Source organism: Bombus affinis, chromosome 6 (assembly GCF_024516045.1).
Source record: "Bombus affinis isolate iyBomAffi1 chromosome 6, iyBomAffi1.2, whole genome shotgun sequence".
Taxonomy (NCBI): Eukaryota; Metazoa; Arthropoda; class Insecta; order Hymenoptera; family Apidae; genus Bombus; species Bombus affinis.
The window spans coordinates 13,689,396-14,266,111 of NC_066349.1; the positions used below are offsets into that span (position 1 = coordinate 13,689,396).

General features: G+C 35.6%; 19 protein-coding genes and 3 long non-coding RNA genes across 57 annotated transcripts in view; 10 read left to right on the forward strand and 12 right to left on the reverse strand.

Moving 5' to 3' along the window:
• The first annotated feature begins 7,148 nt into the window (after positions 1 to 7,148).
• LOC126917452 (collagen alpha-1(XVIII) chain) lies at positions 7,149 to 350,330 on the forward strand. 7 transcript variants are annotated; one of them, XM_050724316.1, is made up of 25 exons: positions 7,149 to 7,397; positions 7,477 to 8,244; positions 29,175 to 29,245; positions 87,135 to 87,400; positions 88,230 to 88,505; positions 283,956 to 284,027; positions 317,838 to 317,924; positions 325,864 to 325,945; positions 326,448 to 326,542; positions 329,479 to 329,631; positions 329,925 to 330,122; positions 339,992 to 340,021; positions 340,804 to 341,173; positions 341,456 to 341,847; positions 342,966 to 342,977; positions 343,285 to 343,389; positions 345,097 to 345,352; positions 345,703 to 345,831; positions 345,977 to 346,071; positions 346,171 to 346,263; positions 346,541 to 346,663; positions 346,765 to 346,779; positions 347,669 to 347,863; positions 347,984 to 348,099; positions 348,515 to 350,330. In XM_050724316.1, the coding sequence occupies exons 2-25, from the start codon at positions 8,234 to 8,236 to the stop codon at positions 348,807 to 348,809; spliced, it is 3,537 nt and encodes a 1,178-aa protein (XP_050580273.1). In that variant the 5' UTR covers positions 7,149 to 7,397; positions 7,477 to 8,233; the 3' UTR covers positions 348,810 to 350,330. The 7 variants fall into 7 exon arrangements, with proteins under 7 accessions (XP_050580273.1, XP_050580275.1, XP_050580276.1 ...); XM_050724320.1 differs by having other exon boundaries at positions 7,150 to 7,397; positions 345,757 to 345,831; XM_050724318.1 differs by lacking the exon at positions 346,765 to 346,779.
• Positions 350,331 to 350,760: 430 nt separating this feature from the next.
• Positions 350,761 to 353,836, reverse strand: LOC126917458 (THO complex subunit 1). Of its 4 annotated transcripts, XM_050724342.1 has the most exons (9): positions 353,487 to 353,832; positions 352,719 to 353,411; positions 352,395 to 352,642; positions 352,219 to 352,245; positions 351,848 to 352,147; positions 351,619 to 351,768; positions 351,393 to 351,540; positions 351,061 to 351,297; positions 350,761 to 350,987 (listed from the first exon to the last, which is right to left on the reverse strand). In XM_050724342.1, exons 1-9 carry the CDS (start codon positions 353,520 to 353,522, stop codon positions 350,832 to 350,834), a joined length of 1,995 nt encoding a protein of 664 aa, XP_050580299.1. In that variant the 5' UTR covers positions 353,523 to 353,832; the 3' UTR covers positions 350,761 to 350,831. The 4 variants fall into 4 exon arrangements, with proteins under 4 accessions (XP_050580299.1, XP_050580300.1, XP_050580302.1 ...); XM_050724343.1 differs by lacking the exon at positions 352,219 to 352,245 and having other exon boundaries at positions 351,061 to 351,294; positions 353,487 to 353,833; XM_050724345.1 differs by lacking the exon at positions 350,761 to 350,987 and having other exon boundaries at positions 351,227 to 351,320; positions 353,487 to 353,836.
• Positions 353,837 to 355,000: 1,164 nt separating this feature from the next.
• On the reverse strand, positions 355,001 to 363,786 carry LOC126917455 (E3 ubiquitin-protein ligase SMURF2). 5 transcript variants are annotated; one of them, XR_007710959.1, is made up of 13 exons: positions 363,592 to 363,786; positions 362,575 to 362,613; positions 362,395 to 362,503; positions 362,191 to 362,324; positions 361,731 to 361,995; positions 361,197 to 361,660; positions 360,873 to 361,122; positions 360,627 to 360,793; positions 359,995 to 360,185; positions 359,524 to 359,921; positions 358,994 to 359,454; positions 358,279 to 358,910; positions 355,001 to 358,210 (listed from the first exon to the last, which is right to left on the reverse strand). XR_007710959.1 is itself a non-coding variant. In XM_050724330.1 (13 exons), exons 1-12 carry the CDS (start codon positions 363,644 to 363,646, stop codon positions 358,723 to 358,725), a joined length of 2,721 nt encoding a protein of 906 aa, XP_050580287.1. In that variant the 5' UTR covers positions 363,647 to 363,786; the 3' UTR covers positions 355,001 to 358,640; positions 358,720 to 358,722. The 5 variants fall into 5 exon arrangements, 4 of the variants coding, with proteins under 4 accessions (XP_050580287.1, XP_050580286.1, XP_050580288.1 ...); XM_050724330.1 differs by having other exon boundaries at positions 355,001 to 358,640; positions 358,720 to 358,910; XM_050724329.1 differs by having other exon boundaries at positions 355,001 to 358,643; positions 358,720 to 358,910.
• Positions 363,787 to 365,233: 1,447 nt separating this feature from the next.
• Positions 365,234 to 372,505, reverse strand: LOC126917475 (uncharacterized). The gene is made up of 4 exons (XM_050724385.1): positions 372,339 to 372,505; positions 369,091 to 369,142; positions 366,590 to 366,748; positions 365,234 to 365,694 (listed from the first exon to the last, which is right to left on the reverse strand). The coding sequence occupies exons 2-4, from the start codon at positions 369,130 to 369,132 to the stop codon at positions 365,506 to 365,508; spliced, it is 390 nt and encodes a 129-aa protein (XP_050580342.1). The 5' UTR covers positions 369,133 to 369,142; positions 372,339 to 372,505; the 3' UTR covers positions 365,234 to 365,505.
• A 48,754-nt stretch (positions 372,506 to 421,259) lies between these two features.
• On the reverse strand, positions 421,260 to 423,140 carry LOC126917478 (uncharacterized). The gene is made up of 3 exons (XR_007710971.1): positions 422,732 to 423,140; positions 422,328 to 422,579; positions 421,260 to 421,768 (listed from the first exon to the last, which is right to left on the reverse strand). It is a non-coding gene; the product is annotated as an uncharacterized LOC126917478 (long non-coding RNA).
• Positions 423,141 to 450,575: 27,435 nt separating this feature from the next.
• On the reverse strand, positions 450,576 to 457,145 carry LOC126917471 (rRNA methyltransferase 2, mitochondrial). 2 transcript variants are annotated; one of them, XM_050724378.1, is made up of 2 exons: positions 456,486 to 457,145; positions 450,576 to 450,784 (listed from the first exon to the last, which is right to left on the reverse strand). In XM_050724378.1, exons 1-2 carry the CDS (start codon positions 456,925 to 456,927, stop codon positions 450,591 to 450,593), a joined length of 636 nt encoding a protein of 211 aa, XP_050580335.1. In that variant the 5' UTR covers positions 456,928 to 457,145; the 3' UTR covers positions 450,576 to 450,590. The 2 variants fall into 2 exon arrangements, with proteins under 2 accessions (XP_050580335.1, XP_050580334.1); XM_050724377.1 differs by lacking the exon at positions 450,576 to 450,784 and having other exon boundaries at positions 455,820 to 457,145.
• A 40-nt stretch (positions 457,146 to 457,185) lies between these two features.
• On the forward strand, positions 457,186 to 462,929 carry LOC126917467 (WD repeat domain phosphoinositide-interacting protein 3). 5 transcript variants are annotated; one of them, XR_007710966.1, is made up of 8 exons: positions 457,186 to 457,393; positions 458,097 to 458,270; positions 458,351 to 458,608; positions 458,683 to 458,884; positions 458,963 to 459,186; positions 459,276 to 459,400; positions 459,480 to 459,520; positions 462,591 to 462,929. XR_007710966.1 is itself a non-coding variant. In XM_050724366.1 (8 exons), the coding sequence occupies exons 2-7, from the start codon at positions 458,098 to 458,100 to the stop codon at positions 459,380 to 459,382; spliced, it is 900 nt and encodes a 299-aa protein (XP_050580323.1). In that variant the 5' UTR covers positions 457,244 to 457,393; position 458,097; the 3' UTR covers positions 459,383 to 459,400; positions 459,480 to 459,963. The 5 variants fall into 5 exon arrangements, 4 of the variants coding, with proteins under 4 accessions (XP_050580320.1, XP_050580323.1, XP_050580321.1 ...); XM_050724366.1 differs by lacking the exon at positions 462,591 to 462,929 and having other exon boundaries at positions 457,244 to 457,393; positions 458,097 to 458,111; positions 458,176 to 458,270; positions 459,480 to 459,963; XM_050724365.1 differs by lacking the exons at positions 457,186 to 457,393; positions 462,591 to 462,929 and adding an exon at positions 458,026 to 458,042 and having other exon boundaries at positions 458,097 to 458,111; positions 458,176 to 458,270; positions 459,480 to 459,963.
• On the reverse strand, positions 460,317 to 462,674 carry LOC126917474 (uncharacterized). 4 transcript variants are annotated; one of them, XR_007710967.1, is made up of 6 exons: positions 462,552 to 462,674; positions 462,277 to 462,451; positions 462,065 to 462,150; positions 461,861 to 461,996; positions 461,060 to 461,332; positions 460,317 to 460,996 (listed from the first exon to the last, which is right to left on the reverse strand). XR_007710967.1 is itself a non-coding variant. In XM_050724383.1 (5 exons), exons 1-5 carry the CDS (start codon positions 462,630 to 462,632, stop codon positions 461,142 to 461,144), a joined length of 669 nt encoding a protein of 222 aa, XP_050580340.1. In that variant the 5' UTR covers positions 462,633 to 462,674; the 3' UTR covers positions 460,317 to 461,141. The 4 variants fall into 4 exon arrangements, 2 of the variants coding, with proteins under 2 accessions (XP_050580340.1, XP_050580341.1); XR_007710968.1 differs by lacking the exon at positions 460,317 to 460,996 and adding an exon at positions 461,529 to 461,696 and having other exon boundaries at positions 461,127 to 461,332; XM_050724383.1 differs by having other exon boundaries at positions 460,317 to 461,332.
• Positions 462,930 to 463,653: 724 nt separating the features above from the next.
• LOC126917472 (UPF0193 protein EVG1-like) lies at positions 463,654 to 466,165 on the forward strand. The gene is made up of 6 exons (XM_050724380.1): positions 463,654 to 463,891; positions 464,599 to 464,707; positions 464,986 to 465,119; positions 465,181 to 465,277; positions 465,458 to 465,601; positions 465,668 to 466,165. Exons 2-6 carry the CDS (start codon positions 464,611 to 464,613, stop codon positions 465,886 to 465,888), a joined length of 693 nt encoding a protein of 230 aa, XP_050580337.1. The 5' UTR covers positions 463,654 to 463,891; positions 464,599 to 464,610; the 3' UTR covers positions 465,889 to 466,165.
• Positions 466,166 to 466,477: 312 nt separating this feature from the next.
• LOC126917461 (sorting nexin-8-like) lies at positions 466,478 to 484,554 on the forward strand. Of its 3 annotated transcripts, XM_050724351.1 has the most exons (9): positions 466,478 to 466,738; positions 467,362 to 467,489; positions 480,086 to 480,218; positions 481,337 to 481,530; positions 481,798 to 481,915; positions 482,088 to 482,547; positions 482,705 to 482,921; positions 483,436 to 483,624; positions 483,874 to 484,554. In XM_050724351.1, the coding sequence occupies exons 1-9, from the start codon at positions 466,714 to 466,716 to the stop codon at positions 483,958 to 483,960; spliced, it is 1,551 nt and encodes a 516-aa protein (XP_050580308.1). In that variant the 5' UTR covers positions 466,478 to 466,713; the 3' UTR covers positions 483,961 to 484,554. The 3 variants fall into 3 exon arrangements, with proteins under 3 accessions (XP_050580308.1, XP_050580307.1, XP_050580309.1); XM_050724350.1 differs by lacking the exon at positions 466,478 to 466,738 and having other exon boundaries at positions 467,320 to 467,489; XM_050724352.1 differs by lacking the exons at positions 466,478 to 466,738; positions 467,362 to 467,489 and adding an exon at positions 472,682 to 472,720.
• LOC126917479 (uncharacterized) lies at positions 466,665 to 469,475 on the reverse strand. Its single transcript, XR_007710972.1, has 2 exons — positions 469,257 to 469,475; positions 466,665 to 467,551 (listed from the first exon to the last, which is right to left on the reverse strand). It is a non-coding gene; the product is annotated as an uncharacterized LOC126917479 (long non-coding RNA).
• A 109-nt stretch (positions 484,555 to 484,663) lies between the features above and the next one.
• Positions 484,664 to 486,707, reverse strand: LOC126917470 (U6 snRNA phosphodiesterase 1). Of its 2 annotated transcripts, none has more exons than XM_050724376.1 (4): positions 486,559 to 486,707; positions 485,495 to 485,637; positions 485,086 to 485,423; positions 484,664 to 484,937 (listed from the first exon to the last, which is right to left on the reverse strand). In XM_050724376.1, the coding sequence occupies exons 1-4, from the start codon at positions 486,570 to 486,572 to the stop codon at positions 484,749 to 484,751; spliced, it is 684 nt and encodes a 227-aa protein (XP_050580333.1). In that variant the 5' UTR covers positions 486,573 to 486,707; the 3' UTR covers positions 484,664 to 484,748. The 2 variants fall into 2 exon arrangements, with proteins under 2 accessions (XP_050580333.1, XP_050580332.1); XM_050724375.1 differs by lacking the exon at positions 486,559 to 486,707 and adding an exon at positions 485,965 to 486,332.
• LOC126917473 (zinc finger CCHC-type and RNA-binding motif-containing protein 1-like) lies at positions 486,469 to 489,396 on the reverse strand. Of its 2 annotated transcripts, none has more exons than XM_050724382.1 (5): positions 489,259 to 489,396; positions 487,662 to 487,826; positions 487,214 to 487,325; positions 486,833 to 487,141; positions 486,469 to 486,767 (listed from the first exon to the last, which is right to left on the reverse strand). In XM_050724382.1, the coding sequence occupies exons 2-5, from the start codon at positions 487,772 to 487,774 to the stop codon at positions 486,630 to 486,632; spliced, it is 672 nt and encodes a 223-aa protein (XP_050580339.1). In that variant the 5' UTR covers positions 487,775 to 487,826; positions 489,259 to 489,396; the 3' UTR covers positions 486,469 to 486,629. The 2 variants fall into 2 exon arrangements, with proteins under 2 accessions (XP_050580339.1, XP_050580338.1); XM_050724381.1 differs by lacking the exon at positions 489,259 to 489,396 and adding an exon at positions 488,189 to 488,348.
• LOC126917459 (D-glucuronyl C5-epimerase B) lies at positions 488,680 to 492,247 on the reverse strand. The gene is made up of 8 exons (XM_050724346.1): positions 492,110 to 492,247; positions 491,581 to 491,796; positions 491,396 to 491,490; positions 491,147 to 491,294; positions 490,882 to 491,010; positions 490,102 to 490,815; positions 489,844 to 490,031; positions 488,680 to 489,767 (listed from the first exon to the last, which is right to left on the reverse strand). The coding sequence occupies exons 4-8, from the start codon at positions 491,285 to 491,287 to the stop codon at positions 489,236 to 489,238; spliced, it is 1,704 nt and encodes a 567-aa protein (XP_050580303.1). The 5' UTR covers positions 491,288 to 491,294; positions 491,396 to 491,490; positions 491,581 to 491,796; positions 492,110 to 492,247; the 3' UTR covers positions 488,680 to 489,235.
• Positions 492,248 to 492,294: 47 nt separating this feature from the next.
• On the forward strand, positions 492,295 to 497,211 carry LOC126917456 (centrosome-associated zinc finger protein CP190). Of its 5 annotated transcripts, XM_050724335.1 has the most exons (8): positions 492,327 to 492,434; positions 492,554 to 492,743; positions 492,831 to 492,942; positions 493,185 to 493,249; positions 493,528 to 493,699; positions 493,821 to 493,960; positions 494,036 to 494,296; positions 494,420 to 497,211. In XM_050724335.1, exons 5-8 carry the CDS (start codon positions 493,535 to 493,537, stop codon positions 496,416 to 496,418), a joined length of 2,565 nt encoding a protein of 854 aa, XP_050580292.1. In that variant the 5' UTR covers positions 492,327 to 492,434; positions 492,554 to 492,743; positions 492,831 to 492,942; positions 493,185 to 493,249; positions 493,528 to 493,534; the 3' UTR covers positions 496,419 to 497,211. The 5 variants fall into 5 exon arrangements, with proteins under 5 accessions (XP_050580290.1, XP_050580292.1, XP_050580289.1 ...); XM_050724332.1 differs by lacking the exon at positions 492,327 to 492,434 and having other exon boundaries at positions 492,443 to 492,743; XM_050724334.1 differs by lacking the exon at positions 492,327 to 492,434 and having other exon boundaries at positions 492,443 to 492,743; positions 492,831 to 492,917.
• Positions 497,212 to 501,076: 3,865 nt separating this feature from the next.
• Positions 501,077 to 509,311, forward strand: LOC126917484 (PAS domain-containing protein cky-1). Of its 2 annotated transcripts, none has more exons than XM_050724390.1 (9): positions 501,077 to 501,242; positions 501,775 to 501,956; positions 505,798 to 505,859; positions 505,951 to 506,040; positions 506,241 to 506,417; positions 506,643 to 506,827; positions 506,927 to 507,033; positions 507,223 to 507,376; positions 507,628 to 509,311. In XM_050724390.1, the coding sequence occupies exons 1-9, from the start codon at positions 501,232 to 501,234 to the stop codon at positions 508,544 to 508,546; spliced, it is 1,887 nt and encodes a 628-aa protein (XP_050580347.1). In that variant the 5' UTR covers positions 501,077 to 501,231; the 3' UTR covers positions 508,547 to 509,311. The 2 variants fall into 2 exon arrangements, with proteins under 2 accessions (XP_050580347.1, XP_050580348.1); XM_050724391.1 differs by having other exon boundaries at positions 501,082 to 501,242; positions 501,780 to 501,956.
• An 889-nt stretch (positions 509,312 to 510,200) lies between these two features.
• On the forward strand, positions 510,201 to 520,327 carry LOC126917483 (mediator of RNA polymerase II transcription subunit 1). 3 transcript variants are annotated; one of them, XM_050724389.1, is made up of 9 exons: positions 510,201 to 510,448; positions 510,772 to 510,917; positions 510,988 to 511,121; positions 511,203 to 511,341; positions 511,433 to 511,652; positions 511,733 to 511,958; positions 512,037 to 512,268; positions 512,342 to 516,535; positions 516,695 to 520,327. In XM_050724389.1, the coding sequence occupies exons 1-9, from the start codon at positions 510,418 to 510,420 to the stop codon at positions 516,743 to 516,745; spliced, it is 5,373 nt and encodes a 1,790-aa protein (XP_050580346.1). In that variant the 5' UTR covers positions 510,201 to 510,417; the 3' UTR covers positions 516,746 to 520,327. The 3 variants fall into 3 exon arrangements, with proteins under 3 accessions (XP_050580346.1, XP_050580344.1, XP_050580345.1); XM_050724387.1 differs by having other exon boundaries at positions 512,342 to 520,327; XM_050724388.1 differs by having other exon boundaries at positions 510,261 to 510,275; positions 512,342 to 520,327.
• Positions 520,328 to 521,496: 1,169 nt separating this feature from the next.
• LOC126917486 (sterol O-acyltransferase 1) lies at positions 521,497 to 528,657 on the reverse strand. The gene is made up of 9 exons (XM_050724392.1): positions 527,782 to 528,657; positions 527,511 to 527,584; positions 526,871 to 526,998; positions 525,615 to 525,785; positions 524,953 to 525,101; positions 524,736 to 524,875; positions 524,275 to 524,438; positions 523,363 to 523,636; positions 521,497 to 522,964 (listed from the first exon to the last, which is right to left on the reverse strand). Exons 1-9 carry the CDS (start codon positions 527,852 to 527,854, stop codon positions 522,545 to 522,547), a joined length of 1,593 nt encoding a protein of 530 aa, XP_050580349.1. The 5' UTR covers positions 527,855 to 528,657; the 3' UTR covers positions 521,497 to 522,544.
• On the forward strand, positions 522,962 to 524,367 carry LOC126917487 (uncharacterized). Its single transcript, XR_007710976.1, has 2 exons — positions 522,962 to 523,174; positions 523,303 to 524,367. It is a non-coding gene; the product is annotated as an uncharacterized LOC126917487 (long non-coding RNA).
• A 4,738-nt stretch (positions 528,658 to 533,395) lies between the features above and the next one.
• Positions 533,396 to 567,527, forward strand: LOC126917034 (chitin synthase chs-2). 4 transcript variants are annotated; one of them, XM_050723403.1, is made up of 21 exons: positions 533,410 to 534,108; positions 546,883 to 546,996; positions 547,453 to 547,697; positions 550,017 to 550,310; positions 550,737 to 550,946; positions 551,265 to 551,609; positions 552,103 to 552,494; positions 554,011 to 554,278; positions 554,372 to 554,634; positions 555,097 to 555,307; positions 555,388 to 555,635; positions 555,792 to 555,984; positions 556,149 to 556,303; positions 557,699 to 558,004; positions 558,985 to 559,232; positions 559,802 to 560,114; positions 560,946 to 561,122; positions 564,960 to 565,127; positions 565,425 to 565,653; positions 566,199 to 566,559; positions 566,634 to 567,527. In XM_050723403.1, exons 2-20 carry the CDS (start codon positions 546,884 to 546,886, stop codon positions 566,516 to 566,518), a joined length of 4,698 nt encoding a protein of 1,565 aa, XP_050579360.1. In that variant the 5' UTR covers positions 533,410 to 534,108; position 546,883; the 3' UTR covers positions 566,519 to 566,559; positions 566,634 to 567,527. The 4 variants fall into 4 exon arrangements, with proteins under 4 accessions (XP_050579359.1, XP_050579361.1, XP_050579358.1 ...); XM_050723402.1 differs by lacking the exons at positions 557,699 to 558,004; positions 560,946 to 561,122 and adding exons at positions 556,815 to 557,120; positions 561,734 to 561,910 and having other exon boundaries at positions 533,396 to 534,108; positions 566,199 to 567,527; XM_050723404.1 differs by lacking the exon at positions 560,946 to 561,122 and adding an exon at positions 561,734 to 561,910 and having other exon boundaries at positions 533,397 to 534,108; positions 566,199 to 567,527.
• A 104-nt stretch (positions 567,528 to 567,631) lies between these two features.
• LOC126917094 (uncharacterized) lies at positions 567,632 to 569,569 on the reverse strand. Its single transcript, XM_050723559.1, has 4 exons — positions 569,374 to 569,569; positions 569,089 to 569,300; positions 568,727 to 568,830; positions 567,632 to 568,618 (listed from the first exon to the last, which is right to left on the reverse strand). Exons 1-4 carry the CDS (start codon positions 569,567 to 569,569, stop codon positions 568,438 to 568,440), a joined length of 693 nt encoding a protein of 230 aa, XP_050579516.1. The 3' UTR covers positions 567,632 to 568,437.
• A 608-nt stretch (positions 569,570 to 570,177) lies between these two features.
• LOC126917503 (mucin-2-like) overlaps positions 570,178 to 576,716 on the forward strand; it is an 11,857-nt gene continuing 5,318 nt past the window's right edge. The window contains exons 1-2 of the mRNA XM_050724409.1: positions 570,178 to 570,297; positions 570,507 to 576,716. The exon at positions 570,507 to 576,716 is cut by the window's right edge and continues 5,154 nt beyond it. Coding sequence (XP_050580366.1) covers positions 570,178 to 570,297; positions 570,507 to 576,716 — 6,330 coding nt within the window. The remainder of the gene's footprint in view (positions 570,298 to 570,506) is intronic.

Here is a 576,716-nt window from a genome sequence, read left to right on the forward strand (position 1 = left end):
TTTCATATTGCGCGATTAAATCCTTAAAACCACCAGCATCCACGTGAAAATAGGCAAAGACAAAAGAGTGGAGTGGAAAATCGTGACTCGATTCGCGAATAATTCTGCTCGTGCGCGAGACGTTTAACAACGGAAGTATGTATACTCGGTCGTAAAACTGGTTTTGAACAGGCTCGATTAACTAGCTAGACGGTGATTTACGTCGGTTCATTTGGCTATCTAGCTGGACTGAAAGACAAGCGAAAAGAGGAGAAGGACGATGCACGAGGTATTTTCTAACCGAGCTCCACCAGATATCGGACGGCGATTCAAACGGCAACCTTGAACAGCCGTCGGATATGGAAATACATCGGCGAATGCCGTAATCGTGACATGCATATTCGTGTCGATACTTGTCTTTGAAGTATCGAGTCCACTTCGAGCAACTCGTTTATACGGAGCAACGGATATCGCGGTTCAACGATACGAGCAACGAACGAGGAATATGGAATTTTATCTGTGATCGAAATGCACGTTGTTAGTCTAATTAGAAAACCTCTTAATTCCGAACCTTTGTACGTTACGAGGAATGCAAGCAATTTCTTTTCTCTGCGTAAAAATACGTTTCTTTTTAATTCCGCATAAAGATTTCTAATCGAAATAGAATGGAACCTTTTACGATGCAAAATTTATACAAAATGCGGTAAGAATAATTACGTAATTAAAATGTCTTATCAAACGTTTTTTCATCTTTCAAGATAATTAAAGTATTTATCGTCTCGCCCGTTTTTATTCACTTTTCAGTAAAGTTATATTATATTATATTATACGGTCTGTTATAAAACGACCAAATATTATATATCTTAAATGAAATAAAGAAATATAAAAATTGCACGAAGAAAATGGTAAAACTCAAGTTTTCTTCTCTTTGAGAATCACCGATAGAACATTTTAACTAAGAATGGCAGAGTAGCAGGGAACAAATTTTCATACAGTTTTACGTTCATCTTCGAACTCGCTTCAGTTTTCGAATTTCTCTAATGTAAATTGTCAAAAGTCAAAGTTGCGCGTGTTCGTTCGTAATCGAACTCGTCGAGCGTTACGGTGATTCGTTTCAGTCGAAGCAACGTACACAAGCGTGCATCAGGCAGAATTGTTAATTAACGCGTGTCAAGTTAGGCACGGACAACGCGTCGGCTGCTTTCTACCCGGTTACCTCGTTTTTCCTCATTTGCCAGTAATTTGTTAAGTACGATGGACGCCTGTGTCGTTCGAGAGAAAACGGGAATGGGACGTTAATGCGAGAATCGCGGCAATTCGCGTTCGTTCCTATAATGGGCCGTTTATTCCACTCGTTTAACTTCCTTGACGCTCGATCTGCGCTTAACACGGCGTAAATTTTTAGCGGTGTCGACGTTGAATCCTGATTCATGTTCGGTCGAAAAGGTAGTCATTCGCTCCCGCCAGAATATTAATTCGTCGTTTCTGTTCCTACTTATGTCGCAACATTCCACTGTTCGAAATTTCCTGGCATATCGCACTTGTATTCGCAATCGGATGGACGATGTTTGAATAAAAGATAGAATTTAGTTTAATGGACTTTCCTTACAGCGATCGCGTATGACATTTTTATCGGTTAAAAGATAATTTATCACAAGCTATGTACAGACACTGTGGATCAAAATAAAGCGTTTCATCTTTCAAGGGTCAATATTTATTGAATATTTCTTTTGATATACGAAGTTCTAGTATTTATATTTGCCATCTTGCACGAGATAATCGAGTCTCGTTATTGGCAAGGAAAAGTTTCGAAACACGTAACGTCAAAATATGCCTTGTTTGTCGAGAATCTTCGTCTTTACACTTACGTTATTTACCATTTCTAGCGCGCGTAATAACACGTTCGTTAGAAAATGTCAATAAACCATCGTTGGAACACGATCGTGATTTTCTGTATGTAAATATCGAAATACACGCTCCTTGTTAGGAATTTTCATTTTCGACGCTTCGATCATTTACTATTTCAATTTCTCCATTTACGTCAACTCTCGCGAATCATCCTCGCGAACCTATCAACGCGAACAAACGAGAATTTCCGTCGTATAAAATCACGTGTCGCTGCATAAATTATACATCGTCGAATCGACGAAACCTTGAACGGCGATAAAACGGTCCCCGATGGATCTATAAAGCGACGCGTCAAAAGGTTTTAAACGGGCAACGGGTTAGAGGTGTTGCGAGCGACGTGTAATTAGATGTTGCCGCGTTTCCCGGCCACCCCAGATCGGCCTCTGTTCTGATACGTTCATTATGACCTTCGATCGCGACACGAGAAAACAATAAACCCCGTCCCGGTCATAACTGCATCACCGCGTCTATAATGTTCGATTATTCAGTCGGCTCACCGTTCCAGGCGCGTTATTAATAAACCTTGTGATGGTGTTGCGTGCGATCGATTGTTGGTAGGCAGACATCGTTTGCCCACCGATAAAGAATTCCAGTCAGCCGCGGTGCGAAAGCGAATCGAAACCGATGATATTGTTTATTAGCCCGTGCACGGTTTTCTGGTGAATTGATTAATCATAGGGACGGGCTGACTTTTTTCTCTTTTTTGCCTCAGCTTGTTCTTGTATTAATTTCGCGCGCAATTCGCGTGTTCGCGATATACGATTGTATTTCGCAAGCAGCATTTAGTCACTAATAATGACGGTTGATCGTCAAAGTCGCGAGTTACAAATAGACTGCGGATTTTTATGCATTTAAACGAAACATTCAAAGTGTTAGCACGTGATGTTGTAATATTTTCAGCGAGTGAAAGAATCACCTATGTAGATTTCATTTTTCAAATTACATTTATAAAAATGTGAATTGGCATAAATATCCGCGGTCCAGTCTTAAATTTCTACAATTTTATAATTTCTCGTCGAATAGGAGAATTAGGGTTCTCTTGCACGATGAAATTCGTGTTACAAAAATTCCACGTGTCACGAGTCACGAGCTATTAAGATTATTTAGTGTAAGATTGTAGAATTGTAAAAGGGAAGTTTATCTTGTCATTGCTATTAAATAAAACAAATAAAACAAATAGAAATTATATTTTGACAATACCATAAAGAAGAAAAATATACAAATCGTTGATTCGTATTCCGTAGTAAAAAATAAATTTGAGAAAATTCTAAATTGGTAAGGAAATGATCGTTACGCGAAATAAATTTTCATTGTTGTTCACGGCGATTTCTTTATCTGAAAATACCGGACTGCAATAAAGACTTATTGTTTGCGAATAGACATCGTCTACCGTAGGATTTTTACGAAGTTTTCACGGAACTGGATTGACACTGTCGTTCATCTAAATAAAGAAACAAAGGTTTTTCATCAAGTGTGATTGTCCCGTTGATACAATCGTTCAGCGATAAAAGATTTTAATCACGACTGACGGTTTAGCTGGTGCCGAATCAATCGTAAAACGTGTCTTCTATTTCATTTCGATGAATTCGTATTACGTTTCGTACGAATAATAGTCTTTAGTCGTCGCAAATTATTCTTCTTATTTCGTTTTATAGACATAGAAGAATGAATACGAATCGGTAATGCAAATAAAATAAATTACTCGTTACAACTCACTTTGATCGTTTCATTAATTTTCTACATCTGCTATTCATAAATAGAATATAAACAATTTCAATTTTAATTTAGACACTCGTGGAAAAATTTAAGTTTCTTCAATTCGTATTTCTGTATTTCTATTTCTTCGTATTAATGTTTACTCGGTCATTCGGTTGGAATGGACTGATTTCTGTGTTTTCAATTCAAATGATTCGCGTGATTGATTCAACGAATGGAAAATTTCTATAACACATATGTCTATCAATTCCGATAATTAAATTCATTGCTATATAAATGATATTTAATACTAAAGAGCTCTTGACTAAAACTTTTAAACTGCATTAATTGCATCGTTTCCAACCCGAACACATTTTCAGACGAAAGAGGATAGGTTTATGAAAAGAAATTAAAATTATTCGTGTTTTTGATTGCCTTTAATACGAATATAACAATGTAGAAACATTTTGAGAAAATAAATTATCCTGTGAAAAATTTTGATAATTTGCGTGACAAGTTGGGTCATTCTCTTCGGTTAAAAGACGAATATCATCGCCGTGTCGATTCTGCATTCCTGTCAACCGTTGAAAGTCATAATTCTCACTCACAATACTTTGTGACCTATATGCGCTTCTCGAAATCTCGACAGCGGTAAACAATAAATAACACGGTAAAAAATGTGAGTTGCGTTCTGCATATATGAAACTGCTTTCTCGGTAGATTTGAAGATGTCAAATTTGACGTGTACCGAAAGAATTATTCAAGACTTTTTCTTAACTTCGGTTCTTTCTTGTTTAATAGCGACATACTTAAATCAACAATTTTGAAAATTTTCTAAAAGGAACGCTGTTCAAATTCTATTATTTCGTTATAAGTCTCGTTTAATCGTTCCACGGTTTTTAGCCGCTGTTTAATCGAATCACGTTTGATTCTTTTTTTAATTTTTAAAAATGGCTATCCTTTAAAGAAGATCGAACTCTATCTTCATATTGTTTTTAATCTATGTGCTTCTGTTGCTATTTCTCTGAAAAGATTGCTGATTTTATACAGAATATACTATCTTCATTACCCAGTCTCTTTTTTGTCTATTAACTTGAATCGAATAAATCAATTTTCCACAAGAGTAGAAAATTTATTGAAAGATCGTCGACATAATTTGGTTAAAAAATCCCTTAACGATATTTCAAAGAATATTCCGGTCCAAGCGAAGTCATTATTTGTTAAAAACCTGTTACAATTCTTCCAGAAACTGACGCGAAGTCTATCCATAATCTCTGACGTTTATGGCAACATATTTAAAAATAATTACAAGGATGGAGCAGCTGTCGATCGCCATGTTACATCAACAACGTTTACACAGGAAGGAATCATCGTGAGTCACGCTAATATAACTCGATCACTGAGGTTTATCTTTCGGCTACAAGAATGAATGGTCTTGTGGACGTAAAGGCAGAAGATCAAGTTGGGAGGGCGAATGATGAACTCCCGTTATAGAATTCCGATTACAGTAGCGTTAGCAGCACGATCGCCGGAGGAGAAGAGACTTGTTTCTCTATCGACTCGAGTACGTCACGTCCGTTTTTAGACGTCTGTTTCTTCTTTTCAGATTATTCAACGAACGACCAATTTTTCAATGTAGCGATAATTCATATCGCGTTTTCATTAATATTTAGTAAATCGTTATCGTGTATTAAAACATTGAAGTTGAATAGAAAGCTTGATTCATCAATGAATCCAAATATAGTTTTTATGGTAATTGACTCGTCACGATAGTCGTTTTTATTTTATTCGCAAAACATTGTATAGGGAAAGTGTTTGAATACATTTGTTCCTTTGATGGGCAAACATTTTTCATATATCGATAAAAAGTTGCTTTTATAAAATATTTAAATATTATTTAAATATTAATATTATTATTAAATAAAATAAATTGTAATCGATAATTTTAATAATTGTATGTGTATATATATTTATTATTATTATCATTAATTAACTGATCTTCTTGAATTCTATTTTGTTACTAATTTGGTAAAAAAAATACGTTTATTGTTTCGTTGTGTAATAATTTTTAAAGTACAGTGTTGCTTAATATCGAAAAGGTTAAGATTTTCGTAGTGTAGAATTGTATTAGAATAATTAATATTAAGGCACTTCTAAGTATATTACGGTGTTATCGATGCGTAAAAATGTAGAACAATGTTCTCTCAATTGTCAGCTTCTGTGAATTGTAATCACTGGCTTCTACTCTGACACATGTCAGACAGATCGTACTCACATGCGAGGCAAAGTGATTGAAGTGGCGCAAAGAGCAGGCCAATGTTATTTATACGGCGCCAATGATTTTATTGTTATGATTCGATTACGGCTCTTACATGGAAACAACATAGAAATTAGTTTGTTATCGCTTGTTTTCCTTCCTTTGATTGTTTTGTCTATACTGACCCACGTCTGCACTTTGTACCATTACGAATACGCTTTTTCGTCTTAATTCAATAATTTAAACGTTTAAATTAAGAAATAACGTATTTTAATTTTTCAAAAAAATGCGATTGAAGTGAAGTGAAGAAATTGAAAAAATATAAAAGAAAAGAGGATAGGATAAAATATTTTTTAACATATCTACTGTATTGTATATGGCTTCTTTCTTATTTCATTTTTACTCTTAAGTCTTTTGAGTCGCTGTGGGTGTCACATCTTCTCTTTAATATCCCTATTTTGTTACGAATCAGATGACTCAACTGTTATTAATGCACGCGTTACGATTGTCAGAGCTATTGTACTTAATTCGGTATAAGATGCTCGTACATGTATTATGGATCATTAAGTGCCGCTGATACATATTCAATGCCATTACTCTAATGAGAAACACTTTTGTCCTTCAATTTTGCGCAGCTAGAGAAATCGTTCTTTTTTACTTTTTTAAGCGAAAGGAATATTTGTATTGTATATCTGTTTCATAAATATATGTACTAATCTTCGTCAAATATCTCAAGTAGTACAATCAATTATCTTATGAAAACTGCATTATTTATGAGATTTATATAACAAACTTTTTACCGCTATAGGATTTATAAGACTTACAAGATTTGCTAATAATATCAATCCGATTATGCAAACAATTTCCATAACAATTCAATTAGGAAAAAAATTCTGACCGAGACATTCCAGACGATAATAAACCTAATTTACCGAAACTCGTTACAATAAAAATTATCATCAACCTGGGTATCACATTAATTCTCCTTATAATTAACATACACAGTTCCCATGCGAAACTCACGAAACGAGTATACATACACACAAACGCTAGGACCCAGCATCGATACCATCGATTCGCTATCGCTCTGAAACCTCCGGATTCCTTGCAGGTCCCCGGTAGCCGGGAAAACCGGTGGAGCAGAAACACGAAGAGGAAAGGAGACGAGAGAAACGATCAGAGAAAAAAAGAAGAAAAAAAGGAGAAAAAGGAGGAAGCATGAAAATGTCTGGTGCAATTTCGTCGCGGTGGCGGGTTCACTAAAACGGATTTAGCCGGCGGCCGCAAGATGGCGACGCATTGCCCGGCGCCGGGCGTCGTGCCGGTGGCAGTCGCAAGGACGACGCCGTCGCCGCCACGTGGGGAGCGAATTTGAATCAGCCGCCACCGGTTGGTAGCTTCGTCGTCGACTTAAAGCCACGCAGAACAGCGTGGAGCTCGCTGGGCCTCTTGGAACCGTGACCCATACACCTTGACGACCGATCGTCGTTTCAACCCCCATCGCACGACCATCGAGTTCTCTCTTCTCAACATTTGATTCGCGAACCAAGAAAGAAGGGTTAGTAGGTTTAAATTAACTATGACGAAGAATTGTTGCACTTAAGGCTAAAGCTATTATTGGTGATCTGTTGAGACAGGAGCGGAAACAGTTGGAAAAAGAGGAGCGAGAGTGTGTATGTAGCAATAGGAGAGGCAGAGAGAGCAGAAGAGAGACTAGATCAGCGTGACGACGTCTAGTACGACGTTGTGCCGGCAGCCGCGGAGTAGGAGGAGGTTAGGAGGGAGAAAAATCGAGAAGGAAGCGGCAAGTGTCACGAAGGGACTGTTGTCAGTGAGTGGTGGACCGTGGAGTCGATTGGGCTGTCAGCGGTTGCGACATAGCGAGTGGTAGAACACGATTGGTACCTACGAGGATCTTGTTCTTACAGATTGTTAGTGAAAGCGAGGAAAATCGTTCGATACGACAGCGTGCGGTAACTATAGTGATCAGAGGGAGATCCTTGGTGCCGATCCGACCCGGAAGTACGTTGACCTTGCTCTTCGGCCCGACCTTGGAAATTGGCGCCACCGTCGGTCCCTTACAGTTGCTGCTATCGAGCTGAAATCGAGTGTACTCCGACCGCGTTACATTGAACTTCAACTTCTGCTTTCTTCGATCGAACGATTTGATTGGTACTAGAGAGAGAGAGAGAGAGAGCGAGAGAGAGAGAGAGAGAGAGAGAAAGTTTAGACGATTCAGTGTCGCGGAGTGAACTTTTAAGAGTGGTAGCAGAGTCACCTTCAAGCGGTCGGAAGTTTAGCGGGTGAAATAGAAGACGGACAGAAACGGTTTCGGGGGAGAGATTCATCAAGGGCAAGATTAACCACCTGTCAAGTCAGATGGAATGACTCAACATGCGGCCTAGGTGAGTGTTTACGTGTTATTAGCAGATTGCGGATGTTCATCTAAATTTGTCCTTTTATAGTTTAGTGAAATCTAAATAGGGATTTGCTGTAATGGTGAGTTGATATAATTTTTGATATTTTGTATATTTTTGGATAGTATGTGCATTCTATATATTCTGCACAATTAATTCTTTCATAAATCCATAAACATCCGCGATCTATTTATTGCTCTATAAATATAATTAATTAATGTAGTTTAACACAATAGAGCATGTTCTGTATTCTTATTTTTTTCAATTTTGAGGGAATGTTGCTAAACACATCACAGACAATTTAAAAGGATTTACAAGGATTTATAGACTTGCAATTCTGCCTTCTGGAAATCTTCACATTTGCTCACAGTAAATAAATAGAAAATAAAAATAAGCAGGAAATAAGAAATAAATAGGTATAAAAAATAAATAGGAAATACGATTCCATTCTAAAGATATGATCATTGTAACGAATCAAAGAGACGGATTAGGGGTTTGAACGAGAACGAACGAGCCACAGGTAGGATTTGCTAGAAAGAAGGATAGGAATGCCACTTGGCTGATTTCGCGGTTTCTCACTTCCACAAGTTTTCAACCCTCGTAAACGCGAGGACGCTTGTCGTCGCAGAGTGGTTTCTGCCTGTACAGTCGTTACAACTCGAGAAACCGTGAACGTAGGGTAGTTTCCCGTGGTGCAGTCGTAACAACCGAAGGAATCATGGGACGTGGAACACGATGGTAACGAGGTCTTGGCCGGTGATAAATCGACAGTCGTTCGTTCGTTGGAAAATCGGGTTCACAGACGTAATTCGGCCTTTATTTACGCGCCGCCATGAATGGAACGAAGGAAAGGCTTTCTTCGTTCTGGTCGTTGACCTCGAAATCGCTTTACGTTCTACCGGTTGTGTTTGCTCTTGCTGTCGCGTGTCATTGATTGCGTTGTCGCTTCGTAATTCTCGAGTCGTGTCGTCTTGCGGATGTTTGGAACACTGTACGCTCGAAACTATTCTTTTACTCGTTTTTGCTCGATGAACGGGAGTTGATCGATGTTTATGTGACTGGATTCACGTGTACGCGGCTGTTACCGCTGTACAATTTATAATTCCTACGAGCGTTCGCGTTTAAATTGTGAGAAGGCAGAGTAAGGTTGTTTCGAGTACGGTTTGGAGGAATAAATTAATATCGTGGTGATCGATAAGTCAAGAAAATTGAGAAATACGTTTACGATTAAGAATTTGGTTGAATGTTGGTAGAATTTTAAGTAATATTTGCATCGAGGTATAATTAAGGTACGCGAGTAATATTTATATAAATAGCATGATAAATATTCATTGTACTATAAATAAGCAAATTTAAAACATCGTGAATTTTTCTCTCTAACTAGTAATATGAAAATGATATGTTCATGGCACATTGAAATTTTATTCATAACGAAATCTAAATATTTAAATAACAAATTTGAAGATCCAATAATAATGATTCCGCTCTTCGTCTCTCGATTAATAATTAAAATACGTATTTAAAATGTTTAGATGTCGGATTTAGTTTTATGTGAATTTGATCTTCTGCAGGAAAGCTAACACGTATTTCATTTCCTTCGTTTGAATTCACGAACGTATTACAAGTATAGAAATGAAGAAATATTCTTCTATTTTTCTTTTGTCGACTATGCCAGGTATTACATATTCAGTCGCACTTCTGGATAACCGGATCTGCTTCTGGAACACCCATTCTTCGTCTAAAATCTCTATACGTTCACGTATCGTCCCAACGGAAATTCAGTCGTCTATAATAATCGGGCTGGTACGTTTCCAGGAACGAGCCAGTCTCGATCCCATCAAGTACCTGCGCTTTGCGTTTCCTTAAGTCCTTTATATTCATTTAACAGTCATTTAAGCGCAGTCACACGCGAGTGCGCGATTTGTAAAAGAGGAAAGATATTTCCTTAAAGAACCATTAAATTTTCCACGCGTCTATTTTATTATATTTGAAGTAAAATTGGAAAAGAAACATTTGGTTTCCATTTTACGTTTCTTTTCGATAATTTCTTAGCCATGCATCTCGTATATATAATTTTAATTTATTTATAGGTATTCGTAAATATTATGAAATTAATAAAAGAAAGAACTGTTATCACAATGCCATAAGGATCGATTTACAAAATATTTGCATTAAGTAGCGATGCATATCTTCTTTAATATCTAGACACAGAAATCAAAGTTTATTCATATGTATTTCCATATATGAATATTGAATTCGATTGATTTCTCCTATTCGGAATATTTTCACCAGGGAAGATTGCCGTAGGAAAGTTATTCTGCGAAATGGTATGAAGAGAATAATTAATCATATAACGTGTATGAATAATTTATAGTATCATAATTTATTTAGAAGTTGAGCCTTAATCCGATAGGTTTCTGTGAATGGATCAATGGATAAAATAAAAGTGAATCAAAGGCGCATTTTTATTCTGAGACCATGATATTTGTGTACTCCATTCGTGACATTTATTTAGTATTCTTCGTCTTCTTAAAAGAGATCTCTTATTAATAGGAACGTGAAAAAATAGTATTTAGTAGTGTTCGATGCATTATTTATTCGTATCGGTTTAAATCTGGCTGACCTCGTTGTAAAATATATCACGTAGAAGATATAGATTACGATAAAAGTTCATCGAAATGTTGCATTATTCCAGCAATTGTTCAGTAGTGTAGTATGAATTCTTTGAATTATCTCAGTCACATTTTGAAACTATGTACTTTATCGCAGGCTATAGTATAACATGATATGATAAGCAGTTTGTACTCGGTGTTGTACAGTTTTATAAAAGACGCTTCGTAAAATATATTCAAAGATACTATGAGTAGGTGGTTGTAATTTTTGCGAACAATTAGTATATTTACAGAAATTGAAATCATTTTGTAACGTAGTAGGTAATTTCAATGCTTCGAACATGACAAAATATATGCAGAGATACAATGATATATAAAATCTCGAAAGCAAGATATATTTCACAACATCCAGAAAATACGAGATGTTTTCATCGAAGAATCGAGGAAATACGAATTTCTTAATGTAATCTTTTCAAGTAGAATACTGTTGACGATTTATCGCTGGTATCCTCGTCGTTGCTACAAAATTGATCACTGAATTATAAGGAAGGGAACTCATACTGACTCATACAACTTCTCTTAAATGGGCTTACACAAACCTTCACTCTACGAACTTTCTCATTAAACATTTCAAATGGAAGAGAACACGATCGATGTATCGAAGCCTGCCGAATTCTCTACTCAGACACTACGAAGAACACGATCATGCATCAGGAATCGTACGAGCGGTTGGATTTGCATTATGCGGTGTCACGAGCATATCGCGATGCGTTCACGCGTATATCTTGCCAACAAAAAGTATTATAAAGAGAGAGAGAGAGAGAAAGAAAAGAAGGAGGTGCAATAAACGAAAAATAACGCGTCAAGCCTTGGTTCGTAGGTGCATTACGCGATACGGTATTAATCCCGCTGGCCGAAGAGGGTCGAGGTGGCATTCGCACTTGCCGTGTTTTTCGGTTCGACGACATAACTCACTGTCGTTGCTCTTTTTGGAATTCTCTCTCTGGCCACCCTACTAGCGCATCGAATGCAAACGAGAAAGAGAGGCAGAAGGAAGAGACAGAAGAATAGAAGGTGAAACAGAGGCAAGTGGGAAAAGTGAGATGGAAAAAGGGTGAATATAACGAAGAGAGAGATGAAATTGCGAGGGGATGAGAGAGGGGTGAAACACACGTGGCACGTGATGGCCGCGTGTTAATCCACGCGGAGTGTATTTACGAGTGCGTTCGCATTCGGCGCACGTGTGCCGCGGCAGCTTTAACTGGGAGCTCGTAAGCGCGACGCGGACTACCGTGTTGCGCGTTGTTCTACATCCAGTCGTAGATAAAATCTACGAACGTGTCGCGACCACTGTTCTTTCTTGCGCGCCAGCAAATGGCTGATTCATTTTCAGCCCCCGCGGAGGATTCCTCTCTCGTCGTGAATTCGTAGGATCGTTCCCATCGTTTGTCCCGGACCCGGTGCGCTCTCGCTTTCCCAGAATAGAAACGACTATTTTTTAATGCTTTTTTTGCGCGCAGATTATCGCGAATTTGTGTTCCAATTGTAAAGGATCAGCTACAGGATCGCGATTGTAACGATCCTTGTTGGAAGGAATTTAGGGGAGAGTTTAAGGGTAGCATTTTAAACTTTTATCTTTTTCCTATAAATTTCTGAATATTTTTCATTTCGCGTTTGCAGGTTAGACTCTTCTAAGGCACAGTAATTTTGGGATAATTCTTTTCCTACGTTTTTAATATCTTTCTTGCCATCAAATGAAAATACGAATTTGACGCGTGGAGGAGTTTGAGAAACTTTGACAGTTTCGTTTAAACATACTCAATATCGTGTATTATTCGTTACTAACAATTTTATGAATTTATCATTACCGAACATTGAATACTTTTGTCCGAGAGGAGACATATCTTCTGTCATAATCAATCACGATGACGAAATATAATACTTGGTTTTGATTTATCGGTAACAAGTTCGTATACACGTACCAACGATCATATTTGATTTCCTGCTATGCTAAATTTATTCAGCTTATTTTCTTCTTCTGAAAGCAAGTCATTATCCCAGTTCTTAATACGTATCAATAAAATTATCACATAACTTCGATCTAATTTGCCAAAGAACCACTTCATTGGATATTTCAATTCCTTGCACGAAAGATCGAATGATACAGGGGAAAAGTCAGAGTTGTTAAGTTAGTCATTGGAAAGGCGAATTCGAAAAAGCGTTCGTTTCCCTCGTATTCGCGGCAGCAATTACAGTTCGAAAGAACGGTTCTGTCGGTGTAATTCACTGTAAAATTGATAAAGAGAACGGCGTATTCGCGCTGCTGCTGGCAAAGGTTTCTGAAAGGGAAAGAATAATTTATTTCCATACGACGAGTCGCGAGGAACTTTTGTAGCGTTTTCTCGAGCGAAAACTATTCGAAAGTTCAGCCGGTGTCGTCTGCTCCCATAATGTACCGGCCAAGGTTTCTAGAAAATTGAAAATACCGACTTATTCATGGCTCTGTCTATTTTGCGCAACGGGTTAAGGGCGGAGAGAGTTTTGAAAACGATTCGGTGAACGTTACCATTCCCGATACACGCGCGCCTCTGCATATCGAATATTAAATTCGAAAATGAAAACAGACAAATTCTGGATTCATCGAGATCCGCCGATGGATGGGCTAATATTAGATGTAGCGGGTAAACGCGATAATGGCTTTGTTCGTCAGTTAACGCTATTCCAAACAGTCACGTGTGTTGAGCCCTAGAATGATGTTCCACCTTAACTGTTCTGATTTTTACGTAACTTTATTCACGGTGCGTTTAAATTTTTGATCTCTCCGCCTGTACGCGAAATCTTACCTGGGAGATTCACAAAGTGAAACATAAATCCTTGCGATTGTTGAACTCAAATGATTAATATCCTTTAACAGTATACAGTCGGTAACATTTAGCAATATATAGCGCAATAACTAAGCTGTCGATTGATATCTCGTTTGCTGAAAAAGAGCAATTCGTTATAACGTAAATGGAGATTTAAACAAATCATCGAATTCAATAATTGAGATAATACGAACGTTTCTCTGACTAACTGTATGTTTTCAAGCAAACTACTATATCATTAGGCAAATTACATTCATCTATACTGAAATCTATCATCAAGAAGAAACTCGCCGTGAAATTCTATGTTACAACAATCGACCGTTCTATTCTAATCTTTGATCGAATAGCATCCACCTCGTATTTTCACAATAACTCGTTAACATGAAAGATACACTGCAGCACTCAGCATGCAATTAAACGCACCCTGACGCAACTGAAATTGCAACACGCAGAAATATCATCGAGCCTGTCCGCTTCTGTTAGAGAAAACGTTCGATCGTCGTATTCAAACTTACCATTCGCTCTTTACCTCGTCGTTGGTCGTTTCACGACCATCGCGTATTTCAAACGTTCGTTCATTCTCGCTGGAAGATTGCGCGGCGAAATCCTTTCCTCGTCCGCGAACGTTCGTTTGTTCGATTCGATTCGCGTGAAGAGGAGAGGGAATTACTCGTAACGCGTTTCACTGGCGGGAAGAAGAACGAAAGGGCGGCGAATAAACGTCAGATTCAGAAACGGCGAATAAATGTGACGCGGAGGTGGGACACGAACGAGCAAGGACGTCTCCTTCGCTTTGACAAACGAAATTTCAACGCGAGCGCAGACCCGTTAGTAGAATTTTACGATTGGATTCGGAAGAATTTCATGAATAATGAATGCTACGGGCGTGCGGGCGTGGCGACTATGAATGAAATTAATGGAGGAATTAAAGAAAGTGAATGCATAATAGGCGGATAGAACTTGGATCGAAAAATTCGTAAGACGCGATGACGGATTGGTTATTTGAAAGTTTGGGACATTAATTGCTGACTTAAACGTTTGACAATGTACCATCGTGAATCATACGTAACACAATTATTAATATTTATCGTTTATGGAAAGTTAGATATATGTATTTTTTGTATCTGATACGAGAAATACAAAATTCTTAAAAATTAACTGTATTCTAAATTCTTCGTTATTGTGTTATATTTTCAAAGAGTTGACCTGCTAATCAAGTCGTTCCGTAATTAGAGACTTCTATGATAGGATATATGAGACGTTCATAAGATATATCGAGCAATTCCATACATTGAAAAGTGTTAAAACGTTTTTTAAAATCTATTTTAGAATTTATTAGTATTTATGTCATCTTCTTGCGATGAACTATGGAAGTAAATCATTTGTTTCTTGAGAATCGAAAAGCGACCGTATACTTACGCAATGAAATTAGGAAATTGATAAAACCTGGAATTGATCAGTTCGGCATTAATACACATTGTACATTACTTAGTATTTCTCGATATTGTTTTGTAATTCGTCGTTGAATGCTTAGAAACTATTCGGATAGAAATTACTCGGTTTAATTAGTCGTGTGTAAGAACACAATTTTTCTTCACGAGGCTAATTGATCGCCGAGGAAGTTGAGACTACAGCAAAAATACGCGATTGTTCGTGCTTGTATTAAGTAATTTCTTGAGTTTCGCTGGAGGAAATATAAGTTGACACTGGCGCTGTAAATTGTGGAAAATAGACGGGCGTGTATATCTGCGTTCCGCGTTGAATTGCCTTTTTCTAGCGTCCAATCGCTTCCATGCCACTCTAACAACATTTTTCTCGCGAATACATTTCGAAGGCGTACGAAAGTTAACTCTCCAATTTACGGCCTTTCAGGGGATAGCTGGAAATAGTGCAGATTTTAACCGCGGCTCCAAATGAGTCGGATTTATCACAGACGACGTGTAATCCTTATTCGTGATACGCTTCCTGTTCTCGATGAATTTCTAATGATTCAATGTTACTTTAAAAGCTAATGGTTAAAAAGCAATCGTAAAGTAATTGCTATTGATTTATGGAGAAATTATTCAAATGAGATAGTGTAATATAATGTAGGTAAGTAATATATGTTAAAAATTGTCTTTTTTCGTAGGTACATTTATTTTCCACGACATATTTACGTTTAGTTTATAAATGTATGCTGTGTTCTTTGATGTTAGTTTATTGTCTTTTATCTTTGCCAATCGATAATATTGAATATCGTTAATGTTTCATATTTGGAAATGTAGAAACTTTACAATTACATATATTTTTAGCTTGGAAAAGATTACACGCGTTATTTAATCATTAAATGGTTGTTCTCTAATTTCTAAAATCTACAATTTTGTTTTTTCTCTTTACGAAGTCTTTATATCTACGCGATCAATTAAGGAGGATAGACGCCGCTTTTCCAATATTCATCGGTAGGACGCACTTTCAGATCTGCCTACGCGAATTTCCAATTACTCTGCCCTGCAAATTCCTCAGTCTTCATGTTAAAATTGAACCTATCTGGCATCCTCCTGTCGAAATTAAAACTTTTATTCCAATTAAATTCCGGACATTACCCTTTTACCTTAGATATCGAATTAGATTAAAATGAATCACTGATTTATTAATATTCTATTATAATGTCAACGTATATTTGTATATTATTAAGATAGTAAATTATCCAAAAAATGGAGTAATAAGAAACACAGTAAAAATATTTGTAAAATTTCTTCTGAACGTTATCGGGAAATTAATTTTATTTTCATCGATATATTTAATATCTAATTATACTAAATTACGTTCAAGCCGTAATGCTTAGGTAATTGAATCAAACAAGAGCTTATGCTAACGTATTAAAGGAAAGTTTGAACCGACGTACTGATGAAACCTAATCTATGGGATTTTCAATAATCAAAGATAGAAATAGCTTCAGAATTAAACCCATAATTTTACTATCATTTAGGAAAATGTTGTGTTGTTCGATTATGTTCCAATGAAGACAATCATTTACGTATGATTTTGATTCAAACAACAGTATGAATTAATTTCTAAATTATTGAATATAACGATTAAATAAATACTAATAAGAAAAAATAAAATAAAATAAATTATTTATATGTTTAGAAAGCAACCTATTTCAACTCATCGTACGAATTCAATGACTTTCCCTTTTGTTTCTTTTATTTATCATATTTTCTTCGTTGCGAAGCATATCGTGATAATACCATACATAATTCCACGTTATAGTTTCAATTTCACCAGAGGTTCAAGGTACCAGGAAGTTAAAGGTGTGCTAGATCTCATGTTTAGAAGTTTTACTGCCATATAAAAGGAGAATTCAGTGTCCACAAATATGGTGCACGAAAGTTTTAACCTAGTTTCTAGTGGACAACTTTCTGTCAAGAATACTATCTTCATCGTTTCATATTTATGATCCACCATTTAATGGCTATAAGTTTTTCGTCATTTCCTTCGACGCTATAAATTTAGTCGGTTACTCTGATCATCATCTTTTTTACACTTTTATCGTATTTCATTCCTAAAAAAAGAATCGGCGACTAACATAATTAAGACAAAAATATATTAATAATAGTAACCGAAATTCTTGATAAACAGTATTCTAATATATTTATGATACTACTTTTAATTCTTCGATTCTGTCATTACTTTTTTGTGAACATCTACTTCGAAGTGTATAAATACGTATAATCAATCATCTTTCCATTTACTACTTTTTAATAAGTTTCAAGAATAAAACAAAATATCCCCTTTTTCATCCAACCAGAATAATCGTGCCTTTCCTAAAATTGAATCGCGATCGTCGTTAATCCATCGATAGGTGCGATTTTATCCTATCTTATAAATCTCAATGATACAAACGAACAAAATAAAAGTAACTCTTAGTTGTCCGCTCGGAGAAACGTGCAACTGCCTCGCATGCCATGATAAATTAAGTTCAAAGCATGCAATCGTGGAATACGATGTAGTTCGCGTCGCAATAATGCACAAGCATGCCGGTGTGGCCACAAATGAAACTGCTAACGCGGCATTTATTTCGAATTGTACGGGCGAGGTGAACCGGTGATTAACATCAAGTTTCTTTTTATCTCATGGAATTGCCATCTGTTTTACCATGCAGTAAACATTTTTCGTATCGAAGGATATTAATTTATTAAGAACAAAAGTCGCGTTGAATTTTGTTTAGATTGCATGTATCAACGTTTTTATATTTCGTAAATAAATATTCTCGCAATTTTTATCACGGCATTCCGCATGGTGTTCCTCTGGTGGGTAAAACGATAATGCATTGTAACGGCTCAATTAATATGGAATTTAATTAAAACTCCGTTAAAATGGAAATGACTGTGAGAAGGAACGGCTGTTTCGTTTAATATGTAATATTAGTTGTGGCGTTGAACAAATAGAAATGCTTTCTCCGGTATGCCATCTTTAATTTAATGAATATAGTCATGAGTATCAATCTAATAGTAAATACAAAGAAAAATATACTTTTATAAATCAATGTGTCTGCTCTTATTAATTGGAAATGCAATAATTTTAGTGAGTCTCATCTTGAGATCTTTGTGTAGTTTATTATACTATATCTACTTTGTAGTTTATATACATATAAACTATACCTACTTTTCTCTATAGTTTATCGATATTTTATTAAATTTAAGTGACAACTAATATATTTTTAGATCGTTCATTTCCACATAGAAAAATCTTCTTCTAGTTGATTTCATGGATCTCGTAAAATTTTAAAGTGGTTAAAGAAAGTAATTACCATGAGATTCAAGTACTTTGGCATATTAGGATTTTCCTTCCATTTTCTTGTTACCTTGCTGAGTTCCATTTTCTTTTATAGCATTATAATAAGACTGTATACCCATCTAATAAGAAAATATCGTTTCACGACATTCTAGTTACAGTTCAGCCAGTGTTACAGCAACTTCTGGTCTTTAAGTAGATATTTCATATTGTCATACATCTTTTATTACATTGATACAACGATTAAAAAATATATTAAGTTGAATTTATTCATCGATTTCTAGAGATAGATTCAGCTTACTGAAAAAGACAAACATCAAAGGAATATGTATCCGGAAAGTAATAAAGAAGTCGATTGCAGTAAGAAGTTACTGGTATCTTGGGCAATTTGCATTATTTGTTAAAATGAGACAGTAGAAGCCGTAAGACACGAATATAAATTGCATTCTTGCTACGCATAGTCATAAAATGATACGATTCTTGAAACTTTACGAGTTGAATTTATTTCGTCTTCGGTAGTGGACACTCTTGCTTGCTTAAAAATTACAAAATAATACTTCTCTGTTTTTATATAAAAAGTATAGAACCTGCTTCTGAGCTGTAACTGATATAATAATATTAGGACACGGATTTTACGAAGTGTAATAAATTAAAGCAATCGAATCTAATGGTATGGTTTAGTTTTTGCTGTTTCTTGAAAATCTTTACGAATATCTAGGTTACTTAAAATGAGAAACAGATATAATAAAATAAGGAAATTTCACATAAAGAAAAAATTTTAATTTTGTCTTTACATTTTGTCTTCATTAAGTTTGTGGATAAATCGTACGCAAAGATAAAGTTCTTTTTATACAAATAAATATGAACAATGTAAGAGAATCAAATATAGAAGGATTCTTTAAAAATTCAGATTAAAAATTCTCCAATTAAATATGAACTACCTTTACTTTCCTATTGATGTAAAGGACTTGATGTAAAGCAAAGGGCTTAACGAAGAACCATGTGAAATGAAACTTTCATTTTACTAAAATTTCACGTTCGGTGTGTAATTTTCATTCAAGGAATGTGAATGAATAATTTTATATCAAATGCTTCTGCAGTAATTACGCGAGAACTATTCCAATTCAAAAACTATTTCACCCCTTAAACGTTCTACCAATTCTATAAAAAAGATCTTTCGATATTTATAAAACCCTCCCAAAACTCATTTTAGTTAAAACTAAAAAAGAAAGACAGAGAGAGAGAGAGAGAGAGAGAGAGAGAGAGAGAGAGAAAATAGATGTCTTTGTGTTCACGAAAATAATAATTACACTAAAAATAGAATCCAAGCGGAAAAATGTTCCATCCGCAAAATATTACGAGTATTGTACTTTGAATATTTTACATATTTTTATATACATATATGCATTCTATGCATATTTGGATCTTTAAATTTCTCACAAGTGCATCCGCAGTCTGATGATATACCTTGATGTCTATTTTTCTATTTGTTCATCCCATTCTTCCAAAAAACAAGAAAAGGGACTGCCATTGCGTAATTCCTCGTAAATCCTGAATGGCATTTCCCAAGTGTGCACCGTGGCTAATCTTAGGATGTAATACTGGCGTAACCGGGCAGGTTGTCTGACACGGTCCGATCTAAAGAAAGAAAAACGAGATGAAAATTCTCGGGCGGAATAGTTGGCAGTTTTCCCTTGAACGTTGTAGGACGTTGTCGTTTGGGGTTTCAAGCCGGAGCAACAAGCTCCGATCGATGAACTCTGTCGATGTTCCTTTTCCTTTTTATGTGTGAATTACACCATGTGCTCCTGGACAGGGTTAATGAGTGGAGATGCATGAAAAGACACGCGCGTGTAAACCAACGGCGATTAAAAGCGTCTGTGTCGCGTGTCTCGCGAAGACTTATACTGAAATGTTCAGCCCACGTTTAAATGCCGAGTTATTTTAATCTTTGTTTCGTGTGGACTTAACAACTTAATAGAACGGAGATAATTTACCGAAGAATCGAACCTTTTGTAACATCGTGCAAAGAGGAAAATACCAGGAGATATACGAAAATATTCGGATATCTATTTACCTTCAAAGAAATGGGGTTTAATTATAACATTAGAGATGAAAGATTCTACAACGAAGTATAAAATAGTATAAAATACTAGCATAAAACACGATAAAATGGATTTTTAAGAAACGCTTGGATAATCTATGTATGTGTGAAAATGACAGCGAGGAGATAGTTGGCACAGTTGAAAAATTAATCGATTCCGTTAAACGATGCAATGCGGTAGAAGTATTTTTACGTTTTATGCATCGGGTTTCTTTGCTTATAAAAACATAACGTGTTCTCTATGGAATCTTGTATAAACGCTTATCACTGACTGAAAGCTAGTTTAGGAAAGTTACTTTAACAAGTTAAATAGATGATAGTTGCGCTATTTGAATTGAGCAACTTAACGTTGTCAGCTGAAGTTTGACCAGGTATGCATATTTCCTATCAGTCATGGAAGATTAAGTTACCGTAAGTTACTGCACGTCTTGCTATAATTGCATTCTCTATACCATGGAACTTCCAACAGATTTATTTTGAAAGAAATTAGCTAAAGGCTCTATCTCTAGCTAAAGCTACATCTCTTTTATATATTCTGTTATATATTACCATTTCCTTGAAACATTAAAAATTTTGTGCTTTAAAGATAAGATTGTCAAAGTGTAGAAGACACATTAAGTATTCCTTTTAAAATTTAACATCGATATAGAAGAAACTTTGTATCCGTTTTTCCAATATATTTATGCAAAACTTAATGAAAAATTTAATTATACATCGAAGTTTTGAGAACAAGAATTGAAAAACACCTCTTATGTTGGAGATTATGAATAATCTCTTCTCCGTATTATTTTTTAAAAATATAGTATTTATATTATTCTTCATCATAAGTACAATATTTTCTATATCACCTTCTATAAGTAAATTAACTGCAGCACGTATTTTGTTTATCGTATACCTATGTATTATTATTATAAAATACATAAAGAACTCCTGTTCACCTATTGTCTACAATTTCCTCCTTTAATTTCGATATAATTCTCTTTCGAATAAAATCATAGATGACTCGCACAATTTCACCTAACAGCTATATACACAAAATTTGGAACAGACCTACAAAATCGAGTTGCACAACCATTTGTAATTACTCCTCATCAAACTATCCTTTCCTAAGCTCAGTCCCCTTTGTTCGTAATAGCTTTGGAATTAAACAGACATAAAGCGTTTTGTCCGTAGCATAAAGCTATTGCGCACGAAGTGAAGAGGGCTGAGATTTTAAGTCAAATAAATTCCCGTTTATTTAGCGACTATAAACGGCGCATCGCATATTCCTTTTGAAGCATTATCGCGATGTATTTTCGCCTAACGCGATTTTATGATTTATATCGCGTTAGTCGACACGGTTGAACGTTCTTTACGAGCGGATCTGCACGTTGCTCATCGCTTCGTTCGTTCGTCAATACGGACACGAACCATTTCTGTCGTGAATCTTTACGAGCGACGTTCAGGCAAGCGTCAGGATCATCTTGACCGCGTATCGCCAGAGGCACGTGGTCCTAAACGTCGGTTTATAGATAGCGACGTGCCAGAGATGGCTTAAGGGACTGGAGGACGTTGTTCAGCCACGACCATGGTTGAATTATCGCCTCTTACGAGACCGAGATTAAAGTTCCGCTTCCTAACGCTGAATTCAACGAAATTGCGATTTTCCTTTGTCCACGTAATGCTTTGAACACATTTCGTTTTATGTTAAATTTTTAGGGTTTGGCCGGCAACAGGGTCTTAATGAGAATTTTTAAGGCTCGATTAAAGTTTGAGATTGAATTAGACCCTTTAGGTTTTGCTCAGGAATTGCGATTGAATGAGAATTATTACATTTTGGTCGAGATTAAATATCGACTGAGAAGTTTTAGATTGCGAGTAACGATTGGATAGGAAAGACGTAGTTTTGTTGCTATAGCTCCTTGGATAGAGGTTGGTTTTTATCGTAATCGAAAGTAAAATATAATTTCTGTGTGATAACGAGCTTAAGTTCCTGTATTAATACAGAAAAACACAAACATTCATTTTTATACAAAAGTTTCATGTCACGGGCAAAATGTCTTTTAAGTAAAATATTACGTGAATGTGTCTTTTGTGTTTCCCACTTGCGTCTATGTTTTTCTTGCATTTTACAATCAAAATAGAAAATATTGTAATTTTCATTTTTACTAACTCTCAGTTCGAATCTGTAGCTGTCAGTTTTGTAGATGATTCGCAATTCAAATGGGGAATCGTAGTTTCGTGAAGCGCCGAATGGTTTTATCGGACACCTGCAGCTCTGTCGACTCTAATTATAATAAATTCGTTCTGTATAGACAGTTGATCTATCCGATAGTAATATCATCACCATAAAGCAGCGTTATCGGTTTGTTGACTCTATAACGTCGGTATTGCTTGTACGATATTACAGCGGTAGACAGGTTGTAGGTACATCGATTACATTTCTATGTACTACATGAAGTGGAAGATTAAGTCGTAAGAATGCAATAAAAGGGAAGAGACAAGATACTGCTAATAATTTTGAATTTATGAGCTATAAGCTATTCAATTTTGTTGCTTCGTCTCTTTGATAGATTAAAAGGTATCTTGTGAGAGTTATTCTTCCTAAATTTTCCACCTTCGTATTTACATTGTAATAATAATCTAAATTTTCGTAGTCCTCCACTCTTATTCAAAGAAATACTTGTTTACTATAAATATTTTTTGAAACTTTATGACATTGTAAAATCTAGATGGAGGAAGAAATGGCGACAAGAATATTATTAAACAAATACTTGGAATTCTATTTTACAACCACACTGTTAAAAAACAGATTTCGATAAATTGAGTGAGAAAAAATTGCAAATGAAATCGTACGTTAACACATTAAATTCTCTTCTTAATCTAACTATTACAAAGTGAAAAAAAATCAATTTCACAATCTCTGTAGTATACATACATCCAAGAAGCTCTTCTTTTGTCGCCTTACTACTTCATATGTTTCTCACGCATGTGTCAAACATTCCAGGAAGGCTCGTAAACATATCGAAAGTCTGCGCGAATTCTTGGACCGTGTTGGAAGCCAAAAATAAAAATGTTTTCATTAAGTGTACAAATCTCTTCTTCGGTTTCCCTTTGCCACTATAACCACGAGAGATTTGTGATCTTACTTTCGGTTTTCGGGACAGGAATAAATTAACTTCTTTATTTTTCGCCATTCGTCATCTAGTCATGGCTCCTCGAGATTCGCCGGACCATGTGTCATCGATCGCAAAAGCTCGATGAAATACAAACCAGCATCGTTCCCTTCCGCGTACGCGCAATGATATACGACGCTGTTAATTAAAGCGTCGAGGGAAATTCGACGGAGTACAAGGCGAAGTTAATGGGGAGAACGTCGAAAAAAATATACGAGCATTCTGTAGATAGCACAGTATCTCTAGAGTGTTATGATTCGGATAAATTTTCGCGGTATTACTTTATAATGACTATGCGAGAAGATGCGTTGGATTTCTTCTCTCAAGGGTGCTTGATTTCTTGCTTTACATAGGTGATAAGAAATAAGATAAGATTGTTCTTATCAATGGAAGGTCGTGTTAGACATTGCAATAGCTCACGAAAGTATTCGAATACTTACAAAAGCTTTCTATGAATATATTATTTGTATTGTACGAATCGTCTTGAGAAATTTTATTGGCACTACGATGACGATTGTTAATGATATTGGTAATTGTTACAACAAAATTGCAGATGTATATGTATTTAATGCTGGTACATATACATTTCGCAGAAATTACTAATTTGCGAAGAATATTACTTTTAAATTTCAAAAAATAAAAAGAGTCGTATAGAGAGGTATCAAAAATTTGATCTTAACCTGTTAAAGATATTAAAGTATTTATAATAGCGCGATAAAGAAGACCTCGAGAGAAGGCAGTAATTAACCGCATAATTTCCTGAAACATCTGAATGAGAGCCAAACGACGTTTCCTTCCTGTGAGATCAGATTGTAAATGTGAAATTGGTTATCCGGCGTTGTCACTCCAAAGAATGGAAGGTACGGATCCTTTGTTTGCCGAAGTTTCCCCAGAATTTTGTCGGCTCTTCAACCGTCTCTGGTGCATCGGTTCATTAACGAGCACCACTTGGGCGTCGTCGTTGTCGTCGACGACGTCGCCACTCGAGTTCCACGCTTAATTATTCCACCCGCTACACGTGTCTCTGGATCTCATTGAGGCTTTCCCCGTTCTTTTAATTCCGCTTTATATCGTTCCTTGGGCCACTAGGTTAATGGAGTGTCGTCATTCCTCGACATTACAGCGAACGATGGTAGCGTCCATATTTTCATTTCTAGATGTTAACCTCGCCCCCGCGAGACAGCTTTACCGCCTCGCGACCAAATTGAGAAATTTAAATCGCTTCATGGAATTTTTGCAATCTTTCTGCTAACATTCTGCGAGATGTTGAGTAATTGCTTGATTTAATATGTTCGTGAAATTGCTATTAAATGAGTGTTTCTTTAGGGTGATTCAAAGATAATTGAATTGTCTACTATTTTTGTAATCCTTTGTTGGATCAAATATGTTTAATTAGACGGTGGATACTACTGCGATGGGGAAAATGATAATTATATTTTTTTTCAATGCATTAATTAAAGGCAAAATGTGTCGTTCATTTATTTTCAAGTGTTATTTATTACGATTTTAAAAAGACCGCCAAAGGACATCAAATTGAAATAAGAGTTGAGTAATAAAATACGGACTGGACATTTTTCCTTGCAGAAGTTACGCAGACATATACTTACATATTTCTGCTTTGTGATTTCGTTATTTCTTATTCGTTATTACAAATTACAACTGTTATCGTTGCGGCATTTTTCCTTTTCTCTCTTTATGGTGCGTTTCCGTTGGATTGAGATTTATTTGCCTTTTCCCTAAGAAATTTCTTGCTTGATGATGTCATCCGTTTAAAAAGACGAATCTCTCAAAGTAGCCGGCCTGTTATGATAAAAATAAAGGTGAAGATCTTAATCGACGACAACTAACTATCTTTTAATACGGATAATTTATGAGCTTTTAAAGATAAAAATTCTTCATCTCTCTCTAACTGGTTTCATTAATTTTCTTCTTTTATCTTAATTACGAGTTTTATGTTGCATCATCAGCGACAAAATTGTCTTGATTTCTTTTTATTGCTATAATAAACAACTTTGAGTCACCGTTCATTATTCCATTATTTGAATAATATTGTTCATTAAATCGAAATTAAATATTTCTTTGTTAATTATATCGGGACGTAAATTATGATTTAATGAAAATTGAATTTTCTTCATCTTGTTGTATCGTCTGCTTCAATACATTATAGTCATTTTGAAGAAGAAATGTTGTTTTTTCATTTATTCTTTCACTTTGTACACGCAAAACAAGACATTTTTTCCACTTATCGAGCAAGTCACATTTATCGTTAATCACATATATGTTTACAAAATATCATATATGCAGTTCTGCCAATGAAATCTCGATTTGTACGGTCAATATAAAGTAAATGTTGGATATAAAAAGCTCATTCTTTCATTCGTGTTCAATATGCCTTTAACAGAGTAGGTACTGTGGATCGAATGGCAACGTTACGAGTCATACATTCTATTATACGTTGAATAAATTTTATTATACGAATAAGTACAGTGAGGAACGAGCGACTTTCCTTATTCGTTCAAATTTTTCATACAGATTTTAGAAGTACGAAATATCTTATTAATTCGACATAAAAGTATATTTCTTAGAGATCTCTCTATGTTAGTTATCATTTTTAGATTACTCTATTGCGTTATTAAATTGGAATGTTACTTTTTTCTGCCTTGAAGTGTGTAACTGTTTTCCCTTATCCTTCGCGAAGAATTTGCTCGATGTTAGCAATATTCTTTTTTCATTTTCATTCCACCCATTGCGAATGGCCATTGCGTGAATTTAAAAGAGCTATCCCATTATCCTATTAAAGCGTATGCATGTGCATTTCAGTAAATGTTCCGAAACACATTTTCTGCATCGTTTAGGAAGAAAAGAAAAAATATCTGAGACAACTGTTGAAGCATAATATAATTTTCAATATTGAAAACAATTTTCCATAGACTCATGTTAAAAACTTAACATTCTTATTTCTTTTAATTATTTCTGTAAGATATTCATATTTGATATTGTATTTTATCCGAATTCTATTTTAAAGCTATAACAACGGAGTGCAAGAACTTTGAATATTTTATATTTTTCATTATTCCTCGTCGACCGTTTAAATGTCGTCATAAACCAATGAGTTTGATAACTTACTTAAGCTTTTTCAAATTCGTTTATCTCAATCGAATTCCGTTATAGCATCAAAGTGCAACGACCTTGACAAACGGAAATCGAAATCCGCGGGCACGGCCGTATACGTGGGACGGTTGCAAGCGTTACGCAAGGCTATAGTTCTCGATCGTGATTCATGATCGACGGTTGCTGCCAAACGCCCGCAATCGCCTTTCGCCGCCTGATGCAAATACGTGTCCACACTCTTGCAACGAATTCCTCGTGTTACACTAACCTCGACACGTGAGAAATCGTCTGTAGGTTGACGCGCATACAGTCGTACCTACAGTGGCATACATAGACGTCGCGTCATTCGATGTTACGATCGTTTTATCCGCCACTTTTATGTATTTCTATGGATATGCGTAGATTTTTCTGCTGACAAGAAAAATCTCTTCGCTTGCTCGTACCATAAAAGAGTTCGTAATAAATTTTAACGTCCATTTGGTTTAGGAAATGATTGCTGGGGGATTTGCTAAAAAAAGAGTTATACATTCCATGGAGAGCTTAGATTCGTACTAAATTTATTACAATATAAAATAGAACAATAGTTAGATTTTAATAACAAGTAATTAATGATAAAAAATTTCAATATTTTCATTTCTCGAGTCAGTCATTATTAAACCTAAGTTTTTAAGCAGTTTCGTGTCCTTCATCTTTGATTTTGTTCCACTTTTGCTAGTCTTTTATCTGTGGAATCTTCTACCTCGAAAGATGCTGATTTTTCGATCTAAGCTTCGGAGACCTTTTTCATACCCTTTGAGACTTTGCTTTCTTATCTCTGAGATTTTCTTCTCTTTTGGCATCGAAAATTTGGAACTACATTTTGTAAATTGTTGTTACGTTATTTAGTTTAACACGATTGTTATTATCTTTGTCCCGTTTTATCTCACAGTTATACCTTTTATATTTCCACGTGTCAGTAAAATATTGCCACGCCCTTAACGCTGTTGTAACATACGTAGTAAGAAAGAACAACCCTCGTGTACACAATTTTAACGCAACACTTATTTATCTTAAAAGAGCCGTCAAGATATGTAGAACATTTCATAAAAGGTGGATTTCCTTTTTACAAGGGGTACTTACGCTGAATAAGTTCGTTGTATACAGTAGCCATTTTCACGGAGCAGATTTTCAACACCTTTTGAAGACTTGCTTTTTCCGTAAGAGATCGCATTAACGAAACACGTTTCAGCGAACCCAATTTTCCGGCGTCAGTATCATCCGCCCCCGCTTTCAGTCTCAAGAGACGGACTTTATTGTTTTACTCTGGAACAACGCTAACGTTTCGAATCGTTTTTGCGCTAATCTCCCGCCTTTCTTTCCCGAGATCGCGTATCTCTTCCTATGCAATCGTTACAGCCCCCATTTAGCCCCGTTTTAATCGCTATCGTTTCGGTTTTTCATTTCACGATATCTCTGCATCTGTTTTTATCCGTGCATTTAGCTCTATGTGGGCAATTGTTGTATCTAAATACAGCAAAACCGAGTAATGATCGATACTCGGAATATTGAAATGATACGAAGAGTATCGTAACAGGACTGTCAAGAAATTTTTCGCGTATCTAGAAATGGTATTTCAGGGGAAAAGGGAATTTTGTGTTTGCCATTTTTTAAAGATAGTATAGATATAGAGTAGCTTAGGAATAAAGTAATATATTATTCTTATGTCAAAGAGAGTTATGTATACGTAGAACGTAGAAGAACTTTAACAAGAAAGAGTAGTTGAAAAGAATTATTAGGAAAGTTGGATCTTTTTAGTTATTTTGTGTTTCTGTATCGAAAGAAAGTATAACTTTATTTCATCTAATCTTAGTAAATGTCGTGCATATTAATTTAACTTTCTCTGTAAGTAGATGGAATTGGTCAAGTTGCTATCAGTATTCCTTCGTTAACATCTTCGTCTTTAATTTTAATTGTAATCAGAAGAGTTTAAAACGGACTTCGCATTAGTTACTTTTCAGCCTAGAAAACAATTAGATTTACTTATTTTTCATTTATCTGTATTGTTCTTACAGCTCCCAGATAAATATCACTGGAATTTTATTTTATCCTGGAATAAACATTACTGCGTTATACAATAATTATCCAGCATACAGTAACATTATAACATTCATTATAACATTCGTATAATTTAAGAAAGAAGAGCATAAACATATAAATCGGAAGAAAATTTGTTTATCACACTATATCGATATCGATTACATTTTTAATTAATCATTTCAAATACGAAATAAAGTAACATCGAAACATTTAATTTCAGATTGCAGTGGTTGATATTCGTCCTGTTCTGTGTGACGCGCGTCAACGCGGACTTTTTCAACGAGAAAAAAGGTAAGTGTCAGTTCATTCAACGATAATGGGCCGACTCGGGGGTTGGTGATTCAGAGATTCGAGGACCATTTGTCCCTCTCTGCCCTTCCAGACGTCGTCTACTATGACGATCCGTGGTACAAAATTCTCAGGAGGGCTCTTCACTCGTCGAGGACTTCTCAAGAATATTCAGCGGGTTTTTTACCAATCTTTCTCGCGAACTTCCAACGTTATTCGTTTTACGTGAGCAATGCTTCGTCACAAAGCTATTCGCGAACCGTCCGCAACAAGCTAAACGAAATTTCGTCGGTTTCTCTTTCAATCGCTTTACATTTTTCAGTAAGTCACTTTTCGTCTGTGTTGTTTTAATATTCATATCCTTTTCTTTTTTACTGCAGTAGCTTCTTGTTTTTATCGATTGATAATACCTATTAGGAAATTATATTCATTAGGAATTGTTAGCGATTGCAACTTTAATTTTAAGATCAAGCTGTTTCTTGAAATAAATATTTAAGGGTCAGTTAATACAAATATAGAGAAGTAAGAGGAATTTTAATGGAAAGGACAAAGTTAAAAAGGATTGTTCTATCAACTTGAAGTAGTTTGTTTTATTTACACTGTATTTCATGTTGATACCAAAACTTTTTCAAATGTATGTAAAGTATAAACAGTTTGTTTGTCGTACTGATAGCTCTTTTGAATTCAGTTATAGCTCGAATTTCTTCCGTCGAATGTGGAAAGTGCAGTGATTCTTTCCGAACCCGCGGACTTCTTTCTTACTTAAGTGAGGTCGGTCACTCGTAAAAACGAATCGTCCAGCCATTCTCAATGGACCATCTCGTTGAAGTTGATGTAACATGAAGTTAGGATCTTTATTTTTGGATTCTTAAGTTACCCTTATATTGCAAAAGTAACAACGACAAATTCGATTATTTCAAATTATCTGTTTAAGACGATAATAACAAAATAATATTCTTTTATCCTATATTATACATGAATTTTCTTTAAATAATTCTCACTTTTTAACGTTGCAGTATAATGTGAATTAAGAACAATTTGCAATAGCAATTCTATTAAGGGAAAGTATGATAAATACAGGATTGTAACAATTTTATGGTGTTGTAAATTTTCACGAAACTATTTCATATTTCCGAGCAATTTTCCATTTTTCATGAAGTGAGGTAAAATATTAGCAGTAATGCGAAGCAAGTTTCGAAGAAGAATGGAGATTCCCGAAGAAGGATTTAATAAAAATCTTGCTTGAATCGTGATTACAAAGTCCTAATATCTTGAAATGGTTTTATGATCATCAGCATATCTTTATTTCCTCCTTTAAGAATTTCATAACCCGAAGAGTCGCGTCTCAGATTCAGCAGATATTTCATTCCGGCAAATCGTTTTTATACAGACCTTCATTTCGTTTCCGGCATTCCATATTATTCTGATCAGTCGTTATAAAATCGAGGAATCACAGTTGAATCGTTAAGAAATAATTTATCGATTCTTTCATTTTTCGTATACTGTCACTGTATCGACGAATGTATTAAAAACGAAACAAATATTCCTTTCTTCAAGATATTGAAGGGAGTTTGTAAAAAAGGACGTATTACGGTGATGTTTCCACTTAAATCGATATCATTCCATGTTTTAGATATCTTTTTACTAAAAGTGAAAATATCGGATTATTATACGAGTATTTCTTCAACAATAAATAAATAAATAAAAAAATATATAGTATAATATATATGTATATATATATATATATATATATATATATATATGAACTTTCAGTAGATTTTTAAGAAGTTTTTTAAATAATTAAAGAAACCTACATGTTATATTAACGTTTGAGGAAATATTCTGAAAATAGTTTATGGTTGAAATACCGTATTTTTTCTTAACCAAAATAAATTTAGTTTTTTAACTTATCGTTAACATTTATTAAATTTCCAAGTAGCTAATTATAAAATTTGAATACGTAACACGTTATCTGTAACAAGAAAACGATCGAAATGCTCAAAATCATTTCAACGATAATTTAAGATTATGAACGATTCGCATTCATACTTTAATTTCCCAAGCGATTTTGCGGCGATGCATAGACACAATTCTAAGGATCTGTCTCGAAGACAATCCGAAGTCGATAATCCACGAACGCAAGAAGCATCGCGTTATCCGGAAGCTCGAAAGACTCAGCCGCTCGGTGAGTTTCCGGTTCTCTTATCAGGGGCGGATGCAAAGAGGCTAGGTCGGCTGTGTCGGTGGTGTTATAGTATAGGAGAGCGGGGTGAAAAGGGACGAATAGCTCCCGCAGGATGCGAGATAACTCTCATCCCCATAGCCTCATTTGTATCCGCCTCTCTTCTTCCACCTTCCATGGTGAACGGTTACTTTTTGCATCACTGCCTCGTCAATATTTAACGACGCGTCATTGGTCAGACCCAATTGCCATTTAATTTCATTTTCCTTCCCTACTGTTTTAAAACGATAATTGAGAATATTTAATTATAACGACTAATTTTTTACAATTATTGTGGAACTTCTGATAAAATTTAGGGATTTAATAAAGAAATATAGACTTAATTGAAAATATCATAAATTACAGTAATAGAATAGAAATACTATTGTTAGAATGAATGATATTAATTTATCTTTTAAGCTAAATTGAAACGTAAGGGATAATAGCAAAAGATTACGCCAATTAAATTGAAAAATTCTTTTTTTTAATGACAGTACTGATATTTTAAAATATTGATCAACGTAAATGTATATATTCTTTTATAATAAAAGATAGTTTCACTAATACTACATAATAGGATCGTGAATAATTCCTTTTTCTTTTTTTTTCTTTTAGGGAGAATACAGATAATTGTTTAGTTTTTATTTTTAATACATTTATTCGATAAGCTGGAAACTAATTCCACGTGCAATTGCATTGGTCGTCGTAACGAAAAGAAAGAAACGATCCGAGAATTCATTGTGGTTCATTCATCTTTCCATGAAATTGTTCTTGCAACAAGATAATGAATATACTTGGATGCGTTTCAGGAACCGTGCAAATAGAAATTTACTGCTATTGGTTTAATTATCTTTCCAGCGTACATTTCAGCGAAACAGTAGAATATGGACACGAAATAGATAAATTACTAGAGGAGCATCGTCCACGTTGATTTATCGCTGTGAGAGTTTGACCGATTGAAATTAAATTCAATGGCAATTCTACATCCTCAAAGATAGTCAATATTCCTTCTGATGATAGACTGCCAGTTAAACTAAAGGTAATCGTTAAAAATATTTATTCTATCCATTACGTCTAATCTTTTCTAAGAATGAAATAAAATACATATATGTTACTTTATTTGGCGCAATTGTACGTAATATCTTTTCTTACAAATATTTAAATTGTAAATTTTACCGAATTGTTACCGAAAAATGTTGTGAAATTTAGTGACACGGTAGTAAAAAAGTATGAGACATGGTTCTCCGTTGTCTGGCAGACGAAGCGTTCAAAACTGTTTTATTGTCGGTCTGTTTACCTTAGGAAACAGCGAGGAGAATTGCTTCCTGAGAATGTCGCGAATAAGGAACTGAAATATTACAAATTTGCATCGAAAATGTTTTAGTTTACACGACCAGCTCGACAGTTGTTCCGATCGTAAAGAAAATCCTTACTTCTTCTTCGCCGGCACGCTCTCCACAGTACATTTTCGATTCGATTCTTCGATTACATTTTCATACTCAAGGGAAATAATGCATTAAAAAGACAATGATGCCTCCAAGTATAAATATCTTTTAATCGAAAAGAATATATCTGCCATTTCATTAAATTATTAAACTGGTCTCGGATATAAAACATTCTTTTTGCCGCAAGATTTGATAATGACGAATATCGTTCATAAATATCTCGTTTCAGTCGTATTGTTAAAAAAGTAGAGGTAATAATATTTATTAGTATTTTTGAGATGAATAAACTATATGTATATTCAGGCTCAGTCTCGATATTACGAAATGTTTATAATTCCCTTCGGAAATAACGTGTAAATTTGTTATATTATTTATCTTTTCATAGAAGAATTTCCGAATATTATAAATTATTAGGATATCAAATTCATGGAAGTGTAATCACATAAGAGTAATGATGAGCTTAAGAATTTCATCTTACATCGCTATACTTTTATCAAAAAAGTTATCTGAACTCTAGAATTCCTCAATTAAAAAGTTTTCAAATTTGTAAAACAGAACTTAGATATTCAACAGGCAAATAGGGGAAAAATATCGAGCTGAACATTATGGGGAATAGTGGAACACGCCAGATGCCGTAGCGGTTACGATTGATAGCGTAATTCTTTAGAAATAAATGAGACGTCGCGGTCGGCTGGATTAAAATTTATGAGCAGAAGCAGGGTCAGTTAAAAATCGGAGACGAACTAACAGTGACAGTTTCTTTCTAGCGATGAGGGGAGATTATGCAGGAATGCGCTAAAATAATGTTCTTACAACTAATATTTTTTCCAGTTATGCTCATAGAAGGTTACATTTAACGAATCTTCTGATAATATTCGTTTGACGATATAATCAATATGCACATTAAGACCACACGCAGTGACTACATTTAACATTATTATCTTTTATTATGAAATATTGTAGATCCACGTTCAGTAACGTCTCACGCACATTAATATCCGAAAGTGCTTTCCGAACCAAATTCCTCTGGAAAATTGCATCACTATAAATATCCATTACCCCACGTTACTTTGAGCGACCACTGAAGCATCTTTTTAAAAGCTGTCCCACAACTTACGAAAGTTTATTCGGCGCGACTTTTTCAGGTCAGCTATCCTTCGCGTTGAGTAATACTTAATCTCGTAGCACGTTATTTCCGGATTCACGACAGATGATGAATCTACTTTAACAAATAAGAACGTTTCGAGGTTCACGTTACACGATCACTTTGGTATTTTCGTATCTGTCACTGAAAAGCAGAGCGTTCATTAATTTGAAGCTTGTTCGCTAAGAAATTTTACCGAGCGAAACGCGAAATAAAAGGGATCGGCTGGAACAAAAAGGAAGAGGTTGCGCAAAGGATTGGCCCGATGAAACGATTTACGACACGATGTGCCTCGAATTTCGTTGTTTTTTCTTTGGTGTGTGCCGGATGTGGGCGTCGATCGAATCTCGCATACTTCGTAATCGCAATGAGGTCCAATAATTCGGCATGACTCATCGATCAGTCACGGCTTAAGCTGAATTTACATGCGGCGTGTGTCGACTAATCGATTCCACTCGTGGATTCCTGTTGCATTTTAATGGCCGTGAGAGCGGTGACATACTAAGAATTTCGTGTCGAATTGACCTGCTTTTTGTTGGATAATCGATTCCCGGAAATTGGAAATGTAAGTGTGATTGTTTCCACCGACTTTTCGGGTCGATCGGATAGGTAGGTTTGAGTGGATGATTTATAAAAATTGATGTTTTTTGACAAACATGTTTTGACGTAGTTTTTAGAAGCGAACATTCCAGAGTATCGGAAGTGTCATGATGATTCTTTTCTGACAAAAATTATTATGGTCAGATAAATGAAATATGTTGATGTTAATGGAAATCGTGTCTTCCTTTAGATTAAATAAATTAGTTTTTAATATTTTAGTGCCAAAGTCGAATACGAATGTAAATAAATATATAAATATAAAATATTTCTTGGCACTTCGCTTCGCAGTTCAATTAAATTATTCAGGAAGTTTGGACAACAGATTTGTATTGAAAAATGAGTGTGTTTTAATAAAGTTGAACAGAATTTATATTTTATATTCAACGAAAATGATTGACTTACAATGTTTGTATGGAAGGTCTATTGCTAATTGTAACTCTCAGTTTATTGTTCAGATTGTAAGCATGACTTCATATTTGGGCGTGATTCTAAAGTAACTGGAACAACTCGGACGATCTCTGTCATCCCCTGATAGAATTATTTTTACGATTCTGAATCATGATGACGAAGCATGTGTGTCTCATCCGTAAGACATAGTCATGGCATAAATACTTCAATCAAGGTAAATGCAATTCGTCACTGGGGAGAATAAAATGGAATTATGACAACTTCTTTCCAGTTACGATTACCATATCCATTTGTTACTTGTAATAGCTTATATCTGAAGTGTAAAAGTACATTGACAGCAGAATGGATAAATTAATCTAGATGACTCCATCATTATGAGTACAAGGACGATATGTATATAGATACAACTCCGTTCAAAATTAAATATCAAATGAAATATTATATTTAATATTCTGAACAGCAACTTACAGAATTTGCTAATCGTAAGACATAATCAATAACCCGATTAATTCTGTTTTATAGAATCACTTGAATAATTTTATATCGGCTTATTTTATTAAGTACAGTTTACATTTCTAACGACATACTATTATCGCAATAATATCTGATCAATATACAAAGATAAAAATTATACAAATTATAAAAACCGCGTGTAAGTATGAAAATACTTTTTCCTATCGAATATAACCTACTTTATCATTTACAAGGAAATAAAAATTCTCGTGGAATTATTCAAAATATTTCGACCACGAAAACTCGAAAAAGCAAGACAAATGCAAAATTTGAGGAAGAAAAAGAATATGTCAAAAAATGACAACGGCTAATCTATCATAAATAGTCAGCAAGTGATAGAAGCTGTGTGAAATATCATAGTTTGTTCGCAAGATAGCCTCGGGGATATGAATCGGGGAGCAGCAGACTGATAAACCGCAGGATTATACACATGTTAGAGACAAGGGGGTTGATGTTGTACGTGGAACAAGTAGGCGATATATTACAAGCTGGGTTAACCATACGTAGTGAAAGTTGCGGGGATTGTCGGGAAGAGGAGAAAGGGTGAGAACAAGCTTCCAGACATTTTATACTTTCCCGGCACGTTCCGTGCCCAATATATCTCGCCTCGGTCACAGACATGTCTGTAACACGTTTCGGTAATCATTTTCTATGATTTCTCTGCATATAATTTCCTTCTGTTTCTAATATTCTCCTTTATATTTTGTACTATAAGGTTTTTAGAGATATGGTTGTTCTACAATAACAGAGAATTTGCTAAATCATAATTACTTGATGATAAATTTATTCCTATCTCCTAATTATATTATTTTTTTAGAAACTTTTACATTTTCTATGAGATACAGAGATTTTCTTGAGCGTGTATAAATTATGAGATAGTTTACATTTTTTAGACATCGTAATCCATTAATAATTTCTAAAATATATCCTCGTGTAATTTTTACAATATTCGTAATTTTGTAAGAAAAGTTATTTTTGATTATTCTGAGTTTTTTTTAAATTAAGAAGTTGATGGGACTTTTTATTCAAATTTAAATACACCGCTGAATCAAAGAACTAGTCAAGCGTTTAAACGATTTTACATAATTTTTCACGTTCTTTTCTTATCTGTGAAAAAAATAAATCAATTATCCTACGCAACAATATATTCTTATAGAAATTTTAGCAGATAGAATAATGATCAACTAAAAAGTTAATTTTTGTAACTGATCGCGAGTAATATTAATTTGTGAACATAATTATTCCTTTGCTGCTTCACTTTGAAGATATACGCATATGTATATGTATACGCCAATCGTATCAGAACCAGTTCGAAAATGTCAATCAATTAGCGCGCAGCAACCACTATAACAAGTTGGACAGATAGTAATTACACTGTGTAACACCTTAATGTAATTAACTCTGCCCAATTGCATATCTTCTATGCTAGTCAGACAAGATTAATCTGTCATATGACATGCAGATTATTACAATCTATGCAACAGATGCGCTCCGAGTAAATTTCGTGCGATGATAAGAATATCATTGATTTCGTTAATCTGATGTCCTGGAAATGTAGGCATTTTAAGGAGTTCGAATTAGGCTAGAAACAGACTGAAATAAATAATAGGAAAATACAGCATAACGAAAGTATCTTTAGATGATAATGAAAATTAAACATTACCAGGTAAAAATTCAAGAGCGATAATTTTCTAATCACATTATATATATTGTTTTTTTACGAACAGTGATCTCCTCAATTTCAGATAAATTCCAATATGAATAAAATCATAGAGAACAGGTACAGGTCAAAGGACGAAACAAATCTGTATTCAGATTCCATTTCTTTAGTTTTGTCCATAAAGATACAAATTTTCATAAATATCTGCTGTTTAATAATCGAGTTCTATTCGATCGTATTTTTATGAACCTCGGTTCAAGGGATTCCATCGCTGGAAATAAGAAAAAATAGCGTGGAAAGGGATGATTGTCGGGAGAAAAGCGATTTCGTTTTTAGGTGAGCGTGCTCGTAAAACAGTCGTGGATACTCGCGATATTTCTTGCACAAAATGAAACATACACACACACACACGTAAATATATATCGTTCGTTCTTTTTTCTCCTATCATTTTCTTCACGCGTATATCCATTTCCTGGCCCGTTTTGTCGTTGCCACAACCATTTTCGTCGATGTCCGTCAATCGAGCACGGACCAACCGTTATTTTCCCTCGCAAGTTCTTCTTTTCTACCGTTTCAAGAATTTTCGTGGCCATTTCTCGTTTTATTTGGCATTTAAAAGTTTGTGGTCGGCGAAAACAGCTTGATAAAAGTACGTGATACAGGGGCGTTGGTTTGTCCAAGACAATTCAGCTTCGTGTTTGTTTTTTGTTTATACGAAGTTCTTTAAGAAAGAAATCGAAGGATTTATTATAATTTATTTTAAAAAGATGGATTTGTAATAAATTTTTTATAGATAAATTTCCAGCCTTTAATTGCTACCGTTGATTAAACAAATCCCGATAAAATTTATATTTTACAAGCAATTTTACAAGAAAAATTTTACAAAATAAAAAGTAAGGAATTTGAAAGGATACATTAATTTTATAGTAAGATTAGTTAAACGTTTTTGTTACTTTCCTTCTTCAATAAATTAAATTAATTGATTTTCAATAAAATACCAACTGGAGCATCTCTACAACTTGATTTATTCGTAGTTGTATTGTATTAGTTATTTGAGCACGGTCTGTGGTGTTTCGGGATCCACCCAACTAAGTTCTCCACATGTCCCCCAAAATCATTGTTGCTCATTCCGCTGGTACGCACTAAGGCATTAGAGTACTAATGTACTAGTGCCGAAAACAGTGGCCCACATGCACTAGAATTAGAGTACTAGAACTTTTGTACGCGAGTAAAACATAGATGATGCATGTGTCGTTGAACCCGCTAAGTAGTCGCTAGTTACTTCACAGTCGAGCGACCGCAAATAAAGAATAGAACAAACAAACTAATTGGAAATTTCACAGAGCATAATTTAATATTTTAAATTTAGGATTTAAAAAGTACCGGGCGTGAAAATAGCCATGTAAATGTATCCCTCGTATAAAATGTGCTTTAATCTTCGTTATTATTCGCATTTAAGTAATATCACACGAACCCCTGTGGCCACATATATTCGCCTTGGCTTCTCGCGAGGAAAAATTAATAAATAGTGGAATTTCAGCCGGTGAAATCGGATTAAGGCTCGAGAACGAAAATTCGACCAAGTCGTGTGAAAGTAACAAAGCAGAAAAGCGATATTAAGAAGAGAGAGAAGTGTGCGAAACAGGGGAAAGCAACTTTATGCTTGAGCTTCGGCATTTAAAAGCATTCCGCGTTGAAAAGCTGCCGCCTGAGCTAACTTTATGGGAGTTTCTTGCGTGCCATGAACAGAGAAAAAGAGTCGCATTATAGGAGATCGGTAAGAGAGAATGGAAATTGGAAAATCATAGATTCAGGTGGACGTTGCACGGTTGCTGTTATTATTCTTAATTTGAAACGTTATTCGACTGATGATAACATATTTTTTATATTTATTTTATATGTTATATATAATATATTTATATATTTTTATTATTATTTATATATTATATATAATATATATCTATATATTTCATATATATGGCAAAGGTGGAAGGAAGTCAAGGGGAAAAGTGAGGGTGAAGAGAATGACAAAACCGTCTGTTCGAAATTAATTATCTTTATTAAAAATAAATTATAATGAATGAATGATAATAATTTAACGATAAGTAATAATTAGAAAAAATTAACGATGATAAATTATAATACCAATGAAATCATAACAGTGGGCATTAATTAAATTTTTATTAATTTTGTACATTCGATAAAAAACTTAATTTCTGAGCAGATATTAGATTTAGATAGTATGTATGTAATTATAACTGTGATATAAGTTTCCTTTATATCCATCCGCACTTCCAGTTGGGTAAATTGATGTTACTGAAATGTGCAATTTAATACATTTGTGTGTATGTTACAACTATAAGTGAACATGAAGTCTGAAAGCATAACGTATATACTTGTTGTGTGCAATCATAACATTCCAAGTTTCTGTGTACCTATTTTATTCTGATGTAAGCTTCAATTCAAGTTTATGTTTGATAATGTGTTTCGTATAAAGTGCGGTATATACATATGTATAAAAGGCTAATAAAAGGACAGATTCGCATAATGAAGTCCCTTAACTAAAAATCAAAACCCATTTCCTACTAATCCTTATTAGTTTATCAATACAATTAATTTCATTTTATGGACAATATAGATTTATCTATGTATAATATTTGTCTTAACAGTTCATCGGAGTGTCTACTTAAAATAATAAATGTAAAAGATTTAACGAATAACCTAATCACATGACGCATTGAAAACTATAATTACTTAGCAAACTAATTCAACTCACTGTCTTCTCCAAACTCCAATGTTTAATTCAGTTCAAAAACAAACTTCCCAAACTCACTATCAACGATTCAACGTAACACTCAGTCGACAAAGAAGCAGTTAATCTTTCAGAATCCCACTCTTTTCTTCAATATGACGAGCAGCATGCGTCATAAATCGTATATCACATATATTATGCGTCCCTCAGCCTCGTATCCCCTAAACGCATAATATCACGACATGGAGTGATCATAAAAGCTCTTTGAGCTGCCGAATGCGTGAAATGAGCGACGAAAGGCGCGTAGCTGTGGAATAAGTCGACTTTATTAGAATTTGTCGGCACACCCGGAAGTAACGGATGCGGATGAGAAGAAGCGAACAAATGGGGAAGGCGGAAATTCGCGAAGGCTGGGACGAGAGGAGAGCTTTCTCTCACCTGCGGAACGGAAGTGGCGAGTGGCTGGTAACGAATGGTCGTTACTCTCATGCCGGAACAAAAGCCTCGTAAACAAAACACTGCCGCCGGTCCACTACATGCTTCGTGGCTGCACCTTTGCTAGTTCCACGCGTCTCCTCTACACTTTCGCCCTTCCCTCGCCCTCGTGCTCCACATTCGAAACCACCGACGCTCTTCGTTCGATCAACGTACACTGGGTTTCACGAACTCCGAATGTTTTACGTTACAGACAATTTCGTGGTTTCATCTTTTGAGGCGCCTTCTTCGAAGCGGGATTTGGATAATGGTAATTTTTGGAGGGTTCCTTTTTATTCGGAGGATTTTGTAGTTACACTGTTGACTTTTAAGTTTTCTTTTTCAAGCTGTTGCATTTCTGTATTACACGTATAGAGAACTTAAATAACGAGGATTATACGCTGAACAATTTAGCCCTGTAATTGTAGCTAGTAGTACGAGCTCGCTCGTCTTTAGTCAAGGAATTAGAGTGTCGTGGAAACTATTAGGATAATTCTTGCAGAGGCTGTACGCGCGTTTCTCACGAGATTTGTCGGAGAATCGAGGATGCAGTGTCGATGTTTTTACGTGGGAGTACACGTACTCTGCATCAGGTGTCCCGGAAAACACGGCATTTGCATGCCTGACCTTCTTCTCGCCTCGCCGGATCCTTTTCTACCTTTCTTTTTCACCTTTCATCTGCTTCTTTCTCTTCTCAACATTCCATCCTTCATTCTCTGTGTAGTCCTTCTTAATTTTGTACACCTTGCTTCGTTCCGTCACGTAATTACAATTAACCTAATGAACAATCCGTTAAACGCATTTTATGCTTTCTAAAAAAAAGTGCTATTTTGTTGGTGTAAGGTATTTTATTGATCAAATAACAAAATAAATAAGATAAAATATATACCGTTTTATTTGTACAAAATACTGAAGTATGCAGCATGAAAAAGTAAAGACGAATGAAAGATAAAATAGTTGAAAGCAAAGATATTAAAGATACAGGTTGCTCGAGTGAAATTGATAATTTATTTTTAACCGTGACAGTGGTGGATTTAGTAGGCCGCTTACTTTTTGAGGATCGCTTTAAGAACTTTTGTTTCCATTGAAACTCGATATATTTAGATTTCGTCAAGTGTGAGGCACCGTGCAAGTCGTATGCAATCGTAACTTTGGAATGCAGGCCACAAGTGAAACCATAAACTCGCATCTTTATTGCTTGTATTTCTTGTTCTGTCATGTAAAAGAAACGAAGCTGATACCATCGTTATTTATTAATTTTCGTTGAAATCAAAGGTAGGCCCGTAGCTTTGATACGTTCTTCCCTTCGTTCGTCCATTTCATCCTTTTTTCCATCTGTTCGATTTTGTTCTCAAAATCAAACGAAACTGGTTCGTTTATTTTAATGTCGCACAGTTCTACTCAGAAGAGCGATATGAATTTATCAAACACGTTCCCGCAATAAAAATGTAGTTTAGTCTAATCTTATTTTACTGGTTTAGTTTTGTTTCGAACGTACGTGTTGTTGGATAAAGCAAACATTCAGAGTTAAACTATAACTAATTTAGATAACGATACAAATCTTCTTTTAGTATTTTTTTTTATTTATTATACGATATATTTTATTCTTTTAATATTTTTTCCCCTTTAAATGTACATCATTTCTCATTACAGATGCACGATCAGTATTCATATCAAAATTCATATCGATATGAGCAACTATATGAAAAGCTTGTATCGTAGAGTATCGTAGAGTTCCATTTATTTTACAAAACGTAAATTCGAAAATGTTTTTTCCATCGCCGTAGAAATACACCTTTATCCTCCGATTCATTTTAGTAATTGCTTATATTTGCGGTGAAATACCTTTTAAGCTTTCCACGCCTCCCACGGGACAAACTTTGAACCCTCGTTCCCAGCGATATTATTGATGCAAATTGTTGTCAGCCAGCAGAGACGATACAAAGGAACGTCTCGAATCACGCCTAGTATTTCTTTCTGGATTTATTGTTTGCAAAGGAACTCTCCACAATGTTATTTATTCATGTAGATACTTTACGCAACCTCTTCTGATTCTTGTGAAATTCTTTTTTCCATTTTTATGCTTCATGTTGATTATTCCATAACTTTTTTTATTGTTCTCTGTAACTAGAAGTAGAGAAACATGTGAATTTCTTTATTGTATATTAAGGTGCCGTAGTTAGAGAAAATGTAATTTTTCGGATTTGCACGCAATACGTTCTTTTTTATTTAAATACTGATTAATTCACAATGGTTCTTTGGATTTAGCGAGTTGAAAATAATACCGATTTAAGTCTGAGATTATAAAACCTTTCACGATCCGAGTAATTCGATTATTTTTACGGGGATTGCTACGTAGTCATTACTTTTAATTCGAATTTCCGGTGTATAATTTTATCTTCCGCCTGGATAACTTCGCACTTTTTCATTTCAGTGCTCATAAAGGATTCAGGGAATTACTTTTAATTGAAATGATTTATTACCAGTAAATCTAAAGCTTAAAAATTGTTTACTAATAATACCGCAATTTATTAAATACATTTATCGAAGATTAAGTTTCATACACTACAACTCTTTATCTGAAATAAATAAATTAAAAATAGGTAAGAAACGAAAGTTCATCTTTAAACTTAGTCCGAATTAATCGACTTACTCAAATATCTATAATACTACTAAATAATTACTATTAAAAACGATATAAAATGTAATATACCTAAACCTAATTATTCAATATCAAAATCTCATAATAAATACAACAGTGTGCAAGTACTTTTTCACGTATAGTATAAGTCGTGTGAATGTACCTTAAGGAAAGTATGTGTTTAAAGAGAAAACTGTGTGTTATAGGTGAAAGGTGATGTTTTAACCATAACTAAGAACAAGTAGATAAAACAAACAACGAGTTATCTATATATTTAGGAATTCGTTTTAAAAGATACGAGAAAATGAGAAGCATGAAAAATCCCATAGAATAACAAAGGAAATGGATTTCTTTACGCCATCGTTGACATTGTTTGAGTAAGGTCAAACGTCGATTGTCTACTCCCTACTTCGACTTTTAACAAGGTGGACGCATGTTATACGATTATTGGAGGGCACGCGTTGCCCTATAGGGTCCAGAAACCGAACACGTGTGGTCCGTTCACGGGGCAGACAACCGTGGAAGGGACGAGTTTCGAGAAGTTCATTTTGCTTGAAATGTATCTGCTTGGTCAGCACCATAAACCTGATCCGCAGCTTATCTGGAGCCTCTAGGGTGGCCACCTGTCCGCTTTTATTCGACGTTCGTTTCATTGGTCGGACCACAGATGTCGAGATGGACACTTCTTTCCGCGGAATGTCTCCACATTTTGATCGGAACATAACGATGATCGACAACCGTCTTGGAGAAATCGATGGGTATCTACGGTGTAAAGCAAATTTTCTTCTCCAACAATTTTTTTTATCTTCCAACTTCCATTTTTACGAGATAAATATGTACCTTTATCGTGGGAAATTTTACGTATGCGTATTTAAACCGATCGAACGCAAGTTTATCGACATATTGATTGTTCTAAAACGTCGCGATGCAAGCATTATTAATAGTGGAATTTGACATGAAAATGTTAATATTGATATGAATTAATGTATAGCTAGATCGAAATTAATTACAAGGTTAATAAACTTTAAATCTACCTTTATATTCACGATGCGTAAAATATGTCGTACGAAATATTTCGTAAATATTTATAGAAATTGTTGGAGATAAATAACGTATCAATTTCTTACTCCCTATATTAATAGATAATAAATTTCACTTACCCTTTACATCGGCTCGTGGAATTTGAAAGGAGCAAGTACGAAATTAACATTTAGTTACAAACTTTATAGCGCGTAGAATTACAGGATGCAATTTACTTAATTTCAGAAGAAATATTCAACAGGGAAGACTACTTTAAGACTATGAAATTAGATACCATAATTTATTATCAATTTCATTAATGTTTTATTTAGTAACGTTGCGTGGAATAGTTATTTATTATTTTTCGCTGCACCATCCAAGGCAGCTTTCGTTCTTTCCACTCTATTTTAGCTGTTGCATATTGCACGCTTGTCGTTCCTATCTCAAAAATATGTAAACGTCTTTCTTCGCTCGTGATGAACATTTCTCCAATCTTTTGTTTCTTGTTGGCTGCCACAGAAACAGGTTTCTCGAACGCGAATCGAGGAATACAGGTAAAGAGCGTGAAAAGGGGAACGACGAAAAAGGAAAACGTTTCAATCAAACGAAATTATATGTTGAATAGACGTTCTGTAAACGTTATTACTTTCGAGTTCGATAATGAATTACAACATTTTTAATTTTCGCACAAATCTGTAACAATTTCATCGCTGTCGTTTATTTTATTTTTTACCAATTTCAAGTTTTTATACAAGAAAATAGCTTTAGTGAAAATTTGCATTGGACAAACCTATGGTTTTATTTTATTATAATAACTGATTTAAGATTCGTACGACAAATTCATTTATAATTTTAGTGAATTATTTTATTTGAAATAATACTTTTTTTTTTTAGATGAAAAGCACAGCTAATTTTCTTAAAGTTTGTTAGATATTTGAGTGGATTTTCACTTAGCTCGCCACGACGGAAACATAGAGATAAACGAGGAACGCGACAACATTCCTTTTGATTACTTCTTATTTGTCTCCAGAGTCGTAAAGAGTTGTCTTCATTATGAGAGACCTTATATACCTATCTTGTACCGTGTCACATATATTTTCGGATAAAGTTTGGAAACGTGTTTGCAACATTTTCTCCTCATCAATAAAGATATATTTACATATAAGCCATGATGAAATGTTTGCTTTTTTATTGAAAAAATTCCATTATAATAGATCCTTATTACGAACAAGGAATACGGAATTACGAAACGATATTTGATTCCCTTGTTAGGAGTACGTGTTGATGTGTTTTGCAAAATATGTTCAAGCAATTAATAGTTATATTCCTGAATTTATTCAGTCATTCAATTTTAGACATTTCTTGTTTGCGTTGAATTATGTAATTCATCTATTGGTACTCTCTATGGATATACAGGTTTACTCATAACGTGAGAATATAATTTCATACCCGAAATTCCATTAAAACAGTAAGAAAATAGTAGCTACAAGCATTGTGGATTCTATCATTGTAAATTCTAATATTTTCTATGTTAATAAATATTTTAATGATTTTATTAAAATATTGAGTCGAGTTCATTTACTCGATGGAAATGCCCGAATAAACTTAATTATTTGAATCAAAATTGAAGAAACTTATACGAGATTTAAAATATATGATATGAATTTCCTTTTTACTCTTAATCGTCAGATTACTACTGTGAATATATACATTTTAGGAGCACATTTTATGAAATACACTGTATACTTTCTCTTACAAATGTGGTTGCGCAGTACCATGTGTACTCTTGGGAGGAAAAGTACCTGTCCAATTTTCGTCTGTGTTGCTAAAACAGTCTTGATGGTTCTTTCCTCTACTATTCTGCTTATTCCATTAGTCGTGTCCCCTAAGGAAGCAAAGCCAATGTTCTGTTTGAGTTTTCGCTTCTCTTCATCTTCCTACATCCTCGCTTTTCTTATCTTACGTGTACGTTTTACTTTGCCTATACTTGAGCTACTTCCTATATGAGAATGCTTCAATGATAGTTCCCTTATAAATGTTTCCTGTTTAATTAGCTCGTGTGTCGAGATTATACAATTTTTTAATATTTATACATCTATAAATGTAAGGTTTAAATACTCTATAGAAAATAAGGAATAATAATGAACAAATTATTATTTAAATATTTTCTCTTAAAGTTAGACATTTAGATTATTGCCGTCAAATTATTGTAAGCGTGATTTCTTGCAAATGATATCAATGTTATTTCGTTATAAATCCTCGACATATTTTAAAGATTACAGATGGAAAGATTACAATGATACAAAATCGAGAAATATTTCTCAAAATTTATTATTACAAATACGGGAAAGCAAAGCATAAACCATCGTATTTCTCGAATAAAGGAAAATGCAATTTACTGGATAATTAAAAAGGATGCCACGTCTTAATCGAAAGATATTGTTTTGTCTTCATTTCTACAATATACAACGATTGTTAATAAAATTAACAGGAAAAACTAAAATTAATTTTATTATCAACCGATACCGTAATATTAGCATACAAAACTTTACATACATACAAACCGAAAAACTCGGAGAAGACACTGTACGAATCATGATGAAAGGGTTGCGAAAGGAAAACGCTGGTTCTATGGCGAAGGTGCACAAGCACTATAGCGCGATTCCCAAAGCAAATAGGCACCATCCCGCTGGTCGTGGAGGCAGACACTACATCCAAAGTGATCTTCGTCTTCCGAGGATAGAAGAGCAGGATGTTTGCTTGGCTAGCAGCACGAAAAGTGGATTTCCTGAGGCTTCCTTGCCGGAAAAACGGTTTCACCGCTTCAACCTGTTCCCGATTTCGATTCTTACAGACGAACGAATATATTCTATAAATGTATCGGAGACGGTTGTTTGTTTTTAGAACAGGGATTTCATTCGCTTTAGGAACGTTTTCGAACCACCTTATCGTCTTCTATTTCGGGAAACGTCTCCCTTGGGCAAGTCGATGGGGAAATGTTAAAAATGGATGTAGATAAATATCTCTGATCGTAAGATTTCTAGGATGATAGAGCGTTGAGATATAAAATTGTTCCTTTGTTATTTTGTGCCTGATCATTGGCTACCTGCTTGCTTGTACACAATAGCAAATAAGAAATATTGATTTCGTATTTCTATCAATGTTCTCGAACTTGTTACTCGAAGCCAGTCCTACTAAATTGGATAAGTTAGTGCGTTAAAGGTTTCAATTCTTTGAAACGATAGTTTAATCACTCTAGGAAAGAATGACTAGTTTTAAGAAGAACTTAAAGTAGGATACAAAGTTCAGATGATTTAAGTACAAATCATTTGTTATCTCAAACACGAGCAAAAAATCTTTCGAACAAACATGTAACAATCTTTTTGTCATGTAACATGTAACATATAACATGTAACAATCTAACAATCTTTACAAGCGATCATTTTCAAATTTCACGTTCTAATCGTCGTTTTTTGATAACTTATAGTCTAATATTCACTCTGATATAATATCAAATGGAAAGTAAGACGTTTCACAGAGGTAAAGGTAATCCTTTAAAGTTCTTAAAATTACAGAAATAGCTTTGAAAAATTCCAATATTTACAACCACCACCATCAGCTACTGATCCGTCTATCAGCTAATCTATCAGATAGTCAGCTATTGATTCACAAATTAGATTTATACGTCACGCATATTTAATAATCTCTCGCAAATTCTTCAACTCTGTTTCGTTTGTACACGAATGCAATTGCTTGTACACGAAGAGATAATCTTTCACGCAACATCCCATTTTTGTTTATCTACGCGTCATCCATTTCTCTGGAGCTCTATCAAGTTGATCGTTCGATCAACTCTAGCGCGCTCTGTTATCCGCGTTTCGCTCCCGCTCTCGCTTTTTGCCCATCATCTTTCCAATTTCTGCTGCTGCTTCGTGTTCTTCTTGCTCTTACCTTTTCTTTTGGTTTCAAGTTTCGAGGAGCCATCTACCCTTTGAGATTTAACGGCGGATTTTCCAGCCGGGCCGCGCAATAACGCTTCGTTGTATGCTGATCACAACACAGGCGGAAGGATACTTGCGTTGCACAGATGTACCTTGTCTGCTTTGACGGTGGAGTTTTAGGTGTTAAGGGGATCTTCCTTCGTGCTTTGATACCGTTGGTTTAAAAGGGATAACGTGACACTCAAAACGTGTCCGTTTCTCACTTCTCCATTCGTGTGAATACGCTCAGCTGGTCGTTAATTTTGAGCATCGGTGGTCGTACATTTTCTCCGAATTAAACGATTTGTAATGGTCGAACGAGAGGAAATTAGTGTTAACTTTATTGGATGTCTGAGTAGCTATATAATTAGTTTACAGTTTGATAGACATCTCACAATGAGTATTATATTTTATTTTCACGCAAAATATCAAAATTTAATGGAATTATGCCCAAAGAGATTGGATTTTTATATTTGAATCGTGCTCCTTTTAAATTCTAAATGGTCGGAGAAAGTTACGATTTCTAATTTCGATTTAGCATATTTCTTTTCGCTTCTATTGTAAATTGATTAACCCTATTCAAAAAATTCCCAAAAGATATTCTTTGCTTTTCGGTATCTACAGGATCATCATGACCTTCTCATTTTCACCCTCTTATCCATCAACGTTATATCATTCTCCTTGTAAAATGTTGAAGGAGAATTCCGGCATGTTAAAGCCAGGCTTTTCCTCTGAAAATACCTCTTGTTGGTACCAAGGCGTTTCCCCCCTCCGCTGTACGAATTACGTTCTTCCACGGTGTTCTCTTTTTGCAAATGTATTCCATCGTCGTTCTCTTTCCTTTTTGCATTTCGCCGACAGCTTCCTTCTGCTTGGCTTCCGGCAACTACTTATCCTCCGGGACTTTATGTCACAGTTGCACCTGCACGATGTAATATTGTCCCGCGTGCGCATACTCACCCTCGTAAATGCGAATACTCGCGATCCTAACGTCGTATATTAGAACATTCCGCGTTGATACTTACGCGAGTATATTGGGGATAAACGTGGGAAAGAAAGGTGAAATACGAAACGATAGTCCGCTTGTCTGCAATAAAAAGGGTAATCGTTTGATCGAAATCCTATACGCGCAGTCAAATGGAATCGAGCACGATGGAAACGCGAGTTAATGTCGAATGAAGGCGAAATATAATTTCGTACGAAGAGCTGAGGGATATTAGATATGGAAATATGTAAAATACGTTATAACGATCAGGAAAATGTTTATGAAATACTACTATCTTGAAGATTTATCATATATTTATATGTGCAATTTATTAAATTGATAATCTTTATTCCCCTGGATTTATCAAAAGGATTCGGAACTTTAATTTTTAATGTAGGTTTTGTTCGAAGGTGTTTTTCATATCGAGTTCGTTTATCAGTGTATCTTCTTCTTACAAAATTCAAACAACGAAATTAATTTTTCATTTAATACAATATGTCTATTCGGAATTATAGAATTGTAAAATGACCCACTGTCGCTTTACCGATATTATAACAAAGTAAATTATCGTACAAGAGAGCCCAGATGTGAAAATCTCACAAATTAAATCGACCTATTCTCCTGATCAGGTTACAGTACACGTCCTTTAATTTGATATAATCTCATAAAGCGATAATTAGTTAAAATACAAGAGCGAAAATCTTTCAAACCTACCTAATCTTACCACCGAGATACAATGCATACTAATTAAGGCAATATCTACTACTTTAGTATTCTAATATTCCTAGAGAAATAACATTACCTCTATCACATAGCGCGTTCAACGCTCCCAACGACAGCGACCAAAATTAACTCGCGCATTTCTAGAATCTCTACGACACAGGGGATTTACGGTTGCGCGATGAAACTCCACAAATTCCCCACGCAGCCGCCAGTTTGCGAATTAGTACGCTCTCCCTAAATATCGCTTCCCGTGAACTAATTAAGTAATTGCAGGGTGGCATCGTTCCGAAATGGGATCGTCGCCACATCCTCGAAATCGACTATCGTTTTTTGATTTTGATAAATTCGCCAGATTCCAACGAACCATATATTTCATAATGGGCATTAGATTCTCGATTTTTAAATCTTTGAAAATTCGAAATTACTCAACACTGAGGAGATTCAAATCATTTCGAACATAAATGCGAAACATAGAATTCTTGAAGATCTTGCTCAAGAGGATATTTGTGGAAATTCATATTTTTATGAATATAATTTGAAAGACGGAACTTAGGTAGAAAATTGTTTTATGTACCAAATATTGTACAAAATATTATATGTTGTGTATTCTGTGTATTTTTGCATCTTCAAGTCTCCCATAAATACATAATACTCCGCAGTTCAGTAATCATATTTCTATCTCAGTAAAAGGGATCATAGATATTACCGAAAGCACTTGTATATTTTTCAGTAATTACAAAAACAAATACTTTCGCGAACCACAACATAAATTCGAAGAGACTCGAACTGTTTTAGATCCCATTCATCAGAACCATGAAAATATTTTATTTCTCCTGTCCGTTGGAGAAATTCGTTGATCGTTATCGCGACATGGATTAACCGTGAAGAGTGTACCTCGCGTGCTTGCCCTGGCTAATTTTCTGGCTGGTCCATGGAACCAATTAAAACGATTTTCCGGGTTGCTATGCCGCGGGGACAATGAGCGTTACCTTGTGGTCGTTTCCGGCCAAGCAATTTCCCGCGTGTCTGAGAAGAGAATTCAGCTGACACAATATGCAGCCGTTTGGAGGCTGGCCAAATGAAACCGAAAAATTACGAGCCGGACAAAAGCTGTGCTTTATATACGTGTCGCGATAGGGAAAACGTGTTGCACGCGACACCTTTGATTCAATGTTCGACATGCTTGCGCAACGTGTAAAAATGTTTCATCCCATCCTCTCGTTTTTTATTTCGAGAAATGTAGGAAGTAATTCAGTTTTTGACGATGAAGATAAAAGGTAATCTAGTTTACCAGTTTTGAGGGATGCAAAATTATTTGAGAAATAGAGGTTCTTTATGGTTACGTGTGTTCATTCGTTTCGTTATTTCTTTCTTTAATTCGGCAGGATGGAATTTAAAGTTTGGGTAGAGGGAAATATTTTAAGAATAGAATAGAATAATTTAAGGAAGAAGAAATTAATAATAAGAAAATAATTTAATAATAAAAGTAGGGTATTCCTTAAGAAATATTTTCCAATGATAACTTAATTACAAGTAATATAATAGCGATATGACAGTAATATAACAGTAATGTAATTATCATTTAGAATTGATATATGAAACTGTTATAAAATTTTATTTTACTATACGATCATCCTATTGCGAGTTTTATACCTAATAGTTTAAAACGATGCTTCTCTCCGTGCATTTTCTTCTTTTCGAATGTTCTAAATACGATTCGTTTTTCGCTTATGTATTTCCATTCGAATCCTTTTCCCATTGCGACAAGTCTTTTCTCGCCTAACATTACACGAGTTTTTCCTTTTTCAGTGCTATAAGAACAGGAGTAACGTATAATTTGTGCCGTTCCGAATCGAAGCGTCTAAAGGACTAGAATCGAATTCCGAATCCGAGGTTTTACCCCAGAAACGAGAGATGGTGCAAAGGATAACTATGAATTCGTGAAATTAAAATGGGCGACGATTTTTCCGAATAGTGCTCTTGATGGGAACGCGTAGTGTATAAGCCTTTGGGAGGTAATAAAATCAATTTCTGTAGAATCAGAGGGAACAGAAGATGCGCGACTTCGTTAAAATTGCGATATAGGTGGCCTGATTTTAGGCTGAATGACAGGACCACCGATTTCTTCGGGATCGCTGAATAAGTAGGCCACCTCGAATCTCTCTCCGTTTTAAATTGAATGGGTATCCTGTATTTACGTGATTTGGCTCTTGTTGTGAACTGACGACATAACGGGTAGTTGAAATGGGACCTTATTCTTCTTTTTGTTCTGACTCTATGAAATCAAATGACTAATTTTGAATAGCATTGCATTTGTTCTTTTTTTTCTTCAATAGTGCTTTAATTTGGAAATGTTTTATTACAATTTTATTTCTTTAAATTAAAGCTGAAATGGAGTTTTTATCTTCTCTCTGATGTGTCTTGATGTATTGAGATTTATCTACTTTTGCAAAAAGATTTTTAAAGATTCTGTAAATGCATAAACGTAGAATCTATTCATCATTATTCCCAATCAGAATCCCGGAAACAATCATCCTTCACAACAAGCAAATTTTTTTATCTTCTCTAACCGTTTGCATTCCTCAAGTAACATTAAAACGAGGTGATTGTTCGAAAGCACGATCGATGGGAAACGATCGATTATTCGAGTTCAAAACGGACCACAGGAAGCGAACGGCCGTTTATCGGGTCACATTTGTCAAGCCTGGCTCTGCTGAACGACGAAGAATGGGAAGAAGGAAAAAATAGAGGGAAGGGAACACAGAGGGTAGTAGTAACGCTCTTCGACTCCCGGGGAAGATAATCGAGAAGTTTGAATGCGATTTTACCCGTGGTTACAGCCCGTTTGAGAATATTCGTGAGATATTACGAGCTCGTTCCTTCTTCACCTTCCTTTTCTCGCGCTCTCCGCTTCCATCTTTTTCCAAGACCTTCCGTTGAGATTTTTACCGCTAGGAGGTTGGAGTTTTTATATGAATGTCTTATGTGGACGACGTTCGAGAATGATATGTAGGATGCAACGCTCGAATGGAATTTTTTATCTAGTATCACGGAGATTTCTTGGTTGGTATTAACTTTAACCTGTGGATTCCGAGTCTTTCTGAGTTCAGTGGTAGCATAAATTCAAGATCGAATGAATTTTGCGTTGAAAAATATTTGATGTGAAAGTTGCTTCGATGTTATTAAGATAGAATATTTTTTATATGTATACTAATATGTAGGATACAAGAATTTTTATATACTATATTTTTTACACGGTATATTATTTTGAAAAATAATAATAACAACAAGGAAACAGAGAAGCATATAAAGCGGGATTTGCAATATGTAACCGATGAATTAAGAAGATAGACACAGGAAGCGAGATGGAAGAATGGCTGGCATGCAGATTAGAAGTGGGGAACTGAGACGCGTCCAAGGGATTTTTGAAGCTCTTTTCTAGATACAGAAGGCCTCACCGGAGACGACAGCGCATCCTCGGTAATATTTAATCATAGAACTTGCCTTCGTATCCAACATCCTACCGCGTATCCTGTAGGTATATACCTACTATGTAAATATACCAGTTGACCCTTTCCACGTCCAGCTTTCGTTTCCGTAGCCATCTAGTACCGTTACACAGTTTTCCCCGCGGCATCTACTTTTCCTACAACTTTTAGCGGGTTCGTTTATCATTCGCCGCACAGCCGGTTACACACAAAGTGAATTTCTTTAATGCACGAAGAAGGAAAAGTTGAAATATGTACTTTAGACAGTGTACGGATTCTTGATTTGAAAAACTGCGAGAAATTTTTGATGCAAAGCTTACGTGCATTCTAAATCTCAGTTGATACTTCCTCTTACCGTCGTTTCCTTAAGCTGATTTAAAAAAAAAACAATATTTTATTAATTCGACATATGATCGCATTGTTTAAAACGATATTTTTTGCCACTCCGTCACTTTTATTATTATTCACAACTTTTATAAGAAAAGAAAACAGCGAAAGTTAAATGAAAACTTTTGTAACACTTATCTGAATCTCTTTTAATACGAGGAATTTTAATGTATTGCCAAAGGTAAACGGCGAAGTTTTCTTTCCTAGGGAGAAAATTTTTATTAGGACAACGATGTTCGGTCGGGAACTTTCTGTTGGAAAATTATTCTCCCGTAGATAAAACTGATTTTGCTCGCAAAATCATGTCGGAAAGTCAAAGGACAGTCTTGCAAGAACCACCGTAGTTGGGATCGCGATAAGGGAAAGTTATCGAACTTCTTGGAATTATGATAGAGATCGCATCCTTAATGGGAATATTAACCTTCCAACTTCAATATCGTTCCAGTAATTAATTACAACTGATTTTTCCTTTGAACTAACAGTTGTTACACTGAAGATCGTCGCTGTGAATTATCGTCCCTTACTATATTCGACAGGCTAAAGCAGAAACAAGCAAAACTTATAAAACAGTGCAAGTTGAAAGCGTGAATACTAAAATATTTCATTTAGAAGATTACGCTTAAGATAGTTACAAGGAAAAAGTTTGACGTACATTTAAAATCTATTAATTGTTGAGTAAGCGAAGTAAATATTTCTAAGAAATTTTGCTACCAGAAGAAATTTTTCGCGATAAACTTATGATATTAATGATTCCTAACATCTAAAAGGTTAATGTGTATTTATAATTCAAGATTAAGAAAGATATTTCATTTGCAACCAAAGTAATACAACTGATAACGTGTACAATTAAAGTCATTCGGTTCCTCATATTAATTGAAAGCAGTGTTATTATATTTATAGTTATGCAAATCAAGCTGAAGATAATTCTCACTTCTCGAAACTTCTGTACGATATGGTTCATAGAGAGATCTACATATTCCACGGTTTATTACAATACCCTTGTATAAATTCAAAATACAGTAGATCTGTAGCGAAAGATAATTCGAAACTTTGTATTAAATTCGTTTAATAAAGCCACGAAACAAGAATGGGGAAACAAAGCGATTATATCAGCCGTAACCTCTGTGAAAAGCATTCTATGCCAGACTGTACGACTTTGTGCTTCTCCACTAACCAGCCGATCTTCCCTTTTTAACGCGGCTGACCCATACACGTCGTTTCCACTGTCTGTCCATTATCTCTGATTCTACCGCGTCTGATTATTCGCATCTTCTCTACTGTGTTCTATTCGACGTGACCAGGACGGTCTGTTTTTAAACTCGAAAGGACACCGTATTCATTATTTCTATACTGTTCATCTTCATTAACGTAGTCGCTTCGCACATCGAATATGCTTTCCATATGTTTTATGTAACATATTTCGAACATTTTATTTTAGTTGTTTACCTTTTGTTAAATGTCATATTAAAAAAAACTCTGAATATTGAGAATATTCTGTTCAACTCAAATATTCTGTTACTGTTATTAAGTGAGGTAAAAATTTCAAATTTTTCTAGATTTATTAATTGACAAACGAGCCCTTTAAATAAGTCAAATGTCAAAGATCTGGTTTAACATCTTCGATTAATTTTTCCTTCATTTTCAAACGTAAAATAAGCAAGATTGGTAGCACCGTGAGACAAGAGATTCCTCAATTCTTCGTCTCTTTGCACTGTCGTCGCGATTCTCGATCAACTCGCGAGCACCATCGAAAGTTCGAAAATGAATTCAACGTTCGGCTTCGGCCGTGTACACAGAGTTGAAATGGAAAACGGCTCGAGTCGGTCGTATGAAAAGCGGCTCGAAATTAACGGGATTCGACTTCTCTTAGGAAGCAATAATGCCCGAATTCTCGGTGGGATGATAATCGCGCGAACGCAACGACCGAGAGAACTTCTTAATAAAGGAGACAGAAGGAATAATCGAGCCACTCATCTCGCGTTTAGATCGTAGATATCGTGACCGGTCGCGCTTTTGAATAATTTAAAACTCATCCCACAGGATATATACTGGGAATTTCGAGACGTTTCAAGACAGAATCCGAACGATTTCAAGCTACGATTGGCTCCTCGAGTTTAAATAGCGTTTGTTGGCTTCGTGATTCTGCTATATCGCTTTCGATCGTTGGTAGTGATTTCATACTTCATCGTTTTCGTTTTTCAGGCAGAATCGACAAAATTATTTCTCGCTGTCGGTTGTAAAGAACTAAAAGTTTGTAATTTTAGCACAGAACGTATTGTTTCAAAAAGCGTTAGTATCATACGTAACCAGTTCATACGGTTATATATTGATATCTACCTCTATCAATATAAAACAGGATTCACAAATGAAAATATGACACGTAATTTTTAAGATACATTTTAATAACGCTGAAATTGTTCAAAATGCTGCACATGGTGCCGCATGTACAACTGTGCTCTCTGAATTAAATAATCGTGCACATTGTGGAACAGATTGCTAATATTAAAGTCTTGGCTTTTAAATTATGAAAGTAAATGCGGATATACTAACAATCATTTAATTAACAATTTTTTTGAAACTTTCATACAATTTACAAATTCGTATCGACATTCTACATGTGACAAATTCATAGCCATCAAATATTAAAGTTCTATGAAAAATAGAACGTAGTCTAATACCTTTAACCAGTGCGATACCTATCCACATGAGATTCATCGGTCATTTGCATAATACATTTAGTCAGATCCACTCACCATAAATTCTTCTTTTCTAATCTAATGTCTTACAATCTAAGCTCTCGGCTCAATCGCCTCGTATAAAAATTCATATCGAACGACTTCATAAGAGGCTGTTAAAAAATGACCATTTTGGAACCTGCTTACGAACGAAAAATCCTTGCTGGGCGTTTAACAGCATCTCTCAAGGAACAAAAAACGTTATTAGTATTTATACTGACTCATCTATGAAATAATTATTTAGAAATTCTGCTGGTAAATCCATTGAAGTTTGGAATAGAGCAAATCCGAAGTATCACGAAATCGTTATTGACTGTTGCTCTGAGGTAGCAACAATCTGGTGATACTGTAGATTTGCTCGATTTTGAATTTTGAGTGATTTACCAGCAGAATTTCTGAAGAATTATTTTGTCCATCTAAATAAATAATTATTCTGTCACTGGATCAGAAATTCAAGAAAATGAAGATCAGGTGTAAAAGTAAGGCGTATGGGTACGTTTGATGGTGGCTATTTTTTCATCTTTGGAAGCATTTTTTTTCCAAAACTGACCATTTGTTAATATTCTTATCTGCATCTGAAGCTCTCTATCTTTGAAACCAAAAAGATATCAATTGGAATTTCCAAGTTTTTTCAAAACGCGTAGTTTTCCGCGCGACAGTGTCTCTAGATTGAAATAACAAAAGATATTGGTTGATATTTTTCCACGGTACAGTGGACATGGGAGGCACGCGACGCGTCTCCCTAGTCCACGGGGCTTCCAGTTTAATTTTCTTTCCTCCGATACGCAAATATCCCTCGGGGCGATCGTTTCCCCTTTTCAAGCGTCGCGATGGGAAGCGTCCTCGAGTCACGTCGTGGATAGAAGCCCGATGACCTGGTGGCGACGTGGCTCGTTCCTCGATTTTCCCTGGGACCAGCGATTTTTCCACGCGCCCACCGATTTCCACACCGACAAAGGAATCGGGAAACAGACGAGCCGGTTTAGTATTCCAGGAACACGTGGGCTGGCTGCTACGGCACAGATTTCCAGGACCTTCGATGCTCCTGGGAGAATATTCAATTGTACAAGATTCCTTTTCCGCGGCGAATCAATTTGTTCCTCTATTTTACAAATTTCGTCGTAAATTCCCACAGCGACGACTGTGTACCGTTGTAAAAACATATGCTGCATCCGATATTTCCGGATGGAAATCGTAATACCATGGAACGACGACTCGAACACTTGTTCGCGATTCTGGTATTCGTGTCATATACTTTGTGTAATATGCCCAAGATATACAGGCTTACAAAAGTACTTGTACAGTTGTAGATGCCATTTATATGCAGAGGCCATAGTTTAATCCTGATTTTACTTTAGTTGAATATCTTACATCGATAAAATTCTTTTATGATTATATATGGAAGAGCACACTTCACCAATTTTAATGATTTTTAATATATTTTATTAAGTACAATATTTTGAATCATCTCATTTATACATATAACTATCGATCAATTTTAAGTTCAGTTTTAATGAAAATTCAAAGGACGAAAATTTATAAAACGAAATTAATTGATCAGTGGAATTACCCCAACCATACCCTCCTACCATTTTGACGTTGAAAATATTTCGCTTGAAATGAAAAATTGCGATATATGCTAGGGCAAACAGGAGAGATGCGTTCGTCTCGGTGAATTTATGCTTTCGCGACGTCGAAAAATTTTTTCTCTATTCGTTGTGGCGGCAGGCGACGAAATGAGATCCCACGATTCTTGTTATCGCTCTCCCATTCGTCATCCCTTTATTTTTCCACGACCAAGCATCCTTCGAGACTCTGAACATCAAAATGGCGAAGCCACGAAACCGCGTCTCGTCCCCTTAATGATCACGGAAAACCGTAACATTCTTACAGTGTCGTAACATTGAATTTTCACGGTACGTTAAGTTCTGCTAAGTTATCGCCAGTATAACCAGTGCGATACAAGTACAATTCTGAAGAACGAAAACAGTTAATTCGATAGCTTTTTTAAATTCCTGTGACTTTCCAGAATTTGAACAACTTTTTGTAAAATATATGGATAGGTAGATAAAATTATCTTTTTTCCACCCTATATCCTTACATTAGATAAGAGATTATATGCCTCAGTCGATAATTCTAGTACGTAATAACGCAACTGCATTCAAATCAAATTGAAAAAAATCAGATTTAAATTGAAAATCATTCTTCGTCATTTTCTTTCCCTGTCGCGCATTAACGATTTCTACGTAACGTGTTCATTTATATGTCACTATCCTCGATTCTATCGTTATATCCCCAATTCTATCGCACCACCGGTTATACTTGCGCTTTATTCTCTTATTTCGTTTTAAAATCCACTGTAACGGGTCCGTAAAATGTTCAAATCGACGTCGTTTCGCGAAACTCGATCGGACCGGGAACGTTGAGAGAAAATGCGGCCCGTTTTTCGAGGATACGCAGCTGTAGCTATTTAATGGCGCGTTTTGTAGAGCCACAGGCTGGGATATAATGGAATGCTGTAAGCGTACTTAGAAAACTGAGCGGTATTATTCCGTGCGCGAAGGCTTTTCCGCCCGTTTCCTCAGCTCGATTCCGCTTTGCCACGGTCATTCGTACCTCCCTTCTCTTTTCGTGAATTCTCTCTCTTTTCCTATCCCTCTGTCTAAGCTACGTTCATATTTACACAAACGTTATCTCCCGACAGCTCCCGTTGGATCGTAAGAAAAACACAACCCTCGAAATTACACGCACTCGTGCGAACCGACACTCGGATCGTCCCTGCGGGAGCATTGATAACACCATGAAAATTTGCTCTTCTCCCCCGTTATATTACGCCAGCGGCAGAAAGTACACCGCGAGAAAAACTAAATTCTACGTTGACAGGGTTTCAATGACGCGTGTTAGACTTTGTTGTTAGATTATATTTATGATACGACCGAGACGTTTTACGTTCGGATATTCCTTTAAATTAATGAGAATATCTGTAATATGCAGGAATAATGGGCGATCGTAACTCCTTAACTTATGATTTCCGTTCGAGAATTTTGGGCCGAAAACGTAAACAAGCTCGCGCAGCCTTCGAGCCATTCGCACGACTTGTGTAATATTTACGTTTGGTCCGACATCTACTACGGGCTATACACGTAATATTTACGTTTGGCCCGATCATCGTACTACGGGCTATGCCCGTAGTTGTTGGTTAAGGGAGTAACAACACGCGTTTTTATAATTTAGGTAACGAGAGTTTGGATCTATCCTGTGATATTGTTTGTCTTGTGTTTTCATGGACGGATGAACGACGATATAGGGTTGCTTAATTGTTTTATTTGGGTGTTTTATTTGGTTAGGAGTGCGAGATGATGTTTGGGATAGGGGTGGTGTAGTTTTGACGAGGATTTGATGGGTTTCATTTGGCAGTTGGTAGATATCTTGATGCAATTCGGACATGATTGATGTGAATGTTTGGTTTGCAAGACACGACACTGAAACGGCTCATTTCATAAATTAAATTTGTGGAATAGAACATTTTCTCTTGGTGACTGTATTAAATTACTTCTTCCAAGCATCGTTTATGTGCTTTTCATTTTAAATTCATTTAAAAGCAAAGCAAAAACAATCATGTAATGAAAGTTGGGTAGAAGTATACTCAATAAGAAATTAAATGCAAGAGATTTTATTATTTCTTTTCACCATTTTTATTTCAAAAGATTGTGGAAGGCTATTGTAAAGACTGTAAAGACTGTATTAATCTTTTCTTAAACTACGCAAACGACAAAACTGTATTTCTGACGTTTCTGCGTTCATTTTATTTGTACGATACCTAATACCTAGTATTTCCACGATTTTAGTATAATTTCGTTTCACGGTTAACAGAGAGTAATGCACAGAGTCGTTACGTCAAACGAACTATATGTTATTAACAGTTAGACCGATCTATTTTTCTATTAGTTTACATTCGAGTAATTAATGTTCTAATAATATCGGGATTAGCAAATCGCATCGACGATTATGTTATTAACTGGAGCGATAATTAACGGCTGAGGTTCAATACTGTGACGGATCTTGTTATACGTCAATAATTACTCTCCTTTGTTGTAACTAGACTTAATAGATACATGCATCAATCTATCATACTGTCAAACACAACGCGTCCTTCATAAACTACAAGATAATCGAGAAAGTTTCATTTCGATAATATTGGAAATAACAAGGCGATTAGTTAAGTAATTTACCTCATGCACGTCTATTGATCTTCATTAACTCTCTATCGAAAATTTTGTTTCAGAAAATAAGTTGAAGGTGATGAATTATAATATATCTATGAAAAATGATAATATCGCGTAGATTAACAAAATCAACGTTTAAGTAATTTTCTTACACATTTTCATCGAATTCAATAATTGATACACTTTTCATGAAATATTCTTCCCACTCAATGATTAATTAATCGTATCGTACAATAATTTCCCAGTGTTTCAACCGCAATAATCATAGTAAATAAGTCAATGTCGAAGTGAATGTTATAGAATGATTCTACTCGATTTTTATAAAATTTTCTTCTCTCATTAAACGTTTAATTAATCGTATTATACAATACTTCTCTTACATTTCAACTTTCTTCTTTCGAGGTAAAAACTTATGACTGAAAAGTTTAACGCGAATTAACGTTGCTGGTCGAACAGAGTGGAAGTATATGCTGGAAACGCTGGAAACGCTGAAAACGCTGAAAACGCTGGAAACGGTTCCGCGCGCGCAGTCGAACGCTCGCTCCCTTTCGCTTTTATCGCACGATTCTGCAACACATAAACTGCACGCGGCGTTGTCTTCTTTTCCGTTTGCCGCTTGCTACACCGCTGTCTGGAATTTAATTGGTGGATGCACGTCGCCACGCGGACGCAGGCTGCTAGAAAACCAGGCTGAATTTTCGTCCGCGCTCCACTTCTAAATTTACGAGATTATTCGAGCGCGATGCTCGAATTCGTCGCTCCTCTGCATCGCCGTAGAAATCGTTCTTTCGACAGACATTGTTCATTTCGACGAACATTGCTTCTGTATTTCTTCGTTCCTATTTATTTTCCGTTTGGATATGGATATGGAATGGAGTTGAGGTGATTCAACTTTGCTTCAAGTTGTTTTAACGTAACGTTTTATTTGCGATTTCTTTTCAGTCAATTTGCATTACTGAATGCTGCCTTTTGTCTTAATAACGTTATTAAGCTAATTAGCTAATTTAATATTGAAATACCATTATTAAATTAACTGATTTATTCCTAGCAATTAAAATTCACATAACGAAGAGAATCTCCATCATTCGAATATTTCATATATCGCTTATAATTTCTTAACGAAGTATACGCATACCTGTATTTGCAGTGGATGACGACACGATCTTGAGATAATCAAATAAACGGGATACTCTTAACATGGTTTCATTTCAATGACGTCTCATTATTTATCCAAGTTTAATACTCGAAAACCTCCTACACTGTAAGATGAGACTTCTCGAATAATTTTGTTACTTAGTCAAGATTAGCGGTCTAATTTTCAATTAAAAGAAAAACAGCAGAATTCCATAACAAAGTATCCTAAATACTAATAAGGTATTTTCCTTATAATATTATAATAACACCTTTTAAATTTTCTCTGCAAACGTTGAATAATTCGGACAAGTGATTTTATCGCCAATTAAAGAAAAAAAGCTATAAGCATTTATTTAATATATTTTATCAACAATAACTTATCTTTACAAACATTGGACAATTGAAAACAAACAGAGATTAGGAAAAGAAAAGTCAATAAAAAATATCTTGTATCAGTATCCAGTGAGATATTGATCATGTGGACCCTGGATTACCAACCCCTGGTCCTCCTTTTACACAGAATTATTCACGAGCGACCGAACCATTTAATAAACTCATGGAAGAGCACGAAATAGCAATCACAGGCCTGACGTGTCGCACGTGTGCCGTACATCGTGTTGCGGTGGCTGAAACAGCCAGAGAGCAACAGCGAAACGCAGGCAGAAAACAAGCAAGGGTTGTCACAGGGAATCAAATTATAAAAGGGTTGCTTCTTTCCGCGCCCCTTTCTATTTCGAGCTTTTTCCAGCTTTTTCGAGTCAATTTTGCCTGTCACCTATCGTTTCGCACATTACCATAAAGTTTCCCATTTGTCTTATCGTTTCAGCAACCTATTCTCAGATACTATTTATTCATTTATATTCTTTTCCTTGAATTTATCGCAATAATTTATTTCTTTATTTTTGATTGTTCATCCTCGTACGCTTTTTCTTCATACTTTATTCAATTGTTTGGTTATAATTTGGTGGCGTTTTATTTACTTTCCCTTACCTTTTAGCTTTTCCTATATTAATCCTTCTGAAACATTTACCTGCATATGTAGTATATGTCACATATATGTAACTCTTCTTATGTAAAGTATATTTTTATTCAGATGAAATTTTGATATCGTATGGAATTTTGATTATAAGTAGAAAAAAAGGGCAATGAATATGTATAAACAGAAATGAATAAGGAATAGCAAGGAGGAGGATCAAAGGATGTAAATACAGTGTTTGAAACCTGAAATTAAACATCGGCCAAAAGAATGGTACACATATGCATGCATACATATACGAAGTTCTACTATGGTATAGGTACTTTTCAAACTAAAATTCCATTTTTTTTTTTTTATGCTTTCAGTAGCTACAGTACTCTACTTTCAGTCAGTTACTCTTTTATAAAAGTTCCATTTTATTGTTTACATTGTTTTTATTTTTTCTCTTTATATTTGTTTAATCTTCGTCCAATGAATTCTAAGCTCGTTTCTTGTTCTGATTTTCAAGAGTATCTCTCACAATTCGCCTTCTCTCGGCTGGCACCCTTTCCTTTTCTCTGATGCGGCCCTTTCTAAGCGAGTCGCGTCACTTCAATCCCCTCGTTTCGTGCTCGAATGAAATATTTAATAAACTCGTTACGGGAGTCTCGACGACCGTGAGCTCACAGCCACGGCAACATAATAAATCGTCGACGAATGTTCCCAGTGGCTAGTACCCGGCTTTTTAACGCTGTCCAGATTTAGCTACTTTACATCGTCCAATTCTCTTGGCACGCTGGTGAAATTTTCTCACGTACTATCACCTGTGCTTTTCCTATCGCGTCCGCTTGTGTCCTGGTTCCTGGACTTTTACAGTTAATTTTACTGCTGGTAGAAGTTAAATTATATTTTCGTCGTCATTCATTTTGTTCCTTCAATAGTGGCTTATGCAAAACGAAGGATAGATCATTGTGATTCGTCGATGAATATTTGTTTAACGAAGTTAGATTTGGGTATGTAGGTATCTGTTCTACTTATGTTCTACTTATGTAAAGTGAATTTTTCAATATTCGACGTTGTACTGTTGTTACCTGAGTTATACTAATTCTATATATTATGAAATTTTATTGTTACATTTATATAATAATCTTTATGTATTAATGCAGAGATATAATGAATATAAGTAGTACAGTAAATGCTAATATAGTAATCTAATATTATATTAATATTTACGTAATTAATAACAATAATTCTATTTTGATTACGTAAAATCCTCGGCGTCGACAATTTAGTACATTCAAAGTATAAAGTTCTTATTCATATAGGTTAATATACATAGATAATTTTAGAATTTGGATATCGATATTTCTAAACTTTAGCATGAAGTAATAATAATTTATTATACGGTAAGTAATAAATAATTTTTAAGTGACAAATAATTTTTTTAAATATTCGTAAATTCTTACATCTGAAATATTTTTTTTTTCTATCTCGATTAAACTTCAAATTCGATGATATCATGTAATCGTCGCATGTATTGAAATAACTTGAATTGTGGACATTTATTGAAAACAATATAGCGAGGAACATGGTTAATTCATCCAATCGAGACGAAATCACTGTTGAAAATCGTGGCTGGAAATCGCGTGAACACGAATTCGATGGGTCCAATATTATACGTGTATTTATTGTTTCTGTAACGGTAGATATCGGCAATATTGAGTTTAATCAGGATTACCGAGTAAAGTGCAGTTTGATTAAAGTCAGAATTACCATGTTGCTGAAAATTTATCGGCGTTATTACCTTATAACGGTGTAGAGGACTTTGCGCCATTTCTATTGCATTGCACACTGCGTATAGTAGAAATCCAATTATTCGAATACCGTGTCGTATGAACACCTGTTAACTGAATTTCGGCATTGCTAAATGCTAGTTGGAAATTGATCGATTATTGACTAATTCTATTATTATGTTTCTTCCGTGTCGTGCGTGTAATACTTGAAATTTTATTATAAATGTACATTTTGTTGAAAAGGACGAGTACTACATAGAATGTCTTACATTTGAAGAGATATTGGAAATATTCTGAAAACAAAAATCCGAACAACTTTGAATATTACAATCCTTCGCCAATTTTTAATAAAACAAACTTAACAAATTTTATTTCGATCTGCGAAATTTTAAGTTTGATTTTAGTTTAGAAAGTTTGACGTATTCGATTAATATACCTTTATTCAGATTACAGTATAGATTTTATTTCTTCTATGTAAATTTAATGCAATTTTTATAAATTATGATTTCTTTAAGTACAATTGCGCTATATTCTCTGACTATTTTTACATAATATCATTTGATAAAAAGGTAAAAACCTCTTTTTAATAGAAACGTTTCTTTAGAAAATCGAATGTATATCAATGATTTGTTGGTGGTTTTACCAAGAGATCTTTCGGGTCGCATTTATTAGAAAATTGTGAAATGTAACGTGTCGATATTCAATGGCCGATGTGGGTGCATAATAGTCTTCCACTGAGCGGTTGCCTGAAACTCAGAAGCAGTTAAATCCAATTCCGATATTGGATGGCGTCCGACGATCGGTGGTTTGTAAATTATGCGAAGCTCGCACAGGAAATACGATTTGCCGAACCATATGACGGTTTCGATCTCGATGAATGAAGGTAAAACTATTTTAATCTCCACCAACTTTCTGACGGACCACTGGATGGTCTTTCGTCTACTGGAACTGTAGGATTCTAGCTCAGTTTATTGGTCGAAAGAAACGAAACTTGCGTTTTCTCATTTTCAATACATCTAAATATTGTTACTTAATTTAATCTTTCTTTATTTGTTTACGATCTTCGTTTCGTCTTCTTATATATATATGTAAGTATGTTTCTTGTATATATCGTTATTGAATCATTTTCATATAATAACAAAATGGTGGAGAAAATTCCTATCACAGCGTTGTTTATTTATTTGAAAATACTTTTCCCTTTATTCGATCCAGCTTGACACGTCTCAAAAGGGTCAAATTAAAATTCTTCCGACACGCAACAGAGAGGAAGGAGGATCATTTTTACGGATCTGTGAATCCTTTGGTGTCGCTCCCTCCGTTCTCGGTTAATATTTGGCATCGAGGAGTCGGCATTGTTGCGACCCCTCGAAGAAGACGTAATCCTTCAAACCCTTTCTCGACTATCGTCGAATAGAATTCTCGTCACTTCGGTTTCCATTGCAGGATGGTCGTTACACCGAATTCTCATATCTCCTTCGTCACGAACCATCCTGTTCGTGATACAAAATTAAATACACGACGAAGAAGGAATTGGAGGACTTGAAGTGTTTTTACTCGTGAAAATATTTTCCGTTCTATATATATTTCCAAATACTCGTCCAAAGAATTTTATGACAAAATTTGTGTTATCCACTCGTCTCTGTATTGCTATGTCTCACACTGTTTAATTTCACATTAAACTATTATAAATTAATCAACATGCCACGATATTCATAAACTTGTAAAATATACCATTTATTCCAATATATGCCTAAAATTTTACAAATTTGGCAAAAGTGATGACCTACAGTCAAGAGTCATTCACAAAATGTGTAGTACGTACAAGTAACTTCAACTTTAAATACAAAATGCAAAAGAAAGGATTGTCAAATTTTAAACAAAATACCACTCAGTAGATAGAGCGAAATGTGCTCTTTAAAACGCACTCTGTCTCATGTCGATACGATAATTCGTTCCCGAGATATCATTGAAAGGATACGCAATTGAAACACAGGGTACGGATATTGAATGACAGCTAAAATTGTAGGAAATGCCGTGACCTACAATTTTTTCTAGGAAAATACGCACGTCGCGAATAATAGTAATAGTAAAAAACAAAAGACTATGACGCAGCGTTCGTTGCTGACCACTACACGCGTGTCTATCGTGGGGCAGGTCAGTGTAACGGCACGAGTGAGAGATCCTCTTCCTAGAGAGAGAAAGTCGTAGCGAAATGTTGAAAATTACGTTTTACTTCAAACAACATTATCTTCGGAACGAAAAATCGAGTCGATATGAGACAAAAATATTTTAAAGAAGATGATTTACTCATTGTCATGGTATAAATTATAATTTGATTACAAAGCAATTGCATCGCTTCTTCATAAATTTAAAAGGTTTCGATTGTGTCTAAAACTATGATCTTTTTTATTTTAATTTATTTTAATTCATGGTTAATATTAATAATTGCTATTTTATAAATATTTATATAGTATATGTAGATGTTGTCTTGAGATAGTGTCGCGTTAGATTATTTAAGTAGGCAAATGATTTTCCTTAGAATTATTTCATTCTTATATTTTATCTTTGTTTCAACCAAAGTTTGTCCAAGACTATCATCATTGCTAGATTGTGAATTAAAAACATTGCATCTCCAAATTTTCCATAATTCTTCCCATAATTCTCCCTCAAAAATCCTTAGTATAATCATTATTATTTGTTAGAATCGATATCATTGAATACAAGAAAACACGGTTGAGTTTATATAAAAGAGAAATCAAACTTTTAGAAATTTAATAAAATAGAGAAATATGCCGTGTGATATTTTTGGCCCCTGATGAAATTAGAATCTAGCAACACTAGAATGCAAGTTTCAACATTGTAGAGCATGAAAGTTCGTGCATGTGCAAGAAAATTTTAATAAATTTTTATTCGCATGATACATTCGAAGTTAATAAACTGAAAATATCATTTGTTCAAATTTTAATACTATATTTATGAAACAACAATATGAATATCAATGTTTTACATGAGGTTAAAATATGAATCTTGATGATGTGCATGATCAAAGTGATATTACAATAATTTAATAATGGCATACTGATTATGGTAATGCACTACATTACGTTAATCGCACGTTCGAATGATAATTCAATTAATTTGATATTACATTTGTTAATATGGAAGTCGTTGTGTTTAAAATAAAAAATATTTATCAATTTCGTAAGTAATATATTATTCGAGATTTAAATAATCGTTTAACATAACAAGACTGCGGATTCTTATACATTTATGCGAAATTTCAACATGCAAAAATGCGCAGAATACATGTAATATATAAAACACCCACGTAATACACTAAAATATCTAAAATATATATAAAACATCTAAAGTTAAATACTCGTCATAAGCGTTTCCTTATTTCCTTAATTACGTCCATAAAAATATAAATTTGCATAAAATTTTACAGTCTAAACACCAATCTTTTTTGTCTAAATTACAAATTTCTAAAATTCAATATTATTCTAACTTTCGCGCTATTCAATTCGCTTTAAATTTCAAATGCTGAACTCCACTGTCGTAAAGTATCGACAACGAAAATTTTTCACGTGTCGCTACATACATCTTTATTATACTAAGAGGCGAGGAGCAACGACGCTCCTGTCTGTCGATAATTCGAAGACGTTGAACGTCGAAAGACAAGAAGATAAAAATTATTTAAGAAAAGTGGGGTGACATTTTCGAAAAATTCTGAGCTCGAGTGACAGGATCATTTTGCCATATTACATTGGCGAAAACTCGAACAGGAAGCACAATAAGGGGAGGGTAAAGAGCGGGATAGAAGTCGACGACATCGACTCGGTGTTAAGCCTTTGAAATTACACGGAGAAGTTAGAGCAAGGCTGTACTATGTTCTCCATTACCTTCCTATTTCCTCACCTCTTACTAACTCGACTAAAGTTTCACAAATTACTTCGTATCACCTCACACTGACCTGACCTGTTCGTCGCAGTTTAGCCGGAGTAATTATCGAGTCCTGTGACAGGAGTTTAAGTATCTATTCCAATGGATTTACTTATTCGATAACAAGCGTATTCTCTTCTATGCGCGGCGTCAAATTATTTTCTAACAATGCACGTAGGAAATCTTCGCGCTTAATTAATTCTACATGAAAATTTCTTTCCTGCATTTTCATACTCGATCACCTCTGTAAAGCGACAGTGCAATAAAAAGCTATTGATATCGCTTCGATATTTAGCATACCGATCTAAGCCTTTAATCGATGTCATTACCTAATTTGATAACCATCTGTAAGTTCTATTTAAGTTCATTTAATGAGAAACTTAATTTCAAGAGTAATAATTTCACTTCTAATCATTGAAAATTGAAATTCTACAAAAAGACAGACGAAAGACTGTGATATTTGTCATCTAATTCGTAGCATGAAGCTTCTAATCTTTTTTTCGCGAATAACAATTATGATCCCGAAAGTTCGAAATTTTATGAAAAAGTCGAGAGACAAATATTTTTTGATACTATGACTTTTATGTTCGCCATGTACATTTTCGATACCCTTTGAAACGTAAAGTAAATGCGAAACGAAGAAGAAGAAGGTAAAAAGACGGAAGAAAAGAAATGATCACGATGGCGTACGTTTTCTCGGGAGAGATGCTCGAGAATGACGAGTCTGAAATATGAGGGCACCCCGGATGTCTCGAGGCTGCCCTGCAAGACAATACGAGGAGTACACGTCGAGACTACCACTCAGACTTGCCTGCAGGCAACCTGTAATAAACAATATGACTCTTACCTGCACCTTTTGTATGCCACTCGGTACTTCCTGTCCTAGAGGGCCGAGGGTTCATCCAGGATGCCCTACGGCACTGCCCTGGCACGCACACTGCAAACACAGTCCGACAGGAATTTAATTCTACAGAACGGTCATCCTGTTCTTTTGCATGAATTAAGAATCGGTTCTGTTTGATCAGAGTTTTGCTTCAGTTAGACTCGACACGATTCGAGAGAGTTTTCTTTTCTCTCATATACGAGTGGAACTTTGTTTAATTCATGTTAACGCTTAAATGGTCGTGTGCCTCGAAAGTCACGTCTTTGTTGGGAGATTTCAAGGGGCCATGTCTCTGAAACTCAGTCTCGCGATTCGAGTTGCCCTCGACATTTTCTATTAACTGGTTTGTAAGGCCTATTTGCAGGTTGTTAATGTGACAGTTTATGAATTATGTATATGTCTTTATGCTGTAATATCTAACGTAATAATGAACGTAGTAATGATAATGAAGTATCGTCAAGTAATATTTACAATAATATTTATAAATTAAATAATACTTGTAACACAGGCTCGTACCGCTTTGAGGATACTATTAATAATGTTGTACATTAATAGCGTTTGCAGACAAGTAAAGTCACACTATAAAGCTAAATACAGCATTGTGTACTTTTGATTTTCTTATGAAAGCTTTTACGCGTTCATAAAATATTATGGACAAACAAGCTTCACGAAAGATGTTAATTAACGAGGACTCTGTTTTCTCTTTCCTCCTCTCACAGGGTGAGATGGCAAGCGTTACCTAATAGGCTTGTAGCTAATTTTCTCGTTGTTTTCAAACGCTGAAGGAATACACGTTTTACTTATCCGTAAACGTTGATACATTAATGAACGAGCTGTTAATCGATTCAAACGATATCTTAAAATGGTATTTGTATAAGTTTTTGGACCTAATTAAAGTTTCCTCTTATCGCAATATTTCTACTCTTTGGAAAATAAATAAATAACTTTTCTCATGCGTATACATAATGTATTACCATGTAAATCGGAAAGACAATGTCTTAAGCGACGCATGATCTATGTTTCATAATTTAAAGAATTTAATTTCACGTGGAAACGAGAAAAATGTTTGTACGATTTATTAATTTCCTTTTCGTGACTGGAACATGAAAATAGAGCTGCATTGCTTGCTCGTTAATTTGAATTTTTCTTGCCAAGTTTTATCTTGATATAAAATTATGAACTTGCTAGTTTATTTAATTTCCCAAAGTGAACCATAACTTGAAAATTTATCACTTCTTTTACCGAATTAACGCAACCGTCCACGAGAATCTGCGTACACCAAGTCACCAAATAATTGCGTTAAACTAACTTCAGACAGCTCTTGGTGCACTCAAGTCGATTAGCCTCGCAAACAAAGAAAACGAGTACTGACCACACCTTGTCACTTGCTATTTTATAAAAACCAAAATATAAAAAAGAGGGATAAAGCGTTCCTTAACAAGTTTTGAAAATTCACTGTCATCTATAATTATCTCGTATAAATTACTCGTGATTTTTTCATTCATGAAACACTCTTTTTTTATTAGAACTCAATTTGATAAACATTCAACCTTGCCATGAGTTAAACAAGTATGGAATCAGAAAAGCGAAAGCTAAATAAGGATATCTGCTATTATTAAATAAATGTAAATGGTATAAGAGATATTTTACCTTTAATCTGTATATTTCTACGCATTTAAATTTTCCATAAATGCATTTAGCCATTAGCTGGGAAAAGAAGTTAACAACTAACATTAACTGTTTCATTTTGCAATTTATTCGTAGTCTGGTAAGTCGTGCTAAAAGAATTCTTTTCTGTTTAATAACGCTGCTTTTCTGAGTATTTCTGCAGCCACATTTTTGTCCTGGATTTATATAATTTATTATTATTAAATTCTTATAATCATTCTCTATTAATCTTCCAAATGCAACAATTTTCACATAATAGTGACTTAAGAAAGTTGTTAATAAAACGCGAGAATTCGAGCGGCGTAATCGGGGTTGCAGCTGGAAATTACTGTGATTTCGTTTTCTCGCAAAAAGTTTGCAGTTCTCGGGACAGACAGTTCACATTAGATGTTCTTTCCTTAAATCAAGATTGTCGGTGAAGGAAAAAGACTGGGAGGAATTTTCTGGTTTCACAGTTTCGCCCGGATGAGCAAGGCGAACACTCCTTATAATTTTCAACAATTCCAACAGAATTGTCCGAACACGCCGTGGTTTCCAAGTGTTTGCTTCTTGCTTCAAAATACTCGCTCCCGGTGGAGGGTAAATTAGGAGAGCGGAGTTGAATCCAATTAACGCCCTTCATGCACTCGCACCCTTACCGCTTCTTATGTACCTCTTAAGTGCTTCATTTTCCTTAACGACGACGAATCATTGCCATCAACATCACAAAGAACCAAAGTGTTTCACGTTCCATACATATGCATTGATTATTTTATTCTATTTTATTTTTTGAGAAAGGAGGTAGTTGTCCTAGTTTTAATTTATTGTCTTTGTATATTTTGGGTCAGGTATCGTTATTACCATTTCCATTTTCAATTACACGGTATTTTTATATTTTGGAAGAATTTGAATATATCGTATAGTGCTACAATATGTGGATTGTTTCGGCGAGATAATTTAAAAGTTACTTTTATAAAAGTTTATTCTTTTTTTTTGGGATACATATGCAAGAGTCGAATATTTCTCGTTTATCTCTTGAAAGTGTCATAGAGACGAGTATTTAAAAAAGAAAGAATCGAAGTACTTAACTTTTATGTTTCATACTTGCACGTTGATATACAATATAATTTTTTTCAATTCCACGAAATTGCATTTTTCTGTCGAAAAACGTTGTATGACATTTTCTGCATGAAGGTATGTGAAAGTTAATACTACTAGTTGAATAGACTTCAATGGTTCTGTTAAAAGTTTGAAGGAATGTCGTGAGACTGTGTCCATCACAAAAATGTTTTGAATTTTATTCACAAAATTGCGTGAAGGTAATGAAGAAGCATAAAACAAAATTCCAATGCCAAAATTTGTTTAATCTCCGCGGCTCGACTTTTCATCTCGTTCATGAAGTGACCTTCCAGAAAGCATTTCAACAATGCGCAACATATGGCACGCGATACGTTCATATTCCATCGGAGTAAATAATGTTTCGAAACGAAAAATATACGAGGGATATCTCACCTTTGACTCGTTGGGGTATCTTTCTTTTCGCTCCTCTTCCTTTCCTTCTGTTCTTCCCTCTACCTCAGAGAACTTGTATGCTCTCTCGTTCCTTTGAGAACGGTTGATTTACGAGGGAGCTTGGAGATGAGCCAGACTGTCATATTTGGTTTGCTTCTGAAACGTATTGCAGCACGAATGGTAGGGAGGAGGCATAACCGAGATAACGTTTCTCGAGGGTGTAACAAATTTTCAGACGATACGAGATGTATTCATTCGAATCGCGAGGACGACGGATTTTATGGGCCGATGAAAGTCTGCCAATCTTCCTCTTCCTTTCGCGTTTGTATAAGTTATTCCATGTTCCAGCTTTAGCTATGATTTCTACTAATTTCTATGTGGCTTTTCTTTGATAGTTGCTATGGATTATTTAAAGACATTTCTATTTAATTGAAGAATACGTATCGGTTTCTTAACTACCAATTCGGTGTTCTAACGGATTGAACCAAATTGTTACAGAATGTTAGAAAATTTAGAAGATAAACTACATTTGGAATTATCAATTCCATTCTTCTTTATTGAATTATTGTGAAATAAAAATTCATTATATCGTCCTAATAAATCTGTTGGTTCGTTTGAAGTTAACCGTGTCTTTCAAACGTTGACAAAGTTTCTTAGATTCAAGAAATATTTAGAAGAATGCTGGTATGCATAATTTCTTCTTGCAACTTCATGCTAATATATTTCTTAAAGGATTTAAGGTTTTCTTCTTTGTTGACGCGGCAGCGAAATTAGGATTTCAAAATTCAAAGAACGTAGCGAAATTAATTTCCTTCTAAAGTTTCTAAAAATTCAGGAATATTCTAGTCCTATCGTATTTTTTTTAAATTCCAAAAATAAAAATCTGAGCGACGGAATAGAGCATCGAAGAGACGGACAAACGTCAGTGAAACAATAAACGATTCGTTTCGTGTCCACGACAGTTTCTCGATTGTATTCAGGTTGAAACGACGCGTAGGACGAATAAGAACCGAACAATCGTTTCAAACGCGATAACGTAATCTCACCGCGAATTTTCTTCGATTTCGAGCAATTTCGAGGAACGAAAAACGTGATAAGTCATTTTGACGAAAGTTAAACAATGGAAAGTTAAGAATGGAAAGGCGTAGAGGACAAAGAGGAGGAAGAGCAGCGACCGGAGGATCGAACAGAGAAGAAACTGTCCTCTCGTTTCAAGTTTTCTGATTAAATCAGTTCTTTGGTTTCTAAGTTGGAGGGCGAACGAGGGGCAAGGAAAGAAAGGGATGGAATCAACTACGTTTTCTTCTCGTTTAGACCCGGAATCGGGCCATCGGAAGCACCAGGTGGGAAAAAGAGCTCGGAAAGAGGAAACTGTGACTCTTTTACGCTCGCTAACTGTCCTCACTCCGATGATCAAGGAGAAATTCCACTTAACGTTCCAGGAAAGTTCTTCAATTTTTGCGGATACTTTTATTGAAAGGTTGGCCGGAAAATTGGTATGTCAAATTAATGGTACTTGATAGGGTTAACAAGTGATGAAATAAAAATTAGTAAACGAAGCGTAGAATAATTAAAATGAACTGTAGAGTTATTAAAATTAGTGGGTCTTTCTTATAAGTAAAATATTTGTATAGATTAGTGTAACTATGAAAATTAAAAAGGTATAATGTATTCGGCAGACATGTCGCAAAATGTAAATACGTACTTTGAGTTTTTCGCAAAGAAATAGTTTGCGTGGATATAGTTTCTGTTGTTTCTTAAATAAAGCAGGATAAGATACTATTTGCTTCAATCCTCTGCAAGTAGTTTTACCCTACGATATCTTGTACTTAAAGAGGAGAAGAAACCACTTCTATTCTCACTTAATTGCTATAGTTGAGAAATGATCAACGTTACACGATAAATACCATTTCACTCATACATAGAATTTGAATTTCTAGAAACTACAAACTGCGAATTCAATTTTCAGTTTCATCCAGCCCATTAATCTTATTACTTAATCGAAGCTCGATCAGAAATCCATCATAGTTTCAAGTCGAGTAATTTTTGCCACGTCCATAAAAGAAATGCCTTTTTCACAAAATTGAAAATTAATCAGGATTTGATTAATGAATTATATCAACGCTCGATGACGTTTTTCTTTTATCGTGGTTTCCCCTAGTCTTTCGATAGTCCCTGAGAACCCGATTCGTGGCTTGGAGATCTCCTCTTGTCACGAACACCATTCTTTCCTCTAGAACCATTTATCATCGCTCACCAGCCAAAGACGGCCTGTATCGCTCGTTGTCGAAGCCGACCTTGAACAATGGCTGAACATCTCACGGCAAATAATTGCGAGAATCTGTCGATCCCTTTCATATAACGTTTTGCCACGCTCTATTTAATCAGCTTTCCGAAATTTTTTCTTTCACTTCGACGATACCTAATGTCAAAGAACAATTTTTTATTGGCAATTAAATTCGATTCGTTGTAAGGAATATCGCTGATGAAGCAAGCATAGAGGTCACCCTCATGATGAATGATCAAGAAATAAAATAATTAAGAGTGGAATAATTATTGTTTAGAGATTATAAATATTGTGAGTTAAAGTGTGACAGGATGTTTACAGGAGAGAAATGTTATTAGGCTTTTATATTTCTTTAGTTATTTTGACACCTCCGTTAATAATCTTCATGTATTAAATAGACATCTGTGTGATTTAAAGCAGTCGAAGTATGATACGATATACGTAACATTTTTCCACATTTTTTCGGCGTATGATTCATGAGCAGCTGCTTTCCGTAGATGGACCCGATATATCGTGACAATGCACACACATCAGAAAACAAATATTTATGACAGATATTGATGCAGGACAACTGACAGGGTAAAAATGCAACGAGGGAATGTCATGGATGAAACAGTGTAATCCTTATGAAATATGAAATCATTTTACTTAAAATGCCAACATTACGGGAAAAATGTGCAGTGCTGTTTTAAAAACGTGAAATTTTTTACTCTAAATGAATCTATTACGCAAAATGTGACATTGCAACTGCGAACGAATTTGAAAAATTTGTCTCTAAATTAGTAAAATGAAAATCTCCAGTTTATTACGGAGGTAAAGTTGAATTTGTTACTTTTAATTTAAAGAAATGATTTCTAACTTATGATAATTTCTTCTAATAATAATTGATAAAAAAGAAAAAAAAATGCGTGTGGAAAAGAGAAAAGTCAATGATGAAGTGTTTATAAGATATTGTTATCTTTCAATACAAATATGGTAGATAAAGTATTAATAATCCTGACCTATTTCGAACATAATTTCAAAATACACATCCACTCCTGATGCATTACGTGAGGAGAATATTGAAAAATGCATTTCCAAGAAAAGCGATGATTTAAAGGGCGCAATAAATTCTCCTTCGAAGCCGATTTTCCTGGAGCTCTGATTGCGTTTTTAGTATCCCAAAACGATTGCCAGTCCATTGTTTTTATTTCTGCGATATATTTTCAGGGAATATCTCGAAATTCTAGGCAAGACACGTTACAAAAATAAGTTCTACAAATTTAGCTCCGAGCACGTTCCATCTTTTTTTCTGTATTCTCTTTGTGTTTAATAGTTTGGTCTATTTCACATAAACTCGTGCAATACGATACATTTAAAAATATTACTGTACTGTCGCAAAGCCTCCGTAAAAATACAATTTATTTTACAATAGATTTAAAACTGTAAATTACGCATTACACTGCCACACCTACATCATGTTTTTCTTAACTTATTTTATTTGAAAATTAATATAAATTAATATTCAAAACTTGATGCGAAGATGCACATAGGACTGATACGAATAGATGCAAAATATTTATTGCAGAGATACATTTCGCGTAAGCTTACAAAATTATCTAGACGGTCAATTGTTCATTATATTAATAAGCTCACGTAGTTGATGAGACAAATCACGAAAAGTTTTGTATAATAGGTACAATATACTCTTAAAAATCGTCTATGATAAGCGATCGCTGCCGATTGCTATTGGATTTGCACAAACATCTCCATTCCTTTCTAATTAAGTTAGTAAGGATGGCCCAGCATTGCGGACTGCAATTTCGCTTCCCAATTTACTTGAACCATTAACTTGGTCCGCTGTCGCCGATGTTCGTTGTGAAACAAAGCGCTTTGTAGAATCCGCCGTAAGCCCGCATGAGCTTTGATTTCAGGGCGCGTTAAATCGCCGCTGACTCGCCAATTAACGCGGGCTCATCGTTTCGCGCAGCCTTGGCGAACAATTAGCCTAACTTGCTCGACAAATAAAACTTGTTCGACGTCTGGATGCGCTGGTTTCCACAAGACAGACAGAGAGCAAGAGAGTTGCTGGGTCGTTTCCTTCGATTTGTCTTGTCGCTATCGCGCGTTGCAAAGCGACGAAAGTTCATCGAGTTGCGGGTAAACAACTTTATTTTAATTTTAATCTAGTTAATTGAATTTCGTCTTTATATGGGACAAATTCATACAATAAATGCTTGATACTGTTCGAATATTACAATTCAAAATTATTAAAATTTCCTCATTTGGTTTCAAATAGGACGAGAAAAATTGTGGAAAGAGAGTTTTCTGAGTTGCCTCTACGAGGAAGCTTTCTTCGAGTTCTTCAGGGTTATAAAGTAAAAAATGACAAAAATTACACTTAATCTTGTTTAGGCATTTTTCCTGCTGATAAATTTGAATAACAAAATAATATATCATTATGTTCTGTAAGATAGTATTCTACTTTTTAATGTTTTTTTTAAATACTTCAGACAAATTGTATGTAAATATTCCCAGGATATACTCAAATCTTCGCTACAAATATTTTTTTCTCATTCCACTCGCAATATTTGGAACATAATGACCCGTTACAAAACAGTCTTATCAAATTTCCTTCCCCATAATATTGCTGATGAGAATTCGGAAAAGCGAAATGCCCCACGATTCAACTTCCGAGGAAGGCGAATGAGGATCATCAGTCATTCGTATTACCTTGCCTCGGAAATCCATTTCGTAACTTTTCTTTGTCTATTCGGAATGCTCTTGTCTTCCCTCTTTTATTTCTACAAATCAGTTGGAGATCGGAAACCGCTGAACCATAAAGAATGTTTGATTGATCGCAAGTTGTTAACAAGAATGCAACGGAAAAATAAGAGAGAACTCGGTAAGCAAAGAAGAAAATTAGAGTTTTAAATGAAATTTAGCGTGTATTTGACTATTTGGTTAAAAAATCATTTTTCCAATATACGTTTGAACGTTCCAAAATTTTACACAAAGTTCCATGTAAATTAAGTAAATTTATAAACAACGTAATTTTTTTTCTTTCAAACGATTGATCACACTTTTTAATTTAATTTAAATTTTAATTTAAAAAGTTTGTTCAAACAGTTGAATGAAACAAGAAAATAGTCTAATGAAATGTTGATTTAGAATTATGTGTTAGAGAGTAAAGTAGGCAGTGACTGTAACGAGTCAGTCAACTGGTCGTTGATCAGACTGGCGCCATCTAACGGGGAAAGGTCGAACCACGACAGTTTGTAAAAAAAGATGTCGAATAAAAGCGCGCGCGTTATTTTCAAGCGAAATTTCAAGGAAAAATAAAGGAATTTTCAACAGAATTTCGGCAGATCAAAGCATTCTACGATCTCGACTCATCGAAGTTTCGCGTCACTTTAACAGTAAGTAGTTCTCTAACGAATTTATCCGATAAACCTACAATTTAATTTCATAGTTGTTTCTTGCATGCTTGTCAAGACTGTGTCGCACTCTGTTCAAGCATCACTGCGTAATTTCTTTATTTTCTTAATTTTGAAAGAGATAAACGTGAAACAGAAGTGGAAAATCGTTCTAAATGGTAATTTCGTTACCAGTTTAGTAGGTTAATGTTCTTATGGCATTTCTTCTTAGAATGTGCTTTCATTAGCTTTTTTATTATTGAGGTTAGTTATTCTTATAATTTTTAGTTTAATTATACGGAGAGAAATTAAATTGTTGTAGCTATAGAGTTCGCTTTTACTTGAAACGTTTTAAATTTCCCAAGTAGTGTAAAACTTTTCTTCATAATATAATACACAATCAGCGAGTAAGTAATGTAGAAGTTTGATATATGTATATACACACATATATATATGCAGTACATTTATTGTTTCATGGAACAGAATTATCAGGTTATCTATTAAATTATTTTTAGAAAATATAAATTACTTAACTTATTTAAGATTTCTTTGCTTTAAGTAACATTTTTCTCAGTTAGTTTTTGAAGTATTTGTTTTAGTATTTCTTCAATTGTCGTTTTAATAAATCTTTCCATTTGTATAATATTGTCATGAGCAAAATGTGACATTTCCTCAAAGTTTATAAAATTCCCGCTATCCATATGTCACATGTACAAATAAATGTATCATTATCCAGTAAGTATTAAAAAAAAAAAAAAAATATTCAAAAAACTCTTTTAGGAAACAATGTTTACATAAAATTACTGGTAACAAATTTCAGCACCTTATGGAGGATTAAAATGCACATGTAACACTTATTCGACAATGGCTGGTTTTATCGCGATTTCATGAGCGGAATACAAGCGGTTCTTCGCTCGTTAGTCGACGTGTTAACACGATGAAACAGAACGCATGTAAAGCCGCAGCTAAATGAGTAACAAGAAGTTTACCTCGTAATTATCGAATGCTAGGGACATTCTGAAACACACGTTGTCCCGAGGTCTGAGTAAAAACGTGACGATACACGTGTTGCCACGTCTGTTGCACCGATCCTCTCGGAAATGAGTGCAAAACCAAAAAGATGAACAGAGTCGCATATGTTGGCGACGCTTTTTATCGGTGAAAATAATTAACTGTACCGTTCCTTGTTGAGTTAATAGAACACCAAGTTGCAACGGTCTGGCGTGGGAATATATCAGGATCTTAATGGAAAATGTTTTTCCTTCGATCAAAGTGTTCATAGCAAAATTTAAGAAAAATTAAGAAAATATCTATATATATAATTATATTATATTATATATAATATATAAATATATTAATTAAATTTGTTTCTTTAAATGTATTTTTAAAAATTATCAGATAATTTCATTATTTCCTTTTCTGAAAATATTTTCATCATATATAGTTATAAAAGTTCCTTGAAATCCTTACAGGATATTTTTTTTCAATTTTTCACTATTAAACTCTTGAGGAGTATTGGCACATAAATATATTTAGCATTTAGTCTTTGTTAGTTCACATGTAACTCCGGAAGACATAATAGTATAAATGTATAGACTATTCTATATTTAATGCTCTAACTAAATGTATAGATTATTTTAATCTTACGTGTTCTAATTCATAAAAATGGCTAATAATTATTAGGAACTATAACTAAGTATTGAAAACAACGAAAGACATATTTCTATTACGTATTAACGGATATCTTGAAACTTGTAGTTCGAAGTATACAGCCTCGGTTCGCAGGTTTCACTAGCCATATTTTCAGTCACGTATAGCGCTTACGTTAACCAGAAGTATCCACAGCGAATTGGTTGAAACTGCTCGCAAAGATGTTCGGATACTTTTACGTATGTTGAAAGCATCGACGATAGGATTTCTAAATTTTCTACAGCTCGAGGAATCTTACGGTTATCTGGTAGCGCATGTTAAAAGTGGGAACAGAAGATCGATATTTTATTGCATTTCTACACGATGTGATAGCTTTTCCGATAGGAGAACCTGATATCCTTTTTCAAAGATAATTGCAAAATTTCTCGGGTATCATTTATGGAACGTAGTTCCTCTGTTTCTTTTATCCTTGTTGCTGATGTTTGATTTTATGTCACACTTTCGATTCCGGTCTTACCGTTGCTCGTTCGATAAAATTTTATCTACTTTTTCTGTTTTCTCCTCTTTTTTATGATTTACTATGTAACTCGTTTTGCGCAGAAATTGTCCTTTCAATTGACGTGATGCGTTTATCAGATCGATAATACTTCACAGCGCAATATTTGTGTGCGCATTAAAAAATTGCAAGCCAGCGCTTGACGTTCGACGGCAGGCTTGAATTTTTTACCTTTCCCTGTTTTTGTTTTTTCGCCTCGGTTATAAACTTTTACGACTTTCATATTTGGATACTACACACGCGGTACATTTTTCGTTATATTTGGAACGTAATATTTTTTTGTTTTTTTTTGGAAGATTATTTCTGTGGGATTTTGTTACCGGTTTTAACTTGATCATATTTTATACTGAAGTATTTAATTACTGCGTATACTACTTGACATTAGCCAAGCTTGTGTTTCATAAGTATAGGCAAAAATAGAAATAATACATCTTTCTAGAAATATTTATACTTAGGGCTATCATTGGCTTCAAAGCGTACGTGGCAGAATTTACTCTCTTTATGAATAATTCGTCAACTAATTCATACAGAAGTTTTGTGTATTTTTCACAAAGGCTTTGCACATATTCTAAAAACAAAGGAACGGAAAACTTGCTAATTTGGCTGCCTTTACGGCGCACGACTCTGAATAAAAATTCTGCTTTCCAGAATATGAACAGCTATATCCGGTGGTTTAATGAACCCATTGTTTCCATGTAACATTCACCAGAGCCCCAAAATCACCCTTCACATAAACGCATCAAAATATTATCTCACGATATTTAATATCTAACAACGTCCTAACAAAATTTTATTTCAACATTATTATTATCTTCCGGCTTATAATTAATTCTCATAATATCGCATTCAATATGATGATATTCAAACACGCGAGAGACACCTCTTTAAAAACAATCCAGTCTTTCCTATTTACCAGTTGGTCGAATGTAAATTTGCAAAACCGTGCGAAGGGTGAGATCGCGTTAAAACCGGATGCTCCATTTATCTTCATTAGCCGCGAAGCACGGTTTAGGATCAATCGGTGATTTCGTATGCATTGTTCCCCGACTATCGATTCGTATTGGCAGTTTGCTCACGGGAGAAATTGATCGTTCGGACGCGAATTCCTCTCGCGAATCATCCGTGTCAATCCATTGGGGCGCGCGCGTGAACGCGTCGAACTCGACCCCGATCATCTCCATGGAATTGGCCGGCAGTTTTTAATCGAACGTAGCACGAGTAGAGAACGAAAATGACGATGGAAACTATGTGAATCTATAGCCGCGAAAGTGGAGGTAAACGTTTGCCTTGGGTTCTAACCGAAGTGGCCGTTTCACTTCTCTGTCGATCGCTGGTGCAGCAAGAATCGAATTAAAACGGGCGTGAAACGGATACGTAAGAAGACGCTTGTAGAAGATCGGTCCTCGTGAAAATTCCGAAGTGGCCTCGACTTTCCTCGAGGAAACTTGGTCCCGCGAGAGGGCAAGCTTTGAGAACTTCTCGCGACAGGATAACGCTGAACTTTCGGTCCATCTCGAGATCGCCTTATCTGACACTGATCGTTATTGTATTACACCGTCTTCCTTCTTTTTTTCCCCCTCTATTCCTTGTTTTATTAGTTGGGAACTCTTGTCTAGGGAAGTTGTTGGTAGTTTTCTTTTGGCGTTTTTTGTGCTTCGTGTTTTAGGAGATCGTGAGAGCTTACCGTAAGTCCTTTAATGAATTAAAAGGTGTAATGGCGAGAGGAGGTTAGTGAAAATTTCTTGTACAAGATACGTTAATTATCTAAGTGTTTAGCGTATGTGTTTAGTTTAAATAATAATGTTTAGCGCAACAGATTTGTTTAAGTAGGTTCAAGTGCAATAATTTACTTGGGCAATGATTCTTCTTGTCAATGTTGGAATTGTGGAAATAAAATAGCGTTAGCTTGTGAATCAAATTAACGTGATCTACGTTAATTTCACTCGTTGTAATCTTCGAACTTTTAAAAAATTTTAAAACAAACTTTATTTTTATGGTTCCATAAAATTTCGAAGTAGCTTGCGATATTATTATTATCCACTGTTACAACTTTGGTAATTGCTATGGCTTTACGATTTTACAGTTTCTCACATTTCCATCAAATCGCACAGTGTCAGGCTATTTTGTTTATCTTCCTTTATTAAGGAAAATTTCACTATAAAAGAACTTTTTAAACCAGAAGTTTATAATTTTATTTCCTACTTTTCCTTATATACTAAAACTTGTAAATATCGTAATTCAATTAAAAATATACATTATCTTTTTAACATACACAATTTCTAATCTGAGATTCACAATTTTTGTTATTCCTCTCGGAACTCTATTTGAAGGAACATTCTATATGTTCAGCCAGCATCATCTACTCTTGATTTCGCATTTATGAAAGTATAAAGACCGAAAGACAGTTCAATTTGCTGATCGTAACAAACGAATTTCTTCGTAACAGTCGATGGAATTCGCTTCGCGGATTCCTATAAATACAGAAGAGGTTTTCGATGAATTCACGGTTGTATCGTCTCGCGAGAGAGATCTTAAGCGAAAGATTGGTTTTGAGCGAAATATCCTTCTCTTTTACTCGAATAGGAACAATGACGTTTTTCATACATTCCTGCCGCCTTACGTAATTCTTTCATAAAATGTATTTTCGAGGTGCCTTTTGACAGTTTGATGGAATCACATCAATCGAGTTATTTACTCGCGTGTGAGCTGTATCTGGAATCTTATTTCATTTCATTTTTCACGATGAAAACAGTTTCCATGTTTCATTCTCAACTTTATAGTTGGTCCTACTTTTATGTCATATGATAGACATTGATTTAGTATTTTTCTACGATGTTAGCTTTTATAGAAGGTACAATATAAAAGTTGTTTAACTTGTCAGGTCGTATCGTTATTAGTTACAGAATTTTAAGAATAAGAATTTTTACGCGTAATTAAGAGTTACAGCATAAGAAAATTATAATTGGAGAATTGTTACTTTTGTAGTCTTCGTTCTTGCCATTACATTAAGTTGATTGCAATCTTCATTAAACGAGGAAATACTTCTTGCTTTACATTCTCTCGGCACCGCCCCGACAATGTTCTTATACGTATCTATTATACCGCTTAGTTTCTGCAGATGATGCAAGAGGAAAATTTCGTATGAAAACAGATCATGACAAAATTGCACAAAAATCAAATTATTTTGCTCGTCGTACAAATTTAATATGAAATCACGTCGTAAAATATTTCTTTGTTACATGTACTTTTTATTCTCACAGAAATAATTATTCATGGAGTATCTTGAAGTAAAGAGACTCCTTAGTCTGTAAGATTCTTACAAGATTATCATTTAAAAATAACAGTACAGTGTGTTTTATTAATCCATACGAGCTTGTGTTAAATATTTTATCACGCGATTGATATCGTTAATTCTCTCGCGACGTGTATTTTGTTGTAATTTCTGCGCAAAACGTAGTTGCGTATTAGGAGAATATACGCGTTTGGAAGGTTTCCACCGACCATGTCTTATGCGTTCGTTGAAGTCTCCATAGACGTATATTCTGTGATCGAATCCGTCAAGCATTGAAATCTTCGCCCTCGAACTTCCTCGAATCTTGCAACGTGTTCCTATCGGCGGGAAAGCTTTAAGAAAGCAGAATCGAACATTTAGAATTCGAAGTATTGTACAGCTCGCTGCCTCTCAATAGCTTCTAGACTTCCTGTTTAGGCAAGATAAAGCGAAAGATCCATCGGAAAACACATCTAAAGATTGCTCCGCTTGTATCAGGCTAACAGACCAGCGTAGAAATAGCTGGCAAGAAATTGAACATTTTCATACGATATTGTGTTACGAGATTTGTTCTAGGACTGTCTTGGAATATTTTTGAGAGGAATTTTGTTAAAAAATGGAAAATGTACTACAGCTATTTATTGACTAATTCTTTGATGATATGTAATTTAAAATAATCGTGAAATATAGCTATACTTATTTAGCGTAAAATACAATAGCAGGTATATAAATATATATCTACATCTACATTAAACGTATAATGTTTAAAAAGGTTCACGTATGGGAAGAAAAGTCGTGTTAGTTTTCCAAGCGGAACAATGCTAGGCATACAATTTTTAATGCGATTTACGGACTTATATTTCGGTAATAAATATCGATTATCGAAGTAAGCTTTCAGCTGCGGTAACCGCAGTATATCGAGTCTGGCGAATCTATATGACGCATGGCGCGCGAAATGGGGTTGTAATGTATTAAAAAAGTATGATCATAATCACTTGGAAATCTAGTTTAAAGCGTATAAAACCAATATAATATGAATTTAGCCAATATCATTCATATGCATAATTTTATTGAGTTTGGAAAGCATAGATATGTGTAATACCATTTGAATTTAGTATAAAACCATTTGAATTCGGAAGTTACATTTATACATTAAAACTTGTTCGTGTAACGTAGTAATTTAAATATTACCATAAATTCTGTGTAATCTAATTTATCGATTTCTGCTTCTCGTGAATTCTTGATAACATTAAAAATATTCCCCTCTTTTTATTTTGTTTGAAGATCGACTCATCTTTTATTTAATGTTCAGCAAAATTTTCAGTTTTATTTTCGGTTTTATTTTTCAAGTCGATACTAGTTTCATTGAAATTGTATTGTTAACGATAGTATCGACTAGCCAATTCTAGAAATAGGAATGGATTATCAGCGAAAACTACGAACGGTTGAAACAACTGCCCCGTTAAACTGTAAAACAAATTGTTCGTAAAATTTGTACATTTAGTTATTTCTAGAATTGATTGGTTAAAACTATTATTGACGGATTTCACATTTTTACCATTACCTATCAATGCAAAGAATACTTATCAAGTAAATTAAAATTATATCCATGTAAAGGAATTACGATATTCATAACAAATACCCTCAAGGGCTTTTTTACCTTTCTCGTTCTTCCACGGATCGAAGAACTTCACAACCAATTCCAGTTTCAAAAAAGGTAACTCGCTGCCGCGAACTTTAACTACGTCTGGAGACCTGTCCAATTTAAACTGCTTAATAATTCCAATCAGTTCGACCAAACAAGATGTTCAAGGGCGTTAACCTTTCAGGACTTTCTCGTAGCCCGAATCGTATCCGCCTGGTGGCTTTATCAAGATTTCGTTCACTAATCCCGTGAAGGCGGCTGCCCCAAGTCTCCACGCACCGAATTAATTAAAGTTCTCTCGCTTCGAGTTTGAACTACTTTTCGTCGATTCGCATTTTTCGCCCCCTCTGCCGCCACTCGCCTCGTTTTCAACAGCATGTCGTTAATTAACTATAGTCTCGTAGGGAATCGAGCAGTTCGCGTAACAGTCGCATTTAAATAATATCCGCGGTTCACCGTGATATTACAAGAACCCGATATGTTGTTCGAATTGCGTTTAAACAATTTGCATGAAACGAGAAGTGCAAATTAGACGCCTGCTATATAATACCGGGGATGCATTATAACAACGCCGGTCAAGTATTTCCCTGTGTAAATAACAATCCCTCTGGATTATCATTTAATCTCGAGGCGGGAAATTCGGATATTTTTTCGACGTAGGAATGTTGAATGGATTTTCGTTTATTTTCCCTGTTATTCGTCGAAAATAGAGCTCGTGAATTTTGCCAGAGTTCTGGGGCTTTATTGGAAGCATCGAGGGATTCGAAAGGAATTTGCAGTGAAATTTTGATCACTGAAAGGATCAACGTAATGAAATTATGTAAAAATTCCAATTTTCGCGATAATTACACTTCGTTTCTGTCGATTTTCGCACCAGAAATCGCATGAATCGTTAAAGTTTTTATTTCAGTGATTGTATATTTATACCACGGTAGTACCTATCATTATCTCATGTTTGATATTTTCTTTTTTTTTTTTATCGAGAATTCTTCGATGTTAGTTGATCGCTGATGTTTAAAAAAGTAGCGAAAATCGTAAAATTGCTACAATGATACAATGGATTGTGAATTATTCTTAAAAAAGTTCCGAGGAAAGGATTTCTAATTATGTTTGAGATCCTCGTCGTTCTTTTTCCCCCTTCTCAAGTACTTGTCCACTTTCATGATGTTGATCTAAAATCGTCTTAACGGGAGGAGTTTTATACACTTTGAAGCTCCAAGTCCTGAATCTTTTGCTCTCTTTTACTTAAGGGAGTTTGCAATTTTGTGGAACAGGTTGGCAAATAGAAATAAGGGGAAACGAGATGCGCAGGTACGCTTGTATGAGAGTTAGCTTATTTGCCTCCGACTTGGATTAAATAAAAATGAAAGAACCGTAGAGTCCTTGATCGATCAACCTGTGTTAGTCATATATCTGGTTCTATTCTCGCATTTTTTTACGCTATAGATGGTATACGTATTAATAATCACAATTCCTGAATAATTCTATTTGTTACTCTTTAATATGACTTTTAATATTAACGGGACTTGTAATATTAAATTCAAGTCCGGATTTTATGTAATAAATGTTCATCAGATATTAGCTAGCAGATAGAGGCTTATAAATTATTGAAAATCAATTTATTTATTTTAAAGGATGTAATATAACTTTGCGTTTTTAGTTCGATATGTATGGAATCTAAATGTTTACGTCTCATTGGGATTAAAATTTCTCTTTGCGGCCACGAAATATTATATACAATTTTTGTCAAAGAGTTGTAATCCATATTTTCTAAAGAAGAAAGCCTTCTAACTGTTTTTCTTCATACCCTTTTGTTTCAGAGCTGGAATATGATTTACTTCAAGCTTCCGTGGCATTAACAGACGACAATAATTTGTACATCGACGATGGTCTCGACGGATTTCCAAGTTTTGGCTTCCGACCTGGCTCCGAAGTTAAACAGCCGTATCGATTATATTTGCCGGAAAAATTGCCAGCAGAGTTCACTTTGGTGGCAACTTTTAAGCCGACGTCATTTAGAACCAGTTATCTCTTCGCCGTTCTAAATCCCTTCGAAACTGTTGTGCAATTAGGCATCCGGATATCCGTAAGTACATCAATTTACACATACAAGGGATACGTAAGGGATCTGTAGGGAACAATAGAAATATAGTATCGAAGCTAAAAGTGCGACTTCATTCTATTTTATTAAACGTTGTACATTATCTTCTATTCTTACGATACAACCAACATAAAATGTTTTTGTAATCAAATAATACACAAGTATTTCTATTTTAAATTCAGAAATATTTCCATTTTTAATTTTTCTATTTTAGTTAAAAATGTTAATGAACGATCACACTGTCGTATCCTCGTTACTTTAACAAAACTTAAAAGATTTCTGATAAGACAGGGTTCGCAGTCTCACTCGTCTGCTTTCATCGCATTACGTTTCATAAAACTGTGAAATGAAACACAAACGATTCGGGTCTGAATATGAAAGCAATCGGAAAATAGGCAAAAATTTCCAAGTACAATCGGTCGATTTAGAAGGAACCGGCTGCGGTGGCGCGATAGACTTTTAAGTCGACGCTCCTTGTCGGTGTATGGAGGGCATTTCCTCATGTTTCCCAATATCTTTGAGGCCGTTGTTGTAGCTTGCCGGGTCTTCAAGTTTCTTTGAGATCTTTCACGTTTCCTGCGGCACCGTTTCCACGGGTAATACCGCTTCTACGTGTTCCGCAGCGAAAGCAGCTCTCCGTTGCTTTCGACGTTTCGAAAGAGAGTACGATTCCCATGAGAATCGATAGCGACGGATTGAGACCGCGCGAAAACGCTTCGACTTTCGAATCTCTTGGCATTTTCTCCCGATTCAAACCGATCTAAAGAAAATTCTACTATTTTTAAAATTAAATATAAAATTCTCTCTGTTATAGGATGGTCCAGGAACAAACCAGAATGTCTCACTGGTCTACACCAATTCTGATTTGCATTCGCATTCGGAAGAGGTGGCGAAATTCACGGTGCCGAAGTTGACAAAGAAATGGTCGAAGATCGTAATCAGAGTATCGACAACTGATGTCACCTTATATCTAAACTGTCACGAAATGGCCAAGCAACGAGTAACGAGGATTCCTCTGGAGTTGATGTTCGACACAGCCAGCACGTTGTACATCGCTCAAGCTGGGCCTCATATTCAAGAAAAATACGATGTAAGTACATAAAGGATTTTATCATCTAGTATTACTGTTGAAATTGATGTAGTCATTGGAACGGCGCTGAACTAGGTTGGATCTGTTTTGATTTTCGATAACGAAACTGTAATTTCTGGTCAGTGGTTTATGACCGAATCGAGTAAATTGGGCCGGAATCGATTAAACCGACTATAAATTTTACTTTCCTAGAAACTAAACAAGTCGAGATTCATTGTGATATCTATTGTAAAAAAGTGGCATATGTTATTAACAACCTACATAACGATATTCAAAAATAACAATTTCAAATTCAAAATATCATACGATATTTTTAGGAAATTTTCAATTGTAAATTAATCTGTGATATCTTGATTCAGAGACGTTAACTTTAAAACACAAATTTCATAAATATAAGCGTGTCGATTATTTTTATTTATTTATCGTTATGCACGAGCAATCTTCTTAAAATTGAAACGTTACGAACGAGAAAACAGATTCAACTTTGCTTTTTCAACTATCCTGCGTATCACATCTCACTACGAAATAGTTCGTTTGAGAGGTATTTCCTGAAAATAGCAACTTTATTAAAGGAAACGAGTTCAAAGAAGCATGTAGCTTCCCCTTTTAGTTTGTGAAAAGACGAAAATGATCGGTTGAAGCGTTCAGAGCCGTTCCGTTCTTAAGTAAGTATTAAAACTTGTCTCTCGGGTCTCGTCGAGTCAAACAGACTTGCCAACGATTACGGATTAACCTCGAAACGCAATGGTCACAGAACCGTGAGTAGAAATATATCTCTCGACATATAGTTATGTACATAGTTACGATCATATTTAGGAATAAAAATTTAATATCAAGTTAGTCGAACAAAAAGTTCGACGAAGTAGAAAAAGGGAAACAATCTTATTGAAATAATGTCGTGTCGTGGAAAAGAAAAAGGCTTAGGGAAAGGTGGAAATTGGAAAACGCAGTATCGAAATCCTGTATACTATCTCTTTAAAGGATTCGCCACAGTCGTTATTTTTTCAAAGAGCTTTCATGGTATATTAGAATTGACTTGGTTCTTTAAACTGCTTAACTAAAGGTACTTTCCGTAAAACTCTTTGAAAATTATAGAACGTTGCAAAATCTTTCCGCAAGCTTTTCGAAATTCAACGGATTGTACTATTCCTGATAATCGTAGAATAAATTATAATGACACGACTCGATTAAATGTTAAGTACGTGGAATAATCACTATAGTTACTCTGACAAAATTTCACGCAATAGAAGTATTCAGCGATTATCGCCACGAACAATAACTTAAGCACATTTATTGCAATTTCGCTTGGCAATCGGATATAGTTATTTGTAATTTTAAGACCGTACCGTTCGGTACATCGATTTTCTGGTTGCCATTTCAAGTCGTCGCTTAACGATAATTAGCTTCCATACCGATGCACTCCGATTTTCCGTATGCCGTGTACGCGCCCCATAACGATAGCGTGCAGAGACAATGATTTACTTTGGTTCTTTGTTAATTAGCCACTGACGATAATTGTTGCAATCTGGCGCGTTGCAACATTTCGTTATAATTATATAGCAACGCACTACCCGGCGAAGGGAAATTATACCGTTACGATTAATACGCTCCGATTTATCGGCAAAATTACTACCGTTCATTTTTCTACTTTTGATCATTTTTCTTTTTATTTTTTAAATTTCAATTCTGCTCAATATGAAATATTATACCGACGGTGTTTCTCTCGTGTTAACTCATTTTTATCGACATTTCTAGTATCTTTGCATAATTTTTATTTCGAAGAGATTCGAGTGGAAATATACGACGGAACAAATGTATGTATATATATGTAATTCATATTAGTAATACATTAATAAACTTGTATAAATATTCGCAAATAGCTCCTATCATTTTTAAGTGCATACATATATAGAATCATACGTTGTTTCATACTTAAGGTTGAAATTGCCAAATGAAAGGATACCTTTTAATGTAGTAATTTATGAATTTGTATAAAATGTGAAACAGAATGCATTAGATTAAATTTCAGAAAAGATTTCAAAGAACACCGATCATAATTCTAAAATACGGACGCATCGTATTGATTTTTTATTTATAGAAATTTTTTCTCATTGTCTTTCTGTATTGGCGATTTAGCTTTGATCCAGGTTTCGTCAATTATGAAGCATTCTGTATGTAGAACGGTCGAGTATCAACCAAAAGCGATTAATCTACGGTATTCTCATTGCGAGAATAAAAATACCCTGGACATTTCACCGCGAAGTATGATGAAAATACCATTAGCTGGCTATAAAAATTATTACGGTGGTAAAGGGAGAAAAAATACGGCGTATAAAGTGAAATAATGAGATGGGAAAAGAATAATGCGAAACAAAAGCGAGATCACCGGTGAATATTCCAAAATATCGTTAATAACGATATTCTCGTATCAGATAAATATTTCTCACGATTTGCTCGCAATTATCGTTGTGCTCTCCTGTTGTCAACAGTATTTCGGCATTAATCTGGACAAAGTGAACAAAAGGAATTATCGACCTTTGTGAAATCTGTTTGTTATATCGTTTTTAATCCTGTTTTCGACGAGTAGATATTAATGAAATAAATATAATTGTAATAAATAATAAATAGTAAATAAATAGAAGTAACGTAGGTATCGTAATAAGAAAATTGAAATCTAGTGAATTAACTATGGTATATTTCAAATAGAGATTACTTGCTTTGTTTAGAATTTGTTTTTAGACGTGAGACTTCACTAATTAGACCTATAACATTTCTATTGTTGCGATGCTGTCAATTTTACACAATGCGTAAAGCAAACAGCTGTCTAGCAAGATATTTTCGAAGCTAGAAGCAATGGTTTTTGTTGAAAATGTATTACACATACGAGAATCGTTCAGAAAGTAATATCCGTTTTGAAATAACAACGATACAAATGCATCTTGAAAAGTTTTCTTTATTGGTAATTTTAGTATATATACTAAGTTATTCTTCAATACAACCACTAGCCCTGTTTGAACACTTATCGTAACGTTATACGAACTTTTTGTACGTTTCCGTCATATGCTTCCGCCGTCAATTCACATAACCATCGTCTTACTCAATTCTTTAAATCATCGTTTCTTGTGAAGTATTATCGACTGAAAAGCTCTTTAAACTTTTGCAAAAAAAACGCAATGAATATCATTTGCAATGAAATCGCAGACACGTCCTTGAGCCCCTCTGTAATGAGAGACGGGCAGCCTGAATGCTTACGATCACGTACAGCTTCTTTGTTCTTATTGAATCCCGCACCCACAGTCTTACTAATAATTCATCCCTAACCCTATTACCGTTAACTGTTGTAAATCGGTGGTGAATTTCTTTTGGAAGAATTTTTACAGACAATATTTGAAATATTTAAACACAAAGTCTTGCATAACTTACGTCAATACACGAATAAAGCTAGATGATCTTTTCGTAAGTACATTTTATCGTTTTATATGGCTTCTGTACGGATAGTACTTTCTGAACGATCCACGTAGATCAGCAATAGCTCAGATTGAATTAGTGTAATCGAATACATTTTGATTAAGTTTAGTCGGTTGATGAAATAAAATATTTCAGTCACTTCTAAAGTGGTCGATAAAATATTAAAGGTTATTTGATTATCCAAGCGAAGGAATGAACACTTTATATATTTTATGTTTTTACATATTTTACTATGTTTCAAAATATGGTATTGATCAAACACTCAAATTTAGCCATATTCAATGAATAGTTCACGATACTATGACGATTCGTAATATTGAAAATTAACTGTAATTACAATTTCATCCGAAAAATTATGAAATTATTATAGAACGTTGTCGTTTCTAGATAAACATCTAAGCCTCGAATAAGATTAATGGTAGGATGATATGTACTTGACCAATAAAAATCGTTATCGAGTTTCGTGTTTGGAGAAACATTGCGCGTACGAGACACCGTTAAAATCGTCATTAAATATCTAAATGAAATCGGAATGGACGCGAGCTGAGGTTTGTCGTGCGACGATAAATAAATAAAACTGTCGGGGGAATCGGGTCAACGCGACAGCTAAACTGGAAGAATAGTAATTGCTATCGAACGAATATTAACGCGATCTGCTTGCCTGGTCTTTTACGTTTTTTTTAACGCGCCGTGCCTCTACATTCCATGCTTTTTCGAACTGCTTTTTAATCACTGCCAACATTACGAAGACGTAGGTGTAATTTTGATTCTATTTATAAAGCGTCGGATATAAACAAATTTGTTTTACTTTTAAAGTAAATTATAGGTGATTAAGCTACTGTTTAGACGGACGAATATTATGTTTCAAATAACTGGCTTGTTTATTAGTTCAAGTTTATTGAAAATTTCATGCTACAGATTCTTGAAGATATTAAAAATTTCATAATATAACGTATTGCTGTTTTTTCGCAGCCGTATAAATTGCTTTCAAAAAAAAAAAAAATTATGGAAAAATAGTCAGAGATAAGCTAGGTTCAAAACAATTTTATGATATGAATTTATGAAATCCCAGCAAGCTTTAAATGTAGCATATTCTTCGCTTATTTTCTATCTAAAATACATACATATTTATACATATTATGTACATATACATATATACATATTATTATAATCTTAATAACGGGTCAGATTTATGATTTAATGATTTTGCCGATAAACGAAATGAAAATTTGTTTTCACGTTGGCTCCACTTGTTTCAATTAACAAGAGATAAAATCAGTCTTGTTGATTAGTAAATACCAATAAAACTAATAAAAGACAGAATTATTTGTTTTATCGATATTTGATCAGTTAAAAAGGACCTCTCGTTATTTGCAGGTACATGTTCTAGCAATCGAAATGTTATTTCGCATCGTCGATCATACACCCGTTTCAAATATTGAAAAACGTCGAATCGAAATTAATTTTGAATCGTCGAATGTTTCTATTTTGCGAGCACGCAGCTTGCGTGAATAGTCTTTATTCAGAAAAAAAAAAAAAAATACGAAGACACTCGTTTGGACCGATTAAATCGGCTATTTAATTCAATAGCTGTGGTTTATGCGGAATCCTGACGTGCCTGAGTTAGACAGAATTTGACTGACAATTTATTTTCCAAGCCGCTGATTCCGCATTGTTTCAAAGGGTGAGAACAGAAAATGGGAATTCCACTTCATAGAAAGCCGAACAGCGTTTCCGAGCAATCGGGAATATCTTTTATTAATGGAATTATATCGTTCAATTGGAGGAAATTGGAGTTTGAGGACATTTCATAATCTTCGGTGTGACCGATTAAATTTTTACTTTCGTATTTTCTTCTTCTGTTGATCGGAGTCATTTAAGCTCGTTCGTGGCAAAGAGTTACATGACGTTACACGTAGAAGTTTACATTGCATTATATGTATATGATCACTGCTGAAAGTAATTTATCTAATATCAGTTTTGACATAAAAAGTAAGATATTGAATCGAGAAGCAACAACTTTTTTAAAGTACACGCGCTAGTTTCGAGTACATTAAATACGTCATATCAAAATTTTTCGTTTTCATAGAATAGACAAAAGCACCAAAAGATTAATTACTCTTTAGAGATTTATACAATAATTCTATATCTCATAAAGTTTCTATTTCATTGTCGGAAACCCATCGAGAATACAATAATTCGCGTTAATGGCACTTTAGTCTCGCATGTACGTATAATAACTCACAGAATAAATTACAAAAATTGGGACACCTGTAAAAATCTTTTATGAATATATTATTCGCGTTATATGAATTATTTTGAAATTTCCTTGCCATTGTAAAGGGAATCGACTGTCGTGATTATATTGGTCAATAGGTCTATAGGCATATTTATCGAAAAGCAATCGTTTTTCCCAAGAAGCTATTTCCATAGAAAACCACATGCACGTACACCTACGTCTCATCGAATGATTCCATTCGTTGGATGGCGTGGTTCCTGAGGGACGTTCTTATCGAGTGTTCACTGCTATTTCCATCCGACAGTCCCCTTTCACCATGCTTCCTATACCTGGCCTTCTCATATTCTTTTAAAATAACTATACCTGAAGAAGTTTTCTTTTTCTGAATTCCTTCTTCATTCTGCCTCTACCGTGAGGTATCGTATTGTATTCTTTTTCACGTTTCGTCCGCTCGAAGCTAATCCCTCGCAAATTGCCTGGATGCTTCACAAGGCGGCACTTCCAAAAGCAGATATCTATCATCGATGTGAGAATATCGAAAATTTATGAGGGAAACTCGGTTATTAGTTGATAAAATGTTTATACAAGGTTCGGTGGATTTATCCAGACGAATTTAATAGATCGAGACGAAGGGTGGAAAATGCTGTTAAATTGCTCGGCTTTCTCTGTGTCTCAGGGCAAAGACTTCGACGAGCCAGGGTAAATCTATGCTTTCGACATTAGAATTTCATAAACTCTGGTTCGATTATGAATTGACTGGGAATTATTTATAGTACAGAATTCGCTCGCAGCAGTTTCCAACCACGCTTTCGCAATTTGTTTGCCGAAATAAATGATCGAACTAGGTTCGGAGTTCGGTAGCTTGACTTAAGTCAGTCCCATGAAATGTTTTCCTTTAACGTTTAATGAAATCTCCGTCCAAGTGAATATTACGACGAAGATTGATAAAGATATCGGGATCCCCCGAATTCCCGAAAATCTCCACATTAATATGAATTCAGTTTACGAAAAAATATATTTCGGTTAATTACGGTAATATTTACGATACAAACGAGTATGATGTGAGATTTATTATTTCCACAATTTATCACAAAACAACGAGAAAAGTAGTCGTTGCTGACAAACGAATACGACAAAAGCAATTAGTTTCTATTCTTATTTGTATGATATTTCGAAGATATACATTCTCAGTCAAAAATCTTGGTACATGGTTTGTTTCTGATAAAGCGTCAGTACTGGTGTACCAACGTAGATTATCAGTGTAAAATCGTATGCACTCTATAGTATATACATTAGCACAATGTACCCCTAGAAACTTTCTTTGTCGTATACAGTATCGATTTGAATGATATTCCTTCGTATCTTTCAACGACTACTCTACGAACGAAATACTCTAAAAACCGCAAAAACTTTCAGTATGACCTGATATTTCGTTCGAAGGCAGTCGACAGATCACAAATGTGCTAAGAAACTGTTTAAAAAGAACAGAATGTCTATTTATAGTCTGTTCGGTAAAGCTGTAATTTTTCAACTTTGCAACGATAAAGAAAGACGATGCTCTGTCGTGTGACAGAAGCGGGGCATTCGTCGAATCTCTCGATTTTCGATAGGAATATACATAATCCTTTCTTCAGACACACGATATACGTTATCGAATAACGCATGTCGGGATACAAGAACGGTGTGGGACGATTTAAAAATCGAACGCGGAAAGTTCGACGCAACAAAAGAAGGTGAATCGAGGTGGAAGATCTGACCCGTGAACAATTCGTCGTTTATCTACGTGTGTCGTCGAGCTGTGCTCGTTCTCTCGCCTTTCTGTCTCGCGCGATTACTTTTCTTCCGAAGTAATACCTCTTGAATTCTTTTATATTTTTCTATCTTCTTTCTCTTCTCGTTGTCTCAAACGGAAGAAGTTTGCCGGAGCCAGTATGAATTCATCGGAATGACTCGACTACGAATCGGATGCAGCTGGCTTGTTTTAACTCGATCAATCAAAGCCAAGCGAACTATTCGGTTCGGAGACTACTTTAAAGCTCTTCAACGCTTCTAGTTTCGGGGATGTAGTAAGGAGAAGACGAGGAGAATGATCCGCATGGAATTAACGAAGTTTCAACAATATCGCAAATATAATCTGAAAATATAAATTGTAAGTATATACAAATAAGTATATGGTATAGATAAGGTTATACACATAAATTGTAAATGTACAAAAATTTTGATATAAAATACTAACAATTGTAGAACTTTATTGGAAGATCGAGGACAGGTTTTGCATTTTCTGAAAGCTATTTATCGACAAAGTTAATATTCGCGTCGAAAATTGCAAGTTTCTCGAAGGGAAATGGACTTATCTTGAATCTTTTCAAGAAAGAAGTGACCTCATAACTTTGCCAGAGAGTTTACAATAAATTACCTAGAATAATTACACTTTGTTGCTTTCATCTGGAAAAAATCTTTTCCAAACCTTCCGAAACTCCTTAAACAATATTTTTGTTTTGCGTCCCAATTTCGAGTCACGTAGTTCTTTGAGGTCAAAGCAACCTACGATCAATTAATGTACCGTTTGATCGAATCGTTCTGCCAGAAAATTAAATTTGCTTTCAGCGTGTGTAGCGCCATTCCAATATCATGCCGCTTATTTTTTGACCTAAAAATACAAGAAACAGTGTTCCAAGGGTTTGTTAACTGTTCATACATCTCCAACCTAGAAACCTCGTAAACGTATTATACCTATCGTTCCTATTTTCCTTTTTCCAGAATTCGATCGATCTCCAGTACTCTTCGCTTTTGCTTCAGTTTGAATGCCAGTTTCTTCCTTTCTATTTGTATGTTCTCAAAAGAGGAGTGTAGCGTTTTGCTTTTCAAGAAGTTAGGTATGTTTCACGTCTTCGCATACATATTCCTAATTCTGCAGTGGCGTTCTGCGGCTTCACCGCACGCTTTAATCATTCCGAGATGCATTTTGTTTAAACTCACTCAAATTTGGGGAAGAGGATAAAGTGAGAATAAATAGGTAATTTTCTTAAAAGGCACATATATATGTATAGTTTCATTTTGGGTCTCAGTATCGACAGAAGAAATATGATAATGCAGAATTACAATTTTACGATAATATCTATATAGTATAATATAGTATAATATTTATAAAAAGATATTGGAAAATTCCATTCGTTTTACGCATCGAATGAACTTTATTACGAACTAGGAAAGTATTATTCTTTGATGATACTTAGTTACATACTCGCATTATGAAGCACTAACAAGTTCTACGGAATTTTCGACGTCCCAGCAACTTCTATCGTGGGAAAAGGTATCGAAATTAGAAATCTCTCAAAGTTGCTAAATAATTCAACAAAATTAGATTAGGATCAGGATTTCTTTTAGTTCGAAGCTTTCTATTCGACGTATTAAATAAACTTTCAATTATAAAACTATCCAGGTTATTTTCAAGACCGTTAAATGTGTATATGCATGTAAAACGCTTTATAGAATCCCGTGTTATATTTGGACAGCGACTTGCAGGATCAAGCTTCCGGAAAAATCAGCGAGCGTAAAGAAGAGACCGCGGACGCATCGCGTGTAATTATTTCGCGGCGAAAGCTGCAACGGTCTTTAATTTACGATCGAATCTACATAAAAGGGCCGTAAGTTACGTAAGAACGTGGCGGGTACACCGCTTTTGCTCGCATTTTACATCGGTGCGGTTACGTTTACAGCGGCATTATAATACCTTCGTGTAAGTTTCATCGTGTTTCAAAGATAATGTAGCATTCAGCCTTTCCGGACCCGTACGATCTAATCCGTATTTTGCATTACTTATTAATGCCACTCTTTTAAGCGGTAAATGTAAAATAACTCATAGCCCGATACTTCGCGAGGTATTACGTCGTTGTTTCGGATGCACGCGTAAATAACTATCTGGCGAACTGCATATTGTATTGCCATATTTTTCTTAAATTATCCCTGAATCTACATCATTGTTCATGAAAAAATTAATCCCTGTTACATTGCGTTTGACTTTCAGTTGATATTATTCGGTCGTGGATAATCTACGTATAAAAATCAAAATCAAGCGATTCAATTTCGACTGATCTACATACATTTTCGTTCTATTTCAGAATATATATGACAGTAATAATGATAAAAAAGAAAATTATTGTTCTGACCTTTATCTGTAATTTTATCGAAAGTATTTTACTAAAAATAAGTGTTCGTATATTTTTTAGTAATATACATATGGATATCGAGCTTGGAATGAATATTAGATGAACGTCATTTTATAAAATCGATAGGTTACTTCTGGTTTGAAATGATTTATAAGGGATTGATTAAATTAAACTAATAATGTAGAGATTCCAAAGTTTCAACAGCTTTAGATATGGAAAAACAGATATTAAAAAATGGTATTTATTTACCAGTGAATATTTAAAGCTTTAGATATTCGTTGTTACGTTGCATTGAAAAAGGTTTATGATTTTAGTTTAACGATAAAATGCAGGTTTGAGATATTAACTCTGCAAAATATTAATATGAATTGTTACAATCCAGTAAATATCGTTTAACGATTTCCGTTTTTAATTGAAATATAAAAATTTACTACGCTGTTACATTTTCAGCCCTTATTTACTTTGAAACAATTTTCATCGATTTTTGTTATTCGGCTCTCTGAAAAGTTATAGATTTTTATTTGAAAAGGTGGACATGTAACGGACGATGGACGTGGTCATGGAAAAAGTTTGTAAGAAATTAATTGCATAGTATTAAAATGGTGTTGCCGCTAGTAAATGTGTCAGCATGAATTATTCAGGGGCCACTAATTGCAAAAAAATGTGGTGCCGCGCAATTTGCAGTTCTCCATCAATGAAAGCAGTAACATTGTTCCGTAAAATGTGCAGTTACAAAAACGAAGTTAATTTTCTATGGTACAAGAGCACGATATAGACGTTAAATTGTATACTTTCGACCAAAAACTTTACTTTATTCACATTGAAATGATACTCGATTAAATAGTAAAAGCGTGTTATTCCTTCTTCGGAAATGATTTAATTGCATGACAAAACACAATTTTGATTATCATATATGAATTGTTAATGAAATTGTTTTCACGTTTCGTGTCGTCTACGCGTTCAGGTAAAACATTAATTTATTTAACTAATTAAGTGGAAACATATCGATTACGTCGATGATATGTATTTATATCAAAAAAGGAAGAAATACGAGTAAGTATACGACCTATGCTGAAACTTTCTATTTTCGTTTTCTCATTTCCCTGATGTCAGTCTAATACCTAAAGTTCAGAATCAGCTAGACGATCTTCGTGGCGAATCTTTGGCGAAAAAATCTCGAGCTTCCTTGGAAGGACTCGCGCGTAAGGATAGCCAGGCTTGGTTCGCGGCCACGAAGGTGTATCTGTATTATTCTTTAGGATCGTAAGGATATATAACCACGAAGAAGGGAATGAACAACGGGATGGGGGAGTATAACGAGGACGGAGTGGATGCGCATGGTGTGGCGGAGCATAAGCCAGAATGTGAAATGCGCCATCAGCATCAGGGAGGACGTACGGCGGGATAAAAGCGTAAACCGACGACTACTTTCACGTCTTTCTCCCTTTTTCCTTAAGAAGAGGCACGCGATACTCGAAGCAACGGTGTTCTTTCGCAAGGAAACCAAAAACGAGCTTCTTCTATGCGAAATTAACGGGGTCAGAGACGCCCTTTGTTCCGCCCCATATTCTTGGACCTTCTCTTTCATCGTTTCTTTGCGCCTGTGTTGGTAAGGATTTCCTCCCAAAAATCTCCTAGTATCCTTTGCTTTCGCGATATTCTGCTTTTTTTCCTGCGTCATCTGCTGATCCAGTTGGATGGCTCGTGAAAATCACGAAGATTATTCGCGTAGGGAAATGGAATAAGTACGCCGTGCAAAATTTCGAAAATTTAACGTAATAAAGGTGTATATGAACGGTTTGATTTCAGTAATTTAGAAGGGAGTTTCTGTTTTATATGGTCATTTTTCTACAATTCCTTATCTTAATTAATTGTTCATTGTACCAACTATTGTGACAGGTTATTAGCAACGCATTGTTATCAATTGAAATTATAGGTAACTCGAGTAGTTTTCAGATTTTACAAGAGAAGATTTAATTTGACAGAAGTGGAACGTTTCCTGCTGTATGAATAAGAACTTATATCATAAATATAGAATATATTTTGACGTATTAAAATATTACAAATAGCGTATGCCGATCATTCACTTGGATGAAATCGATCGTGAATGGTAAAGAGATTGATTAATTCTAGATATTAGCATGTTACGTTCTTAGCCTACGAGCATTATGGTTTCTTTCTTTCTCTGAATTGTTCTCCGTATCTGCGTTTCTTTAATGAGCGTCGTTACAACCGTGGAACAGGCGTCGGGACGTAGAGATTGCTTCGTTATATGAAATTAGCCATTTAGAGGCAGCCTTTCCCGCCCGGGTACATGCCTTCTTCATCGTTCCATAGCCAGCAGAACGAATTTCTTTTTATTACCCGTAGTGAGAAAAGAAAGAATTCACGTGCATATAAAGTCTTTTCATTCATAGCGCTAATTATCAAAATTCACTATTCGATTTTGTACAATGTTATAATCGAAACGTCTAAAAATGAAAGCATTTCGCTATAATCAAACAGATTATGAATTTTATATATTCAGATTATAAATTTTACTTCTATAAATCAATGATCCAAATTCGTTTCTAAACACAGTTAATCCGTTAAAAACTAACATTCTAGTAATTACTAATAAATTATCCAGAAAATGTTATTAATAGTCTCAGAAAAATAAAACGATAATACAATACCAATGTTGCGAACATAAAACCACAGAAGTAATGACAATCGTTTCGTGAAAATTTTGGAAATCTAATGGAAGTATCCAATATAACGAATCGATATAATTGCTTTCGATTCCCTTTGTCGATTAGAAGCTCAAGCGATATTCGCGTTTAGTAGCGTTCGCTTCTGTAATGAGAGTCATTACGAGGAAGATGGGCGCGACCTGTCGTCGAGGCTGATTACTCAATTAAAATTAATCATTTAAACGCGCGTCGTCTTTTTCATACACGTCGCATTACCTTTTAATCGCCTACTTTTTGATATCGTTTTGGGATGTTCCGTAGCCGTCAGACATTTCGCGAAATAAATTTAGCCGGACGTAATTGTTTCGCACTCGACGCGCGCGGTTTGAAAATGTGCTGCAAGCAACATTTTAATTCGTTTCTGTTGTATCGGCTGGAAAGCGTTTCGCGATTTCGGGTTAAAACGCCGTTTGTTAGTAGTCCGCGTCGAATGAGATCGGCGATGAATTAAATGCTGATGGCGTCGACTTTTATAATCATTATTTTCATTCGCGTTAATTGCGCTTTCGCGTATGAGCACGCGTTTCTTGCGCATTAATATGCGGCACAGAACGTGCCACACTCGCTAATTTATTGGTTTATTGTAGTACAGTTTTCATGGGGCATTTTAAGGGAAAAATTGGAAAGTGAAAACCTAATCGAAGATAGGATAATTATTTTTATTGCGAAGGATTTTGATATATTTGTGAAAAAGTGAATCTAATGAAGGGTAGCCTGAAAATTTAATTAAATGGAATTTTAACCGAGGACGTAATATCGGAAGAAAATTAATATCGGAAAAATAGATTCGATTGGTTATAATTGTCCATTGTGGTAAAGAAAATCGGTTGACAGTTATGCACTTTCGTGACATTTATATGACATAGGCTTATAGTTTTATATGTAGAGAATCGAAAAAGACGGCAGAACGGCAGTATTCTTTCATCGTGATATTGTCTGAGTGCCAAAATTATAGATTATTACCATAATTAATTAGAAATATCTAAAAGGATCAAATATACGTATAACCGTTTCTCGCAAAGCATGCGAAATAACGAACCGACAAACTCAAACAATAGGAATATCAACTTAAATCGAATTGCACGACAGTCGGATAGAAAGCAAGTGTTTCGCTTCGACGTGATCGCCACGCTTCCGTTGCAAATCGAGACGAGCTTGGTCTCGAAACATCCAATCAAAATCAAGGTGGAACGCGCCATGAAGTTCGAGGAATCTCAAAGCAGAGAAAGAGAACGAACACAAGAGAGATAGAGAGAGAAAATCCAGTGATTTCCAAGAGCTACGTTATCCTTATGTCGGCGTATCGGAATACGGCCCTGGTACATCGGTGTCTAGGCGTGGAGATTACTCTGCTGCATGAAATTAGCCGTTTAGGAGTAACTTCGTTCCACCCCTCGTGGAAACTTGCCTGCAGACGGAAATACCGACGCTGCACGACGCTTCCTAGAAATGATCATTGTAATTTTCCCTCCCTTCTGAAAGCGCTGTTCGCCTTCCTTTTCTCTCGTCGTCGAATTCCTGTTTATCTTTTTTCCCCCTTTGTAAGCTTACCCTCGACCACTTCTCTGTTCGTTCGTGCCGAACACTTGCTAACGTTTTACCTTGTCGTTTTTGATACCTTAACACGCATGGATTTCCACCTTTTGTTAAGATTCTCTTTTTCTGCATTATTTCTTGCTTTTTTCCTTCTATTTTAAATCTACTACGTTATTAAATAAGTTAATATTTATCAAATTTATCTTTAACCTAGTATAGTATAAAGTTGTTTAGATTCGGATACATATCTAGTTTTGGATATAGATGGGTCCATTAATTAATATTAATACACAAATGACAGTACCGACTATCATATGAAATATGTATGTTATTCAGACGATGTATGACACGCATCAGAAATAGATATTTTATACAATTCCCACCTCGGTAAATCAATTTCGAACAAACAATCCAGCTTTCTAGATCGTGGAGCTAAATTAATTCAAATTTGGATGCGCTATGCAAATCATTTGTGTATTAAACACAGAAAATCTAATACTGCTTGAAACGTGTCATGCCATGTGAAATCCACCAACGACCAAAAATCATGAAATCATTTAACTGTCAACTGGTTTAACATTTGTCCTAATAAATATTCGCTGGCCCGAACTTGCTATTTCACGAATGTTCTATCCTCGATTATAATACTCCTTCCTCTAACAAAAATTTCTTTCTTTATTTGCCGAATAAATTTAAAATATTGTTCACGAAACAGAGAACCTACCTGAAACTACCTATTTTCATTAATAAAAAGGCTGCGAATCAATTCAATCAAAGAAATAAAATCTACACAAAGATTTGTTTCACCCCCTAAATATCGCGGTGATTTCTATATATTTTATATTTTCTGCGTCTTTAAAATCCCCATAAAAAGGTAGATATCCAGTGTTTTTTAATTACTAGCCTTTGATTTCTCAAAACCTAAATTAACTATCCTAAAGAGGGAATTTGGCTCTTGTTTCCCTGGTATTTACCAAGTTAACTGGACCAAGAAGAGAGAAAGGAAAATGGTGGTTTGGCGGAGGATGAAACGCGAGATCGTCAAATTTACGTTCCTCTATTTTCCTATTCGACAGACTCATTTAAATATTAATACAGGCAAATTATTTTTTGTTGTACCATAACCCCCACTGCCTTATTCTTTCTGTCTGTTCCCTTTATATTTCTTCCCTTAGTTCAATTATTTTGTTGTACGTTCCCCTTTTTCTCTTTTTTGCGCGTCACCTAGTTTTCTTAACTTCAATTTCAGCTTAATTTCAACGTGCCCTATATTTTTGAAACTCTATTATCGCCGTATCTCTGTTACCAGCGATTTTTCTATTTCGTTTTCTTTTAGTTTTCAATTTGATCTGCCGTCACGGTTTTTGTATTTTATTACGTTATTTTTTTCGTTTATCTTCATCCTGCGTTCCTATTCTTTACGATCGTCCATTTTTCTAACAATTTCCCCTATTTCTCTCTGTGTTTGCCGTGCTTATTTGGTTTTAATATATTGTGGTCGATACTATTCTACCATATTTCTTCGGTTCGTGCTGTATATCATATTCGTAGTCTTGTGTTTTCTCTTTTGCTTCTCCTATTTGCTTTGTTTCCTCTATTTTTCTATACTTTCTCGCTATCTCTTTTAATTCTCGCTTCTGTCTTTTGATGCTTTATATTTTAATTCCACGCCATTCTCTATGTAAAGATCGCAGATATTTGTAATTATTTATTTCTTGTATTTTCTCATTTTACTTAAAGAATAACTTTTAATGCGTCCATATGTAAAGGGAATTTTATTCCTGACTCAGGATTTTATATACGTTGACTCACAGAGATATTTGCTCATTCATCAAACAGATATTATTTCAACATATAACAAAATACAAATATTTTATTTGAAAACAACAAATGTTTGTTATTATACATCCATTATTATCGTAAAGAAAAATAGCTTTTCTCTTACAAATCGTATCTTGGAGTAAAGGGATGAAATTGGACAGACGAATCTAACGAAGTTTCGTTCGTATACTTACTTAAAAGATACCTATCGTAATATTTTATCGATTATTTTTATTTATCTCTTTTATTTTTTATCGATTAATTTTGATTTTTTATTTTCAATTCATCAATCAACGAATATCATGATAAATATTAAAGCGTCCAATACCGTCAAAAGACCTAAACACCACACGCCCAATTTAATCTTCGAGAATTTTCAAAGCGTTGCCCGAAACTTGCAGTACGTGCAATTAAATTTCACTTACGAACGGTATTATCGTCATGGAAACACATCATTCCAGTCTACTTCATTAGTACTCGACTTCATCCATCACCGCTCATTAGTTTTCATAGCGGATAACTTTCTGTCACTGGTTTTCATCGTTTTTCTTGGAAATTTCCTAGTTCCGGTCATTACGTAACCGACGCATTGCGCTTCGGCTGATTTTTACCGCAATCGATACCCCCGTAACCGCCAGACACTTAATTAAGTCCCTCAAAGGATGCTCGCTCCGTCGTAGAAATAAAATAAATTCGCGACTTCGCTCTCTGTATTTCGATTCGATTTCGACCATCCTGTTCTCCATCGTTTCGTCGGCCAATCTCGAGCAAAAGCGACGACGGTCGTCGCGTTGTTCTGTCGGGCGAGCAGTAAATTGATTATCGATTCCGAATAAATTCCGTCAGCCTCGGGTCGTTCCTCGATCACGCCGCGTCCTCTTAGCTGAATCGTCGCAACGCGATGCCTCTCGAGGACCCTTCCTGCACTTCCACCGGAAACACCGCTCTTTTCTCTTTATTTAAAGACTCGAGACGGGATTACGTGACGACCGGGTGGGTCGAGTGCACTCGATTAGAACGCGTTACTCGGTCGAGCAATTATTCCGAACGGTCATGCTGCTTGCACCAACTAGATATAGATATATAGTTCGTTCTCTCGGTTTAAGTTAATTCCTCATTTAGATATTTTAAACAAGGATTGTTGTTTACTTGAATGCTGATTTCAACGATGTAAAACGCGATTCTGGTGTCTGCTGGTTTGAAATTGTTTCACCAGGATTTTTGTATAAATGTTTCAGTAACAAGGTTTACATAAAAGATCAACTCGGTTGGTTTGCTGGTTGGTTGGTGGCAATGGTTTCCTTTCGTTCGAGAGTTTAATGTGAAAAGCCGATTAGACGAAACTGACTAGTATTACAAAGCTGATGGATCGACAATTAATTTTCATATATTAAGACTTTTAAAAAAACAAACGAAGAATAAGGTATAAAAGGTCTAATGAATAATTTGAGGCAATTTTTATTATTTTCAGATGCAATTTAAGTTCTTGCTGTACGTTCACTCTGTACGCCTTGGATTTAAGTCAACGCGTATCTATCTATAGCTTCCTAAATTGCAAAACTTTACTTCGCGAACTTTACAGGAAATAACTTTTATAAGGATTTATGTAAAGTTTTGTAATATACAAACATGATATAGAATAAAAATTATAGAATATAGAGAGATATGGATCTGAAAAGAGTATTTTAAAGATTTGCCTATTTGAGATAGAAATACATATTCACGAAATTATCCAATTCTTACAATAATAATTATGTTTTTAACTATACGTAACGTGATCTACGTTTCTTTACTGCATTTATCTCGCGTCTTAAAATCATTAGTAGCAACGATACGCTTGATGCGCCATTCGACGAAATCGTGACGGGTGAGGATTTTAATTAAAGTAGGCTAAATCTAAGATCCAACGGGCTGTGAAACAATTAAAGTTGCTCACAGAAGTAAAGGGAAAAAAGGAAGAACCGGTACCCGGGTTGAAACTGGCGGGAGGCGATCCCGTTCGATGAGTACGAGGAGCTCAAAGATAAATTTCATCGGCCGCGCTGACATTTGAGTTTCGAGCACCACCGTAAACAGAAAACTTTTCTCTCTCCGGTTCGGAAGAACGAAAGTTCCTGGAAAATCTTGGGGGGACGTGGTAAACCGGAAACGATGCGAAAGTAATTAGCTGGGTATTTACGAATTTAACACCATGCTCTTCGTTCCGTGGAGAAACGAAGAAGAATCGAACGAAAGAGCAAGACGAAGAGAAAAAAGAAGTCGTAAGACGTCTCCTTTTTACGTTCCGCGGCTGCTATTGTGCTGCAACTTGAACAGTTAATTAAAGAAACGAAAATAAAAGGAAATATTTCGATTAAATGATCAGTCGGAACCCCTTCCAACTCTGTTCGTTCGTACCGATTCTGTCTAGTCTGGAACATTTTAAAGTGACTATTAGAATTTTCGGACTATTTGTGATATACCGCTTCGTACGAATGTAAAGAAAGAGATACTTAGGATAAATTATTTCTTATAAAATCGATCGATATTCTCGCACAATACTTGGAAAAGGGTTGAACGTGGAATTTACAAATTTTGTTATTTTCGTAAAGATTCGACGAACTATCGTGCACAGAATTGGAATTTAATAACGCGGGTAAAATTTGTCGATCAATTGTTTGATAAACTTTTATCAAATCCTGTTTCGTATTGTAAAACGCTGAAATTTCATTTCGATTAGCTTTGTAGCCACAATTTGTTTTCGATATTTGTTAAAGAATTTATCAAATCTTGTTACAATTGATAAAAATTGTTTTTACACACTGGCACTCTTTTCGTTTAAGGCGAAACACAGACGAATTAAAATTGAAAAATACCAAGCAAACGCAATAATCCTAATGCTATAGCGTGTTGCGGGGATACATCGTGATTGCGTGCAAGCGTGGTAGACGGTGTTCCACATCGATCAATTTTCATTTTCGTTATTTCGTTTCATTAATCTGCGTTAGTGACCAACATTTTGTCATCGGTTTCTCTTTCACTGCTGTCGGGATAGGCGAGTGATCAAAGTGGCAAAAGTAACACAGGAAACAGGACAATCCTGCGCCAACATCAATTATAAATTTGTTTATACGGTTAAATAGATCTTCGGATAATAAGTTTACAGTAATTCTATTGCAATTCACAGATTTATGAACCATCGAGCTTCGAACAGAACTGGTAACTTTATTTTATGGGAACTAACAATTTTTTCACTTACGATATATCGTTTGTTTTATTTTTTTGTGAAAATATCCATCTCTTAGCAATCTATAGTTTTACATTTCGTTTTTCTGTCTGTATTATTCATTTTTATTTTTTTAATAAAGTTGTTTAATTGTTATTAATTAAACTCGCAACATTCAATAAATTCTGATCTACGTTCCTATTTTCTTTTTTTTTTTTTATTACAAAAGTGTTTACAGCGGAGGTTCGTTTAAAACGTTCAAGGATGACATTCATTAGAGAAAATTATTTTTAAATTCGAATTCTGAAACTCTAGCAGGTACGTGATGACAGAAACAATTGTCTCTCCAAGCAATCATCGTCATTCTACTAGTTTACCAACGTGTTGAATTCTACGTCGGAATTTCAATTAACAAGGTTAATCGAAATAGAAACGGGTCACTTGAACCTAAAATTCACTAAATAATTGAAATTTCCAAGGTAAACGCGGTTCATGGCATCTTCATCAAAGTAAAACCCTCGTACACTATTGCCAAACATTCCCTTTGAAGAAACATTACATAAACGATTATGTAACGTTCTCTGCGAATAATCTGTTTGCTTGTGGATTAACTGAATAAATTCATCTGATAAATATATATGACAAAAATAAAGTTTATAGAAAATAATGACAAATGCTTATCTAAATTTTTCTTGATTATTAATGCGTTAATTATCAATTGCATGAAATATGACAGCACCATTTGATAATTGCATATACATATAATTTATACACGAGATAGCACAAAATATTCAAACGAAATTCATTTTCGTTCCCGTCATCCTGAAATTTTATTGAAATTCAGAAATTCAGGAATTAATTAATTTGCTAAAAGTGTGTACAAGACGAGGACCAATCAAGATACCACTGATTGATACTGATTATCGAAATCGTGTATACATATAGTACGTCATCTCATCAGTGTTGTTAATTGGTGGATTGATAATTCCTTGACATTTCGATATACTATTACTGTTTCGATATAATCAACGTGATTATCCTATATTTGATGTTTGGTCAGTAGATGTAATTTACGCGTCGATATTTGATCAGTGTCATTTATTCTAATTCCGTTTTTCGGGTTTAAATGACATTAACGTTTATCATTAAAACATCGTTTCATCGTTGATTGCATGTAGATTAAAACGCTGATAAATTTCATCATCTGAAACACCACTTCTTTGTTGCAGTCGATTAATCCTTCCAAAGAATTAAGCCTTAACAGATGTTAAGAGCGTATACACATAATGCATCGAACAAAATCGTAGATAAAAAATCTGGATGTATCTAAAGCAGAAAACATACTTTATCTATTTTACGTTACATTTATACATTACATAAATTACACCACTAGAAGATCAAAGTAACGGCTACTTGAATTATTTCTTTCAAATGAAAAATATATTTTCGTACATACTTGTTCTTCAGGTTTCAGAAAAAAAAGATAAAAATAAAAAGAAATACCTGAAATTGTGAAATTTCGAATGATTCCAACTTCCTAAACGAAATTCTACTGTCGGAAAAGTTAATAGTTAATTGATGTTTTGTACGATATTAAAAAATAGCAGAAAATGAACTTATAATAACAACACCAGTAAATCACATCCGTAGGAAACGTCAGAGTATGCATCAGTCGCGGGGTTAAACGTATTCATTTATTCTATCTATAAACGGAACAATCGACATCTCGCTACTTAACATCCAACTAATTTTCTGTCGTATTCCAATCGTACGATCAATTCTGTTTGAAACAAAATCGACAGAACTCCCCCGAGCACATACATGGAATTTAACACACATACAGTATTCGAAACTTGAACGTCATAAGACACAACCTTTCCAGCTTGTTCCTGTGGTAGTTGATATGCACAGCAAATGTTTATATTTAACGATAGTCGGAGCAGATGTGGGAGCATCGATCTCTGGCCGCGTTTGTCGTTGCGTATTCGCAAGCAATCAAGCTAGTCTGTCGAAAATGCAAACCGACGGCCGTAGGAATTCGCGTTCCGCCACGTAGATTGGCCGCGTCCGCAATCGACGACTGATTAAAATGCGATCGACGCGGCTCTCGATTAGCATAAACAAATCCTTCCTCTCTCTCTCTCTCTCTTTTCTCCACCTCATTTCTTTCTTTTTCTTTCTTTTATTCTTTTTTCGTAACTTCGTCCGTCGTTGTTCTTTTTTTTTTTTGTGTTTCGCCTGTTTTCATCGCGACGCCATTTGCACGTCCGCCATTCGACGCGGTGTAATTGACGGTCGCGTATTTGCCGCGGGAAAACAACCGGCGACAATTAGCTAGCTGATGAAATTAATTTATTAAAGCGACCGTACACTCGCGTCACCCTCGCCATGATTTATCGCAACGTTTATAGAGGATAACGCGAAAGAAGCATTACCTTTTCGTTTTGTCGCTATTTTTTTCTTTTTACATTATACATGCGATGTATACGTAAAAGTTTCCTGCGACAAATGTTGAAATACTTTCGTGAACCACTGTATGTCTATTTTGTTCCACTCCCATAAATTAGTCAGTCCTTAAATAGTATCGTTAGCCTATAGATGACTATAATAAGCTATGTTAGATTACTGAAATGTAAAATATTTCATTCATATTTTGTATTGTACGTTCTTCATGATAGAGATTAGTAATAAAATCAAATTTAATTAAATATCCAAAATTAAATAATCTAACCCTAAATTATTATGCTTTCTAATGGTTCAATGATAGATAGTAGTTAAGAGCGATAAAACTTCTTGTATTACACACCGTGCCATGTACTGTTTTATTTCCACTTCTCGTTGTCTTTTTGTTATTATGGTTTGCTCAATTCGTTATTTTACTTCTTCCCCTAGCTTTGTCTGTCTGTATCTTCCTTTTTAGTTGCGTTTGGCTACGTCGTTTTGCAGTATCAATTTTGTCAAACCGCTGGGGGCGATTGAATCGAGAGCGACGTCCGTCGCGTTTCATCGCGAGTGATTCGATTAACGAGCCGCGAAGAATCGTCCATTTTCCGCACAGTTCTTGCATCGTAGAAAAGTGAGCTTCTGACGAAAAGTCACGCTGAAGTATGGGCTCGATGAGGCCATGATTGGAAAAAGTTAACGAGGTTTGTTCCTTTGAGAGGCTAATTCTTGGTTCCCGAAGTAAATTGTAATTGTTAAAGCTTCAAAATTATAGTGTACGTGGAACTTTCTTTGTGCATTCAGCAATGATAAATTATGAATTGTTAATTATAATTATATTATTTGATCTACTTCGTAATCACAATTTATCCAGATATGTTACAATTTTTTCTAATGATTTTTCAATAAATCTGTCGGTAGTTTCTCTATTTAGAATCTAAATTTAATGATTTCTGTATCGTCGTTAGAGATATATCTGGTTTGCAAAAATGAAATAAACAATCGACGGTTTCCTCCCAGATAAACGATAAACATACCTGAATTAAAAAAGTACCGTAACAATTGATATATAAGAAATTAATACAAATATTTGTCTGCTTCAGGCACAAAAGAAACTTTTATCCAGCAATATCGAAGTACAAAACTACGATTAGTATTATCAGACAATCGTAAGATTACATAGTCTAGTATCCGGAAATTATTGTTTCATTGACCATACCGAATCACATACTTTCTACTTACCAATGATTCTCTCCGACAATCTTGTCTTCTTTTAACTCGATTTTCTATTTCGCAAGCAAGTCAGCTTCCGCTAACAAGTTACACGGTATCCGGTCGTGGTTTATTGGACAATAAATGTTTGGACACATAAATGAAATGCGATGGCGCGACGCGGCAAGTTATTAAGGAAACGTGCGGTTGGTAGCGCACAAAAGCGGCTTTATTTCGCTTTTCGGAGTGACGTTCTACATTCAGCACAATATCTACTATATAAATACATACTTTTCAACATGTCATTAGGATTTAGTAGAAACGTTTCTTTTTTTACATTTTCATCTTGTTTGATTTCTCTGGAGACCATTAGGATCGTAACCTCTTACGTTTCGCTTTGATCTGATGTAATACGATTTCATTAACCTACTTTTTATAAATGTTCTTCCCGATGAAATACGTAAGAATTATTTATACATTTTTCTTTAAATATTTAATTTCTTTTAGTTTACATTTTTTATTTATTATCACACATCAGGGATATAAAATCGTTATACGCAGAAAATACTTTGATCGAAGCATATGAAAATCCATTTGAATCTCCAAAAATAAACCTCCGTAAATCCATAAGATTTCTATGGAAAATTACGAATTACCCATTTTGACTACTATAGAAATTCTGATATATTTCTCGAAATATTCTTTCGGATGATACACTGGAATAAGTAGAATCATAGAATACCTTAAGTCGAATATATTTATCAATTTTTACAATCAAACATAAGATACTACTGGTGGCTTGGAATATTGCGTTTGCAAGATTTAAGTCGTAGGTTAACAAGAGAATTTGTACACTGCTGCGGTGTAAGCGTATGGGTACACACACTTACCTACGTTTCTTACAACTAGCAATCTAGCGAGCAAAATAACGTTGCAAAATAACTGGTCACCTTTCATACACCGTATACTGGTCGTACATGCGCTGCAGTATAGAATTTCCAAGAAGTAGCGGCAACGATTCGTGTGTCTGCTCGGGGTTAAACTCGTGGAGTTTGCGACTTCGGGTCGGTGAAACGGATTTTTCACGTTTCGAGTGAACCACGGGGTTAAAAGGTTTAGGATGGAAAAATGTACAGCGGACAGTATCGTTATATTAAGGCGAAAATTGATTTAAAGGCTTAAGGATGAAATTAATACTTTTCAGTTTTATATCTTTCAGTTCAATCTATCGATAATTTATATCGTAGATTTTAAAAATACAAAAAACAGTTAAATATAGAAATGACGAAATAAACATAACGCAAGCTTTGTGCGCGTTCGCTCAGAATATTTATGTTAAATTTTGATGTTATTGGTATATGTTAAACAAAGTATTCGTGAAAATCAGAATGAGCAAGAATTCCAAAACAATATAAATTGGCAAATATAATCTACAAGAGGTTGATTCAACCAACATTTAGCGAGCTTAACATTGAAATTTTTTAATTGTACGATAATAATTCAGAAATATGTTTCAATTAGAATGATTTTCCATTTCAACGAGATTTACTATTCTAAAACACTAGAAATACGAGAAAAAGTCGTCGTCGAAAGAGATGATAACTGATTTCCGATTTTGATGTTATGCACTGATAGTACACGCTGTTATGGAACGATATGACTGGAAATAAAAGGCACTAAAAGGCGGAAAAACAGGGGAAAACAGCGGGATCGATGTAAACGGTGACGTTGTTGTCGACTTTCACGCAAGAGCGGCGATGCCTGTAAATAAAAAACCGCGTGTTTCAGTGGTTCGAATTGATTGTCGTTTTGACATTCGCATCGGGGTACGAGCGTTTGGTGAAACTTGTTTGTCAATTCGACATCAGGCTGGTAAAAATTGCTACGCGTGCATTACTAAAACAAGAATTGCCTTGTTGAAAAAAGCTATGCCTCTAGTATTTTCGTTGGAAGTTTTTGCTGCGAGATAGAAGGATCATGTAACTATACTTACTGGTTCTCGATCGTTCTTGTAATATGAAAATTAAATATCAATAACGCGATACTTTCTTAATCGATGATAGAAGAATAATTCGTTTTGCATAATTTTTAAATTGAATAATAATCCAGAAATCAAGGAATAGCTACTAATTTTCAAAACCTTAGTGATATTTCAATTTTGTGCCATCGTTAAAACATCAAAGCAGCATAGTGTATCTTGAAACTTCTTGATATTCATTTCTTGAAATTAACTTCGACAAGTTCCGAGCGAAATAATGTGCGCTCCACTCCTAAAGCTTTCAAAGCTGCAAGATGCACGAAAGCGTGTTGCTAATCTTCCAAGATAGCGTTTCTGAATTCGAAATTGTTAACCAGCCGAAGAATATGAATCGTTTAATGAAGATCCTTTTAAGTAGAATGTAAGCGTAAGTTGACTGTAAAACGAAGATTGGAAAGAAACACGAGGGAAAACATTAAAATTTGGCGCCGAATCTTCTTGATTGCTACGTAATATTCGTTAATTATGTAAGTACATACTCAAATGTTAAGCAGTCATACTCATAAGTCGATAGCATCTTTCGTCCTCGTTTTCTTCTAATTCTCAAAGAACTGTGTTCATCGATTCGATTCTCCTGACGTTTCGAAAGTTCCCCTTTGCTATCTCGAGTTTGCAACGAAAGCAAAATTTTCTCTTTTATTTTTCGTTTCCGTTTTTCCAGTTTGATCAAGCGAATTTTCAGAGGAACGATCGATCTTCAAAGTTAACTTACTACATTCGCTATTGGATAACAAGTTGAGATTTGGTTCGGTTTGAACGTTTGAACTGTGCAGAAAGTTCAACCAATGATTGGTAACGTTCTATGGAACAATCGGGAGAATTAAATTTTTATGGTTCAATTCGGAAACGTGGCGTGGTCGTTGATCGCAGAGAAATGTCGAGTGATATAATTGGTTACATGATGAATACAACTGAGTTCACATTTAGTGCACGCTGAAAATAGGCATCGACATAGGATGTGGCGGATATCGGTGTTAAATGTAAAAATATGACATGCTATTATCAAAGCAATGACACATTTCCTTTTTAGCAAAATGTGCATTTCGAGATACTCTTAAAAACATTTAGTTCAATATTTTTATTAAAGATATGAAATTTTAATGGACAGAACATACTTATATTGCACAATACTTATTTATCAGAATATTAATTATTAAAAAAAAAAAAATTTCCGAAAGATATCGATACTTGATATTATCTAAGCTACAATAGTTAATTTATAGATACAATAATTAGAGCAGTGAGATATAATACTCTGATGCGGACACTCGTAAATATTGTTTGAAAATGCATGATGACGATAAAACATTGCGTAAGAATTATAAATGATATTCAAAGTAATAATGGCAGGTTCCTCTGGGATTTACGAGTAATAACAGACTCGTATAACTTTAATAAGGAAATGTAGTTTTACATCTTGCGAGATGAAAATTTAAGCTGTTAAAATAATTCCACGGTCCCAAGATATATGAAATTCGTTATCTATAAATTTTTGCCAGAAGTGCTGAGCTATCGTTCGAAAAAGCTCAGTTATATAGCAACTTCACACATTATTAGAATAATTCCGCGAACAGAAGTGGTACGATATGTACAATGTATTCATAGTACCGTGAAAATTAAAAAAATGTCATGGTTACATTCACAAGTTATCATTATCGTTATCTACCATCGCCTGGAAATATTTCGCACGTGAAGCTTCCTTTTGGAATTGAAATATTAATTAAAATTCATATACTAAAATTATGTGTCAGAAATTGTTTTAATAATTCTTTTATTTTAGTTATCACTTCGTATTGCAGAAATATCGTTTGTAAAATGCTGATGAATAATATATAATAGTATTATATTTATATTTATATTACACATACATTAGTAGTATCTACAGCGTTCTATGTGAATTTAGTATAATAAATTCATACGAGAATATGGAAATACGAATCGGAATTGAATAGTTAATAATGTTATATAATATTACAGTGCCAATAACAATATATGTTTGAAATTTGTCAATCTCTTAAAAATTCGTATTCGAAAATTATGAATAATATATTAATATAGAAATAGATATTATATTTTATTTCAATGAAAGATTAATGTTATTATTTATCAGTTTATTTGCATATCTGATTATTGATTATTTAAATTTACTTTACTTCACTGGCGCGATAATCGACCTAACGAGAATAGTCGTGACAATATACATATTTTACGAAGATACCATGACTAAAAAGTGAAAACAAAATGACATGTGATATATGATAAATGGTGATTGGCAGAGAAATTCGCGTTGTAATAAATTTATACCTGAATTCCACTGAAATAAAATTTCTCGCGTTTTCTTTACAGCTACTCCTACGTTAACGCAACGAGATGCACTATTTTGTTATTTCAGAAATATCAATACCAATCGTGGAATATCCATTGAACAGAATCAAACGAACTTTAACAATAAAAAGCAGCTACATAAAAATTTAAAAAAATGTTAGAAGTAAAAAAAGAACTATTATATGGTAACTTAATATCATCTAAATAGATAGGGCCAAACAATTACTTAATTAACCCTATGCATCTCGCCGTTGCACCATAATTCCCTCGGAACGAATCGTGGTAATTCTTATCTCTAAATACCTTTTCCCCTCGGCCCCCTTGCCCGAATGTTTCTTCGCCGAGGGGAGAAATATATATCCTGGCCGTTCTTAGCGGATTCTCCACTCAATTCCAATAAATATACATGCATACACACGTATAGCAGGGCCACACGTATACAAACGTGGCAATGCCGTGGCTGCCAGTAGCAAATAAATAGCCGATATAGCGGTATAGGGGCAGCTGGCGGGGGTGGGACATTACGGGCGTCCTTTCATTGAGGGGGCGCGTGAACACCGGGGTCGACGAGATTTAGAGAGGTTTAATTTTCCAAAAAGCTGGATTTGCGGGCAAAGCGACGTTCGTGTCGTCGATTTATCGCCAGGGACGCAGTCGTGGAAAAATTCCGAGGGACCGATAAACGCGTTCGCTTCGTTCCTCTATTTCTTTTATCCCGATCGGCCATTTTCTTACGAATTTTCCGCGCTCTTGGTTAAGGCAGGGAAGAAAAAAAAAAGAAGAAAAAGAAGAAAAGAAATGATAGAACAGAATCGAACGTTGATTCAAGAGTTAAACTTCAAGGCTATCTTCCTTCCTTCCTTCCTTCCGTCCTGGATGTCTAATTTACATTCGGAGAAAAGTTTTTCGTTGTACCTGTGGGTAGTTTGATGAAATAGTCGATGGTCCTTTTTAATCAGGCTGGTTGTTGAAAGTTACGCTCGAAAAGGGGACAGTTAGACAGAGTTCGAGTTGTAATGTCGCGGTATGTTGAGTACGTTCCACGTTGGGTGATATTAGTTTTAAATGTAGTTGGGTATTTAATTAGGAACTTAGTTTCTATACTAATAAGAAGGTCAGCGTATTTGATATTCTAGTTGTCGTACGTAACGACCACTTTACGTTCCCGTGCTACGGTTGTAGTAACTTTGTATTTGGAACTTTTTGCTTGAGTTATGGCGTGTACGAAGTGACCTGTTAAAAAATTTCTTGTGTATATTCTACTTAGCTTTTAACAAGGACTGTTCATCTATCACGTACACGATATTGAAAATGAAATTTAATATCTACGATTAAATTGTGTCAATAAAGCGTTTATCGAATCCAATTTATTCGGGTTAATTTCATCGTCGCTAAGAAATGGAATTTTCTGATTGTACATTTAATTATTATTGGTATTTAGTATTGAATTAACAACTTCCAATATCGTTCAATTATCTAGCATCAAATCATCGTCTAGTTATCCGCTGATTATCTAGCTTATGATCATTACCAGTTACATAATCGTATCGCTTTGCCAATCTGCTCGTTAGTAACGACATTTCGCTGTTTCCTTTACTTTGTCCCTCAGACGCATCAGTCTGTTTCCATTAATCTGTGAATAATCCAAATTTACCTTCGCGTATAATATCGAAACTAAAGTAAAGTAGCACGTCGAAGAAAAATGTTATTTAATATCAATGTTACCTTGAACGTCGCATGGTGTCTCTGTTCAACGATGCAATTTTAACACGCGAGCAAGATCAAAGGGGTGAATTAAAAGCGTAGAAGAAAGGTCATTTATCGTGGCACCACCGGCATTATCCGCGTCGAGACTCACAGTAATCGGGAAACGAAACTTAGAGTAAGGGTATCGACGGGGCGGAAGAGCCAGTTGCGAACGGAATTAACCGGTAAGATAAACTTCCGGCCCGTAAATTTTCGTGGCGATGTTGCCGATCGAATTAGAAAGCCGTCTTGGGCGTTTCTACAGCCCAGGCTTGTCCCTTCCGAAACAGTGAACAAAACGCCTATTAAACTTCAGTCGTGTCGTGCCAAATAAATCCACGAGTAGTAGTTTATTACTACGTTGTATCTTTGTTCGAAGGAAAAAAGCACGCGGGATTATGGTTGCATAATGAACGGCTATCTCTCCTTCCGCTTATCGGTGTTCAAGCGTCGACTTTAGTACCCTTCTTTTCTGTATCGTCAAATACTTCGATTACGATGTTTAAAAACATTTTCGGTGAATTTACTAGGACGTTTGGGAAGTTTGTAGTTTTGTTTTTAATTTTGTTTCATGTTGTCTTATGATAATATTTTAATATACTTTTTTCTTAACGATGATTTCCACGATTCTCGATTCTTTATATGCGTATTTCAATCAATCGTATCCATTTTACTAAACGAGAAAGATTTATGATGTTTTAAGAATTAAAACGAGAAATTGTACATACTGTACATACAATATAATAGTCTCGTTGCAGTCTTGTTTAAATTCGAGATATTTTAATGTTAGGAGAATATAATTGGGCTAGCAATGACAAAAAATACGGAACGACATTTATGTATTAATATATTGTTATATTATTAATTATATTATATTAATTCGTATATTTTCTTCTACATTTCGTGAGATTGGAAGATGAACTTTGATTAAACAACAAAACACTATGCAGATTTTTCAAAACTTTTTAATTAGGGACCGATGGTTAATTTCGACGAAAGATTATATTCTCTCTACGCTATTTTAAGAAATTTTCTCTCTTTGGTGTTATGGCTTTGTGTAACATTGTGTTTTTTCTTATCCAGGGGAGAATATCACTTTTTCTTATGGAAATTTTCCATGAAAATATTTCCCCCTTCTTTTTGTTTGGCCTGGGGAAAAAAGTCTTTTCGAGCGGCTTCTTTGTTTTATCAAAAAATGTTCTATTCCTTTCAGGGGCAATTTTCTATAGAAAACTGTATACTTACTCTGTTTTTCTCCCCCTTTCCGCGCTCGTCCGTTTATTTATACGAAGTCATGGCGCGTGAAAAATATCGTCCCTTTGGTACATCTCTCAACTGCAACTCCCCAGCTGTGCCGACCTCACAAAGTACGTTAAACGTGTTTAGAACTCGATTAATAATGTCCACTTAAGGTTAAAAAATTCATACGAATGACGCGCTATAAATAGTGTCATTAAATTCGTAAAACTGTTGCGCATAACGTGGAATCTAAAAAGTTGCTAATTTGAAACTACTTATTCCACAAATTTGAAGTAGAGAAGTGTTTAACTTATTAAATACTGTATACTATACTGCGCTTCGTGTGTTTTATATATTTCTGCATATTATGTGCAATTTTGCATCATTAAATTCCACATAGTCGTAGAAAAGTCACGCGTATCAAAATCCTGCAAAGAACGATTAACATAAGATCAGCATGGATAATCTCCAATTCATCCGATCATAATTACCGCTCTAAGAACCAGAATTTTCCCTATTTCCCCGTTTCCATCCGGAGAGATGCGTTTCTGGTACGCGTGCGACCAGAAGGGCAAAAGTCACTGCGATAAGGGCTCGTCATGGAAAGAGATAAACACGAAACAGAAATAGAGGGAAACGGGGATAAAGCAGAGAAGGGGGATATCTGGAAAATTGGACCTGGCTTTACGAAAGAGGGGAAAGAAGAGAGAGAAAGAGAGAGAGAGAAAGGAGACGCGAACAGTGGAGGGTAAGGACGATTTCAGGGCGAATTGAAGTCACCCTTATCTGATCTGGACGCTTGTATAAATCCACGCAATCAAAAGATGACCATCTAAACAGTCTAGATACCGCGAGAAGGCGTGCAGAATGACGGAGAAACTATTGGCTGAATCCGTTTACCCACCGACACAGTTCCTTGAATTAATCTGGAACATTTTATTCGAAGCCTTTCGTCCTTGAAAAAATATTACAGCTTTGTAGATGCTTCGTAGATTATAGAGATCTCCTCGATAATTAAGGATGGATTCGGTTTAAATACGTTTGGGTTTACGAGTGGAAATTGTCATTTCTACATTTACAGTGACTCGTGAAAGTATTTGAACGCTTAGCGTAAAGAACGTTTATGTTTGCGTTGTACATGTCGTATAAAATATTTTGCAATTCCGTTGGTATCGAGATACGACTATTTCATAAAAGGTTTCTACAGATGTTCGAATATTTTCACGAGCAACTGTATATCGACTTTGTGGAGATTAGGAGTTGTACGAGTTTGGTACTGGTGCTAGAGTTTAGAATTTGTACAATTTAGGGTTGCGAAGTTTGAGGTTATGAAGTGGAGATTCAGGAATATTCAAAGTTCGCGCAATGGAAAGAGAATATTCCTTGTTGTCTTGCCAGCTATTGTCTTTTACCTATAGTTAGACAATAAATTAATTTTCAAAATCTATCAAGCCTAATAAGGTTGGAATATGATACATTTCAATGGAATTTTAGTTCGATGGAGCAAATTTGTGGAAATTGTTTTTACTCCATAAGTAAATAATTTAATCTATACACATTGCAAACGAAGGAAACCTGGAAAAATGTATGAGTTGCTTTCATTAGTAAAGAGCATATCACGTCATTCTACATAAATTGGTCGAAGGTTCAAATTTTAGCAAAGCACGGGATTAGCATTTTGAAGCACCTTACACGTGTAAGACGAGTCGATTAAACCCTAGAGTCTCAAGAAATACCTTGAATTATATATGTGATTACGATGGTATTAAATAATAAAATTCGAACTATATCTTGCCGAAGCCCATCGTTCCATTTACACTGTAACGATTTGTCAGTTTTATTCCACGAATTATTCCATTTCTAACACATTCTCGTAGCATATCACAGGAACATCAAAAAACATAAATATCCACTCATAATCGTGTATCTAATTTCAGTATTATTTTTCATAAAATAGTGGTCAACGTTTATTATTATAGAATATGAAACTTCGTCTATGAAAGAGAAACTAGTTACGAAACTAGCAATGCTTCTAACAGTTGAATAAATTCTCGAAACTTTGACTTACATGACTATAATTTTGAATTCGCCAATTGTCTAAAACCATCCCAAACTTGTGCATAAATCGTTATCAGCGACGAGAACGTACGAAACTCAACATAAACATCGATAGAAACTGCCAGAAAGAGACGTTCGGTCATCCTGGATCATTGTTCCGGATCATCCTGGTTCTATTAATTAGTCCGTGTAACGAACACAAAATAATTATCGCCGCATCGAAGGCGGAATCCTATTGTCCTCCTCGCGAATCGGTCGAGAACAGGCGTGAATACTAATTAACCGACTGCAAATTATTTTCATCCACATATAGGGCTTCGATATTTGTGAATCGAACATTCATTAGTGGCTGCTAGCTAATTAGACGCGACCGCTACGTGGTCGGTGACTTATATCGGTACGTTTGTTATCATCGCGTGTAACGGGCATCTGCTATAGCTGTTTTTCCTGGGTTGTTGGTTTGAAATTTCGCTGGTTACGTCGAAGGAAACGCCGAGCAAAAATAACGTATCATGCGCACGCGTGACAGCACGGTTTGTGGCCTGTCATCGTTTATTCGTTCACGAGCGAGTTGCAGTTGAAATTCGCAGGGAAAATCCGGTTCGATGCGGCAGCCTGCCATCGGGACGAGTTTCGGTCCGTTTTATCGGACCTTTGCAGGACGTTGCGGCGCCGGTGTAAAGTCATAAAGCCAACAGACACGGTCGTTTACTGTTTCGATGGTACTCGCTCGTTTGCAGCTCTTTCGCTATAGGGACGAGTTTATTAAATTTCTTTTTCACTCGCATCCGTGTTCGGTAGATTTTAGATCTGAGAAAATATTATAAATTGGGTTAATCTCGCTGATTAATATATCCGCTGTAAATTTAGTTACGCTATCGATAGAAAGTTTGAAAAGGAAATGATATTTAAAATCAAGCCAAGCATCTTTGGAGTTAAATCGTGACAAATGGTAATTTACGATTAACAAATCGAATAATGGCAAGCTAATACACAAGTAATAGAGACGACAAAAATAAAAGGGTATTATAAAAGTGCTTTTAAACTTTTTCTCGATAGTGTGGCTTTGTTACTTTATAACGTATTATGTTTATAGGCTATTAGAAGAATTTCGAAAATTTGAAGTTGACATCATCTTTCTCTTACTTTGGATAGTAAAATTGTTATTCTTTCTAAGACTTTAATAGAAAAATTGTTACACTTTTGAGGAGAAAGAGCGCGGGATTAAGGAAACTTTTACCATAGACCAGGATTTAGTCTTGTAGTCTTCGAGAGTTTATGCATCTAGCCAGTTTCCTTAATAAAACTCGTCTTCGAGTCCACGGTTCTAAAGTAAGCGTTCTTCTTGCACAGAACATTATTATCCCCTCCACCTCGTGGAAGTTTCATATTTTTAACGAACTCTTATATCAGAGTTCAACCCCTGTGACGTGTAATCAGTAATCACTTACGTTATTATAACTTCGCCACCTTTCTCATTTCTTAGTATAGTTTGACTTATTACGTGAATCTTAAACCTAAAGAAATTTAATCTCCACATTAAATTATTTTTTACTTAAATTTATTATATTCAATATGATCAGAATGTCCTTTTTTACTTTTTATGTACCGAGTATACGTGTAATGCAAGCTCGAATAATTTCAACTACCAGTAAAATTTTTACAATTTCACGATGAGTAACATATTCTTTTTTTCTTTTGCAATAAGTATTTTTTTCGTGGCTTTTTGTGTTGTTACAGAAGTTTCGTCGGAGATATCGGTTCGTTGTTTGCAAACAAATGACTTATGCAAAGATTAATCTACGTTCCATAGACAACAATGGCAATTTGCATTATACTTCTGTCTCGTTTGATTGATATTGACGGTACAATTTTGACTGAAAGTAGCAAACGAAGAAAAAATTGGCGAGTTTGCCCTTAATTTTCGTGAAATGTCCAAGTCAGGAACGAGCTACGCGTAAAGTGGGAATGAAATGAAGAAAAAGGAGGATTAAAGAATTGTAAAATTGTATCCTTTGTGTTCATGATCAACAGTTTTAAACGCGATTCGTTTGTGCACATGTAAGACATTGTCTCGACGATGTAAAGAAATTTCGGTATTTTAAGATGAATAATTTTTGTAATTAGGCCATGTCAAGCAACGTTCGAAAAGAACACAGAAAGACACGGTCCTATTGTATTACATCTGGCGTGAAACGAATTTCCTAGCTTTCTGTGAAAATTGTTTCTCCTGGAGAAAAACCTTGAAAGTCTTTTACCGCATCGCATAATGGTATTAAAACGAGTATTTGAAAAACTTGCAAACCTGGCGTTTCATAAATTGTTTTGCTTTCATGACGGTGTTTCTGCATTTTAAATTGTAATTTTTTATTTTATACAAAACGTAGGTTGCGCAAGTAGATACAAATTGGAAAGATGAAACGTACTGTCTTAAAATTAATCGTTTCATCTTATTGTTAGAGCGTGAAAATTGTATATACTGTGAAAAAGGAATGAGTGTTTGTTTAATAATAGATCAATATCATATCTATTAATAATCATATCTAGTAATATCGGTAATTTCCAAAATACGACTTTAATACTGGAATAATCACTTCTATTACAAAAGATTATTATAGTGCCATGATTATGATCAGCTTCTTACTTGATACACCAAACGAGCCATAGATTTGACAAAATAATAAACATGTAACTGTACATCATCGAAAAATTAATTGGGTAAATTTTATATGTGTTTATTATTATTATTGTGTGTTTATACGTATTAATATAAAAGTTTCACGATAATTAATACTCGAGGTAGAATTTCAGATATATTAAACAGCCTGAGAGGATTTCTTGCGTCTCTCGGAGTACGACCCTCCACAAAACCACCCTAACCGTTAAAGTTTATTATTCTGTCAACAAATACACTTAACGAAATAATACGAAGTGAATCCGCAAATCAGAAAATTCATCAAACTCCTCAACAAGCCCCACACATCCGCAAACAACATATCCATAAATCGCATTAAAATCCAACTTCGTTCGTTCTCGAATTGCCTAATCCACGCGAAGCGCCACTAATTTCTCTCGCTGTGTACAACGCGACACAGCAAACTAGTAAGAACAAAAGAAGGTCCTTATCGGAGGTCTTTCTGGTCAAATAATAGTTCGAGACACTGCTGTCTTGTATCGGTACAAATAATCACCTAATGGAGTCGCTAATTGGACGGGCAAAGACGCGGTAGTTTCTCGAGTGCATGCACGAATATCGGGGATACCTCGACAAAGCTCTCCGTCCTTTTCTTCCTCTCGTCTTTCTGTTCCTTTCTCACCCCCGTGCTCGAGTATATTACACCAGCCGGGAACAGAGGGAGCTTTGTGCGCCGAAGCTTCGCAGGGTGGCTTTATCGTATTTTATCCGGCAAAGCGACACAATTTGAAGTCTTCCGCGCTTCGCGGAATCGCAATCTCCGTCTTTCATCTCCGCGGCGACACGGGACACAGGCTGTGTCCGTGGAAATCGGTGTCAACGCGAAACTGCTTGGTTCCCGGCAATTCGTTGGCAATCAAAAACTGGTTGTTTTTGTTGTCGTTATCCGCATGGACAGGCCGGCGAATGAAATTCACGGGAATCGAATCGCGTCGTTCGTTCGCTTCGTCGATGCGTCAAGTTTTAAAGCGACCATTTTGTTTCACCCATTACGGAGGCTCGTAGCGTTTCGATTGTATCTGCGATCGATTCACGGACGGTTCGGGAATTTCGAATGGAACCGAAGTGGAAACGATCGAGAGACGTTTTTTTGGGATGGTGAAGAGGGAAGGATTGATGGGTGTTTGAGTTTGCGGTCGTGAGATCTCGGAGATGCCGGGATATTCTTGCATTCACGTGGAAAGGTGGAATGTTGGCTTAGAGATAAATGGTTTATTGGTATTTATATGTTTGGATATATCTGCATTGGATCGTTGGTTTCGCATTGTCACTTCTTTAAACAATTGTGAAAAGTGACTTGAGAGATATTTAATGGGTATCTCTAGTTACTTAATAAAATTAATGCGTTAATCCATTACGCTAATTATTAGTAATATATGAGAATTAATTTCATTATTAAAAGCTTTTTAGTATTGTATCGTTAAATTTTGTTAAAGCTTCGATCGATGATTTTTTAGCCTTTCTGCTTTAATTACACGACAGAGAATACATTGAAAAGTAATGATTGCAGTGAATTTTTAGTATTCAGTCATTGTTTGGCAATCGACGCTAGAGTAGTCTCTTTGTTCATACGTGAATGTATTATTTGAATGTTTTACACACTTTATTCGCGGTAAACAATTTATGCCAATTGAACAAATAACTTTACAGTGATTACTTTGATTTAATTACTTTGATTTTCTCGATTGACTTTTACTAAAAGTAAATTAAATAAAATTTCAAACGTTTGCGTTTCAACTCTTCGATATTCGTTGATAATTCGATATTTTAAAAGCTGCTGTTTTTAGCGATCGATATTATATCGTTTCACTCGTAAAGGCTATAGAGAAAAAAATTTCAACGCGATATGATCGGATGCTCATATCGAAAACATCATAGTCATTTACCAAAGATTGATATAAATTCAGTAAGTGTATACTTCACAGCTTCTTTTATACCTTTGCCCTGTGATATTCAAGCTTCTATTCTTCTTGATGCTATTTTGACCTGAACTTGCATTGTCTACTTTTGACGTTGGTATCTCGTGTTATACTTGAGTAAACACAAACCAGTGTTGTTGCGACGATTTTTCAATCCTCGACCGATCAATAAACCTTCAAAATGTCGCGAAAGCTGCACGAAAAGAATTGGCGAAGAATTTATAACATACGAGATGAATCGCAATTTCTAACGCTATAAATAATATACAACTAATGAAAAGGGTAGCATTTATTTACATTAACATAACATTTATTTAATTATCTACATAATATTTGTTTTCTGCAGTTTATTACTTTGGCGATATTTGACTTCAAATATTTATTCTTACTAAGTCCCATTGCAAATATTTGATATTTTCTTTTTCTGGCTACAATGTATACACAATATTTGCTCACATTTTTCTATGCTAAATTCGAAATGAAAGTTTAAGATATCAAAGCTTGAATTATTCGGGTAACCATAGCTTATCTCATACAATCAAAGTTAAAGTAGTAAATTCAACTTTTTAAAAATATACCATAGTGACATACCACCGTGTATACAAATCCTGTGGTAACAGTGTCTATTTAGTCTTGCACAGATGGTCATTTCTGTTGTCGGACGCATTGGAATGCAGCCAATATATTCACGAAAACCTCATGCTCAGGAGGAGTAGCAAGAATGTGCTTTCCCTGACTGTGTGTACGGTCAATGAAATTTTGTGGGGATGAAAAATAAATGGGAGTTTCGCATCTGGATCCGAGGTCTGACACTTCGAAAACGAATGAAATATGAAAGGGTCGTTGGCGAGTGGCGTTCAAAAGCAACAGGAGTCTCGTTTCTCGGTCCTGCACCGGGATGGCTTTATCGTCGGATGCGACATACCTTGGCTGCTTCCGTGATTTTCCATCTTCGTTGCGACGTGGCTCGGAACACAACGAAATTCTTCCAATACGCTCGGTGATTAATCACGCGCTTGAATCAAATATCGTCGAATTTTTTTGCACAGAATGTTCTATTTTTATTTTTCATTTACAATAGGTTCTATTACAACATGTTCAGATTCTATGAAAACAGAAAAAAGTTTCAATTTTTTAGTCATGTAGCATCATTAAGAGCTAATTTAAAGATTCTATAAGATTAAGGATAGAACCGAATCATTTTATCTAAATAATTCAACGATATCCTTCCATTGACAAGATTATTAAAATCCTTTTTATGTTTGTATGATTATGTATAAATTATACATGAATCTACCTAGATTTAGGTACGTTAGTTTCCAATGATTTTATTAGTGGAAGAACATTAAGCGTCGTTGAATTATTTTGATAAAATGCCTCGGTTCTATTCCCGATTCTGCAGAATGTCTAAATTAATTTTTAATGACGCTATATGATTCTAAAATTGAAATTTTCGTGAGTTTCTACATTTCATAATATTTCATAACATACATAATTCTAAACATACGTACAAAGGATTAGTATAATTCCATAGAGGATGACAAAATAGAAATGATTTTCGTAGAAAGTTAACAATTTCAAGCAACTACGTGAGTAGTTGTTTCTTTGTAGCGTGCGCACAATAATCTGAGAAAACGACTACTTACTCCGCAGAAATCCTGTACTTTGTCCGCATGTTCCTCTCTCTCTCTCTCTCTCTCTCTCTCTCTCTCTCTCTCTCTCTCTCTCTCTAATTCTATTATGATTGTATTATAAATCTATTTTATCGTTTTTATACGTTTTTAAAGTGAGAACAGATTTTTATAGGGAAAGGGAAAATAGGATAACAAACAATGCGATGAACCTTCTTGAACAATGAAACGGCTCTTCAACGTCAAGGAAACATCGTAATAAAAATAAAATTAATATCCCTGGTGCGCGAACCACGGGATAGAAACACATCGAAACGCTTCGGTTGGCGTCCTGTAACCATTATGAAATTTTAATATTCCCGTGGTTTCAAAGAAATTCCAGCCCGAAGACCGAGAGGTACCTATCGTTTATCATGTTCCCGTATCTTCTTGTCTTACTTTTTGCACGCTTCTCTGCCGAGACTTATCAAAGTTCCGTCGAATGTCGAACAGAGCCCACAGGCCAATAGTTTCGCCGCGAAACGATAGAAAGCCAGATATATAAACAGATAGATGGCAGAATAAAAGAAGACAGACAATAGAGATAAGGAATTCTTGTGGAGGATCCTCTCACGGAAGGTTACTCTCAATATCAGCAGGAAAAGGTATTATCCCTTCGGGTTTACTTGTGACCTCGACTCTTTGGCTAACTTGCAACCACGTGCTGAGAGGAATTGGACAAAAGACAAAGTATCTTGTCGGGTTTGCTTAGATTGAATTATCGAGCAACCGGTTGTGATTGCTGTACGCTCATAAATTTCCTTTACATTTCATTTTCCCAGCGTTGCATGCTGGTTTGTTGGTAGAGGGATTAATAAAGGAAAGAGGTAGCCAGGAAAATATCGAGAAACCCAGAGAGAAAGCTTAACGAGTAGATTAATTGAAAAGTTGCGCTCCTTTTATAACGATAGATTTGGTGTATGCAAAAAGATGCACGTGTCTGTTGACTGTTTATGTTTTCGAGTTCGGTGTGCAATTTATTTTAAAATACGGGACACGGATTATAATTAATAATGTTTTCTAATTTCAATCTATCCTGTACTTTCGTTGTCACGTATGATTTAACAATATCAATTAAAGATTAATGTCTCCTAATGAACCTCAAATCGATGCTAATATTCAATCTAATAATATTGCTATTTAATTTGAGACAACATCTGTATTTAATCTGAGTTGAGATTTGTTCTGCATAGATGTATGCATAGACAAGTGATTTTTAATTTTTTGAAGTAGGAAGAATGTTGTAATCAAATTAGAGATAAATATTCCTTCTATATAAACAAGAAAAAATATTTTAAAATTTTTGTACGTCTAGCTGACGCCTGCATAGTCAATGTATTCAAATAAGAGAAAGAAAGGTAGAAAATAGAACGTGGAGGTAAAATCCACCGGATATTTAAAAATATAAAATCCTGAAATATTTGAAATCCTATAAGTATTACAATATTTCAGAGAAGCAGACGTACGCGTAAGCGCATCATTGAACACGAATAAATTGTGCTTTGGATATTAAAATATATTGTACGTTGGATATTAAGCATGTTGCATTTTTTAAATATTTGCTATGTGAATCACTCGGAAAGATGTATCTCGTGTATTTGGTCGTTTATTAAGGAAATAGTGGATTTAGTAATATTTCAAAATCGATTCTAGATATAAATTTTACATATATGGATTCGAAAGTAAGTTAAATTTAAAAGTTTTCGTTTTCGTACAAGTATAAAATTCTTTCTATCACCTTCTAAGCAAAAAATTCAAAAGCTAATTAGCTATTTAATTTATACGAACTCATTTGATCGAATAGTTTTAGCGCAAATGTACTCGTCGTGAACGAAACAGAAAAATTGCGACAAGTCGAAAAGGTTACGGCGAATAAATCGGTGAAAGCATTGAACATCTCTTGATGCGGGTGCTTTGAGGATAAGAAGCTTTTCTCCGTGAAAAAAGGATACCATATCTGTCGTTCCACGAGACATTGCATTAAAAAACGAAGAGAATAACGTGTTTCTTAGGTAGAAAAGTTTGTTTCTCGACAAATCGGTAAATTAAAGCTATCCAAGCGATACAGAGAAATGTTGTTTCAAAAATTTGCGTCCAAGTTGTTTTAATATCTTCATACACTTAATTACATTATTTAATGTCATTTACTTACTGTATCTTGTCTATGACAAAGGTCATATAAAAATTACTTGGATGTGAACTGAAAACGACGTAAAGTCCTGAAAGAATAAAAGGTAAAGTAAGGATTTCTAGCAAAATCTTAAGAAATAATTAGATGTATGTACACGTATGAAATAGTAATTTCACGTTTATCAAAACGTGATAAAATAATGAAAAACATAATTTAATCACGTTCCAATCATCGTTCGATTAATCCTGAAATATTCCTTAGAAATACAATTTTTAAAAATGTTCCACAAATCATTTATTCTGACTTGGCAGCTTTAACCGCGGTTAAAGCGAAAAGATGTAAAACTTTTTAGCTCTAAGAGCAACGTTATCATCATCCCTTCCACGTAGATAAAAGCAATCGATAATCAGCGTGACTGTCGTAACTGGAGGATAATACGAAGCGAACGTCCGTAGAATGGGCATTGCTGGAACTCTCGAAGGAAGGTTCCAGCTTCCTCCCGACAAGTTTAAATCTGTACTTGATGAATCGACGACGGATCGGGAATAGCTTCAAAGAGGAATAAACCAGCTTCTTAACCCAATTCCTGACGTCGTTCCATTCTTCCTTCTAAACCTTGAGAACCGTTTAATGCGATCAAAGTTTATCCTCGGCCCCGGCCCAGAGATACGGATAATTAAAAGAAACAACGGATCCTCTTTTTCGGTTCCATCCCAGCGATGAAACGAGGAAATATCGCAGTCACGCTTTTGTATTCCGCGTGAAACGAAGTTTATAGCCCAATTTCGAACTTTGAAAAGAAAATTCGTTTCTCCGTCTATTAATATTAATAAAGCAGGGGAATGTGCTAAACAGAATATTCGGTTGCTTTAGCTGGCTGATAGTCTGCTGGTGTAGAGATAGTAAAACCTCTTGGTCGGAAATAAAAAATAATATTTTTAGTTCAAACAGGCTTTTTCAGTGAAGCTAATGATGGTTCTAAAGAATTTAACGACTAATATATAAGATACTAAAAGCGTAAATTTTTAGTAACGCAGAAAGTTGGTGCAGTTAGTGTCCGAATTTTTTAATGTTATATTTCACGATTTTGAATCTCCTTTTTTTTGTATATTTACCTCTGTAGCCATTAGTTTAATCGATTTTAAAACTACGAATAACGAGTTGATAATAATTTGATGAGTAAAGAGAGAAAGTTTTTATTAAACATTTTATGTAGGCATGTAGCATGTTTCACGCACCGTATAGTTACAATTACAAATAAAATCATTTAAAGTCTGAATCCTTCGAGTTGCGCGAAGTATGAATTAATATAACACGTAATTAAATTCATAGTACCTATGCGATATTAATTTTGTTATGTACGCTTATACTTTAGCCTGGAATTCTTGGCGTTTACGTAGCTAATGTAAAACTCATTGAATCTAGAAATATCGCAGCTAATGAATTCACGCGAACTTACTGAATGATATTGATGGACGAAAATAAAACGGTTTATTATCTTTATCTGCATTAACATTATAGTGAAAAGGTTTTTACGAGGATTAGTTCTGTTTAAAGCGATTATTCTATTGATATTTTAATTTTAGAAAATTTTCTCTAGAACGATCTAAATATACAAATTATAATTAAGCAAAGCTATTCCACTCATCGATTATGTGTGTTAATAATGAAAGATTATTGTTATAAAATACAATATGATTGAAAACGCTTCTTAATTTATTTTCATTCTATTTTTGGTTTATAAAATTATTCAATTGTAGAATATTTCGTTCTATTTGTGATAAAAGACTCTTCTAGTACTACAAGAATTCGTCAGATCTAAAATCCAACGTATTTTTCCATTTCCATGACTTTCAGAGATAATTACTGACGTTTATGAGAGGAATCCTTTAACCGATTTACTTTGGAATTATCTCCCGCCCCTGACTTAACAGGATAATATCTAATAATAAATTCTCGAGCGTAGATTTTTGTTATCAATAGATGATTAACCATATTAGAGTAATTATTAATAAAGTATCAGTACCGTTATTGATATTTTCTTGATTGATTAATCATTCAGATTTTTGAAGTGTTTCGAATTTTTTATCTAAATGTAGAAATCTTTTGAATTTAAAGGTATTGGAATTAAATTTTAATCCCTTAAATTCGATAACATTTAAATCGAACTTGATTTTTCCAATTCAATTTTGCAATAAAAATTTTTCCAAGCGTGAAACAAAGAGCAAGAGTTTGATTTTTTAATCTTCACTTCAGCCAATGGAGCATACAAATTTTTTTCAATGGGAAGAGAGAACCTACTCAAATTCTTCGATTTCAATCAGCAAAGATAGTTTTCACGGATCAGCCGAGCATCAGTTTGTGTAATAATGTTCGACGTTCAATAAAAAGTTGAAATCGATAAAAATTGGTATAGCTTGTTACGAAATATATTTTATATTTTCTGTATTTGTATAACTGAAAAAATGGACTTCGGCAATTTGCTTTTGCTTTCCAATTTCCAACCCGCTTGTTACGGCTTTCTAAATTTTGGTCAATAGATATAACTAGCCAATCAGGCCATTGTTTATTACATTCGTGTATTGCACTCCCAAAGGGAACTGAAACAACAGATTCTTGTTATATCAAATACTCTGAATTGTAGCCAAAAGATTGCTGCATCGAATGTTTAACGTTCTGCTGATCGTTTCGTCACGTTCTTTATTGTAATTTTAATAACTTTAGTAATGTAAGAGGAAATATTTGATACAACACGTGACATGTAATACGTAACGTAACATACGTATACGTATGTGGCATGTAATATGGTAGCACAAAATTGTGTGAAACTTTAGGATAAGAAAGTTCGAAGTAAGAATTTTTAACAATCAAATTCAAAATTTGGATATTTGAAAGTTTGAAACCTCGAATCCGAACACTGACATTATTTTTTAAGACAATGGACCAACTGCGATCAATGGTTTCTTTGACAAGTTTGATCCTGGTAATAATTAGTAGAATACAATGTAACTCAAAATTTAACCTTAGGTTCCTAAATCGAGATTACTCTTGTCATCACCTTTTTTAGCCCAATTTATCGATAATTGAACTATATTATATATATATAAATATATCGATATATGGCTATACGTATATCATTTTCTATATCGTGTACAATTAAGCGTTGTACTTAATCAATTGGGTTTTTGTCATTTCGGACGAGTACTCGAACTATTTTCTTTGCGTGTCTTGCACGATACAGTGCGAGAAGGGAAAAAGCACCGGTGATCACGAGACCCAGGCAAAAGAAAAATGTCCGAGGCTTACGAGGAAACGGAGAGCTCTTTTTGTGGTTTCCTGAAGCGAAAGTTCCGTTGCTCCGGGGGAATTAACACAAGGAGAAAGAATTCATCGATAGATGTGGTTGACAAGGCTGCCCTGCGGTATTTGAACTTCCGTAAACGTGGCAGCATATGCGTACCAACGTGAGAACCAGTTATTTTCGATGCAACTTTCGAAGTTGGATTATGCTGCTCTCTCAACCGCAACCCCGTTCCAGGATCATTTTCACCTTTAAATAACTCTTCTGCCATTCCTACGAAGCTATTCCAAGCATTTCTCTGACGATCGTTACGAATAAGAAACGATGTTATTCCTAAAATAGTCGATGTGTTAGAATTTATCGTGGAATTTTAATGAAACAGATACGTGGCAATTTAATGAAACTGTATGGCAGTTTCCGTGATTGTTGACACTCCTTTTTTGTTTTTTAAAGTGAAGTATACCTTTGGTCGAGTTCCATGTTTTGTTTCGTAGTTACTAGATTCTTGAAGAATTCCAAATTTGAAAGTTAACAATTTGTGACATCGGCGGTTATGAAATTATTAAATAGTATCGAATAAATGATGGACCGAAGACCCCTTTTTTATTTCTAGGTATTATGGAATATAGCGTGAATCTGGTGACAGAAATATTATATTTTTAGTGCCGGTTGAGTAATACCTTAGTAATATTACCTTATTTTATTACGGATGCTCTGTTAAGAAATATTTTAAATAGATTTTAAATGCATTTGTTCGAAATTGGCAAATTCTACAAGGAAGTCCTTATCAAATAAGGTAATTATCAAGTAAGGTTAGATTATTTTTTGCTGCAGCTGAATGTATTTGATATCTGATTTTTATACGACCGACATTTCTAAAACTATCTCTGTTAACCTACATTCAGAGATTGTTAGAATTTTAATTTAATTTGTCGTGTTCTGAAGTCACTCTACAATTGCTAAAAATCAGATTGCAAATGTTTATAAACTGTAAAAATCATTGCATCTCTCTTAATAATTAAATTAATAACACGCAATTAGGTAGCAATTATCGTATGGATAATGTTAAAAACACGGTAAACCGTACGTTACGCGCGTAAATTTGGCACTGTAGGGGTACACACAGCGATATAATTACGGTTTCAAAAAGTAAGTTTTATTTTTGGAAGTGTTACACGCGCAATTAGCCTGCGTTTATTGGTCCCAAAAGCAGCGTTTGTCTTTTACACTGTGATCAAAACTTTCCACTGTCGATTCTATGTATGTTGTTGTATCGACAAGACTAACTCGTTTCTAGAGAAATGGCACTCCTGGGAAAATTATGAATCCGTGTTGATAAATGAGCGGAACTGCGTGTGCGTCTAAACGTGGCTTTCTAGTGTTTTGACTCGTTCAAGCACACGCACAGTCGACGGAGAACAATTGCCTAACACGGTCGACGTTTCACGTCTGATGCTTTAAAAATATTTTGAGAGCTCGTCGATATACATCACTGCGTAACTTTGATCAATTTATAGTATTTCAATATCAATTATGTTATTTAAATGTTGAAATAAAAGAGTAGTGCAAAATTGAAAAAGATCATCGAATTCGTAGATGATCGGTAGATTGTAGATTTCTGTGCATTTTGGAAAATTTCACAATGGAAAAATGTATAGAACATAATGTAATATTAAAAAATAGAGAAGGTAGGTGTATGAGATACACATCTTATTTTTTGGCCCAGAGAATACTCGAATAATTGTAAATAAAAATGTCGGACGAATAACTTTAATAGATGAATTATCTTATTGTTATTGTTTCATATTTCTCTCTTATCTCATGCTGAGGTAAATACAGATAGAATAGAGTAGAAACCTGTGTACTTGTGTTCCTTTTTTCAACCATATTCGTAATAGTTTGAATCTGCATAATATCTAATAATCGCGAGATGAAATTCATCGATGAAAAGATCGAAAGAAAGATCAACGCGAAAGAGACGTGAAACTAAATCGGACATTATAGCGAATTTTTGACAGTCAAAGAATCCAAAAAGTTAGTCGAAAATTAGGCAATCGCGTGGATGACCCATCGAAATCGACTATAAAATATAATTCTTAGAGAGAGAAAAATAGTTTCCTTCGCGGTGTGGTTTGGAGAAATAGAAATATAAGGCTTGATCTTAATCGAAATCTTAATCTTGGGCGAAAAATAGCGCAAAATCGACGGCAGGGCGGTAAACAGCTGTTGGTTGAACGCAATTGACCGGGCTCGTAAATTCACGAAATTAAATGGAAAAGCGAATGAAGATAGCTAGGTGGAGGTGGAGTTATGATAAAACGAAACGAAAACGGTACTGAAGAAACAGCGTTTCGTATATGATGCCAGTTATGGAGGATCAAAATGGAACATGATGATGGGGCGCGATGAAATCCGGTCGACTGCCGGGATTGGAACGACCCGGTGAAATGGTATAGCGCTGAATGAGAAGTTACGACGAATGATAAGGAAGGAGGGAACGCGTGATTCCTGCTGAGATAGAAGCCATGATAACCGGTGCTCGAATGTCATTTTTGACATTGTTATTACGGTGTATAAATTGAAATTTTGATAACGAGATCTTGATTGTCTGCGTCTAGGGAAATTTTGTGAGAATTTATGGTTTATAGGGAGTAATAGAACAATTAAGTTTATATGGAGTTAAGTAGAGTCGAGAGTATGTGAAGAGAAGTGGAATATTAATCACCGTTTTTAATATTTCAGAATTTTCGTTCAATTTTTGTTAAGTTTGAGATAAGCAAGAAAAAGGGTAATTTGAAATAACCAAAATAAATTATAACTGGCGATCATTAGAAAATATTTTACAGTACAAGGTCAAGTGGTTTAGAAACGAGTTGTTAATGTTCAACAGGTTTGAATTAGATTTGGCTTAGGTGTGCTTGCGAAATGAAGAAGTATAAACGTAAAATAAAAAAATAAAACAAATGGGTAATGAATGAATGATTAACTTTCTTGACGATTGAGTTTTCTCGCAACGTTTCTCCGGTGCAAATTTAAAATTCATTTATGCTTAAACTTTTGATTGCTTGCATGCAATTTAACATTGATTTCGAGGAGATGATAATTCGAAGTTCTCCAGTTGTTTGCCAGAAACATTAAATAACGTATATAGCCTAAAGTAGATGGACTGGTTAATCTTGTTTGTAGCAACAGATTTTAACTCGGAAGTAAATGCAACTTTGCCATCTTGTTGCAAAATTAATTTTCCTATGTTATATTTTTTATATACCTTCGTACAATCCATTTACTTGCTTAACTACATAATAACTTCTCTTCGAGCTACATTATCCGCAGAAATTAAATTTGTATAGCGCTAATCGACGATATCATAATTTTCAATGAATTAATTTTCAAAATAATTAAAAATAACTCGGAAATATTAAAAGGAAAGTATCAAAGGAAACCTTTCTTCGTTCAAAGAATAGATTCATCTACGCATGTTATAAGTAAAAAAAGAAAAGAAGGAAAGGTATAAGATCTTTGAAATTTTGGAAGATTTTTACAAATATTCAATCGTATACTTTTATAAAATCGCCTATTAAGCGTATTAAGTGATATACTAACTACTAAACTAGGATAAAGTAACTAAAATAAGAATTTTTTAGATTGTAAAATGGAACATCACTGCTGATAAAAACCTTACACTTCGAATTTTACACAACTCAAAAGAGAGATTAATTGAAAAGGGATAAATAAATAACAACTCTTGAGTACCAAAAAATAAAAAAGGAGACATATTCGTAAGTATGGCAGCAAAGTACATTTACGATAGTTTGACAAAAATTTTCATCTGTCAAAATAAATTTTTGATCAAAGAGATAAATGGTTCCGCACGACGTAACGTGACTAAAAACCGTAGAATTCGTCGCGAGTGACTTCCTTTTTTATTCCGATTTTTGCTTGCTCTGAAACTGTGCACGAAAATCTGGGTCGACAGTAAAGGGGTCTGTGCAAAAGGATCTCTCAGAGAAAAATTCTTCGCTCTCTTCATGGCACCTCTGGGCGCGTGTCGTAGATAGCAAAAAGGGACAGTCAAATCGAACTGATCTTGTTGCAGACCGGAATATTACCTTTTATTGTACCCGGTATTCGTACTGGATAATCTCGAGGCGCCCATTTTATCACTCAACCATTCCCTTCGTAACTTCTTTTCTTATCTCCTCGCGAGAGTCGAAGTTTAAGCGCATCTACCAACAGAAAATCGCCATGACATCCTCACCGACCTTCTCACCTTGTTTTGCGTTAATTTCATCTTCAACTTTCCTCGTAAACGGACTAGAATCATCGCGATTTCATTACGTGATTTGACTTGAACGAGATTCAGTGGAAAGCAGTTATCTCTTGGTAATTGATTTTATTGGGCTTTTTAAGGAGATGTTATTTCCTGGTTATTATCGTCCTAGAAAAGTTTAATTAAGATTACAACGGGGATAAAGAATTATGATACTTTTGAAATTTAAATAAATCATTAAACGATGTACCTGGTATGTAATTATTATTTAAATGGCGAAACGAATTGTTATTTCTTACACATTGTGTTATATGATTTGCTCTGGAAGTAAATCGATCGATGCTACTATTTATAAAGTTGTCAAATCCACAATGTTCAGACACACGATTAATATTCAACACCTCGAAAAAGGAAATCTTATTTTCATAAATTTATTTATGTAGATTGCTGGGCAGAATATTTAACATGAATATGAATATGGTTATGTATATAAATCATGAAATATGGTTCAGTAATATTCTTTGCTATAAGTATGATATAGTAATACAGAATGTGGAACTTTAGAGCAACAATTTTGAACAATTAAACTTGAAAAATTAATAGAAGAGAAACGGCACGCCAATTATCGATCGAACCATATTCAAAATAGTATTCATAACACTGAAATTAAAATAAATTAAAATAACAAAATTTACATCAGCGTAAAGTTCCCAGGGTCTCTATCGTTATTAGCCTAATAATTTCACAGACGTTAAATCGTAGGTCGATTAGCATCGAAAAAAAAAAGAATTTATATTTTTCCAGTAGTTTTTTCTCCTTTAAAACCTTGGCCCTGTTAAATCTATCGACAGTCGGAACCCAAACCGGTACACTAAGTAGTCGCAGAAAAAAGTGCTGGTCCCTGTTTAAACAAACTTGGATTCCAAGTTAAGTTACAGTTTGCTCGAAATATTTCAGTGGCGCTTATCCAGATGCGGCATTAAAGTGCTGATGAAATACGTTTCTTTGGGGATCCTAGTAACCCGGCTCGTTTGTCTCTTTTCGTGACTGCAACACCGCAACTTTGCATTCGGCCGCAGAGTTAATTCGAGAGACGATTTAAACAATCACGATCCGTTCCACGGTTGGGGAATCACCGTAATCTAGCCAAGTTAGAATGAAAAAAAAAAGAAGAAAATGGAATGGTGGGGGTAGAGTTGGAAGAAGGATTAAAAATGCATGAAAACTATCGACGTTCTATCGACCAAAAGCCATCTCACATGAATTTATAGTTGGATTAAACAGACTAGGCTACATTGCCTCAAAATAAATTAGGATGTACTTAAACGTTACCTAATCTAAATTAGAATATCCTTAAACTTCATCTAATCTAATGTTTAATGCCATCTTCGAGTGACCGCGTTATCTGTGAAATTACGTAGCGTATCAAAGTTTATGATTTTAGCTTGAGATAGATAATTGAGAAACAACCGAATAAAATTAAAATCATACGTATCAAAGGCTCAAATACTCTACGTATAACTTGAATTCCTCGAATGAAGAATTAATAACTCCGTTGATTATGAATTTAAACACCCTCTGTATTATATCGAAGAATTAAATCAAGACTCTAATGTAATAATTCATTCGTTTTGCGAAGCTTCAAAAGAGGCGAAACTCGTGCAGATTTTAACACCTCGCGACCATTGCGAAGATCATCAAAATAACGGTAATGCGTTAAGTCACAGCATCGAGCTATCGTTTAAGTGGCGATCTCGGATAACTTTGTGTCAATAACCACTGGCAAACTAGCTCAGAATGGCGAGCTACCGTTTCAAGTAGAACGACCCTGTATCTGATCAGGCAGTTACAGTTCAATCGATAGCAACCTGATATTCCCGGGGCCGAGATTTAATTCGGTAATGGATAAGATTCCCGATGACCCGCCGAAAATGTCCGAAATGTGGCCCAAGGAACTTCTTCCTTCTTTAATTTTATTGTCAAATATTCTGTCCTAATACCTGAATCAATTATGAAAAATTATTGTATATATAAATTATATAATAAATGCATACTGGATAAATCGTCTATTCTTTCTTTTTTTATATCAAAGATACCGTACGAAAGGCCAATGAGATCAAATTAAGCGATAATAAACTTTTCAAGAAACTATTTTTATTAATAAGTACGTTCATTAGTCATACGTAATTATACAAAAATTATCGTGGATTCAGTTTGAGAATTCAAACGTTGGATTTGTTATTCACCATTTAAGGGAAATAGTCAGTATTTAGTCGGACAAGCAATGAAGGTGCGGTCTGTATCGTAAGTAGAATGGTTCGTCTTTGGTTAGACGCCTCATACTACCTATATTAAGGCAATCTCACGCAAGTTAAGGTGTAACAAACTTAGACTAAGTATTACTTCCAGTTTCGTAAATTGCTCCTTGTTATGACATTACATAATATCATGCAACCAATATCAAAATGTCTCCATTTTGTTAATGTTTATTTTATTAATGTCTAATTAGGCCAATTATGTTTCATCTCTCTAAAAATATAAACAAGTTAAATATGTAAACTAACAATGATAGAATAAATATATATTGTCATCTATAAATTATGTAAATTTTAAACGAAACTCTGTAGCGGTGTAAAAAATTAAACTAAAAAACTAATCCAGTACAAAAATATTATCTCACCTTAGACTTTGCATATAAAAATATCTAATAAGAAGCTTAGGTCTTGGAAGTGTAAATTTAAGCATCTGGTAAATTTTATTTATCCAACGTGAGAAATGTGTTGGAAGACGGTTGAATTCCTTTATCAAACATACGCGACGTGAAATTAAATTTACCAAAGAGAACGGTGTTCCGTGTGTTCAACGAGGTAAAGCGTAAAATGCCCATGAAATTTAAGAACTAACCTTCTTCGAGCAACCGGAATGGTACGCGAGTAGATTTCGGAACTCGAGCACGTCCTGCCGAAGGGTTACGTTAATACTAAATCACATTTCGTGTGTCGCCAAGAACGTTGAAATGACTGTATCTAACGAACGTATTAGATCCATCGAATGTGATCGAAATATTCCATAAATTTTCAATTTGTAACAGGAATGTCATTCTTTCCTTTCTTTCTTTCTTATCAAAATTCATTTTCAATACCAGTTTCGTCCTCATCGAGATGGGTTAAAGAAATTAATAAGTTTCTAAACAAATAAGTTAATACAGTTGATAAAAAAACAACATATGTTTGGAAACGTACGCTATAGAATATTTTTAATTGAAATATCTCATTACAGAATAGAATGGACCGTAATTTTACATTAGCATCAATTAAATTTGTATCGATTTAAGTAATTTCATCTGTATCGGATGTGATTTAACGCCAGAATTATCGAACTCGTTAAAATGACGAATTTCAGTTTCTATCTTTTCTTGCAATTACTAAGAACATATAAATGCTTTCGACGGAATTAATATTAGCTGATATTGACGTCAAATTTTACAGCCGAGTTGCTCGAACGTTAATATCAAACACCAAAACACGCAGATAAAACAGATAAATCGATCGATTCTTTTCAAACCATTTTTCTCGTTTCACTCCATTTTCCGAGGTATGAGTATCAATCGTTAGAAGCTTCTTTCCATCAATTCTTTTCGACCGAGCAGAGATTGTTCGTTCAAAAAGTGATCATTAATCTATCCCGCGCTGCGTGCTAGCGTCCACTTGAACGAAAAATCTCTTGTGAAGCGACAAACCATAAAATTCCTCTATTATTATTATCCTGTATGCTCCGGTTACGTATTTTGACGATAACAAAATGGAAAATGATAGAGAAAAACAAAGGGATGCGTCAACGAACAAACAAGAGAACAGAGAGAAAGTAATGGGACAGTTTCTACTTTCGAACAGGCAAGATAAAAGCCAGGGAAAATCGAAACTCAATTGAAAGCTGCTCCCGCGAGCAATAAACGTTACGATGAGACAACAGACATGGCAGGGAAAACAGAACTTATTTAAAGGTGAAAACAAGTTGAACGATTAAATTGTTGATCAAGAATCTCAGGAGTCATTCGTTCGCTAACAGGTATCAGCGTTAGAATTGACAATTGCAACGTTTCTGGATACATCGGTTAACACGGAATCGTATTTCGCGTAGTAGACAATGCACCTGTGCAAACACAGCGCTGTTTTGTCGCAAATAAAAGAATCTGATTTGTTCTCGTTACTTGTCCACGAGAACTATCGAACGAGGATACTCTTTATCTGTCCATCGACAGCTTCTGCAGAATTGATGATCAACATCGTGGCACCTTCGAGCGTTACAAGTGAGAACTGTTTCGATGACGTGAAACTATAGCGGAGAACAAATGTATTAATATTTGGAGATTTTTAGTTCTTGCGTCATTGGATATTTTACAATTTTTATTACCTCTTATTATTTTCGGATGATCCACGAAATTAATTTCTGGTAAACTGCGGTTATCTTTCACTCTGAACCTTTCACTTTGGGCTTAATTGCTTTAAGCCAAATTTATACTGTTTCACTTTGAAGGAATACGACGGATGAACGTTGCTTTCATCCTCGTTTCATCTGCAAATGAAAGCATTTCCTCGAAAGAGAAATAGTGTAAATTCGACTTTACCAGTATAAACACTCTATAATCGATTTGGATTGAAATTATGATCTATGACCAGAGCTTTATTATAATTAGAATTTGTTACAATTATTTTGATTGTTTGATACGAATCCAAAGTCGTGATAACGAAATATAATAGTCCGATGATAAGCGAATAATATTTAAAATATATCAACGTACGGTGCATAATTTTGAAGATATATAATATAGCTGAAATATTATAATCATAAAATAAAAATTTAAGAATATAAAAATAAGTATAATATACAAGATAAATAAAAGAATAAATCGTTATTGATGATTATCCGCGTAATACACGAATTAAAATATTATCTTATCCGTTATAATACAGATGTACGATTCGTAGGTAGTAAAATGTACGGAAATATATTGGTTCAGTGAATCTTGGTGGAGTACCAACGTTAAACATTGAGAGGAAAAATATGTTTGCAGTTTCTCCGTGAGAGCAAACCTAGGATCTAGGTTTCGACACTTTGAATCGTCGACGCATGAGGGCTGCGGAGATATTCTAAATTAACAAAGGGAACGAGCAGATTGTAAATTAGACATCACATACAACGATGGAATGGTAAAAGCATGCGGGCAAGCATTGTAGATTCGAAAGCATATTTGGTCAATCAGGAAACAACGATGATAAGAAATTGGTGTGAGAATATAAAAACAGCAGAAAATTCTGCTTCTTAATTGACCTCTTTACTTCTATAAGCTACTCTTTGAACCTAACCACTGCTAACATTGTCATTCGTATTTTTTTCGAAGAAACATTATCAAATTAGATCGAGTATATAATAATAATTCTATACGTACTATGTTAACATTTTTATCTACGTTGTGTTCTTATTTTCCAGTATTTTCTTTGCACGATATTCGTATTCGAGGTTAGTTCGCAAAAATTCCCTTCGTTTCGTGCTTGTGCACAAGAAACAAGAAATAATTAACTTTTTAATCATACCATTTGAAATCATAGCATTCCAAGCGCGCCCACGTGAATTTTTGTGTCAATGTACAGTTCACATAGGAAAAGTTCATCAAGAAATAAAATAATGCTCGTTAACAGAGAAGAATTAATCGTTTATTTTCTACAATTTTGTATAATTGCAAAAAGTATATACGTATGTGGTATAATAGAAAATTTCAAACTTATATGAAACTGTGTCTAGCCAATTGTTCATAAAATTGAAATACTTGTATCGTTTCAATTTTAGTTAATTTTATTTCAGCATATCAATCATTGGTTATGAAAATATCCAAGTTTTAATTAGGAATCAGAAAACTGGGAAGTGTGTGTATGTGTATGTGTGTGTTGCCTCTCGCTTCTTGACGGCGATTCGTGCATTGTAAACCCAGGAGAACGTCGGATATCCGACAGGGACTATGGGATTACGACCCGATTTCCCAAGTCTAGAACGTGACCAACGTTCCTGTATTGCGTGCTTGCATAATCTATGCAGCTGGTCCGCGCAGGGCATATGAAAAGTTAAAAAAGAAACCAACCAAAAAATCCTTATCGACGTTCACACGCCTTGCTCTTGATTCACAAATCTTTAAAAAATACTTTGCATCATAAATTTTTTTTCTGTACATATTTCCTTATTCTTTCCTTCGATAATAAAACGTTACATTTTTGGGGCTTATGAACATTTAAAACTATTTAAACCAACTTGTGGTTTCTACTAACTCAGAACTTTGCGAGTGTTTGGATTGAATTTTGCAAGCTTCTGAATTCGACGAAGTTGCATCCAATTTGCAGCTGCAATAATCACGCAAACAGTGAAACAAGATACAAGCGCAAGACACAAATTGCCAACGCTAAGTTTGTTAAATTGAGAGCATCTTTTAACTAATCGGTATCGGTTAACGAGCCTGAAGCTGATCAACCTCTCTGCTATAAATTTTAGGAAATCTAAAAGGCAATGTAATTTTTCAAAATTGACATTTTATTGATACTAGAACTACCGATAACGACAGTATAAAATGTGTCAAAGAAATTAAACTGAAATAACGCGAAGGAAAAATTTAAAGGTACAAAATTCGTTAATCGATACAGTGGTCTCTTCATAAAAAAATTATGAATTATTTATTCGATTTCCATTTATCTGAGCGAAATTTTAATTAATACCCGATTAACCGAATGACTAACTTTTGTTGGTTGATTTTATTTATCTGGACGCGAGCTCCTATTGTATAAACAAAAAATAATAAATCGTTGCAGAGCTTCTACTATACTTTGATTATATAAATTGTTTGCTCCCTGCCAAATTCAGATAAATTATTGTTTTACTGTATATTATTTTCATCATTCTGTTAATCCTAGTGTTAAGTAACATGTAGTCTATTATTTTACCATCTACTTTTTTCTCATATTGAGTATCTTCTATTAATTACTTCTTGGGCATATCATTGGACGTACAATGTTCTATATGTATAAAAACAGAACGAAGGACTTTTTGATCATTTAAAATCGATAAAAGTAGCGTGACGATTTCTTTTCAAAAAATCTCCTATTCCTCCACGATACGTCTGATTTAGATAGGGACAGATCGATGAAAGGAGGCCAGCTAATTGAGTGGTCGTTCAAGCAAGATGGGTCATCGATTTTTTCCTGAAGCAACTGGGTGATTAGTGACGCGAAGTTCCGCTCGAAAAAGCCTACCGCAAACGTATCGCCTGTGTTCTTGTTCGTCTGCCACGTCAGTCCTCAGAAATGTCAGGTAATATGTTTTCCTTTAGGTTAAGCCAGAGTGGCTGCTAAATCGTAGCCGTGCTTTTTGCAGCCACGTTAGGATACCGGGCGTAATGTAATATTCTTCTTGTTGTTGCTTGATTCGGGTTATTCTACTTGTCGAAATGAAAGCGTCGAGATTAACGTGAATTTCGAACAAAGTTGATTCACTCGCTCGAATAATAAATTATAGTACAATAGATTTTCGCCCTGTTACGTTCCTCGGATTTGTCTTAATATCGAGGAAAAGTTCGTCTTGCACGAAAAAGCTTTCAATGAATCTATACGAACTTTTTTTTTGTTTCGTAATTGCTTTCTCTCATAATTGAGGTTTTATAATTGAGATTAAAATTTACTCACCCTTTGTGCTGGTTTGTACATGAGTGGCAGACAAGAGTAACTCGAAAATTGGTAATTGCTCCTTGAAATGGAAGCATCGTTGATATCGATATGGCTATTGAAACCAGACACCTTTTAATCCTCTGACAACTGCTAGATTATTTAAAGACTATTAAAATCGCAGCAATAACGACCGATCGGAAATTAACGCTCTAAAAAGTTTATTTTGCTTTCTACATAAATAAACTGTAAAAGCTTTCGCAACGTTAAAATCCTCAGGAAAATTGCTGCATCTTTTATTACTGTAAAGATATTTTATAAGGAAAGTCTATGGATATAAAAATTGCAAATAAAAAGCAACGTTGGCATAGATAAATAGTTGAATAATTAGTCATTTTCTACATCAAACTGTCTATTTCAAATTGATCTAGATGGAACATTTGCTTTTCTTACCTGTTATTATTTATCAAATTATTGATGTTCATGCAATATTCGTGCTTTTTACAGAGCCAATTGACGAAACGGATTATGAATTTAGAGTATCGTATAACTGGAAATGAAAACGCTATGTTTGGTTCAAAGATATAAGCCCCTTAATAATGGCTTTTATGCTGATGAAGTTTTATAATAGCCAAACAAAACATTTCAGCAGCAACATTTTAATACCTTTAATTTTAATATTATGGCAAGCAATATTTTTTTAATTACAAACATAACGGAACAACGTGTGCCCAATTTCAAAACCAAACGGAAAGAAAACTTTGGTAATATGTACAGCAACGTACTAAATTTAAAAATTGCTTTCCTGTAAAAAATAAAAAATCTGATTTATCGCGTTTTTTCCCTCCAGTCTTCGTACAAATACGCCGGAGGTATGCGATGTGCAAGTGCATAAATAAAAACAAACAAAAAAAAGAAAGAAATATGAGGTTTACTTCTTCCTTTTGCATCAATATTACTAAACACAATCAAACATATAGAACATCGCGCATTCCTGTAACATTTCCCCGAGAGAATTTCGGTGGCGGGACTTTCAAAGACTATTTCACGGAGGCAGCCGTCGGAAATCACGTTGCCTGTGTCCCTCGAAAATTGAACACGCGATACATCGATATTTGACCGGAAATGGAGAACTCTTCTAACGAGTCACTGAGAGAAAGAGTCTAGATTTTTTAACTGGCAAACGAAACGTTGACGAACAGGGGATGACCGACGTCTGTAATCGATAAAACCAGCGAAAAGAAAAAAGAAACACAGTGCGAGAAAGAAGAGAAAACGAGGAAGGCGAAAAGCGAGAAGAGAGATAGCGGACTATCGTAATTCGATGTGGATAAGGGCGCAAAGGGATGGTATGGACCGCGTTAACCAATGCTTTTTGGGGGCTGAAATTAGTTTACCAGAGATCTGTCGGGTCGATAGTGAAATTCGACCTGAAAGGGATAAACAGGATTGCAACGGTAAAATGACAGAGGCACGAAGATGAGAAAGTGCAGAAAGAGAGAAAGAGCAAGAGATATAATGGTTGAACAGAGGAGGAACAGTGGCGGGGAAAGAAAATGAGCTGCGTTTTGCAAGGGAGAAAGAAAAAAATAGGTCGAATGTTCTTTTGCATTTCCACTCCCAGGGGAAGAATCGATTTGTTTGCCGTTGAATCCCTTGTTTTCAAGCCATTTCACCAGGGAAACGCACGCGAATAAGAGTCGTAGGATACAAACGTATCTTGAAACGATATCTCTGTGGTTACCTTTTCCACGGTCCCCCCGATTGATGGTTTGCGTCGATTTAAGATAATAGACAAACGAATCATGAACGATTGTTCGAGCGTGGCCGTTTACGCCGTAATGAGAAATAAATTTTTCAACGAAAAATTATTTAGATTTGCCTTGCAAGAGAATTATTTACTGAACAAATGTAGACAGAAAAAATTTGATTTTCGATCTTGGTTTTCTACTAATATAGAGGTGAATTATTTTAAATTATAAATTGCGCCAAAATACACTTTCGAATTATTTAAAATGTTTATTGTAATATTTGTCTCGCTAATTTCTTTTTCTTCGAAAAATTTTCTCATTTCTCATTTTAATATACACATGTGTACGATTCAGTGTTCGTTTCGTCTGAAAATTGCATTAGTCCGTGATAATCGTATTGAAAAGTACATAGAAAGATGATATTTATCAAAGAGGAATTTCTATCGAATTATTTACTTCAATTTAAAGCTTTGTTTCTATTCGCCGCTCTACCGTTACTCACCCTGTTTCATGCTAATGAATTGATTTCGTTTCGGTAGTACGTAATCGCAGTTGAAACTCGCATTTGCCTGTATCTGAAATCAGTAATTTTAACCTATACAAATTATTCTGTTAGCGTAATTGCAGAGACAATGGAATTTCTCGAATCGCCTTTCTAATAGCCTAATGATTCTCGTCGTAAAAAGGTTATAATAATACGAGGGGCGATGGATACAGAGGTATTTTCACAAGTGGTTAAACTAAACTGTATGAATAATCGACAGAAGAGGATAAATTCACCTCGCAACATCATAAGCCATGATAATCCATAGCGGAATGATATACGTATGCAATAATAACATCAAGGAGAGGAATTAAATTTATTATAATGGAACGGATAATTCATCGAATGTAGGATAAGTGATACCAATTTAGTGGTGAAGAAGGACGATCGTTATTACTCTTCGAATAATGTAGGAATACGCCAATCGCTGTTCGCATTAAATAATGTAATTGATTGAATTCGATACGCATAACGCGAAATGAAATTATCTTTGGTTAACGATAATTTTTGTGAAAATCCGATTCGTAATTCCATTAGGAAGAAAGAAATACAATAATGAGTATAACTGAATCGATGATAAGAATTTCCAAGCAAAAGTATTATTTATCTTTATCTAAAGCGTGAAAATAAAAATCAACCTTGCTAATTTTCTCGTTACTGTCTTATACGAAGAATAAACAAATAGAGAATAGAATTGCAGTAGAATTTCTATACGATATGTTCCTTTTCCTAATCTCTTTAATATCCACGATTAATAATAAATAATTAGAAAGTAATAATTAGTATAGTATGATACTATATCTAAATGCTAAAACAACCATGGACGACTATAATTACTCGTTAGAATTCTAAAATTCGTTAGAATTTCGAAAAGACATCAGTGGTCTACGTATAGTTTTTCAATTGATAATACAATTTTCGCTGTATCGGTGTCCAAAGTTTACAGTTGACGCAACAAAAGCGGTTTAAATAATAACCTCGTGATAGCGACATGGATACGAGTAGGTCTGTTGTTCCATTCGACATGGAAAAACGGGAAAGGATAGAGTAAAAGGGAGAGAAGAGGAGAAAACACATAGAATAGGTGACATATGTACAGATGGACCTTCAAAAAGAGAGGGAAAGGTATATTAGAGAGGAGAGAGAGAAAGAGAAAGAGAGCTCTTCGATTGGATGGAACAAAATGTTGCGAAAACAGGAACAACGTGCAAGTTCCAATGCAGGACGCAGTGAACCATAACGAAACCGTTTGTCGCACATGAACAGCCGTGTAACGAGCACGATAAGGCTTCCGGGTTGGGCCGAAGTGCATTTCACACCGGTCGAAGCTGTCCTTGTCAAACTGTTGCGCTGTATCGGTCGCGTCGATTCAGCATTCGCTGCAGGAACAATGAAATTGCGGTGCAGAGGACAGGGAATTACGCTCGCACCGGCCGCTTTGTTTAAACGAAAAGAGACACGGTCCAGACTGTCGTTTTCTTTTACCTAGGAAATTTTACTTGCTCCTTTTCTAACGATCTTTCGAAGAACACGAGACAGTTTTTGGGAATAAATGGTTTTTCCCTCGAAGTTTCTTTAGGTGTTAGCTTTGATCGATGATTAAATGGAAGATTAAATGGCTTTATGAAGGAAGGGTCTACGATCCATAAGTTATAGAATAATTTGAACATATTACAGTCGTTTAAAGTCATTACAATTATCAATTTAAACGTAGCTGATATTAAAGATTAAAATTAATCGTCAGGCTCCTAACGTAATTTCCTCGATTCGCCAGTTTGTTTTATGAATCTTCTTTCTAGAAAGCTCTTCCATTACTGGAACTGAGAAGTTGATGCAATAATGGCTTCATTTCTTGGATGTTAGTATTTTCTATTTAGTACGCGATGTAGAGGAAAGAAGGTAGAGTTTGAAGATTTATAAGAGAAGGTTTCTTTCGGATGAATCGATTGCTTCAAACTGGAGGGCTTATTTTAAGAGGAAATATTTAAGTATAGATTTCATTTCTGCATTTGAAAAATCGTTTCTTATTTATTTGTTGTTTCATTTACTATTATCTCAGATTTCGCCTAGATACTCAATTAATATCATCCTCAAATTTCGAAGCTTTTAACACTTCGTTCCGTTTCGTTTTATCGAATTTCAGGCGAGAAATCCCACCGATGAGGAGATAAAAGATTTGAAATGTCCAGACTCGATCGGCTTTCTCGTCTTTGCTTTGTGTCGGAGAGTCTCTTTACGTTTTACAGTGAAGACCATCGAGATCCGTTTTTCGTTTTAACCACTCTCTACGCTTGTCTGGGCTAACTTCCAGGGGAACTTCGGTTAACTTCAAAAATTTAAAGAAGGAAAAGTCACTGGCAAGAAGTTTCGCTGGTAGAACGTCGAAGAAACAAGTACGAAGAGAATAATTGACACAGCAATTAAAAGATAGTTATCCGATTGCTTAGAAATCTTGCAATTTAGAAGAATGCTTAGAATTATACGATCGACGCATTCGACAAATATTTGACGAGGTAAAATGTTAATTCACGTATTTGTATAATTTTTTTCAAACGAGAATTCCCAATACAGCATAAACTGATTAAATTCACTCGTCCCTCAAGTATACCGTAATCTGCGATACAACTTCCAAGACTGTGACCTCTGCAGCGTTCAATATTTTATCACTTGTATCATTTTCCTCGTAAATCTTCTACCGCACTGATTCATGCAACTACCTGCGATTTTTTATTCGTATAATAGGAGTTTATATTTAAATAAGTAAAATTTTTCCAATAACAATTCTTCCAATAAATGAAGTTCGCTCACATTTATTTTTGAAAACATCTTTAAAAAATTGTTTAAGGGATCCTAAAAAATTGTATCGAAAAATCATCGATATATGCTATATTTAAACAAAACGTTTGTAATATCGTAGAATGGTAATCGTGAAGCGCATCTCTCCTCTTCATTGAAAGAAAAATATCTCGTGGTTAGCAGCACGCGCAAATCTTTCCGCAACAGAGAAACGCGAAAACCCGTGTTCGTACAAGCTTTCGAGAGAAATTTGTCCACTTGGCACGGACGAAAATAGGCATAGCCATCATCTGATATTTATTCTCGTGGAGAGTCAGAGGGAAAAAAGCGTCGTTGTATCGGTTTAGCCTGTGAAACGCGCGACAATACGAATTTTACGGTCAGGCTGGATTTATGGTGTTTCGAGTCGTTGAGCCGGGTGAAAAATTCGTGAACATGCCACGGAGTAGGGTACAAGCAAATCGTTTATATCGAACAGTTGTGGATTATGGGCCGTCAAGCGATCATACGTCGCCATTCTCTTCGTGGATTATTCGCGCCATTAAAAATTCACGCGCAAGCGTTAACTGGCCTCGTTTAACGACGATTCGTTCGTTTCTAAGCGAACGATTTTCATGGTAACGTCGTTGCGTGAATTATTTTCATCGATTTATTCGTTTTACAGCATCCTATACGTTGATTCGTAAGGTATCGGTGTTTGGAAATCTATTTGCGATCAATGCAGTTCTTATTACAATTTTGAATGAATACGCAAGAGAGGATTTGTGAAATATTTGAGCGAGGTGATACGGAACTAATTGCTAGCGGATACGTATTCTAAGATCTTGACAGCGTACAAGGATTTATACGGAGGATACATATGTATTTACATAGACTAGGATGCATGGTATCTAGTCGTAGACTAGGATCATGGATTAGGAGCTACGTCGTAATTGTATTACGGACTTTATGCTGTTTCGTGTTTTCATTGGAGAATATTCTAGGAACCGAATGAAGTAAAAGCAACTGTTATAAGCAACAAGAAACAACGAAGTTGAACAACGAAGGGGAGGAAATTTTAGCTGAAACGAAGATACGTTTCCTTTATGATTGTCTTAGGTCTACCGAGAGTGTCAAATTGCAATTTCGCAAATTCCATCCTACGGAAAAATATCGTTTTGCTCTAAATCTCGATAGAATGGTAACGCGTATTCCTCGGAATTGAAAAATCGACAACTGCCTCAATATGAATTGCAAAAACTTACGTGCAGTATACCCTGCTTTTTTCCCCAACAAAGCAATTCTAGAAATTTTTTAAATGGAAAACGATAATTGTGTTTAACAAGCAATCGCAACGCAGTCTTGTTTTTTCGTTAAAAGGAATATTGCGCATGTAGGTACAATGCAATCTTTCGAACAGAATTAGAAGTAGAATTTGGGGATGGGATATTGACTTTATTCTTTTGGCCGTTCTGTTTCAGCTTTATCATTTGCAAGATTTTTCTCTGCAAATATTACAGATATGTATACGGTTACAAATATTATAAATAATACAGTATATAACAGAGTAGCATATAATATAATAATGTTTAAAGTATATACTGTTATAAAATATTATCTACTTCTTATCCGAGACAAAAGTAAGAAATGGCGAAGATGAGCATTGCTTGTAGAAGCGACAAGGGATGGAAGTTTCAGGGAGCTGAAGAAAGTTAAGTCGACACCTGAGAGTTATAAATTATAAATACGTCCGTACAGTGGTCTACCTTGTAACAAAGAAAATTCGTACTTGTAATTAATCCTTTTGTATGCTTAGTTTCCCAGCTTATTTTTCCTTAAAGACATAACTGAAGATAGAGGAACAGATATTAGAGATAAGTACATTTACATGGTGGAACGTTAGAATTTTGGATTTTTCTGTACGCCGTGAAACTATTAGCATCAAAAAATACTCCTATTTAAAAAATAAATCCATTTCATCGTAGAAAGTACAGCGTATTTTATCAATTTTTAAATAACTGGTTTTACGAACTTTCTGAAAACCAAAAACTAATGACTGCATTGCGGCAGGTTTTAGTAATCTAACATCTTTATAAACGCGAATAAAGAAATGGAACCTGCATGGAGATTTGATTTATATATTAAATATTATAACGAATACTTTGAATGTTTCATATACGGTGTATATTATGTACATTTTGTACACTTGAACATCTTCAAATTTTCTATAAATACATAAATATATAAATATCATATCAAGGAAGCCGATTTCAAAGATAATAAACGTCATTTTACTTCTCTTAATAGACGTTTCTAGTTCGTTTGGAAAGCTTTCGCCGTGTCCAGAAATGAAACATTGAGAAACGGGCAACAATTCTTTACTCGTGACGCGTTGCTTAATCCAAGTGACAGGATGCGAGAAGAGTAGTGATTGTTAGCCGAGATCGAGCTCGATAATTGGACGGTTAATTCAATTGCCGCGATCGATAAGATGCTAGAATAGATTTCAATCGGGCCAATTTTCTGCTTTCGTAACCACGTCCAGTAGATTATTCGTCGTTTCTGTCGCCGGCCATGGTATCGGACAAACCGGCAAACTATAACGCGTTCGTTGTTCGATCCAAGGAAAATCAATAGCCTTGTGAAACTTGCGAATTAATGGTTCGATTAACGTTTAATTCTCACATTAAACTCCGTGATCGCCAGAATGACAGCAATGGTAATTTCATTAGCGCATGTTGAAATGAGTGTCGCTTTCAATGTGATACAACGTCTCTCATCTTAACCAAAATTTCACGATGTATCCCATTTCTTGGTAATTTGTTATCCGATGATCATTTTTATCTTTACTGTCGTTTCGTTTGCCTGTTCTGTTCAGTGTATCGTGGCCGAGAGAAATAAGTCATCGAGATACTATATTAAATCTGTGATGACGAATATAATTATTTCTGCGATTTCAATTTTTATCATCGCGTTAATGAACAACGAAACCATTCGGTTGATTGATCGAATCGAGAAAAAAGCAGGACAGCAGTAATTTAATTAAATTGTCCGAGGCGAAGTTTGTTTCCTTTAATCAATATAATCAGTTAAACTGCCGTCACTCGTTGCGACAGTTGAAATTTCGTTTATTTGATCCTTTTTTAAAATAAGAGGACGAGACTTCCATTTTCTGTCACGGCGGCGATAATTATTTTTAGAAAACTTGATAATTTATCTTTTTTCTCCATTTGAAATCATTTTACGTCAAATTGATTTATCCGGTATAAAACATCGAGTTTTTCAAACTATGTCTGGGGTTTATGACCTTTCATCTGTCGAAGCAAGGTATGTAGAATTCTCATGTTCGAAGAATTTAAGTAGTACAACCGTAAAATTTGTCTGACGCAATCTCTGCTGTTTTCACATAAGTTTATCTAACGTTGAATTACGCATTGAATTTTATATGGTCAAAGAACAAATGTGACTTGTATATCATGAAGTTTAGATTGCACGTTGTAACGATAATCAAAAGTTAAATAAAACAAATATGAATTTACGTGAATTTTAGACTAAAAATATTGTTCAATGACACATGTTTCAAATGTAATAATAGAATCAATTATATCGCTGTTAACGATGGGAAAGAAATAAGAAAGAGAAATATAAAGTGCTTAGTATTGTTATATGTCAAGGAAAATTTGACGGAATAGATGGAAGTTTTAACGAGTCACTGTTTCACGTCTGTGTGTATTGTGGGAGTGGTTTATATTACAGACAGAAAAGAACCGAGTGGCAATGAAGGGAAAAGATAGACGAGGGAGGTTAAATATATATGAGAGGCGGCAGAGTTTGCTCGCAATTTAACCTTGGTGTCAACGTCAGTGCCATAGCTAATGTGCTACATCACGCGCAACATTTTCTTCTTGAAATATAAAAAGCTAAAGAATTACGGTTGTTTAGGACTTATTAACCAAAGGCATTTAGAGACAGCCTCGTGAAACAAGTGGAGGAACCGGTTGTCACAGGTAGAACAGTAAAAACTTTAACGAAATAAATAGCTTACAAATACGTTAAACGGGTCGAATTAATGAACATTATAATAAAACGAATAAAATAAAATGAATAGCGTTGAAATATCGGTGATAAACGTGTGATGTTAAATTAAAAACGAAAATGATAAAAGAAATTATTTGATACAAAAAAGTATTAAAAAACATAAAATAAATAAATGGAAAAATGTAATTAACAATATCTGTTTTTTTTAAAGAAACGTTTTAATAAACGTACCTACTATGTTTATTTGTTGCATAATAAGATGTTAGTTAGTAAGAAGTAAAAAAGAAAATTTTGTACTTTCACAATCAAAAATAATAGAAGCGTGATTTAAAAGTTTTCTTCTGGCTACACATATTTATAATACACCTATTAACTTGAATAACTTCAATTTAAAATACAAAACGTGTGATCCAGTTATGAAGAAATACAGCGATATACAACTCCCTGTAGTATGATAGTGCGTCTGACTATAAACGATCGACTTCTACTTGTGCCTCTGCATGTATCTACGTATACGTTCAAACCACCCCCAATTCTATTTTGTCGCATCTATTATTGCATGCATCAGGTCGAATATAATCTTGAATAATGAACTTTTTAAATTAACAAAGAGTTTTAATTAAAAGCCTATATCACAATTCATTTCACTGAAAAAAAATTAATGTTTCTTTCGCACATAACGTAGGACATTCACATTATGAGAACATATAAATACTTAATTAGTTTTTAAATATAAAAATATTCATATAATATTTCTTAACAAAATTAGAAAAACAACTGGCACGCACTTGACGGTCAGTCACTTTTTAACTTAATTTCTCATAATCACATTTATACAAATTTTTAACAAAGTTAAAGAAACAGCTGATATAAGTTTGACAATCTATCAGATTTTTAATATTTATATAATAACCATAATCGTGAAAATATTCACCTGGGATACTCCTGACGATAAAAGAATATACAAACATGGCGAGGAGAAGAACGAAATGATACGAAACGGACTACTGAAACACTCGGCAAAATCGCGCTCCAAGCAAGACTACAACTTAAGAACTTACTGAATGAACCGATCGACTCGTTATCAATGCCAACCTCTTTAACTACACTCAATCAGCAAACACAATTTCGTTAAACCACTGTACCACGAATACACTAAACACATCGCATTCCAAATCAACCATCACCGTCTACCTATCAAAACCAACCATCTTCCTCAAAAAGCTCTCCGCCCGAATATCAACCCGAACATCAACCATAAATTTCTCGTTTCCTGTCAAAAATCACGCAAAAATTCAATCGCCCCTCAGATCTTCTGTCTGCACATATCGTCGCAGTAGGTGCAATACCTGAAAATGTCTCGTGGAATCGTGTCCAGAGGGCAAAGAGAGGATTCGCTGGTACGCAGCGTCCGTCTGGACCGAGGATCGAGGGGCAGAGAAGCAGGAGGGGGTTGGAGAGGGTCGCGACGCAGCCGCCCCACTCGGCGTCGGCGTCGCGGACGCGACTGTGGGGGTAGACTCTCGGCGGACGTCGCGGAACCGCGCTCAGTTTCGTTGGAAGGAGCGCCACGAGGCGGCAGCATCGTTCTCCAGGCGAAAACTCGAGGCGTCGTCAGTGTGTCCGTTCGTTCGAGCGGCGTCGGAGCCCGCGCCGCCCCCCGAGTCCTCTCGGCGTCTCCGCGCCACCTGCCGCCGCGCGGCGCCGCGTCGCGACGCGCCTCCATTGAATCTATCTCTCGCGGTGGCTCGGTCGCGTCTCTTTGATCGCTGGCTCACTGGCCGCCACGTACGCGGAGGATCCACGACGACGAGCAGCGATCCGTGCGAGAGCCGCGGCGGGCGCGCTCGAATGCCGGCCCTCTCTGTTTATGAGAGGCGTCCCGACGCGACCGGCTGACCTAGGCCGGCGGCAATTTCGACCGCGGATTCGGATCGGTTTGATACGCGCGCGAACGCGCTGCTGCGCCCGCAGGAGGCGAAGGAAAAAAACCCTGTCAAACATAATGGGATCAGCGATCACACTCTGTTCCTTGGAACGAACGCGTGCATCGAAATCGAATCGTGTTCCCGTGAAGTCTCGTATTCCTTTCCTCGTGCAACCGCGCGGAACGTCGTCTCGTTATTATTAACGTGCCGACTGCAGTAAATTGTGATCCTCGTTGGGATCCTTTTCGTGATCCTCACTGACAAGGTTTGCGTGTTCAGTCGCGTGTCCTATTTGCTACGCATCACGATCGAACCTGATAAAACGGATGTGATGATTATCTGATGGTGATGATCGCGGAGGATACGAAGCGGATCGACGACAAACCAGCAGGTGTAAGTAACAAACCGATGCACGATACGTGACACGGTGTTGGGTTAACTCGCGTGAGAAACGCTTCGATGGGGATTCGAGGCTGATGGCCTCGGTGGATTGGGACTTCCAGGCGATCGAGGCTCCTTTTCTTTGCTCTCGATCGAGCTAGCGCTCGTTGAATCCTCTTCTATCGTTAGTGTGTCTCCGGTGGTTGGATGCGGTGAAGGATGGTGATTCTGTTAGCCAAAGAAACAAAGAGGATGGCCGGAGATTGAAGAAAGAAACGGAGTAAAACGACGGCTCCTCTCCGTCTCTTTCGATACGTGTATCTCTTTCTTCCTGGTTTTCTCCCGTGCTTTTTGATTCGTCGAACGTGGGACAGAAGTTTAAACGAAACGTAGGAAGAAGACTCGTTTCTTCCCATTTCCTTCGCGTCCTTTCTTTTTTGTTTGTTAAACTCGTAACGTTATTGGAGGTCGAGTAGCGAGCGAAGCGAAGGAACCGGATTGACACGAGTGTTATTAAACTGTGCGAAACACAGTAGGAAGGGGGCAGGACTTGTAGAAATTCCAAACTGTTATTGCTCGAGATTACAGTTTCCAGCGATTTGAATGTTGTCGAGTTTTAGCTCAGATTAGCCATACCAAGGTATAATTTTCCACGGTTTACCGTTTAAATCTCCGCCAACGGCAATCTAACCTTGTTCGACGATGAATTCGTCCACGTTATTCCAATCCATCCAAAAGTCTCGAAATTAATAGTTTTCGATTCGCGAGATTCGCTTGTGAAATGTGATTTAAGGAATTACAGACGTTCTAGAAATTCGTAGGAATTTTTGAAGAAGCGTGTTGCGTGAATAAGAGAATACGAGAGAATAAGAGGAACACTCCTGGTTTCCCGCTTAAAGTGGTCGATCGACGGAAATATTACGAGAAAAGACATTGATTCGCGGCGGAAATCGAAGCACGTGACAGGTGTTCGAACGGAATTCGGTTTGAAAGTATCGAGAAGTGATAAAGAACCGAGTTACGAACGTTAAGGGTCTCTCTTTCTTCTGGATAAGGGTGACGTATTTCCCGAAATACAAAGTTATATCGTCGGGCGTTCGTGGAGTTGCCTGGAACTTTCAAATGGCAATAATTCCCAGTTTAAGGGTTTCCAGACTTCGATTCCTCTTTTCTTGTTTTAATTGTTCCAATTAAAAGTGGGCGGAATTTTTAAACTGCTGGTAGTTTATTGCGTTGTTAAATCTTGACAGTTTATTGTATTGAACAGTACTAATTATAGCAATTTGTTTCGTAATAAATAAATTGTGAAAAATTTCAGTTATACGCTATTATTGTAAACTGTATAAAATATTCAGAGCTTAACGGTCGTCACAAGTCACTTAAATTTTATATCTTTAATTGTGTTTATAAAAATATGAATTTGTACATACATCCGCATTTCAATGATAAATATTTATCCAAGCTTGTGAACAAAGTATTACATTCGTTTTGTGAAATGTAATCCTCAGTGATATGTCGTCTTTAGGAAAGACCTTATGGCTCATAAATTTTAATCCTATACGTACTCGCAGTGCAGATATTTTTAAAACGTGTATGAAAGGAAATTTGCTCTATAAAAATTTATTACGCGGCGAAGCTTATAAACCAAATGACTAATATCGAACCTTACCACGTACTTAACAGTGTCCTCGTACAAATACAGAACATACTTAGAATTTCATGAAACTTGCACTGGTAATAATGAAATTGCTCTTTTTCCTGGAAAAGGAAGAGACAGACAAATTATATTATAAACAAATAGTCACTTATTCCTGTTATTTTGTCATATCGTTCTATTCAAATATATTAACTACGCAATATTAAAAAGTAACTAATCACTACCACTTCATTGAAGTAATTAAAACAAACCTTGAATGGAATGTTTCACGGGATAATACGTCCAATGTACGAATAATCAGTCAAACGATTAAACGGTCGTAAATTATACGCGCAAACCGAACGTGATTTATGAAAACCTCGAAATCGATAATTAAAATGAAAAGTATAGAAACCATTGTACGGCGCTGTCTTTTATCTTAAACCTTCACAGAGGGCAAGAAAAAATGACAAATAAAGTAACGTCAAACACAAATAATCAATTCGCCGTTGTGAACCAAGCCCTGAAAAAATAACGAACTGATTGAACAGTGTCTACTAAATAAACGAAACTCGAAAGCAACGATACAGAACTACGTCGATGATCATTCAGCGTGAGAGCTATAGATGCAACTGAACGTGCAATGATTAGAGGTACGTCATTAGAACGTGGCTAATTACGAAAACGAGGTGTCTCCGGTAAGCGATAGTCGAAGTCTCTCATGATCGTCAGGATTTTCCCTGCTTGGCCGCCAATCTGTTCTCAATGACTAATTATGCCTCGGCATTTGGATGCTGTCTACTCACGTTAATGAACTCGCCGGAAGTTTCGAAGCGAGGGCTACCGCGTAAGTAGCGATGCTTTCGATACGTCGCCGCGAATCATCGATTGCCCCGGCTTCCAACTAATAATCCGGTGGCATTAAAGCTCTTTCGAATCGGATTAACGAGCTAATTCGTAATTGGTCCATCGAAGTAGCCTTGCCTCTCGCACAAAATACCCCTTCGAGGAATAATTAGCACGATGACGCGTTTTCGTTCGCGAAAAGAAAGGCTCCATAGAAATTTAGGGATGCTTTCTCGTTTGTCACTCGATGAAACTTTCTTCGGCTAATCCATTGTTCCAGATGGATGTCAAGCTTTTTATAGATCGTTTATTACGTTATTAACGAATGAGAAGGTTTCGTGGAAGTGGCACGGTAATAGTGGGAAATTATTTTTTTAATTAATGTTCGCAGAATTACAGGACAGCTGGAATGCCGATTTTTATGCATTTATGAGACGTTTTAACCTCTTAGAAGCCAAACCGATCTGCTTCATTTTTTATGTAGTTCCAATTTGACGTTATTCGCACGAATGAGATCTCAAAAGAAATCTTATACTCGTAAATCTATTTATTACAAACAGATATCACGTGTATACGAATACTCGCAAATGATGAGACAAATTTGAGAAAATAGAGTTTGTAATTGCTATTTTTCTACGAATTTATGCAGTTTATCGTGAAAAATAATATTCGATTAATCATTTTATCGAACCAAAAACTAGTCCATTGTTACTTCATGTTTTGCTTACAGCATTTAACAAAGCATTCGTCCACGTTCACACGGCATTTTTATGCCTCGCTTCTAATAAAATCTCTATTTACTCACGAGGGAAACTTTTTATTCGTAAAACATGCTGCTACAGTATCTCGGAAAAATCTGGGACATCTGTTTATTAAACTATTCTCTATATATAAAGAAACAACCTATTTAAAACAAGAATTATTTTCCAATTAAAATTTTCGAAAGAAAGGAAAAATATCACATTGAACGAGCTTGCTGGTAAATCGTGTGTCCCTGAAATCAATGGAAAATCGTGAAGCGAGCGTTTACATTCGCTGTTTCAAAGCGATTTCCTCTCGTTTCGCGGACTACATTCCACAGGAATCGAGAATGAAAGTGACGTACTCCGTGCTCGTTACGTCGTTCTTTGAAGAAAAACGTGTGTGCACACACATAGAAAAACATCTATACGCTTGTGTTTCGTATGCGTGTATGTGCGTGTGTGCGCTCGCGCTCGCGCGCGAAAATAGCGATAGCAGTGCGACGTCAGGTGACTACTTTAAGGTTAACCTTTTGCGGTCCTCGACGACACACTTTACCCTGAATAGCTTTATTTCGAGCTGAACACGTCGTCGAGCCGGCGAAAATTCTTTCGTCGCAATAAAAACCTATAGCGTTGGGGAAAAAACGACGTACAAAACGTACTACGTGCATCGTACGTGCCCCAATATCGGATAGTTTTACAGTGTTTTTCATTGTTCGCTTAATTGAATTTGTTTGCTATTTATTGGCAGCTCGGTGTACTCTACTGATAAGCTTGTAGGCTTTATTATGCGTCGTTCCACATATCCGCGTCGAGAAAAGCGGGACGATTGGAATTTTCCAACTGGCGCGATTTATTGAGAACAGGCCACTTCTGTTCGTCGATCGATCAAGTTACAAGAAGAATTCCGTGATTCCGTATTTTATACTAATTGTTCGAAGACCAGAAAGGAACGTAGACAAGTAAAAACAATAACAAGGAAATAATATTGGAAAAAATATGTTGGCCCCTTGAAAGCGCACATTTTCGAACGAATAACTATGGAGCCATTTCTATCGAAAAAAGAAATAAACGATAATAATGAAATATAAGAGTGGAAAAATTGACAGAAATAAATAAATAGTATAATATTCGTTGCTATGGAAAAATACTAGAAAGAACAACTCCTACCCTTTAGAAAGTAAAAATTTGAGATAATCACGGTAGAGCCATTTCCAGCAAAGCCCGTAGTCTGGTAAAGTTGGGTTCACTTAGAAATTTGATTAAATAGACACAGAGAGAGAATGTTAATCGTAATATAACAGCGGGTATCGTTGCATTACCATTGTGTACCGGTAGAGAATAGTGTAGCTATTTGAGGGGTGAAACTGCAAGAGTTTGCAAAGGGAGAGAGAACGCGCGTGCCGAGTCTGGCAGGAATTTTAATTGCTTCGATAAAACCTGCAACCCCCGTCGATCCGATGTGTAAGAAGATATTTAGGATGAATGGAATGTTGTTGCTTCCTCTGGGCCAAGCTCATCGATCAAATCGTTCCGTTTATTCTGCGAGGGAAATTACAGGAACGCCTTTGACCATTGAAACGAAACGTATCCGAATGGTCGAAGAGACGCCGCGCTATCGAAAACATTCGATTCTATGCTTTATTTACTTTATTCGGAGGAAGACGCTAAAATAATGGGTAATACTTCTTTTATATTTTGTTCTCGATCGGAGATTTGGGTTTCGAATTTTTCAGATGCGATCCAGAGGAACGTGTGAAATAATTTCGCGTTTCATGCGAAAGAGAAAAAATAGGCATCACATTCGAGACATTTTTTCTTTGTTCCGGTTTACTTTCCAAAACAGTAGCTTGTAACGCATACCGATATTTTATATTGTTCGTTCAAATTTGCTTTTTCGTCTGTGGTATAAAATGCATCGAGTTTAGAAAGAGAAACATAATTAGGGATACAAACATAATTCATGCAAACATTACAGGGAAATGTGTTGTAATATTATAATTGATATTCTTTATTTCTTTGAATATCGTTTAATATTTTTCAGAGAGAATACTTCGTAGAACTATATAGAATTTACAATTCTCATTAATAGTGTATGTAGTTTTTGAAATAGTATAAGTATTGTCTATTAAACAATTTCGAGAGAATTTTTATTTAAATAAAATTCACATTTTATTTTCTCCTATGTATATATTCTATTATTAATTTTTTAATTTAATACTAAATTACTTGTCTTCAAAGTGAAAGCATGTAGAAAAGCAGCAAACTTCTTGTGATCATTTTATTGTACCAAATTTCTAAGTGCATTTCTATGGAAACATTTTTAATTCGTTCGTTATCGGAGTGACTCTTCTCGAAGCTAAAACAGAACGCAGGCGCAATTAACGTTAAATTAGAATAATAGACTTTCAGGTGTAATTAAACTATGGTAAGCTAAAAATTTGTTTAATATCTCGATTAAACTGACTGGTACGAATGCGTATAAACGATACTCGATATGTTTGCAGTAATCGATCCTCTGTATGCGTTCTAGATCGATTCGAACAAAATTCCGGCAACCGTTTCCACTATCGATGATATGTGGAAAATGGCCCGACATTAAAACGTTTGAAGTGTTTAAAAGCAAGCTAAATCGAATGAAACAGGCGTCAACGGGGAATTTTAATTTTTAGAGAGATCGGGTTCTTTTAATAGGCGACTGAAGTTTTGTTTACCGTGATTTAAAAATATATTTTTTACACCTCTGTTTTTATTTGTGTTACGAAAACATGACAACGATACAGGATTGTAGGAACGATACAAATCATACTTTTAACAGTATTGAAAAGTAATAAATCAAAAGATGAGTAGTTGGAAACATAAAAAATATTGATTTAATACGGCAACATAAATCTCAGCAGAGCTTTTCCTGCGATTTTTTAAAGAATCTTTGTTGTTAGAGCTAAAGAGTTCTGCTCGTAAAAATATAAATTTGGGCAGAACATAGAAAAATGTCCATATTCTGAAATTAAATAGAAGTTACGTAAACACAAGTACGTATGTATAATATTTTAGGAGGAAGTAAAATGTTCGTATATTTTACGAATCGACCGTGGATTTTTTTTTTAAAACGATGTAAAACGTTTCGGATATATTTTAAATCGAATTTTGATGTAATAGTCTAGTCGATATGCTTATATTGCGTAATATATTTTCGAATAGTAGAGAATATTTGTATTTTTAACGTAGTTTGAAGTTAAAGATTAAAGAGTTCTAAGCGGCTCAAAGACAAAGTCGGATAAAATACTTGGCGAGCTTGTGTTGAAGTTTCGCAAGGTAGGTGGTAATCTTTTGCTTCTATTAAAGGATTCATTTTTATTCGAGTGTTTTATTTATTCAAGGCGAATAGAATTAAAATAATATTTGCCCCACCGACAAGGATCAGTCAGATTTCATCGCCAATATTTTGTCTTCATAGGTTCATAATCAACGCGTTATTTTCGCAAGTAATATTATATATACATACTAATTTATTGAAGCGGTACGTATAAAAATATTGTTATATATATTTACAATATTTAGACTCTAACGCAAAAAATAGATTTCACGTAAATCTGAAATCGATAAAAATGGAACAAAATTAAGTTTAAAGTTCAATTTTAATAATAAATGTAAAAGTGTCAAATATATTTTTTAATCAAATAGTCGAATTATTATAAAACTTTTTATTACTTTATAAATATAAAAATATAACTACTATCGACGAATTAAAACCGAAACTCCCAACACAATTTGCTCAATCCACTATTTTATATCATAGGTTCTTTCCCCAGGAAGCTCCTCAATTATTTTACTATTAATACATTTTCCAGCATATTCCTCATGGAATCTACATCCTACTCTGTGGAAATCGTTTTCTATTTTTTGGTACTCGCATCGTTTACCATTTCAACTCCCCAATCGCTCATGAAAAATTTATGGAATCGCCGGTGAAAATATGGAAAACCTATCCTCGCTAAGTTCTTCTGTCTATACCGGATAACCGAAGAAAATAATCTCCCACGAAGGAGAACGAGAATATCGTGGCCAGGCGATTCGAAACTATTGCCAGGAAGATGCCAAACACGTCAGAACGATGAAAGAATAGGGAAGATCGGTGAACGAGAAGGTGTACGTATGTATATACGACTATATTCTGATCCGTACGCTCACGTATCGCCAAATCTTTTATTTCGTTATTCCGCGTCCACAGTCGAGTACCTCGTTGCTTCTTATTTCGCGGATCGCGTGGACGCGAGTTCCTCTCGTTTTCCCTTTACTTCCACCGCGAGACGAGAACTTCCGTACACACGTGTTTCGTGTATCGAACAACCTCGTTTCCGATCCTCCATATTCTGTCGGCGAACGTGTTCCTGGAACCTCTCACTCACGAGGAGCTGTTGCCTCTTTGGATGACACTCGAGTTTCCTCGATCACTTCTCTAGCTAAATTCGTGTCTTCGCGAATTCAATTAAAGAAGTGAAACGTAAGCGTAGTTTTGTTCTGTCACATATTGAACACTATGCTTTGGATATTTTATATGTTTTTGGGTATTATCCGTATTCTGCGTACTTTTGCAGCTTTCAATTTCACATAAATGCACCAACATCCGCAGTCCAGTAGCAATAATTGTGTAAATACTTAATATTCCTTTGAAAGCTGAGATACTCTCTATCTCTTAAATTTTAACATTCTCAAGTGTTCTAGAAACCTTTTACTTTTAACATTTTAATCTGCAGGCACTAGAAATATTTTTAACTCCTCCATGCATACGCTTACAAGCGATTGAACAGACCGAGTACCATCATATTTGTTTCTTACTCACGATGCGAACGTTTATATACCGCATTCTTTCTCCTATCAATTTTTCTATATTCCGACAACTGTAATACGATTCTTAAAGAAAGAATGAAAAAGGAGAAGTGTTTCTGATATTTCAAGAGATACAAATATTCAGCGTGAAACATCTACTCTGAATTAAATATCGATCGTTCGATACGTTCCATGCGAAATAGAAAAATAAGTCGATTCATGAAGCGTTATTTGGTTAGCGACTTTATTCTTTCTTTACATTTATAAATTGATTCCAGGAATTTTCTTTTCTCAAAGCAAATCGTGGAAGTACAAACATAAAATTGCAATAAAAAATAATCTTGCATAACTTGACAAACTTCTCTTCTCTTTTGCTCGCCGTTGAACTTGCACTATCTTTCCAGAGCAAATGTATTTTATTAACTTATCCTTAAATTAGTAACTTTATCAAGCCTCTAATATTGAATAGTTTGCAGCACGTGAAACTATACTTACGATACATTCGTTGCTTTTTAAAATTCACGAAGCAGCTTATTAATGCAAATACGAAGTGATTTCTAGTACAAACACGAGTTGATAGTATAGAACATTTTTTTTTCTTTTTATAGGTAGCTTCGTTTTCTGAAAGGAGAGAAAAGAAGTTTTTATCACTGTACGTGTTCGATCCTGTATTTAAATATGCCTTGATTACGTGTCCGCCTATCATGCATACGAAAACGCGAGATCTGTGAAAAAATTTAACAAATCGCTTAGATCGTATCATTTAATACACGTGACAACGCTACGTAATATCGTTTGAATAACAAACTTCAATTACTCTTATCGATACTTTTATCCATTAATATGATGTTCCTTCGCAATTGTTTCAAAAACGACTACTGTCAAAATTACGTTCGTATATTTGTATTTACGTGGCAATTTTTGCCACGTTTTCAATAAAGCTTGGTAAACGAAAAAAATCTTATTATTGGATCTTAAGGATTTTAATAAAAAATTTCTCAACACCAAATTGTACGCAAATTTATGTTCTGCAATGTATTATGCACGAGTATTCAAACTGCTCTCATTTTGTTATTTTTACACTTGGCTTACAGGGTGTGCTTTCACTGTAATTTCTTTACTTATACATACACCTCCTCCGCGATTTTTCGCAATGCTGCAACTTTTCTTACCACTTCATTCGCCCCTTGGTTTGTTACTACTTCGCGCAAAAGTTTCTAAAACTCTCTAGAATCAACAATGTCCGTATCCAGAGATACCGGTGGAAAGGGCTGGGTGCTAGAAAAATTCTGATAAAAGGGAAATGCAAATAGCATTCGGTGTATGCAGAACGTCGAAAAGAAGCAAGTGTATTCTCCTTCCTTTTCTCATCTTCCATTGTCTGATAATTCCGTTATATTTTGTAATTTTCCGCGTTCTACGAGCGCGTCGAATATCGTGCGGAACGAGTGGCATGTAGAAGCTTTGCCTTTTTATTTCGACGAAAATCGTAGAGCGGGGCAAAAGGAAAGAATACGTAAAGCTTCAACGATTTCCTCCTTGTTATGCTCGATGCAATTTTATCTTGTTGGCTTTAATTATTTCCCTCTTTTTCCCTGTTTCAATCTTCGAGGTTAATTGTTTTTTCCTGAGCAACGCTTAATGGAAACGTTGATTAATAAATGAATCGCGACAACATTAGCCTAGGAATAAGACGCGAATTTAAAACCGGGCTCGTTTATCGCAAGCAGAAAGGCAATTGAATAAATTTCCCCTTGTCGTTGCGCGATGTTACAGCTCTGTATTTCTGCGTTTTACCTGGAACGCTAACAGTGTGGTTAATTATCTTTCAGGAAAGTTTCCGGGGATGGTTCTGTAAAACTGCTCTAGAAAGATAAAGATTGTTGTTGTTTCTCAGTGAAATATAATTGGAAATATATATATAGAGATACTAGTTTTTCTTAAGTTTTAATTGGTCGCTTTAATCGCTAAAATATGGTCTCGTCATCGATTCAAAATAATCATCAATATCCTACACTTACATCTAATCACACGCTAGCATTATTGAAGACAGTAGAACGTTAGAAAAAGAAATACTAAGGCGTCTTTGAGTGATAGCGTTAAATAGTTGTTTGGTCATTTCAAAAATAATTAAGAAAACCGTTAATTCCCCTTAAAATGACATTATATCATAATTCGTCTTGTTTTCTATGTTTACAAACAGTCATAAAAGCAGCTAGAGTAACGTAGCACTGAAAATATGACTAAAAATGACAGAAAATTCGTCTTGTTTTCTATGTTTACAAACAGTCATAAAAGCTACTAGAGTCACGTAGTACTGAAAATATTACTAAAAATGACAGAAAGTTGAATATACTTGAACGTAATTAATTATGTAGTATGTAAACGATATAATAAGTGAAACAACGAGGAGATAATTTTTCTAGCCACCGTATTTCTCATAGGACGCTAATTGGCGTTCATCGTCGTTGATCTATTAACAGAGAAACGATGAACAAATTGGAAGCTGCGCGACAAAGAACGCAACATACAAAAAATATCTACGCGACACTTTTACGCGTTCATCGATGATCGACCATGTCAATTCGCATAATCCAGGGCTCGCAACTGTTTAAATACATTTTATTTGACGTCACGCGACATTGTCATCTGTCGCTTAACGTAATGCTTTCTAAACGCGTCCCTCGTGCTTGAATGTACAGTGAGCGCCGAATTTACGACCGGAAGACGACGTCAGCCTGCAGCGACAGCTGTCGTGTTCGAGAATTTCGCTTACAAGAACGATTTCTCTTTAATGTCAAAGCCGAAATGTTCTTAGCGTGGTTCCAGAGGCGGGATCATTGAATTTCGCGAGGTACCCAGGCCCCGTTCTCGGTTCGTCGCCTTCTTTTCGCGGATTTCATGTAATAGAGCCTTTAATATTTCACGCTACATATCAAGAAAAAGGCGGAGGAACCTTTGTACCCGTTGAAACTTCTTTCTTCTTCGACCCACCCTCGCCGACTCTCTCTGTTTGTCGTTTGCCCTTTCTTCTCTTCATTCTACTACTTCTTCTTCCTCCTTTTTCACTTCTTTTTATTAGACGGTTTTTTGCCCCGTGTCGGAGAGGAAAGGGTCGCGAGACTCGTTTTTAATGGCCGCGAAAAGTGAAAGCGACGCTCAGATACGACGTTATCGGAATCCATAAATCTTCCGGTCTGGAAGAAATTAGAAAAATTTTTTTATTACCTGAAATATAATAATACGGAACGGGGAGCAGGTGACAGAGCGGCCGAACAATTTCTCCGGAATGCACGACATGCCGGAATTCACCGGAATTCACCGGAATTTATGGATAATATCTACAGTAGTATAGTAGTATAATATCTATATAGTTAACTATTAAAGGTTGGAAACTCGGGTGCGACCGCTTCTTCTTTTTTTCCTCTTTCTTCTTTATTGTTCTTCGATGGAACGTTTGATCGAAGCTGGTGAAATTCCAGATAGTGATATGGTTATCTTAGTTCAAAGTTTTGTTAATATCAACATTGCTTTTCCGTCGCATCAGTGATCCTTTTAATAATAAAATTATTAATTGAAAATAAAATAAAGACGAATATGTTTAAAAGCTTCGCAAATATGTAGTAGCTCGTTAAAGTATTTGAATATTTATCGTACAAAGGTTTAATGATAATCATCAAGTAATCACGATTATATCGCGAACTTTTTTCCGTGGAATTAAGTACATAGAAATCGCACACCACTAATTTAATTATCCAAACAATCACGCGTTTAATAATTCTGTTTAATAAATAAAAATGATCATATCGCACATATATTAACGAAATCAGTCTATTTCCTAGGCAATTAGGGACACAGAGATGGAGACGTCTCACTTTTCGACTAATTCCAGGAACCGGCATATTTCACTAATTTTTTTCGTACGATTCATTCTCTTTTTCTCGCACTCTGCCTGTTTCTCCTTTTCGGTCGTTTTAGCCTGGTAAACTATCGATTTGTCAAAGTGCTGACACGTACAAAGACCCGTCAATTAAAACGAAACAACGAAGCAACAACGCGGAAGATAAAGCCATTAATTTTCAACGTGAGTGAAACATCGTTACACTGAGTCGATTAGCCGAAGAAAACAACGTTCGTTTAGTTTACCCTTTGATTCCTCTTACGGTTAAATATCACGATACTTATTTTCTCTACTTTTTTTCTTTTTTCTTTTTTTTGTCTCATCCTTTTTGATTGCTTTTTTTGATCATCGGGAACTTTCGTTTTATCTCGTATTATAGAATATTCTTTTTTAGGGGTTGATTATTTTTTTGCCATCGACCGACATACATCGTGCATAAAATGGTTTCATGGAAAAATTCATCGGTGTGGCGAACGTGAAATAATCGAGCAGAAAGGATGAAAGCGTGTAGCAGGAAATGAGTACCGGGCCCGAAACAGCGCAACATTAATATCGATTGTTTCGGTACATGCGTTGACTTCACATTTTACACGAGTTCTTTTTCATCTGCATCTGGTTTATCGCTTCTTTCCAAGAGGTGGGATTGGCTTGATTAAAAACACTAGCAAAAGTATTTATTATACAGAGATTATTTATTATACTTATTATACAGTTTGAAATTTTATTAGCATCGCGATGAAACACGATTGTCATAGTCGTATATCGTTCGATTATTAACAAACCATAAGTAACTTGAAAATATTTTCCCGCTCTGAGGAAACAGAATTTCTTTTATTCATTTCAATTAATAATAATATGTAGACAACACGTATTTCCGACAAATACAATTGTATTAAAATATATCTAAGATCAACATAAATGCGTGAAAGCGTAGAAAGTTGAGGAAGAACGATGCTTATTACGATATTTATATTTTTACTGGTTTATAGAATTCTGCAGATATATGAATTTATAGAAGTAATCGCGATCCAGCGAAATTTTGAATGGAAGTTTTTTCGATTTCTCTCTTTTTCTTAATAGCAAAGCCTTGGGATTTTCTGCTTTAGGATCTCGGTAAAATTACCAACTGCGAATATGTTAAAACAAGCTAACGCTGCTTATCGAAGAAACTCGTAAAACGCTGGCATCTGTGGCGAGAATGCTTCCATTAATTCTCGGAATAATGTTTGCACTGCAAGCGAGGGAAAAGATTGTTCGAGATCGTAGAATCGAGCGAAATTTCATTCTGTCTCTTGATAAATCTCGTAAATTTACGTAGAATATTCTATTCCTAGAATTTTCAAATTTAATTACAAAGCTACGAATAAATAGGTCTGTGAATATTTTAAAATACGATATCTCACAGCTTCTTCCTAATTGGACAATTATCAGTAAAAAGTAATTTCACCTGATTTAATTATCTATGGCTTCTCATTTCCTAAACTAAATAGCTTGTCAATACTGTTTTCAAATTTTGACTGAAGAACTAAAAGAAAATACGGATTTTGATATAAAATCTAGATCTCTAGAAGGATCTATAGGTGAAACTTCTAGAAATGGAAAAGGTGTTATCGACGATATATTATTACCGAATGGAGCTATCTTGAAGACAACCATCGCAATGTAAAATAATATTTTAGAAGTAAAATGTTATGACGTTAGTCCCTGTAGTTTTTCACCACATTTGATTCGTAGATCGCTGTAATAACATTTTTAAGAAAGTAGCAAGTATTATTTTTTCTCGTTAATTCGTAAATTTTTATAAAATCGTAGAATTTATTTGGGGTTTTGAGGTAAAGAATCGACTATTAATTTAACTATTAATTAACTTTCAATAATTAGAAGTTAAGCATAATTTTTTATGCAATTAATAGATGCTTTACGTAGAAAATATAAAGTGTAGTTAATTGAAATGCAAGTTTATATCACGTAGCGAAGAAAATGAAGTCGACGATGATAAAAATTGTTCAAAAATGCCACCCTAGAAAAGGCGTTCTTTCGTTACAAGAAAAAAAAAAAAAAAAAAAGAAAGCATAAGAGGCAGACGAACGGTCGAATAAAAATGTAATTACCTTGACTAGCTATTAGTTTATAAAGTAGCGCAACGAGGTTTGAGCTATTAATGAAAATTCAACGGACTCGCGAAGTCTTCGTCTAGAATTTGATTTTAACTTGTTAAAATTTAATTCTCTTGTTCTCGTAGCACCAGCCTGCTCTTCTACTTTTTTCAAAGCATATCTAACCATAATAATGCGTTTAAACCGAACCATCAAATTTTATTCGATCTTTAAGTGCTTTAAGAGTTACAAAGAAAATGTACATTACTTACGGTAACGAACAAGAGAAATTTAAAAGGCGATAATTTTGCAAAACTAAAGGTAATCCATCTTTTTCATCTTTTCATCATTTTCACTCGTTTTATCATCCAAGCTTTCGTCGTTGTTATTCACTTCGGCAGACAATAAATCTTTAACGTCTGAATTCTATACGAATAAAACTTCTTGTTACACAAATCACTTTTCATCTTCTAGTAGTACAAAATTCTGCTTGAATATATGCAGTGCAATTTGTAATAATATCCTCGGCATATTAATCATACTTGTACAAGACAGCAGTTACGAATAGATGTAATTCAAGTTGCAGAATAGATGAAGGTTGTCAGACTATTAAAACATGACCAGCACGAAAGTTAGCCATATACGCAAGTAGCAATTTTTAACTTGCTCTTGTCTAGCGCAATGTGCGAAAAAACGGGAATAGTTTCGAGCCAACTGTCCATATGCAACAACGGGAAATATGAAAGGGAAAAATAATGGGAATTCTGAATTTCTGTAGTGCATTCGAAGTTGTGTGATTTGTACATTGTGTGTAGCATCCTGAATTAACAACTGCGTTCCCTGCATCGACAGGTGTCCATCTAAAAACAACAAACAATAGATATCTTGTTTCTTTTCAATCGACTGGAACGCAATCGTAATTTGCATCATAACGCGCTGTTTGACTCGCAAAGATGGAAATAAAAATAATCAACGAATAAATAGTTGGAAAAAGTCGAATAAAATACGTATAATTTTAATCGGTCATATCATCGATGCATTGTGTATTATCGAATGAACGTTTTCGTTGTACGCTACGCGCTGTTTGGCTCACAAAGATGGAAATAAAAATAATCAACGAATAAATAGTTGGAAAAAATTGAATAAAATACGTATAATTTTAATCGGTCATATTATCGATGCATCGTGTATTATCGAATGAACGTTTTCGTTGTACGTTAATACACAGTTTTAATTCGGTGAGCATACAATTAGCAGAGCTTTGGTTTGGTGCTGTTTACTTATTGTTTTGAGATATTGATAGATTTTATAGAGGATTTCGGAGCAGTAAAATTAATGAGGGACAACGATACCTTCAAAGTTTGAAATAACACGAGATATAGCGTACAGGTACGTGAAATGACATAATCCTTTATTTATTATTCCGATGTGTCAGCTGTCGATTGGGGAAGGGCCGAAGCATCCACTTTGCATTATTCAACATGCAATTCCATCAGTTGAATCAAACGATTTCCTAGCACGACGTAAATATACATCTGCCGGGGTTAAATGGCATATTTTAGGAAGGAGAATAAATTGATAATAAATATCTTCCTTTTTCATGTCTAGCCGTGCAATCGTAATGAATTCATATGGACTCGTACGATATCAGAAAAACGTATCAATCCATTTGGGGATGGGGGGGGGGGAAGCTTTTTCGAAAAATGTTCAACCGTCGAAAACGAAAAACAATTTACTTCGCTCGAGTTTTTCATTGCAGCTACAATAGTCTTTTTAGCTGTCGATGAAACTTGTCATTGTGAATGCGATATTGATATCCAACGATTCGATATTACACGAATACATTTCCAATTTCGTCGATTATTATGAAACGAAGCAGTTCATGGTATGAGCTTATTTATAGACAGTATCGAAAAAATGAATTTCTGCCAACACCTATCGGCACGAAACGATCATTTTCGCAGCCAGTTGCTCGATATTCGCGATATAAATATAGTATTTCTCATATTTTTTAACCCATCATGATGAAAGCTCTGTAGCATATTTTACTTTTGTTACGCGTTCGACTACTTCTATTCGACCATTGTGCTACGATGAAAATATAAAATATTTTTGGAGAAAATTGATATGAACGTTCAACTTATCGTGAATCAGTCAAAACCTAAAGATTTGAATTAATAGTAAACCTTCATAAACTTCATGAACATTATGAACATCCAAGGAATAATTTTCTAAGAAACAAGTAACGCTTTAATGCGTGTCCATGTAACATATATGTAATATCTACCAATTACTAATTAAACTTCTTCAATTGGAACACTCGACCAATAATGTTCCAAAAATCAAGCAACGATGCCACAACACAACACGTAATATCCACATACGGTTTATTGACATACATCGATCTACAAAGTGAGTATCCTTGACTATTGCGGACTAGTTACGACTCCGCAACACCAATTAACGACTAAGCTGCACGAGCTCGAGTCAATAATCTTTCAAGTCTAAGCAATAACCTTGGAAAAAGCCCGGTGACAGTTTTACAACATAAATAACGATTCCGCATCGCGTGCATGTAACATGCATGTAAAATCCCTGGACACGCATCAATCAACCAAATCAACATCCGCTGTGTCCCAAAAACCCATCATACCTCTCACACCACCCCGCTCGCGCCCATCAAAAAAAGAAAATAAATAAATTCCCACGCGAACATCACATTCTCAAAAAAGAAAAAAAGAGAACCTGCTCCCGGTTGCAAATTCACGCGAAACTCGTTGAACGAGGATTTTACGATACGCACGCTACGCTAACGAGCGAGGTGCGCCACTCTGAATTGACAGCTGTCGATCCGGAAGACGCGGTCCCAGGGCAGAAGAAGAGTGCGAACGCGCGCGTGTACACCACTGCACACGTGAGTTTCTGTACTCGGCCATATACAAAGCTGCACTCGTGACTCGTGCCACTCTCGACCGAGGGCAGGCGTTTTTTCAACGAAGCCACTCCGAGTTCGTTCGTTCTCCCTTGGTGTTTCCTCGCGTCTCGCCTCGGAATGATAAATTTTTTGATGTACCGTCGACGACGCTACTCCAAAGAGAAAGAGAGAAAGAGAAAGAGGGAAAGGGAGAACACTTCAGAATGGATTTTCAATTACTCGTGTCTGCGCGCGTACCGTGCCGCGTACTGCTACGTCGTAAAATCGAGTTATCGCGCGCCGTGACAGCCGGCTCGTTTACGCTCGATGGCGCGCGAGATGGCCCTGAATGGGAAATCATTGTTAAGAGGATTGTAATTGAATATCGCGAGGAATTCCACGCGTACAGAAGTCGCGCTGAAAGCGACCACTATTCTACCAGCCTGTTTCAGGGGAATAAACGTTTCCCAGGCCTCGTAGAAACGCGCTGCCTCTGAATCGTTGTTTATCGGTGGCATTCGACTAGGCGGAATTTATTCGCTCACTAGTTAACTCGCATTCTTTCTTTCTTTATTCGATTGCACTTTGTTTCGTCTGCCTCGCCACAGGCTAGGATTCTCGTAATTCTTGACAATTTTCCGCGTTCTCTGGTTTCGCTCGCGTGGAAACGACCGAGAGCCAACTTAACACGTTACCGGTATAGGGCGGATTTAATGATCGCGATTGTGGAGCTAGGTGTTAGGTTCTTGCACACGATACGTCTTTCTTTCTTCTTCTTGTTCTTCTTTCTCTTTTTTTTTATAAACTGAAATTTTAATCACACAGTTTTCTTCTAATATTTTATTATGAGATTTAATCGGAACAATTCGCACGTGATTATGTGCATATAGTTTCCTCAATGATTAAATTGATTTTCGTATTTCAGTATGAATGGTTCTTTCATACATGTGATACACAAGGTCCACAAGGTGTCAATAATTTACGGATATCGAAGAGAAGTTTGTTTGTTAGCCGAAATGAAAATTTCGCTCGGGCAACGAGTTAAAGGATTAATAAAAAGATCGAGAGAAATGATTAATTTTTACAAATGATTTCCATTTCACTAATAACACTTACTCTTCGCCTTTCAACATTTTCAAACAACATTCTTTCTTCATACAAAGCGATATGTATGTGCCGATGATAGTAAAAGTGGCCTAAATCATGAATCTAAAAATCCCTCGTTTTGCATCGCATCCGTTTACGTTACAACAATCTGAAAAATATCACCTTTGCAAACTAGTAGAGACAGACCCTCTAGTAGTAGACATTGAGTCGGTTATTGCGTCGTTCAACGGAATTCGGCTCATGCGTCAAACGCAAAAATTTAAATAATAATCGCTGGTACGTATAAAAAATTTGAAAAGACCAGACTAAAAATTAGAAAACATAGAAATATCGATATCAGCGGTAAAGGGGAATTATCTCGTATCGGGCGACATTGCTAAGCGGAACGATGGAAATAATTCGATTGGGATGGTGTCGCGACGAAGTTCTCAACGAAATCATGCGTTATGTATAGAACCGCGATGTCGAAGCGCTTAGAACCGCATGTTGTCGCATGTTGAGCTGCCTCGTAGTCATAGTACACGGTATGCTGAATGCATTCATGTCGAAAAGTGCATTATAGCGAGAACAGCGACTCGCAGCCGTTGGCTCGTCGAAGTTGTAACTAGAGCGTAACCTCGTTTAAGTTGCAAGATATAACTGTTCACCGGGAGTTATCAATTAGGACGAGTGCCAATTCGCTGTTTTTCCAACGACTTTTAACTTTTATACGTGTTCCTTTGATTCTTCGAACGATCGCGTTTTATTTTTACGCGAAACAATAGCAGATGTTATTACTCGCCAGGACGGAAATAAATTGCTCGAACGGTTGTTCAATGAGAGGCGATGTACCGTGTTTTATAATGATAACGTCGCTACAGAACTTGTTCATTTTATTTGCAAACTATAACTGGAAGAATCATAAAACTTTGAAAATCTACAATTTAAAGGAAACATTTACAAACAAACAATTTAAAGGAGTACGCTTTCTTAAAGATACTCCAAGTTTTCGATTTTAAAAATCGACTCGTTCATTGATTCCCACGATATGATGATCGTTGAAAGCGCACCATTCACTTTCCATGCGTCGAATCGAGATTGAGAATCGAGATTCTGAAGAACTTTTATTGAGAAAAATAGGCAGATCACCATTAATGGCAAAGAATTGTTAAACGAGTGCACAGCATTGACTCAACTTTAAGCTTTGTTGTTTATCTTTTGTTACTCGTTTGTGGAATTATTTACGTTTTATTGGTTCAACTTAACGCTATTATGTTTGTTATCAGTTCGGTATTAAATTAAACCGCATTGCTGCTAATCATTCGCCCTCTGTTCTCTCCTCCTCTCTGTTTCACTTTCACTTTCACTTTCCGTTACAACGGGGCCACGATTTTCCGGCAATTTCGCCGCAAATAACCACACCGCGTTGCGGTTCCGCAGATGGAGCACTCAAACGCGGTATTTTGCTCGGTTTAAACTTTGAATCCCTGTACACGCCTACGAAAAGCCGTGGTTGCGTGATTTTGGCTACAAGAAATATAAACGGACGTTGATATTTACAAAGAGTATGCATAAAACGTCTGATATCGCTGAACACGTGAAATTTGAAATTCGTGCAATAATTTCGTTTCGTTGCTAGGAGATGATTTTCGAGATTGGAAATTCCTGATTCCGTTAGAGTTGAGACATCGAAACAGGATTTTATTAACAGAAGATACAAATTTTATCGAGTAATTCTTACTCGTCCATTTGAATAAATAATTCACTTTTGCAGTCAATCTTATCAAATATTTCAAAATTGATACTCTTCAATTGTGGTTTTTATTCAAATTCATACTTTTGCAAACACAGATAAAGAATTACAAGTCGAAGGGATATACGCGCTATTTCTGATATTTTAGATACTTTTGCGTTTCTGCCACGTTCTCGTATATTGTTGCCATAAACATTTAGAATGCTTCACAATAAAACTGCAGACGTCCATCGAGCGTTTCACATTGAGAGATTGAAAAACGTTTTTCCTCAATTTCCTGAAAACAAATTTTTCTTCTTATTTCTTTCTCTCCGGTTCGATTATGTTACGTGTTTTTTCCACACACTGCAATAAACACCATTCTCACGTTAATTGTTACAAATTACAGGCAGCCGAGAGAAAAAATTTCGCAATTTGCCGAACTGTAACGCGATTCAATGCGTTGCGCGTGTTGACCTATGACCTGCCCGACTATGAGTCTCAGGGGCATTGCCTCGCCGTGAGAGAGATTATTCCTCATCGTTAAAGAAATAAGTTAGAGAGAAAAGCAGCTACGTTCGAAATGAAATCTCCAGCGAAATTTATATTTGACGAGAGGTAGCAATCTAGCCAAAGGATAAAAATGGCTTGAACTCGTGGTCCCAACTACCCCCGACCAAACGAACGCGATGAGAGGTAAGCGAGCGTGGATCACGGCGTGGTTTAAACGCGCTGGCAATTGCGTTCGTTATTATTGAATCGTTCGCCTACAGTACAGCCAGCATATGTACACTTACCATAGAAAATTTTTCTGAATATATAATAAAATATTATTATATGTATTATGTGAAACTTTTTAAAATTTCGTAAACGCTGTAACGAGGCATGACTATGATTGTTACAGTAGTAATATTTAAAATCAATCCGAAATTTTAATAAATTAAAGAATAGAGAAAAATAATTGTAAAATTTAATTCGAAATTTATGATTACTCACACCATCTTTTTGCATTAAATAAATTTACAGAAATACGCAATTTGTTTTATGTCAAGTTAAATGCTAATTATATATTTAGATATTTGGCAAAAGTGGAGTTGATTAAATTGGCTTCTGAAAGAGCAAATGTATCTTGTTTGTATGTGGTTACAGTGAAATAATAAAACGAAAGAATTCAAGTTTATTTAAAATAAGATAAAATAAAACGAGCAGAGCTACACATGTACATGGATATGTAAAAAATGTAATTATGTAAATTTGATAATAAACTCAATATAAATCTGATAATCTAGAAAATCTACTAATTTCTACTTTACGATTAAAATTTATGATAAAAAATTGGTTTACGAAAAAAATAGAGGGAAGCATTTTGAGCTGGAATCTTTTTACGGGGCTCGAGATGTATCGACGGTCATAGACACGAAAGATAACGATGGAAAAAGCTTTTCCCGATCTCGATGCTTTTTCGATGACATGACTAGATCGAGCTCGTTCGAACTTTTCAATTTCCGCGGTGTTACACTGTAGCATTGACTTCTCTCCTGAAAGGCTGGAAAGACGAGAGGAGGATAAAAAAGAGAAGTCAGACGAAATTTCGAGTCTTTTGGCAACGATCGAGGCGAATGTTACCTCTTTTATATCGACGGAATCTTTTACGTGTCATAAACGAATTGTGAACTGCTTCAAACGAAGAAAATTGAAGTGTTCAGAAACTTACTGTAAGCGATTGAAACGATTACGATCTCTCAACGAAATGTTAGATGAAGTGCTACGTAAATTAGAAGATATAAAATTCTATGGCATTCTTTCAGCTGTATTTTTCTTGACAATGTTATGTTATTCCGATAATCTTCATTTCGCCCCAGTAATTTGATAATTAATCTATCAACGTCGAATTTAGAAAATTCTTTCTCCTTGTCCTTAAGATGTCCTTAATCCTTAAAAATTTAAGAGATCGATGAAATTACCCGAAATTACTTTTTTTCAACTTCGTAAAAAAAAAACTTTCAGCCGCTCGCGTTTTTCCCTCTTCATCGCGGCCATTAAAACTTATTTTTCGTTTATCGCCGCGTCGTTGTGTAACGTTTTTCTCTGACGTTGTATTATTTTGCTAACGCCTGTGCCGGCGAATTAATTAAACCTGTAGTTTAACTCGTTTACGCATTCATGAGTTCCGTTACTCGTTCTCCTTTATATTTTCGAAGCGCAACGCGGTAATTAGTAATAAACAACGCGTTGTTAAATCAGATACTGATCTAATAGGCCCCTCCAATTTAATTTTTAACCGAGGGTTGGCCGCATTATTAAAACGCGCCCTTGGAAAACTCCGAGTCGAAGATATGCCTTTATTATTAAACGCTTAGCGCTTATAGTAAATTGCTAAATTTCTCTAGCGCTATTAATATCTGATACCATGTACCTAATGGTTAATTGCGGTTTAATGGAAATAACATTTAAGTCGCTATCAAAGCGTCGTATCTACGCGCAAACGATGTAATAATCTCTAATAATTGCCGTTTATTAATTACCACAAGGTAACGCGTCAAAATATAGATTTTCGTATTTTACTCATATTAACTTGAGATGCTTCAACACATATTCGTGAACAGGGTGAAAGACACTTTTGTACATGTAGAAGAAGATCGTTACAATTCGACTATTATTAATTTTGAGGGAAACAATCTCAGAAATTTCATACATACAGGTGAATATTATCGTCATTATGAAACGATATCTAGCGAATACTAAGCAGTTTGAAAATATGACACGTTTATCTGTTCGCTTTGTGAATTTTCTAAAACAATTGCGGAATATTATTTTAAAATATTGTCGAAATTTTCGCCAGAAAATAAACGTTACCGCCTTCTTTCCTTCAAATCGTTTTATCTAGATACTGCAGCAAAATATAGATCAAAAACTAGTCTTAGTAATTCCAGGGGAAGGCCAAAGTTTCCCCGTTCCAAACTGGCGAATTTTTCTTCGCTAATAGGAAACGCGATAACGATCGCCTTTCCGTCCCCATAACTTACAACCCACGAAATATCGGTTGTGGGAGTTCCATTCTACCACCAACTCCGACCGTAGCGTAAAGAAGTAAGATCTTTTATAGTAACGAAGGAGTAACGAGTATCGAAGCCAACGATTAACTTGTATACTAATTTATTTCTAGTTATATTTTTTTATGTATTAAGAGAATGATAGACAATCGAAATTAAAACAATAATAGCGAAGATTAAATAAAATTTAGCGTACGAAAGACAGGAAGGGAAACATAAACGCGAGTATTCCGTCCCGTGTTTTTCTTATGTGCAATTTTACAAAATCATACTTGAAATATCCTTTAGGCTGAGCATTTGCGATCCAAGTACCTTAACGCTTTTCTTCGTAAAGAATTAGAAAGTGGATCGAATGATCAATAAACAATTATAGAATTCCATTTAAAGCGGGAGCGTAATTGCACTTTGCCAATGCATCGTTGCATATCAAACAAAAGTGAAAACCTACGAACACAAGTCTTATCGTGCCATTCAATTTTTATTCTCTACGATTTTTATCTATCTTCAACGATAATCGCAGCTACGTTACAACCCGTTCCAGTTGCATGGTTCGCCACGCATAATTCTGTGTATTTAATAATTTACACGTGTACGTATTAAACGATAGCTCCAGCATTAAAAAATCAGATCTAACAAATAATTTGCAAGTAGCCCTCGTTAGAATAGACACACACATGATTACACACGAATATCCAGAGATAATTAAAAAGCAAGTAGCACGAGAGTAGGCGATGAATTTTTCGCTGATTTGTCGACAGAAGATTTCCCAAGTGTGAGTGGATATCTCGGTCAGCAATGGACTGTATGAACGTTCTTCTCGACAGCGCACTCGATGCCCCGGTCACGAATTTTCCACCTCGTCTTCGTCGTTGCTGTCTCCTGGATCTTCTTAATTAAAGCGGACATTAGTCGAGGTTGACGTAATTATTTCGCTTTGCCGGTGAACATGTGCCCGCGTCACGACTGCTCATTTTTCAGTGCGATTAAAACCGTTAAAACTGTTATATCACGATAATTTTAACGATTCAACGGACGTCATGATTTTTTTGATAAAAGTTACGGAATTTGTTGCGTCATGAGATTCGAAAATATAGAACTGGAAAGAATTTTCCTCTTTAAAGAAGTAACATTGATCGAGTGGTTTGTGTCTTGTAATTTTAATTGGCATAGTTTTTTTAATTTTGGATGAGATGGATGTGCTTTATACTATAATCTAATTTTAATTAGAGTACATTGAAGGATTTTATAGATTTTGAAGAGTGTATTTAATGCTTTATGAATTACCTCGTCTTTTACAACAACGCATCTTTATACAAACGTGAAACCTAATCTGTCGAACGTTGTAATCTTTATCTTGATAGAACAAAATATATCGTACGTAATTCGATAAAATAATATAAAACGGAAAATGTTGTGCATCCATTATTTCCTTATAAAACGAAAGAAACTTTTCGGAAGACCTGATATTTTAAAAGCTAGCGCACATAAATTAATTCTTCTAAAAAAAAAAGAATACAAAAATAGAGTTATTTCTTCCTGTAAATTTATAGCAGGATCTTTAATTCATAAAGGACTTCGATATTCGCTGATGGTATTCTAGATGATATTCAACAAGTTCATCTTTGGATGATAGGTACTTAAAAACGATGATGTAATTCTGTTTTTAATAATAGCTAAAGTATTTTAGTCCTCCGATTATTAATTGATAAATCGTGAGATAAATTAGATACAAACAGATTATTAAATTAGTACAGCTTAAATAAAAGGCTAGAACGGAAATGAAAATTGCATCGATATTTTAAATAATGCAAATTAAAAATAGGACGACAGCCGAACATAAATATAATTTGCTATTATATAAATATTCAAGTAGATAATACTGTACTAAGATAAAACGAAGGCAGGCAAATTATAATTTCATTACCAGCGTGAAATTGATTTTCTCGGCTTTAAGCGCCACTAAATGGAAGCTGGCGAAATTTTCAAATATCAAACTGCCATGATTCGTAATTACAGAATTTGATAAAATATGCAGGATAGAATGTTTCCGCCCTTTCTACCAAATTCATTCAATTTCTATCGAGTTCATTAAATTCAGACATCGAATAAATTTACACTTATCGGTCTTTGAGCTCGAAAAATAACACTATTTAACTACAGAGTTGGCGAAATGTATGAATTAAACAAAATGTTTCTTCTCGTTTCACTTTCCCATCGATCCGAACGAAACAGGCTTCTTAATTTCTTCTTCGAAGCTACCTCGTGTCCAAGAGTCGCGTAAAATAATGAAATTACTGATAAAACGAACGATCCTATCGTGAAGTCTCCTCCTTTCTCTCTTCCTCTTTGGCAGAAGGCAGGCGAATTTTTCAAATAATTCGCGTTTCACCAGACACAGATCAAAGGCATCGTGCGCGATCCTCTTTTTCGACGTTTCGTGAGTAATATGAATCTTTAAAGGCGCAATATTCCTGGGCCGGAGAAACGACAAGGAAAGAATCAAGAACGAATATCGTGTTAGCGAGCAGGGCCTCGTGTTTTGTCGGCACCCGGTAGATACAGAATTTAATTTCCTTTCCCCCGGGTTATCTTTGTTTCATAGCAGCCGTCGTTTGTACCTGATTGCCTTTTCGCCTTCAGAAATTTTTGCGAACCTTTAAAAAGCGGTCATCGTGTATTTTTGAAAGGAGCAGTGACCGCTGCTCGTGAAAATTCAAGAGGTTTCGTCCGCTATGATCGTTCGGTTCTCCCAGTGTATGTCAGGATTCAAGATTGTTTGAATAAAATATTTCAAAATATATCACAACTTTTAAATAATACAGCGGGTTGTTTGGTTTATAAATCGTTTGGATTAATTTTATGTGTCTTAAAAGAAATAACTTTTCTAACTCGTTATTTTACTATTTGGATATGTTTAAGCATATTTAAACTCGTAATTAATTGGAAAATATAATTTTAGTAATCTTTGGATCGATGTAGACGGAGTATTTGCAATAAAATCCACGGTGAGATGCACAATTATATACAGAAATGATAACTCCGAAATGAATTGTTTAATATAATTTAATGTTACATTGACAATAAACGACTGAAAATGTCGCGAAAATAATATACAATATTAACATACACGATATAATACGATACCACATGTTTAGCATATAATTTTGGTAATTTTGCGGATTCATCAGTAATTAAATACGAAATTACTAATTTATTTTCGGCAACCATACGGTAAGCATAATCGCTCGTAGAACATAAAATCACTTTAAATTTCCAATGCGTTTGTTACATCAGATACTTGTGTAAACTTGTGTATTTTTAAGGAAGTATATAAACTAGCGACAAACGAGAATAATAAACAATTCTAAACGAAATGCAAATACAATTTTAACATTAAGATTACCAAGACCTTTTTGCGCAATAATTTGGCGATAAATAACATTGTTCGAGACCCTTGACTCGAAAGGGTGTACCAGCAAAGATTATTTACCACGACAAGGAAAGACTGACAAAGATTATTTGCCAGTACGAAAACATCGTTAGATTTATTTTACCCGCATTGTATACAAACTGAACGCGTTTGATGCGTTCAGATGTTTCTGATTTTTTAGTTTGAAAGTTAGTTCTACGATAAGTCTCAATGAACAAAGTGTCGATTCGTCCGAGAAAAAGGTCTGATGGCACGTCGAACGAGACACGTTGGCGCCAGTAAGGCGCGCGGATTGATCATCTAAATATTTTTGAATTTGCTAGAATGGTCGATTTACTGTGATTGATAATTCTCCTTCTGCGAGTGACCACTTCCACGCTATCGGCACTGGGAGGGTCTTAAAGTCACCAAGCGACTGTTGCGAACAACCCCCATGAATTCTCGTATATCCTTACGAAGCACTCTGACTGAACCAATAATGCTAGAATGGAAAGCTAAAAAGGATAAAATCCTAAGTCCCTGTCTATTTCAGGCAACTGTTAATTTCTTAAGCGATAGAATAAGCGTTCGATAACTTCGCAAGGATATCGTTGCTGAGAGAGTTAGAATTTCTTGGGCATATAAACGTAAACGTGTAAAGGTATAAAAATATAGATATATAGAGATATCAATGTATGAGGATATATATAGACGCGTAAAGCTTCAAATGGATAAAAAGATGAAAACATAAATCCAGAATATGAGACGAACGTAAGAAGTTTCGGTGTATAAAACTTCGTTTCGTACAATAAACCGCGAAGGATCTTAGCACCGAACAAACATTATAATTTTAATGTATTTTACAAATACGAGACACAGTGTAAGATAAAAAAGAATCAACCGACGAACTCTGATAAAATGATCCGAAGAATACGTAAAATCCATATAAATCGAGTTTTGCATCCGCGTGATTGTCTGCGAAGATAATGTCCGGTTTTGAAAAGTGGAGCGACTGTCGACGTGATATCTACGATCTCGCACGTACGTACGAGGATCGGTGGAGGAAGCCGAACCGAGTGCATTTTTCTCCCGAGGGAAACGCCGGGAAATTATCGATGGCCGAAACAAGAGGATATCGACGTTCGAAACGGAGCAGAGCAGGGAAATATATGTGGCTCACGTTCGCGATGGAGGATGCGAGAGCGGTTAAGAGTAAGGAATGGAGACGAGAGCAGAAGAGGATGAGAAAAGAAATGGAGCAGTAAAAAGGAGAAAGGAGCACGAGAAAAGGAGGACCCGATGCTGCTCCAGAAGGAGACGAGAGCAAGCGCGGGTGCATGCCTTGCGTTTGAATGACGAGAACAGGATGAGGTAAAAGATAAACGCAAGGAGTAAGAAGGAGAAAGAATGAAAAAAAAGAGGGTCTCTGGTGTAATGAAGGGACGGGGTTTCACCCCGCGTTTTGTTTCGCCTGTGATTCGCCTTCTATGAACTCTCGCCGGCCTTTCACTCGGCTGAAAACGAGCTACCTGAGGATATTCTAGGAGAAAAAGCCGGACGATGGGCGACTGAGAGTGGGAAGAAAAAAAAAAAGAAAAGGAGAGTGGAAAGTTGGCGAGCCGTGGAGAGGAAAAGGGCCAGCTGGAGGGCAGGGGGATCGAATTAACGAGCGAAATCGTATGAACTTCTGGCTGTTTACTTTTGTGAATTAAAAGCAGTCGAAGCGCAAAAAGCTCATGGAAACCGTGGAAACTCGTTTATCTTCCGCTTTTCGCCCTCTTTCTTCTCCTCTGTACTCGTCTTTGTTCTCCGCTTTTTTCGTTATTAAAATATACCTAGAATAAAAACGAGTGAAACGCGCCGGGTTGGGGTTGGGAAAAAAGCGGAGGGGGAATTGAAGCAAAGCAAGGAGATATTGTTAGGCGATAGCGCGGAGACGCGCGTGAACAAATTGCCGGAAGAGCAACGGAGGAAAAAACATCCGCTACGAACGGTGTTTACCGGAAGAGATAGAAAAACAGAGGAAGTTGTCGTCGTGGCGATGGTCACGCTCGTGGTCCGCCCTGCTTCGGGCGGAACACGTTCATTTGCATACCTCTTCGACCGACTTGCGCTTTGAATTTTTCAAGTCTCCTCTCGCCGGCCACCAACCTTCCACTGGTTACGTGGAACGTGGAACCGTGTCCGGGTTTGAAAAGCTTCCGAACAAATAGAAATATAATGATAAGGCACTCTCGACGCTTGAAAATGCGGCCACGTAGAAACCATCTCTTATAACTTTTGCCCTTTCCAATGCGTATCGATAGTGCGGTCACATATGCCGAGAATTTGTGTCTCTTTGAGAGTACAACGGAGCCCCCGTTATCCGAACAAATAGAGAGACAAAATTGTTCGGATAGTGAAATTTTTAGATAATACAACGATCACTTTTCTGATATGAAATTTCATTTAGTCGAACACAGGTTAAGATTAATTGGCAGATTCTTCGAATATTCATGAATCTCATATCTTCTTGGCCGCTAAGTCAAGTAATCTTCCAACGTAAATAACTGCATAAAACTACGTTCCTTTTATACTTCGAACCATCGAAACTCTTTTTCGAACGCCACGAATGCTTCGATAAGAGAAGACGCCGCTCCATTACCACTTTCGATCGCTGTTTCCATTTGCATAAAATCTTCATTATTATCGTTTTTGTCCCAATGAAACCATTTCATTAGATCGGTATGTTTAAGATTATCTTACTGTTGCCATCTGAGGAATCTACGTGCTTCACATAATTCTCAACGTGTTTGATGTTTTTGTCTTTTAGTGTCTGTGATTCTGGCTTTTCACATCTACGTCGCTTTTTTAATTATGCCGTGTTTCGTTTCGATAGTTACAACGCTATTAGTTTCGTAATAAATTGTTATAATCAGAATTCACTCGATCGAACGAAGGAAAGAATGCGTGTAACGAAGCACAACACATATTCGAAACGAAAGAAGGCATCCGTTATTGGAAAATATAATATAAAATATAATATAAAATAGGTTTGATATTCGGATAAGGGAGCCCATATTGTATTTTGTAATTTCCATATACATCTTTATACTTGTTTCAAACTTTATCAGCGTCATGATGATACTTGTGATTTATGAGATTTTAAAATGTTTTGTATAACGCATAAGATATTCATAAAATTTTTCTATGATAAATGCACAAGTACATTCGCGACTCACTGCATGTAAAAAGGAAATGAAGCTTTATATATACATTGAGTAGTTTAAAATGTGGAAGTTCGAAATAATTGGTTTGAAACCAGCCCATAAAGTACATAACTCGACGAAACTTTCATCTCCGGAGTTTTATACGTCTGTGCAATATATTTTTCTTCTTGAAGAGAGGAAAAGATAATGTTACAATCGGAGTCCGTAATATTGGAAGAAACTTATTGCGTGTAAATGTTCTTTTTCTGTTCGTACAGCGCGCATTTTAAGTAATATTGAAATGATATTGATTACTTTAAGTGGCGCTACGTTGTTTGTGCTTTTAATACGATTTCGTGATCGACGATCATCACGTACCTCTTAACTTTCAATTTATGCTTTATAAAACGAGATATCGCTTTTACCGCGAAATCGAACGATGTGTCGATAAATGTAAAAACAAATAATACACAGATTTAAAAAAAGTGATATTTCATACTACGTTAAAGTAAACAGAAATAATAACATTTCTAGACATTCTCAAGTTACGAAATCGTAATACTCGATCTGTCAAGTCTTAAGTTACGAAATTATAGTATTTAATCTACTGTTTAAAACTGCTAACTACCAACATCTTCTTTTTATCTAATCATAATATTTTTCTTACTTTGTTCGGAAATATTTTCTCGAACGTATTTTAAAATATCTTTTCTAAGATTTAGTTAGCATCTCTATAAATCGATGCTGAAAGTTTCAAAAGATAGAAATAGAATGCTGCAACGTACGCGTCGAAGCTTCGACAGAATAGAGGCACGAACACATTTTTCGATCTAAAACATTGCGACAGAAACTCAATTATCGTGACCAAAATTGGGAGAAAAAAATGCACGAACGTGACAATTTTCCCTCTCTTCATTATTTGCGGCATAACGGTTCCAAAGTGAATTATACCTGATACGACCAAATTACCGCGGAATTTTTCCTCGAATTTCAGCGCGAAATCTCTGTTTGAATTCCTTTTTATAGAAGCTGTCGAAAATATGCGAACGTTAACACAAAAATCCGCGATCCAATGCATTAATCGCTCGTCTTGGGGCTAGAATCGTCTGTAACGTATACCTAAAATTTCTATATCCAACATGTATAGATAAATGTATAGATAAAAAAGTTTTTGCGAAAAGGTGGTAAGAATCTGTAAGACAAAATAACGAACTGCGTAAATTGTGTCGGAAGTTTTAGTCCTAATTTTCAAATATTAGCCACTGTCGGATCGATAAGTATAACGACACTTAAAAATCTTTATTTATATTGATAAAATAAATGAGGATTTTATAATTCAATTACTTGACTAGAAAATACGCTTGATATCTGAATATTCTTTACAGTATTTATTAGGCGAAACAACTTTTTAACCAAGTTCTATTTTTTCACTATATTCGTCAAAATATTATATGAATTTGCAACGAACATCCTGGTCTAATGATTCTTCTTCTTCTAGGTAACATTTGTTAATATAATTTGAATACTAATTTAAATATCTCTATATTATGTATATTCTCGAATATCGAATCAACAACGATGAGAACTTCGGCACTGAATTGCAAGCGATTATATAATAGTTTGAATTAATAATATTCGTTCCGTGAATCACGACTATTCTGAAACTGTGAGAAGAAGCGTCACGCGCTATCCAGCCAACCTTCCGGTGGCTTTCCAATGTTGAATGACGGTGAACCGATATGACCGCGGTAAACGAATCACCTTCGTGCTCCTCTTTGATTCAGCTTCTACTTTGACGACACTCCCTTTTCACATTTTCAGGTCGTGATCCGTAGTAATTTGCGGACTTACGAGCTGATTTGTGTGCAAAAATTGTCCATTGTTTATTGTTGAGAATAGAATAGAATGTTAAAAGCGGGACATGATTTAGACTTTCTCGATGGGATTTTGTTTACGCGAGGTATACTTTAGTTGTAACTTGTCGAAGCTTAAATTTTTATAAGTATTGCAAATATTAGTAATAAATAATTGTTATTTAATTCAAAAAAATTACGTATGGAAAACGTAAGATATAATGAAAAATGAATATAGTTTTTTTATGAACGTGATAGTATCTCGATTATGCTAACCTACACATTCTGGGTAATAAAAGAAGGGCGTTGAATTAAAACGGAAAATTAAATGATATTTAATAAGTATCATCAAGTACAATGGAATTTAATGTAATTTAATAGGATGCTGTTCCCCTGTTATTTAAATTCGATACAGGCATCTACGATTGATTTAATCGAAGATAAATATTATAGGAAATATAATTTCGAATAGATTCAGAGTTTTATGGATAATGTTGAAAACTATCGAAATGTTTTTAGAACATAAAGTATTAAATCTGAATATCAATCGTGTTTAGACACGACGCGTTTCATGCTACTTTTCTTCTATCAGTGAATATGAGAAATGGTAACGAATATGGAAAAATGTTTTACAATGCTGAATTTGCTAAAAGAATGCTAATAATCCTATTGATCAATACGTATATTCAGTGATAAGATAACATGATCCCTGAAATTAAATTTACCCGCGATGAAGTAACACAAAATTCGATTAAAAAGTTGTTATTATCAATATAGAAATTGAACAACATTTGGTATTTGACGTTGCTGAGTAATCGTATCACGTAAATCGTAGTTTATTTCTGAAAGAAAAATCAATTAAACATTTCAATAAAATCACTATAGATATACAAACTCCGAAAATTGATCATTCAGAATTAAATTTATTGCGGATGCTTCTACCCATAATTTTATTATATTACATGTAAAATGGCATACAGTGTGCATCTAAAATACATATCCTCAAATAACAATAATTCGAGGTTCCTCTCCGAATACCTAAAATATTCTTCCACTGTTTATCCGTGATTATTTCAAAAACTATTTAACGATTAAATTAACGTACACTTTATACATTATTTACACCTAATTCTCATAAATTTACAACGCAGGGACGAATCAGCGTGGTCGAAATTCAACCTGGTCCAAATAGCCTAATGCGTTCCTCATTTTCATTACGTCCTTCGATACCGGCCGCATTAACATTCGCGACCGCGTTCGCTCGTGCATTTTACCGTGTAAAATGAAAATAGCATTCTCTGCTAACGGACGGGGTTCGTCGAATGAAAATGCTGTTACCGTGTGACCGCGATAACACCCGGGAAAATTGATCCCAGTGTTTAAGATCCAACACGTCCTGCCGTGATTCCATGCCGCTAATTCACGTTTAGTTCGTGGTGTTTCGCGCCCTGCAATTATCAGCGCGCAAGGGATGTTGTTCTACTAACCGAATGGCGTTTTCTTCGATTTGACGAAGCGAACTGTTAATCGTAAACAATTTAAGAAGACGATTTTTGTTTTTCAATCTTGGAGAGATTCCTATCCCAGAGAATTGTTCGTGAGAATTGTTCAAAAGGCAAATTAATTCTGTTATTAAATTATTCTTCCAGTTAAACATTCTGATAGAAAATATTCTTCTTCTTTTTATCTTATAGGTATCTTATAAATATTTTATTATTAATAATAAAGAATAAGATTCTTCCTTTATATTCCTCTATAAAATATCTTTTCTTTACAACCAAAGTTTTCAATATCGTATTTATTCCCGTGAAAAAGTTTCGCGAAGATCTACCAAAAGACTGTGAAAGCTGCTACTATCGCATATTTTTATAACTGAATCTCGTCCAATAAGATGCAGTTTGTCCACGGATTTACGGATCAAATTCTCGACGGCAAACTAATATTTCCAGCAACATTATAACGTCTTGTTACATCATATATTTCGATAGTTATAACGTACATATATTTCAGCTACCTGGGATTTGTAGAGCCAAATTATATGATTTGTAAAACCACGTTATATGATCTATACAATTCTCGGATCAATCTAATACTTTCGAAGCTAAGGACATTCGAACGAAAGAAACTTTCAGGTGGAATATTGGAAAATTGTGCCCAGAAGTTTTACATACCCCTTCGTAGACGAAGAAGCGAAGGATATATAAGGATTTATTTGTGACTCGTATCGTAGAAACTTATAAATACGTATCCGAGGAACTCGAATTTTTTTCTAAAAATTTTCAGATGGAAAATAGATCAATTTGTCTAGAATATTTGTAAATTCGAGAGCAAAAGTGAAAAAATTATAAGCTTCGACTTTATGCTAAAGTTTCCCTTTACACAGAAATATCGAGTCCCTTTATCTATTGAAATAACAGCGAGATTGGCCGGTAAAAATTCGAAGAAGACCATGACATGTCTGAAAAGGAAGATGTAATTTGTCAGAAATATAACTTTTGCAAATGGAGGATATATTTTCTGTAATTAGATAAAAAATGGGAGGATTATTAAAAAACTTTCTTTAAAGAAGATTTATCTTCATTAACGCCTCGAAGTATATTCCTATTAGCGAATGCACTTGGCAAGTTATCAATTTTATTCGCTAAGACCACAATGTTGATTAATTAGTAAAGAGAATAGCGATTCTTCGAGCAATTAAATTCTCATTCTAGGACAGTTTACGTCGATGGCCAACTTCTGTAAAGAACAAGCAATTTACCAAATTATATCGTCTCATTATATTCTGGCCGTAGTAGCCGTCGAACTTTCGATACACAAATTGAAAATTAACTTCGTTACGTTTATCAAAGTTAGGGATAGTCTAACCTTTAATTAAAAATCTCTAGAATTTGTTTACAATTAATATCCATCCTGCGTTTACATAACTTTCATAAAATGGGAAAATCAAACGAGTAACTTAATGACCATAGAAAGTTTCAAAACTGAGCGACATAAAGAACGATGTATCGTTGCCAACATATTAAAAAATATCCAGTACAAAAGTTTCTGATACCAAAATCCTCGAATGTCAGTTTTATAACCTTCTTTTATCCCCAACTGTATACATAATATCAAATTGGTATTTTGCATCGCGTACAAAACATTGTGTACAACGACGATCAATAATGATAATCATTGCAAACCATACTCTATAGGAAATGTTCGCGTCTCGAATATTTACCGCTGGAAGCATTAATTTTGTGTCAAACATTCACCGCAAACATCCACCAATCCGACCACAATTTTCCACGCTGACAAAACTTCTCTAAATATCGTAAATCCTTCGCTCACGTAGCTCTCGATTCATCGAATCGTCCTATTCTCTCGCAACAATCCACCGAGACGTGTCTTTGAAGCTGCATCGAAAGGTCTCTCGAATCCCTATTAACTCTACAGTCGGAAAATTCGTGACGTCTGGTTGTTTTCATAACATCTAGGAAAGTGACTTTCCACGGCGATTAGAGGCCGCCTGAATCGACGGCGGTGCAGTCCAAGAGAGGCAGGTCTGAAAGGCCACGGTGAAACGAGGACGACGAGGAGTGGGAACACGAACGAGGGATCGAAGATCGTTGAAGAGAGGCTTCCGAGGCTTCTCGTTTCCGGAGGTCTCGTTAAACGAATCCTCGAACGACCGACGGCAACCGTGTAATATAGAAGGTATTCTCCGGTGTATCTCGTTGCTGAAACAATTCCCCGGAGAAGTTTATTGTTGATTATTCAGACGAATTTATCGGAACTCGTTGTTGTTGACCCCTCGCGACCGTTAAACTTGTTGATCCGCGTAAGTGTGCATCGTGTTTCGCTAGGAGCCACGGTAGAACGCCATCGAACGTTTCTTCCTTCGCGTCGGAATGAATACGAATTCGACGTAGAATAGAAAAAGCAAAAGAAAAAAAAGAGCACGTTGATACTCGGAACGGGAAACTCTGTGTCTGCTCTTGTGATCGCTCGAGCCTCAAGTGCTTGGAGAACACGGCTGTTTCCGAGAGAGGTTGCTCCGGGACAGAGGAAAACCAATGTGGAGGGATAGGGTTTTGTTTATTGAGTCTATAAGAAGGTTGTTGGAGTTTCGTGCGCCGAGAAACCTGTTTCTTCGTAAGGCTTTCTCGTCACGGGAGGGAAATTTATGGAATTGAAAAAATGTCTGACGCGTTTATATAGAAGCGTTTCCTCGGAAGAAGGTTGGGCGAAGCTAGTTTAACGAGTTGAAGTCGCAAAGAACCGTAAGAAAAAGAAATTTCAATTGTTACACTCGGATCAGTATTAAGAATCTTCCTCGTGACGAAAAATTAGAAGAACGATCAGAAACTGAAACGTACACGAAAGTTACGGAAAAGAGTCATCGCAAGATTATCGGATAGCTTGACAGAAGAGGATCGCTTCAATGCGTAACCATCGGCCGTCGCGAGTGTATACCGGGTGCACCGTACGAAGTAGAGTGCTCGACGAAATTACGGAGGAGCGGGGTTACGAAGGACGACGTTAAGGAATTCGAAGAAGAGCGAGTCCCTCGTCGACCAAGTTCTCGAAAGCGTGTTAAACTTGTTGACCTCTTCCAACTCTGTGGAGGGTTGGGCCGTAGTGGAATCGTGGTATCCGCGGTGAGCGATATATCCCGGAGAAATTTCCGTAATTCGCCGCGAAATTTCCGAAAGCGAAACCGGACGTGTGACAAGCGATCGGTATAGTACGTTGGGGAAAGTTGAGTCAAGCTCGGAAAGTGCGAGACGTGGACGGAGGACTGACGAGTTCCTGCTAAACATAAGACCGACCAAACGCAACGAGGCAAACGGAGTCCTCTTCTTCATCCTCTTCGAGCGAGGTTTCCAAAGAGAATTCTTGGAGCGGAAGCTGAATCGAAGGAACATCGAATCGAACGGCCAACGGGATCTCTGAAAGAAAGAGAAAGAAATTTGAAACAGCGGTCCGAGAGAAAACCTCGAAGCATTGATGGTGGCGGTTAGAGGCAAGGCTGTGAAAGATCGTACGATCGATCTTGGAAAATCGAGCCAGGAGAACGAGTCACATTCTGCCAGATGACTTTAAGGAGGGTCCACGAGGACTCGGCTGACACGTCGTCGATATTCGAGTACGAGGACGTGATAAAGTTATAATAACAGCGGCAGCCTTAGTTGAAAATCGTTGTCGGCACTGATGTATGGCCGTATGAGAGAGGAATATTCTAGTTAGTCCCCGCTCCTATTCCCCTAAAAGAAGAAACAAAGAGAGAGATATATATTCATATACCTAGATATATATGTATACATAAATGATATATTGATGTTAATCGAAGTTATTAATTGATTGATCGTTTTCCATCTGGTTAGACTGGTTGGAAACTGTTCGTTGAGATATTCGGATTAACCGATTCGGTGTTGGCAAAGTGTTGGTGAACAAGTAAGATACCCAAAGGAAGGGGAGACAGTCCGAAAGACGAGGAAAAATGGCAATGGTAATATCGCCCCGTAGCAAAATCGTGACTCTGTCGTTGTTGATCGGTATCATTACGCTGGTGGCGTTGATAATCACGGGTGTGATCGGTATATGGCACAAGAGCGAGAAACCGACGAAACCGGGCACGAAGATGGTCAGCAGCAAGCTTCAACAGATCACCGGCTACACCGCCACTAAACATGTGAGTAGAAACTTCCTTTTCGTGGCGGCCACGTGCCCTGCGCTGAATTCTCGCGCATTTTTTACGGTAGGTCGATTTCATCGGTTTATTAGCGATTATTGAACGATGTTTATCGATATGGTGATATTTGCCGATTCAGAGTATCAATTATATGCGAGTGTCGTTATCAATTTTATAATATATCGCGAGTACGTGTATAATTAAGAAAAATGTATATTTCTTACACTGTGATACAGGTAGGGAAAATTATTTGAAATATATTTAGACGAAATTTGAAATTGTAAGAGCAATATCTTTGAATCTTTGCTTTTAAATCGTTTGAATAGCTCTGTGAAATAAAGTGTATTCGAAGATCGATTTTCTAATGTAAATAATAGAGTGGTAAAAGTATCAAGACGGCTGTTGGCTATGATACGAAATATAATAAAGCATTTCAATTCTATAAATATTAATTTCAATGTTAATTATATATGCATGTTTCTGAAATTCGATATCTCTTCATTAAAATAAATAAATCACCGCCATTTCGTTTATAATTTCATTTCTGTTTGTAGTTTTCTATTATTGTTAATAACTCGTTAACTAATTAATCGTACCGAATGATGTACTGGAATTATAATATATGGCATGTAAAACGATATTAAATGAACACATTGAGTATTTCTAATTAATTTGTATTTGTACGTAGAACTGGTATTGTTCCGTTCGTCGTGTAACTTTCATTTTGTATCAACGATACGAAAGGAAAAACTATTCGAAAAGAAGATGGTTACTCTTGAAACTTACGTGAGAAACAAATTTGACAAATAATCTAAACTAGATTTACTTAAAGAGACGAACGTTTCCATAGACCTCAACCAAATTTATTATTTTTAGTAATGTCCACGTATTACGAGGTTCGTTTCCTGTGATACTTGAGCGATCCATCGCTGTGCGTTGTTAATCTTTTTCGCTGAAAAATTCCGGAAATTTGTATCTTAATGGAATTATAGCGGTGCAGCTTCTCCGCCCCGCTTGATTCTTAACCCGATCTCTGCCGTTTTAGCCTGATGCAAGGCGCATCGCGCAATTCGACCATGTACAATCCAATTAAAGTTGCATCACCTACGTAATCGTTAATGCGTTCCTTCATGGTCTTGTTACGCTCGCAGACGTTACAACGAAGTTAAGGATTTTCGACAAGAACAAAGTTTTATGAGATTCTTCGGAGGAATCGGTCTAAAGCGAATACTTTTTGTAATTTTTTTACCGCAGTTTAAGCAGGTATTTTTAAATCCCGAATTCCTAACTCGATGTTATGTATATATAACTAGCAATGCATAATACAATAATATACTCTTAGTTTCATTTCTTACTTCTATCTTTTTACTTTTAATATTTTAAATTGATGAATTTTTTAACAAACATAGTCCGTCGTGTTTTCTTAATTTTTTCACGCGTAGGTTAAAACTAATTGATAGTCGTAGCATTAATGATCGCAATAGTGATTTTTGATAAATGAAAGACACGTAAATAATCCTCATAAATAATCCACCGCAGGATCGATCCGTCTAATGTGAATAAAGAACGGGCTGGCTGAACGTAGCCGTAGTAATTCGAAAAATTAATCAAGACCCGATCGATCGAGTAAACTTGGAAGTTGGTTCTATACCGGCGAACGTCTCGCGGCGGCGCTTACAAATGGCCGTCGGCCATCGGCATTCGAATACATAAAACACCGAGAGGTTGCCAGCAGTATTATTTATCACTATGGGGCACGTTGGAATTCCAACCACGGCTCCATCCAGGGAATTCCGATATTCCTATGAAACGAAGGAAAATCAGGAAAACGCGGGAAAATTCGTTCTCGAACGCGATAGAAACGTCCGCGTGTCTACGAGACTCGCGACACATTCCACGTCCGCGTAAATCTCCGTGGTGGTTACACGAGACACGGCTCGTAAGATTCGCTCATGCATATTAATAATGTTCGATGTAAACTACGAACGACGCCTGGCAACTTTGTAATCGCATCACGGCGAAGACCACCGGTAGGGTAATACCGTTGTCGCGAAACAGCATTATTTTTCGATCAGCACGCGAACTGCGACCTGATCCTTCACTCTCATGGACCACGTTCCCGGAAGCTTCTCCACGCGAAACGTAGAGTGACGGTGCGCTGACTCGTGCCGAGTCGGGCAACGAATATTGGAAATTAGTTTTGATGGAAGGGTGCAGAAAGTGGCTTAAAGTTACATCCAAGATGCGCTTTGGTTCGCACCGTTTTTATGGTGAGTTGGATATTGTATGTAATACACTTTTATATATATGCTATCTATGCGATGAATTGGATCGTAGAGTTAACGAAGTTACGATAAATACCAAAGAAGAATCACGCTTGTATGAGAAAAGAATACACAGTAAGAGATAAATTAATATCGAGTATTGGTAAAGATTTCCGATTGATTTCCAACGCGTCAATCTTGCATGACTCGTCTAACGAATGAATTGTTTATTTGAATAGGAGGATTATGCGAGTATAAATTTTTGTAATTTTTGTCAACTTCTGTGATATCGAAATTCGCTCTTCTTTGGTTTTCTTCTTAACGTAATTAGAATCGACCGTTCGAAATTAACGTTCATTTCTAACAACGAGTAAAAGATGATTTTATGAAAAATAAAGTAGCACAGAGTTTCGATAGAGATGATTAAATAGAAAATAAGCTTTATATTTGTTCCATAGTTGTGGACTTGTTCTTTTTTTTTTTTTTTTTAACTAAAATCAAAGTTACGAAGTTAAATTTATAGATACGTAGTATTCAGTGCATGTAATTACTTTTGCATAGTAAACAGATCTTTCAATATTTAAACACAAATCCTTTTTCAAAACATCGATTAAATCGAAAAAATCGAATAAACATAAACCGATAACCCAAAGCAGTACTTCCATATATTTTGAATAAATGTTTTATCTGCAAATAAGTAGAAACGTAAATATTTTTTATTTTATTTTTTTTTTTTTCTTTTTAAAACAGTATACATTTTCGTTTACATAGTTTTCATGATATTCCAACTTTTATAGTTTCATATTTTTTTTTTAAATTGAAATTTGAAGAATGCTAAGTGATACGAACTATTCTTCTGTACATGCGATACTTTTAATATAATTATACCAAATTTCATATAATACTTTATTGTATAATTTTTAATCACAAGTAAAGATATTATACAAAATATAGCATTGTTGTTCTATATAATACTATAAAATATTACTTCGACGTAAAATTTAAGTACAGTAGGATACTGTATAACGCGATCAAAATATTGTGAAAGAAAGTTGTGTTATTTTAACGTTGAAAGTACCAATGTTAATTTAAAACATTAATTAAAATCCGATTCACATTTTGACTATTCATATGAATTAGTAGACGCATATTAATAGTACGAACAAAAGACATTAATCGCAATGTTGAAAAGACGGTATAACGAACGATCCTGCACCCTTGTATCGCACGAATAAATTTTCCATGATTTATTTCGATTAATTCTCAGCGAAATTACGCGTCTCTGCGTTAACTTGCGTCCGCGTTTCGTGCTTTCTTTCCAGCTGCAGTTATTACAACTATCTTGATTAACGTCATTCACGTGATATTTCTCAATTTTTATGCTTAACGAGGAACACAATGGGTTGTCAGGACGTATGTTTGCTTTTATAACTTTTACGTATGGGAATACGTGTGACGTCCATGATTGATGACAGAACCGAATCGATGAAAGTTAAAAGGAGTCAAGAACCTTTACTCGGACTACCGTGTTTTTTTTGTAATACATTGTCGGTTTGCTGGAAGAATGCGTGGTCTTTGCAATAATTAATTCAAACAGATTCGTTCTGCAAAATTTATTTGAAAGTAATTTCCAAGAAATACGTGTAATTTCACAGAAGCACGCAACAAATGGCAAATTATATTTTAAATATCATACGTTCGCCTGACTCTTTTTAAAATATCCAACGCTATTCGACGTTGTATTTGTAAATGGAAAAATGAACTTCTACGTAAAAGGTTCTTCGACATCGTTTCAGTTTACGGTTTAACTTGCAGCTTCGCTAACGTAACACAGAGAACTGCAGTTAGCAATTAAGAAACCATCATTGCCGTTTAAATTAATTTGTCCTAAGAAGTTGTAGAATAAGTCGACGAGAGCACAAATAACATTAATTTGAAAGTAAGCCCCGATATTCGAAAGTAAGAGAACCAATGTCTGCAGAAGCAATTATGGGGGAGGAAATTAAATGAGCTAAACTTCGTTACCACGGTCGTCGCTGCTTTGTAACAAGTTAATGAATCGCAGTCGCCATTTCTTGTAAGCCGAGATTCAGTGTCGACATCATTGAACGAATTCCACAATTATTTTCAAACAGAATCGAATCACTTCCCACGAAGAATTTCTTTAAAGTGGAACGACCTACTACGATGTAATTTTTTTAAATTATCGAAAAACATTTATTCGCGATATTTTTATAAATACTCTACAATCTGGAACACGATAATAGATACTTATACAATGTTACGGAAAAATAATAATAAAGGAATTGTTTCGATGCCGTAAATAGATTTAATATCCAATATTTACTACATAATATCGCATTATATACATTACGTTATTTATTACGTTATTACAAATTTATTATATAATACATCTACATTATAGTATCATAAAATTTGCAAGGTTTACTTATAGATATTTACCGAAGCTTTTTACATCGGTCACTACTATTCTCGAAAATTTAATTCCATTTGATAAAGATTTGCTCGATTGATATTTTTTCTCTTCCTTCTTCTTTCATTTCTTTTCCTTTTTTTCTTGTTTTGTTTTCTTAAAATCCCATCAGGTATATAAAATATTATATAAAGTTAGAGAAACTCAAATGAATGGATATTAATGATTCCTCAGATTTATTCGAAAATATAACCGCAACGTCGGGGCAATTTACGAAATAAATGCGAGCTCAAAATTGCTCTGCGATCAAAATGAGTTCAATTAAACAAGAGATTTAAATCTTCCTCCCTCAGCGATTTCCTATTTCAATTACCTCATTCCCAACAATGTGTGCGTTGCACGTACAATGATAGATTTAATTTTTTGACGCAATGCGCTAATTATAATGTTCATTTATGTCCGATATTGCATCGAGGTGCAATATAGAATCGTTGCGACCGTTTCCCGATTGTAATTAGACAACTATACCGTCGATGGAAAATCACTGGTGGGAAAAAATGAAATACCGTTTTTTCTCGTCCAAAGGTAATTTCTTCCTTTTAATCTTTAACGAGATAAAGGATTTAACAATTGCATTTATTTTCTGTGGGAACGAAGTACATTGATTTTCAATTTATCGAACAAGCTACACGCCCATTGCCCGTTAAACGAGTGTTAAAAACCGAACTTTCTTAAATTTGCATCTTGTCGATTAATAATTCTCTTACTTACATCGTCGTTTATCGGCTTATTGATTCTCTCGTTGTTCGAACTTCCTTGTGAAAGAAAAATCCATTGCAATTTTTAGAACATGAGAAATGAGCAGAATAATTTAAACGGCGTGAAATACATCGTACTTGACATTTAAAAATTAAACAATTGTTTCGTTATACGTAACGAAAATCGAATCCGCAAAGAACGAATTAATTTTGCTACATCTTTTTAAACGTTTCCAATCAAAATAAAAGTTCCTCGCGTCTGAGAAACGTAAGAAATAATTATTATTAATACGTATAATTTCTCGTTTCAACGTTAGATTCGGGATTTTTTCGAGACGTTAAAATTCCTTCTTTCGCTTGATACCAAACGAGAATGAAAAACGAGAAGAATAGAATTTCTTCAAATTGCCTCACTGCCGAGTGATTTTCATCAAATTTTATGACACCGAATACAAGTTTGATTTTCTATATTTCAATTCCATGGTACGGTGTGATATCACCAGGAAACAAAAAGAAAAGACTAGAAATAGGGGTCGAGATGGAGATACGATAAAAAGCAGTAAATAAAATGTACAGTGGGTCATGAAGTGCACGGTCGTCGAAACTGAGCCGCGTTTTCCTTCTGTATACCTTCTCCGCGGTATCTTCCCATCAAATTTCCTGCGGAGAATGCGGCACAATCGTCTCGAAGGGTTCGCTCGCGTGATAAATGCTCGCGCATGCTTCAGAAATATTTCCTGGATCTGAAATTCTCGCCGTATCGAGGCGAACTTACTCAAGTGCCTAGCTTGGGCGTTCACGTTCGCGTGGATGCCTTAATGATACGTTACAAAATTTATGTTAAATGTTTACGAGTAGCTTTGTGCTTACGGAGGTGTACGAGCATCGATACGAGCATAACCGTATTTGACTCACAAATGATATCGTTGCGTCGTAGCCGCTGTGAGTGACTACAAAAGCTTAGCTTACGTTACTTAACGTTTAACTACAGACCACCTATCAGAACAGTCTGAATTTTTATTTTATAAGCTATAATCTGGTAAAAAGAACTTCGCCAGTTGCAGCATTTCGAACAAATCTACTTTGAAGAGTTTTATCAATCGGGAGATTCTCTGAACAGAAAAGAGTAAAGTGGAGCAAGTAGTATTTCATTAACTCAAAATATACTCGTTTGATATTATTTGCATTGTATCGCGTTACGGTTTCTAATTTAAGCTTCCGAAGATTTTCACGAAGACAGTGACGAATCCCTTGTTCAATGCTGCGATAGTCTTTTAAAGAATAAAAGGTATCGATATATGAAAATATACACAAGAAACGAAAGTAAAAAATGAATACATAGAGGAAGAAATTTTTTCTCCCTCTATGTAATAATACGCGAGGGATATTTTATAGAATTTTCTTTCATATCCGAAATTTTATCCATATTTTGTGTCATTTATTTCGTTTCGTCGATCTTAGCGTGGGAAACACGAAGTGAGTGAGATAGACAGAAAGATTCATCAGTTGATTCATTGATACCAGTATATTTCCAGCATAAAATATTATCGCTTCTGTTTTGAGAGATAAGCCTCAAACGGCATTTTTCTACAGAAACTTTTCACATCGTTTTGACGTCTATAAATATTCTCGTACCTCACACGTTTTATAACAATCTACCGTATATCACTATATTTACTACAAACTTCGCCTCACATTTTCATACGCATAATCCTGACACGTATCAATCATAAAGTTTCGTCATTGTCATCTTAACGCCAGAATACTCTTGAAAAAAGGAACTAGAAAAAGAAAGTTTAAAAATCGCCGAGTACGAAAAAGAGAAAAATTTCATATATCAGAGAACCAGGTATAAAAAAAATTTATTCGTACGCGAAACGTCGAGAGTGACACGTATTACTCATAATAAAAGCGAGATAATAAATCTTTTTGCCTTCATCTTATTCCTATAGTGGTTAATGCGTCATCGGTAAATGTAGAACATGATCGGGAGAAATTGTCCTCGACAAAAATTCCACGGAAAGGTTGGAATAGGATAATGCAAATCGTTTTAGCGAACGTACGGGTAGCAAGATGATATGTCCCCGTTTTACGAGCGCGACCCCTCTTCAGAACGGGTTTCTCGTCTTGTCAGGAACCGGTGGAATTTTCGTTCGATGCAACCCTGCGGCTTTCCTTGTTCGAGTTGCTAGTTTGGCTGACCCAGATAAATGTTTGCTACGCTGACCCTTTTGGTTTCCCTCGCCTCTGGAATCCGTGGTTTGCGCGCAATGTGCAAAGAATTTTCAGTTTCATCGACAACCGGCCGTAGAATTCGGCGCCAACAGTAATTGGAAATGGACTTTCGATTATCGAGTGTCGATGGTTATTTGAATTATTCTGATTTATGTAGTGGAGGTTGGTGTATCGAAGCTTTGAAAGACAGACGATTCGCGAATGTAAAGAACCAAGGGTAAATAGAAAATTTCAAAAGGTTTTTGATGAAAATTTTTAATATCGAATTCTTATCGTGCCATGTTTCCGTGATCGATGGAACTTTGATTTGGGGAACGCTGGTTTTTGCATAGATCGATATCGTTTCGATCGTTGTATTAGATAGAATGTTAAAATGATAAAAATAAGTAATTGAAATTGAAAAAAAGGAAATCCTATAAAATGAGATTGGCATGATTGTGAAATATTCAGAGTTATTTATGGCCGTGCTTAATTATCAGCGCCAATTGTAACAAATATTCACCTGCATTGTTCGAAATAAATAATCCTATTTGCCGCAAACTCTTCAAACAGGATAACAAATTTATATCGTTATTATGATAAATTGTTATTCGTTTGGGAAGGTTGACTTCGTTGGGCGCTTAAATTATAGAAACAAATGTAAAATACATTATTCATAGGTCTTCTGTACGCAGCGTGAAATGAATTGTTTATTACTTAATATACAATTAATCGATATTAAAACTCAATAATTTTATGAAAATCTGTACGTTGAAGATGGAATAGCCATATGAAACGGAACTTTTTCTAAAATTGTGGGTTATCGTCGTAAATAATAAAAAAGGATACATAAAATCGATAGATGCGTGCAAGGAATATAAACGAATACATATGTTTCAACGCTATAATTCGATTTTATTATCCAATTCGATCTACAATTTTTATTGCCCCTCCTATTTTTTTTAACCTTGTAATCCCATTATATTTCTCAATATTTATTTATATATTTTTCAGTATGCAATGAAATTATTGTTTTCATTTTACTGTTTCCACACTTTACGAATTTTCTTAGAAATTCTCATGTCGTGCATTTATCGATTGCGAAGATATCGGAATAAAATCATTTATTTCGATATTAAGCGTTAGATATTGTGATGAAATTTATATTTCTAATTCTCAGCTGCGTATACTTGAAATTCTTACTTCTGTAAGAGAAACGGATAATTAATTACATATTAACATTTTGCACATTATACTGTCTTTTTATAAAAATAAATCTACGATTCAATCGAACTCTTAAGTAAAGTCAAACTTGAACATTCCAAGCTATTCAAGCGACATTTCACCTCATTAGTCGGGTCTCAGGAATCAATAATTTCGCTCGTTATCAAAATTGATCCTTTCGTTTAACGCGTTCCATATTACGGAGGACCTTTAGCAGCACGACAAAAAGCTATTTAATTCAAAAGAACCGGTATGTAGACCAAATTCCTCATAGCTTGGATTTCTCTCACAGACAATCCAAGACTTTTATTGAAATTTTGAAAAATTACATTTTCAAACAATTTTATACCAACGATAAAATCCTACCATATCGTATCGTGAAACTAAAGATGCATAGAAAATCGTGAATTCTACGAATGTTTATACTAAAGGAATATTGAGAATGTTTATGTTCTTGGATTAAATAGTACGCCAATACTTCACGTAACTTCGCTTTATAAGATAACTTGAAACTTGCAGCTGCAAACCTTACGTAGTAATCGCTTGTAGGAGACTTCGTCGTCCGCTACGCCATGCTAAATAACTTTCGGAGCCATAATACTTGTCCTACCTCGCTAATCATCGTTGTCGACGTTCTTGCATCCTTCATTGACCTCCTTTCGTTCCTCCTTTTTCCATCGTTTCTTTTCTCTCTAGTCGTCGCTCGTTTTGTTGCTGGTGGTAGGGGCTGGTTGCAAGTTTTATTGGCCACCGTTGACGCGGTCGGGACGAAAAAGCATTTTCAGCGGTAATCTGCTTTCGGTCGGGCGTACAGGTAGACCAAGAAAGCTTCAAGTAATGCTGGCTCCGCCAGAAATCCGGAATAGGTAATCTAAATCGCTTTAGGGGGAATGCGACGGACAGCCCGATAAAATATACCCCGATCTTTGCTTCTTTCCCCTGATTTAACCTGTGCTTGGTGAGCACCACGTTACCGGCACATTCCCCCTTTTCGAGGGAATTGCGAAATTCAGCATGAAATGGAAGAGCAGCTTTGTTGCCTTTAGTTGTATCGAGATCCGTAACGATTTTGATGTATAGTTAATCGGCTGGCCCTGTTTGCCACCCATTCGTTGCCACTCGTTATCAGGCTGATGTGTTTGTTAGAAATACCTTGCGAAACATACAGAGTGGTGCTTTGGAACTGTTTCAGATTCTGAGGATTTTTATACAATTTATTATTACTCGTTCGATGGTAGGAGTTGCTTGATGAAACAGGCTATGGATTTTTTTGAATAGTACAATATTTTCATTCTTCTTTTCCTTTTTCCCTTTTTTGTCTTTTTTTTAAAAGATTGTTTGCATCGGTCACAACTTTAACTTTATTTACGGTAATCTTTCGCAGTTGTCCGACGAAGCTTTTTTCATCAGATTCTATTTTATTGGTGCGCGTATAAAAACGTGAATATGCATAAACGTCCGCAGTGTATGTATTTATAAAGTTTAACGCAGTGTATATTTTAATACAATAGAACGTGGTGTACGTATTAAATGTGAACAACGTGGCATGTTATTTTATTATATATATATATTTATATATCGTTATGTTAAAGTAGATTGCTACTGTATTATGCATAATGTAACTGTTAATTTTGTGAAGTTATTATGAAACTGTAATGGTGGCATTATTGTTGCCATTACAAACCGACTCTCTCTTAGATATTTTTATTTTCGAAAAGTAATGTTATCAACGATGATTGTTGCTAAAATTGCCACGAACGAGACTTTTTTTTAATGGTAACCTTATGCAAATAGGATTCTGTTATAATGGTTATATGGAAAAGTTTAGTGAATTTTAATATAATGTATTGAATGCACTATGGTAATGCAGCTACTTTCTGCATTCCAATATGTTTTCTACTCCGGTCTGGATGGCTTTAATGTTTGTTTTCCACTTTCCATTCGTCTCTTACACATACTCGCTAAATATCTAACCCCTAAAATTTTCAAATGATGCTATTGCCGAGTACTATTTCTTTAAAATACATATTTCATCAGTGTACTACTTTCGTGGTAAATTTTATGGTACATTCGTTTTTTTAGACAATACATAATCGCCATTTATTATACAAAGAAGCTCGTACTTTTGATGAATATTTATTATCCTTTAACAACAAAGGAACGCAACAAATACGTACGGTATATATAGAGAATTTAATGGAATTTATAGATTCGAAGAATACGTGATACCTTCTTTTCCAATTGGCGATCTTTAAATATGAAAACAATTCTCTACTTCGAAGATTGTAATTTTATTTTTTGCAAACATCCTTTCAAGCGAATTAACTGTAGGCGTTTTCGATTTGAAAATTAAACCATAGAAAAATTTCAGAAGAAATTCATAGAGTAGATGATGTATTAAAAATTTGAATGTTTAATAATGTTTATAAGTAAGTATTACCGTAAAAACTGTAAAAGTTTCTTTAAAAACATTGATTCAGGTTTGCTGTCTTATTGGGAAGCTTTCGTAATCTCTATTAGCGATATGTTGCTCGTCATTAATAGAATAAATATCCTAATTGAACCATATTTTCTATTTTAATTCGGTTATCGCGATCTCTTGAATTTTCAAAGAAAATCGATCGACGAGGAGTTCATAAAATGATCTTGTTGTCTCGGGAAATTAAAGTTAGTTGAATTAAGAAAATTTAAATGAACGGCATCGGACCAAGTTGAATTAAAATTTACAGAGACGTGACTGAATTCGAAATACAAATCGTGCTTCCGGATACAGTCGGAAAAATCCATTTCCGGATTTGTATCGCTCGGTCGTGGATCCGGCAACTTTCGCACGATTTTATACGTCAGGAAGAGATTAAAAGCTAGGAAGAAACACGAAGTAAGAGGTCGATGCTTTCCAAAGGATGGTAGCTATCGATATTAAATAATTAAAAAAAGTTAATGCAGTCGAAACGTATAGCCATTTTTCTCGTCATGATCTAATAACTTCGCTGATATAATCCTTGCTCGAAATAAAAGTCTCTAGCTAATTACGGATACTTTATGAAATGTTTTGAGATGAAACTGCACAGGAACAGGTAATTGTGACGGACTGTACATTTTCACAATGTCTATAGCTTTTAATCTTAATTTTGGTTAGAAGTTTAATTGATTAATTTCAATTTCGTTACGCCTACAGGAGGTGAGTTATGTAACTGACACAGAGTACATGCAAGTTTCATATTTCCGTAGTCAATCATTTTTGTAAATGTCTCGTTATATCATTTTTATAATCTCATACAAATTGAGCGTTTTAAATGTCTTAAATACATGTAGAAGTGTTCAAGCGAAATATAACATTAAAAGAAAAAGATCGTTCTATTTGGTAAGAGAAGCCAGTTACGTTAGACCTGAGTAGATTGGAGATAAATGTTCCAAATTTATCGTTTTCTCTACAACGTACAATTTGTAAAAACTATTGTATCTTCTGGTAAAATGTATCATAATCGTAGAATAAATTTACATCTCCATTTCAAAGCAGCCTGTACCACGCGATAAAGATACATTACGATAAGTTTCCAGCATTTCGCTGGATCTCGAACCTACTGTTGGATAACAATATCCAAAAACAGAGAAAATATCTGGCAGTAGATTTCGCTTAAAGACGACATTCCAATGCTGGTAAATTCAATGTTAGTATCGGCGTATGAATAAATTTTCCTCGAGATCTCAAAAGCTGATTCTATCCCTCTCTTATTCCATGTTAGCCATTAAACGGGTAAAAATTTTCCTGAACATTTTCGTTCCATCTCATTTCTACACGAGATATTGCCTCGAGTACGATCGCTTCAAAGAACGTCTTTTAGCGCACGACGCGGCGTATCGGGAATAAGTTAGTTGGAATCGTTTCACGAATCTAATATGCAGTGCCCGATAACGCATACAATATTCCTGGTTCGTTCGAGTGGAAAGCAAGACGTTCGGTTCTTCCTACCAGCGAACGTTAAAAATGTATTTGTTCACCTCAGATAAAGAGTTAATAATTCAACTCATGAAAACTTGAAATTCCTTTCCTTCTTCTAATTCGATTCGACGTTTATTTAGAGCCGTTTACAGGCGCGAGTTTTAATTAAACGCCTCGAGTTCCTACGTTTTCGTATTCGTTTACTCGTTGCTAGATTTTTGCAAAATGTCATATCCTTCATCCTATGATTTACTTATAATACCATCTATCGTATCTACCACATAAATTTGCTATTTAAAAATACCAAAGGTTTAGAAATGTCGAAAGTTTCAATATTTATCTAAAAACGTCATTATAATTAAAATCAATATCAGAAGCGATAATACGATCCATCTCATAGTTCAAAGATCAAAAAATCTGAAAATAAGGAGTTTATCAAGCAATAAAACCGTTCTATATGGTTTGGAAATTGCAAGCACCAGATTCATTAACATCGATTTAATCGGATTATAATATATCATTGTACGTAGCTATGGCAATTCTGAGAAACAACATTATTGCTATTAACGAAGTATTCTTCGTTTCGTAATTAGTATATCTTGCCAAAACTGTGGTCCACTTTGTATCACTGTACAACGTACAACTCTCTCATAAAAGTGAATCGACCTTCTTGGTTGTTGATTCCTCGAGAGAGAGAAAGAGAGAGAGGGAGAGAGAAAAAGAATATTCCTGAATTTCGTTTAGAAAGAGAGCAGGTGTTTCGCAGCTACAATAGCTATTCCACTTATCGCAACTATTCGCAGTCTAATATTTGATGCGGCGTTGGTTCGGTGGTAAAATCGAGGCTGCGTCCCACGGGGGATCGACGGTTTCATGGTGCACACCGTGCTTCACAGAATCTTACTTGGAGCTGTGAACCGCGCCGGTGCTAGTCGTTGGATTTCACGGACGACTCTCGACGGAATGACGCGTCGTTCTGAAAGGTATTTCGACAGGAACGAATGGTTATACGGCCCACATACGGCTATTCAATTTCAAACGGTTTTTCTCTCTTCGACTCGGCCTCCGCCAGCTGACCGAATTCGGATTTTTCTGTTTCGCGAGAACTTCGGGCGAGAGAGTGGAGCAGCGTGTGTGTAGTCGTTAGTCTGCTGCGAATGAGGCTAATTTTCTATATTTCTTCGCCTCGTTTTTCCCGAGTAAATTTTTACAGAGTTTCGAAATTTTATAAGGACCGATTGTTAAGTGGAGGTGAGCATTTAAAAAAAAATTGCAACACACCATTTCGAAATATTTGAGAACACTGTAGCTTTATGTTTCTCCTTTTGCTGTTATTTTTGCATTTCTTCGTTCGATTTAAAACATTTAGTCGTTACAATTTGACATAGAATCGATATATCACAGCAATAGCTATTGTTTACATCAGATTTAATACATTTTTTAACTTAACCACCATGAAAAACAGGATTAGGTGGGAAAGTTTATATTATTTAATCTAGATACATCTGAATTCTATCTTCCTTTTTTACATGATCTCGAAATACTTTCATTTTCTTACTCGAGATTGTAATTATAATTTCAATAAAAATTCATAGAAAATCTTCTTTTCTCTCATGAAGAAGAAAATGTTCATGTCAAAAACTGCGTAAACTGTGCAACATATATAAAGTGTACATTTCGAAAGAAAGAACAAACTTCAACGGTATAATCCACTGTGCTAAAGCGCTTAATACGTTGTCCATCGCAAGTAAAAAATATTGATGATAACGATGATAACGAGGGACGACCCTAATTGCGTGAAATGCGATCGAAATCCGGTAAATCGGTTCAGCGAGGTAAAAACGGAGGAGAACGACAGAGGAGTGGGTATGTTCGTACAAGTGGCGCGATAAAATGAGAAATCGAAGCAGCCGCGCTTCCGCACGTATCGATCGAACCGGAAAAATTGGAACTTGAAAACGCTTCCAGATTATCGTGTTTGTATAACTGTTCTTTGTCGTTCAACCACCGAACAAGAGTACCACTGTGCACGACGATTTAAATTTATTCTCCAGAATAATCGAACTGTACGATTTTCATCAATTAGATTCAAGCCCCGCTCCAGAGTAGAAAATCGTTTTTCGCGTAATTCAGATGGTTTCTTTCTAGTTTGTTTCGGAATCTACCGCGTTTTATAGTCTTGTGACGAGAGGAAGAGAGCAAGGATAATTTGTTGCCATGAAACTGTTTGTTCTGTATTTATATTACTTGTTTGTTCTGTATGTAGGTAACCCGATATTACTTGTCTGGATTTACTTCGGAACCAGTTAAAAGTTGAAAATGAATTTAACTGCACAAGAAGTTAACGTAATCTGCTTAATTGAAAGGAAGCCATATACTTACGTTCTAATCCGTTGAATCGTATTTTGATCGATATTAGTTTTGACAAAGCTATATGTTGAGAATCGTGGATTTTAATCGCCGAAATAAAAGTAAAGGAACACTAAGATTACACTTAGAATTTATATTAAAATAGTTTTAGATTTATTTAATAAACGATTTGCAGGATCTTCATCGATATACATTTGCACGCGTCTCAGCACTCTCTTTGTCTCGCTATCTTCTATACCACACCGCCAACGGAACAGTTGCATTCATTTGTTTTTCGTGACGCTGTACACACACATACTTCTATGTACCCATACTCGCATACATGTGTCACTACTACACAGCTAATCTAGCCTAGCACACAAAATTATACATATCTCAGTATTATAAACACTGAAAATTGTATCAAAAATGTAAACATATATAATTCTATAAAATCAAAACTTCGAGAATTTGAATTTTTCCACGTATTTCCACTTTTAAAAGTATCACCCCTTTAGTTTCATAATTAAATAATTTAATTCTCCGCCACGATACCTTTTCAATGCTTGGAAAAGTATAACGAATTTTTGTAATAATAAACGTAGAACACATATTGTTTTATGCAAACGGTAGACTGACTTATACCATTCGAATTCTTAGCCCCTTCATATTATAGAAATTTCTAGCGGTTCCTAATAATTTCTAACAACATGTAAATTTTTATATTCGCGTTTTCCATTGTTTGATCTTTAACGCCTAAACTCTATTTAATTTTAAAGAAGTTTCAAAGAATCAAACTCTGCAGTACAAGCAAGCAGAGTGCTTCTTTTCATCGTATTGTTAAAATTTCATTTCCTCTTCGACGTGTCATCTCCATCATTGAATAACTCTTTTATTTAGCAGATGTAAGAGGTCGTTTGAATCTGTGAATTTAAAGCTCTGGCGTGAAATTACACGTGTGACGCAAACGCGACTGCTGGAATAATCCCTTCCGTCTGGCCTCAGGCTTCGGTACTTCCGGTTCGGAATCCGTAATCGCAATGCAAAGCGTTTTTCGTGCTACGAACTCGACTTTGAAGCATCAACGCTTTGCTGCAACATTTACGCTTCCGAAGATACAGCTTTAACAACGATGTAAGATACGCCCTCGACGTAAAAGCAACCGGCTGGAAGTAACATTATTTATTTGCAGATAGCTAGAAATGATCTCGGACAAGTGCTTCCTTACGTTACTACCGGCAATCTTCGTTACGAATTAAGTACGTTTAATACAAATTTTAAGGAGACGTTGTATTCAGGTTTAATTGATCTTGAAGTATTTAGCAAGGTAAAGGAATTTGATAGAAATTTGATAAGAACGGCCATCTGTTCTTGCAAATATCTTTGTTCAACTATAAAAATCAATATTACATTTTCAACGTATCTTCCATTCGCTAATAACGTGTTCGGTTGATCGAAAAATTGTGCATTTGCTTTCTATGCTAATGTATATATCATATCTTTTTTAATATTTTTGAAAGGAAGAAATTAATTGTTTTATTGAAATTTCTATTAAGTAATCTTTAATACAGTATTCATTATTACTTGCTATTAACTTCCATTAGTCTTTGCGATTTACGTCTTAGATAAAAAATAAATAAATAAATGCCTCATCATTGAAGATTCATGTAGATACATATATCTTACGTGGTGAATATTTAACTCATTCGTATTAAGGAAATATTTTAGTTGACGAGATTAGACAATGATCGGATATTGCAGATGTATCGCTGGATGGATATCCTCGAATATCCCTAACTTTTTTCAAAGTTTTCTATCCGTTTATTAAAATTCTTTCGTGGTTGCGATATAATGAGACGGATTATTCCATGAAAAGAAAAATATCACATAGATAGAAAATTCTACTGTACGCTAGTAGAACTGCAAGAAATAATAGAAACGAGAATTTTCCACCGTTCTGCTTTCAAGAATCAATTTTCTCGTTATGTCGTTTCCGGATTCGTCGAGCTCTGAAAGACGGCCCCGTAATTCACGTCCAAGCGTGAAATCGTCAACGACAAGAAGGGCCACGCAAAGGTATCCAAGGCGAGGTTCCCGATAACAAGGCGAGTTTCTGTACCGCTGTGAAGCAGCTGGCGCAACTGCAGTGCTGCAGTTTAGTTTCGCATAGGTTAGCTCGCGTCAGCGATTGCAAGAAGCAATTTGCGGCCACGTATCTCTTACTCCTTGCCAATGAGAATCACCCGATATACCGTAATAAAGAGCCGTTCTCAGTTTGGAGACCAGTTGCTCTTACATTATGATATATAGAAAGAGATACCTAACGATTAACGTAGCTGAATCGATGCTCTTACATCGGAAAGGAAAGTAGAAATTGATACAATAAATATTTATCTATATTGGATAATGTAAATATAAAGCTAAGGAAATATTTACTTACTTTTTTATTAAAATGTGTATTAATAAGCAAGAACATTTTTGTTTCTCTGTTGATTTAATTAAATGGGGACAAAAGGGTATTATTTATTATTATTATTATTATTTTAATATTCTGAATGATATAAAGAAGATCTCTGAGATAAAGAAATATTTACTTTTTTGTCTACTTCGATCAGTGTATTAATGGGATTATTATTGTCTTGCATATTCCAGCATTTGGTGAATAAATAGGAAAATAGTATTGTAGTGACGTAATTCAGTCACGCGTTATATCACAACTCTCTCCCTCTTTCTCTCTGTTTTGTTTTTTTTTATATATTTAGCATTATATTTTTCGCTAACACAAATTTATCATATAGACTTATATGTCAACGTTTGTATGCCAAGTTAACTGGCAGAGGACGAGAAAAGCTTGCTAAGCTCCAAAGCTTAACATGAACAATACTGACACGGGTCCTTCTCCCTGAAGCCTAAAACTTTAGGAATAACGATGTCTATGTCAAGCTGATGTTATTTCGTTAAAGAAATTTCGAAGAAAACGCTTTGAGGCTAAAATATTTCAATCTTTATTTTCGCTAATCTTTAACAATATTTTTTCATGCTTGCCATTTTTTTTTTTTTAATTTTCTACCTTTGCTGCTAGAAATCTACTAGACATTTTCTAATTTTCATTGCACAATGTTTTTCAATTTAATCTATGTACATTTCTACTCTTGCTACTAATAGTTAAATGCGAAAAAGTGATGTGATAAAGTTTGTCATTAGTTGATTTGTGTATCACGATTACTAGAACTCAACAGGATACTTTCAGAGTTATAAAATATTCAGATTTTGCGTCGTAACATCCAAGAAGGGCCTGTAAATATTTTATTCCTACAAACGGTTTGATATCGGTTCGGTCTACTTCCCCCCCTTTCTCTCTCTTTCTCTTGATATTAATATTTGTCGCCCCCAATTTTTTTTACATTAAACGTTAATTATTTCTTTTCCTTTTCGCGGTGCACCATTATGTACGAGCGAAAAAAAAGGCATCGCAACATAAATTCGTTCGTTAAAGTAATTATGTTTGGCCAGATTGTTACAAATTTTTGTTTGCCGTTGTTGCGCTTCCTAGTTACTGGATTTCATACTGTGTCCACGAAAACAAACGTAACCGTAGTCACCACTTCCTTTTTTTCATACGTTAAAATAGTTGTTGTAACGTATGTTCCAACGTAACGTAGCGATATTTCACATGCGAAATTCATTAAATTTATGCTTTAATCTTACGATAAGTACGCTTACATTTCTTACGCAAATATCATTTTACACGTTTCACTTATCGTTTTTTAAACGATTCAACAAACAATAATATGAGAATTTAATGTTTAATCTGGAAAGTACATGACTCGTAATTATGCCTGCTCGTTTATCAAAGCGTCGTATTAAAGTCATAACATCGCCATTTATTATTTTTATGCAACATTTCCATAACAATATTTCCAGTCACTGTTATTTCAAATATTTTTCGTCCGATACCTAAAAATGTTTATTTTGCGTGATGAAATTTACTATGCTTTAAAGATAAAGAAACTTTCCGTGTGTTATTTTCCCGTTATACCATAATATCAGTGAGCGAACATAAATATCCATTAAATTTTCACAAAAATTTTGCTACGAGATGTTCTCCAGTGTTCGAAGCAATATTAAATTAAATTATCCTCTATTTTCACAAATACGTATATCGATAGATACAATTGTTACTGCTTATAGTTTCAAGAAAATAAATACTATGTCGAAAGAAATGTCCAAATACGCAATTGAGCAAGGAACAAAGTAAGAAGAAAGTAAGAAAGTTTCAGACTGTGCAAATGGTATAAGTGCGTGATTGACTCGATAGTAGTGCCACTACGCTTATTCCTACGTATATTTCAATATTTGTATTATTTTAATATTTGGTATTTTCTACGCATTCCATATTCCACTAATAACAAATAAATTCTCATATATCACCCTCCCTGAAAAAAAACAAAGGTATTCACACTATCGACACGACAATATGACGCAATAAATACTTGAAAACAATGAATTCTATTCGAACGGACAAAAATGTTCGTATTATCTGCGGTTTGATGCAATAAATTCCCGAGAATCATGAATATCATTCATCAAGCATTCTCCTCGTCGCTCGTCATCAAAAATCATAAAAAAAAAACAACCAGAAAGAAAAAATTTCTAAAATGGGACGAAATCTTTCGTAAACTATCGGGAAGATTTACGTTCGATCCAAAACATGCGCGAGAGACTGGAATTTTTCAAAACCAAAAATAGACATCCTGCTTTGACAAAGCGGCAGGCACAGTAGGCCAAAAAGAGGTAGTATCGAAGAAACACGGAAATGGAGGCGGAAAATAGTCCGATACGAGGGTCGCAAATTTCCGTATCAATTTCCTCGACGAAATTCTGGTCTAGGGATGCCCGCAGACACTGGCTGCCGTTCGTGAAATTTTTCCCACGAAGATCTGGCATATTGCACGGCCACGAGGACACTCTAATACGGAATTGAAGCGGCCCGAAACAAGGTTGGCCCGCATCGAGCGCGCATCGCGACTGCATATTGCAAAACGGAAACGAGAATGCGCGCTGCGATTCCTCGCGACCTCGCCATTTCGTATGCCGTTGACATTCACCCGACCACGCTAACTTTCGCGTTAAGCTGACTACCGAGTTGGCGCTAAGTAGCTGCCCCGTTCGGGGAAGTTAGCTAGGAAAAGTGGATTGCTGTTGATGGCGGAGAAGGACGGGAGAAAGAGTCGCCCAACTTTCGCTATAAATCGTAGTTGGATTCTTCTTCTTCGCCTGTTCATCTACCGATGAATCTTTTAGCGAGAAGAATTTTGCGTTACAGCCGCGTGGTTTCTTTGATTTTTCAATAGACATCGACATTGGAATTTTCATGGCTAAGAGCGTAACACTTTATATTTTTATAACTTCGAACTATATAATCTATCGCATAATCTTTCCAAAGAATTTAATCACTCGCACTTTTTCTTTGAAAACGAAACTCTTGTCATTGAGAACGATCGAATGGCTTTTTCAAACGTTCCCTTTATTCCTTTCTTAGATCGGTTCCTAAAGGTTATACGACTACGTCCCTCGGCCAAAAGTTTCCAAGTACACCTTTTCTTCAAAAGGTAAAGTACCATCTCTGCGAAGATTCTTTGTAGTACTTCGCTTTTAAGTACGGATAACATCTTGATTCTTTTTCCGCGTTCTTGGATTTGACTCGTGCTTCTTCCTCACCGAGGAGACAAGAAACTGATCGAACTTGACTTCGCACGAGCTCCTCGATTCGCGTTAAATTTGAACAAATTTTCGAAATTGACGAACGAGAAGCTTTGCCTTTCGCTTCGGATAGACAATCGTTGTGGTTTTATCGCCACTTTCGATACCAAAATGTTTCGTGTAATATACCTACGTTGTATATTAAAAATAAATTAAAGGCATTCATGATATTAGTTCGTATACTTTCATTAGCGCCGCAGACGTTCGTACCTAAAAATACCATTATTTTGTACATTCATCGTAGTTTCTCCCTCCTAATCTCTAAACACTGCATAGTGCATATACCGTTCCCGCGTTAATTGGAATGAAGGCACGTAGACGCGTTGTTGGGTACAGTGGCACGTAGTGGTTCGTGGACGAATTCAAAGCAGCTGGCTTAATCTGCCCGTAATTTTTGTTGTCCGTTGAGAACGGAAGAGCTATGAGGGTAAAAAGGAAACATTGGAAAGAAAAGTAGCGGCCGCGTACGAATTAACATACTTAATTAGAAAACGAGCCGGACCGGCATTAGTGTTAATTTGGCCGACCAGCTGCCAAGTTGTCGCTAAGCAGCCGGTGCATTAAGAAAAGTTAGCCGAGTTCTAGATGGTCGGCAACGAAGACGAACTTTCCTAATAAATTATTATTACGCGCTGCCAACACTGTCTCGACGAAACGTGTCGGCCGCGTGCTCACTTCGTCTCGAACGATTCGAAAAAGTCTCGTTGAAATAGCGAGAAGAAGATTGACCCGTTATTTCTCATTTATTCGCCTGCTTGTTTCGTATTTATTGCGTAATATGTTATACGCGGTTCGTGATAATGTTGTAATCGATAGTATGCTGTTATTTGAACGACGTCTATAAAACTTTCTTTCTCAAAGTTTAGGTGTGACTATGTGTTAGGTCATCCCATAAGTTCGTGCCGACCATTGAATAATGAATAATGAAAAATGGAAAGAAGTTGTACAACGAGAGGGGGATTACATATTTTCGTGAAACTGAAAGGTATGTAAACAATCTTAACATATATAACCGCTCGAAAAACGGCACGAACTTATGCGATGACCTAATACATTGGCAATAAATCGTAGAAATTCTCTATAATGGTGACTTCTTTTACGCGCAATACGATATTTTGTATTTATTATATTCGTTCGGTATCGACGAGGACTTTAAAGACTTTGTTTAAGGTACTTTCGTTCTTTGTACATTTGTCTAGCACCGAGATAAGCTTGGAAAATTGCGTTGAACATACTTTTTCTATAGTCGTACAAATGCAGCATAGTATTCATAGTGATTCATGTGCTTACTTTACCAAAACAATTTCACGGGGTTATAGATATATTTTGTGATATTAATTGACGAGGGTCGTTTATATTTCGCAAAATTTACGCTTATCTGAAACGATGTATCTCGAGATGATATCGATGTCGAAACTTAAACGAAGGCACTTAAATTATATTGTATTTATACTTTGTTCAATTTATTGTTTGTTAAATCCATGGTAAAATGTTCACATGTCTTTAGTGATGTGTTGCAATGAGCTCGATCGAACGAATTCGCGACATTAAACCCATTACACGTCAAGAATTTACGCACGCTACATTTCTTTTCAAACAAATTTCCGATTAACAGTTTACATTATTGTACGGCTTTCACTAGATAAATCGTATCTAATAAAAAAGCATTTGTATACAAAGCGTTGAATTTATAAGAACGGGAAATATCTTCGACCGAATCGAATAAAATTATTGTTAAAATAACCAGGAAATTTTTACATGAGATCTCAATTACTTTTTCAACCTATTATTATAAATATATTTTATTCGATATCGTTGATCGACACGTATAATTATAGAAACATCAAAAATGCCCAGCAAGAACGTTTTAGACCGTGCAAGTAGTGTAAGTACGTGATATGTCAGACATCAGTGGGATTTCGTTAATAATTCGTCTCAATACAAAGAAGTTCATGAATAAATATTAGGAATATTAATGTTAAGATAACTGTAGAATATTACAAATCAAAATTATAAGACATTAAAATAATAAATTTTAAACTAAAAGCGAATCAAGCTACATATAAAAAGATTGCTTCATATACCGTGGTAATAAAAATATTAAATTAGTTTGGCCTTTGATATTTCCAAATTGAAACACCCTCCACGTTCTATTTGAAGGACATCAACCTTCGAATACCTTTTCCATGAATATCACACAAATCTTCGACTCGGTGGGTCGCTATTATGACTCTGCTGTAGAGCGAGTAAGAAGCCAAGACAAACTGGTGTCTCTGACTCTCGATGTCGTTTATATCGAACTTCCTCGCGCAGTTCTTATTTGAATCGACTTAAATGCGTTATTTTATCGTCGATGTATCACAAAACTGTAGTTGTACTGCACAGTGTACTTCGTCGTACTTTATATGCCGCACTACGTTATGCCACGGTACGTTAAATTCTATAATTCTAGCTAGTGTACATTTTTCTGCCTCTTCTATATCTCTTGTTGCTCTACGACAGTACGAAATTTTATTAAACGAAAGTGCTAACCGTAGCTACGAGAAGCGCCTAAAACGCGATACGGCGGAAGTATTGTTCGCGTGAAACGTATCTTCTGTCGTAAATCAATAGAATCATTGAAATTTTGTTGCGACTACAGAAAATACCATTATATTTCATGAAGATTACGCAATACGCAGAAAATATTGTCCAATAAAAAGTCCAGCCGAGAGCTTAATAAATTACGTGCGTGCAATTCATGCACGATATTCGCGGATTCTTATCGCTTCTAAACTGGTTCCACTGATAATCGAGAATTCCTTGTCCGTACCATTAATTCTGTGAAAGAATTTGAAATCCTGTCGACGCAGTTTCGCGAGAAGAGACAGGTAAGCATCGGTGTTTAAAGGGTAAGCGCACGGTTTCTCCATTGAGTGAAAGTTACGTAAATTCGATTATTATGAATCTGCGTGGTTAGTCCGCGAATTTACGACGTTCTCTGGCCAATTGGAATTACGTAAAAGCACCGTCGCTTCGCTTTCGATAACAACGAAAAGGGAATTAGACAAAGAGGAAGAGGAGTAAACAGGAGGAGGGGAGAAGAAGAGCGAGGGATGGTACATGTTAATTGCATTTGCAGATCCGAATTCCGTTTGAACGTGGAACGGAACTCGAAAGAACGATTAATTACTGTGATTGCACGGCCGAAATACTTTAGATTATAAATTCGGAAGTTCGAATAGCTTCGAACAACGAATCGGCTCGTTCAATGGCGAACAATCCCCGTAAACTCTGCGTGGATTAAAGTAGGCTTCTTCGTAGAAAGCTGCTTTGGCAGAAATCGAGTCTATTAAAGCTTAATGCTGTTTATGTGCTCTGATATTTTATTCCTGGTTCGTATTTATTGCAGAATTTATTATTTTCTTTTGTAGTCGTTGAAATATTTATGTATTATGAACGTACAAATTTTTATTTATAAAATATACAACAAAAGAGGAAGTAATAATAATAAATTCTACGATAATTTAATAACTTAGATTTGTATAATAAAAATTCAAAATTCATTCACTCACTTAGAGATGTCCAGAGTGCAAAATATTACTTATTTGCACAGCTAAATCTTAACAGAAGCAGATTTTTGTTATACTATTGCATTAAATTGTAAACGATTGAATAATTATTGATATTTTTTTAGTTCTATCACTCTTCTAACTGGTCATAAAGATCGTAAATTCTTTTGAACGTATATATTATACGATGCACGAGCAAAATATCATTTTTTCACGAATTGATGCTCCATTTTGGAAACAAGGTAATCGCTGCGTAATACGCGTAACAATTTTAGTCTCTTATTTCGTTCTCGAAATTCTCTCGAGAAAGCTATTTGTTACGTCGATCGTTCAACCAAAATAAATATTTGGAAACGATATTTTCCCCAAATCAATCGTATGCAAGCAGAATATTCCTGAGTGGCATATTCAACTTTTCGGTGACAAAAGAAGCAACAGTGTAGTTGCATGTAGCAAGAACTCCCACGTAGGCAACCAGAACACGCGGTGAAACGATGTGTTGATTATTCAAATATTAAAGCGATATACATTGGTCGACGTGTTGACATTAGTTAGTTCGATGTTCGCAAACCACAAGCCATTCTGTCTCTCGGTACAAGGAGAACTAGTGTCCAGGTAGAAATTCGCAAGGACGAACAAGGTTCGATCTGGTAGACAGTGTTTGTACCCTCTGTACAGCCATAGAAACTACAATTAGAAATGCAAACTAGCGCGGTACCGACGTACGAAATTTGTTCAATCGATTGCTTCGAGTAGTCCTCGCCGAATTTATCTATTTATCCATTAAGGAGCTTGACAGAAGAGCAACAGAGTGTTCAAGGAGTTTATCTCGGGACAAAATTTCCTATTTTTATCTCTTGTATTTTACAATTTATATCTTATCCTAACTTCTCTTCTAAATCACCTCGATTCAATTATTTTAATCAATAAAAAAAATAAAAAATGTCTATTTTCTAGTGTGTGATGAAATATATTCTCTTATATAAGGTTTCTATATCTTTCCAAAAAGGAAGAATATCGGACTTGAGATATTTAGATATCTTAAAATAAATTCGCACTATTTGGGAAAAGGGTAGACGAATAAAACGAAATATCGAATTTGCTCTAGAACGTGGTGTTTTTTAAGTTTGCATGTTTAATGATTTACCGTTAAAAATCCCCCGTTTTATACACGCTGCATTTTCGCATTATACCATTACCATAAATCTAAAATCAAAATGAAGACACACGGCTGTGATACGGACGTAACATTTATATTGACACAGATGTACAAATTCGCATGTGAAAATGCGAATATTCCAGGGAATGAAATGCTTTCAACGTTATTGTGTTACAAAAATTTAGTAAAACGCGAGTGAAATTTACAAGGTAGAACCTTAGCAGGGTATGCCGCGATACTTGCATTATTTGATATTTCTATGAAACTGGAACTCTTAAAAGCACTTGTTAACCTTATCCTTCCATTTTTCCCATTAAATAACTTTTCCGTGTATTTGAAAAATCCATTTCAACGCGAAATCATTTCCAATTCAATTTACATTAATTATCTTATCGGTAAGAGAGCTTACTGTCGATGTATATAAAAGTCATTTTTTAATTTTATTGACCTTTGATGCTACTTAAATTCCCTCGGGAAGAAACATTAAGAAAGAAAGTTTCGACTCCATCCAATCTTACAACATATGTATTTCATAAACTAATTTCCTCTGTTGTGTGCCATTTAGATTATCATCTTTTAATTTCTTCTGGCACGGTAGAGTACAGTATCAGTGCCAGTATCCTTCAAGAGGTTAATTAGTGGTCGTCGAAGTGAGATTACGGTACAACTTCTATTGATTTTGAAATTATGCGCTCTTTACCTCTGATTGACGATAAATCTATTCGGAAGAAGAGTATGATACGTTTATAAGACAAAAATCTGAGAAAAAGTTTGTAATCTTATCCATACTACCACGAAAAACATTTTACTCGTCAATATTTAAGATACAACATTCTTATATATTTAATGCTTTGAAAACATAGCATGAGATAGATTCGCACAACTATCAACATTTTGTATATACTTCACGTGTTTGATAACAGAAACACAAAAAATCTTGACGATAAAGGAATGATTATTTTCGAAATTATTCGCCTTGAATTCTTCGTCATTTGATTACGCTATCGAAGGATTAAACGGGTAACAGTTGCATTGATAAGAAATTCAAAATTATGAAAGGAGATAATCACGATACTTATAAATCAAAAAGGCGTCGGAAAAAATCGCTCGTGGTAGTGTTTGTAATAGTAATAGTATCTAGTAACAAGCGTATCGGAATTAATGCTCGAAAATTGATATTTTACTGGGCAATGGTAATGGTAACCCGCGTTTCACGTTTGTATCGAGGTTTTTTCTGTTCTCGTTACGAATTTCTGCCGCGTAACTTCAACCGGTCGAGTCCGGTTCGCGCGTCACCGAATAAGATAACGAATCGTTGGCTCGAATTTCCAGCGTGGAATGTCAAAACGAATTTTTTAATAGAAGCTTTTGTCCGGTCGCATTCACCGTTGCCTCGCGGGCGCAATTATTTTGCTTTTTCTCCTTGTCCGTTTCGCGTTATCTCTTTCTCTCTCTCTCTCTCTCTATCCTATGCGACTCTTAGACCATTTTAGGGAAGCGCGTTGAAAAAATTAAGCAGACGATCGAACGCGTTGAAAACTCGACGATCCATCGATCGATACCTTTTATTTGATGTATTACATTTTTCACTGATGGCCAATTCTAGAATTCCCTAGGCGCGACGGAATCACCTCGTGAAATATTGTCGTATTGGAACCGATCGGAAGAAAATAAAATTTGATGGATCTCCATGGACGATTTCCAAGGTTTTTCTTCTTTTTCAGTTTGATTTAATTGGCATCGTAATTTATCGGTAATATTTTAATGGAAGGGGCATGCGGATAATGGATTCCGGAGAATAATGATTGATAAGTGATCGATAACTGTCGCGTTTGATTGACACGTTTTTGTACTTTACGTATTTTATCTCTTTCGTACTTTAAATTTCTCCGCCACTGACAACTGTGGAAATTTACAGTTAACAATTAGAAAGATCAAAGAACGGCCAATATGAATAAATCAGAAAAGAATTCTGTTTCGTTATTTCCAACAACTGTTTTCTTATTTAGAAACTCTTCGTCTTGAGGTTGTTTAATTCCCAATCTTACGACGTCTCAACTTAGTAACTAAATTAAATAACGAATGGATCGTTTAACCTGATGACCGATACAAGTATAGAAGACAGTCAAGATTAATTGAAACAGCGAGTCCTAAAATTAGCGGTTGTCTACATCGACGAATATACCTTAATACTTTATAAATTTGTAGTCTTATCGATTTCATGAAAGATACGATAAATGCGAAACGGCGCTGGACTGTTTTTGCTATATTCTTATATACCACTAGTGTAATGCACCCTAGTAAAATCCACTTATACCGTTGCTACAAATAGATCAAAGTCTCCGGATCTTTGCGAACAACAGCGTACCTCACCCTCCTACCCAAACATCAAAGTAAAAGAAAAGGGAAGAACCTCGTTGGAGTTAATTTATAACGATCCTATCGCTTATTATTCATAGGGAATCGTTAAACCGTGGCCGGAGGAGATCGTTTCAACGCGACTGGTCGCCACGATTAATCACCATGCTTCTCCCCCTCTCCTTTACACGGTGGAACGTTGTTCGTGCAACGAGCTATGTATGCGCAGAGAATACCGGGCGTGTTCTGTGACATGACAATTCGCGATAGCACGGTGACACGATACGAATCGAACCGTTTAAATAGAGCGACCGGTCAACTGAAACGGTTCACTTGAACGCGAACGCAATCACGGGGCCAATCATGGATGGAACATTAGGTGAATACCGTCCTCCAAGGATGCACGCGTGGAAACGACCGAGAATTGTCGCAGGTAACCGACAACAAAACCCGTATTACAACGACGTTTCATGCAACCCGCCGTTATAACGACAGGGTGTAAAGAAATTCAGTTTCATTGATTACGCTTCTGTACAGTCAGTTCCGATATCCGCCATCCGACTCTATATTCTCATTTAAAGTCTCGTCCTCTATCCGTGAATCACTTTCACGGCGACTCCATTCTACGCGTGTTGACGAAAGTTTTAATCGAATGGTTGTTCAACGCCACGCCGCCGCCGCCGCCGCCGCCACCGTCTCTTTCATCAGACAATTGTTCCGCGATGGATCGAATCGATTTGTTGAACTGTTTTCAAAGACACGCTTCCTTGAATTGATGTATTCTTTGTAGTGCTGTGACTTGACATTGTCAAAAGTGAGAAATTGTTCAATAAGAATTACTCGATAAAAGTTGAATTTTAATGGAAACATTACGAAGCACGTTGAACGCTACAGGGAAGCAAGGTTATAAGTCAATTTTCCTATTTTGTTTTCTCTGAATTCATCCGAGTTTAATATAACGAATGTCTAACTCAGAGCAGGGTTATGAGATGAACGATGACACGCGAGAAGCAAAGTTATTTCGTAATACGATGGAAAATTGATTTCTTCATTTGGACTTCGACTTCATTTACCTCTGCTACTTCTTCGGCTTACTTTTGATTTTACGATTCTGTCTCATTTCTCTCGCTTATTTTGTTCTTTGATACGTACGCTATTTTTCTTAGTTTACTTGTCACATATAATTGATTACGGTATGGTCGTTTAGTTACACGAAACAAGACGCGAAAATGTTTATACGCGAATATTCGTATCTAACATAGTCGTGAATCTTCGAAAGGAATAGCTGTACGTTCTAGATCTCTGCTCTGTCTTGTTTTCATAAATATCGAAAAGCAGAAAATGAGACTGTCAATCTTGTCACGGCTTTTCGAAGGAAATATGTGCGTTTAAGATCACTGTCTCTCGTTTTACGATTATTTAAATGTAAAAAAAATGGAGTGCGTGCATGTTGTCAAAGTTGTCACAATTTCTTTCTCTTTCAACGATTCGTATAGAAAAATGGCGCGTGTACGCGTTATCAACGCGCTATTACAGTGTCTTGGAAAATATCTTACAACTCGTAGATCGATATTTTTTTCTAATGATCCAATAATCGTTAGAATAAAAATATATAAAAATTTTCCGAATTATCTGCGTCGACATACATAGAATATTTTCTAGAACGTGCTTTTCGTATCATTTCTCCGCTATTTTCTTTCTTGATTACTCACATGCACGTAATATTGCGTGTACAATGCTAGAGTTTCTTGTACTCGATACAGTTGGAAAACAGACGAATTTTCTAGGGAGTTTGGACAGAGAATGTTTAAAGTCGCCCTTGGCTGAAACCGGCTTTTGAATATCAGTTGAGGAAAATGTAATTCACCTAAGTGAAATTCCTTGTAAAGGTGCTCTATAAGTCGAAAGTAACTTGTAGCTCGCATAAAAGTAACTCGCTTTCAATGGAAATTTTAACGCAAGCCCGCGTAAAGAAATTCGCGTAGGTTTGGAAGAGATCTTGAGTGGAATAATTTTTCGACACGATAAACGCGTTGCGTTCGATCGAAGTACATCAGGTCGCTTAAACGAAAGTGAAATGTTAGTTGCAAACGTGAACGTTAAAATATGGATTGCGACAACGATATTTCGTATTTGAACAAAAACCTGTTACGTTGCAATTCAATCATAATTTGAAATTTGAAATAATATGGGTAAAATTGGAGAAGAATATTTAAAAAAATTGTAGAAAAATCTAGAAAGTCCTATAGTAGACTACAAAAATTATTTATTTTTATTTTAGTAGAAGAACTATTATCTCTCTCTTTTTGACAACAAATACTTTCAAAAGGTTTCATCAGAAAAATATGTCGAAGTTGCTATCGATCGCGTAAAAAATTTTCAAGAAATGCATAGTTCTATATAATTTCTCTTTTCGAATACTAGAAAATTCTTTTCATAAATAAATATCCTCCTTTTAAATAAGATATACGAAATCTATACGTAAGAATTCGAGACACTAACGTACTCGACTTTCTCGCAAACGCATCAACGCTCTTGAAAATAATCGTAACAATAGGACGGCTGATAATAATCATAGCGCTATTTTTCATAAAACGATGTTCTGCGTTTATCGTTGTACAAAATTCGCTATAATCTTCCAAATCACGAAAACGTACCGCGGCAAACAATAGAGCTAAAACTTGATTAATCGTGGAACCGAGGGAACGATACTTTCAAGAATTGGAAATACACGACTAGATGCAGTTTCTTCAAAATCGTAATCCCCGCTACTAGGATTTTCAGTCCGTCAATTATCGCAACGAACCATTTCCTATAAACTAGCGACTTTCCACGAAACAAATCGATATTTTTCTCATGATCGAACTACTTTCGATCAACTTAATCGGATCTCGATACTGGGTTGCCAAGATACAAATACGAATGCAGTACACGATTTAACACGATCTCTCTCCAGAGACAGGCTGAAACTAGAACAGAGACGCTGAGAATCGCGTAAATCCGCCAGTAGAAAACTGTCGAATTGCAGCCGGTACAATTACGCGTGAAAGTAGGAAGCTACGCGGTATACTGTTCTCCAAGGATTAAAACTGAAACAACCGTGAGCGGTTTCTATTCTGACGATCCTGGCTGAAGTTATATCTTCCAGCGGACAGAAAGATAACCGGAGGCAGGCTGGATCGTTGCTGCATTATTATTTCTCTCCCCGAACGACATACATATGCGAGAACACGGTGGGGTGAGACGTCGGAGATGAAAGGGTGTAGGGTGGCTGCTTAAAATTCAAGAATTTTTATGCGACCTCCGCGGCTAGATTTAATATAAGCAGAACGGAGAAGCGTCTGGTTTTCTATTCTTCCTGCGTGATAAATTAGCTTTCGTCACTTAGGGAAGTTTTCAGAAAAATTCGCTCTCGCGAGCGGAATGAAGGAAAGCAGGTTGTTTTGGTAGGTGCATGCGGATTCGCGAAAGTAGAAAGTTGAAAACTGTATTATGGAATTAGGGATGTTAATAGAAGCGAGCATAGAAAGGTCTGGGTGTTTGGGAATTTTTGCTGCGAGTTTTCATGTTGGTATTATTCCATAATACTTATTTTATGTTTATTTAGCTGATCGAGTCTTACTGATATACGAGCAGCGTGAATGATATATACATAAAAAGGATACGAGCATGTGGAACACAGACGTGTTACATATGTTTCATACACGTTGACGTAAGTTTATAAACGAATATTCTGAACGAATATCTTCCATGTACATATAGACAGTGCATATGAAATGTTGCTTTTCCAAAATGTCATTTATCGAATTTTGTTCCCTTGTCAATTATCAACTTCGTGAAAAAAAGACGAAATTTGTTGTAGAAGAAAGCTGAAAACTGACGAAAATATTAAAACACACGTATCTTTTTCTTATAAGAATCTATTTTTATATGTAACACGGAATAGTTTGAACAATCCTGGAAGTAATAAAAAGAATGAACCGCTGTAATTAGGAAAAAACGGTTTATTCTAAGAAAATACAATGTTATATCGCAGAGTAAGAAAACCGAGTCTCGAATTTAATTAAATTCATCCGCAACTTAATGTAAATACTAGTTCAAAGAACAGAATGCGGCGGAAACTCCAGCGGCTATAAGAATCGAGTTATACTATCTTCTTGCTCGCTTCATTATAATAACTGTCTGCGAGGAACGTGTCCTCGTTATTATCGACTACGTGCACGAATTTTATGATTTCCCATGCGAGGGAAGACTAGATTTTTGTCAACAGCATTTAATTGGTCATTTCAAACTTTGATGGTCCAAAAAAAAAAAAAAAACAAATGTCTACCGACTTCCAACTTTTTTCCAATTTTTATATAATTCTAGAGATTTTAATTGGCATAAATTTGATCTTACAGATTTAATTGCTCGATAAAGGGATAAATAAAATATCTTTTTCGAGCATCAACTATACACAGATCTACTATATATTTCAAATATTTTTTAAATATTTTTGTTTTAGTAAAAAGATATTTAAAGAATTTATACAATATTTAACAATATATATATATATATATATATATATATATATATATATATATATATATTCGACAAAAAGAATGTTTCTGCTATATTATTTGCAACGTTCTATATTATTTGATTGTACATTAGATTATTCTCTGATATTATCTTTTTGTATATTTAAAAAATCGTGGTCATACTGTGCATCCTCTTGAACTAAGAGAGACATTTTCCTGCCTCGCTAACTCTAAATGTTGGTAAACTTCAATTCCTCTACTACGTATTACGAATTTCACGAACGTCTAGTTCAGATCAAAGAGGCGCAAAGTACAATCCTTTCAAACAAAGGGATCGTCTGTGTAATAGGATACTGAGCGCTCGCCAGTTAATCGCCTTGCCTCTCAAGACTTCGACTTTATGAATAGCTATCAATCTAATCTGAACGCGTTACTTTGGAAAGTTTGGGAATCGATGAAAGAGAACGTGGTACACGAATTGAATGGTACGTGGGTTCTTTGAAATGGGTCGAGAGAAGCTTATAGAACATACTTACATCGCTAGAATCCTGAAATTGGAATTAATAATATTGCGGAACTCTAAAATGTCCACGCGTAATGGAAATGTAACCTGACGAAATTTCTGTCATTCGATGACTATTACATTATCGTAATACTTATCAATTGCCTTTGACATCCTTGCAACGCAAATCACTCTTACTAACCTAGTTCACTGCTAATCAATTTTTTATTTATCGCTTATTTACCCATTGACACATACCGATCAAATATTAGTACACACGAACGCAGCGAAAACTATAAATTGCTAAGATTTACAACTGCAACGAAGACGAATAATTACGTATCTCTTATCCCCCAATAAGTGAATAATTATATGCAAAATCCACATGAAACAACTGTTTGTTAAATCTCGCAACGTAGTTAACGAAGATAACCGAAAAAGGATCAAGAAGATTGAAAGAAGATCGAGAAGAAAAATCAAGTACGTAAGAATGAAGTGGATGCAGAAGGTTTATCATCGACGTACCCGTGTTGTTTCACCGACGAACTAAAACTACGATTAAAGCCAGAATAAATTTTTCCTTTCTTTCCCTTCATTACCAATGCACGGTCTTCGCAAACATTCTCTCCACCTACCACTTCACTGACAGCAACTCCCATCTAAGTCTGTCCAACCTCGATCATCCGAAACTTCAAACCGGTCATTGTCTTTCGTTCACCGATAGAATGCGAGTCGATATCCTTTCTGGAAACAGATTCTGCACGCGAAATGAGGACGCTGTCGCAAGGCAAGCGAGTAAAGGGAGCATAATTAAGCGTGCTACGAGCAGAGGCGACCGCGAACCAATCGTGTCTCGAATTTAATTAAAAGCCCCCGGCGCGACTCCGAGTCCGGTTGCTCAAAGAAGTTGGCTTGCCCGACTGAGCACGGGATTCAATTGTGCCTTCCTTCCCCTGCACTACCTCGCCCCATTATGATAACTACATACGCGGGACGCGTCGCGCCGCGCTGTCCCAATTACGAAGCTGCACGTGTGCTACGGGAAATTCGAGGCAGCCAGGCGAATCCGCAACGATCCACGCCACCTACGTTCGCTCCCCTTCTTCGTAAAAGAGAACGTTTAACTCCGTTTCGCTATTTCTAAACGCGAATCTATCTCGTGGTCGATGTGTCCTCCATTTGTAGTCCAGCTGATGAATGTTTACAACGTAGACACATGGTGGTACTTCTTTTTTCCTTTTAGAAGGTTCATAAGTAGATGATTTATAATTTAGGCTGCGGTTAGGGTTGACGTATCGTTCCGACGAATAGGTAAAAGTTATCGGATTTTGTTACGAGCACCGCATGAAAGAAAGTTATTTTATATCTCGGATTTATTTTTTCGCATAAAACCAACCCCTTGTCGATCGTACCACGAATCCCGTAAAAATGATCCGGAGAAAAAATTCTTTCCATCGTTACGCGCATCCCTCCGAACGACGTTGCTTTGTCCTGAGAAAGGATTTCCGTGTAATCAAAAATGCGGCAGATATTTAAACAATCCCACTCGAATGAGATTTAGCTCCTTATCCGAAATTAGTATAAAGTATTTTTATCTGTAGAAGGATTGATTTTTGGAACTACCTTTCATTTTTTTTTCTGTAATAATATACTGCGCGTATGCTAATTTTAATCTTTAATCGGCTGAATATCACGGCCGGTAAAATTTCAAAATTTACGCGTGTTCTTTATCATTTTCTCACCACCTCAAGGGATAAATACTTATGGATTTCATACTGTTTATAAAATATGGAAACGTATTCGGTTAAAGCTCTTCATTGACAGCCGGGTTTAAAAATCACTTCGCTTCTATTATACTGCCGTCGCACAAAGACTGGACAATCGTTCAAACGAACCAAAAATCTTAATACGATGCGTTCAGTAAAAACCGGCCGATCGCGCTCGAAAGAGCGACGCGGTGGTTATTCCGCTTCGAATCGTCAAACGATCTTTTGGAAACGGTATTGCGCTCCTAGATAGATCCGCATTTCTGATTCCTGCGGTTTCGACCATAGGTGATCCATTTTCTCTGTTTATTGGCCAAGGGTTGCGGGGGAAACATCGCCGCCGGTGCAGCGTGCTTCTTGGTGGAATAATGAAATTTCGAACCCCTATCGTCGGAGGAGGGTTATTGCAATGTGGTTGCATGTGTGAGGCAGGATTCTCGAGATGACTCGCTTTGGATGGGAATAGATTGAGTTATCGATCGTTGCCTGTGGTTTTTGCATCGATTTTTTGCTCGAGGTGCTTTGAAGCGTAGTCGATGATTGTTTTTAGCGTCTTTTCTTCGCTTTTAACGTTATGCAAATTTATCGATATTGTCGAACGGTGTGGATTTTTTGTTTAGCAATTTTGCTTCTTTTTTAAATGCTTTTGCACCGGGTTTCTCCTTTTTCCCCGTGTACAATATGAATGTATACGTACGAGCACAACACCATTAACCTCTTATGTGATCCATCATAGGCTAATGTGGTTTGATCACGTCGCCTCCGCGTTGCAAAAGGTAACAATGTCGAAAGAATTAGACGAGAGAGGAGATCGCGTCGATGGATAATGGATTATATATTCAAATTCTTCACGCTGACCAAATTCCGAATATAAAATATTCAATTTATAATTCGGAACATACTCTTTTCAGATAACTCGTAAAAACAGAGTGGACACTTGCTAAACGATTTCTTACCAATCGCAAAACTGTTACTTCACAAACGGAGGAAGAAGAAAATTTAATTTCTACGGACACAGCTGATGAAATAGGATCTAAACAACGATTCTATTCGATTAAATATTACAGTAAACGCTACAATTTGGATATTTTATATATTTCTGAATATTATGTGCGTTCTATGTATATTTACATCTTTGAGCTACCCGTTTTACTAACTTAACAACAAAACCGGCAGAAAACTCTTATCGAAGAAGGGTAATTTACCATCAAAATTCATCTCTCACGGGTGCATCTTTCCTAACACGCGCTCGCTATCTTGCAAAGTGAAGCGCAATAATAACAGTGAAGTGAGCAAGAGAATGCAGAATAACAAGTGACAAAAGCAACCTTACGCATAACAAACACCATCCTGTTAAAGAAACTTGTTCCCGTGAACCTGTGCCTTGTACTCTATGCTCATCTATCGCTTAATGTATCCGCCTCGTGCAAACTATCTCCGGAGAACATTTTCGTGAACGATAAGAAGCAACTGCCTAGTTACAAGCGTCGACCGATTATCCCGCATTACGTTGCATAACAAACGGTTAGAAATCGCGTTCTGCCAGTTATCTGGGTCGTCCTCGCAACACTGACGTTTGCAGAACTTAGCGCAACAAGCGGCTGCCATAACTGGCTACGACACGGCCTGTCAGCGTTCCGCTTGCTCGAGTAATCGGCCGTCGAGCCAACCACCGTCCGGATCGGACGTCATTGCCGCTTTGACGAGTTTGTTAAAGCAACGATCGAGAAACTTTCCGGTAGCAAACGATTCCCAGGCGAATCGCGCCACTCGATACAGACTTCCAGACATGGTCACATGTTTAGTAGTTAAATTGAATGTTTCAAATTTTAATGCTTTTGGAATTTTTGACCAGACGCCAGATGTGACTTGCTTGTATATTTGGTATTTTATACTGGTTGAAATAATTACGCAATCGTTTTATCTATGTATCAGTTTGTTTTTTATATCCGCTTTACGCGTTTGTGTACACTTATTGTTATCTTAATTTGTCAAGTATGTTGAACGTGTCAGGTGATGATTCAAGTTCTCAGTCTGTGAGAAATAACAGTTTCTTTATTTACAGGTCTGATATGTTTTAACGCATCGTTGATCTCTGTTAAGAAAACAATTAGTTGCAACAATGTTGAAAATAAATTAACAGAAATGAGAATTCTCTGTTACTCCCGTTACGGTATTCCAATATGAAAAAATAACATACATAGTATAGTTAACAGTAAGTATGAAAAATTCGAAAGGAATTCGAAATAATACGTACGACACTGAAACGTAAAAAGACATAAAATATTCAAAAGTAAAAATGTATAGGATACCTGTCCTTTAATCGAGTCCGCAAGAACATAAATTTAAGAATGCTATACGGTTAAATGAAAAATTGTACGCTTCTACGATATAAATGATAAATGTGCAATGCAACAGAAAAATTCAAGTAGCTTCGTTTAAGCAGCAACTGATTCTTAACTTTGCAACTGGGATATATTTTTGGAATAAAACTTGGCCCTTTGCAGAGCCGTTTCTGCTGCACCAAGCCGCGAGCAACTTTGCCGTCCTGCACGAGGAAAGTCAGCCGCGTATTTTTCCGCTACAACCTTTCCACTCCGAATTCGAGATACGTGAAACAGCGAAATGGAAAGAGATTTTGTTTCGCGCGCGGAAAGTTTGAGAACCTGGCGAAAATTCAACGTGTTAGACGATGGCAGTTTTTTTTTTGTATTTCGAAAGTTACACGAGGGGAGAAGGATCGTTGCTGTTTGTTAAGGAACGTCGTTAGTAATTGATGTTTTAGCCCGATACAATGTTAACCTACTTTTAACTTTGTCGGTTCGCCGAAGGAAAATCCTAATGTTGTTAATTAGATCGAGAAACTTTTTAAAAAAAAGCGGTCCATTGTAATTACTATGTCGTGAATTTGTATGCAACTTCTGTCAAATAAATTGTATTTTATTAGTGAAACAATCAACTCTACGAACTAATGTACGAGCCAACAGCCGTCATTTGTGGATAATGTGTTAACGTTGTTAACAACGATCGTTCCTGATGAGAAACGATAAAAATGCAACAGACTGCGACATTTCGAGTAAAACGTAAAGCCTTTGGATGCGACGAAACTACAAATACGTAGTAACAGTATCGTATGGATGTAAAAGAGAGAAATCGCAAAAAAGTAAATGAGAAATTCGTCGGATCTCGTCAAAATGCGTCTGGTGTTTCTGTCCTTGGTTGTCGGCTTCGAAAAAGAGTATTTAACAAACTGCAGTTCATAACTGGAGCCACCTGTACTTGTCGTGGCGTGTGCTGGCGTAATTAATCACAGTCGAATAATAAATGTCCATCGGCTGACGGGTTTGCAAAGGGAAAAAATCTCCAGGCACCGCGGCAATCCCGGATTAGCCGGATATCGGCAACACGATGCTTCGATGATTACTGCCAAAAAAATCTAATCAACCTTTACACTGGCGAGATTCCTGGTAAAATTGCTGCAATCGCAAAAAGAATAATTACAAATAAATCCTTAGGCTATGATACTTGTATTATGAAGTTTAAAATTATCGTGACCTAATACGATAAAATTATTAATATAGAATATTCTCGCATACTTGTTCTTGGTCTTTCAATCGAGTACTATGTGCATCAAAGATGAAATTTTTATTTTTATTTTAAATTCGATTACGTTTCTGGATCGGAAACCTTATTTTTAACGATATTGATAGATTTATGTTAAAAATGGAACGTGCTTGAATTTATTTTAGGAATGCTATATATAAAATGAAACAATGTTAAAATGTGATTTAACTGTAATCATGAGCAATATCGTAACGTATTCATCACGTACGCGTACTGTCCTTCCGTGAATGACTACAAATGAGCACTCCGTGAAATTACACAGGCAGTTACAGCTTTCGATATTTATAAATGTAGCTGTGTATATCGAGAAATCTAATTTTTCAATAATATAAATGAGAACTTAAAATAGCAATTTAACATTAAATACCATCCTTTATTCTGTGTTCGTCTGCATAAATTTCAATTTCGTTATTCAGTGCAACGAAATCCGATTATTTAGGAATTACATGAATATTTTAATTTGCTCAAACGTATCGCAAACCTTTCTTTCGCTACTTATTTCGCCGTATATTTCGTACCAAATAGATTTCAGACGTAAAGACGACAATTCCCATTATTATTATTAATCCGCAGAAACGATACAAATAAATTTTTTTTCTTCGACCTTCGATTACAATATAATTCCTTCCTCCACAAAGGAATAAAACTCTACCGTTATGAAGAATCAACCGATAAAACTATCTTTTCCACAAGAATCTACATGTGTTTAACGTTTTCCTTTTTCAAGAGTAACGAAATTTAACATGCAACGAACTAAAATAGAAGATAAGGGAATTTCTTTGACAATTTCCTGTGCCTTCGTCCTTGCAGGTGCATTACGATTCAGGGCAATTTCTAGGATCGTTAGAGAACGCTAAAATCGAGGCACGAACGTTGCATAAATCGATCACGCGGGAACGATCTCCGCGTATCTGCGATCGTTCTCAATTGGCGCGCCAGAATTGGCCGGTGTTCGCAAGCTCTTGAAACCGTGTATAATATAATAATAGTAACAATAATAGCAACAATAGTAACAATAGTAACAATAATAGTAACAATAATAGTAACAATAATGGTAACAATAATAGAAACAACAATAGAAACAATAATAGAAACAATAATAGAAACAATAATAGAAACAATAATAGAAACAATAATAGTAACAAATTTGAAAATTCAAATTTGAAAATTTGAAAATTTGAAAATTTGAATTTTTGAAAATTTGAAAATTTGAATTTTTGAAAATTTGAATTTTTGAAAATTTGAAAATTTGAATTTTTGAAAATTTGAAAATTTGAAAATTCAAATTTGAAAATTCAAATTTAAAAATTCAAATTTGAAAATTCAAATTTGAAAATTCAAATTTGAAAATTTGAAAATTTGAAAATTCAAATTTAAAAATTCAAATTTGAAAATTTGAAAATTCAAATCTAAAAATTCAAATTTGAAAATTCAAATTTAAAAATTCAAATTTGAAAATTCAAATTTGAAAATTCAAATTTGAAAATTCAAATTTAAAAATTCAAATTTGAAAATTCAAATTTAAAAATTCAAATTTGAAAATTCAAATTTGAAAATTTGAAAATTTGAAAATTCAAATTTGAAAATTCAAATTTAAAAATTCAAATTTGAAAATTCAAATTTAAAAATTCAAATTTGAAAATTCAAATTTAAAAATTCAAATTTGAAAATTCAAATTTGAAAATTTGAAAATTTGAAAATTCAAATTTGTAAATTTGAAAATTTGAATTTTTGAAAATTTGAAAATTTGAAAATTCAAATTTGAAAATTCAAATTTAAAAACTCAAATTTGAAAATTTGAAAATTTGAAAATTCAAATTTAAAAATTCAAATTTGAAAATTCAAATTTAAAAATTCAAATTTGAAAATTCAAATTTAAAAATTCAAATTTGAAAATTCAAATTTGAAAATTTGAAAATTTGAAAATTCAAATTTGAAAATTCAAATTTAAAAATTCAAATTTGAAAATTCAAATTTAAAAATTCAAATTTGAAAATTCAAATTTGAAAATTCAAATTTAAAAATTCAAATTTGAAAATTTGAAAATTTGAAAATTCAAATTTGAAAATTCAAATTTAAAAATTCAAATTTGAAAATTCAAATTTAAAAATTCAAATTTGAAAATTCAAATTTAAAAATTCAAATTTGAAAATTCAAATTTAAAAATTCAAATTTGAAAATTCAAATTTGAAAATTTGAAAATTTGAAAATTCAAATTTGAAAATTCAAATTTAAAAATTCAAATTTGAAAATTCAAATTTAAAAATTCAAATTTAAAAATTCAAATTTGAAAATTCAAATTTGAAAATTCAAATTTAAAAATTCAAATTTGAAAATTCAAATTTAAAAATTCAAATTTGAAAATTCAAATTTGAAAATTTGAAAATTTGAAAATTCAAATTTGCAAATTTGAAAATTCGAATTTGACTATTCAGATTTGAAAATTTGAAAATTTGAAAATTTGAATTTTTTTATTCCCCTTTTTGCTGGTTATGACGCTGTAACCATAACGCATTGGCAATGGTAATAATGTGTTTAAACTTTCTTTCTTTTGTTCATATTATGTTGCACATAAATATACGTGAAATAAGGTATAAGTAACCACTAAGAAGTAACAATAGTAACAATAGTGACAATAGTAACAATAGTAACAAACAAACGAGAATAATAAACAAATAATAGTAATAAAACAACCGAGAATAATATTAAAACACCGGGACATTTATTAAATTGATGTAGGATTTATCAGACCATAACAGCTATACATTCTTGAAACATACTGATACAGAGTGCAGCGAAACTTCCCATATATATGTATGTACATCGTTTGGTTGAATTATGTAAAATTATGTAAACTATGCTGAGAGAGCGACTCCGGAACTGCAAGGTATTCGTAATGCAGTGATATTAGATTCAAAGGCGGCTCTGATCTCGGAGAACCAGTAATTAATAAAGTACCCTATCACAGAATAGATTTGTCCCAAAATTAACCGCGGTCTGTGGTACTGATTCATACGAGTTATTATCATAATGGTATTCTTCACATTTACTATACTTCGTTTTATTATTTTCTGATTTCACGGTCGATTTTATACGAAGCAAGATCGATCAACGAATACTATTTTTATATTGTCGCGTTAAAATTAAAGAACTTTTACATCAATGGAATAAAATAAAACTTTTAAAATAAAAGCTATATCTACTTGATAGAAATTAAATAAATTATTTCAAAGATTCGTCCGTCTCGAACAATGAATTCTATCGCGTCTAACTAACAAGTCTATGAAGTCTAAAATAGGCGCCTCCTTTCACTGCTATACGTGCAGTTAATGAAGTCGATCAACGGCAGGGTCACACGAACGAGACAAGTTTCCCGCACTTAATTAACATATTGGCTTTTACTTCTCAGATTTCCCTCCACAGGCTTGGTATATTTTTATCCGATTCGTTAGCTTGGTTTCAAAATGTTCCATTCCAATGTCTCGATGATGCTAATTTCTTTGACAGAATTTCAATTTTTCCCGTTATATCGATATAATAATAGTAACTGTTAGTTAGAAGATTAAATAGGTTCGTCGAACTTTGTTTATACAAATATTTAGAAAAATGTTAATTTGCTCGAAAATTTGAATAAAAATTGACAATGATAGTAGAGTTAAAATTTCAAATATACTATAGCTTGGCATTTAAATACAGAGGATGTCGCTTTGCAATTTTACAGACTCCGAAAAATAATGGAGATATCTCAATTCGATGAGCATCTTTTTTCTTTCCTTCTTTTTCTTTTTTTTTTTTTATATTATCAAAGATATTTCGAAAAATTTACTACATTAAAAATGATGCTTTTAGGGGAGAAGATACACAGATTCGCGAAAGTATTGGGAAACTTACGGACGCCTTCTATGATTATATTACGTTACGCGAGACACTTTGAAATTTCATTAATGCTGTTATTAGACTCGGCTACAGTACAGGCTACAGTATGGAATTATTTAAATTCCACAAAATAAACTATTAAAAATACAGTAACTATCAGAGACAATGTATGGAAGAACTAAAATTTGTAACTTCTTGAATGAAATGAAAAATCGCTTTAGACGAAGCAAGAGTTACTCGATTACCTGAATACATTTTTAACCATCGTACACGAGCTTTCTGTACAGTTTCCCCACAACGTTCCGACTATCATCGCTAATTTCCCTCGTAAACAATATAAACGACATAATTCGCATTAATTATCCTCCTTGGTGTCCATAGACACTAGAAGGAACATCTAATTAATCGGGAAGCAGTTTCGAAGTGCTCATGGCCCGGCGGCTGGCCTTATTTGCTCCGGAATTAATAATTCATATTTACACGCGCAATTACAAACAGGGCAGGCCAGCAGCGTGCATTAACAGCCGAGGTTGCAATTAACGTTTCGTGTAGTCTACACACGCGTATTCTCCTGTGTTTGTGCACCGACCGCGAGTCCTACCCTCAAAGGGTGAAATTAATCAACGCGAGTCGCTTTAATTTTCCTAAGGAAGACAATTGGTGTAAAGGAAGTAACTGAATGACGAAATTGTTATAGAATGGTAGAATCTGTAGAGTTGAAATTGCATTGTAGAATTTTGTGGCTGAATTTGTCGAATCGTAAGAGTTCGAAGTTTGTCGAATTATCAATTTTTTAAGGTTCTTAAGAATTATTTATCTATATTCGGTGTGATTATTTTTATCCTAACGACGAAGGAGAATAAATAGTTTCGAGAGAAATAAGAGGAAACAAGCAATTATCGTTAATACCGTTGAACATTTCGGTTTGCTTGGCTTTTTTCTTCGTTTCCTCCGCGCTTCGATGTTTTCTTTTGTTTATTTGAAAAAAAATAGTCGAATACTTTATTCCTTCGATACGGAGACAGAAAAATCAGGTCGTGGTTCAAGCTAGATGGATCGGTGTGAAAAAATGGATTGCACGCTGCACATGATCCATCCTGATTCTCTTCGAATTTGATATTGAAGAGGGACTATAATGTGTCATACGGGTAGCATGATATATGTGCCGATCGTGATGTAATTCGATGAAATTTACGCGAAATTCGGTAATTGATTATTCTTTTCTCTCCTTTTAACGACAGCGTTGCACGAGGGAATTATTTTTCAATTACTTGTCACACGCTCGATTATTAAATGATGTCTTGCTCGAGTTACGTGAGACGCTCTGTGTATTCTCAATTTGCAACGAGTTCTTGGAAATTTTAAACAAAACAATAATTTCAATAAAAATTCATTTGAGACATACAGAAGGCAAATCGATCATCTCCGTCGAGATTAATAAAGTTCAGTTTAGTCTGTGAAAAATTAAACGAAGATTACAGATGAAGAAGAAGAAGAAGTTACGTCATCTTAGTTGTCCATGACTCTTCCTTTGTCGAAGAACATATCTAAATCAAATATTATTACAAATATAGTACAACTAAGAATCGTTAGTTTCATCAAGATTTCGTAATTTATTCCCCCATATTTGGTTCTCAAACTATCTCCGATTCTATCGACTTTCATCCTGTATTCGATGGGATGAATATATCGATGATTGAACAGTAACCAACGACGTCTCTTTCAGTTCTAACTACGTACCGTAAATATTGAAAGAAAAAATGAAATAATCGAGGAAGAATCAATAAAGAACTTCGTACCTCGATAAAACATCGTCACCGTGGCGGTCGTTTCATCGTAGCTTTCAACGTAGCAGCACACCGATCAAAATGCAAAGTAAACCGCAAACAGGCCGGAACGGCCGATCGATTTGTCTCGCAAACGTTATCAGACCGTTTCATTAGAGGCTAATACGCGGTCTCTAGGCAATCGTCGAGTAAAAAACGTAACGCGAGGCACGACGAAAGACGGATGTCGAACAGACAAAAACGATTACTTTTCTCTCTCTCTCTTTCTCTCTCACTGAGGGAGACCATGCTTTATTAAAGAAGTAAAAGAGTTCTTTCTCGCGAAAGACCCTCGATAAACGAGAGGAGAGGCGAGGAAAAGAGTAAGGTCATTCTTTGACGAGGGAAAGTCGAGCGAGTCTAAGAGTAGTTCATCAGAATTTCGTGGAAATTCTTGTGAGATCGAACGGTGGCTCGCGCGAATGCCATAGCGAATCAACTTCTTTGAAATAGTCTAATGGCTTATTCACCATGATTTACTAACGCGAAGACTTCAGTTAATGTCGAACTAATGCGTTTTCTTTACATCTTATTTAGTTTCGCATAATTCTGATCTTGTGGTTGTGTTTTAACTGGCTACTACGTTGTACGTACGATGCTCCACTCGTCGGGAAGCAAATAAATCATACGATAGAAATCCACCATTTTTCTCCACTTTGCTTATTAATGAATTAAATAAAATTTCGCTCCAACAAAAGAGATTTCACTCTACTTGTGTACAAATCGGTCGGTAAATCATACTACGACCTGTCGTGATATAGTAGATACGATTTAAGGATTTGGCGAGATCGTTGAGAAACCTGATCGGAATGTATTTAGTTTCGCGGTCGATCCGATCTTAAATAAATTTAATCGATTTATCGGTATTGATCGATTTGCGCGATACGTGGCAGAAATAGTTGGTGTTTCTTCAATTGGCTGTGTTTGTCTGACAAATGCAGTGGTGCGTTTACGGTGATGTACCTATGAGAGTGAAAATGAGAAAGAACAGAATAGTTCAGCCACCGAATTCAACAACTCGAATTCGTCTCGATTTATTGCGCTGTGATTTATAGCTCTCGATAAATGATTCAAATTCAAATGGTTGAAAAATCCGCGAAAATCCTGGGAAAATGGAAACGTGGTTTTGGAGAGCAATAGGTACTCTGGCGGTGGTTGTTCGGTTGCATTAATAATGAGAAGCTACATGTAGGTGACATTAGCTGATGAGAAACGCGAAGAAGGTAGACATGCTTGGCAAAGAAGAAGGGCGTATAATGTATTTATGCTCCTGCTGGTACAGCGTCGCAAGAATATGTCCTCGTGAGGCGAACTAATTTCTTTGAATGATACGCCACCGCGTAGACGTTGTTTATGGTACTACTTTGCGACGCGGGCTTGTATTAACGCCACTGTCGCCTGTGAACTATTGTCCTCCAGAATTTTATTCATATTAATATTTTTTCAAGGAAACTCGCTCGAGATCCCGCGAATATTCGATCATAGTTTATATATGGAAACACGTGTACTTGGAACTCGATATTAATGATGCTATCGAGAAGCTCTTAAGATATTCTAGAAATTCTAATTGATACGAGCCTGTAATGTTGGAAGTTAATTTGTTGTTTAGGATCATGATAGGTAAGACGAGAATAATTAAATTATAGTACAAAGAAACAAGGTAAAGCAGAATGGTTCGTACCTTTTAAGGGATGTGAAACTTGTTTAAATAGGTACATATCCTACATTTAGCGAATTTCTCAAACGTTAAATTAAAGGTTAAGTTAGTACGAATTAATGATTCTTAAAAAGCAATTTTCAGCTAGTCTGGAACTAAAATAGCAAAAGGTTATAAGCACTCGCCATTATATACGATGTTCGCTGCAAACGCGTAACAAAGTTTTATTCCATAGGAAGGATGTATGTAATAAAATGCCAACAATTTACGTTTATACTTTCTAGGTACTTTGTTAGAGAGAATGACGAAATAATTTTGGTCAATGAAAATGGAATAGGCTGGTGGTACATAGAAAGAAAATTTGAGTATATATTATACTCATTTTTTCATTGCAAAAGAAGAACATTTTATCTCCAATTTAGTCAGCGATGAGAAGAAGCACTGATATAACGCTAAATAATTCGTGGAATAGTGATCGATTTCTGTGAAACCTAACGTTACGACCAATTGAAGCGAAGATAAAGCACGCGTGTCATACGATTAATTCTTAACTCAAAGAGTATAACCGTATGGTACGTGCGTGTCTACGCACAACTCGTGCAACCCTAAACGCATAATCTGACGAAAGCGGCAGCGAACTGGCCTTTAGAAATTCAGGCTTAACGCAAACATTTACCGTGCCGCTCTATATATGCTCCGCGAATTAGCTAATCCTAAACCATCTGCGTGACAAAACACGCAACGTTTATGAGCAAACAGCAACTCCGGGATTAAATAAACAAACATAAATCAGAACTTACGTGGCTGGGAAGAGCTTCTTCGCTACCCGAAACGAATTTATATTTTGATACATCCTGTGTAAAGGGCCTGCTGGCTGGTCTCGTTTGTCAGGCCGGTAAAAGCCAGGTCTGTCGCAAACGTTGGCAGGATTTCATCCACGTCGGGCGTCAAATTGCAGCAGCGTGTGCGACACGTCGCTAGCAATAATCCAGCGATCCTTCTTCTCCCGTGCGAAATTTTCAACGTTTACAGCGAGAAAGAGAAAAAACGAACACTCGGGGCGAACCTGAAACCGCAAACCCAGACGACGTTTCCGCTTGAACGTAACAAACGCTTTGCGAACGTCTCTGCCCGGCGAACGTTAATATCGTGGAAATTCGCGTAATTTTTTTTCCCCCTTTCTTTCGTGTCTTCCTTTTTGCATGGCCGTTTGCCTCGTGGTAATTGCACAAAAGGCTGCGTGTCATCAATATTTCAAAAGGTCGCACCGAGCAACGGCTAATGCGATTTGTTCGAGTCGACCTCTCGGAGTGCATTCTTGTTTCCGGCAAATTTTCAAGAGCCGGTCGAATAACGAGATAAAGGATAAAAAGCTGGCTCGAGAACCGGGCATAGTGGGGCAAATTAAAAATCCATTTGTGTACGCTCACCTCGTCGATGGATACACGATTCTTTCTTTTTCCTTGTTTGCTTAACCCTTTTTTTCGCTTTTTGGTCCTTTTTGTTGTCGGTGGCGTTGTTTTTTTTTTAGGCGTGTTTTGGCGCCATGGGCACGGAACAAACGCGAGAGTAACTGTAAATGAGAGATTTTTATCGAGGATTCATTTTCGCGCTATCGGACTTTTTGCCACTGAATCGGCTTGTTTACTATGTGAAATAGATACATATACGTGGCGCGAGCAAACGTTTTGGAAGGTTGAATGGGAAAATAGAAGGGGAGAAAAGTTTTTTGGGCCAATATTAATAACTGATGGTATCTTTTCAAATGTAGATTATTCAATTTTTATCGTTGAGAAGGTTTGCAGAAAAAGTGGTATAATATATGAAAAAAAGTCAGTAATTTTTAACTCGAAGTGGGTGGAAGATCGAATCGTTATATAAAAATTTCAAAAGAATTATTCCCTGTTTCGATCCATCATTTTACGAGTAATCGTGGAATTAAGACGATAACCAACGTAGGTGGCAAAAATGAAAATTCGTCGAGAAAGATACAACGAATTTCTATTGATTTTGATCGATCTCGTCTATCGATTAATTATTCCAAGCACATTTCAACCTGGACACGTTACTACTACGCTCGTTGAAGAAAGTAATAGAGGCAGGGAATCGTAGTCACGCAAGTTGCTCTCGTGTCAAAGCTCAAAGAGACAAGTTTCACGAGAACAGAGCTGCTGCTTGGAAACGAAAGGACGAGCATGAACTCTCGATGTCTCGAATGTCGTCGTTGAAGGTGGATAAAACAAGTTGAATTACCAGGTACAGGTGATTTTTTTTCTTCTGTAAAACTCTCCTTTCGAGATAGACAGGAGCAGTTACGGCTACTGGATATAAGAGCAGCGATCGAGAGCGTTTCAGAAACGTCTTACGGGAATGAGATGATAAGAATGACAATGGAGGGTGGTGCAATAGTCGAGAGCGAGGTCGAACGAAATGAATATGAAGTGGAGGAAAAGCGTAGTCGATCGTGTTGGATGACAGACCGTTCCCGTTTACTCCTCCTTATGATAATAGCTCGTTAAGATGGAGTGAAAATGGTTCATTTGAAAAATTAGAGGAATTCTCGATGGTTCTATATTATTCGAATCGATGCTTTTTATACGGAATATTCAGAATTTTATCCCTTTTTTATTCTTACGTAGAGAATCGTGGATTTTATAATTTTAATATTAAAAGTTTTCGAACTGCAGACATTTGATTATACGTGGTTTCGACGTTTCTGCGTATCGATAAATTATACGACACGTTTACTTAATCTCTTGATTCACCAAGTTCACGATTAAAATTATATACCTCGAGTTACGAAATTAAACCTGTGACACTCGAATATTTATCGAGACGAGTACGTCGGCATCGGAAGTTTATGAAAATTTCGTACGTAATATATTTGGCAATTACCTTCAGCCGTAATTCGAAATCGCCACCACTTGGCGCAAATCGATTAGGGAAAGTTCCTTTGCCCAGATCGACTTGGGAAAATAGTCACGAAGTAGTTAATCGAATTTCTTAATCACTTTTAAAAAGCTTTAATGTTCGTTGCGTTTTAAAGAAAGAAGTCACGATCGTTGATTTTTATCGTCAAAAATATGATTGACAATGTTGTACTCTATAACTTTCACGATGATTTTGTGTCTTGTAATTCTTTCCGCGATCATTTTATTCGTATATACATCAAACTGAGTGGTCGAGGGAAGCCGACTTGTAGAAAGCTTATCGATTATTTTTTCACAGAGGAGCAACGTCACAAAGGAAAGTTAATAATTTTTATTTACATCGTCGATAGAAATTTTTCAATTAAACCCACGCGATACTTAACTCTTTCGCTACAAAGAGCGCAAATAACACCCTCAAATATTGAATAATCATTTATTAACAGTACTACGTATACGTTCTCTGTAACATGGAATCAGCTTCATCTCCATCGATATATCCTAATTAATTGTACACAATACTCAAATACACGTTTACGCACATATTTCTTTTCTACTAAAAAAGCTGCAACCCAATCTACTTCTACCATCCGTTAAATATTTATTTATTATATTATTTCTATTATCTGTTTATTATAAATTTATCGTTCAATCTTGCACACGAAAAGTAATTTTTTCGACTCAGGAATAGATGAACTATCTTTGCATTTTGTAGCAACGCGTTTTAACCTCGCACGAACGGATCTCGCATAACAAACTTGCCCACTGTCACCGGCCGGCCGTGATAATTTATCATTCTCGATTACCGTCTAAACGGCTGTGGGAATAGGCCAGACGAGAATGAATTATTTATCCCTGTCTTTCAGCTGTACGCGCCACACTCTCCACGAGTTCCAGCAGCGTTGTTCGATCGTGGCGTCGAAAACAGTCAGCGTGGATTATAATAGCGCGTAATTCGCGGTCGATGGTCAGATCAGACAATCGATTGTATACGATAACATTATCTCGTGGAAGTTTCGTGGTTCGGTATTGTACAACCATTGTACTATCTACGTTTACACGCACGACACACGTCGCTCGACATCTATCCGGATATCACGAACATACGATCCAAGCCGATTCCCCTGCGGCCACCAAGCGAACTTCGCGAGAGTGCTCGGCCCGAGGCGTCTGTTCGCAGTTCGCAGTTTGCGAAACGATCGCTGGCAAGATTCGAAATAGGATAATAAAAAAAAAAAAGTTGCACGAGCACAGCCGTGTGTGCGGAATACCATGCAAGTGCCTTCTATTTGACCGATTCCGTTTTATTTCGTGTTTTTTCTCTCTTCCTCTCTCCTTTTTTGTTTCTTTCTTTTTTTTTTACTAAGTATATGTGTATTTTATTGGATCAATAGGCAGAGCCGGTAGATACTTTTTCGAAAATTGATTTTCACGGCGCAAAGTAACCTTCGAGAAGAATATAGTGGAATATATTGCCTGGAAATAAACGTAGAAAGAAGGATTAAAAAAAGAACGATAGGTTTCTTGGAAAATGTAGATAGAGTTATTATATTATATTAAGATAACCAACGTAAAACGACATTTTCCTATTGCATTGATGTCTAGAATCCACCCTATGTATATATTATATCCTTCACATATTTTGTAGCTCTAACGTATATCGTCCTAAGCGAGTTTTCCTTACTCGAATCGTTATGGTCGTTATCGGATGGTTCACGAATGGAACGTCCGTCATTCGTCAACCATGCAACAGAGAGAAGGCAGCCTCGTTTGTGACCGGTTGCTCAGCTCGCAAGAGAATTTCGCGGTGAAGCGGCCGCTTTGTGTCACGAGAGGTTTCATGAAAGTTCGAGACGCTCGTTAAATTGGCAAGGGGCACCTGGAGCGGCGGCGCGTGCGTCCCGTTTATTCCATGGCATCGTTGCTTAGCGCCGATAGCTTATAAACTTGGCAAAGCATAATCGGCTGTCACTATCTTGTCGGCCGCGCTGACGAGCCACTGATTCGTAAGTCAAACCGTCGCGGTCACGCGAGGATGTCAGGCCCTCGTCTGTTATCGCGATTTCCAGCGTTATACCGCCTGAGGATCGATGCGTCAGCAAAACGGCCGCCCCCGCGTTTCGTATTTAACTTACGTGTTGGAGGTTCGAACGCGTCAGGAACCATTTAAGACACGTTCCTTCTCTCCTGCTACTTACTCAGTCGAAACGTGTATTTTAACACTCTCACGGCACGGCGGGTGGTTGTACGTCGACTGCCAGCGATTATAACAGCGTACAGGTCGTGCAGAAATTATTGCGAAATAAAACAGATATTTGCGGAACACCGAGAAGAAGCAGAGGTGTGCCAAAATATTTGAAAGATATAAATTTAAAGGAAAATTCGAAGGATAGAAACTACATTTTTATTTAGAAGCTTTCGTTACTGTTTGATATTGATACTTAGAAAGTTGTTCGAAATAAGTGATCTTATTTCGTATGGGAATAAGGTTGTTCGATTATTCGAACAGCGTGTACCATAGAAAGTAGTTTCCATAGTTAAAATTTTAATATAAAAGCATGGCACAAAATAGCCACTGAAAAATATATATTATTAGACTTATGAAATTGTGAAGTTGAAATGGAACTAACGAACGTCACATTTTTACTATCAATTTTCTTCCTAAATCTAGATAGAACTTCGTTCATCAAATTACTATTGAATGCACGGATGGTTATTTTGAGACGACAAAATTACTTCGATTTAAGATCCAATTGTATCCAAATCGATCTTGAATTGAGCTTGAATTGAATTTTGAATATTTGTACTCTGCAGTTACTAAAAATATACAAGTGCTTTTGTATATTTTTAGTAATTGCAGATAACAAATATTCAAATTTCGTCAAGAATGTTTGTTCCTTCGTTAAAATTTTATACATTTATTTTAGATACACATTTAGGTTCATATTAGGAGTGTTACGAGTGTTATGGGTAGTTTTAGTGTTAAAGAAAAATAAAATGTTCTCACGTGTTGTCAAGTGTTATCATATATCCATAAGTGTAAAAGAAAAAGTTTTATCATAAGAAAGTATAGTTAAGGTTCATAACATTAACATATTAAGAAAGGAAGCAAGCAGTGCAGTCTACAATTAATTTTCCGAAAGATTTACTGCTCTGAGTCACGTTCTCGTATTTCTGTTTTAGAGCGAGAGAGAAACGGCGTTAGAAACGCGCTGGGAAGTTTCACAAATATTTCACAATTATTTAAACAATTCTCAACATTTGTATCGAGAAATTAGGCTTCGCAGAATTAGATAACTTTAGTTAGAAACTTGCGTATCGTGTTATAACTTTCTAACGATAAGAGGAATTTATCGTGTTATATAATATGGGGCATGGTTATGTTAAATGGTTCACTATCTGAAAATTAATGAAATGTAGCTGATCAACCGATACGTTAGATATTATTGGAGACACACACTAACAGCATGCTCTAATTATACGGGGTGCATTTAAAACGGATAATCTAGTAGAAGAAATGACTTAAAAGCAGAAAAATGTGTACTTTGATGTTAGAAACGAATAACTATTATAGCTAAAAAAAAAGGCAATTATTTGTCTATCTATTAAAAATTTGTTAATGCAACTATACTTGCGTACAAAATAGTGTCAAAGAAAATTCTTTTGATTTTTAGAGAAGGCGATATCTAATTTAAATGTCACGAGTTTCCCATCTGTTTAATTTTCACGTCGTATTCGTTTATTAAACTTCACATCGGTGGATCTCGAAACATGTGTTATTTTAGATATCTTCGAAATAATTATAGAAAAATGAACGATAATGGAAACGAACAATCAAAGATGTATCTGAAGCAAATACATATAGAGGAACATGATTTCGTGTATTTGATATTATTTTGTATCACTGTTTACGCTATTAGTATAGAACAAATATTTAGTGCAAGCAGCTTTATTCCAACAGATTACAATATGGCATGGCATTCGAACGTCAACCGTATCTGTTTGCTTTGAACAAAAAGTCAACATATTCCAACATATTATTATAAGATATACAAACCTGATACCACGAGTAATTCCACATTGCAAAATTACGCTACATTTATTTAATGCAAAACAATATATAATGTCTATATTATAAGCGTAATTTTAACATTAATTCCTGACTGAATGAAAATCATTACTATGCAGAAATATACAAGAATATGATCATCTCTTTTATGAATATGCCGTACATGTATATTCTTATGAACGTATATCGAAGAAGTTAAACATACAGGTAAAACACTATTTTACGAAATTGCTAGTAAACAAACTCGCATCACTGTGATTCTCAGCAAGCCAATTAATATTCCTTCGTACCATTTAGCAATTACTATATGAAATTCCCCACTTTAGAAACAGAGATACTAACTAGGCTTTCTGTGCGGAGAAGTTCTAAACGAACAAAATTTTACTATCACATGCTAAAATATATAAAATATTCAAAGTAAAATAATCGTTACAATTCCTTATTTGTCAGACGAATGCCTATTTAACTGTTATTTCTTTAATCGGTGTTCATGAAAATATAAATTTCTATAGAAATACACAATGTAGCGATAACTGTTCTAAGAGTTTCGAGCGGAAACGTACTTGCACCAAAATCGGTTCCGTCCCTAACAAAGACCATTTACATCCATTACGTTGCACGAAACGTTGCCTGTGGATGTTCTAGGAAAAGGAGAAACAAGACCATAAACGTAGACCAACAGAGAAGGTAACGTTTTCACGGTAAGAAATAATGTTTCTCTATCGGCAAAAAGTTGGTTGTTAGTTGGCGGAGAGAAAAAGAGAAAGAGAAAAGACGAAGAAAGAACGAAACGGTCGACGAATCTCCGCACCTTTCGGTCTTCTCTTCTCGCACGGGATACGCTAGGAAACGGTAATGGCGGTACTTTCAAAGTATGCTGAAATGTAAACTGGAACGTATCTCACGTGGAAGTGGAAGTTTCATAGGAAGCGCGAAAACGCATCTTCAAACGCGGATATGACTGCGATGTGCCAAGTTGCATTAATTAAAGCCGGAGTGAAAGAGAAGAAGGGCTGAGAGCAGGCAAGGAGGAACGAGGAGTTGGGCGTTTTGTTTCGACGTTCAAACAGCGTCGGAGGCGCTCCAAGTATTGTACAATGGGGAAACGGGCAGACGAACGAGTTTCTGTGTTTTCCGACTTGGAGGAAACGAAGCATCGATGACGCGATTGAAGGAGGATCTTAAGGATTCTAAGGATCGTAAGACAACCTTGCTTCCCATTATTCCTGTGAATATGTACGTGTATACACCACCATTCAGAAATATCAGGACATTCATAGGAAATAATACATACATAGTCGTTCAGAAATCTCAGGGCAGTTATTATATTTGCTTTAAAATCAGTGTTACGTCCCGTGACCCTCTTCATAAACCATACTCCATCCCTCGGTCAAGATGATGAGACCACCAGATGTCTAAACATCCTTATTCGAACCCACAATAACAAGGAACCGTCATAAGTTTTAGCATTCTTTTACGGTCAAGCTCCTTAAGACCTACAAGCATCTATCAAATCGAAACGTTCCTTAGGATTCACATTACATGTCGATAACAATCAGCATACTGGATTGTTTTAGGAACGTTCAATTTATATCGATGAGTGGAAAAATATGTCTATTTTAACAATTTCATAATTGCCTAAAATATACAACGTAGCTTCCCGAGAGATCAAAATTCCATTATCTGAATAAATTGTATTTTCCAAATCTTCTGTTAAGCGACTGATTCGGTCGATGAACTGTTTGCTTATATAATTAACTCGGGATTAAATATACTCTACCTGCGATCCAATTTTAGTTCTTCTTTTAAACAACAGTTTGAAACAAAGTTGATAATTTCATTAGATTTCGTTAAAATTCTCTGCATTCGTATCTCTATAGTACTCAGAAGACTAAAGACTAACTCTTAAGAATAAACCTTTTATACTAATAAATAATAATTAAAAAAGAAGCAAGAAAGCGTGTCTTGTAATTGTATTCTTTTGCTAAGGTGCATGAAGTCGCAGAAAGTTTGCGCACGGAAGAGCTGAATTTTACCTTAAAGCAACTTCTCACCGTGTTTTAAACAACGAAACTTTGTGCAACAGTTTCTTTGCTTTAATTTAACAGCTAGAATTTATCAAATAGTATGTAGTACGTCTATAGATCAGCAAAAATGAAGATATTAGTAGAAAGAAACTTTGATCAAGATATTTTCAACTTTTCGAAAGACATTTCGAAATTTTATTAGCACTGTAATAACATCAGACTATTCTGCTTATACCAGTAAACTTTGAAACGAATCCGAATGTATAAAAGTTAGCAGAATATTTAAAGCCATAACATTCAAACATCTCTAACGCTAATTATATATTTAGTATTCCTAATCAAAAGTAAATTAATTATACATTATTAAATTAAAATATCCCAATTACCTGTTCATCCTGTATACTAACTTTTGCTTTGATATTTGTAATAAATTTCTAAAGAAAAGATGTTCTAATGTCTATATACGCTTTCGGAATAATTCCAAATTTTATCAATCGCGATAGGCGTGCCGGATCACAGTGCCAATGAAATTTCAAAAAGTTTCATATAACGTGCATAATACCATCGTAGAAATTGTCTACGGCAAGTGTCGGAATATTTTCGCGAGTATCATCGATCGTCCTATCGAAATACAAAATCGCGGGGACAGGTCGGATCTCGATCTTGATCGCGTGATAAAAATTCCAGCTTCCGTTTTGCACGGGGATCGCTCTACGCGTCCGATTTCGCGTTTCGCCGTGAGCCATATGAAGGTAATTAAAATTGCAATAGCCGCGTCGAAATGGCAAAGAGAGAGAGAGGACACAGGAATATACAGGGTGGATGGAAAAATTTCGCGCAACCAGATCACCGCATTCTGCGCCGAACTGCACACCTGAAGATCGCATTTCAGATTCCATTCGCGGCCACGATGCTTGCACAAACGTTCGTTGAACGCGTCTCTCTCGTCCTTTTCCCTCTCGATCTTCCTGCACCACTTCTCCGTGTGTGTATATTATGCGTACGTGTGTGTTTGTGTGTGTGTCTTTCGCGCGGTTTTACGGGCTGGTTTCTCTAGCCGGTTCGGTAAACGATGGGAGCCGATGTTTGCACGGCCAATTCTCGCAGCGCGTTTCTTCCACTTGAGAGTCGAATGTCAATCCACAGCTATGTGTGCCGACCGACAGAGGATCCCTTCTCGAAGACTTAGACTCCTGCGGGATCGTAAACACAGCTGTCCCTGCATACCCGCGTCAGATTGCCTCGCACTCGTCGCCTAACTTTCGAATTTTCCAACTCTTTCGCGAAGTCTTCTGTTAATACGGATTGACTTTCAGATAGGAAGATATAAGGTGTACCCGTAAGAAAGTTTTGACGATGTCAATAACGATATGGATTTATTTGGAAGGAAAATGACGCGAGAGACAATATTTTTAACTCCTCTGAATTTGTACCGTCTTGTAATTTTATAATGTAAATATATTTCTGTTTGATTTAATCAGTCTCAAATTTTTACTTATTGCGTCTTCTATGAAAATGTCCGAAGAAAGCGTGTTTCTATCGTGGATGGTCAATACGAAACAATTCTTCTCATAAGCTAAAGAAATTTACCAAATGTCCAGCTGGATAAATTGTAAAGTACAAATTAAATAATAATAAAAGAAATAAGCTAAAGAAAATTCGGCTCTGGAAACTTAAACGTAAGCTCTAAGGAAGAAACCACTATACTTCTAAATATTAACACGTTCAAAATCTTATAACCAATATACGTAGCCTACATAGATCTCCGCTAATTCACCAAGTTCGAAAATAAATACCCATTGTATAGATATTTGATTGTTTCAAAAGTTTCTTTCGTTTTATAAAGAAATAATGGATGCACAAGGTTTTTGTTTTATATTATTTTATTGAATCATGTATGATCCATTTTGTTCTATTGGAACAATTGGAATTCCAATAGAAACCTTTGGAACAATTTAATATAATATTTATTGTATATTATAATGTGCATGTACTTATTATTAGACTTTTTATCAAGAGAATTTCGTTGATATATAGCTTAAACCAAACAAGAAATATAACGTTAGCCAGAAATATTTGGCTGCCACTGTGAATGTATATTAAAAATGTATATTGGATTCTGTTTGAAATGAAACACTGAAATATGAATACAATTATTGTTAACGATACGAGATATGAGAATCAAAACGTGAAATTTCTAAGACCATTTATAAACAGGAGTTCTCTTTCTGTCGCTGTATTTTTCACTCCACGCGAGTTTCCTGTTTTTTCTTTTTTTTCTTTTATATATATTTTTACACTTAAATTTTTCTTTTTTATATTTCTTCAAACTCTGCGAATTCCAAAATTTAGTTTCAACATCTTTCGACTCTGCCTTAAAATTCCCCATAATTTTCTACAACAAACCAGACAAGTAGTCGATAAAATTATAGACTAGAACATGAAAGGGGAACGAACTTAAAACAGTGCCACGATCACGAGGAAACGCCTATTTCAAAAGGTGCATTAAAACAATTAACTCGACAATGGAGTGGGCACACGAAGCAATGCTTCAACTCTGTGCAAAACTTCACGGCAATTTCTGATTACTAAACGCAACGCATGAATACAGGATCCGCATTAAGCGAAGCGCCGGCAACTGTCTTTTCCCAAGCAAATTGTAATTGTCCTTTCGTCGACAGCGACGATGTCGTTTCGCTAGAAAGGCACGTGCCGCACTCGCTTCTCGACACACAAACGCGAATGCATTATCCCGCGCGTGCGAGGCGACGCGACGCTTAGAACGTATCACGCTCGACTTCCGTTCTAATTGGATCTTCCGGCACGTTTCATCGGACGCCTCACCGCTTCGTAATTAATTCATATTGCCGATACGTCTTGTCTCCGGCACGATCGAACTTCCACGCCGTTCTTGTCTTATTTTCCAAGCTGTTCGATCCAGATTCCACGCAGAACTGCTCTTTATCTCTGATTGATTGAAAACAAACGGATCTCTGATTGGAATCGTTGGAGAGATTAGAGAAAGGGATGTATTTATTAGAGAAAAGTGTTTTAATAAAATGTAATTTTGTGCAAGATGGTCTTTTCTTTTAGTTGTACGTACGATGTTTGTTTGGTACACTTTTATAAATCGTTGATTAATTAAATGATAAGTGTATCTGTTTTTGGTAAAACTAGTTTCAGGTTTAATCGCCCGAAGAAATGAGCTCTTCTTGTTAATAGTTGATAAAAGATTAGTTTTCTTACAAGATAAGGAAAAATTCGGTCTCGAAAGGACTAGCTATGTAAAACTATTCTCGACAATTCTCGTATGAAACTTGTATAAAAAGAAGAATCAAAATGGAGATTATATATAATGCAAGTGGAGAGAAAAGTCTTTATTTATATATTTTACAACAAATGATTCGAATATACAAAAATATACGTATAACGTCGTAGATAACTATAAATATATAAATAACTAAAAACAGATGAAAGATTAAGAACCTAATGGGATTATTTAAAAAAATATTAAACGAACCTATCTCGATCCATTGATTACTTTTACGAAGCAATGATGCTTGAAGAATTAATCCAAAGCAAAGCACTGGAACAAAGCAGGAATTGCATTTTATCCGATATAAATCACGTGTTTTGGACGAAGATAATCTTCTTAGTTATTGATAAAATTTCAGCGTTCCACGACAGGAACACAAATCCATTCGAAAATAAGTAATCTTTTCTTTACAAAGGATTAAATGGCCTTTCGCACAAAGTTCGAGATTTCTTCTAATTTTCTCAGTTTCTTCTTTCGATTAGAAATCAAAGTTTAAATTTCATCGATAATCTAACATAAAAAGTGACGTAAGCCACGAAGGTTCTGTGATTTAAAATTTCAAAGCAGCGCCGAGTTTCCACGGCGAAGGTGATCGGACAAAACGAAGGAAGTCGTGGGCAATTAAATTTCCTTTGAAACCACCGAGTATCCTAATTCTCGTGGGGGAAATGAAAGTCGTTGAACTCGGATCGATATTCGAATGACATTACCAAATTAACCAGACTATCTGACAATCGGACTGACTACGTGATCAGACCTTTCATCTATTTTCTTTTTTTTTTTTTTTTTAACAAAAGATCGAAAGACCGAATTGTTTGAGAGGACGATAAATTTAATTGACGTAATATCGACATAAAGCGTAAATTTTGAATTTAAAAAATATTAGATTAAAAATAAAAACGTCTCGTTAGACGTGTTACGGAACGTTTCAAATGTGTAGAAAGATCATTGGTTATGTAACGATAGTAAGTCAACCGAAGAAAATGCATTATTTCGTATAATTCGAACATTCGTGACTTTTAATCTTTAGTAATTCATTAGCGTGAAATCTCATTATCTATGGCTTCGATATTAATTATGTGAAATGCAAATTAAATAGATTACCACTGTTATTACGCATCGTTGAACATACGCAGTTATATAATACGTCGCATCCATATTTATGAGTCAAGCAATGAATAATGTGGCGGATATATTAGATCAAATTTATTTTGACAAAAAATGAATAACTATTTTTTCAAAGTAATCGAAATTACATCTTCCTTCTTGATATCAAAACGTATGACCGTCGTTTCAAAAGCTTGCTTCTTCGCGATATTAATTTCAATTCAATTAATTACATAAACAGAACTCCAGTCATACCTGATAATGTTAAAGAACAATAAAATATAATAATATTGTTACTTATAATAATTACTCATAATAACAATTGTTAAATAATGACGATTTGATTAGCTCGATTTAATCGATTTCATAGATATTTCTTCCAAATATATTTTTCAAATACCACAACTTCTTGCTAAAACATTAATCGTCAAGCATTTCATAACGAACGAAACATATTAATTTTACTAATAAAATAGAATAAAAATAAAAAAGAAGAGTTTGAATAAATTACATCGAGAGCCAACATGATAGGAGCTTAATTAGCATCATAAACCAACGTTGCATCAATATCGGATTACCCGTGTTTCCGCGTTTAATACCGGATCTAGTCTCGACGTCGTTTCAAGCTTAGGACTAGTACTAAACTACCTTCGACTCTAATCGAGCAGTCAAACTCCAAACATTCTGGTACCAAAGTTCATTTCTGCCTAAATGATGAACCGTTCGGATACGTTCGCTACCAGGAAATACTATACGAATCAGCTGTAAATATTTGCGATCTCGTACGCCCGCCGCCAGGTAGATTATTATATGTTTTTAGTAAATATTTAGTTAGCTTCTTTGAAATAATAACTTTTGTTGATAAACGATCAATTTATCACTGCGGTATTTTACGTATCGTTGAAACAATTAATATCACAATTAGTTGCGTTCCTAAACTCACGCATGTAAATATGCTTATTTTATCTGCTAAAAAGAGTTAGTCAAGCGATTAAACGATTAAAGGTTGTCGTTCGTTGCTAATATCGTGATTATCGAAATCGATACGTGGATATATAATTTCTTCATTTACCCACCGCGTCTAGAACAACTCGAGCCTTGTAAAAGCGAAAACTGATAATCCACCGCTTTCTGTTACTTACTGAGCTAAATCGTTAGTATTAAATTCCTCGGAAAGTAAATAATTTACTTCGATCCATTTAATTCGGAATTGAAATATAAAAGGATTTTGAGTTGCGAGTACGTAAGCCGCAGTGAAGTATAGGAAGCAGTAACTAGCGCGAAGTGAAACGGGTCAACGTTATCTCAGACGGTGGTAGCTCAGATCGAAATCGAAGTAGTAACATGGCCTGGGTAACTCTGGTGGATAGAGAATTAGGCAGAAGATGGAAAGGGCGTCATGGAGGATTGGTTTAAGCATCTCGCGGGCAAAAGGAAGCGGCTGAAAGCGTATCCTGCTTTATATGGCGGTTTACGTACCTTTATCTTTACGATTACGTTCGCGTAAAATCGCAGTTTAATATAAAGCCCAGGGGAACACGGTAGAGAAAGCGACCTTATACCATGAACATTCGGTTGCCTGCATCCTTCTTCCAGAACCTCGTGCGGAAGTTCGAACGAGAAAGGAAATACGAGGATGGAACGATGGAACTCTACTAGGTGTCCTCGAAAGGAACGAGCCAGCGAGTTTAAACGAGAAACGCGATTCTTGAAACTTGTTTAACTATCGATACATTTTACTTTCTTATATACTTTATACTTGTATCGCCAGTAGAGTTTGTATTCTTCAACTAAATACATAGTCTGAATCTTTATTTTGCAATTGACACTTACATTTCGCTCTATTTACGATACCAAGATACAGCGACCAGTTCTAATTCAATTTACTCCGATAGTAAATCCTCGAATCAGATTATTCGTTTATATTCGCTTCTAGCTTCTCATTTTCTCAACTGTTATATATTAATGACGGAGGTGAGAGTGTCGTGAATAGCCAATGATCTGTGCCGTAAACGTACCGAGCAATCTTCGTTGAGATGTGCAACCACCGTGAGATACGCGAAGGTGACGTCTGCAGCAGGAAGGGTCGCAAGGAATCAAAGGGGTCCCAGGTGCCTACGTGGCTAACAGAGCCGTTAATTGCCATGATACAATCGCAGGTTTATGATATTCCAATAGCTAAGGAAACTAGGACGTTGGAAGCGTACGTGTTTACCAAATGTGCACTAATCCACGACTTGCAAGGTTCTAACTACGGAATAATACGATATTTTTAGACAACATTTTACTCGTCTACGTTACACCAGGCTTTAGAATCGAAGTCGGCAACGCGTAGCCGAATGAAACAATTTCATCTACCAGCCAAATGAATCGATTTTATCCACATATCGTTCCTCCTTCGAGTATATGTCAGCAAGTTTTAAAATCGAAGCCTAGTCGCAACAACTCTATCCACCAGCTAAATTAATTAATATTATGATCATAATACACGAAACAATTATATCCATCAGCCGATCGTATCAAACGAACCAATTTAATTCAACGACCAAACGAAACGATATTATCAACCAGTGAAACACGTCCGTGTAAAACTTCGGAGTAATAAGCCAAAGTGACTAACGATGTTATCGAAGAAATGAAAAATTATGTTTGATAGAACTTATAGTAGAAAGAAAGCGCTTCGTTGGCTCATTGCAGGCTGTCGAAAAAATCAGCCTTTGCAAACGTGTTAAACGATTCCATCAAATTGACTCGTGACTTTTTGACTTATTATGACCAAAATGACTTATCGTCATTTCCACCATCATTCGTTTATCGTCGACGAACAAATTCGTATTTCTTTAGCGAGATTCGCGCTAACCATACTTATTTCCCAATCCTTCGACAATTTCATCATTTTTTCGTATCTCTGTTATACTCGTTGAAAACCATAAAGAATTCCACGAACAATCATTTCCCAAGCCAACGATTTTTCACTGTAGGACACCCCGTATACCAGCAGCAACGAGCAAGAGAGCTCGAATGCATAAAGTTAAATACCCGGCGGCATAACCCGAGCTCGACTATGCTCGAGTATCCTCGGTAAGCCCTCAGCGGAGATCACGTATTCCTTCGGGAGTACAAGCTCTTTTTAGTGTCGCGATCTTCAGAATTTCTTCCTTTCCCCTACTTTCTTTTCTCTCCTATCTTTTCCGTCTTCGCTCGCTTCTCCTTCTCTTAACAATAACCACGTCAGTTTGTCCTCGTACTTCCTCCATCACGTTTCTTTCGCGCTTATTCTCTGTTTCTCTATCCCCTCGAGTGTTTCGATGTTTCGTAAAATGGATTTGCTTCCTGCGGTGGCGTTGTCGCGTTTCTGGATGGAAAGCGCACCGCTGCGAGAACGGATGAAAATTTCGGCTCTATTCCCAACTGAAAAATAGTAATCGATCCTGGGGAGGCGAGCGAAAGTGGAATTGGAAACTGTTTTTTGTTTCGTCGACGATGTTGATTGTATTTTTTCAACGTATGGTGCATCGAGGATATATTACGGGTATTTTGATTAAGTCCGTGACAACTTGAGAGAGAAAGAGAAAGAGAGAAAGAGAGAGAGAGCAATGAACGAGGAACTATCGATTCGTTCGCTGATCTTTCTCAGGAATGGAAGATGGATTCACTGCATTTTTACTGTTGCGCTCGCGTCATTTATAAAGCTCACGTTAACTTCGAGCTTGTCGTAAGTAGATCTTTTTGTTTTTTTGAACTTCTTACTTCGTTTCTGTCCTATGGAAACGTAAAAATGCAGAGAATACATATAATATGCGGAAATGCGTAAAATATCCAAAGTACAGTAACTATTCTGACGTTCAGTCGGTAAAGTTCTCTGTTTAAATTTTATTAGGTCGTCCGAAAAGTTTCTTTCGTTTTATAAGGAAACAACGGATGCACAACATTTTCCCTTTTATATTATTTTATCGAATTACGTATGATCCATTTTGTTCTGTCGAAATAAAAATCACAACGCTCGACAGATTTGGTTTCACGTTTGTATAAACATGCGTCGTTGTAAAAGACGAATCTGTAAAAGAAAGACACTTTTCGGACAACCTAATATTTCTTTGTTTGTGTCTATAAAAATTTTTATTTTCATGAAAATTCACCTTATAAAAGAAAGGGGAGGAAAAATTCAGTTGTCTTTAAACGAAACACCCTGTATACGGATTCAGAGCTTCAAAGCGTTAATGACAACGTTGTAAAAATCTGCAGAGATGTTCAATGATGCTTACAAAAAAGCACTTGTACAGCTGGAGGAACACTAGACTTCCACCTGCAGCTCGTCAGGAATTATTTTTATCCCACCTGTCCTCTCTTCCTTTTCTCCTTGCAAAAATAAGCAAACGACGTTCTTGCGATCGCAGGAACAGCGCAATCGGCGAGAATTTGCCCCGCGTACGTTCGAAAAGGACGAATAGAATAAGAACGCGACGTGAAAATGTCTCCCTGACAATAATGACTGTAAAGCCCTGAAGATCGTCCGTTCTCGTTAATTAACCGCTAAATCCTGTGTAGTGTAATCTTCTCGAAATTCTCGAGTCGCGAGAAAGTAAGACGAAACCGCGGCCATAAAAGTGTTTCATTAAAACGACGCGGCGAAAAGAGGGAAGACTCGAGCGAGCTTGTTCCTCTCGAGCGAGTCGAATGAAATCTCGCGTCATTAACGCGGTCTTAGATCCTCGTAAAATGAACGAGAACCGAGTGTACTATTGTTATATGGATCGTTGGAAGTAATTCAGTCGTACGTCGCTTGTAAATCCTATTAACTCGTCTACGTACGATTAACCTTTTGACGGTATTTTATTTCATCTAAACACGTAAGAATGATAAAACATCAACGTCCGATTAGAATTTTTGATTGAATGAATTTCATTTTAGGAGAATCTCATTAGGAGAATACATATATAATAGTTAAACAGGGAATATTTATCCGAGCGCATATCTTCGTGAACACAGCTAACGGAATGGAAATTTTACTTGAAAAATTACTTATAAAAATACGTGACTTTATATTTATATATTTGTCTAATTATTTGTCGTTTCTAACTTTCAAATATTCGAAGTAATAATATCGAAAATTTTGCAACTTTCTCGTCAGTAAGGTAACCGAGCAATTGATCGTTCGTGAAGTTTCATTTGTTCTATAACCAAACTCGTGAGAGTTATAAAAACCATAACTCACCGACGATGCTATTAGTAGAAAAAGAATGGTGTATAGATTTTATAACAATTTACCAAAGATTAAAAGTTAGCGCAGTAACTCGCCATAGTCACAGTATTAATACGAAATTTCACTCCTAGAACTGTCTTAACATTCGTCCACCTTTTCGATGTTCCAAATGCTGGGAAACGATGGTAGGATAAAAGCGATTGAAAAGATAGAAAAGTCAGAGGGCCGCGATTCGTTGGAATTTTCGTTGGAACGGCGATTCGCGTGGAAAAATAAAAAGCAGAGAACACGCCCCGTAATCCCTGGATGCCACGGAACGGCCGGGTAACATTTATTCCCGGGCGGAGAGCCGACGGTTTTTCACGCGGATGGAAGCGTGGCATCTTCGTCGAATTGCGGTTTAAAAAGGGAGCAAAAGACCGGGAGGAAATGGATAAATCAGTCTAGTATCGGCGGAGCATCTGGAGTGCGGAGAATTGCGGCCATTCGTAACGAAACGAAGGCGCAAGCTTCGAAACCGCGATAACTTTGTCACGCCCCCGTTTCGTGACGCTTTCCAAATCCGCGAGTTACGTGTCAAATAAATACGCTTTGTTCGCGTTTGTCGAACACGACTCCACCTTAAATTACAATGAACTTTGTGCAAACGATAGCTAGACGCGCGAGTAACAAGTCCGTACGTTTTTATGGCAAATAGCGAGAAGATATATTTCAAAATGTGGTCCACGCTTGATACGACAATACGAACGTACACGATGTTTAAGAATTATATTATTGACTTATCTCGTTTCGTACGTTCTGCTTAAAAATGTTCTATGATAATAGATTTAACGTGGGAAGCTACATCGAGTACGTTTTCAATATTGGAAGGATTCAATTGGAACCGTTTTACCTTCTTCCCTGGTCGTTAATGTATACATATATAATATTTAGCTTGAAGTGGTATAAATTAAAGGTTGAACAGCCATTGGGTAGGACAGCTTTGTAAAATGTTGCCCACTTTTCAGAGAATTAATTCCATGGTTAATCGCAATGGGAATGAAATCTGTTCGTGCGAAGAATTCATTTTAACCTTATATGATTAAACACGGTAATATTTATCCAAATAGAAGAGGATTGTCAATTGATGAGACTAAAGAATAATACAGGCTCGAATTTTAATTTAAACGTCGCAATTGTCTTCAAGCGGAAACTTCAGTAATATTTAATCCTTTGCCGGTTTATCGCTAATAATTATCGACGGATTTGTCTTCGAGTACAATGGTCGAAGCATTATCGTATCGCCTATGATAAAGCTACGAATGCGCAAATTTTTACTTCTCCAGTAAACAATTAGGTCAAACATCTTCCTTTTTTTCTTCATCGATCAATCAATATTGAATACTGTTACTTTATTAATCAATAATAAACCGATATGTAATATCTCATAAAAAAAAAGAACAGGCTAAACAACTTCCTCTTTTATCATTTTCACTTTATGACCGGAGAGAAGAACCTCGAAGAAACTTTTCCATAATGATAACTCAGAAAAAAAGAACACGTTTTACAAGTTGTATCATCTCTCCAACAAAGACATTGCGATACGTGTTTTATTTACCAACCATCGTAAAAACCTTTCTCTAAATTTCCTAATTTTAATTCCGGGTCTGGCGACTGGTCCAGTGTTCAGCGAATGTCCTAAAAGTACGTGCTGACTCGAATACGAGACGCACGCGTGTGCGTGCTGAACGTAGAGCGAAACAAAATCTGGGAATTTACAAAACACGTTATCCCCTGCGACAAAGGAGAACTCCCATGCTACGAACAATACAATTCGTTTCAAGCTGCCCCGTCAATTAGTTTCCGGCATATCAAGCTGGAAAGCGCGGCGCGTAAAACGCGTTCAGCATGAATGACAATTGAAACCCCGTAACCCGGTTTTCTCCGTGGAGATACGCACGTTGCGTAGCATAGTAGTAAAAAAATACGCTGACACAGCTTCCATCGCTGGCCAACGCTTCTATATCGAGTTTAGCATAGTTCGGCAAGGGCGTACGAGACGTATAGACGCAGAAGAATGTGCAAAATTACGGCACGCTTTAATCGGCGGTAATGGAACGTCGTATCACGTTCAACAAAGATGATTTTAACCGTTTAAGCGTCGGAAGCCTTCAGAAATTCTGTAACAAGAAAAGTTCCTGAACTTCGTATCTTTGATTCAGTAACGTTTTAAATTTGTAACTTTAGTCTGATTGTAAATCGTGATCGAAATTGCTAAATTTAGAAATAAATAGATTTCAAGCGCTAAATGGTAAGATGGTAAATGGCAAGAACAAATTTACATCGTTGCTCGTTGGGGAAGTTATACCTTTATCTTTTTGCTACGTGGACCAATTACCATTTACCGTTTCAATTCTTCGACTAATTGAAAATCCTAAAAATCTTTTTATTGCTTTATATGCAACCTGAAATTCGACTTATCTTCACTCGAAGGATCCTTCAGATCGATAAACGTAGATGTAAATCGGTGTATCGTTTTAGTGCTTTGATCTACAACCTCGCTACGTCGTTTCCATCGCAAGACTACGTTTAAAATAAAGATAATCGAACGTTGCAAGCACAGAAAATTAAATTCAAGACGAATTATTAGAAACACTCTAAAGTATCGCGCTTTTCAAGAGCATCTTAAACATGTTGCATCAATCGTAGAATATTCGCGTGCTGCGATAAATCGATGAAAAACGAAACGCTGTTCAAGAAGCATTATCAAGTACGCTTATTAACTAAAACTCGGAGGAATTTCACAATTTGCAGCTGTTCGATTTCCCAGCGTTAAAACACTCGAACTTTCAATTCGGGCGAAACTCTTGTGCCCGCCGAATTCGAAGGTGCTTCAAAAAACTCCGAGCGTTGGCAAAATTGCCGTTCAAATTTATGAAGAACGTACAAACGGATCAATTAATTACTCGTTCCTCTCACACGTTCATTCCGCTAATAAACTAATCAAATCCTGCTTGAACCTATCTTGAAAGCAATTGCTCGTAACCACTCTTGCCCTAATTCCAACACTCTGTTAGCTCTGCTATACGATCTTCGAATTTTTATGTGCCAATTTCGTTCTCGTTTCGGCAAACGATTAACGAGTCTATGTAACTTAATAAATCGTTCGTTGGAAAGAGAAGCGAAAATTAAAGTAAACTGTCCTGGAATAAGGATGTAATCGCTTCAGGAATGGTCTGGTTATTTTCTTTGGTAATCGATCGACGTTCAAGCCTTAGTGCGTAGAATTACTTGCCGAGCGAATCCGCTAATAACGTCGTACTTTGAAGCGTTGATGAAAACAAATCTTCTTTAAAGAAAGTTCCGTAGCAGTGCATCCAATTTTTATTAGATCTAAAGAAAAATGTATTATAACTTTCATTTATAAGAATGATATACTTTTCGACAAATCATATCTCTCTGCAGAATCTGTTTCGAGTATTTAAATTTCGATCTTGATCTCGTACGAATCGCGTATTTAAGAATTTTAATAATAACAAGGATTTCAAGAGTTAATAAACGCATAGCTCAGGTAATAAAAATTAAGATAAAGTATACAGACGGATGAGCGCAATATTTATTTAATAAACACGATGGTTAAAGCACGCTACGAACGAAAGAAAAGGAAGGTGTGAGAGGAAACGAGGAAAATAGCAGAGATAAGGGAGCGGTTCTAACCTAACCGTGAGATGAAAGGCGGGAAAAAAGGATGGAGCCGAAAGAAAAGCGTCACGAGTGTTTCAACATGGCAGAAGAGGAGAACCTAAGCCGAACGAAAGGCTCGTCTTTATCTCAATCCTTTCGATACGCGAACCGAATCGAAGTTCCAACGTTCTCTCCGCGTTTCTCTCTTCGTTTCGGCTTTTGTGCCAGGTCGGCCAGACTGCTCCCTTTAATTAGAGCTGTTTCCACACGCGATACCGTTCGAACCATGTTCCCCTCTACCCTTTTTCTTTTCTTTCCTATCTTTTCTGCTTTTCCTCTTTCTTCTTCTACGTGGGCTTTTCCACCGATCGAAAACAATAGTCCCACAGATGTGAGATAGAGAGCATTGTTTCCGAGGGATTTCAGATGTTCCGGAAGTTGGTCGGTTGCGAATCCGCCGAGAGACGCTGCCTGCTAGATCCGCTACTACGAGAAAGCACGTCCAGTTTGTGTAATGAAATCGTTAACTGATCAGCCGACATACACCGCTTTGGGACTGACGTAGTTTCGATACAAGAATAGGTTTTGATCGTTGATACTGGATAGCCTACTTGTGATATTGTGACAGTGTTAGTGCAAAGATTAGGATATTGAATGGAAAATTTGATAACGCCACGTTCGTTAATTATTCGTGATACGGTAGAATCTTACTGTTGTAATAATCGCAAGAAGGATATACATATAGTGTAATTGAAAACAGACGCGACATAGCCCCGCCTTGTTTCAGAGGTTTAACTTTTTAAATATGTCCATAAGAGAATATTGCTTACTTTGTATTTCAAATATTAATTTTTCCATAATGTGAGTTAAATCGAATCGGTGTATCCCGAATGAAGAACATTGGATATGGTACCGAATGAAGTAGAAGATCCCGAGGCATATTTCTTATACAAAGAAACTATAAATGAGATGAAAAGTCTGATAAAATGAATGCGCCATGAACGATGTTCGTGTTGAACAGGTTAAAAAAATTGTGTTTGGTATTTCAGTAAAATAAATCCGATATTAGAAATACAATTACATATTAAACGACAACAATTTCATTACATTAAATCTCGCGTTCAATCATGATTATTTAATAATTATTCGTGCGTCCGCTTCGAAAAAGGAGTAAAAGCAACGCATTACTCGCGATCAGTTGGAGTAAAACGCGCCGCGTAAACGCCGTAAACGATCGTAATCCAATTTAATCGGGTTTTGAAATAATTAAGACAAATAATCACGTTGCCAATTACGTCCCGTTATCAACAGCAGTAGTCATTACGTTGCTTTTAATGAGCTCATGTGTCCGCTTAATTATAAACGTATTCGTTATCAAATGAATTACGTAATGCATTTCGGTGTTTAATCCAATTTTCCGTTTAACGCGATAAGTCCTCGAATGACGAGACGAGCAAAAAGCGCGTCGAATAATAGACGATCGTCTCATCGAATAACCATCGCGAATCGTTCGCTCTCGATTGGAAAAGCGGAAAAGAAAGATCGACGATTATATCGAAAATGAATGATCGTCGATCGAATTGATCGGAACCGAATTAAAGTTCTACGAACTGGTCGGAAACTCATCTAGCCTCTTTATCTCGATATGGACGATAATTTCGCGACCGATGGCTCGACACATCCGGTTCTGTCCCTTGGCCGCGTTCTTCGAATCGGAAGTCTCGCTACTGAAAATCCGATAGATACGGGTCGTGGTTTCGCAAAGGAAACTTCCATGTAAGAGAATTGAGAGCTCGAATGAAATTGCCTGTAAAATTTTTAATGATATCGATTCGTTTCGTATGTCAAAGGTAGTTCGAAAGCTACCTAGTTGCACGATTTCGTGTGCAAGAATCGTTCTGCGTCTCACTGTCGATGACTCTGTTCGTTGTTGAAAATCGTAGGAAACAACAACGTAACGTTAAATATAATTCACATAGGTACGTTATGAATATTTATGCAAATTCGTGTTTGTATATTGTTGAGGTTGATCGATTGAAGAACGAGTGAATGAATTTGTAATAGAAAAATGTATTTAAATAAACAAAGGTATAAGTATAATGTACAAGTTTATGCTGATCCAGATCCTCACTCTCATAGTGTTACAATACAATAGGATCGATAGGGGACACGTTCGTATATTTATAGCAAAAGGACATTACCAAAAAAGTTAACCTTATAGCTTTAGGTAAAGGCTGCAAGGAACATAAATAGAAATCTATTTATCAATTTCTTTGTTCCTAGACCTTGTAACCGAAAATATAATTTATATTCAAGGGCACAATAATATGCACCTCTACTTGTCTAGAATATTTTTGTTTCACTAAATTCTATTTTCTGCGTAATAGCGGTCTCCGGGTCACGGATGTACGTAAATAAAGATGTAGAGTGTTTCTTGAAATAGTTACTTCAACATATATGTATATGTAGTATCGGAAAGGATAGGATTAGGATAATTTAGATTTGTAAAATTCTCCTAATACTATTTATTTAAGATAAATAAAAATAACAGATATTAATTGGACAGAGAACGATAAATGTTCAACTTGAACTAAACGCAAAAATCTTATTCTACTCAAATCACTCTCGCAACTCTATAACTCTAACAACTCGATCTCTCGACAACGCTAGCAACTCAGGCAACTCCGCAACTCTCACTGACTCTCTCAATAAAAACGTTCTCACTTCTCGATCAACGTTATTTTGTCCTTTTCCTAATCCGGTCCTGTTTTCCTGCCGCAAGGACTAGGTGACTTTAGTCAATAGGTTTTTCTCCTATGTAAACTAACAGCCGAAGGACAGACGACACTGTTTCGATCGGTTGCTAACCAAGGTTTTTTTTCAACACCACATATATATATATACACATATATCTTTACAGCGATCAGAGATATAAATGTAAAATTTATAGTCATTTCACATGTAGCTAGTACAGATTACATAAGCCGAAAATCTTTGAACAAAACAACGTTTCATTTGATGTACAAACAGAGGGTTCGAACGAATATGTATACAGCTAAATGAACATTAAACGTAACAGCTTAAGAAAAAGACCTGACTGATCGATGGACGAAATATGGGAGACACGTAAAGAGCTGGAATGTTATTTATCAATTATAGTATTTATATAATCTTTACAGTTACTACAGTCTGATATCTCAGAAGAAAATGGTAAATTTGATTTCTCCGTTATTACAAGAACTAAAAAATAAAAGTTTGTTAGCTAAAATGAATAGGTTACCGTGCGATTCATTAATCAGTTCTGCAAAAAGTCGAGCAACAAGAATAAATATAGGCTTATCGGGTCTAGGATCGCGATGAAAAACGCGTTAAGCTTTCACGCTTGTATAACTGCACGCGATAAAGATATCAGGAAAATAAAAAGGTAATATCCAGTAACGGGTGTCGCGATTGCTATTATATGGAAAAAGGACAGGTACAAATTACTATAATACCCGCGTTCAAATTCGCCACGCTACTGCGATTTCATTCTTATCGTTATTTACGCTCGAATTTCACGCGCAGAAATTACAATTTCGTTATTCCGCCGCCGCCGGGGCAATTTCGCCGAGAAAAGATATTAATTTGCCGCGCGATTGCACTCTCTTGACTTTCGCATTTTCTCTTCCTTCCTTTCCTACCTGCTTTTCCCACATTTCCCATCTTTAACGATTTTCGCGGGGCTTGCGTCAGATTTCCGTAAACGCGACTCCTTCGTTTTAAAAGATTGCGGCCGAAGAATATCGGATATCACGGCGAATACAAATGTCTGCTGTCAGCCGCGATTGTAGAAATCACCAACGCCGATATTTCATCGGTTTTTACGATAAATTCGAAGTGTATCGACTTTCTTTTTCCAGAATATCTCGTGTCCATCTTAATTACTAAATTCCGTCGAACTAAAGCGCTCTTATTTTTCGTTCTTCTCTCTAGTTTCCTCCTATTTCTCGTATTTTTGTATAATTTAGGATCGCACTGTGATAAAGATGGATTTAATAATAGACGCAAAGAAAACAGTAATAGATATATTTTAATGCGATCAAAAATATATCGTAGAAATTTCACTCGTGATTAAATGGAATTCGAGAAGATAAAATTGAACGCTCGTAATAGAACGATATTTCATCCTCGAACTTGATAGAATCTCTTTTACTTCGTAATCGGAGTTTCTTCATTTATAAATATCGCAGTTGTTGAGAAAGAGAAATGCAGATACCTCGTTAACTAGCTAGAGAAGTGCAGAAGAAGAAGATATCTAATGACCTAACGTAGATAAAATTCTTGCATATCGTTACATCGTAAAAGAAACTTTCCTCGCTGGATGAGTAACAGATAATTAGCAGCTTTACTTATATTAGTAGCTACTTTAATTATTATACGTAGAAACATTCGATCTTTGGCGCGATAAAATAATTGAAAGATCGCTAATTCGAGTGACAGCTTAACGAAGAATTTGCAAAAAATAAAATTATAAATATCCTTCGATAAGTATAACGATAAAGTTAAAGACTACTGTGCAGTCCTTCTACTGCTCAAATGACTGAAACTTATAGACGTACAAATATATAATTTCGTTAGATTGTTTCAAAAGTCCGTAATGGCAGGTTAACTGGAATTATTTGCGAATAATCGTTGCCGAACTTAATTAAATTTACGTAAAACATCTTCTCATTCTATCTCGTTAAAAAGTTATACGCCAGATAATTTCCTTCTAAGAGGTGAAAAACTAACAAAAATAAACGTGTCTTGGATTAAAGTTTCAAATGTTAAATAAGAAAGGAAAGCAAGAGGTGAACGTAGATCAAAATGATACAAGTTTATAGTAAACTTTACGCGTGATACAAATCGATCTTACCACGGAATATCTTGAGTCATTTAAAATTGAACACTCGAGCGAGCGTCCGTAAATGCTTCGAATGGCGCTGTTCCAGGTAAATAGGAATAAGCGAACTCGACGTACGAGGCAAGCGGAAAAGAGAGTTTCCCTTAATCAGAGACTTTGTTCCTTCCCCACCCAGTCTCCGAGCCCATCCACTGTGAAGACTTTAATTGTAAATTTCCCCAAAGACCAGCTCCCCGCTAATTATCAATCGACAACAATGCTACCGGTAGTTCCTGTCGCGTTCCATCCTCCGTTTCACGTTACAAAGGGAGAAGATATCTATCCTCCGAGTAGGTAGAGGGGCGAATAAAAGAGAGAGAAGAAAAGAAAGAAGATGGCAAAGGATGGTGGACGATAATTCCCATGGCAGAACAAAGTGCAGAAGCAACGAAGTAAAATAGTTGAACGAACGAAACGAAGGTTGTTACGATTCTCGAACTCTATAGAAAGAGGGGCAGCTAGCCTTTTACTCTCCGTCCCGCTGTTGCGGCCAGAGCTTTTATTTGGCCAAGAATTTTCAACCAGGCCAAACCAGCCTGGTCTGCCTTGCCAAGCCAGTCGGTGCGTTTCCAGTATGGTGGAAAAACGGATGGTACTGCGAAAGCAACGAAACACCTGGTAAACGTTACGAGCCATTAACCTTTTACCGTCCATTTAACCCCTCCCCATGGGATTCAACGTTTCTTAGACGACGTCGTAAGGGGATACGAAATCTGAACGCAAATAGCAAACCGGGAAACATTGCAATTGCGTTATGATTACCTCTGCCCTAATTACATACTAACTGGTTGACGACGATTACGCGGACGCTAATTTTAAACGTCGTTTAATTACCGTCAACACCCCCGCGGAATAGTTCGAGAGCCGACAGCGCGGGCTTGTTCATTTGCAACGCTTTCTTCCGGGACTATTTCGTTTTGGACGCTCGGATCTCGTTAAGGAATCGCGTGAAATCGAATGGACCAAGTGAAGGAAACTGGGTTTGGTGATCTAACGATGTACAGAAATGACAAAAATAAGAGAAAGGTTTAATTGCAATAAATATAACTTTTTAACATTATTATGCGCTATTATTCGTTTTTAATTGAATTTTTCAACCATTTTAATGCACCGTACCAGACTTTCACTATTAAACTATACGTAAAATATGCGGCAGCCTAAACCTTAAGCAGCTTCAACCACGTTTCGCTATATGCCCTGTGACAGTTCTCCGTTTTTGCTTTATCGAAGACGAAGAATTGAGATATGAGATGTTCTCGAAATATCGAACACACATCTGTGTTCGATTTAAAAAATCACCGTTTAGAAACCATGCGCGGTGCTACAAAAATATCGAACGAGATTCTCTCGCTTAAAAATTTGATAAAATATTTCGTTGAGGCTAAATATAGAATAAAGTTAAAATTAAGAAAAATAGAGTGCAACGAAGATGGGTCGGGAAAGATTAAGTATTTCTACTGAATGAATGCTTAAAAATAGGCGGTGTAATTTTTTTACGGAAAAATGTAAAAGGAGAATTTCGATTTTAGGATACTCGATGTTTAGAGGAAGCTAAAATACATCAAAATGTTTATCCGTACGGATAGTACACGAATGTCTGTTATGCGTGTATTGCGAATTTTTCAAAGATTTTAAAGAGGAAAGTTTGTTTGTGTTTGTAAAGATTGTTAGGATGAGAGTGGATTTTATAGGAGAAGAGAAGTATGGCGGACAGATAAAGATGTACGGACCCTGTGTCTATACCTTTCAGTTTTTGTTTCAACCCATTTACTACCACGGCTCCCGTTTGGGAATCGTAAAAATGAATTTGTATTTTTATAGTACTGCACGTGGTTTCTAAATGGAGGTTATTTTTAATCAAACGGATGTACGCATGTACACTCGTGTACGTTTGATATTTTAGAAACATATTTCAATTATTTGGTTTAATAGCAAAAGGGTCTTGTATAATATATCAACTTGTTCAAAAAATAACTACAAAAATAACAAATATTTTATAACATTCCAGGAGAATTGTTTACTATAAATTTTGTACAAAATATCGCTCGCACTTGGACATTAGATGCATCAATTAAAATGAACAATTTAACGTTGACCAATAAAAATAGTTACAGTTTCCCAAAAAGAAAGAAATCCTTATATTTCAATGAAAAATCAATAAAAAATGTTCTTTACAAAACATTCTCTTGCTGACAACATATCGAATACTGCAGAGGTCTAAAAATTTCTCCAAGGAACTCATTGCCAAATACGTCGCAATTCCTACGCACATCAGCATATTTATTTCAAACTTTACCAACGTGTTACCGAAATGTCTCTCACAAAACACATAATGTATTCCTGAAAGATTTCCATAATTAGAGTGCGAGTATTTATGCGAATTCATAATTTTTATGAATATAATTTAGAAAATGGAAGCCAGGCAGAAGTTCAAATAAATACTCCATACTATGATATTACGATATCATGATATCTCATACAGTTTTGCATATTTTGTGCATTCTGTGCATTTCTGCATCTTCGAATTCCTTATAGATGCACAAAAAGTCGCGGTCTATTCGTAATAGATATTCAAACACTTTCGTCGATCGCTATACGCATCTAGGTCGAATTGTTTCCCAGTGCACGCATCATAACGCAGCAAAACTCGCATCTTCCGACCAACCACTAACGATCACCGATTCGGGATCTTCGAACCATGCAATTCCCCCATTATTCTCCGCTTCTTGCTATCGTTCACCACCTCCACCGCGGCACGTTCCGATCGAGCAATCGCGAATTCACCTGGTTCGTACGCGCTATCGAATGCACAGGCTCTCTCTTTGTACAAGATATCGATCCGATCGAGATAGTTATCCCCGGTTGACCGGGCGTGCGTAGCCTTACGGTGCGCGAAATAAGCTCGCCGAAGCTTATTATGCGTTCGTGGTCAATAATAATCCGCGTAGTACCCCTTGTCAAACGCAGCCTCCACTCTGCGTGTTGCGACTGTTCATCGTAACGACAATATTATCGCAGCCATTCCTATAGCGCAACGTATAAACCTGCGTTACGTGGCGGAGAAGGTTTTGTCCCTATCGTAGCTCGTTGGAATCAGGTTAAGATAGCCGCGCCTGTTGCTTTGTTTCTGTGTGACGACGTTGTCGGAGGAACAACAATTTTTGCCAGCAACAAGGAAGTATTCGAACTCGTAGACATCGAACCGCGAATACATATATTACACGAGCGTTGTAGGGAACATTTTGGAATTTCATTAGCGTTGTTACAAAGTAAGAGTGGCGTGTTTCTATTGATTAAATTTAAAACCAATCTGAAGATGCATATATCGCGTGTAATATATAAAATATATTATGGAGGATGTGACACGCAACTGGGATCTATGAGAAAACGTATTACGTTTGAAGCTGTAAAACACTAGCGTTTACAAAATGGACACATCCGAGACACATCAAATCGTGCATCGTTGATGAAATTCTTTTCTATCTTTTATCGTTTCGGATTTATGGCTTGTTCCATCTCCCCGGAATATCCTGTATAAAAATGTATTACATGATATGTTTACAGTAACTTTTATGTTTTTAGACAGGTTTGAAACTTGACCAACAATAATGTAATCGTGACAGTTTTGTTTTTTTGCTTGCCAATGGAATTTCGAAATGTTTTATATGACACACACACACAGTGCTTATACAGATAAATGCGTTCTCTGATAATCGTCGAAATACTTTTGCGAGCTGTGCGTAGAAATAAATATGTGGACGAGGCGAGCGAAGGAAAGGGAAGAAAAATTGAAAAATGGAAGTGGAAAGTGGCGGAGACGAGGGTCACGTTCAACTTCTCAACCCTCTCAGGGCGCGCTCACGAGCGATTAGTCTCACGAAACCCTCTTTGATTCGATCTCCACGATCCATCGAGCGAACGGCGATGATCGCGAAGAGATTGTTCGCTCGATTCGGTTTTAATTGTTCTTTAGAGCGCGTTTGGATTCGAGGTGTTCGATTGAATGTTACTCGATTGCTTTGTTGCCGAGGGGCTGTGGTGAAACGATCGTTTGTGAAGGACCTGTGTGAATGGAATAAGATAGATGGTTGAGTGTGATTGAAGAAAATGTGGTCCTTCTTGTCTCTTTGAATGTTCGATTTTTTTACGTGGATAAATAATTAATAGATAATGAAATTACACGTGTATTACTTTATGTAAAAAGCACTTCGTCTAAATATGCCAATGCTGAACTTTATTCTATTCTATTATTTTATATAACGTACCAAGTAATTCTTGTACATACGACAATTATTAGCTTTTACAATTCAAATGATAGGGAAAACCTACGATATTTACCAGCGACCTTCTTTATTATTCCTTCGAGCAGGGAATTTGCCAAATGTTCCTTTTCTCTACGCGCGATCGTTAGGTATATTTTATTCGGCGGTGAAAGCGCCGGATAAAACTGAGAAACGACTACGCTTAAATTTAATTTTCCCTGCTTTTTAAATAAAATAAAAGCCGCATTTTGATATGAAATATTGAGAAATTCATCAGAATCTAGGTCGCTCTCCGAATTATTTCGAATGTTAGAATTATTTTTAAAAAATCCAATAAATGGGGAAATTAATTAAGGCACTCGAATAAACTCTTGTCCGAATTTCAATCTAAATTACTGTTATTAAAACACTATATTGAATTAAGCGAATTTAAAGTAAGAACAATAATTAAAGACGTGATTGAATTATAGATATAATTAAGTATGATTAAAAAGGAAGAACGCACAGTCTAAGGAATTTCTTAAATATATAAATTACGACCAATTATTACAGATGCTGGCTGTATCAGCTGTAAAAGAGTTAAATCGCTCGAAATTCAGAAAAAAGAGAGCGCCGGAAGAACAGAAAACAGATGTCTGATAGGACGAAAACATTAACAGAAAAAGCTTTTGATATATCGTAACGCGTACTTGCTTAAAAATATTTCCACCGGATATCTTTGTTTTTTTACTACGCTATACTGTAAAATTATTGATCCTAACGATAATTGATCATGCTTTTTACCAGGCAGATATCGTAGCTTTAACGGTATTCAACATTTTGTAAATAATGCAATGCTGATATTAAAATATTGTTGAATTAATCTCTGACAAAGAGATCGCATTTGACATATAGAAAATATTTGCTTGGCACAAATTTATCTTTCATGTACCTTCCATTCTGAATTTTTTTTTTATACAAGTTTTGTACTTTACTCGTCGTGAATTTTAATGTCAAGCAAAAATGAACCATAAATTAAAGAAATATCGTTGTTAAAAGTCGAACGACTTACTATTCAAATTTACTGTTAACAAAGATCGCATTTATGGTTTAATGCTGAACATTCGATTAAAACCATTTGCAAATTGTAAGAACGCATGGAAAACACGACTAACAAATTGCGTACATATACGACTAATTAGCCTGTTTCATGAGCGGGCTAATAATCGGTGGTTAGGGTCAGATGATCGACACGAATCGTTTCACGGAAACGTGAAAAACAAATTGGAGCGACGTGTTACAATTACACGGGGGAGGGTTGTACTTTTAATCGTGAAAATTTACTCGACTCCACTTCGCAATTAAATCTCGTTCATTTCGCAGCGTTTCGACAGGCGCATCGATTTATAAACGAATTAATCGATGACACCGACAACACCGAATTAAATGACAATTTTATTCCCGATGTTAAACCGATTCCCGCGATACAACAGGATGAAATTCGTTAAATTTCGCGAACGGCTTGTCACGCTGCTGTCCGAATGAATCAGGTTAATGTTTTATATCAATCTGTTCTAAATGCCTAAACCCGATGATGTTTAACTGTATGGAAACATAGTATTATCAGGTAAAACATAATTTTCTTCTCTTTCACATTTGGGAAATATATATGCAGATACGAACAACTGTTCGATCTCGTATTGTTGTTTCTTTTCATTCAGTTTAATTCGATATTTAATCAGTAGGATAATTTATAATGCTATTCATTTAGAATATTAAAGATTTTCTGCATTTATATGAAATAAAAAGAGATGGAATTCTTTTTAATCTGTGAAACGCACCTCTTCTTAATCGACTATTGATAATAGAAAAATATCTAATGTCCTTGAAAAAAAGATATAATGTACTAAAATTTAACATTGGTTTTACCAAATATTGATATTTATCGTTTAGTTAATCGATAACATGTTCAAGTAATCTGTAAAGTACAATAACAAATACTATAAATACAATAAATAATTCTTCCAATTATTTATTATAACAAATGTAGTTTTATCTTATATAACAAATAGCAATCTTATTTTGTAGGTATTATTATTACATTCTATCTTTAAAATTTTCATTCGAGAAATTCAAGATCCCTTTGCTGAAAGGAAAATTATTACTAGAAGAAAGATCTTGAGATCTTAAGTCAAAGGTTGAAACCAAAGTAATGCGATTGTGGATATATATACATATATATAGATACATTTCAATGCTACTTTGTTGAAGGGCCTATTGTATAAAATTTTAATTGCAGCTACTTTGCTCGTTACCTCGTAAAAAGTTTCAGATTTATTTCAGAAAATAATTTCCTCGTAAATTAATAAACGCTATAAGAAAATCCTATTAGTTGCAAGGTCCAAACGACCGTGTTTCTGCAAGAAAATTTCATTTACATATTTTAGCCATTTCAAAACATGTCATCTCATTATCACCTTATTAAATGTAATACGGTACGTTTCTCTCTAGTGAATTCCGCTTATTAAAATATGCCAAACGTGTCCACAATACGTGATTAAAATACTTAACTATGCATACGAGAACTCGTCGCCAAATAAAAAAATGGGATAGAAAAATTCAACTGCGAATGTCGGAATATAAACACGCGAGGCATCGACAGATTTAAAATTTCATTACTAAACATCGAATTCCTTTAAACCTCGATATCACCTTCGAATTTTTAGATCCCAATATAGTACGCTCTTAAAAGAACGCAGAAGCCTGCCATTTTTTACGAAAAATATCTTAAAGATATCTCAGGTATAAAATGGAAACGAGAAATCGAGCACTTTAAAAATGATTCTTTCGTATTTTCCTCTAACTTAGGAGATGTTCTCGCGATAAAGAAGGTAACCTAAAGGACGTTGACATTAATAGCATGAAAATTACTTTTTAATAATAATCTTCATCGATAGGAAAGTTAAAGAAGGAGAACTTACTGCATACCGTTTATAATATTTTTCTTTTCAAAGGGAAATCTCCGGTTTCAAAAAATTATGCCGTAAAGTCGTACTAGAGTTTCTAATTGATCGTATCATAGAAATTTGTAGAGGGTGGAAGGTATTAAATCCTTAGAAACATACTCGCATCTATCACCGTCGCCAAATTATTTTCACATCAATTAAAACTCCTCCTCGTAAAGTTTCAAGTTTAAAGTTAAATCCAAAGCAGACCGTTAAGTTTCGAGTTTACTTCAAAACTTTAAATCCAAAGTTCAAACTTAACTTGTTAGAGTCTAGACGTTGGAAGCTCAACAAAATAAGCGACGTTCGTAGTTTCGTAGCTTTATTTCCATCGTTTTCGAAAATTTCTCCATCGTGTATACCTTCGTTCGTCGACCCACGTATCTTATCATTGAAAAGTCTTTGGACATTTGTTTATATCTGCCAATATATGTCATTTTATTATACAATTATAAACAAAAAAACTACAATAATTTTGCCTTTTACTGTTACTATGATACGATAGAGTACAGATTAATATGAAAGAATTGACTTTTAAAAGGTGATATACATGTAAAACAACGAAATTAACATCTATAATTAACAAATCACGTCATGCAACGGTTCTATCGATCAACAAGCTCCTTATCCTTATACCGTTCAATTTTTAAGCTATTGATCTGAGGAGAAAGACCTTCTTTTAAAATTAGTAATGAGATTTCCTAATCATCGATTCATTAGTTTATTATCTTCGTTCGTCGACCCACGTATCTTATCATTGAAAAATCTTTGGACACTTGTTTATATCTGCCAATATATGTCATTTTATCATACAATTATAAACAAAAAAACTACAATAATTTTGCCTTTTACTGTTACTATGATACGATAGAGTACAGATTAATATGAAAGAATTGACTTTTAAATGGTGATATACATGTAAAACATCGAAATTAACGTCTATCAACGTCTATCAACAAATCACGTCATGCAACGGTTCTATCGATCAACAAGCTCCTTATCCTTATACCGTTTAATTTTTAAGCTATTGATCTGAGGAGAAAGACCTTCTTTTAAAATTAGTAATGAGATTTCCTAGTCATCGATTCATTAGTTTATACATTTTGATAAATTTCATTCGTATATCGTTACTGGAAATCGAGCAAAATGACGGGACACTTACCAGAGATGGTGTGTACCTACGATGGCAAAAATACACGTCACAGTGGCCTCTAAATATATGCAAATATACGTATGCAAATACTTATGTGCGTTGACCCAGATCCCTTTGAAGCAGTCCCGTTTACAATGCGTTTCACGAGGAAATTAGCCGGAGCGCGTTCGATAACAAAATTGGCGAATTGAATCGGTCTCGATGATCGCATAGCATAGAAGCGCAAATCGAACCAGATTTAAACGGACATCATTTCAACAAACTGTATACAGGGCAAAAGTGGCCGAATATCGAAACTGGTGATTGAGAATGGCGCGAATTTTCGATCGCGATAGAAGTACGGGCAGCAAGGCCAGAACTGAAAATGGCCGAGCATTGTTTGCGCTCGAACGCGGCCAGAACAATGGGAATCCATTAAAAGCCGCGGTTTCGTTTACTCGCGAATTATACATTTACGAGTGGCGAACAAATGTTCGCAAATCGAGAACCGCGATACGCTTCTGTATGAGCTGGTTGCGATATTTTGTCGCGTCCTTTCGCGTTACGGTTATCCTCTTGCCGCTCGTGCAAAAGAATCTGCCCCGATTAGTATTTTTTAAACTAGATGCTTCTAGCTTTACGAAATTGATAAAAAATTACTAAAAGCGAATAGCATTTCAGTTTGACGACTCGAATCTTGTGTATAAATTCGAAATTAAGGAAGATTGTTGATGAGGGAAACGGGTATAGTTAATATTTTTTAAATCGTAGAAGGCAAAATTACGACGTTTATTGCTTTGATCTATGATGGGACGTTGGCGAATATGGAAAAGACGAACGATGAAAGGGAATATGTTACTTGTTTTAAGCTCTAGATCGTAAGAGGGTAACTTTCAATTTTGGAGTAAAAGTTTCATCTGTAGAGTGTTTCTTTCACGATAAGAGATTAATCATGAAAAAAGTAACGCTGAACTTCGCCAGTTGTAGCAGAAAGATCGTGTGTACTTTATCTTAAGTAGATACCGTCGAAATCTAATCGTTTCAAATATCGTTCTGAAATAGAAAATGTTTGGAAGATGAAGTTGCTTACTGTTGATTAAAATATATCGTTTCGTGACGTATTTTATTTATTTTATGATAATTTGCTTCAGAGGATTATATGATGCATTTAAAGCAAACAAATAATTAGAAAGTAAAGATATATGCTTAATTGGCTATATTCAAATCGCAACGAAAGTAATTTCAACAATTTTAATATGTGTATGAGAATTTTATATTGTTCGATAAAGGCCATAATTTTACAGTAGCCGGAATAAATATTTTACAAGGGAAGCAGCGGAATATGAATGTTTGCCAAATAGCGATCCAATATATGTTAATATTTTAATTTTCTCCATCGTTTGACGCTTGCAATTTTTATGCTACAGTTAACATGAATACACGTGAAAATGCAAAATTGCCTTTTGCTCTAAATAGAGGAAACTTGTCGATAACCGAAGTACCTTTTCATCGCAAAAAATATAAACGAAGAGTACGAAATACTTGCAATCGAATTTAAATGCAAACTAAATTATATAAATTGTAACATACGAAATCGTAACTTGGAAATAACCTGAGCCTCTCAGAGATCAGATTGATAAACACCGCTTTTTATTAATCCTTCAATTTCTTTAAACAACTACACGATGAATATTCGATCTTCCAGAAGCAAATGGATTACTTTCGTAAGATTATTCCAGGAAAATTGTATAAATAGTAGCAAGTTGAAAAGTAAGTTTAGAGAACAGTGTGTTTGTAACACGATTCTTTTTTCCACTTTCCAATCTATACAGTTGATCAATGTGACTTCTGAACTGTTAATTTATCAATACGTGCTAACAATGAGTACTAACAATGGCTACTAACAACAACTTTCAACATCGCACAATTTGGATTACTACCTGTTTTACGACATTAAACAATTCTGAAACCTCAAACTCACGTATACATACATACATAAAATGTCTACTTCCGTCACCTTCCTAAACACATCTTTTTCATAATGTAAGAAATAATAATATCCTTGAGAAGATCCTTGCAAGAAGATCCGTGCCGAGAAAGAATATTTTTTCGCGGAAATTCTTTACTAGAAAAGAAGAAAAAAAATATCGAAGACCGAGAAAGATGAGAAATTTGCAAACCAGAGATAAATTTTTGTAGACACGGCCAATAAATTGAAATGTAAACTTGTAAAATGATGCAGACGCCTGAATAGGATGGGCGAGCTAGTGGCGCTTCTGTTCATCTTTGAAGTGGGCGTTTGCGGTTGCTTCTATATATAAAACGTGACGAACAGGACGCAGAAGGCGGACGCCGAAAATTCTACCAAATATTTAATCCCCCTCGGAAGCCCGCGAGCCGCTTAGAAAAGCGTTAACTCGATTTCTTATCACGCTCTAATAAATCCGGAAAATTAAGCGTATTCCGACGATCCGCCTTTCGTTTTTGCGCCAGCGGACCCGTGGGGATTAAAATTTGCCGGACGTCTCGCTGTTCTTGGTTAACTCTTCGTCGGAATGAAATAATCGCGACTTGGCTTTTAAGAGGCGACTCACGACCGCGATGCGCCGAGAAACACGCGCAACGAGGAAGTAATTGTAGACGGAAGGGGGTTGAATCGCGATGCTAAATTGCAGGGAAAAAGGATTAGAGAAACTCGGTTAGGTATTCAGAGCATGCTGTTTTTTCTTCCTTTTTTTCCTACTACAATTTCTTTACTAATTAATTATTATAACTTTCCTCTCAACTATTTTTTGTACGAAATCTACCTTTTACGAAAAAGATGCTGGCAATTAATTTTTGTATATTTCTGTGGTCGCGAAACGACGAGCAAACATTTACGCGAACTTATACACGTATTTTATGTAGCTATTCGTGTCCATAGTAGTCGATTGTAGTACAAGGAACAAGATCTGAAAAAGATTATTATTGTCACATTTTGCATATTCATGAGGCACTAAATCGTCGTCGAAATTTTGATATGTTAATATTTTCACGCGTAACATGCCGCAGATAAGGATGATTTATTTTCTGTTTTCTCGTAAATACCATTTGAGATAATGTTGTTCGGTCAATTACGCGTTACATTAAATGTAGATATTTCATTCTCGATAAATGCAGCCCAATAAGCGAAACACGATTCAAGTTAACAAGTTTTATACGCGCATATTAAGTTGACATTACTACACTGAATAATTGATAATTAATAGTCTTCTATCCCTATTGATATATTTGCTAACCCAAACAAGTTGCGCTTTTATTCGCTTTTATATACTGGAAGCTGATCGAAGATAGTACATAAAAAATGATAAAACAATGGTAAAAAGGAGAACGTAGAAGCGTTTAAAAGAAGCGTATGGATTACGTATTAGCGCCTATTTACGCTTCGATCATAAGCCAAGGAATCTCGTTTTAAAAAAAGGCTCGCCGCATAAGCGTGTGTTGTCGCTTGCTCCATTTAAATGCAAATGAATCGAACACGGCCCGAGTAGAACAAGTAAATTAAATTCAGAATCAATAGTAAGTTTGCATATTCTTGCTGGAACGTCTGGTTAAGAATAAACATCGCGTCAAACTTCCTTTATCGTAGTTGAGAATAAATGTTTCGAGTAGGGTGTAGTGTAAGTTCATTGTATCCAAAACGCTCGAAGACGGAACGCGAATAGAACGGAATGAAGCGCTAGAACGAAACGTAGCGGCGGAACGAAACACAACTACATATATCACTAATCTTTAATTGATACGGGTCACGAGTGATTTAATGCTGCTAAATATATGGCTGCGCAAACACGGCTCGCTATCGGCTTCCGATCGAAATTGGGAAACGAAATATAAAAAGTTTTTTGGTCGTTGTGATATTTACAACGTCGAAAGAGACAATTTTTTCCTATTTATTTATTCGTTTACATAGCGGATTCCATAAACGTTTAACACTCGCGAATAAATAAAATTGACATTTGCTGCAGGACTGATAAATCTAGGACGGGAATCCATGGAATCTAAACAATACATTATGCGTGTATTTGTATGTATAAATAGTGGTGATAGTTTTTAGTCAATGAGCTTGACTTGAACCATTGAACAGATTCTAGGAAATAGAACAAGTTTGCACCAATTAAATATTAGGAAATATATTATGGAACATTCGACGAAACGATGACATTTTTCAGACAACTGACAGTTGATTATAGAAATGGAAATGATTCTTTCGACGTTGTATCGCTACATTCTGGGAAAAGGTTACACAAATATTAATCTAACTTACAATTCAAAATTATTACGTGAAATGTTGATATCGAACAATTTTAATACGATACACGCATAATATTTAACACGATACGCACATAGTATTTAACGTGTTGTACCGAGCAATTAAAATATCAAATTTCTGCAAATTAGTCATCGAAATCGCCTGGAAACTATCAAATATTAGAACGGTAATGTTACAGTATCAAATCAATTTACGCACACTATTGCAATTTTCGATAATGTTTTACCAAATGGAAGTATTTCACATTATCACGATATAATTACAATTCGTCAGTCTTTCCATCTACCGTTAAAATGTTCTTTATTCATCTCCCTTTTCCCTAATCGAAGTTGCAAAATACTTTTTCTCACTTACGCACATTTAATAACAATGACCAAATTGTAAACTGTCCCAGATAAATTAGACCCGTTAGACTAAATCCATTGAAATGGCATTTACACGGTATAACGGAATTCTTAATGAAATGAAACTCGTACTGGCTGGCTTCTGAATCTTCCATATAATTTTCTCAAAGGGAGTGTACGCGGTAAAATTTGCAGATTCTCTAAACAACGGAATTTCGCATGAAAGTAACTAAAGCAGCACGTAATTCTTCCTTTATAAATCATCCGTTGCCTCATCCGTGGCACGCGTTGTTTGTTGATGCTTCCTTTCTGCGGACAAAAATCGTGAAGCGTAAAACGAGCTACGGCTACGGGACCAGACGGAAGAACCACTTCTCCCCTCTCTCTGATTCTTCGCCGGTGAGTCTCGTGGCGTCTAGCGTGGTAGAACAGTCATCCGCGTTCATCTCGAACGAAACGATCGGTCGGGACGCGACCGGAAGTGCCCGTTTTCCGTCCGATTAGTCCGCTACCTCGCTGCTCGACCGTCGAAACTTTCGCTCGCGATTTTTCACCGAAACGTTTCCGCTAGAATCGCTCGCGGTTCCCGCCACGCGTGTTCATCGACAGAATCGCGGAACCATTGTCTCTTGCCTCGGTGAGAACATCGATTTTCAACGACGATATTTCACACGATGAAATATTTAGTTGGAGAAGTGGTTTCGCATTTTATCTGTACGGTGCTTTGCGATTTTTACGTAAATCCAGTTTTGATTCGATCGTCCTGTTAATGAAACTTCTGATATTCTGACAGAGTTTTCGATCGACGGATTAGATTTCGTTCGATCGTTATATCGGCGCGAGCTTTAGAAGATTGAACGGTGTTGTTGCGAACAGTGTGTGTAATAGGAGTTTGGATATTATTTGAAGAAAACATTTGAAGAATGGTCGTTTGAACGATATATAATTTTATTTACTCACATTTTCAACAATGGTGCGTTGATTTGTTTGAAAAAGCAGATTATTTTTCTTTGGATTATTTCGTTGTCTAATTTGATTTCAGAAGCTACATAATTTATTTCCAACGAAGGGAAAGAATTGTTGCTAACAAGCTAGGACAGCCTCCGAACCGCGCAGCTTTAATTAATAAAGTTCTTTCGTATCTCGAGAAGCGATAGAGACATTGAAAGCAACGAAATTCGTCATAAAAATTCCTACTTAGTATATAACACATATATTTCAGCAATCTCACCGTAACCGCGAATTATCGACGTCTAAACCGACCACATCATACCACCCAAACGCTATAATCATCCCCTCTCGGTACCTCCATTTGAAACCTCTGAAAGAATTTCTTTCCACAACGCCTTCATTTCATCATTACCATAACAAAGAAAGCAAAAAATCTGCTATAACAAACCACCAATTCCCTTCACAACATCAGCACGTTTCGCTGTCATGAACCCTTCTCATAATCGCTGCAACAGAAATTAGACGAAACGAAACCGGAAGAAAAGGAACAAAAATTCAGCGCGTTCACGGCCGACGGCGAAACATTTCACGCGGCGCGCAACCAGCAGGAGGGTCGCGGGAAAATTCATTTCGAGGAGAATTAATTCGAACCAGAACGGGTTAACAGCCGGCGGCGTTGGTATTTTAAAAATTACCAAGCCGGCTAATCTCCTAAGTCCGGCATTAAATTTCGCGGACCGCGCGATCACAGTTTTAAGTCGCGTTTAACGCGCGCGCGAACTTGCATCCTGTGGCCGGTTTAATCGGCGTCGAGGAAACCGCGATCGAGCGTTTCCAGCAGCGTAGCGCGACGCGAAAACGACTTTTTACCTGGGCAAATCCACTTGGGCGAGCGAGGAGGGTAGAAGAGTACGGAGGAGGAGGATTTTTCCGACTGAAAAAATCCACGATGTAGCAGCCGCGCGACGACTAACCTGGAAAAAAACCTTGTACGTACCGAGAGGAGGGTGTAAAAACTCGCGTCGTAACGCGCGCGTTACCGCGGACCATTTGGGAAGATCGATCGATCCTCGCGAACGCTTTCCGAATGATCGATGCGACGTTCCACCGCGTCGCTTTCTTTTTTCGCGGATAAAACGCGCTGAATTCGTTTGTCGACCGTGGATAAATCGTGGATTCTCGTTTTTTTTTCCCCTATCCTTCGCTGTTCTATGGTATTCCGTGACTCTGTGACAATTGCGCGTTGTGGAAGTTTGTTACGTATCTGCGCGATATTTACGCGATGGTCTTGAGGGTTGATTCAGAGAGGAAGTTTAGATTGGTGTTTCTGCTTTCGTAGAGAGAGAGAGAGAGAGAGTCTTGTTGATTTAGTTAGTAGTTTCAATAGGAAAAATTGGAGAGATATTGGTAAAATATGTGATGGGAATAACAAAATGATAAAATTATAGGATACGGGAGGACATTGACGAAGATGGAATGTTACCTGGTTGGATGTTAGAACTCCACCTTGTTTAGGTAGCTGGAACAGCTAATATCGTGCACTTTCGACATTTCTATCTCACATCGGCGATTAAAAGAATATTTTGTAACTCGTTCGGATGAAAATCGGATTTAGCAACAGGAAACACCACTTTTAGCTACGTACGTGAAGAGAAATTCACGTTGGAAAATTAGTTGTACGCAAGATTTAAGGTTTTAATTTAGGATTTAATTTATTCGTTGAACGAAAGAGTAAACGAAAAAACATTCTAATACTAATAATAAAATGTAACGTAACGTAAAATGAACCGATGGAATAATTCTATATGTAATTTTAACATTTTTAGAGAAAGGAAAGTATTAAACCGTACCTTTTTTTGCGACGAATATACACGGAAAACGGACGAAATAGTATCGTCTCAAATATCAAAAGTCAAAATGAGACCCATAAAAGTGATCCTTTACAACCAACGAACGTTTCGTGTACCCATCCCGTATATTTTTCTTCGAAAAAACCAAAAGCCCCGAAAAGGTAGACAGTGGAAGAAAAACGCGATAGAATAACTCTTACACGAATTTATTCGATCGCTTTCACGATCGAGAGGGAAAAGCTGCGCGTTCTCGTCGATGCGAAACTTTCAATCAAAGTTTCAAGCCAAAACAAAAAAGGAGAAAGAAAAAAAGGGAACCGAATCGGCCGGGACACGGACATGCTTTGCAAAAGTTGCTCGTGGATATTTTCCAGGAGTCTAAATTGTTAGTCGATCCACCGGGTTCCCGGTTAATTACAATCCGAACAAGATTGTCGTGTTCCGTTGAAAAGCTGATGGATAAATCGCGCGGATTTATACGTCGAGCGTGCGCAAAAATCATTTTCCCCAATTTTTCCTTTTTTAAGTTGGTACTCGTTCACGCATCTCGAATCGAAACTGTATCCGTTCACGCGTTTTTCCATCATTTTTGGCACACGAGCTTGTTTTTTCACATCGCACAGTGGAGTATTCGGCTTATAAAGCTGGCCAAACATTTTAAACTTTCAAACATTTTAAAACAAAGAAGGCATCGTTTTACATTTTTGTTTATTCCTAAAATTGTCTTTTTTCAAAGGTCAATGAAATTTGCAAACTTTTTTTAGCGCGACCGTCCGATATCCTGGCGGCACAAATAATGTTTCAGAAAATATTTATTTTATTTACGAACGTCCGTGTCGCGTTTTATTTTATAAATAAGCAATATACATTTTTCAATGTTGAAGAACGTGACGAAATCTCGAAAAGAACGATTCTCATATAAAATTGATTGACAACGTTTAAATGACTCTGCCATAAAAGACGACAGAGGAAATGGTTATTCGCTTATATAATATTTATCGCTTGTGGTTTTCATCCGTGAGCAAGTTTAAATTTATTAAGACAGAGACGATAATGTTGTAACAGTTTTCTGGACCAAATGCTCCACTTCGTGGCGAGTGGAGTTATTCCTTTGGAACCGATCCACCACTGTCGAACCGACAGTTAATTTACTGCTTTCACGCCGCGCGATTTATACAGAACGCGAGAAAGCGCAAGTTTATCGGCGACAAAAAATTATTTGTGGATCCACGTAGAAGAGCTTTCATCCTGATGTAAACGTCGACGCGATGGCGAGCGAGCGGTCGCGATGCATAATCCAGATTTGTCGCGAAATAAATCGTGAAACACGCGGCACCGGAATTTATCCCACCGATGAATCCGAATCACGCGACCGAATTCGTCATCGTAAAAATATTGTGCATTTTCTCGCGATTACCCGTTCCGGCAGCTCATAAATAGCTACCTCGTGAATTCAATTCGCGCGATTGATAAGCGTATTATCCAACAGGGGCGGGCAGAAGTGGATTCCGTTGTCGTTCAGGGTTTCCAGGATGTTTCTGTCAGGTGACGTGCATCGGCGACGATCGATTAACGTTAAAACCGAGCGAGCAAGCAGCTTCTTACGTAGAAATAAGCCAAAACTTGGAAAGTTTCTTCTCTCCACAATGAAATTTTCCAACGTTTCTTGTTTAGGAAATGTTAATCTTAGAAATTGATGTTTCGTCTACGAGGCGTGGCCGATTATTTATCGTTTATTATAAAGAGAACATTGATTGTTTTTTTCTTTCTTTTAGAATATACAGAGATATACAAGAATACGTAAGAATATATATAATTTGCAATTTTTTATGTACAACTTTTTTAATACTAGCTGTGTACAACTTTTTTTTTAACAAAATTTGTCACATACTCTATTATTATATTCGAGGCATGATTTATCCTCGAAAAAGTGCAGTAATTTGACTTTCTGATTTTACAATTACCAACGCTTTATAAATAAACGGCAAGATTATTCCGACAGGAAAGGCGATACTTATTTAAACCTCGTGAATTATTGACGTTTTACAGAGCAAAGTACTCTGTTGTTTTATGTCGAAAACGTCTAGATAAGATATAAAGTTGTCAAAAAACTGGGGTCGATTTTTCGTGTTTATTTAAAAGAAGTGACTTTTGCGTTGAAAAGTGTAATCGTCGAGAACTGTGACCATAGCGTTTCGTCGCGAACAGCGAGAAGGAGGAGCGGACGAGATTCGAAAAGAGACATGGCGAATCATGTGTGCCGTGCAATCGTCTACTATTTCCTGATTGTTTATTTAAAGGGTCTACTGCAATCCTTGAAGCTCTATTCCGGACATCCAGCGGATTTGGTAAGATGCACGGCCGACTTCAACGTGAGTACACATGCAATTTTAATAATATCGATAGTTGAATTCTGTTTCTTTATTGTTAACGTACGGTAGAATTTTGGATTGTGTCTATGTTTAGTTAGAAATATCTGTATAACTTTTGGAGGTCTGAGAAAGAAATTCGTCGATGACAAATTAAAGAAATCTTTCGTTCCGTTAGAATTATGAACTTTACACGGGAATGTTCTTTCCTCTATTTCATTCATTAATATTTGCTTCCTCATGCCTCCTTTTACGTTTTTCCAATTTCATTTGTTCAGGTTTCATTTGTAATTTTTTAATATTGGATATAGACTCAGTCTTCTCTGAACTTTCTTCGATCTTTAATTCCATACCTTTGCTTATCCAAAGAATCTTGTCACGTTCGTATTATAAAGTTACTCAACTTTTGAGTTGAGAAACGGATGAACGAAAAAGAGTAAAATAGAAAATGGAAAGTTCCTTCGTACGACTTTAACAATTTCTCGCAATGATGTACTTTCACCGAGATACGATTCGTTAGAAAAACAGTATCCCCGCTAAAATAATTACCGTTGGAACGAAAACAAAAAGGGGGAAAGAGAAAGCTCGTCAGAGGTCCAAGAAAATTGTCCAAGTATCCCATAGGCCGTAGGTCATCGGGGTCCAACAGGATAGCCCCAAGGGGTAGCGATGCACCGCGAATGGAACCCGGTGAGTCAGCAACGATAAATCGAGCGATTTATGAAGCGGCACGAGCATTCTCCGGGAATAATGCCGCTATCGATGTGCGTATACACAGGTGGCACAGGGACGAGGTATAGTCGACTCAATCATCTTGATCTCCGACGCTTCGATTCTCGATAAATCTTCGAAGAAAATCGATCGGTTTTCGTACTTGATCGAGACATGAAACGAATTTATTACTCGGCCTGTGTTCCACGGTAATTCGGTAATTAATTATTTTAAGAAAATCCGCGTCAAGAACGATCAAGTCAGATCCTAAGGCACAGATTAAAAATTTCTTCGATAAATCAACCAGTCTTTCAGCAACAAATCAAACAATTTAATCGAAATGTCGATGGATCTTCCTCGATCGATAAAATTCAAACTAAATAAAGCAAACGTTAAATAGCAAAACCATCGATAAATAAAAAAAGATGATAAAAATAATAAAATTTAAATACGCATATATTATTATTTTTCTCGCTGTGCCGATTCCATAAATCCTTCAAAATCGTAATTAATCACTCTCAATCCAACCGATCACTCGCGCATCAAACATCCACGATGATTCTACGATACTTCAATCTCGATCGCCTAACGAGCGAATCACGGCGAATCCTAACCGGATCCTAGCTGAAAAAAAAAATAACGAGAAAAAGACAAACTGCGTAAACATCGTTCCCTGTTTCAGAATAATAAAAATAATTTAACGAGACGAACACCCTCGCGTAGATACTCGCGTATGCGTTACTTGCACGAGCAAAAAGCGGAGAATCTCGTGAAACAAAGACGCGTGCGAGTGACACTTCGCGCGTGGATGAGCGACGACGATTTATTTAATTTGTCAACGTCAGTCAGGCCGCGTGGCACACGATCGGGAAATCTTCAATCAAAATATGACGAAAGCGAGACGCGACGCGACCCCGTTTCAATCGTAATTAATTTCGATGCCGGAGGAAGGGTGGGAGATTGGTATCACGCGGATAATTCCGTTCCGATTATAGCCGCGATTTCGTAGAGAAACGTGTTTCACGTATCGCGAAATAATTATTCGGCCGTCCAGCGAAAACGGCTAGGTATTTATGGTGGCGATAATATCCGTCATAAACGGGCCGATTCGTCGTTCGGCACACGTATACACGCGCGTTTTTCACCCGAATGCGCCGCCATAAATCGACTAATTAATGAATAAATAAAGCGAAAACAGGTTCCACGATACACAAATTACGTATTCCGTTTAAACGTCCCGCAGAATGCCAAGAACAATAATCTGTACGTGTTTGACGAGTTTCTTTTCTGTCTTCATCGACGGCGTTGGTATTGTGCAAATGTGTATCTTTTTTTTCTTTTTTCTTTATCCGAAAGACGAGTTAATTATATTTTAGTTTGGAAGGTGAAGTTTTCATTGGATACTATTTTTAGCACAGATTATCTATTCTTTAGTTGGTGAAACACTTGCTACGTTAGTCTCTGGTTTTGTTAAAACTTTTAACCTTGATGGTAAATATAACTTGTGAAAACCACGCACTGTTTGCATAACTATGAAGTGTAAATTTCGTGTAACGAGATGAAAACTTTTTTATTGTTATTTTATTGTTACTTATGAGAATAGATGTATCCGTTCGTTGAATACCGTGATAAAAATATTGACGTTAAGTAGGATATCCAAACTATTCGTAATATATAGTAAGTAAAACAAGAAGAAACTTCGCTTAGAATATGAAATCATTCCTAAAGGCAAAATACACGTAGATTTACATACAATTTCCATTTAGTGATATAATCGAATCAATATCCGATATTTCGAATGTACAATCAGTATCGAATATTTGGAAATTCTGGAGATCTCAGTCCTGTTAATCAGCTCGAAAACGAGAATAGAAAGAGACGTCTGCGTGACATAATTGATTCAGAAACTCTCGTTACAGCGTATTATAACGTCACGAAATAACCGCGTTTCGGCATCAGACGGTAAAATTAACGTCATTCCGAATTTATGCTTGGTTCAGACCGTTCGCTGGCCATCAGTTTTCACGGTTGCCCGCGTTTACATTAACACATCCGCTTGATAAGAAGTAATAACGACAGCTCGAACGCGACACCATGATTTGCGAACAGGATTGTTGCATCAGATGCAACAGGAAATTGCCGATAAAGTGAAATATCCTGTTGTCGCTGTATTTATCGAATTTATCAAGAAACGTGCAAGCTAGTTTTACGTTTGTCGATTTAAACACTGAACATTCTTTTCTTTTCTTTTTTTTTTTTTCGTCAGTCTTTTATCCCGTCGAAGATTTCAGGGCACTTGGAAACTCTTGAAATGAACCGTTCGAAGGACTTTTGTGGAGAATTTTCTGAAATTTTATCTCAATTTTGTTTCCTGACAGCGCTGTAATTGTTTTTATTGGTAAATCGACGAAGATTGATAGTTGATCCGTAATTGGGCAAAATCATTCTTTGTGTAATTTAATTGAATTCATCATCGTATCATTACGGTAACGTGATCGATTGTTTGAAATTTGAACAATTAATTAATTATTAACTTAAATTGTATAGAAAATGTTTTCAGCAATTAGCTTAGAAAATATTGTCAGATAAAAATAAAATAAAATTTTGATCGACGATAGAAGTAGCGTATCCATCACTGTAATAATATTATTTATCTCCGAGACAAATATTTTAAAGGAAAAAAAAGAAGGTTTTAATCCTATTTTACAATGAATCGTCGCCTTTTTTTATCGTTACCATTATCGATACATCTTATACTCAATTACGGTTTACGCGTGTTTCCTTTGGCTCGTAATTTAGGAGAAGATTTATCACGATTCCACGTAATTTTGGAGAAGTTAAATTGTAACCGTTTTCTCGTTAAGAAGGCCAACTCGAGTCGCTGAAATTCTGATGGCTTTTGATGCAATTTCACTCGCGAGCCGCGCGCGTACTACAAATATCAGTTGAAATGCATACAGACACAGTTACCAGTTTCCATTGAAACATCGAAGACTTTTAATTATTGTTTGTACAAGTGTCATACTGAAATATTTTAAATTACGCCAGGCAGATTACTTTTGCTTCAAAAGGGTACGAAAGGAGTATATTATTATAGAAAATTCGTGATAAAGAAGCGGAGATAACAATGGTCGCTTATTTCGAATAACTTATTTCGAATAATTTTATAGATTTCTTTTGACAATTACCTTCTCCCGTGCTAGATCATAATATTTCGCGGAATTTATTTATCCGCGATATTATTTTATAGAAGAAGTAAAATATTCAATAATGGAATATAAAATTTTATCTCAAAAATCCTTGCATTGTTTCACCATTAATCGAAATGAATTTGTTTCACATACGTTGATCTCACTGAAAAAATATCCATTTAGAATAGACTTTTTTTTCCGTAACACTTTTGATCGAATATATTCGAGATTTCTTCAGTATCTTTCGGCATTCGTCGAATTAAGTACCTGAAACTTGGCAGATTTATATCCCTTTGGAATTTCATGTTTAATGACGAATTGGAACTACTTTGCGGACAGTGAAAATGAAATATTTTATTCATAAAGGCATAGACGTAGACGGTGAAGATGATTTTAGATTATAGACGAAAAGGGAAATGGAAAGAGGAAAGGTAATTTTAGTGCGAATCTTATAACGACAAGAAGCATTTGTTAATTGTTAATATCGTCGTTGATTACTATGCCATCGGATTATATTTATCACCGAATCAAATAATTTTCTACTAATATTAAGAACAAAGTATTTAAAAGCGTTCAATGTGTAATAAAAAGACGTATAGCTGTAAACGATAAAAAGAGCAGACGAGGAACCGAAAAGGAACAAATATCGAAGAAGGACAATCAGCGCGGAAATAAAAATCGAATGAAAAGCGTATATCCAGCTCGGAATCGTTTAATGCTAATTGCTACCAAAATCGAGATGGCTTCATTAATACCGGTTCATGGCAATGAAGTTGATAAAAGAAACGAAACTCGGAGTCGGAAGAACATTGAAGACGATGACGCGAAAAGAAAGCCGCTCGTGTCAGACGAAGAGAGAAGAGTAAAGTAGTGGAGACTACTCGAGACTAAAAGTTCTCGCTCGGAAAAAAGCAAGAGAACAAAAGAAGAAGGAAGAAAGAAAAATGAAAGAGGAGAAGAAGAAAGATTTTGCTTCGTCGATCAACTTTTTTCTATCGAGAAATCGAGAAAATACCTATATATTATTCTTGGCGAAGTGGTCCCCAAAGGGAGTGGCAAGAGTTGTTTCTAGTTTAATTCCAGTAATTCGATTTCCATTAAACGGTTTCACTACGGTGTGTACCCGACGATCCTCGCGGGAGTCGAACGGTAAACGAAAAAGATTGACGTGGTGTGCGAAAAGAAAGGAAAACTCCGGTGCGAAAGTTTGAAAAACGTGACGGGAAAAAGGAACGTAAAATTACAAAAGGCGGTCACTCGATGTTTGCCGGTGAATTAATCGGTTCTCGAACAGAATTAAAATGGCGACATTCGGGGAATATCGAGTGGTTTCCTTTTATCCGGCTGTTATTAGATTTGTTGCTCGAATAGTTGCCGCGTTTGTCCGCTTTCCAATCCACCTTGAGCCTGGATTTTATCCGATTAGACAAAATTTGTTGCCATCCTATCGTAGGAGTTATCGTATCAATTTTTTATAAGAAATACCAACGATTTTAAATAGAAACGTGTGCTACTGCTAAATCGTCTTACAAGAAATTGTTAACGTCACATTAGTTGACGATCAATTCGAAATCCTTGTACGAGAGTCTATTCTACCAAAAGAATTCATTTATCTGAACGTGAACTCCTATTGCACGAACGAAAAATCGTAAACAGTGGAAATAACTATTGGTACGAGTCAATGAAGTATCGTATAAACTCCAAACAGGTTCGTACGACAGAAATTCTACTATAACTCGCGTATATTTGAGTCACGTGAAAGTCTAATCAACTCCACTGATGATAATCGTTTGATTTCTCTGAAGAATCAAACATTGATCGGATATTCTGGTGCTATACCGAAGACTTTTTCAAAAATTGTTCAATTTGTCTCCTGAACGATTAATTTATACCTGTATTGCATAAAAATTACTTCCATTTCGTACATTTCTTTTCACTTTGTACGTTAAATCGTTCCCGGTCCTCCCATCTCTAAGCTACTCTATGATTGAATAACATAAAATTTACGATCCATTGATACGAATCATGGTATGAATTATTGCTCTTTAAAATCATAGTATATCCATTAAACGTGCCGAAAAGAGTATCTTAAATCGGCGTCCGATTACCAAGTTTCACGATCGTGTTCCCGTGTTAATCTGCTAAACGAACTCTTCGCTAATTACAGGTCCCTGATGTAGCTCAAATTATGACTTATGATTTGATGTCTAAGCTGCAAGTATCCGTGCCCTTTGAAACGGCCCGTTAATCATGCGATCCGCCCTAAAGTTTACTCAGCTTGCCTCTCGATTACGTAAAGAGCCCGGCTGAATATATAGCGGCATCGTGACACATGATCATTAAGGGAACACCATCAAACTTGGGGAATATCGTATCGCGTGTAATAGTTTTCTTCTGTTACACATACAAACGCGTCGATGTCTTAAATATGATAATGGAAGTAAGGGGTTCTTTGTTTTATGTACCGAAAGACAGAACGTAATCTAGCAGTATCGTATCCGGTGGTTCATTGGAATTTATTAAAATTTAGCGTATTAAATATTATGTGACATGAACAAGCAAAGGTTCAACGAAAAATACAAAAATCTAATCATCGTTAAATATCACCTCTAATTCACAGTTTGTAGTATATACGATTAAACGACTAATCCAATGCGCAGACCTGATTTTTATGGGGCATATTTGCACGAGCCACGTACCTTAAGCGAAATACCTGGCGAATATCGATGCGTCAACGAAGCATCTCCGTGAACGAATCAGAATTACGAGAAAATATGATTCGAACAGAGCTTCGATAAATTAAAGGAGAATTCAGATTTTGGAGATTTCAGCGTGCTTCGATAATCAGCTGTACGGAAGCATTGTCTAAATTTGCACAACTAGAACTAATTAAACGATTGCATTTCGCAAGAACACCATTATTTAACCTTTGCTTAATTTCCTATATACTTTTATTGTAAAAAAATTTGGACAAGCGAATACATTAGTAAAAAAAAAACAGTTATGTTAATAGTAAGATTAACAGGTAATCTGGAAGAATACATGTCAATGATAGTGAGAAAAATACAGATGTGTGCGGTTAAAAATTAGGATCAAGTGTAGAATACTTTTGATCAGAAATTCATTACAGGATTGAAACGGATGATACGTGGATTTTATAAAATCTTCCATGGTTCCGCATTTTGGACGCTGATGACGTTAGAAGAAGATTTAGAGCTCGACTTCTCCGAAAACTATCTAAATATTCTACGATAATAGCTGGAATTATACCTTTGCAGACAGAATACCAAACAATTTCCAATATTATTTCGAACAAAAGACTCGTTTGAAAAACAAGGTATAAATCGACGTTCGATAAAATTTTCCAGTCCGTTTCAACCAATTTTCTGAAAAATCGACTTTTTCTAATTGTGTAGTTCTTACAACAAACGAATTGTGTGTATATCACAGTCCAATACATTATCTATACGACAGCACATACGTACAATGGTTTTTCATTTCAATTACAATGAAACAGAATAGAGAAATGGAAAATGCAACGATTGTGGAAAAGGAACTGCGAAATTGTGTTTTAATTTAAAACGAGCTACGTGATCGATGCGCACAGAATGGAGGCGTATGTTGGCACTTAAACTACTTTTTCCCCGGACTAGTACTCGGAGAGCAGCGTTTGGAAAATCTCGATAATCGGGCCGTGAATAATCAAGCCCGCGAGCGAATGCGAACGATGAAAATTGGAATGATAAACAATCGTTTCCGATAGTCCATCAACCTTTTTTTAAAGAGACGTTGCTATGCTCGATCACGTAAAACTTCGCTGTTTAACGGAGCATTTGTGTACATTTGTATGCATCTGTATTCGTCTGCATGTTATGCGTCACATTTGCACCACGGAAAAGCATTGGAAAATTCAGTCGTCTAAAGTGGAAGACAAGACAAAGTTACAACGCGTGCAAGAAACAAAGGACCAAGCATCGCTTTTAGCAATTTGGAGCATACGCTTTTGCTGAATATTCGCTTCGATTGAAAGAATAAATCGAATAGCCGTGTTCAAATTTTAAGCGGAATTCGATCGTTTCTAGCTTTTTAATGATCGTTATTAATTTTGTTTCATAATCATGCAGGGTGAGATAATAAAGCAACGATAAAATTATTACGTTCTATTCTTTTCTGGCTTCTAGTGCCAAATATTGCGCTATGTTACAGAAGCAACATCTGTTGGAAATATTAGTAATACGTGTAGTACGAGTAATCAATGCTTGGTTGTCACTCGATTCGCTCGATATCAATCATCTGTTCATGATTGAACAGGGAAAAGAAGACATTGACGCTGCTTCGTTCTACCTGAAATATTACGCCTTTCACAATGTGATACAAGAGAGATTCGAACGAAGCTATAGGTAAATGAACATAGCTCATACACCCGATTAAATTCCAAACCAAAAACAGTTAATCCTTTCATCATCAAAGCGAATCACAAAATACTGTGCACTTTATCAAATTTTTTCAAAGTGTTCATCCGCGGTTCTATTATTGCCACCCTGTAGAATCGACGTTTTGAATCTATCCATTCATATTCATTCGAATGCCATTGAGGGAGGGAGATAACGCGCTTTATCCAGTTCGCGTTAACGTCACGTTTTTCGCGTTGTAACTCATTCGTTTTCGCGCGAAGATCCACGGGATGACAATCCCGATAGCTTGATCCGTCGATTCCCACCGAAAGAAATATCCGTCGAGGATAGTAGATTTTAGACGCAAAGCGGTATAACGTGACAAGTACAGAAATTGTGACGCCCTAAACGAATCAATAACGAAAACAGTATATGCTTGTATCATTACGATAAGCTACGATATTTTCGATAAATCGTTTAAAAATTCTTCCGTGTTCCTAATTTTAGAAAAAACTTCTGTAACATTTATCTATTAATGTAAAAAAAGATTCTTGTATCTTGATAGAACAATAGGTAAATTGTTTTGTAAATCGTTCGATAATCTTATGTTTGCCTCGCTCTTATCCAGTATTTGATTCCTTGGTACACAATGGATTGGAGAAAATGCAAAAATTATGAAAACTGAGTCCAATTATAATATGTACGGATCTAGTAAATAACCTTCTGCTTCTGTTTAATTATTTTCATTTCATTTGACGCGGAAAAGAATTTCATCTTCATGGAATAGTATCATAACTGGCGTGATCGATGCGCGGATAATTCATAACCGGAAGCAAAGGTGGAATTTTTCAGGCAACAACGAGCTCCTCATCGCACCCGCATTTTCAGCTTCATTTCTCCCCGTCCTCGAGATCGTTTCCCCTCGACTTTCACGGTTTACGAGTTCCCTTCTGGTCTCTTAGTCGCTGCTCGACGCAAGTGAGAGACGAAAGGAAAAAAAATCGTCTAAAGGATAAAAAGCCGCGAAAAAAAGTCAAGTATGCTGGTGAAAGAGAAGAGATCAAATAAGTTTAGACAGGGATTAGAAAAAGAAAACCAGTGAAATGAGGTAAAAGGAAGGGAATGGAGGGTGAAAATGATGAAACGTAAAGGGAGGAGAGATAAAATAGGTGAAAAGACACGAACAGAGAACGAAAAGGGAAAAGTTACGATTGTGACCGAGTTGTCGTACTTGTGAAGCCTTGCGAGACTTTTGACGACACTAGACACGAGAGTATAAATGCGTTTGCAGCTCGTGCACGACGTGGAACTGCACCGGGTGTAGTAGGCGAGCACAACGCAAATTAAATTCTTTTTTGCCAAAACTTCCATCGGCCAAAGAATGGCCAGTGTTGCTAGGCTCCCGTGTCTCGTTTAATTCGTGTTCAAGACACGGCCAATTTAAACGCACTGCGAACTATCGCTTGTCGTTGTGTCGAATTTTGGCGAATAGACGTTGCGATTCTAATTGTAAGTGTTACGTTACGAATTACAATCGAATTACGAATATTTATACATTTGCGAATCTATGCTACTATGACGACAATTCCGTTTTATCGAATATCGATCTGTGTTCTGGAACATGGACTTGCATAAAATTGTTATAGAGTCTCGGAGCTAATTTTACGACGTTGAACTTTCTATTCTGGAATCTTTCGCTCGCAAACTTTTACGCGTACCCTTTGAAACTAATGATAGCCAAACATCAAGTTCTTGAAAAATTGAATATCCTCCGAGAAATTATAGAGTAATAAAACAGGTATTTTATGAATAAAGAATTCGCGAATACTTTTCGAAAAATATCAAGCAGGATGTGCTATGAAAGAAAAATATTTAAATTCCCCAATTTTGAATTTGAAAGGAAAGTATATCGGGGAAAGAGATTATCTCTCGATAACACCGGTATACAAATGAATATGTATGAATAAGTGATAATTCAAAGAGCAGGAATAACTTTTCCGTACGTTTTTTCATACATACATTGCATATATATGTAAGTTTTCTCTCGAAGATTTCGGTTCAAAAATTAGTCTTCATCCGTGACAAATTGCTCTAACGAGGATATCTACGTCTAAGGAATTATATATCTAGAAGATCACGTCTGAATAATAAACATATTCTTCCGATTTCAATTTTATTTGGTGTCTAAATACGTATTTTAACTTGACAGTTGAAGTGGAGACTTTTGGTAGATGCATATGCAAACTGCTTAAAAATAGTCGAAAATTACTATTAATTACATGAATAACGTTGTGGCAATCGATAGTTTCAAAATATTCAATCGCACATGACAAAAATATATGTGTAATGGCGCTCCAAAAATGAGAAGATAATTTTGACGTACTGAAAGTAAAAATGTTTTTCCTAAAAGAAGATAAGGAATGTTACTTGTCATATATTTGTTCTCTATAGTTTTCATATTATATATGTCGAATTGTCGTTTGGATTTCGAGCGCGAGACGATTCTTCGTTAGCATTTGCCATCATGATGTTAATAAGTAAACAAATGCTTTTAATAATATTCTTGGGTTCTGTAACGAATCCACGGTCAACGGGAAACTTTCTGTACGTTTTAATATATTTTTGATAGCACACTGACACGTTCACTCAGGCACAGGGTTTCTCTAAGACTAACTCCAAAACGATGACAGTAAACTCTCCAAGAAGATTGCAAAATAAAAGACAGATACAGTTACATATATCAAATACATATCGATCGGGAATATCAACAAATTCCCAAGCGCCGTAACTAGGCAGTTCCACATAAACCAGCATTGCTCCTGATCAAGACTTGATTGTTTATACAGCGTATCCCTTAACACTGGAACCTCCTTTGTAAAACATTTCGTTCATCCCGTGACCGTGGCCACGTTCGGCGACCAGTTATGTCACCCCGAGCCCAAATATTGAGAAATCTTCCAAAAGAAAGGCTCGATGTCTCTACATCTCCGACATATATAAATGTTATACGTATATTCGACGTTATTCGATGACATTAGGCAATGCAGTTACGTTGGATTCAACCACCGATTGACGTTGATCTTTAGTTCTAATTTACGACGTTCTACTCCATGGAATGATATTATGTGGCGGGTTGTTGCATTCGTCTCAAAGAAACGAATAAAAATATGTAGGGTCCCATTAAAAGAAATTAACTTGTCTTTAACATCTCCCCCGCTACTACAGCTACAAGAAAACATATTTTACAAAAAAATTATTTATACCGCCTAATGCCCGCCTATACCACGCAACTTTTGTAAGAACAATTTTTTGATAACTTTGATTCCTCGAGAGACGTTTCACCGTTTCTACAACAGTTGAACGAAACACTCTGTATACGTACGTATTTATATGTAGTCTAACGCGATTAAATAACTTCAAATGTATGTAATTAAAAATTGAATCGCGATTATTAAATAATTTCGCAGAGACACGCGACACATACACGACACTTACACACAATACAGTTTTTAACAGAACAAAAATGAAAGCAAGAGGCAAACAGATTATTCGAATGTACTCTATGTTGTGTAAATCCAACTGGAAAACTGTTCTTTTTTTTTGTATTTTACGTCCATCAAATCTCTCAACGGGCTGACTCGACCAAAGTGAACAAATCCTCGTTTGATATCCTATATATTTCTCTGTGACAAAATAATACATCCGGCTGGAAAAAATACTGATTTATTAAATTCTACGCAACTAACCGAACGAAATATCTCTGCTACTATGCCACGATGGCGGCGTAATTTAAACAAAAAAATCCTGAACCGCATAGATGAAACATCGAATAAAATATTCCCGAACATCCACTTGCTTTCAGCTTGACATTTCCTATGAAAGTTACATCCTGTCTGACAAGCTAAATCGATATGTTTTCTAAATTTTTTAATATCGAGAATACTGAGAACATCGAGAAAGATTGGATTGCAAGAGATCATAACATCGCGAATAATTAAAATAAAATTATAAACAAAACATATATGTATACAAAGAGATACGCGATACCTTTGTGCTGTTTTTTTTCTTATTTTTACGAACTTTGATGCCTTTCGTACAATTGATTAAACCATCTTCTGTTGTCATTCACCGACAAATCAATTGAATATTGTGTTATAACGAGAGACAGGAATTTTCCGTGGACCTCGGTTTGTGGATAAAATGTCCATCACGAAATGTCGCGTATCGAATACCTCGTGGAAAAATATTTTACTTCGTGCTGTTCGAAATGACATTGTTCTTTTTTTCTTTTTGTATGTCATGCACATTGCGCAGCGTTAGATACGATACGCGAATGAAACTGCGATAAAATTTACCGGTGCAGGAATTTGTTACGACGAAATAAGTCGAACTTGTAGAAATATTTTACATGAAATTGCACATTTTTAATTTCTTAATTTTGAAAAACATCGTTCTATGAAATACTAGCTCGATTAGATCAAACGCGTGAAAACCTCGAAATTGTATGAAAGGAAGGAAACATTAAACGTGAAACTCATGAATTGTGAATTATATTAACAAAATTGTTTGTTCAATAGAATATATCAAATAATATTAAAATACAAATATCTTTGGAACTATTATTATAATTTTGTTTGCATGCGAGAGGTAAAAATTGTAATTCGCAACGATCGTTTGCTTTCATTCGGCGTTCAGAAAGTAACAATTAAATACGGTAAAGCAGAATAATAAAATGGTGATACTATTACTATTGATACTTATACGTGTATACATATGATACTAGTACCATTTTCCTCTTTCAGATATAAAAACTCCACGAGAAACCATTCCAAACATCATCTCAGCCTAAAGTTTCCATTATCCTATCCCAGAAACTTAAAATTTCGTTCGATCGTAAAAAAAATCGTGCAAAAATAAGATACGGGGAAAACACGACAGTGGAGGGTTCTCTTCTTTCCGGCGGTAGCTGGTTCCCAGTGTTACGTACGCCGGAATATGAATAACGTCGACCGGAGGATCTAGGAAATTTTATTTCACCGCAATGCTATTACGAGAGACTGGTCGAAAAAAAGGCGTACCAAGAGCCAGACCAGGCCCGTTGCTCCTACGAGCCACACCAGAGGCGTTCTATCGCCACAGAGGCGAGAGATGTTCATGAAAATTCATACTAATAACGATAATTCAAATTTAAGCTTGAACCTAGTAATTCGGCTGGACGATGAATCCTGGTCAAAAAAAAAAAAGAAAGAAAAGAAAAAGAATGAAAGAAGATGAAGCGGAAGAAGGAGAAGAGGGAGAAGAAGAGAAGCTGAACGTTACAGAAGATCGTTAGGAAAGGATCGATCGATATCTCATGGCGAAGGCGTGAAAATTGAGCGGTTCGGTGAGTGGCCGGTGGCCAGGGACCAACAACGGAAACAAGAGCAAATCGACGAGGTTCGTCGAGATTGTGGTATTGTACGCGAGATATGCTCGAGTTTCAGGTTGCAGCTAGCTTTTATTCCGTTTCGCTTCGTCCGGACTACCACGAATCGAGGGATGATCAACACGAAGTAGGCGAAATTTCGTTATTAGTTGAGAACTGCGGAGCGTATTTATGAAATTCCAGGTTCAAGCTGGAGTGGCGAAGCAGCGTCAGATTTTACGGTGAAAATATATTCCATTGTTTTGTCGATAATGATCGTCATTGTTCTACAGAAAAAAAAAAGAACGATTTACTTCGTTGCTAAGAGACCGAATGATTGCGTTCGTGAAACTCGATTCGCGAGTAAGAAATTGAAAACGTGAATGTGTCTCTTCCTTGTTTAATTTGATAAGGTGATGTAAGTTTGCTTGCTTTTAGATGGTAATTTTGCCTCCTCTGTGATGGAAAAGCCGAGTGATTCCAGTGGATTTGGCTAACAGGAATTCTAACTTTCGACTTATCTCTCACTGTATAGTGGTATATAATATAGCGCTTTACAAGTTCTTCTACATTTCTTTCCTGTAATATGGGTCATAAAATATTTGTCAATTATAATTGAAATTATTCGATCGATGGCTTATACTGTACACATATGAAATTATTCTTTCTCCGCTGCTTTCGCTCTGGAAGAATGTTAACGTTATAACCCCTAATGCTTCCTTAACTCGATATTCTAGCCGTATAGCTTCTTACGTAATTAGTCTCGCAACATCTTCCCTGCCATTAGTTCATGATGCATATAAATCTATGTTACGTCCGCTTTCGCCGAAACTGCAAGCTCATCGATTCGTTGTACGTCGTAAAGCGATATATCGAAGTTGGTAGCTATTATATGAGTCAGTGAATATTGGACACTGATTAGTGATACGAATTTCACTTACAAGTAATTTACGGTCTTGAATCACCATAATCAAGCGTTATACCTTATCTTTATTCTTTATGGTCGATAATGGAACAACAATTTTTGATAAAGTTAATCAAATGGTAGAGATTAACTGAGAAGATTAAACAGTAAATTTCATAAGTAGTAAATAAGAATATAGAAAAACTTAATGAAATTGAAAATACTGAAAGCAACTCGAAACTGCTTCGACCCGTGTTTTATGTAAGCTATAAACTGCATTTTAGAATAAACTTGAAATCCTTCTCTTAACTTTCCTATGAATTATAGCTGTAATAAAGACTTTTAACGCCCTATTGATCGCTTCTGAACGAACGAAAATTAATAAGTTACTAGTTACATGAAATCCTTCGTCGAACGAATACGAAACTAAAGGATCCATCAAGGATCTATTTTTACTTTATCATTATTGTATTTTCAAATACAAAATTCAACTATTTCAATATCTTATTAGATGAACTAATAGCGTGGCGATAATAGAATAATATTCTTGAAAATGAAAGCTTTTTCCATGATTAGCTAAATTTTTGATTACTTCTTCCTGCTATGCTCGACGCGCTTAATTTTCAAACAATCACAGATAACAAAATATACGATATTTTATCAAATTGTTTTATTGCAAAGGATGGGTATAAATTTTCATATATAAAAAATTAAGCGTGCCGGTTTTGCCGGATCCATATAAATCCAAATGCAGCAGCAAAAAGTAGAACTGATTTGAAATTAAGACAAATGAATCGCTATTAAAATGCAGTTGTTCCTCCCCTCCCCCTCCTTCCCTCCTTTACCCTTTATCCTCTCTTCTACCCCGTAAAAATTAAAATTATTATGTTCTCTATATACGGTTTCGTAGGGAATGTCATATAAATCTCGCGAAGGAGATTAATTCATTTCAACTGAAATTATTTTAATAGCAACTGCAGTTTCTCGTGAAATACGTCTTCGCGAAGTATGCATTGTGCTCTTTAGCAACTCGAAACAAGTGCGACTACGATTTATGATATTATACGAGTGCAACATGATATTTTATTGAGAAATATTCCTCTCTGATTAAAGAACATACGTAATCTCTATAAATTAAAAATTTACGGTATTATATATATGTGTGTATAGTATAGAATAAGGATAAGCGAATTAAAAATCGTACGATTTTAAAGAAGAGTTCAAGATGATTTACGTACATCGTAATATAGAAATAATTTTGAAAATTATTTATCTGTGTTAATTTAACACATTTCCAATGGACGATAAACAATAAACGCGTCAAGTAGAAAGCGGAACATTAAATTACAAAGAGTAACAGGTAAAAATTATTAGTACGTTTTTAATGGAGATGCAATCAGCAATGAACATGTCAAGCACAACACGGAACTCTGCATTAAAAATAGAATAACAAATAGAATAAAGTACAATTTCAGAACAATAACGACCTCTGTATAAACGACCCGACAGGAGTCTTCTAATAGCCGATAAATTGAACCGTGATATGAATTACATGACAGAAATACACGAAAAAAACAAAGAAGGAGAAGAAGAAGAAGAAGAAGAAGAAGAAGAAGAGCGCGAAATTGTATTATGATGCACGTAGGTAACATTTAAATTGGTCACGGGGTAGAACGATATTAACCTCATTCAACCCACATGCCACCATGTGGCCGCACGAAATTCATATGTATCTTTCTCATACGTGATTCGCCTTTTAAACCGATCTATGATATTTTCCTTTCCTATCTCTTTCTCCCTCTGTATATATATATTTCTTTCACATTGTTGCTTGTATCGAATTATGGCTACTTCGTCTATAAATCCTACGGTGTATTCTCCTATTCTTTTCCCTCCTCGACTTTGTAATTAATTGAATCAATGGAACGTTGCGTTCGAATTATCGCGGACAATGAAAACTCTTTGCAATCCTTTGTGCGATTAATCATTGGTCTGTTGATTTTCAGAATGGAGTTTTAAGAATGCCTTTAATAATTTGACGAGGATCGTTTCTCTCGTTGCAATTTGCGATAACGATACTTATTTCTAGTTCGATGAAGAGCAGCCTCGTACATTTTGCCACGTGTTAAAAGCGTTTTTAAGCTTGCGAGATGGAACCTCGTTGACTGGCTTGTGGACCTCGTTGACTGGATCTGGATGTTGTTGATCGAGAAATTAATTATAGAAAACGCGTGTTTTTTTTTTTTTTTTTATTCTAACGTACATCTTCCGCCTTAAAAGCGAATTTCTAAAGGGAAATTTTCGTTTATTAAAAATTTGGATCGACGTATTGTACTAAAACGCGAATTTCTAGGCAAGTGTAATGACAAGGAGGTACTATAGATTCTTTTAGCTCCTTGGAATTTATATCAGACGGTTTTATATTAGATATTGTAACTTCGTTACATGGAATTTTTATGACCAAAAGTATGTCACTGAAACAGTGCTTTTCCCGTGATTTATTATACAGGGGGTTCTTTCTTTGCGTATGAAAAAGGTCAGTACTTAATTGCTTCTATTCAATCAGAATTTCTATATAAAGTAAGATGCCAACGATTGGTCAAAGATCTGCTTAAAATTCAACATTGAAATTCAATAAAACAGAAAGATAATAAACTAATCATCCTACTTACGAGATTACGTTACTTGAATATCAATTATTGCCTTTATTTACACGAAATTCCAATATCGAGGGGACTCCCGTCGACTTTTGAATCATTCGAGAAATAAAATGGCACGAACGATCAAACAAAAGGGTTCGTTGGAAGTCATAGTCGTGAAGAGGAGGAAGAGGAAAGTTCACGCTTCTTGTTCCCCCGAAGGTGTCGAGGGTTTTAATTTCATGGGACGTTAAATACGTTCTCGAAGATGAAAGAGAAAAAGAACAAGAAAGAGATCGTAGAGCATAAGAGAGAGGGAGAGAGAGAGAGAGAGAGAGAGGTTCGGGAGAAAAAAAAACGAGAGAAAGCATTCTGTGGCCTTTGGAGTGTAACGAAGATCATTGCACAAACTTCTTGAACCTTTTATGATTCTCGATGTTGTATTAATTCCGATGGGTCTCTTTGTTTCCTAGACAAGTATCCTAATTTATTCGATGTTCAAATTACTTCAAGTTTTCTGCTTAATCGAAGATTCTTATCCAAATTCTTATGAAAAAAGTTTCTTATTTCCTCTTCGCATCGCGTAATTCTAGATTGTGTCTTAACGTTACGTTAGGTTCAATTGAGAATTTGTTCATATAAAATTTGAAATTGTAACATCCGCATTGTGGGCACAAAACATTTCATAATTTTCTTATTCAAGCACAGTGACAAAATAATGTATCCATTATTTAGATATTGTTTAATTACGAATTTGTACGTGCGATGAAATCCTGAATAAGAATACTACGTGATAAAATTATAAAATGTCAATGTCGAATATTGATTGTCATTTTATCTGTTGTTATTTTATATGTTGTTAATTTCGGTTTAAAATATCCGTATACATGAATAATATCTACTATACGATAAACACGAATACATATTTCATCCTGCTGTCACAACGATGGGAAACGCGTTAAAAAGAAGTTTTCAATTATTCGGAATATTATCATTCATATGGAATAATTTTCAGAAAAATATTTCAATGGAGACGTTGAATCGTTTAAACGATAAGAAGATCTCATTCAAATAAGTTGCCGCTTCTTTTAGAACACGTGATAAGTACATTGTTCCTAATTCGAATTTCCTCGTGCCCCATATTCAACTGTCGATGGTCTACTTCTAATTATGCAGTCACCGCTGAAACCTTTCCACTAAAAGCGTACATTTTTCAAAGGAGAAATTTCATAGAATTTCATCCAACAGAAAAGAATACGCGGTCATATCGGTTCTTTCGGAAAAAAGAAGAAGATGGCGTCTACTGTCTTTTGGCTTGAATAATTTCACCGTCATTTATCAGTGATTGAATTGACGAAGTAAGTCATTTATCAATGGCCTTTTAACCACCGTTAATCGTACAATATGACTAGCAAGTTGTCGATTTTAGTAATTTGAAAATCATTGACCATAGTTCTTAAATGTTCTAAATTCTAACAATTTCCAATTTACGTGCACTATCTTGTCGATAACAAACGATTTATCGATAAATTATCGCAACAGAGTTTGTCAACAATTTGCTCGTGAACAATCAACTCCTATAGTTCAGCTATTCGTCGAACGATATAGTATTATAGTACAACATTAGATACATTGCAAGATCATATTAATAAATAAATAGCAAACTGAAGTCTTAATTACTTTTGTGCCATGACTTATTAGAGAAACATAATTCATTAACGAGCATGATTATTTAATAAATCGAATTCCTATAATAAGTCGTCATTTCAGGACGAAGTATACATGTGTATCGATACGTCGTGATTTATTATTGTATCATAAAACCATCGAATCGTCGATAGATTGCGAAACATAGACAAAATGTTGATTAATCTTTTCATCTAGTACATTATTGTTTATTTATAGGTCGTGACATTTATCAGTAAAATTATTTATGTGCCTAAATGTTATAGAGTCAGCAAGAAATTTATAAAACTATTATCTAATGAATCGTACATTTTAATACTTAATAATTAATGTTTTTATAATCAATTGATAGATCATGAATGATATATATATATATATATATATATATATATATATTAAAAATAATTTATATATACTTAGAAAAAAACTATAGATCATTAACACGCAGTGGATCAACAGTGCACTACAAGCATCCCCTATATTTCGTTTATTAGTGATGCATAATTTATCACTGGGTCGTAATTTATTACACGACGATGGAATATTAATGAATTCTGAGTGATCGCTATGCAATCAGTTGTTAGTAAATTATAGCTCATACACAGGCCCGGCGTTAATTTAGAAAATTAGGCATGACTTATAATGAATTAATCAAAAGCCAGTTAAAGATCTGGAAAATTATACCGCTGTTCTACCAGCTAGTTAATTTAAACAAAGTCAAATCCTGCCCCTTCAAGAAACGCAACAAATAAAATTGGCACGAGTATATGAAACTAACAATACATTTTCTAAATTTCATTCTAGCCTCATCTATCGTCGATTAAATTAACCTAAATTCATTTAGCAAGCTCAAAATGAATTCATATTGCGCTACTTCGTGGAATATTTCAAGAATGTCACGAATTCAAAATTGAAAATGACAGAACTCTGTGTGACGATATTAGTTACGTAACATTACAACGTTTCACTCAAATTTGGTACGATCGATGCACAGTCAGTTTCACATAAACAATCACCGCTTTGTGCTTTTCCCTTAATATCTATAATTAATGGCTGCTCTGGAGCAGAGCGTCTTATGTAAATTGCTCGAGATTTTCAATACGTTTGCAGGACATAAATTTAGAATTTAGAATGTCCGCCGTATAATAACGCGTCTAATAAATTATTCATCGTACGAGTGATCGTTGTCTCTGGTGAAATAGTAATAAGGTAGAAGTTACTAATGTCGTGCTTTTAATTCGAGCTTAACTCCTTTCTCGGTTTAACGATCGTTCGTTATAACAATGGCTCACTCTCGCAAAGGATCCTATCCGGAGAGGAGCAACTACGCTGTAACGATGTATAATGTCGCGTGGCTCAGTCCTCTATCCTCTTAGAGCAATTCCGTCGTTTAATCCAGAAATTATCCCGACGACGATTCAAGTGCCGGTGAACGGAAAAATAGCGGAGTTTCGTTTAACGCGACTCGCGATCAGATAAACCGGATCGGAGCCAAGATAACTCTGAAAAGCTATAGTTCCATTCCAACGACGAAATGCTTTTCAAACTCATCTAGAAAAGCAATTTATTTAGTACAGTCCTTTATTTCTTATTCATTTGTATCTTATTATACGGTTATAAATTCGGTTATAAATCGTATAATTTACAGTGAGAGGCAAAATTATTCGTACAGTTGGAACTTAGTATACTATACCGTAGTATGCGTCTGTGTCATTAAATATATTCAAGTGTATGTATTCTTTAATTGCTTTCAGAAAAATATGAACTTGTATAAACATTCGTAGTCTGTCAAACTATATTTATGACGTCTGTATATAGAATTTTTCTTCAACTTCCAATTTTTTTTTCTTTTTTTTTTTTACTTTTTATTAACCGTGAATATTGGAATATAAATCTTGTTAAAAGCTATAGAAAACTTAGAGAGATAATTATAGAAAGGCTGATACAATGCCGAATTACAGAAAGGTTAATACAATTTAATTTGAAATTAATCAATATACTGAAAGGTCAGTTTAGTTAAATACACAGGATTGATTTCGAAATTAATTAAAACACTTGAATTATAGAACGATTAATGTAAATTACGCACTGAAATTTGCGAAACATCATTTATTGTATATACACGTAATGAGAAGCAATTAAAACTAGATTTCTACTGTACTGTGTTCCTAGCGATTCTTTTTACCAGTTCAGAATTATGAAACTATAGTAGAATCGTGTTTCGTAAGATTTATACCAATTAATGTGCGTCATGAGCACCGAGTATCGCAGAAAGTATGCAATTTAAGCGGATATTTGTAATGCGATACTATATTTAAATTGATTTAGACGCATTTTCAAGCGGAACAAGTATTAAACTAATATATATCAAGCAGACACGATTCCGCTTAAATTGTCCGCATGGAAACACAACAGAAGATAATGCAGAAAGGAAAATTGATACGTATGATGCTACAAAATGCGACCGAACGTGATGATTTCGCATGAACATTCTTGCTAGCGGGACAATTGTAAAAATTTGATGCTATTGAAGACCCGTAAATACGATAGCAAACGTAGTCGCATGTACAATGTACACGTGCACGCTTCTGAAATTGCTGAGGAACGATGATAATTCAAGATACACCACCGAGAATAACCTGCGATAGCCATATATCACGAAAGTTATGGCGTTCCACAGTGGCACCAGGTTAGACGAACGAGTCGATTTTTCAGTTTGCCTTTCTATTTAGTGTTTGTTAAATATTATTGTAAAAGAATAAATTTTAATCTTACGAGTATTTTATGTAACACTCGAATAATGTAAAACAGTATAAAATATAATACAGAATAGAAATAAAATATAGAATATCAAAGACTTGTAAAATAAATATTAATTTTTATAATTTCTGAGAAAAATTAGTTTCAAAGTACAAGAATAAAATACTACGTTATTTCGATAATATCTTGCAAATTAGTTAAAAGATGTAATTTTACGAATAAAAATAATAATAATCGGATTTATCTATTATGATGTTGATTATTCAGTATAATGATTTAAATATACCAGCTCGTATAATGTACAACTTTAATGAAAAAATTCCCGGAGAATCCGCTTTTAAGTCTAATTACGAACGAAGTATATAAATTTATTAGCCCTTTTAATTTATGATCAGAAACTTTTTTAATATCATGCATTGTAACGTTTCTTTATGCGGCTTTAAATACTCTTCCGTAATTTCCCGTCAAATAGGATGTTGATATGAAAATTCAACACGGTAATGTATTTGCTTACTATTAAAGTTCCATGTTACACGGGCAAGAAATGAAATTTATTAGTCGAGCTAACTTTTTCAAGTATCAAAATCAAAACTGGATGAGACAAGAGAATCGATTTTTCATTAACTCTCCTTTTAGCGTATTCGGTAAACGAATACATCCAGAGATTGTATTAAGCGCCGTATCTACAGGGTGATCATGATAGTTTACAAAGTACCATAATATGAAAGAAAATTGTTTCTCTTAATTTTATATATTCCTGTACCGCATGCCTGCGTGTTTATCTTTTAATTGCACGATGTCGATTACTTCTACAAATTAGCGAATTTTCTAGGTACGTGGAAAATCTAATGCGAATGAAAATATAATTGAAATATTATTAGATTCGAAAGATTGAAACTTTTATCAACCGTCATGTCTAGTTTGCATAAATTCCTATGTTAAACTATTTCCTTGAGAAATAACGAACGAATAGTTAAAATTTCGATATTCGTACGCAAAGTGGTCGATTTCGGGAAGTGATTTTACCATTTCGTGAAATCTGTGTCACGCGTTTCGGTATAATCGCGCGTTTAAATCCATTGAAGTTCTATGTAATATCGCGTACCGTTGTTATTAACAAATTTTATAACGATGTCGTTATCGACGCTACGTATGCATATTCGTCCCACCGTGCTTTTCATTTCTATCCTCTTAATACACCATTCGAAATGATTTTATTATTCTCCACTCGCAGGCTCCCGCGGGAGACCACGGATTTTCGTTAGAACAATTCTCTTGGAAATTAAAAAAGAAACATTTCCCTCGGTTAACGTCTACCTTTAGGCTATGGATTTTATAAAAATTTTATTTGTAACGTAAAAAGTAATTAATTTTTATAGCCTTTTTGATCGCTGAGAAATAATTACGAATGGTGCAAAATGGTACGCGTCTTTATATTACAAAGGGGTCCTTTCAGTTCCTTGTCGCGGTTACTGTAATATTTTAAACGGGCATAAAGCCGCGTTTTCACACGTGCGATACGCTACTCGGAGTATTCAACGAACACGTGCGCTGAATATTCATTTTACAGACGATGATACTACGTTTGGCCCCCTTTTAAAGGTTTCAAATGTGTTCTGCGACTTTGGTTAGAGCGATGAAAACGCGACTTAAGGATGCTCCGCTCGATCTTACCATAGTTAATCGTTTGAAAAACATGCGTTCTCTTAATTGCATCGTCACAGTACATACCGAATTATGAATCTCATTCTACGTCTTTATAAAACTCTTTATCATATTCTATATAAATTGTATAAATCAAGGAGAATAAAATTCGTAAAAAAATTGTTGATCCTAATTTTTATCAAATACGGTAGAATACGAATGAAAAACAAATGGATTAATTAATGGTTCACCGAACATCGTAGCTGAATTAATAATTTTATGTTTACTTGTTTGTTGGTTCATATAGGTAATTACGTAATTCTTCATTCATCCATTATAATCGTTGTTAAATCATTTTAGCTGAAATTTGCAGTTAAATTAATTCTGTTTTATAACCGGAGTTTTCTTGGCATGAACGCATTTTCATGGAAATTTAGATGCAAGGGAAGTAAATGGAATTTCCGGGATCTTAATGAGAAGCCAAGAAGATCTTGCCTTAATAGAGCGAATTTCTGTGACAATTGGTAGTCTGATAAATTACGGATAAACGTGTTCATAATCTTGTTATCATAGTCTGCTTTCTCTTATTCTTAATGCGACAAATTAGACTACAAATACTTTACGGTATTATTTAAACTGGAATTATTTTTAGAAAATATTTAATTAAAACGCTATTATTAATATTGAAGAATATGTGATATCAAATACTTTACCTCTATGTTAATGACATTTTCGTATTCGTATCTTTTCATCGACAAAGAGCATTCAATTTATCTTAAGGACGTGCGTTTGCCTGGAGATCATCTTTCTAAAAGTATTTAGAATTTTGTTCGAGGATAGGACGAACTTAATGTAGATTATAGATAGTAAATTAATTTTTTCCAATAATTCAATTAATTTTGTAGAGATAATACGTAATTTTTCAAATATTATCCCATAGAAGATGTATTCTACGTATCATTCTGCTTCTACTTGTTCTACTTGTTCTACTGGTTCTACCCTTTAAACTTTCGTAACTAAAACTCTATAAACTCATACATGTAAATGTTAACCAATGTTACCAACACTCTCACAGTTTATACTCTAAACTAAAAGACTACAACAAAATCATCCACAAGTAAACTGATCAAATTGAATTCATTTAAACTAGAGCATTATTTCTGTTCATTCGCAAACCATTCATCAAACTTCAGAATGACGAGCTTATAGGCACGCCGACTACTTTATCCTCCCTCGACTCGAGCTCCGATTTTTTTTTTCTTTTTTCTTCTTTCTTTTTCTTTTCGCACAAAGCGTGTAGCAATTAAAAGATAGGGCGTGTGATTCGTTTGTTAAACATTTACGGTAGCTCCTTTCATGGTTTTACGCTATTCCTTTCGTGGTTTTACGGTTTTACGCATTTTGCTCGGCTTTCACCCGATCTTCGCTTGGCTCCTTTCAAATCGTTGTGAATGAAATAATGCGAAATTTTCTTCGGTACAGTATCACCGCTATTTCTCCCACATCCCTTACCTTCGCTACGACCTGGTTACGAAGAAATGAATTCACGTTCTGAACTTTACAGCCGGGAAAAATAGAACGAAAATACTTAACGTGCCGCGGCGGGGGCCAGACAAAAGAAAATTCTTTAAATTGCTTCAGCGGTAACGTGTTTGGGAGAATTCTTACACGAGCACACGATGTTGCGAATTAAACTGCGATGAGTTAAGTTTATACGTTCCCGTGAATTACACCAAACCGTTGCCAGGGAATAAACGAAGCTGCGATAAATTCTAAGAAAAAAGAAGGAACAAGTCCGTAAGAATTAATTTTTATCGGGACGTAAAAGTCGGTACAAACGTTTAAGCGTTCTGCGAGAAATCTGAACCGTACGGTACACGATAGTTAACGTTTTCAACGGCGTTGTACATTATTTGTGATATGTAACGAAGCGTCTAAATTAACGATTAGAATATTCATAAGGAAAGAAATATTCTATGAATATTAATTTTCCTATTAATTTCATGCGTAACTCGTAAATGAAATTTAGTTGGCCTGTATCTTGTTATTCATTGACAAAATTCTGCACTCCATAAATGTAATAGGATTTTGAGGTATATGTAATAGGATTGACAATCGTTTGGATGAAAGTGATAGCCTGGAAAAATATTCCTAGAAATTTATGCTCGATTCACGCTTGACCTGAATCAGAAGATATTTCTGTCTGACAGATCCTCGCAAACCCTCGATCAATTCGTCTCACGCTATCTCTTACTTGAGTCGAGAAGTTTTTCAATTCAATAGCTTATCAACATCTTCATAATTTCAAAAATGTTGCCTGTCATGAAATAAAAGTATTAATGTCGTTCTAACTTATTTATTCTATTACTCTTTGCTCTATTATTCTTTCTCTTATTATTCTTTACTCTATTCCTTCTATTACTCTTTAATATCTTTTCGCAGAACTTCGTCGATCAATCATCTATGTTTAGAAACATCTTTGATTATCAGGTGACAGTAAGCTAGGAAACTCACCAAAAATATACTTATCGAGCGTTCCTTTAGCGATCTTCATATAGAATCGCATGACGTTAGATCAAGTACAATCATCTTGATGGAAAGAACGCGGATATTAGACAAAAAGCGAACGGGCCGAAGGAAGAAGGACATATTGGAGAAAGAAATCGTTGCGTTTGCGACGTGAGAAATCTCGAGTCGTCAGAGAATTCACCAGTCGACGGGATATTGTCTGACGAATGCTTCTGTCCTGTTGTCAGCCGGGTCGTCAGATCGCGAAATCACGCCGCTGATATTTTGTCGTGGAATATTTTGGATCGGAGCGCGGATAGATCGGGGTCGAGGGTGCTCCTGTCGTACGCTCGCGCGCGCACGCCTCTCGAAGGTACGGTTTTTCGATATCCAGAGGTAACGCCGGAAAAAGCAGGTCGTGTCGGTCGTAATCGATAAGGTATTGCCGTGCGAGAAACTCGAAAACATTTAAAACAACTTGGCCGCCAAACGAGAGGCTACAAATATTCGATCGGTGAGAAAGCAGCTTGGTTCTTCAACCTGCTGATCCTCGATACGATTGTATTCTCTGGCTATTTACCGAACGAACGTTACCCAGAGTCTTTTAAATGTACCGAAAACTCGACGATTTAGCTTTTGCGGGCAATGATCGAACGAAATAAGTCTGAACGTAGATGTAAGGAAGAGAAAAGCAAGAAAATTTATCGTGTTCGGTTGATTGAGAAATTTGTAGCGCGATTTAATCTTTTTAGAATCAAAAGTTTTTTGAAATATCGGAAGAATTTCTTTCTTTCTTTTAATAATCATTAAATCCTAATTTAAGATCTTTCAAATGAGTTTGCGCTTGGCAAAATTTATTCCAATTGTAATGGATTTTGTCTTCCTTAAAAAATGATTGGGAAAGTGTATTTCCATTATCAACAATCGAAAAGGACTATTTGCTTCACAGTCCAAGGTACACTTGGTCCTAAGAGAGTTAATCGTTTCTAATAGTTTGTCTAGTGTTAAATATATCTTGGAATTAAGTGGAAATGCAATTAATCGTTCTTTGATCTGAAAAACATTCAAAGTGGTTTTATTTCGATCAGCTCTGAAAAAAATGTGTCAGAGACGTTAATTGAATATTTTGCTGAAGAATTTCCTTTAATGCTATATCGCGTTAAGTGGAGAGAAGATTGTGGACTTTTCTACTCATGCTTAATTGGCTGACACGTTGGTTCTCGGTGCAGGATAAGAGGGTTGTACGCGTTTAATCCAAGCCCACCTAGGATCACCGTCCATAAATCAAGATGATCAAACATGTCTCGACGAGTAAAGTGTAATGATTATGATCTACAAGTGAAAGTGTCGTGTAGATAGCTTCTTGTAATGAATCTCCTTTATCAAGATATATAGTTCTACTTGAAACATGAAAAAACATATACAGGAATCGTTCGATAATTGCACAAAAATCGAGACCTCCTCGAAACTGAGATCTTAGATGTAGCGAATATAGGAAAGGACTGGGGGATGAAGCGTTCGGCAAAGTTTAAAGGCTCGCGACAAAATGAGATTTTTAACTCAAAAATCAAAATTTTTTATCTTCGATTTGTCATCAGTGAAACTTCTACCAACATATGTTTTACATTTTCCTGATTAAAATGACACCAAACATCGTTATAATTTGCAGCATATTTATTTACCTAATAAATGATAATTAAGTACGTATCAATGAGTAAATGTAATTCAAATTATATCGTTTTTAATTTCGTTTTAATAAGGAAGATGTCATTAACACGTTAGTACAGGTTTAATTTTTAAAAGGTCAAAAATAAAAAAGTTTTTCTTTTGGATTAGTACTGAGATACATTGTACTTAACGATACCTGACATTGCATTATGTCACAGCACTCGATCACAGCGGGCCGTCGAGCTTCTTGGTGCAACCTCCTCGTAGGGAGGATGCCTACTGTGCAATTATCGAATGTTTCCTGTAGTAGAAAAAAATAAAGATAGTGGAAAGATACCTAAGAAACATATGCTGTGAACGTAATGAACGTAGAACAACAATTTACATCTACAAAACATTGCAATGTACCTTTTCACAGAGGAACATGGCTGGAAAAAATCATGCAATACAAATTTATTGACGTTCAAATAGAATATATCTATTTTGTTTGAAATAAAAGATTCGTCCGTAATATTTATTTGTGTAATTGAATTTAAATAAAATCTATTACGAATAGAGCAACGTATGTATCTTATAAATCAATTATAAAATAATTACTATATAAAGAGTTTCGAAATTTTATGATAAGAAATTTTATGAAAAGGTGTTTGATGTTTCAAAAGTTATAACCATTTTCGTAAACCGATACAATATAGACAGAAGCCTTAAAATATATCGGCTACACGCATCAGTTTTTCCGCAAACAGCCCGGATCGTGATGCGTTGACGTTCTGTTATAATATTTTTTTTGTATATCCATCACGAAAGAGTATCATAATTCTAGAATTTTATGAACGTCGTGATCAAAATTAAAAAATTTACAATTTACATCAAACTTTGTAAATTACTAATTACTCGATATCTATTCGATGTATGTAGTAAATCGGACGTATTTCGAATTAACTTACAGATACGATCTGTTACAAAGTTCGTTCAATTTAAATCTAATCGAAGTGCGGAATTTTTTATCGAAATTGAACCTTAGCCTTGCTTCTGAAAAATTGAAATATAAACGAAAATATTATAATACACAAAAGTCTTACGTGTACATACGTGTATCGATCTACCTATATTTAAAAGTACTACAGTGAAGAGTTTTGAGTTATTTTTTCATACTTGTACGTATCTATAGCCTATGCTCTGGTGATTTGAAACTTTTACATTCTATGAAAGGCGTACATCAATTTTAGCAGCAGCTAAAATTTTAGGATCAGCCGGGATATTGGGACAGAAATTCATACAAGATATGGAATCTAGAGCTCGCATATGCAAAACCAGATGAATCTGCTTCGATCAAAATTGAAATACACCCAGGTGCAGTGGTCGCATGGCATTAATTATTGTGACATAATATAGGAATTTTCCCGAAAACCGCTATCTTGTTATTAAGTTAAATGACACTGTGTCACGGAATTAGAGACAATTAAAAAAGGCAAACGTTTAATCAACTATCAGTGTGTTGTCAATTTCACTTTCTTTTTTAATTCTAATTTTAGCATTATCATATTCTTATTTTTTCCTCTTTCTTTTAACAGAATAATCGATTCTTGAAATTTTGATCGCTTATAAAACTAATTAATATAATTAATATTTTTATTTTCAATTCTCTTCTTTCGTTCGTTATGTTTCGCAAGCGTCCATTTTATTTATTACCGTTCTTAACATTAGAACTCTGTCCGCTATCTTACAGCCGGTTAAAATACCCGAGGGTCTGTGACACGAATATTTTGTGACTCGAGACAAATTGCTACGATATTATTTGCATAATGAAATTCATGAATTTTCTGTCGTCGATTTTAATTGCGAATGACGAATAATGAATTGTAATATGAAGCAAAACGGATCTATTGTGTGTAAGTTGAATATCGATTTCACTGCAAAACGAGATGATATTCTTCGGCAACTCGGACAGTCTATCTGAATACGTCAAATAAAACATAAAATAAAAACTCGATATTCCTTTCAATATTTTCACTTTGGTGTTTTGAAATCTAATGCCATGTTCCATTACGAAGAGCTTACGAAATTTTGAAAAGCTAGACAGCTAAAATACGTTTCCTTGCTAAAACGAGAGAAATTAATACGGTAAGTTATAACGTTATACCGTTCCTCTTTCCCCACAACATTTTTGCAAAATATTAACCAACCTTTGTTGATGAAACAAGCAAACAAGAATCGAACGCAATTTATATGCAAACTGTAGTCGGTATCACACAAACTCTTCGATATAAATATTCTTTTGTTCGGTATTCCGATAATAAACAATCGCTCTCATAATTACAAGTTTTCATATATTCCGAAAAACTGTTATTCAAAGGATATCCTTTTCATTGTATTTACAACAATCGAAGAATCACCACGGAATAAAATGATGAATTAGATTGTATAGTAAGTTCGTTTGTCTTTTAGTGTCATATTTTAAGAACTATCGTAAAGTTGTTACTTTTATATTGGCTGTAGAGGCAGAGTATACTAGTAATATGGGTAAACGTTGTTCATAAGTGCATCAATAGTATAATTGATCTTTACATTAATGGTATACTTAGATTATTTACCAATAAACACATGAAATATCAATTGTTTCGGTATTTAGAATATTTCTTATGGGTAATCATCAAATAACTTAAACGATATAAAGATAACGGCAGAAATTTTTTGATAAAAGGAGGAAAAATTTTAAAATCACAGAGTAGGTAAACCACATGATTTATTTTGTAACAGATATACAACAAACTAATTTTTACGTAATGCGTTGATTAAATAAATGTTATATAATTATCTTTAACCTTCCTCTTTTTTAATACGAGCTTATCGCACAATCTAATAGAATACAATCTAAATGAAAAGATGTAGAAGAAGAAAAGAGGAAAGTAACGTTTAAAGGCTAACTAGAGAGATCGAAATATTCCGTATGCTCGATAAATATGCATTCGAGTTCGTTTGATTAATCGAATTTCGAACAGACGCCTCGCTAAGATATTAATGAATTTTCTGCTGCGGGATTAAACAAATTGGCCGTCTCCGCGAAACTGACGAGCAATCGACGTGGGATCTTGGCCGTTTGAATAATTGAAAAGGGGCGAAGCCGAGCGTGTTGGATCAGAAATCGCTGAAATGAGATTAATTAAGCTCAGTACGCTTGTCCGCTCGCGCACACAAAATGACAGCAGCAGCGTTAACAACGTGTAAAGTGTATTACACGGCGAGTGTTTAAGTGGATTAGTTTCTAATTTCAATCGGAAGTTTGACTTGACCGCGGCGCTCGCGTGAATCCGCTCGATAAATGCCTGCGATTAGCCCTTTAAATATTGTACACGCGTATATAGTAACTTTCGGAAGGATCATTATGGACACTTGGATCCTTTCGACCACGGGCAAATGCTCTATTTTTAATATTAAGTTAGAAAATTATTCATATGATCCGTACTTAGGGATTAGACAACCTGATAACAAAGAATTGAATTACCCTGCTAGAATATTCCATCAAACATCTTTTTACATGTATTTTGCAAGTAAGTTACATTTTGTTGAAAAAGGAGGCTTATGTTATTAACGTGTTATCATTAGACGCGTTAGCTACGAAAGAAAATTCTTCCCTTGTTTTACACGATTTCCTTGTTTTATAGTAACGTAGACACGTTATGAACAGAGTAAATACTTTTCTTATTCTACATCACTCTACAGCATAGAAAGTCAAAGTCCTAGCTTGATTCTTTAAGGTCCACTTTCGTAATCTGATACCAACTTTATCGCGGATTAACTTAAGCTGTGTAATATTACGTATCTGGTCTTTGTATGCTTAATCTGCTGTTATAAATACATTGTCACATAATTTTACAAACTTTTATACGATGACGTATTAAAATAAAGAATGTTGATCTAATTGGAAAACACGTGTTACTTGATCTTCTTATTACAACGTCATACGACATGGAGAAAGTTACATATTTATTATTATAATTGATACTATGAATATTACTTCTATAATTATATCGTTGTATTGCCAAGCAATCTATCCAAACCAATTATTAGCTTTTTTTATTTCTTTCGTCAGAATGGAAAATTGCTATCAAGCGTAAACTATTTTTCTCGTTTCCTCGAACAATGGAAAGATCCAGTTGCAGAGAGTTAATCAATGTCTGTTGCCGTATGTAAAATAGAAATAAATAAATTTAAATAAACAGTGATGGCCACTAGGTGTATCCACTGGCGCCACAGATTACTGGCCATCTATAGAAACCGCTTAAATCCCAAGTATTCAGCACTCGAACGATAAAAGGCGCCGATGGTACTTGATTGGACGTTTTAATTGCGTTTCGTTAATTCCAGTGTGATTAATGCAGCGATCGCGAGATTTCAAATTTCGGTTCGTTGCCTATGAAATGAGGTGGTAATTTTTATAAAACCTTTAACAAAGATGTGTTTAAATTTAAAAATACCTGTTTCGTCTATTCATACGAGATTGTTCATATTTATAAAAGAAAGATCAAATATGGATAAATATGATTTTCTCGTAGATTACATCTTGGAATACGCACGGATATTTTCACGTATTTTAAACGAGTCTATAAATTAATAAAAACATTCGTTCCGTACGAAAAGATAACAATTATACTTTTCTACATTACCAAGCCTGATGAAGAAGATATTGGAGAAAAACCTTATCGAAGCTAATTACTTTAAAGCAGATCTATTTTCTCTTCTATCTTTTTGCTCGTTATTAAATACTAGTTGAATCAAAGTTGATTCAAGAAAAAGAATTTCACTTAAATCGAAATTATTAAACCAACTGATTTCAGATTATTTAAATTAACTAAATATTAGAATCCGCAAAAATTGAGAGCACATAATCAAAGTATAACCCTGTCAGTGTTCAGCATCATTTTCATATTAGAAAAATCATTTCTTCGATATAATCATGTTTCGAAGTTATTTGAATTTATTCGACCAACATAGACAGAAACAGTTAAAATAAAATTTTGGAAAATATAGATCTATAAATGTAATGAAAAGGAAAGATGTAAAATCCCTTGTAACTGGAAGAAAGACACGAAACGTTGTAAGAATAAAATCAATGGAACAACGGTGGTTTTTCAACATGTAGCTGTTGTCCGAAGAAAGACGATGATTAGAAATTACACGCGTGAACTCTAGCAGAAGTTCACGCAGTGTATGTGAATTAATAATCATGGAAGACTGATTTCCTCTCAGAGGAATTAATGGGATACCAGGGGATTAATTCGGTTTGTTTAACTCAGTATCGCCTCGACATTTGGCCTCGCTTAGTTCGCAATTACGTATACCTTGACCTATCCATTTTACACTGTGTAAATTTAGATCGGTATGTGTAGCGTAAAACGAGCATAAGGATATCGGCGCTATACTGCGCAATATTAGGACTAATTAATTATCCCGTTTACATCGGTGCTACAACATATAATTACGATATCGATACCAATGACGCGCGTATTTATCTATCATATATTATCGGACCACGATATTGTATCATTGAAACGTCTCTTTATCTTTTAATCGTACTTCAGTTTAACTGTTGAAAACAACCACAAGCGAAATTTCATAGCAGTACATTTCCTTCTCTATTTTAAAAATCAATAAAGTTAAGCAAATACAATTAGATGGTTTAGGATAACATTTAAGAGTTAGCATCTTACGCTAGAGGGAAAGAATTATAAAAATTTTCATATTACAAATACCTTGCATCGATGTTTTCACATATGCATTACGTATGTTTTTTTCGGTTGATAAGAATAATTTTCCTTCGACGATTAACTCGCATTTTACAGATATAGAGATATAGACTTTCCGGCTTTAAATAGACCGAATAAAATCATTTAAAGAAGAATTGACAGACAGCTAATATCAGCGAGAATAAATTGTTGAACAAAATAAAAATTCATAAAAATTGTCGGAAGTCTGTGATTTTAAAATATAAATTCTATGTATCTTACAAAATACATATTTTTCTGGTAAAATCAAATAACAAATACCCATACGTACATCGAATAAAGAGAGATATTAAAATAATTTACTTCTCAAATACCATTCAAAAATATTACTTAAATAATATTATAACAAGTAGAATAACGATTTTAAATAAACATGCACAATATCCAATCTTGATCTGCATCACAAAGTGTATCTGATAATAAATGCAACATCGGATTCTTCTAGAGCAGAATTCTTCTCGATTCTCACCAAGGAATCCTCAGAAAGGTCTGATTCTAATAATAAATTTCTTTTATAGTTCAACCCAGACGAGGATCTCGGCTCAGGCGATATCAATAACGACTTGATTGACGGTTTGGAAGACGTTGACACTAATGTGCCAGACGTGAGTTGCGTGATGAAGCTGAGTTCCGCTGAAAACTTACAATACGACGTGCTCACTAATTATTTGTTTCGCAAGCAACGTCTCAACTAACCCGATTGCATTAACACGAACTTCGCTTCGATGTTTGCTAACGAGATATTCTATAAACTTCTCGACCGCGATGTTCTCTCATCTTTGGCGAGCAGATTCGAAAGAATAATTTATCACTATGGTATAAGATCGAACGCAAACTTTGAGTAAAAACAGACTGGCTGAAAAGATGAGAAACAATTGTGGTCACGAGTTTTCTAACTTTGCGTCTACTAACGGTTGCGGTAACGATTACTAATTTTCTATTCGAGCAGAAACGACGATTTTCGTTGTAACGCTGCTCTACCGTGTTATTCCGATAACAAACGAGTCTTGATCGCGATACAAAGTTCGATTAACCTTCGATCGATATCATTGAGTCAGCTGATCACGGCAGATATTTAATCGTAATTTATAATTTATATTTCACGTCAGAGATGCTATTAATCGTCGCGTAGAATACAGGAAAACTAAAGCAATTTAAATTAAACCAAGCTATTACGAATCAACGATGACTCAACGATGTCAAACGGTTAAATACGGTGCTTTCGTTTTTTATTTCGATTGTACGATTGGTACAATTTCGATTGGTTGAAATAGGGTAAAACGTAAACGTGGTACTATATACTTAACACATTCATTGTCATTGATCTTGCACACGGTGCATTTATAACCTGCAACTTGTAACTTGTCAATTTCAAGAATCAAATAATCTATCGTAGATCCTTCCTTTCGCCGATCAATTAGACGTTATTGCTTCATCACCGGTTTTCATTACTTGAAAATATCTCGGAGCGCTTGATTCGACGATTCGTTTGATCGATTTATTACTCGAAAGATACAAAGAAGGAGGAAAAGGAACAAGAACAAAGAGCTCGCACATGAAACGGTTTAATTGAGACTATTCGAGAGCGACCGAGTTATATAAGACGCTTCGATAACCCACAAAAGAATTCCCTAGGAACCTGTCGGGCGTTAGAAGAGGAACACGGTGATCGCTTTATGAGGATAATCTTTGGAACACCGGGAGAATAATCTTGGAAATTCTGACGAGATCTTGCATCGGTAACAACGCCGAAAACGCTTCGTTTCTCAGAAAGCTTTCCAAAGCTTTCCACCACCGTCGTCGTTCCCAAAGATTTTCTCTTAATCCAAACGAAGTTAGATCCATGCCGCGTCGTGACACCAGTTTTCTCAAACTTATCCGACCCATTAAATCTTTTAACGATTAAATTTAATAAGGAGCTGAAAGGTTTGGCCGTTGCCTCTCTTCGTTCGTCATCTATTCTCGCCACGCGATAAAATATGAAGCTATGGATCTTACAATTTATTAAAATTGCTTTTATATCGTTAGATTGCTACGATTATAAATAAGTTTTCAGAGAGAAGAAGGTGAGTTTCATGGTTGAAACTGTCGTGGAAGGTTTCCAGAAGGGATACATCACAATTATCCGAGGAATTTAATTGAAAGGATCGTTACTCTATCTTCAAATTCTCGGAAACCAATGAGAACGGAAAATCGATTAATTACTTAATTAACGCCTTTGAATTTCCACTTAGAAGTAGCGAAGAAACGTTTAGCCATTCCAACGAGTCTTCGGTCTAAGACAACAAGATTCCAAGAGAGCAAATTCCTTGAAAATTGCTGTGTTACAAAAGGTTTCTTTCAAGGATCGATCACGAGTGCTTAACTGGTTAGACGCAGCAGGAGATTCAATCCTGTGGAAGAGAAATCGGATTATTCGGATGGAATTAGCGAACAACAAATCGTCGAGAGGTGGTACGATTCGAAAACAGGTTCATCAAAATGCAATTGCCTTGGAGGTATCTCCTTTTCGACTATCCTCCGCAAGCTACACGAACGATGAATGCAAGGAATCGAGCGAGGAATTCACGGAGGGAATTAAATTCCGACTGAACCGAGGGTGTTAGAAAGTTGTAAAATATAGAGAGACAGCTCGAGCGACGCAGAAGTACAAAAAGATATGGAAAGACGTAGAGAATAAACGAGGAATGTACGGGAAAGTAGGATCGAAGACGAACTTTGACTTTCGCCACCTAACTATTCACGTTGGCAATTAGACGAGGTGATCTAGCTCTGTCGAAGTTAAACTTGCCAACTAGAATTGACTTCGATTCGTTCTGCTGGCCACAGCGGAGAATCTATTAGGTTTGATCTTCCGATGTTAGCTACCAACGAACGAACGTTTGTTAAAAAGACTCTTCTCGATTCCGGTCAAGTAGATTTTAAACGCGAATTAACTTTGAAGTGAGAGTTAATTAAAACAGGAGTTAGAGTCTTGCAATTTACTCGTAATTACTCGCAGAATAAGAGGGAAATGTATTTAGGTGTTCTAAATCGTTGGAAATGCGAAGTTAGGAAAGTATCAGTAGAAAAGTCGATTACTGGTCAGCCATCGGATACACGTACTGTATGTAGGTGACGTTCTATTATCGTTTCTTTCAAGAGTTAATAATATTTGTTGAAAATAGTAAATGAAATCTATCGCGTTCCTTTACATAAATATGATCTTGCTTTAGCTATTTTAAAATATACGTCTAATAATTTGACACGTTTGTGATATTGTATGGAAAATTCAATGTGAGATTCGCCTTTAAATTTCAAATATATTTATAACGTTCGATTATTTTTATTATCAAGTGACAGCAAAAACAGCTAGTCTACTTTGTTTCAAACTTTCGGTTTCTAATTTCTAACTAAAATAAATTTAAATCACTCGCTAGAGTCACTTCCGAAGTTATTTATATTATGGACATAGTTAACCGATTTCGCTCAACGATAGATCTCGTTGAAATTTAATCAACGTGACAAATTCATCGTGTTTCAAGCTCTCGTATGTAACAGAGTTTGAACGGTGTACGATCATCTTTATTATACACAGCACCGGTCAGTAAATATAAACACGCTTTCACCCTTATCTTCCTAGCCAGCAATATGCTATCCCACAATGCAGCCACTGACAAACAATTCTTCCGTAAAAGGGGAACCGCAGTACATAATTCCTCGCTAGATTTAGCTTTGTTGGGCTGCTTTCCGTCTGCTTCGTTTAAATTAAAGTTGAAAGGTCAACATTTTATATACTTTACCTAAATTTGACGAAGCGTGCCATAGAATCCTTTTGTGATTTCGTCTAAAATGTATTCTCTACTTTGTTACTATACTTTGAGCATCTTATACGAGAATTTCACACATTAAGAAATACGAAACTACTTTTTACGATGAAGAATAAATTCCTACAAGATCCTTACTTCTTGGTTCTTTGTATCTAGATCGCGGATTTTTATGCGCGTCTTTGTCTAAGAAAACAAAAGAATACTTCGTTATCTTTCATTTCCGTGCGATTCGTTTCAATTTTTTGAAACAGAATATTCTGTAATTATACCGCGAAAGGATTGTATCCTAAAAATCGTGGTTTCCTAAAAATTTCGCAAGTGAACTTCTCGTTGGAACGTTTAAAGAGCGAAACAAATTTCTATCTATCTTCCGTTTCTTTAATCTTATTCATAAAAATATAGACTTTCGTAAAAGTGCCCAATCTATTTGTTGCTTTATTCTCGTAGTTTTACATAGCAACAAATAATTGTCTGGTGATACGAATTCTCCGCGTACAACGTTTATCGCGGTACCCGCGTAAGTCTTCGACTCAGAATTAATACTCGAGCTCGATCGAACGAAAATAATTAAGAATACTTTCTTCCAACTTTCTGACACAAATTCCTCTGGAACAGTCGCGTCGATCGAGCCGTTCGAAAAATTCGCTCGTGCTTCCTATCCTCGTCGACTCGTCGAACGAACAAAAAAGAGGAAACAAGAGTCGGCAAAGAAAGAAAAAGAAAAAGGAAGCCGGAGGAATTTATTTCACCCGTGAAATCCTACTTCAGAAGAAAAGCTCCCAGAACGGCAATGCAAAGACGCAGCCGTGCATGCTGGAGCTGATCAGGATGTACGTATACCGGGTGAACGAATTCACTGAAACAGCCTGCGGTTCTTCCCGCCGTACAGAGCGCGCTATATATTACTGCGATCGGCCATTGATTTCACGTGCGCCTTAAATTTCTACTGTTTCGCGAATACTCGTGTCTTTGCTCGTTGATGAAACTTTACTCGCTGTACCCACATGTTCCTCCGCTTCTAGTTATTTTAGCAATACGTAGATCCGTCGGCGAGTGCTATCCACTTTCTTGAGAAAGGATTTGCAAACGCGAAGCTGTTAAAGGCAACTAAAGATAGCGCCTCAACTTGCTAGAATAGATGACAGTTCGAAATGAACGACTGCGAAAGTTGATTCTAAGAATGTGCTATTTAATAAGATAGGTATGTCGTGATAAAGTTATATTTAACAGAAAGAATTTTAGAATTTAAAGAAATTGTTTAAAGAATGAGAATTTCGAATCGAGAGGTGTATATCGTTATATCGCGTTAGGGAATTGTTCTAGCAAATTCAAGATATTAACATAATCGAAAGTGCAATGTTTCAAATCGAATACAAATCTCATTTACTTATATAGTTGCGGATTTTCGTTTTATTATAGCTTCGCTTATTTGTCAGCTCGTTAAATGTTTCTTTGTTCGTTACAAACAGACATACGTAAAATATAGTCCACGTATAGGCATATTTGATCGGTAGATGAAATCCGTATAAAATATATTCTCTCGTCTAGAGGAATATTTGCGTGCGTGCTTTTACTTGTGCGTACTGCCAGCACGAAATGTAAATTTGCCGTGCTGTGTATACGTAGAAAGACATGAATTACAAATTGCCTCGAACGTGACTTAGATATCCTAGCGATCCGATTAAAATGTTAATTACCAAATAATTTCATGCTTTGTCGGCCAAATGAATCGCTAAAAATAACCGAAACTCTTAGAAGAAATGACAGAATTATTTGTGTTATGAATTTCTTGTATGAAAATAACTGATGGAAAAATATAAAGCTGTTTCTGTTAAGAAGCACGAAGGAAAATATTTTTTGTTTCGAAAAAAATCCTAATGTTCCATTAAATTCATAAGGAAGAAAATTACGGCCAAAGAAACTTCATTTCCATCTTCCGCGAAATTTAATCTACAATACAGATTAAGAGAAACTGCTGAATCGTTTAATTGCGTAGGTAGAATCAAACATAAATCAAATTGAACTTTTTATAACGCTACGCGATTTAAATCCATATTTTATAATATTTACGTGTCACTTTGCTATTATATTTTATTATTGTATCGATTTATTCCAATTACTGGTCGCTCGTTTCCAAAGTGAAAAATTGCATTTAATCGAAACCTCTGTTGTCACGATCGAACAGAAGCTTCGCGTTTATCGCGTCTAACAACTATGAAAGATAATTTTTATGAAAACAATCATGAGTAGCAATTTCGAGAATCAGAACAGGTCACATAAATTAATCAATTTGTACTTTTTAAAGAAACACAACGCAAAAAATACCGTAGAATTGAACTTGAAAAATTCCAATCATTGTATCTGTGAAAATGTTTCGAATAAATCAACTGTAATTCAATCGGTCGAAAAGAGAAACAAAATCTGACTACAGAAAGCTAAAAAACAATCGAGTATCGACTTTGTACAATGCAGCAACGTTTTGTAGGAAAATATCAGCCGCAATATCAGTCGTGTCCAAACATTTTCTTCCAAACGTACCGTGTATTTCCATACTTATTCCATATTTCGATCAAATACGAAATAACACATAACTACTGGTTCTTGTCAGAGAAACGATATTCAGTTGGAAATCTTTTGTCGTTTATACGCGACGAAACGCAATTTTGTCGGCAAATAAAGATTTTATAGAAAATCGTGAAGTCGGTTTAACGCCCCCCCGAAAGCATCGCTTAAAGGATCCCAGGAATCATAAACGCGAAGGATGTTGTTGCATTATATTTCCCACGAGAATCCAAAATCCGTGGAACCCCATACGCGTCAACCTGATCCGATTTGCCTAGTGTTTTTCAGTTTATACGGTGTTCCCGGCGAAAGAAACAAACGTAGAAAAATTATCGCGACCGTTTACCATCCATGAATTATAAAGCATGGTGTGGGATAAGGAACGAAAGAGTTGAAATGACGCGAGAGCAAGGAGAATTGTATTTAATTCTGTTTGTTTGTTTAAAGGGGCGGGAGAACAACTTCAAACTTCAACGAGGTTCTCTAAATATTTACAATCGCAAAATACAAATATTTATTATCGCTGTTAATTTTATAACAATGGCTTGCGACTAAATTTTAGAATGAAGTAATCGATATTAACTTTGCGAATTAGCTTATGATTCCATATAATATCATGTATTTAATCGAACTAATTTCCAAATGTTTCATTATTCCAGATTTGTAAGAATTATCGATTATAAAATTAAAAAGTTCTTCGAATGGATCACATAGAATTTAAGAAATATAGATCACAATAACGATTTTTTTTTACATATTTAAGATCTTATCTTCAAAGTCTTAAGGTTAAGAGTATCGAAAAATGATAAATGTGAAAATGATCTTGTAGTACCTCTTACGTGACATTAAAGGGAATAATCGATCTAAATTTTTTGATAATTTACGTATTATATATTCCTACGTGTTATTAAACATATTACATATTACATTATTATTCAAATAACAATAACCATATGCAGAAGTAAATCAATATTAAGCCAAAGAGAAGTTTCAGATATGTCAAGCGGAAAATCAACGATAAATAACTGTCAACGTGCGGTTCGGCTCGATAAATCTGCACCGTTGCTAATAATTATTGGAAAGTAGTTAGGCCAAATATGTGCTAACCGTTCCGCTTGATTTAACCGAAAATTCATTAATCACCGTCTACGCGTGCGATATCATTCATTTTTCGAGAGGAAAAAACATACGACTCGAAAAATTGATCCTTCAATTTTAAACGCTCTAATTAATCTCTAAAGAAGATACTCGATAAAAACTATAACCACGCGATGCCAATAGTCAATCATCCTCGATGAAAAATAGCGTGCTTTTTTGTTCCGCGGAAAGTGATTCTTAAAAGGGTACAAAAAATATTGAAACCTTTTTTACACCGCTCTTTTTCATGTATTTAAAAATTCTTAAAACCTTTCCGCGTATAACTACAATTTAAAATTACAATTCTTGTTCTAGAACTTCGTTACAGAAGAAAGCTTTCGCTACAGAAAATTGAAATATTTTAACGAAGTTACCATTCGTATGTTTAAAATCTTTCTCTGGTAAAAACATAATACGTAGCAATTGTTCAAACGTTGCATTGTGCATTACTGCAATACATCGTCGGTTATACTGAATTATACGTATTCTAGATATCTAATTTTTGGAATATCGTATCTTATATTTTATGTCCTAATGTCTGATTTATTTGTAGAAAACAAATCAATTTAAAAACGTATATTTATGATCATCAAATATAATACATATTTATACCATATATTTTTATCTAGAATTATCGAAAACTGAATAGTCTCGATAGCACGCGATGTTCGACTAAACAACTCAACGACTCGTTGAACTAATTTCTGCTTCGCTAATATCTAAACGCCCTCGGAATATTTATTTGTGCCACTAACTTGTGCTTTTAATCATTTCCTAACGACGCGGTATATTAACCACGAACTCGATAGCAAATCGCCAAGGATGGAGTGATTTTTCTGCTTTTCCCATCGCAAATAAATCGAGGCAACGCAATGTGCAATCAATCACACCCACCCATAAGCGATGAAACTTTTACGCTGTTCGTTTTTCGTTTTAGCTTTCTCCTCGCTTTTTTTTTCTTTCTTTTACCATATAACGACATATAAATCACGGTTAGTGTTCTTATTCAACGTTTCTTCTTACCATCCGTTTTCAGATCGGACGAGACGATGACGAAGACAGAAGCGAGGAAAGCAATCCACCGCCATTCATCACACCCCCTCCTCCCAATCCGGACTGTGAGTAATCGCGAGGAATTTGCGAGTTTATTTAATCATAAGATCACAGATAAGAAATACCCTGACTGATGGCGACGACGTCGAAATTCCATTAAATGGCGTTTTCTTTAATCACCGAACCAAGCCTCGTTACGAGCATCCTTTGTCGATAATATTCCAAAGAATTTTCTCAAACTCTCGAATAAAGTTATTAACGTACTTTGAAATTTCGTTCGTAAAAGTTTTATATATCTCCTTCGGAAAAGTATGTTTGCAGTTCATTGAAAGCTTAGATCGTGCAATACTTTCGTCTCGTTTTCTTTCACTTTATCAGATATTTTGATCGAATATTTCAAATAAACATCAATACCAACAGTGTTGGTTTTATCGAATATATTGATCGACAAAGAAAAATGCTTGGCTAAATTCCTTTTATAGACGGTATATGACAAGCGAAGAGAGTGGATATATGTTATTATCCGTTTAGATATGATTTATAACGTGTTTTTCTTAAATTTCTTAGACAAAGGGCCGAAGGGTGAGAAAGGTGATAAAGGAGACAAAGGAGAGAGCGTTAGGGGACCTCCAGGTCCACCTGGACCACCTGGTCAAGACGAGGTAAATATATAATTCTACCAATACTAATCAAGTAAGAGATATTGAGCGTTACTACATAATATTTTTATAATCAAGCTTCAAATAAGAAAAATAAATCTCACGATGGATTCGCAAATTAGAGAATTTTTAAAACAGAAAAAGATATACGAACGCTTTCATCAAACTTCCATGATTATAGATAGTTTCTAAAAACGATCAAAGGTCGCGTACGGATCAAAGGTCAGTAGCGTACAAGTCCGCAAAATATTTATCGATTGAGTCAAATCCCAAGGAATTATCCCTTCGGTAAGGATGATTTTGAAAAATGGAAACAATTAGAAGACCCAAAACCGGCTTTAAACTCGCGCGTATTCCCATTACACACTAATCAGTAATTTCCATTCGTTCTAAAACGTGGAATTAAATTTAAGGTAGGATTTAAAGTTCACTCGTATCCGGCATCGCTATACGTACGACTGTTACGTAGCACGTAGAATGCATAAATGTCCGCGTAATTTATGCAAATTGTATACACCGAACTATATTATATACCCAGTGGCATATCGCATGCGTTATATCGGGTGTATGTATCGTACCGCACCGAAGATGTTCCATTAGCAATCCTTACACAAACCGCTGGACTTCCTGTTGTTATAGTTCAGTAGTCTATACACGTATAAAGGCAGGCTGAATGCGTTGTGCATATTACAGGATTACACGCGTTTGCATCAGGTTTCGCTTACGACCACGCGTTACTGCATTGTTCAATTATGAAAGAATATCGAATGACCTAAATACTGACGGTTTAATGTCATTCAACGAGGAACGTCATAAAGGAATAAGAAATTAAATAGAATTATCGCTGAAACGATCCCACTCAAGACCGAGAGGTAGAAATCAGAAAGAAAAATAAGATTGATTATTTTTTGTTTGCGACATGTTGTTTATCGCTTCGTAACATATTTCCACGGATGTAGATTATATTGGTATTTTCAGCGCTCGCCAAGTTTCATTACAATAAATGAATAATAATCCAGCAGAAAGTACGTGTATTAAGGGAAATGGCGTGTGTATCGATTTAACGCTATTCCATAGACTTGCTGAAACGACATCCATCTTTTATGATGAAGTAATGACGGCAGTTTAGCGTACATTACGAATGTTACGATTCGTTGGACGTTTGCAACGAACGAATATATTTTCATAATTTGAGTCACTTCTTGCGCTAAAAATTAATCGTGTGCGATAATCTCACTGTATTACCGATTCATCGCTTGATCAGGTAATCATCGTATATGTATATGGCACGAAGTAATTTGCTAACTAGTCTCGAAGATCCACTTTCGAATTATTTTCGATATATTTGAAACGTTCTTTAACACACGCTGCGCTGGCTCGCGAAAGTATTTCGACAGTTACCATAGAAAACTTTCACATCCGTATTGTATATTTCGTATGAAACTTTTTGAAATTTCACAAACGCCGTAATATATTCGTAAAAGGTATGTAAGAATATAAAGGAAGGGTCTAAGAGCTATTTATTAAGTGATCGAATACTTTCGCGAGCCTGTTATGCATATCGATCATTAAAAAAATTGGACGTTTCGAATTCTAGATTATTTGAAGCGCAACAAAGGTAAAGTCAAAATAACCTTTGAAACCATCCCCTTTATGAAAATATCCATTTATGAAGTACTTAAGTAGGTACAGGAATCTGTACTTAACGGCAACGAAGATCCAGCGCTAGAAATCTCTCATTATTCGAGATATATACGAGTGCCGCACACACACGTATTTCAGCAATAATAATTCAGTAGCGCTTGTGCATATGAAGCGAGCTTGAATGCATTCCAATCCAGGATCACTCATTTATCTTGCTACTCGAGCAAGCCAATTTAGCCAACATGCTGAAGTACTGGTAACCACTGCATGTAACATTGATTACAGAGAAACCGCTTTCACGATATCTTCCGAAATTATCAACATACGGGTATAAACACGACTGTATTTGTTTAACGCCTGATGCATTCAACCTCTGCCCGGAAAACGCTATAATTCTCGAACCCGGTGGCTCGTGATTCAATGCAAGGAAAAAAAGGAGAGATCGAAACAACATCGTTACGTAGAGAATGCACGAATTGGAGAAAATGAACAACAAGCGCGATAAAGTTTAATTAATATCGGTAAATTTCGGTTAATTGAAAGTTGATGAGCGAAAGCTAAGCGAGATGTATATATTCAGAGAAATCAGAGTATATTTAACGATGAATAATGAGAAAGAACTGTAAGGTAGAATAGTACCGCGAAATATTTTTGTGGCTGCAAATGATTAATCTTCAACATTGAGCCTTTTAATTAATTTTAATTCGATCTTTAATCTGCAAATCATCGTGTACAGTGTTTTGTAACTGCTGGTACAATCGAGAAGAACCTGATTCTACACGAGTACGACATAATTTTGTCTTTCACTTTATACGAAATAAACGTTCCTTTTATGATAATAAAAAAGAAACTTTGTATATTAAAAGCAAAATTTGTCGCGTATAAAGGTCTTGTACCATTCTTCTTCCCATCTTCTACAATTTGCTTGAAATATCTCTTTTCTTGAAATTGAACGCTAGGGACTCGACGCTACACTTAAAGCTACGCTAAATTTATTCCAGTCAAACGACGTAGCTTTCATATTTTCGATTATCTACTACCTCTCCGCGACGTTACTCCGTAAGATATTAAAACGCATTACTAACGGCAAAGTTTTAGAGAAGAATTATCTGTAAAATCGTGTAACAGTATACACGATGTAAATAAGCAATTACAAAGTCGCGGAGATAGAAGTTTTGTTATCCGGTAATTCGATTAGCTGTTAGGAAAGCAGCAAAGCACGTAACAAAGTTTACCCTGCCGCGAACCCACCGACTGTATATATTTGCAATGACAGACTGATCAAAATGCTGCAGGGTCCACCAGGGAAGAAAGGAGAACCCGGCACGTGCACCTGCAATGCAACAGCCCTGATGGCATCCTTTACGATGCCAAAGATGATCCAAGGACCGAAAGGAGAACAAGGAGTGCCGGGGCAAGAGGGGAAACAAGGCCAAATGGGGCTGACGGTATTGACGCTTTGTAAAAACCAAACACACGCTTCGGAATAAAAAAGAAAAGAACGCAAGAAAAATCCAATGATGTTAACCATCGAATAATCGTTATGTTAAATAAAGAATGTCTTTTTATAGACGAACCAAGTAATCCCTTCAAAACCTTCGAACCTGTTAATATTATATAAAAGCATTATTCTTATATTACCCATTATATTAAAGTTAATATAATATTTTACATGGTTTGTTTGAAATTTATTAATATCAGATCGTGAAGGGTTTGTTGAAATTTCTAACGAATTGTGCAGGGTGCAGCTGGACCACCTGGAGAGAGAGGACTGGAAGGACCACAGGGTCCTAAGGGTGACAAAGGAGACGTGGGAATAGCAGGACCGGAAGGTCCTCAAGGACAGAAAGGGGAACCTGGTCGTGATGGAATACCCGGAGAGAAGGGCGCTCAAGGACCTCCAGGACCGCCAGGAAAGGGTGAATTTTCTGGATATGACGTAAGTAGCAAAGTTTGTTTGCAGCTGTACTGATTTTAAATTTGGCTATCTTACGATGAAATGCAAACTCTAACGATACGATCGGTTACATCGTTAGCTTTCTTTTACGCAAATTTTCGTAACCGAATAAAATGATTGAAAAGGTTTGTTCAATACATATTTGATATAATACAATATGGAAGAAGTATTGAAATATTATATATTATCGTTTACATATTTTTGAGTAAATATCTAATATAAGATGTTTGATACTTTTGTACTGAGACTCGAGTAAATATATAATAGTTACTTAACAAATTATATACTTGTATAAAAAAGGATGACATTTTTTCGATACTATAAAGCCAATGGAATTTTTTAAGAAATATGTTATAAAATATTTTCATAACATTTACGATTATATCGATATACCGATAAGCGTCGTATCATATGATATTCGTTTCGTGCTTTCGTTGTCGATTATTTCGTTTGATATAAACTTATTGACAACTGGCTGAAAAGCTCCGAATTTCAATTGAACTAAGCTCTCGGTACCGAAAGTGCCTGACATACTACCTTTAAAGAACATCCCACTTGAGGGTCCACGCTTCCTATCATAAACCCGTTCAATTATCATTCCAATGCGGTCTCCTGGCAGCACGGAAACTGAATTTACATCCCGGTTGAACCTTCCCCAACCATAAACGCGTGCGCGTTTCAGTCCAATATAAACTACCCCGATCTCTCGTATACCATAGAGTGAGAGCGATTCCTAAGCAAACAAGAATATTAAGCACCATGGATGGTATAAACAACGTACAACTTCGTACCATTAATTCCTCTGTCATTCTCGCAAAATATTCGCAAAATATTTGCAAAATACCGACAGAATATGTACTCGCAAACAGGCAACTTGCAAGACAACGCGTTTTAATCCTTAGCTATTCTTTTCAGAAATATTCATAAATATACATAGAAAAGATACATAGTATACATAATACACATCATGCATACCACAATATACCTCACGATATACATTTTGCATAATACATCCTATGTAATATGACTTAATGTTTCTGATGTTTAAAGATATTTACGATAAATTTTTAACGTATCAGTCACAATCTTCGTAAGCTTAATACATCAGGAATATGTATTAATATTAATCTTGGTATGATATTTCCATCGAAGAAGAACCACCAGTCGACAAACATCATTTCCATATCTTCAAATTCCACTTCTAATCGCACAAATAGAATTCAACATATAAAATTAACATACTTCGTTACAAAATCCAAAGGATTATACGTATGCGTCGCGTCGATATATGTCATATGCGTAGGCAGGACAGAGAGGGGCAGTACTTGGCGCTTCATGAATTCCCCGTAACTCTACGAAATTGACGAAAGTCCCTGGATACCTGACCGCTGCCCTGGCTCTGGTCTGTCGCGACATTCTCGGATCGACATACTTACGTTGCACGTTTTTACGGCGTTCGATCGCAACTACTCAAGCTTGTAGACGAGCAAGGATAACGAGAAATTCGTTGAATGGAAATGGAACGCGATATCGGTCCGCAGAGAATAAGTGGCCATGCATGTGATAAAGGTAGAACCTTTTGCATCCACTTCTGCTTCTTTCGTCTTCATTTTTTCGCAATCTTTTCGTACATTTCTCTTTTAACGACCAAGTGGCCCTCAGCTTTCTCCGTAGACAAATAAAACAGCGGAAAATGTTAAGACGTTATCAAAATTTTAAGCCGCGTTCATAATAACGATTCCGATGTTATTTTTTAGTTCCAGACGCGTTTTTCTATACGCATTTCTATCTTATGTATCTTTGTTTCGTTTATTGCCAGGAGAGCTTCTAATCTTCTAGGATTAACGAAACGTTCCGAGTTTCTTTCTATTTCCCGTTTTCCGAACAACCCGATAGTTTTTCATGCAACCTTACAACCGCACAATCCACATTTTTTTCTTTTTAACGATACAAATACTAATCCTCCTTGTGCGAAGATTCGCGACGCAACGAAAAAGAAAAAAAAATAGAGAATTGAAGAAGAAACCGCGCGTGTATCCGTGTGGTAACGTTCTTGGTGGATAGCGTATCAGTGAACGTGCGCCATCGTATGACCTACTTCGGATGCTGGCGTGGAAATTAAATAGGGTGCGAAACGTAGCTGATGCTCCTAGTGAAAAATGAACAACGCATCTCGGTATTCCGCGAGCGGAATATGACGCGCGTATTTGAAACACGTTTCAGTGGAAACAGGCGGTTTTGTTGCTCCGCCACGAAATTTCTGCAAACTTCGTTTATTACCCGGCTTTGTCTTCTTCCTCGTCGTTGGCTGATGCGCGTTATTTATTCTGTCCGTTGATCAAGAGCCTCGCAAGTTTTCACGCGAGAAACCATTTTAATCTGTTAACTAATCGCAACGATTTCCCGTGGAACGAGGATAAAATGAAAATAAAGTTGGAATACGGTGGTTCGTAAAGATATTGCAACACTTACCAAATTAAAACTTTTGCGAATATATTATTGTGCGCTATACCAAACTTTTTAAAAAATCACTTCGATACACCGTGAATAGCGATGTTAAACGTATGAGACAAAACAACGCGATAACGATCTTTTAATTATCAACTGAGACTGAGGTAGCAAAAATTTCGTACAACTTTTTCATCCATTGGAAATCTCTCAGAATTCTTAAATCTATTGGAAAGTCGATGAAACGTGAACGAATGAAATCAGGAAAAAGAAAGCAGCGATAATACACGAGCGAGAAATAATGTTATCTTGGCGAATGTTCGCACATATACAAACAGACGCACACGTACGCGAATCCAGAAAGGAACGAGCTGGTGTAACGACGACGACTCAATGAAATTATTATCGTGATAGCCGCAATCATAGTCGCCGGCGGAAGTGGCACGATTTTCCGTACTTTTCTGTGCTTTTAACGTACTTTGGAACGAACAAAGCTCTTCCGAGCTTCCGACGTTTCAACAATTAGCAGGCGAGGTCAGGCCACTCGTTTCGTTCTCGTGGCGTAACATTTGGAAGTGTGCCACCGGCAAGAATGGAACGAGAAAGAAACAAACTGAACGTAATGAAGTGCATGATTTTTTCGCCAATCCCCAGTCAACCGTTTAAACTGTGTTAAAGCAAACCGTGAAATATAATAACGTTAACGAATCGTTTAATATTGGCTGGTAATTGCGTGTATCTCGTGTCATTCTTTCTTCTATTCGGCGGAAATGAAATTAAAAAGAGATAAAATGAATATTTTCCTCTTATGTACATTCTTCGCTTCGTAGTTTCTTTTCTTTCGAAATCATTGCGCAGTTTCAACTTATAGATTTGTCCATTTTCGTTCCTATGGTATTTGATTAGACTGAAGATTGTTGTGATTCGTTGCGACGAATAATTTCTCTTGTGTTATATTGTATTTGGTATAATTTATACAACTATTTACTTTCTCGAGTAAATTACTGCAAAATATTCGTCTTTCTCCATTTCATTGTCAGCGATGTATTATTTTCTGTTGTTCTTTTTTATTAAAAAAAAAAAATGATAATAAAATAAAATGCGTTACTTAGTTTAATCCATATGAAATTTCTAGAATAATCCATTTATAAAATATATTATAAAATATCATGGAGGATAAAATGAAGATTAAAATCAGATAAACAATCATGTTTGTAGAAATGTAAAATTCATTTAAACGTATATAAGCGTTAAACATATCGATTAACCGCAGCCTCTGTTAATTGTGATGAAAAAATATAGCATTCAACGATTTATAATTAAAATCGGCTTAAATTTTTGCATAAATTCAAACAATTTTGCGCAAACGTAATACACGTGTGTAACCTACGTTGATTTATTACACTAATAATGGAACTATCGCACGTTTTGGTTAATAGGAACAAGGTAAAAATAAGTGCACTGGAAGTAAATTTATCACGACAGCCCTGATAAATTATGCTTACGAAAGTTGAACTGTGCATAATTTCGGCTGCGTCGTATACGGTAGATAATTCTTAAATTTACTGCATCTAATTACACGGATTTTAATAGAATCCTAGGAACTTCGTTCCGCCAGTTCTTTTCGCGTACAAATTCATTTTACTGCAGACACATATTTACGAATAAAAAGCAAGGGACTTTAAGTTCATTTTGCAGAAAATCCGTTCATCAAATGAAAATCTACTGTATAATTTTAAAGAATAAACGATTTCGACTTTTCTTTTTCGAGATGTGACTTTTTGCTTCGTGAAAAAGTTTCACGAAAGAGCGTTGACGCTACAACGACAAGCTAAATTTGTATGTAACATTCACGTCAAGGATTAAAGGGCTCATAACAAAAGAACCTTTGTTCGCGTTTCCTAAAAAACCAACAAATTTACGCTAGTAAACCATAGTTATTGAAAATTGAACATTAATCGTCTACCTTTGTACTGAAATTAAATCGACGAAAAGTGAAATCGATCCACAGGCTCAAATAAATATCTTTGCCGTGCAGTAGGTAATAGAGTTAACGGCCATACAGCGCCAGTGTCAAAGAGGAGTGGAATTTTATCGACGCGAAGTATCTTACGGAGAGAAATAAGATGTCTGTATAATATTTTAAAGTCGTATCGTAACACGTGTAAAACATGTAACGGTATCGCACACAAACATTTTACGGCAAAAACAAGGTGCATCTTGGTCGGAAGATATTCTGGTCGCGCGAGAACTTTCAGAAAGAGATATTGAGATCCTGCAACCTCGCGCTACTTGTACCAGAGTATTCTTACAGCGTCACGCGATGGTAAAAGATTCCGAACGTAAGAAAACCCTATGTGAATAATACTTTTCGTGTGCAGCATTTTGCGTAAGATTTTTCAAAAAGGTGTCACGTATTTTTCCGCGAACACATGTTGCAACATCCTAACGGTAAACTGGAATGTCTATGTGATATCAGAGTGCCAAAGTAAATTTTTAGAAAGAAAGAAAAAAATTAAATAAACACTGCATAGAAAATTGCGACTATCGTAGAGTATATATTTTATATGTCTGGAATTTCTTCGCCAAGAATTGTTTGGAAATTAACCTGTGAGACGGACCATTTCTTGGTCACAACTTAATCGTCAATTCCCGTTAAATCGATTTAGAAGATCCGTCGATGAAAAGAATTTGAAATCCTATTACCAGGCGAAGTTAAATAAATATATGTACATCTTTAATAGTTTCTATATTTGTAATGTTCCTAAATATGATGTAGTATCGTGTATCGTAAATCGTTGCTAAATATATACGTACAATCGATACGAAGTGTTTTGATTCGACACTTTAATGGAATGATTTAACACCTTGTAACTTTCGTAATGGTTTGGCGCTATAAATTTGATAAAATCGTCTTCTAGAAGCGCTAAAAACATTATTCTATATGTGAAATAAAATTGGCGATCAAAAGCTACTTCTGTCATAGAAGAATCTAAGAACTGCAACTTCGTACTTTTCAAATTCCTCACTGTAAAAATATTAGTATATCTTTTATATGATTTTATGATATTATTATTAAAACAACATCGATCTAATAGAGTACGCGTATGATGGATAAAAATTTCCATGATAAAAGATGCTTTCGAAATCGTACAGACCCTCGAGACTTGGCTGAGAGCTTCGTAATGGGATACACCGAGAATTTTATAGCTGACTCGGTGCTGTATAGCACGAAAGTTGTAAATTTATATAAAGGAAATATTAACGGGGGATATCAAATGTTCACTGGAATAAATTTCTTATTGTTCGGAGTTTCTGACAGATAGGTAGTCCGTATTTGATGAACTATTGTCTGTAAACGCTTTAGACAATATCTACCTTATCGCGTTACCCTTCGGTGGAAACAACATCGCCACAACCAAATAAGTTAGTGATTCAAAAGTAACGATAATTCAACGAACCACTTTTTGTATATCGATTATCAATAATAAAAAATGACTGTATAAAAATTCGAAGAGCGCATCAAGGTGAACGAAAAAATTACGAATCAATATAACTTTATGCCACAAATTACCTTGCAGCAAACAAAATTCCAAGAAAAATCTTGGATAAAGCAACTTCAGCTTCAATTCCTTCGATCAAAGAAGGAAAGTATTAAAAATTGTTCGTTGAAACGGAAATTCAGGAGCTCGTTAATTTCGACGAAATCCAACAGATGTACGGTAAAGCGTTTAAATTAATTAAACTACTTTGGCGGTGTGCGTGCTGCTTCGAAACTCGAGGAAAACCGCTCTCTCAGCTGACTTTTCGTCCTTTACGCCGCCATACGGAGAACTTTGCAACCTTGCAAGGACTTCGGGAATCCTCGACAGGCGAAGTATCTCGCTTTGACCTCGAGTGTTATCTTACGTGACCCGGTGCCGGTTCGTGCACCAACGTACAAGCGTCCGATTTCCCCTGAGAATACAGAAACCAATTTCTAGGCTGTGCCGACCAGGTACGGCAGGTGAGTGACTGGTGGGTGGGTTGGTTAGGCGGAGGAACTCGTCGGGAGAAACTACACATCTGCGGGAAAGGCGTTTTGCCCGGTTATACGAATCACTTGACCGACTGCCACGTACTTAGTCGGTTTCGTGGAAGATGAGAAATCTGGATTAGAGACGATGATGTAAAGGGAATGAACGCGCAGATCTTATTCTGACGTTTTGATTTCTTACGTCGGGATCTTTGGAATAGATTTCGTGCACGTACAACACGAAGGACAGAAACGTTGGTAGGGGGGAGGGGGGAATGGGAAAATAAGGATTAGATCTTTTGCGTCGTTGTTAAGTTTGCCCACTATACGCGTAATATGTACTATATCTTGTACGACTGTCTGAGTATTAAAATTGCGTATGTAGCATAAAATTCAATTGTTTGTAACTTGAAAAATCAATCTCAAACACGTTCTTGTACGTAAATTTTTTCTATGTACACAAGTTTAATTATACTGTATTTCGTTACTACGGATTTAATTCTCTTACCATTCTTTAACGTGTCTATCTGCTAACACCAAATTATCGTACTAATTATAGTAATAGTATAATGTTTGGTAGATAAAAATTAAAGCACCAGCGCAACCTGGTATTTTTAGGAATAACGAAAGGATCGTACAACAAGGTTATTAAAATTGTGCAGGAATATGTGGGAAATGATCTTGTAATCTTTTCTTATTAGACTTTGTAATTAGATTATTTTAATACGGTATAATTTTAAAATAATAGCTCTTGGTTATTATTAGTGATTGTATAAGTAACATAAATCGGTGTATGTATTCCTTGTAATCAAAAAAGATTGATTATTACCGATGGTTTTACTTGACTTAGTCGTTCATAATACTCGATCGTTCATAGTAACGTCATCGTGTAGAATGATGCAATTTGACATCATTCATACTAAACCTCACATTGCAACGATGTATTCCGTGTTCCTCGCAGGTTAATTGAGTGTGCCAGCCTGACATTGCGACCAGTGGAATATTTCACGTACTCATTTTCGTGCTTCAGGGGCTGTTACGCTATTCTCAATTTGAATAATTGTATCGCACGAGAGTATGAAAACATATATCGAAACAGATTTATTAGATCACTTGCGTATACGAATTCCAGAAATAAGAAAATACTCGTAAAAAATCAATACGTCTATCATTATTTGTTCTCGTTTCCCTTTTTCTCCCTTTTCTTTTTTTTTTTTTTTTTTTTTTTATGAAATTGTATCCATTAATTTGTCGTTTGTGTTCTTATGGTTCAGAAAAATACATCTTTCTTGCCATCAAAGTAAGAGATAATAATTGACTTCCAATTGAAAAATATGTTATTTAACAGTAACTTCTAGTTGGCTTATAAATAGTAAAAAGATTGATAAAGATACAAATTTTTAAAAAGAAATAACTTTTATACCTAAGTCTTTTGAATTAAATTTTTCGTTCAGTATGTTTCAATCATTATGCTGAATCATTTTTTGATGAGTCATCGTTTAAAAACATAACGTAACGCCTTCGTAAAATAACAATCTCGCTAATAAGGATTGTTTCCAACGAATATATAAATTTTCATTCCACGATAAATCAAGACATAAATCAATTTTTATGGTATTGGTTCGATCGCGTTGTAAATCTCGCTGCTGTTTACCAAAGTGTATCGTTACCAAAAAACCAAGAAATTTAACAAGGGTTGCTTTTGTTACAGTATCCTCGACTATTTTATTATGCTTCTCGTAACTTTTCTCCGACATTAATAATCTGCACGACGACGAATATCACAGAAGAAATGGTAAACCAGCTCTCATTAAAAACAATATCATAATGGAATCGAAACAACAAACGTAAATATTTCACTCTGTCAACTCCATTTTACTGAATTAACCTCAGGACTCTTTGATCATCCGAAATCTACTTTACAATATACTCGATACGAGATAAAAGAGAAGAAAGACGGAATGCAGGATACCTATTGAATACGAACCTCTCGATAGAAAGTCTGAAAGTTCGATACCAGTCGGTAGAAAAGCTTTAAGAAGCTGGCGTGACGTATAAGCAAGCGATCGGTGGCGTTGATAAATAGGCGTTCAGAGGCTTTCGTGCAAAGATAGATGAAAGGAAAAAGAGGGAAAGAAAAGAATATATTTGATTCGTTTGCGGTTTCGGAAACTGAGACTTGTAAACGGTCGAATAAACGCGTGTCTATCGGCTAGAACAATCCGGCACATTCATCGACAAAATTAAACGTACAAAACACGATATCGATCAAAAACTTTTCACTTTCAAAACAGTCTGCACCCTTTTCTCCTCTTTCCTCCTTTTTTCTTCGTTATCCGGACATTCTTTTTCTTCTTTTAGCAGAATTGGAAATTTCGTTCGAGCATCCGCATCGGTTAATTTCTAGCGACACACCAACGACCATTTGAAATGTACCTACGACTTCACCGTTTGATAAATGTCCAGTCCAGGGTGCGGTTGTTATAATCGCCAATGCAAATATTGATTCGCGTAATGTTTGCGTGTTAAAATATTTTTGATGAATGGACGTTAAGAACTCGTTGACCATTCTATCGCGAATATTTGGACCGTTCTATTTACCACTGGACCGCAACAGAATATCCAGTTCGAATATATTGGATTGGTGGCAAAACAATGATATTTGACGGTGATAAAATAAACAGTTTCAAATAGCTTACACGTCACTGGACTCGGTAGATTCAAATTACCAGCCTTTTTTTACGTTTACGAAATCGTTTAAATGAACGACACGTGGGCGTGTTCGTTGGAGTTGAGGAATGCACGTACAACATTTTCTTCGATTACAATTGCACTCGTCTCGTTTTTATTCTAAATTTCAACTGAGACTCGAATACTTCGGATACGAAGTGACGTGAAATCTTACGATCCCTGCTAATCGAAGCATCGTTGTTTAAAATTTTGTCGATTCCAGCGAACGATACACACATTGTTTCAATTTAATCCGATACGTTAGTCACAAATTATTAATTATTCCTAATATGGCATAAGATCCAATTGAACGCACGCGGAATTACAAAATGAAATCCCATCCTTTCGTGGTGACAAGGTACTAGCCCTGATAAGTTCCTTCGATCTTCGATTGAATAATTCGTTTCTATTCGATGTAAGTTAGCGGTAAAAGGATCAGTTACTTGTTCGCAAAGCAAACTGGTCTAATGTCGGTAACGAGAACACCATAATAGTTCAATTGAACATTGGAGACAATTGTTTGAACGATGATTGTTCGTCAACGACCATTAGACGATACAAATGAGCAGGTAGCAAGTCGGGTCGACCGACTGCTTTTAGCTTTACGACCTTATACCGATGATTAAACAGAGAAATTTTGGCTATTATGCGCATGCAGCCCAGTTGGAAACCTCGAGGCATTTATAGGGTGAGTAATAGTTCCATATTTGGAGCAACTTTGGTACGAAAGCTTCTTTCGAGATTGTACCGGTATGCTACAGGCATTCCGTCTTGCGCTCTGCGGTGCGCTGAAATTTATCGCGAAACTTTATGATGAATTTCAAACGACAATTGCATTACCAAAAGCTTCTTCTCTTTGTATTCTAAAATACGTTCTATGTCTCGAGAATACTCTAAACTGTACTTTATAAAAAATTCTAATGGTTAAATGTTTTTAGAATTTATAGAAAGTCCATTATTGAATATTGCAAAATGTCGTAGCATAATAAAATTATTATTAGAAAATGAGCATAATGCGTGTAACGCGATTGACGTAGTTCTTTGTAAGCAAATATATCTTTTACGCCAGAAATCTAATATTTTTATAAAATGTTAATAACTTTATTGCTAGGGTTTCAAAATATCATAGAAAATCCGGAGATATTTACCGACGTCTCTATTTTGTTACGCAGTCGTACGTCACAACCAAATATTTGGTACTTTTTTCAGTGAAAATAAATATTCTCTTAAAGCAGAGTCAAACAAATTCGTCGTCGACGATCCAGTTCGTCTAACGAAAATTAAAACTATCTTATACTCGAACTGTTCAACGAAATTCTCATCGACGCATAAAAAGATAAAAAGCTTTCTGTTAAAATATATTTAAATCATATTTTGTTTTCTAATAAAAATACGTTCAATTGCAATATCTAAGTAAAAAGATAAGGTAACGGTGGGTTGTAATCTGAAAAAATTTGTTCTAAACTTTAGACGGAGGGCATCACCATGAGACCAGGACTGCCAGGACAGAAAGGCGAAGCCGGACTTCCGGGAAGCCCAGGACCGAAAGGAGAGACAGGAATCGCCGGTGCCAAAGGATACAAGGGCGAGCCAGGGCACAAGGGTGCGAAAGGCGATCATGGAAAAGAAGGTCCACGAGGAATTCAAGGATTCAAGGGTGAACCTGGTGCTCCGGGAGCACCGGGGCTTCCTGGCGCACCAGGTGAGAATGGAAGACCAGCAGAGAAAGGTGACAAAGGAGACACAGGACCAGAAGGGAAACCAGGCCCTGCAGGTGCACCTGGACCACCAGGATTGCCTGGATTGAGCGGCTCTGGCGGAGTAAACGTTGGAGAAGCGAGTAAGAACATGCTCATTTTGTGGTTTTTATCAAATGAAATTAAATAATCGACGGATCTGCTCATTCGATTTGAAAGATGAAATCAAATACAAAAGGAAATGTAAATGCACAAATTGAAGATTCGATCAGTTGTCATCGAACGCGTAAGTTGATTGATATATTCTTAGAAGAAAAGATAACGAACGGTGCTGATTCCAATTTGGAAACGATACGATATCTTTACGTTTAGATTAATTAATGTTACCTGAAAAATTGTCTCCCTGAAAGCCACGAATTAATTAGTGTTAAGGGAAAAGGGTGATAAGGGCGAGAGTGGTGCACGAGGATACAAAGGAGATAAGGGCACCAAAGGCGAGAAGGGAGACAAAGGTGATTCTGGACCAGCCGGAATTCCTGGTGTGAATGGTATCCAAGGACCGCAAGGCAACAAAGGCGAGCCAGGGAAGGACGGAGTTCCCGGAGCACCGGGAGTCGTCGGTGCAAAGGGCGAAAAAGGTGAGAGAGGTCCGCCAGGAGCTACAGCTATAGCGAGCTCTGGAGACTACATCACTATCAAAGGTGAAAAAGGAGCAGAAGGCAAGAGAGGTAGAAGAGGGCGTCCTGGACCACCAGGACCGGTCGGCCCACCTGGGAAGACGGGAGCGATGGGAGAAATTGGGTTACCTGGATGGGCGGTATGAGAAAACTCCTTCTATACTTCTTATCTTCTTTTCTTTTTAGTTTTTTATCGATCAAAGCCTCGATTTCCGTTTGATTTCCTCGCCATTAGCAAAATAGAATTTCCTAACGTAATTTTCTTGTCGCTATTTGCATGAATGGCTATGTATTATTTAATCTTGTATGCAGTGTTATGAAAAGCTGTGTTTGTTTCTTGTTCCGAATGAAATTTTTAATTTTGTTGACAGTATATGGGAGAAATAACCATTTATAGCCATTTACTTACGATAAAGGATTGTAATAGAAAATAGATAATTAGGAATGAATTTTTGGAATATACCTTTCACAGATTGTACATTCTATATGTGTAACGATCCTAGAAGCTTCGCGTAGATTCATCGAATGATTTAAACTTGTCCAAACTTGAAGTTAATAAATGCATTTTGAATATACATTAAAGGCTCTCGATTACATGCTATATCTAATCAAAATATGAATAAAAAGAAACGCAAATTCTGATTTGAAAACTTACATGTATCATCATTTGTGTAAGCGAAGATCAATAATAATCGGCAAGCTGAACAGTGGAAACATAGCCAGCAGACTGGACAGAGTTCTAAATTCCACGACATAGCAACTGCCTTTGACGGATTTCACAACTCTGAGGCCGTAGAGTTCTGAGTTTCAAGACACTGGATTAATTGACGACCGACTACCTTAACCTAGTAATAGACAAGTATAAGTCAACGAATCTGCAGGCCTTGTCAGACACGCTCTCGTTCTCTGCATGCTGAATTCTCTGCATACATAATCAAAGTTTAAATTATCGGTTATTGTTTTAAGCTAATAAGAGCTAAAGAATTTAATAATTTTAGTTAGTAGAAATTCCGAAGAAAATTAATATAATACAAGATATTCTCAGTGGTACGATATATAAGATAACACTTAAGCAAAACTCATCTTTACATACTGTGAAAGGATTTTTCTAATTGCTCGTGTTTTAACAAAATTACATGACAATTAACGTATACTCCCTGCTACTGGAAACAATTACGATTATAATTATCCACTTACATATAAAAATGTAGTCTAAAATAAGAATATACTTTTTCCAATGCTATGTTCCAATGCACAGAACTCCATGAAAGTGAGTATTACATAGAACTTACATAATCCTAATAGATAAGATAAGAACAATTTATGCCTTAATTTTAACTGTGTCGGCTTTCAATCATAATTTCGTTGATTAATTACTTTGAATGGCGTTAATAGACTAATTTACCTCTGCTAACTACGTAATAATCCGGTCATAAAATTAGAAATCACACCAATCGACCAAAGTGTATGCTAGATTGAACTGCACGCGAGATTAATTAAAGGTTTAATGAACATAGAATATTCATGAACAGGAAGGTAGAACATGAACGCTATGTATCGGTAACTACTTCTAACAGGGTCGTCCTGGAACTCCCGGACTTCCTGGACCTGTTGGACCAGTGGGGCCCAAGGGAGAAAAAGGAGAACCCGGTACACCGAGCCCTTACGGAGTCTCTGTCGGCGTAAGTACGATTCACCGATTCTCATTAAAATCGAAATACCCGTAAGCAATTCCCTCTGAAATCAATGGGATCCGTGTTACAGAGAAATTAGGCGAATTAGGAGAAACATAGTACGCCACAGAAAATAGTTTTAAATACATATACGTACAGAAAATAAATTTGAATCTCCGACTAATAATTTTCTGAATATTAAATATTGGACTATCAAATATTTGGAATATTATTTGTATTTTGAAATATACACGTTGTTCCTTTCTATCTTACGTTTAATAAAAATTCTATGCACCGAGGAAATCTACATAATAGATGAGAAAAAATTAGAAAATTTTTCCAATGAATTCGGCAGAGTGGCTAACGTCATCTTTCGCGCTTTAAGAATTATTCTGGCTAAGTTGATGCGAGGGAAAAATCGGTAGGTAAACACAAAGTGTTAAAGAGCTTGCAGCGCGGAACAAATAAAGATAATGGATGCATTTTTTATCCTGTCTCGTAGCGGGGGAAAGGTCGAAGTGGAGATATACACACGGTGATTTATAACTCTCGCCATAAAGTTTTCGAAATTGTCAAAGAGAAGTCATTTTGGCTAAAAAAAAAAAAAAAAAAAAAATGTCACGGGAAAACAAAATTTATAGTTACTCGCGATTGAAGTACACTTTTGTGTACACCCCAGAACTTAAAAAGATAGAACATTGAAAATATTATCCTCAAACTTACACGACGAGTATAACGGGAAAGATATAACATCAAAGAAAATAAAACTATACAATGAAAAACCATTACTTCCTACAAACTTCCTCCCCGTCTAAAATATATTTTTTTCTCTTTTTTGTCCGATTCGATTCGATTCTTTCCAGAGCTGTTTAATCACTGTTACGACACGAAACTCTCGTACGAGTTGTGCCACGAACGAGTAGTCTCGAACATTTTTTAGTCGGAACGACCACTTCGTGAAGCTCGCGAAACTAGTAACAGTGCTCGTAGATCACCATGTACACTCGCAAGTCTCATTGAACGAGCCATAGAACGTGTAGAGTGACGGAAATTAATGCAAGTGTGCGCTTGACGCCCCGTTCCTTCTCTTTTTATTCTATTTTTTTCCCCCTCCTAGTATCCCTCTCACATCTACTCTGCTTGTTCTTTTTCATCTTTGTCGACTAGCGAAGCCACGACTCGATTTATTCGGCGTCCCAAACAGAAATTCGTCGAAATTTCGTCGTCGCAGTTGACAAGCGACGAACACGAAACGAATGCGCGTGGCAGGCTTTAATTCACTACACTTTGGTTTAAAAGCCGAGCCAACGTAAGGCAAATTCGCTGCTTTTATTGCGCTTTCGAACGGCCTCGCACCCACCAAGGCACGTTCTGTGATTTATTCCGACATCCACTTAGCGAAACTGGCTCAAGTATCTTCTCTCCAGGATTATATATCTAAACATTGCTTTGCAGAAATTAGTTTGCATATACGAGTAACATAATTAGAACTTAAATCAGAGAATCGTGATATTATACGTTAGCTTCTCAACCAGTAGTGCACGTATTCACTGCATATAAATAATTTTGTGTAATATACGCTATAAAAATTGTTTCATTCGGAAGTTTATTTTCAATGTTAATTCGTACGATCGCCTCGATTCTTAGTATATAATTGTAATTCGTATAATATTCGTGTAAATCAATTTCATATCTGTCTGTCTAAATGACGTTCAGATCAAAGGCGATAAGGGAGACGATGGTTTCCCTGGAATTCCTGGACAACCTGGAAGAGACGGTCAAAGAGGACCTCCAGGGCCACCCGGACCACCTGGGCCACCGTCTCAAGGAAACTATATTCCAGTTCCGGGTCCCCCGGGGCCTCCTGGGCCACCAGGACCACCTGGACTATCTTTGATTGGACAGAAAGGAGAACCAGGAATTGGTAGAAGTCACATCTTTGGCGAAAGAGACTATTACGGAGTTAGACAGGGTAAGAAAGATTCATTGATCATATATAACATAATTTAAGTATCATATGCAAAAAATATTTGACCACCTCTACTTAAAAGTATGTCATCGATTAAAAATTTCGGATTATATACTTATAATTTTGTCGCTAAGTCGAATTTAAAGCTGCAAATATCAATTTCCCTCGTTTCTGTAGATTTTTCACAAGAGAATTGCTTAAAGTATCGAAATTCCAAGCTGAATTTTCTCCAAATTCTTGAATTTTGTAGAACACATGGTGATTATAAGCTTCTGGTGTCCCTGTATATTTTACTCAGATTAGCAAATATAAGAAAGATATTGGAAATATATGAAAAAATATTAAATTTGCAGTTCCAAAGAATATAAAAGATTTTAAACACAATATGTTCTTTGGCACGCTGCAAGGACCTAGAACTAGTCTAGACGAATTGAAGGCTCTGCGAGAACTAAAGCAACTGAAGGAACTTAAAGAACATTTAGGTAACGCACTAAATGTAAAATATCGTAAAACGACGTTTCTAAAAGACATTAATTTTCTTGGTATATTCTAAATTAGAAGAACTGTACAGTAAAGTTTAATGCGTCTTTAAAAACACATCCTAATTACCTATAAAACTTTTATAAGGTGCTGCAACCACCGCAACTAGAGGTCCCTTAGAAAGTACCACGAAGATCGTACCAGGAGCTGTGACTTTCCAAAATACCGAAGCTATGACCAAAGTAATTTTTTCAATATCGTCAAAACATGATTTTGAACAATATACGTATAAATACTCTAATTATTATAACTTTTAATGCTTCTAACTACTACATATTTAGATGTCTGCCGTGAGCCCAGTTGGAACATTAGCTTATATCATTGACGAACAAGCTCTGCTCGTTAGAGTGAACAATGGCTGGCAATACATCGCAGTTAGTATAAAAATTTTCCTATTTATTCTATCTTTACTCTCTACTTGTAATATTCATTCGTGTAAATTCTAACAATGTACAGAAGAAAATCCATTAAGATAAAGCATTTAACTAAAAAGTTTCATCGGTGTTACAAAATATTTTATCAAACGCAACTTTTTCCTTTTATTAACGATAATTATTGTATATCAGCTAAGAATGTAAATCTTTAATCTTACCTATTTAGCAAACTATATGGCTTCGATTTAATTCAAAATATTTATGCCGTGTTCTGTAGTTGGGTTCGCTTCTACCAATAACTACACCAGCACCACCAACCACGTCACCGCCTCCGGTGAATCCACCTTTCGAGGCTTCCAACCTGATCAACCAGATACCCGTAAAAGCAGACGGAATAGGGGTGAGTTACTATCTTAATCCTGTTGAGTGTAAAACGTTATCGATAAGAGGTGGACTAATGCATTACTTAATTACAATTGAATTTTCTTCCTGCTTCCAAAGTGGTATCCACGGATGGTAAGATATTGGCATGATTAATCTTTCGACGTTATCGTCATCTTATACGTTCCCTCTTTCAGTTTTTATAATTTTCGCAAGAACGCTTCGTTCCATTTCATTTTCGTGAAGTATGAAGAAGAGAAACGAATTTTCATTACCTACCGAACGAATCATTCTTAATTCTTTTTGCACTAAAATCTTTTAGCATATCACAAAGAAGATTGGCAGCAAAGTATATCGAAAATTTAGAGAAAGATTTATCTCTTCGTCAATTGTACGCATTAACGTGCCTAAGATCTAGAAATCAACTTAATACACGTAGGAATTCAAGTATCTATTTGGAAGCTGGACCTAAGAGAACTGCATATACTGAAACTACAATTTACAGACTGCAGCATGATCGTAATGTGGAAGGATGAATGATTATAGGGCTTTTCATAAACCAAGTCCCCCTCTATGGCCCCCTGGGAACTGGAATTACAATATATATATATTATTATACAGAAAAACTGCAATTTTCAGAAAAATGATTCTTTGATTAGCAAAGTGCTATATATTGGAAAAATATATACCAAAACCTTTCTTTGACATATACTATACTACTTTGAAGTATCGTTTATTTCAATATTCGAAGCTCTCCAAAAAGCAGGAGGTGTTTTTATATTTTAAGAAACGATGAAAGTCTATTAAAGTCTGTGCTAAGATATAAATAAATAATAATTCCACTTCTATTCTTATTTACTAACATCGCTCTTCGTACAATCATTCTCCTTGTGGAAAAAAATTCTTGTTAAAATGGTATTTTCAATTCTTTCTACGTCCAATCTCCGCTTGCCTAAATATTTTCCATTGCTAGCAATAAACTCCAATTCATACAAGGACGTCGCATTGATATCACAATTTCCAGTTACGAATGGCTGCTTTGAACGAGCCATTTACGGGAGACATGCACGGTGTACGTGGAGCTGACTACGCTTGTTATCGACAAGCGAAGCGAGCTGGTTTGAGGGGTACGTTCCGAGCATTCCTCAGCTCCAGAGTTCAAAATGTTGACAGCATCGTGAGACTCGGGGACCGTGATCTTCCTATCGTTAACATAAAGGTGACAAGCAATATATAGATTCTGAACGATTTATTTATGAAAGTATCTCAGCCAAGTTTCCAAGCAATTTTCCATAAGCGCGTCGCGCATGTTACAAAACATTTGTTTCCGATCCCCTAGGGCGATGTACTTTTCAACTCGTGGAAAGAGATGTTCAACGGAAACGGGGCCTACTTCTCGCAAAATCCAAGGATTTACAGTTTCAATGGCAAAAATATCCTCACCGACTTTGCGTGGTAACTATCTTGTTTATTTATCTTTCTGTCCTATAATAAAATAAAGTTTTATATTTCTGGTAATCCATATGTACACGTAATTATAAAAACGCAAAACGAGGCATGACTTTTTGACACATTTATCAACTTTTCAAACAATAATACATTCTGGTAGTCAGCTCTAGCTAAACTTACAATACGGCGGAATCAATGTTCTAAAGAATGTTCTATAAAAACCTTTTTCGCGAGGTCTGCTACAACTTCGTCATTTAATTAAATACATTTCTTTTATTTCGATATAATTATAGATACGCTTGTAAGAATTATCTAGTACAATGTAAAATTTTGTAGAAAAAAAAAGTTGAAATATAAATCAAAGGGAAATTAAAGACTAGAGCTAAGATAGAGCGAAACTTATCATCGTCTGATATTTCAGGCCAGAAAAGGTGGCATGGCACGGATCGCACAAATTAGGAGACCGGGCAATGGACACGTATTGCGACGCCTGGCATTCAAGTAGTTCGGATCGTTACGGATTAGGATCACCGTTAACTGGGGGACGCCTCTTGGAGCAAGTTCGTTATTCCTGCGACAACAAGTTTGCGCTGCTCTGTATAGAAGTAACCAGCGAGACCACAAGAAGGAGGAGAAGCGTCGAAGTTTCGGAGGATGAGGACGAAATGTCGGAGAACGATTATAAGGAGTACTTGGATTCTCTGTTGGAAAACTAACCCTTCTACCGTTCCCCTTCTCATCTCTTCTATCCCATTTTTCTCTCTGTCTTTTAACATACGTAAACTACACAGCAACAACAACATCGTTGTATAGATAGAAACCGAGATGAGTCGATCGCGTATCGTTCCTGTTTGATGAACTGTATAATGAAAAGCAATAGAAAAAGAAAAGGAAAGAAAACATAAGAAAAAAAAAGAAAAATGTTCAAACAGAAGAATACGATGAATACACAATAAAAACAGAGTAATCATCTCGTTTCTAATCAGCGTGAAATCTATCTGTAATTCGAAAGGTTATAGCCCTAATCGCGAGTCATTAGCCAACGCTTTATACCGAGTTTCCGTTCTCTCTTTAAGAAATAAGACTGATCGTCTAGACATCGTTCATCAGTGTTTCATATCGATTACTCGCCTGTACTCTTAATCCGTCATCGTTATCGAGCGTCGGAAAAACGCGACATCACCGGTTTCTTCGACGCGCGTCAACCAACTCGACGCTATTAGAAGTTCCCTACGTCACGATAAACGTCCAGTACTTAGAACGCTGCTACGAGAGGAGATTCTTTAAAGCGTGGTCAAAGGTGTTCACCATTCGAGTCATAATTTACTGTTTAAGGGATTAAAGAACGAAACAAAAAGAATAAAAACGGAAAAAAAAAATGCAGAAAAAACAGAACGTAAACTAACAACTGCCCTACGACCTAATAAAAATGTCGGAATTCATATTCGCAATCGAATTACATTTACACTTTAGCCAATACATATGAGTGTGTATGTTAGATATAAGAAACGAATCGATTAAAAAAAAAAAAAACAAATAAATAAAGGATTCCGTATAAGATGATTGAGTTTCTTGCATCCGGAATCCAGATTTATGCTCTGTGTACAATTCGCGGCAGACGCGTTTGGTGCGATAGTAAATTGCATGATTGTACAGTAAGGATGTAAGTACTTATACTTACGGTGCTACAGGCCCATAAATGTAACAGTATGTATATGCGATGAAAGGATTATTTAGAAATTGGATTAACAATCGCAAACAGTTGTGGAATATGCTTCTAAAACTATTTCGACGTATATGTAGCAATATTTTATAACTTACGTATAGTTCTCGTTGGAAAAGAAACACGTTGTATACACCATTCCGCGAGCTGTCGCTGTCTTAATCGTCATTGGCCTCTGCTTCTACATCGAGCATAAATCGAGTCTAAGTCAGTGTCTATAATTCGAAGATACGATATATTACTAACGTTAAACTAATTTATTACGATTAAGTAGAGAGAACGTCGGTCTATACCTTTAGGTTGTCAGCATGCTTGTTGGCGAATCGATTTCACTCCAGAAAAATAAGAAACAATGAAAATTCTCCCGATGCCGTAATGTAGGTCTTGACGTACCGATGTAAAACCAACTATCCTTCGATATAGTTTGCACCGACGACCGTTTTAGTTCGAAATTTTGTATTATTTGTACACTTTATTATTGTCTTTCTAAATAAAGAACGGAAAGTGCATCTAACGGATTCTTGAATCAAATTCGATCTATCGATATCATGTAATGTTACGATACTCGAAAATCGATTAATCTAATATTCGCGCTCAGTTCAAATTGGAGAGATAATTTCTTATTGAAACATGTGTGATTTATTTAAAAAAAAAACATATGTATAGAATATTTAAATTTTAGCGTATGCAGAAACATAACTATTTCACTACGTGAAACTGTTTTGAAGACTACCTATTTACTTCGTCCCATTTTGTCAAACATTATCTATCTAAATGTTGTTAATAGTTGCTGAGACGATGATACCATAAAAGTAAGTACAATATTTATGTATTTTTTAATTAATGCCTTAGTTATTTTTAATTAATACTGACTATTGTTGTTGGAATATAAGATATATAATTTACTATTGAGATTACGATTAAGATTTATAGAAAACACATCGTTGCAAAAATTGTAAAAGTTTAATTCATATAGTATCATACATTTTTTAAGATTATCTCTTTCACGAGGTAATTAGGATTTTAAAACAGCTAGCGCTTCCGTGAATTTTAAACCTTCTAAAATATATGCTAAATTTTCCATCGAAGCATCTACATCTTCTTCCGCCCAAATTTCCAACATATTTTTACATTGCTCATACGGCGTTGGTTTCCCTTGAAAAAATGTAATCTAGAAAAAGATATAGATTGTAATTAGCGAGCTGTGATTTTTTAAGCTTCTACGTTATAAAATTTGTTTCTACCTCTTCACTCGTGTAGCCAAACTTGGTTGCTAACTTTTTCCAATCGTTTTTCAGAATTTCTGATAATTTCGCCACCATGTCAGGCGTCACTTTCGTTAATTTTCGTCCTTTCGTATCCGTATTTTCGGCTTCAACTTGTTCACTCTCTTGCTTGAGAACATCTTCGTTAAATTCTTGATCGTTCGCTTCTGGAGGTGGAGTCTCCTCTGTTTCTAATTTTATATCCGACTGTGTCTGCTTCAAGAGTCAAAAACAATTCACTTTTAAATCTACACGATAAATTCACTTTGAAGATCTAACATAGATTAATGAAACAAAAATGTTACACTCACTGGCCGATCTTTAGCGATTTTTTTAATCATTGTTTCGAGATATTCAGGTAATTTATTAATAGGATAATTCCCATGGACAAAAAAATGAGGACTACGTCTAGCTAATAATCTCAATGCTCGCCAGCCAAAATTCCCATCATTTACTTTTCTGTAACAAATAAACAAAAATAATATAATTAAAAATAATATAATAACAACACAGAAATATATAAAATAAAAGATTTACTTGTATTCATCTTCTACCATTGCATTAGGATCTAATTGCATGATAGCTTCTTCAAAATATGTCTCTAAAGATGGAAGGAAGTCTCTTTCTTTAGATTTACATGCTTCAAGATTATTGGGACATAAGTTCCATAATTTCGTGAGTTCTGGGCTGCAAAGCAATTAAATTCATTTGTATATAATATATTTTCTAATAAGAGAAAGAAATAGTTTTTTCTATGGTTTCTTACTTTCCCATATGATATTTTCCTACTGCTTGAGCGTCTCTAATGACATCTCCAATTTTACGCCTTGGTCTCTTTGGCTTTTTTGATTCCTCTATGTCGGCACTAGAATCTGGAGTTGGTCTTTTAAATGGTGGGCATCCTTCATTTTTCCAAGCATTCCAGTGCTCTTCGCGTTTCAATATATTTTTAACAGTTTCTGCAAATGTTGGACCATCGGGAGGTGTTTCTGTCAGTAAGGCATATACTTGCTCTGTGGTTCCTTTTACCCATTCTACTTGGTCAGGTTTTAGTTCATGTGTTTCACTTAAAAAATACAAAATTTATTGAGACCTTGAAATATAAATAACCTGAAACACTATTTAAGGAAAGCAGACCTTGTCTCATAGCCACTGGCAAGGAAGCTTTGGAAAACAAACATCGTTTTATAGCTTTCAAAGTCATTTTACTAATAATTCATTAAAAATGTGCAATTCTAACAAGAGGAATTGTGAATTCGATTGTAATAAAGTACAAATGTATATAAAGATATATACAAATTATAGATACTTACGCTTTAAATTTAACAGTGCTATTAAGATATTGGAAAAGAATGAGAAATTGCAGCAATACATATCGTCTGAAATTTGAATCAGATAATTGTAGCTCCAACAATTTTTGATTTGTTAAATATTTTGCGAAGTAAGGGGTTTCCTTATGAGATCCCTCCATGGAAGATTCAACTTTAACACATGTTGAAGGATAATTACGTTGTTCTTCCAATTTAAAAGATGAAAATGCTGACAGTACACTTGAAGCATGCTAAACAAATAAAATATTTATGACAAAAGAGTATAAAAATACAAAAAGTTATAAGAATACAATAATTTAATCTTACTGTTGAAAATATCTTCCAGTGCATTTTTAGGTATAACTGATTGGGATTTCTGAAAAAATCTTGGAGTGCCCAAAATTTTCTATATAAATTATAATCAATTGGTACTTTAGTGTCTGATTTATCATCATCCTTAGTTATTTGTTCCAAATCGTCTCCCTCTGATTTTTCAGAGCCAAATTCTGTATGGTTCTCCAAATTAAATTCACTAACAATATTAAGACCAGACCTCTCAGAAAAAGGAAAAAACTTAGCCAGAAATAAAAGAATTCTTCCACAAAATACAGTTTGTTGTGATCTCGATAACCTTCTAAGTAAGTCATTGCACATCCTTAACAAATTGTTTTTACAAGCACTAAAGAATAAATCTTCCTTCCACACAACCACATTGTTCTCAACAAAAGTAAACAACTGTTCGCATCTGTCGAGTGTCATAGAATCAAATATATCACCAAGTAGCATCACTGGCATACTTGCAGTTGCTAAGTCTTTTCTGCATAATTCAATGCAGAATGTAATATAGGTCTCAAGTAGAGGCACATTACTTGATACGTTTTCAGATAATATTACAAGAAGAGTATCCCTTAATGCTTGATCAATTGCAGCTTTTCTATCACTATCATTTGTACATCGTTCGACACATTTCTTTTGAAATATTTGTATATCTGACAGCTTAAAACATTGTTGCAAATAATCCTAGAAAGACAGAAAATCATTTAAAATCATAAATCATATAACCTCGAAAGTATTATCAATTTTTATAATTCTTACACTATATTCTTTTCTTAAAACTTCGAACATGGCCATTGTACAAAACAAATTTTTATAATTATATTCTTTTATCTTAAAATATGAACAATTTCTTTCTACTACATATCAAGTATCTTATAAACTATTAAGATCTATGCTTATACCACGATCGTACAAGCAAATCTCAGCGTCGACACTTGCTAGGGGATACTGTCCGAAAATTGAGTTGTGTAAAATTTGTATGTAATCTATCTAACAAGACAAGGCAGTGAACGTAAACAAAATTTTATTACTGTAGCTACAATGATTGACTGCTGACATATCGCTTGGACGAGGTTAGTCAATGATTATATCCCATAGTAGAGGACGTCACGATTATACGACGACCTGTATTTCTTCAATCCGCCACTACGGGCGCTGCTGCAGAGATGTCAAAACAATATTTGTTTATGTTTTATTGTTAATTTTTGTATTTCGAACATTTTTTTAGTATTACCTATCAGCAAGTTCGACACAATGTTGGAATGAAGTTTATTAGGAAAGAAAAATTTTGTTACCTTATTCTAATGTCAGTTAATGTAAAAATATCTGTATTTTATATTTTTTAATCCTTTATGACGGAACACTTACAAACAAAACTCGATCAAGTCGATCAAAGAAATTGACTGGAAGAGAAGGGAAAGTTATCATTCGCGAATTAAAAAAAAATCCTACTACATCCGCTCCTTAACTCGCAAGTATGGTAGCTAATATATTTCATAAAGAAGTTCACTCGCAATTATGTCGATGAATCTTACGAAACAATGATCTTTATGGCAGAGTATCGCGAAAAGAGCCATACATATGTTAATACTGTAAATCATAAAAAAAGATTGACTTTTGCAAAAACCTATATTAATAAAGATAATTCTTTTTTGGATAAAGTCGTCTTTTCGGATGAGTCAAACATTTTTGGCTCAGATGGTCAAAATTATGCGTGGAGAAAACCAAATACGAAATTGAAAATTCGACATTTACATCAAACAGTGAAACAATGAATCACTAGATCACTTAATTATTTCACTATTAAAACAAAGAAGAAAGAGCAAAACCATAGACTTCTATAAACCTGTGAATAAAACGTGATTTTTTAATATCTTAAGAAATATAATGCATTATCTAATTACTTCATGTTTATGTTATTTTTATTTAACATTTAAATATCAATCCTTTCAAAAATTATAATGAACATTTATATAATAGTTAACGCATATTAGATTCCTATTTTATACCAACATAATGTAAAAAGGTAACATCGGAAATTCTGTAATAATAAATTAAAAATTACTCTCTTTAAATATTTGATCTTTTGAATCTTTTAAATAATTTTGCCTTATATAACTATTTAATTCAATTCTTCAGATTTTCATCCTTTCCATTAATTAAACATAGCAGTTTCATAAACTCTAACTTAAAGAAAATATTATTAATATACATATTATTAAAAGAAAGAATTAGGAAGATTCATTTTTATTTACAGCAATATAAAGACAAAATTTAAAAAGTTCATACTTTGGATATTTTATTAAAATATACATTTCATCCAAAATACAAAAGGAAAAGATGTATATACAATTGTGTTCCGAAGGTTCTGCGCAATAATGATAATAACAACGATTATAATAGCAATAATAATAATAATACAATAATTGCAGTATAGTAACGTATTCGCAATTTCTTAAAAATTTCGCGCATAGCTTAGTACAGAATTTTTAAATACCGGCGTATATGAACACACGGTTGTGAATAAACGATTTCTTTCCATCTCAATATTTTCCTTTTCCATCTCTCGACAAAATAAAATTTCTTTCTTCAATCTTGAAAGTTTGTTCTTTTACGGATACCGATAAATGTTAGCAAAATATCCTGCTATTTGGTAGAATAAAATTCTATTATTGCCGAGCACAGTATACGATATACTTAACATGGAATTCGAAATCCGGTCACCATATACCTTTATTAAGGACTTTAAACATTTATACAATTCAAGAGAGCATTTATACCCGTAATGCACTAATAATTATTGAATTTAATTAAAATTACGTTCGTATTTGAAACTTCACATCGTAGTGACAGTTAGTTTACATGATATGTATTAAATCATTTTCTAATTTTGTACCTTCCGTTTTTTAATGCAATGTTCAATATTGTCTCCTGCTGAAGCTTTGTATAATTAGGCTGTCGAAAAGCTTTGAAAGCATTTGCATCATTTTGTAACAAAAAATTACATAAAAAAGTAACCAAAAATTTAATTGCACATAGTGATATGTGTTTGAAAGTGTAAATGATTCTTCTCTTTCACATTTAATAGATTTAATTCTCTTTGATTATCCATGCATGTAACATGCTTAGAAGTGCCGAAGCTTTTTCAAGATAGTATTTATTGCATTATTGATTTGTAGATCATTTATTTATAAAATATTTATATGTGTAATTTTTTTCAATATATATATATATATATATATATATGTATATATATGCTTTCTTTTTTATCTAACAGCAAGAGATAATGAATTAAAAAAGATTTATAATATTTGATAACTTAAAAAACTGAATAATTTAAATTTTCTTTGGCAATGCTTGCCCAAGTGGTGACCTTAGTATCAATTTCTATTCATTCCTCAATTATAGAGTCATTTATTCTCTAATAGTCTATACATATACTCATAAGATTTGCATTGTGATAAATTTTAGATGCTTTTGAAATTAATTATTTTTTTCCTTCTAAAACTTGCTTGTAGTATTATTTTTTATTCCAAAATATGATGAGCATAAAATTTGTTATTTTTCACATTGATATCAACTCCAAGGCACTAATAAGGCCTTTATTCCCTTATATGTGACAGAAGTTGAAAAAAGTTTAAAATATAACAGATTTGTGGGAGACCCTCATTGTACTTGTTAAATATTCAATTTAAAAAATAGTATATGTAGATCATTGCCGTAGCAAATAGATTTAACTGTTATTAAAAATTTGAATTATATAAGTCTTAAAAGATTAATATCGTAAAATGAGAAAAATGTGGATAATGTTGCTTGATTGAACATTTGCAAATCAGCAATATTATTCGATCGATTTCAAGTTAATACTGTTTTACAACATTTATCAAATGCACAATGATTGTCATTGTTACACATTTTCTCATTTTAAAGTCAAATGATTGCTTCGTTAATATTATACCGTTTTACGTGCTAAGAATAATATATACCTTCATTTTATTATTAATTTTATTAGTAATTAATAAAATTAATAGTAAAATTTCAGAGGTATAAAAGCAAAGTAGTCAGACCGTATTTCAGAACCGAAAACGGGTGATACTTTTGCGTATTTAAGTATAAAATACAATAAATTTTTGTTAACAAAATAATTATTAAAACAAATATACGTATAAACTTTTATGGTTAAAAAAGAAAAATACGAGTAAACGAGTATAATATTCAAGACAAATCTACAAAGGTGTCTCCCACTGCTTCTTCTCTTTTCACGATATGTTTGATCACAGTTACGTGCAGAATAAAATACAATAATGCAATAATAATACGAAATGATGATTGGTGCTATCAGCCACTAGATATTTTTTACAATAAAAGTAAATGCTAGAGACTAAATAAAGAATTCGTGCGATAAATAAGTGTCTCTATGCTTTACTATAAGCTAGTAGCAAAGTATAGATTATTTTATGAACTTCTATAACAAAAAGAGTCGATTCGAGTAAAATCATTCTAACTTTACATAAACTCGTCGAATAAACTCTTTCTTTAAATATGTGTTCAATTTTTTTAAATTAAAGCTAATGTACACAATTCACGATTTAGCCTACACTACAACCGACGCGTTTTTATCGTGCAGAAGCCAACTAACTGACTGGCACGTTATACCGTCGTGTTAATTTTATATTAAACACTGTACTATTTACATTTTGTTAACGCACTCGGTGCTATTGGCTCTTAAACAAGCAACAATAATCGTCGCACAACTCATGCTGTGCTACAATAACAAAATTTGCCGATTGCGTTACAAAGTTCCTCGAAGCAAGTGTTCATATACCAATAAAAATAATTTTTAATACTGAGGACATGTATACCACTTTTTCTTACAACTGATAAATGTATTTTGTATTTGTTAATTTCAATTTACGACGAAATTAAGAACTCAACACTTGCATCAAAGGTCATGATATACAGATTTCGTATTTTCCCCTTAATCACGATGACCGACTTGAAATAATACATTATATGTACTAAATTCCCAGCACTGCTTTTTAATTGTTATTTGACTACAATAATGAATTTGAGTATATATTCTTATTTTGTTACTAAACTCTATTATTTGAAAGATTGTTAATATGGAATTATTAATTGACTGTGCATATTGTAATTACATTTAATAAAAAAGAAATTGAAAGCTTTCGAGAATGAAATACATTGTATGATTTAAAATTCATTGCAAGTGATGCATATTATGAGTTTTTGTTATGAGATTCTTAAATGATTAATATACTTTTGTTCTCTTCATTTTTTACTATTTTCGCTTAATATAAAATACTAACATGAGCATGTCTGTAATTGAACAATGTTTTCCATTATGTGAAAGAATTCATTTTCTATACATATTTGTGCATGCATGATTTTTATATTTTTTTACCATACCTCGAAAACAATGAAGTTAATTCTTTGATGGTGATCTTATAAGTAAATTACTGAGCCTAAAGTTATGACGGAAAACACGATTAATATAAATAAAATAAACATTTAGGCCAATCAACATATTTACCTCAATGAAATTATAACTTTTTGCACATCTCTATCAGTCACTGAATAATAAATAGTTAAAGACCAATATAACCAGAACTTCTGAGGAACCATTCATTAAAATGTTCATGGACGAAGTGTGTAAATCACAAGAGTGTTCACATACATAATGTACCAATCGACAATCACTTAGAAGTCATTACAACCATCAAGGCCATTCAATCATTTGTACAAAACATAGTCAGAATTATTTCCGACGTTTTACGTATTAACATTTTCATTTTATAATACTAACTCTTCCCGTACTCTCGTGAGATAACATCTCTTGGTACTTCAAAATTTATTTTTAGTTTAGCGACAGTAAAATCTGTCGATAAATATTTCCTACTACGAATGTGTGCAATCTCAGTAATTATATAAAACAAATACATTATATTAATAAATTGAAGTTATGCCTTTTTACCTATTATTCAACAGCGAAACCACAAGTTTCCTCAACTGCTTGTGTAAGTTTGTCAAGCATTTTCTGATAACTGGGATAACTTTCTGGAATATCTATTCTATTGAAACAGGTATGTGCTTTTGGTAAATTTTCACTTGGCGCATCAACGGCATGTATTGTAAATAATCGTGGACCTGCGGCTCCTGTTGATCCTATAAACATGTGTGGGAAATAACAATGTATCTTTATGAAGCAAAATGATTAGAAACTATTAATTTAATTCACGAGTATTTACCTTGTAAAGCTTTAAATCCTTGCAAGGGAACTCGAGAACTTCCAGTAACGAATTGAAGTAATCGAGCTCTCATTTCTTCTCCATAAGATTCTACTATTTGCCAAAACCACTTTACTACTGGCGTATCAGGTGTGCAATGTTTTAATCGTGTGTGCATTTTCCAATCATTAATGTCAATCGTTCCTAAACCACCAATAACCAATTCTAATTCCCTTTCATCAAAAGGTCTTAATAGTTGAGGTGGAATTAGTTCATGGAATCCTTTTTGTAATGCCAGAAACTGTTGTTCAATACCTCGCATAAAGCGATAGTTTACATATAAACGTACATATTCCTTTTTATTTTCTTCAGTTACAGGAATGTCTTTTCCACCTGGTTTAAGTTCATGATTTTTCAACACTCCAAAACTACTATGTTCCACTGAAAACGTAGCATCCAACACTCCATCTATACTATTTTCTCTATAAACAAAATGATATTTTTACAATGTTATCTGAAAATTGTACACGATTATTATTTTTCTTACTTACAACATCCATGTAAGACTTCTATGTAATTCTGGATCAACTCCTTCTATATCAGTAAGAGTAATTGCTTTATTAAGCAGCATTTTATAGAATGGAGTTGTAAAACCTCCATCTATATGATGACCATGAAAAACGGCGATTCCTATTATCCTGCCGGCAAAGTGGAAGTACGATAAATGTTCTGGATTTATTCCCGAATCTGGATTAATTTGAAGTGTATAATTGTCGTCTCTTGAATATTGGAAAAGCCCATATTGTGGATTCAACATCTCATGTGACAATAAATATAACCACTCTCGTGCTACTCCACCATAATCAAGGCCTTCCTCACCGCGAAATTTAACCATAAGTCTTTTACGCATGTCTTTTGGTCGCATTTTCATTATTAATCTGTATGATTCCTATAAAATAGATTTATATATTATTAAACCGTTCTTTTAGGCTGCCTAAATTTGAATATAAAACTGTACTCACTTCAAATATTTCATTTCTTGATACCTCAAGCCTACAATGTCCACTTTGAGGTTGAAGGGCATTTAATTCTGCTCTCAGACATTTCAATTTTGCCACTAAATCACGTTTATACTTCGGCAGTAATTCATTGTCCATTAGTTCCTTTGGCAATTCTGATACAGTTTGAGCATTTTGAGCTGACGTATTTTCCACTAAAAAATGAATATAATAAATAAATATGCAAAAACAATAAACAAAAATTTTCATTTAACAGCTATTACAATAATGCGCTCTAACAAATAAAATTCCCCAAAAATGGAAAGGCATTCTGCTGGAGTAAAACTGATTAACAATAGGAACTAACCACCAAACAGATATCCGTATAGAGATAAGATAAAATTCTATAATGCACAAATATGTTTTTGTTTTCTTTCTAGATAGCATTAAATAGATAGATTAACTTTTCTACTATTTAAGCGATATTAATAACATTCGAATTTTATAATTTTATAATATATTCAAATATTTAATTTTTATAATATATTCAAAAACATATTTTGTGCTCATATTACATATTTAACTTTGTTGTGTATATTACATATTTGTATTACTCATTTAATATGCCTAATACTATTAAAATGTGTTAAGCTTACATGACGAAGAATTATTATTGCTTCCATTCTCTGTTCTTGGCCTCTGAACCATGTTGCATTGAATACTTGGTGATGCAGGTGTCTCTATTTCTGTAGATTCATTTGCAGCTGTAGTTGTATTATTTGAACTACTCGTAGTTTGATTAGTTGTACTATTTTGTCGCCTACTATGAGCAAAACATTTTACAAGTTAAATTATACATAAATTATCGTAAATTAAGATATTTTCATTTACAACTAACTTACTTTAAGAGATTGCTTATGATTTGACTGGATAACCTAGGATCAGTAAATTGTGTAGTTCTGTTATTGTGATCCACAAAATAAACACGGCCACTTTGAGTTTGTCGCATTTCCCATCCACTCGGTAATGGTCCAAGTTCATTTGCTAATTCATTAGCTGGTAAATCGCGAGGTATTCTAGGATCGTGCCAAGTGGATGAACCAGTTGGTACATGATAAAAATACACTTGACCTTGTTGCGTTTTTCTCATTTCTATAAAATTTATTTCAAGATTTTTTTATTTTGCATGTATATATACTGTTATAATCATCAATTTTGATATTTACCATAACCTCTGGGTAGGTCTGGTGGTTGCGGAGGATCGTACCTCCTCTCGTTATAAACCAGTGCGCTATTTCTATTTCTATTACTTCGATTAGGCCTTCGTGGTTGAGCATTGTTAATACCACGTTCAGGCCGAGCATTACCATTCTGATTGCCATTTTGTTCGTCGCTTGCTCGTACTGGCCGTCGTTCCCTTGATGATGCGGGTGTTACGTTTCTTGTGTTATGTTGATTTTGTTGATTTCTATTCTGCTGCTGAGTGGGTGTATTTCTTGGTGTATTTGGGGTAGAACTATCTCTGCTAGGAGTTCTACTAGGTGTTCCATCCCCATTCCATTCAGGTGTACATCTAGTAGGACTTTCAGTTCTTATATTAGGAGGACTTCCACTGCCACTGGGAGATGTAGGTTCAGAAGAAGGTAATGGTGGTGGTTCTGGTGTAGTTGGTATTATACCATTGGTGGGTCTATTATAATCATTAATATAAATGAATCTAATAAAAAAGAAAAACATATCTTTGGAAAAGCAAAACCAACCGTGCGTTTGGACGAATCCACTGTGTAGTTCTGGTGTAGTGGTTAACATAATATAGTCTTCCACTTCGAGTCCTTCTTTCTTCCCATCCATCTGGCAAATCATTTGGACAGCTCAGATCTCCAAGAACATCAACAACAGCATTATGACCCACTGTATTACTCACAGCACCATTATGACCATCTCGTGATAAAAGAGATACTACAACTTCTCCTTTAACAACATCTGTGTCATCTGAATGTGCTTTGCAAAGATCTAATCGCTGATCTATAAAAGAATTAAATTTAGTAATTAAACATTGCAAAATTCTAATACTAATAATTGTATAATATTACAGAAATTAACAGAATGAAGTGAATGAATGGGTGTCAGTATTTGAGTACAGATTATAAACTAAGTCCTTTTTCAGCTATGGAACTAAAATAAAGAAATATTACTATTATTATAGAAAATAATAATTACATCCTGTATCTTTGAGTCTTTGAATCGTGTTGGATAATATTCTTACACATCCCAAAAATCCTCCACCTTTTTTTTTATGGATCTTTTTATGATTCCAAACTGATATCGTAATACCATCATCTTTCCCAATGTATCTGTAGAATTAAAAATTTATGTACTTTTCGTGCAGAAAGTTATGCTTTTATTATAATGAGAAATAATTACAAGTCATAATGTTGATTCCACATGGGATCTAGAGTTGCCTTGCACGTATGTGTACTATGACATTGACCTGAACCATCAACAGTTATTTTAGCAAAAGGGTCTGGTAGGCCTGAAAGAAATTTTTCTTTACACAAGATATTCTTTGTGATTTGTATCCATTTTAACCTAAAAGATACTCACGAAACAGATCTTTCCTGGCAAGATTACGGGCACATAAAACTGTAAAATTAACATAATAAATACAGAAATTCATTTTAAATAAATATAATTTCTAATAAATAAGTAAAATTTCTGTAGTGTAGATAATAATGATTCATAGAATAATACAATCAAGAGGAAAGCGACATAAACATACTATTAATTTCTAAACACATTTACTTAGCAGTGTACGAAAGATAGCATCATAATATACATAAATATCAATCCTCTTTAATATCTTTGGCATTGACCCATTAGTTTTATCATTCAATACTTTCTAGTGCACAATGATATGAAATAATAATATGCAATTTCATTAATTCAAGAAAAGCTTGACAATTTAAAGGATTAAAGGATAATTTTTTATTATAAATCTCGTAAAAAAGAATTAGCCATGAATTGACAAATTTACAGTTGTCTTTAAAATAACAAAATATTATCAGACGGATAAATCGGACATTCGTTTAACGGATATTAAACTGGTGTATCGGTAGTAAGCGTCTGACATTTGTTAATTAGGCCTATTCACATTCGATTATGAGCTCGGCAATAATCCCCATTGAATCAATCAACAAGGAGTGATTTCAAAGTAAAAAATGATCGTAACGTTTCAAGCTCTATGGGACATGTCATATATCGAGGGAGAGCTGATGCGGGTGTAACAAGTCCACCAAAATTAACGTCTTCAGTCTACGGTCTCCCGGAGTGCTCACGGTGGGGTCTTGACCTCCGATAGGGAGTTGCCATAACCAAAGGACGAAAACCCTAGTCAGATCTTTCTGCGTATTCTTTTCCTCGTACTAATCGAATGATATACGATATCCATAACGATGGTTCTGACGTTGTTGAAAGATGGGCTACCGTAAAAATTATGACAGGGCTATATCAACGGATACATAACAAATCAAGACACAGGAAGGATCACAACGCGTGTTGGCTATCGGTCGACTTTCACGCTCCTGTCTCGTTAGATTCATCATGATTTCTTAATAAACTCACTCGTCAAACGAATCTTCATGGCCCCGTTCCTCCTGCTACCGCCCGGATTCGACATTTTCCACGCACATTTAACGCTTCCTATCGCACATCGGCACTCTAATTAGTAAATAAAACTGCTGCTCGAAGCGGCGGTACAATCTGCACACACGCAACTATGCACGATCGACTATTGCAGCTGATCGACCTTACCGACTCATATCGACTCAAAACGCCTGTCGACTCGTGCCTCTCGAAATATATCGAAGACAAACTATGACCTACCGGACGATTACATTGAAACGATATTAAGTTTTAATTTAACGTAAGTATTTCTCTTTATTACAAATTATATTTGAACGTAAATCGTACATGCCTTATTTCTTATACGTATTTATATATAAAACTTTGTGCTAGTAAATATATTTAAACAATGTGTCAAGATTTTATTACATAAGATTATTTTACGCACAATATACATTCTAATTGAACTTTCAATTTTTCAAATAGTGGTCTTAATGCTATTTATAAAGTGTCTTAACGTACGTTATATAATATTAATGAACAAAAAGCTATATTTATTCCAAAAGAATTTTACACAGCATAAAACGATAAATGTTTTGAACAGAATTGAAGAGAACTATTTTTTTTGCTCCTGAAGTAACCATCGTTATTTTAAATGTAGATTATGTTTTTTGAAGATTTACATTTTCTGACGACATAAAGAACTTATAAATGAATAAAATGAAATAAGAATCAGTAAGCATTCAAAAATAATAAATACGTGAATAATTAATTACGATATAAGGTGATAGAAAAGAAAGAGTATTATTTCAATATGTTTAAGCAACTTACAGTAAATATGGCGCCGTGATTGTGGTTTAATTTATGTGTAACGATCACGATTACAGCGCTTTCACTGGCCTTACGTTAGAAAGGAATTTACTCGAGAAAAATATTTTTCTACTCTCAACATATTAAATTTGAGTTTGGAAAAGACACAAATAAATAAATATTAAAGTCGGTCAATAAGTTCGTGCAGTTCCTGTTTTTTTATTTACATGTTGAAAATCGCACGAACTCTTTCGTCAACCAAATATTATTCATACTTTCTCGTTTGATACAAATTGGTTGGGGCAGTTGGAAGCCATAATAAATACCAAGAAAAGGAACTTTTTCCTGAACAAATATGGATCATGAAAACATTCGAACGTTTTGCAAACGAAAATTTTATAAATACGATATAAAAACGAAAATGTTTACGAAGCTATTATTAATACGATGAGGTATAATAATTAATGTGTTACAAAATTTGAAGAAAATTTAATGAAAAATAATTGTAGAGTATTTTAACAATCGTCCTTTGGGAATCAAAAATTGATTTAAGTATAACACAATTAGAATTGAAAATTATAAGATGATAAGAAGCACTTTGTTTCTTCAAATTTTGCAATCCGGTACTTACATAAATCTTTACTAAAAGTTTTTGGTTTCATGCATTCAAATACATATTTAGACTCATATACATATTGTACATATAATAACACAACTCACAGTTTCTCATCTAGCACGAATTTACTATAAAAAATTACTCAATTATTATGATATAAGAATTGTTTCTTTTTAAAAACAAATTTTTACTTCAACGATAAAAGAAGCTAAAAAATCCTTATTCAAAATGTTATTTTTATTTCTACTCCCTTTATATCCACAAAATTCCTTTTACGAATCAATCTTTCACTTTTTTTCACCTGTTTCTTCTCCAAGTTTTCAAGAATAAAGATGTTTCCGTGATAATCAATTCGATTCCTTAGATATTTGGCAGCAGCTTATTCAATGCATTTTCATGATGATTTCTCATCATCATATGATTGTATTTTCGAGAACGAATCGATGATTAGACGGTCCCTGACATTATTTAAGAATTTATTCTGTACTTTAGGCTTCTCCTCGAAACACGAGTATCGCATCCACCAAAAATAAAACTCCCTCGGCGATGCTGATAGAGCCTTTAGCGAGTCCAGTATCGCGGAAAGAACCACGATAAACCGAATTTGAGAAGTGGTCAAGGATCAAAGCACCGGCGATGATGAACAGGATGGAACCGGCCACTGAGTAAAACATGTCCTGCAAGTTAAAACTCTTGTAAGTTCTTTCTCTAATTTGCATAAAATACTGGTTGCTTTTTACCATTGACATCGTTTTATCTATTAACCTGTTAACTGAGTCATTTCTTAACCCCTCGAAGGACAAAATACCTGGGTAATGCTTTGGACAAGATATTTTGCAACGCAATGTTGTTCATACGATGTTTTTATACGAAATATATCTCCGACGCAATATCGTTCACGTGATGCTTCATAGGAAATATCTTGTATTTCCATTTTTCAATGTTTACAACTGAATGTCACACATCAGGCATTGTAACATGGTATTGTATATAATACCATGCTTTGAATTATTTTATATAATTTGGAAATATAAAATCATTTGCTTATAAAACATTTCGTACATTTAACATGGCTAACCTCTTTCACGTTTACAAACATAGTGACTTATAAATTGATTATTTTGCCAGTAGTTGGCCAAAATATCTAACGTTTTAATGAAAAGAAAACATGCGAGAGATCTCGATCAAGACTCACATGAACGATATTGCATTAAAAGATACGTCGCCAAAAAGAGATAGAGATCTGACTCAAAGGGATTAAATAAAAATTCGAATGACGAACTAATTCATTGTTTGCGGATGAACAGATTAACCCACTGTTCATGCTTGTAACATATTAATAAAATTGATGACGGAAGAGTTATGGAACTTAACGGTATATCTAACTATGTTGCGCTGATATTTTATGATTTCGATAAAAAACGTAGAGAAAATTAGAACGAATACACTAATAAAAGTTTGAAGCACGGTTTAAAGAAAATATAGGATACAATTTGCACATACAGAGTATTTTGTCTTGGAAATTCTTGTCAATACAGAGAACTAGTATAAGGCTTATTAAACGTTACTTACTAGACGTCGATCCATGCCACATCCCATAATAATTCCAAAGAATACTCCAGCTAGGATAATTAGATATCCACCGAAAGTGCCCATCGTAATCATCGCACTGTTTCGACCACCATCACTGAAAGAGTGATAATGCAACCCTATGAGGATGCATACCATTATCTGAAAATGATATAAAAGAACACATACGATTTATAAAAGCGTTAAATATATATTTAGACAGTTAGAAATAAAACAAAGGAATAATGTACACAAAGGAACTATATAATAAATATAATCAAAAATTATCTCAAGTACTAGGTGCTCAATTAAATATCTCTAAACTGTTGTATGAGTCACTATCGCGAACAATCAAATATTAATTCGAGTACTACTCAACCTAGCATCTTGATCATAATTAATCATACCTAATTTGAAACAAGACTATATATGTATCTGTTGAGAATGCCAATGAAAAATCATTTACTTCTTTAAATTCTGATGGCAGGTGCATACTTTAAAGTATCATTGTTATTAAGATACTGTCCCGAATGAAATATCCCTAGAATCTAGAACTTTAATAATTCTTGAATTCTTGAAATATTTGAAATATAAAAGTAACAATAAAAGATAAAAAAAGATATAGCGCAGAGACTAAAGCGTTATAGGATCAGAGTTTTCGAATTCGTGTTCAAGCTGTGCCATTCGTAAACAATGTTAGAGAACAGAGACAGAATATAAAAGGCGCGGGTTATAAGCAGTTCTGTTAAAAGGGGGAGTAGTGATAAGTATACGAAAGTGGGCCAACGAAACAAGTGCATCCAATTCCATAAATAACCCATTAGGATTCAACGATCGGGTTCCGCTTAGGAGAGACGATTCTATTTCAAGGGTATAAGTTTTGAAAGGAGACATACGTATATACGTATAATAAGTGGGAAAGCGGGCCAAACTGACAAAGTGCATCGACTCCATCGATACCACCATAAGTAGTAACTTATTAGGATTCAACGACCGTATTCTATTTCGTTTTAAATAGAAGTCGATTCTATTACAGAGATGTAAATTTTCAGCAGAAATCCAATCGATGGCGATCCATGTACGAATTTGGAAGCATTCTGCCGTCATTCTTAATGTTACATTCATGGCGTATTACGAGTCCTGTTCACTTCATCGTGTTGTATTGTTAATTAATTAGATAACATTACGTCATACATTCAGTTTTTGGTATTAGATATGACACGAATTCCTGACAATTATTTGTCTCTTTTTTTTTGTTGTTGATATAATAATAGCACTGATCTTTGTTCCCTGAAAAATCTGATTTCGGTATTTGCGAATACATTATAGATGTTTATCCGATGTAATCAGTTTGACACTGTATTGGGAGAGTAGTTTGTTTGTAGAGATAAAACATGTAATAATCTTGTAATAATCTCTAATGTAATAATCTAAAAGCTCTATATCGTGAATAAGGAAATGTTTGTTAGCATATTTAAGATTATTAAATAGCAGAATTACAAATTTGTTATTTTTCACTACGATACCTTTATATTTCTTTCAATAAGATAGCAATATTTTTAAGAAAACGCGCTGTCAATATTTACTTGAATTTCTTAAATCATTTTAATGTACTTTTTCGTTCATTTTCGTATCCTCTCAATTAATTTTAATCTCAGGATCTGTAACTCGATAATACTCGATATTTTACAATGTTTTATATCAAATCATTAAATCCTTAATGATGCAAATTTTCTGAGAAACCACAGATTAAATCAACGTTATTCTTTCGATTTTCATTAAACGCATCTGACAAATGTAGTGGAAATATAAAAAATAAAAACAAGATACACATATACATATATAAGATGATCAACACTATAGAGAGAATTTAAGCGAGATAAAGAAAGCTTGATTATTAAACCCACTAGGAAAATTTACGCAATACATAGCATAGTATGCGTATCTGAGGAATTGTAACGGATACTTCAATAGTGATTGACTTCCGGCTCAAGCTACGATCATAAAACATGAAGAGAATTTCGCATACAGTATCTAATCACAAGCTATTATGTCATTCTCCATTTTGCTAAACCTGTTCTGCTATACCGAAGAAACTAGTATCTAGAAATCTCTACGAGATTTGAACGTTTATTGTTGATTTTTGAGAGACCTAAAAAAGCACGAAGTGGAAACCAATAATTTATGAGAAGTTATATGCGGATGCAACTAAAAAAATTCGCAATAAAAATAACCTCACCGTAGAATTAAACGAGTTAAAGAAAATAATACATTGAAGATAAGAATAGTTCTTTTACGATGTAGCAGAGACCTATGTAAATACTGAAAATTTTACTTTTAGATGACATAGTGCTAGATGGAATTCTGTTAGGCTTCCAAGTTTACTGATCATGGGTTTTTTTATTTTTCTTGTTGATATTTGAATATTTGTGGAGTTACGATAATCTTAATTTTAGTAGTTAGATAATATGATTTTTGTCTTTGGTATTTATCTCTATACTTACCAACTGTAACAGTTTGATGATAGTCATCTTATTGAACGCCATTCTGATTTATCTGTAAAAGAGCAGCATTATTTCAAAATTTAAGTAACTAATATTGTGCAGTTTCTTTAGTTATAACATGATACTTATGTAACCTTTGTTTTTGATTTCAAAGTAACTTTGAAATTGATGGTATACGACTATACGAAAGTTTCAACAGCTTGCTTCTTTCTTGAATAAAATATACATAATACGTGCGAAATTATAAGCTAGCTATGATAGCAATTATTGTACTTCTATGGTAAAATTATAAGAATCCAAAGTTATAATATATTAACCATAATATATCGATGGTTTACACACTTACTAATAATGTTCACAGATTATTATTATTTCGAATATTTTTAATCAAGAAATCAGTGAATCGTGTCTTTTCCTCTTGATCAACCGTCATCTGCAACTATTCTCGAATTATCGAAATCAGTTTCAGATCAAACGAAACAAACAAAGAAAACGCGATGTAACGTAATCGCGATATTCCTCGTAATGAAATCAATCTTCTGATAAGTAACGCGGATATGTATACATCCGATAATCATAACATTTAAGCGAATAAAACAACATTTAATAATTTTTATGAGTTCTCAGCTATGCTAGGTATTAGATTTCGTCGAACGTTTCATATTATCTGTAATAGCAAAATGATTACTCACGAGGATCGAAATCAATTGCTCATTCGTCTCATGAATCACATAGCAAGCTATAATACGTTCGAATAAAAAAAGAACAGACATTTGCACGATACATTCTGTAATGTCACCTGATAAGATTCTAGAATATAGACGGTAAACAATTGCTCATTACTCTGACGCATCCCATTCCTACAAATCGAATAGCAAATGCGAAGGCTCTATGACACTTATATCTACGCGTTTATGCTGTTTCCTGAATAGATTTGCGTGTCTGTGGTGCATATTATTAGCATTTGAATTGTATGTTTTGATAAACAACGATGTTTTGACGATGTTCCGTTACTTCAAAAGTTGATGATTAAGTTATCGTGTAATAGTTCTCAATTGCTTTTAACAGTTATGTATGTACATAGTAATATGAATTTTAAAACGGAAGATTTAGACTTTCACCAAAATATATTTCGAAATGATTTGTTTCGTACATTTGCACGTAGTTGGGTCAGTGAAACGGATGGTCATTTATGGTAACCAAGTTCCTCCAAAAATGGACAGAAAGAAAACTGGCAGAAACGTTAACACCTGATTCGAATGGTTAGATCATTATTAAACGAATCACGTTACGAGAACGATTCAGGATATTGGAGATTGGGGAGAGATTAAAAAATGTAATATGTTCTGGTGTTTGAAAATATGAAGATTCCTCTCTTAGGGTCTAACTGTATTCGCAATTTCTTAAATTAAAGATTTTAGAGGATATTTTATACCACCTTCTTTTTGAATCTCTCGAATGGCGTTCTAAAGAATTATATTTGTAAAAAAAAGTACGTTCATATTTATAGAAACTCTAGGTAAATTTGAAAGCCCAAACACGATTTTATCGACTTCTTAAGTATATTAGCTTAAAATATCGAGGATGAATGTAGAAAGATATTTATGAGTTTAGTCGTCTGGCACGAAGTTTGACAGAGAAGTCAGTTTATCAAACACTGGAATGCTGTTCTTAGTATCTCCATTTATTAAAACAACGAAAGCTGAGAGGTCCATAAAATCTGTAAAGAATTTAATTTGCAAATTTTTTTCGTTAAAGGATACAAGTGAAACAGGAAACGGATGTGCATCGCATGAAACATTCAGTGCTGAAAAGAAAGTCGCACTTTCACTGGTACTGTCATCGGTCTGAAAACCTTGACTCGATTCTTTGACGTTATTTCTTTTAGCAATTTCCTCCTCGAAAGATGATTTATTTTTTATTTTACTGTTTATTGCTTCAAGATCGATTTTCATGAGTCTAATTTTATAAATCCTTAAGGATTCGGTCTCGTAAATCTTTCAACACCATCGTTCAATATGTTTGCAAAGTATATATCTTATCAATTTAAAGCTATTGCGAGGAAGTTATCTCGATGCATTTCCTTTTTGTGATTTCCTTTGGAATAGCGAAGAAGAAAAATGCGAAGCAGTTTGTTTAAAATATTTTCACATCCGCGTTTTTACACTCTTTCGTATGAAATTTATCAGTCGATGGATGAACGAAGCTAACACTAACTATCACGTTTAAAGTAATTATGATTCATTCAGGCCCTGATAAAATTTAATCTTATTGATTCGTTCTAACTTGACAGATTTTTCTCATTCGCTTATTTCAAAGATATCAAAATTCCTAATAGAATTTCACGCGTTGAAATAAACAATAATTTAAATGTGCATTTAATTTCACTTAAATAAGTACTGTGTTTCGTTGAAGAGACTAAAATAATTGATATTTTTTTTAATCGTATCCGTATTCATCGCTAATTAAATTAAATATTCATTTAAAATATAAGAAGTTTAAAACGTTGCATACATTAGCGAAACATTACATCTTAACTTAAATATTTTAATTAATTTTAAAATAGGAAACTGTTACCTCGAACATTTCTAAGTCGAATATCTGCTTCTCTAAAACGTCTAAAGTATAGAACGTTTTCATTTAAGTTGATTGTGCAAAAGAACCTTACTTAAACATCCTTGCGTAAACAACCTTACATAAATAGAAGAAAGCGGCATTCTCTCTAAATGAACCGCCACTTGTAAAACATAAATATATAATTATCCTATGCTCAAGAAAGACATATACAAACACTAAAGGAATTCATAAAAAAATTCAAGATGAAAGTGAATCGAGTTTACATTATTCAACGAGGAGAATTTTTATTTATCACATAAGAAACAGGAACATATTCTTAATTAATTAACATCGGTTATTACTCTACTTTGTCGTAATGAATTATTAATGCTGTTTTGCTTTCAACACTTCTCTTATCACGTTATAAATCCTCTATCAATACTCTGTTAGAATTTTCTTAGTTAATTTAATTTACGTTCATACAAGAAAAGGTACAAAAAGTTATGATAAAATTATATTAACGTCACGCTTGTTATCGATCGATTGTTTATTAAATTAAAATGATATTTTTCTCAATAATTTAATCCGTTTCGTTCATTAAAAATTCACTACTTATTGTTGCTTTCAATTCGTTGAAAATATCGTACAAAACCTTGATCCACTTTGTTATATCTTGTTGAAAACAAACTTACTTCGAAGTTTAGATTCGAAGATTCAACTTGGTCGGACGTGGATGTTCACGAGACGAGAGTTCGGCAAAGACTAAACGCTGAAGACCGATCACGAATCGTGAGGAGCAACGTTGATCAACAATTTTTCTACCGGGCTGAATTCAGTGACTGTGACTGAACATGTCTACGTTTACACGATCTCTTACATACGCACACTGCGTGTAGTGTAACCTCGGCTTTGCTAACGTCGCATCGTGTTTTCTTCGTAGTAGTATAGTGTCTCTCAATTACTCTTTCGTTTATTTTCTCTTGCAACGAGACAGGGATTACACGGGAACTCTACAAAAATAAAGAATTTCAGCGAACGATTGGAATTGTTTACTCGTCATAAAACTAATACATCGGTTTTTGGAAATATTATATATCTTGAAGATTAATATTAAATATATGATTTCCGTTCTAAATTGTCGTATGTACGTATAATCGAATTTTTCATTTCTTCGTTTATCTTAGTATAGAAATTATCTCTGTAGGTTATTTTGCGTTCTAAATTCTATTGATAAATTATAGTACAAGTGCAATAGTAGTTAGCGGAAATAGAGATATAATCGCTGATGATCTTGATAAAAAATAATATACTCAGAATGTGCAACGCAGAACATAAACATCTATATCTACTCTCCTAGATCAATCTTTTAATTTATTTGCGTAATTACTAATTAATTAATCGAACAAGCATATTATTTTAAACTGTTCGAACTTGAAACTTCGAAGTACGTCGAATCTCGTTTTAAATTATAAATTACAGAAACTTTGAATGTAATTTCTGTTTCGACCACTCGCGGAGAGACGCGACCGCGAGGAAACACGTCAACGGGAGACGTAAATTCTCGTTACGATTAAATAATCGACGCCACGAAATGATCGATCCCCTATTTCGGTTAGGATAATAGAGGCAATTAAATTGAATATGACACTGATATAACAAGTTATAAATCACAGTTTATTCCAACAACTTTGTAAAGAAGATAGTTACGCTGGTGCGTATGTGTTAGTTAAGTAAGTGACTGATCTAAGGGTGTAAACCCGGTCAAAGGGATGTTGACTGTTTGAGGGATGGAAAATCAGTGAAGTTCGGTGACGATGTTGTGGCGGAGGAAAGCTAAGGATGGGTGTGTCCAGCGCACGGGACCATTGAATTTGTTGATGACAATTTTGGCTAGGAGAGTGAGGGAAATAGGCTTCGTTGTTAATCGGTTATATGCTATGGTGGTGAATGAGTAAGGATGCTAAAACATGCTAAAAGGCAACTTTCCTGTGTCAACTCGTAGTGGACAATAAACTTTAGAAAATAATTCAGTGAAAGAATATTTGTTCGGTTTGCCCGCGGTGTGTGGCCTAGTCTAGGTGGAGTGTCGCCCGACGTAACAATTTCTATGATCTCGAGAATCATACAGAAATAAAAGAATATGCGAAGTGAACAAAAATCATAAGGAAAGCCAGTGTGACCGTAAACAATGCTTTATAGTAAAATGAAATTTTCCATAATTTCATCTCACCACCGCTAGTAACAATCTTTTTACAAATACGTATTTTTCTTTTTTTTTTTTTTTGCAAATAGCAATAAATGGTAAAAAATTTGATCGAGTAAATTTAAACCGGTTAAGAAATTCAATATTTTTTATATCCTTGATATAAAATTGAGTTAAGTTGAGAATCAGGTTGAAAAATTGAGAAGCACTGGAAACCCGATCACGTTCATTCAAGTCAATGGTCAGGCGTTGGTTTTCATGAAAGAGAATATACATATGTATGTATGTATATCGAGCTTTATTTAACCTTGTTAGGTACATCTTGATAACCATTTGGTACGCCTTACTTTGGATATTAAATTAATACTATGTACTTAATTACTATGTTGTATTTTTTACTATTTATCTATTAGTAACATACATTTTATTTCTGTTTCTAAACACTGTTCGTTGTTAACGCTATTTCAAGCCTCTGATTCATTTTTCGCTAATATATACGTCAGCAATGTTATTATCAATTACCACGCGTGATTCATATCATTATTAATTTTATTAGCCACGATGATACATTTTTATCTGTTTAGAGGAATTATTAGTCAAATAAAAGCAAATTTTAATCAAACGATAATTAAAGCTAATCTTTCCATTTAGGCTCGAAATTAAGCGCAAATGTAAGAAACAATTGTAATCTTCGAATTATTCTTACAAACTTCAAAGCACAATAGAATAAAATGTAGACATTTGGACAAACTGTCGTTCATGTCCGAGCCTAATTTTTTTATAATTACAATTTCCATGAATTTGTTCATAAATTTTCTCCAAGAAGATGATAAAGAAATTCCAAAAACATTACAAGAACAGTTATCGCATCGATTTGTATCGTATATATGTAGTAGACCTTCCTCAAATGTTCAAACCACGCCTTTCGTTGACTCTTACGTCACGTCTTACCCCTCCTGAATGACATCATGTCGCTGATTACGCCTACAGCGTCATACAGTATCGTTCTCAGACGCGAAGCATCGTAGAATTCGCACTGGAGGATTTTACAATGGCCAATTTATGAGAGCGCACAAGCTACGTCACGTTCCTTAATACATATCAGCAAAAGAAACAACGTCACTACCATACGAGAATTCGATTCGAAATGTGTGGATCGTCGACCATTTCCTGTTTTCGTGTTTTCTTTTTCTATTATCAGAATCATTCACGCTGATCTTTTTCTATCCGTTCTCCCGTTACCTTGACTTAGTTCTTTTCCTGAACGCGTCATAACAAAATGCAATTTTATCGTTCGTTTTCCTTTGCTTATTCCGATTACGAGAATACAATTTCTGGGTTATGTTGAAATTTTAGTTCGTGAGAAACTGCATCGTAGTAACTTTAATGTAAAATATAGTGTGAAATCGTATTTAGTGGAGATATCTAATATAGTTCGATAAAAGTGGATACTTCTAAATCGAGCTATAAAATGTTATCTTTTTTAAGAAATAATATTCTTAGTATAATTTGATATATGTTGGTATATAATATATAAGATGGGTTCGAACGTGATAAATTTTCCTATTTCATCATGGCTTTTATTTCTGTGATAATGGGTGAGAAATTTTAAACTAACTTGTGTTTGTACGATATATGTGACAGTTCTCACATGACTGAATGATGATGAATGACGTTACGTATATTTTAAAAATAATGTTTCTTCTGAGCTGTGCGCAATGAAGACCGAGTCCCTTAAATTATACATGTCATAGAAGCAAACGTTAATATTAAAGCTACATATGTCTCTTAGACATGATTCATTTTTCTTATTCTATGGTTATTAAATAATGGAATTATCTTTCGTACTTGAAAAGAATTTAAGTTCTTAGTTTAAGTTTAAGTTTATTCAAACATAATATTTATTCCATTCTGAAAAATTTTAAAATGTGAATGCGTATAAAATTATATGAGAAGTTATCTTTTATTTTAAGCGCAAAATTAAAGAGAAGACATTCACCTTTACAAAATAGTTACTGTTTTACGATACAAATTTCATTGAATTTTCAAGACTTTCATCGATATAAAAGAATATGAATATAAAGCATAATTGAATGTAATTTCTAAGATCTTTCTAAATGGTGGATAAATCTTCGATTGTCCTTATGATTAATATTTTCATTCATGTGGTACTAAATACATATTTATGTAGCCATGTAATACGATGAGAAATTTATTTTGTGCCTTGTTTGTAGCTTGTCTGTATCATTAAACAAATCACTAGCATTCTGCGCCCTCTCTGATATAACGTGGTAATCTTCATAGTTATCGATAAAAAAGTTACCAGATTTTAAATTTCTTAAAATTTTCTTTAAATTTGCACAAGTCTACTTCACGTTTCGGAAATAACGGATACATTGTATCCTATGCAGTTGTAATATAATTCAAGACAAAAGATTACATGACGTGAATTACTTGAAATTCATGCAGTGGTTGATCCATTTGCCTTCTCTGTTTGAGGTAATTATACCAATCGACGAAGCAGCAGTAAAAAATAACATCCTCTTCATCTATATTCTACAAATCATAATAAATTGTTTATATTACAATTTCTATAATTTCTCATCTTTATTAAAATCAAAAAATAGGTAATATATAACAAATAAATAGTAGATATTCGTTATTTTATAACAATCGCAATCGCAAATCGATTAAAAACAGAAATTGGTTTGAAATTGCATTTCGAATATAGAGCGGATTGTGTACAAAGTCAGTGGTTTCGAATAAAGCGATATTATCGACAGTAAGAAAGTGATCGACGATATACCGAAAGTTGGTTTCATAGATGGCGGAAGAATTAAATCGCAGATAAGATATATATCGCCGTCTTTGCTTCAGGCAAAGATCGTATAAAACAAATAAAATAAAAATGAAGTAATTCTTAGACATTACGTTTGGTAAAACATTAATGATAGCAAAATTAGAAGTAAAAATAATAATTTACATTTGATCTTTGTTCTATTATTTCGTGATACGATGAAACATAATAACGAAAAATTTTTTGGAATATTCTGTTGTTTACCAATGTTTTCGATTTTTTTAAAGAAGGAAGCGTATCTAACGTAGCAATCGGAACCAGCTCTCCAGGTGCTTCATGGTACATTGTTTTATGTATTTCATCTCGTCTACTAAGACCTTGTATCGCATCGGTGTCCGTCTCAGAGTCAGTATACTGAAAATCACTAACTCCACTTTGCTTTCTTATCTGAGGATAGTTAAAAATAGTTATCGAGGAACCAAAGAAACTTACCAAATGTTACACGTTATAAAAATTAGTACGTCGTAACTGTCTTTAATTATGATTTGAATTACGAACTGTTCTAATTAAAAAATTAAACTAAATTCGATGGAAACTCGAACGTACCCAATGATAATAATCTAACAAAATCCAACCTTGTGTAAGGTAGATGCTCATACAGAAAATCGATATCAAGCACATGATGAAATTGTGAATAAAAATTGGGTGTACCAACAGTTCATCGTCGTTGATTTTAGTTATATCGAGATACCAATCTGCATGCTTCATTTCGACTAGTCCGGTTATAAACATTAAAAAAGCTGCTACAAAGCATCCAATGAGAACCTACATTTGTATTATTATTTATTATTATTATTATTATTATTATTATTTATCAATGATAAATAGAGATTATTCACACTTTGTTTATTGCGTAAATATAATGCTGAATTAAACAACGGTACAAATAATACATAAAAATTTAACATTACTAACGATTTTTGGATTTCTCCTGAAAATATCTGTGAAAATCCATATAACTGCGAATGTTAGGCTCGAAAGCATGCACAATGGATAGATTAAAAAAATGACATTTGTCTCTTCAGGCATATAGGGTACGGACTCGTCTTCTTTCCGACGTTGCCTGTTTACATAATGATGGATGTGATGGAACAGTATCAACGCAAGACCGATAATCTATACAAATTTCCTATAATTATAAAGATATTTAAAGGCACGATCGAAGTATTTATGACGCTATGACCCTTAACAAATGACGCGTCTTTCCGAGGCTCGATCGAATTCGCAGGAAAAATTAGAGCAAACGTAACGAAACGCCGAAACACAACGAAACTCTATCTTATCTTCGAATCGTGTAAAATTGCAACACGAAAAAGAGGAGAAAGAAAAGAAGTAGAATGAAACCAAGCGCTGACACGCGCCTTTTTCACGATACAAGTTGACGCGTGTCAGGATCTTGTTTCCGATTGCGTAACAATAATAATAAAAAAAAAGACGACGGTAACCCTCGTTGATATCGTTGAATCATACTCGCGACATTTCGCTACGTAAGAGTCACACCATGAAATTAGGTCACACGGTTAAGATCGAGTGCGTGTATTCACGCGTGTGCCTTCGATTCGCACTTCCTGCTTGTAACTAGACACTCTTAACTCTAAACAGAGATTTAAGTAATATGCAGCTTACGATAATATAGGATTGAATAGCGAAATTGAATGCGGGCACGAGCCAAGTTAATCAAAGGGGAAGAAGAAGATTGACTCGAGTCATCGGGCGATATTTGTGTTATTGGGAGAAAGGCGATTGCATTTCGCAAATATTTTTGCATTCTTAAACCGTGTCGTTCTAGCCGAGTTTTTGTGACACTCTTTCACGCTGCCTTGCGAATTATAATATCTTTCGCGAACTAGATAAAACGGGGCTACTCGTGTCGGTGAAAACACTATGGTTCTAGCTTTCGCGTAATAATAGGTTGTATTGCCTATGAAATTAACAATATCCGTACCTATACATATACTGTATGTATATTTTATAACAAATATATTAATAATTGTCCCAAAAGTTCCTTTCGTTTTACAAGGAAATAATAGATGCACAACATTTCTTACGATCATACATAATTCGATAATGTAATATAAAATAAAAAATGTGCTTCTATTATTTCCTCATACAACGCAAGGAAGTTTTGATACAACCTAATATTTAGGTCGTTTCACAATAATATCGTACGTCTTCAGAGATAAATAATTTTTTAAAATTAGGACGATTAAAATTAAGGAAGAGATTGTATTAGTAGAATGAACTTACAAATTGGAAAATATGCAAGCCAGCATGAACCACGTGAGAAAGATTTCTATTTCGTACCAATTTCGTTCTATTCCTATGATAAATACTAGCGATTTTTGCCATTTCACGAAGTTTCTCCACAGTGTCAGCTTCGTTCATGATTTTATCGGATATTTTTTTCGGAAATGCAGATAATAAGACGGAGACCGTACCCTTTGTAATCACGGCCTTTACGCATTCAGACGTCAAGCAATTTTAAACACAGCATTAGCGAACATATTAATAGCCTGCTACATTCATTGACTACCTACATATTAATAGCTTGCTACATTCATTGACTACATATTAATATGCTACGTTATTCGATACTATATTCATTTTGTAATTGGATAGAAAAAGATCAATCTATTATAGATAATATAGCAATAAGTATTTCAATATCGGAATAATGCAAATTTTCTCAATATTTAATAATGGGAAATATCGTTTAATAAAAATTAAAAAGATGGAATGGATATTTTCTTCCACAAGGGACAGAAAAATAGAATGAAAGTAACAATAGTATATTTATCTCGTATTGAAACTACAGGTAAATGTTTCTGGTCCTGGACCAATTTCTTGAATATTTATCTTGTTCTTTTTCGGTCACATTTCTATCCGAAAATACTAATAAGTTTCCACATTATTAAGTCTTATCTTCTGTATTCGTACAATGAAATGTTGTTTATTCGTTTTATGTACACGCTATTGTTATCCTCGTATTACATATTATCGCTAAAAAAAAAGGCACGTTCTTATCTTCTTAAATAAACATTGATATATCAAGCCATTCTATTTTTATTTTTACCTTTAATCGTGTTTCTACACACGAATCGCTTCTTCTTATTTCTTCATATAAATGGGTCACATTTAGTTATGAAAAGAACAAACAATATCTACTGCTAACAAGTTTATTCACCGTTTTACAAAGCTGCTTTAATATTTTCCTATTAAAAGCAAGATTAAATCAATGAGTATAGAGAGACTATCAGATTCCATTCAGAGTAAAGGAGTAACTGTACTTTACAACCGAACATATTCATGCTCATGAATGGATAATGGTGACACAGAAACGGTATCTAACACCATTCAATCTTCCCTTATATTCAATCTTCACATCTCACATAGTTTCGACAATAAATCCATTCAAATTCCATATGCATGTCTGTTTTAATTAGAGACATTGAAAGATCTCAGAGTCAAGTTGATTTTTTTAAACGGCTGCTATATTGTGTTCTTTTTATACTAAAATAGTATTTCTCGTGACAAATTCAACAACATATGACAATAGTTTTATTGTTTTTATTATTCTATTTTTACTATAATACGTTTTATGATAGATTTAGTATTCCACCTGCTAGGTACAAGAAAATATGGAAATACACCTGACACCACCTCAGACACCACCGATATGAATTCCATCGCTATTAATACTAATCACCCTGGAACACCGCAAACAGGATTATTCTTTCTAAAGATCATTTTGTCTGCTGACGCTTCACGCGTCCCAATTATTTCTCTTTCTATCGATCGCTCCCTTTTTCATAATCCCTCTCCATCCATCGCCTGTCTAAATGAATCGCCGTAGCGATCACAGATTCCTAGAGGTTTGAATCATCTTTTAGAAATTTTCCAAGCAGCCAGCAGATATAGCACGATATTTCGAAAGACCCGAGACGATTAACGGGCGAACGAGAGCGGCGACGAAAAACGAAGTGCGACGATAGCCCTTTACGAACTGATTCCAGGCAGAAATACTTTCCATAATGAAAGCGAATGCCTCATACCGCCTGGTAATAGGCGTACAGTCCATTCGAGTGTGCAGCTTGCGTAATGTCTGCGCGGACAGAAATTCCAGAACGAAGTCCTTTTTCTTCCTCGAAGCAAGATCGACAAGGAAGAATTTTCGAGGAATCGAAAACTTGCGCGATTCCTGGAACGATTAAGAATAGATTTAATTGCTATTAAAGGGTATTATACCGCACTTCGGGTTTTCCCATTCCGATGAATGGAAATTTTGCTTTTGATTATTGCGTTTGATAGGGCGAGAGTGGAATAGACCGTGGAGTTGTAGCTTACAAAAGGATCATCGTCTAAGGAAGATTCTATCGTCGAGATTCTTTTGCACGATTGCACTGATATTATCAGTTAGCTAGTTATTAATTTTAAAAAATGTCAAGTCAGCTGATTATTTTGTTGGGCATAAATCTAGAACTTGTAGCTTCTCCATTCGCTGATATCAAGTATTGGCCGGTGAGTTATTGTTCGATTTATCATCGTTTTAATATGCATTCTTTTTTTTGCAAATGGGACTTATTTTCTTTGCTAAATGATCGAGTTCGATATCTTGTGCACAAATCCCTAACAAATACGCATATCTGCAAATAAAAATTCAATAAAAATTATACTATTAACAAACGTGATAAGATTTTAGGTACCTTGTTCTACAAATACGTACATTTTTCATTTAATCGCAATACAAACTGACGAACATCTATATTCGTTGCTTGTTTTACATCGTGCTGTAACAATGAATTACGAAGGAAATGAGAATCTTTACGCAATCCTTGTAATTTATCGTACGCGCTTAGCTATAATGAAAAAAAAAAACCGTATTTTTTTTCCTTGCAGCGCGATTAACCTCCATCAACAGCTAGGGTAAGAACGCGTAAATATACCGTACTTGTAGCTCATCAATGGCGCCATAGTTCCTTTCTCCGTCATCTGAATAACCTTGACGGTCCTGTGCTAGAGAAAAATCTATTTTTTTTTTAATTCTACTAGCATTTCCGAGTAAATAAATCGATATTGTAGATACAGCGTTATGAAGATTACCGCGAAGCATCATGAGAATCCTATGAAATGATTGACACAACAATGAAACGACGTAAAAAGAAATTTCAGTAATTTTAAAGAAATTGCAACTTTGATGAAGCGTTTAACATTCTTTTCTTCGTAGATCTTATTAACGAGTATGAAACAATTTAAAAGATACAATTAAAACTAAAATACCTAGGATTTAATTACTTTTTAATACAGCATTGTGTAAAAGGTATTTAAAATAAGTTTGATTAAATATTTTTAATTGAATCGAATCATGCGTCATCTTCGTTTCGGTTTCCTAATTAAATAGTTATTATAATTGCTTAATCATCGAAGAGATTCCGTATTATTTTTTACTCGACTTTCATAAAGCCTATTTTCACTTAAAATTTGTCATCTATTGTGATTTTTAATTTTTTCCAAGATAATTTTTAGTAAATTCATTACTTCAATTTTTTATTATAATTTAAGATATTGTTATACGGTACAATGAACTCGATAAAAGACTTATAAATCAGCGGATAAAGTTAACATCTCTATCTAGCTTTCCCTGTGACTCATCGCGGAAAGGAAAGTCAAGAAATGTCTAAAAAATCGCTGGAAGCAACGGTTCCCTGAGGGTAGGAAACGGAAGAAATGACAAAGAATAGAATAAAAAGAAAAGGACAAATTCTTCGTGCCAAATTCCTTGTAAGATTAAGTGTGCCGAGATCACAGATATACCGAGAATTTGGTACTTCTGAAAAGGGACCTTTCCGAGAATTTAGGGGTCTTGGGATAGAGATCTTTCGTACCTGTGTAACAGGTTGTTATGAGAGTAAATTTGTATCGAATTTGTTTCTTATTTTAATTACTTTTCGATATTAATATATTATTAATTAATTTCGATATCAACTTAAAAACCCCTGAAAAAGTATTATATTTGCCTGACATAAATTGCAAATAGAATTAAGAAGTAACCATCTGTTGTACTGTTATATGTATTAACTTACTTATATGTATGTAACGCAAACTACTCCTTTACATCCTTTCGCATGTGCAGTTTGCACCCTTCGACATCGTAGGATCAACAAAGTTTACGCAGTAAGTTATCTCACCCTCGTATCTGTATCGAAGGGTGGAAAAGGAAGTATCAACAAAGAAACGTGCTTGACATAGCCAAGGAATGTTTCCATAAAAGCAGAGACGTGCATGCCATGACCGATATTTCTTGCAACATTAAAAAGAAGCACGATAATCTTAAATAGAATTCGGAACGCTATCACGTGTATGTTTAATAACAAATAAATATAAAGCTCGAATAGCTATCTCGGTCGTACGAGCGTTATAATACAGTTCGACCGAGAATACCGAGATTTATATCAAATAACGAAATATTACCGAGGTTTATTAATATAATGAATAATTAATTGTTCAAACGATACTTTTGTGATTTTTGCGAAATATACATACATATACTAGTAGTAAGTATCCCGCAGTTTATCTATACATTTTCTTTCTTTCAAACTTTATCGATATAATCGCGATAATCGAGTCTCATAACGGTGCTAATGAAATTTCAAAATGTTTCGTATAATGTATTCATAAAAGGTAGAATATATTCGTAAACGGTGTTGGAATACTTCCGCGAGCCTGTGCATGTAGCTGTGCTTTAATTAAATTAATCAGGCACAGGGGTTAAAGGTTAAAATACGGAATATCCACCCTGGAGGCACCACCCTGTCTGGATCGGTTTCTCCAAGATCGCGGCATGGTGGTGTTAACCCAGTTACGACATTTATTGCTTTATAGTATAGGCAGCGCGTTATTAGCGGCTACGAGCGGCCGCATTGAACACTGAGCTCTTTGTCGGCGAAAGGATTTAATATTCATGCGGGCCGGTCCGGCGGGCGCGGCATTGCTTCTTCGCGACGAAATTGCGTCTGAAGGCTTCCGCGGCTCGTGAACGACGCTTTATCGCTTTTCCTCGCGTTTTTAACGAGCGAATAACGCAACCCAGTAAACGTTGATTAAGCGAGAAACATTATTTCAACGCTGCCACGTCTCGCTGGGAACCGAGGCCGCCGATGATTTAACCCTTTCTGCCTGCTTCCGTTTAAACCGCTCGTTTATTACCATCAACTTGTTTACTTTATTTTTCCTTGATTTTTTTCGTCTCTTTTTTGTTCTTCCAAGTGACCATAAACGGGGAAATTTTGGTAGTGAAATTCGATGTAAACAGGTTTCAAATAAATACGTTTCCATTTTCTGTTATATCGCGTAATCACAAAGAATTGCATTACGTTGGCCAGTTTGTTGGAAGTTACACGCGTTCGCTGTTGATTAATTTTTTCATTAGGTACAAATGTTCTATGGTATCGAATAAGTGTCATAGAGAATCTAATTTTAAATTGTAAAATTCTATATGCGTATTTCACACGAATCGTTAGGATGAAGATTTTCTCGAAACTTCGTGATTTTTAATTCGTCCGTCTGACTCATGCTGATAACATACGCATTTTCCAAAAATACTTTATACGAAAATATTGCTTTCATAGGGATATTAATATAAAACTGTACTAATTTTTTCTATCTCTCGATTGTACGATCTCTCAATTGTTTTATAAATGGGATTATGTTTACGTCTGAAAATATTAATAACTGTTTGCTGATATATCGTTGATCAGATTGCGATGGAATATTTCGCGTAGATAAAAATAAAGCAAGGAAAAGATTTAAAGAAAGATACGAGGAATGAACCTGTAATCTTCCTAAATAAACGTTATAATCTTGTCATAATACGTTACATATATTTAATAACTTTCAACAGCATCTAAAAAAAGGAAACTAAGTGTTCGTGAAAGGTACGAGCTATGTAGCAGATAATTTTCAGAAGCGTAAATTCGCGTCTATTTTTAATCGGTCGTAATCTTTTTTTCTCTCTACTGTCCCGGTTAAATCTCCAAAGCCGTGGAATCACTGTTAATTAACTGGAATGCACCAGCGATCGGACTTTAGTCTTCGTTACTTTGTAATTGCGTAGCATAGAAATATAAATTTCGCAGTTACTTTTCCATTAAAAATCGGACGAACTCCATATTAAGTACGATGACGCAAATCCTCGGATTACAGCAATGAAAATGATTCAGAATTTTACTTAGATTACGCGCGGCTTCGTCCATTCGTAAAGATTAAGTTAGAATTTTCATGTCCGTGAAAAGTATTTTTGTTTCATTTTATTATTATAATCCATATGGTTGTAATTAATGTTCTTAGTTAAAACCAGACGAAACTTTGAATAAATAATATAAAACATAGAACGATACGCAATGAAATTAAAGTGCTTGTTCTGTGATCTTACGAATCAAAACGAAAGGTATCGATATTAAAATATTGGATTTTTATCATACTTTTACTCGTAATGCGACGGAGAACTTACGACGATTGTATTCGTTAAAAAGAGTGAATCATGGAATACTATGATATCGGGACTTTGTTTCTGAGTATGTACAAAGAGAATAGAAGAATTGACATCTGAAACGACTTTAAGATAAAATTTAAAAAGGAACGCGATCTTTTGTCGATTTCTCTAACACGCACAATCTGTAATCTTTTTCCACGATTACAAACATCTTCAATTTACTGTTTCAACGTTGCTTCTGGGCATGACCCTGGACAGGAGGCTAACTTGGAAAAAACATATCTCAGAAAAAACAAAGCAACTAAAGGAAAAACTAAGAAAATTCTATTGGCTCACGGGCCGACGCTCCAAACTAAACATACACAACAAAATAACCCTCTACAAGGCCGTAATAAAACCTGTCTGGACCTACGGAATCCAACTATGGGGAACAGCAAGTAACTCCAACATTGAAATACTCCAACGCTTCCAATCGAAAACCCTAAGATCCCTAATTGATGCACCTTGGTATGTTACCAACGAAACAATACACCGCGACCTCAAGATACCCACAGTCAAAGAGGAAATAGCAAAATATAGCTGCAGAGAAATATAGCAAAAGAGTCAACAAACACCGAAACCCCCTAATCACTGGACTACTTGAAACGACGGACCACATTCGCAGGCTGAAGAGACAGTACCCGCTAGACTTAAACGACAGATTCAATTAGTTATTTAATAATGTAATATTTACTTATTTATAATACTTACTCACAAATTATACTTATCTATAATATGTATCAACTTATTATAAATACTAGCCATGTTACTGCGCCACGCCAGAAAAATTGCTGAAAATTCTCAACGCGAGAATTGATTGTAATTTAAATAAACAATAAAAAAAAAACAAAAAAAACGTTGCTTCTAAAGATACGAACCGCAACATTTTTAGAAACACCTCCCTCTTGTTTCACAAATTACCGAATCGTCAGCTCGGTTACCGGCTCAGTTCCCTAGAATCCTTTCATTTTGTTACTTTTCTTTAGTGCAGGTTGATTGCTACCTACGGTATGTCTGGTGATTAGCACCGATAAGGGTTGTGAAAATCTTTATTACTAGATGGAGTAGCTACGTATCATAGTTATCTGTTACGTTAAAAAAGCATAGGCATTTACGGTTTGAAAAGAATGAAAGCGGATATACATGAAATGGCTAATAAATGGCTGATGTATTTATTACCTACATTATCGGTAATAAATTACTTGAATTTTATTTTTCGTCGATTACTTTGTATCCTTGGAGATTAATTGACTTCTCGTAGATTAATGAACGTTTGTTTGCTTATAACTATGTCGCTTTCCTACGTTTTATTGACAATTTGGAATCTCCCGTACGTTTAATTGCCCATTTACGAGCGTCTAAAATCAAGATTAGTATATTTTCGTGTAAATTTATTATCCTTCCTTTGTAAATATAATATCGTTCAACCATTCCGTACTATTGAAAGTATACTGTTTCGTAGGCAGTTTTTTAACTCGGAATATTTATGATAATGGAGTGACATGGAGGCATTAATACGTTAAATCATAATGTATATTATACACGAAAATGGAGACAGATATCATTTTTGTATCAAAATATGAATTCTGAATATAAGCAATGCAGGATATTTAAAAAGCGTCGAAATGTTTGCTTTTTGCCTATTTCACAGTCAGGACAAAATTCACTTGAAACTGTGTCGAGCATAAAATAATATCAAAATGTTTATTTCTATTATTTAAAGCTTAGTTTCCAAGATCATCTTAAACGATTAAGAAATAAATCGATCCTGGCTTACCAATTCAGTTATCCAATTACATTACAAACAACTTAATATCGAAATACTAGATTTAAATTTAAATCCTATGGAAGGAAACATCTCACGTTATCACAAAATTAATCGTTCTAAAAATAGTCTGTCCAATTCAGCCGGAAATTTATTACTCACGTATCTCCGATTCTACTACCAATTTTACTGGAAACGCTATTATCGTTGTTACAAGAATTATCCTGTTACAAGCTGGTAAACAGGTATTTAACGCAATGAGTCCAACATCGATAGAGTTGTAATTTAACACGAGGCTCGTTCCCGTAATACGAAGACGTTCGAATTATCTCGACGCCGATTATCATCGAAAATTTTCCAATCGATTCCCGTTTGTACCTGAGCGGCTTTCATTTTCGACCGAGCTTGTTCCTTGGCAGAGATGTAGCAGCACGTAATCATCGAAGCGGTAGAGGGAACGTCATTAATGATCGAAACACGGAACGGTATTATAAGCGGGGATTTAACGAGTCGGATTAACTTCAACCTGCTGGATTAAGCAATCGTGTGGAAAAGTGGGACGAGCATAAGGATAAGAGCGGGGGACTGATCGGTTCCGGGATGAAATGATCGAAAGTCGTAGAGAGAAGACGTACGGAGGATCACATAGTGATTCACACGTCGTTGAGTAAGACTTTTTTTAAAATAAGAGATAAAAATTTCTTTTGTTTCGTTAGTCGAATGAGATCCCGTGAAAAACAGAAATTCCAAACATTTTCTTTTCAATGTTTTATAACGTAGTCTTGTAGCTTGTATTTTTGCATGCGTGTTTTACGTATGCAAACGAAAGTGAAATTATTTTTTTTTCTAATAATTCGTATACAATGCTAAATTTTGTTATTTGTTGCAAAACGGTTGAGTGGAATAATTGTAATTCTTTCAACGTAATGAAGTATTTATACAAGCGAAAAGTTGAGATTTCCTTAGTTAAAACATATTCTGTTAATTTAAATTAATGAAAATAAATCTACAAACTGTGCTTGTAAACACGAATTTGTTCGATTCTATATCATAGAATTATATTTATCAAATAGCCAATTAATCTTGCAAACGTTAATAATTATCAATCTCCATACTGTCATTTTTCAAAACATAATGGAATACATCATTACTAAAGTGATATTATCAAATGAATACATATGGAGACAGAAACCGAATGATTGGCACAATTAGAGGAATCACAAGATTCCTGGAATAGATGTCGTCACGAGCTCATTCACGATACCCTTAACAATCGTGAGCGTGAAAAAAGTTCCACGCAGCATCGGAGAGGCAAGCAATCAATTAACTAATCTGTTAATTACCGCCACGAGTCGACAGCTGTGAGCATAGTTCAAAGGAGGCTCGCGTTCAATGAGACCTTTATGATCAGAGAAAAGTGCCATCTTGTAGTTTCTTCTCGGCACATTCTGCTATTTCCTTTCATCGGTCCTTTTCCATGGCTCCCTCGAAACGCACTGATAGACCTCGTTAAACCTAATTTTCCTCCGAGCTGTTTGTTTTAATTAGCTCATTCGGCTATATTCAGCTATACGTACAACTTTCTTCAACGTGTAAAACACTAAACGCTCGTTAGGAACAAGAATTTTAATGACTAGCGAAATATTCGTAGAATTTTCAACGTGACGATACAAATATTTAGATTTTTTTCGTATTCTGTAGACAAATATTTGAATCGTGGAATTTTCCAAAGAGTCGTGTTTACGTTTAGAACGAAATGGACGATCGAATAAATTGCACCAAATATTTTTTTATATCTATTGAAAGCTACTTCGAATTCGTAATTAAATCGCTCCGTCGTTTCTGTAAAGTAAAGATGTTTTCGTACGGGTCTCTTTTATCTAAATTGAAGAAAAGAAAAAAGATAAAAAATAAATTAAAATACCACAGAATCGTTCAACCATTCAACAAGTAGAATTTCATATTTGACTGATTCGCCAACTAAGAAGTTCCTAAAGAAGAAATTCGATTCCGTGCGCAGAAGATTCACGGTTAATGTTGGAAAGAAAAGAAAAGAGAAAAGAAGAGAAATACTATTACCGCCGCGAAACGAAAAAGGTAACAGTATTACGACAAAGATAACCATGAAACTTCTTTTACCATTCGAAAGACCATTTTCAATCTAATTAACGGTAACCATGGAACAAAAAGTTGCGACCCACGCAACGAACGATCGGCTAACGAGGAAAAACGCTGGACTCTTTTATTTCTGGGATTTTTCTGAATTCCCGCTTTCCTCGTAGCGGTTCTACGTCGCCCGCTCATTTTCTGTCTTTCCCCTCGCATTACGCGATCCGCTTCGCGAGCATGGCATAGGTACAGCTGCAAACCGCGGCTCGTAGGGTCATCCACGTTGCAGGAAACAGGAAATCCTGAGAAGTGAAACCAAGCAGAAACGTCGGGAACGCACAGAGCCGCCACTGTCTAGGATTCGTAGTGGTAAGACAAGATTGAGGAGGTCTGCTCGTTTCGCGTGGAAATCTTGTTGCCTCGCTTTGACAGTGAGAGATGCAAATTGTGAAGTAAGCTGGAGAATATGAGTTACCGTCGCCGCGTCACGAATAATCAGAGTGCACCAGGCCTGGTCTTCTTATTGTGTTTACCGAAGAAGAAGGATACGCCGTGGTACGGATAATTGATGAATGAAAATGTTAAACAAATGTTTTCGACCGATTTGCAAATCGCGGTCTACAAACGAACAGCAACTAAAGGTATTCGTACGAAACGTATAACTCATTCGTTGATAAAAATTATTATAATTGCTCCTGAATCGACAACGAGTTAACGTATATAGAATTTCTGAAGTCTGAAATTTCGAATAATCGCGCTAACTGCCTCCTGGGGAAACGTACTATACGAGCATAAAAACGTCCTCGACGCGTATACCTCTCAATATTTCCCGGCGGTTTCTGCACGCGCATTAAAACGCACAGTTTATATACACGACGAAGGGAAAAATGCGACGATAAAGCGAAGAATGGTACAAGGTACACGAGCGTGTTCTGAACGATTGCTTCGGCCGCAAATCGCGATCGCTAATCACGAAATAACTAGTCGTGTATGTCGACTGCTGCAAGTCGATCGATAATATGAAATAGCGAGAATAGCGAGACCCATAGAAAGCACGTTGCACAACCTTCCTAACGGATAGACACGTACCTTTTTTACACTTGAATCGTTCGTTTTTCGATACAAGGTCTTGGGTGAGGCATAAAACGCATTTTTCCAAATCGTACTTTCGCTCGAGCAAACGTACTCTTACGTAATCAGAAGTAAAAGGAACGGCAGAATTTTTATGCAGAAATTTTAATATCAATGATGCCTGGACTTATTCGAAAGTTCTCTTCGTTATACATATAAAACTAATATGAATGGGCGTGTACATATAAAACTAAGACGAAGTACTAAGATTACGTAGGGCGCGTTCTTTACGACGTTTTCTACTTACCTTAACCCGTACATTCATCCCTTGAAATATGGACACGCGTTTATTATTCGGTCTGTACACGGTGATATCGAAATCCATAAGTTAAAATTGCAACCGAGGTAAGCAACGAAAGGATCGAGAACACACGAGGTACGTGTAATATACACACACGACGATGAGTATAAACGGCGGTTCTCGTTGGCGCAATTAAAAATTCAGCATCTCGTTCCGTGGATCGAGAGCACCGTACCAAGCTCGTGCACTGTAACTACACGCGTACATCGCCGGAGAGGAAACTCCGACCTCGAGCAGACATAGTCCTCGAATTTCTGTAAACTTCCGTAAATCCTGGTCCGGCTTCCTCACCCTTCTCACCCCCATCGATCTTCCGGCCGGCTAACCGACAATTAAACTTTCATAACCTGTTCATTAGCGCGAATTAACGCGGTGCGCTAACTCATCTGGATTCCGCTAATGCAGCGCACTTAATTTACAGCGGCGGCCGTCCTCGCGCTTGCTGCAGGCCCTGGTGTTTGCCCTCCTTTTCCCCGGAGGATGGCGTCGACGAAACGGAGACAGAGGGTAAGTGAGATTATAAACGACGCATACCGCTAGACAGAGAGGGTCGGATGGAGGAACGACAGAGGGACATTTAGAGACTGATGGCGCAAACCTTTTAGGCAAACTAATGCACCGAACCTGTTACATCAGAGAGGCTACTCGCGGCTGTCCACCGTCCCTCCCTCCATCTCTCTCGCACTTAAGTCCCCTTTGCAATGCTACATACTCGTGTACCTACCAGTTGGATTTATTATGGGAAAAGCGCCTTATGCCGGCATCGGCTGGCGAGTTCTTTTAAGCCCCGAAACCGTTCAAACGGAGTTTAAGAAGGGACGCAGTTGGATGACGATGCGTTATGCTGAATCGTAAAATTTTAGAAAATTGTTTACGCGTCGTTCGAAATTCGCGTAGACGGAGTTTTATTGTACTTTGCGCAACAGAACAAATCACTTGGAAGTCACTGTTGATCAACGCTGTAAATTGAAAGCATAGAAAAAGCAGCGATATTACGAACACGATTTGTTTATGTTGAAGTGGTCACCTACGAAAACTCCACATCTGGTCTCTTTAGTTTTCTCAAGCGCTGAAGCCATCGACAGCGTATAGACAAAAGAATAGCAGGAAGGTAGACCATAATTAGTAGACAGGCGACGTTGGCTCCGAGATTTTCAGTTATAAGGTAACACTGCTAGCGTGCGGACCTGGGCCAGCTCGAATTGTATTCCTACTTATTATTACACTTCTCTATTAAATGAAATATATATATTTTGTACCTTACACTTTATCCACGCGTTTTCTCTCTTTATACATCTAATAACCTCAACAGTTTAGATTCATCTTAGAATTTATCATTATTTGTATCATCTTCTTACGACGAGTGAACTTACGGAAGAAAGTATCTGTCTTTTGTAAACTGAATAACGAAGGAATTAATGAAAAGCGAAATCAGTTAGTTTTGCTTCGAAGAAACTGAAACAATAAACTAAAGTATTGCGATAGTTCTCACCGAAAATAAATCGAATTGAGAGGTGTGTTAACAAAAGGATAGAGAATAAACACTGACCTATGAGAACCTTATGGTAAGCAGGCTCCAATTATCGCGCGTATAAAGCTGTTCCTGCTACACAGAGAACGTATACACGCGCGTGCAATTACCTGCACGTCCCCGCCTACTTGTTCGACTAGAGCGTGCACACATAATTACTGTGGGGAACTGGCAATTATTAATTTAGGTGTTACACTACAGACCTATATGCCGGCTTGCTCCTTCGCGGGACAGCTGCGTTGATGAGAATCGTTTCGTAGCCCGTGGAAATTAATATTACACGTGTGCTGCTTTTACACGATTGCACGACGCGATGTTCGGTCGCTCCTCGTTATTACCCGTTTCTCGATACTATATATAGTTAACGACGTCGTTAAACAATCGTGAAAAAGCGCTTAACGTCGTTCGTCGTTCGATTCGGTCTTAATGAAAAACGTTTCTTTGTTCGCCAGTATTTTTGATAGTATTTAAACGATAGTCGTATAATTCTAAAATTCTTTTAATTATCTTGGTAACTTAGATCGGCCCAAGTATTTAAAAGCCAATTAATTTGTTAAGAAGTAAAAAAATATGACAAACGAGCGTCGGATGTTCTGTGTTTCCTATTTAGGTTACGAAGTCAAACGTTGCTTGATCATGAAAAGTCATAAAATAATTCATGAATTATCCGTTCTTAAATCTTGTGACTCGAGATTAAGTATCCAAGTTTCGAGCCTCGTATAGTTCTTGACATGTGATACGTACATATTCTTAGTATTGAGGTATACCAACGTAAAATACATCGATACGAAGTGATACAGTAATAAACATAAATTTTCGAGACACGTCTAGGCATACTATGATTATGCATTGTAAATCAGCATCCATTGCACAATCGATTATCTAAATGGTACTATATCACCCAGCATCCCAAACACTGTAATTACACATACTAGTAATGATTTTGGTAAATGTTATTACTTGAATAATCTCCATCCTTTCATCGGTTTGATCATTCAATTTACATGTTTAATCTAAGTCACTCGAATGTGTTTATTTATCGTGTGGTTTAACACATGTCACACCTATTCGAATATTTAAATAGCTATGATAATAATTTTTGCATCGTAATCGCTGTGTTTAAAAAAAAGTAACGTAGACAGGACACGAAGCAAGAAATAACGTATTGGAACAAAGATTATTATTCAAAATAAGGACACGCATACATTTCTGATGCGAAAAAATAATACGGTTACAGGAATTATTTTAGTAGCAGCCAAGCAGTTTTAAACAACTCGATCAATTTCAATATTTTAGTTAAGGAAAATTTGCTCGAAACGAACTAATTGGTTTCTAAATTTTCCCCTCAATTTAAATCACCGCTAATTAAAACAATCGCGAGCGTCATTTGAATCTCACTAAAAATATCGACGAATAAAAGGGATTGATCCAAATCTTTACTCATTGTCTAACGTGTACTCGATAAAATGATAGGAGGCATACATAAAATCCCAATTTAGATCAAACGTTACAACTCTTACCGCACGATTTCCAAATCCACGAAATTCACACATTACGAACAGAGAAGATAATATCGTGCCACTTAATCATCGAGGACACGTAACCGAAAAAAAGAAGGAAAAAATCGGAAGATCTAACGGGTATCCGACTTAATTACAAGCCAGCATATGGACCGGACCCCAAGTTGGTTCCCTTTCCTCTCGCGGTATGAATATCGCATTAAGTCATGAGTGAGAGATAGCTCCGGGCAGGGGTGGGCCCCCGATGGGAAACTACGAATTTAATAGAATAATAAATGGAGCCGTCTGCGTTGCGGCGATGCCGATGGCGACGACCACGAGACCTCGTGGTACGCGTACGTACACACCAGGAAGATAATTCGGTTCCTTTTTCCTCCGAGCGGCTCGATTCCCTTCGATTCCACCCGTGCAACGCTTCTTCTTCGACGTCGAAAAACATCACGCTGACAGATACCACGCCGAGGTATCGTTAAATTGCTGTAATCGGGATATAATGTAGCAGAAATATCGTAGGAAGTTGACCGGCCCGGTAAACTTTTATAACAGTGATTACGGTAATAGTCGACATTACGCGGCGCGATTCTTTTAAGAAACAAACCGCGCGCTTTATATGCGCGATTATAATAGCGCGTGTATAAAAGAAGTTGCCGAGTAACGTTTCGAGCGCGTTCGAGTTTGCCCTGACTCTTTCATCTCGACGAAATTTCACCCCGTTATTGCAGGTTTCTCAGTCGAAGTTTGCGTTATAGAATAAACAGAGTTGCCCGAGGCCATGTTCCAACTTGCGCGAAGAATTTGTTGAAAATTAACTTTCCAAGAGTTGATAAATTATATATCATTGGTTATTATAAATTCGCACAGTGTACAATAGCAGCGGAAATTATCAAGCAACTAGATCGGTTTCAAATTGTACTGATATAATCACGGCAATCGTGTTTCATTATAGCGGAAATAAAATTTCAAAATGTTCCATGTAACACTCGCGCAATATCCACGAGAATTTTCTATGGTAACTATCCAAATATTTCGCGGATCATTGTAGCTTTGCATTTTACGAAATATTTACAAAACACCGAGCATGATGGAATAATTGCAAGAAACACGTGTGCCGTTCGAGTAAAACACCACGCCAGAGTGTCATCTTGGTCCCAAGGGATTGAACAAGATGTCCAGCGTTAATTACACGCACGGCACGCTTTACACGCGGAAGCGGAAGCAACGGAGCCATCGGTTAAAGTGGGGGAGTCCCGGACAAATATACATGCATGTATTCCCGAAAAAGCGTGGACACGAGCCGCGGGTCGTTCGATCTGTCGCGTTACACGCCGTTGCAATTTTCAGCATACGAACGAAAGAGACGATAGGTCGGTCGGGGCTCGTGTTAGCACAGTTTACAAAATAAACACTGGTGCTTGTAGCAGATCGGAAAGGGCGACCGATGATGGTCAGGACGAAGCGAGGAGAATGGAGGCAGCGTCCGTTCTGCACTGATAACACAATTAGCTTGTCTCGTCATGCGCGACCTCTGATAAGGGATTCCCTCGCTCTTGTCCTCTCTCTAACATCGCTCACCCTCCGCTTCCATCGCCCGTTCTCTGTCCTACTCTCTCTGTTCCCCTTTCTAGTATTCGCACATTGTTTCTCTTCGTCGTACCAGGCTTGCATACCCCCTATCCCTCTAGCCCACTTTAGTCGCTCAGCGAGCAGGATCGCGCTCGTCAGTCGAGTAAATCCAGACGAGAAGATCCCTTGGGAGTACACGGCGTTTCAGGGACGCGCGATAAGGGCAGCGGGGGTACAGCTTAACCCTCTCCGAGATGCGAGAAGGGACACAACACGCGGGGTGAGCCGACCCCAACGTTAATACCTTCCGGCAGGTTTTCTTCACTTGATTTATTCCGCAGGGGCTGAAATCGCGTGGCATGGCACGCACGTGCGTGCACACGCGCTGCCGTGCCGGTTTTCGCACGGACAAGCCGATCTGTGTGGGTGTACCGAGGGGCAGCCCGGACCTGCAGCCATCGAACCAACTGGATATATACTTTAACGAAGTCCGCCAAATGTCCGGATCGTGTCCTGGCGAACAAATTTGTCGAGGCACGAGGGATGATTCCACCACCGATGATGAAGAGCCAATGAATGAAGAGGGAGGGAATAGGTTGGATCTCGCGATTTTTTCAGCAGGCTACTATAAATGAACGACGAAAACATCTTTGTTTTGGAACTCGGTTTACTAGCGTCAAAGGTGAGAGTCGAATGCAAACGGAATATTGTCTCGACCTTTCAGACCTTTAGAGAAAATTCGTAAGTACAATAACCGTTATGGCTTAGGAAACTTATGCCACTTAATAACTCGGATTTAAGCGTTCCGGTAGTATTGTAGTGTATTTATATACTACTTATGTACTACCTGCGTACTACCTGAATAAATATTCTAGCATTTCAAATGATTTTCAGTAAAACGGGTGTTATTGAAATATGTAAATAAAATTGACAAATTTATGACTTTAATAATAGTTAAGAAATTTTACAATCCATATCTTGCTAGTTGGAAGTTTAAGGTTTAAGGTTTAACGTTTTACGTTAAGTTTAACGGAAGTTTAAGTTGGAACGTTAAAGAAAATATATATATCTTTGAACCGTAGTGTATATTGTGTTACGAGCGGATTTTAGGGTACAATAAAGGCTTCGGAATTAGAGGATAATGTTATTAAAGCATAGTTAACTATTTGCAGATGACCATTTGCAAGGTGCTATTTCGGCCATTTTATGGAACTTGACAGTTATACAATTTTAAAAAGTTATAGCTTAAGAAACAAAGTTATTCTAACAGAAGTTAGCTATATTTTAGTGGATCTACACGTGTATTAGACTATAGTATATTGCAGATATAATAATATTAAAAATAATTTAGAATATTTTACTTGTATCTACAGAAAATCTACAAGAAGAGTAGAAAGAATTATTATTTTAAAACAATTACTATATTAATCCTTATCGATTTTTTAATGATGTACGTTTACATATGGAAATTATATAATTCTAAATTACGAATGATTGCATCTATTAGTATTTTACATAAGATCTTCCAAGACATTGTATAGCCTTTTAACCTATTTTTAACCGATGTCCTCTTACACGAAATCTCTGACCGGTGCCCCCAAAATCACATCTGAACCGGTTTTGGCGTCAGGACACCGAACATTTTGTCTACTCCGAAACATCATTTTTCTAACATAAATTTTCAATCGATTGACGTATAAACTATCGATGAATTAATTAAAAGCGACACGAAAAAATACTAAATAGTATGTCTTTTAACTAAGGAGGGCGGCATATCTCATCGAAAATTCCCGTGAAAAATCATTTCTCTCGGACGTTTTTCAGGACGGTCGAGTCATTGTGGAAGCGATAGGAGGACGAAGGAAGGAAGCACAGTGTGACGATGCCTACGATTGAAAAGAAGAGGCCACCGGGAAGCGGTAGCCATAGACCTCGGCGCAGTGGAGCATAGGGGGTGGCAGCGGTGCGGTAATAGCATAAATCCGCGGTTGTAGTCGGCTCTCTCGATGCCGCCAGGGCGGGGGAAGGGACAGGCCAGGAGCAGCCGACTGTCGGAAGAAACGACAGTCGCCACTCGACGCCTGCATCGAACAGAAGGCAGCCTGTGCGCAGACGCAAGCCGCATTTTTCGAGAGTGCATCCGTTCCCCGGGACGAGAATCGAAACTGGTTTCGAACGTGGATCATGATCCCGGTGAAATCGATCGCGACGCAATGAAAACTCAACGAACCGTTTTTCGCGTTACCTTTTCCCCGTCCTTTTAAACGAAAGCCAAAGATACAAACCGACGAAATTGTTTGGTGCTGTGACAGTGTTGATTCCTTTTCGTGAGAAACGGAACGACAGCCGAAGAGGACTCGAGCTGAATAAGACGCTCTTCTTATCGGATAACGTCCAGGAACCCGGTTCAACAAGCAGCGATTCGAATGGTGAGTCCTATCAATTTTGTTTATTGTTCATTCAGTTTGACAATCGCGCAAACGATGCGTTGTTATTTAACACGTTCACGGCCGCTGATTTCGTGGAAATCGTCGATTAGAAAAGCGTAAATCTTTGGTATTGAGGAAGGGTAAATTATCGTGATTTATGACAATTGTTCTTATTAAATGTGAATATACGGAAGAAATTCCTCTGCTTGTAACCATTGATAATTGAACTATCGGAATATAATTCAGCTATGAAAGTACGTAATATTATGTCAGCTGCCGTTACTGTGTTAACCCTCATTCGTTCTTTGTTTTCGCAACTTTGGTGTCGAATTGACACGACGATGAATCGTCGTTACGAAGAAAAAATAAATGCCTATAAATTTGGATATTCTCTTATTACGATCTTTATACATCGGAACGTAAGATAATAGAATGCTATCAGAACTTGCTGTCTTTTTAACATACGTAATATATAACAACGTGTGAAATTGATACAAGGAACGAATGAGAGTATATTCTAGATCGATGTTGAATCGGAGATATTCGAAAATGAACTTTTGCGGTTGATTTCTAAAAATGCACGTGTGTGTCAATTTAACGAAAGTAAGGAGGAATAGAGAAGAATAGTAGAGAAACGAACGTGTACTATTCTAAACACAATTCGATGTTCGTGTTCGTTGATTGTATAGTTGTGTGATTATTGTAGACTTGACTCGCTGGTTTACTTTGAAGTCGTACGTCGTTCAAAAGTCGTACAACGAATATTTCTCTCTTCGATCGAGTCAACGCTGAATCAAAAAATATACTTTTGCGATGCTAAGCAGAAGATTTTGAAAAGGAGCCTGTGTTTAGTATGTTCTATCGGTAGTTGAACGTTTAAATCGATTCGTACGAAAATAAAATCGATCGTTTATTTAAAGAACTTCGGTTTCATAATTGATCGTGTACATAGCTACTTCTAAAGACAATATACCAAGTTGTCTGTGCCATTCATTAGTAAATCAAAATACACAAGCTATTTGATACGTAATATTATTCAAATCACGAACACTTCGATTACAAAATGAAAATCGACAATGAGGAGCTACTAACGTAACTGTCTTCGAAATTTCTCTGTCCCAACTTTCTCACTTTCAAAAATTCCTAAACATTCGAGATTATTCGAGATTTTTTCAACCTTTTGTCTCAAGTTCGATATGGAGTGAAGAAATATAGAAGTAAAAGAAGAATAATTAAGATAAATCTATTATTTCAAACATCCAAACTTCTCTTCGTCGAAGCTACGAAGAGAACGTCATTCGTTTCGAAATATTTCACACGCCTTTCACCGTTCGAAAAGTTCTACATATTTATATTAGAAACTTACTTCTGAATAGGAACAGTTTAGAAAGAAATTCGTCACATATCCTTCATCGCTTTCGTAATACCTCGACATATTCGATGGTATTGTCGAATTTTCTAACGTTTAAATCCCATACCACAAAATCTGTCGCTTATAACCAGCAACAATATACATATACACGATATATACACCGATCGTATCAAGCAGGAATTATTTATCCATAGCCTGTTATCGTCATTCCATTTGTATCGTGAATAATCTGTTTACGGCGAGTGGAACCCGCTTCAACAACAAACTTGACTTTGTTTCTCTCTCTCTTTCTCTCTCTCTCTCTCTTTCCTTTTTTGTCTCGTAATAAGGGCCGGGGGTCAGTAATTATGAAATTTCGGTCTCGAAGACCTACGTATGCCCTTTTGGTTTTCCAGTCAGTGTAAACGACCGGATATTATTAACGGCTATAAGATACCGTTACCCAGTAAACCGACCGTGTTTACCCGGTTTCGTAAAATTTTTTCGAAAACTCGGTCATTTCGTGCGGCTGTTGTCCAGAAGGTGAAGATTCGAAAACAGAAGAGAAAAAAAAGAGACAGATGAGAACCCCTGGGATCGTGCTGGTCGGTATTGTATGCTTTGGGGATGAGTCCTCGTCGAAAAAGATAATGAAGCGAGGAACGATGATAAAGCGTGCGAGAAGGGAGGGGGACAGATAATACTGTAAAAAGTTAGGAACTTAATGTCTTTGACCATTAGAAGAGAGTCACAGGCAGATTGGGTTAGGTATACGTTGAACGTCAGATTAACGTACACCGGACGGTGAAATATTTCCGCTTCCTTTCTCGCGTTGAACACGCCTCGTCCTTTTAGCTCCGAACAATAGATGGGGGGCCACGTTTATTTCCGGACAGGATTATATTGGCTTCTATTGCCGACTCGATGAACCCATGATCGGATCGGATCAGCTAACGAATAAAAACACGATCTCGCGATCGTTTTCATCGTAACACGTTCGTACGACTCCCGTTTACTTCTGGCTGGTCTGGATATCGATATAGGAAGGCTGTGGCTGTAACTCGTGGCGTGCAGCACTGTGTGCGTGTATGTCATGTGTGAATGAGCGTGTGGTAGTTGATGGAAATTCTTCTGTTACGAGGAATATCAATTCTGTCTCCGAATACGGAGCGAAAAGGGGTAATTGTTTCGTGTACTCGCGATAGGAAGATTAATGTTTATCGTAAAATATAGCAATATGATCGTTGTTCGATGTCTCGTAACTACTCAATTTTTTTCTGTTTGTTGCTTTGGCAAACACGGCCAATTACCGCGTGTAATAAAATAAATTCACGTTTGACATGTAAAGATAGCTGCGAAACTTACACAATTTACTTTTTTCTCGGATTAATGGTTGTGGTATAAAGTACAAGATTGTCGATGAATGTCTGACAGCGAACAAAAACATTAATTCTTTCAACGATCGTAAGCGCACTAATTCTTTCGAATGACCTATTTTTGAAGCTAAGTATGACTATTGGAAGGAAATTGATAAAACATCGTTAGATTAGGCAGCTTTCGGCTTTCTTTCATCTCGTTTCTTCTTCGTATATCTTCATTAACATAAGATTCAACATTACAGATAAGCTCTGTGCTCTTATCAAATCTCATATTTTCCTTTACCCTTCCCTGAGTTTCTCAACGGGGAAAACGAAGCTTACGAAAAGTTTATTCCTCTAAAACGATTCTATATATATAAAAGAATGACCCGGAAATGAAATACGAGAAGATAGATGCGTACATCGTTGTTACTTCATTCGCGACATACATCGTACGATTTAAATTAACGAACGAAGCAAAACAGTTAAAAATTTGCCAACAAGTATAACGAGTAAATCTTTCGACAATCGCGACCGACCGTGCATTTTTGCGCGTTAAATATCCAACTGTCTGGCGTTTCAATTTTTCCTACTTCCTAACATCTGATTCCATTGTTTTAGCTATGAATTATATGGAAAGCCGATATTTTAGGAATCTAATCGATAAGAAGCGATATTCCGTAGACAAGTTTGGTTGTCGAGGTCAGAGATACCAGGTTAACGGAGGTCAGGATCCGTGTTCGGGTCGCGTCGAGGCCATAGAAAAGCGGATCGAGATCAAAGTAGATTGCGATCATTCGTCGCGAGCCTGCTGATGTACTTTGACTCGTTTCTTCTTGCGAGCGTAGCTTAAACGGTCGCTCCGCTGCAGCTTGTATCCACGCAGGTGTAGGCCTTATGACAATATTATGAGCGCCCGTGCAAGTCGCTTGTCGATCCTGTTTTGTAACCCCGCCAGTGCAGCTCTTCGAGTTTATACGTCGACTTTTCTTCCGATAGCGAGCGAGTGAATGCGCGCGCGCGAGCTATGACACGAGCGTGTAGTTCTTGCACGCTATTAACGATTGATTAACGGTGAAAAGCGGTTCGATTTGGTTCATTCTTTCTTCTCGATATTATCTATTTGGACGGAAGGTGAATCATTTAAAGATCTTTTTCCTTCTTATTAGTTTTCTTCGAAGTAACTCTAGTCAGCGCCAATTTTGTTATGCCAATTATGTACTTGAATTACCTGTTCGTTTCAGGATATGTCGTTGGTGGTGATGTTTGATAATTATTTTTGATAAACGTTATCTCTTTTACGATGAATGATTTGAATAACCAAAATTGTATAACTGTAAATCTATAAAACTTCCGTCTTTATAATTATTTTCATTACTCTGGTATTTTTATATATTTTTAGTCTTAAGGTTTGTTTGTAATAGTGACACTTGGTTTTAATCGAAACGCGCGATATTGCGGATCAATTAATAAAATAGCAAAATAGTATTTTTCGCTAATTTTCGGTTTTTTTTTTTTTAACAGAAAGGACAATTTAATTTCATCCTCTGTTTAGAAATTTGATTATTTTACCGGTTGATATGTATGTTTTATCTAAAAAAAACAGACTGGTTTCATAAAGATTAGATACGTAAAAGAATGGGACTCACTGGTGAATTTTTCAATCGCGTCGTCCAACGGGAAATATCGTCGGAAACAAGTTTTCCGGCGACTTCCTGTTCGATAATTCCATCGAATAATTGAATCAAACACTCTGGGAATCGCTCATAAATCGGGCTCGGTACTAGATTGATCGTTCGTGTTTGCGAGTTACATTAAGTTAGGACAGTTTTATGAACATGTCATTCGAAGTTATTAATCCTGTTTCGAAATCTCGTCAGCACGGCTTTCGCTTCTTGCAATTTGTAATAATGCGTTTCGTATACGTATACGTTGCGTACCTCGTGCTCTTCCTCTTAAACACACGATTCTGCTCCAACAAAATCTTGTATATTGCACACACGAGTCTTTGTCAAAGATCAATTTCAAACGGGTCAATTTTAATTCTTCCAAATCCGAATACCATATAATCTATTTTCAATGGAAATTCGTACGAATATTATCATATTGACAAGCGTGAAAATTTCGTGCCAACTCGTCTTTCTCGCTCTAAAGAATTAAAAAAACCAGTCACCGGTCGAGCATTTTACAAATTCTCGTGCATCGACCGAGTGTTTGATACGAAAAAAGAATCGTGCAAAGGGGTAAATCAGAATCGTGTTCCACGACACGGCGTGTAGTTGAGGAAGATCGAACGTCCTGAGATCGTTCGTTTTAGTTATGCAGGAGCGTGTTGTGGCAAGAGCACGAATCGCCTCGATCCTCGCCTTAATATTACTTCACGTAAGGCTGCGCACTGTGTGCATACATTTCCACTCTATATATAGGCATTTACGAGGCGGGATAAACGCGTCAGATGGATGGTGCAACACTTTCTAACGTGGCTCTTGATCGGAATATCGGATTCGACGTCGATCCCGATTACGCGTACAGGGCAGATTCATCTCACGTTCCTTTTTTCCTGCGGTTTAACGACGAAAGTGCACGCACCATGGTGTTGTAGTCGCTATGTACCTGCTTATACACCACGCACGCCCAACTACCTCGGCCATGACACTCTTTTCATTTCGACGCGGCTCGTGCACTGTCTCCAAGAAACCTGGAGAATGTGAGGAAATTTTCGATGAACCCCGCTCTCACACATTTTTTTTTTTTCTTTCTTTCTTTCTTTCTTTTGGGCGTGGTGAAAGGAACCGACCGTTCGAAATCCACGATTTCGACGATCATCCTCTTTATTGGATTAATTAAGACGTTTTCATAATTTTACGACTCCCCGTCAAGTTTATTTCCAGTAATCGTGTCGCTGGAGAAATGTGGGAAAGCTTTTATGGTGTATCGATGGCTGTGAACGAATGAGTAGGATGAAACGTGAAATGAAACCTACGACTCAAGGTAGTTAACATGTTTTAACCGTTTATGTATCGTTTATACATCAGCACTTGTATCACACCGGTTAAGGTTCGACGATATTCCAAAAATACACTGTAAAATATAACTCTAAAGATGTTTCACTTAGCGATCCAGATAAAAAGCTAGATATATAGCAACGGTCTGTAACGATTTCTCAAAAAGAAGCTACATAAAGCGCGACAAATTTGAGATTGCCTTAAATCGTAGATTTGAAGCAACCCCAAGAGTAGAAATATTCGATTATCCGATAATACCGGGTGTGGAATCCCTTCTGAAAATTCGTATATCCGTCTTAGCCGTAAATTCCATAGTCGAATTGAAATTCAAGTTTAGATTTATTCTCGGCGACGGAAAAGGCCGCAGCTGCGCTTAGACCGTGGTGGATTTGAAACGAAGTCTCGTAGGTGTATACGATATACAAACGAACGAAAAAGGGGTATGAGTGATCGGGGAGGGGTCGATAATTGTGACAGAAATTCAATCCTTTGGATGGTGAACCTAATGCCCGGTAGTGACCGCCAATTCAATCAAGTGCCGACCAATCGTAGCCCTCGATACGGGATTTTAGCCTCGGATCGCGGCTGGGGATTTTGACACGGTCCACCGGGGCCAAATAAAATGCCCATAGATTCTATGATTGTACACGCGTATACATATATGCATATATATTCACTAAAACGAAAATAGGTATTAACTATTCAATGGCGCGAGCCTGATGAACCGAACTGTATTTGTGCGTAAGCCGTTCGTCAGTATCGGAGACAAATTTCCGACGTAGTAGCAGGACGTGCTCTGTTTTGAAAGGGGTTTCCAAAAAATCAAGAAAATCCTTCGGTTTCCACGAACGTAGGAGCGATATATATTTTTTCTTTCTTTTTTATCCATTTCTTATGGAAGTCTCGTGAAGTCGATGGAATCTTGTTTTTTTTTATTTTTTTTTTTTAGAAAAGCTAGTTGGACGAGGATCAAATAGGATTCTCTAGTCTGGGATTAAGGGTAATACGTAACTCGCGTGATATTGGTTAATCTCATATTGCTTAATATAATGAGAGGATCGTGTTACATTGATTTTTATGTCCACCTCACCGGTTATAATTTAAGCTATGTTGAGAATCGAAGGATACTTGCGCGTAACATAACAATCTTGGATGAAAAGGTAAAGCAAAGGACGATAACAAGCTGCTCGCCTTTTCTATTTATTTCGCACAAACCAACCGGCATTACGAGTTCGATCACGAATTCAGCGTCAAACTAAATTTTCCGATTTTCCTTTGTATCGAGGGTCTCGAGCGAAGAGAAAGAGAAAAGAGCGCGTGGCTCTCTCAGTCGCTGCGTAACTCGGCCCGTAACAAATTAACAACACGTGTTTCGCATTCGCATCGGCGCGTTGCAAAGGCGACGCTAAACTTTATGGACCTGTGTTTCCAGCGTAAAGTCAGTCGAATCATAGCATCCGTGCAAACTCCACTTTACCCAGAGGGGAACCATATCCCGCGTACGACGCGTGAAGGCGCGCAAATGACACGTTATAATCCTTAATCATCGTATAGTTATCTGCAAGTGTATACGTACATATGAATTTTCCAATTACTCAAATTTCTTTTGCATACAGAGATAAAAGCAAGTAAGCTCTTAAAAATAAACAACAAAAATCACTTTAACGAAACTCTTAGATCAGTTATGTACTTGTACTTAGGTACAGCAATACACTTACATAGATACTTTATGTATGTTTCCTCGAGAACAGAGAAAGCGTACGACACAACTCCGCAGTTTAGCGTTACGGTAAACGCGTGGTCTAACAGTTTCGTGACGGAGAAGTAAAGTTGTAAAGTTAGGTTTTAAATTTCGAGTTGAACGTTATAAGCTGAGAGAAGGATCAAGTCTAAACGAAAAATGACGCGAAATAACACCTGCGTTTTATCGCTTACCGCTATTTATTGTGGGAAAACGTTCTTCGATGTCTCGACAAAGGGGCAATGATTAAAAGAGTCGATTTTAATTCGACCGTGATGAAAATTTAAATCTATGCAGTATTTCATAGAGAAGACAATTTATTTGAACGATATTCTCGCGTCTCGATTTTTCTTTATTAATTTCTCATAATCAATGACTAATGCTCGTTGATAGCGCCATTTCTTACTCATATAAAATGTTACAAGTTCTGAATCATTGCAATATCAATTCCTTTTTAAGAATAGCAGCACGATTAAAAGAAAAATCGAGGGTGTCGGTTGTAAACTCTCGCTCTACTGACACATAAATAATTAAAAGAAAGTACGAATTTCACTCTCAAGCCTAGGCGTGCTTTCATGCGGCACTTTTAGGTGTTCGAACGACTGCACGAAATGCATTTCGTAACGTTCACCTCGGTGTAGACAGCGTAGACCTTGCGACGTGTCGCGAAAGGTATTCCTAGCTAGTTTTACGCGAACAATTAAGACACCTGCGCTAATTTCTCCATCGTGGGAGGCGTTACGAGTGGCGGTCGTTTCCTGGTAACACCGGTATCACCGGTGAATCCAGTTCACTCTGCGTGCACGCCATTTCCGAGTCACGTAACCGAAAAATCTTCTATTTTAACGGACACTACGAATATAATTCAGAAAAAAGAAACGGTTTCTTAGCTTCAACCATTGGAACAGCGTTTCTTTCGGAAGAATCTGGGATACATAATACATTTGGTTTCACCGTGATTTCATACGTAAAAAGAGAGAGAAAAACTTGCAGGAAAAGACTTACTCGAGTGATATATAAAATCGAATATAAAAAAGATAAATAATTCGTAGAATGAAACTTGATCAAAATTGTATATGTTTTTAAGTTTAGATCGGAGGTTAGAATTAAGTACGAATCAGATCGAGCGCGATATCAAATTGCGTGTATAAAATAGTCAGGGTGTAACGAGAAGTTAGAAAACTGCGAAGTAGTAGGAAATCGAATATCTATGAAAAAATCAGCTGGTCGTATAAATAAAAATACGAATTTCCCGATGGTATGAAAATTTTGGATATTTCGTGATTACGATAATCGTAAGATCCCTAAGATAAATAAATTGAAAGAAACTTATCCTGAAACCTACTACTACATAGAGCTTTGTCAAGAACAACGAACTCCGTTAGATTTTTCGTATTCTTCGTTTCTTTCCTCTTACATAAAACACGTAGACGATCGCTTTGCCCGCGACACGTAACGTGTCGTAAAGCAGGCTGAGAGTCAACCGGAAAGTTCTCTTCTCTGTTGCTCCGAGGCGCGATTCAAAACTGTTCCGGCGAGGTGGAAGCGGTAGCTGCTCACTGAATGCCTTATGAACCAGACGAACGGACATCCTGGCGTTACGTAACTTTGACCAGCGACGAATAACCTTCTAATCTTTTCATTCCACGCTTCGTCAACTACTCTCTCCGTTTTCTTTCTCTTTCCTCGTTCCTCTAGCGCTCGTTGCTCTCTGTCCGTTTTACATTTTTTTTTCTCTCTTCTTTTTTCGAGTAGCCACCTTTCTCCTGTGAACAGCGAGACGATCCTCGAACGAGGTCACCAGACGGTGTCCGTGCCAAAATCACCTGGCAAAAATTGACACCTACGTGATGCGAAGAATCGCAGCATTTATACAGATCACGTTGTTGGCCACGAGTTCAGCCCTTGAACGTGAAATCATCCGTGAGAAAGTGTACCACGCGGTTAAGTTGCAGCTTTTCGCATCTCTTATGACGCGTCTAAAGTATTATGTTGCTTGCGTTACGTGTAAAATCTGTTACTTGTACAGAAAAAATGTATTAGTTGCTTTCGTGGAGTAGAAATATTGTTCTACATAAAATTTCTAACGTCCAAATGTTGCAAATTGTGCGAAGCACTTGGATTTCTGAAACATTTTTCATAATGTCAATTTATGATTTATAGAAAATAAGATTCATTTATTACAATCGCTAGTGTTAAATCGTATCCGTCGACGCCAACAGGAAAATTTACGTTTTGTCAAACATGTTATAAACTTTCCGAATATTTGTACCTCAAAACCCGGTATTCATCTTTCCCCACAGCAATTTCCATGAAAACAAATGTATCTTTGTTGCATTCTCACGATCGCAATTTCTCTTTTTCGCGATAATCACCGTACACCGGATACTATGAGCGTCGGTTGTCTCTCGCAATGGGTAACGGGAATACCAGAAAACAATACGAAGATACGAACGCAGCTCGTCGACGGTATAGTAATTTCTCTGATTATTCTGTTAACTTTACCTCAGTGTCAATGGTTCTTTTGTTAGCATCCTATCCTTTCACCACTCGATACGACCAGCTCTCAAGGATTTTACCGATCTTTGCTTTCGATCGTTGCTTACCTGCCTGCCTACCTGAAGCATGATCGTTCGTGATGTATATACTGATAAAACACTCGATCCAGTTATTTAACTCTCGATTAGCTGACCTATTTGTGGAACTAGTTTTCCACCCTTTGAGGGTGTGAAGATAAAACGAGTGAAAATACGGTGGGAAAATCATAATTTAATTTAATTAATTTAGAAAAGAGTTACATATCTCTTTATCTTTGAGGTTTCTTTTGGCACTAGATACAAAAAATACATATCTACTTTCAATTTTTTTATAGAAAATAAATTTTAATAATTTCAGTTGATGATATTTTGGTAGATATCGTGTTTGACAGCTTTCGCGAATCTTTCTCGAGTTACTTAACTGATTTACTTAACCGTGCTGCGATACTCGAACCTTTTACTATCTCAATCTCGCTTTGGTTTTAAGCGAAAAAGGACTTGTAATATCTTTGGGAAATCTTTAACATACAAATGAAGCAAGAAATCACGCGTATCGCTGTAACAACTCTCCCTTCTGTTCTTCGAACTTAGGACATTTTTTGGCCATAGAAAACTACGATTGGCTTGTAGATGATCCGACAAATTGCGACAAAGAGAAGTTGAAGCCCAGTAGGATACGAGTCCGCGTAAATACCTGTTCTATTGTAACAGACGGAAGTACGGTGTTCCTCTGGCCCCTGAATGAGCGATACAATGAAACTGTGGTTCGAGCAGTGGCGTAATGATCACTACCGTTATATCTCTCTTGAATCGAGCAAAAAAACCGGCATCGAATACTTCATTGTGTCCATAAGGTCGCACCTTTTTGTAAGTTTGCTTGGTTGTCACAGGTAGAAGGCTGGAAAATATTACGCAGTGATGTTACTTTCAAAAATTATGCTATTAAATACTGTTCGACATATTTTGTCTTAAATTCAGAGAATTTTCACGCGATTGATCGGAGCGTTATTAAAAATTATAACGATGGTATCGATTTTCTTCCCCAAAAAGCTACCTTCGTTTCGTAAACAAATAAATTCGATAAACGAAACATTCGTCTCTAAAGCTTATTCCCTATTTTGCAAGTTCATTTATTACGATTAAATCGTCGCCTGTCGTTATACCATACACCCTCTTAAACAACCCGTGTTTTAGACAGAATCGAAACAATTCATCCCTTTAATCGTGACTCGATATCAAGCATACGTTTGACGCGTCGAATATGGTGAGAAAAGGCCAATCTGCGAAAAGACTCGGGCATTGTACTCCTGTTCATGCATCGAAGCACAGTCATATTCAGCAAATTGAGCGAGAAATCCGACGCATTGGTTAAATCCTTTCTTCCTGGCACGATTCAGCCAGGCTTTATAGACTTTCCAGTCGACCGAGCATCGATACAATTCGCCGTGTTTACATGCCTGACTTGGTCACTGTTCCAGCCAAGTCATTCGGCACACGTTTCCATCCCATATTCGATACGAGGCGAATCAATTAGATGCTCTTCAATTATAGGAGCGTGCACATGCGTGTGCAGACATACGCGCATGTATATGGTCGACCATCTGGGAGAACGATAGATGAAAAAGGCATTTGACGATTCCGATTATATTTTTCCGATGTTTGTTGCATACGCGTGTGTTTCCTTGGCGAATACCGTTTCACTTGGTATATGTAATTGTTATCATCACAGGTGCAGTTTCTATTTAAAGATCGGCCCCGTTAATCGCCGAGTGTACAGGGTTAGATCGAAGATATTGGTTGGCTGGTCAGAGGCAGCTTTGATGAATTCTGTTTAGCCTCGTTTGCAGCGTCTTTGCGTTAGTATTCCGTCACGACATCCGCTGATAACGATTCTTCTTTGAACGTGCGCTGTTTACTATGGAAGTTGGTTAAAAGAGTCATGGTTTTTTCATTAGCCGAGTTGAGATTTGTATTTTGTTATTTCATAGGAGTTATGTGATAGAATTTTAGAACTGCTTTTGGTATATTGTTGTGGATAAAGTAATTTTTATATAAAGGGATATTCTCTCTCTCATATTCTATATGAGTTCTCTCAACGTGAAATATTCGATCGATCATAATTTTCATCTTCTCTTCTCTGAAAGAAGTTTCATCGTAAAACCAAATTTCTGGCAATAAAATGTCGATCTTTCTTTCTCCTTGCTGCTCGCGTAACACGTTACGGAACTAACGAAAGTCGTAGACGTAAGATACTTAAAAACGGGAAATGTTAAATTCCCTTACCAGAATGTAAAGTCTTACTACGACGAAAAACAAAGTCCCACCGTACATTGCCTGCTAGCAGATTTCACAATTTTGATATCGGAATTTGTAATTTTATTTTCTCACTGATATTTTCATAATTATTAGGTAAGCTATACCGAACTTGTCTTATTTTAGTTCTACCTTAAAGCAGATTTTTTAATCTGAGTAAAGGACTTTTGCTTTATTGTTAATACAAACGTCTCTTTATCGGAATTTTATCTTTATTTGTACCGACCATATTATTAGAAATCGTAAATGGTTTAAATTTCACTGAATATCCATTCAAACGATATCCATCGTGGTCCTTACCGTACCATCGATCGTCTAAGGAAACTTTAAAATCGTCAAAAGGGAAAAACTCGGGTAAACGACATGGATATAATTACTGGCAACACTGGCTACGATGTTGCCGTGGAGCCGTGGTAAGTGGGCCAACCAGTGTGTGGGTCAGTGCCAAACCGCGTCTCGAACTCGATCTCGACGAGGGATGAGGCTTTCTCAGGGCCAGCGACCGTTGGCCTACCGAATGAACTCTCATCGCGGATCTGCCCGCCATCGATTCGATCTACGATCTCCTCGTCTCGCGTTACATCGATCCATCGTAACGGATTACCACAGCCGCAGGCCAAACCGTGATCGTTTGTCTCTTAGGATATATGGTACTCTCGTTCACCGATGCTCGACTTTTATGCTCTGCTTTTTCTACAAACACGGCCGCCACCTCTCTCTTTCTCGACGTTTAATTGGAGCCTCGAACTGTATCGACGAATAAGCAAACTCGCTGGAAATGTTAATTAGAAGACGGTTGAGCTAATTGGCCTGCGCTGGAAGAAGAGAACGAACTAGGGAGAACTGTGTAATTGGATTTCTGAACCGTGAATACGATGTTATTGGGGAAAGGAGTTTGATAACGATGGACGGAAGTTCGCCGAAGAAACCAGCCAACTTCTTTCGATATCTTGTAGTTCAGACGAAACTTCTTTTTTTTTTGTGCCTGTCTTTACGAAGAGGAAGCCAGGGAACTATTGGATTTTTACGGGTTGGACATATTGTTCGGATTTAACGAGACCTAGGTAGAAATTGGAGAAAGTGTGCGATTGAAATTAGTTTTGTAAATTAAGAAAATAATAAAGTTTCTGAATTAGATACGAATGTACGTTATTAAGCAAAAGTTTGCTGTTTCCTTGTTCTGTATAGAACTTGAGAGATCCAGTTCCAGGCAATTGTCGAACGTTTAAAAACAGTCTTTGGATTCTGTTACTCTAGAAAAATCTTCGTTGCAGTAGCATTAATTAAATATGTATCTTCAGAGATTGTTTCTGATTGAGATTTGTTCGATCGTTTTATGAGATTGTAAAGGCTCGTTCGTAATAAAATTTACAATTATCCGTTTGTCTGTTTCTAATTAACGAAATTGATTTACAGTTAAGTCGTACTCAAATTGCTGCTAATGATAAACTGTACGCACTACAGAGACGTAAGAAATTCTAATGGAATTTGTATCCAATGGAATAGGCATTAGCGATAGAATTTAAAATAAAGGAAAAATTACAGTATACGGATAAGATGTTAGTCGAACGAGATCAAAGTCTCGTTTTTTTTCTCTTTTCGGGTGTGAACGATACTTAAATCACTTTGAGACACGATGCTCGGTGCAAAGCGGTCTGGTGGCCTTAGGCTGTCGGTCACTGACACTGTTTCACAACCCGTGCGACGAGCTGCGACGGTCGTGTGTCACGTGACGGGGCAAGGTAGAATCGAAAAGTAAGTGAAAGATTCGTAAAATTGAAACGGCCGTTCGCCAGAGTCCCCCCTTTGAAATCGTATTAGCATTGCACGGTCGCGTCGACTTGGCGCAAACACTCGTGAAAGGAAACTGAATTTTAATCTCGAACCGGTGCCGCTAAAGCGGCCAATGTTCCCCGACGCCGCACCGTGCCGTCGCTTTCCCACGTGATTCTTTTAATTAAACTGTATCATTGGCCACCGGTCTATTGGAACGTCAAAGAAACTTTTAGAAGTCGAAAAACGAGTTCCAGCGTATCTCTTCCAGTGCGAAAAGTCAGCGACGTCGTAAAACGATCTCCATACTCTTTCAACAAAATAGTATCGAACAATATAAACTTCTTCCAACGTTCTTATCGTACGTTCAACAACTAAACTCGCTAAAAGAATATGAAATTCATCGCACGAAGCATAGCCAACAGATGATTTCCTGAACTCCTGCGTGTTTGAACACGAACTCTTATTGCGTGAACGAAACGCACGCGAAAATTAACGAAAATCGATAAACTTCTCACACGTATGACCACCAGCTGCACGAACTATTTATCCCTGGACGAGCTCGCGTAAATGGAATGCGTTTGCTTAGAAAGTAAGGAAAACCGAAGGACTAATTTCACTGACAAATCTGTACACGTGCGGTGAAACAACCAGCCCATTGAAACGCCGCGCCGTCTCGTCGGATGTATTTTAAGAAGACGGTTGTTCCAACGAACGTTTAAGGAACATCGTAATACGTAGAAGCTTCTTCCGAGAGTCCATTTTTTTCGAGTACTTCATAAACAAAGTTGGACGAGAGTTCTCGGAGGATCGCCTGTTCCGCGGCGCAAAATAGCGACAGCCTCTCGAAAAGCAGAAGAAGTAGTTGCGGCGCGTTCATTGTCTCGTTCGATTAGCCAAGCGGAGACCGAAAGGCCACCTTCGCTTGGTGAAGGAGTTCGACTTTTCCGCGACCTTGAGGAGTTTGAGCATAAACTGGCGACGAGCGGCGAGAAGGCGACGTCTCACTACGACTGACTGGTCCACGACAACTCTCCAAAGGGCGTTCTAAAGTCGGCCTTAAGGTCGTCCAGTGAACGATAGAATCAGATATTTCTCTGCGAGCTTCGTTCCTCTGTCTACCATTATTCCGTAGGATCGTGTTTCGTTTCACCAGCCATTTTTCACGAGTCTTCGTATGAAAAGGACCTGCAGTTCTGTTTGTTAAACCGTTACCGTATTTTCTTCGGGTTTTGTCTCGTCGCCGAGAAGACTAGAATCTTTGTGGGTCGCGTTAGAAGGAATTTGGGATATGGTTTAAGTTTCGACACGCTGGATAAAATGGGGAACTTGTGGAAGAAAAGAGTCTTGTTTCGTTATCGACGTGGGACAACTTGGGATATTTTTCTACCAGTCTACATGTATATATTTGTCGAACAACTTGAAACAAATTCGTACAAAGAAAAACAAAACAGAATTACGGGTTATAAAGCCATGGTCGAACGTTGTAATAACTTTTAACGTCATATCTCACAATTACAAATTAACAACTATTATTAACAAGGGCATCTAACGTTCCAAATTCCAGTTCGAAGTGGAAATTGCCAGCATCGGCCTGAAACGAGCGTCGCATCTATCAGTCGTATTAAAGACCATACGTATACATCAAAGCTATTTAGCCTCGAATAGATTACAGCGTAGCAGTCGTTAAGACGTATATAATCGACGAAACTTTATTCGTTCGCCGGCAGAACACCGATCCAAAGCTTGGCTAATGGTCGCCACTTCAAAGTCGATTCGGCTTCAAGTGAACCAGAAGAAAAAAGCTTAGATAAAAAGAAAACGTAAATGTTGGCCAGGACACGCAAGCGACTGATATAGAAAACATGGTCGAAATCCTGGCCACGAACGCAGCTTGTCTCACGCGTCTAGGAGGGTTAACAGTTGGGTCAATTCGTCAACTAAACCAGTTAGTCGGAAGAACAGATGCGATCGTTTGAACCGATCGCCCGTTTAACCGAATTATCCCCAAGATCGATTGACAATCAACCGAACGTTGGCTCTGTAGAAATGTTATTACAGCGAAACGTTCGTTACGTTCGAAGTGGATATTCGCGTAGCATAAACCAAGGAAAAATGAAAACATACCAGTTTATATACTTTTAGCGAGATTTGTACAACTTTTACGGCGAAGCATGCCACGCTGGCAGAGATTTCAATATTTTGCATTCCTCGAATAAACGGCCTGCCAATTGATCCTTTGGTCGTTTCATTTTGTATCAAACTTCAACGCTGCTGGCTTCTTCCGGCTATTTTCGCTGCGATAGTACTTTTCGAGTTGCGTTTCAAAGTAAAATCTTTTTCACCGGAATGCAAACTTTCAGATATACGCGAATCGACGATGCATCCTTCAATCACGAACGATTATTGCGTTGTTCGTTCAAATTCTTACACGAGGCGTCCGTTAATTGCCGCAACGCAGTCGATTGCGCAATTGCTTTGTTTTCTCGCGTCCGCAATAATTCGCAACAATAACGAGCATTACGCTTCCGCAGCTCGACGAACGTGATCGTGTAACGTATGTTCGTAATCTTCGAAGGCGAAACATTCGCAACGAGCGAACAATTTTCGTCACCGCGAACTTTATCGCGTCCCGGTATAAACAGTAACGATAGGCGCGTGCTAATTGTTCGATTATACTCAATTGCCCTGGAGAGAAAAACGAGAATGGCGGCGGGGGATATTTTTGTCGAGCCGTAGGTAATTAATAATTCGCATCGAGAATAATTAGCACGCCACGTTAAACGCAATTAGCGGCTGACCGTATCGCTGACACGCCTGTTACTTCGTTCGTGTCAAGGTTTTTTGAAGATCGTTAACCCTCCGTCATATTTTATTTCCCAGTTTTTATAAATCGTTGACTCTCCCTAATGCCATGTAAACTACGGATTACGTACTTTGTATATCAATATTTCTGAAATTTTCTTTTACTTCTTATTTCACGCTGCGTGGATTCGATTTGTTATTTCATTGTATCGATATATGTACTTTATTCGTAACTTGTAGAATTTCAACAGTACGTAGATTTTAAGAAGATCGTTACGTTGAAAGGTAACATACCGCGAATAATAGTAAATAATGAATTATTATTTCAACGCTTCTATAAGTTCTATATTGGATATTTGGATTATTTTGTGACGTAATATTTGTTATAACATTTTCTAGCAATGATACGATATGTTCCGTACTCTGTAATATCAATCAGGAAATATTCGTAATCCGTTCAACTATTTTACTACCATGAACATCTCTCGCGTATCGTTTGCACTCGTTTATTTTGACATTTATTTCCACAAACATTCAGCGTCCTAATTGGAGTATGTTAAAACAAGCTTCAACAGCCATAAGCCGTTTCAAGGTAGAACATCATAACCGATGATTAAACCTGGGTCAAATTTGTAACGAGCGAACAATTATTTTTCGTTAATAATTATTATTAAAAAATTATTATAATTGTTAATAGGCAATGGAACGTTAATTACACGGAAATCCATCAATGAACTGCAAAAACAAATGTGATTCTTACAATTGGAATCTTTTCCGATAATATTATCGCATTCTGTTTAAACAATACTGTTCAATGAACTTTGCGAATCATCTCACGATATAGAAGGGAAAAGAAGATCGCAACCAAATTTAATTTGAAAATTTAAGACGAGAAGATGGATTCGTTGTTTCTATTCAAATAACAAATACGTTTAATATATTTCCTACCAAAGGTCAAAGGTCCGAAATAACAGTCGATGTTTGATTTCGAAAGATTTATTCCATCCTTTAGAAATCAAGTATCGATTCCTTTCCTTTCAGACAGAAGACATCAACGGGCCCTAACACACGAACAAAAATTGCCGTTATCTTTAATACTTTCGGAGAAAACAGTCTGTAACACTTTAGGCGGAGCTCCTATATAGGTCGCCACAGTAATCCCTGCTAATTGTTAGATACGGTCAAGTAACTCGTTCGACAGCTTGTCGAGAACAAACGTCAACATTTTTTAAATGGTATAAAATTTCGCTAACAACTGATTAACGAAATTATCCTTTCTCGCATATAAAAGCTAAAAGAAATTCACAGATGTTTTGAATCTTTCGCAAATGTTATATTTTCAGCAACTTCCACGACCCATTTTTTAAATTTAAACTCATGCAAGAAAATCATAGATATTCCGATTATTCGCCACTGCTAACAACAAGCTATTCATATTTCTATCAGAAATCTTCGTAACAGTAAATACCCATACATACACACACACTACACATCGTATAACAATTGTTTTCTTCTTTAACGTGATCGATAATTCGCCATAAAACAAAATTTAATAGGTAATACTGATTTAATAAACGATCATCGACTGATCGTAGACTAAGGGATGGTCGATTAAGTACAATTAGAGAATCGTATGCCACACGCAGTACGTAGTCTACTTCTAACAACTGAAACTCCATGCAGCTAAGTAATTCCGGGACAGGTCTAGCCGACATATTCGTCAACCGACTCAAAAACCACGAAAAGGAAAGAAATGGAGGAACGAAAGAGAGTCGGTAAAAGATCTACGAAGAAAAATGCGTACGCCTCCGGTCACGTGCCCGCGGCATAAAGCGATCCAAGCTTCAAAGGTGTCGGCGTGAGCGAACGTTGCAGAGCTGTCTGAGCATCTCCGTGGAGGCTGCCGTAAGAGAAAACGCGATGAAAGCTCGATCATCGTCATGCTCGAGGAAAGATGTTGCACGCAGAAAGCTCGTCCTTTTATCTCTGAAAATTCTGTAGACGATCTACGTACTTACATACAGGTTGGCCCGGGGCCAAAAGTTTCCAGACAGTTGGGCGCATTACTTGACATGCCACGGGGCAACGTTATCGAAGGAAAAGCTTCGTCGTCCCGGTGGGAATAATATTTACGGCTGCTAGAACGGCGGTGGAAAGAGGGTCGAGGATCGTCGACCACAGAGAGACCACGAACAGAAGCCACGTCTGGCTTATCTTTGGCCCCTTCCCCTTGTTATCGAGCGTTTCGCGTGATATCACGCCTCCTAATCGTGGGTGGTATAGGTGCATTGCGAGTAGGCTGTAACGGTGTCCAAATTGTGTCAGTTCTGATCCTTTGAGCGATACTTCAAGGGGGAAGTTCCTATCTTTCTACCTTTTTTGTTTTCTTGGGAAAAGAGAGGGATCGGGGTCAGGGTTAGGGATGATTTAATTTGAAAATATGTCTCTTCCTGACATACTTTTTGTCTTTTAATTGCTGTTTGACGAAGCGTCGACAGTAACGTTATTAGAGCTTTCATCCTTACTATCGAACGTTCTTCGGTCCAGAAAATATTTACCACGTTGAAAAGAAAAATATCAAAGCAAAGAATCTATTTGATTCGAATTTATGAATTCCATCGTAGATCCATCACCGGCGTGATCGATATCATAACAAGCGATGTTAAACGCGTTGAACTGTTTTCTTTTTTCAAACGTAATGTACGTTTCCCAAAGGTGTCCTTAGGCAGCCAATAATATTACCAATATTTCAAGGTTCTCAACATCGTTGTATAATATTGACAATATTGTATTGACAATATACATATTGATCTTTTTAATTGCCAACCTTGAGATATCAACGATATATGTATACTTGACAGCTTGAGGGCACCGTGACAGATACGTCGTTTTAACAGAGCGAATAATCTTTTGTAACAAGGGAGAAGATTCCTCCATGAAGCAAGGAATTCTCGAGAACGGCACGGTTGATTTAGTCGATGGCAGTCGAAAGCTGGCGGCTTCTGAAGTTATTTCGGCTTATCTTGGCTCAACTTGTTATCCCGTGGCGTGCAAAACTATTCGATTTATGGATTTCTTTGGAACGGCGGCAGATGCTGCTCGTACCGCGATAAATTTCAAACAAAGAGTAGAAGAAAGAGAGAGGGGGTGGGCAGAATGTAGGGTGAGCTGGTTCACGTATTAGGAGAGATTTATACGTAAAATTCGCGCGCGAGGAACGGCGCGTGAACCTCGTGATAAAATGGTTCTGGTAAGGAAAACATTTCGAAACATACTCGATCATGGTATTAAGGGCAAAAAGGAAGAAGAACAGAGTGTTTACGATAGGAGGAAAGAAACTTGAATGGATGTTCGACTTTAGGGATTCGTAGCGTAAAATATTCTTAACGCGTTTAAGATTTCAATTGTTGTTCTTGCGGTTCCAATCGCAATGGAGGAGAACTATAAATGGAGTATGAAATACGCGTATAACGATATCGCTAACGGAACTGGATATTGCCAATGAGAACTTGTAAAATTGTCTAAATTTAATATTCGAATCTGAATTTCAAATATTCAGGGAGAGACGGTTTAACTTGAAAAATCCAATCTCTTCTTCCCGTGTTACGATATTTGAACTTTGAGATTGCAACATTTCAATTTAGATTTTGAATCGCAAAATTCGTTTGTAGAAGTCTTGTGTCTTTGAAAGAAAAATGTTGAAAGTTTGTTCGTGTACTATATCTGCTATTTATTCGTACGATTACGAGACGACAAAGAAAAAGATAACCGTTAGCCCTGAAAAAGAAATTTATGACGAACGTTAGGTGAGATAAGTGTGTTCATAATTCACGCAGTACATCAAACATACAGCGTCGAGTATACGCGCGCGAAGATAAATTTTTTCCTCCGATCGCGATCGCTTGTAAACGTCGAATTTCTAACTTTTTTTTTCCTCAAGTCGGTAAATTCACGTTGCGTTTGACGCCCGTCTAAGTTCTTCTTTCAAGTTCGTTGATTTATTCCTTGGGGAACAAATGGAAATCGTGACGATAAGTTATTGTTATCGATTCGAACTCGATATATTTTATTAGACGCTATTTGCGTCTATTACGAATACTGTATGTGTCCTACATTTCACTGGGAAATGACAAACAACGTGTCGCTTATTATGACACGAGTCATAAATTATTACGCGCTACGAACATGTCGGAATTTTCTTTCGTACTAAATTAAATGAAATTTTACAAACAAATTTTTCAAATTATAAATCACCTCATTATTCTATTCGTAGGATCGTAAAATTATAAAAAAGCAGTCGTTAACATATAACTTTGTCGATTTATTAGTATTATTCGTTTCTAAATTGTTATACGAAAGAGTTCTGACAATAACTTTTATCTCTTCTTTATCGAATCAAGATGAGCCGATCCCGTAATTCCCAACGTTAAAATATTCGTTTCTCTTTTTTGTCCACCCGGTGTACTGGTCGGGCCCGCAAAACCGTCAAAGCAAACTGCGGTAGGCGCTTCTTGGTTTACGCATTATTTCAGTAGCTCTAAGTTCGCGCTTGTTATTAACGGTCTCGTAAAAAGGCCATGATTTATGGATTCCTTCGTCGGAAGCGTGTTTCGAGAGCGTGAAACGTTTCTCCCCCTTTGCATCTACATTCGACATGAAAACAATGAACGTGGAACACGTATACGCGTATCGAAGACCGTAGATAAAGCGAAGACGCGAGCCAACTATCACGGCTGATATCGTTTTATTCACCGCTGTGGGTCTCGAACTATGTGTACGTATTAATTGTTTAATCTAACGACGTTCCACGTTACATTAAAACACATAATACGTTATCGATAAAATAAAAGAAAATTGCAGATTTTTATGCTGTATATTTACACGAACGTAAATAAAGAAACAGAGCAGCACTCTAAATAGAGATTTCTTCCACCTACTAAATATTGGAATAAATATTCCGCTTTGAATACTTTCTGGCTTTTCTCGTATAGTACGCGTTCTATATACACATTTTTTTTTATACCTTTAAATTTTCCACAAACGTATAAAAATACGCGGACTAATAGTAACGCACAATATACATACGTAAAAGCTTTTTATAGTAAGCGTACAAATACTTTCGCGAGCCAGTGTAATTATATTAATAAAAGAGAATAACTCGTATCTTGATCGATGTCGCGTTATTCTACGATACGTCTTACTGTACGCCTCCGATCTCTCGTAACAATTCGTTTTAATAGGCTCGACGATCCCATTCGTTCCTCAAGGGCATTTATTAGATCCCTTAGTTTGCCGCACGTGTTCCCGCCGGTCCTCGTCGATCTTTTTTATCTTCTACGTTTTCATTAATCTCCGCGTCCACTTGTGTACACGTATTTTTACGTCGTTTCGAGACCGTCCTCCCCGGCGACGCCTAACCATCCAACGAATTTATGCGTCTGGCAATAATACGTTAACTTTTTCGATCTGATGCGTGCCTGTTGTAATGTTTTTGTTGGGTGGCCTATTAAGTGACATATGGATCGTTCGTTTGCCACATTGCCTACGAGGTGATAAATGATTGTCCGGGATTTAATTAGCTCTGGCATGCGTACGAAATCGTTTGAAGCCAGTTAGACAGGAATGTTCTCATGGGGCGCCGTTGGAGAAGTACCGGCGCGTGTTTTAGGAGGTTGTATCGATACGGTTCGTGCTCCGTACGTTAGAAAATTGCCACCTTTCGAGAATTTGAAGATACAGAGTCGTAGAAAAGATATCGGTTAACTTAAGACGGAGTAACAAATGAAATAAAAATGTTATTGGAACGATTATTGAAATGAATAATTAGCTCTGGCACGCGTACGAAATCGTTTGAAGCCAGTTAGACAGGAATGTTCTTATGGGGCGCCGTTGGAGAAGTACCGGCGCGTGTTTTAGGAGGTTGTATCGATACGGTTCGTGCTTCGTACGTTAGAAAATTGCCACCTTTCGAGAATTTGAAGATACAGAGTCGTAGAAAAGATATCGGTTAACTTAAGACGGAGTAACAAATGGAATAAAAATGTTATTGGAACGATTATTGAAATGAAAGTTGCCGAGCTCGATTTTATATCGTATATTGTATATATTAGAGAGGAAAATCAATATCTCTTTCTCGGAGAGATTAAAATGGAAATTTTTATTTAAGGTCGGTAAACAGACAGAATTAAAATTCTATTTGATAATAAACGTTATCGTATTATTTTTAGAAATCGATTATTCGCAAATTACCGACTTGCCAAATATTTGAATATTTCAAACAATAAAGAATAATAAACAATCGTAAATCTTTTGTATGTAAGAAACAAACTTATTAGCGGGTATTATTCATCCTTGAAGCAACTCGACAGTCAAATTCTCTTATTAGATTATCGGGAAGTAGGAAAAGAAATCTACTCAGACGTAGACATTAGAATATAAACACTTGCCATAAAAGCAAACACCGTTGGTGATAATAATTGTCTGATTAGTACGGTTTGGGAATAGGAATTCCACGCACCATGAAAGAACAGCTTTATTTTCTTGGTAAAATTAAATAACAGATATCTAAACGGCAAATATAACGACAAATATTAATTTATATTTCCTAAATATATTATTATTTAAATAACGTTGTTTGAAACAAAATGACAGAGCAAATAATAAATAGGATGCAAATTTTATTTGAGTAATTAATTTGAGAAATTAACGTCATTTTAAATCTGTAATCAAATTAGCATTTCTGAAAAGAATGTTTAATTAACGTCGTTGAAAGTAAATTGTCAACCTTTATCGATCGGAAATTTCTAAATTTGTATTTAATTATTAAAAAAATTGTTAATAATACAGTAAACGTTTTTAAAATACACAACTTACGACTTACATGAAATATTAGATAACAATCTCGACAATTATTTATGCTACGCTTAACTTTATATTATCCTAATTAGTGAAGGTGAAAAACGCAGGTAACCACAGATATTATCTTCGTAAGATAATTGTTAGACAAATAGCAGACGAGTAAGAAAATAAAGGAGAATACAAGTTTAAGATCGCAAACGGAACAGAAATAAAAATTATTTAGCCAGACTAGCCAACGATAAACACGCAAGAAACAAAGTTTCTTGACAACGATGTAATTATATGGTATTAAAATATAATTACTTATCCATTAATCAAATAGTCGATCGTTCGGTCATTGCAAATTTATATAATTCTTTGCTTTTTTTCTTGTAGAGCTCGTTAAGTACAAAACCTTCGATAATACAACTGTCTCGTTGCTGTCGCGATATTTTCATAAAATCATCTGAAAGCAAAAAATCATTTAACGTACATAATAGTAATCGCAATTATCATAAATTAATAAATTAATGGCCGAGATGTTTATTTTTTCATGTTCGCGGGTAATCGCTGAATACATAAGCAGCAGATAAAATAAGAAGTGTGTCTAATGACTGTAAGGACTTTAATCTTGCGCTACGATCGCTGTAGAATAAAATTACATTTATTGCAACTCTTTCTTTTATCTTTTATCATCTGTTGGAACAGAATTTCCTTCGCGATGCAAATACAAAAGTTTACTAGAATACGTGTTCCAAGAAGAAAACTTATAAACTTTAATCAATTCTTAATCGAGAAACGCACAGAATTTTCTACGTCTTAGTTCAGGCTTTCTATATACAAACCAATTTCCTGAAAACCTTATTTTTTCTAATTACACTGCTCTTACCGCTGTTATACGGGCACGTAAACCGCATGAAATTTCACAATATAGAAATAGACGTTATAAAGTATTTTTTCCACCAGAAATTATCCTCAGCTAATAGCGTATAGATAATGGAAAGTTTCATAATGAGCATACAAACCGGAACCAGACCAGAAAATTCCAGAACCCTTCTCCAATTCCCTTAGTCGCTTAACCAGCTCGCGGTCCATCGTATCCTCTTTACGTCCAACGCCATCAAAACACCATCAAACTCGGCAAACTCCGGAGACCGGCCCGTTCCTCGTAGCCAAGTTAAACTTTCACCCGGCTCGAACAGCCGTGGCCAGGCGAGGAACAAGTTATCCCTTTACACGAAAAAGAAGGCCAGAAAAGACGACGGGTCCCAAACAGCCTGAAAAACACGCGACGGTGGGGTTTTAAAGGGTTAAAAATACACGCCGGCTCGTGATTCAGCTGAGCCACGACACAATGGGCCCCGTTTCTCCGAGCTCGATGGCTCGTGCTTCGCCTTTGTTTATTTTCGTGCACATGCACCTTGCTGACCCTGTTACCTTGACCGTGGTGCACCTGAATTCCCCTCGATGACTCCATTGGCGTAACCTAGCCGTGCCTCGCGGGTTCCCCTGGGAAAAAGAGAATTTCCTCTGACAAACGTTGGAATCCGGAATGGCCGCCTGGTCGGCCTTAGTCACGCTGGAATTAAAAATATTTACTTATATCGAAGTGTCTGAAAGGTGGATCGTTCGTCGGTTGGCCTGGCTCAAGGTGGACGCCAAATCGAGAAAAGAACACGGTATTTATCCGGCAGTCGACACGAACCGGACCTAAGTGACGCACGAGGAAACTTTCCTCGCTGATCTTTTGGCTGTGTCGCGCGAGGAAACTTACTGCAAATGTTCGGTATCAGGATAAACGCGTTTCCAGGATATCGTTATGACTAAAGCTCGATTATCGCGATGAAACGGGTCTTCTCGACTTTTTCCAGACGTTAATTGCTACTTTTGGAGTTTGTTTCAATTTGGAATTTTACAGTCCGGCTTGAATCGAGGTACTTTGGTTTATCGGGGAACTTATTTTAATGGACCATTGGGTTGGACTTGCTGGAAACGGTCTTCGATATTTTTATGGATTTCCTTCGTAACGTTGCGGATTGAAGTGAAAAATTTAACGCTGATTTTGTATCAAGTAAAATTTTCATATCTACGTATATTTGTATAACGCTGCTGCGATCTTCCAACTTGTATGTTTCAATTTTGCTCTCAGTTCGAGGAGTATTCGTAACGTTCTACGCGATGCTTAGCATAAAATTCAAACAGGAAATCACGAGTATCAATAAACAACTTTTTATGTTTCATTCAAACTTGCGATAATTTTTAACGTCAGAAAATAGATAATTTTACAAAGCAAAGTATACGATTAATAACAATCAAGTTTGTATGTATATATCGCGTTAATTTCGTTATCGTAGCCAAAGTCGTAGCCACTTAGCAAAAATTATAAGTTATAAATTATAATTTCATTTTATTCCGACGCTCTGTGACGATTATTCTTCGAAATTATGTACAAAAATACTAGTTCGAAGTAGAAATATTAATGACGTTATTATCTGCAGTGTAATATCAGTACGAGGAAATGAAAGATTCCATAGTAGCTACTACGTCTCTCGTGTAATAATTTCCATCACGATGCTTGTGTTATAAAAATAGTATCAGTTGATGCCCGAGCGAGTCAACGTCGAAGATTAAAGCGGCCATGATGTGATAAACTGATCTTGCGTGGTCACATGCAAGATCATTAACAACAAAGTCATCAGACGCTAGCGATGATATTTATGGCGTTTTAAACGTTAGATCAACGGCTCGCTAGATAATGGCAGCAATAAAAACGAGTATTTTACTTGCACGGGATTTGATCGGGCGATTCGTTACAGAGGAATTTATCGTTCGCTCCTGGCGAACGGGGAAAACTCGTCCACGAAATTCGTCGGGTTTAATGGCACTGATTCTTCCTCTACGATACGATACGACCAATATTTTTCTTCCAGCGTCGTTCTTTTTCGACCGAGTCAATGGTCCGAGCATCTGGACACGACGAGAGAAGGTTGTTGATTTAAACTGTTCCGTTTTCATAATCGTTTCTGTGAACTTTCGATCGAGGATGACTTTGTGGTTTGAAAATTTTTCCAATGAATTTCCAACAGAAGCACAAAATTAGAGAAAAGCTTAGAAAAATTAGACATTTATATAAAAATGTATGATTTAATAGCGAACGAACGTTATCGTAGAATTTTGCCTAGTCTTTACGAGTATTTTCGCAGCAGTTTCCGATAAGTATGTAGCTACGCAATTAATTTGCGTAAGTGTGTGTGTACGTATGCAAAGAATACGCGGAAAGTAAAATTTTTCTTTAACAAAAACCAATGATATTAAATTAGGATAAAAAGTTGTTTAAAGATATCCAATGGAATTACGTAAGAATTTTTGAAAGAAGATATATTACAAATGTATAATATTCAATAAAATATTTGTGGTATTTTTATCGGAAGAAGGTGTGAAAGACGAGCAGAAAAAGAAGAAAATGGATCAAGCGTTTCCTCTTCGATGCTCCGCAAGTATCTTTCATCGTACAAGAGTCTTATATCGGAAATTCAGCGTCTTTCTGATAGAGAAGATACGATGAAAGAAGTGGAGTGTCATTCTTTTGCCGACTTCCTCTTTTCTTTGAAATATCTCTCGACATCGGCCGATTCGGCACGTTTCTTCGTATCGCGTAAACTTGTTTCTTTCTTCTATGCTTCGGTAAATTTTGCTTACATGTTTCTCTTTATCTGGCTGTCGGATACATCAAGAGGTTCGTTACGCTTCTAGCTTTTGAGGAATTTTATTGATTTTTGCTTAGATATAATATCGACGTCTTAAACGTACATCTTTCACCGTAATAATAGTAAAATTAAAATGTTTGAGAATATTAGGAGGAAATAAATGTCAAGGAAAAGCCGAAAACTAAAACAAAATGGGAACTCGCATCGATGTCTTATCTACGCAAATATAATTTACGCGCAAACATGAATGACAATGTAACGATTACAAAGCTGGCAGATGTACGGACGATTTGTATCTCATGCTAGACCGGAAGTGGGTCATATCGCGAACGTGATTACACGAGTTCGTACTTTTATGACACAGTGATTGCATTTCATCATGAGAAAACAGACGCAAGAGAAGCATTTATTACGCTGACAATAAAATTGATTAACCGATTACATAAAAACAATTTGTTACAAATATTATTATTACCTGCATACATGTACTTTAACTTCCATTTAAAAAGGAAACGAAATAATTCACTTCTGTATTAAAAGAACATCAAAATCGTCAAAAGAAGAGTTCGAAGACTGTAAGACTGAAAATTACAAATATAATACGTATTTCACCATTTTTTCCTACGGTATATTCTTTCTGCTAATATCACCTATTTAATAACTCATTTTTCTCGAAGCTTCCAAATAGTTCTCCGCTCCTTTGTCTGGAAAACTTGCTCGAGTGCTGTCACTCTCCAAGCATCACCAGTTCTAATCTGCATACATTGCTTTGCTTAGAGAAATCGAAAAATAACACCCTTCGTCGATTCATCCCCAAAAACCAATCGTCAATGCTCGGTTCAAACTTCCTTTGGAAGGATATCCTGGGAAATTTCGACGAAATAACATACCTTCGTCCCCGTTCACCCTTGTATCTATCGTTTTCGACCCTTTAAGTGCCTCCTCCCTTACCCCTGATTCGCCGATTTCCATAATATAGCGCGGGAAGGGACACGCGTCTGCCCCATTAACGCGACCGTCGCTTTTCAATGGAACCGAGGAAACTTCGTTTCGCAACGCTCTCCCTTTCCACGTTCTGTCTCTCCTCTCATCCCTCGGTTTCATTCTTCGCTGAGAAGCTCGTGCGAGCGCGCGTGACGACGCTTCATCGGTGGCAACGTCATCAAGAGGTATCGGGACGAATCGGAAACGATCCAGGGATCTGATGCGTTCAACGACCATTAATCTAGCGATGTATCTCGCGTTATTTAATCGACGACCCTGAAATAGGGCTGCTTTCGTAATATCGCCGACGTGAAATTCACCTGGAGTTCATTATGCGCGCTGAGACTGGCCGCGTTAATTAGCCCCGTTGAATTCCTGGCCGTGCTCGGTTCTTTGACTGCTAACCGTGTCGACGGCCATATCAGTGTGATTTATGCATTTTTCTTCTTTTTCCCTTCCCTCACCACGTTCGCGCTCGCGCTCGCGCTCGCGCTCGCGCGCCGTTGCATATTAATGCCACGAATCTGGTTATCGATAGTTTCAGAGATCTTAGGTGTAACGTTAACGGTCGAGGAATTTATTTCTGGTTGGTAAAGATAGTTGAGAAATTCGTAGATATACAGAGGATAGAGAATTATACGGGACGATGAAAGATCAGTGAAAGGTGCGCGTGCAATTTAAGTCATTTCCTAGGCTCTTTTTCGTTTTTCATTTTGCTCGGCTTAAAATAGCCTACGCTATATTTCCTCATTTTTCCATCGATAAAGTATCAAAAATTAACGATGTTCCGTAATACGCAAGAAATTATACACAGTAACGTAAAGAGAAATAACGATATAGGAAGTTATACGCGGTAAATAATACACAAATAGAGATTGAGTTTGAAAACAAGAAGGATCAACTGGTTCAAATAACCCTATCGTAACCGTGTAACGTTTACCAATTTCTGGTGTTTATCGTTATACTAGAATACCAAACAAACTCGTATTGTTCGAAATCTTGTACGATTAGTTAGCATGGTCACGACGACGCGATGTTCTTTGACCAACGATAACCCCAGCTAGGTACACATACCAGCAAAGTCCATTCGAGAGCGTATCGGAATAATTATCGCAGGGTCCATCTACATTCACGAATACGAGAAACACCAGGCGTCCCGTTAATTAAGAGATACTGCAATAATTACCAACAAGCGTAGAACAACGTGTTCGCCAAATGTATTACGTACTCTTCGCTCGTCGTCGCTATCCCCATTTTTTTCTTCTCCTCGTTTCCTTTTTTCCAATCGAGGTAATGGTACTGTTACAACTGCGAAAACTCTCCTTTGTCACGGGGCTAATGGCGCCATTGCAACTTGGAAATCCTTTTATTCGAAACACGCAGCCACCTCCATAGAAGCGTGACTCTCGCAGCTCTTCTTTTTGTTCGCTCGAACACATTTTCTCGTCTGTAGCGTCTTTTGACCGACATTATAGCTGTTGCTTTTGTCGTTGATCCGTGACCATGTTTCCTTGGCCCAGCTGACAATTTACTCACCTTGAAATACATCCTTTCTTATCCTTCTACGACTTTTTTAATCCGAAAGATATTAAACTTTGGAAACATTCCTAAACGTAATGAAGATTTGCCGGATAATGGGAAGAGGGGCAGAGCGAGAGGTAAAGTTTGGTAAATTGAAAACCCCGCTTCATAAATATTGTGTCGGGCGAAGGATGAGTAATTTTGAGGAATTGCGTGTTGATTTATTATTCGAACGCCACGTACTTAGATTTAGATTCAGGTTTACGCGCAAAATCGAATACACGTCGAGTTTGAATAATTCATAAATAAAAGACGAGAGAACGAAGAACGAGAGAAAAGGGTGGATCGAATATCAAAGTTAACGTAAAGCGAAACGTATGTTCGCGTGTTATAAAATTCCCATTCTCACTGCGACGAAGTCTTTCAACCATTATCTTTTCGTATTTAGAACAACGTTGCAATGAATGAGCGATTGCGCGATGGTCTAGTAACAAACGAGAACGAACTGAACGCAATAAAAGCATATTTTACGCGCTATTAACTATAACCAGAGTGAAATAGCGTATCTGAACTTACCGTGACGTGTTTCACGCAAATAATTTTCAGATGAGAACCATATATTTCATTTAACTTTCTTCTTACTGTTCTTTTGATGCGAGAGCCGCAACTCCATACGGTGGAACGGAATTACTTAAGTTTCACACGCGGCTGTTTAATGTTGTCATTATGTAACGACATTTAAAAAAGAAAACTTTACTCGCCAAAAAATTTCAAACATTTCCTTTTGTTATTTTATGCAATCTCTGAGACGATTATATATTTACTCTCTGCAAACGAAATGTTATCCTTGAGATTCTCTAAAGGAATCTTTATTTTCGACTCGATCAATTTTTGTATAACGTAACAGAGACATGGACGAGTATCCCAGAATTTGATCTTTACTTTTAAAAACGTGGAACGGCAAAGAACCTGAAATATCTCTCCTCTCTATGTATATTATTTATTTCCTCTGATCACGATCGTGTAAAAAGGATCCTCTTCAAACAGCTAAAGAAACATCCTGTTTTCTCTGATTCCGTCATTAACGTTCTCAATTAGTATTCTCGAATTATTTCAACGGGAATTCCTAATGAGAGAGACAAGCACAGCGTAAATCATCGTCGCGGTCAAGATGTACAGGCACGTACCAATGGTATCGGTGGCTCGTAACACGTTCTGACCAAATGTTGTCGCGCGCCCGAAACGTTGCAAAAATTACCAGCTATGCCGCGTGCTATGGAATTTCGCTATATGCGTCCGCCGAGACCAGCGAGACGTCTGCGATTTTACACCGAGTGAATTCAATCCTTCCAGGATGACAGTCTTTGAACCAGTTTTTTGCAGCGGCCTTTTTACCTCAATGAGGTTATCGCATACGTTGACGATTATCACGCACGATGAATCACGAGCGATTGTTTCTAAAATAAAATGAAAATAAGAACTCGTTGAACAGAGAATATAATTAATTTTGAACGATTGATTTTCTAATTAATTTCTTGGTTATTGGTAAAAAATAATCATGTAGTAATTATTATTTACCATCGTGATTCCAACGATAAGAATAATCCGCGTGAATAATACTAGCCAGCAAACGTTGTTAAACGAAGCAAAAAGTAATGAATTTCTAATGATGTTGCTACATACATGGAAAGTGGTGTATGCAGAAAAATCTGCAACTAGAGACTCAGAGGTGTAACTATTGCTTTTAAATACTATGTAGGAAAGCGTTGCTCGAGTCGACGAATTGCGATAGACTCGGGCGTCCAAGTCTATCAGAGCGTGTCTGAAGGAGTTGCATTGATTTTTCATCGATTCCAGTTTGCTGTCGGTATTAAATACTGCTCGACAGACTTTGATATAATATCTTTCTAATTCTAAAGAATAGTGATTTCAGCATTTTTTCCTGTTTTCCTTATGTACGTTACTATGATTTATAGAGAGAGGAGTTCCCGTTTTACGTAAAAATTACGCATTTCTATCGAACTTTCGTTAAAATTATTCTCCATTTTCCAGCAAAATGAATAAAATATATCGTAACAAATGTTTAATCATGGAAAAGAAATTAATAAAAAAAAAATGCGAATTGCACTTAAAGGCAATTGCTTTTGAAACAATTAAATAATTGCGACTAATTTGTCAGAATTTTTATCGTCTCGGTTTCCGACCACCTTTCGCAAAGTTTCCCCTATCTCGTCTCTTTTTTCCTTAGGTTATTGTAATAATTCTTTGGTACGGTGAACAGCGAATGCAAAATAGAAATTAGAATGTCAATGTGAACGGTGACTGAATGCATTATTGCAACTATTTATTAAGATTCCCGTATAATTGGCATTATTACATAGCGCTATGCAAATAGTTAAATTAAATAATAATTAAGCGTTTAAATAATAGCAAAATGTAATACCTTTACTATCTAAAAAAAAAACTCACTGACATTTTTATCGTAAGCTATTCGGTTCTGGAATCTACCGATTTCGGTATACATAAGTCAGTCTGGAAAAAAGAAAAAGAAAGATATGCTCTATCATTATTTGACATTTACATTCATGATAGATCGGAGGGTTTGAATTAGAAACTTCGATTACTTGGCAATTATTTGCACGATTTTCTTTCTTTAACCGGACCAATGAACCTTCAACGAACCCTGATCACGCGATTGACCAAGTCCTCAAAGAAATATCGGAAACAAACGATTCGTCGCGCGATTTACGTATCGTATACCGTGTGAAATAAAATTTCCTTAACTCTTTCGCCTCAGATTATATAACTTCCAGCCAGAATTTTCTAATCTGCATTCGTACAATTTCATTATCGATTTGTTTTATTACAAATACCCATTACGAATTCGTATTACTTTATTCATCTCTCTGTCGCCGAAACAAAGTCGTATAATCTCAACATTGGTCGTTTACACGCTAACATTCCTTTCACTCAGCTAAATTCTAGCAATTCGTTGGATCGAATCGTTAATACCTCGTAGGATTGATTTCACGCAAAAAAATTGTATATAACCGTGCAGCAGGGTTGAGCAACGCGCGTTCTTGCTTTATGACATCGACTGCTGACAGATTAATTAGTTTACACAAAAGTTTGCTGATGGCACCAAAGCGACAGTTGGTCCCAAGGTCCCGTCGGCTGTCACTCGCGATAGCCTCAAATATTACTTAACGTTACACGTTATAAACGGGATTATTCCGAGCACGCAGTTTGTTCCGTTAATGCAAGGAAAAAATCGAGTAACGCGATATCTTTCGTTGCTTAATTCGAGCTACGCCGTTCGTAGTAACCATGTAATGCAATATTTGAAGCTGGAAAATGTGGAAACGCCGTTTTAGAACTCGATGGCGTTGTGTCTGCTGCGAGTGTTGTGACAGTCTGTTATTATTGGGAAAGTTGCTATGCTCTGTGTGTGTAGGTAAAAGTTATGCTTCAGGAATGTGTATTATTATCGCAATATTAGCATAGAAAATTCTACGTACGTTGGCATCGCTGTGTGCAGGCTGAAGTTGTACTTCAGGAATGTACCGAGTGTTCCACGCAATTGGGTCAAACCGTAGAGCTTGAAAATGGTAGAAGATAGAAAATAATTTCGTTAAGTAGAATGGAATAGTTTTGAACGGCGAATTAATACAAAGAGAAGTAGAACTTTCGTATTCAAAGGTGGAAAAGTTTTTTTTTTAATTGATTTGATTCTGATCGACCATGAATCGATTTTCGTCGGTTTACCTAAATTACCATGTAAAAAGCAGAGTTCGTATCGCGACAACCTCGATTCGTAGGAACCGTTCCGTTCCTCGACAGAATCGGACTGAGAATGGAGTTCTACGGAAATACATTGACCTATCGCCTAGGCTTAGAGAAAGAAAAAAAAAAAAAAGAATAAAAGTGGAAAGTGGAAGGCGTGATTCGTGGCATTCGTAAAACTTTGCGTTCGTGTCGTGTGTCATTTTTTTCACGCTTCAGAGGTCCCGTTGGAACGCGTTAGACTTAATTCTTCATAAAGCGCGCGTGTACGTTTTCCCTTTCCAATATTTCCACGTGAAAGAATTTCAATCGTGCTGAACGCGACGTAAAAAATCTTAAGGCACGTACCTCTGTACTGTTCGTACACAACACCGGGAACACACTCGTAATCGTCGTTCAATGCACACGAGTATCGAAAGCCGGCTGTCTTAAGGGGGCGGGTTCACAGCTCAGCGAGCAAGAATGTTTTTGTCAGACCTGGAGGAGGCGCACACCTCCGCGTTCATCTTGTATTTATTATATCTCAACATCTTCGACTTTGTTGCCTCTGTTGTCCAATGGTTCGAACCTCGATCGCCTAACTACGCGTTTAAAGCGAACGCGAAACAGTTTCGCCTTCTTTATTTTCTTTTTGACTCGTTAATGGATATGGGAAATTTGTATTTAGAACGTGAGTATCGATGTACGTATCGAGGCTCCATAAGCGAGCATAATTAAAGGTCAATCTAACGTTATGTAATTTCTACTAGAAAACATGGACGCTGATGAGAGAAGATTGCGTGTAATTTATAAAGATTGCAGTGATATGTTCTTTAATGACGAATGAAATTAATATAACGATTTTGAAAAATATTACGAAGCTATGATTAATTTGTTTGTTCTTTCACTGATTGCTTCATTGAAATTCTATAAACCGTCTGAAATATTTCTTCAACGTTTCTACATATATAGAATCAACGTGCGTATGCTATAAATATAAATAATACACGTATCGCGTATTATTAAAATGTTCGTGAAAATTGTGCAAATCATATCGATTCGAATACTACAAGATCACAATGTACTACAAGGTACACAAGTACACAAGTGCTACAAGGTAGACAATGTTTAATTAATTCTGTTACCTCGGTCAAACTTAGTCTATTTTCACGTATACGTACAGCTGTAACATCAAACCTCTAAACGCTTTTCTTCTACTCGCTGGAACGCTTAACAATTTACCTTTTTATCATGAAAATACCATTCATTACAGGCATTCGTTTCAGCGATCGGCGTCACATCGCTTCGTAAACACGCGGCATACATTTCCATAAGTGTTAAAATCGAAATTCAGTGAAAACTCGTTAAAAATTCATACAGTCGACCGGCACCTTTAAGATGGCCATCGGTTTCTTCTAAATGGCATACATCGTTTCACCTGGTTTCATCTTCTCTCTATCGTTTCTCTCTTCTTTTCTTTACCTGGCATGAAATAGAGCCATACGAGATAAGGATCCGCTCGAAAGGAAAAAGAATAAAAAAGTCACGCACGATACACAGAGCGCGGTGCCGCGAGAAAAATACATTTGCTTCTAAATATAGCAGGTCGTTGGACGGATTTAGAAACGCTTGGCTTGTCCGTGTTTTTTCCGAACTAGGAGGAAGAAAAAGACGAAAGGGAATCCAGTCGTCGGGATTCTTGTAACAGCTCGCTGGCTCTTCTCAGCTTTTTATCGTTTTTACCAACCATCGGGTGCAACAGACCTCGAAGTATCCCCATAAAGTTCCAAATAATTCCCATATTCTTTTACCAAGCCAACCTACCACGCCTTCTCTCGCCTATTATTATCGTGGCCCAGCGTGAAACGCAGGTCAAACGAAGAATGTATCGAACGAAACACGAAAATATGCCAATCTGAAGGATTTTCCTTCCTTGAACGATTCTTCCTCGGCTACTGCTCGTCCATGTGGCGAACGTGACTCTCCGAATGAGAAATGAGAAATTTATTTTCGGGTTGTTTCATGGACAACGTTTAGCGATCATAAAGATGCTTTATGCTTTATCAGACTAAATGGGAAGAGAAACGATACGTAGAAGATTAGCGCGTTGAATGATTTGATATACGAGATATGATAATAAGGTTTCGGTGTTATACGAAGCTGTTTATCTTACAAATTAATCGAACGTGAGGCCATTCCCAACGCGGTCGCCTTGAGGTTGTGTACCAGTACCCATTTCGGTTTTTCAGTTCGTTGTTCGTAGAATCTTTAATGCTCGTTTCAATTCCGCAGAGAAGATTAAGAAAAACAGAGTAAGAAGACATTTCGGTATTAAAAATATGAATTAAATATAAATAATCCGCCGACTTGTACAAAAGGTACAAACTCCTATCGAACATAGAAATACGAAGGTAACGTTCAAGAAATTCGCGTAATCGACGTTAACGAGTTCGCATTTGTGTCAATATTTTCACAGTCGTCCATAGAAATATACCTCGAAACTCATTCTCGCGCATTCCACGGAAGCAATCGCTCATTGCTGCATTCGCTTTATCCGATGCTCATTCAAACGCAAGCCGATTACGTTAGTTTTCAGCCGATGCTTCAGCTTCGTTCAAATCGGTCAACACGAACGAGTGTTTCGACAAATAGAAATTAATCGTACGTTTGAAATTACTTGAAATTAAGTGAATTACCGAACATCAACGTAGAAACTTGGAAAAAACGATAGATGCTCCATTTATGCTGGTAGACAAAATTGTTCGAACAATGGAATATTTTCAGATAATAAAACAATCGCTTTCCTGATATGGAATTTCATTTATTCGATTTATCTTTCTTGCTGCTACGTTACACAATCTTTTCAACACAAGTAACTGTTCAGAGTTACGTTCTTCTTATACTTCGAACCATCGCAGCTCTTTTTCGAGTGCCGCGAATGCTTCGACGCGAGAAGACGCCTCTTTGTTATTACTTTCGTTTGCTGTTTCCATTCGTATAAAATCTTCGTTGATATCATCTTTACCGCGATGAAACCACTTCGTTGCATCGGTATATTTCAGATTTTCCTACCGTTGCCAGCACTTGACCAATCCACGTGCTTCGGATAATTTTCAATATCGTGTTTTTGCTTTTTAATGCCTGTGATTATGACTTTTCCAACGTCGCTTATCATTGCAAAATCTGTCGTGCTTCCACCACATCCTTAGAGTTTCTCGGTTAATTAATTATTTTACTGCGACAGTTAGAACGCCACTAGTTTCACATTAAATTCTTATAATCAGAATTCGCTTGATCGAATAATAGAAAGAATACATGCGATAAAATACGATACACAATTTAAAACGCGAAAGACATCCTTTACTGGGAAATATGTATTATGTTCGGATGATAGCGTTTAAATAATAAAACATTGAGATAATGGGTATTAGTAAAATAAAGAACCGATAATACGTTTCAAATTACTCGAATCGTTTATATTGCGGCAATTTGGCTAAACCGTAGCGAGGTCACGAGAACAGTTTAACGCTGCTAATTCATTTTCAATAATTATGATCGGCACGTTAACAGCACTGAAACGCGAATGCTGCGAATTGATAAAATATTTTCTTGCAGCGTAAGGTAATTATGCATCGATATCTTTCGTAGCCACTGTATATACAATTAATAATTTCCAGTCTGCAGGCTCAAATATTCCCTTTCTCGTGGCATTGATCGTTATAGTCGCTGCAATTGGAACAATTCTCTCTCCAGATGGACGACCGTGTTCCTCGAAACAATGGAAACGCGGTAATTCATTTTCTAGAAGGCAATCTCGGGGTAAATATCGCGCAGGCTTACAAGCCGAACGCTAATGGGCGTAGTGGAATATCTGGCCGAGTGAAAGGATCGCGATTCTGTAACGTTCAGGCATAGTCGAGAAATTTAGAAGTTATAGCCGATGCCATGGTAAATCGTCGAATTAAAAGAATAAAAAATAGTCGAGATCGACAAAATGCGGATAAATGGAAGAAAAATGTACATATAGGAGATTGTAAATTATTTGATTATTATAAAAAGGGATTGCAAGTTGAAACAGGTTGGGAAACGATATCCTAGAACTCTACGTATCGTCCACTAATGGTCGTATCAAGCGTTCTTTGCTCCTGATTCAGCAATTACTTGGACTCGTGTAACAGAGCACTTGTGTGAATTACAGGTATCGCTAGTTTCGCGCGGTGCTCGATGCAGGGTTTAACGTTACTCAGGATCGGTGTATGCATTACGAAGACGTTCTCAGGGACAGGAAACAATATGAGCAGTTCGCAGATAGCGTTTTACGCTTCGTTTTATCGACGACGTATTTTCTGACCGGCGAACCGCGTTTATTTTTGGTCAATAGCGATACCTCGCGTTGCATTCGTTAAATTACGCCGGGAACGCGAATCCTCTGGTATTACGAGAGTATACAGGGTGTCGAAAAGAATGTGAAACGTTGGAAGCTTGTAGTAATTTATACGTAGGAGTGGAGCATTACAAAGGTAGAGATAATGGATATTGAGTATAATAAGAAGCGTGTATTTTCTTTGCAGGATCTTATTCTTTGAATTAAGATCATGGACTTTATGAATTATATATAAAAGTAACAATTTGATTGACCGTAATTACGTGTATATAGAAAAAATAATTTTCAAGCGATTTAATCAACGGTCTTGAAGCTTGGACTTTTGCCTAAAAATGAAACAGCTTACAGCGTAAAGTAACACGAATACGTGTTGTACAAGCAAAACTTAGGTATATAAATAATACTAACAAAAATACGATAATTTAAAATGCAGCGATCATTGTTTATAAATTCACTGTTCCGCGAATCATTTACCAGAGGGTTGCAGACCTTTCCAGACGCGCACAAGGTGAATTTAAGAATACATTTTCCGAATTTTCTTTTCTGGAACTATAGCCAATACATAATTGGGCAAGAATTTCCAATCGAAACAAAATTGTATATATCTCGGAACATTGCTCGACCAGCGAATCACGACTCGTTCGTCCATACCTATATATTCTAATTAAAAATATTACTATATTTTTTATCACAATACCACATTAACGGCCTATATTCGAATAATTAGCTTCTAGTTTCCATCAGAATGTGTAACACCACGATCGACCGTAATCTATCTCTTCGATAAACGAATAAAATCAAAATTACTACAGTGAATCGATTTATAATCTTCTTCTCTAAGTAACAGTCGAGATAATTCCCAACATATTTCCACGGATTTCCCAGCCAATACGTTAAATCGCGTATTAATATATCCAAGAAAATAGTAGGTATTTTCCCAGAGTATTTATACGTGGAGGAAATGGCACGTGACACGGTACGGTCGACAGATGATTTTAACCGTGTTCGCATTAACAGGAAATCGCGTTAATTCCTGCCAGGCCATCGTCCGTGAATCGTGAGTGGTGTGGCGTATATTAGCACGGTGAGAAAAGACAGAGAATAAATAAAAGTACGAAAGGAAAGGGACCACGCAACACGGTGGTGAAAGAAGCAGCGAAGTAAAGAGAAATTTAGTCGCCCAGACTCGTTAGTCATCCTCGGGGGCAGGTGTCTATGATTAAGGAGTATCGGGGGCGTGCGTGTGTGCGCGGTGGCGGGTTGGCGAATCGCCAAACTCTTAATTCTTACGACGACCCAGACGAACTTTCGGTCGTGCCGATTATTACCGCCTCTCTTTCCAACCTCCTTGGCCAGCGGCCAAACATGTTGCAAACATGCTCCGGAATTCCCCTCGCGAACACCTTCGTCGATACGTGCGCAACGTACGCTACACGGATCACCGTCGCTGTTCACGGAAAAAGTTCTGGTGCTTTGGGAAAAATACCTTTTTCGGTTGTTATACGACCGTGTTGTTTTTCGCATAACGATCAATGAATTGTCAATCGCTGGCATTGATACGGAAATCATGTATCCGCGTTATTGGACAACGAAACGGTACGAAAGAAGCGACGAGTATCTTTTCTTTTTCGTGCTTTGGAATATTTTTGCGAATATTATTTTCCGTATTTCTGTGCACTAAAATTTCCCATAAATGCACGAACATCGTCGAAAACAAAGAATTAATTTGAGTAAAGTATCGAAGCACAAACACGATGCAATTACAGCGAGTAAATGTTACGTCTCGGTTTAAAGAACAGGCGAGAAATCGCTGTTATTTGGAAAACTACCGACACCGGACAAGCTAAACATCGAATAGCATTTATTTATCGCCTGATCCATTCTCCAACTTCTACATCTATTTCAAGCTTCATGCAAATAATCAAACCCGTGAGAAAAGAAGCAAACCACCGAAGCACGAAACAGTCCAATTAAGCTGCTTCCATAAACAGAACCTCCAGAATCATTAACATCCTCCGAAAGAGAGAAGAAACAAAAATATAGAAAAACCATACAACATCCCGGCTGAAGCTTTCACATAAACATACATAGTCAACCAGGAAGTACAATCGTACTTCGTTCGAAGCTCATCTGACATTCACCCACGATTCCATTTCCAGGTAGCCTATTATTGATTCTTGCGATGCGCCGATACATTGTGCAGAAAATATCTATCGAGGGTAGTAAAGGCTCCCACGAAGGGCATGGACGTTTTTCGACCTGCGAATCCCACATTGAGTCGATATAAAGATAATAAGCAGGGGGTAGCGCAAGGTAGGGCAAGGGACAGGTCAGTCATTGTGTTCTCGATTGAGCAACGTGAATCGTGTTCGGCCGTGCCATTCATCGTAAGAAGGACTGTCGATGTTCGTGTATTTGTGAGAAATTTTGAAACGTACAGAATGTACGTAGTAGGCAAAGATATACAGAGTATCAACGGCGTAGTTACGATATCTAGCGGATAAAAAAAATCTGCGCGTACCAAAGTAGTAGTAATTTACATAAATATCCGCAGTCTAATTATAGTTATTTTTGTACACTTATTTCCACGTATAATTAAACTTCCTTGTAAAGTTAGCCTTAAGCGTTTTATAAGCGGATTTTTTCAACTATTTCCTGTCTGTTAATTCGCATTTATCATCGCGAATCAGAATCGTCAATCGACGAACAATTAAAGCCAACATTGATTTATGGATATCGTCGTGGTCGCCAAAATAGAGAAAATAAACCAGATTGCTACGAGGCTAGTAAAAGTAGGTGGTCTAAGACGTTTTGCCCGGTACTGTATGAGTATACATGATCCTGAGGCATCGCGATACTAGCAGCGACCGGTGAAAAATAAAAAGAATAACAAGAAGAAGGAGAAGAAGCAGGAGAAGAAGAAGAAGAAGAAGAAGCTGCCGCCTCTGAGAGAGGAGGCCTCGAGGTCGTGGCTGCGTAGTTCCTTTACGCTGGCTCCCACGAGCTCAGCCACCAACAGTCGCTTTCCAGATCAGATTCATTGACCCCGCTGAATCTCTCTCTTCCTCTCTCTTTCCTCGCGGTGTCTTCCCTCTGTCCCGTATGTAAGTACGTGGACTTGGCCGCTGGTGCTTTTTCTTCGCGACATCGACACACCAACAGGAGGAGAAGGAGGGGGCCACTGGAAAAGGGAAAAAACCGTGCTATCGTGGACACGATTAATGCGATCTCGCGACCAGCCTTCGCCATTCCGCGATTTCTTACCACCAGTTTAAGGATAATGGCACAGAGAGAACATGTCGATTTCATGGTTACAAAGTGGTGATAAGAGTACGAAGACGAATGTGAAGGTTATGAGAGCCGGCTCTCGAGTTCAGGGTTGCAGAGGCTCGATATGGATGATGGAAAGATGGTACGAGAGAAGTTCCTTTATCCGAAATACATTTGTCGAAACGAAATTTCACTTATAGTTGAGAAGCTAAGTTAAAAAGTTAAAGGGCCTTAATACGAAGGTGCTACTTTCTAGCGAAACTGGAAGTCGGATCATTATGAAATTTTTATTTATTTCATAAACTTCCTTACTGTCGATGTAATCATTAATTGTAACGCAGCTAATATCAAAGGACTAGCACGAAAGTTGTAAAACTTGCGACGTGATCGACTCGATTCGCGATTTTGAAAAATTTAACATTCGCATGGGTAATAAGAAAGAACGTAGGAAACTTAAACTTCGTAATATTACTTACTTGTCTTTGCGAATAAGAATCGTAGTAGCATTTTTCTCGGATAGAATAAAGTAAAAACTTGTTCGCTGTACATCAGAACAGTGGCTTAAATATTTTCGTTTTTTCGTGCCACGTCGAAAATTAGTTACTCGATTATTTCTTTCGTTGAACTCTGAACCTGAATTCAGGTATCGCGTATCGATGCTATCGGGAAAAATGTGCCAAGAAAAAAAGAAAAACGAACGTATTAATAGTCATATCTCGAGGCAAGTTTTTGCGCGCGCGAGCGAGACTGAAATTAATCGAGAAAGGGGGAGCAAAGAAGTAGTACAGGTTCACCATAAAGCTCGTTTATCTCGAGGGGCGCTACAAGGGTTCCGATGTGGCGCCCTAGCAGAGAAAATAAACGATCGAACAAACAGGAAGTCAAGTGCACGGAAAAAAGTTGCGTGCCCTAGGCAGATTGCCAATGCCTGTGTAGGAAATCTACGAAGGTCTTCGAGACGATTGCTCACCGAAATTGTTTTCAGGGGAAGGGAACTTTGCTTCTAAAATTACGAACGCGTATAAAAAATATTTAACTTCTCATCGATTATAAACCTTCCGATTTATTTTTCTACGCGAACGTTCATTCTCCTTCGTACGATATTTAACAACTAGCATTCTGCGCAGAAAACTATTAAAACATATTTTTAGAAAAAGATACTTTTTCTTTTCGTGTCAAACGTATATCTCTCTTTCAATTTATTTTATTATTATTACTATTAATTTTCGTTACTGCATCTTTTGGTGCGCTCGTTCGCAAACTATCTTCGAACCAATTACTATGGATAGGAATTACATACTGCGATCGAAGACGACGTGAATTTTTATGGTTTAAACGTTGTTTCTGGAAATGGCGCGGAAAGCATCTATAAGGCGCTGTATTAACCTAATGAAACTCCTTTTTAAGTAACGCGTCTTTAATGGAATTCGATCAGGCACGATTCTAGATCATCCGCGCGACGTAATCGATTCAGTCCTATCATTGACACATTTTCCGCACATGTGACAATTGCGCGATGAAACATGAAATCTGTTACTACTATCGTATAGCGTGTTTACGTTCGCACTCGAACGATCATACGTCGTACGTTTGATTTATTTACGATACGTTAAAGATTGTCTCGAACGATATCTGGCACGGTAATCGTTATAAAAAATCGATCCGATTCAAAAGCATCGAGCGCGAGAACCATCGATCGAGGAATTGCTTTATCTACGACTTCCCTTAAACGCTATTTACACGTGTACCAATCTACACGAGTAGCCAATCCTTCGCGCCAAAGATTGGCCATAGAAACTACCTCAATCGTATTAAATACAACTCGCAAGCACTTAATGGCCCACCTACCATTCGATCGATCGATCCACTACAAAAAGCTATCAAGCCGTAAACCTACTCGAAGACCGATAAGCATCCCACAGAGAGCCGAAGCTCGCGTTGAACGCAGCCGACGACGAGTAGAGAGCAAAAAAGAACACTCACATGGTACGTACACACGTAGGTACGCGCGCACACACACTGAACGGCGCCTTTGAAGTCCGTAAAAATGCAAAGAAGGCGGAGAGGGGAGTAGAAAGAAAAAGATTCTGCCTCGAATATCTTCTGGAACTAGAACACGATCGCCGGCTGTCGATCGAGCAGAACCTAGTCGGCCAGAGAAACCAAGAGTAGCTGGTTCACTAATCAGCCGAGAAACGCCGCGATTACAATCCGGTGGAATGTGCTTAGAACCGTCGTTTCGAAAGGCTTCTACTCTCGCGTTCTACCGACTGCGCGTACATATTCCGGTCGATCGCGTGTATGCACGCCGAACACGCGTCCTCTGCGCATCGGTTACAGGAATTCGTCTAATTGTAAGATCAGAGATCGCGCTTAATCCCTTAACGCTTGAATTTTCTTTCCTTCCTTCGACCTGGTCAGCCGCTCTTTCGGAACCAAGCGATCGAATCCTTTTTATTTATTTAGCTCTTCGTCCTATATCGACGAGTTTGCGGATTTTTATGCAAATTCGTATCTTCGTGGATAGAATTGAAGAAGCCTTCATGACGAGATTTCAAAAATGAAACGTAGAGTCTGATAGAAAAGAACTGCTCGTTCGTCGGGGATACGGATATGTGTAAATAGCTTTCGTAGTATGTTATGTAAGTACTGCGGTAAATAAACTGATATTAGATCAGGTAAAAAAGAAAAGACAAATAGTTGGAGGAAAAGTAACAGGTGACTAACGCTATATGCGAACGCGAGTATGTACGATTCTCAGCCTCCTTGGACCAGAGAATGTTCGATATATGTACTCAGTGAAATTGTTTCGAAAGCATTCGCGTTATCTCAAGGAATTCTATGTAAATCACAAAGATTAATATTACGCGTAATTGAATTAACGCTTCGCGCGATTTGCTTTGATCTTGAAGAAAGATCGGTATTTAGAACAGCCGAACGGTTCTGTAATTTTATTACGCTGTCCAAGGATTAATCAACTTTACTCGTTCTTGGAAATTATTTTATAGAAGCTAGCAAAAAGACAATATCGTTAACGAATATCGTGTACAGCCTGTTTTCGCATTCGATTAAATACGAAGAAATCGGACGAACGAATAGAAAAACAGTCAAAAGTGGATGAGTTTAATGGAAGTGAAAGCTTTATTACCGACTAATCCTGAAAACACTAATGGGTTTTGCTTGTATTGCTGTAAAACGTTATCGGTGGGAATGATACTACAGTCGAATATGTTACTTAAAACGTTATCCATCCACGAAACTAAAAGAGACAACGAAATTTAACGAATTTTGTGAGAAATTTATAAAATTCTCATCTTTAAGCTTCGCAAACTAAATTTTCGTTTTTGTAAAAAAAAAAAAAGAACCATCAAATATCGAAAATGCGTTCCATCGCTCTTTATTTTTACGATACTATAATTTTCAAAAGTATTGATCGATTCGATAATAAACAAAACTTGCGTATAATGTATAATATTAATATATAATTTAAAATAAAAAACCTGTTTACAAAAACATTGATTTTTGATTTCAACATGTTCAAACGTAACTTACAAGAAACCGACACGAGCGTTATATCGTACATCGAAGATCGTTATCGATTCGCATCCTTCGCTTAAAATTACCATAATACTAAGAAGAACCGAAAGGAAGATCATTATACAGGTAAATGAATTCGCGCGATCAATGACAATTAGGTTTCGCAATTTGTACACCGGAGCTACAGGATTCACTGAAATCACCTGTCCTTTCGAACACTTCGTGGTAAAAAGTTATTTAAGGAGAGGTCAGACTGTCATGAATCATTGTAGATTCGAGAGGCATGACATGTTGGCCTCGTGAGGAACGAAAGTTCACGAAGACACCGCACCGTCTGCATTGCTCATCTCGAGGCCGTTTAATCCCTTGCGGCCTGTCTCGACCGATATTAATTCTTATTCGATGTCATTTGCTTTAAAACAATATGCCATGCAGCGACTGAACCAACTTTGCATTTGGAATACAGTTTATCATCGTTGTTTCAATCGGCAAACGTTCGCTTAACGAATACCAACTAGAGTTTAGTTGGAATAAATGAAGTTCGTATTTGTATTAAATTTTAATCGTATACTAAATTTGTATAACGTCGATGCGCCGATCTTGCAGATAAGGAAAGGGACGAATATATCGCAATACTAGGCGATACTCGTACGTCGTAAATGATAGAAAATTCCGAAACAATTAGACCAGAGAAATTAGCTTGAAAAGCGAACCACGCCTTTTTGATTTATTTGAACCGGTTTGGCTACCGTTTGTATAGCTTTTGTAAGGAAACGAAACGGTATTAGAGGTGATACTATGAAGCATAAATTGCTACATTTAATATCCGCGATTAATATCGAACTATGAACACATATATAAGTTTTAATTGGGGCGATTAAAATTCTTGATCGATCAGAGGAAAAAAGACACTACAACGTAGAAACCATTCTAATTTATGATCGTGATGCGAAGAAAAGTGCACAAGACCATATCTAATATCGGTAAACGCACTTCTCATGCATATTTTACCGTTTCTACCCTCGTGTTTGCTCAAACAACAAAATGAACGCTCTGGCTACGCTTCGAAAATTGGAAATTTCGTCGAACACGCTGAATTCTCCAGGGATCGCCATTCGATTGTTATTCGACGATGATTAACGCATCTAGATTCCGGAGCACGTAAATGTTAGTTCCATCGATTCTACCGGCCGACGTAAAATAAATATACTCCACTTCTCGTAAGTATATACGAATTACTAAAAGACTTTAAACAGATAAATTTCGATATTTGTTCGTACCTATCTCGAGCTCTAACCAGCTCCGATGAAAAAATTTTACCGCCACGATACACTTTACCATTTCTTAATCGATGTTTGAGTAACGAAAGGAACTGTAATACTCTGTCGTCGAAACGACGCTATTATTTTACAATTAAATCGCGCGTACTACCTGCGATTGTTCAAGTCGAACTCGAAAATTCAATACTCCGTTTGACGCGTTAGATGCGTAAATTAATTCGATGCTTTTAGATGTATCTGGTGCTAATTGTTGATAGACGTAGCATATTTTGAAAAGAATTTGAGGATTTGGAAGATCGTCTTCTCGTTTCGACGTATATCGATAGAAATTGGAAAATTCTCTTTGAAATACGTGATATCACAGAATGAGTAATATCGTGTAATTGAAACGTACGAGAATCTTCTAAGGACCGAAGAATCCATAAAACATCTTGTGATTTTTCGAGCTTTTTAATATATTTATAACGAGTTGAATTTTTGTTTGCAGTTTCGTATACACGAGGTATAGCTTGTGTAATTTAACGGTCTACCAAATGGATTGGAAAACTTATGCACCGTCATCAACTCGAATAATTACCTGCCGTTGATTAAGTTCCGGTAATTTCGTCGATCGGTGTGTTCCACGCGCGTGTTCTTCGTTAATGATTTAACGAGCCACAGAGAAAGTTTATAAAGCGGAAACCTGATTCGGTAGGAAATTAGGAAAACATATTTGATACATAGAACGTAATATTCCACGACTAATTGCTTTACAAATGTATGCTAATTAAACCATATTAGCCGTAAAATATATCCACGCACAGTAATCGTAAATGTAAACACAGGAATAAATCTCGAGATTCGTCATTTTTCACTTTTACTTTTACATCTTACGTCATTTGTAATAAATAACGAAGTTGTTGGTTAAAAATATTTAGCGGCTCGTTGCGATACGTTGTAACGTGGAAAAAGAATTATACAACTTTTCCATCTTCTGTCTTTTCTTCGATCCTCGAATAATTAATCACGCGTGCTAGATTTGCAAGCTTGACAGGTAACAAATATTCGCTCTTGCGATATTCGGTCTCGCAAAGGGATAATCATAACGTGCGACTCGTTCCTTAAGCTAATTACAATTCTTCGGAAACTACGCTTAAATACGATGACCCGAATGACGGAAAGATCGATTAGTCTCCACTTTCACTCGATGAAAATTTCAACACTTTCCCGAAAATTCTCGTAGGAAATCGAGAACGGTATCGGGCGATATCCGTGCTTATTACCAAGATATTAGTCAGTTTCTTTCGGTTATGTAACGATTCTTTAAATTTGACCAATAACTTGGAACGAATAACCAATGAGTGTTAGAAGTTACGAACAAGCCAAACAGGTTTGCCAAACGATCAAAGAACGAATGGAAACTTACGATTTCGACGAGCGCTCCATAAATAAAAATTATCCGTACCAAGTTTTTGTCCGTTCAAAAACGATTCAGTGAATTTTGCCAATAATTCGGAGTGAATAGCAAACACGGTTATCTGCAGGCACGCTAGACGGAGCGAATAAAACGAGAATTCGTTGGACAACGCAACGTCCCGAACCGGTTGCAAGTGCAAACGAGCGCGCACCGATAACGTTATCGGAACCCGTTGCATTGTCAATCGCGCGGTTCAAAGAATCACCAATTTGGAGTAGCGATATTGTTATCTCGCGCGAAGAGAGTTCTCGATATCCACACGATTGTACAAAGCAATGAAAACAGGGGAGTTAAGCCATTGACAAACACGGCTGGATAGTAATGGACCTGGCCAGATCTCTGCCAAGAAAGAAACTGCTACCGGTTATCGAACACATTTACATTCATCGCGTAGAAAGTGCACGCGATCACCGACTTTCCTCGTTCGGGAACGCGGACAGGCGTCGGATAGAAATTTCTGCCGGGCGATTACGCAACGGAAGCTGCGGTCTCTTCCGGGGATTTGGTGCAGCGTAGCGTGAACTGCGATCGCGAGTCGCCGAGGGATAACGTTTGCAATTTGCCAACCTTTGGGGAGAAGAACAGGTTCTTCGATCGCGTCGGAAATTGCGAGTGACGAGTTCCGATGGAAATTAATAATATTGAAATTATCGTTGAGAATGTGAATCACCGTGGTCGTTCGTTTGCTCGTTAGTCGTTAGGTCGCTGTAGACGGAATTGAGAAATTCCCGATTTACAGCGTCCGTGATCCTATTCGAACGAGCGGCAATTTTGAAAATTGGAAACGCGGTATCGTAACTTGGCTATCTTATCGCGATAATAGGTACCAGGGGAAGTCGTTTGTTGGATTTTCGTAATCCAGAGGAAACATGCCACCGTGTAGAAGAAGCAAGTTTAACAACCCTTCGGAAACCCTGAATTAAAATTCTTCGTTCGTAACACGCGACACAACATTCGTTACAATGAAATAAATAAAATGGTACAGCGATCGTCGCATCTCTCGCAATTTCAACTTCCATTTAGACTTTCGTCGCGCGCGTTGTAGCCGCATACCAATAAATTATCGATAAAAATCAAGCCTCGTTCGAACGATCGTTTACCTCCAAGCAACAACCGCTCGACGCGCACCAAAAAGAGATGTCCATTCGTTTCGCGAATATTAAATCAATCCATCGTAAAATCCGAGTATGCGTACTTTGCGGTAAAAGATAACAAAGCAGGCGGTCGACAGGTTCATAGCGTGGAATCGAAAGACGCGTATCGATGAGTCTGAAACCACGCTCGGATTACTCGAGTTAACTTAATCCTTGGCGATCGAGAATTTTGTAACAGCGTACAGCGTATTGGAAATATTCAGAAATTAATTAAGAGCGAAACCGATGTAACTATCAATGACTCGTATAAACACGATCTTAAATTCAAGTAATTTGACCAGAGGTTTTATTCAAACGGAAAAAAGATAATTTCGATGCTTGGTTTTTTTTTTTTTTCTCGGTGGGATCTGATCGTGCTGCTCATTCCTATGAGGCTGGCTTCTCCTTTATTTATAGTATCTTCCATTTCCACGAGTCATCGTGTTCGCTAAGGTTCCGCTGGCTGACGATCGCGCAAAGTTGTCTCCTTCCGACCGGATACTCCCTTCTGATCGTAAAGCTTCCAAGTGTAACACGCGACGAGGGAACGCGTTCATCCTACGAGTTTCTTACTCGATTCGCGGCCCTTTTTTCCCCGCACCGTTTGTCGAAATAATGGGGAAATGGTCGTCTTTGCGCTTATAAACAGGGCCTCGAATACCTTTGTGTCTGTATAATTGACTGAAAAGAAGAACGATAGAAAAAGCAAAGTAAGAAAAGCAAGCGCGAAAAGAACTTTGTACGAATAGATCGCCGATTGTTTATGTAAATTCGTATTAAATCTTGACCGCTTAAATCTCCTACAAATACGCAAACACCTTTAAAGTAATTCGAAAATCTGTAAATTATTCGAAAAAGAAAAATAATGCCGAATGAAATACGAAACGTCCATAAAACAAATCTATAAATAATTTGTTATTTTAGGTTGCGGATCCTCGCTTACTATTACGGATCAGATGAGTCATTTCAACAAATACTATAGGAAAAATATCGTACACACTTTCGGCGGATTGTTCAAACAAAAGCTAGTTAATATATTTTCAGACAGAAACTTTTAAACGAAATGTAATCGACATGGCAAGCTGTAAAAGTTTACGTCCATGTTCTACAAAATTGTTTGTTAAACAGATACTTAAAGCATCGAATCCTTTCAATTTAACATTCCAAATATTAGAACATTTTTGATAACTCTTTTCCGAGTAAATCGTTTACAACTGCGTGAGTAATTCTATCTAAATATCGTAATCTTTTCGATAATCCTTTTCGAAACAAATCGTTTAGAATTCAACGAACGAGCCAGAGGGAAATTCATGCGAGAAAATTCATCTCGCCAAGGAGTCAGGTCGAAATGGAAAATGCTATTGTATGGAAAGAATGGGCTGGCCGCCGAAACGCCAAACGGCGAAATCTTCGTATTTTTAAAAAAAGCTGTTTTCATTCTCTCGACGATAACGTTGCACGAGTAAACGTTTCACCGAGCATGCGTAGGTCACGCGACTTTTTTGCAAAATATACAAACCGCGCGCGTAAACTATACAATCGCAATCGTCTGGAACAATATCATCGTTTGCGAGCCGATTTGTTTGAGTACGCGGAAATCGAACGCGAGTTCGCATAATTTACGACGTTATTTTCGGTTTCGCGTGACTCATTCGAAGTTACAAAAACCTGATCCGACGGGAACGTGGCTTGGAATTCGACCGAGAGATACTCGGTGGAACTTCAATCTCTTCGCTTTCGTCCATCATTAATCGGTGTTATAATAATTGACGTAAAGTAAGAAAGAAGAATCTACTTGTTTATCGAAAATAAAGAATTGGCGCGTCACCAGATCAGGACTAAATAGAGGAAATTTTCATCGTTATAGCGCACTTAGTCCCTTAATAGCCCTTAATAGAGTTCGTTCACACGCGTCATTAGATAACCGTGTGCAAGAATGTGAAACATACTTGAGAGTATCTTCGAACAAGAATTCCTATGCGCTCTCAGCTTCGTTTTATCATCGACGCTACTGTTTTATGTCGCTACCCCGAGTCACCGTGATAACGATTGTTACCGATGTCTCACGTTGCAAGCATTCGTATTCGACTTGTCGGTTCTCGCTTCCCTAGTCTATTTATTTGTCTTTCGACCTGAACTTCGACCCCTTGAAACGAGTTGGCACAGGGCAAGAACGGAATTACGTAGTTGTCGAACTTGGTGCTCGATTCGAGTCGTGTTCCTTCGAAAGAATATCCATGGAATATCCTAAAGTAACGCGAGTCAGGCTAAAATATCTCGCAATATTCTATAATATCGTGAAATATTCTACGGTATCGCAGAATATTTCAAATAAACTGTACTAAATAATAAACTTGCAATTTCGATAGTTCTGCTATAACAATGAGAGTCACGTGTCTCTTTAATTAAAAGCAGGATTGATGCGATTTGGGAACAGGAATTAAGATCGAGAACTTGGATGGATCTCTTCGTTTAGTAAGGCGAGGGGAAAGACATTTGGGAAAAGTGCCATGAATTAAAAACACGACTACTTACGTTTCGCTTTCTATCGGATTCTATTTGTCGAAGATCGTTAGCTCTCGATCGATGATATATCCCTGCGAAGCAGGATATTCGAGACTCGTAAACGAGAAAGCGAAATGGCCCTAGACCATTTTAGGTAAAATAGTATTAAGACAAAGTATTTTACGATACAAATCGAATTTGACGATCCAAAGAATCCGGAGGAACGAAATTAAATCGAATAGACGATAAGTGTTTTCACCGCGTAAACAACGGACCGTAACCTCGAAGATCTCGCAACGAAGTCACCGTATTCGTGGATTACAAGGGAAAATGTAGGTTCCTTGCGTAATCTGACCTTTGATTCGACTTTGCTATAACGCCTTGTTTCAATGCAACTTTCATTATGCAGAAAGGTCATAAGACAGGAGAACGTACACGTGTATATACGAATCGTAGGAGATCGTAACGTAACGATGCAAAGTGTTAATTATAGATTTTTCATCGTGCGATGTTCTTATCATTCGTACTTATTGTCGGAGAATTCAACCATTGGAAAATTATTCCCCATTTCTCAGACGCATAATAATTCAGACACTTTTCCTGGAAATCGTCGTACAATCGGTTGACACGTTGCAGAACAAATGGTGTACTCGATATGATATCATCGTGTCTATAAAGATCAAGGATATCTTGTACGCGTTATCGATATGACAGCCGAAAGAATATTAAAAACCAATACGAATATTTGCATAAAAAGGTTTTTACCGGTGCCACGAAGTAATTGTTTCGTAAGAACGTTGACGTTTGTCATTTTATTCTCCATGGTCGATAACGAAGCAAAGTATTTTCTTAAGTTCGCGCGTAACAAGATACCAAAACTAAACGCCAGTGGTCAAAACGTTTTATTACAAGTAAGATAGTTGAAACAATTTTAATCTCTGCAATACTACGATACTTTTCCAACGTGTGAAACAATCAGCAAAATGTCATCTCGATCACATCCTAACATCGATAGAATCGAGTGGACTAACGAAAATGAAAGTACAACTATAACATTTCGTTTCGATCGTGAGATTCGTAACAGCTGTATCGTTTCTGCATTTTGATATCTTTCTCCTCGTTCTCGTGTCTCTAGAACGCGTCCAACAACCGCACGTATCGACGTTGCCTTTATCATACCTCGAGATCGATATTTAACTCGATAGAATAAGAAGAAGGAAAGTACGCAACAGGAATATCCATTGTAGCATTTCGTTGGAATCGCGAAACGTTGTTTCTCCGCTTTGATATCTTTTTCCCATGAACACGTTGCACGTATCGAGGACTTTTAACCGCGTACAGCGGCAAACGCAGTTTCTATCGTGCCTCGAGATCGATAGTTTCACTCGATAGAACAACGAAAACGAAAGTAATAGAACACAAAAACAAGTTGGAGGAGAAGGGGGAAGAAATTGATCGATCATCCGTGGCATGGAATTTTATTTCGATCACGCAATCCAACGGCGCCATCCCACGTTCCTCCTCTTGTTCGCTGTTCAAGGTATCGAGGATGCCTGACACGTTCGTGAATCCGAATCTCGTGTTTGTACGGCCTATTCACGGCGTAGACATAATCGTGGCGTGGCTGCATAACGGTAAAAACAGATCGGCGTGCATTCACTTTTCCCCGTTGCAAGCGGACTGCAGTTTCTATCGCATATACCAGACGAAGACTGCTACAGGCATGCAATACCTTTTAAAACTGACGAGTCATCGATCCACCCAGTCACCGTGTACAAATAACTCTAATGGAATTACCCTTTCCTTTCGGTGTTTCGTTTCGAGATCGGAGCCGATCCGCATCTGCCGTGATCCGCTCTCTCTCTCTCTCTCTATTCCAGATCGAATCGCAGAGTTCGATGAAATTAACGATCGCCACCGAATATCAACTTGATCAGCGGAGTCTACGTTGAGGAAAGTACATTCTGATTAACCCTTTCGCTACAAGTATAGACACGTATTATAACGTATACATGTGTATAGGCAGCAGTGAAATATCGATATACGTATGTACGTGCATTATTGTCCATAAATCACAGGCCACTTGTTAATCTTAAACATAAATTTTCAGGGAACAGGTTTCTAATAAAATCTTGGAAACAGCGTAATTCACTTTTCCTTATGGCACACGCCGTAACTTTCTTTCTATAAATTTCATTCGTTCGAACGAGATTTTAATTAGTATCCGATTGAACGAACTTCTACCTGTTAAATCCACTTATCTAAACGTGGAAAATTATAGATAGTAGAGAGAATCGGTGGACTCTTATCTCGTATTAGATTTACTCGTATCGCGAACTTCGTACGAACGCTTGAAAGAAATTTGAGAGAAAATCTGTATCGGTTTTTTTAGATATTCCAAGATTTATTACCGTAGAATAAAATCTGGTGTCAATTAAAGACCGTTCGTTAGAATTCCAAGCAGAACCTCGTACCTTGTAATTCGTTAAATAAGTCTCCGAAACGTATATAGATGCCATTTGAACGAACGGTGTCTATTAAGGTTGAAAAGTAGGCTAACATAGAGGCTGAAGATGATTCAATGCTCGAGAGAAAGCTCTGACAACTGAAGTTGAATGCAAACCTTGTGACACGATATACCTACGTAATTTCTTGCTTCGTTCTAATTGCTCGTAGAATTTTAAACCTAACTCGATGTATTGTGTTTCGGAAAATTTATTTCTTCTTTTATACGAACGTACGTATAATATCGTCTAAAGTTACAATTTGCCGTTTTCTCTGTTACGTAATTTTCAATTTCTTATTTGCAGACGATTCCGGTGTGTCAAGGTTCGAGGGGAAGGTGACGAGCAGGTTTCAGACGAGAATCTTCAAGATACCTCGAACGAATCCGGCAAGGAACCTCGTCGACAGAAACGAATATGCTCGTGATAAACCAGCGTCAAAGGCATCCCTGTTGGAGGATGCTGCTCGCCATCGTCATTTTATCCGGCCTCATTAGGTATTGCGAACCAATGTCCACGAAGAGGCTAACAGACTCATCTCCATCGTCGTTACCTACGTTATCGAGAAGTTCCGGTGAATCGAGGTCACAGAATCTTGGCTCGCCGAGCGATCTAGCCTGGCAAGCTTGGCTCCTTCTGGGCTCGCAAACAGGGGGACACTCTAGCTTGGATTCCGCCAGTTTTCTTAAACGAATCACGCCTAAGAGCGTATTCATCGCTCCTGAACTACCAGCTTGTCCTGATGGATATCGAGCAGACACGATGGGCAGATGCGTGAAAAGAGTGATCATCAATCCTCAAGCTCATATCGGTTTCCTTTTGCAACAATTGAACAACAGATATAGTAACCAAGCTAGTGGTTCCGAAGCGTCGTCTAATAATAAAAAAAAGTCCAGTGGCCCGCTGCAGTTGAACATCCCGTTGTTTTCCGACACGGACACCAAATCGGTTCCGGTAGACCACGAGGAAACCAGAGGAGACCACTCGATAAACATACCGATCGTGGTTCCTTCGAGAGAGGATGTGCAAGTAGAGGAGATAGAAGAGGAAGTGGAGGAAGCGAAGGAGGTAGAAGGAGCGAAGAACGTAGAAAAAGCAAAGGATTCGATAGAAACGAAGAACGTAGAAGAAGCGACGGACGTAATAGAAGTGAAGAGCGTAAAAGAAGCGAAGGACGTAATAGAAGTGAAGAGCGTAAAAGAAGCGAAGGACGTAATAGAAATGAAGAACGTAGAAGACATGGAAGACGTAGAAGAACCGAAGGAGGTAATAAAACGAAGGGGCTTTTTTACTCGTAAGAGTGGTATCTATAAATGAATCGAGTTCTTTCAATCGAAATGAGCACAAACAATGTCGTTCGTGTTTCGCTAGAATTTTAGTAAAGTACGAGCTAGATGAGACCGTATTAGACTCATTTTCGTTGAAAAAATCTTACTTGTTCGTTCGTAATATGATCATCGACGTATAATAACAAGTACGATAGTTAAAAATTCTGTGTCGATTATATCGCACTTGCGGGTTGTTCAAAACATTCAAACGAAGTTATAATTATAGTTGAAACTTAAATACTTTGAATATCCTCTGTTCTTTGATGAACATCCTTGCTAGGGTTGTCCTTGCTCCAAAAAACCTGATCCAAGCCACTACTATTCCAAGCTTCGAATAACGAACCATAACAGTCAAAGTAACTTTATCCAATACTTGGTCGAATTAAAATTTTACCGATCTGTATTTATGTTGTATCAGACGCTGAACACCAGCGAAGGAAACGAGGAGGAGGAAGAGGAAGAGGAAGAGGAGAACGAACCCAGTGTCACCCCTGGGAACACCACTATTTCTGACGAGCCTTCGGAAAACGAGGAAGACGATCAGAATACCACGTCTACGCTCGACACGATAGTTCCCGTAGCGGAGTTCGTAGACGATACGAACGACACGAATTTCTCCGGCGTGATCGACTATAAAATCCCGATCGATCTCTCCACGCCGTTGAATACATCCAACGTAAGAGCAACGAACGCTAGCGACGATCAAGAATTATGGGGCGAAGAGTCGCAACTCTTGAACTCGACCGAAGTGTCACCGATGTTAATTCTTCTTTCATCGACGACAACGATGTCACCGAATTCGATAGCACCTGAGATAGAACTAGAACTGGCCAACAGTACTCGGAGGACTGTTCAATTGTAGTATTGTTCTCCGTTTATTAGATCTGTTTCTTTTCCTTTAACTCAACTTCCTCTCGTGGAGGAACTACGATTGATGATACCTGACCCTACTACCGGGGTCACAAGCATCTTCTTCGTGAGTTCGTGAACCTAAATGCCGGCACGTGCGTACGACATTGCGTATAAACTACACGTAGTAACGCTATATATGTAACGTTATCGTAATTCATAATTCGACTGTACGAAAGCAAATTGCTGGATTTACCTTAAGACGCTATTCTCTTGTCGCCGAATATTGCACGTAAAATTATTCTTCAGTATTTTATTTGTCACCTGTTTCTTATCGTTTCTTATTTATTCCTTATACGAAAAACGCAAGGTCGATTAATTAATTTGTCTCGATTGAATCGATTAATTATTTCTCTTATCATCGTCACGTTAACGAGTTTTAAAGAAGATGGTCTTCTGACCACTTTTCCTTTTTGAGTTCAACTCTTTGAGCTGAGATCGACTCTTTGTGGTCTGAGACATATTCGACGTTTTACCCCAACTAATTTATTATAGTAGCTTATTTTTAAAATATGTTTTTAATTTTTGACTATAATTTCAGTTTCATCGTCAACAACACATCTGCGCTGATATGTTTCTATTAAATTAAGTCGCACGTGCATGGATGTAATATATAGTATTAGTATCAAAATATAAAAAACAAGAAGAAGTTTTATAAAGAATGACACAGAAGGGTTAAATAGGATCTATGGATCTTCGCAAAGAATCAATCAAACCACGAGAATCAATACCACGTTTTCATAATACTGAAATTCATATATGGACGCGTGCTTGTAATAATAATATGACATAGTGAGAACGCGCATTTCTATACTCGTATAATTACAAATTACGACATTTCCTATCGAATCATGAGAAGATCATCTTCGAAAATACCCGTGTACTATGTATATGTATATGCACCGGAATCTGAGTTCACCAACTCACGGAGAACATGCTTGTGACCCCGGTATATCGAATCAGACTGATTTTAGCGGTATTTGCTTTATTTATAGAACATTTATAGAACAGAGAAATCATGAATCCCTCTGTCACGAATAAATCTCTCGAAAGAGGTGCGCGTTAATCTGCCCGGCAGCGACCAAGTATTGTCCATACAGCTTCACCGTGTGCGTCATCGTGTCTGCTCTTGTACGGAGAAACATAAACTGTTGCGATCGTACTTTCTTTCTTGAAATTTGTTTTTTTCTTTTTTCTTTTTATACGTGGATTAAAAAAAGGCAGAGAGAAAGAGAGAGAGAGAAAGAGAGAGAGAGAGAGAGAGAGAGAGAGAGAGAGAGAGAAAAGAGATGAATTTTGATATAGAACGTAAAGAGATATTATGATGTAAAAAAAAAAAAACGAGTCTCGATCTTATTTTGATACAAATCTTTTTAGAATTTGTTTAGTTCAGGAGTATACGCAGGATTATTTCTTTTAGGATATTACAATTGAAAAAAATTAATTAAAATTACTTTATGTATAAATTAGTGACAGTTTCATTATGAAAACGTATCTACTAGTAATGTGACATTTTCCTATAAGAATATTAATAAATAAGTAAAAAATTCGTTTCACTTAAGAAACTTAAATATTTGTTATTTTCTTTTAATTTAATTTTTAAATTCCAAATTGCAACTGCACGTATGAACCAAGATCGAATGTACTGATACTTATTTAATTTTCATCAAGATGTGATTGACCATAACTGAAGGAAATCATCATATTAAATTCTACAATGAACAATGAACACTTGCATCTGCAAAAATCGCAACACTCTATGTCTCTCCAGTGTAATTGAGTCGAAGCTTACACCTACATTGTATAGCGAAAATACGTATCTATGTAGTATGAATGTTTTCGGTATGCGATTTGATCGTTGTTCTATGCAAGCGCAGCGCTCCGAAGATAATGCTCGGAACAGTATGAATCGGAATCACCTCGTCGTTTAGCTTTACGACCGTTATTGCGATAATTCTTTTCCACTTTTTACACGTACGATAACTTTTTGGTACAAGAATACGCGGTAGAATGCATGCAATTACGGAAAGAAAAATTCTTATTATCAGTATCAGAATCCATCAGATTAGCATTCGAATTTTCGACGAAACGAAATTATATCTAATTACGTGTGATTATCACGTAGGTACGAAACGAAAGTTACGAATCTGACATCGCGGCCAGTAAATCTTTTTTACTGCTCTACGTATGCTTCGATGTGGTGTGTAATCTCTCTTTCTCATCTATTTGAATGTTGGTTCGTGTACATATTAATTTTATTAAGAGAAATTGTATATACAATGCATAATTAAGAAGCGTCATCGGCGTTTTAAATGTGTATTAATTGTAACTGTATAAAAATATTATTGTATTATTTATAGCTAAATATATCGATGTATATTACACATTGTCGTGTCGTGTCGTGTAGGAGCCGTTAGATCGCAGAATGGAACAACTTATAAAAATCACTCGATGTTGGTCCTGTACCAAAATATCATGCTTTGTTATTATTTACAACCTTCCAGGCATGATAAGCGATTATGTTACAAATCATTTTATTCATTAAGCATTTTTTATTGTACATAACTTAATTGTTAAAGAAACTGCATGTTACGTTGTATTACTGGATGTACTTTTTATTCCTTTGAATTCCCTAGCTACCAAAAACTTCTCTGTAGACTCGTCTCTCGTTGCATTTGGTCTTACGGATTTTACATATTTATAAAATTTTAACAAATCTTTCTCAAATTGTTGAGACTTTCCACCGTCCCATATTTTACAGACAAATGATCCATTTCTTTCGCTAATTTGTAAAGCAAATTTCAAAACAGTATATGCAAGTTGTATTATGATTTCATGATCTAAGTCTCTTATGCCAGACGCATTTGGTGCCATATCTGATAAAACTACATTAGGTTTTTTACCATTTAAATGTTTTAGAAGTAGATTTTGAGATGCTGGGTCGGTAAAGTCCATGCCACTCAATAATGTTGCTCCTTCGATCGGATATATAGGTTGCTTGTCTATTCCAAAAACAGTTCCAACATCACCATCTTCCTTAGCATTTGCATTTGTTGCTTTAATAGCAACTTGTGTCCAACTGCCAGGAGCAGCTCCACAATCAATTACGATATGACCTGGCTGCAATATTTTAAATTTATCATTGATTTCTAACAGTTTGTATGCACTTCTACATCTATAGTTTTCTTTTTGAGCCTTCTCCACGTAAGGATCTTTTAACTGTCTTACAAGCCATAATTGCGAGCTATGCTTCTTCCCTTTTAAATTTTTTGGTACTTCTCGAAATAATGTAGTACAACTATGCAAGTTCCTTAATATCAAAAGATTTCGAGAAAAACGCTTCATGATATAACCTAACTAAATGCTGGCAATGTTAAAAAAAGCTTCATATGCAAAATATATATACACAAATGAATCGTCTTCTTATTTTTTATAATTCAGTCACTATTCGATCATTCATTACACAAAATTACTTATACAAATTAAATATCGTCTAAATAATATTGTAACACTTAATGTGATCGAATATAATATCTTGTATAGTTACAAGTTGTAAACTACGATTCGGCTCAAGCACGTATCAGCTGATTAATACAAATGAATACGCATGCGTAGAGATTCTATGATGGTGACGGAACTTCGTAGTTACAAAAAGTATCTCATGTGCTTGCCGGCGAAGATGTGATAGAATTCCACGGGTAATGATCGTTTGAACGAATGTTGCGATTAAAAAAGTGATTTACAATGAACCTAACCACAGGGAATCCTCACGGGAACGGTTTGCTTTACGCTGGTTTCAATCAGGATCAAGGTACGTGACCGAGTGTGCTACATTTGACAGTCCAGTCATGTACTGTCAAATTTATTTTTTTACTTCTAACCTTTGCATCTAACACCTGTCGAATAAATTTATCATAATTTCACCTTTCTATACGATTAATATCAATTTAACCTGAAAAAATATGTTTCCATCGAACTCTGTTTGCTTAAAATGGCTAAAATGAAAGAATTTGTTATCACTTTCTTCTTTTTAACCTCATTCGTGTACAATTATTCCAAATTTTTAATAATAACTTTGCATTGAACATATTTTATAAAGTTATTTATAAGTCATTCGTATGATTCATTATGTTTTAATTATTTAAATTTCTTTTTCAAGTATATTATTAGAATTTCCTTTTAATTGTTTATAATGAATTGTTTTAAAACTCATTGGTTTTATTTGAATTATTAGAAAATCTATTTTTATATTTCATTTCTATCTCTCTTATATGTTTCTTACTCTTTTACATATATCGTATAATCGTACGATGTGATATTATTCCATAAAGAGTTCCATGATAATCATTCAACTGTGGTGGTTTATCTTCTTAGTGTTCTATGTGTCAAATAAGGAATATATATATACATACCACATTGTGATTTTAAAGGGAAAAGACTGTGTAATGTAACTGTGTAATGTAAGAGAATAGATAAGAATATCTTAATTGTTCGTATAATCTTTCCATTTGTAGGATGTTTCGCTTGTGGTATGGAAAATGGCTTCAGAGTATATAATTGTGATCCTTTAAAAGAAAAAGTACGTCATTTCAGTGATGGAGGCCTTGGTTATGTGGAAATGCTATTTAGATGTAACTATTTGGCATTAGTTGGTAGTGGAACAAAACCTATGTATCCAACAAATAAAGGTAACATATTTTATATATTTTCTCTATCTTGAAATAAATAAAGCGGATTATTTGTGATTTATTTTATATACAACTTGCAGTTATGATATGGGATGACCTTAAAAAATCACCAGCAATTACTTTAGAGTTCAATGCTCCTGTAAGGGGTGTTAAATTAAGAAGAGATAGGATAGTAGTAATTTTAGAAGGAGTTATAAAAGTATATACATTTACGCAAAATCCTCAGCAACTTCACGTGTTTGAGACTAATCCAAATCCCAGAGGTCTATGTGTCTTATGTCCAAATAGTAGTAATTCCTTGCTTGCTTTCCCTGGTAGAAAAAATGGACACGTTCAAGGTAAATTTTAAGCAAGAAATTTTGGTCTTCTACATTCTTTAAATTTATAAAATAACTTGCTTTCACTATTACAGTGATAGATTTGGCTAATACAGAGAAGCAACCATTAAATATCGAAGCGCATGAAACACCTTTATCATGTATAGCTTTAAACTTACAAGGTACTAGACTAGCTACAGCTTCAGAAAAGGGAACCTTAATAAGAGTATTCGAAACACAGACTGGAAATATGATTAACGAGTTAAGAAGGGGAGCTAATCATGCAAATATTTACTGGTAATTAAAACGAAATATTTTATAAACAGTTATATATTATTAAGGAAATATTAACCATTCAAATTTATATTATTATAGCATTAATTTCAACCACGATTCAACTTGGTTATGTGTAGCAAGTGATCATGGAACTGTACACGTTTTTGCTGTAGAAGATCAAAAATTAAATCGTCAATCTAGTTTAGCATCTGCTACTTTCCTGCCAAAATACTTTAGTTCCAGCTGGAGCTTTTGTAAATTTCAAGTTCCAGGTGGTCCACAATGTATGTGTGCATTTGGAACTGATAACAATAGTATTATAGGTCAGTATTATAAAGTAATATATTCAGAAATGTACATATATAGCATGGTAATGATTTCTTACATAACAATGGTTTTTTTGTTGTTACAGTAATATGCGCAGATGGTAGTTATTATAAATTTGTGTTTAACAATAAAGGTGAATGTACGAAAGATTTTTATGCACAGTTCCTTGAATTAACAGATGACAAAATGTGATTGGAAAATAAGGAAGAGGTAAACTATACACTGATTAGTATATACTAATTATGAAGTGATTAAATAAAAATATATATCTTTAACATTATGTTTTCAGTATTCATTGGATGAGATCACATGGAATAGTTTATATGGAACGTGAGTACTGTGTTGTTATTTGAAGTCGTATTATATGGTAGAGGACCAAATGAAAAGTACTATTATTTGTTGGTGTTATATCCACTGTGCAGAATTGTGCTATATAATATAAAAAGAACTTTAAGGAGCGCTAGAAGGCCTATTTCTGAGATGTTTACTTATGGAACTATACGTTCTTAGATGTTACATGCAAAGAGAAGAACTCAATGTTTATGAGTTTTGCTTAATGTGTCAGTGTAAAAAGTAATTTTCTTACACATAAATTAAACAATCTTTTAACTAACGCTGATGCAAATATATAAGGAATATCATTCAGAAAGTAATTCAACAATTTTTTATTCATTATGCTCAGCAATTAAATCATACGTATTTTTTTATATTTATTTTATAAAATTACAGATGTCTCATTTAATGTAACAGAAAATATACGATGTTCAAATATATTCCGTATTTTCCGTATTTTGTATCATAAATGTTGACGAATTAATGTAAAACTATGAAATTTGGCTACTTATTGATCGAATTCGATAATTAACCAACTAAAAAAATGAGACGTGTATAACGTAATCGAGTTTTATAACCTTTATTTTTATTTTTATCGTTTCATACATTTAATATACATATACACAGGAAATAACTACATTTAGTTATTATTATTGAAATATTACCACAAAATATGAAGTTTGTAGTGTCACAAAGAAGTTGGGATCGAATATAAAATAAAAATGATCATGAGACGAAACGCTGTATTTGTTTATAATAAAATATAATAATATTGATCAGTTGCAAGCATGTATTTTATTTCTTTTTTTTTTTTGTTTTGTAATATATATATATACGTATATATACATATATGTATATATTATGCGAAATTTGATGAAAAGTCTTACGCAACACTAGTAATTAAAATTCAGTCTTACAGAAAGAGAATACACGTTGCTAAACCAAAGCTTTTTAACCTAGAGTCGTTGTTGAATTAAAAATATTTTACAATTTGTCATGATATCGGGTTTGAAATTAAAAAAAAAAATATATATATATATATAATATATATATATTATATTACGATATATGCGTCATCGCATTTCGATATGCAGTTTAGATTTACATTAGGAATATTGTAATTATTCATCTCTGTGCGTTGTTTGAAATTTCAAGATATCATTAAAAAACAACGCGAAGCTCAACAATTAATCATAATATATGAACAATAACACGTATAATAATACGAAGCAGGCTTTTTGTACTGCAGATTTATTTTAAGCTTTTGTAAAATGGAACGTCTCCATCGTGTTATGTATAGAAATAAGATGCACAGTGTTTTTCTAACATAAATTTACCGTACCTTTCTCATTTGTCTTTCCTTGCTTTTGTTCAATTATCGTCAAAAACGGAACACGTTGACATTTGACTGGATTACAACATTTCACATGACAAGATTGAATCCGTAGGCCTTGTTGGCAGACCGAGGGTGATCTTAAAATTTGTTTAAGAAACACTGTCATTTGAAAGGTACTTCCCGATAACGAGAGCTCTTACCATCGAACGCAACCTTTCTCATTCATTGTAACGAATAAATCCGACTTTCTGTCGCTATCTCTATATCTTTGTTTAGTAATCTTTAAACCTCGAAAGGTTTATTCGCGTCTGCCTTAACGGCTTTCGATTTTTTCACGACTGGAACTACTGGCTTTTTCTTAACGCCATGAAGAACGTGGGTCAGTCCTTTCTTAGTCTCGAGACTCTTATAAGCGCTGTACACGACGAGCCACACGTAAGAATTACTGATCGCAACGAGTAAAACGATTATACCTGGAAAAAGAAAAAAACAACTTTCAATAACGATATAAATCAGAAATTTGCGAAATGGTAGAAATGTTTGATCGATGATAGATATATCACGAATATACTAAATTGGTGCATATGAAATTTCGTCTTTCAAAAGTTTGAAATTAACAAGTGAATGCATGTCTTAAAGTCTATAGGAAATAATAAAATAAAATTTCACCGTATTGTTCATATATAATTCTTATATATCCAATCTTGCACTTGTGGAATATTTCGTTATCATTTAGATAGATATTTCGTTAGATATTTAGATCAATTATTCCAGAATAGTATATAAATACATAAGTATTCCAAAAGTATAAGAGCAGCACTCGAATAATTTTATAACCTAAAGTTGACAGTTCATACGAACACAAAATATTGAGATTAGGTAATCGGTAGAAAGATTACGTACAATTATGTAGAAGTTATTTTAAGGGTTTTATACGCACCGATATAACAATTTAGTATTTGTTATAATAATTTGCTTGCTTCGTTCGTTTATCAACTTACGTTCACAAATATCAGCGTTGCCTCCGAGCGTAGCAATAAACGGGCAGCCTTGTTCTACCACGAACACAGAAATTGTCAACGCCGATATTATCGTCATCATGACCACCAACCAGGGCGCCATGAAGTGGCGATTGTTCTACCGAAAGAAACAACTTGTCTTACCACGAAATTATTCTCGAGAATGACTACGTAAACTGTAATTACCGCCAGCACACCGTACAACAGCAGGACAGTGGAAATAAAATGTATCACTGTGATCACCAGACCGCAGTATATCGAGTACACCGTTTCTAAACACGTGTAAAAGATTTTTAAAATTGCTGTATAACGAACGAATACTAGAGATAAACAGTTAAATGAATAATTAGGCGAAAGTAATAGAATATAAAATATTTGTAAGATTATATCGTAAGCACCAGTTGCATTATGGTGCGCCATATCCATTTTCTTAGTATTTAGATGATTAGACGATATATCTTCTAAGGCCTCTCTTTCTAGAGCATCCTCTGTGTCCCTTACCACCATTTCTTGAATTCCCATCGTGTGTATTAATGCCAATACGAAAAATGCCATATTGAATCCTGATATAAGCTGTGTTAAAAAATGAAGTAATTTAATATAATTTAATGCATGCTAATTTCTTATGTGTTTCTTATACCGTGGTAATAATTAAATGACAGATCATATTTACCAATTGAAATACTGCTATTAACACTGTACCTTCTTCCAGGTTAAAATAATGCACGAAATTCTTCAACAGTCCCACCTTCATTTTGCCTATTCTTTTCAACAGAACGCTGTACAATTATTATTCCTGAAAACATATAGAAATAATACAAATTTACATCCAACGATTGAAGCGGGTCCTGTGACAAAGAGACAGCTCCACTTTCCACAAATTTGAGTACATTCAAAGAAATCAACACACAATCAATTACAATGAAATCATTACTTGGAACATGCCATCAATTCATAGTCAACTAATATTCGTAGTAATAAATTTGTGTACTTTTGATTGTGAAATCTATACCTTTCTTTCTCTTCCAATAAATACAATCTAAATATCGAAGCTGCCTTCTATCACTGAAAATCTTTCAATCTTTATCAGATGCAAACATCGACGAAGGAAAATAACAATAGAAACATCGTTCAACATTTGTATACCGATTTCTGTACCGTGTGATGAAGAATTCGCCAAAGTCTCCAATTATCAAGCGGAGCATCAAATATATCGACTATCATACAAAATATAAAAGTTCGCTACGATGATCGCAGCAGTCCTTTGAATTAATATTCTAAATAGAAAAGCGCAACTCTCTGAGATTACAAACAAGGTAACTATCACGTACCATGGTGTTCGCGGTATACATACAGCCATAACAATAATACCATGATAATAAAAAACAAAGAAGAAACAGAAAGAGGAAGTGCGAGGCTCGATCGAGAATGCAGTCGCGCTCCAGGTTGAAGATTCGTCGCTTTCGAATGGAAAGCGCGTGACGCGATATGTCGTTACTCACCTCGCGGAAAAAGGAGCACGGAATATCGCCGAAACGTAGTTCACAATGAAAATCGATAACTTTCACTGTCTCTCGCCTGGACGAAAGCGAAAGATGCGATTGTCAAATGAAATGGAATCACACGAAGAATAGAGAACTTGCCATGAGAATATGTTGCTCCAGTTTTGGTAGCCTCTTTAAGAAGCTATCGAGAGCGAACGATAATTCAGAGGGATGCCCGTCTGTGTGCGTTCGACGCACAAAGCGCGACTTTACCTCGTCCAAGGGGTTGAAACGTAACCCCTAGCGGTAGATTAAACGACATGCGCACCACATACCAATCCACTGCCGCATCCTTCAAGATGCATCCGTTCTCAATTGATCATTGATTGCTAGTTCCGCAAAATGATTAATTCTCGACCCGATAGATCTGAGTTATTCGAAAGCTTGTTTTCAGTTTTATCGATTCGCGATTAAAATTGAAAGTGTTTTAAATGGGTTATATGGGTTTTATGGTTTATTAGGGTTTGTGGTATGATTTATTATTGATTTAATGGTTATGTGGGTGTTCTGCGCAAATAGATATTAATATATACATATATATTGCGTTTCATACAAAATAGATAAATTGATGTTAGATGTGGAGGATGTTTATTTTTTACCCAAGTACAATTAGTTGGGCATCTGCATTTTATTTTATACATTTATATATATTATGTTATATTATACAATTTATATTTTATTTCATCTATATTTTATAAGGAATTTGTTTATTATTTAGTCAGTTTTCCTTAAAATACATTATTTTCACCGATATTTTGAAACAATCGTATTTTAACAAATTATTGTGCCTTAACTTTTGTTTTGTCCTGTATAGTATTTTAACTTCGATAAATCTCTTTGCGTTGCATACGGTACAATTTCTATTATCGAAAGGCAATATGATTGTTTTAAAATATCCATAAATGCTTCAATTTCGTTGAAATCGTTTATATTCCATTACTACGTTGAATGCCATATGATTGTTTTATTGTCAACGGGGAGGTTTTAATCACAGTTCGAAAGTTGGTTCGATCGAGATTGAATCATTTTCAAAGTAGTCATAGAAACGCGACACGGACGCGACCCTCCATACTCGTATCGTGGTTGTCTTTTGAACGTAACACGAATTGTGACAGTTCGTTCGTAGCTTTTAAACTATGTTAACGTGCTGATAGCATCGATATACGATCTTTCCAGGAGGTTAAAAAAATGGATCGGAAATATCAGAGAGTGGAGATGGGGGTGGGTGCGTTTCATCACCCACCGAGAGCAAAATACAGCGAGGAAACGAAGAATTTGATCAAACGTAAGCAAATTCACCGAAAATTTAATCGAACAGATTTTAAACTCCTTACTTAAAATAATTTTCGTATTTCATTTTTCTTGTATTTATATCGAATTAAAACTACGACAGTGTTGCAACGAACAGGAACCCATTAAATATTTTCTTATTGCTTAATGGAATCATTAATGTCTTCGCAAGAACACACTAATAGGTTTAATTCAGCTCTTATAAAGTACTTAATATTGATTTACGTTACTTTTCTTGTCGAAATGAACATTTTGATAAATCTGTGATCTTAGTTCTAATGGAAGAATCCAAAGTGAGTATGATGAAAAGAAAATCTATCGAAGAAGCGATGAACAAAGGTGAATGCTTGCCAGCTGCCGCGGAAAGATCGGAAACAGGATCGAATAAGCATAATTTAGGATATCAGGTAGAATTAATAAGATTAACGGGCAACAAGAAAATGAAATTAATAAAATCTGTCTATGTAGGTTTTAATGCCTACCGTTTGGAAGAAACGATCGCAAGATACGATTATTAAAAGCGGCGCGTATGAGAGGGAACAATATAGAAGAACGTCTCCTTTACGTAAGTTTATATCGGTCTTTTACATAATGGTTGGACTGTACAAATAGTTATTTTAATAATAAAATAATTATTTGCATCAAATAAGATTAGATGTTAATAACTTCCTGATTTGAGACCAAGTTTTGTAATAGATTTTTATCTAAATTTACGTGTATTTATCTTCTCATTATTAACATTCAGGTAATACAGAAAAACAAAAGCGTCATTTAGCATGCATGATGGCGTATGGAAAGGACATGCCAGAAACTCCTCGTGGTCCAAGGATTCTTCATAAAGCGAGACGAGAACCACACTTTCCTGATACCAGTGATCCCATCGATGATTGTATATAACTAAAATAAATAGCTATATTATGTTCTTGTTCTAATATACCTTTTCTTATCTTTTTAGTGGTTCGTGGAATTCAAGAAAGAATGGAGTTTTTAAGCGACATGGAATGTCTTGGGATGGGGAAAAAATATCGTCTTACAATACAACAAGAAATAGCGCATAAATTACGATTAATCGAATCTGTGGACAAGCAGAGATCGAAGGAAATTCGAAAAGAGATCAGAGAACTTGAAAGACCATTGCCAAAACCATTTCCTTTAGGAGAGCTAGATGACAATTAATAATTTTTATAAATCACGGCCTTTTATACTTAACCAATTTATATTTTTTATAAAGTTTACAGAACATATATTATACAGTATTTTAGATAAACCGATAGGTATAATAAAATAACAAAACGTCAATATATACAATATATTATTTTACTTATATAAAACTGTCGGAGGACAAGCAATTCGTATAACTAGAATTCACATTTTTTTGTTCGTATAATGGACAGTGTGTTCATATAATTAGACACTGACTAAAATTTCACTGAAATAAATGGAGTTTTACGATGTTTTTACACAAGTTTTTCATATTTCGATAATTTACAATTTCAATTTATACATATAAACGTACATATTCGATATACTGAATATTTATATACGACAATGTAATAATAATGGCATAATAAATACAATTTATGCATATAACATATAACATTTATATATAATAGATTTTTAATATTATATAATATTAAACAATTCTTTGGAACGCAAAACTTCAGAGTTACGAATTTGCCGCGCTCGAATCGTACACAACGGCTAGTGTAAGTAGGACGTGTGAGAGGGCGCATGCGCGGCGGGAGAAATAAGAACGGTCCTGCCGGAGAAATCGCGGTAGCTCGTCAGTTTTGCGCCACACGGCAATGGCGTATGTTGTTGGTGTTTTTGTGTTGTCGTTGGTATCTCGCCGACAGGTCATATTGTCATTCCATCAAAATAAGCAACGCGAGTGCTCATAAAACATCGTACGAAAGACAATTCGTGAAACGTGACTGTATTTTCGAAAAGCCGCGGCGCAACCATCTCGCAGGATACCGGATGATCTACAAGTGATCCAATATGGCGTCGACCGATCTGTCGTTCGGTAAATGATAAACCCGTGTACCGTACGCACCTTTGACAAGGTCTTCCCGAGGTCGTCCGGTTTTTAAGATCAACGTGTATCCCTTTTAACGTTGTCGAGCGTTACTAACTCCATCTTTCTTTCTCTTCCCTTCTTTCCTTCTCTTAATAGCATCATATTTGCGCGTTGTGCTTTGTTTGTACAACTTTTTTCTCACTGTTTGTGAATTAAACGTTTCATTATTTATATTCGATCGCGTTGTAAACACACTTTCAAATATTACACGTTGGATGTATTTTTAGAATATCAACAAAATATTCACGATTAACGCTCAAATTCCATGGTAAAATACGAATTGATATTACGAATACGTTAAAGAAACGGTTAGGCAAAATTTAATTGGACGAATTTATTGAAACCAGTTTCGAAACATTGATCATCGATATACGCTATTGCATTCGCTATCTAAAGTTGATACATGTTTACGCAATAATAATTCTCATTAACATCTCTGGGGTTTTTCCTAATTGGTAAATAACGCGTTTGTATCGGTCTCTGCGTAATGCTAATTTTTCTGAAGAAAAGTGAGATTTCTCGTGAAGTGATGTCCTTTTATTTTGGTTCTCGTCGCGGCACCAAACCAGGCTGCATACCGGCGTTCTACAGAGAAGTCTACGAGAAGATCTGCTCTCCCACAAGTGGAAATGTAGAACGAGAGGTGTTTAAATCCCTTCTTGTCAAGTCTCAGCTGAGCAGCTCCGTTCTCAGCCAGGTACGTTTCCTTTTTGTCTCGTTCTTGTCTCTTTCTCCGTGTCGCTGAGCCTGTGCCAGCCACTGCCAGATAGAAAGAAGAGAGAGTACCGTGCCTTTAACTTTGTAATTTCTTCGCACGCCGCGCTTAGGTTAATGCCACCGTTAATGCTATAGCTGCGCGTTAACTCTTCTTCCGTATCGTATCACGGTTAAATCATTCATGCATACTAGATGAGAAACGCGTTTTCAACTTATTACATTTATCGCAATTAGCAAAGTTATTAGATTTAATATATTCTTAAATATAATAAATAATAAAATTATGATAATGAAAGTTATTAAATTTAATATTAGATTCTCTGAATTAATTTTTAAAGTGAATCGTATAACTAAATTTTTAAACTAATATTCCAAGCGATTTAAAACGTTCGCTACCAGCCTCACATATGTGCGTTATTTTTACTTTAACCGCTAAACAAATGGATGTACTTATCACAGAAAGCATTTACATATACGTCGTAAATACACGGCTGTCATAATTCAAATTACAAAGAAACAAAATGTTTAGCAAATATATATTTAGTAAAAATTAGAATTCTACGTGAATAGCGATCTGTAACATATAATACGTATTAAAAATGATCTCGTTGAATATTAAGGCTCATTAATAACACAAAGTATAACATGTACGATACAAGGATCGAAACATGAACTTTAATGAACACTTTGCATCAATATTCTGCGATAACAAACGCGGTAGTTAATATCTTGAACTTCAATATTTGAAAAACATTTTGAGTATAATTTAGGATATTTTTTATTTAAATTTTGCTTTTATGCAAATTAAATTGGAAAACAAAATTATTATAATAAGTAGAGCTGTTAAAACGTTGTTTTAATATTTTTTATCTTGATGCAAAGTATACGTATAGTTGTTTTGTGTACATACAGCATGGGATTATGCAATCTTTTACCGTTAGTGAATAGCAATGATTCAATGACGCATAATGAATATTATAGCAAATGCACGTTTCTAATCAAGTTTTTATAAAATTTATATTTTCCTGAGTAAATTAGAAACTGTATACAAAGGACAATGACTCATTGGAAGTTGAGAAATCTTTCCTATTAGTAAGCAGCTACATTTAAGTTTAAGAAACAGTTATTGTCCGATCATCCGTATAAAAATCGACCATGCTTCGTTAATATTAAACAATAATGGTCCTTTGTTGGTAACAGGAACAGTTCAACGTCCTGATTTTGAAACATGAATATTTTAATATACTTGAACATATTATTCTTTGCATTGCAGATAATTTAATATAAAATATAATATTTTACACAAGATAAACTACCACACGGAAATGGTAATTACCTTTATCTATTTCTTTATTTCTCTATTTCTTTATCTATTTCTCCTTTAATTTATTTCATGGTAAATATAGTAGATAATAAATATACATACTACTTACCTCTACTATACTACTATACTACTACACTACTACTATACTTAGGTAAATATACATACTACTTACATAGGTATAATAGATTGTATCTAATATAATGAACTATTTTAGTATTTATTTTCAACGTTTATATTAATATAGTAAATCTTAAGAATTACACGGTTTATTATTACTCGTAAAGCTACGGCATATGGTTTGTATCGTGATTCGTTTAGCCACGATAATGGTCAAGTGCATGCGTACTCGGAGGAAATTCAAAGTCGATTTTCTCGAAAACAAAGCCTCAAATGAAAAAAATACATTCCATATTTTCGACTTACTTCCTCACGTACGATCACCAGCTCCAAGTTATATCATCATCGACATTGGGACATTCTGTATATATTATACTACATATATTTCACAGAACGATGTAATTCTAAGTGGTAGAAATTACATTTTTTCCGTCAATGAAAATCTGGATTTAATGAGAATTATTTGTGTTGCTATCCGTTTACATTCTTCTTTAGCACGAAAACTTTGTATACTCGGGGTTCCTATATTTACATTTCTGGTTTATTCTGGACCGATTATCAAAATATTCTGTGCTTAGTTCGATAAAGATGTTATTGAATGTCTGGCTGGTGCAACGAAACGATCGTGATTCCATTCGAATCGAATTCGAAGACTGAAAGACCGACCGAAGCTGCCTTTCCCAATTAAATCTACTTTGACCAATTTGTAGTTGGTCGACAACGGTAAACGCGCTAAACGATCATTAATACGTCACTGTCAGCGCAAACGCATCGCATGACACGAATTACATATATACATCGACACGGTTAGATAACGAAATCGTACAACGGTATACGAACTACGTGCCCGAAACAGATAATACTGCGTGAATAAATTTCTCGAGTAGCGGTAGCGGTTTCCATTGTGGAAAAACCGTTTCAGAATTTCTTTTACGATTATCATTCGACGATTAAACGCCGCAGAACGTTCTTCTTGTCGATCCTACGTATTTGCGATCTCGTGTTATCCTTACGAATGCACGAAAAACATGAAGAAACACGAATGGCGGAAAAGAAGAGGATCAAATAGATATTCAAACCGTGCCATATGGTATTTGACTCGAGTCATACGGTATTTGGTACTAGTATCCGGTACTAGTATTCTGAACGGTGTGTCTGAATCACTGAGGTCACACGAAACGTGCATATTTAATGATATGATTCAACGTTTCGCCTATACGTAATCCTATTTAGTTGTCTATTAAGGCAAGGATTGGTTTTAAAAGAAAAATTGAACATTTTTCCTATCTACAAAGAGAGATTGTTTTTTTTTTCTTTTTTTAAATTATTTTCCACTTCGAAGATTCCCCTCTCCACTGCTCAATAATTTCCTGAAACAACGTTGGACAAATGTTCTTTTTAATCGTGTCTCTCGTATGTATAGATATATTTTATATAAAATTAATTCTTTTCTTTTCGATATTAATAAGAGATAGAGGTGTACATCTGTGCTGATTAAATTACACGCGTCGAATTTGCTTGTTTTTGAAGGATCGGTATCGTAACGTTTGTTTTATGCGATTATGCAATTTCAAGGCTATCTTCTATTATACCGTCATAAGTTTCACAAATTTATCCTTATTTGAAACTTCCTTTATCGTTCAGAGATATTATTTTACACTTTAGAGCATGTGCTTGTGTATAGAAAATATCATATGAGAAAAATAAGGATCTACGCGAAGTTGCGTAGCATGCTGAAACCATCCATCCTAGAATCCTCGAAATTATCATTCGTACAGGCAACTCGTGATCGTTGACAATTGCTTTGCGGTCGTTGAATAAAATTTCTTTCCGTAACGATTATATTGTCCTGTGTCTGCTGTGACGGTATCATTATTTTATCATTAACACGCCCGCTCACGATAGTCTGCACGGGACGCCCCTTTATAATAGTGGAAGATTACGTAGCAGGGTCAGCTACAAACGCTTTACAATGAATGCGTCTTACAGATCTCAATGTTTTCATATTTACAACGAAGATCGCAGGGGGGGAGGGGAAATAGTAATTCTAAAATTGTAGATATCTTTGGATCTAACAAGTTATTTCTATTTCTGACTATGCTACGTTAATCCCAGTATAGGATCTATTTTTTTATTTTTTATTTTTTATTATTATTATTTTTTTTTAGCAATGTTTTTTACTTTCTACTGAAAATCACTTGGGCATTTTCACGACAAGGATACAAAAGTTTTAAATTTTAAAGTTCTAGATCTGCTTATACTTGCGTATTCATTCGAATAATCGTTGCATTGAAAGTCCACGTCGCGTCAATATATTGAGTTGGCAACTAAGCGATTGCGGATTTTGTCATTACCATCTAATGACAAAATAACTGACCAACCGAATAACTTTTCATTTCGAAATTTTCAAGTCGTTTACACATCCTCGTGTCCCCAAGTCTTCGAGTTTCTATGTTTAGATTTTCAAATTTCCGAATTTTTCTAATCGTTCGATTCTCAAATCTGTTATCGCACAATAATTTCCCCCTTACTTTTACATCATTTCACTGAGGTTGGCGCACTTCCTTCTCGATAACATAAAAATCCAAAAATTTATAAAAATTCACTGCACGTTTTGCATTCATCGTATTTACGTTCGACAGATTACTCGTGTGAATCGAAAAATTAATTACTATAAAACTATAAATATTTTTAATCGGTATGACGAGCTTTTTTCTCTGCAATGTACGTTGCAAAATCACTTATGTTCCATTCGTAATTACTAGATTACGTCAAGTATCTGCCTACAGTTGTGAAGCGTATATTTATGAATGAAAGCACTATTCGTGTAGGATAGTTTCTTCAACTACATTAAGACGATCATACAGCAGAAAGCAACTCTCTATTTTCATAATCATGTGTTTAATACGATCATTTTATATCTGCGCGATACATTTTCCTAAATCGAACAAAAAGTTTTTCAAACTTATCGTTAAAGTCTTGCGCGAACTAAAAGCTGACAAAACGCTCGAAATTCGACGTGTTGCGAATCAACGTACCTGTTACGGCTCTATTTGCGAGCAAACTTTCTTTTAACGATATTTAAATAATTATTAACGTTTCGCTTGAGTTTTATAATCTTCAGGGAAGATTAGATCCTTTTAAAAATTTGATCGCGTTCTTGTAACGTTCCAAATTTTCACGCTATACCTTAACACAGGATAAACAAAGAAAATGTAACTACGTTTCTATAAAAACGTTCCTTCGTTGATCTCGCAATTCCACGAACTGCGATATAAAATTTATTTAAAAAACATTCTACTACGCGCTGCTTTGTCACGTTAGATTAGACAATCATCGGCAATTATCTTTGAAAAATCTGTCGAGCACGATTGTTGGGGTAATTAGAAACGACAGGGCGACACGACATGACACAACACGTCGCGATAGGACGTAACAGGGATTGAACGTCGCGTCTCGTTCATTGACTAACGACACAATCAAAATAACGTTACGTGGGTCGCTGCTTTATCGCTAGTCATCGCGGGTCACTATAAATAGGCCGATTCAGAAGATGATGCAAAGTGCCAAAGTGTCCCTTTGCTTTCGTGCTTGTTTACACGTATATTTAACCCTTTACGAACATTCTACGAAATTTTCATAGACGATATTTTTTTAATGTTCGTGCTCCTTTCATCTTATTTTCCACTTTTTCCATTTTCATAACCATAACCATCTCGTTAATTATCTAAATTCTGTGCTGTCGTATGATAATCACGCAGCGAGTAACGGTAAAAAAGTATTATCGTTGAATTATTGTTAACATCAATTTTGTTAATTACGATTCTCAATAGATATCTGCGAGTGAATAGTTTTAGAATGAAATAAATATGAGCGTAAGAGCTTTCATAACAGGATGATGAAATCTTCGAGATGTGAAACGTGGAATAGTAAAATTTTCACTCGCGCTGACGTAATGCCATATCTTTTCATGTGTAATTAACGAAAGTTGCACGAATTCGTGTTTACGCGTATTGGCTTGGCAACTAAATGCTTGCGGCTTTTGTCATTAGGCGGCAATGATAAAATCCGCAATCACTTAGTTGCCGAGCCAATACGTATAACAGCGGAGGAATCGAATAAAAAGAAAAAGATACCGTTCGATCGTCGGATATTTCTAGTTGGCGTGTCGACCTAGTTTGATTATCGATATTTTACGCATTTCTCTCGAGAATACGCTTAAAACAAAGAACACGACGGATTTATATGCAAGTTGTTTAAAGAGCTCTGTTCCTTCTTTTCTTTTATTAAAATCGACAAGTAGCTCGATCGCTTGTATTTAATTTTAGTCGAAAGTTGGAAACGAAATACATTTATATTTCTACGCGAAGAACAAAGGACTCAAACCTCAAGGCTGTACGCTCTGAAACGGAGGGAAAATCCTATCAAGCATCGCAATAAGAGAAAACTATCGAACGTAGTAAAACATCGTGCGCTACATGTGCAATCCTCTTCGACGAAACAGGTTTTAAATGTTAATGCATTTAGTCTTGCTCGTAATATCGTACGAAAAAACCTGTTCCTCCTATCGATAATTAATAAAAACATAATTCTCCCTCGTGGATTACGAAAGATTAGATGCTGAAGGGTTAAATTACTATTAATCGTAGTTGACACTGTACAAGTTTCGTTCAAAAAAAAAAAAAAAAAAAAAAAAAACATAGTGAAATTTCCATTAAAATAATACGATAATCTGAAAATAAAGTAATAAAATAAATTTTAAATTAGAAAACAGAAGAACGATATTAACAGGAAGCTTAGTAGATCGGGTTATAGGATCCTCGCACGCGTACCATGCGACGATCGACACGAACGTAGTATGCACGTGAGATAAAACCATCGTGATAGCCATAGTCATGAGTCGATCTCCCTTCCCTCTGATTTTCTTCCGTCGCGGACGAGACTAATTTTGTTTAATGACATTCCAGTTGTTTCGCGCTTTATACGATACACACGCGTTCGTCTTCCCTCTTCCTGCTTATCGACGCTTCTTTACTCCTATTTTCCTTTTTATTTCATTTCATTCGTTCCACTTGTATTTATTTCTCTTTTCTCGTGACCAATAACTCCGTCTAATTTCTTCTTTTTTTTACATATAAAACTTAATATGTCCTTGGTACGAGATCGACGTTGATCGAACGTTAGAAAGTTTTTCAACGTTCGGAGCTAAAAGATGTCGGACAGTGTTTTAAACGAATACTCTACGAGTACACGTGTATCTACGCTCGTATTTCCTCTTCCTGTTTACTGCTATACACATACACGTACTGCTATCTAGTGTTCCTGCCACTTTTTCGTTTATTTTCTCCTTCGTTATTACGTCCAGTTATATTATCATAGTATCAGGTACAGTTCTCGCTTTATTTCATTTACTCTCGTTTAGTATTTTAGAAGAGAGCCTCGAAACATTAATTAATTAATTAAACAAAGTATCCACATCTGTTTCTGCATATCGACCGACGTAATATAAAGCCGCAAGAATTTTCAAATCAAACCTATGAACGATAGCGTCATCTTGGATCTCCTTAGACGGTAAATACCTTGACCTTTCCTAAGACCAGGCTGATCTCTACGTTCTTTCATACACGCACATGCACTCTTCCTTCTCTATAAAAGGAAGATGTTTCATCGACGATCCGAATTCCTAATTGGTCGAGAATACGAGATAAACACAACGATGAACAAAAGCGTTTTAACACCGCGACATGTACAATTCGCAACGTTGAACGCCGATTAAACTACCACACGAGTAACACAACTTTCAAAAGAACGCACGAAATCGGTAACTTTCCTCTCGACGTTCGATGTTCCGTGAAAATCGTCTGAAAAGAAGATCTTAAGAGACTATTCGTTCAAATTGCGGTCGTTCGTGCTTTGCAATGCTGTGTAAACGCAAACGGAGAATAAAATAGGAAAACGGTTGTTACGTCGGGTCACGGGCAATCGTATTTCAGAGGAGAATTCCTCGGCGCGATTCGAATGCAACGAAGGTAAAAAGAGAGAAAAAGAGAGAAACAGCGAAAGAGAGGGATTATTGAAATTGAAAAGACGAGCTGTCGTGACGCGCACACTGCCAGCTTTCGCGGCGATTGTTCAGCGACCAGGTTCGCACGTACCGCGAACAAGGGATTTATTTTCATTGTAGTTTCCTTTACCGGTGAACTTGATCAACGATTAAGGATTAATAATGCTCGTGAAACCAACTAGAGAAGGAGCCTGACGCTTTCCAACAGCGAGAACAACCACCAGAACACACTGCACTCTCTGTCCACTTTTGTATTTGCCCGTATTTCACGTTCGAACGCACTCGCTTTTCCTTCTTTTTCCATTCTTCCGTCTCTGCCACGGTCCCATTCGCACGTCCTTTATTCGCTTCCTAAATCTTTCGTCGTTTCTTACAATGGAAATCGCCCAGATGTTAAATTAGTCTTGTAAAGAGAACACGTGGCTATCGCGGGCACTTTACGGGATTTGACTCGTTAAGGAACGAAATAACTGTTAGTGAAAATTAATCGCAAGTATTAGGTTGTCCGAGAAGTTTCTTTCGTTTCATAGGGCGATAATAGATGAACAACAATTTCTGTTTTATATTATTTTATTGAATTACGTACGATCAATTTCTATTATCATGTCCATGCATAATTCAATAAACTAATATAAAACAAAAGACATTGTGCGTCTATTATTTCCTTATAAAAGGAAAGAAACTTTTCGGACAATCTAATAGCTCTGAGAATGCGTATAAATAATTCCCCCTTTACGATCTTGTAGTATTTTCTTAGATTTATCGGAGTATCCTTTTATTTTCCGAGTTTCGAAAGTTTGTATCGCCTTTGGATTGTTTCAGTTCATAATTTTGTAGCTTTCTTAACATAATATTGTATAAATATAATATTAACGCATCGTAAGTAATAAGCAAAACCTTCCTTAAAAATAGCTTCGCTTCCCGTCTCCTTTTTCTCTCTCCCGTTCGACCCTGTTCTACGTTGAAATTCATCTTCGCTCGTGTTACGTCGAAGACACGGGCAGTGGTGAAATTAAGAAAGTCACTGGTCGTTTCCTCGCGTCGTCCGAATGATTTCGCGTAAGTTTAAGGTAGGAAAAAAAAGTCATACTGGCAGAGTTTATTACGTGAATCCAACAGAGTGGCAGTTAAAAATGTTAGAACAGAGAATGTCGAGAGCTGATTTTAGGAGGGTTCGTATACTATGAGTTTGGCTCCTATGGAAAGGGTGTCAGGTCAGAGATGGTCATACTGTTACTATTTTCTGACACTGGAACACTCTCTACGTTGTCGTTGCTTGTGGCTTGCGGGATGTTCGTTAGATCCCCCTTGGTTTTTCTATCGCTAATTTATGGCTCTGTGACGTTCGCAAATCACCGACTGACATCCTTACGTCTTACCAGATGATCAGCGATGCGACGATGGATGCGCCTGTGTCACACGCTCAGAAGCAGTAATAGGATAGGCTAAACATCCCGCATATCACAACCATCGAAACAATAACCAGATAGTAACAGAATAGCCGTGTCTGACATACACTCGACGATAAAACCCCTCCAGAGGGATCAAACCTTAGTATAACAACCCTGCGAAATCAGCTCTCAACACCTTTTTCGTTACAACGCTCTGAACCGTCACTCTGTTGGATTCGTACAATAAATTTTACTATCTTATTTAACGCTAGAACTACCGATAGTTAACACGAAGCTATTTCTACCAAAACCAGTGAAAATGACTGGTCTTTAAAAAATACGTATAATAATAGAATATTTGTATATTTATTGATTTATTACTTTCTTACAGAAGCAATTCCATGTTATGTAGTACATTTTTCGTATTATTAGTCCATCTGGGACCATCATCCCTAAATAACACATTTACAAAATTGTAGAACCAGTCATTTTGACTGATGTGGTATTCCTAGCGTTAGCATCTAACGATCTAACGATCGATCCGCAATTTTCCTGATAACCGATATCGTCATATCGAATGATAGGCAATAAAAATTTAAAAAACGAGTGGCAAGTTGTACAAAACGAGGAAACTGGTTAATCGGGGTTCGACGAACAGATTGCAGGACCCTTTTACACTTTGACAAGTCATTTTTACACTTTACCGGTCATTTCGACTAGTATTGGTACAAGTAGCCTTGATACAAAATTATTTTCAGTTTGAATACATAAAGAAAAACAAAATAAAATTCATTATATTATTCTTTTAGTTATCGTTGCGAAAGTCATTACCTCATTGTGGAAGAAAATATAACGCGAAGTAGGAATTTTAAAATAAAATTGTAAAACCAGTCGATTCGACTGGTATGGTAATTCTAATGTTAAAGTTCAATTTTTTAGCTTATTTATGGAACGTTCGGAAGTACGAAGCGAGGAAATCATCGGGGATCTGTCAATTTCGTGATTTCTTGTGTCTTCTACGTAACATCTGCATTCTGACAAAAACACGGGAGAGAAGTAGGTAGGTTCGATACGTGACAATAAGTCGTTAGTCTTGTAGAGACAAGTTTAATCGCATCCTGCTGTCGTATGCCAAGAAATTGTGATTTGAATACATTGCGTTGTTAAAGCTCGTCTTATAAAGAATCATTTGCATTCTACAGTGATTTGTATCTTGAATAGGAGATATGTTCAAGTTCATTTGTATTCTACTAACTTATTTCCCTACTACCGTAACATTCAAAACTAATGCAACAACCTCTTGGAAACTACTTCTCTCCTCGAATCTATCCGTCGAATGTTCGATTAATGGAGAAACTTTTTGGGAAAAAAGCAACGGAGAATGTAACTTACGAGCGTAGCTCTCGTTCTCGCTTAAGAAAATCTGCGTTATCACTTTTTGGTAAAAATGCTCGATTATAAAATAACACGGACGATGGGTTATCGTGAATGTCGGAGCAGAAATCTAGATGCGCGTAACGTGCTGTCTGCGCGTATTCTGCCAGATCGTAGAAAGACAGAGAGCCAGTGGGAATGATAGAAGGAGAGGTAAAATGGCAGAGCAAAGTTATAAAAATTCTTGGAATGCAGTTACTTTCATTTATGGCCTAATCCTTCGGACTCGTTCGCAGTGTTAACCGAGGTTGCACCGTTAGTCGAGTGTATCGCGCGAATTACGTCGAATTAAATCGTTTTTAAATTAAATCAGGACTCTCCTCCGTTTCTCGTAAATACGTACTCGGCTTGCTTTTCGTTCAATCCCATACGACTCGTTGCCTACCATATACATATACACGCGATACATAGTGATAAAAATTAGGTATATTTGTAAGTTATAAGAAAGATTAGTTGCTGGTATCTCATCCGGTTTCGATTAACCTCGCAAGTGAAAATAACGATGAAACGGCAAATGGAAATTAAGGATGAGGCGAAACCAGTTACATTTGTTAACGAACATACCTTCTTTTAGTTTTCGATAAATACAGGTTTGGTATAGACTGGCAAATTGTAATTGCGACTGTTCGCTGATTCGAGATGTATAAGTTTCGCCTTTTCGTTATTTAGTAACATGATTCGGACTAGCATTAGTATTCTTTTTTGATTTCGGTTCGTATAGAAAATTAAATCGGTTCGTATAGAGATACAAAACGTATAGAAAATAAGTTGTTGCCAGATTTTGCGTTTCGGTTATTCGGTAACTCTTTGTCTCTTTGTCTGAATCGTTTTTGGATCTTTAAACGTGAGATTATTTTTCCTTTTCTCTTCTTTTCACGAGCACCTGTTCACACGACACAAATCGTTTCGTGGTGTTTTTCCAAGCACTGTTGGATTTAGGTGATAAGGAACAAAGGGAGGAATTATTTCGTACAACCCTGAACTTTTATCGGTCACACAGCGTCGAGAAAGTCGTCTCCGCGCGGAATAAGGCTAATATTCTTCCTTCTTTCTCATGGTTTTCCTCGCAAACCTGTTCCATAATTTTCCCGCGCGCGCCTTTTGCGCAACCGTGTTATTTTCTGCTAGCCGTGCCTTTCAGATTTCAGGTTGCGGTTATCGTGCTATTTTGAATAGAAAAAATCCAATGCAGAGGCGTGAAAAGAATTTTTAGAGGACTGGAAATTGATGGAAAGGAACTGGGAGTGATATTCGAATAATCGAACACTTTTATGCACAGAAACTTTTTCTTCTTTTTTTCCTATCCATTACAAGATTCTCTAAAATTCATGATAAATAACAAAATGATAAATAATAAATGGTAATCGTAGAATCGATCTATTCCGGAATACGTTAAAAATCTTTAACGGCTGAGAAAAAATAATTTCTTGAAGCTATAATTTCCACGCTTGTTTCAACCTATGCGAACTTCCGTAGAACCTGCTGCGTGAATAAAGATAATACATCTTCGTTATGTTCTTTACGAATTATATAACGAGAGAAAAAATACACACGATTGTCAGATAGGAATGCAAAGGACAAGACTCGGCGATTCGTTGCTATTAAATTCGACCTTGATTGAATTTCGTGTCGGCAATGCCTCGTCGTGAGAATCGTATCGACGGTAAAAGAAAAAATTGTCGATGTGCAACTTTCCTGAGCCAGAATAACAAAACGATTGCCAAATGGAGAGGAAGTTGGAAAAAAATGTTTTATGCGAAACTACAGTCTCCTTTAATTTTCATAAAAATACAGAATCTTTTATACAAAATTTCTACGAATGTTTCCATTAAAAATAAAGTTGCTGAACGAACGAATTTAACTATGCCCATCTACGAATTTACCAATATCTTTCACTTGATAAAACGTTTAATCAAATAAATGTAACAAATTAGTTTTACGCCGTGAACATAACGATTCTAATAAATCTGTTTCGATGCATGCGATTAATATTTTAGCGTGCCGATATAAGTATCTAGATTTCGCATTCGTTTAGTTAAATATTATTTTAATATAACTCATAGGACACGTGTAAAGATTCATCGCCATAGCAGAATTAATTGCGCACATTGTACGTGTATTTTGACGTTAACGTTACGTTAAAAGTCTATATTCCATCTTTAAAAATCTTGGGAAAAAGAAAGCGGGATTTCCTCGTGGATATTGTTTTAGACTTTAGCAATCTTTTCTCTTCTCCTTGCAATTAGATATGGGAACTCGTGGACAGCAAGACGGGTTATCTGACCAGGAGCGGATTGTACAAGGGTCTTGCTCTAGTCGCGTTTGCTCAGCAAGGGAAGCACCCAAGCGACAAACTTCTGGAGAATTCCGAATCTCAAGGTACGTTACTCGCTTTTTTCATTCGAACGTAAACTTGACGCGATTAAGAATAATAGAAAAGCTTGTATAAATTGATTTTATGATACATACATTTGCATATATAGAATCTTTCACTTGCTATAAATTAACGAACCGAACGAACGACTTTCTCTTCCTTCTCAAAAGATTCTAAATCGACGTAAACACCCAAAAATACACCGACGAAGAAGTAAGCAGACTTTTGCTACTGTGCGTTCGACAGGTAACGGAGTGCACGCTACTAAAAGCAACGCTGTAATTAGCTCCTTAGCACACAGTGATTTCTGATAATAGAAAGAGCGTATCGCGATTAACACCCATGCAAAGAAACCTGGTCTTTATTGGTGTCACTGACCAACACAATCAGTCGTTTCCCTTATCGCGAAGAAAACGTTGCTTCATCACGAACGAAAGCTGTTCACCGGAAGTACGCCGTTCTTCCGATAATCTTTCCCGCTGTGACTCTGTCGTCCATAGTAAAATCGTCCATAGTAAAAAATTCAAATCGAACAAAATAAATTGGTAGACGAGTTTCATTTGCAAATGAACAAACAACCGATTGCACGACTCGTCCAATTTTTCGTACGATTAAGTTTCTCAAGTTCTGACCGATTTTCTTTGCAATTGTTCTACGTTGTATTCTACTATTTGACGTAACGAGGAGCGAAAGGACGAACAAGCAACAAAGAAGCAATGAAGGATGAGCATCGGATCTTATCAGGCAACAAAGTGTCGTAGGTCTGAAAAGCCTTTTCCAGTATCGAGGTTGCGGCTACGACGATGATTACCTTTCACATTGGTGAAGCGACAATGCTTCAAGAGGTTACTTGCTTGTGACTTGGAGAATAATTATAATAAACTACACGCGATCTAATCGTACCATAGATTTTATCGATACGATCCACGTTGTCGCCATAAATTATTCGTCACCTAAAACGGATAGATAAAGGAATAAAAAGGGAGCTAACATGGTACGGTTATTATCGACTATATCCTTGCTGATTTTTCAGAGTCTTGTTAAATTATAGTCTTGTCGCGACTGGTCCGTTTCGTTCCATCCAACGCTTTAAAATCTTTCTTAATGTTTGTTTTTTCCATAGAGTTACCTGTTCCTGTTCTGGGCGACCTCTCCGAGGTAACACTTTTGGCTCAAAGATTGCACAAAGGCAGCAATCCAGCCAAATTGAATCTCACTTATTCCGATATATGCAATCTGGATACGATAGAGGTGAACTTAGTGCCTGAGAAAAAAGGAATCTTTTTGAAACACGTGGAGTATCAAGTGACCAGCAAAGTAGGTGTTCTTCCTTTTTTTAATTTTCTATACTTGTAAAAATACATTTTTAATGTTATTCTCAATTTTAGCTTTTGATATTTAATTTCGATTTCAATTCTTATTATACGAGTTGGTCCCATTTTTTCGAAACGTAATGCATGCGGTTAAGGTTCAAGGAATTGTAAAGCAAAGTTCGTTCCTTCGTCTTGAGGCTGGAATTAATTATATATTTATAATACGCTCGATTATGGAAGGATGGTTGAAAACGGTTTCTTCTATTTGCAGAGATTCAATTCCGTCGTTTATAGACGTTACAACGACTTCGTGTCGTTGCACGAACTTCTCTTGGCGAGATTTCCCTACAGGTTGATACCGAAATTACCACCGAAGAAAATCGTAGGAGGTAAAGTCTTGGTTTCTTCGTGTATTCTATAATGGTAGAAGAAAGTAAATTAAATTTATCCTTGACTGTTAATTTACTACTTAGAATACTGCAAGATACATTATTCTGATTATAACAGACACGTTCTAATATACAATTAACGATACACGATCTGTAAAATAAATATTTACAGCGGATTCTCAATTTCTCGAAGAAAGAAGACGATCTTTGCTAAGATTTCTCACCGTGATCGCTCGTCACCCTGTAGTGAGCAAAGACCACATTGTACAATTCTTCTTTACTTACACCGGTGAAGAAACGCAACACAAGATCCGAGAAGTATTTAGGCGAGTGCCCGATGAGTTCGCGACGTCAGAATTATCGTCGAGGGCAAAGGAACTGGTGCCACCGGAAACATTAACCGAATTTGCAAACAGCCGCGACCAAATCAGAGTAATACTTCTTGGAATTTCTCGACTGAAGAATATCGCTGACTGTCTGGCAATCAGATCGCATAGTTACGGGTTAGATATGGCGGAACTGGGTACGCAATTAAGCAATTTGGCCTCAGAACCTCATGGCACCACGGCATGGGCCACCGGTGGTTCCACTATTTGGCAAGAGATGAAGAAGGGCTTCCACATAATTTCAAAGTAAGCGTCCAAGCGAGATAACGTGAGACTTCGTTCGATGTATCGAGAAAATATTTTCGATATTGAATCTAATTTATCACCAAGCTACTAATTACTTTATTATTTTACTATATATTTACTCTGTTCTAAAGGAATTCCCATGTATTCGTAATTTCAGAGAATTTAATCTACTTTCAACGAGAGCTCTACAACAAGCAGTCAGAGAGGAAACGAGAGTATGTGAAAGGCTGAATCTGCTGTTGGACGTGCTAGTGGCGCACAGAATCCTATGCGAAAGGCACGAGCGTGGTGTCAGCGCCGATCATCAGCGCGCATTATCTACGATGTTGTCCTTAAAGAAGAGGCAAATGCAGGGCGTTATACGCGGAACTGACGTAAGTAAATCCTTCGAGATGGACGAACGGCAAACGATGATTTACAGCCTTAAGAAAAGTATATTTATCCAATGACTTAACTCGACTCTCTGTAACCGCGTGCACCGTCATTACGTGATTATTCGGAAATTGCTCAAGGTCTTTTATGTTAATGTCAGAGGAAAAATGTGATAATATATAATCTCGAGCTTGTATCGTCTTACATAATTCGTCCCAATTGAAAACAGGCTGATGTGTGCAGCTGTTGCATTTCCACAAGTTCCCTTACTCCTTTGTATTGATTATTATACCATTCATGTTTCTTTATAGCTTTAGAATGAGTTTGGACCGATACTAATGGCAAAAGCAAAATAATGTGCCATTTCCTCGTATTAGTATTATTAGATATTATGACTTTATTTTGTAGTAGTACGTAATATCGTGTAATAGTATATCTTATGACAGAGTATAAATTATCAAAAGTAAAACATTCTTATTAGCTGCTTTAATGTCTCAAATTTCTTTTTATTTACAGAGTGACACAGTCGAATACCTGGAAAATAAGATGGTTGCTCAAGAATCGGTGATTGCAAATGTCGAGTTGCGAAATTGCTTTTCGTTACACTGTTTACACATGGAGACGCAGCTCGTTCATGCTCATTTGGAAATACTCGCCACGGTTCTACAAAGTCTTGTCAATGTTCAAATACGCGGCCATTCTGAGGTAAGATTCCTTCACGATACCTACATATCTTATAATATACTTTATTACGATAATTTTTACCGTGTTTATGCTATCAAAAATAAACGAAAGCAAAAAAAAAAAAACGAGAATTTGGTAAGTGTTATTCATAAATGTAAGAAAGAGAAAAATATTTTTGTTGCAATCTTTCGTAAATATATCAGGATGAAAATGATCGAAGTATTATTTTTACCAAATATTTAAATAAATAACATTTAAAATGCGCCATAGCTCGCTGAGGTGTGGAAGTTGATAGAGCCAACAATTATGAAGTGTTTACCAGAGAAATCAACCAGTGGATCAAATAGAATTTCATAGCGCGGAACGAAAACCTAGGTAAAGGTAAGCTTTGTTATTAAGAAAGAAAAATGTCGCGAAATAATTATAACGGTTATAAGATGCTCATATTAAAAACATTTAAAAGACAAATAGATCTAATTGCGCCATATATCAATATTAGTGACAAACACTCATTTAAAAAGAAGAATCCAGGTGCAATACGTAATTAAACATTTGCAATTAGATGTATAAAAATATGGTGTACATGCTATTATATTTTAAACATATACAATTCGAAGACTTTTGTAATACATTCCTTGTTGTGTACTTAATATATTTTATGAGATAACCGATACTCGTTAGACGAGCATGTAATATTGTATATATAATAAATGACGCTTTCTTTTGTAAAGATGAATAATTAGATAAAACTCCTGTATAAAAATACTAAAAACTTGTAAATAATTTGTTTACCGACATATTGTGTTTTTTATACGATTTAGAAATCTGACGAGAATTAATGTAATTTCCGTGCATCACGTTGATCGTGGATACGCGGTATATTTTACACACATTTATATACGATACCCGCCTTTGTATACTGGCAACAAAATATATATTGTTATTGAATAATCGTATTTATTTACTTTTACATTCCTATTAAACTACGAATTATTTGGATTCAATCTTAAATGTAAAGATTTTTAGGTATACTAACACAGGGAAAAAGAAGAAAGTAAAGTTTTAAAAAGATTGTTATTATATTATAGTGTAACTTTTTTATTATCAGTATTTTACATTTAATTCGTATCAATTATTATTATTTGTTACCTCAGTTTAAAAACATATAACTTGTTTCCAATCTTAAGATATATTTTAGTGACATTTATATATCTTGCCTCTGCATGTTCAATCAAAAATTGATTTAATTTAATAGTCAAAAAGTGTGCTTGATCATCTAGAACTGACAGTTCATTGCCAAGACACCATAAAAAACTTACATGATAAGAAGAATCCTAAATGTGGAAAATGATAATTTATTATCATTATTACCGTATTATAATCGCTTATGTTATAAAGCAATAAATATAAAACTTTTATCAAAAATAACTTGTTGCACTTTTGTGTAACATGTATAATCATTGCTTAAAATACGTTACTTACTTCATAAAAAGCTGGTAAATCATATTCAGCAAGGAACTTATTAACATTTTTCACAAAATGACCAAGGACTCCTTTACAATCGATACATTCTATCCCAAGAAATGTTCGAGTTTTTTCCTCGTTAGTATATGCCCGTACATTTAGAAGCTCCAAATTAAACTGATCTGTCTGCTCACATAACTTCTTGATCTCCTCTACGAAGGATTCAATCCAATGAAACTTTAAAATTAAAGTTCTTGATAGACTAATATGAAATTCTTCAGAAAATATATTACATTTAACTGGAACTTCTCCCAAAACTGAAAACATCCATGAGAGCATATCCTCGCTGGGTTTATCTGGAATTTAAGGTAGCTGTAATGATTTTATTCTTGTAATTAAAACATGTATACCTTTATTAAATACTAACAGCCAATATAAATTAAAGTAGCCCAGTTACCACGTTCATGTTTAAAACTTCTTACTCTTCCCTCATGTTGCAATGGATTATCATCTACTTCTTCATGATGAGGAACACCTTTCCATGATGTAATGCTTCTAGGCAAAGGTAATCTATAAAATAAAAGTTATTTTCTATGATTTTTTTAGTACAAATATTTAGTTTACTAAAACTTTTTTTTAACTATTTATTTCGAATTTAAATCTTCAAAGTCTAAACATAGATAATGCACGCACATGTGATACCTTCGTATAAATCGTTAAATCTGTTTATAAAAGTTACAAAATAAATAATCAAATATATATTTCTCAATACATGCATACTGTAAAAATGAATAGTTATTCCAATTATAAACATACCTAACAATTTATTAAAATGTATTTGAATACTTATAAGAAATCGTAAGTATAATAATTATAAAAACCAAAGAAGATAGATACCGTTTAGAATTTTCCTCAGATTTACTGTTATCGTTAATTTCATCTTCTTCAGAATCAGAAGCGTACGTACTTAACAAATCTAAACCTGACATAGTGTATAATATTTGTAATTAACTTAAATCTTTCATCCTTTGAGGTTATATTTTGAAATTATTTATAACTAATTGTTCGATTTTTTATTTTTTCAAAATACAGTCATGTTTCGGTAATATTTAATCTTTGTTGTTCGAAATACATTGAGTTTATAGATTATAAGTACAAAGAAAATAGTAATATTAAAATTTCTTTTAATGACTTTCGAATGGCATTTGTAAGGTTAAGTTTTCCAATCTACTAAGCCACAAATACTAACATAACATAACGCAAAATAAAATAACATATATAGTACACACTATGTTAATATGTACACACATATATATACATGATTTATTGTAAAAACTAATTAAATAACTTTGTTACATTTAATTACTAAATATGAAGCAAAATAAAATTTCAATTAAAAACTGAAGTTGATGTTATAAATTTATTGTAATTTCTACACAAATCAATGAGTTATCAATTTACAAATCTATATACAAACAATATTTTACAAACATAATATTAAACATTCTTTAAACTTCATTATATCATAATTTTTTCTTCTTATATTACTTTATTACATTTACTTATTCACTAAAATCTTCTTCATCACTAAAATATTGGTTCTTTTTATATCTTTTGCCAGATTTATGAACTGATCTACTTTCCTCCTCATATCCCTTATTTCCTAATCGGTGATTATTTTCTAATTCTTTTTGTCTTTGCTATAATGTACATATAAATAATAAATACAAATATTTATTACATTTGGATCACATTAATACATTACCTCTAATGCAATAGCAGCGCTTAATGTTTCTACTTCTTCATCCCAATTATCCTCTGCTGATTCATCATCACTATTTTTATTCAAATTGCTTGTTTGGTGAGTATTAGTTTTATGTTTTTTTCTGATTCTAATCTTTTTTAATGGTGGATTTCTTGGTCCTAATGTATTGTTCCTACAATTGTATGATAAATGTCCTTCTTCACCACATTCATAACATTGAGATTTATCTGGATAGTCTCTGCGACGTATAAATTCAGTACTCCTTCCATTATCTACTGCTATGGAACTTTTTATTGTACGACCACCTATCTGTTAAAAAGTAATATATGAAAAATAATAAGTTAGGATGAATATTATTACATAAGAAAAATTACATTTTACCTCTGTGTTATTTAAATTTTTCGCACAACTAATAGCATCCTCTGAAGTAAGAAACAATACAAATGCAACACCTCGGCTTCTTCTTGTAATTCTGTTTTTCATTACTGTCACTCTAAAAATAAAAAAGGTTATACTTCAAATATGTATAAGATTATACTTTAAATTATTTGATGTATATGTAATGTAAAAAATTTCTTTTATTCTCAAAGTATTGAAAATTTTTATATTTTATTAAAATCAAGATATATAAGAAAATTTAATCTGAAAATATGTGAGGATTAAGAATATAATAAACAATAATTTTTATACAATTTTTGATGAAAGGATAAAGGTAGAATATCAGGATAAATGAAATATATAAAATACTTAAATAATATATTTCTATAAATATATATTTAATAAACTAATAAAGAATTAAAAAATCAGCTACTTAAATTTCATAACTTACTTTACAATTTTGCCATAACTCTGTAAAAGTTGATGTATATCATTATTTGTTAATGAGAAAGGTAAATTTGAAATATAAACTGTTGATTTACTTGGAACTACTCCACCACTCATTTTTACATATTAAATTTCGATTATTATTTATGACGCTTGTGTTTAATTTAACCTGAAATATAGGAATAGAAAAAACGACGATTATAAAGTTAAAATGTTATAAAATGTTTGTCATGCATTGTATTTCACTTATTTTCTCTTATTGAAATATTTATATTCAGTGACGCATTCAATAATTATAATTTTATACTAATATTTTTTTGCAAGCAAAACTGCTTTTTTGCTCCATTTAAAAAACTATTTATTATATTAGAAATTAAGTCATAAAAGCAATTAACAATAATATAATATGTTTCGTAAATTGAATTTAAAAATCTTTTTCTACAGTTTAAAACGTATATAATTCGATATGACATATTTCAGTAATATTTCAATTTTATATTAAACAAGAACAACTACGTTAAAAATACTCACAAAAAATCGTTATAATTACTTATATGCTATGTAATATTAATTCTTGCATACATAGTGGAATAACTGTCTTGTAAACTACAAGAACATATACCATAAACTGAGCTATCAGTAGTACCAACATGTAACAGACCATACACATTCACAAGCATACATTCAAATTAAATGAAATAAGTTTCATTCTTTGTTAAATTATATATATTTAGGGAAAAAATTAGGTTAAAAACTTATTTATCAACAGGTACAAAAAATTTATAAATAAAATAATTTCATTTTATTTGTTAAATTGGTATCACACATATATAAGTTCTAATAAAATTTCATATAAAAGTAGTATAATATACAAAAAAAACTTCAAAATGTATTACATTTTTTCTCGAAACAACTTCTTATTTAATTTAAATAATTTGCATGAAAGGTATGAAATTTATCTTAATCTATACATCTGTTAAAAATAAAACATTCAAATATTCAAAGGAATGTAATACATAACATTGAAATTAAAAAATGTATATTTATAAAATAGTTTAAATGTTGAGTTTAATTCTTTAAGTACAAAATTTACATGTAACGCAATTACATATATCATTTCATTATATCTCTACAAATTAACTTTCATAAGTCATGTTCAGGGATGGCTTTTTCTAAATATTAATTTAAAATATCTGAAATACTCTAAATAAATTTTATTTGTTATAATTAAATGGAATAAATTACTTTTAAATATAATAATACACTTGTCTTTTTAAATATATGTAGTTTTAACTATCAAATACTAAATTTGATATTTTGCTATGATGGGATAGCCAAGTACATACGCAGCATCCATTAATAATGAACAAATGTCTCGAATTTGATTGTTACTGTTTCCATGTAACAACAATTACATAAGAAGATAAGTATAGTTTGGTCCACTTTATTCTGTGACTATTTTTTTTTATTTACAAAATGTATGATACAAAATAGAGCAGACGGAACGAAATATTAAATATCAATAAATTAAGAATAAAAGTGAATGCAAAAATCAATTGATCGCTAAAGGATAGTATATTAATTGTGTGCAGCTCTCTTACCATTCATGTAACCTATCCATCGTTCTGCTGTAGTAGTAAAAATCGGATCATTGTCAATTGAATTTAAAAGAAGAAGTTGATTAACATGAGTAGAATGATAATCCCACCTAGCTAAATTTGGAGCCGCTTTTAACGTAAAATGACGTAAATCATATGTAGTACCAGAACCTGTATCGTATAGCGTTAACATGTTTTTCAAGGATGTCATACCCTGATTAAAAAGGCGAGATGCTTCTACCGCATCCTTACCTGTTGCTATGCTTTTAAGATCATACAAACCAATTAAAGAATAAATAAACCCATTAAGTATAAATGAAGAAGGTGTCGTAGGGTATTCTTCGTACCACACGTATTTGCTTAAAAATATTGCAGCTACGCCGCCTTTGCTAGAGGATACCTTAAAAGGTTGCAAACCTCTAATAGCAGCTTGCAAATATTTTTCTTCGCCCGAATGATAATATGCTCGTGCTAATACAGAAATTGCATGTCCTTGACCCATACTAGAATACCTGTAAAAATATGCATTTAAATAAATATATCGTAATAACATATATATAAATTAAATAATTTATTAAAATAAAATACCATCCAGGTTCAAGAGTAGCCATTCCTGGGGCTACTTTTCTTCTGACAGGATTTGCCCATCCACCAGAACTAATGTTCTGGTTACTAACAAACCATCTAGCTGCATCATAGAATTGTTCCATGTGTTCACTTGTAGATAATGTTACGTTATCAATCATTCCAGATCCATACAACGTCATTTTCACAATCTGTAAAATAGATCATTCTTAACATTTATTTTTTTATTATCTTATAGCAGTTGTTAAGTATATACATTACCTTTAATTTCGAGCGAGACATTTTCTTTTTATTTTTATCATTTAAGTATAAACCTTTTTGTAAATCTATTACTAGGTCTCTAGTGAATCTTCTCCATTGATGATTAATTTGACCAATTCCATAATAAACGTGATTGTTATATATATGCAATACTATGTTACTAGTAACATAATGAAGGTAATACATTTCTTTTCTTTCTCTAGATTGCAATGTGATCATAATGCTTCCATTATCTTTAACATTAAAATCCCATTTCAATACAAAATCAAGTACATGATCTAATTTTAAGGTAATACCAGATGTACTAGTTTCTGGTGTTGCAAATCTCATTACATAACTGTTAACATGTTTATCAAATATTCTAGATGCAATAGATCCTTGAGGTATAATCCATTCTCTTTTAACTTTATCAGAGTCTTCTATCACTTTTCTGTGAGGTTCTGGTTCTGTCAAATTTTTGCTATAATGTGATAATCCAAATTGAGCAATTTGAGTAGGATAATAATATCCCTGACTTTCCCATTGAGTAGATATTGGTACTCCGTCATTTCCACTAATACATTTAACACGTTCTCGAACTTCAACATTATAATTTTCAAAGGTCATAAACACTCCTCTAGGATCATATTTTCCTTTAGGATTAACGATTTTGGAATAACTGTGTAACCATTCAAATCTTTCTAAGCCATCATACGTGGCTAATTTTCCATAAATCTGACGTATTTTAAACATATTAGTATTTTCTTGTGATTAATCATTTAGTTTACCTTTACTACTTACCTCAAAATATTTATGAATAAATGAAAATGGTATATAAACTTCATCTCCTTCTTTACGACATCCAATAGAATAATCACCATTTATATGACAATCTATCTCCTGATATCCAGTTTCTAAGTTTACTCGGTCCTTTATATATATATAAAAAAAAAAACAATAATAGTAAATAATAAATATTATTACTATATAAAATTTCTACACCAAATAATTTTATAGAAATAGTAATGTATGTTAAATTTATATATTTGACTCAAATTATGCTTACTTTATGCTGAAATTTTGATTTCCAATCAGTGTTTTTAAAAAACGATGGGCTACCACAATTATTCCATGATGTTAATATTGAGCTTAATACTGCAACTATTATTACAAGTAATAATGTTTTAAAGTTCAACCTCATCATCATATAAAACCTGTCAGTTTGAATGAAAATGATTTTTTATAAATAATATCAATACATAGGAAGATTAATTTTATAAAGTATAAATAACATTGCTATGCAATGCTTACTTACAAGATGTTATTAAAATTCTTGCCTTCCTATCTGTTAAAAACAGCTTCGATTAAAGATAAATATTTTTTCCCCCATTTTTTTTAAATTGTAGAATTCTAAAAGGAGATAAATTCATTTCTTTAAAAACAACAAGAAACAAATGGTAGCAGCCGATGACAACTTTTAAAATGCATATATGTGTTCACCTTTTTTATGGATATTCCCTTTACATTTTCCATTAAGGACTTTATATGTTTAATCACCGATGGTTATCGATGTTAGCTATTGTTTCATACATTCCACTCATAATATCGTTTGCAGTAACCAAAATATTGTATCTGTTCTCGCTAATTGCATTGTCTATTTTATAAAAAAAATTGCATGCATTCTTGATTTAGTGTCAGTAGCATTACATAAATTCCCTAGAATTCGTTTGCGAAATATTAACTATGGGTAAAGTTTCAGTGGTTTTAAGAAATCTCGATTACATAGAAGGAATTTGAAGAACAGATTATATATTTGCATGTGTATCAATTTTTAACATTTCGCATGAATTTTGTATATTATAATATACTTTGTGAAGAAATATTTTTAAATACTCTAAACTTTAATATGATATAAATAATAAAAATCTTTTGTTTACAAATTCAATTGATTATTGATAATATTTAAAACTATTAACAGCCATTCTTCGCCATAAGTTCATATTGCCCATTCTCGCAGTTCATTCGTTACCTTGCACCTAAATTTATAAAATTAATTATATTTTTTCCATGTAAATTCTCTCTGCTTTCATCGTATGGAATTATACACAATAACACAAAAATATTTTTTTTCTGCATTATGCAGATTACACAAAATATGAGCAATCGTAGTTTATAGTAGCGATTCATAATTCTATGGTTGAAGGTTTCTTTATATCCTGTTACTGTGTGATCAGTTGATACGTATAACTCCATCTGTGAGTCGTGATATACAATGGAATGTTCAATATTACTTGTGTACTAAGGAAATTTATAAGAGATGGAGCTGAGAGGAATATTGAAATATTGTTAAATAGGTATGTGCAATACATCCACAGGGTATTTTGAATTTGTATATATTCGAAATAACCATTAATATGCTCGACTTTGATCGTGAAAGGAAGATGTGCATCATTATTAAACTTCCATTTTTCAGCGTTCCGCAAAGTATGCGCTGATACTTTTGTCAGAAGCCTCTTTTACTTCTTTTCATTTGCATAGCATTCTTCTTTTTGCAATATTTTAGTCTAATCGAATTTCGAAGCGATCGCAGCAATGTATATATGGTGATATACATGCTAAAGAATTTTTACGTTAGCGTACTTCGCTTGCTACTAGTCGCTACTGTAAGTCACACAACCATATTCCGATGTCAATGGACCCCGCTGATGCACTATTATTATAATGTTAGATATGAAACTTTTGATTTTTAGAAGCCAGTCAGGTTAACTTACTACTAAGTAATTAGTTGGGGAATAATTTCCCTTTGTGACATGGATTATATGGCATTTGAGTCACAAGTACGAAGAGATTATTCTCAAGAATGTTAAGTAATATTTGTAGCCTTTGAAATAGCATGTGTGGTGTAAATAATTTCTTTTCATATGATACTATATAATCTTGTAATTAATAGTTAACTTCTAACATTTGTGAGTAATGTAATCGAAAAGATTTGAAATTTCTCTTCATATATTTTTTTTGTTAGAGAATAAAATCATAGTGTAGTATCTTATAATTTAATTTTAAAGATTAAGATAGTGATATCTTTTATTCTTCTCTTATTACAGGATTTGGTCCATGTGGGTTGTCAGCATAAGTAGATATAATAAATAGTTAAACTTTATAATATCAGGTAAAGAAATGTAATATAGTTTAATTTTAATTTTCTTATAAACAGCATATTGTAGTAAAAGAAATTATTTATTTTGTACTACAGTGTATATGTATTTTCTAATACTTAATTTTTATTATTAATTTTATTAATGTATCTTGAAGATAATATTAAACAGCTACATACTAATATTTTAATTAATTTTTCCACAAAAAATATTAGTGGCAGATTTATTAAGTAATGATGAATCTTTCAAAAAGAATCTTTCAAAAGCTTTTTTTTAAATTAATAACATACAGGTGTACAATGGAAACAGCAAATCAGGAAAAACAACTTCCTTCACGGGGCTTGAAGCAAGTGAAGGTAGATAACTGGGGGACTTTCTTTCTTCAAAGACTTCAACAGCTTTATTTTGAAGAAGAATTGCTTGATCTTACAATCAAGTTTCCTACCAGTGATATCACTGTTCAGGTATTAATCTTGTACATTCCATATTTATATTTAAAAATTGTTATTAAATATTTAAAATTAAATATTTCTTCACTAATTATTGTTATATTTAGTTCAAAGAACATCTTCATTAATATTTCAGGCTCATCGTTTAGTCATAACGACATGCACGGATTATTTTATGCAACTTGAACGTGAACAAAAAGAAAAAGATGAAAATTTTGATGGAGTAATTATCATGCCACCAGATATGCCATATGAATGTGTGAAGTCAATTATAAGGTAAATTTTAACACAGTTTGTATAGCAAATAAAGTTATCACACTTATAATATACATACATATAATACTTTTATAGTTTTATGTACACTGGCCAATTAGAGTATTGGACTTCTGAGCAACATGCTTTGTATCGTACAGCACAGAAAATGAACATGACTGTTCTAACTAAATTACTTGATGCACAATTTAATACTGCTTCTCTGCAAAATGAACAAACAGTGAAATGCAATACCCGACCCATAATAGCAGTTTCAAAGCCTTCAACATCTAGCACAAAAATAACAACTACTTCCACTTCATCTTCAGGGCTGTCAAATCAGCCATTACCAGGTAGAAAGTAAGTATGTCTGCATATAGATTAGAGATTCAAATACTCATTCATTACAAATAATTTAGTTACGTATATAAATCTTACTCTTCAATTTTATATGTACAAAAAATTTTCTTTTTATTATGTTAGACTTCCTATATGGAAAAGAAAATTAGATACACCACAAAGTATGCCATCGCTTAATTATGAAATGCGAACATTCCACGGGATGCCGTCGACAAATAGGCCTACAGAGGTAACTCCTGGACCTTCCCGATTTGATCTCCCCGAAGCCGAAGAGTTTGCGCTCGGGGTGTTCTCGTCATTCGATGACATTACGTACAATACAAAGCCTATCGTTCAAGCGCCAGACAAATATAAAAGAGATAATTCGCCTAGTGGTAAATGTTCCCCAGACAGAGACAGTAAAAATGATACAACCGAAGATGAGGAAGATGACAGTCATACAAACGAGAAGAGTCTGAAGGAAATGAATTCCGACGATGATTGGTCCGTGACTAGATGTTTCCAAAGGGGTCAAGATACGCAGCCATCGCCATCTAAGAGAGTACGATTTGATCTCGAAGAAAAAGAAAACATGGAAAAGGGGAAACGAACGAACTCAGAAGACTCGATCAATAATCACGCAAAGATCATTCGAGAAGTATTAAAGAAATACCCCCATTTAGTGAAAAATAACAAGAACATACGTTTGAAAATCATGCAAAAAGAAGCAAAGTCTTCAGATAGTAATTCAGCATGCAAGACAAAGGTCTCTTACGTAGTTTTGAAGTCTGATCACCTGATGTCAAGCAATAACAGCGACGAAACCGAGGCAAAGAGTAACGGAAGCGTAGATGGTGGCGAGACTGGACCTTGGAAGTGTAACAAGTGTGATTTAGAAGAGGAGTATACAAACTACTATATGTACAGAAGACACATGCAAGATGTACACGATGAAAAATTTGATATGCGAGTTTGTGAACACTGTGGTTATAAAGCAATCAAACGAAACATCCTGATGTATCATCTTTATACAAAACACAATGTGCCTCCTCCGAAAAGCATGAGTTTTCCAAAATGTCAGGCATGTTCTTACGTGGCACTATCGGAAGCGTTTTTGGTGAGGCATCAAATCAACCATAATCATCGACCAACGTCGCGTCAACACTCGTCATCCATCGAAGAGATTCAGTGCATGCAATGTTCACAAACGTTTAAAGATGTTACCGAATTGACTACCCATGAAATTAATACGGGCCATGGAAACTTGCCGGATGGCAAAAAGAAGGGACATCGTTGCACACATTGTGGTAAAGTTTTCGTACAAGCCACGAATTTGCAAGTACATATCGATTGCGTGCACAAGGATCTGCGGGATTCGGATGCAGCTTCAGTCTCTATGCCAACGATTTCTTTAGAACCTTCTTCAGAAGCGGAAGCCTTGAGTCACGTGGCTAGTGGTATAGCGGCATCCTTAGGTGTTGGAGATAGCGTTTCCTCGGAACCTCAGGATGGAGCTTCAAACGTATCGGAATATATTGTACCGGAGATGCAATTAAATAATATTTCGCACGAAATGACTTACAACACGCACGAGCTGGACGGGCAACATATGATAATGCTGATTGACAATGACAACTACCAACAGCAGGAAAATGATCAACAGCAGCAGCCACAACAGCTAAACATTACCGATAACGAACAAATTGTAATGCAAGGTACGGAGGATGGGATGATCGTTTACATTCACGGAAACGAAGAAGTAGAACGGCAAACGTATGAGAATTATCAGTCGGAAGAACTTACCGAAGAAACTGAGGAGATAGTGGAGGAAGTGGTTGAAGAAGTTGAAGAAAAGGTGATGGAGGAGGAAATGCAAGTTGAACAGTCGGAAATATTGGAGGAATGCAGTTCTGATCAGGTAGAAGAAGTTATACAATACGTGGAAGAACAGACAGAAATAGTGGAATATGATGAACAATGCAGCGAACAGAGTAACAGTGTAGGCGAATCGCAGGAATCGGTTATGATCATTGAAGAGGAGCATCTTGAGGGAGAACAAGAGGTGGAAAAAAATGATAAGCAAGCTAAAGCGAATAGCTTTACAGAATGGGATGACGATAGTAGAGAATTAGCTGATTCATAAATAATATTATTATTATTATATTAACTTTGTCACATCTTATGTTTGATCAATATCCGTGACTAACAAAATGACATGTTTGAATTGCATTTCATTTTGCTTCTTTCTTCATTTTTTACATAGTAAATGATTGAAGATTGCTATACAAGGCATTTTCTACTTTTCTGGCAATCATGTAGATCATGCTCCACAATCCTGCCAGAAAAGTAGGAAATACCTTATATATACGGATACAAAAGAAGCAATGTAAATGAATTATTTCGTTTTTAGAGGATATGTAGAGTCATAAGCTTCAACTAATTCGTGCAAATTGATTTTAACTTCAACATTTATCCTAAAACAAATGTTTGTATATACAGCTAACAAGCTGATATATATATATATATGTATGTATGTATGATGTATCAATCGTTAGAGATTTAATTTGATCACATCTGCAAAGAAAAGGAAGAGGAAAAGTGGAAAAACTGTTTATGAACTTTTCTTAATTACCACATAATTGCAATTTTCAATTCCTCTGAACATATAGTTGCACAAACGTGTGGCAGTGGACAAATATGAAATGCAGAAAATGAAGGGATATGAATATCGAATTTCTGATTAATTCCTAACTGCACATGTTCAATGCAAATATTTAAAAATAAAGAGATTAAAAGTAATACGTTTCTTTCAGAAATTCTTTCTTAGATTTTATAATATTGTATTTGATTATTATTCATGATAATTGGTATATATCTTTCGTATTTTGCGTCCGGATAAACATGATGCACCAAAATAAAAGATCGTAGTCAATCAAGCGTTAATGACAAAATATTATTTTACATTTCTTTCATTATTTCAAATCCATTAATAAATTTTTTTGCTGGAATTGATATAATAAAAGAAATAAAACTCAATCACTTTTTCCTTACCAAATTATACATTCTATTATTTCTTTCATTACATGATTTGGAGAATTTTAAGATATATAGTTTCAAATATTTGAAATTTTATACAAACATTTGAATAAAGCAAATCGAATATAATTCATTAACTTATTTATATAAAAAAGTATGCTTTGTATAGTCATATATTCTCTATTTTCTAGAAGGAATAATATGATTTTATCGAAGAGATATCAATAATTTAAAAAATTCTTGAAATCAAATGCCATTATACATCATTTGCAATTAAATACACGATGCCTGTTTCATATTAAAAAATAGAAAATAAAACATCCAAAAAATTGGATACAGAAGATAATATATTTTTAATAAAGTCGGACAGAATATCTTGTATATGTACAGCGTGAGTCACTTAACGCGTTTTATTTAGTCAATTCTCTTTCTCATAAGTAACCAGCACTCTTAGTTTTTGAGCATAATATTTTAAATTAGAGTAATATTATCGTAAATTCAGTAAATGTTTCGAAGATGGTATTTAGAGTTAATACAGTCCAAGCTATATATAGAAGAATATTTGAGTTAGTAAGATTCAACGAATAATACATGTAAATGCAGATCACGATAAAGTAGATAAAATATGCTAGAAACATTTGTATTTTTAACACACGCGTTCAATTTTGCCGTAAATCAAACACATAAATTTAGTTTAGTTATTTTGCTCCGTCTAGTATATTTAACTTCAAATGTTTTATTTTTGACTTATACATATCTATACACGTATAAAATTGTTTCTATCGATCAAATGGATACAAGATTAAAATTGAAATTTTTGTATTTATAAGTAAATGGGAAATCATTTGATACGAAGAAAATTCAAACGGTGTAACAAATTAGCGTGTAAATACACGCTAATGTGTCAAAGAATCATTTTATTTTTAACTTGGAAATCTGATGAATTCGATATATACGATAAATTTCTCTGTTTCAAAGAAAAATACTAATCACGGTGCGCGCGTATTAAGTGCCTCGTTTTATATATACATGCATTATGGAAAATACTGATTTACGTCAATATGTAATTTCTGAGTTCTCATTTACTACAACCTATGCACGATTAACAAATTATAACGTCGAAGAATTTTATCTGAAATATACATTAGTCAAATACTAACGTAACTTCATCACCGTAACGCATTTTGGTCCAGTGACAATCTTTCGTTTCAATATTTTCAGAATTATAGAAATTGAAGAAAAAATTAGGATTAAAATTTGTCAAGATTCATAGGAATTCTTGGATCAAAAAATATTTTATTTGTATATCTAATTTAGTATCATTTGTTAGATTGGAATGGATTTATCTTGTCCATATCGTGCAATTTTGTTTCGACGAACTTTGTATTAATTTTTATATTATTAATTGTATCATTTTTTTGTATTAATTTTTATATTATTAATGTATAATTGAAATGTATATCAATTTTTGGCAAATGTCTATTTTTTCCGCAAAATACGATATCTGCTTATTGTTAATAAAGAAATATGTATCGATGATACAAGAAATTGTATCGACGATATTAATAATTTGAACAGTAATTAATTATATTAGGATATATCAATGAGTTCGATCTTATCGAACGTTCAATAGTAACGAAAATTTTATATGTAAAATCGACCAAAGGTTGATTTAAATTGTTTTGTGTTTGGATCTCTGATTATTGCAAATAAGAACAGAAAGACTGGAGGAACAAGGAAGCTAGATCTAGAATGCATGCAAAATAGAAGGAAATTAACTGCCATAATTCGGTTATGGCCATTATCAAATTATTAGTAACTACTTTATACAATATTTTTAAAAATGGTTGGCAGTGTTACATAAAAATCGTTACATTAGATTCGATACGATACGATATCATTAAGTTACGCATACACACACCTACTTAAGCTTATCTTCTCGCATTGTATAAGATTCCTTTACCACTTTCTTCATAATTTAGTTATGCGAAGTATGGAAACGTACAGGGTGCTTCCTTAGACTTTTTTTAATTACTTAGACAATTAATTAGAAACGAGAAATTTCTGAGATAAAAATAATATGATTCTTAGTGCGATCATTTGCTAGTGCACATCGATTTTTTAATTTATTGAAAACCGACATAATTTTGTCAATCATAGAGTCAATATCATAATATTTTGTTTTCTTGACGTATCAATTTTACATGTCTGTAAAATTGTTTAATATTTTCGTCTTATAATGTTTTACGAAATCTTGAAAAGCGACGCTGACATCAATCATATCGTCTGTAATTTGAAAAATGGATAAACAAATGTTCGTAAAATCGATTAAAAAATTTGGCAACCCGATATTTCGTTCCGAGTATAATTTTAAGCTAAACGAACGAACTTTTACGTGTGCTGCTCAAAATAATTAAGAGATCACCTACTAAATTATACAATTAAATAAATACATAAGCTTAATTATTCCAATTATTTCGAGCGGCGTAATTTCTTATAAGAAATATGCTTATGGAGTAAGATAAATAAATGAAATTCAATGTACTGATTCAATTTATGTGCAGTAACATCATCCACAATAAAAGGAAAAAAACAATGTCAAGAAATATCTCTATACGAATAAAGTCGAGAAAATAGGTGATAATAAAATTATCCGATATTGAAGTAAAGATAATTTTAGTGCAAATTAAGTATTAATATTGTAAGAAGGGGAGAAAATTCGTTCGATCAATAGTTTATCACAATGTAATCGTTAATGATTGACACAAAGCTGCCTCTGATGCCAATAATCTCGTAAAACGATATTTTAAATAGGAAATATGTATAAGATATTTGACGAAAAATATGTAATAAAGTAACGAATATATAAATGAAAAAAGGAAGTATCAAATAATTTCATTATTCTCTTCGTTTGATAAGTAACAAGAGTAACATAAGAAAATATCACGTGAGAATGTATCATAGGAAATAACGTAAAAAATAACAAGTCTATTGTCTAAAAATTCGATAATACTTTGACTACCTTTGTACGTTACATTGTTTCAACTCAAAGAACAAATTATTCGAAAGAACTTACAAATATTTGCAAATTACGTAAAGAAAGTATAAATATTCTATAAAATCAGTAACATTTAGCCCTACTGTATCTCACACTGTTTTAATTTAAAAATAATAAATTATTCAAAATAATTAAAAGTTGTTAGTAAAGAACCAGAGAAAAGATAAAAAAAAAAGAACATTTTGAAATCGGAAATCTACGGGTTGTTTTACGAACATTTACCTTGTCCGAAAGGTTGGCTCCGTTCGGAAAAATTCCAACCTTACCCGAGTACTGTGATGGTGTACCCCTGGCGCACGCTCTCAACCAGTACCGAAAAGTTCTCGAGGCGGGACTTTGCGCAAATGATTCGGACAAAACCGCATGTACAGGAAACGTAACCAGTAGCCGGTGGTAGTGGCGAGGATGGCGATGATGGCGGTGGTAGAGGGACACGATTGCCCGATCGTGACCGTAGTAGCAACATGGGGTAAAGGTGCGAGCGAGCGAAAAACTGGAGAAAGGGAATAAACGAGTGAGATAAATCGACGAGTGGGAGCGACCAAGAAATATAAACAGCGAAACAGGGAAGAAAATATCATACCATTTGCGCGTTGGAAAAGGATGGCCTGAGCTCGAGGTAGATGGAAAGGGAGGTAAAGGTGGGTGGCGGTGGTGGTGGCGGCAAAGGAGAAAAAGGGGGGCTGCGGAGGTGAGAAGGTAGGAGAACCAGCCTCTGCCAGTATCCACGTGTTCAGTGTAGTAGCGCGTTATGACCCGGATGTTAGATCGTAGCTGCAGTTTTGCGAGAACCTGCCGACCCGGATGTCTCGTTCGTCGTCTACAAGTGATCCGCTACTAATGTCCTCCTGGTTACCGAAATATGTTCAATCGGTAAGTAATGCTCGGTCACGTGATCGACGTGTCGAACGATACATTTAACGCATTCACTTATCTCTCGACCATTGACCGTCGATTCTGATTCCTACCCCTTTAGCGCCTTCGACAGTGGCATTCGTCACATTGTAGATTGTATTCGATCAGTTCGCAGAAATTTAAATTTCGCTGTACCTTTTCTTTCGATAGAATGCGGGATTAACTGTTATCCTTCTCTTATACAGTATTGTATTATATTTTATCGATAATGGTTTAATTTTCCGTCAGTGATATAAAAACAGTCGCTCGAGCATATCTTTACGTATCTTTAAAAATTGATATAAGCTTGTAGACATTAATATAAGTTTCCATTTGCATGTAGTTTAAACAATTCTTACATATATATATATGTATTGTGTGTGTGTTTTGTTATCTGCAAGGAATCGGTTAGAAGTAGTAGAAATGTCCGTTGAACGCGCGTCAATTTCGCAAGTAGATTCAGCCGTCCGGCAAAGTATAGCGTATCGGTAACATCCGAGTGTGCTTGAAGGATAGATGCGAGCAAATCAACGAAAGGTGCCAGCAAACTTCGAAGGGACCTGATAAATGCCGAAATCGCCAACTTACGTGATTTACTGCCATTACCGCCCTCAACTCGTCAGAGGCTTTCCCAGTTACAGCTTATGGCCTTGGTCTGCGTATTTCTTCGAAAAGCCAATTACTTTCAACAAGGTAAGCATCAAAGGATAAATTTAATTGAGTTGTTTAACTAAAGAGTCCCAAAAATTTGGAAACCGCAAGATTTTTAGGTATATACGTTAACGATATCCTTATCGTAATCGCGCGTTACGTTTGTTCTCATCGAGTCGATCATCTTGGTACTCGGTTAATGCGTAAAAGACCATGGTTATTACGCGAGTGACTATGTTTTTGTGGTATTCGAGTGATTTTTTTTTAAACGGTACTCGGCAACCGCCATGTTTGATTCCGGAAAACTCTATACCGCGAAAACAAATATTACTCGCTTACTTCAACATAATCTCGATATCTTGATTTCGTTACGATTATTTATATAAAATTCGATAGAAAATGAGTCGTTTGATATAGATACAGTTACATTTTGCAGAAATATTTCTGGGTAGATACGAGTAAGCTGTGTAATTATACCATGCTTTCAAAAAATCTACGACCGTCGGTATGAGAAAGTTGCGAGGTACAATTAGAAGTAGAAAGAAATGCTTTTCATAGACTGACTGGTTTGTTTAGTTTAATAATTTGTTGAATACACGCGATGCGAGTCAGAGAAGAGGCACATGGTTCATTTCTGATTATCGCATACGTATGTTATTTCATTGATTTTCAGCGGTTCTTGTATCTGAAAGCCTAAAATTAAATATTTAACTGGCCCACAGTCGCTTCCCTGATTCAACAACTTAGTAATTTGTAAAGAAATGACTAATACTGTGTTCTCGATCCTAAGTAATTAGACTTTTACTTTATAATAATACATCGTAGAAAACTTTGTCGAAGAATTATCAATATCTATAACTTACGAAGTTAAAATCTAAATGTAAAATTAAAAGTGAGGATTTTATGGATCTTCGCTATGTATAGCATTCTTAAATGCTTTATAAATCGTTATAAATCATCATCAGTTTACGAGGCATAGATTTCAGTGTACAATCTGCGTAAGAAAATACCATTTTGTTTTTCACAATTAAACGAATAAAACGAAATTTTTAGAATATGACAAAGAAACACTAGATGTTGTAATAATTTTCATCGTATATAGACAACGATTATTATTCACGATTATATAATATATTAATTGTTAATTTTCCTAATACTACAAAGAATTTCGTTGTGCATTAAATAACTGACTTTATAATAGATATCAAAAACTGTTGAGATGCAAAGATAAAAAATTGCGAATGCTTTTGCGCATACTTGCTGCACGGTGAACGCTATGCCTTTGTTTCATGGCGAGACGCTTGTCGTTTTAATTTTTACATTCTCCGTCTTCCAGTAGACTTGTACGTCACCGCAAAAACCAATATCAAAATATCAGTAACTGTATTAGTTATTTCAAGGTGGTAAGTGGTAGATAATCGTAGTGACCAAAATAGCATTATCGATTATTGCGGTTGTTTTTAAAAATATAAATATTGTAGGAACAGTGATACTGATTATTTTCAACTTTTAATGCTCGAATAATAAATGTACGAATATGTTGATCTAATACCATGGAACAGTCAAGGTAATACAGCGGTATGTTATAAATTAATGTTCATAACAAAATGATCTTTAGAATGAATTATTAACGTCTCAGGCCATTAAATTATAACTACATTGTTCGTAAAGTTACATCGTTCAACATGACGTATAAGCAATTTTACGAGTCAAGTTCTGTATTATGTAAATAATTGTTCACCCTTTGCGTCTCCATAATTTCACAGTTGTACCACTTTTTCATTACTTTTGAGACAATTCCTTGACAATGTACAGTGTTAAAAATAGAAGAAGTAAAAAACTATCGATATGTTATCAAGTTACAAAAGTGAATTAACATAGAAAGTTTTCGAGGTTCTCTGTTCGTTTGTCTAGACTTCAACTTTTCAAACTCGGATCATACAAACTCTTGCGCATTACTGAATCTTGCTTTTCGTCTATTATATTTAAAAAATCCTGTTCTATTTGCAACTCTTGTTTCACTCATAATATAATAAACATGTATGGTCCAACGATTCCTCGAACCGAAACAACAAAATTATATTATCGACAATTCAAATACATTTCAAATGGAAATTTAAAGATGCAAAAATATACAGAAGGCACACAATACGGAGAAGTATAGAAAATATCCAACCTAAGTAAGTTCGTTTCAACTAGACTACGAATATTTATAGAAAAATACATATCTCCATAACACAATGAAGGAAGTAGAACTTAAGCGAGCATTTTAATATTAATTCTTTGAGTACCACATAATTTTACATATTATATACATTCTAAACATTTTTGTACTTTCAAATCTTCCATAAACACGTAAAAATCCGCAGTCTAGCAACGATATCCACAGGGCGAAGGAAATCTCCGCTTAAATATCGTTTCAATGTATTCAGAAATATTTCCATGAACATTCTCGATGAATAATGATAAGTATTATAATTTCTAACAGGGAAGTTACTGGTATTTTAATAATCCTAATATCGATCGAAATTTCGTAGGAATAAGGATCGATCGTTTGACAAGAATATTAAACGGTCGTTCGAGCATCAAAAACTTCGGGCATCTCCGTTGTGCAAGCGTAGAGAGTAATATATAGGTAAAAGGTAGGGAGGTAGGTAAGGCAAGAAGGTAAGATCGGCGTACATTCAAACTCAGCGGAGTCTAAGCGCGAGTTCCGGGTGATCCGCTGACCTGTCGGCCTTTGCAACAACACTCTCACGCTCCTGTAACCCATACTCCCTCTGTATCGTCTCTCCACTCTCCGTCGTTCTTTCTTTCTCTCCTACATACTCATTGTTTCACAGTATTCGATACTATAGTCCCGTGTAGCGCCGTTTGTAAACGTACCCGTACTGCATTAGCATACGCTTCTTTCCCTCTCCTCTTTCTCGCTCCTTTTTTCTTTCCCTAGGTCTCTTTCCCCGGGACAATCATGGAAAACGCGCAGACCCAACGAATTTTCTGTCGTTACTCTTTGGTTTCCTTGGATTTCAATCGCTCATGCCCCTTTTTCATGGCGGACGAAGGAAGATTTCGATAGAGGAGAGGGGATTTGATTATATTTTCATCAAACTCGATGTGCTTTGAGAAATACCGCTTTGGTTATATCTTGGTTGAGTGATCCTGAGGAAAAGTAGCACATATGTATTCAATTTGAAGAAATTATGGATAGAGTTAAACTCTGAAAGTTTTCGGTACCGAAATCCTTTAGACAAAGGAATTCTAATTACTTTAATCAAACTATTTGTATCGACCACGTTATCGAAGCTTTATCACTTAATTTATATTTATTATTTTTCTCGTTATCCTGTGTTTACATACGAGATGTTATCCATAAAGCTATTTTATAGTTATTGAGATAAACAGGATCTTATCTGGAAAAGTTTTAAGCTGGAATGTTTATGAATAATAAAAGCAACGGTAACGATAAGATCCTAGCAATACAGACATTGCTTTCATATACCATTTTTGAACATCGTAATAACTTTATGTTATCATACCCGAAGCTTAAGTTTTATAACGTATTGTATAACAGTCATAAACGTTTCTAATCCATCAATTTTGATGATGTTACGCGAGTAACTTCAATTTTAATTCACGAACATGCATTTATGCACCATTAACGTTTGTAGATTTATTACAGAGTGATCCATAACTGATATTAATTATAAAAATGTTAATAAAGAAATAAAAACTGTTTTTATCTTAATCCTTGATCGATCTATTTTCGTAAATTTAACATTTCGTACGAAAATTAAAAAAATATATTGGATGAGACTATCCTCAGATCTTTGATCAATTACCGAATGCTGAGTAATACATTGATTGTATTTTTTTGTTTCAGCCTTGAAAAACTGTCCGTCCGACTCTTCGAATATCCCGACCCCTAACATTGGATTTTCAAAAGTAATATTGTTTATCATGATATCGCATTGTATTTTTGACCGTTAGTTGCTGCGGTACAAATGTTGGCCATACAATGCATGCAATTTTTCAGGCCATGTCCGGATTTATAATGATGATGACCCAGCAAGGGAAACTGTTGTATATATCGGAAAATGCGGCAGAGTATCTTGGACACTCTATGGTAAAGTAATTGCAAAGACACAACAATTATGGTAATCGAACATAGTAAGAATTCACCAAGACAAACATAAAATAATTGCTTCTAAATGTTTCGTTGTTCATGATAAAACGAAAGATACGATACTACATATAATATACGTACATAATTTGTCAGAGAAATTAAATTTAATTCAATGTTCTACATTGCACAATGTATTTTAGGAGGATTTGCTTATCCACGGGGATAGTGTTTACGACGTAATAGACAAGCAAGATCACATGGTTGTACAAAATCAATTATCTAGAAATAGTCCAATTCCAAGCGATAGAAGATTGTTTCTTTGTCGGATCAACGTATCTAGGAATTCACGGAGGCAACTTCGTTTCGGTGATCAAAAAGTAAGTTTTGTATTTAGTCGAAATAATAACATTTCTTTTTTTAAATTCAATAAACTTCTCTTTGTCCTTTCCTTAACGTCGAATAAGAAATTCTTGTTCTAATTTTATTTCACGTTATGCTTGCAATTATATATTCTGAATATTTATTTTTGTTTCCTAATGTTATCTTTTTGGTAGTGTATAGTATATTATTTGTGCGTTTAGTTTTATCGTTATTTTTTATAGGTGGTTTTAGTTGAAGGCCATTTTTTACCTTTCGTTCCTGTTTGTAATCGAAATGAGTTTGTTTTCCTTGCTTCCTGTACACCCGTTGTTTTGCCAGAAACTAGAGAAAGTATCGTGCAGGGTGCGACAAATATTTTCACCACCATTCACTCTATGGATATGAAATACCTTCATATCGATAAAACGTAACATTTTTATTTCTTTGTTTGAAAAATATAAAAGATTCCAATGATCTTGGAAAGTACAGAATACATTTTTGTTGAATGATTTTGTTGAATTTTCAGTGCTGAAAGCCATTTGGAATACACCCGTAACGAATTAGTAAATATGTCATGGTATAATTTATTACACTGGGATTCGATACGAACAGCATATTGCAAACATCAGACTGGTACGTTCATAGAAATTTAAAATAGTTCAACTTTCGAGTTTATCTTTAATCGAAAACAAATGTAAATACATTTTAGTATGTTTTCCTTCAATTTTAAAAATATGAAATAGAGACTCGTCTAAAACTTAAACGATACGTCTTAATATTTAAAACATTTGAAAGTTTCGATATCATCCACGGTTGTTTCAGTTATTCAATCTGATCAAGAACGGTCAGCAACTGCATTGTTGAGACTGCAAAGCCGTTCCGGACGGTGGTTCTGGGTGCACTGCGTTTTACAAGTCAAAGATACTTCCGAAGAATGTCAACATCCTATCATTGTGTGCACGAATCAAGTTCTGAGGTGCGTTCCCATATTTCTAATTTTCATTTCCGAATATTTCTCGCTTTCTTCTTTTCATATTGGAGAGTAATGAATTTCGTATCCGCTAAATAGAATGTTAAAGATTATGTACAAAATATATCCGTTCTTTTCTTATAAATTAAATAGATAATACGAGGGTAATTATTAATCATTATTTTAGTAATTATTAGTAAAATAAAGATGGTAACGGTTATAACAAAAAGCGTGTTCGGTGTAATGCACTATTACAGTGACAGGGAGGCGGAAGTAATGCGTTCAAGTTCCTGGCTGTACCAGTATTCATCCCAAACTAAATTTACTTACACCATCTGCTCCGGGAGTCAGAACCGCGGTGTGCCATATGCTACCGGGAGCCAAAGTAATCAGCAGCAAGATTACAGTCGTTCCTTATCTCACGCACATAACAACGACACGCAACACTCTCCTGATATACGAAATTCGGAGCAGGATCCGCACAATTCGTCGAAGACACAGTTGAAGGATTACGCAACTAGAAATCCACGAGAGGATGCAGAACCGGTTGATATGTCGATCAGTAGTAGCGAGCATGAGAATAGGAACGTACACATGAATATTCAACATGGCCATTATGCGCTTGGTCAATTTACCGATAGGTACAAAGCGCATCATAAAAATTCATTAAATTTGAGCGGTTATCGCGCAAAATTTATGCAATGTCACAGCCAATACAGTATGGACACGTTGTCGCCCAAGTACTATATCACGGACTTAGATAAGGAGTACTGTTGTAACGAGAGGAATAGCGGCCATAAACGACTTCCGACTAAAGCGTTATCTACGACGACAGGATCAACAGCAGATCCTTCGGAGTTACCCATGGAACATTGGAATTCGAGTCCAGTTTGGTCGGACACTCTGCAAAGGGTACCGGATGTCGTACACCAGGAACTTAGCCCATATGTAGCGACGCCAACTACGCCGGTCGACACTCCAGACTCCGAGCTACATCCGGAAACTCCAATTTTTAATTTCGATTGGGCGGCCGAACAGCATGTGCCCAATTTGAAGATCACGTTTCGTAGCTCGAATCAGGGGCCCAGGAAAGTCCAGGATGTTCAACCTATCACGTTGCAGTTACCACGGAAAAAGGGCCAGTCCATGAATGATTCTAAAGACTTTCCTAAATAAGACTGTGCACTTGTTTAATTGGTGCTTTACAGTTAGATAGGCAAATATTTGTTTTTTCTTTAAGTAGGTATAACTTCGTAAGTTTGAGAGTTCGAGTCTGTGAGTAGGATGAAAGTTGGTATAGATCAGTTGAAGGTTGGATTAGAAGAATTTGTAAAAAATTGAAAGAAGGAAAGATCAATTTTGAATTGGTGACAGTCGATCCATTAAATTAGTTCCTAATATAATAATATTGAGAGATTTAAGATTGACTGGTATCATACAAGATTGGAATTGATTTTTTAATCAGATCATTTTTCAATTAGGGTAAAAATGATGCATATAGTAATTTTGTAATTTTTATTAAAAAGAAACTTGTTTTTTTCGTTGGATTGAAAGCTATCATCAGTATTAAATAAAATCTGCTTGCTGGTAACAGAGACTTATGGGTAAGATGCCATAAAGTATTAGGGTAATTAATAAAAGGTAAACGTGGAAATTTTGTCATATACGTAGAAATATCGATCGCAAGAGTACCTAATTTTTTTTTAGTGGTAAAAAAAGTACTTTAAAAGTTTTATAGAAGAAATTTTAGGAAAAATGTTGAAATACAGCTTTTTAGAAATCATTTTCATGTAATATTTTTAAATAATGGACATTTCAGTGTAGTAGCATTATTAATATCTTGGCAAAATGTTTAATAATTAATAATGAAGTTAATTGCATAAGTTTTAGCCGAAGTTCAAGAAGAAGGAATGTCCATTAATAAAGAATATTTTCAATGTTCATTGAAGTTATTAAACTGCAACCAATGTCCGTTCTCAGATTTCCTCCTTTCTTTTTCCTAACCTTCAAAAATAAATTAATATCTACGTAGCAGATTTTTGATTTAAATGTTATTAAACATTCACATACAATAAAGAGAAGACAAAATATATTTTAGAAAGGACATTTTATTCAATTAATTATTTAATTTTAGTTTTTAGTATTAACATTATTTTATATTGTACTTTCAATGTATAATCCTATAGTAATAAGTATTCTCTGGTACTGATTTAAACTTGTAGAATTTAATGGAAATTTTATGGTAATTAGACTCAGTTTGTTTTAATTACTTGTCAATGCATATGTACATATCTCGAGTGTACATTTACATATCTACCTGCATTAATTAGGGACATTTTTTGCTTTCTTAGACACGCCAAGAGATGTCGCTTCGTTCAACGTTTCGATATCGTTCTCGAACGCATTAAAACGTTACAGTTTGAAAATATATATTACCTGCAATATCGTTTGAATTATAAATGAAATATTTTTCATTACTCGTCAATATATTTGTCTTGTTATGATTCTAGATATGCATAATATTACATGAGTATAATAGTTTATATAGAAATGTATTTCATATTATCCGCTTCTACTATCTGCTACTTCTAGAAATTCTATGTTTTAATTATACGATGTATTATTATATTATATTCATATCAAATTAAGGAACAAATTTTTTTCCAAAGACATAATTAATTATTTGTTATGAATAAAGTATGAAATATTTTAATGAACATTCATCTAAATGTAACTAAAGAGGGCGTAAAAGAATGAAACTTAATAAACCGTTATAGTATTCCCCCTCTTGAGGCATACTATGGATGAAAACCACGGTGTGTACAATCGTGATGAAAACGCCTATACGAAGAAACGTATGGCTTCTAAGTATAGTTAGTATATTGTGCGTGAAGGTTAGGAGCAGGTAAGCGATCAAACGTGGGTTGGGTGAAAATAACAGCTCCTATTACAATGTAGTGTATAATAATGTTTTTGTGATATTACAATAGTAAACGTATATCGATATACGCGTAGATAAAACATCCGTGTGATTCACCACGGAATACATGGATGTTGCGAACGGACAAAAGCCCCTCAGTGAGTGTAATTTACAATTTATTTAATGTAATTTATGAAATTTTATTTTATTTCGAAATAAATTAAATATTTTAGTCCATTGAATAAAATATTTGTATAGAAGTCATTTTTAAAAATTTGAACGTTTATGGAAACGTCGTCTTATATTTATTCATACATATACAAAAAGTTAATTACTCTTTCAATGATATAACTACATACGATTATGGAAATTTGTTCAGTTTACTTATTGAAACTAGTTTCTTTTATTTGCTATTCATTTAATATTCATTTCGTATTTTATGATGAATTACACAATTTATTGGATAAATTTTATAATTTAGGTGGGCAACCTCCTGCCACTGGTGGTTCAGGGATGGATAAGGGAAAAGAGTGGCAGATGGAATTGCTTATGGAAAAATTACGTTCCAAAGCTTCTACATTCAAACCTTTGGTGGAAACCGCCAAAAACTTACGAATGGCTATGTTGGTAAGTGACTTGCAATATTTTGATAAATTATATTTGGGTAAACATCAATATTTTTTATTATTTTTAATAGGATAAAAGGTTTGCAATTGATAGTGCGGAGAAAAGCCAACTACAAAAATGTTTGGATACTTTGCAACATTCCATTAAAGTAACGTCTTTACAATCCATGGTAGAACGTTTGGAGAGTTTAACTAGACAATTAGGGTAAATATTTGTGAATAATCTATTTTAAGAAAACTTAAATTAGATAATTTAGTCAACATTTGTATTGTGATTGTGTTACAGCTTAAAGTTTATGATGTCTGGTCCACCAGGCACAGAATTGTTTATCTCCTCTGATATGTTCTTTTTGGAGGTTCTTTTGGAGCCATCTGGTGTAGTTAAAGATGTTAAAATTCATCACGAAGGGAAAAACGAACAACAGGTATAGATTATTAGTTTTTGTAAGAAAATAATTTAAAAAATTTTTTTAATAATATTTTATTATATAATAATTCTTAATGAAATTTTTGCAGAGCTGTGACGTATTGGTATCTTGCTTGTCAAGAGGAGACTTTCTTGATTTTACAGTACAATTAGAAGGTTTAGCTTCAATATATCAACTAAATGCTGATAAGAAGGTAAAATGTAAAGCATTTAGTGCTTTACAGTCACTGGAGGCTGATCTGGGTATCTTAGCTCAATTGCAAACATTTATAAAAGAACCTTTTAATCTTGTTCATAAAAGCCCAGTTGGTTAGTGTCAAATCATATTTATTTTTATGAGATTAAGGAGATACAAATTTCCATGATAAGGTAATGATTTTTTATTCCAGGAATCCTTGAACGAAGAAGAGGTGGTCATGCTATGAAGCTGACATACTTTGTTTCTCCTTATGATTTAATAGATCAGGAGAATCGTACCTGTGATGCATTGAATTCAGAAATAGTTATCAAGCGGAAGATTGGTCATTCCGTTACTGTTTGTATGGAAGGTTCGACTGCTCACAAGTTGCCTACATCTAGTATCATAACTGTAAATAGAAGTCCTACAGGAAAAAGGTTTGTAGTCTTTTACGAAATACATACATTGCATTGATCTTAATGATCAATTTCTAATTGATAACTAATATTTTGTAGTACTCCATCATATGCTCCGTTAACTGGTACAAATTCGTCGGTATTACCCGCTTGCTTTGTATTGAAGCTCGCCAAGAAAATGCCGATGTGCATGGAACTAGTGCGTAGGATACAGAAAGTAACAGAATTAGAATGTGGAGACATATCCGCTCCTCATCCATTACTTAGTTTAATTATTCAACATGCCAGTGAAGGACAACAGGATTGTCGGAATAACAGAGGACTTTATGTTGTATGTGAAACATTTTACGTGATATTTAATAATTAAAATCTTATGCTATTTTAAACGTTACTTTCTGTTACAGACTTTACCGGATCAACAGCACTGTTATTTCATGACAGAGAACAAAAATATGGAAGGTGTGTTAGTGTGTAGTATTCCTTTCACTCATCCGGCGCATGTTCCACAAATCTTGGTATACTTGCGTCAACAAGCGCTCTTTAATACGTTAATCGCTAGTTGCGTTAGACCTATGGCTCGGCAAGATCCAGAACATGCAACTATATTCGAAGTAAGCGCTTTATCATGGCAACACATATCGGTAAGTTTGGAGCATCCTTTCGAGGAGACAATGGCAACAGCAGAATTGGACTTGACGGATATCTCTGCGCTTAAGTGCAAATTGTATGGCATAAGTATAACAAACACGGAACAAACGTCAGATCTGACGGGAAAAGTCTTGCAGAAGTGTTTAAGTATACCTCTGACAATGAGAATTCTTATGAAGTCGTGGGAGAGTCGTGACTCTTTAAGTACGATGAACAATCTGAATAGCGGAAATGGAAGCTATAATGTAAATCTCGGTTCCGGAAAAGATCAGAACAGTCAGAATGGTTCCGGGATGCCCGACTTTACTAATGGAGAAACGAAAATCAAACAGGAACCTGGGTTGAATAATGGAAATGGAACAATGGGGAGGCAACAATTGTCGCAACAGCAGCAGCAACAACAGCAACAACAACAACAGCAGTCTTTTTTAGATGCCGGAACGGAGAATAGTATCGGGTTTCCGTCGTATTCCGGCCAATCCGATACCGCGACTACTGCTATGTTAAATCCATTACAATTGGGAGCGTTACTTGGACAGGCAAAAAACTCTATGACCAATCCAATGAATGAACGTACGAAAAAAGCACGTAAACGAAAAACCGCGGATGGTATTTGGCGAAGTCCCAAAAGAAAGGGAGACGAGAGTGCTGAAATATTATTAGAAAGCTCTAGTTCAGATTCTACGCCCCTAGGTACACCAACCGGTGGTAGAGAAAATTTAAACGAAACAAGAACGTCTACGCCAACATCAGCTACGAGCTTAACTAGTGGTTTGGATTTTTCTAATTTGGATCCAACGGATATTTTAGGAACGGATAAGAGCTCCGATTATGACATTGACAACGAAAGCGAGATAACGGAAGTTCACGATTTGCAAGATGTGGAAGAATTGATCAAGCGCGATCGCAAATCGAGGAAGAGAGAGGAGAAAAAGAGCCCGATTATTTTTGAAGAAAACAAAAGTCTGGTGCCGCCATCCGTAAGTATAACGCCAATTTCAAGCAGTAGTTTGGGTCAGACTACGAACTATAACTCTGTACTTACGGGGATGGGTTTGGAAAGGAGGCCAGGCATTGAAATAATACCAATAGCATCGTCACCGCAAACCACTTTACCAAGCTCTATTACCATAACCCCAATAGCTGGGCCGACACAGTCGAAAAATTTGACGGATGAACGTAGAGAACGAAAAAGTTCCAAGGGCAAGTCGACAGAGGATAAGGGGAAGTTGGAAAAAAGGCGTAAGCGTAAGAGAGAGGACAGCCCTATGGGACCGCCGCCGGATAAAATACCATCTAAACAAGATCCTTTGTCGAAACCAGTTTCAGTGAGCATAAAACCGACTGAATCGCCGCCAAATTTGAGTTCACGACCGTCATCACCTGCCGCGACATTACGAAAATTTAGTCCGTCTCCGACGCACACCAGTCCACTTGCTCTCGTAGGTAAGTCCAGTCCTACATTGAAACAGTCAACAAACAAGCCAGTGCAAAGTCCAAAGCACTCTCCGGTCTATAGCAGTAGTCCCAAACATACGCCAGTACCTGCGAGTGTGAGTCCGAAACACGGCACTTCGTCACCAAAGCACGGCAGTTCAGCGAGCACCGGTAAGCCGAGTATGTCTGCGCTGAAATCTGCGGCGAATTCACCATCTAGTAAAACCACTGATTCTGGACAATCAAAAATAAAATCTTCGTCGTCGTCGAGCAAAGACTCCAATCGAGAGAAGGAGAGAAAAACATCGTCTTTAGCCTTCGGTGGATCGAGTGGTCATCAGAGTCCGAAGACGAAGTCTTCCAGTGGTAAGTTAAAACAACTGGAATTAATTCCTAGCGGGGAAACGCAGTCTACTTTGCCTAGTAGTGGAGGCAGCACACCACCATCGGGCAATTCTGAACTTGGAAAGTCAGCCATCGCTCAACAAGCGAGAAATAGAAAGGGCTCGTTGAGTGCCGTTATCGATAAGCTGAAGAACGCTCAGCATTGTACGGATGATGGTGGCAACGGTGGGACGAAGTCAGCAACTAGTGGAAGTGGTAATTCAAGCGGTCAGAAAGAAAGAAACGTTGGAAGCTCCTCGAATAAGACCGCAGAAGGAAAGTGTATTAGTAAAAATTCATCTATGGATACGAAAAATCCTGCAGAGTATATGGTAAAGCATAGTTCCGATGGAATGAAGATAACAATTAATAAAACTCGAACGAAAGATTCCAAGTCTGGTACGAGTCTTAAATTGTCTTCTTCCTCGACGTCTGTCGCTACTGGAACGTCTTCGAGTTCGTCCACGTCGTCGACAGCCATATCAGGTAATGGTTCTCCGAAAACACACACTGGTTTGAAGCCAGGGGTAAGTTCCGGTCCTGCATCAAAGAAACCATCGTCTCAAACATCCCCAAAGCTATCTGGATCCTCCTCTTCCGGTTCTGGCGGTAGTAGTGGAAACAAAGCAAATCTCATAGGACAAAAGATGTTGTCTGCCTTGAAGTCTATTTCAGGGTCGAATTCTGGAAGCGGTAACGGAGCTGGAGGAATCAGTGTTGGGAGTAGCGGTAGTAGTGGATTACTTTCTAAAAATGTGATGTCCTCTAAATCTTCTTCGAGTTCTCCGAAAACAGCAAGTTCCGGTGTGACGGATCTCAGTCGAAATCGTGATAAATCCCGATTATCAAAGTCTAGCGACAAAAGTATATTTCCTTCAAAAGGAATCGGGGATACTAGAAAATCAAGTCCGTCAGGATTACGAGAGGAGAGCGAGAGCGAAAGAGCGTTCAAGCTGCTGGCTGCTCACGCTTCCATGTCGAATCTATCGAATTTGCCCAATTTACCGCCGCAGTTAGTCGTCGAAGGTCTCATGAAACAGTTAGATACTAAATTCCAGATACCCAAATTGTCCGCTAGAGCTAACGCAGACTCTAGCGACAAGAAATCAGAGAAATTATCCATGCTTCCAGATAGTGGAAAAGCGTTGGACAATCTTGCCACGAAACAGACGTCGGAACAGGGGAAACTACAAACTTTATCGAACACGTCGAGCACCGCTTCTAAGACAGCCTCAGAGGATCAATCGAGCCAGGGTAGAAGAGACCATGTACAAACGAAACCTGACAATCTTTCCATGACAAACGCTGCCTCCGTAATAAATCTCGGTACGGATAGTACCAGTAACCTTCTACTTCCTAGTTTATCTAGTGGAAGCTCGCACGATTTGGACGTTCCTACGAATCTCTCGATGCAGTCAACCGAGAACGAACCCCGCGACAAAGAGCCACCGATGAGTAGGACTAGCACGCAATTTCTGAGTAGCAGTTTAAATTCCACTGTTGTTGGTAAAGACGATACCAGTGGTCCGGTAATGGCCGTTCTATCCAAAGCATCTGATTCACAGCCTAATAGTAAATCCGTCTACCCCACGATGATGACGACAGGCACGATAACTAGCGGAAATGGTACAGCTACAACGAGTTCCGGTAGCGGAACCTCAGAAAGCTTGAATCTAAGTATCAAGCCAGTGGACGTTACGATGACAAAGTACAAATCCGAGGAGAAGAAGCAACAATCATCGCAGCAGTCTCAGCAGCAGCAACAGTCTCAACCACCTCAGCCGCAACAGCAACAATCTCAACAACAAACGTCACAGTCACAACAGTCTCAGCAGCAACAAATACAAACACCGCAAGTTCCGTCTTCCGGAGGATCTTCCTCTTCGTCTTCGTTGGGAACAACGATGTCTTCGGAGGGTTCGTCAAGTACGATGAAGCCTCCTGGCACCGAGATACCCACAACGACGTCTCAAGAAGCTGCTGAAATGCTTCTGGACTTTTCTACGCCGAAGGAAGTAGCTAAGAGCCTGAACTTCACCAGTATTCCCGAGCGGGCCATGACCCAGGCAGCTTCGGTTCGCAGGAACACGCCACCACCTCCACCGCCTGCTTTTCCAGCAAGTCCTTCCGTGAGTGTGCACATCGTGAAAAGTCCTGCACCCTCGCCGAGGGTCATCCCGCCCTCGCCTCACTCCGCTTCGCCGTGCATCACCGATGACGAGCTGATGGACGAGGCGCTGGTGGGAATGGGCAAATGAAGGTTACTGAAACTGTAGATTTAATTTTAGCCGCGACTGGTACAGGGTGTCCTGAAAGGCTGGCTGACTGGCTGCTGTTGAATTAGTCGGTCCTGCTTCGCTGTGCTCCACGTTTTCGACCGCTCTTTCTCAAATATGATATCGTGGTGCACAGCCTGGAATTGTCGTCGAGTTAATTGGCGCTCCTCGAGTTTTTGAAACATTGGGTGAAGGAATGTCTTTATGAGGATTGTTAACAATTTGGTATCTTTGTTGTATCTATCTTTTTATTTCACTTTGGTTCTCTTTGATCAGTAGAGAGTAGAGATAAAGAATGAAGCTCACAGGCGAAAAATATGGTAAGATATTTCTCGTTTTTTTATAGAGGAGCAATTTTGAAATTCAATTTCTTGACATTTAATTCTACATCAAAGCCATCTTTCTGCATTTGATTTTGAGATTAAGCATATAGATTTCTCACCATCTTGAGTGTATAAAAGTATTAATAATGTTAGTTAGTTATATAGACTATTATTAATTAAATTAAAATGACATAGAGTTTATGTCTCTTCGAATCTATCAGGTTATGTCCTTTTAAAAAAGGATAGCTATTTCATATAAAAAAATTTCTTTTTAGTTATCAACTGATATAAAAATCAGGAAACCAATAAAAGTAAAGTTATATCTTCCTTGTGTGATCTTCAAATGTCATGGAAATATAATTGTTTTATGTATAAAGGTGGGAGGATTGCTAGTTTTTGTTCAATCTTATCTTTGATGATTTTAAGCGAAAATGTATGTGTTTGTATTTGAGTGTTTATTACTGCATGTTATTTACAAAGATATGAAAGATTGTTGTATCCAAATTTAGTATTCAACATCGTTTCGTATTAATTATTAGTATTGATCGATCCTGCCCAGTCTACAATTACTTACTTCTTACGCTTTCTTGATAATATCCAAATAAATTTATGAAACTGGCTAATTACAATCAGATGTGAACAAAGCAGATCGTTCTGATCTTAGATTATTTAAATTTTTTAAATAATTAATTTTATCTAATCTGTAGACTACGAGAGATTGAAGAATGATTTGATTTGATCGAGCCTGTTACCAATTCCAACATTGAGTACGTGTAAAAGTAAATATCTTTTCTTACCATATTTTATTTTCTTTAACTAGACAAATATCTTTGTAAATTAACATCCATTTACACAAACATTTTCGCTCAAATTATGTACGTTTTGTAAATTATGAAAATATTATTCAGAATCTTACTAATGTTAGAAGAATTTGTATGTTTGAAAATATATCTTCCTACGAGTTATGCGTTAAGAATTCTCAGGTGAGCGCATTACTTATGTTTCTCAAAGGTTAAATAATTGATAAATGTCAGAAGGGGACACCCTGTATATAGCAGAGAATTTTCACTTCTCCTAAAATGTCCTGCCGAATATAAATATAGTTTACGTCCCCGTATGCGAATCTCGAGCAAGTTCAATTTTCTTATGCATATGTACATATATACATATATAAGATATATATAAGATATATATAAGATATATATATATATATATAGAAAAGAAAGCATACAAAAAAAGAAGAGGAAGAAATGAAAAAGAGAAACTGGGAGAAAGAGAAAAACAAGCGGTCCCTTTGTAAAGATACTTTACAGATATAGAAACGAAGATTTAACCAGCGTGTATATCAAAGTGATTTATTATTATATATAAAATTCATATGCCGTGATTGACTCTAGGCTAGCAATAAAACAATTGTTTATAGATTTCTAAGAGAGAGAAAGATAGCGTGTGTGAAAAAGAGTGAACGCTGTACTAAATGATTGCGACATATGAGGAATAATATAGACAAGGACATAACAAGTTATTTTCGATAGAAATCCATGTTGGACAATATTTATAAGGGCACCGTAGAATGGGCATATGGTATTAAATATATCGACGGGATATTTCTCGATTGGCGTATTTCATATATCTGGAATTTTTACTGGTTACAAAATATGAACGTTTCAAAAATAATAATAATTTTACTGAAAATTTATTTATATTTGAAATTATGGAGATATTTCAAGAAAGGGAAGAACGATTGATTATATCAAATACTATGTTGTTATTAACATAAATTTTGCTCGTTTTTCATCCGAAATTTCTCAAGTTATATGGAATACACTATTTTGAAAATATCATGGATACGGAGAAATTTTGTTCGACGAGGAGCCGTGAGAAAGGTAGATTATATAGCCAATTTATCGAGTCCTTTATCTTTACCTTCCTGTTCTTGTACTTGCTTCAATTGTCCTTCCTCGTAACGGTGTTCTTCGGCAGTTTACAACGAAGAAAAGTCAGTGCTTCGATATTGCAAAATTCGATATTGTTTCTGCTACAGTTCAAGCAATTCTCGTTTGACAAATTGCATGAATATTTATGAAGAAAAAAGAAACAGAAAAGGAAAGAAAAATAAATCAACGTTTGTTAACGCATCGAAAATCATCTTTGTCACGTATCAACGATAAAACTTTATATCGACAGTGAGAATTAATCGCATAGTTTCGTTTAACACGATGTTTCGTTTTCACAAAAAAAAAGATATTTCAGAACGAATGGGTTCCTGACGAAAGAAAGTCACGAAATTATCGAAGCATCGAAGGACACGTCGCGATGATGAAAATTGAGCTTGTAAACAATATTCTGTAAACGAGTTCATAAAATTTTTACAGAATCTTATTGGAATCGATACGTTTTGATTAGAATATTTTTGAAGCGTCCTCAGTGTTTCAGCTGCGTGGTGGAAAATTGTGAATCGAAGAAATAAACGGAAGGGAAGAGATAGTAGGTACCAAGTGCCAAGTAGAGGTAAAAAAGAAGAAAGGAAGAACGACAATTTTTGAGGATGGAGTTTTAATCCTTTGTGCTTTGATGCTTCCTACTATCTTCGTTTCAATATGGAATTGATTATGTTACGAAATTAATGTTTCCAAATAAACTAATTTTTATTTAATTTCTAAATCGTCAGATCTGTTTCACTGAAATTTAATTAATAATTAATATTATTTTTCAGGATGAATTTATTGGTAATAATATATACATATTGTGTTTTTCAAAGGATTGAAATTCTGATCTTAAGAAAATGACGTTGTCTTTGTACAAATTAGGCAAAAATGTTTCGGTTTAAAGATTGAATAAACGTCAACGAAAATTAGATGTGTCAATCTGTGTTGCATTTATTCGATGTTTGAACCAAAGATTAAGCAAGAGAACAGACACAGAAGTTATATGAATAAAGTAAGCGAGTTATATGTCTGTTGCGGATAATTAAGAGATATTCGAGAAAAAGCGAGAGTAAGAAAGAGAAGATTAGAAGTGAATTAAAATAACGACGTACAGATCATTTTCCATGTGTAAATTTGAAGAAAATTATATTTTCGAGCGGGAGTACCGTACCGTAGACAATACTTTGCTCCGATGGATAAAAGAAAAAAAAGAAGAAGATAAGATAAGAGGAATAAAGAAATTCTTGAAGAGGAAATTGTCCGGTGCTCCCGAGGGAAAAATATGGTTTATTTTTTCAATACTCACGATGGTGTACATAGACCTAGAAGGCGTTTGCGCTGCGTAAACGGTGCTGTAATAAAATAAAAAATATATAAATACGATAACTGATAAATATTGAATTTAATTAATTCAACGTGAACGAAAGGAAGAAAGATATGAGAATGTGAGAGGTGTTCAGTTAGTGACCATTTGATTATTTCTATAATTATTTATTTGAACACAGGTACAAATAACGCAATTTTGTTTTTATTATTTATCCCTCTTCTCCGAGATATTCCGAATGAAATATATCGTGGAAAAGCTTCTCAAATTGTACATCAGCTGCGAAGAAGAAAAGAAAGGAGTAAGAATGCAAGCGACATAAGTTCAATCTTGAAAGTTTGAAATCTTTTATCACCTGTTTCTTCAATCTTCCACCAAAGTGTTAAACCTAATTTCATTTCGCAACACTTGTTATTAAAGTTCTTTCGGTTTAAGAACTGCAACGTTTTCGCTTTCCTCGAAAGCGAACGAATTTTCTGTTAGAAAGATGATTCTGTTGAAGATGTTACGACTGTAAAATTTCAGATGTAATTTAACGTACCGTGAAAACGTCGCGTGAAACTTGGAAGAATTTTATGGAATGTACATATGGAATATGTTTATTTCTCTATGATACACGTGCGTGAAATATGTTCCTCTGGTTCAGAATGAGTATCGGTAACGCAGTGCCGGTTAGTTTATGCTGTATGGAATATTTCGTCAGGATCAATAGTCCTGTGATTTCAGATTTCTGGATCGTCCTATTTCCAGAAGGACGTGTACTTTTAAGCGAGAAACTGTGAATGTTTCGAATTTGATTGATCGAATTATGGATACATGTACTTATGTTCTGATATTGATAGTAATCGTTGTTGTGAATATGAAGAACTAGTTTCTGTAAAGAGTTCTCTTTAAGAAGTTTAAGTTTAATCGAATTGTTGAAAGAGAAGAAAACGGAAATACAAATCTGTGAAGGAGCCTCTGTATAAATGTAACTGTATTAACGCGTGCATGTACATTTAAGCATCGACCTGTATATAGAAAAAGAAGATATATACATATAATTATAAAGTATATATATATATATAATTATCTTTATCGACGAGTGTCTTCGAATACACGCTGAATTCTCGGGACACGTATGTAAGCCTTGATAATAAAGACTATGTCTTTTTTTGGAAATTCGCGCGTTTCTTCAACTTTGGTTCTATCAGAAAAAAAGAGGAAAGGGAAAGGAGAGAAGAGTAAATATAACATGAGAAAACAAATAATAGTCGTTTATTTCATTGTTTTATACATATACGTATATACCTCGGTCCATAACTATTTGGACTTATAATAAAATCCTTAAATATTACGTTTGCGGATTTCGCATAAAAATTTTACAAAGGTCAATTTAACGAATCTATCGTGTTACTATAATCATATTAATGTAGTATCTTAATGGCCGATACCTTAGGCCTTTTGGTCCCGATACTACATTAATGTCATCATGATATTATTCTTAGATAGTATAAATAGTATCTATTAACAACTAAATTCTATTAAAAATTAATTAATATATTAATATAAAATGGTTGATACCATTTAAAGATATCTGAAGATATAGAAATACCGAATTTCGCAAGAAATAAACATATCAAATAGATAGCATCGTGAAGAGAAACTTATGTGGCACTTTCTTTTATCATTTCGATAATTTCACGTTAGCCGCATATGTACGTCTTCTTTTAGCTATGTTTATAATAATTTTATCGATACTAGATGTTAATAAATATTGCTCAATATTGCCTAGAAATAACATCAAGATGTTAGGATAACGCAATAAATCGGTAAAAGAAACTGAAATCTATGCGAAATCCGTAAATGTGTAAATGCTCGAAAGCTTATGGATGGGGAGTATTACACGATACATCTACACATTGATACCTAGCATACAAACATTACCACTCAAACATTATCATTTTTATTTTTCTTATTAAAAGATTATGATTCTTTTCTTAGTTACAATTCCCTGGCTTTTATTCCTGGGTCACCTCCCTCAAATTAAAGAGAAGGTATTTTATAATTCATAAGATACAACATCTTAGATATATATATATTATATAGCTTTACTCAATGCTTTGTGTTTAATTTTTTCTGCTTCAGATAATTCACGATTTATCTATACTAATTTATACAGCTTCGGTTGTACTGTTCTTCAAATATATCTAGAATCCAATAACCACTGGCAAAAATCCTTACACAAACACGTTCACAACATATTCAGAGTGTTTATTCGAATAAAACTTAAAACATTCGCTATCCCTCACTTAAAAACACACGCCCAACTTCTGGGGATGAAAACGTCCCAGAAATCGTCTCGAACCGGAGGGCAATTGATCCTGGCGAAATACTCCATGCAGTATAAGCTAACCATTACTCCATTACCTACGCTCAAACTGAACCATAGGAAGACGTTTCCAGCAGTCTTCAATACAAACACGACCGTGAGGCCAATAACACCGAAAAGAATCAGCATAACTGGATAAAAGAAATGGGTGGTGAAGCTGAGGATATATTCGTGAATGATCGCCGAGATAGCGAAGACCGCACAAGTAGATATAGTCCTGTTTCCGGGAGTCAGGATCTCGTACATGTCCTTGTAAATGTAAGTGTATAACCAGTCGTGTACCACGATGTTCCAGGTTCGATAATAAGTGCTGAAGCAGATCGAGTTCCACCAATCCTGCAATTGAAATGGTATAACATAAAGTTACTGCTATTTTGTCATTGTGTTATGCGCGTGTAAATAATGTATAAAGAGAGAATCCATGAATCGATGAACGTCCCATAAGAAAGGTGCGATAGATCGGAAGGAGTAGATAGATTGGAAAGAACGATGACGAAGCGTCCACATGAACACGATAGATTTGATGCAACGATCTCGATGACTCAGGTAGGCTGTTAGGAAATTTGAGATGCCAGAAGCGTTTAGTGTATATTATGTGGTTTTGTGAGTGGAATTTGGAGGCTGTGATGATATTTCTCTCTTTTTTTTTTTGCTGACTGTTCGTTGGTTTCCAGGATGTATGTGTCATGCGCTAAGGTAATCTTTCATCACGTTGAAGATGTTTAGAAACTTACTTTATAAAACATCTTGTCAGCGAATCGTAACAGTTCAGCGCTAGCATTCATCCAACAATGCAGGAGAAGATAAAAACCGCAAACGAACATTAAAATGCCGGGCAGCATCGAGCTGAGAATATTCAGCATCATTTTTCCCACCTCGACTGGATGTTTCCCAAAATCCCGATAGTTTGGATACAACAATCGCTCGTAGAGAAGCGCAACGAAAATGATGATCGTTATTACTTCGACGAAATTGGACAGAACGATGTTCCATCGAATGCGCTTCAACCTAAACAGTGGAATATTTCACACGTTACATGTAAATGTTTATTTCAAATAATATGTCGATCTTCGTCTATACGTACTTGTCTTATTTATACATGAGATTGAAATTTAAGATCGGAGTATGTATTTTTGATATTCAAAATTTGTTTCTCGCACGATTCTTCTATTTCTTAACAAAGTACAAAATCTAAGATTGAAATATTTATAGGAAAGATTATTTTCGAGCGTATCCAAATTTTTGATCGTATCTTTCGATATTTGCAATTTTTATCTCTTGTAGAGGGATAAGAAGAATCAAAACACCGATTGTTCTCTATACTATCTCGATATGATGATACTATCTCGAGATTCATTTAAACTGCAAAAGATCATTTAGCGACGCAGATAGTCATTTTTAAATACATAATAATACATAATAATAATAATAATAATAATAATATTTCCTCGTGTCGTTTCTTAAATCTCGATTTTGACACGGCAGGATGATAAATTTAAGGAATACTTTGATTCAATATACGTAAATTTTGTTGTTATAGAAAGAGAAGAAAACGTCCTAGATATCTTGGAAAACGTTAAATTTCACCTCACGTATAACAACGTATAACGATAATCATTGAATTTAATCCTAAGTTTTCAACTTACCTAGGATATCTGTCTTGGTAAATGAGAGTTGGCGCGAACAAGAAATAGAGATACTTGGAAAAATCAGGTGGCTGTGGTGTTGGTGTATCTGAATGAGGTTTAAAAGACAAAAATTTCGGTGCGACGCTTCTTATGAATGCATGAATCTTCATGACTAGCCGGACCTATGAAATGCATAAGAAGGTATATTTTTATTTTGCAATTTTACGATATAATTTAATGAATATTAATTTACATTACAAATACCTATTCTCAATTCTCAATTGTAAAAAGATTTTTCTCCAGAAATTATATGTATAGGAATATATTCCTTATATAAATTTTACAAAAAAATTAATTAGGCAAATGTTAGTAAATAATTGCACGATATTTTCTTTCCACTATCGATAGAAATTATTCATTTGTAATTAAATAAGATTTCGGGAAAACGATTTAACCTCGCATGATTAAAATATACTTACTTGTTCCATAAGAATGATCATACTAGATGCAAAGGGCAAATCGTTGTCGAGTAAAGCTTTGGTAGGAAGTATAAATAAGAAAGTCAGATATAGGATGATGCCTGCCAGCCATACGTAATCCCAAAGTTCTTTGGCGAAAGCTGGAAAGAAAATTTGTGAGCATCAGTAGCTCGAAGTTTATTAAAATCTGAAGATAATTGAATCGAAATTAACTTACAATTTGGCTCGTATTTGAGACGACGAGTGGCCCAACAACAGAAAGCGGGGTATACTCCTAGAACCGATAACTTCATAAGAGTCCAAATGAGCAATACTATTGGAAATTTGGCAAAACCAGCTCGCACTGTGTCGATGCCGAGATTAGGTCTGAAAGAATAAATTATGTGGACGATCGAAGATTTTTGCATATATTATATTCCATAGTACTTTTCTATCTTATTATTCTCTGTACTTTATCCTAAATTTTATTTTATTAAGATACTTCGTCGTAACTTTCTTGGGTCACTTATCATCTAATCGTATTTTTCTATCGTTGCTAAGAAATTGCATAAAGTTGTGGAAAATACGAAAGATAATTCGATACGTCTCACTTACTATTTCAATCTTATGGAAAAGTTTTATCTAAAACGTCAAATTATTTTTTGCCTCATGGAAAGAAAAGCGAAATTGAGGCATAAAAATTCAAAGACTCTAATAGGATCAATTAATTTCGATTTGAAGATTTCCCTTTTTATTACTTCTAATACGACGATCTTTACTGTTTACATCGAGCTCGATTTTACATAATGATCGATTCGAGTAAATATTTTCTCGAGTGTTGATTCTTTTTGGTCAAGAAATATTAAGATAAATGAGTGCAAGGAGTACGCGTGTACTTACGAGCCTGTGTGACGGATATCGTACGCAGCGGTGTGTATTAAGAGAATTATCAACATTGCTACGATGGCATTATAAAGGGTACGAATATGTTTAATCTCGTACAGGTCGGTCAATAAAGAATTTCTTTGAAGAAATTGTTTGGTAGGTAACATGTTCTCCTTTGTTGCTTTCCTATAATAATAAAATGACAATGAAACGATCAGTATTTAACAAACTAGATTTAACGTTCAATTACTTGCGACAAAAATATCAATTGATATAAATTGATAAATTAAATCTTTTTCTTTAATGTGGATCATGAAAAAAAAAGAAAAAAAATGGACTGAAATTGCGTAATTATCTAATTCGCGAAAACAGCTTTGGATATGTAAGTATATTTGTACTTAAGTTCAATGTATCTTGCTTTATACTTTTATCATGTTTTTATAGCACGTATACAAAATTATGATAGCACGAAGGAATGTTATTTTATCGTTCATGTATTGGTTCCTTTGCTTATTAATCTTTACACACACAGTTTACAATTCTTTTCTTTCTTCTCTCTAATATAATGTAGCTTTGTTTTTAGCTTTCTGACCGCAATATTATTCTTTATAATTTTACTATTGTTATTAGTTTTTGAACATTGTACATATACATATGTTGTGTACAAACAATAGAATACACTAAAGTTTGTCGAATCGGGTCAAAGCGGTTAAGCGCGTGGTGAGATCTTTGTTTCACAGCTAAACATTGGCGTGAATTATTTATTCGAAAATTGCCACCCATATCTTCCAAGAGAAAAATTGCTCTCCTTTCTTTGCCATTGTCAATTGGCTACCATAGTGTTGTACTCGTATGAACCATGGACAAATAAATAATTTCGGATGCAATTTAAACGAAATATAAAATCGAAATTTTCGTTTCGAATTTAAAGAAACAAGTATGAAATGAATCTTTTTTTACTTTAACAGGATAAATTCCTCTTTTTACCTTCAAGAATTCTTTTTCGAAAAAATGTTTGATTTTTTCTTAATTTTGACTAAAAACAGTGAAGCAATCGATTTAATCAACTTGCGATAATTCACACGAGTAAAATAATTTGTCAATTTAAAAAATAATTGATATCGAATAGTTGCTCCTGAAGGATGGATTTGAAGCATAAGAAAAAGTCGTATATATGTATAAAATCAGCAGCGAATGCAATAGTGTAAGTCGAAAGTAATGTGAGCATAGAAGAGTGTAATATCAAGGTTTAAGTGCGATTATGCAATTACGTTCTGTTAGAGTATTTCTCGGACTCCGTTAGATCTTTCAACTCCGTTGAATTGAATCTGCTCATTATTTCCGACATCATATCGTTCATTTGGCTGTTAATGATCTCCAAAATGTCTTGCCTAATTTCCTGTAGAAAAAAAGATAATTATATTTTATTACCGCCTTTAACAAGTTTATTTTATGAAGTCAATTTTAACATTTAACAAGCCCATAGCGTCCAGTAATAGATCAATTCGCCCGTATAATAATGTTTCCAATTTATCTTCTAGTGCTTTTACAATAATCATGCAATTGTACGCTTTCGTTATTAATTAATTTCACTTAATCGAATCAAACGAATCAGTGGTAATGAACATATGCAAATTTACAATTTCCTGTATTTTACAATAGTTCCAAAAATTAATTGGATCTATCGTGTATGTGTTTGATCAATTACTTATACAAAGAATTAATTATATTCATTAGATTCCTCTATTAAAATTAAACGAGTTTGTGAATTAGCAAGAAACGAACATCTGGCGTTACCATCCGTTCTCGAATTTTATTGGATTCTATTAAGAAGACAACATTCAGATAAATTAATATAAATCGATTATACTATACGCGAATTATTATAAATTACAGTTTGATTTTTCATACCTGCATTTGGCCTTGCACTTCATTGATAATTATATCACGCACTCCGCATTGCTTGAATTTGGTCAACTCCACGTCTGCAATAAAGTAATAAAAAGGTACAATGCTTGCAAGATATTCAAAATTTCGCTTTAATCGTAATCTCATCTGTCAATTGCAATTATTTGCTCGTCGTTCTAAAGAAAATTTCGGAAAGTACGTATCTGTATCGAGTACAATCTCCTCTTTAAAGGTAATAATGTCAATATCGCTATAAAATCAATTCAGCACATACTTTGTGTCTTCGGATCCTCCTGCGTCTCACTGGTATTCTCATTGGTATTCTCACTGGTAACGTGTTCCATCATAGTTCGTTATTCGTTTTCCCTTATTTGCGATTCAACGATTCATTATTTTATATTCAATGAACCTCGAAGGACCTCGATACCGGTCAGGTTTCACGAAAATACCATACGGTTGGCAATTCACCCCGGAAATATTGGAATAATCTGCGCCAAGTATCCCGAGATCCGTACAGATATCGCTAAATCCTGACAAACCCGTGGACCAACCAAGTGAATATTACTGAAATCGTGGGCACTCGATCCCAAGGAAATAGTATTTTGCTTGATGTTGTGAATTAATTTATTGTTCGTAGAGCTTCGAAGACGAGTTGATTCAAAAACACATACGACGACTCGAAGAGCTAATATATCTAATGGCCACTTCAACCGCACTGATGTTTAAAAAACAGATCGATTTCGAGGTGTCGGTGATAGAAAAAGAAATTGTTTCGAAAACGTCGACGATTTAAAATCAGTTCGAGCACTGCGATAATTCGAATCCATTCAATATAGTTTCTTTAGCCGATAACCGACTTAGCCGATTTTCACGGCCAAAAAGATTCGAAAACGAATCGACTAAACGACGTTAGAAGTTAGGGAAGCGTTTACACTATACGAGGCGCAAAGCGCTACTGACCCATCGGCCGGATCGGGAAGAGCACAAGCATATAGAACGTCAAGAATACAGGCGACCGTAGCAACGATTATCGAAATTTTCAGTTGATCGCGTGGCAATAGAATCACCCGCGTTTCTTTCGTCTAGGCAGCGATATCGTCCTTTCATTCTTCGTCGAGTACACGCGCACTCGTCACTCGTTTGTATGTCCTCGTCTCTTCTGATTAAGTAATTGCAATAGCGGTTTGCGGCTTGCCTGGACGTTTACTGAATCTGTCGCGTTCACAGCGCGAAACAACACCGAATCAAGAGATACGGAGAATACGCAGTGTAAATTACAGGCTGAAAAATATTCGCAACTCGTTGCACGTTGTGCATAGCCGAGAAATTTTATTGTTTCTTAGGATAGTTTCACGACTCGGTACTTGTTTCTGCAATTTTGTTTCTAGGAAAGAAATAATAGGAATTAGGTGCGTTCTTGCTAGAATAAGATCTTTTTCAATTTTTATTACAATTCTTTATCCGTTGTTCTAGCAGAAAACTTGTTCGTTATTTATCTTTTCTAGATCTTATATTCTGTACTCTACATTTTGCATTTTTATCCTAGATTCTATAATTTACGTTTTTTTATTTTAAACGTTAAAGTTAATCTAATTCGAAGTAATCATTGCTTTGACTTTATACCGAAGAATAAATTCGTCTTACCGTTTCGCGTTTATATTTTATGAGGGGAAAGTAGTTCTTCTGCGAAACGTTAGGAAGATATCAAATAAATTATTCTTGTTACCATAAAGAGAAATCCTTAAACTGGTTTTCTAAGAAGAATGAAAATTGTCTAAAATAAAGTGTTTAACTCCGTGTTATTAGTAGTTCGATATAATTGCAGCAACTTATTTATGCGATTTAAGCCGGCGAACAAACAGATTGTATAATTGCAGAATTATTGACGAATAACGTCAATTATTAATTACGACTGTAAGCAAATTTCATTTTTTAATTATCCAGAACGAATTGTATTTGGTAGAATTTTTGATAAGATTGATTAATAGATTTAGCACAGTTTTGGGTTAGGCTAAAGATCATACGATAAGCCTGTGAGTGTTTATAAATATCATATACAATCTCGCGTTAGGGTCACTTTTATCATATTGAATGTTATGTTTTGATGTGTATCTACGTATTTTAATTTCAAAATATGGAAATAAGGTCAAATTATATAATATCACTTACGGTGTCAGTCTCATTTTACTATTATTTACGGAATTTAATACACGTAACAAAAAATCTTTAATTTGCAAGCATTAATTAACTTAAAATTTGATACAGCAACTTGTATGCTTCCAATAATTAAACTATTTTACTATACTTAGCCATGAAACTTGGAAGTTCATAGCGAAATTCTCTTTGCATTTATATACAGGATGGCGAATATTTATATTAAACGACAAAAGCAGAAAAGCAAGCGAATCACACCGTGATTTGCGAAATTGCTCATATCGATAATTTGACTTATTAATAGCTACAAAAGATTTAGTCGAAAAACAAAAGAATTATACGTATCGTTGGACCAATCATTTTACTGATACGTAAAATGATATTTGTTATTCACATCGTACAGGAATGATTATTTATACAAATTACACAGCTTATTAAATATTAGGGAGGTCAAGAACCTCGTAGATAGAACGAACCCTTTGGCGATTACATCTCCTAACCAGTTTCATCTCGAAACCGATTTAACCACCATAACAAAAATTGATATTGACGTCGATCGTATAAAGATATATCAAATTTCCTTAAAATTTATTCTAAATTTCTCACAAATTATGAATATTCTCAGTTTAATTATAAAAAGAGAAAGAATATTTATTCTTTTTTCTTTAATATTATATTATATTTTATATTATAAATTAGTAATTTCTCGTACTCGTAATGTATCATATGAAGACGTTAGTTCAGTTTGCTCTTTCGTCGTCTCCCCTACTCGACTCGCATAGAAAAGATAACAGGCCAACAATGGGACTAATGGCCTTTATATCTGTTTTCCCTGTAATAAAAGCAAGCGGTGGTTGCAGTTATCGTATCCTTAGGAATAAGTATCAAGTAAATTTCGTGTATATTTCGTGTATAAGTTTCCGATGTTTTCATGTAGTACGATTTATTTTAAGAATAAATCATCATCGACTCATAAAAGAAATAGCTGAAGCCAATGCCTAAGTTATCGCATCGTATTTTCCGTTCTCTTTATCACCCCTTCGATTTTCTCGTATCTTCCCTATGATATTTTGGTTTACAATACTGATATTATAATATTTGTATAGTTTACTCTAGATACCTGAGTTTCCTTTCGTTTCATTTTCTTCCTTCTTAGTCATGACAAATAAAATGTTAGGAGTTTCATTTTAGGATAGAGAAGAGCAAAGATCACTGGCTGTTATAAACCTAAATATATACTTTTCATTAGAACTTTTAGTAATTGAAATATATTTTTGTTTCTTTTTATTTTTACATCGTTTCATGTTTTATCCAGCATTTTGAAACAAGTATTTTATTATTAAATATCGAAATAACATAACCAGAGTAAATATATACGTACGAAAGTAGAAAATTTGTTGTTAGCATTTGATTTACACGATTAGACGTTCCTTTAAAATGTTGATCCATGTCGTCGGCAATTTTATTTCTCAAATTTCCAAAGTCATTCGAAAATCTTTATTCTGGGAAAAATTGAGTCGACGAAACACGGAATACCGTTGATACAACGAAACTGAATTAATAATATCTTACATTGACCAAAGATACTAACAGACGATTATCAATAGTAACTTTCGATACTGGAAAAAGTAAATTGAAATTAATTCAATTGAAATAGAAGAAATGCTCAAAATTCGAAAGTATCTGTGATAGATACCGCGAAAATAGGATGACGTAATGACATTAAATAAAATGATATGACAAGGAATCGTATGAAATATGAATTCTGATGTAAGTTGTGAATTGAATTGCTACTTAAAAAGGACTGGAAGTAAGAGGCAGTTATAGATAACGAAACAAAACATTTATGTGTACTTACTCACTGTGCACTTACTCACTGAACTACCGTCATATCGATAATGTTCTGCCATCTGTTGGTAGATGTTGACATAATAAAGCTGCAGTTGCACGGAGGATATCGTCGCAACTCCATGTTGGAGAACTTCGATTTTTGGGATCTTTGCTGCGATAATTTACAATGTAATTTACAATATAACATACATTGTACATGTACTTTTTAAATCAACTAATCATTTGTTTATTTCTTTATTTGTTTATTTATTTATTTAAGCAGGAAATTTTAGCTTTATTAGCGAAGTTTCATAAATCTATATTAATTGTCATATCTTTTCTCTATTAGATATTTATATTTACGCACATATCGTTTCATATTAAATTCAGACTATCTTTCGATAATTTATTCGGTGCGCATTTATGTATTTGAATTTGCCAGTGTTTGGTAAAATTAAAAGCGTTATTATATTTGTAGAATTAGTACGCAAGATTATTTTTAGGGAAGAAAATTAGAATTTAACGTTCATCTCAATCGCATACTGTGATCTTATCCAAAATGTTGGAGACATCGATGCCTCGTAGAACGTGTGTCACGTCACGGAAGTATTCAGTTCACGTTTAAGTTCTCTCGTATCCCTTCTATCTTGCGTTTAATCGTTTAAAATGTGTATAACAATTAGAAATGTAAATACGAAGAAGCATTTTCCTGTATATTCATCTTTCCATTCTTTTGGTATCTGTAAAGTTCGTTGAATTTACGCCAACTGAAAGGGAAATAATTTTACGTCTACGATAAATAAACACGAAGAGTTATTAAAAAGTCGTTAATGAGAGCTGCGAGTGAATGAAGCGCGCCTTTCCACGGTAAACAGTATCCTCTCGGTTCTCATCATTGTAATTAATCTTGTGCTCAACATTATACTTATGACATCTTCGTATAATTTAAAGAAAACAAACAAACAGGCAATATATATAATTAATATTTAAAATTAAAAGTTCCAAGTCAGGAAAGATTATTCGCTGACTATATTATATCGTTTTCTTAAATATCTTCGATCAAGCCATCTATTCAGACAGAACGGATATCCGCGAATCTTCGCAAGATGTCCAAATACGACCTTCTGGATAAATGCAACGCTCGGAAACAGCGAAGGTGTTTAGTTCGGGTCGAGTGCAATTTAAGCGGACGCGTTCGTTGCACGCACAATTAATTACACGGCCGTAACTGATATCGCAATATGCAAATTCATCGAGATTATTGCTAAACGTTCGATGGAACCGTTAAAGAAAAATTCATCGTAAAAGCGACGTATCTCAATCGGTTTACAGGGCATCTCCTTATCAAATTATTCTTCGGAGGAGTCACTTTTTAAAATTTCTATCTTTCTTTGTTAACATAAATTAGAAATTTTCTATCGTTAGTTGGAACTAAATTAATCAATTCGAGCATACTAGAACGGATTAAAGATATCAGAGATCGATCAATATCTGATAACGATAACGTCTTCAGGCGATGATAGTGAGTGACGTAAGCCCAAGGACGTTGATAGAGCAATTGGATCGGCTATTCGAATCGTTTCAGTCATTTCGATATTCTATATGAACGCGTTTCTCGAACATCATAGTCGCAATTTCGCAAGAGCGTTCTCATGACACGAACCTCGACACCATGTGTTTCTAACTCTTTATAGAACAACCGAGCCAAGGTGAGAAGCAAAAGTACCGTCCTGATGAACTATGAAATCCTGGATCGAATCACCAAGCGTCATAACTTCCGATCGTAATTAGCAAAAATTTAGAAATATTGTAATCAGCAAGAAATTATCGCAAGGAAGCTTCGTACTCGGAAGAAATCCTCATTCTCGGGGATTCTCTTCCGGTTCTTCGATATCTTCGTTATATTTCTTGATATCGTGGAATTTCGCAATGAGCCTGAATTCCAAGCGACAGATCGACCGTTGTTACACGTGTCTCCAAGCAACGGTCAACCGGGTTTGACATAAAAAATCGTCGAAGGGGCAGCGGGTCTGGGATTTGCGAGACGAAGAAGGGGCGACGGAGAGGAGGCTTTGAAAAATCGTGAGAGGAAGGAAAGAGAGAAAGAGAGACTCGCTCTCTAGCCTCGTATATGCCGTGAAAGTTATAGCGAAGAGAGGCAAGCAAGGGGGGATTCTGAATCGCTTCTGGTACCTCTGGTAGATCGTGGCTAAGCCAGTCGCTCGCTCGCCGCTCACCTAAACGGCTTTCACCTGGGCGATTACGAAGATCCTTGGTCGCCGACCGCCTTCGAACGATCGTGTTCAACGGACAACCGCTCTCTCAATCTGCGCGGATGCACACGAAAATCCCGTGGTTCCGTGGCCGGTGATCGGTGATCGACCCAACAGTCGACATGTCTTCTGGATGGTGAATGGTGTATTCCCTTCGTAGAAATAGTGTTTTTATACGATCAAGAGGAAACAAGGGATTTTATTGTTCGCCAGGAAGTTAAAGAGCCTGTCAAAAACATCGTTGACGATCGGCTGACGGCTTTGCTCCGCTGATCCCGTTGGACGAATCGGTCTGATCGGTTTCTGTTTCGACTGCAAGAGGAGGTTTCACTTTCGTCTAGCAGGTACGTGGCTTTCTGTGCTTGTGTTTTCATCGGCGATGCAACGCGGAGAAAGTGCGGTATTGCCGCGTTCTCGAGACGAATCGCGCGGTACAACGTGATCTTCGATGCGCCAATATTATTATTTTTATTTTTATCGTCGTATTTAGTTTTGTTGTGTCGCGTATGCGTTTCGCTTCCATTGGACGCGCGGGACCAGGCGAATTCCAATCGGTTCGAAATCGTGGTCCCGCGGCCAGAGTACGTGACCCGTTTCTTTCTTTCTGGGGAACGTTTCTCTGGCGCGACTGTTGACTTTCTATTGTACATCGAAGCCATGGGGTTTCGTAATTTCGTGAATGATCCGATCGCTTCCGACCGCCTTGCCAACCGATGACAGCTGTTTTACTTGGAATCACGGGATTACTGAACCGCTTGGCAATGCGTTTGACGCCTTATGGTCGTTGGTAGAAGACGATGAACCCTGACGAACCGGATGAATTATGGAAATGCTTGTTATCTGCAATGTCGACTTACATCGATTTCGTCGGGTTACATCAAATTACGTTTGGTTTGTTTAAAGTCTCTTTACGGAAGATGTATGGTTCATCTATGAATATACATCTAAATTCTCTTTCAACTTTTCTTCCATTTCTATAATACTATCTATTTATAGTTCTACATGGTTTTATAACTTCTTCGCTTCTTCCATCAGTCCACTGGTTTGATGGCATTAATTAATCGTTGTTTTTACTAAAGAGATGAAGAATGATGATTTTCTATAAAATATCCATAATATGAATTATGGATTTATTCATTATTGTATCAGTTGTATTTAACGTTTAACATTAGCTTCGTGGTAACAGATTTGTAATTCTGTTTGTTTGTTAATTATTGTGTTATGATTATTCGTAGAATATTTGTTACCAGCCTCTGCCGTTATTTAGCCCTGCCGTTAAATTTTGTCAGATTAGATTCTACTTTTTATTACGTATGTGTTTATCTTTAAATATGCAAATATCATTTAAGAATTTTCAAATTCTAGTAGCGTAGAACTTCATAGAAAAATGATAGGTGAGTTTATTTCTGAATAACAAAAATTCCTTCTTAGGAAATATGTGGTTTCTCCACTAATCATTTAGCATGTAACGCCTGATTTGCAAGTTTGCGGCTTGTCGGAAGTTCGAGTTCCAATCGAATCGAATCAAATTTCAATTTCAGCAGAGAAATGAGACTTAAATTTTAGCAGACGTTCGATCTTTTCATTGTAATTAGGCAACTGATAGCAGTTCCTAGTCACTTGTCACGAAATTGTGATGAATGTGACAAGTGTCGCGCGTCTCGTTTGTCATCGCATTAGAAAAAGCGGCAAAGTTTCTGATCATCGAGATAGAACGAAAAATATTCTACGAAATATTATAATTTTATTAAGTACGCGAATTTTTCTGCCACTTATGGGAAATTTAAATGTGTCATAGTACACAAAATACATGCAAATATACATAACATAAAATGTTATATGTACAGTATTGGGTAATTGGGAAAAATCTCTGTTTAAATTCCATTTTCTCGATTGTACTTAGCAAGGTATTAATTTGTATAAATATTCATAATATATTTATAACTAAGCAGCAATTTGAATTGTACTATTTCTATAAATGGTACAATTTAATCTACAAGTTTTTAAATTGATAAATATAATTTAATAATAATTTTAATAATTATTAAATTTAGGAAAATAAAGGAACAAGTTATTCGTGTCGGCCGTCGCGTACGGTTCCGCTGTCTAATTATGAGAATGCGTGATTTCCATATCAGTACTAGCGATTGGGATTTCATTGATCATTTTGCAAGACAACACGTTAACGTATAACGGTATTGCAAAAGAGCGACGAGGGCGTGAGGTGGAAATTAGATATTTATAGGACGGTCTGACGTGTTGCCGATGCCGTCTCTTTTTCTCTTTTTCTCTCTCTCTCTTTCCTACTGTTTTCACTTTCGTTGATTATTCTCCTTTTTTTCCTCGTTTCGAGATACTAATTCGTCGAGAATCGAAGAGATCGTCTAGAAAGTATGGCGCGCTTCTTGTTCGACTCTTTAATCGCGGTGCGTTGCGTGATCGATGTTATATGTTTTCGATTGCATGTTGCATAATTGGCATGAAAGTGGTTCCCTTCGAGTTTCCGTTGATAGAATGGTTTAAATAGGAATACATACTTACATGCAAATTATTTGTATCAAACAACAGTTTCTAATTTATTAATTTCTTCCCGATCTTTTTCTGTTTCCAATTCGCTTCAACTTATTTTTAATTTATTTACAAAGTAAAGTGTTTCCAACGTTTCGTTACTAGGATTTTCTGTACTAAACTCGCATATCGATTAAGTGTCAAATTTATAAGATGAATATCAACGAAGTCTGATAATACGTTGATATTGGATCAAGACGCTATTATAATCGACATTAATCAAGATTCGAGTAATTATTAAATAATTTGAGAGGCTACTTTATCTTGATACGCTTCTCTGTATCTTAGGATGTTCTATAAAATGGTCGATCAAATAATGGATGACATATCCTGTAATGATACATCGTCGTCATAAGTGTCTTTGTCAACTTAATATCTATGTAATATCTAAATTTTTATATCGAGAACCTGAGAGTACGCTTTACACGCTTGTACAGTGTTCAATTGACGAGTTGTAATGTATCGTTTGAACAGGTGAATCTTTGATTGTACTTTAAAGATAGATTGAAACAACAAAAAATGATATGAGAAGTAAATAAACGAAAGTATCAAGTTAATCCATAAATTCGCGCCATAAGTTAATTTTAATCCGTCTGATCGTTATTTTTTAGTTATAAAGAATTACATTTGTTTTCTATAATACTGTAGAATTTAGAAATGACATACCTCTATATCCACATCTTGAAAGTTTTACTTTCTTTGTTTATTACTCAATGGTTGTACCTTATCAATATACCATTATACTGCCATTAAACGATTCATTTGTAAGGTCTGTCAATCCGTAGATTTCTGACTGAAGCGAAAAACTACGATCAACTATAATCTCCTCTTTTTATAGCCAAATAATATTTAAACAGATACTGTTTAATGAATCTGTTTAATAAACTGAATTCTTACTATCTCGGTTATAGCGTTTTAATATCATCCTTGTACAATTTTCACTCATTACGTGTTTTTAAGAAGTTAAACAAAAATTATTCCAGCACCTGTAGACTTACCAGATATTCCAAGTAATAACATTTCTGAATCGCGCGATGAAAAATGATTCAGTTCCTTGTATTTAGAAAAATGTCTTATCTTCCGATGAAAAAGTTTTCCTTTGTAATAAAATTCGCTATTATCTCTCTTGAATCATCGAGGAACAATAAGCCACGATGTTCTGAACTTTGAAGCTTCTAAATCCTAAATCGGTACGCAACTGTTTTTTACTACAGTCATCGATTAGAAATGGAATCTGTCAAAGAGAAAAAAATCATGCGATTGTTATCGATATGTTCGCGATAAATGGGTTTAATTTTTACTTGTAATAAAAATGATTTTCCTTTTAATACTTTTCTAAGGACGATCAATATAGACATTGACCCATATATGTGTAAATAGCATTATGATGCTCGTTATCGGTTTTATTATCTCTTACATGTCCACTAGATGTGGCAACTGAAATTGCGCAAACAGACCGGATTAAAAATTGAAAGAACGGTAATCGATAAAGATAATTCAGTTTGCAATTAAGTGCAATTGTAGAATCTATTTCAATTTTCATCGTTCTAGTTAAAATCTGTTGCAATTAATAGATTCGAAAAGATATGATATTACAGGTATGATAGAAATAAATTAATGATAGGAAGTAATTTAATAAATACACGTACAAGTACTAGCTAATATTATCGATAACCCAGCATATTTTAATTTTTAATTCTTGTCACATAGTTTACGTTACAATTCCTTGAATGACGTAGTAACGGAAGATAAAATACGACAAAGAAAATGATAATAATGCAACGTTATCGAGATTAAGAAATTATTGTTAAACTCATACATAGTAGATTTCAGTGTGACTTATATCTTAGAATCGCCGTGCCTCTCGTCATTGAGGTTTATTAGTTTCTGCGCTATCAAGGTAACTATTTTCTTTAAATTATATCGAATTACATCGAATTATTCGAACGAAATACGATTCTTTTACACGTGCGTATCGATAATATTTTCGAAAGATTTCAATATTCACGCCATATCGATCGATACGATGTAACTTTAAAAGTTGCTTCGATTAAACGTTCACTGTAATATCATATATCATGGAACATTATTATCTTTCTGTTACTCGTTCAAGAATCTTATTTTTCTTTTTTGTTATTGCAAGAAAATAAACTAGTTCCAGTAAGTAGAAATAATCCGTAGTAATTGAACAGAGAAATCTAATTTAGATAAATATCAAATATTTTATCGTAATATACATTCACAAGTGTATTAGTATAAAAGTGCATTGATAAAATATATTTATTTCGTTATCTTACAATAATTTATAACACAATTTTACACGTTATTTGATCAATTCCAAATCTTACACTTTTATTTACTTAACATTACATTACCGTACGATTTGTTTTTAAATTATATTTTAATAATACGTATAAAGAAATGCATTTATATAGATACGATACATATAGGTGAAGAGAAGATCCTTTCTCACGATTAAACAACTAAGTACATACATAGTATTTGACGTATAATCCAATAATAGATTACGCTGTTACTGGTGTTGCATCGAATTAGTATTCACTCATCTGACTATCTTCTCATAGCGAGTTTCGAAATTGTTGCGACGCTGTTAATGTCAAAGACAGACGAACGTAAGATGCTTAAATTATTTTCAAAATGTTGAAATTTTGTCTAATTATATAATGATTTACAAGTTTACAAAATGATGTCCATCCAAGACATATTATATTATGAATATTACGGTAGAATTCCCTCCGACATATATTAATCTGTCATTAATTCAATATTCAAATATTAATTTAATTAATCAATTATATGCATACATACCTACTATTTGAATGTATATCCTTTCTATCATTTTAGTATGGAATTGATGTAATTCATAAACGAAACGATACGTACTTAAAAAGCAAAGAAACATTAAAGTTACAACAATGTGCAATTTTGAGAATGTTCTCATTCTGAAGTATGTATGTACTTGTAGTACGAGGCAAAATACATTTATGGAGGCATCCAGCCTAACATATGAAAGAACTTAGCGGTACGAAAGTTATACGATTACTTTTAGAATATTCAGTGAGACAAATCCCTATTTAAGATTCATTTCTCTAGTTGTGCTCGTATAATTTATACATACAATTTATCGTGGTTAAAATAATCGTTCTAACATTTAGCGAACGAAAAAAACTTTCGTTCAAGCTCTATTTCCTTATTAACGTCGATAAAAATTTGTATTTTTACGCACAAACATCCGCAGTCTAATCATCACCTTTCTCTCTATTTCCCGGGCATCAAAGCAGCTACTAAGTGGAGCATTTTTCATTTTCCCGCGATTGTAAATCCCACCATTCATCAGAAACGTGCAATATCCACAGCGTAGTAATCATTATAATTTTTACTCAGTGAAACGAATCTCCGCTTAAGGTCCGTTGCTTTAACAATCTTCATAAAAGTTCGAATTTGCCTACATATCTATACTTTCTACGTTTCTCTGTAATCCAGTCGTCCAAATTCCACACTATCCATCAAGAACACGCCACGACCTCGGCAGATTCACTCAGACACGATGTAATATTTCTCCCGCGTTGGGTTTTTCTTGCGGCAAACTTTCGAAGAGCTCGCGTGTGGCATTAAGAAAGCGATCGAAGATGACAAAGTCAAGTGAATCACACGCGTGGGAATCACGCGTTGCGCCTGGAGACACAGTAACCCATCGGCGACACTAGGATATAAAAGAGGAAGCAGGTTACCGGATACGCGGGAAAACTGTTGATTCACAAAGAATTCACAGCGAGGGGAATCGGTTAATCGTCGTTCGCGCCTTTGTGCGTGTTCTGTCCGTGTAATCGATTCGAAATATCCTCCATTGCAAGGTCATTCCTTTCTCCCTAGGCTCGCGTTCTTCTGCGAAAGTGTCTCCCTTTTCTTAATCCTATGATTCATTCGCACGCGATACCGTTTTCGTAAGTTTCTTCTCGATTCGAATCATCGATCGTTTCCCTTCGTCTTCTTTTCGTCATTCTGCGGAACGAGAGGGGCAAGAGTTGCGGAATCCGTTTGTTCGCTGAAAAATGAATCCGTGTGTCGGTTCTTTTGGCTTGTCTTTAGACAAGATGAATTTTAAAGTGATTTGTTTCAGGGTTATCTTGTTTTGGAGATAGTCATTAAGGGACAGTTTATTAAGGAAATCTTAGTTTTTAATATGATTGTTGTTATATGTAAGTAATCTATGGAGACCAGTTTTTAAGTGTTTATTGTTTAAGATATGTTGTTTTCCTTGAACCATATGGTGGCATTTAGATAGGAGTTGTAGTTGAAAATGAAACGCGATTATAGCGTAGAAATTGTAAAAAAGTATGGAGGAACATATGGGAAATTTATTAAAAATGAATATATATATAATATTTATTTTATAAATTATTTTAAAATATAGCGATAGCTTTTATCAAATTTTTGCCGAAATTATCAACATCTTTGGGAAATAGTGTTTCTTCTGCAGGTATTAATTAAACGAAAAGAATAGTCGAATCATTGTTATCAGGTCTAATCGCTAGAATGGGAACGGTGATCGAAATGTGTTTTATGGTAGCAATAAAATTTCTGTTGAATCAATAACTTCTTCGGTATAAGCCATTAAAGTTTACTTTTGTCATTCGGTTGCAACGCGAGGATCAATATGTTAGCTACAATGATCACCGGATTTAACTCACAGATATTTTATTTTTTATGCTATTATTTAAATCTAAATTATTCAAGAAATACGTATTCATATTATATATATTTTCATATGTTTTATAATAGTAACTCAAATGGCTTTGTTCAATTTTATGAAACATCCTGTAGTCTGTCACGCGTATGGAACCACGTTCCACGCAGTCGATTCGATCGGTAGATGTAGCGCGACATTTGAATCTCTGTCATCGGTGTCACGGCTACAAGGAAGCGTTACCGTTATCTCCTTCTGTCGAATAATCGAGTGACTCGTGTTAGTATGCGCGATTCAATCGATTGAAAATGTACGACGTCCAGTGAAGAAAGTTTTCCACTTAATCAAGCTTTTATCTACAAACGATCACGTCTAGTCGATTATGAAAGAGAAACTATTAGAGAAATTATTAGATGTTCTAGGAAAAGAAGAATTGGAGCAGAGAAGTAAAATGTATAATATTCAGTTGTTATATCGACGTTGGTATGGGATAAGAATGGAAACTAGGACGTTCGTGTTAGCAGCAAAACGAAACAGTTAAGTGAACGTTTTTGGAGAAATCGCTAAAAATAGTAGCGTCCGACATTTAGAATTTGTTCATCCATGCGGTATGTAATCGATAGAAAGTGGTACGTTTGATTTTGTACTTTTTTTCATTTCCAAGGGAGATCGCAAATTGCATATTTCTACAAAGTTTCGGTGTGTTCATTAGAAATTTTAACTTCAAAAACGCTTACTCGTCCTTAATATCTACAAGGCGACGAACAAGCTTTTGATCAGACATTTTCTACCAAAATATTTAAATCTCTAACAATATAGTCTTATAAATCTGTGAAACTTCTACGAAATGAAACTAAATATGACTTAAAACTAAAAAGTAGACAAACTAAGCGATAAAATAAATTAAACAAAAATCACAAATTGCTAATTTTGATGGTAATTCTGGTACCCGTTAAAGATCATATTAACTCAACTTCCATTTACCATTTACTACCGCAGTCATATCCGTACACCTTGTACGCTTCCGTAACGTTCCCTTCTACGTAACGCATACATGTACGATCCAAAAAAGGAAATACCGTGACCGGATAGCATTCGAAGTTAACAGTCGAGAAAACGGAAAGTTCGCGCATATAAAAGTAATCGTAGGTATACGGTATACACATTTGTTGAATTCCTCGTTAAATGTAGGGACAAGTGGTCGCGAGAGCCAAGCGAGGTTGGCTGGACCGTGACAAGGGTTAAAGCATCGAGGGGAAGGCGAACAATTCCATGGTGGACAATGACTCATAGGACAACGGCCTTAAGACGACGAAAAGTGGTAGCCTAGGGAGTAGAGACACGCGCTATAACCGTGCATAACCTCACGATGTTTCTATGGTCGTGGTCGCTTGACGTTTATGCATGCGAGCATAACTTATGATCGGAATAAAATACAAGAAGAATAGACTATATACGAAGCCTGATAAGCTTCACGCAGACATTCCATCGTATTTTTTCATGTTTCCCGCGAGACTCTTAATGGTACCAACATCTCGCTGGTTCAGACACGATTTCTTCGATATCGAATCCAAGGCACATTTTGCGAACATAAGGAAGCTGTTAACTTAGATTGGGTATTTCGAAGCTTTTATTTTTAACGTCCGACTTGCTTCGTATTTTTGACAGATTCTTTGTCTCGTAAAATTGTTGCGCTCAAAATTGAAGGATCTGTAGGTAACAAAGATGATCAGTGTCAAATTTTTAGGCTTCTCGTACAATGACGTATTATAGCAGTTAGAAGATAGAACGACAACGTGATATCAATGTTATACGAAATCTCCTGTATCTTGGTTTATTGCCGAACGAAGATTCTTCCTATTTAAAAATTCTATAATAATTTTTAAAAATAAATATATCTACGAAATAGAAATTACGAAAATACGATGAGAATGTTTGAGAATGTCGAATTATTAAAAGATGTAATTTTAGTATACAATATATTAATAGAAAAATATCTGATATTCTCGAGGAACTCTTGCCTTCGATATTGAACTGCTGGTGGATGAAGCTTCAGTGGAAATCTTCAGACTGAAGCTCTATTTTCTGTAGAGTAATTTCTATTTTCTACAGCGGACGTAGAATCGTTCTATTTTATTCGTTGTGTAACGATTCAGTTATTCAAGCACGCGAATTCGGTATTAACCGAGGCGTAATTGTTTCATTCGCGATGAAGATTAATCAACGATCAGCGGTTACTGCTGAGATTACTTAGGCAAGAAAGTAGAAGAAGACGGTTAGAAAGACGAGCATCGGTTAAACGGTGGATTGTTAGTCAAATGATAAATTAGAAACGATTCTTCGGGATTGGACGCAACGAGTCCCTATTATTTATATATTACATGATTACGTTGTTAGTAATAAGCATGATTGATCATCGGTGTTAGCTAACTAGGAAATTTGAGATTTCTAGTAGCAAAAGAGAATTTGCGTGACTAATTATTTATTGTTTCTAGGTTTGATAAATGTTTCTAAGATTACATTCATTCTACTGTAATTTAGTGACTACAAAAAAATTTAGCACACGGTTGTATTTATGATAGCAGTTATATACTAATCAATTAGATTCAAGTATATTAAATTTCGTATTTAATATTTTCTTCTTTAATACTTTGTTATTGACTACTTTATTCTCGCTACTGTAGAATTATAGAGTATAACAGTATTAACAAAAAAAAAAAAAAAAGAAAAAATCACATTTTTAATAACACTTTTTGAACTTTAACATTTCATTCTCTATCGCGAACAATATAAAATCTGAATCGTTTAATTATTTCGAATAGAGCACGAAATATTCAAAATTCCATAGCGGGTAGGGACCTCGTCGAAGCCACAAAAATGACCTTCCACGAGAGCCAGAATGGAATAAAACCAGCATAAAAAGGAGCTCAGGTAATGTTGAAGACAGACGAAAGTACCGTAGCAACTTACAAAAAACTTCGAAAACCCGATCGTAAAATTATCGATCATCGTATTGCCATTATAATTTCAAATGCCTGTCTGATCAGAACAGAACGAATCTTTTTTAACGTGTGTAACTTTCCTTCGAACTTAAATAACAACCGATCGAGTTGTTGATCGAACATCGATCGACATCCCTGAACCAAGAACCGCGGGAAACAAGCCAGGGAACAAAGGAGGGTGAGGTAGAAAAGAACGTCGACTCGGTGAACAGAAGATACGTGGAGCCTGGTGAGCGGCGTCGAGGGGGTGAAACCGAGGAACGAACGAATCCGTGACGTGCCTCGAGGGCAGCAACCGACACGGCGAGTTGCAGTGGACGTCCTTGCTATGTTATCTTTCACGGTTCGTTCCCTTTCACTTTCAGTGTCCAGGAACCAGAAAGCCCAGACCTCCACGAACAAAGATACGCCTCCGCCTTTGCGTTGTCCGTGTGAGATTGAAACGCGCCACGAACGATCGCGAGGAGCACGAGCCAGATCTCGTTCTACTCCGCCTCCGACGTTCCACCTACCTTCTTTTCTTTATTCTGCCCTATTTCGCCACTTAATAGCAGTTGCCTCTTTTGACAAAACCGATAATTAGATCTCGAGGAAACGGTACCAGGTAAGGTACACTTGGCAAACGATGTGTGACACGACAACCGATTTTCCGTGATTCTTCGAGAGTTTCGTAACATATGTCAGGCGATATCTCGATGACGCCGGAACTCAGAATGCAGAAAGAATAGTGTTTCTGCTTGGTGCAATGAATCGAGTGTGAATATGATCTTTGTCGATCGGCCAACATTTATAATCCTGCGACGATCGTTTCCACTTGGGTCGTGCTCGATAAAATTGTATTTTGTCGTTCGTTGAGAGATTTCATTTCAACTTTGAAGAAGATATAGGAGATTGTCATTAACCAGCAGGAAAAATGTCAAGAAATATTATGTTAACTCTTAACTGTTACGTACTGTATTAGATTTCCCTTACGTCAATCTGAATTTCTAGGAATTCTGTGAAAAATACTTTCGTTTCTGTTAATAAAAGTCTTTTTATTCGTTCATTGAACGCTAGAACTAGAAACCAATAACGCCTGTACCGAAGAGAACGCGAGAAAGAAAGCCAACCTTGACTCATATACTTAATCCAAAAATTCATCGTTTTAAATCCGTAAGATTCGATACAAAATTGGAAATTGGTCCTTTCGATAGAAATATACGTTATAAGTTCAGAAAGGTCGAAATTAGTACATTTTTGCAAGAGTTCAATCGCCCGTCTTTTTATGGTATACGTAACTACTTAATAACTAGCAGACAACGTATGAGTGATACACATTCCATCGAAGTAATAAAGCGGATAGTTGCAGAAATCAGCAACTTCTTATTCCGCTTTCGATGAATCACTAATTAGTTCAACGAGGAGACCCTTTCGCGAACGTGCTCGTGCATACAGTTCACACAGAGCGATTTTTCTCACAAAAAACGCAGTTATAGTAGAATCAGTATGTAGAATAAAACTCATAAAACATGACGGGAAGTAAAGAAAGTCGGTTACCTACTGATCCGTTACATACCGTTTATTTCTTCGCCCATTTTTATTTCAATAATATTTGATATTTGATCGGTGAATTTATACGTCGATAAACTACAGAATACTGCGACAATTCGTCTCGTTTCACCGACAATTCCTACTTTTTCCATTTTCCAATCATTATGTGCCGCTTACAGCGGCGAGGTTCCTTTTCATCGACCAACTTTCTTCTTTAATACGCGTGTTCTACATTCTTTATCTTTCCTCTTTTCTATAAGTTTCTTCTCGATAGATATTTTCAGAATTACTTCAAACATTACCAATATAATGTAATTTCGTACAATACGTATAATATATTTATAAAAGGTGTTATATTTTGTCTTTGATAATCCTATCGAGTTTCTTCTACGCTCCCAAAGCATGAAGCGAGACGATCGTTGCTAAATCTAGGAAATAGGGCCGTCGGTGTATTCCCTTGTTTTTTAATTAGTAGTAATATCGTGCGATGAATAATATTCCGAATATTTTCTTACGATCAAAATATTAAGTAATACAGTTCAAAAAGTAGAATGTAACAGTTTGTTCAGCTGTTCGATATAATCGGTAAACATTTGTTCTGAAATGGTTGAGCTTTCTAACATGCAGAAAACAATTTTTGGTGTACAGTTCGCGCTTCCTGGTTCACTTGTTATTATTCGAAATAATTCAGCGGTTCACGCTTCATGTGAAATTATTCAAAGAGGCGAAGATGTCCAAGATACCAAAGTTACGTTAGCATAGAACTTCAACTGACCAGACGAATAATCATAAATTATATCTCTACTTTCTCTAAATGATAAATAACACTGGATGACAGTTTAAATAATGCTTCAAATCTATCTTGTCTTTTTAAAATAAAAACATGTTATGAAATCATATATTTAATATTTTCATTAGGACGAAGTTTTTGCTTCATAGCGTTTTATAACGCGACGATTAAAATCAATAGTTTTCAATTACGTATACATCAAATCGTATATCTTTGGTTTGATGATGGATAATTTGTTTATTACGTTTCGTTAAATTTCGATTTCGAATTGTTATTTATACAAAAAATAAAATATATTTTTAGCTGGTGGTATTGAAATTTTTGAATCGTAATTTCAGTGGTTTGGCATTTACGAAATGGTTGAGAATTTATTTATAAGATGTCCACATTGTGAAACTTAAAATTCGTTGATCACAATTATTTAACTTGCAAAGTTACAGTTGCTACTTAAGCAAAGTTATATTGTCATTCTTCGTTTCTTTTAAAAGATATTTTGGTAAAAGAAATATTTTTTTTACAGAATGTCAAAAAGTCAGCAACAGAATGGAATGATAGGAGGCGGTGGACCGGTCGCTGACACTGACGATTTTTCGGATGGTGAGAGTACTCCATTGACTCAGGACTATGGAGAAAGGTATGTGGCAAATGTGTCCTTAACCAAGCAGCTATGGTATTCGCAAACGTCGCTCGTTTTATTTTTAACGCAGAGGGGAAAAAGCAAACGAAATTTGCTTTTGTCCTTTGCGTCAGACGAGCCATCTCGTTTTTCGAGAAAAATCGCAGTTATTGCCTCGATTTAATTCTCTTTTAATGGATATTTATATGAAATTTAGGAGTTAATCCTGGCGACTTTTTTAATTAGAGTTTAAAACTGTCACGTATAATTGGAATTGAAACTAATAACTAGATCACGAATTTTTATGCGTTTATGGAAAATTTAAAGATGAAAAGTTAGTTATGTTAATAACAATACGAAACTGCTATTTGATTGAGAAGACAGTCAGAATTAATATATCGGCTCCATCTATTTTAATTAAGAACTCGAGTGCAGTTGTTTAATTTAATTACGTCTGTTTGTTTCGTTTTTTAGTCAAAGAACTGTCGTGGAAACGAAAGGATGGGACGTGTTCCGGAATCCACCGCCAAAGATCGATTCCGGTTCGATGGCAAATCAAAGATGCCTCGAGATGACGGTACAGATCACGAAGGTGATCGTCTACTTACTAGTATTTGTGATAGTATTAGGAAGCGGCGTAGTAGCCAAAGGAACAATTCTATTTATGACGTCGCAGTTAAGAGCTAATCGAACGATCGCTTACTGCAACAAGAAATTAGGTGAGTGATAGTCAAACTCCTGTACATATCATCGCTATCATCGGATATTATTAATTAATCCTAGGACTTTTGACGCCTCTTGTAGCTCTGGGCAATTCGATGTTATTCGTATCTTGACTGGCTTTATTCTATTCCTAAAACCTTTACGTTGTTACGTTAGACTAGTAACATAAATTATCATTTAAATATTTTTTACTTAAACATTCCGTGTAGTAAAATCGATCTTCATTGTCGTTTTATTATTTTCTTGATTTCACTTTCATTTTTGCTTTGGTCACAGATACTATCTAGCATGTCCTCTGTCCAGTAATATCGGTCCAATGAAAATATCGCAATAAAGTAATTTAATATATAAAGCTATTAATCCAACATAAAACTAATAAAACTAAAATCTACAGTACGAATGGTACAGATTTAAAGTTTTAAAATCAAAGCAAGCATCGAAGCTCTTTTTCTCGTATTTCTATATATTTATTCATGCAATAAATGGAATTAAAATAATAGTACTATAAAATGTACCGTTCATACGTTCAAATTCTCATTCGTATTTCGATGTGAATCGAACGCTCAATGACCGCTTTGCAAACTATATTGCGTTTGTGTAGTGAATTTTCTACAAATTACGCCTGTGTTGAATTCGGTGCTTGATGCAACACGTAATCCGTTCGATGCATGTAATCCAGATTCGTAGTATAATAGCAATACGTTATCTGCGGTTCATTATTACGCGATTTTCCTTTCTTATATTTGATAAGCCAATTAACGTTTGCGAAATGACCGCTTTATAGGATTATACGCTAATCCACTTTGTGGGTCTGTAAGGATACTATAGTGGGGCACAACGTGAAATTAAGTGCCTGCAGGATATACCTTGGAGACGTTTATGAGCTTAATTCTTATTTGTTCTTTTTATGTAAAATGTAATACGTTTATTTTAACCGTTTGACAGTGTAATAAAACGACGAAGAATTTAAAATGAATGACTTGGGAGATAATCGAAAAGCTTGCTGGAATAAAGGTTCGTAAGGTAAAATAACGAATCGATTAAATCGTGTTAGAAATTTTAATTATAATTTTTCAGTATTAGCAACGTCTGAATCGATAATCAGATTTTTATACATTTATGGAAAAATTGGAAGATGCGAAAATACACAAAATGTACGTAATATGAAAAAGTATATCAAACGCGCCAATGATGCAAAATCCAAATCGCACTTCTTGAGTTTCAGAACGGTAAAACATTCATGGAAACCGTCGCGGAGTAACGTAAAAAGTGGATCGTGCTCGCAACATAGTTACAACGGAATTTTTTCGCTATGTATAACCGCGGTGCGAGCAAAGGAGAGAAAGTACGTGAAACCAGGTTGAAGCATTACATACGCGAGGTTACCTTCTATAAAATCGTTCGATTCTATATAATAAAAGTTAATTAAAAAAATCTTGTGAACCTAGTAGCCTGGCCGCTTTTCTATACGGTGGTTGATGGTTTCTTTTGACGCAAATTTCGCTGTCGTAGCATGGTATTCGAGGAATTATTCTAGAATGAACGACACGAAAGAACTGAGAGTAATTATATAAGCAAAAATAAACCATTAATAAAGGACTACAATTATTCTTTTCGAAGCTTTATTTTGGCGAAAATCAAGTTTGAAAATCTGTCGAATGCAGGTGCACTCTTCTGGTTAGCTCCCGATCAAACGCGTTTACTGATCGATGATAAAGAATAGTTCTTTGTTTTAAATTTGCTTTTCCAAATAAGCATTCTTGGGCGGTATTAGAAAATTATATTTAACAAAAAAAGAAGAACTGTATTAATCTTAATCACTGTTCCAATTTTCATTATTTATCGTTATTTGTCGCTTTTCCAATCATTACAGATTTTTCTAGGCTTTCGATATATTTTTGTACTAAATCTTCAAACTAGAGAAAATAATTTGAATTCATCGATAACAAGTACTTCTCTATGTTGCGACATTTTGCACTTTTTACTGGCTTAAACCTGCTTTACAAATTGAATATCGATTTTTCTTTTGAATCGAAACGAGTGCATGATTAGTGTCTAATTTTGAAACAATGTCTGTCAAAGTGTGTCATTTTTATTAAAAAACACCTAAAGGGGATACGATTTTCATGTTATTTTAAATCTTGTTAGATAGAAAACTAATTGTAGGCATGTTGATAACAGCTATACTGATAATTTATGTAATATGAAAAAGTGGGCTTTCTTCTTTCTGCTCTGTTTTCAGATAAGCTTTGAGAACATATTTGTTGTTTCGTGAATCCAATTTCAGAAGACGTATTTCTTCGTCTCTGTTACAGGCCGGGACAGGCAATGGACAGTAACGTTACCAGAAGAGGAGAGGATAGCGTGGATCTGGTGCATCATAATCGCGTTCGCGGTGCCAGAATTCGGCACGTTAATCCGCAGTACTAGGATATGTATTTTCAAATCGTGGAAGAAACCACCGGCTTCTCATTTCCTTCTTGTCTTTCTCATGGAGACATTCCACGTGACCGGTCTGGCTCTGATGTTTATGGCAGTACTTCCTGAATTGGACGTGGTTAAAGGTGCGATGCTGACGAACTGCGTGTGCTTCGTACCTGGTTTACTAGGTAAGATACGCCATGTTTCACAACATGTTTTGAACTTCAATTTTTAACGCGTTTCTCTTATTTACGTCGGAACTGGTAGAACAGCATGTTTGTTACGTAATTAGCGGAACGAGGTCGATTTGACTGAAAGATGCAAGAGAAAGGTGAATTATGTATTTGGATTAATACTAGAAATACCAGACTGATAGAGATCTAACAAGTACTTAATCGTGATTTTACATAGAAATTTTATTTTACAACATTTTTGGGCGATTTCACAGTATTACGGAGCTTTAAGAGTTATTTATGAGCCCTTGGGATTTTAAGAGGCTGACGTACTAGAGTTTCGAGAGTCCTTCGTTCAAGGAAGACATCACGAAGTTCGATTTATCGATAACGAGGGAACTTGTACTGGATTAAGACGAAGATTTCTTTCGATTGTTCAAGGACTGCTCTCTCGCAATAAGAACAAAGACGAGTCGAAGAGATTTGTTTTGGTGCTGATAGATATTGCCGCGCTCGCTGCTCAAGGAACAAGTTTCTTCCTCTGGCCTTTGCTGGATAGTTCTCGACCCTCGTTATGGCTCATACCACCATCTTTATTCCTGGTTTCGTGCGGCTGGTGGGAAAATTATGTTTCGATACAGAGTCCGATCGGTAAGTATTACGATATCGATGAGATACCATTAAGAAGAAACTGTAGCGTAAAAGAAAACAGAATTTATTCAATTTATTCAGGTATTCAATACGAAATTGAAATTTTCGGAAGAAGCTTTTTCTTTACTGTTATAATCGATATCAAGTCATTGATCTGAATCAACTCTTCCTGCTATTAAGCAAATATTCAAAGCATCTATTCAAATATTATTACAAATAATATATTTACTAAATACTAATAATTACTATAAATTATATATTACAATAATAAAATGAAAATATTCCAATATTCAAGATAATTGTAATCTTCCTCGTTAGGATTTGTTCGATCTCTGGGAAGAGTGAAGAAAGAAATGCGGTTGACGAGATACTTCACTTATATGTTCATCTCGGTTTGGAAGATCGTGGCATTTTTTATTAGCACCTTGCTGATACTCCACGTCAAAGGCGAAACAGTTGGCCATTTGTTCACGATGCTGAGTGACGCTTTCGGAAGCCATGACATTATGGCATGGACACAACGGGTTGAAGTCACTGATAAAATCACCGATGTTGCTGATATCTTGGAAATTGGCGACACAGTACCTGTACCAGGAAGCGTAGATACCCCTATATACGTTCTACTGCTGCAAATATTTGGTGCTTACTTCACATACATATTTGGTAAATATTTGTATTTCCTTTATTATATTTATACCTTCAACTGGATTAAATAATTTTTTAAATACCAAACTGGGCTATGTATCTAGATCATGGATATTTATAAAAAATTACAGTTTTGCAAAGACAACGTTGGCAAAGGCAAAGTTTAACGTTGTTAAAAAATGATTGTTATTAAATACAAATTGTTTAAATTAAAAAATTTTATAACAAAATTATGACATGGGACATGACATTATGACAATCAATATTTCCCAAACATTCATCAACATTGTGTGGTTAAAATATATATTTAATTTGCAAATCGGACAAAGAGTCCGATATAAATTTTGCTAATTTGATTTAATTGACATATCCACTTATTGGATTTTTAAACATTGGTCGCCCGAAAAAAGGAAAAACGAAAAATACAATTTATTACGTTTTTCCCTATTCACATGTTGAAAAAAAAGTAGAAGAAGAGAACAGAAAATGAATGGTATTTCGCTTGTTTCAGGTAAATTCGCGTGCAAAATTCTGATACAAGGATTCAGTTATGCTTTCCCGGTAAATCTAACAATTCCAGTGTCAATCTCTTTATTAATTGCTGCTTGTGGCTTGAGGAACACCGATCCTTGCATATTTCAAGGAACGATTCCGGATTATCTGTTCTACGAGTCACCGCCAACCCATTTCATCAATGATTTCGTGTCGAAGCAATATGCTTGGGTATGGTTGTTGTGGTTGCTGTCACAAACTTGGATTACATTGCACGTTTGGACACCGAAATGCGAGCGTCTCGCCGCCACAGAGAAACTGTTCGTCGTTCCTATGTACAATTCTCTGTTAATCGATCAATCGATGGGTCTAAACAGAAAGAGGGACGACCAACCGGAAGTAAAAGTCGAGGTAATTTACTATAAAACAATTTCAAGCTTAGTGGCATGACAAAATTTTTACTTGTCTTTTTTAAGCAAAGTTTTATATTAATTTTGTACAAAGTTATGCCCTGAGTAGATACCAAATGTACTTCCCAGTTAGGCGATTATGAAATGTTTATGTGGATTTAAGAAAACAGAGTTCTTTAAAATATTAAAAGGCCATAATTAAAATCTCCAACGTAATTTTACTCGCCGCCATTCTATCTTATACACTGTTTTTATGAAAAACTCGGTAATTATTTCTTTATTTCTATTATTCTTTCTCTGGTAATACTAACTATAAAGCTGCATTTTTCTTTGAAAAAGTTAATTTTAAATCTTATATGATCCCTTGTCTATAATTAAGGATGAAAAGATTTTTTGGCACTTGCAATGAGTGTATAGAAAACCATAAAAATCTTGTGTACAGTATTTCCAGTGCTTTTCACGAGTTTTCATCGCCATTAAATTCTATACTTGATTGGTTTTAATTTCTTAAAGGAAATCCCTTGTCCCAACGCTTAATGTCTCTTCATTCACAGAGAGAGCCACTAAGTAACTAGTATACTTTTATCTCCTTACTTTATCTTTATTTGGAACAGTTTTTCGTCCGTCAAAATCCTTAAAAGGATGTTCAATCATTTTAAAATTAAAACCGTATGCTTCTTTTTAGTCTCGTTAAAAATAAGAATGAAGTCAACGGAGTAAAAGTATCCTGATATAAATACAATTTAACAATTTTTATAATTGTAAAATGCGAGGAAGCATAAATATCCGAAATATTCGGCACCTTAAAATAGAGAACGCGCTAAACGAGATCTGTCTTCTTATTATTCATGGGTCGACTGTTAAGTTTTATCGCGAACAATTGTTTCTTAATTAAAAGAATACCAAGAAAGATAGAAGGATACATTGACGTAAAAAGATTTGATAGGGGAAATCTATTTAATAAAAATAAAATTCGTACAAAAAATAGAATTCAAATAAATTCACACATAATTAAAATATTAATCGTAATAACAGTATTAGTCATAATGATAGTTTCATATTCACCAAATCTCTTTCCTCGAATAAGAAAATATGTTAAATGCTAAAACAAGGTTCCAGTCTTGAAATTTACTTTCTGTCTTATGGGCTGCATGTACAAACGATATAAAGCTGTACAATACGACTTTATTTAGAAAGGAAAATTTCCACAGACGCTCTTAACATAGACAATTTCATTTTATTTATTGTTCTGAATCATAATGCTGCTTTTAATAACATTTTGTGTGTTTACGGAAATATTACGAGGAGCTTTACCGTTGCATATTGAGGTGCTTTTGTTTCGAAACGTGCAGAATTAAATTAATCCACTAAAAGTTTCTGGTACAAGTCTTACATTTAAAAGAAATATATATATATATACTTTTTTACGCATAGCAAGACAAAGTTTTCTATAGGCTCGATCATTATCGGAGACACGGTCGTTTATATAAAAATATAAGAATTGTATTTTCGGGTAGGATCTGGCAGAGATAGAAAAAGAAAAGGGAGACGGAGATTATGAGACCATATACGAACAGACGGATGGCACGACTACACCTCCGTCGGCTGTAAAGAGCAGCGATCACGTAACGAGAATATACGCCTGCGCGACTATGTGGCATGAGAACAAGGAGGAAATGATGGAATTTTTGAAAAGTATCTTACGTTTGGACGAGGATCAGTGTGCTAGACGTGTAGCCCAAAAGTACTTGAAGGTTGTCGATCCGGACTACTATGAATTCGAAAGTAGGTATCTATATGCGCTTTCTGGTGTTAGCGTTGTAGTCTGCAAGATCTCGATCATTCGAGCACGTTGAGAGACGATGTTTATTCTTTCAGCTCACATCTTTTTCGATGACGCGTTCGAGTTATCGGATCACGATGAGAACGAACAGCAAGTGAATAGATTCGTAAAATTGTTGGTGGGCACTCTAGATGAGGCAGCGTCGGACGTTCATCAAACACGGATGCACGTCAGAGCACCGAAGAAATATCCGACGCCTTACGGTGGCCGATTAGTCTGGACTCTTCCTGGAAAAACGAAGATGATCGCACATTTGAAGGACAAGAGCAGGATTCGTCACCGAAAACGTTGGAGCCAGGTAGGAATTAATGTCGAATGAAGTTTTAAACGAACCTTCTTGTTTTGAAACTCCCATACAACTTTGAAGCTTTAATATTTTTCAAGAACTTATGACTAAGAAATCTTATAGTAGAAAATCCATCAATAATATCAAAGATACATAGCTTTTAAAATTGATGAAATGGATGAAGCAGTCGAAAGCAAGTGATAGTTTTAATAATTACAAAGCAATCTGCCATCTGACGATTTGTTAATATTTTCAACCCTTAATCCGACTCTTGTGTCAATTTTTTCAGCATTAATGAAAAATATTTGCAAATTTAAAGGATTAAAAATATACACAGTACTTAATAGTAATTCAGAATACTCATAGCCATAGCAGATTTTACTCGTACCTATTATTCGTAGTAGTTCAAAATTCATTTATATTTTAAAATTTTTCACAACATTGAATAATATTATTTCGAAACTTGCGTTCCAGGTTATGTACATGTATTATTTATTGGGACATCGATTAATGGAATTGCCAATTAGCGTAGATCGTAAGGAAGTGATCGCAGAAAACACTTACTTATTAACTCTTGACGGTGATATCGATTTTCAACCAGCCGCTGTGAAACTGCTCGTGGATTTGATGAAGAAGAACAAAAATCTTGGCGCAGCCTGTGGTCGTATTCATCCAGTTGGTTCAGGTAATCTTCGTCAAACAACTTTCGACCTACGACAGATTTTAGTAATAAAGTTTTATGTACAACTTTTTTTATGATATTAGGTCCTATGGTTTGGTATCAGATGTTCGAGTACGCTATCGGACATTGGCTGCAAAAAGCAACTGAGCATATGATCGGCTGTGTACTTTGTAGCCCTGGTTGCTTCTCGTTGTTCAGAGGAAAAGCTTTGATGGACGATAACGTGATGAAGAAGTACACAACGAGATCTGACGAGGCTAGACATTACGTTCAATACGATCAAGGAGAGGATCGATGGCTTTGTACGCTTCTTTTGCAACGTGGGTACAGGGTAAGTATCCAGAGAAGTTTTCAAAATTATTATTACTTAATCTACATACTAAATTTATACAGGAGGACAATGATTGAAGTCTTTATTCAAATTCAATATTTGATGAAATATTTTATAATGTCAGTTATTCACATTCTTCACCGTTTAATCTTACAGGTAGAATATTCAGCAGCCAGCGATGCTTACACTCATGCACCCGAAGGTTTCAACGAGTTTTACAATCAACGGCGTCGATGGGTACCATCTACCATTGCCAATATCATGGATCTTCTGATGGACGCGAAACGAACGATTAAAATCAACGATAACATTTCTCTGCCTTACATCTCTTATCAAATCTTACTCATGGGTCAGTCAAACTCTCGTTCTACTTTTATTTCTCTATTAATTAATTTCCTCTCTTGGCACTGAAACTTCCATGTAATTTTTACGATCCCATTATATTAGTTTCATTCTTCGTGCTTTGAGATTTATCAATTATGAATTAAAAAGTTGTCTAAATCCTTCTTACAGGTGGAACCATTTTAGGACCAGGCACGATTTTCCTCATGTTGGTCGGTGCTTTCGTCGCAGCCTTCAAAATCGATAATTGGACCAGCTTCTATTATAATATTATTCCGATTCTGTTCTTCATGCTTGTATGTTTCACTTGTAAAGCGAGCATTCAGGTAAATCCACTTATAATTAATACTTGTTATACGTGCTTATCGTAAACGAAGAACACAGGAAAAGGACATGATAAACAATTTGAAAATTCAACAATTGATCCTACGTTACCAAAATTGTCTCTTTAATTCGTTATGAAATCACGTACAATGGCTATAAATGTCATTTGTACACCTTGGTATTTATTATAGCATTGGCATGCTAGTTAATTACGTCCAAATATATCAAATTTCGTATCATTTAGTAATACTTTCATATGACTACGAACGATCGATGGAAACAAACTAAACGTGGAGACTACGAAAAGAAAAAAATATATATATAGAATCGGATAAACAATAAATATCTTTTATTGCTAACGTATTTTCAGAGAACTGGAGAAGTTGTCGAGATCTTGGTGAGATTAAGAGATCAGTGATAAAGTGATCTGTCATGTTCCTTCTACCTGCTCTTCAAATATTTGTCGCTTTGATTGTTCTTGCAATTCTTTTTTTTTGTGTTGTTGTCTTTCAGCTTCTGTGCGCGCAGATATTGTCGACAGGATACGCGATGATAATGATGGCTGTGATCGTAGGTACGGCCCTCCAACTTGGGGAGGATGGTATCGGTTCACCTTCTGCGATATTCTTAATATCATTATCCAGCTCCTTTTTCATAGCCGCCTGTTTACATCCTCAAGAGTTTTGGTGTATTGTTCCTGGTATAATATACCTCCTTTCAATCCCCTCGATGTACCTTCTTTTGATCCTCTACTCGATTATAAACTTGAACGTCGTCTCGTGGGGAACTCGTGAGGTCCAAGTGAAAAAAACCAAAAAGGTTCGTTCCTTTGTATTGACTTTATCGAACACTTTCTTTTTTCTTTTTTTCCCTCGTTCAACTAACTGGAAAATATTTGGTTAAATCATGTTTGTCAATTTTGAGAGACTGTACATTTACCATTATTCTGTAAAACCATCGTAGGAAACATGTGGTGGTGGCAAATCAAGATGGCAAGTGCTTTTAGACAATTTCACGCGAGCTGCAAGCTTTTTTGTCTGCATGTGTACGTTTTAACTTGTTTATAATGACGTAGATACTGAGAGTGACATTATGCTGAGGATACGAGAATTTTAATTCAATAATTCGACATTTAACACTTTTAGAACTGAATGTTTCTTGGCCAGCTGGAAAAAGATTCGTTTATCAATCATTGGTAGCAATATGTAATAAACGAAAAAAAAGTAGTATACGTACAAACGTATACTAATTCTTATGCCTAAGATTAGTATGAATTAGATTCAGAAAGGTTACTCCAATATCCTCAACGTATTACCACTATTTTATACAAGACCAAACAAAAATTGGTTTACACGCGTGAGCATCGATAACTGCTAATAATAACAACGGTGTGCCAGGTTTTCGTGGCGGCGATAATAAGTACTCTGTACGGCATGGTGATGATCGCCGTGATCGTTGGGACTGCAATTAACATCGTTCAGGACGGGATAATGTCGCCATCCGCGATGTTCCTATTTTTAGTAATATCTCAGATGATAATAACCGCACTATTGCACCCCGAAGAAATGTATTGCTTACTATACAGCGTCATATACTTCATCACCGTCCCATCGATGTACGTGTTGCTTATTTTTTATTCGATCTGTAATCTGAACAACATCACATGGGGTACGAGAGAGGTGCAGACTAAGAAAACTGCTGCGGTAATTATCAGCTCAACCTTAATTGAATAATCGACTCTAATTTTAATCATGCTCTTCTTTTCTGTTATTTTACCAAGTATCATTAATAATTATGCACCTTGAAGCAAACAGAAGTTAGACATGTCTAACTTATCAAGCTTTAACAAAATCCATTTGAAAATTATTGCCTCATAATAGTGATTCCTATCACAAGAATTAAATTATTAAATTCAAATCTGCCACTATGTCAGTATGATCGACATCTATATTACGGCTAAATCTCACTATTCGATCTATGTATTTTACGTAGATATATACGGCAATAGAGTAAACTGCGCGAGTAAATCCACTTAATTCGACTAAACTATGTAAATGCACTACATTGGCTGGATGCTCAGTATTGCTCAGGTGGGATTACAAAATTAGATTTTGCAAGAACAGTTTCTATCGAGAAACTATTTAAGAAGTTATATAGAAACAGCGTAGAAACGATTTAATTTGTACAACGTTCGAAACATTTCATCGACTTCGATTTTTCAAATGGATGACGTAAATGCTTCTTTCCTTTTCTTCGAAAAATAAAATAGTTTTAAATTTTAAAAAGATTTATTTGAAACATATGTTTTTTAATTTGCCCGGACGTATAATACTATAAATCATTGTCTTCTTCAGAACTTATATCAAGCTCTCTGTCTCATCATTTTTCCATTCATATATTAATAATTCAGGAGTGAGAAGCAACACGAGTGAAAAGTATTTGAATTTCCAATGAACGTTCGACTGAAAAATTTGTTTCAAGGTGTAATGCTTTCTAGTATTTGATATTACATTTGTAGATATAACGATAATCACAACTAATAAATTAATAACACGCAATTAATAATTTTTTAATATATTTGCTACTGTCTCATATATTTCTTTAAAAACAGTATTTACTATAATAGCGTTTATGTATATGATAAAAATTAAAATATGTTAACTATTTCTCGCTGAATCGTTAGGAACTTGAACAAGAGAAAAAGGAAGCCGAGGAAGCAAAACGAAAAGCGAAACAGAAATCTCTGTTAGGGTTCCTTCAAAGTGGCGTAGGCTCGAACGACGATGAAGAAGGATCGATAGAAATTTCTTTGTCGGGATTGTTCAAGTGCATGTTCTGTACTCATGGACAAACCTCGAATGAGAAACAGCAATTGGTCGCTATTGCTGAATCTTTGGAGCAAGTTGGCAAACGCCTGGAAGTTATCGAAAGGTTTTTTGATTTTATATTATTCTAAAAATATCTTCCACTCTATGCTTTATAAATTCAAATGTTTATTGACTTGGTCGATTATTTCAACACAAGACTCTGCAAATCTATTAATATTCTTTTATTTTTTATTGATTGCCTTGCTATAACCATAACAGTAGTAATTAAATTTCCATCATATCTATTAACATGCAAAACTAAACAATCAATTTCAATTTATACGACGAGTTGAAATGAATTTTTAATGAAATTTCGAATGAGATCTCTCGAATGATCTATGATTATGGCTTATTACGATTTATTTTACATAATCCTTGTCATCTGGTTTTATTGGATAAATATAATCTATTATACTAAACTAAATATAATATCACTAGCATGATGCTGAATTAGACGTAATAAAAAGTCGTACAAAATGTATGTTTTTTGCGTTTTCTGCATCGAAAATTTCAGAGCTCAAGCCAGAAGTATGTTTTAACAAAGCAAAGCTTCTCTAATTCCAAATAATGAGATCTTTGAAGTAATACCGACAATTATATTCAACTTGAATTTAATATAAATCCATTTATCAGAGCCGTGGATCCTCATGGGGTGACAAATCGACGTCGTGCATCCTCCGTGGGTTCTCGAACAGCTGATCATTTAGGGGCCATTGGCGAAGATCCAGCAGAGGATCAGGATTGTCATAGTGAAGCTGAAACGGTGACTAGTCAGAATACGGAAGGGAATCGCGAAGCTAACAACTTCCTAAGCAGACCTTACTGGTTGAGCGACGAAGGACTTAAAAAAGGTGAAATCGATGTCCTGTCGCTGCAGGAGGAACTATTTTGGAAGGATCTTCTGGAGAAGTATCTGTATCCTATAGACGAAGACAAGGCAGAAAAGGTAAGAAGTTTTAATCAAACTGTAATCATTCGAAGTTTTTGTCTTTTTTATTTCTTAAAATTTCTTAAAATTTGAGAAGAATTTTTGTCTATCTTCGCTTTCTTCTATACTTGAGTTAAATTTATATTTTTTGTAATTTTGAAAAACTTTCTATTCTAAAATTTTGTTCAATGTTTAGAGTAATTGTTTTGGATAAAAAAATAGAGATTCCGAAGTACTTATTGTGCGTAGGACTTACAAATTATTTATAAAATCGTAGAATTTGTTATTTTATCATTTATGTATATATATCGTTATCAGCCAAGTTTTTAGTATTGTTTGTTAATTGAATATGTGTAACTAGCGTCGAGGATGTTGCTCGACCGTAGAACTATTAATTCTATTTTATTTATTTCAGTATCTCTCGTGTAAAATTCAACGAATTCAAAATAGATAAAAAAAAGATAGATATTATTTAGAATTTGTGAAGTATAAAACGAAAAAATTCCGTAAAATATTTGAATCAAATAACTTCTCGAATAACAGAATAAAAATAATTGTTTCAACATTTTTTAAAACTTCTTAATCGATTATTTTTACAGTACTTTTAATTGTTATTTCACGTAGTATATACAATAACGTTACTAAGATTTTCAAAAATTTTGGAACTTTACTAGATTAAGATAAAAAAAATGAAAAATAGTTTTCAACAAAATCTAAAAGATCTAAAGAAATCTTACTGGAAATAACTGAAAGAGTAAACGATTAATAATTGTATGTACGAAATAACGGTTGTTTAAATTTGTCAATAATCGAAGAATATAAATAATCGATCCATGCTACTTGCGTCAGGCACGAATCGCCAAAGATCTAAAGGACCTACGTGACCAGAGCGTTTTCGCGTTTTTCATGATGAACGCCCTCTTCGTCCTGATCGTCTTTCTGCTGCAATTAAACAAAGATTTGTTGCACGTGAAGTGGCCCTTTGGTATCAAGACGAACATCACCTATGATGATCACTCCCAGGAGGTAAAGACCGCTCCGTCCACGTCGTGTTGTCCTGCTTCTTAAATCATATCCCCTTTCCCCTAAAACAGTAAACAAAAAAAAAAAAATAATATAGATAATTAGTAGGATCTATCCCACGAACCATATAGCCGTCTTATTAATTTTTTATTTAGCTTCTTGTAGCAAAACATTTCAAATGCTAAAAGCGTATACTTTACCCAAAATATTAGATTCAAGCAATTAATGATATATCAGTCAAAAACACAAATGAAAAGAGTGTCATATATAATAATAAATATCACAATGGAAGAAAATATTTTCATAAAACCACAGGAAAAAGTAAAAAAGAAAGATAATTTAAAAGTATGCAAAATTTATACACGATGATTCAAGTTAAGCATTCAAATTGTTTTGCAGCAAATATTCGTAGTAGCGATTTTTATATTTTTCCTTATCGCTTGTTAAGAAGCTTTTTAGAGGATGAGAGTTTGCTTGAAGACCTAAATGATCACGGAGAGGATCCTCCCTCGAAAGGAGCCGATGGAACAACGATCGACCGGACGGAGCGTATTTTTCTTCATATCTTTGCTAATCTGTGCTTTTTCTTTTGTTTCTTCCCTGGTCCACGACAGACTCGCATTGCCGCCGACCTAATTGAGCTGCGGAACAAGAGCGTGTTCGCGTTTTTTATGTTCAATGCGTTGTTCGTTCTGATCGTATTCTTGCTCCAGCTGAACAAAGATCAGCTGCACGTTGTCTGGCCACTCGGCGTCAAGACGAATATCACCTTCATCGAAGAGACCTCGGAGGTATCTGGTAGTGTTCTAAACGAAAAACAGAGATGCTGTCTCACTGATGCCTCGGGAGACTAACACATCCGTGTGCTCCGTTGCTCGTATATTATATTTTCTATTTTCTCTCCATTTTCTTTCTTCTCGTTTTATTCCTACGTTTCCACTTTTCCGACAATGACGTTTAAATTAGGGGACTCTATTTTACGCGTGTTTAAATATACGAATACGACTGCAGTTAAATTATTTCCAATCCACGCAGTTTTTAATACGCACCCATACCCATACAATTAATATTTTCCTGTTTTAATCTGTGTAGTTTTTAGTATACACGTACGCGTATATTTAAAACTATGCGAATTAAAACACGAATATATTAATTACACGTGTGACTTTGATACATGTTCAAAATCTTCAATTTACATTCACCGTTATTTGTCGATTTGATAGCGTCAATGAGTCAGAAACGAACAATTTTGCGCGAGAACGGAGTCACGTAGAGGAAGAAGAGAAAGGGTCGATTGAATCGTCAGATTGAAATTCGAGCGTGGATCCTTTGTTTTGTCAAATGATTGTTTCATTCTCGTTTCAGAGATATCTTTTTTTTTTTAGTGTTATTTTAGATACGTTTAGAATGAAAGTTTAGAGCTTCTATTTAGTTCTAATAGAATCGAGCTTGCGGTTGCGATACTTTTAATATTTTCTCCTTTGCCTTTTCTAATTTAGATTTCAGGCATAGAGTATTTACTTCGTGAGCTGCTTCTTTTGACAATTTAGATATTTAGCAATTTCTGGTTTTATTATTCACATATGATCGATGTAATATTTTTCATCGCCCTAAAATTAAACACTTATTTAATGAAAAATTTGAATAAAACAAAATATTTGCATTCAGTATCTATAATTAAATTCAAATCCTGTCCAAAAATTCTTATGTTCGGTTTCTTTTTAAAAATTACAATTTTCCTTGATCTGAATCCAACTCAGTCTAATCGAAATTCAAGGGGTGGAACTGTCTGAATGAATTTTGCCTTCAAGAAACATAGAAGCAAACTTCGAATTCAAGGAACATAAGAATGAATTTTCATTTTTTCTCGAAGAGGAATAAAGAAATTGCTAAAAATCGTGAAAAAACGACACAACTAGTATACAGAGAAAGGGATCGCAGTTCAATAGTGAGCATCGGAGCACGCTGGAAATGGTATACCCGGTGATAATGTTGCACTTGCTGGGACATGTCTGTGTTTTGTCAATAACGTGGATCATGAGCACGTGGCGAGTTACCATTAACATGTTTGCACAGGTACTCCCGAAGCGTATGGAAAAGCTGGGGGCACTATCAATCAACTGACTCGAAACTAGTTAGCTAAGTCACAAATAACATCGATGCCTTGTTATTTCAAATCCCATTATCTTTCCTCATTATGTGTACGTCTACTTTCTTTTAGTATCCGTAAAAAGTAAAACGATATGGTGGCCATCGAGTGTGATTACTCAGATCACTCGCACCATCAAGTTTCCACCTTGACTAACATCGATATTCTTCTTGATTAACGTTGTCGAAGTCCAGAGAACAAATGTAAAATCACACGTTACTTTTATTTTGAATATTAATGGATTAAAAAATTAAATTGAAAAGAATTCTAATAAGTAACGTGTTGAATAGAAATAATATGTTTTAATTTAAATAACATTCGAATATTATGATTTATTCAGTTAAATAAAATTCCTATAACTTTCCTAATTATTTTTTCAAAGTTCTCTTAGCTTCTGTACATCTTTTGGCTCTCTCGTGATTGTTTACTTTCCCAAGGCTCGAGTTAGAAGTTTTCTTTCCTGTCTTTCAATGGACAGTAGCACGTGCACGATTTGTGGGTCATGAAAGAGTCGGAAAAGCACCTTTGAACATGTCTCATTTTTTTCCGCTCACCTGGTTGAATACGAACGAGGGAGAAATTGTTAAGCAGATTTTCACGTTTTTTATGTGTCTAATTTTGATAACGCACTGCTAGGTATGGCAGCAGAGGAGCACCACTAACGAGTTACCGTCAATGTAACTAAACGGTGGCTTATATGTGTATACATATGTGTCTCGAAAACTGATTTTTAAAATGTATTTCCCGCGGTGATCCTGGTCGTACGAACGAATAGCTGACATAAAAATGATTGAAAAATGGAACGATAGAAATTTTCCAATTAGTACCTTCACAAATTTTCCAATAAATATTTTTCAACGCTATTTAATAGAAATATTCGTTGAAATTAATTACAAAATTACAAAATTTTTAAAGCGTGACAGAGTTTTCATTAAGCACTTGCTTCCTAACAGCTATCGTTATGTACGTTCAGGAAATTAATAATTGTTATCTCATTACGAATTGCCAGTCATAATTACATTTTGTATTTTACCGTATAAGTAGCTGAAAAGTATATGTGGGCCTGAGAATCATAGAGCTATACGTTAATTTCGCTATTTTGCATTAAAATAGTGTTCTGTGTTTATTATTAGAAAAAACTCATTATGTTTCATCGAGTCATGAAATCTTATCGAGGCAAGGAATAAAGTTATAATTAGATTGTGGATGTTCGTGCACGTTTAAATTTGTGTGAACGTCATTAAAAAAATAGAAATTGAATGGAAATTTCTTTCGTCCTTTCAATATTATAAACACACTTATGATATTATAAGTAGCCTTATTTGGATATTTCGTGTATTCTTGTATATTATATTTATTCTGTACATTATTGTTTATTTAAATTACCCACAGACGCATGAAAGTCCTCAATTTAAATGTAACTTAATTATTAAGAATCTAAAGGGATGATATCCTTAACAATCGGGAATATGTGATTAAATCCAAATTTCCAAAATCTTGACATACATCACTATGATTTTTAGTTCGCTATACATATATTCGTAATGAGGTAACAACGAAATACACATTAATGAAAATTGTAACAATTGTGAATCGTTTTATGTATTCTCTGTTTGTGATTTTATTTATATTTTGGCTTGTATCACGACTAACTTATTAATGTCTTCTCTAACAATGAACGTATTTCGTAGGTACACATTACGAAGGAGTACCTACAACTCGAGCCTATCGGTTTGGTGTTCGTGTTCTTCTTCGCATTGATATTAGTTATTCAATTCACCGCGATGCTGTTCCATCGATTTGGCACGTTCGCTCATATTCTAGCCAGCACTAGCTTAGATTGGTACTGTTGCAAGAAGGTGAGCGTTATCTACAATTGTTGGTGATAAAATTTTACTACAATTAGTTAGTATCAAAGATTTTCATTGTTCACATTATTCATGTCATTCTTTCCTATTAGTAATCAGTAATAGCTTCTATACAATTTTCCATTTTATCTTTTCTTTTTTATTCTCATTTTCATAATGTTACAGTTAAATAACGATTTGATAAAATCCCGTATAATTATAGTCTTTGATACAGCTTTTAATACAATACAATCAGTGATTGCAATCGTAGTATAATTGTTTTTAAATCTTTTCTGATTAATTCACCAGACCAAAGATTTATCGGAAGAAGCGTTATTATCAAAACACGCGGTGGAAATAGTCAGGGATTTGCAAAGATTAGACGGCATGGAGGGTGACTACGAGGAAGGCAGTGGCAGCGGCCCGGGCAGAAGGAAAACCATAAGAAATCTTGAAAAAAGCCGAAGAAAAACGCAGGCAATCAATACGCTTGATGTCGCTTTTAGACAGCGATTCTTCAGTATGTCAGAAGGCAATGGTATGTAAGATGTTTGTGCGAAATTTTTGCATTTATCATAAGAAGCTGATGGATTGGAAATTTAAATCGCGAAATACTTTACGACCTTATAAATACAACGATGCAAGAAATGAAAAAGTAAACTTAGTACTTAATACTCGTTTGTGATCTGAAACTTCGTTTCATGAGTGCAAGGCCAAATTTAAATTAGAAAAAGAAATGAAGAAAAATGAAATTGTAATATAATTATTTATTTTAGTTTTCTTATTTTTTTCTTTCTTATTTCAAGTAAAACGTATCCAAATCTGGTCTTAAATGGAACAATGTCTCGGTATATAATAGGTACATGAATATTTTTCGATTATGCGTATACTTTTATTTACATGCTTTTATATATACAAATGTTTTAACATTTGTATATCTAATTTTATATATATTTTAATATTTCCACATGTTTCTGTCTCTTCAGCAGCTTTAAAATATGCCGTATAATATATTAAGGAAATTGTGTTGGTAATGTCTCGATTTTAGGATGAGAATATTCTTTGAGTAATGTTTCAATTTAGGTCTGCCGAGGAACATGTCGACTAGAAGATCTGCAAAGGCTTTTAAGGCATTTGAGGGGCGCAGGAACAGCATAATGGCGATGAGGAGGAAGTCGCAGATGCAAACGTTAGGAGCCAATAACATTTACGGTGTGGCAGGAAATTCTTTAGGGATTCAAGGTCGTCCCTCGAGAAGCAGTCAGATTTCTGTAAAAAACATGTTCGAAGGACACGCTGGCCACACGAATTCAGCCTATGAACCTGACGAAAATACCGGAAGTAGCCTCAGACTTCACAATCTAGGTCAGAGCACGTGGAGAGATGCGAATACCAATATTTAATTGAAACGAATGAACATAATTCGAACAAATTCTTCACGGACGTACGTAATTGTTGGAAAATATTAAAACTGACGAACTTTTTTACTTTATATCCTTATATAAAAATATTTGTTAGATGATCAACGACGATAACCATCACATACGTTTCACGAGAAGCGAGAAATGGCTACGCCTCCTTTGCTAAACATTACAAGCAATAAAATCGATTCCCATTTAAATTATAATATTATCATGCATTTAAGCGCTTCGTCTAGCAATTGTCTGTTAATTATCTGACTCTATATGACGTAAGAGCAAATAGAAAAGTACGAAAAGACTGCCTTCGAGTAGACTAATTTATGATGAAGTGAAATGGAACAGGGCCGTCTTTAAACTCTCTATTTATTTATTCGAAAAAAAGTGAACAAAGTTCCCTTCTTCTCTGAACGATAAAGAACAACGAAGAACAAAAAAAAAAAAAAAATTACATAAGAATAGAAACTAGAAATTTAAATATAATAAGTTAGGGACTTTAATAGAATATATCTAATTCTATTTTATATCTAAAATATTTGTTCAACTTGAACGAGTTAAAGACAGTCCTGAGGAAGAAAACGTTTTTTGTCTTCATTTTTATTCTTTTTATTTTATTTCTTTTTTTTTTTTCGCGCTTAGATATTTAAGATAAATGAACTGACCGGTGAATAACGATATTTGTTAGTACAGCTACTGCCGTACGATGATTAAACGGTTTTAGAGAATAATTCTCTGTTTAGGTATTAATTGAACGTAATAGCCTTGTTAGCTGGTGTCGTATCAAACGAATGTGACAGTAATCACAACGACGACAACGCTTACACTTCTTTCGTTCTTGTAAACGTGATATGCCGCCGTTTATATAAATATACTTATTGTATTTAATAGATATACAATTCTTTTTGTACATATCGCGTGCGTACGTGTAACGTTAAGCCTGTAGAAAAATCGTGTTGGTATAAACATAAACGAAATAAAATTCGAACAATCAGCACTCAACTTCGAATTCATTTCATCCAATTGTTCTTACATAGCGCAATTCCACATTCTTTCCTCTACTTGAATAAATTGCATGCTACATATACACGTACTTTTGGTTGGTGATTTAAAAGTGAAAGATGGATATAGGAAAAATGAAATCATAAAACTGTTCAAAATTATTGACCACATAACAAATTTTATTTCTTATGATAGAATAGATTTATCTTATAAAGTTTATTGGCGTTTATACATTTCTAAAGTTATTCTCCAACAGTTTAATAATGATTTCTTATAAAACATGAGGAACGATTAATCGGTTAGAATGTTGTATTCACGTCAGGTAACAATTTAAAATATACACAAAGTTCGTAGAGAATACTTTACAATGATTAACGATTATATTGAAAATATGAATAAAAATTTCCTACTTTGAATTTCATTGAAAAAATACTATTGCGTGTCTTAAAAAAAATATGCAATTTCAAAGGCATATACAGATAGTACGAGACAGATTTGGGACGAGTTCGGTCTCCCCTTGGGGCGAGCCCGATTTGTCGGTTTTTTGGCAAGATTAAAGATGCTCACAGATTCTATCTCACTTCGTTTGGACGCATATTGAATAACTTTGTCGAAAACTTCCCCTCGCTTGCTCACCTAGCGTACTTTATTCATGACGACACGAGGAAGCTCGAGCAAGACAGCAGTCTCGCGGATGAATCTCGCGGGTTAGCTTCATATTGTCTCTACATAACTTTGAAAAAATTATTAAGCAAAAAGAGGGAGGAATTATTAATTTCATATACAACGTAGCAACATTTTAAATAATTACAAGAAATATATACATTGCAATAAATGTATATGTAAATTAAACAGAGAGGAACAGAGGGAGAGAGAGAGAGAGAGAGAGGGAAAGAGAAACATTTTTATGACGTGCCGGCTTGTCGTAAAGCTTCCGTCATGCACATGACGTAAGTCGCCATCAAGTAATCGTTAATGGTACGTCGCATGGTCCATTCTTGATAAAATCCTTCCGGAGATAGCGCCCAATTCGCCAGGAGCAGAGGATAATTTGCTACTACAGCGTAATTATTACCTACCGTATACCTGAATATCATGTCGAGAACTATGAATTAATTGTCTATTTATATACACTGAACAGTGGATAATATAATTTATAATTAATTTGCAATTAGAGAAAACTGCTGTACTTACGCGAAACTCCCACCAAGAATTACCCAATTGAATATGTTAAGCCTTGATTCGTAGGTTGCTTTTGTTTCACTTGAATTATCGTAGAAACGCGACATTTCCATTTCCTGGAATTAAAATTTCAACACATGGTTCAATCTTGAAATATACTTTACATATACCCTGCAATCTTTTATTTAAAAAAGGTGTCTTTAAGTTAGACGAAATTTGTCGAAATAAAAAATTAACACTACAGCATATATTTAAGATCACTGTATCTTTCAAATAATCCATCGTGGATCGACAGTACGGGATTTTTTAAACGACGAGTTAATGCGAACCTTTAAATTGCTGAAGAAATTTCGTATAATATTTTATGAAACTACCTCTGTCTGTTTCTTCTTTATTTTGTACAGTTTGAACAAGTCTAAAATTGATAAGCTAGTTACAACACAGGCGCCGAGCGCGTAATATCCATGGCAGGAGTACAAAGAATAAATTAAGCCGGCCATGCTCAAGGTTCGAAAGATCTCGTCTATAATATTGAATCGTTCTTTGTTCCTTTCTTCCTCCAGCTGCATCATAAACGGATCGAACGCTGAAAAATATAAATTTCTTGATTTTCGATTAATTGACTGTAAAACAATACACGAAATTGATAGGCTACTTACTATAATCCTTAAAGAAAAGTTTGTACACAAGAACGATCAAAGATCGAGAACCAATCATAGCGATACTGGTACAGGCACACGCAACATGTGTTAATAATTTCGAATACTGAGCGTAAGAGTGTCTTATCAAGATGTAAATTGACGAACCGCATGTTAGCGTTAGATTCGTGCACGAAAAAATGGACTCCAATATCATAGCATAGCTTGTATTAAATAGAAGCAAGGATTAATTGATACATCTGTACATATACTAATATATGGTACGGTTAAATATTTAAAAAAGTTCAAACACATTGAACGATGAAAAGTAGCATAAATAATTGTCATTAACCGATGCCATTCGTATTGACATCGAAACACGATTAAAGGTAAATGTCACTTTTGTTTTTTATTATATAAGCTCTCTGTTATTAACCTTAATTGCTCATTACACGAATGAGAATAATTTAAATAGCAATAGAAAAGTATTTCCTATTATCTCACATACCATTCAATTTTTTATCGTTCGTTGAAAATCGCTACCACATATCGTATTATGGACTGTGTATTATTTTTAAAAGAGTATCGATACATGCAACGAAACTAATTTATTCAGAAATCGAAAATAATCGATGGCACACGCGGTCGAACTATACCATGACGAAATTACTTACAATACTACGTTCGCGTGACAGTTCGTTTGACACGATGATACGCGACAGGATTGATAAGCATGCCTTAGAAAAGTGCGAGAATATCAATGAACGTGCGTGATATGACGCTATGCAAAATATATTTCTCATTGTGATTTGTAAGTTGATTGCGATGTACATGACAATAGCAGCAGAGAAAGTACGTGCAACTGTCGACATCATTGAAAATATTGATAACCATCTCGTTTACAGTAACAGTAACAATAGAGCTATTATAATGGAAGATAATACTGTAAGTACATACAAAAAGTTTCGTCGAACAATTCAAAAGCGTTGCCATTAATATTTAACAAAATAAAATGTTATAATTTTTTATTTGGTAATTTCGAGAATACTTAATACGTCACGATCATAACCAATTGGCAATCGCTGTTAAAGATTACTGTCACGATCGAATCGTTACAGTCATTATGAATATTAATTATAGAATGTTGATTATAGAACGTTAATTTTTATGCTACGGAAACAGTGAAAATATTGCAAGAATATATTATAGTAAATAACGAACGAGTAAACTCGTATCATGCTGAGTGTACCGATTTATCAGCGATCCTCGAACTATGGCGGAGAAATATTAATTTACGGAACAATAGCAGTACAGTAGAAAAAAATTTCATTCGGATATCATCTAAGAACGATTTAGATTTAGTAAATATCGAAGAGACACGGTACAAATCGAAGTCTGTTCCTATGAAGGATCACGAAGTCAGTTATCCTTATCCTTTCACAGATTATATTCATCCCCGATTTTGCGCCGATTTTTCACCTATAAGTACTTATAGAAAGCCACACCATCGGCTTGTCAGGAATCTGAAATCAATTCCGGTTAATCATGAATCGAATTTAAGAGACGATCGTGAAAGAACAAAAAGGGTAAGAAGATGGTTAAACTCGTTCTTTCGTGGCAAACGGAAAAGACTGAATCAGAGTTCTTCGATCGACGAATATTTTAAGTTAGAAGATCATTGGAATAAAACGCATTTATTGCCGAGATTGGTGGAAGCATCGCAGGCGCAACGAATTATCAATGAAACGACATCCGGCTCACCCTCCACAAGTCAAAATTTAAATCTATATCAAATATTGAGATTACATTTGATTCCTAAGAAAACTACAGCTTTCGTTAAGAAAAGGAGAAAAAGGAATGTTAGGAATAGAAAAGACATAGGTGAGAAAACAACGAATATTTATGAAAAAGAAATCCATGCGTATTCGGATGTTATGCAGCTGCTACATACGACCAAATCGGATATTGAATCTCAGTTAACTTATAACACTGAACACCAAAGCGAAATAGATAGGTTACAGACAACTTTGAGCTGGTTAGATCAAATAGGAACTGCAACTGAATCTATTATAGATACGCATGGTGCGTATGAGGAAGAAAGTACTAAAGGGACATCTACGTGGCACGGATATGATCATTATATTGGAACAATGGCAATAACGCCGAAAGAAACAATCAGCCTGTACGAATCACAAATAACTACACGCACAACATCATATACGATAGAAAATATCCCCATTACCAGCATGACTACGATGCCGTCACCAGTGCTTGAAACAACTCCTACCAAGTTCATTATTACTCTAACGACAATGCCGCCATCGACAACCGTGGAAACTACTATGCATGAAATTACTGATGTTACAATACCAATATCAACGACTACCACAACCTTCCAACCAACAACTGTGAAAAAGGCTACTACAAAAGAAACTATAATTGCGACAATATCGACATTTGAAACTACAACTATCACCCACGTAACTGTTAAAATGTCGTCACCAACGTCAGTGGAAACCACTACAAAAGAACAAACTGTCACAACGACACTCTTACGCGACATAACAACTACCATTCCCTTATATACCACTGGCATAACGTTGACAACAACAATGGCTAAAACCACTGCGGAAGAAACTACTATTACTAAAATGGTATCAACATCTATATTTCCCATTACCACGAAGTTTACAATGTCGTATTACACAATTGTGGAAACTACTGTAAAAGACACTTCTATTACTACAAAAACAGTACCTGAAACAACATCTAACTCGCCCACTACCACCATGTCTACAATGTTGCCTCTAATATCCCTGGAAACGATTGCGGAAAAATCTGCTGATACTACTGCAGCAACCAGGCCGGAAATAATTACTACGATCGATACAACTACAACCACACAGTCGCTACCAACAAGTGTGAAAACCAGAGCGTCAAAAACTAATGTGACAGCATCGCAGGCCTTTCAAACAACAATTAGTTCACACATTACAGTTATTACTACAATGTCCCCATCGCCGACTGTGGAAACAACTATTGAAGTAACTGCAGTTATTACAAGACCCGGGATTAAAACAACAACAACACCCATCACGACTACAACCACACTGTTGCCTCCCACAACTGTGGAAACAAATATAGAGGAAATTGTTGTTACTACAACAACCTGGATTGAGACAACTACCACTCCCGCTTTTACTACAGCAACACCGCCGCCTCCTACAACTGTGCAAACAACTATAGAGGAAACTGTTGCTACTACAACATCATGGATTGAGACTACTACCACACCCATGACGACTACAATGTCACCACCTACAACAGTGAGGGAAACTACTATTTCTACAATAGCCTCGCCTGAAACAACTACCACTGCCCTCACGACTGCAGACAAACCGTCGCCTCCTACAAGTATTGAAACAACTATAGAGGAAAATGTTGTTACTACAACACCATTTATTGAGACAAGTACAACTCCCGCCATTACTACGGCAACACCGTTGCCTCCTACAACTGTGGAAACAACTATAGAGGAAACAGTTGTTACCACAACATCCTGGATGAAGACAAGTACCACACGCGTCACGACTACAACCACGCCGTCGCCTCCCACAACTGTGGAAACAACTACGGTAGAAACTGCTGTTACTACAACACACTGGATTGAGACAACTACCACACCCGTCACGACTACAACCACAACGTCGTCACCTACAACTGTCGGAGAAACTACTATTTCTACAATAGTCACGCCTGCAACAACTACCACTGCCGTCACGACCGAAGTCACACCGTCGCCTCCGACAACTGTGGAAACAACTGTGGTAGAAACTACTCTTTCTACAACAACCAAGACTGAAAGAACTACCGCAGCTATCACAATCACAGCCACGCCGTCGCCAGCTACAACCGCGGAAGCGACTGTAGAAGCAACTACTGTTTCTACAACGGCCACGCGTGAAACAACTACTACTGCCGTCACGACTACAACGATAACGTCGCTGCATACAAATGTGGAAACAACTACAGAGAAAACTGTTGTTACTACATCACCTTGGATTGAGACTACTACTACTCCCGCCATTATTACAACTACACCGTCGAATCCTACAACTGTAAAATCAACAATAGAGGAAACAGTTGTTACCACAATATCCAGGATTGAGACAACTGCCACTCCCGCCGTTACTACAGCTACACCGTCGCCTCCTACAACTGTGGAAACAACTATAGAGGAAACTGTTGTTACTACAACACCCTGGATTGAGACTACTACCACACCCGTCATGACTACAACCACACGGTCGCCTCCCACAATTGTAGAAACAACTATAGAGGAAACTATTGTTACTACAACACCCTGGATTGAGACTACTACCACACCCGTCATGACTACAACCACACGGTCGCCTCCCACAATTGTAGAAACAACTATAGAGGAAACTATTGTTACTACAACACCCTGGATTGAGACTACTACCACACACGTCATGACTACAGCTACACCGTCGCCTCCCACAACTGTAGAATCAACTACAGAAGAAACTGTTGTTACTACGACACCCAGGATTGAGACAACTACAACTCCCTCCGTTAATACAGCTACACCCTCGCCTCCCACAACTGTAGCATCAACTACAGAGGAAACTGTTGTTACTACGACACTCTGGATTGAGACAACTACCACACCCGTCATGACTACAGCTACACCGTCGTCTCCCACAACTGTAGAATCAACTACAGAGGAAACTGTTGTTACTACGACACCCAGGATTGAGACGACTACCACACCCGTCACGGCTACAGCTACACCGTCGCCTCCCACAACTGTAGAATCAACTACAGAGGAAACTGTTGTTACTACGACACTCTGGATTGAGACAACTACCACACCCGTCACGACTACAACCACACTGTCGCCTCCCACAATTGTAGAAACAACTATAGAGGAAACAATTGTTACTACAACACCATGGATTGAGACTACTACCACACCCGTCATGACTACAGCTACACTGTCGCCTCCCACAGCTGTGGAAACAACTATAGAGGAAACTGTAGTTACTACGACACCCTGGATTGAGACAACTACAACTCCCTCCTTTACTACAGCTACACCGTCGCCTCCCACAATTGTAGAAACAACTATAGAGGAAACTATTGTTACTACAACACGCTGGATTGAGACTAGTACCACACCCGTCATGACTACAGCTACACCGTCGCCTCCCACAACTGTAGAATCAACTACAGAGGAAACTGTTGTTACTACGACACCCAGGATTGAGACTACTACCACACCCGTCATGACTACAACCACAGGGTCGCCTCCCACAATTGTAGAAACAACTATAGAGGAAACTGTTGTCACTACAACACCCTGGATTGAGACTACTACCGCACCCGTCATGACTACAGCTACACCGTCGCCTCCCACAATTGTAGGAACAACTATAGAGGAAACTATTGTTACTACAACACCCTGGATTGAGACTACTACCACACCCGTCATGACTACAGCTACACCGTCGCCTCCCACAACTGTAGAATCAACTACAGAGGAAACTGTTGTTACTACGACACCCAGGATTGAGACTACTACCACACCCGTCATGACTACAGCTACACCGTCGCCTCCCACAACTGTAGAATCAACTACAGAGGAAACTGTTGTTACTACAACACCCTGGATTGAGACAACTACCACACCCGTCACGGCTACAGCTACACCGTCGCCTCCCACAACTGTAGAATCAACTACAGAGGAAACTGTTATTACTACGACACTCTGGATTGAGACAACTACCACACCCGTCACGACTACAACCACAATGTCGCCTCCCACAATTGTAGAAACAACTATAGAGGAAACTATTGTTACTACAACACCCTGGATTGAGACTACTACCACACCCGTCATGACTACAGCTACACCGTCGCCTCCCACAACTGTAGAATCAACTACAGAGGAAACTGTTGTTACTACGACACCCAGGATTGAGACTACTACCACACCCGTCATGACTACAACCACACTGTCGCCTCCCACAATTGTAGGAACAACTATAGAGGAAACTATTGTTACTACAACACCCTGGATTGAGACTACTACCACACCCGTCATGACTACAGCTACACCATCGCCTCCCACAACTGTAGAATCAACTACAGAGGAAACTGTTGTTACTACGACACCCAGGATTGAGACTACTACCACACGCGTCATGACTACAGCTACACCGTCGCCTCCCACAACTGTAGAATCAACTACAGAGGAAACTGTTGTTACTACAACACCCTGGATTGAGACAACTACCACACCCGTCACGGCTACAGCTACACCGTCGCCTCCCACAACTGTAGAATCAACTACAGAGGAAACTGTTATTACTACGACACTCTGGATTGAGACAACTACCACACCCGTCACGACTACAACCACAATGTCGCCTCCCACAATTGTAGAAACAACTATAGAGGAAACTATTGTTACTACAACACCCTGGATTGAGACTACTACCACACCCGTCATGACTACAGCTACACCGTCGCCTCCCACAACTGTAGAATCAACTACAGAGGAAACTGTTGTTACTACGACACCCAGGATTGAGACTACTACCACACCCGTCATGACTACAACCACACTGTCGCCTCCCACAATTGTAGGAACAATTATAGAGGAAACTATTGTTACTACAACACCCTGGATTGAGACTACTACCACACCCGTCATGACTACAGCTACACTGTCGCCTCCCACAGCTGTGGAAACAACTATAGAGGAAACTGTTGTTACTACGACACCCTGGATTGAGACAACTACAACTCCCTCCTTTACTACAGCTACACCGTCGCCTCCCACAATTGTAGAAACAACTATAGAGGAAACTATTGTTACGACAACACGCTGGATTGAGACTAGTACCACACCCGTCATGACTACAGCTACACCGTCGCCTCCCACAACTGTAGAATCAACTACAGAGGAAACTGTTGTTACTACGACACCCAGGATTGAGACTACTACCACACCCGTCATGACTACAACCACAGGGTCGCCTCCCACAATTGTAGAAACAACTATAGAGGAAACTGTTGTCACTACAACACCCTGGATTGAGACTACTACCGCACCCGTCATGACTACAGCTACACCGTCGCCTCCCACAATTGTAGGAACAACTATAGAGGAAACTATTGTTACTACAACACCCTGGATTGAGACTACTACCACACCCGTCATGACTACAGCTACACCGTCGCCTCCCACAACTGTAGAATCAACTACAGAGGAAACTGTTGTTACTACGACACCCAGGATTGAGACTACTACCACACCCGTCATGACTACAGCTACA

Bases quoted from the DNA above. Each gene is read 5' to 3' on its own strand.
- LOC126917452 (XM_050724316.1), top strand. The intron at 87,401-88,229 runs GTAAGTACATCA...TCTCTGTTATAG, and splicing joins AATTAGGCATCCGGATATCC to GATGGTCCAGGAACAAACCA. The intron at 330,123-339,991 runs GTAAGTAGCAAA...ATGCGCATGCAG, and splicing joins GTGAATTTTCTGGATATGAC to CCCAGTTGGAAACCTCGAGG.
- LOC126917458 (XM_050724342.1), bottom strand. From the start codon at position 353,522: ATGGCCATGTTCGAAGTTTTAAGAAAAGAATATAGT. The intron at 352,148-352,218 runs GTCTGCTTTCCT...GTATTTTTTAAG, and splicing joins GCCAGTGGCTATGAGACAAG to TGAAACACATGAACTAAAAC. The intron at 351,541-351,618 runs GTAAATCTTTTA...TATTTGTTACAG, and splicing joins ATGGTAGAAGATGAATACAA to AAAAGTAAATGATGGGAATT.
- LOC126917455 (XM_050724330.1), bottom strand. From the start codon at position 363,646: ATGTCGAATCCGGGCGGTAGCAGGAGGAACGGGGCCATGAAGATTCGT. The intron at 362,614-363,591 runs GTGAGTTTATTA...TTAATTTTACAG, and splicing joins CATGAAGATTCGTTTGACGA to TTTTATGTGCCCGTAATCTT. The intron at 362,325-362,394 runs GTAATTATTTCT...TTAATTCTACAG, and splicing joins TGGAATCAACATTATGACTT to ATACATTGGGAAAGATGATG.
- LOC126917475 (XM_050724385.1), bottom strand. From the start codon at position 369,132: ATGGCGTTCAATAAGATGACTATCATCAAACTGTTACAGTTG. The intron at 366,749-369,090 runs GTAAGTATAGAG...TATCATTTTCAG, and splicing joins TCATCAAACTGTTACAGTTG to ATAATGGTATGCATCCTCAT. The intron at 365,695-366,589 runs GTAAGTAACGTT...TTTAACTTGCAG, and splicing joins GTGGCATGGATCGACGTCTA to GACATGTTTTACTCAGTGGC.
- LOC126917471 (XM_050724377.1), bottom strand. From the start codon at position 456,927: ATGAAGCGTTTTTCTCGAAATCTTTTGATATTAAGGAACTTGCATAGT.
- LOC126917467 (XM_050724363.1), top strand. From the start codon at position 457,327: ATGAACCTAACCACAGGGAATCCTCACGGGAACGGTTTGCTTTACGCT. The intron at 457,394-458,096 runs GTACGTGACCGA...TTCCATTTGTAG, and splicing joins TGGTTTCAATCAGGATCAAG to GATGTTTCGCTTGTGGTATG. The intron at 458,271-458,350 runs GTAACATATTTT...TACAACTTGCAG, and splicing joins TATGTATCCAACAAATAAAG to TTATGATATGGGATGACCTT.
- LOC126917474 (XM_050724383.1), bottom strand. From the start codon at position 462,632: ATGAAGGTGGGACTGTTGAAGAATTTCGTGCATTATTTTAACCTGGAA. The intron at 462,151-462,276 runs GTGCTTACGATA...ACACGTGTTTAG, and splicing joins GGCGCACCATAATGCAACTG to AAACGGTGTACTCGATATAC. The intron at 461,333-461,860 runs GTAAGTTGATAA...TTCTTTTTCCAG, and splicing joins CAACGCTGATATTTGTGAAC to GTATAATCGTTTTACTCGTT.
- LOC126917472 (XM_050724380.1), top strand. From the start codon at position 464,611: ATGGATCGGAAATATCAGAGAGTGGAGATGGGGGTGGGTGCGTTTCAT. The intron at 465,120-465,180 runs GTAGAATTAATA...CTGTCTATGTAG, and splicing joins AGCATAATTTAGGATATCAG to GTTTTAATGCCTACCGTTTG. The intron at 465,278-465,457 runs GTAAGTTTATAT...ATTAACATTCAG, and splicing joins TAGAAGAACGTCTCCTTTAC to GTAATACAGAAAAACAAAAG.
- LOC126917461 (XM_050724350.1), top strand. From the start codon at position 467,322: ATGTCCTTTTATTTTGGTTCTCGTCGCGGCACCAAACCAGGCTGCATA. The intron at 481,916-482,087 runs GTAAAGTCTTGG...AAATATTTACAG, and splicing joins ACCGAAGAAAATCGTAGGAG to CGGATTCTCAATTTCTCGAA. The intron at 482,922-483,435 runs GTAAGTAAATCC...TTTTATTTACAG, and splicing joins GCGTTATACGCGGAACTGAC to AGTGACACAGTCGAATACCT.
- LOC126917470 (XM_050724375.1), bottom strand. From the start codon at position 486,056: ATGTCAGGTTTAGATTTGTTAAGTACGTACGCTTCTGATTCTGAAGAA. The intron at 485,638-485,964 runs GTATCTATCTTC...TTTATTTTATAG, and splicing joins TCTGAGGAAAATTCTAAACG to ATTACCTTTGCCTAGAAGCA. The intron at 485,424-485,494 runs GTTAGTATTTAA...CTTAAATTCCAG, and splicing joins TACTTTAATTTATATTGGCT to ATAAACCCAGCGAGGATATG.
- LOC126917473 (XM_050724382.1), bottom strand. From the start codon at position 487,774: ATGAGTGGTGGAGTAGTTCCAAGTAAATCAACAGTTTATATTTCAAAT. The intron at 487,326-487,661 runs GTAAGTTATGAA...TTTTATTTTTAG, and splicing joins AGTTATGGCAAAATTGTAAA to AGTGACAGTAATGAAAAACA. The intron at 486,768-486,832 runs GTAATGTATTAA...TGTACATTATAG, and splicing joins GCGCTGCTATTGCATTAGAG to CAAAGACAAAAAGAATTAGA.
- LOC126917459 (XM_050724346.1), bottom strand. From the start codon at position 491,287: ATGATGATGAGGTTGAACTTTAAAACATTATTACTTGTAATAATAGTT. The intron at 491,011-491,146 runs GTAAGCATAATT...ATATATATAAAG, and splicing joins AATCAAAATTTCAGCATAAA to GACCGAGTAAACTTAGAAAC. The intron at 489,768-489,843 runs GTATTTTATTTT...ATATTTTTACAG, and splicing joins GCTACTCTTGAACCTGGATG to GTATTCTAGTATGGGTCAAG.
- LOC126917456 (XM_050724333.1), top strand. From the start codon at position 493,535: ATGGAAACAGCAAATCAGGAAAAACAACTTCCTTCACGGGGCTTGAAG. The intron at 493,700-493,820 runs GTATTAATCTTG...TTAATATTTCAG, and splicing joins CCAGTGATATCACTGTTCAG to GCTCATCGTTTAGTCATAAC. The intron at 494,297-494,419 runs GTAAGTATGTCT...TTATTATGTTAG, and splicing joins CAGCCATTACCAGGTAGAAA to ACTTCCTATATGGAAAAGAA.
- LOC126917484 (XM_050724390.1), top strand. The intron at 506,041-506,240 runs GTAAAGTAATTG...AATGTATTTTAG, and splicing joins AGTATCTTGGACACTCTATG to GAGGATTTGCTTATCCACGG. The intron at 506,828-506,926 runs GTAACATTTTTA...TTGAATTTTCAG, and splicing joins TACCTTCATATCGATAAAAC to TGCTGAAAGCCATTTGGAAT.
- LOC126917483 (XM_050724387.1), top strand. From the start codon at position 510,418: ATGGATGTTGCGAACGGACAAAAGCCCCTCA. The intron at 510,918-510,987 runs GTAAGTGACTTG...TATTTTTAATAG, and splicing joins ACTTACGAATGGCTATGTTG to GATAAAAGGTTTGCAATTGA. The intron at 511,122-511,202 runs GTAAATATTTGT...ATTGTGTTACAG, and splicing joins AGTTTAACTAGACAATTAGG to CTTAAAGTTTATGATGTCTG.
- LOC126917486 (XM_050724392.1), bottom strand. From the start codon at position 527,854: ATGATGGAACACGTTACCAGTGAGAATACCAATGAGAATACCAGTGAG. The intron at 526,999-527,510 runs GTATGAAAAATC...TTTTTTCTACAG, and splicing joins AAGTGCAAGGCCAAATGCAG to GAAATTAGGCAAGACATTTT. The intron at 522,965-523,362 runs GTAAGTTTCTAA...TTTCAATTGCAG, and splicing joins CTGACAAGATGTTTTATAAA to GATTGGTGGAACTCGATCTG.
- LOC126917034 (XM_050723402.1), top strand. From the start codon at position 546,884: ATGTCAAAAAGTCAGCAACAGAATGGAATGATAGGAGGCGGTGGACCG. The intron at 555,985-556,148 runs GTCAGTCAAACT...TCCTTCTTACAG, and splicing joins TTATCAAATCTTACTCATGG to GTGGAACCATTTTAGGACCA. The intron at 561,911-564,959 runs GTATCTGGTAGT...CGTATTTCGTAG, and splicing joins TCATCGAAGAGACCTCGGAG to GTACACATTACGAAGGAGTA.
- LOC126917094 (XM_050723559.1), bottom strand. From the start codon at position 569,569: ATGATATTGGAGTCCATTTTTTCGTGCACGAATCTAACGCTAACATGC. The intron at 569,301-569,373 runs GTAAGTAGCCTA...TATATTTTTCAG, and splicing joins ACTTTTCTTTAAGGATTATA to CGTTCGATCCGTTTATGATG. The intron at 568,619-568,726 runs GTAAGTACAGCA...CATGATATTCAG, and splicing joins ATTCTTGGTGGGAGTTTCGC to GTATACGGTAGGTAATAATT.